Source organism: Balaenoptera musculus, chromosome 1 (assembly GCF_009873245.2).
Source record: "Balaenoptera musculus isolate JJ_BM4_2016_0621 chromosome 1, mBalMus1.pri.v3, whole genome shotgun sequence".
Classification (NCBI taxonomy): domain Eukaryota; kingdom Metazoa; phylum Chordata; class Mammalia; order Artiodactyla; family Balaenopteridae; genus Balaenoptera; species Balaenoptera musculus.
The window spans coordinates 157,651,412-158,138,998 of NC_045785.1; the positions used below are offsets into that span (position 1 = coordinate 157,651,412).

At 37.6% G+C, this 487,587-nt stretch overlaps 5 protein-coding genes, 1 non-coding gene and 2 pseudogenes across 9 annotated transcripts; 7 read left to right on the forward strand and 1 right to left on the reverse strand.

The window, feature by feature from the left end:
- Positions 1–43,288: 43,288 nt before the first annotated feature.
- Positions 43,289–84,247, forward strand: C1H1orf100 (chromosome 1 C1orf100 homolog). Its single transcript, XM_036824750.1, has 5 exons — positions 43,289–43,368; positions 50,191–50,259; positions 54,015–54,110; positions 66,295–66,467; positions 84,112–84,247. Exons 2-5 carry the CDS (start codon positions 50,204–50,206, stop codon positions 84,201–84,203), a joined length of 417 nt encoding a protein of 138 aa, XP_036680645.1. The 5' UTR covers positions 43,289–43,368; positions 50,191–50,203; the 3' UTR covers positions 84,204–84,247.
- A 2,965-nt stretch (positions 84,248–87,212) lies between these two features.
- On the reverse strand, positions 87,213–126,078 carry ADSS2 (adenylosuccinate synthase 2). Its single transcript, XM_036867353.1, has 13 exons — positions 125,771–126,078; positions 112,980–113,082; positions 112,115–112,183; positions 110,198–110,248; positions 101,962–102,028; positions 101,608–101,715; positions 100,496–100,577; positions 97,549–97,675; positions 96,100–96,254; positions 94,838–94,962; positions 93,455–93,552; positions 89,602–89,751; positions 87,213–88,358 (listed from the first exon to the last, which is right to left on the reverse strand). The coding sequence occupies exons 1-13, from the start codon at positions 125,951–125,953 to the stop codon at positions 88,306–88,308; spliced, it is 1,371 nt and encodes a 456-aa protein (XP_036723248.1). The 5' UTR covers positions 125,954–126,078; the 3' UTR covers positions 87,213–88,305.
- An 8,730-nt stretch (positions 126,079–134,808) lies between these two features.
- LOC118881767 lies at positions 134,809–138,123 on the forward strand (annotated as a pseudogene).
- A 56,795-nt stretch (positions 138,124–194,918) lies between these two features.
- CATSPERE (catsper channel auxiliary subunit epsilon) lies at positions 194,919–413,959 on the forward strand. The gene is made up of 15 exons (XM_036869246.1): positions 194,919–194,974; positions 267,123–267,615; positions 303,064–303,541; positions 319,098–319,540; positions 344,566–344,624; positions 346,714–346,789; positions 348,687–348,739; positions 350,808–350,858; positions 351,268–351,301; positions 351,370–351,449; positions 376,175–376,274; positions 381,659–381,745; positions 388,227–388,384; positions 399,193–399,246; positions 413,699–413,959. Coding segments are annotated over exons 1-15 (2,322 nt in total). The 5' UTR covers positions 194,919–194,972; the 3' UTR covers positions 413,853–413,959.
- A 9,073-nt stretch (positions 413,960–423,032) lies between these two features.
- On the forward strand, positions 423,033–425,256 carry LOC118889953 (hepatoma-derived growth factor-related protein 3-like). Its single transcript, XM_036842078.1, has one exon. It carries the CDS (start codon positions 423,287–423,289, stop codon positions 423,944–423,946), a length of 660 nt encoding a protein of 219 aa, XP_036697973.1. The 5' UTR covers positions 423,033–423,286; the 3' UTR covers positions 423,947–425,256.
- A 4,720-nt stretch (positions 425,257–429,976) lies between these two features.
- Positions 429,977–471,430, forward strand: DESI2 (desumoylating isopeptidase 2). Of its 4 annotated transcripts, none has more exons than XM_036855763.1 (6): positions 429,979–430,268; positions 437,246–437,300; positions 457,334–457,406; positions 460,007–460,100; positions 461,642–461,783; positions 468,028–471,430. In XM_036855763.1, exons 3-6 carry the CDS (start codon positions 457,340–457,342, stop codon positions 468,259–468,261), a joined length of 537 nt encoding a protein of 178 aa, XP_036711658.1. In that variant the 5' UTR covers positions 429,979–430,268; positions 437,246–437,300; positions 457,334–457,339; the 3' UTR covers positions 468,262–471,430. The 4 variants fall into 4 exon arrangements, with proteins under 4 accessions (XP_036711673.1, XP_036711658.1, XP_036711664.1 ...); XM_036855769.1 differs by lacking the exon at positions 437,246–437,300 and adding an exon at positions 453,650–453,785; XM_036855754.1 differs by lacking the exon at positions 437,246–437,300.
- Positions 471,431–477,224: 5,794 nt separating this feature from the next.
- On the forward strand, positions 477,225–477,297 carry TRNAG-UCC. Its single transcript has one exon. It is a non-coding gene; the product is annotated as a tRNA-Gly (tRNA).
- A 455-nt stretch (positions 477,298–477,752) lies between these two features.
- On the forward strand, positions 477,753–478,831 carry LOC118881827 (annotated as a pseudogene).
- Positions 478,832–487,587: the final 8,756 nt, after the last annotated feature.

A 487,587-nucleotide genomic window follows, 5' to 3' on the forward strand; every position in this document is an offset into this window, starting at 1 on the left:
TGGTGGAACCGGGTGAAATTCAGGCCTCTCTTCTTCTGACTGACTATACCATTATGCCTTTCACTTCCTCCTTTCATTAAGGGCAAAATATGTGCTATAAAATCAAAGTTCACATTCTGCAACTGGCTTCCAGGAGAGTTATCTCTTCCATGTTTTTCTTTTAAACTGCTTTCAAGCTTTCTCTTCCCTCCTTTCCTCTCTCAGAGACCTCACTGTCTAAGGGCTGAGCTGTACAGGGGTGGTGCTGGGAAGGGTCCCCATGGAGGCAGTGAAGAGCTTGGAATGGGTTACACTGAGCAAATAAGTAACTTGAGCAAGTGAGTAAGTATAGAGAGGACAATGGGAGCCAGGCTGGAGGGATGACAGGAAGTGAAAAGGGAAGGTTGAAAAGGAACTTGAGGTATTGGATTGTAACTGGAAGTATAATATAAATTCATTGTTTTTAAATATATATATAAACATAAAAATATAAATCTATATACATAGATATGGATGATATATAGAGATAGAGATGCACACAGATATAGTTATGTATGTTGGGGGGGGATGTATATATATACACAAACAAATTCTAGCTCTATCAACAGAGAGGCGCCAGAAATAATAACATCCCAGTAGCAATGAGCACATAGAACATCTAACACTGGTTTCTAAATACCGTTCTTTACTAAAAGAACCAGGAATGGCTGATTCCAAAGATAGAACAGAAACAAGGTGAGTCTGGAATATCTTCTTATGCCGGAAAGTAAGGAGATACTTAAAGAATGACTAGGACATATTTAAAGGACACAGGAGCCAGCTGAAGGAGATCCCACTGGCTAAATCTGAGACAACCTACACATCAAAATGATATGATAATATCTTATTTTCAATTATTAAATAAAATAGGAATCTATATTGAAAATAAATGAATAAATAAGTTAATGGGATATGTGTATGAAAGCTCTTTCTTATAGTAGACTGCCAAGTGATAAATGTAGAAAAAATGGTGGAAATAGGAAACCATCATATGACACCATCATGCTGATTATTTATTCCGGTAGGGGGTCAACAATGAATGCTAAAGCTGATGAGTGGAGGTTGAGAAGGACCAGGATGTTGGTATCATCTCAGAAAATCTCCCCACAAAATGCTTACCATTACAAAAGAGAAAAGTAGTAACTTGATGGGGGAGAAATCTGGACGATGCCAACATGACCAAGCATTCAACATCAATGTCACCATTGGTGGGACAGGGCGACATCGTGTGCTGTAATATGAAAAGCCCAGCATCCTGTCTGTGATGTTGCTACCAAGAATGCATGGCGAGGTCTGACCAAAAGGAAATGTCAAATAGAACCAGGTCTAAGGTCATCTTACAGAATAAGAGGCCTGTACTCTTTAAAACTGAAGGACATTAATGACAGAAAGACTCTGAGAAATTATTCCATGCTGAAGGAGACTGAAGTGATGTAGCAAGTAAAGGTACCGTGTGTCCCAGGATTGACTGGATCCTGGACCAGAAAGGGAAGAGAGCTGGCTGAGCTGGCAAAATTTGAAGGAGGTCTGTGGAGTGGGTGCTAGTGTTGTGCCATAGTTGGTTCCTCATTTGGAGGGTTTGCGTTAGCTTCCTAGGGCTGCCATCACAAATTACCACAAGTGAGTGGCTTAAAATGACAGAACTCTATTCTCTGGAGCCTAGAAGTTCAAAATCGAGATGTCAGTCAGTTAAGGTTGGTTCTTTCTGGAAACTGAGGGAGTAACTGTCCCATGCGTTTCTCCTAGCTTCTGATGGGTGCCGGCAATCCCTGGCATTTCCTGGTTTTTGGCAGCGTCACTTCAATCTCTGCTTCCATCTTCATATGACCTTCTCCTCTGTATGTCTCTGGGTCCCTCTTTGTCCTCTCCTCTTGTTATAAGGGCATCAGTCCACTGGATTTAGGGTCCACCCTAAACCCAGGCGATCTCATCTTGAGATCCTTACTTACATCCGCAAAGACCCTATTTCGAAATAAGACTACATTCTGAGGTTTCAGTTGGGCATACGTTTTGAGGGAGTGCTATTCAACCCACAAGAGGGTTGCATCCAGAAACACACACTGGAGTATTTAAGGGTGACAGGGCGTTGTGATTGCAATTTGTTCTTAAATGATTCTGATAATGATAAGAGGGGACTCAAGAATTCTTTGTGTACTATTCTCACAACTTTCTATACACTTGAAATTATTTCAAAGTAAATCATTTCAATTTCTTTAAACTTGCTTTTGACATTATTTGAAGGTTTTCATAGGGGAAATATTTAGGAGAGAATAAGACAAGATGTTTGAACTTCCACAGTTTCTGTCACCATTTGTCATCTTGTTTGGGGGTCACAAAGACTGGGGACTACCCTCCTTGACTGGGTAGGAAGGAGCATGAGAAGCCGCCCTCCTCTCAATGCCTTTGCGTTTTCACATGTTCAGCATTCTTTGAGGGTTTTAAATATTGTTTTTGGGTGGATGAGATCAATTTTCAGAGGGGACTGATTTGGAATTTGGCCATAACCTGAGACACTTTGTTCAAGCTAAATGTAGGAGTGAGAGGAGGGGCTCATCTGGTTGACAAGGCCCAGTGCTGTGCCCACAGGGCCGGGCACCCAGGCATCATTTTAAGGATCACCCGTTGCCATATATGCTGCATGCCTTCAATTTTTATTTTTAATTTAACTTTAGACTCACGTTTAGCCTTTTCACTCCTACTCTGTATTTCCTGATTTTCTTTTCTTTTTATTCCTATCAAAGAAAGAGAAATGCAGTTCATTTCTGCCCATTACACATGTTTCCACTCTCAGGCTAAAATCAATCTCTGCAGGTTTTCAATCTTTTAATCTAGCTGATAAAAGGGTTTCACCTTTTATTTTTCTGCTTTAAATCTCAGACATTTTATCCTTTATTGTTTTCATTACCTTTCAGATTTAGTGGGTTGTTTATTATATTTTATAAATTTTACTGTTTTTGTTTTATTTTTCTTATATTTACTTTTTTATCTTTAATCTTTTGAACTTCCATTGTCCCTTTATTAGCCTGCCCTAATTTTCCTTCTTTTCCTTTTCTTCCTCCTCTCATACAATGACTGGCTTTGACAATGATTGTTAAGAGGATGGTCCCTTGGGTGTGAGGTATTTAGAGCAATGACGCTGGAGGTTATCTTCTCCAGCCGTCTCTCCAGCCTCCAGTCAGGTTCCCATGTAGCCCTCCCAGAATCTTTGATCTGCCTTTGGAAACTTCATCCATTCCAGGGCTATAATTCTCTTGGAAATCTTGTTGTTAATATCTCACATAATCCAGTCCTCTGTGTTTGAAAATCAGTGATCTTCAATATCTAGTCAAAGTTTGTTGAGTGAAACGTGCTGGTGACCTGTGACAGGTCACAAACCAGAAGGATGAGGTCAAGGAGGTCACCGCAGCCTGACCTGGATGTGGTTGACCCATTTGGCCCTGAGCCTTGGATAGGAATTCTGCAGAGGCACAGTCATCAGGCCCCTAGCAAGAGTTGTTTCCCTATGTGTTTCCAACATGCTTATTTCCAAGTTGTGCCACTTCCCTTCCAGGCTGGCCATGAAAGGTTGCTGGGTGTGTGGTCCTTCAGACTCCCTTCCCTCCTTAGGACAGTCCTGGAAAAACTGGCCAATATGGAGATTATTCTGAATGAATTTTTTAAATAACCACATAGTTCTCTCCAAGGTGAACTTCTATTGTTAGGATCCATTCTATACATCCCAGATGCACTTGGAAGATCTACAACAAGAGACAAATGGGAGTCTCATTTTTCTCTCCAGATCATGAGGCATCTTTCATTCCCTACTCCTAAGTCTCTATCTCTGACTTTCGCTATTTCCTCAGGGATGGAATTTTCATTTTGCTTTACTATTTGGCTAATGCAGGGAAGAAGGGGAGAGTTTCAAAGACTTCCTCTCTTCCTTCTTAACTACAGTAGCTATTATCCCAGAAGCCAAGGAACCAATGTGGGGGTGAAGCCAACACCAAGTATCTTCATCACGATAGTTTATTCAGGTTCTGGAGAAAGGACCACCAGATGGTTCAGTGAGGCCAGTGGACTCACTGTAAGCCAGACTCAGGCCAGAATTCCATTTTTTACCTGGCCCCAATATGCCTCCACTCAAACAGGGGTGCCATGATCATACTTCTTGACTCTGAGGATGATCAATGTCATTATCCAAGAAAATAACTACAAAAATCATTGAAGAAAGACTGGGACAAACATTACTACATACAATTGTGATGTTGCGGGGTTTTTCCTTGAAAGAACCCAGCTCTTCTTCAATCAATGGGTCTGAAAACTAACTCAGGTCCAGAAAATGGACAAGGGATTGTGACTTTTAGTTATGGCAGCTGCCCCTGTCCATCCTTTATTTTTTTGGTTGTAAATAATGCCCGTGTTTGGTGCCCATCTATAGTGTCTTAGGAACACATGTTCTGTTTACCATCTCCATAACTCTAAGTAGGCTTGGTCCTTTAGCTGACCAACTCACCTGGCCACTCACTGTGCCACCTTCCTTTTGACAGTTAGGTGTAACCGCTTGGTCTCTATTATTTCAGGATCTTATCTTTCTCAATGAAACTGCAATCTCAGGGACTGTGGTTCTCTTATGGTATCACCTAACATCAGCCCTGGCCTTTTGAGTACGGCCACCACTGAACTTTTCAACAATGCTGGCGTCCCTCTCCTCAGCTCATTCCTTATCACTTCAGTAAGTGGAGTGTCCTCCAGACACCCACCTCCTACCTCCTATAGCTTGTAGTCACTGGGGTGGGTTTTCCAGCCTTACACTGTATAGATATACTATGGCCCACTTCTCTGACCTTTCTGATCTTTTCTTCCACTTCTTGCTTCAATAGTTCTGGCACATCTACTTGATTTAACATTGGCCATTGCTTTCTCCAGTCTTCTGGGAGCTATATTTGCTCCGTCTCCTGGGATCCTGGCCAGAATGTTAAATCTTATATCCCAGAAGAATGCTCCCAAATCTATAAAATTTCCCTTGTCCAACTTTATTTTCCACCCCTATATTAAAAATATACTGAGAATTTGTTTAAACAGGTATGGTAAGACAACAGACATGAAAATGGTTGTTATGAAGGAAGACGTTTATACTCACAGATATCCAGACACAGGAGACACATCTCCCATGCAGGGCCACTTGGGGAAGGAGGAGGGATGGTCATGAATCAAAAGAATGAGGGGGAGAGCATGGCCTACAGCCTTTTGGGGGTCTTCTCGGAAAGGAATAAGTGAGGCAGGTACTCTGAATAGGTTGAGGATTGGATAGTGTGAATAATTTCCCCAGGCTCTGGACTATAAGAGTGGTCCACAGTTGTCTTGTACCTGGCCCTGAGGTGACTTACAGCAGGGGAATTATTGGCTTGGTGTATGAGAGTCTGTTTAAGGAGACAGTTGAGGGATATGGGCTTGGGATTTGTTGGTGTGCGTATGAAAAGCCCACTTGCAGGGGAGTCATGTGCTCTCTCTAGGAATTAGCTAGCCATGGGTGTAGCACTCTCTTCAGGGTCAAGGGCCCAAATGCCAGAGGATCAAGAATACAGAAAATAAGAACATATAGTCAATACAGCCCTCACTCTCCCACCCTATCCCCCACTCTCTGACTCAGTACTCTCAGAACCCAGCCTCTCTGTACACTGTGGGCCCCCTCCAATGGATGTCGGCCGGGCCCTGCATCTCCTTCAGTGTATAGTTCCTTTTCTCCCCTAGTAGGTCCAGCACTTTCCCAGCTGGGGAATGGTGTCTCTTCATGCTAGTTATTGGCCTAATGTTCAAGAGGGCAGGTGAGGGCAGACCCTGACGAAGGTGCCTGCTGTCATGCAAGGGAATAACCTCTACAGTGTCTTCAAGCATGTGGGTAGATGTTAGTCCTTCATATGGAGGAGGGAGCCAATTCTGGGGGCTCAGAGCATTCAGGGAATCAGGATTTTCAAGTGCATCCCCCTGCTGTCTCAACTTCATATTTTCAGATCCCATTCTTTACTAATGAGAGTCCTGACCTGGACAGAGCAAACCTACCTAGGCTGAGTGTTCAACCCTCTGCTACTCTTACAATTAAATCCTGGGCTGATCCTCAGTTTTTTCTGCCCTTTGGCTACAGGAGCTAGAGATTCCTTTACATGCTGCCAAGAAGGCCTCTCACTTTTATACCTACCTTGTAATCTGTACAGTCACTGTCAGCCTTTCATTCTCCAAAGCATCAATTTCCCCCCTGCAAGTCATCCAAATCCATTGTTGTTCTAATTCCTTCCTCCCCACCCCCACCCCATGTTTCTTAAATGTCTAATACTTTTCACCTACTAGTGTATCTCCTTCCACTGGTATGCCATCCAACTTCTCTACCAGCCAAAGTTTTAACAATTGCACTGTTACCTTTTACCAGGGCTAAGCTGTGTCCCAACTACCAGCAGTTATGAAGTCAACTTTGCCAGCTGGACAGCAGGTGGTTCAGCTGCAGAATCCCATCTTAGCATCTGCTTCTTGCACTATTGCTGGTAGCAACAGTTACAGGTTGATTCCCGGGGAAACAAACTGTGAGATGGAGATCAGCATGCAGGAAACTTATTAGAGAATGTTCTTGGGATTAACATCCCTGGAGAAAGAGAGGGAAATGATTGAAAGGAGAAGTTGGACCGTGCTGTGGTCTCAACAAAACCTCAGCTGACCCCATGGGGAGCTTTAAGACTGGGATGTCCCTTCAGAGTTGTCATGATTTGGGGCAAGGCGTCTGAGCCTTTATGCCCCCACAAAGGACAGTCATTGGATACAGGGTGTCCCAGGAAGAGGACATGACCTTGGGCAAGATGGCCCTTCGCAGCCAAGGGTAATTTCTGGAGAAGGCTGACAGCTGAGGGCTCTCAGCCAGCAGCAATCCCAAAGTCCTTCAGATCTGCAGGGGTATGGGGAAGGAGACTGGAACATCCTGCATCTTGCAACGTGGACATGATTTACCTTAATGTGCTCATTCCCCCCATCAAGGTGCATGCTGTCTTCTGGGACATATGGTCTCTCTTTTACGATTATTTAACCTTTATTTACATTTCCTTCTCCATGGTAGAATTAGTTAACTTTAGGACCTTAAATACCTGGATTTGTGATGGGTCTAAAAGGCAAGGAATAGGAATGGGAGCATAATTTTTCCATGGGTAATGTTTCTAGAGACAGGTGTGCTAACCTATAGGGAATATTTCTTACACTTATTCAAAGAGTAGGATCTGGAAGCTCGGAATACAGAAGGCTGATAATTCTGCTCTGAAGTACTTGAGAGAGATTGTTGGACAACCCTACCCACCAGGATCCTGTTATCTGCTGTGAGAACAAAGTGACACTACATTAACATCTCACCTGTGTAGATATGCTAATCACTTAATAAGTTATTTGCCATTTGAGGTTCTGAAAGTAGGCAAAAAGTGAATGAAACCACCCTTCAACCATTCTGGTTCATTTTTTAAGAAGAGTTTTGTGGGGAGAAGTAGTTCCTTCTTGACACAGAGAACATTTATTAGAAAACATTTTTCAATGCAGGAGGATCATTGGCTAGGCTCTGAAGATATTTTTCACCAGAAGTCTTGCCACAAAGGAATTTGGCCTATGTTTCCATAGCCACTGATCAGTGTCAAGGTTGCTCAGTTTCTCTGGAACTAGGCCATCTCAGGTGTGAATAAAAAGGAACTGTTTCAAATTCAGACTAAACTCATGGACTGGGGAGCCAGCAGGCGGTCTCTGTGACTCCCAAGACTGAAATGATACATGTATGGTAACCATAGTACATTCATGGTCCAAGGAATTCCAGTGCATGCCGTTCGGGTGATGTACCAGAGCTGCTCTGAGGCAGTGGGCAGGAGAGCCCAAAGAGGAGGCCTGAGTTTGTGGGGTTCTTTTTTTTAATCATTTTGCTTTTATGTCAGAAGAAAAATAAATCAATTTTTCAATTAAGTTTTATTATTCATATCAACAGAGTAACAATAATAAAATATGTTTGGGTTTATCTTGTTGCACCCCAACCCCCAGGCATGCACACACACACATACACACACCAGTGTTCTTAACAGTAAAAGGACATTGGTTTTTGGAGATAAAGAAGTGACGGGAAGCCCAGGTTGTGAGTTGGATATGGGCCCCATTTGCACATTATTATGTCTTGGAAGCACAGAGATAGTTGTTTTTAGTGTGGCAAGATTAAGCAAATGAAAATGCAGATGCCCAGTTAAGTGTGAATTTCAGATAAATGACAAATAATTTTTAGTACAAGTATATCCCAAATATTGCATGGTACCCTATAAATTATGTCCGAAATAGTGCATGGCATCCTGTATTATATCTTGCAACCTTATTGTATTTTCAAGTGAAAACTGTTGGGTTATGCTAGGGGATTTGCAAGGTGAGTAGGACCAACAATGTGGTTGCCCATGACAATAAGAAGGGCAATGAGCCCAAAAAACCATGAAAGGAGAAGTGACAAATAGGAAACTAAAACCGAATTAGACAGCCAAACAAGATTGGACTGCCCAACTAAATAAAAATAAATTTTTAATGGAGCTTACATGCCAAAATAGACCAATAGATTTGGCTTGGCAGGCAACTGAGACAAAGTGCAAATAACTGCTACAATGAACACGTTCTGGCTTGCAGTCCAAGAGGAGTAGGTGTGTGGCGTGATGGCGGTTGCCATGTTTATTTCCAATGAGAAATGAATGTTAATGTTGACCTGTGGTTTTAGAATTTTAAAAGGTAGGTCAAGTCTCCATTGTGATTAACTTACTCTCCGTGGGGAGGTCTGGAAAAAACATCCATTAGTCATGGTCAAACCAGAGCAACAAAGCATCCCAGTGATTCTTTGGGGGTCCTTGTACACCGCAGATCAGTGCCAAGGGGCAAGTGCCCACAAGTCTCTCAGGGCAACAAATTCTGTCTCTGCTTGCCCATTCAGGTAATTAAGGGACCTTGTCCATAAAGCTATAAGAATTAAAACTGTGTACAACAGTTACAGGATTGAGAAATGAAAGAAATAGTATTGAAAGTCTTTCTCACTTCCTGTGATATAATCATATAATAAAAGTAAAGCATAAAGTGTTCAATCAATGATGGGACAATTGGCTCATCGTTTGAAAGAAAATAATTAAAATCGATTTCCTTGAGGAGGATTAACATAATCATCTTTTACTTGGTCATCTAAACTCAGAGCAGTTATCTTCTTTTTCAGAAAAAGTATGCTCCAAACTTGGCATTGGGTCCTGGAAGTGATTTCTAGAGGGTCCACTTTCCCCAACATTTCTTCCTAACTAGATACCGGGCCACTTCTAGGCTTGATGCTTCATGAGCAGGGCAGTGACTCTGTGAAGTGGGCAGATGAGGAGGAGAACATAAAAGAAGTGTGTAGAAATGACAGCCCTGAAGAAAACAATCATGAAATTCAACCTACAAACCTTCAAACACTTAAACTTGACTTCCTAAGCCAGTACGTATATAACCATTGCATATTCAAATATAACAAGAGTTTCCCTGATTTCTAAATCCCTCAAAGGCTCAATGGTGTCCCCAGCTCTGACAAATTTCTAATGAGAAAATGATATATGAAAGCGCTATTAAAAAATAAAAGATATCTTACACCTCAGCTTTTACTGTTTGCAAATCTCTACCCCACTATCACATTTAATCGCAGACATTCAATACATAAAAGAGTATGGAAACTGATTCAGCAGTTAAGCTCTGTGACCTTGACAGGTCACTGCTGTTTCCTTGGCTTCTGTCTCTCTTAACACACAAGTGATGCACCAGGGGCTCTCTGAGGTTGCTTCTAACATGTGATTCTGTGATTCTATGATCACTAAAAGTGCCTTGTCTGATGGCCTAGTTGACCTTTAGACAAGGCTGCTCAATCTCTTTATTTAAAACATTGTCATTATCATTAATATCCTTGGGTAATGTTCTTGGGTCTAGGAAAATCAAAAACAAAAACCTTAACAGGAATAACTTTGATCTTTCTTCACTGGATTTTCTCTGTCCCTGGTTGGACTTTTTGGTTTTTGGAAGGAATTCAAAAAAACAGAGGTAGTATTTGTACAAAACCACAGATTTATATCAATAATCAGAAAAAAAACAGTCTTTCACTTGATTCTCTTCCTTTTTCCTCTTGCACTGAGGCCTGTTGAACTGGTTTGCCCAGCTTTGGAATAATTAGTAAATTTTTTATTGTTTCTTAAGAAGATATTCAAAGAGTGGTGCCAGGACAGACTGGGAAAGATAGTACAAGACCAATTTGAGTGTAAAGAATATCCAGTGTACCAACTCTGCTACAAACAGAATAACCATTTACAAGTGAACCATACAAAGATCATGAATCAGAGATGACATATAACTACAGAAGTACATTTAGTTTATTCAAACATTTCCTTGGTGACTTAAAAAACAAGGTTTGTTTTCTGGTTGGAGAACATAGCACAGCTATGACTCAATCCTGACTCAAAGCTCCCTGACCAGTTGACTTTCAGGAGAGAGAAAACAATTCAGTCTGGTTAACGAGGAGTCACATTGAGCCAGCTTCCAGAAACCTGATAAAGCAGCTTCCCCGCCCCACAGAAAATGTCACTTTCCTTCATCATTTCTTTTTTCCTTTTTCTTTTTGTTAAATCCATTTTGGAGGAATTTGGGGAAAGTTTCAAAGTTGAGCAAAGTATGCTCTCTGTGCCTCAATTTCCAAATCTGTAAAAATAAATATTCTAATATATGTGAAGTACTGAGAATAGTGCCTGGAATAAAACAACTGTTCAACCAATGTTTGCCATTATTATTAATTATTATTATTATTTTATTGAAAGTCTTGCCTCAGTCTCTCTGGTCTCACTTCCCTCTGCCTTCCACTCTACATGTCCTACACATTGGCCACCCTAAATGACCTGCATCCTAGTTGTTATAGGTTAAATTGTCTGTCTCAATAGAGTATATTATATTTCTTGCCATATACATTATACGGGCTATAAGTGACAACCCTATTTTCAAAGACATATTTTTTTAAAACTAACCTTCTGAATTATTTACAAGGTAATCAGTACATGAAGGAAAAGTAAATATATCAGCAAACTTAGCCAAGCAAGCAACAAATATAATGTAATATACATACTATGTAATATTATATATTATACATTTACATAATATATGAGTCAATTCCTCCACAGGAAGCCACAGTGTATTTGAATGGAATGTGTTTGCTGTGATGCTTTGTGCAGCCATTCTTGTCCAGAAGGAGCAGGATCTTCTCTATTGTTTTCTTGTCTTCCAAGTAAGAAGCAGACTTGTGGGTTTCACTTGGTATTATAGTAAGATTCCCTTCCTTTTTTCTAGGGGTATTTTTCATCTGGTTTGTGTTTCAGTATTTCTTGGACTCACAAAGGGGCATACAGAGGAGATACAGTGAGATTATATAAACTCACTTTCATCATGAAGTCAGTCCTTTCAATTTATGTCTCAGAGGTGACCATTTCCTTTTCTCAGTATCCAAGAGTCACCACTGATCATTCTAGACTTACTGATACTCCTCTTACCTTGCTGATCAACAATCCAATGTAATAAGCATTCGTTGGGGGTACTTAGGAGATAGAGTGGGGAAACATGTTTGACTCATGAGCAAGTACAATAATCTCCTCCTGGGAAGAGTTGATGTGGAAACTGGAGGTCTGCTGTCTCCCAGATCTGGACAAATGGCACCACCCCTCAGACCAGAAACTTCAGTGAGTGTTACCCTTGATTCCTTTCTCGCTCTCGTGACTATCCAATCAGTCCCAGAGTTGTGTGGATTCTACCTCTGGGTATACCTCCAGCCTGTCTCCTTTCCTGTCTTTATTATCACTTCCCTAACTCACATCACCTTCAATTCTCACTTCGATAACAAAACCACTTACGCAAGGATCTCCTTGCTGCCAGTTGTCTACAAACCACTTTCCACACAAGAAAATACAAGTTTAATCACGTTGATCAAGTGCTTAGATGTGCCAGGGACTGTGGAAACCACATCATTCATTTAACCCTCAGTGAAGTAGATACTGTTATTATTTCCTTTTTACAGGTGAGAAAACTACTAAGAACTTAAGGAACTTTCCAAAGTTTCACAGCTGGTGACAAAACCAGGGTTCAAGTCCAGTCTGGCTCCCAGACTCAATTAAACACTGCATATACCACCACTTGAATAACTCTCCTTCCAAATAAAATCCTATCTCGTTAATATGGCAGACAGAGGCCCTCAAAGGCCTGCCCCCTGGCTGCTGTATCCTCATTTCCCGAGTGCCCTTCTGTCTCTACTCCCCCAGACTGAATAACTTGCTCTCCCACTCACCCGCCTGTATGCCTCACACAGCCTGAGATATGCTTTCTTCCTCTCCTGCTGGCCTCCCTTTATCATCAGGACTGATGCGTATTGAACATTAACTTGGTGGCAGGTATATTAATTATCCCATGTATTCATTGCAATAACTCTAAGATGCTCTTATCTCCATTTTATAGAATTGGAAACTGAGCTTTGAGAGGGTAAACAGATTTCCCATGGCCCACAGCTAATGAGTCAAACCAGAATTGCTGTGGCCAAGCTCTTGCTCAATCACTTTAAAAATGTCTTTTTTTTTAATTAAGGTATTACATACAAAAATATTCATCACCCTTAAGTGTGCAGTTTGATAAGATTTGGTAATGATATGAAAGCCTGTAACTACCACCACTGTTAAGATATACAGTAGTTCTCTCACTTTAAAAGCTTCCTTGTGTCATCTTTATAGTTGATGCCTTCTCCCCACCCTCAGGCAACCACTGATCTACTTTCTCTCACTGTACTAAAATCATACAATATGCAGTGTTTTGTCTTCTATGTTTGACTTCTTTCACTCAGTCTAATGTCCTTGAAATTCATCCAATACTGTTCCATGTACTAATTTTTTTTTTTTTTATTGCTGAGTGGTATTCTATAGTATGGATATACCACAATTGTTTATCCATTCACCAACTGATGGATATTTGAGTTGTTTCCAGTGTTTGGTCATTAAGAATAATGCAGCTATGAATATTCATATACACATCTTTGTATGGAATATGTTGTCATTTCTCTCGAATAAATATCTAGGAGTGGAGTTACAAGGTCATATGGTAAGTCTATGTTTAATTAACAAGAGATCACCATACTATTTTCCATTTATCATCCCCACCAGAATCTTACTTCTTTTCGAATATATATCTTTTTATTTCTTTTTCTTGTCTAATTGTGCTGCCAAGGACATTCAAAACAATGTTAAATAGAAGTGGTGAAAGCAGACGTCCTGGCTTTGTTCCTGATCTTAGGCAGAATCCATTGACATTTGCTGTAGGTTTTTTCATACATACTCTTAGTCAGATTGACGAAGTTTCCTTGTATTCCAGTTTCCTATTTGGTTTCTCCTGAAAGGGTGTTGAAATATGTCACATGCTTTTTCTGCCTTTATTGAAATGATCATATAGTTTTTCTCCTTTATTCTATTAGTAGTGTGAATTTCATTGATCCATTTTTAGTTGTTAAATCAATCTTGCATTCCCAGGATAAATACCACTTATCCATTTTATATATTGTTGGATTCAATTTGGTAATACTTTTGAGGATTTTCATGTCTATGTTCATGAGGAACTGGTCTGAAGTTTTCTTGTGATCTCTTTGTCTGGGTTTGGAATCTAGGTAATGCTGGCTTTGTACAATTACTTGGAAAGTGTTCCCTCCTCTATATTCTTAAAGAGTTTATATAGGATTGATAGTATCACTTCCTTAAGTGTTTAAAAGAATTCATCAATGAAGCAATGTAGACCTAGGGTTTTCTTTGTGAGAAGGTTTTTAATTATGAATTCAATTTCTTTAATTTTTATAAGGCTGTTCAAGTTTTCTGCTCTTTTTTGGTCAATTTTGGTAATTTGTATATACCAAGAATTTTGTCCGTTTCATCTAGGTTGTCAAATTTATTGGCATAAAATTGTTTATAATATTTTCTTATTACCTTTTTAATCTCTGGAAGATTTGTAGTGATGTCCTGTGTTTCATTCCTGACATTGAGAATTTATGTCTTTTCTCTTTTCTTACTTCATCAATCTGGTTAGAGGTTTATCAATTTTATAAATCTTTTTAAAGAATCAGGTTTGCTTTATTGGATTTTTTCTATTTTTCTGTTTTCTCTTTTATTGGTTTTTGTTTTAATATTTATTATTTGTTTCCTTGCTTTGAATTAAATTTGTTATTTTTCTAGTTTCTAAGCTTATAGCTCAGGTCATTGATTTGAAACCTTTCTCCTTTTCTATTATAAACATTTAAAGCTATACATTTCCCCCTAAGGACTGCTTTCATTAAATCCCACAAGTTTTAATGTGTTATATATTCATTTTCATTCAGTTTAGAACATTTTCTAATTTATCTTGTATTTTTTTTCTTTGATTTACTGATTATTTAGAAATGTATTGTTTAATTTTCAACTATTTGGGCTTTGTCCTAACTATTTATTTTTATTGCTTTGAAATTAATTCCATTGTAGTCATATAATACACTTGGTACAATTTCAATCTTTGGAATATTACTGAGATTTATTTTATTATCTATAACATGTAGTATCCTGGTAAATATACCATTTGGAGTTGAATTTATATTCTTCCTTTTTTTTTTTTTTTTAATTCTATTGTGTTTGAGCTGTTTTATTATTTTGGGTTTGTTTGTTTCTGCAGCTAGTGTTACCCTAACTAATACAGCAATTGAGAGGGGAATTCTCTGGAGAATTTGAATTTTTTTTTTTTTTTTTTTTTTTTTTATGGCTGTGTTGGGTCTTCGTCTCTGTGCGAGGGCTTTCCCCAGCTGCGGCAAGCGGGGGCCACTCCTCATCGCAGTGCGCGGGCCTCTCACTATCGCGGCCCCTGTCATTGCGGAGCACAGGCTCCAGACGCGAAGGCTCAGCAATTGTGGCCCACGGGCCCAGCCACTCCGCAGCACGCGGGATCCTCCCAGACCAGGGCCCGAACCCGTGTCCCCTGCACTGGCAGGCAGACTCCCAACCACTGCACCACCAGGGAAGCCCTCTACCATTTTTAAGTTTAGTGTTCCATAAGTAACAAATAAATTATTTCTGATTTTGTCTAGTTCTTCTGTGATTAATTGCTGATATAAAGAGGTATTCAAATCTCTAACAATGATTGTGGAATTGTTTACTTACCTCTTTCATTCTGTCAATTTTTGCTTCCTGCATTTGCAGCTCTATTATGCAGTACATACCCATTTATGTTTTTTGTCTTTTCCTGATTAGTTAACCCATTTATGATTATATAAAAGACATTATACATAGATCTTATACATATATTGTTAGATTTATACCTAAGTATTTCATTCTGGGGGATGCTAATGTAAATGTTATTGTGTTTTCAATTTCAAATTCCACTTCATTGCTGGTATATAGGAAAGCAATTGACTTTTGTATATTATCCTATATCTTGCAATCTTGCTATAACTGCTTATTAGTTCTAGGAGGGTTTTTTTTACTCAATTCTTTCAGATTTTCTACATAGACAATCATGTCATCTGCAAAGACAGTTTTATTTCTTCCTTCCCAATCAGTATACATTTTATTTCCTTTTCTCATCTTATTGCATTATCTAGGAATTCCAATACCACATTGAAAAAGATTGGTGAGAGGGGACATCTTTGCCTTGTATATGATCTTACTAAGAAGGCTTCTAGTTTCTCCATTAAGTATGATGTTAGCTGCAGTATTTTTGTGGATAGTCCTGGTCAAATTGAGAAAGTGCTCCTTTATTCTTAGTTTACTGAGAGTTTTATCATGAATAGGTGTTAGATTTGTCAAATGCTTTTTCTGCATCTATTTATTTCATCATGAGAATTTCTTCTTTAAGTCTGTTGATATGATGGGTTACTTTACTTAATTTTCAAATGTTGAACCAGACTTGCATACCTGGGATAAATCCCACTTGGTCATGGTATATTTATAAATTGTTGGATTAAATTTGCTAGTATTTTGTTGAGTAGTTTTGCATCTATGTTCATGAGAGATATTGGTCTATATTTTTCTTTCTTGTAATGTCTTTGTCTGGTTTTGATATCAGGGTAATGCTGACCTCATAGAATGAATTAGGAAGTATTCCCTGTGATATTTTATGGAAGATACTGTAGACAGTTGGTTTAATTTGTCCCTTCAATGTTTGGTAGAATTCACCAGTGAATCCATCTGGGCCTGGTGCTTTCTGTTTTAGAAGGTTATTAACTATTGATTCTATTTCTTTAATAGATATAAACCTATTCACATTATCTGTTATTTCTTATGTAAGTCTGGCAGATTGTACCTTTCAAGGAATTGGTCCATTTCATCCAGGTTTTTAAATTTGTGGGCATAGAGTTGTTCATAGTATTTCTTTATTATCCTTCTAATTCTCATGGGATCTCTAGTGATGTCCCTTCTTTCATTTCCAATATTAGTAATCTGTATTCTCTCTCTTTGTTTCTTCTTTAGCTTAGCTAAAGGCTTATCAATTTTATTGATCTTTTCAGAGAACCAGCTTTTGGATTTGCTGATTTTCTCTGTTGATTTTCTGTTTTCAATTTTATTGATTTCTTCTCTAAATTTTACTGTTTCTTTTCTTCTGCTTACTTTGGATTTAATTTGCTCTTTTTCTGTGTTCCTGAGGTGAAAACTTAGATTCTTGATTTTAAATATTTCTTCTTTTCTAATATATGCATACACTGCTATAAATTTCCCTCTAAGCTCTGCTTTCATTGTATCCCACAGATTTTGTTGTGTTTTCATTTTCAAAATATGTTTTAATTTCTCTTGAGGTTTCTTCTTTGGCCTATGTGTTATTTAGAAATGTACTGTACAATGTCCATGTATTGGGGGAATTTTCCAGTTATCTTTCTATTATTGGTTTCTAGCTTAATTCCATTGTGATCTGACAGGAGATATTATATGACTTCTTTTTTTTAAGTTTGTTAAGGTGTGATTTATGGCCCAGAATGTGATCTATTTTGGTGAATGTTTCTTGTGAGCTTCAGAAGAATTTATATTCTTCTGTTGTTGGATAGAGTAGTCTGTAGATGTACATTACATCCAGTTGAATGATGGTGTTGTTGAGGTCAACTATTTCCTTATTGATTTTCTGCCTGCTGTATCTGTCTATTTCTGATAGAGGGGTGTTGAGATCTCCAATTACAATATGGAGTCATCTATTTCTCCTTGCAGTTCTATCAGTTTTTTTGCCTCATGTAGTTTGACACTCTGTTGTTAGGCACATACACATTAAGAATTGTTATGTCTTCTTGGAGAATTGACCCCTTTATCATTATGCAATGCCCCTATTTAGCCCTGATAACTCTTATTGATTTGAACTCACTTTGATTGAAATTAATATAGCTATTCTCATTTTATTTTGATTAGTGTTAACATGATATATCTTTCTCCATCCATTTACTTCTAATTTATATGAGTCTTTATATTTAAAGTGAGTTTCTTGCAGACAACATATAGCTGGGTCTTATTTTTGATCTACTCTGACAAACTCTGTCTTTCATTTGGGGCATTCAGACCATGGACTTTCAAAGTGATTGTTGATATAGTTGGATCATTATCTAACATGTTTGTTACTGTTTTCTACTGGTTTCCCTGGTTCTTTGTTCCTGTTTTTGTCCTCCACTCCTTTTTTCTGCTTTTTGTGGTTTTAACTGAGCATTTTATATGATTCCATTGTCTCTCTTTCTTAGCATATCAGTTATCCTTCTTGTTAAAAAAAGTTTTAGTTGTTGCCCTATAGTTTGCAATATACATTTACAAATATCCCAACTCTACTTTCAAATAACACTATACAGCTTCATGAGGAGTGCAAGTACCTAATAATAATAAAATAACCCTGATTCCTCTCTCCCATTCCTTGTATCATTGTTGTAATTTATTTCACTTACATATAAACACATATAAGCATATATACCTAAGTGTATATATAAACATATACATGCAAATATAGGCATATATAATTGAGTACATTGTTACTATTATTATTTTGAACAAACTGCTATCTTTTATAACAATAAAGAATAAGAAAAGTAAATATTTGTATTTTACCTTCACTTTTTCCTTCTCCAGTGCTCTTCCTTTCTTTATGTGGGTCTAAGTTTCTGACCTATATCATTTTCCTTCTCTCTAAAGAACTTCCTTTAACATTTCTTGCAAGGCAGACCTACTGGCAAAACTTCCTCAATTTTTGTTTGTCTGAAAAAAAAAATCTTTATTTCTCCTTCACTTTTAAAGGATAATTCTACAGGGTACATATTTCTAGATTAGAATTTTCTCTCAGTACTTTAAATATATCACTCCACTTTTTTCTTGCTTGCATGGTTTTTGAGAAGTTGAGTGTAATTATCTTTGTTCCACTATAGGTAAGGTGTTTTTTTGTTCACCTGTGACTTCTTTCTTTATCTTTTGATTTTTTTTCTTTATCTTTGATGTTCTGTAATTTGAATATGATATGTCTAGGTGAAGTTTTTTGGCATTTATCTTGCATAGTGTTCTCTGAACCTTCTGGGTCTGCAGTTTGGTGTCTGACATTAATTTGGGGGTTTCTTGGTCATTATTGTTTGAATATTTCTTCTATTCCTCTCTTTCTTCTCCTTCTGGTGTTCTGATTACATATATGTCACCTTTTGTAGTTGTCCAACAGTTCTTGAATATTCTGTTCTGCTTTTTTCAGCCTTTTTTCTATTTGCTTTTTAGTCTTAGAGGTTTCTATTGCCATATCCTCAAGCTCAGAGATTCTTTCTTCAGCCATATCTAGTCTACTTATAAGTCCACCACAGACATTCTTCATTTCTGTTATAGGGTTTCTGATCTCCAGCATTTCTTTTTGGTTCTTCTTTAAAATTTCCGCCTCTCTACTTACATTGCCAATCTGTTATTTACTGCTCTCAACTTTATCCATTAGAGCCCTTAACATTGTAGCTATAGTTGTTTTAAATTCCTGGTCTGATCATTCTAACAACCTTGCCATGTCTGAGTCTGTTTCTGATACTAGTTCAGTTTCCTCAAACTGTGTTTTTTACTTTTTAATAAGTTTTGTCATTTTTTTCCTTGACATCTGGTATGATATACCAGGTAAAAGAAACTGCTGTATGTAGGCCTTTAGTAGTGTGGTGGTGAAGTGTCGGGGGGAAGGGAAGTGGTCTACAGTCCTATGATTGGGTCTCAGTAGTTTCAGTAAGCCTGCACCGCAGACTATGAACTTCACCAGTGCTTCTCAGTCCCTCCCTCTTGGGACAGGATGCTTAGAGTGGGCAGGAGTTGGGTATTTCCCTTCCTCCACGTCAGTTAGGCTCTAGTAATATCCCAGCAGGTTAGGCTCTGGTAAAATATTTTCTCAAGCCTTGCTAAGAAGAACAAAATGCTCTGGTGTTTTTCAGATGTTTCCTTTTCCCAGCAACCTGCCAGAAGCATGTGGGGATCTTTCTCTGATATTCACAAAACTGTGGGACCCCTTTATGACTGGGTCCCCTGGAGTCTGTATCTCTCCTACTTGTCCACACTGAGCCCTCAGTAATTTGTCAGCTACAGTTCAGGTTTTGCTACTCCGGAACTGGTTCCCGTGAAGTTTGTGCTCATGAGTTTCTGCTCCAGTGAGCTGTGATTCTCCGTATTCACCTTCTGCCTCTCCAGTTTTGGAGGCAGCAGGCTGCCCTGTAACTTCACATCTCTTATGCATCTAAGAAGAGTTGTCGCTTTCTCAGTTTATTCAGCTTTTCACTTGTCACAGCGGAGTGAGTGGCAGTTTCCAAGCACATTACATGTGGATCCAGAAACCCAAAGTCCTTAACTGATTATTCTTACTTTCGGTCACTCCCTGAACTCAGCTTAGGCATTCTCTGGGCAATGTTCTCTGACTTTAATGCCTGGGATGAATGTGCCCTCTGCTTGTTCTCCCAGCACCATGTGCTTCCTCTAGCCTAACAATTCATTCATTCTTCTTTCCAATAAACATATATCAAACAACCACTCTCCTAAGCACTGAAAGAGCCATTATGAATAAAAAAATCTCCTCTCTCAAAAAGCCTAGAGCCTAGTGGGGGGAAATTAGGCAATTACTATGATAATTATGGCACATGACCCAACCTTTACTGGTCATTAAAAGCTTTCCAGTGGACAGGAATATAGGAGCCCTGAGGAGTATGATGAGTTAGCCAGGTGGAGAGAGCTTATTTCTTTCTATGTCTGTGAGTTAGTTAGATTCTAACTTCTGCAGTACAAGGTCCACATTTCATTCATATTTGTAATCCCAGTACTCTGTTTAAGGAAGCAAATAAGTGAAATTTAATAACTGGAAAATGAAAGGAAGGGCATATCAGGTTAGAGCAATAAAAGCACTGAAACAAGCTTTACAGTGTGTTCAGGGAACTGCAAATAGTCTGGGGTGATTGGAGCATGGCGTCTGTGAAGAGCTGGCCTTAGATGAGACTGTGGCTGGCTGATGGAGGACCGGGAATGTCAGATGAAGGAGTCTGGTTTTTATTCAGCAGACCATGAAGGACTCAAAAACGATGTTGAAATGACAGCAGCGGGTCAGTTAACAGAAGCAGCCATCTCTAAGCACCCACTGCTTCTTGTGAGGAGTGACCATGAGCAAGTAATTTTCACAGTAGACTACCTAAATTCCATATCTGCAGCTAAAAAGCATTTAAAAAATAATACTCTTAGCTTCACAAATGAAGAATGGATGAACTCTGCAAATATTTAAAATCCTTGATGCCCTAGACAAGCCGCATTCTTCTGCTTGACTGATGAGGGCCACACCTGTTCCCCAGGATCACCTCTCCCGGGGCACCAGCAGCAAGGCACACCCCAGCCCTGGGAGCCCCGGTGGTCAGCTGGGAGTGCCACTCTCCAGAGGTGAAGAGAAAGCTCTGAAGCAGCGGAAGTTTCCTTGTCTATGAAACGGGTAGGGTTTCCTTGGACACTTTCTCGTTGCCAAGAGGCAATGTGGGAGCCCGAGGAGAAAAGAGTAGGACAGGACAATACTCCTCACATGAACATGTACCCCAGCTTTCCTTGGCATTTGAGGCCCCACATCTTCAGCTGTTGAAGGCCCCCCAGTGTACCCCCTGGAATGGATTCTGCTAATGGAGTTCTACCACTGAATTAAAATTTTCGATTACATCACTGTGAATAATTAACTTGGGGACCTTTCTTAAAGCAAAGAATAAAACACTGCAGGAAATACAGAATGGGATTAAAGAAGAGGAGAGGTAATCTGTTGTACTTTGATGCGTCTAAGTAGTTTTTTAAATCTGAGATTCATAGGGGCAAGAACAAGCATGGATGGCTGATAAGATAAATTAACTCCATGTTTTGTTCTGTTTGCTCAGGGTACTGGAAGTCGGTAAAGTTCCCGTTAGAAATCTGTTTTCTTGGGCTTCCCTGGTGGCACAGTGGTTGAGAATCCGCCTGCCAATGCAGGGGACACGGGTTCGAGCCCTGGTCTGGGAAGATCCCACATGCCGCGGAGCAACTAGCCCGTGAGCCACAACTACTGAGCCTGCGCGTCTGGAGCCTGTGCTCCGCAACAAGAGAGGCCGCGATAGTGAGAGGCCTGCGCACCGCGATGAAGAGTGGCCCCCCGCTTGCCGCAACTAGAGAAAGCCCTCGCACAGAAATGAAGACCCAACACAGCCAAAAATAAATACATAAATTTTAAAAATAAAAAAAAAAAAAGATGTCTCATGGCTGGCAAGCTTGCCTTCCACCAGCTTTAAAAAAAAAAAAGAAATCTGTTTTCTCTGGAATAACTGGAAGACTGGGTACACTGGGCCCACTTTCCCACAACAGCAGCAGCAGTGCAGAGCTGAGCAGCAGCCGGCCCTGCCGGGCGAGGCACCCTCCACGGGCTCCTGACCGCTCCCACTCGCTTCTGCCCATCTGCCTGGCTCCTCGCTTCCAGGGTCCTGAGTCTTCTGACCGCTGTTTTGGAGATTCTTTAACTCTTCTCAAACCTTCTACTTCCTCTCCTGGTCTCATTCCAAGTTCTTCACTCACAACAGGCAAAAGTGGTTTTCCTGTCTTGAGAATCTCATTAAATTACTTCTACAAAACACCTTAGAGAGAATGCTTAGGGGGCTCAGGGGGCTCACCGGCCTTCCCATGGGTTATGAAAAAGTAAAAGACAGGGTCAAGAGATGAGGATTTGCTCTAGATCTGCCTGCAGCCTGTTTTGTAACCACAGTATACTTGGTAACTAGCACCATGCCCAGCACACACTACGTGCTCCAGTAAGAAGTTCTGAATGAACGAACAAACCTTACTTTGGTCTTGAGCAGTTTCTTTGGAGACCAAATGGTCTCCAAGTTTCATCCAGCTCTACTATCTGTGACTCTGTAAGGGCAAGGGAGATTTTTGGGTGGCTTCATAGGGCTGAATGACAGCATGATGGGCAAGGACCCTAGAGTCTGCCTAATATTAATTTCAGTTGACTGGAGCCTGTAAACATTTGTTGCTTCTGTGTTGAATCTGGATATACAAGATTTACAAGGTGCAGAGTCTGCCTTCCCTGTGTGGCAAACTCCTGCAACTAGAGAATAAGAAAATCAGTTATTAAGACAGCGGGGCTCACTGGGATGATCCCCCTGGCCCTTAGTCTGTCTTGCACCCCCTGTGCCACCACCACCTTGTGCTCTTTCATCTTCCGCCCTCCCCTCTAGGAAACTACTAGCAAGTCTCTGAGACAGAGCATCACGGTCTCCTGGCTAAGCATGTCTGCTGGTGGTTAGATGAGTGATCCTCTGTAATTATGTGGGTTACAAATGGAGAGGGTAAAATGCTCATTCTTCTGGGAGAGGCAAGCCAAACCTCAGATTACGTTAGGATCCAGATGATAAACATCAGTTCCTTTCCTGGATGCTGACCTTGGTGGGAGAAGTGAGGAAGAAAGCCAGGTAAGGCCGTGGAAGATTAGGGCCCATTGTCGGCAAGGTCAGGGAGGCTCCTGTCTGTAACTCTCAACTCTCTTGTGAAGGTGCTGACGGCATCAACTCTACTGCTATATAATTTTATCTCTAAATTATTATATTGTATTGAAAATTCTGTCTTTCTGGAAGAGAGGTCAAAGTTCAATCAGACAAGAGAAGCAATTGTCCCAGCCGAGCCGGCTAAGGTGGGGTGGCCCGCAGCCACAGGGCCCGGCGCCTCACTCAGTTCTCTCCTCCACCGCCGTCATAATCTCTCTGATGCAAGGACTGAGACGAGAGGGCTTGCCAAGGGGAAGCCCAGACCCAGGACCTCGCAGCTGGCTTTCTGATGTGGGCACCTGCCCAGCCCCACACTCAGTGTCTCCCCCTTCCCTCAGCTAAGCCATTTAGTGTCACGTGAAGGTCCAAGGACTCACTCTGACCTGAAGCAGGAGGGCCTCGAACCCAACTTCCGGATTCAACTCAACATGAAGTCTGCGATACTTGCTGTCCACGTTGGTCTGGTCCTGGAGATTCTAACTGGGCATCATGGCTTTGTTCCTAGACTGAGTCTCCCTCTCCCAACACATGGTCTACTTCTTACCATAAGCTCCTGGATTTTTTTATTTTTCTGGCATCTGCCCAGAACATCCCCCCACAACCACCACCCATGCCTCCCGGATCTGAGCTGGGTCCCCTTCTGGGAAGAGGAGGATGAGCTAGCATTTGCCGGGTGGCTTCTGTGTGCCCGCGTTATCCCCTTGACATGCGTTATCCCTCTCTATCCTCACAGCAGTTGTGCAAAGCTGATCTAGTCCCCAAATGCAGATGAAGAGCATTGAAGCCACTGAAACTCAGAGACAGTGAAGACATTTCCCAAGGTCACCTGGCTCGGAAATGGAGGAGCAGAGGTTGAAGCACGGTCAGTTTGGCTTGCAAGCTTTATGCCCTTACCACTCCACCCTGGGGCCTCCCAGGGACTGAAGCACAGCTCTAAATGCAGCTGAGTCTGGCCCCATCTGCCAGGGCCCTCCCTGACACCCAGCAACTTCCAAGTGCTGCTCACCTTAGATTTGCCACAGCTCTGTCCTCTCCCCTGTTTGGGGTCCCTCCCTGTGGTAACTTGACCTCGTGCAGTCAACCAACTTTTGGGAAAAGAGCAAACTCTGGAGTCGCATCTGGGCTTGGCCACTTCATAGCTTGCTCTGTGATCCTTAGCAAGTTTCTTAGCTGCTCTGAGCCTCAGTTTCCTCGTATGTAATGTGTGATGATAAAACTCACCTCAGGGTGTGGTTGTACAGATGCGTATCTGACTGCCCTTTAAAATCCTAAATTTAATTTTATTTATTTATTTATTTTTGGCTGTGTTGGGTCTTCATTTCTGTGCGAGGGCCCCCTCCAGCTGCGGCAAGCGGGGGCCACCCTTCATCGCGGTGCGCGGGCCTCCCACCATCGCGGCCTCCCTCGCCGCGGAGCACAGGCTCCAGACGCGCAGGCCCAGCAGTTGTGGCCCACGGGCCCAGCCGCTCCGCGGCACGCGGGATCCTCCCAGACCAGGGCCCGAACCTGCGTCCCCTGCACCAGCAGGCAGATTCCCAACCACTGTGCCACCAGGGAAGCCCTAAAATCCTAAATTTAAAAGCTTGTTTCTCTATCCATGTGTCTGGACTCATTGTTTTAAAATATTTGTTTTAAAGCTGAGTTTAAAAGAAAAAAGAAAAAAAGATGACACTTGCAGAGGGTTTTGCAGATGATATTGCTATTAAAATCACTGAATTGTATTGTATACAAAATGGGATATAATAATGTCATTCGGGCATTTATTAAGAATGCAGCCATTAGGCAACAAAGGCAGAGGAAAATTGTGGTGTTCTGTAAGCATATTTTATAACAATGCCTCTTTTCAGGAGGGGCCTCTGCGACCACCGCTGACAATTTTCTTTAGGCTCCATCAGTGTTTTTCGTTGTTTAAAGACACACATTAATTTAAAGTCTCCTCCCATTCTCTGTGCAAATTGCAGCATTCAGATGAAGTGGCAGCTGCCATAATTAAGACACAGTTAATTGCCTACCTCCTTAATTGCAATGATAGGATTTTGACAGTTCGGTAAATAAGAATTGTTTGGTTTCCTCTGGCAACTTCAGCCCTGTCTCCCGCCACAAGTACTGAGTCACCCAATTCCAGGACAATGGCTGTGGTCCAAGGGAGCCGAGGTGGGAGAGGAATCGTGATTTACCTGCAGTTCCTTCTTTCTCTTCCTGCTGGAACCTCCCAACACCACCTATTCTGTTGCCCAATAAAATCCTCCCAGGAGTTTTCTCCACATTAGTCAGTCATCACATGAGGCTACAAGATGGGAAACCTCAGAAGCAGGAGGACTGGGCTGTGGGACAATGATGTCCTGTCACTGATGGGCACAGGAGGACACGATGCTGTTGGATGAGGAAACAGAAGCCCAGAGTATTTAAATACACCCAAAGTCAGAGCGCTACTGAGTGCCAACCCAGGTCTTCTGACCCAGTATACCCACTGTACTCAAAGGATGCTCAAAGGAGGCAGGGGAAAATGATCATTCAAAGCAAGGCTTTGGGGTCATGCAGACCTGGGTTCAGAGACTACCTTTACCTTTACTGCTTGTGTAACCATGGGTGAGTTACTAAATGTTTTCAGGCCTCATTTGCTTCCATTGTAAAATGAATTTTGCATTACCCACCTTGTATCACTGTGAGAATTAAGAAAAATAATCTTAAAAACTACTTTATAACATGTCAGGCTTGTGGTAAGTGCTCAACAAATGGAAGTTACAGAGTAAGTATGACTCTTATTCCAAAACTTACGTAAACAAATTTTTTTGCATTTCTTTCTTTTCCATAAATTTAATTTTGACGGTGGCCTACATTCCAGGTTCCCCTCTGTGGCATTTCTTTCTAGGGTCTTGTCACTTTCCAATGACATCGTAGCAAAGAGCCAAAGTCCAAGTGATTAGCATCAGAAACGCCGGACCTAGTGTTCAAAGCCTTGTAGGAGGCAAGGAAAAATATCAGCACTCGTCTGTCATGCTCAGTGGAGCTGCAAAGAAAGGAGGAGAAACAAAACAAGTTTCCACAATGAAACAGTACAAATACTCATATCGTACCATGGTTATTATTAGCTCTAAAAACATGACTGTAAACTCTGATTGTGTTGTGACAACCAAGTTATTAGTCAATCCTTGCTTCCTACAGGCCACATTAGACTTGGGAACTAAAAAAGGATGTTAGTCACAATAACATCTGGCTTTTTCCCAGTGCCACTGTTTTTGTACTCAAATTCCTGTCCTTTCCTAAGTATAAAGTGAAAGAAGTATTAGTATATAATACATAACACTTTTCAAAGAATGAATGAATGAAGAGGAGTGAGTGGGTGGGAAAATCCTATTGAAAAACAAGATTGCCTTTAAGGAAGATGGATCTTGTCCTGCTCAGCACATATTTGGGTTTGGCTGTGCAGAGATGGGCTTTAAAAAGACAGAAGCTCAGTGTGCTTTCACCTAAACACAGTCCAAAGTCAAGGGTTGTTTTGGTGGCTCCACAATCAGGAGGGAGTGAGCTTCTTCGAACTTACTGTTCCACCATCCTAGATGCCTGGCTTCCATCATGGGGTCCCAGGGCTTCTCAAATCCCTGCATCTTACCTCCATTTTTATCCAATAGCAAGGAGAAGGCCATGGCTCTTTCTTTAAAGATATTTTCCAGAGACAGCACAAAACACTTCCACTTGCACTTACTTGGCCAGAATTAGATGCATGGCCACACGAAGATGCACAAACGTTCACCTGGCCACCCAGCCTTCTGACACAGTGAGGTGCAGACCTCACTGGGCACTATAATTCTCACTCAGTCAGAGGCCGCTGGAGGCCGTGATCCCAAGGCAGGTACCCCTCATATACACCACAGCTCTCAGCCTGCTCAACATTTACCTAATGAACAAACCTAAATGTTGCCAGCCAATCAGCAGCCTCAGACACTGATTTTTCTAATATGAGACAGAAGCAGTACTTGCTCTTTGGGCTTTAAAAACTCTACTACATTTCCCCTCCCCCAAACCTCATCCCCAGAGACTAGAACTGTGCTGGATCGGGTTCCTTGCCGGAGAGAACAAGTTTTCCACTTTGCGCTCCAGCTGTAGTCTCTGAATCTTGATATATATTTTCTTGAACAAATGAAAGGGAGACCGAGAAATTATATGGTTTTTGGTTGAGTCAATCCTGACCTGTGCTAAAAATGGAGGATTTTATTACTGAGGAAGAAGGACAGAATGGATATTGGGGTACAAATAGCAGACTCTATAATACTCATAAATTGAAGAAGCTGGAATTGAAAGTGAAAATGACATAAGAACATAACCACCCCCTGCTACCTCTCTAGCCCCAAATTTGCTGAAATCTTGAGAGGGCTTTGGACTTCCTCATGTAATGGTATTGTGGGCTGGATGCAATCTCGTCTAGATTCTAAGTGGCCAGATGACCAAGTCACATCTGGGTCTGAGTGATGCCACCAGGCATATGCATGTGTCACTACACAGCCAGCAACAGCAGCACACTTGAGCCCAAGATATCAGCAAAGCATTTGTTTCTTTAACTCCCCCAAACGGCAGTCCATTAAAAAGAGCACTGAACTTGGAGTCAGGAGTTCAGAACTGAATTAGGAATCAGAGCTCATTCATCTAGTGAGTGATTTTGTGTAGGTACCAGAGCAGAAATATCAACAGTAATTAATGCCTGATGAGAGGTTACCGTGTACCAGGTACATGCTACACATTTTACATGTATTCTTTATTCTCCACAAAAATCCTATGATATGTATAATATTATTATTGCCACTTTTCAAACAAAAGGAAACTAGAAGGCCTAGAGATTAAGAAATGACCAATGGAACCGGTAAAGTAGCACAGTGAGAATTTGAACCCAAGGCTTTGAAAGGCCAGATTTCTTGCTCTTAACTAAATGCTGCTTCTCACAAAGAGAAGATACATGGGCTTCCCTGGTGGCGCAGTGGTTAAGAATCCACCTGCCAAAGCAGGTGACACAGGTTCGAGCCCTGGTCCGGGAAGATCCCACATGCCGTGGAGCAACTAAGCCTGTGCGCCACAACTACTGAGCTTGCGCTCTAGAGCCCACGCTCCACAACAAAAGAAGACACCGCGGTGAGAAGCCCATGCACCGCAACAAAGAGTAGCCGCCACTCGCTGTCAACTAGAGAAAGCCCACGTGCAGTGACAAAGACCCAACTCAACCAATAAATAAATAAATAAGACATTATTAAGCAGACTAATCCATTAAAAAAAAAATTGACTCCAATGAAAAACAAAAAAGAGAAGATACATGCCAACATCAGGTGTACGTGGGCTGAGACACAAGTAAACAGTACATAGTGACCAGGTATGTACAAGGTCAGGTGGGGAGACTCCCTAGATGAATAATGAATCACAATCAGCCAGACAGACAAAGCAGAAGAAGTGTTCTAGATCCAGGCGGCAGCACATGTGACAGCACGGCCTTCGTCGACCACAAAGTGGCTGCTGGGCTCCAGACGTGTGTTCTCCATCAGGAAGAAAGGAAGGGGTGGGTGGGAAAAGATGTCTCCTTGATCAGTGAGGAAAATATTGCTCAGCGACCCCAGCAGACTTTGTTGTGTCCCACTGGCCCGACCATGTCACAAGCCCACTCCAAGCTGTGAGGAAGGACAGAAAAGTCACCATTGGCTGTGGTCAGTCATGAATCATCCACTGGGGCTGGGCCCATTGCCACCCTAACAGAACTGGGGTTGTGTTAGCCAAGAAGGAAGGGGGATGGTAGGTGGGGGGCAGCCCATAGGCTCGAGTCACCATCCTTCGCACCGAAGTTGAGGGGGAAGTGAGGACAGCGTAATGAGAGGAAGAACTGAAACCATTTAGTGAGATACTAGAGGTGAGAGCTGAGAGATCAGAATTCTTAGGTGATTCCCAGATTTACGGCCTGGGTGATTGGGCCTTCAGTGACTAAATTAATCAGGGAGCAGAGGGTTATAGCTGGAAGGCAAACTAACAAGATGTATTGTCTTAGCTCAGACCGCCATGATAAAGTACCACAGACAGGGAAGCTTAAACAACAGAAATTTATTTCACACAGTTCTGGAAGCTGGCAAGTCCAAGATCAAGGTGCTAGCTGATTTGTTTCTTGTTGAGAGCTCTATTCTTGATTTGCCTTCTCACTGTGTCCTTACATGGCTTTTCCTCCATGCACATACAAAGATTCTCTCTCCCTCTCTCTCTCTCTCTCTCTTCATCTTCTTAGGAGGACATTATACTCATCATGGGGACCCCACCTTCAAGATCTAATCTAACCCTAATTACCTCCCAAAGGCCCCAACCCCAAATACCATCATATTGGGGAATAGGGCTTCAACATTTACATTTTTGAGGTGACACGTTCATTCAGTCTGCAAGATGCATAAAATGATTTTATGACTCAGGAGACATTCTATTGCTTTGGGATTTTTCACAGACTTTCCTTTCTCTTGGTCTGTTGGGACAATCAAACAAATAAAGCAAGTAAAAGTATTTTTATGGAATTCCCTGGCGGTCCTCTGGTTAGGATTCTGGGCTTTCACTGCTGGGGGCCCGGGTTCAATCTCTGGTCAGGGAACTAAGATCCCACAAGTCAAAAAAAAAAGCATTTTTACTTAAGCCTCATATAACAGTAAATTGTCATCATCAGGTAAATACAAAGCAGTTGGAGTGGTTGCCTGATCCTATTTCCCCAGTGGCTGGGAACATGCTACGTGATCCTAACCCCTGACAGATGGGCTCTGTCATTGTCATATCAATTTCAGTGCCCAGGGGACAAGGAACCCCTGCTTCTCGGGTCCCAAGACCTGTCCTGTTGCCTGCCTTCCTGAAGCTTGGTGATTCTCATCCTTCTTTCAATTTTATAATCTACTCTAAGAAATTAATTTTTTAATCAAGTTAATAGTAATCATTTTTGTAACCTAAAACCGAAAGAACTTTATCTACTTCTCGGCCAGGTCTTTTTTTTAAAATCACTTTATTGAGCTATGATTGACATACATCTTGGTCAGGTCTTTAAAAGTATATAATACACCACAATATGCCATATGTGGTACTCTTGCCAAAAATGTTTACTTAAAATCCAATTATGAGGAAAAGAGAAAAAATAGACCATGAGACATTTTATGAGACAACTAATGTGGACCCTTAAAACAAGTCATTATCATAAAAAGCCAACAAAATTCTGAGGGGATCTGTTATAGATTAGCAGAGACCAGAGACATAACAACCAAATGCAATGTGTTAACTTTGATTGGATTTTTGAATCATTAAAAAAAAAAAAATCAGCTTTCAAAAACACTTCTGAGTCAATTCGGACTGTATATGAGATGATACTGTAGAATTTTTAGCGTCACTTTTCTTAGGTGAGACAACATACTGGGGTTAATAGTGTTGACCTGAAATAAATAGACACCAGTTATTTCTCCAGCAAAGATGGTTTATTCAAGATCAATGGGAATTGCTTTTCTGGGTCTGCAACCATGGTGAGCCACATGAGTCCCCCCATAACAAGGGAAGGAGAACGCTTTTATAGAGGGGAAAAAGCATTTATACAGTAAACAAATTGTCCATGGCTTTCATTGGCTGAGTCCTTGCCAGGAAAGAAGAGGAGTTTTTGTTTTTCCTCTGCTGGGCTCTGCTATCCTAGCACAGCCTGAGGGCTTCCCCTTCTTAGTACCTAGACTCTGATTGAGATTTCTGTTCAGTTTTTACAATAGAAAATATCCTTATTCTTAGGAAACACATGCTGAAATGTTTAAAGTGTCATGACGTCTACTTGCAAATGACTCAGAAAAAAATTTATATAACTTCATAAATTATTAAAAACTGCTCTAACTCAGTGAAAGGTATATAGATGCTCATTGTATTATTCTTTCAACTTTTCAATGAGTTTGAAATTGTTCTAAATAAAATATCTGAAAAAGTGTCCAATATGCAATTGTCCTAAAGGACAGATTCATGAGTCAGAATGAAACATCTAAGTAGTTTTTGAGGTCTATACTGTCCTATATAGTTATAACTAACCTTTGCAAACTAACAAACTGCTGCCACAGGCATTATCTCCTATAATCCTGATGTGAATGACCCTTACGTGGTAGGTTTTGTTGCCCTACTTTGTAGCCAAGGTGCAGAGTTGACCGGCAGAGCTGCAGTTCTGGCCTGTGTTTGACTCCAACCCTCCTAGGTTTTCCTCACTCCCAGAAGCCAGTGCAGTAATGAGCACCTGGTAGGTTCTCCTTGGAACATTCATGTAGTATTTGTCTGATAAAGAGAAAATTTTAAACTGTTAATGAGGAGTATTGTGTTAGATAGCTCTTAAAATTTTAGATTTTTTAGTTAGATGTTATGGCACCAGTAAGTTGAGAATAATTTTTTTGATCAGGGAAGAAACTTTTTCTTTTTTTCTTTCTTTTCTTCTTTTAAGCCTTCTTTTAATGGAATACTTTTTAGTCACCACTTCCTCTTCCCCTCCCCAGTACTGGACTGGGAGCGAAGGAGAATGCAGAGATTGTGGTTTTTAAAGGGAGAGGCCTTTTAGCTTTGGGTTGGCCTCTCACATAGAGTTTCCTGGGAAACACACTCTGTGATAGAAATTTGTTTGGGGGAAGTTTTTGGAGTGTGCTTCTGTAGCCACACATATAAGGGAGTGAAGGAAACAGGGTCTGACAAAGGGATAAGCTGAACTGTGTGTCACTTGCATCAGAGGCCTCAGCCAATGCCATGAAGTGCTCCAAAGCTAGAATGGAACTTCAGAGACATCCCAAACTGGGGTTAGGAGCCCGGGCTTCTGTACACACATGCCAACCAGCCACTGGATGTGGGCTGCCCCGGGAAGAATGTGTAGTCTGGGCAAAGGCAACTCTTTTTAGTCGAGGGAAATTCTTGGGGTGGGACTGAATGCTTTCAGCTGGGGCTCCAGCAGGTGCAGTCTGGGTCGGCTGCAGAGCCCTTTTACAGTCTGGACCAGGATCCAGTCCAAGATCACATGGTACTTTTACTTGTCTTATCTCTTTAGGCTCTTAATCTAGAAGAGCTTCTTAACTTTTCTTTATCTTCCTTCATTTTATCATTTTTAAAGAGTTCAGGCCAGTTATTTTGTGGAATTATTTAAGCTTATCTAAACTTTCCTTATGATTAGAATTCAATTTATATTCTTTTGACTCACAATTTTGTTCCTCTCTAAGCAAGTCTAGCATTTTCCCGGCAGGTTACATTGTTACCTGGTCTAAGTATTTTCCTGTGGCCAGAAGAGGAAAAATGGGTAGATCCTGAAGAGGGAAGCTGGCCTCTGCATTGTCTTCAAGCAAGAGAGGAACGGAAACCCTTAAAAGAGAGGAGTGGGCCACTTCCACAGGCCCAGAAATTCAGATGAGTCTGAGTTTTCAAGGCTCCCAAATGCATTGACTCTTTTTCCTCATCCCAAATCTTAGGTTGCCACTCTTTTCCAACAACGGCCCTGACACTGGCATAGCAAACTTGTTGGAACTATTCTCTGGGGCTTCACTTCTATTACACCTAAGTCCTGAGACTGACTCTCATCAGTTTCTGCCCTCCTAGCACAGCAAATGAGGGTCTTTCTATATGCTGCAGAGGGGAGGCCTCTGATTTCACATTTTGCCTAAATTAATGCTTAATCACCCTCAGATGTTCACTCTCTTACTGCAAAACACAGTGGCAGGGCTTCCCTGGTGGCACAGTGGTTAAGAATCCGCTTGCCAATGCAGCGGACACGGGTTTGAGCCCCAGTCCAGGATGATCCCACATGCCGTGAAGCAACTAAGCCCGTACACCACAACTACTGAGCCTGCACTCTAGAGCCTGCAAGCCACAACTACTGAACCCATGTGCCACAACTACTGAAGCCCGCACACCTAGAGCCTGTGCTCTGCAACAAGAGAAGCCACCGCAATGAGAAGCCCGCGCACCGCAACGAAGACCCAATGCAGCCAAAAATAAATAAAAATAAATAAATATTTTTTATATCTTTAAAAAAAACCCAAAACACAGTGGTACTCATCCAGAGCCATCCAATTTCATTACTCTCATAATTACTTCTTCCTCCAACTTCTCCAATGCCTGAGAAACTGCACCTGCCAGTGGATTCCTTTCCTCTCATATCCTGTAAGTGAAAGTCTTAACAATTGCTCTGCTACAGAATGCCAGGGGCTCTCCCTGCTCCACATGCCACCAGTGGCAATGTCCTCACCAATAGTCTGCCAGTGGATGATGGAATTCCAAAATTCAATTCAGAGTCTGTTTCCTCAGACAACTTCCAGAACCAGCTCTTTTAAATCAGGTTCACTGGGAAAGAGACTCTGCAACAGAGAATTGTATGGAAGTGGTTTACTGGGAAAGAGTCTCAGGAACTAGCTCTGTAATGGAACAAAGTGAGCAGGATTGGGCAGAGGGAGAAACTGAACTCAGACACAACAATTCAACCTCCACTAGTTGGCTCCACAGGGACCATTAGAGCTGGGCAGGCCCTTCAGCGTTTTCCAAACTGAGCCCAGGTGTCCTCACATTGACAAGCCATTGGAGGTAGCCTGCCTACTGATGGGAGCTTAAAGTCTGGAAGACAGTCTTCTTTGGTCAAGGGCAATTGTTGGAGGGAGATTCAGCTGAAAGTTATCAAGAGGCAACATACAGTCTACGCAGATGTGAAAATGCGTCCCATCCTCCATCTCCTGAAGGGGAGAACCTGGGTAGGACACCACATTCTCCACTCCAGGGATCCTCACCCTCTTTGTGGCTAAAGGCTCATCCACTTGAAAGGCACCTTTAGAACAGAGTGGTATAGAAAGCCAGCAAGGGGACCAGAGGAATGGCAGGAGAACCCACCCTGTAGGGCTAGCTCCATAGTCAGGGTGGCAAGGAAAGGGGATGTAACAGCAAAGTAGGTGAGGAATACTCAGCACAGTTGCTCTGTCCTAGAATAAAGTGTGGGTCACTAGAAGTCAAGGCTTCTTTTGTGCCAACCCTCATGGGAATCTAAATATACCATGGCACCCTACCCCAATAATAACTAATATATTTAATGAGGTCAACAATTAATAGTAGTGTCCCTGGATTGAAGGCTTTCTGATTAATATTCCTAATTATGTTTTTCTATGTTATCTGAATTATGAGAACAAGTATTATTTAAAAGTAATATTTAGATGTTCTGTGCAGATGAGGAAGGAAGGTCTCAGAACTTTCTGATGTCACCAGGGAAGAAGTGTGAGATTAAGTGGAGAGAAGATGACTGAAGATAAGATTTGGGTATTATAAGAGAAGGTGATTGCTTCCCTGGATAGTGGTTAGGGTGACCTAGCAATATCTTGCCATTGAAGAGAGTCAAATGACAATATGACATGTTGTCATAGCTGATAGACTATGATAGGCTGATAGGAATGATAGTCTCATAGCTTTATGACCAGATTTTATAGGACAATCTCACTAACACTCTTCTAAAAGGAAGCATTAGCTTGTTATTTACAAGAAACCCAGTGGGGGTGGGTGCGAGAATTTGGAGGTCATTTTAAAACTGAAGAGAATGAAAAACTATGTATAGAGGTTAATAAGCTTGGCACCAGCTTGAAGAAATTTATATCAGTGAGCATCTTTATGCAAAAGTAGTCCCTATTGTTTAGAGGAATTTATGATGACTAATCCATGTGACCTCTTATACTGTGGAGATCAGTCATCACAATTTTTGATTTGACTCTTTAGTTAAATGTTTTTAAATTTACTTAGGTTATACTTTTATATTTTAGATATATGGCATGTGTATTATGATCCCAGTTTTCTAAAATTATTTCGGTTCATAAAGCTATCTAACTCTTGATGGCAATCTGTCTATATGTTTAAAATGATGTCAAAACTGATGTTCACCTGTTGTGGACAATGATAATTTCTGAATAGTGAGGTTTGTGTTCATTTTCTTACTTTCTATTTTGTACTGCTAGGTACAGTCCCATGAATATCATGGGGATTTTTCGTTTGGTTGGTTGTTTTTTTCTTTCATAAAGAACATGTTATTATTCTCAAAATTAAGAATTAACACATTTTAATTAAAATGTAATTCAACTTGGGCTTCAGTGTCAGAGCATAATTCAAATCCAGATTCATTACAGCCTGGTGGTATGACTTCAGACAAGTTCTTTAGCCTTTCTTAGCCTTCATTTCAAACAGAGGTGTTTACCTGCGAGGGTCAAGGTTGGGATCTGAGATGGTACATATCAAATAACTAACACGATGCCTGGCAATAGAACCATATGTCATTTCTATTAGTGTTGGCTCAGTGATTGCTTCTGTTCTTATATTTAAATTTTCTAACCCATCTACGTTCAACAAAATGCTGTGTCACCAAGACTCTGGTATTAAACTATTTTGTGTTTGTTCCATGTAGCCCCTGGTCTCTCCTAAGTGCCACCTGAAACTTTATGGAAATACTTTATTTCCTAGCTTGGGAGGGGTCCAAGATGACGGTGTAGGAAGACCCTGAACTCACCTCCACTCACAGACACCACGACCTACATAAAGAGCAATTCCTCCTGAGGAAGGACTGACGGCTGATTGAACAGCTTCTGCACGCAAATGACAGAGGGATCACAGAGAGATGGGTAGGAGAGGCAGAGACATGGTATTGACTAGGAACCCCACCCCCAACCCAGAGACCTACAATGAGGAGGGATATCACTAGGGGGCCCACGTGCAGACTTGCCCACCCTAACACAGCAAAAAAAAAACCAGTGGGTTAAAGAGCACCAAGACTATACATGAAGAAAATCCATTTGCTAATCCTAGAATATCTTCCAAATGGGTAGAGAACTGCTGAAACTCTCTCTCGGGTGGGAGGCACCATTTTTTGAGAGAGTGCCATTTTTTGCCTCTCCCCTCCACCTTGATAGCACAGGTAAGAACATGGTCCAGGCAGTCTAGCCAGTCTACCAAGACCATCCCAGCTGCCCCAGGCCCCTGGCCCACACCAGCTATGGCCATCCCCCAAGGTGGCCCTGATGCAATGTACTATGGGACACCCCCAACCTATGTCCACTCTAGCTCCAGCCATCCCACCAGGCAGCCTGGGAGCAGTACACCCCAGGACTACGCAACCTGTTCCCACTCCAACTTTAGCCATCCCACCAACGTTGCCCAGGCACAATGTTCTCTGGGAAATCCACTGGCCTGTGCTCATTCCAACTCCAGTCCTCCCACAAGGGAGGCCTGTTGCAGAGCTCTCTGAGACTCCTGGTCCATACCCACCCTAGATCCAGCCATCTCACCAGCATGACTGAGGCACAGAGCACCTGATGCCCCATGGCCCCTGCCTGCTCCAGCTCTAGCCCTCTCACTAGGGTGTCCCTGGTTCAGCACATCTTGGGGAAATTTGGCCCATGTTTGGAGCTCCAGCTCCAGCCATCCCTTCAAAAAGGCCTTTGCCTGATGCACTCTGGACTCCATCCTACACGCATTTCAGTTCCAGCCATTCCACCAAGGCAGCTCAGCACAGCATACCCCAGGACCCCTAGACAACACCCACTCCAGCTCCAACCAGTCTGCCATAGCCACCCAGCACACACAGTCTACCCAGAGGATGCTCCTATACAAGGCCACATTTTCAAGTCCAGCAGAGGTACTGTTTAGCCTAATTCATAAAAACAAACACAGAAAGTCAAACAAAATGAGGAACAGAGAAATATGTTCCAAACTAAAGAACAAGATAAAATCCTAGAGAAAGACCCTAATGAGACAGAGATAAGTAATTTGCCTGATAAAAAATTCAAAGCAATGGTCATAAAAATGCTCACTGAGTGGATGGACTCAGTGAGAATTTCAACAAAGAGATAAAAAATATAAAAATGAACCAATCAGAACTAGAGAACACAATAACTGAAATGCAAAAATACACTAGAAAAAATCAACAGCAGATTAGAAGATGCAGAATAACATTTCAGCAATCTGGAATATAGGGTAGTGGAAATCACCCAATCAGGACAGCAAAAAGAAAAAAAAATGTTTTTTAATGAGTATAGTTTAAGGGATCTCTGGGACAACATCAAGCATACTAACATTTGCATTATAGGGGTCCCAGAAGGAGAAGAGAGAGAGAAAGTGGCAGAAAACTGATTTGAAGAAATAATGGCTGAAAATTTTCCTAATCTGAAGAAGGAAACAGATATCCAGGTCCAGGAAGCACAGAGAGTGCCAAAGAAGATGAACCCAGAAATCCACACCAAGACATAGCATAATTAAAATGGTAAAACTTAAAGAAAAAGAGAGAATTTTAAAGGTGGAAAGAGAAAAACAGCTAGTCACCTATAAGGGCACCTCCATAAAACTATTGGCTGATTTTTCAGCAGAAATTTTGCAGGCCAGAAGGGAGTGGCATAATATATGTAAAGAGCTGAAAGGAAAAACTTACAACCAAGAATACTCTACCCAGCAAAATTATCATTCAGAATTGAAGGAGAGATAAAGAGTTTCCCAGACAATCAAAAACTTAAGGAGTTCATTGCCACTAAACTGGTCTTAAGCCAAAAAAAGGCCATAAATAGAAATAAGAAAATATATGAAAGAAAAAAGTCTCACTGATAAGGGTAATACATAGTAAATGTGGGGGATTAGCCACTTAAAAAGGTAGTATGAAAGTTAAAAGACAAAAGTAGTAAAACCAACTATAACTACAACAAGTAAAGGGATATGCAAAATTTTTTTAATGTAAACTATGACATCAAAAACATAAAATGTGATGGAGAGAATAAAAATGTAGTGCTTTTAGAATGCCCTTGAACTTAAGTGACTATCAGCTTAAAATAAACTGCTAAATATATGTATGTATATATATATATACACATACATACATATTAATGAATCTCGTGGTTCAAAACCAAAAACCTACAGTAAAAAACACAAAGAATAAAGAGAAAGGAACCCAAATATAACACTAAAGAAAATCATGAAACCATATTTGAAAGGATGGACTCCAATTTTGAAAAAAGTTCTACTATGGGTAAAGTGCATGCTACAGAGAAATCATTCGTGAAAGGAAGAGTCAATCAATGTGGCAAACTTCACTGTTGTCTTATTTTAAGAAATTGCCGTAGCCTTCCCAAACTTCAGCAGCCACCATCCTGAACAGTCAGCAGCCATCAACACCGATGCAGGATCTTCTGCTAGAAAAAAGATTATGACTTGCTGAAGGCTCAGATGATGGTTGGCATTTTTTAGCAATAAAACATTTTTTAATTAAGGTGTATACATTTGTTTAGACATAATGCTGTTGCATACTTAATATAGTGTAAATATAACTTTTATATGCACTGGGAAACCAAAAAAGAAAAGAAAAGAAAAGAAAATCATCAAACCACAAAGGTAGAGACAAAGAAAGAAACAGAGAACTACAAAAACAAGCAGAAAACAATCAACAAAATGGCAATAAGTAAATATCTATCAATAATCACTTTAAATGTAAATGGACTAAATACTCCAATTAAAGGACATAGGGTGGCTGAGAGGATAAAAAGATAAGACCCATCTATATGTTGCCTACAAGAGATTCACTTTAGGCCTCAAGACACACGCAGACTGAAAGTGAAGGGATGGAAAAAGGTATTCCACACAAATGGAAATAAAAAGAAAGCTGGGGAAGCAGTACTCATATCAGACAAAATATACTTTAAAACAAAGACTGTAACAAAAGACAAAAGGCATTACATAATAATAAAGGGGTCAATCCAAGAAAAAGATATAACATTCATAGATATTTATGCACCCAAATAGGAGCACCTAAATACATACAGCAAATATTAACAGGCATAAAGGGAGAAATTAACAGTAGTACAATAATTGTAGAGGACTTTAGCACCCCTCTTACACCCATGAACAGATCATCCAGACAGAAAATCAATAAGGAAATAGTGACCTTAAATGACACATTAGACCAGATAAACTTAATAGATCTATACAGAACATTCCATCAAAAAACTGCAGAATACACATTCTTTTCAAGTGCACATGGAACATTCTCCAGGATAGACTATGTATTAAGCAACAAGACAAGTCTCAATAAATTTAAGAAGACTGAAATCATATCAAGCATGTTTTCTGACCACAATTGTATGAAGCTAGAAATCAATTACAAGAAGAAAACTGGAAAAAATACAAGCATGTGGAAACTAAACAACATATTACTAAACAACCAATGGGTCAATGAAGAAATCAAAGAAGAAATTTAAAAATACCTTGAGACACATAAAAATGGAGACACAATTTTCCAAAATCTATGGGATGCGCAAAAGTGGTAGTAAGAGGAAAGTTCATAGTGATAAATGCCTACCTCAAGACACAAGAAAAATCCCTAATATAATCTAACTTTACACCAAGTGAAACTAGAAAGAAGAACAAACAAAGGCCAAAATTAGTAGAAGGAAGGAAATAATAAAGATCAGAGTGGAATTAAATAAAGACTTAAAGAAAAACAGAAAAGATCAATGAAACTAAGAGCTGCTTCTTTGAAAAAGGTAAACAAAATTAATAAAACTTTAGTCAGACTCACAGAGAAAAAAAAAGAGAGTGGGCCCAAATAAATAAAATCAAATGTAAGGGAAGATACAGCCAACACCACAGAAATACAAAGAATCATAAAAGACTACTACAAACAATTACATACAAACAAAATTAGACAACTTAGAAGAAACAGATAAATTCTTAGAAATATGCAATCTCTGTATCAGGAAGAAATAGAAAATCTGAACAGACAAATTACTAGTAATAAAATTAAATAATGATTTCAAAATTAAAAGTTTTTTTCATAATTAAAATTAAATCAGTAATCAAAAACTTTCAAAAAACAAAAGCCCGGGTTTGGATGACTTCACAGATAAATTCTACCAATCATTTAAAGAAGAGTTAATATCTATCCTTCTCAAATTATTCCAAAAAAAATTGAAGAAGAAGGAACACTTCCAAATTCATTTTACAAGGCCAGCATACCATGATACCAAAATCAGACAGAGACAATCCAAAAAAAAAAACAAAATACAGCCAATATCCCTGATGAACATAGATGCAAAAATCCCCAACAAAACATTTGCAAACCAAACTCAACAATATAGTAAAATGATCATATACCATGATCAAGTGGGATTTACTCCAGGGATGTAAGAATGGTTCAGTATTCACAAATCAATTAATGTGATACACCACATTAACAAAAAGGAAAAGAAAAGTCATGTGATCATCTTGATAGATGCACAAAAAGCATCTGACAAAAATTCAACACCATTTATAATAAAAACTCTCAACAAAGTGTGTACAAATCATAGGATCATCTCTATAGGTGATTTGACAAAATTCAACATCCATTTATAATAAAAGATCTCAACAAAATGGGTATAGAGGGAACACACCTCAACATAATAAAGGCTATATATGACAAACCTACAGCTAACATCATACTCAATTGTGAAAGCTGAAAGCTTTTCCTTTAAGATCAAGAATAAGACAAGAATGCCCACTCTCACCACTTTTATTCAACATAGTGTTAGTAGTCCTAGCTATAACAATCAGACAACAAAAAGAATGAAAGTCATCCAAATTGGGGAAAAGAAGTAAAACTGTCACTATTTGCAGGTGGCATGATACTATATATTGAAAGTCTCCACCAAAAACTCTATTAGAACTAATAAATGCATTCAGTAAAGTTGCAGGATACAAAATCAATATAAAGAAATCTGTTGCTTTTCTATACACTAATAATGAACTGTCAGAAAGAGAAAGCAAGATGGACTTCCTGGTGGTCCAGTGAGTAAGACTCCACACTCCTAATGCAGGGGGCCCACGTTTGATCCCTGGTCAGGGAACTAGATCCCGCATGCATGCCACAACTAAGAGTTCGAATGCCACAACTGAAGATCCTGCATGTCACAACTAAGATCCAGTGCAGCCTAAATAAATAAATAAATATTAAAAAAAAAAAAAGAAAGAGAAAGCAAGAAAACAATCCCATTTAAAATTGCATTAAAAAGAATAAAATATCTGAGAATAAACAACCAAGGGTGCAGGAGACCTATACTCTGAAAACTATAAAACATTGATGAAGGAATTTGAAAATAATATAAAGAAATAGAGGGCTTCCCTGGTGGCGCAGTGGTTGAGAGTCCGCCTGCCAATGCAGGGGACACGGATTCGAGCCCTGATCTGGGAGGATCCCACATGCCGCGGAGCAGCTGGGCCCGTGAGCCACAACTACTGAGCCTGTGCGTCTGGAGCCTGTGCTCTGCAACAGGAGAGGCCGCGATGGTGGGAGGCCTACGCACCGTGATGAGGGGTGGCCCCCACTCGCCGCGGCTGGGGAAGGCCCTCGCACAGGCCTTCACAAGCTCCACAAGCGAGGACCCAACACAGCCAAAAATAAAAATAATAAATAAATAATATAAATTTTAAAAAAAAATTAAAAAAAAAAAAGAAAAAAAAAGAAATAGAAAGATATTGTGTGTTCTTTTATTGGAAGAATGAATATTGTTAAAATGTCCATACTACACAAAGCAATCTATAGATTCAATCCAATCCTTATCAAAACACCAATGGCATTTTTCACAGACCTAAAACAAATTATCCTAAAATTTGTGGGTAACTGCAAAAGACCCTGAATAGCCAAAGCAATTTTGAGAAAGAAGAACAAAGCTGGAAGTATTACACTCCATGATTTCAAACTATACTACAAAGCTATGAAAATCAAAACCACATGGTACTGGACAAAAAACAGACACATAGATCAATGGAACAGAGTAGAGAGCTCAGAAATAAACCCATCAACATCACTAATCACCAGGGAAATGCAAATCAAAACCGTAATGAAATATCACCTCATAGCTCTCAGAACGACTACAGGCATACCTCAGAGATATTGCAGGTTTAGTCTTAATCTACAACAAAGAAGGCAAGAATACACAATGGGGAAGAGATAGTCCCTTCAATAAATGGTTTGGGGAAAATTGGATAGCTGCCTACAAAAGAATAAAACTAGACCACTTTCTTACACCATATTCAAAAATAAACTCTGGGCTTCCCTGGTGGTGCAGTGGGTAAGAATCAGCCTTCCAAGGCAGGGGACATGGGTTGGAGCCCTGGTCAGGGAAGATCCCACATGCCACAGAGCAACTAAGCCCGTGCACCACAACTACTGAGCCTGCACTCTAGAGCCCACGTGCCACAACTACTGAAGCCCACGTGCCTAGAGCCCTTGCTCCACAACAAGAGAAGACACCACAATGAGAAGTCCATGCACCACAACGAAGAGTAGCCCCTGCTCGACACAACTAAAGAAAGCCCGTGTGCAGCAACAAAGACCCAATCAGCCAAAAATAAATAAATAAATAAATAAAAACTCGAAGTGGATTAAATATTAAATGTAAGACCAGAAATCATAAAACTCCTAGAAGAAAACATAGTAGCATGCTCTTTGACATAAGTATTAGCAATATTTTTCTGGATCCTCAGGCCAGGGCAACAAAAGCAAAAATACACAAATGAGATTAAATTAAACTAAAAAGTTTTTGCACGGTGAAAGAAACCATCAACAAAATGTAAAGGCAACCTACTGAATGGGAGAAGTTATTTGCAAATGATATGTTTGATAAGGGGTTAATACCCAAATTATATAAAGAATTCATACAACTCAGTAGCAAAAAAACTAACAGTCTGATTAGAAAATGGGCAGACGACCTGAATAGACATTTTTCCAAAGAAGACAGACAGATGGCCAATTAAATGCCTCCTTTGATACCTTCAGTACTAACAGGATAGAGCCTAATCTAGTCTTGGACCAAGCAGAGCTAGACTCATTTGTCCCTCTTGCCAGCCCCTACTTTCTCAATTTTAGCTTGCAAAGGGTAGTGCTTGCAATACAGCACCTCTCAGATCTTTGACCTTACGTTGTCTTTGGAATAATCTTTATAGAAAAGAAAATTCTAGTGATTAACTAGTCCAGGTTACTTGCCCACATGGTTTTCCTTTCCGCACCAATTTTTATCCTTTCTTTCATGTGCAACTGGGCTGTCACAGAGACCAAAGATCTCTACTTTTTAATAAGTCTGAGACCTGAAAGGCATTACCAAGCAAAACTTTCTAACCCATAGTGCATCACAATACCTTTTGAGTGATGTAAAAGGATCAAGTCCCACAACTCTGCAGTGAGCCTTTACAACACCAGGAGACAGCTGAAATAACTGCTGTCTTCAGAGGACTGCTTTTAAGAACAAGGAGGTCTCTACCCACTGCAGCCTAAGCAGGTAACACCAGTTACTGACTGTACTGCCGCTTCTCTCACTTAGTTGTTGCATTGCTAAATAGCTGATTGCCTTTTGAATGTTCTAGGGACAGGAGCTCACAATTTAAAGAAACTTTGTGGTAGACCATTTTGTAAAGCCAAGAATTCTTTTGGAAACTGAATATTCATACCTTTCAATTTTGAATTATTTGAAGAGTTTTAGATCAACATTTTTTTCTTAGAAATAGGGTATACCTATATTAAGGTATCTGGTTCTTTATGATACAAGAAGAACAAAGCTTAAAAACTGTTAACTAGATTACTAGATTACTGAGTGGACTGATTGTTGGATGGACGGATGGATTCTTTCATTTATTCATTCATTCTGAAGTATGCATTGAGCACTTCCTTTGATGGGGAACACTTTGCAAGACAGTGTGGTAGGAGGACAAGGAGAGTAAAGATAGAGGCCATCAAAACAACGTGGTTCCAAGATCCAGGAGCTTACATAATTTTAACTGAGAGGAAAGACACTGTATGAAACTCATGTCTTGTTCTTTGAAGAATCTCTAGAATCTTATTCAAGGCCTGGCACAAAATTGCCACTCATTAAACATTTTCTTAAATGATGAATAAATGAGTTCAGAAACCCATGAACCACTGAGAACCAAAATGCGTAATAGAATTAATCAAGGGCTCTGTGAATTCAGGGGCAGGCAACGGACCATTTGGAACTCATAGTGCTAGTAAGAGATTGTAAAGGACCTGAATAAAGCCCTGAAGAATGGGTGGAATTTAGCCTAGAAAAAGAGGAAGGAAAGAGCATTCAGGCAGCAGAATTCATGGTAGGAATTTTGGGGGTTGGGTGCAGGGGTGTGGAAGGGGAAGAGAGCAAGTGGGTAATTAACCTTCCTGAACTGGGAACACTGGCTTCCTGAGGAAACAGAAGCAATAGGGGACTGTCAAAGTAACTCAGTTACTGAAAATCATTTTCTAAATGTCCTCTTATGACACACATGCTCAAAAGCAGCTGGGAGACATTGCCCTAGCCACAGAGCAATCCGGCAGTCAGCAAGGCTGCTGTCATACTCCTAGTCAGCGCGGGTCATATGAATTCTGAGATAGCCATCCACCCCCATGCCTTCTCTGCACTGTCAGATTACTAGGGCATGGCTTTCCCCAGGGGCCCAACTTCCCCCAGTGCAATGAGTGCTGATGCCACACCTCCAAGGAAAGGGGACACTCAGGACTCTGGTGTTATAAACTACATTTAGAAAATAAATTGTTGCCATTTGTACGCCAGTTTAAATGCCACTCCCTAACTATTCCTCAAATTTTCCAAAAATTACCAGATAAATAACATCAGAGTCTTGGGACCCTGACTCTAATATCCTGCCTCTGCCCCTTCTTTGGGCAGATTAATTAAATGATAACTTGCTAGTTATCATTTACTTAAGGTTCGCAAGCTAATTAACTTATCAGGTAATTGCTGCTGGTTCCACTTGACGTTGTAAGACTTTAATTTAACAAATATTATTTTTAACTCTTTCCTACCATAAAAAGTAGGTGTCAATATTTAAAATCTTTTTCTAAATCTCAGAAAGCCCATCTCCAAAAGGAGAGCTTCTCACAAGTTTCATATCAGGGAAAATGTCCAGAAGCAAATGTGACTTATCCATTCTTAGAGCCTTTTCCTTTAGAATTCCAAAAGAGACAAGGAGGGATGCAGCCCCTCAACTACCTGAAAGCTAACTTGTCAAAGGATTCTGTTTTAGCAGTTACTGAGCTTTAATTTCACATTGATCGTGCAACTCTATGATTAATATCTGACTTCAACTCCTCTACCACATAAGCAACATGAGAGCAGAATCACATACCTTTTGCTAAATGCTTTTTCCCTAGTGCCTGGTACAATGCCAAGCAAAGGTAGTTGATCAGTAAATGTTTGTTGAGTAAATCAATGAATCAGTGGCACTCGAGGAGAAGGAGGATGGGCTTTGGAGTCAGGCACATCTGGATTTTTTTGTTTACTGGCTATGTGACCTTAAACATGTAATTTAACATCTACAAATTCAGGATAATAACAAACAACTCTCAGGACTCTTGTGAGGACTGAATGAAAGAACATATGTAAAATGTCTGGTTGTCAGCTGAGGACTAGTTTTTTTTCCATCCCCTTTCTACCAGAATGTGATTTCTCTTTTTCAAAATTATTTTAGCTATTTTATTTCCCTTGCATTTCCAAATAAACTTTAGAACAGGCTTGTCTATATCTACAAAAAATCCTGCTAATTAGTTCAACCAGACAAATCAGATCAATTTGGGGAGAACTGTCATCTTTACTATGTTGAGTCTTCCAATCCATGACCACACTGTCTCTCAGGTCTTTGATTTCTTTCATCAGGATTTTGTGCTTTTCAGCATACGTAGCCTGTAAATGTCTCATTAGATTTATACATAATGTTCCTTTTTCCTTTTTTTGAGCTATTGTAAATAGTTGTATTTTAAATCTTGGTTTTAGTTTTTTACTTAAAGTATAGAAATATAATTTTTTTTATGTGTTGAGTTTGTATCCTATGATCTTGTTAAAAAGAGTTATTTGTTTAGGAACTTTATCTATAGATTCCTTGAGATTTTCTACACAATTATGTCATTTACAAATAGGGATAGTTTTCTTTCCTTCCCATCTGTATGCTTTTATTTCATTTTCTTGCCTTATTGCACTGAGTCAGACTTCCAGCAGCATGTTCAGTAGGAGTGGTGAGAGTAACATCCTTGCTTTGTTCCTAATTTCAAGAAGAAATCAGGCTTTCACCATTAAATGTCATGTTAGCTGTAGGTTTTTATGGATGTTCCTTATCAGGTTGAGAAATTTCCTTCATGGTTTGCTAAGAAATATTGCCATAAATAAGCAGAATTTATCAGGTTTTTGACTATGTTACTATATTTTATAAACTTTTGATTTGATCCATAATATATTCTATAATACCAAAAAGTTGCTGAGAAAGTTGGCAAAATAAATCTTATATATTTTTTCCCAAAGTCAGCATGTTGAATATTAACTTTGAGGAAGTTTGCTGGAATGTACATCTTTTATTCATTTACCTTAGTTCACCTTCTGAAATCAGCATAATACAAATTCTATTATTAAATTTTAATGTCTGTGCCCTAGGAGTCTAACCATAGTGATTTAGGGTCCAGCCTTAATAACTGAAAGTGGCTAAAATCCTCGTAAGTAAGAGCCATGAAGATGCCCAAACCTTGACTCACTTCTAGGAATGTATCCTAAGAAATAAATTCAATAGAATCAAACATATAGATGTTCAGCATGACCAAAATGTCCAACATTAAGGGACTGGGTTTCATAAATTATGGCACATTCAGTTATTCAGTAAATATTTATTAAATGTCTACTGTGTATCAGTTATTATCTTTGGCCCTAGAGGTACAGCAGTGAACACAACAGACAAAGCTCCCTGCCCTCATGGTGATTACTTTCTAATGAGGAAGGCAGACATAAACAAGATACCTAAGTAAACATACAGTATGGCAGATGGTGATGAGTGTTGTGGAGAAAACTCAAGCATAGAGCATGGATAAGGAGTCCAGGGGTGGAAGTGGAGAGGATACTGTTTAAATAGAGTGATGGGTGGGCCTCACCAAACAACACAAAAGAACACTAAATATTAGAATTAAGAATACTTTGTGGCAATGCGGAAAATTTTTCATGAAATATTGTTAAATGAAAACCCAAAAATATAAAATAGAATGTCTACTGAGTTTTCAAGTTTTTAAGTATAAACCTGAGTATATATACATAAAATATAAAAAACGAAAATAGTTGTTTATGGGTGGTTTTAATATTATTTTATAGCATTATTTACCCTGAGCATATTGTATTTCAGTTTAAAAAAAGAAAAACATTTAAGGTTTCCCAAGATTAATATGAAATTGAATGAAAGGTAGGATGAAGGTACAGATAGAACTCATGTTTGCGCTGGAAGAATTTTACTAAGGGCACATCAGAAGGAGAATCTTCTATTAAGGCAACTAAAAAATTATATATTTTAAAGGAGATAAAAGTTATGTTGTTCATGGTGCCTCTAACAACAGTTGTGCAGTGTTGGCTGTGAGTATAGAAATGATGACAAGTTTAACATGTGCTCATAAGTGAGTCACATTCAGATTTGGTACGTGACTCTACTTTTTAAGATTAAAATAAAATGCACTGACATATCTTACTGCAAACTACATTTTCTTATGTGTTCAAGAGATGATAGCTAACCACACAAAATGTGATCTGGTACCCTATACACATGGTAGAGGCATCCTTTAAAGGTGCAGAATGGCAATGTCACCCACCCAGACAAGGTCTCCTGATTATTCTGGAAGCTTAGGCTTAGACTCAAAGTGGGCTATGAATGCGTTCCTCTGAAAGGGTTTCTTTGGCATAGCCAACTTACAGCCACCCAGGACTGGTGTTCCCTGCGGTGCTGATTCAGAATTTCTAGTCACTGAGCAATCACTCTATCATCAGAGGCACACTAGGTGTTTTCTTTGTTAGGAGCACAAATGTCCTAAATATCTTGCATTCTTCTCTCCAGCATGTCACTTCTAGTAAAATGAAATCCCAGCAGTCACGTTTCTGAGCTTAAGGGAGAACTCAACTGTGTTTACTCAGATTTTCTCTGTCATTCTTTCTTCCATCTTTTTTTTTTTTAAATAAGCACACCAGTGCTAAAAGTAAACACACACTTTGTAATTAACAGGCTCTGTTGGATAGCCAAACTGTTCTGTTATAATCTTGTTTGAAAATTTTCAAGTTGCTTGAAAAACATGGAGGTGAAATAAAGCAGCCAGCTGGCCTGTGGACAGTAAGTTAACAAGTTATAAAAAGAAGAGAGAAAGGCATCACACTCTTTTTTCCAATCCTTTCTCCCTCCTGGTTACTGCTTCTTTTGGGTTGTCCCCAGTTTTGTTTTGGCTGATGGTCTGGGGGCTCCATGGTTGTTTTGATATAGCATAGTCGTTAAGATAAACGTTTCTGGAGCCAGAGGATTCTAACCATGGTTCCTCAGAAGTTATTCTACTTCTCAGAATCTCAGATTTCTTGTCAGTAACGTAGTGATAAACACTTCACAGAGTTTCTGGGAGTCTAATATGAGTTCATGCATGTTACCTGACACATTATACGTGCTCATAAGTAGAAACGCATATATTCTCCTTTCTCACAGATGCTTTTTAGGTTAGAAAACACACATGCATTACTGCCTCACTTAACTCTCCAGAAAGATATTGTAATCATCCATATACTTAGTGGGCGCCTGAGTCTGTTCAGGCGGCTATAACAAATTTCAGAGGCTGGGTGACTCGTAAACAGTAGAAGTTTCTTTCTCACACTTCTGGAGGCTAGAAGTCCGAGGTCAGGGTGCCAGCGTGGTCGGGCTCTGGTGAGACCCCTTCCACATTGCAGGCTGCCGACTTCTTGTATCGTCACATGGCAGAAAGAGGCCCAGGGAGCACTCTGGGGTCTCTTTCATAAGAACACTAGTTCCATTCATGAGGGCTCCACACCCATGATGTAATTACTTCCCAAAGGCTCCCCCTCCAAATACCATCACATTGGGATTAGGGTTTCAACCTATGAATTTCAGGGGGACACAAACTTTCAGTCCACTCCCGTGGGAAAATGATTTGCCACAGGTCACATGGGTCTCAGTCCAACGTTCTCCTGCTACACCATGTTTATGCAAATCAGAGGCCCAACTGTCTTTGTATATACATAATATATACACATAGTACAAAATTCATAAGGTACACAGAAGGTAAACTGTAAAAAAGTAAGGCTTTCTCCCACCTCTGTCCGCCAGGCATTCAGTTTCCTCCCATTGTAGACTCTTTCTCTACTGAATACTTAGATGCAGTGGTTTTTCTGTGGCAAGTCCTCTCCAGTAGATAATCAGATGCAATACGAAATTTTAGACTGGAAACATTACATATTACATGTTTAAATCCAGGGCCAGTATAGGAAACAGAAAGAGTTTGATGTAGATAACGAGGTGCTTACAAAATCATTGGAAAGGTTGGAGGGTTAGGCTCTGGGGAAGGCCTCTAGGAAGCTTCTAGAACACCTTCACAAAACTGACCCATCATGGAAGCAGCTACCTGTGCCCTGATCAGGAAACTGCTTCCAGACAATTGAGTTCAAGAACCTAGTCCCAAAGCCACCAGCACTGCCACCGCAGCCCCCTCTCCACACTCACGAAGCTGGTGTTTGAACACTAGAACACAGACAGCATTCAGTGCTGCCTTCAACACAATTGCCTTTTGACACCCTCAAAGCTGCAGATTGGACAGGGGCATTCTGCTGGAAAAAAAAAAAAAAAAAAAAACCACATCGTCATAACCGCCTTGCCGGTAGAACAAGTCAAAGCAGCAGGAAACAGCCTCTGTCTCGTTTTCATCTTCCAAATCTCACTCAATTACATCCGACTGGAGGATCCTAATTCATATCCAGAATTCTAGTTGTGAGGGAGTATGGAAGATGCAGTGCTTAGCCTGCAAGCTCATGCAGTAGGAAGACACCCTAAGAAGGGTGAGAAAGAAGGCTACGTGCCCAACTTGCACAGTACTTTCTATTTTTAAAGAAAAGCATGTCTATATGTATTGGCTTATGCATTCCATTTCTTTTTGTTTGAGTCTATTTCCTTCCCTAAATAGTCTAGCAGAAGCTATGATGGTCCTATGATGGTCCTTCAAGCCAGACTTTGTAGTACTAGATAGCTCATGCCTGGAAATGTATATAAACTTGCAATATGAAACTTAACTCTAATTTTTTTTTCAGAATCCTATCCATCATGACTGCCATCCGGCTACGAGAATTTATTGACCGTCACCCAGGGATCCCACCCAGGTAATGTTCTTCCAAATACAGACGCCTCCAGAGCTGCAGCAAGGTGGACAGACACCTAGGGAATTGGAATTGCTCACCTCACCCTGCTGCTTGCTCCCTGATTAAGAGATAACTGCTACCAGAGGTTCTAGTGAAGTTTCTTTGGGTTTAGAGAAAGTTGTAAAAAAAAAAAAAAAAAAAAATCCCACATTCATGGCAGAATCCAAGCAAACAGGCAATTCCAGATTCCCAAAAGATTGGAAGGATGTTGGTTTTTGCTTGGGAAGAGCTTTAGTAAGGAACCCAAGCCCAAATTTCAGAGGGGACCCATTTACTCTTCTTGGGATAAAACAAACCACTCTCATGCTTTTGCAACATGGGATGCAGCTGCACAGACAGAAACTAAGTAGTTTCACTCTTTCTCTGAGTTCATCAATGGCCCAAGAATAAAACGTAAATGAGACTAAAGCCTTCCGTTGCATAAAACCCTTGTTTTATTGAACTGAAAGCAGCCTCCAGTTACACTGCCGGGTCTATTTCTCTTCCTATTCCTTTGGTACAGGACATCTACTTCCTATCTGCCCACAGTGAACGAATCACAGACTTCACACAAAAATAACTCTGAACTCTTCTGAAAAGAAGTCATCGCACAAACACAAAGATAACTCTGGATGTGACATGAAGTTTAGAGAACTGGGTTTGATTCATGCCTCTGGCATTTATCAGCTGAGTGATATTTAGAAAGTCCACTTAACCCCTCTGAGCCTCAGTCTCCTTTTCTGTAATGGGGTGTTAATAATGTTTACCTGACAAGGTGACTGTGAGAATTAGATGAGATCATCTCTGTAAAGATGCTTTGTAATGTATGAAGCCCAACACTGACACAAGGGCTGCATCGTCACTGTGTCACAGGCTACCTCATTCTCTAGAGAGATCCTCCCCTGTGCATGTTGGATTTTGCCTGCAGGTAAGCCCAGATCCTGCTCTGGTTACATTCACCCTCCCAGGGGACAGGTTTGCTCTTGTCTGGACCAAACATGTCACCTCAAAGAGCCAAGCTGTCAGGGACTGGTAAATACTGTAGGGTGGAATCAGACGCACCTGGACTTCTACTCCCACCCAAGGAGAAGGAAAGACCTTTCTACAGCTGACTCAAGAATCTTGTAAGCCAAGTCAATAAAATGGGTCTGGGCAGAGTCCAGGGCGGGGCTCCTGGGCCAGGTCTGGAGGCCAGCCCAGCTTTCTTACCCATTAATCGATTTTGCCTAACACCCAACCCCGCCTCGGGAGAGGCCGGGTACTGTGCAGCCTCTGGGAATACTGACTGCCACGCCAGGCCAGGCATTGCCACTTAAGAGGTACAAATTCTCTTCCAAACAACCGACCTTTTAACCTGTTAATCGAGAGCTTTCTCCTGTTTGAGGTGAAGGCCACATGGGGGAACTTGGAAAGTCTACCCAAAGAGTTGGAGGAAAAATGTATCATGCTTTCATTTCTCAAAACTCTCCACGTCTCCACCCAGCCCTCCCTCCAACACCTACCTGCTTACACACTTTCCCATTCTCTCCGCTCCAAAACCTACCCAGGGAGACTCCCGAGGGACTTGGGGTGGGCGTGTTACCTGGTACTGGTGAGGGGCTTCTCCATTCTCAGACGGCTTGTACAGACCGCTTCGAGGAGCAGTGCCTGGGCTGCTTGCTTGGACTCACGCCAGGGAGGAACCCAGAGTCAAAACACAGCCTAGTGCAAACAGTACAGCAACTGTGAGAAACCAGTGTCATCCTGGAACTCCAACTGGATGCTTAACAAAGTATAACGTGGCCGTAGGGTAATCTTTCCAAGGTAGTGCTTGGAAACTGGATGGGCGCCTAAGAAAGCTGTATCGCCCACTCCCGTGCACTCAGAAATGTCATTTATTCCCTATTACAGTGCCAGTAATTCTTCTTATGACCTAATCCCCTGCTGTTATTTACTATTCAGGGATCAGTCATATTATCCCAGACGCTGGGCAGGTCTAGACAGCCTGTGGTTTTTCTGAAAATTAGAGCTCCCTGAGGTCCTGTTTGCATAGACAGACAGACCCGCCCTGCTTAGAGCACTTGCTTTTTGCACGAGCTAGACAACAAGGTCCCCACTGGCCCACACAACACTCCACGCTGATCCCAACTCTGTCTTGGCTTCTATAATTCCCCTCACCTGGAACCTCTTCCCCATCCTATTTACTTGCCCAAACCCTAGACACCCCTCCCTCTTTTGTGCCCCACTGACCCTTTATTCAGATCACAATTTCAGCACATAAAGAGCATTATGAGGACAAGGCCTGCTTCTTAGTCACCTTTGTATCTGCAGAACCTAGCAGTGTGCAGAGTACGTTATGTACATTCAATAAATGCTGGTTGGAATGGAGGCATAGTTCAAGTTTCCATTCATCATCCAACACATGTTTGGCAAGCTACTTCATGCAGACCTATGCACTACTTTCTACTGACTCTTCTTGAATTCTTATGGCACCTACCAAGTGCTCAGAACCTGTGGAGGTCCCAAAAGACCCCACATAACACAGACTCTATAGTCATCCTCTCAACAGGGGTCACTTTCCTGTGTTCTGTTTCCTGGAGAATGGCAGCCTTCTGCCCAGTGCCTGAAGCCTCAGCCTTGTCTTGGACCCCTCCTTCTTTTTCACTCTCAACACTCTCTCTTAACAGTGATCTCAGTCAGACCTCTCCTCTCATCCACATTTCCACCACAACGTGAGAGCTTCCCCACGTAGTATATTACTATGATTGTGTCCTGACCAGTCTCTCTACTTCTAGTCAGATTGTCCTCAAATTTGTTTTCCATACGGCCACCAGTGAAATCTTGCTAAAATAAAAATTGCATTTGTCATAAATCTTCTTAAAGATCCTACAAAGATTCCCTATTACCTACCTCAGTGGTTCTCAACCTTTCAGACAAACCCTCCCTTTGTTTATAACAAATATTTTGTAATGTCCCTGCTACTCTCCTGAAATAAAATCTGTAAATAACATAATCCAACTACACGTAATTTTAAAATATCAATATAATGCTATAACCATAATCTAAAAGGAAAGTAAGTAATTATAAAAGAAGATGTATTTCAGAATGTAAGATCTGGGCACCACTAGCCCTCGGTCCCTCCCCCTGACACCACTGTGTTTCAGCTGCACACACCCCACCCAGCTCACCTCACGCCTCAGAAGACCTCCCCTCACTCTCCACCTCGTTCACTCACGCTTGTGCTTCCAAACGTCCTCCCAACCCAGCCCTCCCAGGCAGGGCTACAGCCCCTCCTCTAGGTTTACAAGCACCTTGTGCTTTGACCTTCACAGTGCTTCTTCATTTTTAGCCCCTATATACTGAATTATCAGAGTTTTTTTAAACATTGTGGAAGTTTGTAAAAATATCTAAAGTAGAAAAAATAGTATAAGGAAGCCCCATGTATCCATTTCCATCTTTCAACAATTATCAACATTTGCCCCACTGGTTTTATATATTCTCTTATTTTTCTTTTTCTGATATTGTGAACCTAATACCTGACATGTCAAATATTTCTTTATGAATCCTGAAAACTAAATCCTGAAAAATGGATAACAAAAGACACTCCTATCAAGAGATTCCAAAGGTTTTATGAACTTTGTGCCAGGAACTGGGGATAAAGACTGAATGTATTTTTTATGATGCCACAGCTGTTTTTCTTCTGTAAAGAACTAATCATAATAATTGCTTTTCTCTCACCCCCTTACTGTTCCCACTAGTATATTCATTGCTCATCAAGGAAAGGACCTCCATGGCTATTACCCTGGGCAGCTTGCAAGAGTTCATTATGCTTATAGTGTGAAGAGATCTCCCAGGTGAGACACCTTCCTAAATCTTAATGTTCAAAAATTTCACTAAAGTTAGAATAATAAATGAAAAAAGGGGAATCACAATTTGTAATGATAATAATAATAATAATTATTATTGTTTAGTGGATGGAAAAATTTGGAAGGAAATGCAGCAAAATGTTAACAATGGTTTTTCATGAATGGTGAGATTATTGATATTTGTATTTCGTGTTTTATCTTTTTCTTTATTTTCCAGATTTTTTGTAATGAACATATATCACTTTTATAATTAGCAATAAATATAAAATTTTATTAAATCATCAAAGAAATTTAAGAAACACCATGAGTTTAGCATTTTCACTCAGTCAAATAACAAACTTCTTGAGAGTCAGTTTCCTTCTCAATAAAATTACAAATTTGGTCTAAATGGTTTCTGCCTTTCTGCAGGTATTTTAACAAAAAGGGGGAAAAAGTAGGTACTTCAGTGCTATTTTCTAGCTTTGGGAGGCTGGAAACCACAGCAGTTAATAACAGCAATTTGAGTAACTTATGAAATGTTTGATCTTAGGCAGTTTTCATTCCTTCTGAGTATCAGTGACTTATCTGTTAAATAAAATAATTGATATAAAATTCTAGAACATGGTAAGCACTCAAAATATGATTGCTATTATTTTGAGTTCATCATCTAGTATATTTTACAAACTTCTTTTCTTCTCTTAATTGCCTTTGATGTAGTCAACTCCTGATTATTCTCCAAGCAAAGAAAAGGGAGCCATGGCAACTATAAAGCAGCACACAGTCTGAACTTAATAGATGATCAATCTGGAAGTAGCTTTAGCTTTTTGAATTCTGATTCAGTTTAATAAATAAGATGTAGCCCAGAGAAGTGACATGTCTTGCCTGAGGTGTAGTTGGTTGGTGTAAAAGCTGGGACGTGAGTTGATCCAATTTTCTGATTGCTGTTCAAGGCTCTTTGTTCTAACTCGAATACATTCTTACATCAAACTCTTGTTAGGGCCATGTTCTCTGCCAGAGGATAAACAAGGAAGGAAACAACAGAACTCCACTGCCAGAAGCCAGCTCCACAGGGCACCCTCCACATGTGTTCTGTGGACTCTGACCGCTCCCCCAACTCCAGTGCCTCACCCTCCTCCTAACACAGGACACTCGGGCAAAGGGAACCTTGACTCTGACAAGACTTGTGCCTGCCCAAGATTAGTCTTAGGGGGAAAACTTAGTGCAAACGTCAATCAATGACTTTATTAAACTTCTGGTTAAGAATAAGAATAAGGAAAGACAAGCAAAAAACAAAACAGGAAATAATGCAGTTATTTGGACCAGTCCTAACTTCCGTTTTTATAGTCATAGTTTAAATTGATAGTTGCCTAATGGCTTACCTTCACCAGATATATTCTCCCACCAACTTGATATTTTCAGAATTAGAGCTCCTCCTTTGAGTGAAAGTCTTGTCTTCAGAATACTGATGTATTACTTGACAACGGAGAAGATTCTGGTTCCATAGAAACATTCAAAGCAAAAGCAGAGCAGGCTGACAGTCTAGCAGGGGTAGATCTAGGGCCAATCACCAGGATCTGGTTCAGAAGCCATAGCTGTCAGTGGCACAGAAGTGACCAGACAGCAGTAACAGTCAGGCAGAACACAAACTCACAAGAGACTGACACATTCATCAGACAGCTAATACTTTGATTGACAGCAGGAGACAAGCTTTTGTAGGGAAAGAAGTGCTCCTGCCCGCCATATAAGGTACCCACTTTCCAGGACCAAATACCTATTAAGCACAAAACAATAGCAAGTAGAGGTGGGAGGGAATTCTTGGTGCTTCTCCACGCCAGTCCACAACATAGCACCTCTGCATCCATCTAGCATTGCTCCCCTGTCCAGTACCATACACACACAGACAGAGTCTTGCTCTTCCCTTTTCTGAAATTCAGGTAAAGCCACTCCATTTCTGCTAACACACTCTCTCTTTAAAGGAGGCACACCACAATCAGGTTTTTACCCAAGTATCTAAACATAATGTGTTATGATTAAACACTGTCAGTCATCACATTTCAGTGTGATTAATCATGGTTATACAATCAAGTTAGATGACGTCCTACTCAGAATGATTGGATTTAGATATTCTTAAATCTCACCAAACATTTAATATTTTTCACATCTCTAGCAGCTCAGCTCATCTACTTTACAGTTTTAAATACATGTTTATTAAAACATTTAGAAATGCTGATAATCAAAAAAATTTTTTTAATTATCCATAATGTCATTACCCAGAGATAGATAATCATGTAGAATCTTCCAGATATACACAAAGTAGAATGAGATGGTATTTTGAAACACTTTTTTCCCCAGTTTTACTGAGATATAGTTTACATATAACATTTTATTAGTTTAAGGTATACAACATAATGATTTTTATATATGTACATATTGCAAAAAGATTACCACAAGTTTATTAATACACATCACCACATATAGTTACAATTTTTTTCTGGTGATAAGAATTTTTAAGATCTATTTCTCTCAGCAACTTTCAAATATACAATATAGCATTGTTGACAATAGTCACCATGCAATACATTACATTCCCAGAACTTATTTTATATCTGAAATTTTGTACCTTTTGACCATCTTCGCCCATTTCCGCCACCCCCCACACCTCACCTTTGGCAATCACTATTCTGTTTTCTGTTTTTATGAATTCAGTTTTTTTACATTCCACATATAAGTGAGATCATACAGTATTTGTATTTCTCTGCCTGACTTATTTCACCTAGCAAAATACCCTCAAGGTCCATCCATGTTGTCACAAATGGCATGCTTTTCTTCTCTTTTTGGTGGCTTTAAGTGGTTTTATTTCTTTTTTTTAACACCTTTACTGGAGTATAATTGCTTTATAATGGTGTGTCAGTTTCTGCTTTATAACAAATAAATGAATAAGTGAATCAGCTATACATATACATATATCCCCATATCTCCTCCCTCTTGCGTCTCCCTCCCACCCACCCTATCCCACCCTTCTAGGTGGTCACAAAGCACCAAGCTGATCTCCCTGTGCTATGCGGCTGCTTCCCACTAGCTATCTATTTTACATTTGGTAGTGTATATATGTCCATGCCACTCTCTCACTTCGTCCCAGCTTACCCTTCCCCCTCCCCGTGTCCTCAGGTTCATTCTCTACGTCTGCATCTTTATTCCTGTCCTGCCCCTAGGTTCTTCAGAAACTTTTTTTTTTCTTTTTTAGATTCCATATATATGTGTTAGCATACAGTACTTGTTTTTCTCTTTCTGACTTACTACACTCTGTATGACAGACTCTAGGTCCATCCACCTCACTACAAATAACTTCATTTCTTTTTATGGCTGAGTAATATTCCATTGTATATATGTGCCACATCTTCTTTATCCATTCATCTGTCAATGGACACTAGGGTTGCTTCCATGTCCTGGCTATTCTAAATAGTGCTGCAATGAACATTGTGGTACATGACTCTTTTTGAATTATGGTTTTCTCAGGGTATATGCCCAGTATGGTCATATGGTAGTTCTATTTTTGGTTTTTTAAGGAACCTCCATACTGTTCTTCATAGTGGCTGTATCAATTTACATTCCCGCTAACAGTGCAGGAGGGTTCCCTTTTCTCCACACCCTCTCCAGCATTTATTGTTTGTAGATTTTTTGATGATGGCCATTCTGACTGGTGAGAGGTGATATCTCATTGTAGTTTTGATTTGCATTTCTCTAATAATTAGTGATGTTGAGCATCCTTTCATGTGTTTGTTGGCCATCTGTATATCTTCTTTGGAGAAATGTCTACTTAGGTCTTCTGCCCATTTTTGGATTGGGTTGTTTGTTTTTTTGATATTGAGCTGAATAAGCTGCTTGTAAATTTTGGAGATTAATCCTTTGCCAGTTGCTTCATTTGCAAATATTTTCTCCCATTCTGAGGGTTGTCTTTTGGTCTTGTTTATGGTTTCCTTTGCTGTGCAAAAGTTTTTAAGTTAAATTAGGTCCCATTTGTTTATTTTTGTTTTTATTTCCATTTCTCTAGGATGTGGGTCAAAAAGGATCTTGCTGTGATTTTTGTCATAGAGTGTTCTGCCTATGTTTTCCTCTAAGAGTTTTATAGTGTCCAATCTTACATTTAGGTCTCAAATCCATTTTGAGTTTATTTCTGTGTATGGTGTTAGGGAGTGTTCTAATTTTATTCTTTTACATGTAGCTGTCCAGTTTTCCCAGCACCACTTATTAAAGAGGGTGTCTTTTCTCCATTGTATACTCTTGCCTCTTTTATCAAAGATAAGGTGACCAAAGGTGTGTGGGTTTATTGCTGGGCTTTCTATCCTGTTCCATTGATCTATATTTCTCTTTTTGTGCCAGTACCATACTGTCTTGATTACTGTAGCTTTGTAGTATAGTCCGAAGTCAGGGGGCCTGATTTCTCCAGCTCCATTTTTATTTCTCAAGATTGCTTTGGCTATTGGGGGTCTTTTGTGTTTCCATACAAATTGTGAAATTTTTTGTTCTAGTTCTGTGAAAAATGTCATTGGTAGTTTGATAAGAATTGCATTGAATCCGTAGATTGCTTTGGATAGTATAGTCATTTTCACAATGTTGATTCTTCCAATCCAAGAACATGGTATATCTCTCCATCTGTTTGTATCATCTTTAATTTCTTTCATCAATGTCATAGTTTTCTGCATACAGGTCTTTGTCTCCTTAGGTAGGTTTATTCCTAGCTATTTTATTTTTCTTGTTGCAATGGTAAATGTGAGTGTTTCCTTAGTTTCTCTTTCAGATTTTTCATCATTAGTGTATAGGAATGTGAGAGATTTCTGTGCATTAATTTTGTATCCTGCTACTTTACCAAATGCATTGATTAGCTCTAGTAGTTTTCTGGTAGCATCTTTAGGAGTCTCTATGTATAGTATCATGTCATCTGCAAACAGTGACAGCATCAGTTCTTTTCCGATTTGGATTCCTTTTATTTCTTTTACTTCTCTGATTGCTGTGGCTAAAACTGCCAAAACTGTTTAATAATAGTGCTGAGAATGGACAACCTTGTCTTGTTCCTGATCTTAGAGGAAATGGTTTCAGTTTTTCACCATTGAGAACGATGTTGGTTGTGGGTTTGTCATATATGGCCTTTATTATGTTGAGGTAAGTTCCCTCTATGCTTACTTTCTGGAGGGTTTCTACCATAGATGGGTGGTGAATTTTGTTGAAAGCTTTTTCTGCATCTCTTGAGATGATCATATGGTTTTGCTCCTTCAATTTGTTAATATGGTGTATCACATTGATTGATTTGTATATATTGAAGAACACTTGCATTCCTGGGATAAATCCCACTTGATCATGGTGTATGATCCTTTTAATGTGCTGTTGGATTCTGTTTGCTAGTATTTTGTTGAGGATTTTTGCATCTAGGTTCATCATTGATATTGGCCTGTAGTTTCCTTTCTTTGTGATATATTTGTCTGGTATCAGGGTGATGGTGACCTCATTGAATGAGTTTGGGAGTGTCCCTCCCTCTGCTATATTTTGGAAGAGTTTGAGCAGGATAGGTGTTATGTCTTCTGTAAATATTTGATAGAATTCTCCTGTGAAGCCATCTGGTCCTGGGCTTGTGTTTGTTGGAAGATTTTTAATCACAGTCTCAATTTCAGTGCTTGTGATTGGTCTGTTTATATATATATATATATATATTTTTATAGATTTTTGTTAGGTCATTTTTTTTTTTAAATCGCAAGTTCTGTGCAGCCCTCTTGGAGACGATATATATATAGTTTTAAATTTATTTATTTTTATTTATTTATTTTGGCTGTGTTGGGTCTTCGTTTCTGTGCGAGGGCTTTCTCTAGTTGCGGCAAGCGGGGGCCACTCTTCATTGCTGTGCACAGGCCTCTCACTATCGTGGCCTCTCTTGTTGCGGAGCACAGGCTCCGGATGTGCAGGCTCAGTAGTTGTGGCTCACGGGCCCTGTTGCCCCGCGGCATGTGGGATCTTCCCAGACCAGGGCTCGAACCTGTGTCCCCTGCATTGACAGGCAGATTCTCAACCACTGCACCACCAGGGAAGCCCTGTTTATATTTTCTATTTCTTCCTGGTTCAGTCTAGGAAGGTTGTGCTTTTCTAAGAATTTGTCCATTACTTCCAGGTGGTCCATTTTATTGGCATGTAATTGCTTGTAATAATCTCTCATGATCCTTTGTATTTCTGCAGTGTCAGTTGTTAGTTCTCCTTTTTCATTTCTACTTCTATTGATTTGAGTCTTCTCCCTTTTATTCTTGATGAGTCTGGCTAATGGTTTATCAATTTTGTTTATCTTCTCAAAGAACCATCTTTTAGTTTTATTGATCTTTGCTATTGTTTCCTTCATTTCTTTTTCATTTATTTCTGATCTGATCTTTATGATTTCTTTCCTTCTGCTAACTTTGGGGTTTTTTTGTTCTTCTTTCTCTAATTGCTATAGGTGTAAGGTTAAGTTGTTTCTTTGAGATGTTTCTTGTTTCTTGAGGTCGGATTGTATTGTTATAAACTTCCCTCTTAGAACTGCTTTTGCTGCATCACATAAGTTTTGGATCGTCGTGCTTTCATTGTCATTTGTTTCTAGGTATTTTTGTATTTCCTCTTTGATTTCTTCAGTGCTCTCTTGATTATTAAGTAGTGTATTGTTTACCCTCCATGTGTTTGTATTTTTTACAGATTTTTTCCTGTAACTGATATCTAGTCTCATAGCATTATGGTCAGAAAAGAAACTTGATCAATTTCAACTTTCTTAAGTTTACCGAGGTTTGATTTGGGACCCAAGATATGATCTATCCTGGAGAATATTCCATGAGCACTTGAGAAGAAAGTGTATTCTGCTGTTTTTGATGGAATGTCCTATAAATATCAATTAATTCCATCTTGTTTAATGTATCATTTAAAGCTTGTGTTTCCTTATTTATTTTCATTTTGGATGATCTGTCCATTCATGAAAGTGGGGTGTTAAAGTCCTCTACTATGATTATATTACTGTCGATTTCCTCTTTTATGGCTGTTAGCATTTGCCTTATGTATTGAGGTGCTCCTATTTTGGAGCACCTCAATGCTCCAGCAATTGTTATATCTTCTTCTTGGGTTGACACCTTGATCATTATCTAGTGTCCTTCTTTGTCTCTTGTAATAGTCTTTATTTTAAAGTCTATTTTGTCTAATATGAGAGTTACTACTCCAGCTTTCTTTTGATTTCCACTTGCATGGAATATTTTTTCCATCTCCTCACTTTCAGTCTGTATGTGTCCCTAGGTCTGAAGTGGGTCTCTTGTAGACAGCATACATACAGGTCTTGTTTTTGTATCCATTGAGCCAGTCGATGTCTTTTGTTGGGAGCATTTAATCCATTTACATTTAAGGTAGTTATCAATATGTATGTTCCTCTTACCATTTTCTTAATTGTTTTGGGTTTGTTATTGTAGGTCTTTTCCTTCTCTTGTTTATCCTGCCTAGAGAAGTTCTTTTAGCATTTGTTGTAAAGCTGGTTTGGTGGTGCTGAATTCTCTTAGCTTTTGCTTGTCTGTAAAGTTTTTAATTTCTCCATCAAATCTGAATGAGATCCTTGCTGGATAGAGTAATCTTGGTTGTAGGTTTTTCCCTTTCATCACTTTAAATATGTCCTGTCACTCCCTCTGGCTTGCAGTTTCTGCTGAAACATCAGCTGTTAACCTTATGAGGATTCCCTTGTATATTATTTGTTGTTTTTCCCCCTTGCTGCTTTTAATATTTTTTCTTTGTATTTAATTTTTGATAGTTTGATTAATATGTGTCTTGGCGTGTTTCTCCTTGGATTTCTCCTGTATGGGACTCTCTGTGCTTCCTGGACTTGATTGACTATTTCCTTTCCCATATTAGGGAAGTTTTCAACTATAATCTCTTCAAATATTTTCTCAGTCCCTTTCTTTTCCTCTTCTTCTTCTGAGACCCCTATAATTCGAATGTTGGTGTGTTTAATGTTGTCCCAGAGGCCTCTGAGACTGTCCTCAATTCTTTTCATTCTTTTTTCTTTATTCTGCTCTGAGGTAGTTATTTCCATTATTTTATCTCACAGGTCACTTTTCCGTTCTAATGCCTCAGTTATTCTGCTATTGATTCCTTCCAGAGAATTTTTAATTTCATTTTTTGTGTTGTTCATCATTGTTTATTTGCTCTTTAGTTCTTCTAGGTCCTTGTTAAATGTTTCATGTATTTTCTCCATTCTATTTCCAAGATTTTGGATCATCTTTACTATCATTACTCTGAATTCTTTTTCAGGTAGACTGCCTATTTTCTCTTCATTTTTTTGTTCTGGTGGGTTTTTACCCTGCTCCTTCATCTGCTGCATATTTCTCTGTCTTCTCATTTTGCTTAACTTACTGTGTTTGGGGTCTCCTTTTTGCAGGCTGCAGGTTCGTAGTTCCCATTGTTTTTGGTGTCTGCCCCCAGTGGCTAAGGTTAGTTCAGTGGGTTGTGTAGGCTTCCTGGTGGAGGGGACTGGTGCCTGTCTTCTGGTGGATGAGGCTGGATCTTGTCTTTCTGGTGGACAGGACCGCGTCCGGTGGTGTGTTTTAGGGTGTCTGTGACATTGTGATTTTTGGCAGCTTCTCTGCTAATGGATGGGGTTGTGTTCCTGTCTTGGTAGTTGTTTGGCATAGGGTGTCCAGCACTGTAGCTTGCTGGTCATTGAGTCGAGCTGGGTCTTAGCGTTGAGATGGAGATCTCTGGGAGAGTTTTCATTGTTTGATATTACGTGGAGCCTGAGGTCTCTGGTGGACCAGTGTCCTGAACTCGGCTCTCCCACATCAGAGGCACAGGCCTGACACCTGGCTGGAACATCAAGACCCTGTCAGCCACACTGCTCAGAAGAAAAGGGAGAAAAAAGAAAGAAAGAAAGAAAGAAAGAGAGAAAGAGAGAAAGAAAGAAAGAAAGAAAGAAAGAAAGAAAGAAAGAAAGAAAGAAAGAAAGAAGAAAGAAAGAAAGAAAGAAAGAAGAAAGAGAGAGAGAGAGAGAAAGAAAGAAAGAAAGAAAGAAAGAAAGAAAGAAAGAAAGAAGAAAGAGAGAGAGAGAGAGAAAGAAAGAAAGAAAGAAAGAAAGAAAGAAAGAAAGAAAGAAAGAAAGAAAGAAAGAAAGGGAGAGAGAGAAAGTAAGGAAGGAAGAAAGAAAGAGAGAGAAAAAAAAAAAAAAAAAAAAAAAAGAAGGAAGAAAAAAAGAAAGAAAGAAATGAAAGAAAGGAAGGAAGGAAGACAGAAAGAAAGAAAGCAGAAAGAAAGAAGGCAAGAAAGAAAGAAAAGAAAGTTATTAAAATAAAAAATAAAAAAATTATTAAAAAGTAATGAAGAAAAAAGAAAAGAAAGAAAGAAAGAAGAGAGCAACCAAACCAAAAAACAAATCCACCAATGATAACAAGCACTAAAAGCCATACTAAAACAAAAAACATAAAATGCACAGACAGAACTCTAGGACAAATGATAAAAGCAAATCTATACAGACAAAATCACACAAAGAAGCATACACGTACACACTCACAAAAAAGAGAAAAAGGAAAAAAATATACATATCTATATATTAAAATTAAAAGGAAGAGAGCAACCAAATCTATAAACAAATCTACCAGTGATAGTAATCTCTAAATACTAAACTAAGATAAACATAAAACCAGAAACAAATTAAATGCAGGAAGCAAACCCCAAGTCTACAATTGCTCCCAAAGTCCACCGCCTCAATTTTGGGATGACTCATTGTCTATTCAGGTATTCCACAGGTGCAGGGTACATCAAGTTGATTGTGGAGATTTAATCCACTGCTCCTGAGGCTGCTGGGAGAGATTTCCCTTTCTCTTCATTGTTTGCACAGCTGCTGGGGTTCAGCTTTGGATTTGATGTTTATTTATTTTTGCTTTTGTTGCCTGTTTTTGGTGTCAAATCCAAAAAATCATTGCCAAGACTGATGTCAAAACCTTACTCCCTATGTTTTCTTCTAAGAGTTTTATGATTTCAGGTCTTACATTAAAATCTTTAACCCATTTTGTGAATGGTATAAGATAGGGACCTGGTTTCATTCTTTTGAATGTGGCTGTCCAATTTTCCCAGCACACTTTACTGAAGAGACTATTCTTTTCCCATTGTATACTTTGGCTCATTTGTCATAAATTAATTGACTATATATGCTTTGGTTTATTTATGGGCTCACTATTCTATTCCATTAATCTATGTGTCCATTTATATGCCAATACCATACTGTTTTTGATTATTATAGCTTTGTAATACAGTTTAAAATCAGAAAATGTGATATCTCCAGCCTTGTTCTTCTTCCTCAGGACTGCTTTGGCTCTCTGGGGTTTTTGGTGATTCCATACAAATTTTAGAATTGTTTGTTTGATTTCTATGAAAACATGCCATTGGAATTTTGATAGGGATTGCATTGAATCTGTAGATTGCTTTGATAGTGTGGAAATTTTTACAATATTAATACTTCCAATGTGTGAGCATGGAATATCTTTCCATTTATTTGTGTTTTCTTCCATTTCTTTCATCAGTATCTTATATCTACAGTATACAGGTCTTTCACCTTCTTGGTTAAATTTATTTCTGAGTATTTTGTTGTTTTGATGAAACTGAAAATGGGATTGTTTTCTTAATTTCTTTGCCAGATAATTCATTATTAGTTATAGAAGAAACACAATAGATATTTTTATATTGATTTTGTATCCTGCAAATTTACTGAATTTGTTTATTAGTTCTAACAGCTATTTGATAACATTTTTAGGGTTTTTTTTATATATAAGATCATGTGATCTGCAAATAAATGCAGTTTTATTTCTTCCTTTCCTATTTCGATGCCTTTTATTTCTTTTTCTTGCCTAATTACTCTGGATAGGACTTTCAATACTATGTTGAATAAAAGTGGAGACAGTGGACATCCTTGTCTGGTTCCTGATTTTAGAGGAAAAGCATGTCATCATTGAGTATGATGTGAGCTGTGGGCTTGTCATACATGGCCTTTATTATGTTGGAGTATATTCCCTCTATACCCAGTTTGTTGAAAGTTTTAATCATAAATGGATGCTGAATTTTGTCAAATGCTTCTTGTGTATCTGTCAAAATCAAAACATGATTTTTCTCTTTTATTCTGTTAATGTGGTGTATCACATTGATTGATTTGTGGATATTGAACCATCCTTGTATCCCTGGAATAAACCCCACTTGATCATGGTGTATGAGCCTTTTAATGTTTTGTTGAATTCAGTTTGCTAATATTTTGTTGATTGAAACCATTAGCTTTATTGAGATAATTCATACCATACAATTCATCCATTTAAAGTGTACAATTCAATTGAAATCCTTCTTTATATATAATATATTGTGGACTTTTTTCCATCTCAAATATTATAATTCTACAGCATCACTTTAATGTTGGCATGGTATTTCTCTATATCTCTGTATCATTGTCTAAATAATTTCCTATCTTTTTCCACTCTTTTTCCACTCTTTTTATTATCATAAAAATACTTTGACAAGCCTTCTTAGAGCTAAGTCTTTGTTGATATCCCTAAATTCTGGGTTTCTAGGACAAAATATATACACAGTTTAAAGGTTTAATACATATCACCAAAGTCTTCTCAAACAAGTTGCAACAGTGAATGTATACTCCCACAAGTATATGAAGATATTCCACCACTACATTTTGATTCTTCTTTACCTTTACCTTCATAGGGTTCTCATCTGTGTAGAGGGTACAAGAAGGTTGTAACCAATTTCAGGTTCATCAAACACCAATATGCACCATAGTGGTTAGTCTGGTCAAAAGAAAGCATTAGTTCCTTGCGGGTACCAAATATCCACAGAAAAATTACATTGCAAAAGAGCATTGGGAATATCTGGAGTATAGGAAGTAGCCATGCGTAGGCAGCTCCAGAGGAAGTTTTGATGTAGGTCACCTTCTGTGACCTGTGATTGGGAAGGAGGAGGGATGTTAAAGGGAAGAACAGGGGTCTGGAATCCTTGAACCATCTACTGATAATTTTGCCAGGGCTAGCCTTGGAGTTATGGAGTCTTGCCGATACTATCTTGGTAGCCTCCTGGCCACTTTTAGGGAATAGATTTCAGCTGATGAGAAAGTGGAATGTTTTTCTTCTACTGAATGGGTATTCAGCAAGCTGTTTTTATTTTCATTTAGACCTCTCATAGACTTGGAAATTCCACCTAAGAGAAAAAGTCAGTATCAGCCTCAATTAGACCAACAAACTCTCATTCAATACATTTGTTTTCGAAGACATTCAAAGCCTGCCGAACCATGGTATAAAGAAACTACGTACCAAAGAGACTATTCTTTGCCATTTTACAAGATGGGTAAGTCAGATCAAGTGTTCTTACTCTCTGAAAGAAAAACCTTGCCTGGGCCACAGATGAGCATCTCCCATGGGCTTGCCGTCTCAGGGAGTATGTCTGGGACTAGTCACATTACGGGGGAAGGGGATGCGTGTGTGTCTGGGTGCAGGAAGAAGGATTTAGGGAGCTGCCCCTAGACTGCTTCCTCCTTTCCTCCTCCCCCTAGCTCCTTGTACAGAAGACTTTAAGACTGAAAATTCATAAATGTCCTTGGTAGGAAGCAAACTTGAGTCTGACCACTCCTCAGAGCACTTTATCACTTGACAAATTTGTTATTGTGCCTAAACATATTGTTAGAGGAATTTTCCCCCCTCATTCTCCTATTTGAAATGGATTCCTGGCAATTATTTTATAACTGGAGGTGTGTTTCAAAAATTCTAAATTCCCTATGTAGTATTTCTCCATGCTGCAGCCTGTGTGAGAGTACTGAGGGGCCGAGGCCCCCCACAGATATGACCCTGGGGGGTACACATGAACATGACCTGAAACATTACCTGTATTTCTGTAGTCACTGACACTTTGGATTTTAGTCACGGAATGGATTCCTTCGTTGACAGACTCTCTAAATGAGTAAACCCCAATATTTCTGAGGCTCTTACACTGTAGAAGTCACATATTTTGTCCTTCTAACGGCTCTCTGAGGTAAATGCTATTATTTCTTGGTCACTGTAAACAGTGACAAAGTTGCAGAGACAGGTAATTAACTAGCCCCAAATCACAGTACCTAGGAGAAGCAGAATTCAGCCCCAGGCCAAGCTCTGTGCTGGACCTTTAAGCTATATTGTCTCTGTCACAGCTGAGCATCACTTATACTACTATTTATTCAACAGTTTTCTTTAAAGCGAGCCACTTTTTATCATAAAATTAAAAATAAGAAAACTAGTAGAAGGATAGTGGGGAGGAATGGGATGGGGAATGGGAAGAATCTGCCCTCCTTCTTGTCGCCCCTGAGAAAAGAGCTGCAGCCTGGATGGGATGCCAGAGCAGGGCTGGGACTCAGGTCCTGAGGGGACAGCAAATGACAGCAATCGGAAAGAGTGGGAACCCAGCAGGACCAGGCAGATCTTGGGGAGTTGAGCCAGGCATGGGGGTGGTAATGGATGAAGCTGGGATTGGGGCCAGAGATTGACTGGAGGAGTCTGGGATAAGGGCAAACCTGGCTTCTGGGAGGTGAGAGAAGGTTGGAGCCTGAGAAGAGAGTGAGCTGAGGGAATGGGGAGGAGGGTGAGAGCTGAGATTAAGTCATTTGGAGGATGAGGTACAGGGTGGTAGGAGTTAGGGTCCCGCAGGCAGGGGACCTTAGGAGGGTTATGTTGTTGGGTTTTTTTTCACATATTTATTGGAGTATAATTGCTTTAAAATGTTCTGTTAGTTTCTGCTGTATAACAAAGTGAATCAGCTATACGTATACATATATTCCCATATCCCCTCGCTCTTGTAAGAAGGTTATGTTAAAGGGAGTCAGCCGTGGGGTGGGGGCACTGCTGGGGCTGAGGAGGTCTTGGAAAGAAGGGGTCGTCCGGAAGTGTTAGTGGGGCTCCTGTCCCTGCAGGACGGCCGAAGCAGTTTCTTGAGACTGAGCGTGAAATCTGTTTCCTTTGTATGAGGGACTCTAGGTGGCCTCTAGTTTCCAAAGTGATAGTAAACACTTCTTTACAATTCCTTTGCTATGCGGAAGTCTTGTTAGACAGACACAAAAGGTTTCTCCCTTGCTTATTTTAGAAGACAATTCCTAATTCTTTCCAAACCTATAGAACAAGGTTAACGTCTAGCAAAGAAAATACCTGGGCTAGGTGCCATGGGAGGAGGTAAAAGTCCAGACTATGAGCTCAGCATCAGGGAGCTCACAAGCTAATTGGGAAGATGAGGCAACAGTCAACCTATCAGAGAGTGATTAAGTACTAAGTAGAGGAGCAGGAGTTGAAAGATGAGGTCACTGGGGCCTAGAACAGCCAGGAAAGCAGCATGCACTCGTGGGGAACTAAGCTCGGTCTTGACAGATAAGATGTGCATGGGAAAGAAGAAACAGGGCGACATACCAGAGGCAGCGGATGAGAAGAAGGTTGGGAGGTTTGTGAGGTCCGGGAGAGCAGGGGGGGTATCCAGCTATGAGGACCTGGCTGACTGGGCAAGGCAGAACGAGGAAGTGGGAAGGAAAGTGTGGACAGTCAGAGGGGGCGAGAATGCCTGGAACTGAAGAGAAGCTGCAGGAGTCTGGAAAGTTGAATTTGGACAATCAGAGCCATTGTAGGATCAGAGTCCAGGAAGTGACCCAGTCAGCTTCAGAGGATGTTAGTCTGTCAGGCTGCTTAGCATGGGTGGGAGAAGACACAGCTGGCAGGTGAGAAGAGCAGCTGGGAGGCCATGGCAGAACCGCGGGATGGAGTAGTGAGAGGCAGTGAACAGAATCCAGGCCTTGGAGGGCTACAGGCCTGGCACATTCTAGCTGCGTGGTGTTGGGCAAGACACTTGACTTTTCTGAACCTTTTTGTGTCTGTAAAATAGAGACTCAAGTCTACGTTTTAGGTTACTTGCTAGAATTGAAAATATCTGTCATGTGCCCAAAACTGTGCTAAGTGATTTACTCATACATGTGTCACACTCAGGGCTGCAGTGAGTTGTATTGCCCCCATGAAGTAGGTATTGTCATTAACCTCATTTAGCAGAAGAGGAAACGGAGGCTTAGAGACTTAGAAACCTACTCAAGCAAGCAACTGGTAAGTCATCAGTCTAGGTCATGTCTGGAGATGTCACACTCCCAGACCTTGCTCTTAAAGTGAACTGAGGAAGTTTCACGGGAAATGGGAAGAAGACTCATATGGCAAAGCATCAGGAGAGAGAAACGACAGTACTGGTAGAGAATTCACAGGAAAGAAATTAAAGCTAATTGCATAGCCTCCCACTTCTACTGCAGGATTGTTGGTGCCTCCGATAGAAATAATGGTTTTAGGCAGAAGAAGTGTCAAGTTGGGATCTGTATACAATTGAAAATATGGTACTGGAAAGTGTAGGCTAGGCAACACAAGAAGACAGAATTGGCTAGTGCCCTACTTGGTGAGGTTTGAAGCCTGACTAATTCAAGAGAAAATTTATGTTGAAATATTCATTGCTCCATTCATTGACTCATTGATTGTGTGTATGTTAGTTATCTATTGTGCAGTAACAAATCATTCCAAAACTTAGTGACTTAAAACATCAATGATGATGCTTTTTATCTCTCATGGTTTTGGTGGGTTAGGATTTGAGAACTGCTCAGGTGGGCAGTTCTGACTCAGAGTCTTTCTCAAGGTAACATTCAGTGTCAGTGAGTGCTTCATCCTCTGAAGGCTCAGCTGGGGCCGAAGCACCCACCCTCAAGGTGGCTCACTCACATAGTTGTCAGGTATGACTACTCACAGGGCTGTAACATGCTGGTTGGGGACTGAGACCTCAATGCCTTTCCAGGTGGGCCTTTCCAGGCTGAGCATCCTGATGGCATGGCAGTTAGCTTCCCCTAGAATGAGTAATCTGAGATAAAGTTGGGAACTGCAATGCCTTTTATGGCTTAGGTTCAAAAGTCACACAACACTCAGCCCTGAAGCAGTGTGGGAGGAGAGGACCCAAGGCACGGATACCAGGGGTTGAGAATCATTGGGGTCCATTTTGGAAGCTGGCAATGATAAGATGATTCAGTCATTGACTGAGCACCCAGTACAAAGTAGACACTGTGCTGTCTGCTGGGGGTACAGTGACCAGGATAGACAAGACATCTGCTTTCATGGAGCTGACATTCTGGTGGGGGATATGGAGCATGACCAAGTACATATTTTTTTAAATTTTAGATTGTAGTAGTGCTATAAGGGAAGTAAACAGAGTGATGAGTATAGCCAGGGGAGGTTACTTTTAATAGTGCAGTCAGGGAAAACCTCTATGCAGTTTTTGCTGAGCCCTGGAAAATAAGAAAAAACCATGTAAAGAGCATTTCAGGAAAAAGGAATAGTAAATGCTGAAGCCTGAAAGCTGGAAAGGGCTTGGCATGTTTGAGGAACAGAAAGGAGGCCAGTGTAGTTTGGTGGGTAGTCAGTGAGGGTGAGAGTGGTAAGATGTTTGGATTCTATTCTAAGAACAATGGAAAGACTTGGAATAATTTTGAACAGAGGAGTGGCATATCATTTGTATTTTAAAAAGATCAGTCTGCCTGCCATTAGGACATTGTTTGGAGAGGAACAAGAGGGAGGGCTTGCAGACCAGTGAGGAAACTGTTTAGTAGTTGAGACCAGAGGTGATGGTGGTTCAGACCAGCAGGGAAGATGAAAAGGAATAAATGGGTTCCAGAGATATTTTGGAGCTGACATCAGTTGAACTCACTGATAGATTTGATGTCAAGCACATTTTCATTCATTCATACATATTCCTTCAGTAACTAATTTGAGAGCCTAACTATATGCCAATCAGTGTGCAAGGTTTCATCAACACCATGTGAAACAGAAATAGACACAAAGTTTCTACATTCAAGGAGCTTCGGTGGGGAACCAGCATAGAAATAAGCATAAAATTTCACCTGTCATAAATCCTATGAAGCAGAATTTATGTGGTGCTATAGGAGCATATAACAGGTCAGAGAAATGATAAGTTGAGAGCTGAAAGATGAGCTAAAAGTTAACTAGGCAAGGAAGAGGGGAAGAGCTTCACAGAGAGTGCAGCATATGCAAAGGCACTGTGGTAAGAGCATGACATGTTTGAAGAAGCAAAAAAAAAATGAGTGTGTTGGAGGCCAGAAGTCAAGAAGGATATGGATGAAGAGATAGAAAGGTCAGGACAAGGAGGGCTTTACAGGCCATTTTCAGGTTTGGGGCCTCTAGCCTGAGATTAATGGGAAACTTTTGAAAAGTTTTAAAGAGGGTGGAGGTGACACGATTAAAATTGCATTTTGAAAAGATTACTCCAACTGTGGGGAAGAAAAAGGGGGCGGGATGGGGAGTAGAGTGGGGCAAAGATTGAATACAAAGAGTCAGGAGGCAATTGCAGGGGTTAGGCTGACGGTTTTTAACCTCAGCTACATCACTTTTAAAAATCCAGATGCCCAGGATATACCCAATACCAATTAAGTCAGAATCTCCTGATGGGAGGGAGAAGGTCCCAGGCATCAATAATTTATAAAACTTCCAGATAATTCCATTGTGCAGCCAAGTTAGGAACCAGTGCTTTAGGCAACTGATGATGGGAGGTAGTGATACCGACCAGGGTTCTTGGCCTTCCCCAATCAGTAGAAATTGACTAGAGGCTAGACAAGAAACTCAGGCAAGGCTTTATTGGGGTTCCTGTGCTGGCCGACCACAGGAGGGACCAAAAGCAAGTAACACATTCCCTTGCTGGTTCCCCAGTGGGGTGCGCGAGCTGGTTCCTTATATGGGGTGAGGGTAGGGGTGTGTCCAGGGGGGCTGGAGGCGTGGCTTAGGTGTTTTTCCCACCCCTTTGGTGGTGGTGTGCGCAGGGGGCATGTGCAATACCCTGCTTTTGCACTCGGCTCTTCACAAGTGGCAGTTAGATTTTTTTTAATCTCTTTGTATCTTGTTGTCCATAATTTGCCCCAACTGTGCCTGCACACAATTTTTAGTCCCTTATAGTTCCTTTGTATTTTGTTGCTTGAGGAGAAGTTCGTCCGGGTGCAAGCACTGCAGCAAAGGGTCCCGGGTTCCAGCCTGTCTCACTTCCCCCTGAGAGACTCTACACACTTATTCTTTTTTTTTAAATAAATTTTATTTATTTTATTTATTTATTTTTGGCTGCACTGGGTCTTTGTCGCTGGGCGCGGGCTTTCTCTAGCTGCAGCGAGCAGGGGCTACTCTTCATGGCGGTGGGCGGGCTTCTCATTGTGGTGGCTTCTCTTGTTGCGGAGCACAGGCTCTAGGCGGGGGATTCAGTAGTTGTGGCTCACGGGATCTAGAGCACAGGCTCAGTAGTTGTGGCTCACAGGCTTCAGTAGTTGTGGCACACGGGCTTCAGTAGTTGTGGCACACGGGCTTAGTTGCTCCACAGCATGTGGGATCTTCCCTGACCAGGGCTCAAACCCATGTCCCCTGCACTGGCAGGCAGATGCTTAACCACTGCACCACCAGGGAAGCCCTACACCTTTATTCTTAAGGGGTAAGGGGCTGAAGTTCTCTTCTTCTGAAATTTCTTCCTGCTGGACAGGGGCCACAGACCCTAGCCTACCCTAGAGGTGTATGAGTCCCTTGCTGACTGTCCCAAGGACCTGTATGGACCTGGGCCACTCTCTGCTGGAATGGTTTGAATTCCTTGAGCCATCATGAGACTTACTTCAAACTGTTGGAGCCTAGAAGACACAAATTTAACCAAAAGGTTAAACAAACCAGGGCTAAAAAGGAGAAGAACAACAATAGCCATTACAGGGTTTAGAAAGGAAAGGAACCACGTTAACTTTGGGAGGGTTTCCTTAACTGTTGACCACACAGGGGAGACTACGTCATCCCTGCCAAGAAGCCATTCTGTTTGGGCGTATATTTTGTTAACCTCAGGGTTAAAGTTTAACATGTTGCTCTATTTTTAGAATGGAAGCTCTGAACCTGTTGGTCCCAGGTCTCCTTCTTGACCCAAAAATTCTTAGTCACAGGCTTACAACAGCAGGGAAGACAACGGAGTACTAGATAAAATATAGCATAAATCAGTATGACTGAAAAGAAAAGGGTTATGAGAAAATGAAAAACTCCTGCCAGAAAGTTTTTTATACCTTGTGGAATCCAAGAGAACAAACTAGATAAGCAGTTTTCAATTTCCCCGCCCATATTGAATAGAAAGAGTTGGTGATTAATTGTCTGCTGAACCCAGGTGGCTTATTGTCAAATTTTCTCAATGTTGGTTTCTACCTGGGAAGAGGTGTTGATATATGTGCAAAACAAGAAGTATTGGCAATTGCACACACCCCTCTTTGTTCTGCCAATAGATGATCGAGGGCTAATCAGTTGTCAAGTACCACCTTGGGCAGGGACTCTAGATCCCTCCCCAGATGGAGAGAATCAGGTAGTCCTTTAATAATTTTCCACTGCTCAGAAAGGGGTATGAGCAGTTTCTGATGTATGTGCCACCAGCCATCTGTTCCCTTAGTTCTCCCTTTGTCTCGTGCCCTGGTCTCCTTAGAAGTTGAGTAACTAGGTATGACGTTAGAAGGGGTAAGGGATGGGATTAAAGCCATTTCTTTTCTGGGCATCAGGCTGTTTCTATGCCTCCCAATCTGCCCTGTTGTTCCCTTGCGTAATTTGAGATTTTTCTTTTTGGTGCCCGCAGCAGTGAATGACTGCTACTAGTTTTGGTTTTGAGCTGCTTCTATGAGATCTAAAATCTCAGCTCCATATTTCACAGGGGAGTGTTTTGCATTTAAAAGTCCTCTTCTTTCCAGATAGCTGCCTAGACATGTAAAACAAGGAAGGCATATTTTGAGTCTGTATATATGTTTATAATTTTTCCTTCCCCTAAGGTTAAGGATCAAGTTAGCTCTATTACCTCAGCCCTCTGGGCTGAAGTGTTAGGTGGCAAAGGTTTTGCTTCTGTAACGCTACAAGCACTCACAATAGCATACCCTGTCCTACTGACTCCATCTTTAATGAAACTACTGCCATCAGTAAATCATGCTTTCTCAGGGTTTTCTATGGCCTGGATTGTTAGATCAGGCCTACAGGCATAAACCAGGTCAAGGGTCTTAAGGCAGGAATGTGTTAGTTCTGGGCTTTCCGCAGGCATCAGTGTAGCCGGGTTGAGGGTGTGGCAACTTTTGAGAGTTAGCTCTGGGGAGTCAAGGAGTAAAGCCTGGTACTTAGTAAGGTGGCCTCCAGTTAGCCAATGGTGGCCTTTAATCTCCAGAGTCCCTTGTACTTGATGAGGGGTCTGGACTTCCAGCGGCTGTCCAAAGGTAAGCTTGCTAGCTTCTTCCACGAATAAAGCAGTGGCAGCTACCACCCAGAGGCAGCCAGGCCAACCTCGGGCCACGGAATCTAGTTGCTTGGAAACATAGCCTATAGGCTGAGGAGCTTCTCCTAGCTTTTGTACAAGGAGCCCCCAGAGCTGTCCCCTGCTTTTCAGCTATGTACAAGGTAAATGGCTTTTTTTAAATTAGGGAGACTCAGAGCGGGATCTCTGGTGAGGGCCAGATATTATTGATATTAATAATATCAAATAATATTTGATATTATTAAAAGCCTTTTCTTGTTTCCCCCTTCCAAAGTAATGGTTCTGTATCTGGCCTTTAGTGGCTTCATATAGAGGCTTAGCCATTAGTCCAAATCCTGGAATCCAAATTCTGCAAAATCCTGCCATGCCTAAGAAAGTACGAAGATTTTTTTTGTCTTTGGGGCACTTAGGCCTAATATAACTTGTTTTCTATCTGGAGATAACTGTTTACTTCCAGGGTTTATAATATATCCCAGATATTTAACTTGTTGTGGTTTTGAAATTTGTGCCTTTTTCTGGGATATCCTGTAACCCCAGACCCCAAGGAAATTAAGGACTTCTATGGTATTCTGATCTGAGGCCTCCATGGTGTGGCTGCATATTAATATATCACCCACATACTGTAGAATAGCCTCTTCTTTTAGGTGTATTTCCCTTAGTTCTTTTCCTAGGGCCTGGGTGAACAATTGTGGTCTGTCCCAAAACCCCTGAGGCAATACTGTCCAGGTATATTGTTGCATTTGGCCCAAGTGAGGGTTAGTCCACTTGAAGGCAAACAGATCCTGTAATGAGGGATGAATTGGGATGCAAAAGAAGGCATCCTTGAGGTCAAGCACAGTAAACCATTTGGCATCTCCAGGTTTCTGGACTATATATTGTAAGGATTGTCTACAAGGGGATGTATAGGGACCACTGTATCATTTACTGCTCTAAGGTCTTACACCATTCAATATTCCCCATTTGGCTTAACAACTGGTAGAATAGGGGTTTTGCATGGAGGCTGACAGGGCACTAAGAGGCCATGTTTTAAGAATTTATTTATGAGGGGTTGCAAACCCTTTTTTGCTTCCAACTTTATGTGATACTTTCTCTTGTTAGGATGAGCGACTTCTGGCTTAAGGCTAATTTTTATAGGTTGGGCATTTATAGCCTTCCCAGGGATTCCTTTGTCCCAAACTGCAGGGTTTAGTGTAGAATATGGCTGGGAATAGACCCCTGTTCTTCCAGCTGATTTGTCTTAGAGTCAAGAAAAGGGGCTGCTTGGGGTCTCCTAATTATAATATGGCTCCAAGGGAGGCCAGAAGGTCTCTCCCCTGTAGTGGGGTAGGACACTCAGGCACAACTGAAAAGTTGTGTGAGATCAAACGCTGTTCACATTGGCAAGTGAGAGGCCCAGTAAAGTAATGGGTGTGAGGCTTTCTGTCAACACCAGTCACTGTACAGCTTTTAGAGGAGAGAAGCCCAGTGTGAGAGATCAGGACAGAGTAAGTGGCTCCCATATCAATTAAAAAATTGATTTTCTTACCTGCCATGTTAAGGACCACCAGGGCTCCTCAGAGGAGATAGACATCTTGTGAAGGGGAGCTGCGAGAATCCCCGGGCCACCTCAGTCATCCAGCATGGCCGTATTGAAGTGGGAGTCCCCCCTTCGCCTTTGGGATGGGGGAAAGTCTCACTTCCAATAACCTATTTGTTTGCAGACTGCGCATGGACCAGGGGGCTTTTTTTTTTGGCACTTTTGGGCCCAGTGGTCAGTTGACTTACATTTGAAGTGTTCCCCCTTGTGGGATGGATGGTTAAACTTCCTTGGCCCCCTTAGGTTGCCTTGAGGTTACATGGCATGACAGACAGCAACAGCTATCAGTTTAGCATGAGCCCTGGCCTGCCTGTTTTCACCTTGGGTTCTCTCTTCCTCCTCAGCTTGATCTCGATTATTAAGTACCCCAAAGGCCACCTCTAGGAGTTGGGGCATAGGAGTTTGTGGGCCTAATTGTAACTTCTGGAGCTTCTGCTTAATATCAGGAGTGTACTGGCTGATAAAATGTTGTCCCAGCAGGGGTTGACCCTTGGGAATGGACAGCTCAATATTAGTAAATTTTCTAAAAGCCTCCATAAGCCGTCCCTGAAAGAGGGCTGGATTTTCTTTTTCTTCTTGTGTCACTCTTTTAACCTTTTCATCGTTAACTGGCTTTTTTTTTTTTTTTTTTTAACTTTGGGTTTATTTATTTATTTATTTATTTTTGGCTGTGTTGGGTCTTCGTTTCTGTGCGAGGGCTTTCTCTAGTTGCGGCAAGTGGGGGCCGCTCTTCATCACAGTGCGCGGGCCTCTCATTATCGCGGCCTCTCTTGTTGCGGAGCACAGGCTCCAGACGCACAGGCTCAGTAATTGTGGCTCACGGGCCCAGTTGCTCCGCGGCATGTGGGATCTTCCCAGGCCAGGGCTCGAACCCGTGTCCCCTGCATTGGCAGGCAGATTCTCAACCACTGCGCCACCAGGGAAGCCCTAACTGGCTTTTTGATACACTGTCTCATCCCTTCTAATACCCATTGGATCATGTGATTTCTGGCTTCTGTTCCCTCCCAGGAATTATCATTCCAATGGGGCTCCTGATTTGGGGCTGCGTCTCCTCCCATAACAAAAAGTTCGTGTTGGTCCCCGGCAAGCTGGTCAGTGCGCCCCTGGGCTGCTGCCCAAATTCTCTGTTTCTCCTCAGGGGTACAGCAAGTAGATAGGACTATTTGGACATCCTTCCAAGTTAAATCAAAGGCCAGAGTTAGGGCCTGAAACCCTTCAGCAAACTTTGACTAGAGTCTTCAGAAAATCAGCCAGTCTCTGTTTGCATTGGGCTAAGTCACTTAAAGAGAAGGGCACATGTACTCTGATTGTCCCTTCACCTTTTGCCATTTCCCTAAGAGGGCATATGTTTCCTGATCTTGGGTGCTAGGAAGTTGCACTGTGAGTTAGCTCAGAGGGACAAGTCTCTCCTTTCTGGAGTAATGAAAGGTATAAAGGGACATAGGGAGGTGGAGTTTGGGATTTGTCAGAGGGATCTGGAGAAGTAGGTGCCTCTGGGGAAGTAGGTGGCTCTGGAGAGGTAGGTGGCTCCGGAGAAGCAGTGGAGACTTGGTTTCCCCCCTGAGAACTGGGGAGGATTAGAAGGGGATCATCTAAAATGTTGGGAGTGTTTTCCGATTCCCCAGGCTTTTGATTACAGGAGCCACATAGAGCGAGGTTTTGGTAAAGGATCATGAAGGCTTGAACATAGGGAACCTCAGTTCATTTTCCCATCCTGCAACAGTAAAGATCCAATTGCAAGATGATATTGTAATTTAGAGACCCATTTTCAGGCCATTTTTATCCATCCCCCCAACTTATATAAAGGCCAGGCAGTGTTACAGTGAAGTGTAAGTTTTCCCCTTTTCAGCCCATCTAGTTTTTAAAAATTTCCAATTTTTAAGAATACATTCCAGAGGTGTTTCTTCTGGCTTAGAAGAGGATCCTTCCATGTTGCGTAAACTGCAACCAAGAAAGAACACTCCTAGATATGAAGTCTGGTGTCCTGGAGACATTTTACCAGGAGGCCTTTGTCAGAAGGGGGTCGGAGTGTCTTCCAAATTCCCTTCTTACCTAATGGGATTTTGAGCGTCCTCTACTTTCCCATCAATTCCTAACCAGGCGTCTCTGGTCGACCCAGTCCCTCATGCAAGGGGTCAGTGCCAGCGCATTGCCAGGGCTCTCCTTGAGGGGGATCTGTTATCTCTAAAGCTTATGTCCTATAACAAGTTTCCCTAGGTTGGGATGTATTCCTTAAGAATGAGCATCTATAAAGCCTAGGATGTGGGCTGCTTGGAAGTGGCCAGCCCAATAGGTAGTCTGTAACAAGGTCTGGGCTGCCAAGGCCTGGAGTGAAGGGGGTCCTAGAGGTGCAAAAAGGAACTCCTGGAGGAATTGGAGTTGGGCATAATGAAAAATGCCACAGGAGTCAGGACCTGAGGGCCTAGAGGTGGGAGTATTCCCAAAGAGGATTTCTGGACATAGCGTAAGGTGAGAGACAAGACAGCAGAAGAACCCCAAACCCGTTCCCTTATCTGTTTGGTGGTTATGATAAAACTGGGGAGAGCCTGATGATTCCACTTGACACAAGCAACAGCGAGTTTGGACAATGTTTCCCACGTAATTTAACATACCAAATGAACCCAACTAGTTTAGGATCTCTCTTTGGGTTGCTCCAAGGGCCCTTTGAAGCACCCCAAAGTTAGCTGGAGGTCAAAAGAACTTGATATTTGGGAAGTCTGTCAAAAATTTCAAAAAGTTTTAAAACACCCAATCAGATAGAATCATAGGTCACCATGAAAAAATTATTCCTTGAGCTAAGGTGAAAGAAAAGATTGCAAAAGTAAATACAGATCACTTAAAGGCACAGAAACTCACACAATCTGTTATCAAAAGCAGCATTCCAGGAAAACTTTGCTCTCTTATGAGAGAAAGAAACCAAATCCAGTCTTGCATCCACCTACTCTTAATAAAATCCATTTACCTAATTGAATTTAATCCAACCTTAGAAAATCCTGACCACATACAAAATTCTCTTCTCAGTGTTCCTTTTCCACAAACCTTCTGCAAATTTCTGTAGACATATTTTGTCCCTTATTTTTTCCCATTCAGAAACAACCAGCTCTAGGACAAAATCACCCTTTTTTCCTTTCAACAAAATATATTTCCATTCCTCACACCTTCTTTTCTGAAAACACACATCTTACTTTCCTTAAGCCACCATGAACTGTCTTTTACATTAACATTCTATAGATTGGTAGAGAACATCTCAAGGTGGCATCAAACATCTTTAGTTTCTCTCTCACAAGAAGACAAAAGTAGGTAAATTTAGACATGTTTAACAATTAATGTTCCAAAATTTTATCTTATCTGAAATGGCCTGGATATTCAATGAATTCTTAACATTTAACTTAATTTTGTTTCAAGTTACCAAAATTTGGAGAGACTATTTTAGATGGACATTACCAAAATATAATTATTCCTATAGAGTTTAACAAAAAGCTCTTATCTCAGTTACATTTACTTAAAAGTTTAATGATATTGGGTTATTTTCCCTGTTGACAAATTTCATAACAGAAACAATATGCATTTATTGACTTTCAATAACCCTAGGTACAATGAAAGTATTGTACTTAATGTTGATGTCTCTAAAGACAGGTCTGTATTAATTAAAACCACAAGCTTAAGCTAGCTCTAATACCAAGTATTAATTCAATATTAAATATTTCCCAGATCACACGAACCTGAAATGTATTCTAGTGAGCTTCTTTTTTATTTCTGAGAATGTATATAAGCACTCAATTTCTTTTAAGCAAATTAAATACAGCTCATTTACAAGTTAATTTTTATATAAAGACAGACAGAACCAGAGATCTCACAGTTTTTCTGCTTGAATTTAAAATGCCTCTTTTTTTTTTTTTCCTCAGTCTGGAGAACTACAGATGGATCAGGTAGTTCCTGAGAGCCCAGGCAGAATAGTTACATTGCAAAGGCAGAAGAGAGATGCAAGCGCCTCTCCTTTTTTTTTTTTCTCTCTTTAAAATCCCACTAAGTAACCCAAGGCTGGAGCCTCAGGCCATGTGGCCAGTTTGTATTTGGAGGTTTAAGCGCTCCACCATGCCCACAATGTCGGCAGAGACTTGCAGGAGCAGTTGGACAGACAAAACTACATAAAACAAAGATACCAATGACAAAAACTTAAAGACACAAACAAGAAGTTTTCAGGAGAAAGGGGACGGGAGTGCAGGTATAAGAATCAAGGGAGAGGTAAAGGGAGGAGGGACAGAAAAGACTGAAAAAGAGAAAGAGGCAGCAGGAAAACAAAGGCAAGAATACTGGGACAACAGGACTTGCAGCCACTACATGATATGAGGTTTAAACCTCTATCACTCTCATAAATTCCCGTCAGGGAGAGCCTGCTGGACCAGGATCTGCATGGTGTGAGGCGAGCCTCTCCCACCTCTCTGCTTGTCACCTGACAAGGTGAGCCGTTGCCGGCCAGAGGGAGCAGGTCTCACAAGCTGGGAGGAGTGATGCTGTAGCTGCCCGATGTCCACTCTCTCGGAAGGATAGGACAGAGAATTAGGAGAGGACAGAGACAGGAGAAGTAGGGAGATATTAGGAGAGGGAAGAGGACAAGGGGGAGGGGAAAGCACTGTCTGAATGAGGGTCCTGAGACCCCCAGTGTCCAGGAAGGCAGACTTCCCAAACGTAGTGACGCCGAAACACGAGGTTCAGGCAGCCGCTTGTCACCCATGAGGAAGCTGAAGTCAGTGGTCCCGGAGGTGCCCAGGTCCTCTCCCCAACAGGGTACAACTGCCCCATGCTGGGTGCCACTAAGTCTGATACCGACCAGGGTTCTTGGCCTTCCCCAATCAATAGAAATTGACTAGAGGCCAGACAAGAAATTCAGGCAAGGCTTTATTGGGGCTCCTGCAGCGGTTGCAGGAGGGAGCAAAAAAAGTAACAGATTCCCTTGATGGTTCCCTGAGTGGGGATGAGCTGGCTCCTTATATGGGGTGAGGGTAGGTGTGTGTTCAGGGGTCAGGCCAGAGGAGTGCCTTAGCTGTTTTGCCCACCCCTTTGGTGGTGTCGTGTGCAGGGGGTATGAACAGAGCAAAAGCTCCCGACACCTGGTTTTTGCTTCTGGCTCCTTGGAAGTGGCAGTTGGGTTTTTTGGTCTTTTTGTATCTTTTTTTAATATATATATATATAAATTTATTTATTTTATTTTTGGCTGCATTGGGTTTTCATTGCTGTGCACGGGCTTTCTCTAGTTATGGTGAGCAGGGGATATTCTTCGTTGTGGTGCGCGGGCTTCTCATTGCGGTGGCTTCTCTTGTTGCGGAGCATGGGCTCTAGGTGCGTGGGCTTCAGTAGTTGTGGCACGCAGGCTCAGTAGTTGTGGCTCGTAGGCTGTAGAGCGCAGGCTCAGTAGTTGTGGCACACGGGCTTAGTTGCTCCATGGCATGTGGGATCTTCCAGGGCCAGGACTCGAACCCGTGTCCTGTGCATTGGCAGGTGGATTCTTAACCACTGCACCACCAGGGAAGTCCCGGTCTTTTTGTCCATAATTTACCCCAACTGAGCATGCACACAGTTATTTTTAGTCCCTTATAGTTTCTTTGTATTTTGTTGCTGTAGGAGGTTTGTCCAGGTCTAAGCACTGCAAACACTGTAGCAAAGGGTCCCAGGTCCCCAGCCTGTCTCAGTAGCAGTACAGAGAGTTACATGGATTTGAGCGATACTTAGGTGGCAATCAGGCAGGCAAAAGGCTGGTCTGCAAGAGACCTAACAGAGTTGTTACAAAGCTGAGCACTGATAGAGAAAGGAGCAGAGACTGAATAGAGTTTTTGTTTAATTCAAGAAACTGACTCCTCGAAGGAGTATTTGGGGGAAGGGCTTTTCACAGAATAAGATAAAGTAAATATTACATTGTTTATCAAGGTGTAAGGTTTTTTTATCTTATCCATTGACCAGTCTTTGTGATCAGATTTTAAGGGCAGAGCTTATGTCTAGACTAGCAATGATTTGCATTTCATGTGCAGTTCTTATCTCTTTTGGGAATAGTTGAAGAACAGATTATGTATAGATTATGATAGATCATGGTTATTGCCTAAGAAATTCTTCTTCAGTAAAATTCTTTCTCAGCACATAGGGGTTCATTTATTTATTTAGGAAATATTTATTAAGCATTGACTATGTGCAAGACACAGTAGAAGAGATGAAGACTTCGTCCTCAGAATTTATAGCCTGGAAGAGTGAGATGGCCCCTCAGATGAAAATTGCCCTTGTTTTATGCACCCTGGTGCCAAATAATTCAAAAACCTCATTCTTCCAAAATAAAATATATTCTTTCAGTAGCAGTGTGACCCTTAGACTCTCTGACCTTCAGTTTTCCCATGTGCAAAAAGGATAAAAATAGTATCTACCTAATAGAATTGAGATACCCGTATAAAGAATTTAGCATTGTGCCTGTACGTAACATTAAGAAACCTCCAAAAATGTTAGCTATTATTATTATTGATCAAGAATAAACATGTGCCATAATAAATATTTGTTTTAAAAAAAAAACCTAATACACTGGAATTACATCTTATACTGTGATTAATTTCTAAAACCAGGGCATAATCATATATAATCAAGGTTATCCTTCAAAATTTCTTAAATTGCTCAAAGTGATAATATTAAATAATAGTAAATCATTAAAGTATTTGGAATACATGGGATTCTTCAGCAAGTTGGTTAAATTTTCTCTGTGGTTCTCAATTCTTCATTTTATTTTTCAGCAATGAATTTCAAAGAAGTCATCACACACAAATCCACATGAACAATAATTTCACTTTGTCAAATGATAAAGAAATCTAAAAAATCATTTCACAGTTCTTTCCATAGTATTCCCCACCCACAAATCTGTATAGTATATTTCAGGCTTGATAGCATCCAGTCTGTGGGCATATATACTAAGTGGAATGGCAGGAGAAATCCCAAAAAAAGGTTGTTGTGTGTTCTTAAAACATTTACTGTTGCATTTACCTGGTTAAATGTAAATATAATTCAGCTCCATTATATTGATAATTCCTACAACAAGGATCACTAAGACTATTAAGTAGGATTCCTAACACTTCTAAACTTCATTAATATATTTCCCTGGAATACAATGCAATTCTCGAGAAAGTCAGAGCTACTATTTAATCCAACAGTAAGCTTTGAGAAGTCATATGGCTACTGAGTACAGACAGGATCACGCTTAATTAAATTTGATTTTTAAAATCTTCCAGAGATGGCATTTCTAGCCATATTCCCTGGGTAAATGAAATGTTATCCATTCTTAATATCAAGAAATGTTTATTTCTTTAAATTCTGTTGAAGTGCTGTGGAAGGTGGAAAGAACAATGAAAAAATTAGGGACTTTGGGGCCTGATAATCCTGGGTCAAATGTGGGCTCCTCCCCTCACGAGTCCTGTAAATTTGGGCAAGTTAATTAATCTCTTTGAGGTAGTGATAATATCAGCGGGCCTCTGAGGATTACTGTGAATATTAGGGTTAATGTAAATAAAATACCTAATACAAGGTCCATGATAAAGTTTTACTATATCGCTATCATTGAAACATTCTAGTCTTTGGCTCATTAGGTGTAGATGCAGTATTGCAGTATTCAACACAAGCTCCTTGAACCCTTACCTTTAGATAAGCAGAACTGTTGGTGATTGTAGACAAGGAGTTATAAGACATGAGGGAACTCCATTGGGTATGAATTTAGGGATGTAACAACAGCAGTTTGATACAAAGATGATACAAAGTGGCCTGTTTATAATGTAGGGCTTAAAGGGTTGGGGGGGTTGTCTAGAATTAGAATGTAAGAATGCAAATTTATATAATTTATTTCATTTTATTTACATTTTGAAATAATCCAATAATATGCTTCTTAATCAGAGATTGAACCACAGAAATAACCTTCTAAGTCCTTTTTTCCCACAACTTTTAAATATATTCCTTTGTCTTAAATCCTGTAAATTATTTTATTGCACACAACTGTTGTTGAAAGGACAGTGTGTTAAAATTAAGTAGTCTTAAAATAAATCATTAATTTGTTTTACATTCCAGATTGGGACCAGAGATTAGCCACAGTTTCATCGGATCCTAGACCACTTAATTCACTGCCAGAGAATTACTGTTGTGAAGAGAGGTGGCTTTGAAAGAAAGGATTTTAGACTAAAGTAACCATGGCATTTGAACAAAATAACATTTGGCATTCTTAAGTGACTCTTTTAGACTGAAATAATGGTAACAGAACTACTTGTAAGTGTATATCCAGATGGCTACAATCCTGAAATATTTACATGTTGCAAATTCTTTTCAGATTAAGTTGGTCAGCCTAGGGCAGGGAATCAAGATCAGCCTTAAGAAGACTTGTCACCTGTTCTTAATGCCCCACTACCAGTCTTGTTGCTGGTGTTGGCAAACCATCTCACATTTAGTCCAGTGGTTTTATGTGGGACCAGGTAAGAATGTAATTGCCTCCGCCCAATAACTGCATCACTGTTGGGAAAAAAAAAGCAGCAGCAGCATCTGAGGATGTAGCTAAGGAGGAAGATTACTGGCATCACAGACCTGGAAGGTGCTTTGGATGCAGAACCCCAGATATGACACAGGGCTGTAGTGAGATGTGGGGCTGGTAAAAAGAAAGATTAATTGAAAGTCTCGATACAGGAGTTAACATCCCTATCCTGACAAGAAGAAAGCCTGACAACTAGGCATCAACTCCCTAGGCAAAATGCTAGAGGTTCTTCTCTAAGAAATGAAATGATCCCAAAGGAAAGAATCCTACATTCTATTCCCTAGGAACCCCCCAGCACAGTAGTTGGTTCTTTACTCAACACCCCAAAGTGAAGTCTACCAGTTAATAAACTCCCCCCAAGAACACAGTTACATATATATACACATGTATATATACATACATCTCCACTGTCTTAGTCTTAGTTGTGAACAGCCAACCAAGGATCACCAGAGAGTTGAAAAAATATTGCAACATGAAAGACAAAGACCAAAATAAACAAAACAAACAGAAGAAATTATCCCAGAGGAAAGGGAATTCAGGGAACAGAAAAGAACCTAAAACTAGCTAAAAAAAATTGCTTTATCATTTGACAAGAGATGGGTCAAAATAATTAAATCCATAAACATGAAAAAGCAATCTTTCCAAAGCTCTTAGAAATTAAGAATGATTGCTAAAAATTAAAAATTTGAGAGGATTTAGAAAAAATTCTGAAATATTCTATAGAGAATGGAAAAGAAAATAAAATGACTTAAAAAAAAAAAGACATAGAATAACAAATCAGGTCCATCATCTAACTAGTAAGCATTCTAGAGACAGAACAACAACAACAACAAAAAATTAAGAGTAGAGGGAATTATCAAAGAAACATTTTCACAGAGCTTAAGACCAGAAGCCTCCCAAATGAAAGCTTTGCTTATCTATTAGTTGTCATGTTCTTATTTGAGGCAGCTCTTTGTGTTTTAAGGATATGTGATGAAATATTTTTTCCCCAAGTTTTACTTCTGTTTTTTCATTTTTTGGTTTTTTTTTTAAATTTTGTTCATAGTATTTTTAAAACTTTTAATTTGGTCAGATCTGTACATTTTTCTTTAGGGTTTCCAAGTTTCTTATTTTTCTTTAGAAGGCTCTAAGATTATATATTTTCCTATATTACTTTCATTACTTAAAACTTTTATAAGTTAGATTTTTATTCTATTATAAATTTCTATTTTATGTTGAGATTGTGTTGCTCTCACTCTTTTTAATGTATTCTTTTCCCAGTGAAATGAAATGCCTATATTAAGTTCCCATATATGTTGCATCTATTTCTGGAATGCCTAGTCCACTTCCCTTATGTATCTGTTCTTTCCCATGACAGTATCACATACTCTGATTATAGTAGCTTTATACTGTTTTAATATCCAGTGAGTAAAGACCTCCTTTCTCAACACATTCCTTTCTCAAAAATATCTTAGGAATTCTTGCACATTCGTTTTTTCACCTAAGCTTCAGTATAATTTTGTCCAGTTACAAAGACCACCACGGCAATTCCAACTGGAATGGCATTAAATTCATATACTCATTTGTGAAGGACTGACATCTTCATTCAACTATATTAATCAATTAACATATAAAACATATATACTAAATAGGTCCTCTCCCCACTGAAATATCTTGTTCTGTCATTCATTTCCCTTCTACGAAGTTTCACGATTCAGAATTTTGTTTTCAGTGGTTGTTCCGTGCTCTCATGATGCCTCCTGAAGCATATGTATACATTTTGGCCTATAGTCCTCTTCTTTCATACAAAACATGGTTTGGTTGTTTGGCATCACCTTCCTCCCAGTTTTTCTTGCCAACCTCATTAGCCTCAGCAGCCTCACCAGCCCCTCACTTATTTTGTTCAGTTGCTCAAACTTTCCAAATTATTTCCAGCCTCTGAGTCTTTGCATATGGACTACTTTGTACTTCGGCCACTTATCCTTTTGGTCTGTTTAAATGCTGTTTCTACTGAAGGCCTTCTCTGACCTTTTCCAAATTTAGGTTAGGTTCTCCTGCACAGCACTCTGGTTCTTTTCCATCCTGGCATATGTGTGTTCAGCATGCTGTCCTCACTACAATAACTTTAGAAAGACTGTGTACTTGTCACCCACATACTTAACACCTGGCATATACACTTGCTCAACAAAGATTATTTTAATACAGTTGTCTATGATTTTAAAGACTGAACTGTTTCTGAAGAACAGATCCTCTCAACCAGTTTAATCAGCAAACAGCTCACTTTTAAAGAGAAACAGGAGAATCACTCAAAATGATCAAAAATATGTAAATGTGTATCAACATCAATAGGAAGGTTATACTCTTTTGGTACAAAAATAAGACCACTCCTGACTTGAAGAGAGGGTTCTTTACATTTGCTTCTGGACCATTATTAAAAATGTGTGTCAATAATGCAATGCTTATAGCCAAGATAATGGACTTTAAAAACTAATTATTAATAAAAATATATCTAGTGAAGATAAAAGACATTTAGATCCTTTCAAAGATTCTGTTTTTGATCTCTCCTCACCTTACCTCCACAGACTATAAAGATAAAACTCTTTCTTACATATACTAGTCATATTACTATTACTTCTTTTATCAGAACAAAAATACAATACACAAAACATACTAGAAATAGTTGGTTCTTTTTAATCAGCTATTGATGGTATAATAAAATAAATTTAAGTGGCACCTAATTTAAACATTTAAAATAGTTCATTGAAGGATAATCTACAACACAATATGTTAAGCCAAATAGTCAAAATAACACCTCTTTTTTTTTTTTTTCAAGAAGAAATAAAGGCATGATCAACATTATGACCAAAAATTTGGGTTCATTTGGACACTTATAGATGACTTTGTAGGCATATTGGCAGGCACGATGTTGAAATACAATCCACTTGACTTATAAATAATGGTAAGATAAAAAAAGAACGCTATACATTTCAGAATTGTCTGAAATTAAAGAAAAATATCCACCAAATATCACAACAGATCCTTTAATGACTAATTTTTTTTTTTTAACATTACAATTGCTGTTTTAGGGAACACTTTTTCTCTTTGAACATTTAACTAAATGTTCAATGTGTTAAATAATTTACAGAGAGAAATAAGTTTTGTGTTCTGTACAAATTAAAGGACCCATGAATATAACCCCCTCCCACCACCAAAGCTCAAATTTGCAATGGTCTCAGCAGAAAATAAACAGTTCACAACTTAAACATAATTTATAGCATTACAAACGTTTACAGGACTCCTCTCTTATTTTTTTCGAACAACGAAGATTACAATGACAGAACTGAATGATCAGAATGTAAAAATATTTGTGCAAAACTGCATTAATTGTTCTTACCATTCAATAGAGGTAAAACCTATGAACACACAATAACAATAATGAAGAAAAACTACATTGAAGGTAATTCTGTTAGATTTCAAACAACATTGATCATATTATTACTAAACATTGAAAGAAAATGTGGCACCATGAGCAGCAGGAGCAACAGATGATTCGGCAATTATGCCAGCCAAGGACGCTGACACTGGAAAATGCCAAAGTGTATCTCCACACCAGCCATCCATCTGAAAAGACTGGAAACAACTGTAGGGCTTAAAACTCACTTCAATGTCTTTATTCTTGAAATTTGTAGATCATAAATGAAATATTTAAGAAAGTCCTTTCCCCCCCTCTCAAGGAGTGTTTCTTGCATCACTGGAAATCCTTAAAAGAGTTGAATCATAGACTCTCTGGATTTACCCACACCAATCCATTTAACTGGGAGAGGAAAAAAAAATGGTATAAGAATAGTATTAATTCATTTACAGTGTTCAACCTTTGAGATTAACAGATCCCACACTTTTCTCAATGTCACCATTTAACTTTTCCCCACTGTGTCTTTTGCTATCTTTTTTTCTCTATTAGCAGATTATGCCAATTTCTAAACAGAATGTGCAGTCAACATTCAGCACAGGGTAGTTTGCCTTACCATTTCCTGTTTTCATTGCACAATATTTACAACTATTCAATTCCTAATGATTAGTATAGTAAAATACTGGCCCAAACCAGCAGAGACCTAAAGAACCTAAAGGTTCTTTAATCAGAGACCTAACTTGATTAAAGAACCTTTAATCAAGTTCCTAATTAACTAGAAAAGATAAGCATCTTTGATAAATGGATGATACTAAGAGGACACTGAAGTACCACTCTAACTTTCATATCTCACAAAAAGTAGAAATATCTGGAAAAGAATACTGTTTTAACTTGCACAGCCTGAGAACTTGGCTACTGTACCAGTCTAGGGGAATCTCTAATTGTCTGCACCACATGGGTAAACCTTTATGGCATTTTACAGATGTCATTGTTAAATTCATTGTTTATATTTCAAAAGATGTTGACTAAGTGCAGTGAGCAAACATGCTTACAAGATTTGATCTCAAGCTGGGAAACACAGCTAGCAATATGGAAAAACAAGATTCATGTTTGGAGATGAACCACAAATATAACGAACAATACAAAATCAGATTAAGTGCATAACAGATTTTATACAGAGGATACTTCCCACTCACTTCACTTTTTGTCTCTGAAATCTTGGATTTCCTATTTTCTGTACCTATTATTTCCTAATATCTAGTCAAGAAACTCCCCCAACTCTCAAGGGTAGCTTAACCCCAAATGAAAAAAACCACAAACCATTTTTGGTGGTGGTAAAGACACAAAGGATTTGTTATTAAGAGGGAGAAAGGAATAAGAATCAATGTCAGAGGGTAAAAAACAGACAGAGAATTAAAAGCAGGGTCAAAAAGGGCGAGAGGTAATCTATTATCTTCAGGCATATGAAGGATTAGAGAAAGATGATTATACTTACTCTAGGGAATAAAATTATTTTATATTTTCCAGGGCATTTGTGCAAATCATGAGCACTCTACAAAGTAATAATCTGTTTTTTATCCTATTTCAAAAGTAGACGGTTAAGTTAAAAGTAGAAAAAGATAGTTCTTCATAAAATATTTATATTTACCTGGAATTTGAAGCTCATCTTCAATAAATCGAACATAATTTTGTGCATTAATAGGTAGTTCTTTAAAAGTCCTTGCATTTGATATGTCTGTGTTCCATCCTGGGAGAGTCTTATATTGAACTTCAACTTTATTTAAGACTTCTTGGTTTGCTGAAAGTTAAAGGAATAAGTATATTTGTCCATGGTGTACACCGCCTATTGTCAAACAACTTTTTGATATATCATAGGTTCACAATCTCTTATACTTAGAGCCAGATACGTTCTGGAATTTAGAATTTTTCAGAATTTAGAAAGGTAAAACAGTGCACCATCTAGTATTTTATAATCAAACATATTTCTGCAGCAACAGGATTATTCACTCTAAGTGGGTAGATTATTAGTTCTAATAACATCAGTTCAAGTCAGGTTTTGCCATCAAATAGTTCTGGTGCCAAATTCACAACTTTCAATTTTTAGAGCTTTTTAGATTTCCACACTATGGATTAGGGATTGTGGATCTGTATAATGGCAGAAATCTCACAGAAAGAAGGTTTGCATATTTGCTCTCACCTGGGAAATCTATTGTTTTTGTGAATGTATACAAAGGCTTTGCCGGAAATTTTCTTCATTATCTCACCTAACCAGTTTCTCTGTATTTCTCTGGTGAGAGGGTGCTAAAACAAGAACAGTTTCTTTGACTAGAGACAGTATGGTGGATGCTATGGTACACTGTCCAGATTTCCCTCTTCAGGATTCAGACACTCATTCTCCAGCTATGGGAGTACTGCCTGCTGAGAACTCACAGCTCAGAATCTCCCCAGCTGTCTCCCTGGAGCAGCCCATATCCAATGACCTGTCAATGTGGGGATACAAAGGACCTGACTACTTACCTTAATTTGGGACTACTCTGAAAAACTATTCTAGCCCCAGAGCTCCCCTATGGGATCAGCTAAGGGCTTTTCATGGAACTTCTCTGCAGTTCAACTTCTCCCTCTGCCTAATCCCGCTTCTTCTCTCACTCCCTTACAGATGTTGTTGCTCAGAGCACTTGCAAACAAACTACCTCCATGTACATCTCTATATCAGAGAGTCTGTTTCCCAGGGAACCAAAAGTAAGACAGTTGGTGCCAGGAGTGGTATAAGGAAGAAGGCTCTAAAATGGGATCTTGAAGCTGGATCATTGGCTAGCTGGCTGGCAATGAGGAGGATCACTAGTGGTAGACAGAGTATGGATAATCTCTGGCATGTTATAGTAGAGCAACTGTTAAAACTTTCATGGGAGGTGAACTGGGATGCCACGGTAGGAAGTAAAGCACTCGCAATACCTGAAGCATTGAGAAATGAGCACAATGGAACAACGGAATTGAACGGCTCTAGATGAATGCCATGCATGAACTGGAGAAAGACAATGAAAGATTAATGAAAACACCTAGAGAGAATCTCATCTCCTATAGCAGAGAGCAGGAAAAGCTGAGGATCAGGCTTAGGACTCAATCATACAGATGGCAGAGCTCCAGAGAAAGGTGAATTCTCAAATCCAGCAAATCTGCTATGACAAGGCCAGATCCTGTTTGAGAAAAAAGTGGGACCCTGAGACTCTGGATGAGACATCTGGGTTGAATCCCTAGATTCGCTGATGGCCTGCAGAATGGCCTACTACTTACTGTTAAAGACTAAGGCTTCCCTTTGCTTGAGGATGATGCAGAAGCCTCTGCCTTGCAAGGCAGCCTGTGGCCCTGTCAGGGCCTACCTCTATCTCCCCTCCTGACCAGCAAACAATATCTAGGGTCAAGGTACAACATAAGTTGGCCAAGGATGCGCGGGGCCTGCTAAAGGAGGAGAGGGGCTACATTCTGAAGGATCTGTAGGACTGAGCCAACATTTACCAGTAGGAGCCAAAGAAGTATGTACGGAACTGGATCCTAAAGGTACTGGATCAAGGGGTCCTGCGAGTGGTGGAATAAAAAGTTTAGTAAGAGAATACATTGATATGGGAGTTCTCTCCTATGATCCATGATACAAACGTGATGAAAACATACTACTAGGAATGTTCTTAGACGCTTAGAGAAAGTGATGAACCACACTAAGTCAGAACTGTTTGTGACAGATGATAGAAGAAGGAATCAAGAGACTCAGTGGGGCTTCTCCTTCCAGCCATGATGGAGTACATGGTTCTAGACTAACTTTTCCAGCATAAATAACTGTAAAACTGGACAAAATATACGACAACTCTTTCCAGGCAGTGGTCAATAAGCAGCACAAACTGTGGTTTCTGAGAGAAAGAAAACTCGTAAGCAATTCCCGAAACTACTTAACTCTCTGCCTAGGGACAATTTCCTGATCAATGAAAGTCAGGACCCTGGATTCAGTAGAGAACGGTGGTCCCACTGACATGAGAAGGCAGACATCAGATTTCAGGGAAGCTGAAGTAGCTAGAATCATCAAGGTTAAGCGTCAGACAGGTGGGAGCTATACAGACAGAGAGGGTACCTCCCCCAGAAGTCTGTGTGAAAGTCCCGTGGCTAAAGTTCAACCATACATGCAAAGAATGGGACTGTGGGAGGCTTACCAGATAGCAGTTGTCACATAGTTGAGTGGGACAAAGATTCTAGAGGTCAAGCAGTGCTGGTAAAAGGGAAGGAACAGGGTACACTGGATCTCCAGCACTGCCAGATTGGAGAGATCTCTTTATACCTTGTTAACTCTCCTGGCATCCAGCTGAGACAACAGAAAGGCTGTTCATTAAAAGTAAAAACCATACTTTAGATTGAAATCTACTACAGACTCCCCCCTCAACACCCCAACAAAGCCTAAAACCAAGCTCTGCCAAGATCCACAGAGGAGACAATTTGGAGACTGTATCACACTAGGTTAGAGAGATTTGGGAAACACCTTGGGCTCTCCACATAACTATACTAACAAAGCATAAAACCAAGCTATACAAGGTTCAAGATGATCAGCCAGTAATTCAGCTGTCCCCTAAAACAAGAACCAATACTCTTCAGAGTAAGACAACTGAATCCAAGTCTCTACAACATATTATCCACAATGTCCAATATTCAACCAAAAGGCATTAGACACAGAAACAGTGATCCACAATCAAGGAAAAGAACGGTCAACAGAAACCAAACTGGAGATGGCCCAGATGTTAGCTAACAAATAATGACTTTAAACATGTTTCTAAGAACTTGCAGCTCTCCTCAATTCCCAAGGACTGGTCACAAAACCTACCAGCCTACCAAGTTCCATTAAGCTAGTCAATATTCCTTCATTTGACATATTTCTAGTCTTATAGGATGACTAAACAATTTAACAGTTTCTATTTCTGGAAGCTGGAAACATTTTTGGAACTTCCTGAGTAATTGAAGAAATCATACAACTAAAGATACGCCTGAAAAAACACATTGCCTCAAGTAGGAAATCTCCCTACATCCATCCACTTTAGACACAGAATAGAAGTTAGAAAAAAATCATTCCTGTGGCTTGAAGGACATAGTGGGTTAATGTATTAAGAGGCTGCTTACCCTGACAAGCAGGGCTCTTTTCTCCTGTCTCACATTTCTCAAGGAAGGGAGGAATGCCTACAGAGAGGTTACTTTCAAAATAGGGACGATAAGATTCAGGAGCAGCATAACCGGGCTCAGTGGTACCATGTCTCTTCTTTCCTATTTTGAGCACATGCTTGCTGCGACCCAGCACCCAAATGCATAGCAGCTAGGAAACAAATGCTAGTAAGTGAATGTACTTGCACTATTCACAAAGGGCATATCAAGTCTGTGGCTATATATCATAAATTATACAGAAGAGCTTTATGAATTGCTCTAATACATACACCTAATAATACTCTTTATACACAGCCTGAAAAAAAGAGTACCTGGGAAATGAGGTATAATTTCACCATCTAACTTGTATGCAACTCCAACTTTGATTTCCGTAAACATGTCCAAAATATCCAATTTGGTAAGTGCCAACCTAATTTTGGAAGAAAAGGTGACGTTAAAATAGCAAATTCTTAAAGGCCCTAACAACTAACTTGATAAGGGAGTAAAGAAAAATTCATACAAAGCTAACAGTTCCAAAGCAATTCTGAAAACTGGTTAGGATTATATTTTAAAGCATGCCACACATAAAACACTACAGGGCAATATACTGATGTAATTTTTCCTCATAATAAAAACAATGACTTAACTGATCTACTAGTGGGTTACTTCTCTAATAATTATAGTAGATTTTCACTCTTTGATAGAGCCACATCCTCTTGCTTAGTTTCTCAGGATCAACCAACACATATCCATAGAGGGCTGCCTGGAGTAAAGGATGCATCCTATGGCTGTGGGACACAGCAAAACTGACTATTCCACATGGATGACAAGATACATGTACATTTACACATATGCTATCAATCCTCATTTCTTCACTCTCCTTACCATCAATTCCACCCTTCTGGTCAGAAATTGTCAAAGGAGAGTGAGGAAACCACATCAAGGACCTCTTCATGATACATCAAAATCTCCCAATAAACTGACTGAAAAACAGAGTTTTACAGGAAAATCTATAGAAATTAGATAAAACACTAGGTTTGAGATTCTTGTCCACAGATTACTTTTTTATCCTTTATTCTGTTATTTGCTAGAAATTAAGCATAATTAATACAAACATGAATACATTTTTACATTTACTTATGTGTATGTGTTAATAACAACTTTTACGGAGCATTTTTAGTGTGCCATGCAGCATGCTATATGCTCTCATCTAGTTTTCAAAATACCCTTTTGAAGTAGATAGTACTATTATCTAGATTTTAAAGATGATGAAAAAGGCACAGAAAGATCAACTTGCCCAAAGTCACACAACATAATGCATGGATCTGAGATTTGAATCCAGAAGTCAGACGTCTCTCAAGCTCATCCACTAAACCACTGTTATACTGCCTCCCCTCTGTATACATACTCTATGTTGCTCCATCTATCTATCTACCTACCTTTCTACCTGCCTGTCTTACTTCCTTCTATACTTATACGCATGTAAGAGTATCACGATTCTTTTCTCCCAACCTTGGATGTCTAGGAAAAAAACCTGGGGTCCCTCTCCTTATGTACCCTATCTTGGTCCACTTCTACCCTGAACTGCAATTTCATTTGGAGTCTAAAGAGTGAAATTTTTCTATTAGTGCACTACCTCTAGTTTGCACTCCACAAAACTTAACCTGTGGTCATGAATTGTCATTTATGAAATAAATGTTTCTAAGAATACTCACGCAGTAAATCCATTAATCATATGAGCATATTTGAGCAAAACAAGGTCCAACCAGCCACACCGTCTTTTCCTTCCAGTAGTTACACCAAACTCTCTACCCCTTGTTTGTAATAATTCTCCAATTTCCTAAGGAACAGAAAATAAAACCTTAGGACTAGAATACCAATGCTCTAAATCTAGTAGAATTATACTTAAGATCATATAACAAGTCAAAGTTTCTTAGAGATAAACATCTTTCAGAAAATAAGTAAGTTGAAGATAGAATTCCATAGAGATGATAGATTTTATGTGAGGGAGGCATTATTTGAGATAGATCCACTTTTGGCTTCACTTTTTACCACTATTTTAAAACCAAGAACATTTTTTATGTTATGTTACATTAAATGCTGCATATTAAAAACTAAGTTGTTAGTAAGTATTTATTAAAATAGATAAGTTAGGTCAATTTGTTCTAAGAACTTTAGTTTGATGATTTTCCTGAAAACCATAAGGCAAACTCTCATCTAGTAGTTGCTACCACAATGTCCTTTTGAAGAGAATTGAGGTTGAAAACAATGCTCAAAGTTCTAAGCTACAGCCACTCCCTACAACCTAATTTTCCCATCTATGATATATCTGTTCCTTAATTTACACCTTTCTGATTAAAGCCATCATTTCATTACCTCACGTATTCTGACATAATTACAATTAATATGTTGCTCTGTCAGGTTTGAATTCCAGCCTTGTCTATCTGTGTGGCCTTGGGCAAGTTACTTCAGCTCTCCATGCCTCAGTTTCCCCATGTGTAGAATGGGGATGGTAATAGCACCCAGCTCCCAGAGTTGTTGTGAGGATCCAAAGAGCTTCTAAGTTTACAGCAATTAAACAGTGCCTGGCCCGAAGTCACCACCAAGTAAGTGTCGGCTATGATTAGACAATGTCTGGAGATCATTTTCCTCAATCTTGACTCCTAATAAGCTCTTGGTGAAAGATAGTTGTTATTTTTAGCTTCTTTCTCCTCTACCATCTTAATCCCCTTCATAAACCCACCTGTCACTTAGCCTTGCAATTACAATTACCTTTAAGTACCCACTAATCCCTCCCCTTTTGTTGCCAATCTGCTGCCACTAACAATAAAGGTGTATGTGATTTTCTTTAATGTTGCTCTGATTACTCTTGCAAATTAAGTGAAATGCACAGAAGACAATAATTCATTAAGGAAAAAAAAAGCATGATTTTTTATTTTAAAACTTCTAAATTAGATTTACTGAGAGATAGGCTCACATTGTCTTGCTCTGTAGGAAAGGCACCAATACCAACTCTAGTTGTATAAGCTTTCACAACTCCATACACTTCTCCAACATTTTGAGGGGGCATACCCAAGCCAGTACAAACACCTCCAACTGTACAGTTCGAAGAGGTTACAAAAGGGTAAGTTCCTAAAAATAGAAACAAATAGTAAAATATACACAAATGACAGACATTATTTTAAAAATTCTGCATTTGAGTATATTCTAGGTATTTGACAGACTTATGAATATAACTGTAACCGCCCTTTCAAAGCCTTGATGTTTTATTCCTGATTCCTTTTGTCTGTAGAGAGATAAAAACATAGGTGGTTAAGCTACAGCTGTAGTGCTTATACTAGAGAGGCTCCTTGAGTACATGCAATTACTCAGCTCTGTCTGGTAGGCACTCACCTAAATGACTGCTAAATAATTTAATGCCAAAACTCTGGTGTTATTCTACTATGTAGACTTATATATATTTTAACACTCTCCTGTTAGTTTAAAGCAAATTTATTTTATTCCCCTGATACAAATATTTAAGGTGCACCAGCAACCTGGAGTGACAACAGTACAATAAGAATTTTGTGGTATTCAGCATTTTCTGACCTTTTGATCTGTCTTCAGGGATTGACCCCAGAAACGACAAGAGTAAGCAAAGAGTGGTGTACTTCCCCCCCTCCCCAAACCCTGGCCCCAAGATCCTCTTCATACTTAAACTATTCACTATGCTAATTAGACACTGCTTTCTTTCCAGATTGGATAGGCATATTACGGTATCAAAAATACATATCTACTATACAGAAATACTCTTTAATTGGCTTACTTGGAGTCAAAAGCCAATGTAATGTCAGTAAGAGCTGAGAAATCTGATAAATCAGATTTATCCTGAAAGATCATGTTTAGATGAAAAGGCCAACAAATTAGGCCAAGAAAGGCAGCAGTCTGAAGAAGATAGCATTAACTTTTTGAAGATGGAGGAAATGCTCTAAATCCACTCAGAATCTCATGTCCAGGGAGTTCATTAAACAGACTTCCATAGATCTTAGAATGTGCATGTTTAATAACAATGTATAATAGCTTTTGATATTTTTAAAAAGGCTGAATTAAAGGTCCTTTCAAAGGATTCATCTAATCATCTTACAGTTCCAAGGAAATGAGGTCTGGAATTGAACCATAAACCAAACAACAACAAAAAAATCACAGTTTATAAAACCCAAACCCACTGACCCAAATAGTGATTTCATTTTTCTAATGAACTGCAGAACTTAACACAAAATATTCCTTTTTTAAAAAAAGGGGTTAGTATAAGATGACAAACTTTCATCATTCCTGAATATACAAGCGAAAAGCCTTATTTTAAAATCCTTTAATGTTAACATTAATTATTTATATCTTAAGCAATTTAGGACTCAGTTAAACTCCCCATAAGTCATATCTCACTTACCAAAATCAATATCTAGTAGTGCTGCATTTGCACCTTCTACCAAGATTTTCTTTGGTGGTCCATGTAGAGCCTCATATAGGAAATAAACTCCATCTTTCACCATTGGTTTAATCCTTTCCATATAACTCTATATACAAAGACAATAACCAAGTTCAACGTATACTAATAAATTTACAATGAAACCAATACGAGTAAAAATTACCTGACTTTGACAGTGAAAACTGACAAATGCAAAGTAGAAAGGGATTGGTGACGGTGCCCACCCTACTGCAACATTAGGATTGGCTTTGGTCTCTCATACTGATTCTCCAGAACCAGAAAAGAGACACTATTTCAAGAAAAGTAGAGATACAATGAAATTCAAAGGTTCTATTTTAACCTCACTGCAAATAATGATGACAATCTTCCGAATAGCCAAGTACTCATACTTCATAAACCAGCTTTCAGGAAAATAAATAAGATCTGAATATATTACATTATGCTTTTATATTTTGTAGGTATTAAAAAAGCAGCACTTATAGTCCATATAACCATAAACTGCATCAAGGTTTTTCTCAAAGTGTGGTGAAGGCCACAAGTGACACTGCCAAGCATGCAAGTATCAATAATTGACTAATATTGACTAATATTCTTTTCCCATTGTATTCCATTACAGTAAAATACCTTAGCAGTATTACTAGTAGATAATATCAAATACTAACATACACACAAACATGATAAAACTTTCTCAAAACACGTTTAAAGTATTAATAATACTGTTTAATTTTAGAAATTCAATTAAAAATATAATATAAACAAGAGTTTCCCCAAGGCTTATAGTATAACTACAATAAAATCTAGTTTCAACCATGTTTAAATATTTAGCCAGACTAGTATGGAAATTCCAAGACCCACTCATGAACTCACCTGAGTATGTTATACCTATTGATGAAAATATAATTCCCCCCTTGGCTCTAGTCGCCAATCTCATGCTTCTTCCTGTTTTAGTCCTTTTTCTTAATGCTTGAAATGACCGTACCATTCATCACAACCTTTGTTCCTTAAAGTCTTGGTTCAATATATAGTAGTACCCCCCTTATCCTAGAGGGATATGTTCCAAGACCCCCAGGGGATGCCTGAAACCGCAGACAGTACCAAACTGTACACATACTGTGTTTTTTCCTATACATACATACCTATGATAATGTTTAATTTATAAATTAGGCACAGTAAGAGATTAACAACAATAACCAATAATAAAATAGAACAATTATGACAATACACTGTAATAAAAGTTATATAAATATGGCCTCTCTCTCCCTCAAAATATCTTACTGTACAAATGTAAGGTCTTTTTCATCCTAAGCACTTATCATGCACTGTTATACTTTTGCAGTTTGAGGTTCAACAGCAAAACTAGCACAAATTTCTTCTTCCTTCTTCATAACTTCATGGATAGAAGAAGATTCATTCTTACTGTAGACCTTACCAACTCAGCATATGATTTTTTCTCTTTCCTGATTAAGTTGAGAACTTTCACCTTTTCACTTAAAGGAAGCACTGCATGACTTCTCTTTGGTGTATCCAAGTTGCTAGCACCACAACTCTTGTGCTTTGGGGCCGTTAGTAAGTAAAATAAGGGTCACTTGACTATAAGCACTGCGATACTATGACAGTCAATCTGATAAGTGAAATGGCTGCTAAGTGACTAATGGGTGGGATGCATTGGACAAAGGGATGACTGACATCTTGGGCAGGATGGAGCAGAACAGCAAGAGATTTCATCACACTACTCAGAAAGTCTCAAATTTAAAACTTATGAGTTGTTTTGCAGTTGACCATGGGAAACTGAAACCATGAAAAGTGAAACCAAGGATAAGGGGGGAATACTGTTTATCACCTATTAAGAATCTTCTTACCTAATTCTGGTCATTATTATTCACCTACTTTACTTTCATTCGGAACATGTATAAAATAGAATTGAAAAGATATACCTGCACTTTAGTACGTAAATATTTCCAAGTTGCTAGTAATAAATTTAAAATATTTGTTGCATGACAGAATGAAAACAAAATGGCAGTCTATTCCAAGCAACAATCCATACACTGAAATCCAAATACCTAACATTTATAATGTTCCTTGGAGGTCATTTTTTTTTTAGAAATTCAGTTGAGTGGCTAGACCTAAGGCCTGCAACAATTCTAAAATGACATATCAGGTATGTAAATTCCTATTCAGTTCTGGAATTGATGTCATACTTATTTAAGAGTGACAATCAGACACACGAGAAGCAGCTTGAAACTCACCAAAGATTTTGGAAGAATGGAAGGGTGGAGAGGATAGGCAACTTGACTACTGACTAACTCAGGCACCAACTGTGGGCCTAATCTTTGGCCAATTACCTTACTTGTCTCTTAAGAGTACAGTGCTAAAGAAATTGACCCTATGGGGTAACAGTCTTAAATGGGCTGGTTAGTTTTAAAAGTTATCATCTCTTACTTGTCCCTTTGTTGATCTATCCCCCAAATTCCTATGAGTGATTTTTATATAATACAAAGCTGGTCTTTTTTTCTGCTCAAAAATTATTCAATAGCTAAACTCCCTATCACTGCATATAAGACCAGCATAAGACCTATGATTTGGCCCCTACTTGTCTAACTTTATTTTCAGGTACTTCATTCTTGCTCCCTGCTCCCCACTCAATATTTTGTTTAAGCTACATCATGTGAAGTTACTCAAACATGCCACGTCCTTTTAGGCTATATGCTTTTAGACTTAAAAATACAAATTCACTTCATCATTTCTTACCTATAATACTTTAAACATATCTGTGTGGCACTTATTAACCACATGTTCTTCAATCTTATATTTTCAGCTCCTAATACAAAGACTGAATGAATGAAAGATCTAGATGCCTGTTTGGCAAACGAGTTTTAAAAAGGACATTATAAATGTCAGAAAGCATTACCTTGAGTTTTTGTAATTCACCTTCAATGTCTATTTCCAAAGTGGGGTATATAGATTTGTACTGGTTAGCCAAAACTTTGAACCTGAAAAATACAGATAAATCAAGACCTCAGCTCTGTTTAAAAATATTCTGAATAATTTCATTTGATTCAAATGGTTTCCGGAGATAAGTGGTCTGAATAACAATCCCCAAACTGAAGTTACACTCTGAGAAATAGAATCTAATAAAGAAGATCAGTCGTATGAATAAATGATACACTCAAAATATTTTTTACTGATAGGGATATCAACAATATAATTAAGGTGATGTGTGTGAGGGGTGGGAGGAGCAGGAAATGACTGAAATCTGTAACCACAAGACTTAAATCTGAATTAACTATATTGTACTGCATGAAAGACAAAAGGGGACGGTCTAAAATGACGCTTTTAAGAGAGACAGAGGCAGGCGTTAGCAATTTGTCTCCAATATTCTCAGTGGAGGTGTCCCAACAGTGCAGACAGACAAACTGCTGACTGAAAATGGATACAGCGAGCGATCTTTGATGCCATCTGTTATTAGATGTGACCAACTAACACCTCGTTACTGAGTCACCATACAGTTTTCGGATGATTATCAGGTTTCCCATGGAGATTTTTCTACAGAGATTAAGTGTCAATGGGGCATTTCTATTTTTCAAGGTGAGCTTGATACGCAATAGCTCACCAGTACCTGAGAGCCTAATTATTTCCAGGTGGGAGGACACAACAGAGTCTTTGGGGCTGAAAATCCGAGGACCCTAGGCTGTGGTGACCCCACCACAGCACTGCCACATCCCCCTGGAAACATCTCTATTTCTCAGTAAAACATTCCAAACTCCAATCCTTAAATAGAATTTTGGCTTTGTCTTTTTGGGGTACTGATATGATATCAACATCATGTTGTTTTCGTGAAGTTAATTTCAAATTAAGGACCAATTCAAATGTAATAAAAGATAACTTTAATATTTCAAATGAAACAAAAAAGCCAACTCCCACTACTCAACTAGAATACTGATTTTTATCAATTTGCATATTGGGTTTAAAAAATCCTAAAAATCCATTTGCTCTTTCCATTTTGAAATACAGGGTAGTTACCTCTCAGAGAAGCCATCGAAGTCAGAAACAAGATCACACATCCTGAGTCCACTCCGAGCAGCTTTGGAAGAATAAACTGGGCCAATGCCCTTTTTTGTGGTACCCAAACTTAAAAATAAATCAAAACAAGCTCTGAGTTAGAAAAGAAAAATGCAGTTCTTATGGTCAGATCAACACAAAGAATGAAATTTTTACGCTATTTCCTTTATTTTTACAGTCTTATTGATTTTCTCTGAAATCTAAACAGGATATCCTAATAGTTATTTTTCTTAAACTTCTGGCCTAGAATTTAAACAAAAAAGACTAGATATGCTTAAACTGCACATACACACACACACACACACAAAAACATACTTTTTTCCTGCTTGTTCTTGTCTCTGTTGTTCCTGGATACCATCAGCTGCTTGATGAAAATCAAATACTGAGGGGGCAAAAACAAAATCAGTTGTTGTTGAGACAAAAGTAATACAGGAAAACAACATATATTGCATTTTAAGTTACTGAAGTTATAAATTCCTTAAGCCTAATTTCTTTATGACAAATTGAATGGATACATTTTAAAAAGCAACAATAATGGTGGGAGTGAAGATTATAATGCTAACTGGTATATTAATATGAAAATATGCCTGGTCATTCACTCCTATTTATTGCAATCTATTCTATTTTTAAAAATGAGTCCTTAAGAGAGTAATTCTGGAGTACCCTACCCTACAATTCTATAAAGCTCAGTTTACTAAGATATCCTCTTGAAGTTCTGGACTCCACAAATCTAGGGATTATGTTGATTATCTCCCTCTTCCTCACTGGTCCCAAGCTTCCATCATCTCTCACTAAAGCTGTAGCCTCCTAATGAGTGTACCTATTTCCACACTTGGACACCTCTAATTCCTATGTTTTAATGCAGCCACAGTCATCTTTCCAAGACACAGATATATCACCACTGTTGTCTTTAAAACTCAGTAACTTTCTATTGCTTAAAAGAAAAAGACAAAACTATTTTACATGTGCTCCTTGTATAGTCTGCCCTTTCATCTTACACTATGCTCTGCCCCCTTTTTGCCCTCCCATACCACCATACAGGCATTCTTTTAAGTCCCTGGCTCCAAGGCATATGCTTTTCCTGTCTGAATATGCCTCTATGCCTTCTCTCTCTTCTCTCTCCCTCTCCTCCTCTCCTTCCTTCTCCCTCTCTGTACTGTTTTCCCTGGGACTACATGAATTTACATTCCCACCAACAGTGCACAAGGGTTTCCTTTTCCCCACATCCTCACCAACACTTGTTATCTCTTGTCTTTTTGATGACATTCTGACAAGTGTGAGGTGATTATCTCATTGTGATTTTGATTTGTACTTTCTTAATGATTAGTGATGTTGAGCACTTTTTCATGTACCTGTTGGTGATCTTTAATGTCTTTTGCGGAAAAATGTATGTTCAGTTCCTCTGTCCTTTTTTAAACTGTTTTTTTTTTTCTATTGTGTTGTATGAGTTCTTTATATATTTTAGATATTAACCCCTTATCAGCTATATGATTTGCAACTATTTCTCCATTCTGTAGCTTGCCTTTTCATATTGTTGATGGTTTCCCTTGCTGTACAAAAGTTTTTTAGTTTGATGTAATCCCATTTGATTATTTTTGTTTTTGTTGCCTTTGCTTTCAGCGTTAAATTAAAAAAAAAATCATTAAGAAGAGCAGTGTTATGGAGCTTACCATCTATGTTTTCTTCTAGGAGTTTTATGGTTTCAGGTCTTAGGTTCAAGTCTTTAATCTCATTTTGAGTTAGTTTTCGTGTATAGCCTAAGATAGTGGTCCAGTTTCATTCTTTTGCATGTAGCACTCTAATTCTCCCAACACCATTTATTGAAAAGACTGTCCCTTCCCCATTGTATATTCTTGGCTCCTTTGTTGTAAATTAATTGAATACATATGTGTGGGTTTATTTTGGAGCCCCTTATTCCATTCCATTGATCTGTGTGTGTGTTTTTATGCCAAAGCCATACTGTTTTTTAGATTACTATAGCTTTGTAATATAATTTGAAATCAGGAAGCATAATGCCTGCAGCTTTATTCTTTCTCAAGATTGCTTTGGCTATTTTGGGTCTTTTGTGGTTCCACACAAACTTCACAATTGTTTGTTCTATTTCTGTGGAAAATGCCATTGGAATTGCACTGAATTCCAATGGAATTGAACACACTGAATTCCAAATGCACTGAATCTGTACAGTGCTTTGGGTGGTACGAACATTTTAACAATATAAATTCTTCCAATCCATAAGCATGCAATATCTTTCCATTTATTTGTTTCTTCTTCAATATCTTTCATCACTGTCTTATAGTTTTCAGTGTACAGGTCTTTCACCTTCTTGGTTAACAGAGTACCCTTTTCAGGTACTAGAAGGCTCTGTATAATAAGGTACATGCTGATTAAAGGAGTAAAATATGTGTATACCATTTGTGCCACACCTTCTATATTACGTGGTATGTTAAAATGTTTACTTTTTTCTATGACATGGATTCTAAACCTTGGCCGAGAGATCGCTATTATATACTATAATGATTAGTTCATTACAATGTTCCTATTTTGGTGCTCAGCCTAGCCTTTGTCATCAATGTTTGAGAGGCCAGAATAGTTCTTAAGAGTTGTTTCACTAAACTCAGACTTTGCAAATCAGTTAGGACAAGATTGAGACCTTGGAGTACGCCACTTCTTTTGAATAAAAAAGCATTTGCATTTCAGCATGTTTTATTTTTTATGTTCAAAGAAGTTACAGAGGCAACTGGCAAATCACAAATAGTTGTTGGAAAGCAGGTGAGCCAAGTACCTTGCCGTAGAGCTAATGTTTTCTTAAGTTTTTCTAGGTTCCAGGAAGCTATGAGTACAATCAGAATCATCACTTTCATAAAGTTTCATCATGGCATGGAGCCTTAATACCACAACTACCGTTTTTGAAAGAACAGTCTTTGTCTGAAGTTGCTCGAGTATCTCTTCCATTTTCTACAGCCTAGATACTGAAAACACAAAATGCCACCTTGCGGATTCAGTCTAAAAAATTTTTAATTAAAGATAATTGTTTACCTTCAGTAATTAAGTTTTATTAACACCATCTTATTATTTTTAATTATCATAGTTAAGTTTTATTAACACTATTTTTATACTGTATTAAAGTGTCCAGTGTGAGCCTCAGGACATGTAATATCCACTTTGCTTGCTTCTCACACCTTCTCAGGTCTTTTTTTTTTTTTTTTAAAGTTTTTTTTTTTTCTTTTACTGTGACTGCTTTAAGTCACAATACAGTATTGTAATCTATAACCTCAAGATCGTACAGCATATCTCTAGACCTTATTCATCTTGCATCTCCTTCAGGTTTTTACTCAAATGTCATCTTCTCAGTGAAGCCTCCCTGGGCCACTTTATCTAAAATTATAGTTCCCCACCCACCTCCTCCAAATGCCTGACACTACCGGTCTCCTTTCTCTGATTTACTTTTTCTTCTCAGAACGTATCACTATATACCATGGTACATTACATACCTGTGTTCCCTACTATAGCTCCATTAAGGGATTTTTATCTTTTCTACTGCTGAATCCCCAGTGCCCAACACCACACCTGACATAGAACAGGCTTCCGATAGCTGTTGAATCAAAGGACAGACACCCAGCAAACCTTGGATTTCAAATGCTTAAAAAAATTTTAAACTCTCAGTCATTTCTCAGGTCTCTTTTCCTCAATAAACATCTCTTATATTAAAATTTTGTTATGAAATTCAATGGGAAGGGGCACAATTATGATGTAATAGACAGTTCTTCGCATACTTGCTTAAGTATGCTAATGTAAAGAACTGGCCAACAACTTAGTCATTTTTAAATTTCTTTAAAGGAAAATTGATTGTTTAAAGCAAAAATATTAACAATGTATTGTGGAGTTTATAACAGTGTAGATGTGAAATGTATGACAATAATAACACAAAGGACTTTACAAGGAAATGCAAGCATTTTGTTGTAAGGACCTTAGGTTAAATGTTACATTATTTTAAGGTAGATCATGAGAAATTTAAAGATGCAGACTATAAACCCCAGAGCAACTTCCAAAATTCATAAAACAAGAGGTATAGCTCATAAGCTAATAGTGGAGATAATATTTAAAATATCAAATCCCAAAGAAATCAGGAAAGAAGAAAAAGGACAAAAAACAAATAGAAAACAATGGGCAGATATAAATTCAACCATACTTCTAATTAACTGTACTAGAAGTAAATGGTCAAAACATTCCAATTAAAAGGCACACTGTCACAATGAATAAAAAGCAAGGCCCAAATACATCTTGTCGACAATAAATGAGCCATAAATATAAAGATATAAATAGATTAAAGATTATTAGAGGATGGAAAAAGATACACTAATCTTAAGAAAGCTCTAGTGGCTATATTAATATCAAAGTAGACTTCAGAATAAGAAATATCACCATAAATAAAGAGAACATTTCATAATGATGAAAGAGCTAATTCATCAAAAACATAATTTTAAATATACATGCACCTAACAGCTTCAAAGCACACAAAGCAAAAACTTACAGAGTTGAAAAGAAATTAATAGACAAATCAACAATTATTGTTGGAGGTTTTTAACATGCCTCTCTCTCAGTAGCTGACAGAGCAAGTAAATAGAAAATCACTTAGGATACAGAAGATCTGAACAATGCTATCTTCCAATTTGATTTAATTGACACTTAAAGAACACTACTCAACAAGAACAGAGCACATATTCTAAATGCATGTAGAACATTAATCAAAACAGGCCACATAATAGGTCATAAAACAAATCTCAACAAATTTTAAAAGGCTAAGATTGTACAGAGTATATTCTGTCTACAACAAAATTAAATTAGAAATAAATAATAGAGAGAAATCAGGAAAATCTTCCAATATTTAGAAACATAAACATCATATTTAACTCATGGATTAAATGGAAATCACAAAAAAATTACAAAGTATTTTCAACTGAATGGAAATAAACGTACAAAATGTCAGTGTTTGCAAATGCAATTAAAATAGTGTTAGAGAGACATGTATAACTTTAAATGCTTATATTAAAAAAGTCTAAAGTAAATAATCTAATAAGCTTCTAAAGAGGCTAAAAAAAAAAGAGAGCAAATTAAACCCAAAGAAAGTAGAAAGAATGGACTAATAAAGAGCTGAAACCAATGAAATAGAAAATAAACATAATCAAATGCTTATTCTTTGGGGAAAAAACTCAAAATCAATAAAATGGAGAAAGCTCTAGTTAGACTGATCAAGAGAAAATGAGAGAAGATACAAATTACCAATACCAGGAATAAAAGAGAGGACATCACTGCAAACTCTATAGAAATTAAAAGGATAATATACAAACACTAAAAACCTTATGCCAATAATTTGACAAGTTGGATGAAATGAATACAGTCCTTGAAAAAACATAAATTACCAAAACTGACACAAAAAGAAACAGAAACACCTGAATCTCTCCATATCTGTTAAAGAAGTGGAATTTATAACTAAAAACATCCCCTCAAAGATTCTAGCCAACATGTAAAAGGAAATAATACCACCCCTACATGTACTCTTTCAGAAAAATGAAGGCACTAAAACTAAAGAAAACTACAGGCCAGTATGCCTCCAGATGAAAAAGTAGTACATCTTGGCCAAGTTGGGTAGGGCACCTAAGTTAGGTGCTGGGCATATTTATGAATAAAACAGCTAAAACTCTTTCTCACATGGGCACAGCCTTGTGTGAGACGTTGTTACCGATGTGGGGACTAATCCCTGGAAGACTTATAACTTGCTAGAGGACACAAAAACAACATTTGGATCCAGATCCCTAAAATTCTAAGCCCTGTACTTCTATTATACTATACTCCATATCACCCATCATACTTTGTACTGACAATCTCAGGATTTTATGAGAAATTTTTAAAATCCTTGGAAAGAATGAATATTTTTAAGCATCTGTGTACCAGACTAGGTTTTGTGCTTAGTACTGAAATGAGAGTTCTAATGCCATAATTACCATGGCACTTAGAGAACTGTCCTTTCAGTCCTATGGTAAGAGAGTCCCTGAAGCAAAAATGTGAAGTGGTTACATAGCAATGATTCTCAGCAATTTTCTAGTTAGTTTGATTTGATTTTTTGATAACATTATTTACTTCTTTTCATCATTTCAGAATTGACTGTACTAAAAATACATGTTTCTTATAGACATTTTAATAACACATGTTTTAAAGAATACATATATTATTATACATATTACTACTAATATCTAAATTTTAGTCAGAGCTATCCTCTCTGGGCTCAGTTCTCCTCTAACAGAAATACTTTCCTTTAAGAATATAAATTTATGGAAAAGGAAAAACCATTATTAAATAAATATAATAAATTTAAAAATTTAAAAATTAATTCACATTTGTTATAATTTAAACCACATTACTTTCCTATTACTCTGGTCCTTTGACCCCTTTGTATTAGTGTTTTCTTTGGTTTTTGTACTCTAAAGTAATTAAGTAACTTGCTTAACCACTGTGCTACGTTCAAGAATGCAAACTGTCCAGTGACAGACCCAAAGCATTTATAATGAAAAAAGGTGGAGAATCCAGACAGGAACACAGGTATCTCTCTTAACACCATGTTCTTTTCAACAGATTGATATCATCAGCATATATTTACATCTACACATAGCCGAACTACTTACCTGATTATGTGCATTAATGTTATAAGTTACTCAAAGAGTACATACTAGGTATTATCCTATTTTGCAATCCTAAATTGTGGTATTCTGATATTGAATTTCACATAGCAGATGACAGAGGACCATTACAAAGTTCTGAAGATAAGCAGCAGCTTTCATCATTTATTCACAAGACAGAGGCAATGAATACCAAAAGGCTATACATAAAAACTAGAAAGTTAAAGATGACTCATGTTAACAAAATAAAATACATATAAGGTTAATGATTAGTGAGTGTAAGCAGATAAGAAACACTACAAAAGTAATGCACAAAAATATAATTTTTATTATATACCTAAGAGACTGTCAGTAAGAAAAATAATACAATATTGCTTCCTATATTACAGCCCTATAGTGATGACATGTAAAAGTTTAAAAGTACTAAGGTAATAACCAAAAAATATTTTAAACTATATAGGTGACAGGCTGAGTATGATTCTCTTTTTTAATCAGAAGCTTAAAATGGCCAACAAACATGACAGATTTACAACCTCCTTCCTCATAAAAGCAAAATGAAACCTTTTTGTCCTCATCCAAATTACATGTTATTATTTGGGACTGCAAAGCTTCCTACTTTCTTTTTTTGTCTAGTTATGCATCTACACTATTACTCTGGAAATATAAATTGCAGTTTTGCTAAAAAATAAAAAACTATGAGCTCTTCAAAGAAAAGGTTCAGTTTAAACACAAGTATAATTGATAGTTAATATTTTCATAGTTTAAATAGTCAGGTGAAATACAAATGACTCACAGCCTACTTTGTTTTATGGAAAATACAGAAGTATGTATTCTTTACATTTTATCTAGTCACACTAACAACTAGCAAAGTCTTCAGTATGGGAATACCAATCTACTCATGGACAACATATACGATAATATGAACTAATATAAAAGTGTTTTGCAGTGGTAATCACAAATTGTTCTTTTCAGATTTTATAGATTCAGAAGACTATGGCAAACTATGAAATGAAAAGGGAGTTTTCACATAAAAGCTGTATGTCAATCCAGTACAGTTTATTTCAAATAAGTTATTTTATTGATTTCCTAAGACTATGCATAGTATTCAAATCTGTGATTGTTATTTGGAGGTACTGTCACTTGGCTGATAAATACTCTTAAGAAAATTTTGATGGGGTTGCCTCTTAAATGGAGGTCAATGCTAAAACTACAGCAGCTACTGCCTCAGGAGACATACATATTTAAATACAATTTAAGAGTTATCAATCAGAGAAGTTCTTACATGGTTTATAGTTCTTTCTCTTTCCTGGCTATTGCCTCTTAGTCATGTCACTGGTAATTAAAAATGTTATCACTTCAGAGATAGGATAATAACAGGGAAACAAACTTCAAATATACTGGTGGTGGTTGAAATTAATTTTAGAATTCAGTTTGTTCTAACCAATGGAGGAGAAGGCTAGTCTGAATAAAATCTGCATCATTTAAAAAGCAGTATTATTACATTTTAGGTACAATGAATCACTCTAAAGACTTGCCCGATGGTAGACCTACTTTTACGTGAGTATTAATATGTGCAAATAAAAGCTCTTTGTATTTTAATGTGGCTTATTTTTTAATAGAAATAGCGATGTCTCATGAAATACTGCTTAAATTATTCATCTGATTAGCTAATTCTTCAGAAATAGGTAAATTTTAACCTAGCCCTTATCAAAAACAGAAGAAAAAAATGAATAAGATTCCATGTATCTGAACCCAATTATTACAATTCATCCTACTTAGTGTTCAGTAAAATTAAAGACAAATTGGCTACTAAATGCTTTCATGTGATGTTTCTGATAAAAATATAGTTATAAATAAATGCATTACGTCCCCCTTACCAATATGAGCTCTGTCAGATATGATAAGCCTTTTTTCCCAGCCTTCCAGACCTAGAGGGAAGGGAAAAAAAGATACATTTAATTGAACATTTTGTATAATAATTTTTAAATCTTAATTTCCTTAGAAATACACTGTTTAAAAGTGTTTTTCACCAAAGTAGTCATTTTAGCATCTTTTCTTCTGCATAGGAAATATGGTCAACAAGAATTTTCTCACCTGTCATTCATTATACAAAGTCATTCACAAATTCTTTCTAAATGTTTTGCTCTAAAAAGCTCCAAACTCAAGCCAGCCATAGCCACATAAAATACTTTTAGGAATCCAAAACAGAAATGGTAGGAAATATCATTTTGTTGGGGCGGGGGGGTGGGGGTGAGGTTCAAAGCAAGGGGAGAATTTTGAGAAAAGGGAGTTAATTTTGGGTATGGCACCCTTTCCCAAAAGACAATTATAAAAAGTATGATTAAACAAAATAATAAAATGTTCTAATTCCTCCAAAGTACTATCAATTACTGCACTTATCACACTGAATTATAAGAAGATACATGTGTCTCCCCATTTAAGTGTGAATGCCTGAGAGTAGGGGCCATGAATTTTCATAGTATGGGGTCTGTCATCCAATAAATGTTCAAGAAAAATGACTGTTGAATGAATAAATAAATGAATCTAAATATTTTTCTTTAAAGAGAGTAACTTAGTAGGCTATATGCATTCTAAGGATAAGCCACCAAGCCCTATTTTCAAAATTAGTATTTGAATATTAAAAATTAGTTGTTAATTTTGATAGTATCCGAAGATTTGTTTTACAAACATTCCTTATAGATGAAAGAAGTTATTACGCCTCCCCCTCTATAGCTGTTTTTGACATGTAACACATGTGTACTCTAAAGTTTGCTTAGGGAATATTATAACAAAATATTACAAAGAAACTCAATAAGTAGATTCAGCTGGGTTACTAGGCCAGAAGGAAAAAGAGTAGGGCAAAATTGTAAAGGGGATGAAGGACAGCAGAGAGCAGCAAGGGAACCTCAAGGTGACCAATTAAAAAGGCAGACACAACACACAGGTAAAAATGCAGGGAAGACAACAGAGATAATAGCAAGACAGGATTCTGTGAAGTCAGATTTAGTTGTTAGGAACACTTGAGGATGGATTGCTACTTTTAAACGTGAAAAATAAACTTTAACGATGTAATAGAATTTAGTTCTTTAAATATGAGCTACACTAATGATTTTCCTCAATTGTGTATCATTTGTATTGCCACATTCCCCTCAAACCCTAGCAAGGCAGCCAAACTGAATGTAAACAGACTTCCAAAAATCCAGAAGAGATTAGAAAAGGCAGGAAATCAAGTCTTTTTTTTTTTTTTTTTTTTTTTTTTTAAAGATGGAAGTGGATACATTGCATAGAAGAAGCATTTCCCTCATTTGGAGGCAGGGACCTAAAAAACCTCTTTTGTCCCTGGGTTGTAGTAACCAAGGGAGTTCCAGATCCTCTAGGAAATGAGACTAAAAGTGTACAAAATGGGCTACAGTGGTTTTCTGACTGCCTTAAGCTAATTTTTGGCTTGTGTAGAAGTGGATGCTAACGAGCACAAATGACAAAATGAACTCGTGAATTTCCTAGAGTTTTGCCACCAGCATATAGTAATTCTAGCTACCTAAAGTTTGCAGATGACCAATGTGTAAAAAATCAGGACTTACACAACGACCTTGTTATGTTTGTCTTTTGTTTAGAACACTGATTACAATGAATAAAATTTAATAACTGACATTAAAAATTCTGTCCTACAATAATCTGCAATTTTAAAGTAGAAGACAAAAATGTTAAGTTTTTCTGGAATAAGAGCCCAATAATACTTTATTAAAAAAAATAAATAACTGGCTGCCAAACAAAGCAGACTTATTCTTTCATACCTTTTCCTTTTTGAACATTTTTTTCTGCTTCCTCAAACAATCCAGGTAGATGAATTACCACACCATTTCCTAAAAAAAAAAAAAAAAACACAAATAAGCAAATCCCAAATTTAAACATCTATATTTATAATATAGACATACATCTTCAATAACCCTTTATCTAGAATAGTAGAAGAGTGAGGCACTTTGATTAGTAGGACATTCTAATTTATCAGGGAGTTACCACAGAAATGATTCCAAGTTTTAAACGGTAGTATAATGTAAATACATAATAGAACATAATACACAGAATATAAAACACTAAAACTACACTCAATATAATTTGAAATTTCTTTGAAACAAAGTGAAACTATTATTTTGAAAGAAACTAGTTATGTAGTTTTAGGCAAATTGAACCAGATCACAGTCTTTCAAATTGGGGACTCAAACCTATTAGTGGCCATAAAATCAATTTATTGGGTTGTGATGAGCATTTTTAAAAAGAAAAGACTAGAAGAGAAAATATCAGATTGCATCTTATAAGCGTTCAGAATCAATCCATGAAACACAGACCTCTTGTATTTCTTAATATGCTTCATAGTGTTTGGAAAACTGATTTGATGATCTAACACTTTGTTATACAATTAAGATTGCCAATGATCAGAAATAAATGCAAAGTAATCATTCCAAAAAAGTATTAGTGCTAAATGATCTAAAAGAGTTGTAAAACAGCCAAAGTTAGGTATATTCCAGAAGGTACCACTGTCAAGATTAATAAGCAATCAATGAATCATTTGATTAGAGATTAAGTAAGTTTAGATTATGAAAAATAAACACTATTATCAATTGGGGGAAGAAAGTCCCTAAGTTCAGTTTATATACTTACCAATGAATGCAGTAACATTAGGATTAATTATTCCACTAGGTAAAAGATGAAAATCATACTCCACAGAATCTACAACAACTGTATGGCCAGCATTATTTCCTCCCTGAAATACAAGATTGGGAAAAATGAACCTGACAATAAATATGACAAGTAATATATCTCCTTCCAAAGTGAATTAATGATCTCCTGCTAAAATGTCAATAAGGCAACCCAAGTATTTGCCATGAATACTTATTCTTTACAGGCTTTACAATAGTTTGTCTATCCTCTCTCCTCTCCCTACTTGAATGGTTATTCCTAACAGGATCTGGAAATTGGAGAGTTCAGGTTTCTGGAAGATAGGAAGACATATCCCTTTTTATTTTATTTTATTTTTTATTTTTCTTTTGGCTGGGTTGGGTCTTCATTGCTGCATGCGGGCTTTCTCTAGTTGCGGCGAGCGGGGGCTGCTCTTCGTTGGGGTGCACAAGCTTCTCATTGCGGTGGCTTCTCTTGTTGCGGAGCATGGGCTCTAGGTGCATGGGCTTCAGTAGTTGTGGCACATGGGCTCAGTAATTGTGGCTCGTGGGCTCTGGAGCGCAGGCTCGGTAGTTGTGGCACACAGGCTTAGTTGCTCCGTGGAATGTGGGATCTTCCCAGACCAGGGCTCGAACCTGTGTCCCCTGAATTGGCAGGCAGATTCTTAACCACTGTGCCAACAGGGAAGTCCCATATCCCTTTTTAAAAGAGAGAAAAAAGCGAACAAAGTACAGGGAACAATTAGTTTGTTATTCTGTTTCCGGCACTATGTAGAACATGTAGCAATCTAATTAATTTTCCATGATATTTATCTTAAAAAAATCCTTAAAATAGAAAAATCTATCCAGTTACCCTAACTTGATATAAATATTCATATGATTCTCATTGTCCTAAGAGTGTGTCAAGCAACTTTATGACCTAAAATTATTATTCTTACATGGACTTATCAACTAGGATATCTCCCAGGTAAATCCCTCAAATACTGGTTATCCTGGAGAATAATTTTTAAATTTTAAAATCAGTCTCGTGAGTTTGGTTAGTGACCGATTTCTTGAATCTGCTCATCTCTGGCTAAAGTAATACACTGGGTCAAGGAACCTCTAAAGCTGAGAATCACAGCATAAACCCATGGTGAAACTTCCACTCTATGAAACAAAATGTGAAGTTGAATTATAAAAATTAGGTACAAAGGAGACTGAATATTAGGTGACCAGATAAAATTTCTAATTTCTAAGTTTAAAAAGCATGGGGAAAAGACACAATTTGATTATGTTTAAACGTCTACACAATACTAGCAAAAATTTTAAAATAAACAGCAAACTAGGAATATATCTGAACAAATAAAAGGTTTAACAACATCTTTGTGGGACATTAAAAAAAAAAAAACCAATCAAAACGATATCTCCTGAGTATGACTAGTTTAACTTGATAGCAAGGCTATTTGACAAATGTATTTTACTTACTTTTACCATCATCATCATGAATTCACAAAAATGCCAGAAAAATAGGTCCTGCAAAAAAATCTTCAAGAAAGCAAACACTTATTTACACTGTGTTTTGCACTGTACAGAGCAAAGAATTCCTTGCTTAAAGACTAGTGTATGTCGCGTAAATTAAAAAAAAAAAAAAGACTTGGTGGTGGTGGCCTATAGTCCACAAGATAACAGGTAGGTGACAAGACACAGGAAAGACAGAATTGGTAGTGTTAAGCAATACCTCCTTCACTTGATACCATCAAGGCAACAGGTGAATATTTTTTACTATTTATTTTTTGTAGGCAATATCTGCATATGATACAAAAGGCACAGAAGGATGCACAATAAAAAGTGAAGTCCTTCCCATACTCCACCCTCCCCTTCCCTGGTACAAGGCTGCTGTTACCACCAGCTTTTTGTGTCCTTCCCTAAGTAATTTTGCATGTACAAACACATATTTATACATTGTTTTATTCCACCTATACAAATGGTAGCAAAGATACACACCTGGGCAGCTTGCTTTTTTACTTAACATATCTTGGAGCTCATTCCATAACCTTGTAAACAGAACATCTCTTTCAACAGCTGCACTACATTCCTTTTTATATGGACACATAATTTATTAAACTGGTCCCAAAGAAAGGCATTCAGATTGTTTCCAACCTTTTGTCATTATTAACAATGTCGCAATACACTTCCTGGTACACACTTTACTATTATTTCACACTTGGCAAGTTTATCACCAATCCTGACAGAATCTTAAAACATATATTACATAACAAAAGAATATATTAAAAAAGAAAAGAATATATTGATCTTAACTTAAAGACTTTTTTAAATAACCCACAGGACAATTCTTACTTGGTTTTTACGGTTTTCCTTTCACTCTATCCATCATACCAATATTAGCCCTTTTATCACAACTTTCTATGATTTAGGAAACGTCCCACAACTTTTCAGGAAAAATCTTTTCAGAGTATGAAGCTCACTAAAATTTCCTCAAATCCTAGGAAAGTGTTAATTTGTTATTATAACTATTTACTCTAAATTGTTATAAAACACTAAATTTAATGAATTTGTATTAAACTGTTAATAGTACTGATGACTTTGAGACAACCAATAAAGCATTATTATTTAAGCAGAACCAGTTTTCTTTTTAATCCATCATTTGCTTAATATAAAAAACAATCTACTCTGTAATTTTGATGTAGACCTTTAAAGTAAGTCTCCTTTACACAAAGTTATTTTTACAGATACACTAATCATTTGGTGAAATAATTATTAACTCAGTTGTTCTTGTGTGTAACAAAGCCTACTACTCTCTTAGATAATATCTTACCAAGACAGGAAGTAATGATGGAAAGATAGTGGCTGATATGTTTGTTTGTTTGAGGCAGGTGGTTGTGATTGGTGATAAATGACTTGAGGGCGATAAATTGCTTTAATTCTTTGAGTTCTTCCAAGTTTACATACAGGTGGTGGTTCAGGCTGGAAAAGTTCAGCTGCAGAAGGCTTGAAATCACACTTCCGTGAACAGCTTGCTCACTCAAACATTAACCAAGATTTTTCAATAACCAATGCCTTATTAAGGATTACTATATGGTTTAAATCCTATTGAAATTGTTTGACTGAGTAGGAAAATATGGTTAAATAAACCCAAGAATAACCCTAAAATTTTCCTATTAAGGAGTTAGGGGAGAAAATGTAAGTGATTATTAGTATATTCAGTCACTAGTGCCCTAAGAGGGAGTTGGGATATAATAACTTCTAATCTTGAAACACTCACTGTGCAGAAAAGAGTCCTGAGGTGAACGGAGAAGGAGCTACTCACAAGGAATTTCTTGACAAATTAAATCTGCATATATAAAATAAGTTTGAGTATAGGGTCATTTCACCAAAAGCCCCAGATGAAGCTTCAAATTTGAAGTGCCTACTTGGATGCTAACCTAAAATACTTATAAATTGTGTGGAATATACAAAATTCTTCTTGGGAGCTCAGGAAATTGTCCTGAAACACAGGTCCATGGAAAGGTCACATGTTATTAGCAGTTAGCAAAACAAAGAAGTTTCAATAGGACCACCACTGCCAGCCTCACCCAACCACCAATACCCACTACGAAGTTACAAGGGCAGATACAGTCCTCCCTCCATATCCACAGGAGATTGGTTCCAGGACTCCCACAGATACCAAAATCCACAAATGTTTAAATCCCTTGTATAAAGTAGCGTAGTACTTGCATACAACCTACGTGCATCCTCAAGTATACTTTAAATCATCTCTAGATTACTTATAATACCTAATACAACGTAAATGCTATGTAAATAGTTGCCAGCGTGGCAAATTCAAATTTTGCTTTATGGAAGTTTCTGGAATTTTTTTTCAAATATTTTCGACTGATGGTTGATTGAATCCTTGGATGCAGACCCCAGGGATATGGAGGGTCAACTGTACTCTGAACTGCAGGCTCCCACATTTGTGATGGAATGCTTCTCACATGGGCAACTCTATGTAGTATGTACCAAGATAAGTAGCAAGGACGTATCTGTTTAATTATGCTTAACAATTCTCCTAAGTAGCACTGGGAAGGCCAGATAAATGATGGGAGATAAATATATCCCTATTTCTACTGATACTTTTAACAGACTCCCCGAAGCAAATTTGGTAAACTATCCTCCCAGATACTAATCACATATTAATATTAATTAATATTAATCACATATTAATAGTAATACATAACTATTGCTATACATAACCTCTTGCTGCTTTGGTAAATTCCCATAACACTTATGATCCCACTCATTCATGCAGCATTTAACAAATATCTCTAATTATCATAGCTGTATATTTTATACTATTTAACTAAAAAAACAAATATGTTCAATTAATTGTTATACAAACAAGGAGCTGTGGAATAGTAATTAATGCTGTTTTCCAGATCAATTATTATCAATAGAGAAAATATTTCTTAATGAATCTCAGATGTCTTAATTTTTGAACATTTTTAATTTTAAAATATCCCATCTAAAACCCCAAGAAACAAACCAACCAGTGGAGCCCAAAAGTGGCTGCATAGTGTGTGGGAAGTCTCTTTGAGGAAAAACCGAAGTTTATAATGCCTTATATGATATTTTTTCTTATATTAAATAACAAGAACAAATGTAAAATTCAGTGGGGATAGATGTGAGACGATCTTTAAGTACAAGGGCTCACTACTTCTTCGCTTCCCCCGCAGTGACCAATAAAGTTCTATGACATTGTTAGTACTCATTTGATATGGACTGATTAATTTTAGAAAACAAAACTCTACAAGTCTGAGAAAATAAAGCCATTCTACTGCCTCCCAAAAAAGAATAAATGCAAATTAATAGTACTCAAGTAAAGAATATATCAAAAAAAGAAATCCAGTCATCCAATCAGCACTCACCACAATCACAAAAACATCCCCTAATTTGGTGTTTATTTTACCTATTTTTTTTTGACCATTATTCTTACATTAAGATTGAATGTAAATATTAAATAAGCTTCCTAATGGCCAGGAAAAAACTGTATCTCATTGAAATAAATTAGAACATTATGATGGGGGTGGGGGGAGCAGAACTAAAATTCTGTGTTCTCAAAGATGAAGAGCAAAGTTTCTTGTATGTACTTTTAGTTTTTAAAAACCAATACAGCTAACTCTCATTATTTTAATTATAGTTAAAATAATAAAAACCTATTTAACACCAAACATTCTTCCCTCTAGAAAAGCACTAGCGGTCTACAGTGATATTAGAAAACAGTTTACAAATGAGAATCACCCTGAATTAATGTTTCCTCATTTCTTAATTTTCCCATATGAAATTAACTGTAGGTCAGCTATACCTTTTGTATGTTCAGTCCCTCTGCTTCCCTTCTCCCTCACCCCTTACTTTGTAAATCATAGTAATCATCCCCTCTGTCCACAGTAATTGATCCAGACAGGGAAACCTGATCCAAGCTTGAGCCAATCAAGCTCCTCTCTCTTGGGAATTTGATTTTCAAAGTCAGAGATGGCTATCACCTAAGGGAGCATCCTAAAGAGAAAGGCTGCCAGTTCTGGCTGTTGAGATCCCAGGAGCTGTCTGCCTTTGTCTCAGGCCACTCTAAGGTTTAGGCATCTTGGTCTTCCTTTAAACATATAGGCATTTTGCTTAACACAATCTCTTTCCATTGCTTGCAGACAAAGAATCCAAATGATTCACAAAACAAACGCATTGCAACATGGTATGTATACAGCTGGCTTTCTAAGTTCACATCTTGTGCTAGTAATAACTGAATATAATATGATTAACTTGTGTACACCTGAAACTAATTGTAAATCAACTATACTTCAATTAAAAAAATGATTAACTTCTAAATTTTAATATTTATGCTGTCAAGAACCTCTAAAACATGGTACTGCAGGATACAGGGATGATATAATATTATTTAGTATTTAGTTTTTTTGTAATTGTTCTCTTAAATATCATATAAGGCATTACAGACTTATGTTTTTCCTCAGAGACTTGCCACACAATATGAAGCCACTTTTGGGCTCCACTGGTTTGTTTGTTTCTTAGGGTTTTAGACGGTATATTTCAAAATAATAGTATTTAATTCTTTTATATTGTTTCCATGTGAACTTTTTTCCCCCCCAATTTAATTTTAAACTTAAGAAAGTCAGAAGACAAATGTTTTAAAGTTTCTTTCCACCACTCCTCAGAACCAGAGGCTGTCAAGCCCAACTCTAGAATAAAAGTTTGGATCAGGAAATGTTGATATGTGTAAGTTTCTAATTAAGAAGGTCCAGGAGAGATTTTAAAAAAAAAAATTTAGACAGGAACAAAATGACATTAGTCTGCAAAAGTGGCTCCTGAGTCTTAACTTCTTAGTTTGCTCCTAGGTCCTTCTCTTCCCAAAATCACTCTCGCAACTAAGTGAGTTTCTGCTGGGAGAGGAGATGAAGGCAGTCAGTGTTACAACCCGAAACAATGATGTCTCTTTTTAGCAATTGTGTTGTGGGCTAACAAGCTCATGCACATAGCCAAGAGGCATTTCTCAGGCCACTTAGGCCTCTAAAATAGTATGTGTCTTCTCTTTGTCCTTTTTGCTCTGAATACATGAGCACTGTACAGTAATCACAGAGCTCAAAATGAACATCAATCAAGAAGTCAGAGTAAACACTACGGATTACAGCAGAGCACAGCAATGTCGCAGACCCCATGCCTTTGAACTATTCCAGCAATCAAAAAAGTGTTCCCACTTCCTACCTAGTCTTCAAGCTTCTTAGAAACCTAACAATCTTTTGAGTCGGTGCTTACTACCTGTGCTGTTTTTCTTGGTAAACACTGAAAGGCCTGTGTCCCTTTCCTGATGAAACATTTCACTATTTGCCAAAACTAAAACACATCAATCCACAGCAATAAAGCAATTATAAACAAGGATGACTGTTCTTTTATAAAAACATTCATATAATTGCAATTAGCTTATGATTTCAAAGTAGAGCAGGTTTAAGTTACTAGCAGTAAGTTGATCAAATTAAACTATTCAACAGTAACCAGACACACTAGATAGGAAAACATATACAGGGTATCTGAATTTCTTTTTAGCAAAGACACCCAAGTATACTGCTCAGTTATCTCTTAAAGGCTTACGGTATCTGCTTTACCTTACAGTATTATGGTTACCTTCCAGTTTCATACACAGATAAATGTCACACAAATGACAAAAATCTCAAGTACCTTGTATTTTGCACCTTAAATTACCATTATAAAACAACTTCTCACAATGAAAATGGAACGAGGCATTGCCTTGGAGGATCTCAGTTTCCTAATTAAGAAGCTCTAGACTCTAGGTACCAAACTCTAATATACACACTTACTAAACAACGGTCAGAGATGACCAGGGTCATAGTCAGGAAGATCAGACATGCAAGCAAAAAAATGCATAAACCAATAATGTTGTGCAGCTCTCTGTAAATGCTTGATAAAAATTCACTTAATCATTACATTTATGGAGGTATTTTCTTAAAACACATTGAAATTGAACTGCAGATTTCAAGTCAAAAAAGTTTTCTCTCATGAATAAAATTCTTCCTTTAAAAGGGTTTTTAAAAGCTTGATACAAAAATCCCATTTTAAAAAATTTCATGGGACCTCTTTTTTTTAAAATGGAATTTTATTATATTGAACTAAATATAATTAAAAGTTGGTCCAATGTAAAGAACCATTCCATCTTGGAGCCAGAGTAGCCATGGGAACTGTCCTCTATTTACTGTTCTTTCTTTCTTTCCTTCTTTCTTGACTGAAGTATAGTTGATTTACAATGTTGTGTTAGTTTCAGGTGTACAGCAAAGTGATTCAGTTATACATACATATGTATATTTTTAAATAAATATTTATTTATTTATTTTTGGCTGCGTTGGGTCTTCATTGCTGCACACAGGCTCTGCCTAGTTGCGGCGAGCGGGGGCTACTCTTCGGTGCGGTACGCGGGCTTCTCATTGTGGTGGCTTCTCTTGTCGCGGATCACGGGCTCTAGGCATGCGGGCTCAGTAGTTGTGGCTCATGGGCTCTAGAGCGCAGGCTCAGTAGTTGTGGCACACAGACTTAGTTGCTCCGTGGCATGTAGGATCTTCCCAGACCAGGGATCGAACCTGGGTCCCCTGCATTGGCAGGCGGATTCTTAACCACTGTGCCACCGGGGAAGTCCCATACATATATATTTTTTTCAGATTCTTTTCCCCTTATAGGTTATTACAAAATATTGAGTATAGTTCCCTGTGCTATACATACTTATTGTTCTTTTCAATTGCTTTCCCCAGACAATACTGAATACCTCAATATCCCTTTGACGTTAGATAAAAGTATTCTAATATCACCAGTCTTCACTTATTGGTATGTAGCTCAACCACATTAATCTTTGGTGTCAAAATCTGACTTAGTCCCCAAAAGATACTATAAGTAGATTTGTATTCAGTTACAGTAAGTAAGCTATTAACTATATTATCAATTTACCAGTTCACTCTAGATTTGTTCTAGGCAAAAGTTTTTCCTAGAGATACTTAAAACTACCGAACTAACTCACCCGTTCTCACCAAAATTAAAGAAACAGAATAATATTGATCTGATACTGAGACAACCTCATATAATTTAAAAATATATACCTCAAAAATAGTGATAATGGTATATTATATACACTAATACAATAAGTTGAAATAGTGAACAACTTGGGACATCCTCATTGACCAAACTTTGAGATCTACTGTCCTCAACAAGGAAAAACTATTTACTAGAATCACAGGGCATTCAACTGAAATTTGCTGAGGAAATACACAAAAATGATACAATTATCAGTTATCTATTTTCTCATAGATACAAGAAATAAGTCTAAAGTAAACTAGTAAAGCCTTTGAACATAATGGTACAATGTAAAAAACACTAGCTAAAAATACTACTTAACAAATGTTAATCCAAGGAAAGTTGGGGATTCCACGTTAAACTCATGCCAATAGTCAATTAAATTGTCCAGGGGTATGTTAAAATAATTCAGGAAAGGGCTAAACTACTGAATTCACAGAAATTTCTAAGGGTGATCCAGGTCACTCAATAATTATTTGTTGAGTATTTACTTCCTCTCTGCCTCACACAGTACTGGGTGCTATGGAAGAAAACAAAAAAGGAACAAGTCCTCTTTTTGAGAAAACGTACATTCTAGTAGGGAAAACACAGTAATCCGAGAAAGCAGGAGTTAACCAAGTACACCACACACTGGTATACATTTATGTAGGCACTTGGGAAATACTACATCTAAAAAACAATCCTGATAGGAGACACAGAAATAGCAACTGTTATAAAACTGGAAGAATGGCTTACCTTAAATGCTAATTCTCCACCATCTTCAAAATTATGGAAAGTGGTTTAGAAGATAATTTTAGCTGTATAAGGTCAAGGCATTAAAAAACACTGAAATTATTCTCTTTTAAATTATCTTTCAACCTTTCTGATTATTTCAAGGAGAACGTCTCAGTTGCGGCTGGTATGTCTTTTACATTTCTTTATCACTTGCTAATAGCTGGTTTCAGAGCCTTCAGCAAATACCAGCATCTAGCTAGAAATTAACATTTTTTTTCATTGTGTTTACTTTTATGGCCAACTTTATATAGCAAGTGACAGGATATACTTTCCCTTTATAATTAATTTTAGTTAATATTTTCTCTTTATATTAACTTTAAAGCCCTGGGGGAAAAAACACAAAGAAATACTCTTCTAGCTAGTCCTGATGACAGGCAACTTCATGCCTGTAGTTGTAGCTAAGACTACCAAGCTTTACTTTCTCCAGAACAATAAATAAGCCCATGCTTAAGGTCTGGTATAAAGTACAATAGTTAAAATCTCTGTAGTTTCTACTCAACAAAATAAAGAAAATAAAGAATAATAGATTATTTTGAGAGTATTTGGGGAGAAAAAAACAGTAATATTCTCCTAATAAAACTATTTTTGTGTTGCCAGGAAGGAGCCTTCCTATTCCCATACTTTAACCCTTTGAAAAACCTGTACTAGTACCCTTCTCTATCCCCACCCTGGGAAATACTTGTTTAAGAAACAGTTGTCCACTAGACTATAAGCTCCCTGTGGGCACAAGCCCTGCCTTTTTCAGCTTTTAACTCTGGGGCTAAGTGGTCCCCTGTAGGTATTCATTATGTGATTGTTGGAGAATGAACTGTGCCAGGAATTGGTCCTATACTTAATTCTTCTTCTCTTTTTCTTAAAAGACCTATCGATTTAAAATTAAGTCATCCTTTCATGCAAGTCCTACACACTTATTTAAGGATCTAGTGTATCTAACAAGTTATAAGTAACTTCCTATAAATCTTGAATCTAAAATACAGGTCTTAAGTGCTATGATGATGAAAATGCCACTAGCTTTGCATATATTCTTTCCAAAAAGGCATTTTATATATTAAAATATATAGTTAAATGCAGTGTCAGCTTTTCTTTTAAAAAAAACTGTATTTTTATTGGAAAAAATTCCTTATTTTATGATTCCATTAGAGATACATTATGTGTATACCACTTCTGGAGAAAGACTGTATAAAATTTGAGATTATGGCATGAATATGACAAAAATATACTGCTTAAACTCTAACAGAGTGCATATTATTTTCAATAATACACAAAATTTGAATCATCAAACATGGCAATTCAAGCTCAAAATGTCTTTCCTAAAGTTGACTTTTCCCAGCTCTCTATACATACTTATTAAGAATTTCAACATTCCATAACCATCAATTTTATAAGTCAGGAGAACTTCAGTAAGTAGATGTCAGCTTGCTAGGACTGACCAGATGATATAAAGTTACCAAGGTGAATCACAAGGGATATTCTTAAGTCTATTCATTACTTATCTGCCTGCACTAACAAGACATAAGAATCCTTCTAATGATGAGCTCTTAAAAGGCACTAGAAGAATACAACACTTTTTAAATTATATAAGGAAGGTAGTAAGTCAAAACTTTCCAGGTGAGTAAAGTCTGCCTAACAAGTCTGCTCATATGTTTCTTCTCTATCTTCAGCTAACATTTTAAAGCCAAACTTGGCTCCTTCTCAGTCACTTCTCTCTAGACTTTCCAAGGGCATCAGATCAGATTGGTCCATGAGCTCCTTCAAGACTACTTTTTACAGTAACACAGTAGCACCTTCTCCAATCAACAAACAAAGGGATGTTAAAACTGAGGATCTTTCAGAATAAAGGTAGAATGGTCACATTCCCAAAACCTTCTTACAAGCCATAATGTAGCTGAACCCAAGTACCACTAATTTCTGTGTAAGGAAGATGTCAGAAATGACAGCGAAGTAAATAAACAGGTCTCAGCCTCTCCCCTCCTACCCAGAAAGAGTTAGGTATTTTCATACTTCTTTCCCCACAGCACAGCCAGATCTGATTTTAAGACAAAAGGAAGGTGAAGGCCAGCCTTCTGGAGCAGCTCCTAAGGCAGTGTGAGGCAACCCCTTTAGGGGTGTTATTAAGTAAGGTATGTGTGTTGCCAGAGGGGTGGAGGAATAGAAGGCTAGAAGGGAGGTGGTGGTGGTGGTGGTGGTGCTAGTGGTAATACTAAGAGGCAACTGGTGCAACAGCTGTCTTAACCAAGGAATGGGCAGGATGGATTTCTGCATGCAAAAAACAAGATTTTTATTTAACTTTTGATGTGCCTATGATTACCTTTTCTGCATGCTCAAATGGTACTCAATTTTAGGTAGAAAACTTCCAATCAAGTGGGCCTATGAACTTGTTAGAACGTACACAGCATCATTATATTGTGCCAGGTAAGTTCATGAAGGACAAACATTCTTGCAACCTAAACAGACAGTAGTTAACATCAGATATTACACTACCATTCGTTTTGAAAGTGGTTATTGCTCAACTATTTCGAATTTTGAAATTGGTAATAGTTATCTAAGAGCCTTTACACAGGCCTAGCCTCTAGTCTGCTTCAAAGCAAACGACAAATAGGAAGAAAGCTTACATTGAAAACCACGTGTCTCCCGGTAGGAAGTACCTTACCATTCCATTTCCCGAAAGTTCACTCTAGATGTGAGCGTAACACTGTAAATATTTCTAAATACTAGATTTGACACTCGTGTATTTCACTTGCCTCAATCGTAAAAGAGCTGGGTGGGATTCCCACCTCTGGGACCAACATGTAAAATTAATCTCCCCTTAGTATACCGGGTACCGAGTAAAAACACCGGGGCCACTAAACAGTCATCAAACAGCCCTAAGCCCCGGAGGTGGGTTCTCATGTCAACAAAGTGGCCCGGAGGAGGCAAAGCTCTGCAAGCTCGGGGCCTGCAGGTGGGGGAGTGGTGAGTCTGGATTTCAGGGCGTTTCGGCCCACTTGGTCTCCCTGAGCGGATGGGTGATGATGGGGAAGGTTTTGCGGCCCCGTAGGATCTCCGCCCAGAGTCGCCAGCAGGCCTCGGGCGGTAGCTCCTCAAATTCGAACAGTAGCCCACCTCCACCCCGGCCTCAGTCCTAGGTTTGAGCACTGGTCCCCAGACCGAAAACTGCAACTCCCCAGGCATCGCGCATCTCAAAGGCTCCCCGTCAAGCCGCATCTTCCTCCTGAGCCACCCCGCGCCCTCAGCCCAAGGCCCCAGGGCAGGGGTCTCCGACCTCCCGCCATTTCTCCACGTCGCCGCAGCTCATAATAAGAGGAAAGAACCTCAAGGTGACACCTTATTTTGGACGGTGGATGCGAGTTCTGGGCCCGGCTTCCCATCAGAGCCCGGCCGCCTCACCTGGCAGCGGCACACGATGTCTGCGTCCTGCGCCAGGAGATCCACCACCTTCCCCTTGCCTTCGTCGCCCCACTGCGCGCCGAGCACCACCGTCACCCGGTTCCCTCCGGGCCGCGCCCTGGGGCGGCCGCAGTCGCCGTTGGGCAAGGAGGATGCCGCCGGGTTGGTCTCTGCGAACGCCATGGCTCCAGAGACGCGAGGAGAGCCCGAAGGGGACGCCGGCGGCCGGGAGTGCTCGAACTGAACTGTCCTGCGGCCGCCAGCCACATGCGGAGGAAGAAGGAGCCAGAGCCAGCCCGCCCCCGCCCCGCCTGCCGGGTCGCCACCCTCCCGCCAGGCCCGCCCCACGCTCCCGCCGCCCTCTTGTCGGGTGGAACCAGGACCTCCCGGAGGACGCCGGCCTCGGCAGCACCGCCCCCCAGGAAAAGGCCACGCCCCTTCCACGGCCGGGCGCGCCCCTCCAGGGCGAACCGGGCGAGCGGAAAGGGGCGGGGGCGGGGCTTCGAGCGCGCTTCAGCCTCAACGCCCCGCCCACCCGCCCTTCCTCCCGCTTTTCAAACTGGAGAGGCGGGGAGGTGTGTGCCTGTGCGTCAGACTACAACTCCCGGCAGCGCTCTGGCGGAAGCGACGTATACCAGTGATTTGGTGTCTGCCATCTGCACGTTTCAGTCTCTGAAAATGTTCATATTTAAATAATTTTTAATTTGTTTTTATTAAGGGATGAGATAGCGTGTACAAAATACAAAGGATGCAATTTCAAAATACAAATGGGATGAAATTGAAACGTACTATAGATTTAGAATTTGGAAAGTAAAGTTCTGGAAGTAAGAACAGGGATGGGAACAGGCATCAAAAAGGCAAACTCGAAAGTAAAGCAGTAATGTAGAGGACATTAGGCCTGTAAATCTAGAGAACACGTAGAGTCCTATACCTTCTCATATTACACATTAGTAACAGAAGTTCAGAGAGAAGGAATGAATTGCCCATGTCATACAATATATGCCGAATACTATAATGCACTTTTAATTCCCACAACCTTATGAGGTAGGTAAAACTATCTTATCCTTATTTTACAGGGTTTAAAAGTTAGTAAACTTCCTCTAGTGAGGGCTGAATTGGTACCTAGATGGTCTGAGTCCAGAGCCCAGGTCCTTTCTGTAGTGTTTAGTGTTTCAGTTGTCGCTAGATTCCCAAGTATACTGTGAAAATAAATTAAGCTCGTTTTAAGTGGAGTCAGGAAGCCCCAACGGGGTAGCTGTCATGCAGGTACCACTCCTAGCAGATTGCATAACCAGAAGGAAGAAGGAAGATAAGAATATTACTCTTCTTCTGGGATAAGGGAAGACATTTTTCACATAGGAATTTTATCTCCTGCTTTTAAAAAAAAGAAGGCAGATTCCTCCCTGCCCCAGCAACAATGCTCTAACCTTTGAAATCTTTTTGTCACTTTAGTTAAATGAAAAGGTATTATTTAATAATGATCTGTGATCCAATTTAGTCATGTCCAAAATTTTTGATATTTTTGAAAAACTTCCCCCAAATCAAACTATAAATGAAGTCTTTTTGACCTTAAGCTAACTTTGGGACTTTTTTGGAGGGCCTCTGGAGCATCTTGAAGGATCTGTTCTCTCTCTTTATTAAAAAGGAGATATTAAACTAATTAGGCTTATTTGGGAAATTACATGGGAAGCATTGTCAAATAATAATACTAAGCCTTCTTTATATTGCATCTGTATATGTTATAAATGTTTCAGAAATTATATGACATTCCTAGAAATCTTGATATGTTCTGGTGTATTATCATTCATAATTCTAGCTATTATCTTAAAATGTGTGTCATAGAACTTACCAAATTCCCATGTCAATTCCATTATAATGGACTCTTATTGGATCTTTAATAACAGACATTTAAGTCTTTTGTCATTCACAGAGAGTTATTGTTTTACTCTGATGCTTTGCAAAAATATTCCCATAAAAATGCTTCATCTTCAAGGAGATTCCTGGAAAAGACCCTAACAAATACTCTAGAGCAGGGGTCCCCAACCCCCCAGGCCGCACAGTGGGAGGTGAGCGGCAGGGGAGCCAGCGAAACTTCATCTGCCGCTCCGCATTGCTCGCGTTACCTCCTGAACCATCCTCCCCACCCAACCCCCGTCCGTGGGGAAAAAATTGTCTTCCACGAAACCAGTGCCGAACCTGGTGCCAAACAGGTTGGGGACCACTGCTCTAGAAGGCAGGTTTCTGATAACTTTAAGATCATAACACTGAACTGGGTAAAAGTTTCTAAAACTTTAATGGAAAATTGATTGATTCATAAAGCTGCTAACCCAAGATCAAGATCAACAAGATTTACAGGAGGCTGAATGAACAAATGAGGATGATTACAATATTTATGATTTTTTATGCTGGTTCCCTAATGTTTTACTTTTCTGAATGAAGTCTTTTTGAGGAGGATTATAATTTTTATGACTTCTTGTGTTAGTCCCCTAATGTTTACTTTTCCAGATTTAAGGAAACTTTTTCTCTTAAGCATCTGTGACTTACAGCAATTGTAAACAAAGATGAAATATTTATCTTTTCCTACCTGATCCTTCCAGAATTTGGAAACTCTTAAGTATTTTTTCCTGACAGTACAGTTATTTACTTGAATTCAGTGAGAACCTGTTCTTCTTATAACAGGATACAATTGGAAATACTGACTAGGCTTTGATTGGAATGTCATATTTGAGAGAGAGCTACGTAGACTCAGATATGACCAATTTTAAGGAACTTCTTGGAAAAATAAGCCTGGTACCTTGCTTGTAAGTTTCCAGGAAAGTAATCTTAAAAAGAGCTTATATGGTCAATCACTATTCTTACTGCATTTATGTAAATAATCAAGCCAAATTTAATACAAATTAGTTTTACTATAATTATTTTTGATAAAAGGGGGATAGTTATGGAGAGCGAAATTATGTTTGCACCTTTGTAGATATTAGATTCTTGTTCTGTTAATTTTCTTTAAGGTTTTGTTATATATCTATAAGCTGGACTGGATCCTAAAATCTTCTTGTTTCCTCAATATCTGACTACAAATCTCCAAACTAATGTTTCCAATTTTCTCCAACCCTTCTGATTTGGAATCAATAAGAACAAAGGTTGCCTTTGAATTTCCTTGTAAAGGACTACACCAAGGTCTCCCTCACTACCCAGATGCAGCAAAACATCAAAGAGACTCAAACCCTGGGTAAACATCTCACAGCTAAAGAAGACTCCACCTGGCATCCCATCCTATAACAAGCACTGGAGACTGCTGAATCAAACTGATCAGGAATTGAAGGAAACAGCTGAAGGACACATCTTTCTTCCCAAAATGACTGGACCAGGCCTATGTACCTTTTTCCTCTATTACTTCTTGCCTTATCCTCTCCCTCTTCTTGGAAAGACAATGCTCTTATCTGCATTTTCAATCTGTTACAAAAGGGGGACACTTACCTAATTGTTGTGTTTGCCACCAGAAACTTCAATCCATTCATGACAATGGTGACCCTTTAGTCCATCCTGTAACAAATTTTTTCGCTTGTCCCAAGTGCTACTGCTAATTTCACTCAGCAACCCCTTGGCATCAGCTACAGAGTAAGATGTTTGAAGCCTTCCATTGGCCCACTCCATTAAACCTCCTTAAAAGAGAACTTTCAGGAGGCCTACCTGACTCTGAGTTTGCCTCCAAAGGGAGAGCCTTTCTCCTCTGGGTCGGAATAAGTTCCAGTGAATGCATGATTAAAAATCTTTCCAAACATTAGGAGAGCTAGTCAATTTCACAGCCAAAGCAATAGCAACCCAACAAGGATCACTTGACTCATTAGCTAAAGCATCAATAGTTTTGGAAAATTGCTTAGCCCTTGATTACCTACTTGGTGAACAAGAAGGCATTTTTTTCAATAGCAAATACCACCATTTACACATGGTTAAATGCCTCTGGAGAGACAAAAACTCAATTATACAAGATCAGGGAACTAGCCCACTGGTTACAACAAATTTCACCTGATCACCCCCCCTCCCTTTTTTAACCTATTTAGCGTTACCTTCAGATTTGGGCTCCTGGTTCAGAACCATCATGCAAACTGAACTTGTCATATTACTTTTACCTGTGCTTTGCATAATCATTTTAAGCTTTGTGCCCATGAAATCTTTGTAAAAATTACATATACCCAATGTACCCATATACCCAATGTACCCATATACCCAATGTAACTGAACAGGATCCTTTTGGGGACAGACCCCCTCACCCCCCACCCCCACTCTCCCTGGCATGTCCTCCACCTGCCTCTCGTCTATAGGAAAACTTTAGCCTCTTAGGTCTTCCCTGAGTTCCAAAGAATAAATTTAATCAAAGAAGTGAGAAAATGCATAAAGAAAGGAAAACAGTCAAGCAAGACAAAATAACAATAGTAGTCATTAAACAAAGTCAAGGGCCTTTAGTTCCTCCTCAAGGGCTATAGCTAATATTCTGAGCCATATCCTTTGAGCTATTTTGCAGATACTGAAATCCCCACCAGGTGGGTGAAGTTAACTTCTGCTGCCCACAAGCACATAGACCCCAGAGCATTTGGGAACCAGAAGGTTGATGATGTTGACTCCCAATTACCTCACCACCAACCAATCAGAAGAATGTCCATGAGCTGAGCATGCACCCCACAACTCCCCTCCCTCACCCTGTCTTTAAAGACCTTTTCCTGAAAGCCATCAGGAAGTTTGGGTCTATTAAGCACTAGCTACCTGGACTCCTTGCTTGGTGCTCTGCAATAAGCACTGCACTTTCCTTCATCACAACCTGGTGTCAGTAGATTGGCTTTACTGTGCATGGGTGAGTGGATCCAAGTTTGTTTCAGTAACACAAAAAGGGTGATACTAGCTCAGCACTTTAAGATGATCTCCAATGTTTATGGCCTTGATAAGATAAAGACTTTAGATGGGAAATGCCTGAGAGTTATCCCTCCTACTTTTCTTTTTCCCTCAAATGTGGTCTCAGTGGTTTCCAGTCTGCACTTTCCCTCCAACGTGGGGCAGGACAACCAGGAAAGCTCCTTCCTGGCAACGAGGGAGAAAACCTCTAAATGCGGAAAACCTGACTCTTGATCAGCGATGCTTTCAAGGAAAGATGGTGATCAAAGAGGGAAATGTGAAAATGAAAGAAACCTTATCTTAAATGGAGTCGGGAAGCCCTAAAGAGGGAGCTCTCACCCACCTGCCACTTGTTGCAGCCTGCATAACCAGCAGCAAGAAGGAAGAATGTTACTTTTCTTCTGGTATAAAGGAGGACGTTTTTCACAGAGCAGTTTTATCTCCTGCTTTCAAGAAAAAGGAAGATCCCTCCCTGACCCAGCAACAATGCACACTACCACTTGCAGCCAATGAGAAACTGTCACAACCTCAGACTCTGGCTCTTCTACAATGAACTTTTGTTCAAAACAACCCTAGCAATTTCTTCCTAAAACCTAATAAAAGCAAGCCCCTTTCCTTTGTTCTCTGGACTTGCCCATGATTCACCATAGCTTGCCTGTCCTGAATTGCAATTCTCTGCTACTCCCAAAGAAACCCATTTTGCTGGTAAAATAACTGGCTGTTTTATTTTTCAGGTTGACAGGTGATATAGAGAAAAGGAGAAGGAAAAGTTAAAAATAAAAATCTAGGGAATTCCTTGGCAGTCCAGTGATTAGGACTCAGCACTTCCACTGCTGGGGACCCGGGTTCAATCCCTGGTTGAGAACTTCAGGGCCAAAAACAAAAAACAAACAACAAACAAACAAAAAAGTCTAAACTTGGAAGCAGTTTAGATAATAGAAATAAATCCAAATACCTTGTAAAAGGACTAATTTTAATTGGTGTGATGTAAAGAAGCATATTTACATCAAGAGAGGAGGGTTTGTGTAATTTCCATAAAATAACACTAGGATGTCACTGTTTCAAATGTATTTATAATCCCTTGTTTAGAGTGCACTCTCTTCAGTGGAGTGGTGGAAGGATGTTTTTAACTGGTCGACGCCACTAGCGGGTGGAATGGATACCTAATGAGGAGAGGCAAGGAAGAGATGATGGTCTTGAGTTTGACTTTTTGAGTTTATGGCCAAGTAGCTTCATTTTAATCATTGATATGCCCACCTTCAGTAGGACACAACATTTGAGTTTTGTTTGGAGCAGTGACAGGCAATGAATAACCGTGTCTTAGCTTTGTATGTACGAGGGTTTTCAAAGTATTGATACTTACTTGAATATTCACGCACACACTCGCCTCTTATCCCTTGACCAGAGGCATCCACTTTAGAGCTGGCAGCCTCATAAAACCCAAGGGTTGAGACCAAAGAATACTTTTCAGAGTTCGAAAGTTAACCTCGCACCCTGGACTTAAACCACTTTTGCCACCTCAGCATTAAGTTTAAAAATATTTCAGGATACTTTCAAATGACATGGCTAGAGTCTTGTGGAAAAACAGCTGCAGGAATCCAGGGGGCACTGGCGAGTGACACAGTAACTTTAAGTCTTCGTGTGCTCTATCACCAGAAAGTCATTTACAGCTGCAGGTTTTCTAAGGCAAGAATTCAAGTCTCCAGGCCTGACCTGCATAAGCTGGGTGCAGTCACCTTTCCACTAGGAAGTGAGACTAGGAGATGACAGATGCTTGGGTTCCTCTGGAATGTGCTGCACCAATAGTAAGGGTAATCATTGTGGTGTGCCCAATCATTTTATAAAGCCAAGCACTAATTAACCCTCCCAAATTAGGAAATGGAATAATTTGTTAAGTATTTAGAAGTAAAACCTCATTTTAGACAGCTGACAAACAGCTTGGGGAGAGGGAAAATGTGTGTATGCCCTTTTAGCATGGAAAAATAGGAAACCACCCCCAGGATGGGGGACATACAAGCAACATCTACGTACTGCCTAAAATGCTGCTCTGATCACATCGCTCCTCTGATCAAAGACCGTCAATGGCTCCCCAGAGTCAGTGGAATTATGTGCAAATGCTTCAGACTAGCATTCAAGACCCTAGCCTGCTTTTTCATCTCCACCCCACAAGGCCTCTTGGATCTGCTTCAGCCAGCCTGGACCCCTTGCTCTTTTGGAAATCTGATCCACCTGAACAGGAACAGTTGCCCACCCCCACCCCCCAGTCAAGGGTAATACTTCAATTACCTGCCCCTGTGACGCTCTCGCCCACACCTGTCTGCCCACCCCTCCCCCACCCTAGCCGCATTTTGTCCCTCCTTCGAAACTCCCAGCACCTGGTTCTCATCACAGCATCTCTCTTTCTGTGGTGGTTGTGGACCTCAAGTCTGCATCGCCCTCCAAGGGTTATGCGCTTTTCCCAGCAGGTCCGCGGTGTTGCCCGGGTAAAGACCGAAGACAAAAGCAGAATGAGGCATCCCCTGAAAGCTTCAACTTCTCAGACCCAGCATACACCATCAGAGAAGAGGGTCAAGCTGGCCGGAGGACTCGAACCCCTGAGGCTTTCTCTCCCTTGGGCTTTGCAAACCTCCCAGGGGCCGGCCAAGGCAGAGATATTTCGCAGGCGGCCACCCAGTGGCGGAGAGACGGGCGGGCGCGGGTGGGGGCCTGGCAGCGAGAGAGGCGCGCGGGGGTGGCCCCCTCCCAACTGGAGCCCGGCAAAGGGGCAAGGCCGGCGGCTCGCGGGGACTCTAAGCCGCAGGCTGGGGTGCGGCTGGGGACTCGTGGCGCGCCCGCACTCCAGGGGCCCTCCGCAGCTTCCACCTCTCCGAGAGACCACGGTGAGGGTCCGCCGGCGTCCCGGGCGCGGGGGGCGTTGGGAGACTTGGCGGCGACAGTGGGCTGTGCGGAAAGGCCGGGCGGACGGGGCGTCGGACCCCTGCTGCTCTCCGCGCCTTCCCGTCGGGAGGCGGACTCTGCGTGGCGGGAGACCCGGGTCCGCGCGTTTCCCCAGCCGCGGGCGGGGGGCGGAGCTGCCTGCCTTGGACACCACGCCCGTTCGGGGGCGGCGACCGGGACGGCGGGGAACCTCCAGCAGGTTCGCTCGGGTTCTGAGGCTGGGTGGCCGGACTCGCCGGAGGTCTACGGCGCATGACGTTTGGTCCGTACCTGACCAGGGGTGTCAGTGAGCTTTGTCCCACCTCTGCCCTGTTGCGGTGCCCAAGGACGCGAAGTCCCTCAGTTACAAGGGAGAAGTCAGGGTGTGTACACAGGCCCCGGCGCCTCCCGGGAATCTCGGGATCCCCACCTCTGGGCTGAACCCCTGAGGAGGCTCTGAGGCTGTCTTGGAGGACAGTTCCTAAGTAAACTGAACTGTGAAACTGCTGCCGATGTTCTAGAAGACCCCCTCTGCATCTGGGAAGGTCTAGACTGGGTTGGGTTGAAGGACCAGAAGCCGGGAGAGTCTGTCCATCACAGGAGTTACCTCAATGAGGAGAGTGGACGGGTGAGGTGAGTTTTCTGCTTTCATTGTGACCCTCGAGCAGTTATCTGGATTAACCCCTCTGTACTCAGGGGGCCAGGACAAGTGTCCAGAGTAGGTGCATATCCCCCCAAAAGGGGAGGGTGCAGATGAGCTTTCAAAGCGCTCTAACTCCAGAGTCTGTGCCTTCGTTAACCCACAGACCTGAACTGCATCTTCTGCCCACCTCAGGGTGTGGAGGACACCAAGTCCCGGCCTTGGAGACCCGTTCTCCTAGGGGTCTAGGGCTAGAAGCTCCAGGGTGCCCTATCTTGGCATGCGGGGGCTCTGCACCTTCTAGAATCATCCCAGCCAGCAAGACAGGCCACTAGGCAGTGGGGTTTGGCTGCTTGGTATTGACTTTCTCTAGAAGATCTAGGCTTTAGCCATCTTTGTTCTCAAGCCCTGGGTAAATGAAGAGAAAATGAGGGCCTTAAAGTGTGGGAAGGCCTGGAAAGGGAACCCAATAAAGGGAACCAGGTAATGCACTGCTAGGCTTCAGGCTCCAGGGAGGACAGATAAAGGGGTGCTCCCAGGGAAGTCTTTTAAAGCCCCCGGCCCTCCACAGACCGTGCCACAGCTCTGCTTCCCTCTAGAGCATGAGTGTATCTCTATTCCTGTGGGTCAGGCTGGGGTGCAGATGGGTAGTGCCTACTGGGAGCTCTACTGCCTGAAGCACGACATCCAGCCCAGTGGCTCTATGCCCAGCAACAAGGCACTGGGGAGCTGCGCTGACTCCTTTCAACACCATCAGTAAGACAGGGCTAGCAAGCACGTGTCTGGGACTGTCTTTGTGGACCTGGAGCCTTCTGTCATAGGTGAGTGGGCACTTGGTGGGTTCCCCACCCCCAGCCCATATTCTTGCCATCCCCCAAATCAGCTGGGAGCTCTGCTTAGGGGAAAAACTCTTGGAATGCAGGCAATCACCAGCCAAGGACAACAATAAGGTCTGTTGCTTTTGTCTAGACTCTATCTTCAGGAGGGGTCCTGCGGGCTTCCTGTGCTGAGAGGGAGAGTAGTCAAAGAGCTCTGCCTGGGAAACCACTAGATGTTTGAGTCAGGGGTCAGACCTAGAAAGAAGACTACAGAAAAGAGTGGATATTAAAGCAGAATCTTTAAACTTCCCTTTCCCTACCCTCAGGCTCTCAGGGATAACATTGCCTAAGGAACTGGGTGCTGAGTTTAACTGAAATGGGTCCCTTAATAGGATGTGGACCTGTGTGAACTTGGCTGTTCTTGGCTCTCAAGGGGTTCTCTGCTTCCTCCTTTCTGCGTCTGAATTTCCTCAGTTTCTTGTTCCTGAAAACGTCACCCCTCTTCCATCTTCCTAAAGACGTTGTTATAGATGTTGAATTGTGGAGTGGGTTTTCTGCATTAGTCTGTGTTCTTATTCCAATCAAAAGTCAAATGAGATTCCCCTGAACACACCACTGATTCCTTACTAAGCAAAATGAAGTGGCTATGATGAGAGGGAAGGGACTGCAAAAGGGACCCCCGAACTTTCCCCCTCACAGCCCAGGTAGGACTGGCCTTTACAAGTGGGCCTCGGGAATGCTGTGTGCCCTTCAGGCCCTGCTCTTCGGTTCTACGTGGGGGAGCTCAGCAGCAAAGGTCCTAGTGCCTGTGTGGAGGAGACCTTTCCTCCGCACAGGATGGGGTAAGAACTGGCAGGTATAGGCAGCTCTTCTACCCTGAGCAGCTGATATCTGGCGAGGAAGATGCTGCCAGCACCTCTGCCCGAGGCCACTACACTGTGGGGAAGGAGATCCTCGATCTGGTGCTGGAGTGGATCCAAAAACTGGTGAGCAGACCAAGTGCCCTTGGCACCTGGGAGGCTGGACTTGTGTGGCAGCAAGGGGAACCACAGGCCTATGGCTGGTGCTGGTTCGTCTGGCCTGTCTGTCCACTTACTTCCTCTAGGGGGAGCTGCGTGTCCTGGGTGTGGATCTAGGGTTAGAAGTCTGAGTAACTTGCTCTGCCCTGAGCCTGTGGACTCTGGCTTCTGCCCTGCTGGTTCCTTGCTTTGTCAAGCCTGATTGTCTGATCCAAACCTTGTTTGATTTTTGATCCATCTCCAGCCCCAGCAGGTGGCAGGAAGCTGCCTCAGAAGCTCGGCTTGTTGTTCTTGGACTCCTAAGCAGGGCTTTCCAGCTGGGAGAGGCTCCTCTTAGCTTTTAGCCACTTTTCCAGTTTACCCTATCCCTTGCCTGAGGCCGGGAGAGCCAGGACCAAGGCCAGCTAGGAGCCAGTACTTTGGCACTGGCCCTTTAGAGGGATTGTCCAGACATACTCTCTGCTGCTCAGAGACTGAGGACTTGCAGGTGACCTGAGGAATGGGATTCTGTGTGAAAATATGACAAGGCACCCCCTAAGCTTAGACCTTTCTTAAAAAGGAGAATTTCTTTTAGTTGTCAATTTACATAAAGCCTACTTATTTTATTTTTTGCTTTAAAAAAATTTATTGTATATTTATTGTATATAATATATATTTATTGTATATAATATATATAATTGTATACAACATATTAGTTTCAGGTATAGGACATAATGATTTGATATATGTAATATTGCAAATGAAGGACTTTTATATTGTTACTACTCATGTGTCTGGTATAGTCTGATGCTTTTCTAGTCCAAGGAACAGCTACATCAGAATCACCAAGGGTACTTGTTAAACCTGCAGGTTCCTGGGTTCCAGTCTGAGGTTGGGCCTGGATACCACCACCACCAGTCCCAGTCCCACTCTTCTGCAACTAGGTGGCAGAGCTACAAAGCTGAGAGGGCTCAGCTCTCTGACTACAGATCCGATGTCCACCTGACCCTCATCTCCCCTCCCCTCACCCCTGACACTTCACACACACAGCACTGCCCTTCTAGGTCATCCGTCTCCCCGGAACTCCAAGCCTCTTGTAGGTATTCTCTTCTCACATCTATAGAGGTGAAGCAACAGAGCATGAGAGAACTTTCTGGAGTGATGGAAATTTCTATATTTTGATTGGTTTGATGGTTCTATAGGTATATACATTTGTCAAAGCATTCACTGTATGTATTATAATATGTATACAGTTAAGTATAAATTATGCTTCAAAGTTTTGTGTTTTTTAAGTATAGAAGTGAATACAGTTGTAGTTAGGTCACAATAGTTTTGTAGACAGGAAAGAGTCCTGTCAGGAGAAGAGGGCTGGGGACAGATGATAATGCCATCTGCATCCTTAACAGTGTTATCTCCTACCCTAGACAGACCAGTATACCGGGCTTCAGGGTTTCTTGATCTTCCATAGCTTTAAGGAGGACACTGGCCCAGACTTCACCTCTCTGCTGATGGAGCAGCTTTCCGTTGACTGTGGCAAGAAATCCAAGTTGGAGTTTGCTATCTACCCAGCCTCTCAAGTGTCCAAAGCAGTTGGTAACTGCATCCTTACCACCCATACAACCCTGGAGCACTTGGACTATGCCTTCATGGTAGACAATGAGGCCATCTATGATATCTGTCACTGTAACCTGGACATCAAGTGCCCTACCTACACCAACCTCAACCAGCTCATGGACCAGATTGTCCTCCATCATTGCCTCTCTGCATTTTGATAGTGCCCTCAATGTGGACCTCACAGAGTTCCAGACCAATCTGGTGCCCTACCTCTGCATCCACTTTCTGTTGGTGACCTGCTCACACATTGTCTCAAATGAGAAGGGCTATCATGAGCAGCTCTTGGTGTCAGGGATCACCAATGCCTGCTTCAAACCCTCCAATCAGATGGGTCAAGTGTGACCCTCACCATGGCGAATACATGTTCTGCTCTGCCATGGAGATGTGGTACCCAAGGATGTGAATGCCACCACTGCCACTCTCAAGACCAGGTGCATCATCTGGTTTGTGGGCTGGTGTCCCATGTGTTTCAAGGCAAGTTAGGGATAAAAGGAGGGATTAGCACGTGTCCTGTGTAACCACTGAGAGGGGAGATTCCTTTAGAGCTGCAGGCATTAAAACATGCACTAGGGATTGGGAGAATCAGGCAAATAACAGCGTTAGAGGCTGTCTTTAACTTTTTTTTAAAATTAATTAATTATTTTTGGCTGCATTGGGTCTTCATTGCTGCGTGCAGGCTTTCTCTAGTTGTGGTGAGCGGGGGCTACTCTTCGTTGCGGTACGTGAGCTTCTCATTGCGGTGGCTTCTCCTGTTGTGGAGCGTGGGCTCTAATGCGCTCAGGCTTCAGTAGTTGTGGCTCGTGGGCTCTAGAGCGCAGGCTCAGTAGTTTTGGCGCACGGGCTTAGTTGCTCCGCGGCATGTGGGATCTTCCCAGACCAGGGCTCAAACCTGTGTCCTCTGCATTGGCAGGCGGCTTCTCAAGCACTGCGCCACCAGTGAAACCTGGTTGTCTTTAACTCAATAGATCTCAACTTGTCTAGAGCCCAGGCCTTTGGTCTGTACACCAGGTTCAATTCTATTTGAAAACTAGCCTTTACGAAAGGAAAGTATGTTTCATGTTTCTTAGCCTGGTATATAGGCATTCCCTACACTTGCCAGTCAGATTGGGGGCAGTGATTTCATTGTTCATGTGTGCCAGGGACATACCCATTTAATATGGCTCCTGCTCAGAAGGGAGTGCTTTTGGAAGCACAGAAAGTCCTGCCATTCAAATAATGGGCAAAACAGGGGTCAGAAGGTGTATGAATACTGTCTCTTCCTTTTGAGTAATTTGTTTATGCCCCATCCTTTCATCAGTTCACATTCCCAGAGGGTACTGGGCATATGGCCTAGTTTAAGTTTTATAGGTTTTGTTTCAGGGTGAGACTAGAAAGATTAAAGGTGGCAATTGTGGCATTTAGAAAATATACAGCTTTCCTGCCCCATTACACTGCTGCAGACATGACCGCAATGGGAGGGGAGGCAGGGACTCCTGGTCATAAAGATAATAGCAGCTTGCTAGTGTTGAAGAGTTGTCCTGTAGCTCAGAACAAAGGGGTAGGGAATCTGGGAGGCTGACTTCGTTTCTCAGCTCCATGTTAGGAAAGCTTCAGCTATTCAAAGGAAGAATAGGTTGCCTTCAGGAATTGCTAGTAAGCTTGCTTTCCTTGGAAGCATTAAGGGGAAGTTGACCTTGTTTTTTGTTTTTTTTTTTAAACACTGAATGTCAAATACATTTGCACTGAATATCATGAAGGAACTGGCCTTGCCAAGATCTGAGGGCAGAGCAGACTTAATCTTGTTTGAAGAAGCCAAGAAGGCCAGTGTGGCTGGGGCAGAATGAGCCAGGGGGAGATTAGGAACAGCTAGGGCCTTATGGACCATAGTCAGGATAGCAGTGAAGCCAAGTTACCACGGCAACCAGTCAAAGTTCCTCTTTCATGTCTCTTAAGAATCAGGGCATGGACCAGAGGCAGCACAGGAGCCTCCCAGCATCCTAGTCTGTAATTTAATGACAGGGTTCCTTGTTTGTTCTCATTCCAAGAAACTGCTAGGGAGCAGTTATAAAGTATAAGTAGAATGAGGGTGATGATATAACTGGGCCAGTTCAGTTTTTGTATTCTTTATGCTCTCTTCCACTGCAGCTTTTCCTGCCCTTCCATGAGAAAGAAGCCAACTCTAGCCGATGGCAGCAATCTTGATGGCGACCTTCCCTAGGAGCCCTGGCCGGTGATGACATGTTCATCTTTCAGAACATGGGCTTCACTAAGGATGTGGGCAACAGGTTTCTGGTCTGTTCAGACTGTGAAATCGGACCAATTGGCTGGCATTGCCTCGATGACAAGAACAGTTTCTATGTGGCCATGGAAGGGGTTTCCCATGAGTAACTGAGGGGAAGGGAATCAGCTCCACACCCAGCTGTAACAGCTGCACCTCACAAGAACTGGCATTTAACCTGGTATAACTGTAAATGCCTTCTCTGTACTAATATAAATTATGAATATCAACACGTCCAGTTGAACATGCAGAGAGCTAATCGTGCTTCCTCAAAGCCTTGAGTGCATGCCTCTTGCTTAGTTTGCTTTGCATCACAACATTTCTTAATTTCCCTTTCCCCCCAGTTTTAGGACCCTGGGGTACTTTCACAAACTGATTCTCCTGCCTGGTATTCTGCCTGGGCTCTCTTTTATCCGGGAGCTCCCTTGTTTCTTGCTCTAGAATGGCAGTATTCAACCTTTTAGCCACAGTGACATATGAGAAGTGATGCTCATGTGCTGATAGTTGAAACTCCACCTTTTTCCTCTCTCATTCAAGAACACATACGAGTGTCTGAGAATGACTTTTTCTTATGGCTAACTTTATCTACAGTAATTTATCCTTTTTAAAAGTAAAGCATTTACAAACCAGTATTTAACTGCTAATCAGAAACACATTACCTTGGACACATTTCTTGGAATCAGAATGGAGGGTATGGGATATAGAAGGGATAGGCCTTTGCCATATTATACATGAATTTATAGGTTTGTCTTATCTGGACAAATGACAATTCATTTGCTCTTAGGAGAGACTCCTTTAATGGATAGTGTCATCATTTACTGAACGTACTGGGCATGGTCCTCTCTGAGTTTGGGTTCATTTGGAATCTCTATACCAACCGAGAATACAAACTTTCCATCAAATGCCTCTATTTATAGCTGTAGGGTTGCTCTAACAGTTTGATGTTAGCAGCAGTTTGATGTTCAATATTATTTTCAGTTGTTCTGTCATTTCTCTTCTGAAATGATTCACCATCTTAGAGGGAATCTATATAACCAGGTTTTAGGTATCCACCCATCATCCCTACCTCTAAGATTCAGTAGACCTAGAATTGAAGTGACGACTAAATAGAGACAATCTGCAGTCCATTCCTTTGCATCTGTTTTCTGGTTGCTTCCTCCTTCCTCTCCACAGAACTTACTCTAAGTGTTCCCCAATTAAAGTATGGGCCTTTTGCAACCAGCTTACTCCCCTAGAAAGGCAGCTTCCTTCCCCAGTCATAGCCTCAATGAGCTCTAGTAGAAAATGAGAGAACTGTTGTCCACGATTATGGCATTTGCAGGAAAACAAGAACAAAAACGAGAATTATCCACTCAGGTCATAAGGAGCAAAACCAAGCAGATGCCTCTTGGTGCATATGGTCCCTCGTATCACAAGCCAAAACCTAGGCAAAGCATTTTTTAAATTAGGCTTTGACTTTTCTTTCCAATTTTTAAACACAGAGATAATACACATTCATTTCAGATAAATACAAAAATGGGTATAGAAATGTTTTTAATCACTCATATTTCCACCATCCAAAGATTGCCAATGGTTATATGGTGTACATCCTTCTCAGTGTTTTTCTATATGTACTGTATATAAACATGCATGGTCTTTTAAAACAAATATGAGATCACACTCTTTTATAACTTGCTTTTTCCATTTAACAAAATACTGACTTCCCATGTCAGTAGATATCCATCTATATACGCCATTGTTTTTAGTATTCCATTGGATTTCTGTACTATAATTTATTAAACGATCTACTATTAGATTGTCTCCAGTTTCTTATAAACAACGTGATATAACGTGCAACCTTATAGCTAAATCTGTTTACACATTCTTAATTATTTCCTTGGCTACATCATTAAAAGTGGAATTGCAGGGCGTGCACATTTTCAAGGTTTTGCTCTATTGACACGTACTCCTCAAAAACAGCTGTGCTAATTTATTCTCCAGCAGAAGAGAGCATTTCTCTGAACCCTTCCTAACATTGTGTATTATCATTAAAAGAATATTTTGCCATCTTGATAGAAAAAATCTCATTGTGTAATTTGTTAATTTTATTTCTAATGAAAAGTTATATACTTACTGGTCATTTATATTTTTTGGAGAATTGCCAAACATTATTGCCCCAATAGTCAAAAATATCGAGCTGTTCTGCTTTTTCAGTTTTATCTGAAAGAAATAAAGGCATTTAAGCAGTCGAAATTAGACTCTTGCATGTCCTTGGGAAGAATATATAATTTGAAAAAGCAGAAGAGAGCTGAAACCTGAACTTTAGGGTTTGTCTGAGATATGTCAACTAGTTAATTAGTCACTTAGTTCTGCTCTAAGGTGAGAATGTCATCTCTTCATTCCCCTCACATACAATAGGCTCTCAATAAAGATGTGTGAATCAGTTAACTGCTATTTGCTATAGGTAGACAGAGGTAACCCATGCTTGCTGCTATGAGTATAGAAACCTTCCTGTTAGGGAGAGCAATTGATTTTTCCAAGGCCTAATGGTTTCTACAAAATTCTTTTTTAACACAGAATCAAAGATGGACAATGGCGTACTGACATTTTACATATTGTTACCATGCTGTGTATGAATGAGGCTACTCCAGTAACTCTAACAAATAACTAATGAGGATTTCTGCTCTTGTAATGGTGGATAGGTAATTTGGACTGACCATCCCACTGAGGGCAACTAGGAAGGCTGGATAAAATATTTTAAAAATCCAAAGGAATCAGAGAGCTAACATGAGTTTGAAGAATTATTGGACCAGGACCATTGAGAAGATGGAGGCCCTGGGAGGTGGGCTTAATGTTACAGGCCACTGTTCTAGCACTTGTCAAACTTGGAGGAGGCAGTTCAGAGGCTGATGTGTGATTTTGACAGCCTTCCAGAAGTAGGGGCCAGAGTCTGTCAAAGGGGAGTAGACCTGGTGAATGCCCCTCACTTTGGTTTGTGGCCCTCAGGCCTTTGCCCCCTAGGAATAGGGGTGAACCAGAAGTAGGGAAGGAAAAGGCTCTCGAAGGGGATTGCAGCTCAGCTTCCAATTATCCCAGTCCTTAAAATTGGATTAAGGTGATCCTAAAGTGGGAGTTTCCCCAAACCCTTGGCATAAGCAAACAAAAACCCTCTCTAGAGGAAAACATCATCATTCTAAACTTCGAATTGTTTCCACAAACAATTTTGCTACTAAAATATCCTGAATACAATAAAACACAACCAAGCATATCAAACAACAAAAAACCAGTGAAAAGACAATGGAAGCAGGCCCAAAGAGGATGGACACACTGGAGCTTTCAGACATAGACTATCAAATAACTCCTTATTCTGTTCAAGGAGATATACAAGTTTTGAGAATTTCAGCAGATACCTGAACATGTGAAAAAACAAGTTAATTCTGGAATTTAAAAAAATCCAATAACCAAAATTAAGAATTCAGTGGAAGGAATAACAGATTTGCAAGACTGCACCCAAAACCTTATATAACATTACTGAGAAAAATTAAAAGAAAACAAATTTATGGGGCCATAAAACCAGAGTCCACAGTCTAAATCCATTCAAAACAGCATCTGATTTACTGAGATTCAGGAGTCAGTGAGCTAAGAATGGTTTTCACCTTTTTAAATGGTTATATAAGTACATAATACCCTCAATTTTGCCTCTAAGAGGCAAAACCTAAACTATTTATTATCTGGTCCTTTAGGAAAGAAGTTTGACTCCTCCTGACTAATATTGTAAATATGTCAACTTTCCCCAAACTGATGTATAAATTTAATAAAATCCCAATAAAACCCCAACAGTTTTTTGTGTGTGTGTGAAATTCAACAAACTGATTCTAAAAGTTACATGAAAATGCAAAGGACTAAGAATAGCCAAAGAAGCCAGGGAGAAAAACAAGATGGGAGAATTCTTCTGTTAGATAGAAATCACAGTTTGTCACATGGATAGAAGACTAATGGAACCAAATAGCTCAGAAACAGACCCATGTATATGGATGCTTGGTTCATGACAAAAGTAGGAGTAATGAGTTTGGGGAGGGGGGCATAAGGACGTCTTAAGCAATGCTGATAATGTTCTACTTTTTAAACATTTGCATAGTGGTTATGTAATAAATTGTTAAGAATTGTACACATCTTTTGTGCACTTTTCTGAATATATGTTTTTATAATAAAAAGGCTTTTAGAAGAATGTAACCAATGAATGGTCCTATATAAAGCTCACATTCCTAAACATTAGTTCTTAGACCCTTCATAATTAGATTACATTTCTTTTCTATTATCTCCTAAACCTATATACATTTAAAAATTAAACCCTTGATTCTGCTTGCTCATCTCTAAGGAAGGTAAGTTCCGTTAAGTGTAGGGACCAAGAATATCCTGTTTACTATTACATGTTTGGTGCCTGGCCCAATGTCTGCCACATTTTAATAGCTTGATAAACACTTGTTAAGGGAATTTAAACTCCATTGGATGCTATATTATTTTAATGGGACTAATTTAAAGTATTGATGCAAATTTTTATTTTTTTTAATAAATTTATTTTATTTTTGGCTGTGTTGGGTCTTCGTTGCTGTACGCAGGCTTTCTCTAGTTTCAGAGAGCGGGGGCTACTCTTTGTTGTGGTGCATGGGCTTCTCATTGTGGTGGCTTCTCTTGTTGCAGAGCATGGGTTCTAGGTGCGTGGGCTTCAGTAGTTGTGGCAGGCGGGCTCAGTAGTTATGGCTCATGGGCTCTAGAGCACAGGCTCAGTAGTTGTGGCGCATGGGCTTAGTTGCTCCATGGCCTATGGGATCTTCCCGGACCAGGGCTCAAACCCATGTCCCCTGCATTGGCAGGCAGATTCTTAACCACTGTGCCACCAAGAAAGCCCTCATGCAAATTTTTTAAATGGAGTTAGGGATTAGAGTGAATTATATTTCTGATGCAGGAATAGTGGGTTAGAAATTAGGTACTGCACTTTTTTCTAATGCCTTTTGAGAAAGAATGAAAACAGATGTAATACAGGATCATGCAGCGTGTACATCAGTGTGACTATGACTATGGCTAAGTCTTCAGAAAATAAAGGTGTTAACTTCAGCGGTGCCAATCTTTCAATTGTGATCAAGGATTCCTGGACTATGTGTCTAAATGTCAGAATTTAGGGTGAAGTGGCAGAAGTGTCCACCAAATTCATTTCATGTCTATCGAAACTTGAAATGCATTTTGCTCATGTATTATAGAAACAATGTTATCCATGAGTAGTTCTGTAGCCTATGACATAAACTATATGTACCCAAAACACGATATTGTAACAAATGATTCTAATTTGACATGCTAGGAACATGTCCTCTGTTACAAGTAGTACAGGGTCCCTGGTGACCCCAGACAGTCTATTTCAGATTAGGAGCCAGGATGGAACTATGACCTGGGGGAACTAGTGAGGAGCTGGAATGTAGGCTGGGGACACTCATGGTCCTAAGGAGGTGAGGAGAGAGTGATCAGTTCCCACAGGTTTACACATTATCTTTTCCTCCCACTTTGTCCTGAACAAGCTCTGGTACGAGATGTGAAATAGGGGTTGGGTGGCTGTTGGAGTTCCATTTTAGGGAGGAGTTGTCCCTATCAAAGGGGAGGTAAATTTCAAGATAAGACAAAAGGGCTTTCAATAGAAAGTGAGCTCACCCAACTTGGGCACCTACAATAAGGTAACCACCAATTGTAAGTAATTCAGTCATTTGAAAGCAGGTTCTGCCTGTACAGCCTAGGCACTGGCTCAAGAATGAATCGCTGAGGCATGGTCCTGACGTCCCCCTGTTTACCTTGATTCTTTACCACTCCAAGAGCAGGATATTCTTGTTCCCACAAAGCCACTCCATCTTATCCCCCCCTCACCCCCCTTGCCCAGACTGCACTTTTTGGTTGTCATTTCAATTCCATGTCATTTAACTGCTATGTGATGGGGGAAATACTATGTATAGGGAAAGGATGCAGGCTTATCAGATTCCTTAGATTGCTTCAAAATTAGAGTTAACCACGAGCCTTTCCCGCTGAGCTTTGGAATATTTTAAATTCCTGGAGAGCTATGTGAAAATGATGTGTCTGCAATGGCGCCGGGGTTGAGATGAGGGGTGTGAGTGAAAATAAAGGCAACTTCATCTTAAATGGAGTCAGGAAGCCCTAAAGAGGGAGCTCTCACCCACCTGCCACTTGTTGCAGCCTGCATAACCAGCAGCAAGAAGGAAGATAGAATGCTACTTTCCTTCTGGTATAAGGGAGGACATTTTTCACACAGCAATTTTATCTCCTGTTTTAAGAAAAAGGAAGGAAGATCCCTCCTTGACCCAGCAGCAGTGCACTAACACTTGTACCCAAAGAGAAACTGCCATAACCTCTGACCCTGGCTCTTCTCCAATGCACGTTTGTTCAAAACAACTCAAGCATTTCCTCCTAAAACCTAATAAAAGCAAGCCCCTTCTCCTTTGTTCTTCAGACTTGCCTGTGATTCACCATAGCTTGCCTGTCCTGAATTGCAATTCTCTGCTACTCCCAAATAAACCCATTTTGCTGGTAAAATAACTAGCTGCTTTATTTTTGTGGTTGACAATGCCTACTGCTGATCTAATGCTCTTCCAACTGCAACACAAATAAACTATGACATCTAGTTCTGATATAAAGTTGCTTTGGAATAAACTGGGAATAGAATCGCATTAAATGTAGTGTCTCCCAAATCATATATATACATTCTCTTATAGTAATTAGAGCAAATTTTACTACTTTTATTCAGTGATTCATTAAGTCAGAAAACACTGAGAACTTACTACAAAATAAGATTATGCTGGGCACTGATAACACGAAGATGAATAAAGATACAATTATAGTCCTCAAGGATTCAGATTATTTGGTACAAGTAAACAGATAAATTACAATACTACATGATAACTTTGGTGTTTGTTTACCTTGGCTGTACTACAAGATTACAAATCCCTTTGCAAACCAGAATGCTGTCTCTCTCTCCTTCCTTCCTTTCTTCTTTCCTTTCTCCCACCCTGCTGGGTCTTAGTTGCAGCAAGTGGGATCTTTAGTTGCAGCATGTGAACTCTTACTTGCGGCCTGTGGGATCTAGTTCCCCGACCAGGGATGGAACCCCGTTGGGAGTGCAGTCTTACCCATTGGACCACCAGGAAGGTCCTGTCCTGTTCCTGTTCTTTTGTACTCAAGTGCACGAGATAGTGTTGGGCATAAAGCAGGTGTTCAATAGGCACACTTTACTATTCATTTCTGTTCAACTTTTTTTTTTTTAATTTTTAAATTTTACCTATTTTATTTTTGGCTCTTCGTTGCTGCACGCGGGCTTTCTCTAGTTGCAGCTAGCGGGGCCTTCTCTTGTCGCGGAGCACGGGACTCTGGGCACGAGGGCTTCAGTAGTTGTGGCTTACGGGCTCTAGAGCGCAGGCTCAGTAGTTGTGGTGCACAGGCTTAGTTGCGCTGCAGCATGTGGGACCTTCCCGGACCAGGGCTCAAACCCGTTTCCCCTGCATTGGCAGGCGGATTCTTAACCATTGAGCCACCAGGGAAGCCCCCTCTGTTCACCTTTAAAATCACTTATGGAGTGCCTGCTCCCTGGAAAGTACTGCCAGATATGTAACAGCTATTGCAATGATTATATACTGTCACAAGAAAGATTTGGGCTAAAAGATACACTAACTTAAAAGTTTCACCTTCACCCTGTCAGTTCGGATTTTCAGTGGTCAGTTTAAGTGGTTTTGCTATTTCATTCCAAAAAAGCATAGCTTCGCTTTGCCGAAAATCTGATTTACGCTTTAGCGTCCAGCAGCTAACTTTCTGACGCCTGGGGAGCCCCGGCCTCAGCGCGCACTTGCGCGCATGCGCGCGCACCCTCGCCTCTCCAGGGGCGGCTGGCGCGCGGGCGCACACGCCCTCGCCTCGCGTTGAGCGTCCGACCCCAGCCCCCGGCGCGGGCACCGACAACCTCCAGCCACCGGCGTCCGCGGGAGCGCGCGGACTGGCGGGCGCGCCGGGCTGTTGGGTGGCTGCGAACCGGCGCCAGCCATGTCAGCCTCAGGAGTGGCGGTGCTGCTGTTTTGGCTGAGCTGTTGCGGCTCGGCTCTGTGGAGGTAAAGAGACGCCAGTCGCGGGCAAGGGGGGCGCCCCTGGGGCCGGACAGGCGGGGACCCACCCGGGCGCCTCAGCGTCCCGGGGCCAGGCGCTCTTGTAGACCACAGCCTGGTCTCCCAGTTCCCCCAACACCAGCCCCGGCTCCCCCCGCCCCTTCCGAGAGTTTTCAGTGAATGAGGGCGGGAAATGAGGGCACGCTGTTAGGACTTGGCTGTCTCCTCAAGTTCCCGCCGTAGGGTCGCGGTACCTTCACGTCGCCATCCCCTGGACCCCACTGCACCCTTTTGCCAGAGGAAAGAGAAGCACAGGAGAACCAAAAAGTCTCCACCAGAAATGGCGGGGGCGGGGCGGGGGGTGCGGGCGCTTCACTAGGGTAACGGGGTAGTTGATGGTTTACGTTAGGTAGTTGTGGTTGAATGATTTGTGAGAGAGTGCTTTATAATATACACTCTACAAACGTAAGGGTATGTAATTCCCGCATAAAGTGGGTTGATTTGGGGAAGGAAAACTTTAAAGTTCTGAGAGATCCTCCATGCAAGTTTGCTTTTTGGTCAACATTAGGTGACTACTGGATTGGAAAGTGTATCAAAATATTTTAGATTTTCAACACAGGTTAAAATACAGATGATTAACTAGAAAAATCAGATTTTGCGACTATTCTGTTTAATGGAGGCTTTGCTATAACAGTTATTATTACCTTCTAACATTAAGATGTAAGGATACCCACAATAAATCAAACTATTATAGAGGTTTCAGAAGGAAGGGATCCATGGCATCTCAATGGACAGATGGAGAGTTCAAATAGAGTGAGAGTAGCCGTTGGAAAGGATTATTGAAGTACTGAGAAAAAGTAAAAACGTAGCATTCTGACAAAACTTTGTAAACCTTCATTTTCTTCTTTATAAAATGATGATGATTAAACCTGTCTCATGTGGTTGTTGTGAGGCTTGAATACAATGATATATTTCAAGCTCTCAACACATGCCTGTATCAATAAATTATGGTAGCTGATATTATTCAGGTTCACCTGTGAACCTAGGGAGTTTATAACGTTTGTTATGTTGTACACCAGAAGTCATCAACTTTAGCATAAAGGACCAGATATTAAATATTTTAGGCTTTTCAGTCAATGCAGTCTGTATTTTAGCCACTCAACTCTGCTATTGTAGGGGACAGCATACACCAACAATAGTAAACAAAGGGCTTGGCTGTGTGCAAATACAAATCCGTTTACAAAAACAGATGGGATTTGGCCCAAAGAACGTAGTTTGCCAACTCCTGGTGTACATTCATAATTAAGGAAATGCTAAATTTCAATTAGAGGTTAGAGAAGACAAAAATGGTATTTTTTTGTCATGGTAGTCACAGATTCCCTGAATTTTAGTTCTTAATAAGGTGTGCTTTTAAAGGACAAGATTTCTTAAACTTAATATAATGAATTGTATTTTATTGTTAGCCTTTGGGGGGTGGGGGAGTTGAGAATTCCAGGGTAGATGTTTTATTTAAGAAATATTTCCCTGCTCCGAGGTCTTAGAGGTATTTACTTAAAATTTCTACCAATGTTACTGAACTTGGGTCTGCTTGCTGGTGCGCAGTAAATCCAACCTACTGACACTGGGTTGTGGTGAAGGAAAGTTCAGCATTTATTGCAGGTACAAGGAGGCAATAAATGCTCAAGACCTGAACTCACCAATGGACTTCAGGGAAGGGTTTTTAAAGACGGTTTGAGGGTGAGGGACTCAGGGTATATGATTAGCTTGTGCACAATTCTCTTATTGGTTGTTGGTGAAGTAACAGGGTAGTATTTTGGGAATCTCAGTCATCAGCCTTCTGGTTCCAACCAATCTGGAGTCTATGTACTGGTGGTGAGCATGCAGTTAACCTCTTCCTTCTGGTGGGGGTTTTAGTGTCTGCAAAACAACTCAGGAATGTGCATCAGGCACTGTTATCTATATCCTTCAGGGAGGCACTAAAGATTTTGTGACTGCTATATGGCTGATCTATTATTTAAATTGTTACCAGCTCTTGTAGCCCAACTGCTGTTGTTTGTTACTTCGTGTTCACATTCTTTCATTAATGCTTGAGCCAGCCTTTTGAGACTCAGGGGAGGCATGGGAGACTAAAGCTTTTCTATAAGCAAGAGGCAAGTAGAGGATGTAGGGGGGAGAAGTCTGTCCCAGGAAGGCCCCATAGGGTCCTGCTTGGTTACACTAAGAGTATTAACATTTGGTTTTTGATATTTCTTATCCCAATGGAGTTGGTTTTCTTAAATGATCTAAGGTAGGAATGCAGTTCCTTCTTTTTCCTTGTGGATCCAGATCTATTTTTCACCTCCATTTTCCTCAATTGATCTGACATATCACCTCTGTCCTATACAAAACTTCCATATGGACATATGCCTACTCTGAGTTTACTATTCTGCTCTGTTCCATTGGTCAGTTTGTCTATTGATGCATCAATAACACAATGTTTTAAGTCATCATATCTAGTAGGGCAAGTCTTCCCTATTCTTTTTGAGAAGAGTTCTGATCATTCTTGGACTTTTACACTTTAACATAAGTTTTAGAATCAGATTGTCAAGTACTATGAAAAACTCAGGATTTTGCTTGGAGTTGCAGTGAATCTGTTTCTATAGATGGGAAGAAATGACATCTATATGAATATTAAATCTTCCTATTCAATGAGCATTGTGTATCTCTATTTAGATCTTCTGTAGAAATGGGTTCTGTTTCCTCCTTTTCAATCTTAATTTATTTTTCTTATCGTATTGGCTAAGGCCTCCAACACAGTGTTGAATAGACATGGTAATAGTGGCATCCTTCTCTCATTCCAAATTTTTAAGGGGATGGTACTAATTGCCATCTAGGATATTGTTTGCTCTAGGTGTTCTGTAGATGGTTTTTATCGTGGTTAAGAAACTTTCTTCGCATTTCTTCTTTAGTAAATTTTTTAAATTATGAATTTATATGAAATTTTATTATTTTTTTTACCTATTGAAACAATTGTGTTTTATTCCCTCTTTAAAATGTGTGGTGAGTTTCATTTGTAGAGTTTTCTAATAAAATCATCTTTGCATACATAAGATAAGTGCAACTTGGTCATGGTTTATTATCTCTTTATACTTTGTTGTATTCAATTTGTAAATATTTTCTTTAGGATTTTTATGTCTATATTTTTCTTTTTCATAATGTCTTAGGTTGGTTTTGATATCAGTGTTACACTAGCTTTACAAAATGAGTTGGAGAGTATTATCTCTTTTTCAGTTCTTTGGAAAAATTTGTATAGGATTAGGATAACTTTTCCTTGAATGTTGTGATTGGACTCATATGTTAAACCCCTGAGCGTAAGTGTTTTAGTGTAGATTTTAAAGTACCACTTCAAATCATTTAATGTCTTGTCAGAAGCTTGTCTGTTTTACCTATCTTTGTGTTTTTGTTTTCTATTTTATTAATTTCTGTTTTCATTTTTCTCCCTTTTATTTTCATTAGGCTTATTCTGATATTTTTTCTCAAATATCTTAAGCCAGACATTTAGCTCACAGTTTTTGGTCTTTATTCTTTTCTAATATGGCATTTAAAGGTATTAATACCCCATATAGTACTCCTTTGCTGTATCCCATAAGAAATGATATGTAATCATTTCATTATCATTCACTTCTAGACATTTTTAACTATAATCACTATTTCTTCTATAACCCTCGAATTATTTAGAAGTTTGTTTTTTATTCCAAATATGTAAATATTTGATTATATTTTTGTTAATAACTTCTCCATTAATTGTACTATAATCATAGAGCAGGGTCCACATGATACCTATTCTTTGAAATTTGTTGAGACTTGCTTTATGTCCTAATAGATGATCAGTTATTCTAAATGTTCCATATGCACTTGAAAAGAATATGTTTTCTCATGCTCTACTATTCTGTTGGGTCACACTTATAATGGATTGATCTTCTTTGTCCCTGAAAACACTTTTAGTCTCAAAGTCTTTTTTTCTGCTAGATTAATATATCCAGTGGGGGTTGGACTTTCTTTGGGAATCCTGTGCTTCCTGCAATATATGGTTGTCCCACATGAATGATTTAGCATATGCTTCTGTCAGATGCCCAAGAGTATGACCTATTGAAGACCAATTCCAGGACAGATATAGTAGGATGAATAAGGGGTTTGAGAGAAAATGGTTTACCCAAAGAATATATTTTTTAGGCTGGATAGAGAGAGAAAAAGTGAAGTCAGGAAGGGACTTATCTCCTAGGAGATGAAGGAAGGGGTAAAAGTCAAGAATTCTCTTTGATTTTGAAGAACTGGTAGAGTGGGAATACACTAGAGAGAATAAGAAAGGTACATTTTTGGAGTCCCAGAGTGAGATGACACTGTCCTTTTCATTAAAAAATTGTCCTAGCACATGGGCCATCTGCACACCCACACCTTTGATCATTCCAGATCCATTTCCAACAATAACACAGTAAATATTTGACATAATTAAGGAAGCAGGAATGAGAAGGTGTTATTATAGTTGTCTGTGATGAAGTTAATAAATTAAATACGACTCCTTTAGCTGCTGTTCCCTCCATAACCTGTACCCAGCCTTAGTAGGAGTTGGAAGCTGATAAAGGAGAAGGTGGGGAAAAGGGCTTGTCAGAGAAGGTAGTTTTATTATTTAGCTACCAGGTTTCATTCACAAATTGCCCAGGTTAACTTTGTAAATTAAAATACAAAATTTTTCACTTGTATTTTTCTCTTTCCTAAGGTTTCTGTCTTTCTTACTATAGTGAAAGAGGTCTTAGATTCATAAGTGGGAGGTGGTTCATACTTACTTGAAAAGAGACCTTTGATGAAAGTATATTCCATTTTAATTTATAGGGATATATAAAAATACATTAAAATGTTTTTATATTTGATCTGCAATCTGCATATAGATAAAATATGTTTCATTATAAATAATAAAATATATTGCATTATGTGACTGACATCTATTAAAAGAGTTACATAGTGATATCCCAGCAATTCCACATACAAATACACACAGAAATTGCCTCTGATTTAAGATTTTAAGGATGGAGCAATTCCAGTGGCAATTAAGTGTGTAATGTAGACATGGAATAGATTACTGAAGCAAAGGGAAGGTAAAGGGAATTTCAAGATGATGCTTTATGATAGCCACTGGCCTTATCTGGCTTTTGAGCACTCGAAATGTGGCTAGTCAAAATTGAGATGTTTTGTTAGTGTAGTATATACACCAGATTTCAAAGACTTAGTACCAAAAAAAAGAATACTTTTGAATAAAATATATTATTAGAAGCAATATCACTTGTTTTTTCTCACTTTTTTAATGTGGCTACTAGAAAACCTTCAATTCCATAGGTGACTCACATTATATTTTTATTGGAGAGTGGATAAATCATATAGACAGAAATTAAAGTACTCTGAATTATAGCGAGAAATGATAATGAACAAGGACTCATAGAAATTTGCTCTTTACTTCATTGCTTCAAATAAGAAATACTGGTTTTTTGATTTTCAATCTTTATTCATTTTATTTTAACTCAGTTTACAGGTGAAGGAGTTAGAGCCAATATTCTTCAACAGTTTTTATTCTAAAACAAAAACAAGATGTAAAAGTATTTACTTTTTGCTATAGTGTCTTCAGATACTGAGCAAGCTTGAGCGCACCTTGAGTTATGGGTAGATGTTGCTGATATTCCCAGTTTTAGCCCCGACTATACTTTCTAAGAAGGTGCTTGGGCAGAAATGTAAAGCTCATGGCAGCTCAGGCATGCTCTGACCAAGTATAGAATCCCTTTTATTTGGGGGAGAAATTAGTTTTAGTATTCATATTTGACATTTTCCTCTGCAGGTATTCCAGTAACAGCCCAAACTACCACATTTTTAGTACCAGAAGTACCGTAAGTGTTTACTTTTTAAAACTATAATTATTAATTTTTTTGACTTCACAGCAGAGAGCAAAGTTAATCATACTCAGTCATACAGCACAGTGTCATTCTTTTATTTTTATTTTATTTCCTCATCCTATATATCTTCCTAATATAAATTCCCCCTCCAATAAATGTCTTTAAATATGTATTTAGCAAAAATAGGTAGTGTTGTTTTGAGTGTTTTTGTGATTCAACATTCACAAAACGGTGTTATGATACAGATAGGATGACCATGCAGTATATTGTTAAACTACTGAGAATTAAAGATAGTGCTATTAACAGTTACGCTGGGACAATAGGTATAAATCAGAACTGTCTAGACAAACCAGGATGCGTGGTCACCCAAGCTATAGACTTCCCTCTCTACATTACTTTTTAAATTCAACATTGTCTAGTTCATTTCTTCTTAATGCCGCCTGATTACTAGTGTGTGTGTATATTATTTATCTATTCCACCCCCTAATGATGGATGAATGGCTTCCTACCACCACAAAAAACATTGTGATGAATGCCCTTCTACATGTCCTTTTATGAATCTGTGCAATAATTTTTCAGCTATGGTTGGTAGGACATAGGGAAACAGACACCTAACTTAACTAAATTCTGCAAGATTTTTTCCAAAATGGCAATCACAATTTATATTCTTACCCAGTGAACATCTTCACCAGAATTTGGTATTATTGAATTTCCCATTTTTTTAACCAATCTCATTACTACATAGTAATAGTTTACTGCTGTTGTTATTTTCAATTCTCTGATGACTAGTGATTTTGAGCATCATTTCTCATATTTATGCAGGATTCTCCTGTGAATTGCCTTTTCATTTTTCATTTTTGCCCATTTTCCACTTAATTTTCTGCCCTTTTCTCGTTACAGAGCATTGTCTACGTTCCATTCTATGTATTAGTCAAATGTTGATTTTAAATATTTTAGTTATCATTTCCTAGCCTCTCATCTACTCATCTAACCATTGACTTTGTCCATGGATACTTTATTTTTTAAAAAGATGACTTTTGTTGAGCCATCCCCTCCCTTATTTGATGTTACAGTTTATACTTTTTTGGAATTTTATTTAAGAAAAAATTTTGCCTACCCTGCGTTGCAAAGATTTTTATCCTACATTTTCTTTTATATGATTTATATTTTTACTTTTCAAATAAAGGTCATAAGTAATATCTGGAGTCCACCTTGTATATAATATAAGGTAGACATTTACATTACTTTCTCCATAGAATGAACCAGCATGTATTTAAAAATTTATTGTTTCCTTATTATTTTTTCTGGTATCATCTTTGTTTTATATATGGATGTGTTGAGTTCTGAACTTCTTTTCTATTGGTAGATTTGACTGATCCTCTCTGCAACATGTTTCATGTAGTTGGAGTTTCAATTCTGTATATTATTCCCTTGAATTAACATACAACAATATATATATATCATTCTACTCTAGATAAACAATCAGTTTTTTCCATTTTTAGTCTACTGTGATTAGGGCTGCTATGAACATTCTTATGCCTATTTTCTGCTTAACATATGGATGTATTTCTGCTGGGTGTATACCTAGGTGTGGAATTGATAAGTCATAAGGCATGTGCATATGTTCAGCTTTAGTAGATGGTGCCAAAAGATTTTACAAAGTAATTGTATCAGTTTACATTCATATTCTATTTACAGATATTGTTATATTTACATTATTCAAAACCAGGCAAAAGGAATCTATGTAAACTATATTTCCTTTTTTTAATTTTTATTTTATATTGGAGTGGAGCTGATTAACAATGTTGTGTTAGTTTCAGGTGTACAGCAAAGTGATTCAGTTATACATATACATGTATCTATTCTTTTTCAAATTCTTTTCCCATTTAGGTTATTAAAACTATATTTCCTTTTAAAATGTGCATTTGTCTTAAAATTTATTGCTATCCATTTCTTTATAATCTTTGCATATCACTTAAATTTCTATTTGTAGTTATTTTATTTCTCTAATATTATTTGTTTATGTACTTCATCTTTTTTTCTTGAAGAACTTTGTTATATGATTGACCATTTTATTAATCTTTTTTTAAATCACCCTTTTTCTTTTCTACTGTTCCTTTATTACTTTTATATAGGTGACAGAAATGTTTCATCTTTAATTGATAATTGGTCCCCAAAACAATAAAGTTATGTCATTGCAGAAATGCAGATTAGGAGCCAGAGTTTGATTATCAGAGCAGAAGTTAGATAAAAGTCAAGAGAGTAGATGATAAAACCAGCGGTATTGTGCTTGCTTGAAAGTCATATTCAGAGAAAGAAAGAAAATATTAAGTATGCATAATACTTCAGGGATTAAGTAGTCCATGAATCTTCTTGATGGAAAGCAGTTTAAAAAGTCCCTCCCCACCTTTTTGCTTTTCCTGAAATTTCAGCATGAGGATTGGCACACATGAAGGCGCTCTTAGGGAACATACACTGTTGGATACTGTCTTTGCACTCTCCCTCTGCCTCATTACAGTTCATTGGTATTTCTGATATAGGAGCTTGTACACTCATCTGGAGCCCTGATTTTTGTGGCTGCTGCCCTGGAATCACCACAGATTGCCTGCGTCTGGTGGCCAGTGGGGCTTATATGCTTGCAATCCCACAGGACAGTATATATTTGCACACTTTAAAAGCTGCTGCCTGAGGATCTGGATGCTAATCAGCATGAATCTAGGTGCTGACAGATTCTCCCCTTTGGGACACTGACAGGTCTTGGCACATCCTCAACTACTAGGAGCTATTAAAAATAAAATAGGCTGCTTGGACAATCACAAAGAGAGATAACCAAGAGCTAAGGCAGGGTTGAACAGTAGGCTCATCTCCTACACAAGGCCATGCCTTCAAGACTGGGAGAGATGGTAGTTCCATCTACTGTAGAAATCAACAAAGAGTCAAGGAAAATGAAATAACAGAGGAATATGTTCCAAACAAAAGAATAAGATAAAACCTTAGGGGAAAAAAAAAAACCTTAAAGAAATGGAGATAAGTAATTTACCTGATAATGGTTGGGGAGAGGAATAAAGATGGCAGAGTAGAAGGATGTGGAACTCACCTCCTCCCACAAATGCATCAAAAATACATCTACATTGGAACAGTTCTCACACAATACCTACTGAACACTAGCAGAAGACCTCAAAAACCTGAAAGGACAAGAAAGATCTCCACATAACCAGGTAGGATGAAAGGAAAAACAAAAGAGGAAGTGGGACAGGACTGGCACCCCTGGGAGGGAGCTGTGAAAAAGGAAAGGTTCCTGCACCCTGGGAAGCCCCCTCCCTGGTGGGGAGATCAGCCAGGACAGAAAGGGTGCTTCACGTGCTCAGAGGAGAGTGCATCAACTGGTTTGTGGCAGGCAGAACAGAGACCTACACAGATGGTCGTGCCACCACCCTGCATGCCCCAGCCTGAGACACGCATCCACTGGTATGGGTGGGGACTGGGTGCTGAAACTCAGGTTTTAGAGGACTGGTGTTGGCTGTGCTGAGAAGACAGCCTGAAGGGGCTGGAGTGTATGACAGCCACAACCAGGGCTGTTTGCGGAAGAAGCCCGGGCCTACCTAGAAACAAAGCTCCATTGTTAAGTGGTGCACAAAGGGAGGAGTGGGGTTGCCATAGCAGCCTCTTTCTCCTGGCACCAGCCCCCACCTCCATGCACCAGCCTCCACCTCCTTGGGCTCCAGGAGTGCATGCTCCATCCACCACCTCAGGAGGCTCCTGCCTAGCAGACTCCTACTCCCTTGCTGCTGCCAGGGCAGGCTCGCAAGCCCCAGCCACCACCTTGGTGGGCTCACGCCTAAGCAGGCTCTGGCACCAGCCGCCACCTTGGCAGGCTCCGGGAGCAGGCCAGTGGGTTGCCCACATGCAGAGGCTGGGCTGAAATCATAGTTGAGCCCCAGGGCTGTGTGACTTAGGAAGTAGGGCTGGAATCTCTCCCCGTGGCTATGTGAGCCCCTGATTTACACCTCCACCATCGGCTTTGTAAATTCAGCACCTGTAGGACATCCGAGCAGACAATGGGTGCTCCCATGGCTGGGATGGGTCTGGTCTTAGCAACTGTGGGCTTTGTGGGTGCATGCACATGGGGGCTGACCCAGGTCAGGATCTGGGCTGCCTCCATAGCTTGCACAGCAGGTCCAGGTGCATGACTACTCCAGTCCTGGCACCTGACTTCAGTGGATCAGTGCTGGTGGCCTTGTGAAAACAATGCCTGAGAGACATGAGGGCTGATTGCCGGCATGCCCATGGTTGAGGCGGGGCTGAGCGCAGTGCCAACAACTGTGTACTTTGTGAGCCTGCACAACGGGCGAAAGGTGACACAACAGAGCACACTCACCAGTGAACAGCTCTGGCAGAAGAATATTCAGTGGCTCCTCTCCCAGTGAGAGCACTCCAATCCCACATACCATGCACTGCAGTTCAGAAACGCAGCTCAGAAATGGATCTGGGGCTTCTATTCCTAAAACTAAGGAGCAGACCTTGCCCCTGACAGGGCAGTGACAACCACAGAGCAAAGAGGAGGACCTGCTCAACATCCAGTGCAGGCTCTGGCCACCACAACACCAGTCATACCTCCTATCAAGGGGATAACAGCCAGCACACACCAAGGAAAGAGGCGGCAGGCATCCGTACTCAAAACAGCACTTGCACCAAAAATGTTAAACCCATACAGTCTACACAAGGGACGCTCCCACATAAAAATAGCCCTCCAAGACCACAGTGGATATTGTTTCTCCTAAATTCATAGAGCAAGAGAAATATAAGTAAAATGAAGAAGCAGAGGAACCACTCCAAATTAAAAGATCAAGGGAATTCCCCTGAAAGAACAAACTATGAAACAGCCCTTTTCAGTCTAATAGACACTGAGTTCAAAAAGGAGATAATGAAAATGCTGAAGGAATTAAGAAGGGCTGTTGATAGATATGCAGGTTACTGTAAAAAGAAAGTTGAAACTATAAAAAGGAACTAGGAAAAATTAGAGAACTCATTTGCCAAGATAAAAGCTGAGCTAAAGGCAATGAATAGCAGAGTGAATAAGGCAACAGAACTAATAAGTGATCTGGAAGATTAAATAATGGAAATCACACAATCAGAACAGCAGACAGAAAACCAAGTGAAAAAAAAAAAGAAAGCAATATAAAAGACCTATGGGATAATATAGAGCATGCCAATCTATGCGTAATGGGGATCCCAGAAGGAGAAGAAAGAGAAAGGGGAATTGAAAATGTATTTGAAGAAATTATGGCTGAAAACTCCCCACACCTAAAGAAGGAAACAGATATCCAGGTACAGGAAGCACAGAGGGTCCTGAACAAGATGAACCCAAACAGACCTACACCAAGACATATTATAATTAAAATGGCAAAAGTTAAAGAGAGGATTCTAAAGCCAGCAAGATAAAACCACAGAGTTAATTACAAGGGAACCCCCATAGGCTATCAGCTGATTTCTTTACAGAAAAGTTGTGGGCCAGAAGGGAGTGGCAAGGCATATTCAAAGTCCTAAAAGGGAAAAATCTGTAACCTAGGGTACTCTGCCCAGCAAGATTATCATTTAGAACAGAAGGAGAAATAAAGAGTTTCTCAGAGGGGAGCTTCCAGGTGGCAGAAGAGTAAGACGTGGAGATCATCTTCCTCTCCACAAATACATCAGAGATACACCTACATGTGGAACGGCTCCTATAGAACACCTACTGAACGCTGGCAGAAGACCTCAGACCTCCCAAAAGGCAAGAAACTCCCCACGTACCTGGGTAGGGCAAAAGAAAAAATAAAAAACAGAGACAAAAGAATAGGGATGGGACCTACACCACCGGGAGGGAGCTGTGAAGGAGGAAAGGTTTCCACACACTAGGAAGCCCCTTCATGGGCAGACACTGTGGGTGACGGAGGGGGGGAGCTTTGGAGCCACAGAGGAGAGCGCAGCAACAGGGGTGCGGAGGGCAAAGCGGAGAGATTCCCCCACAGAGGATCGGTGCCGACCAGCACTCAACAGCCCAAGAGGCTTGTCTGCTCACCCACCGGGGTGGGCGGGGGCTGGGAGCTGAGGCTCGGGCTTCGGTTGGATCCCAGGGAGAGGACTGGGGTTGGCTGCATGAACACAGCCTGAAGGGGGCTAGTATGCCATGGCTAGCCGGGAGGGAGTCTGGGAAAAAGTCTGGACCTGCCGAAGAGGCAACAGACTTTTTCTTCCCTCTTTGTTTCCTGGTGCACGAGGAGAGGGGATTAAGAGCGCTGCTTAAAGGAGCTCCGGAGACGGGCGCGAGCCGCGGCTATCAGCGTGGATCACAGAGATGGGCATGGGACTCTAAGGCTGCTGCTGCTGCCACCAAGAAGCCTGTGTGCAAGCACAGGTCACTCTCCACACCTCCACTCCCGGGAGACTGTGCAGCCCGACACTGCCAGGGTCCCGTGATCCAGGGACAACTTCCCTGGGAGAACACACGGCACACCTCCAGCTGTTGCAACGTCATGCCGGCCTCCGCAGGCTTGCCCGGCATCCGTACCTCCCTCCCCCTGGCCTGAGTGAGCCAGAGCCCCCGAATCAGCTGCTCCTTTAACCACATCCTGTCTGAGTGAAGAACAGATGCCCTCAGGTGACCTACACGCAGAGGCGGGTGCAAATCCAAAGCTGAACCGCGGGAGCTGTGCGAACAAAGAAGAGAAAGGGAAATTTCTCCCAGCAGCCTCAGGAGCAGCGGATTGAATCTCCACAATCAACTTGATGTACCCTGCATCTGTGGAATACCTGAATAGACAACGAATCATCCCAAGTTGAGGAGATGGACTTTGGGAGCAAAAGGTAAATTTTTTTTCCCTTTTTTTCTTTTTGTGAGTGTGTATGTGTATGCATCTGTGTGTGATTTTGTCTGTATAGCTTTGCTTTTACCATTTGTCCTAGGGTTCTGTCCGTCCGTTTTTTTGTTTTTTTTTTTTACTTTAAAGAATTTTTTTCTTAATAATTATTTTTTATTTTAATAACTTTATTTTATATTATTTTATTTCATTTTATCCCTTCCCTTCCTTCCTTTCTTTCTTTCTTTCTTTCTTTCTTTCTTTCTTTCTTTCTTTCTTTCTTTCTTTCTTTCTTTCTTTCTTTCTTTCTTTCTTTCTTTTTTTTTTTTTTTTTTTCTTTCTTTTTTTCTTTTTTTTTTTTTTTCTTTCTTTCTTTCTTTCTTTCTTTCTTCTTTCTTTCTTTCTTTCTTTCTTTCTTTCTTTCTTTCTTTCTTTCTTTCTTTCTTTCTTTCTTTCTTTCTTTCTTTCTTTCTTTCGTTCATTCGTTTTTTCTCCCTTTTATTCGGAGCCATGTGGATGAAAGGCTCTTGGTGCTCCAGCCAGGCATCAGCTCTGTGCCTCTGAGGTAGGAGAGCCAACGTCAGGACACTGGTCCACAAGAGACCTCCCAGCTCCACGTAATATCAAACGGCAAAAATCTCCCAGAGATCTCCATCTGAACGCCAAGACCCGGCTTCACTCAACGACCAGCAAGCTACAGTTCTGGACACCCTATGGCAAACAACTACCAAGACAGGAACACAACCCCAGCCATTAGCAGAGAGGCTGCCTAAAATCATAATAGGGCCATAGACACCCCAAAACACACCACCAGACATGGACCTGCCCATCAGAAAGACAAGATCCAGCCTCATCCACCAGAACACAGGCACTAGTCCCCTCCACCAGGAAGCCTACACAACCCACTGAACCAACCTTAGCCACTGGGGACAGACACCAAAAAAAAGGGAACTACGAACCTGCAGCCTGCGAAAAGGAGACCCCAAACGCAATAAGTTAAGCAAAATGAGAAGACAGAAAAACACAGCAGAAGAAGGAGCAAGGTAAAAACCCACCAGACCAAACAAATGAAGGGGAAATAGGCAGTCTACCTGAAAAAGAATTCAGAATAATGATAGTAAAGGTGATTCAAAATCTTGGAAATAGAATAGAGAAAATACAAGAAATGTTAAACAAGGACCTAGAAGAACTAAAGAGCAAACAAACAATGATGAACACAATACAGGAAATTAAAAATTATCTAGAAGGGATCAATAGCAGAATAACTGAGGCAGAAGAACGGATAAGTGACCTGGAAGATAAAATAGTGGAAATAACTACTGCAGAGCAGAATAAAGAAAAAAGAATGAAAAGAACTGAGGACAGTCTCAGAGACCTCTGGGAAAACATTAAACGCACCAACATTCGAATTATAGGGGTCCCAGAAGAAGAAGAGAAAAAGAAAGGGACTGAGAAAATATTTGAAGGGATTATAGTTGAAAACTTCCCTAATATGGGAAAATAAATAGTTAATCAAGTCCAGGAAGCACAAAAAGTCCCATACAGGAGAAATCCAAGGAGAAGCACGCCAAGACACTTATTAATCAAACTATCAAAAATTAAATACAAAGAAAAAATATTAAAAGCAGCAAGGGAAAAACAACAAATAACACACAAGGGAATCCCCGTAAGGTTAACAGCTGATCTTTCAACAGAAACTCTGCAAGCCAGAAAGGAGTGGCAGGACATTTTTAAAGTGATGAAGGAGAAAACCTTACAACCAAAATTACTCTACCCAGCAAGGATCTCATTCATATTTGATGGAGAAATTAAAACCTTTACAGACAAGCAAAAGATAAGAGAGTTCAGCACCACCAAACCAGCTTTACAACAAATGCTAAAAGAACTTCTCTAGGCAGGAAACACAAGAGAAGGAAAAGACCTACAATAACAAACCAAAGACAATTAAGAAAATGGGAATAGGAACATACATATCGATAATTACCTTAAATGTAAATGGATTAAATGCTCCAACCAAAAGACATAGACTGGCTGAATGGATACTAAAACAAGATCCATATATATGCTGTCTACAAGAGACCCACTTCAGACCTAGGGACACATACAGACTGAAAGTGAGGGGATGGAAAAAGATATTCCAGGCAAATGGAAATCAAAAGAAAGCTGGAGTAGCAATTCTCATATCAGGCGAAATAGACTTTAAAATAAAGACTATTACAAGACACAAGGAAGGACACTACATAATGATCAAGGGATCGATCCAAGAAGAAGATATAACAATTGTAAATATTTATGCACCCAACATAGGAGCACCTCAATGCATAAGGCAAATACTAACAGCTATAAAAGGGGAAATCGACAGTAACACAATCATAGTAGGGGACTTTAACACACCACCTTCACCAATGGACAGATCATCCAAAATGAAAATAAATAAGGAAACACAACCTTTAAATGATACATTAAACAAGATGGACTTAATTGATATTTATAGGACATTCCATCCAAAAGCAACAGAATACCCTTTCTTCTCAAGTGTCCATGGAACATTCTCCAGGAAAGATCATATCTTGGGTCACAAATCAAGCCTTGGTAAATTTAAGAAAATTGAAATCGTATCAAGTACCTTTTCCGACCACAATGCTGTGAGACTAGATATCAATTACAGGAAAAAATCTGTAAAAAATACAAGCACATGGAGGCTAAACAATACACTACTTAATAACCAAGAGATCACTGAAGAAATCAAAGAGGAAATCAAAAAATACCTAGAAACAAATGACAATGAAAACACGATGACCGAATACCTATGGGATGCAGCAAAAGCAGTGCGAAGAGGGAAGTTTATAGCAATACAATTCTACCTTAAGAAACAAGAAACATCTCAAATAACCTAACCTTACACCTAAAGCAATTAAAGAAAGAAGAACAAAAAAACCCCAAAGTTAGCAGAAGGAAAGAAATTATAAAGATCAGATCAGAAATAAATGAAAAAGAAATGAAGGAAACGACAGTAAAGATCAATAAAACTAAAAGCTGGTTCTTTGAGAAGATAAACAAAATTGATAAGCCATTAGCCAGACTCATCAAGAAAAAAAGGGAGAAGACTCAAATCAATAAAATTAGAAATGAAAATGGAGAAGTAACAACTGACACTGCAGAAGTACCAAGGATCATGAGAGATTACTACAAGCAACTCTATGCCAAAGAAATGGAAAACCTGGAAGAAATGGACAAATTCTTAGAAATGCACAACCTTCCGAGACTGAACCCGGAAGAAATAGAAAATATGAACAGACCAATCACAAGCACTGAAATTGAGACTGTGATTAAAAGTCTTCCAACAAACAAAAACCCAGGACCAGATGGCTGTATAGGCGAATTCTATCAAACATTTAGAGAAGAGCTAACACCTATCCTTCTCAAACTCTTCCAAAATATAGCAGAGGGAGGAACTCTCCCAAACTCTTTCTATGAGGCCACCATCACCCTGATACCAAAACCAGACAAAGAGGTCACGAAGAAAGGAAACTACAGGCCAATATCACTGATGAACATAGATGCAAAAATCCTCAACAAAATATTAGGAAACAGAATCCAACAACACATTAAAAGGATCATACACCATGATCAAGTGGAGTTTATCCCAGGAGTGCAAGGATTCTTCAATATACGCAAATTAATCGATGTGATACACCATAGTAACAACTTGAGGGTGAAAACCCATATGATCATCTCAATCGATGCAGAGAAAGTTTTCGACAAAATTCAACACCCATTTATGATAAAAATCCTGCAGAAAGTAGGCATAGAGGGAACTTTCCTCAACATAATAAAGGCCATATATGACAAACCCACAGTCAACCTCATCCTCAATGGTGAAAAACTGAAACCATTTCCACTAAGATCAGGAACAAGACAAGGTTGCCCACTCTCAGCACTATTATTTAACAGTTTTGGAAGTTTTAGCCACAGCAATCAGAGAAGAAAAAGAAAAGGAATCCAAATCGGAAAAGAAGAAGTAAAGCTGTCACTGTTTGCAGATGACATTATACTATACATAGAGAATCCTAAAGATGCTACCAGAAAACTACTAGAGCTAATCAATGAATTTGGTAAAGTAGTAGAATACAAAATTAATGCACAGAAATCTCTTGCATTCCTATACACTAATGATGAAAAATCTGAAAGTGAAATTAAGAAAACACTCACATTTACCATTGCAACAAAAAGTATAAAATATCTGGGAATAAACCTACCTAAGGAGACAAAAGGCCTGTATGCAGAAAATTATAAGACACTGATGAAAGAAATTAAAGATGATACAAATAGTTGGAGAGATATACCATGTTCTTGGATTGGAAGAATCAACATTGTGAAAATGACTCTATTACCCAAAGCAATCTACAGATTCAATGCAATCCCTATCAAACTATCACTGGCATTTTTCACAGAACTAGAACAAAAAATTACACAATTTGTATGGAAATGCAAAAGACCCCGAATAGCCAAAGCAATCTTGAGAAAAAGAAATGGAGCTGGAGGAATCAGACTTCCTGACTTCAGCCTATACTACAAAGCTACAGTAATTAAGACAGTATGGCGCTGACACAAAAACAGAAATATCGATCAATGGAACAGGATAGAAAGCCCAGAGATAAACCCACACACCTATGGTCACCTTATGTTTGATAAAGGAGGCAATAATATACAGTGGAGAAAAGACAGCCTCCTCAATAAGTGGTGCTGGGAAAACTGGACAGGTACATGTAAAAGTATGAAATTAGAACACTCCCTAACACCATATACAAAAATAAACTCAAAATGGATTAAAGACCTAAGTGTAAGGCCAGACACTATCAAACTCTTAGAGGAAAACATAGGCAGAACACTCCATGACATAAATCACAGTAAGATCCTTTTTGACCCACCTCCTAGAGAAATGGAAATCAAAACAAAATAAACAAATGGGACCTACTGAAACTTAAAAGCTTTTGCACTGCAAAGGAAACCATAAACAAGACCAAAAGACAACCCCCAGAATGGGAGAAAATATTTGCAAATGAAGCAACTGATGAAGGATTAATCTCCAAAATTTACAAGCAGCTCGTGCAGCTCAATATCAAAAAAACAACACAATCCAAAAATGGGCAGAAGCCCTATATAGACATTTCTCCAGAGAAGATATACAGATTGCCAACAAACACATGAAAGAATGCTCAACATCATTAATCATTAGAGAAATGCAAATCAAAACTACAATGAGATATCATCTCACAGCAGTTAGAATGGCCATCATCAAAAAATCTACAAACAATAAATGCTGGAGAGGGTGTGGAGAAAAGGAAACTCTCTTGCACTGTTGATGGGAATGTAAATTGATACAGCCACTATGGAGAACAGTATGGAGGTTCCTTAGAAAACTAAAAATAGAACTACCATACAACCCGGCAATCCCACTATTGGGCATATAGCCTGAGAAAACCGTAATTCATTAAGTGTCATGTACCAAAATGTTCATTGCAGCTCTGTTTACAATAGCCAGGACATGGAAGCATGCTAAGTGTCCATCAACAGATGAATGGGTAAAGAAGATGTGGCACATATATACAATGGAATATTACTCGGCCATAAAAAGAAATGAAATTGAGTTATTTGAAGTGAGGTGGATGGACCTAGAGTCTGTCATACAGAGTGAAGTAAGTCAGAAAGAGAAAAACAAATACCGTATGCTAACACATATATATGGAATCTAAGGGAAAAAAAAAAGATCATGAAGAACCGAGGGGCAGGACAGGAATAAAGACACAGACCTTCTAGAGAATGGACTTGAGGATATGGGGAGGGGGAAGTGTAAGCTGTGACAAAGTGAGAGAGTGGCATGGACATATATACACTACCGAACGTAAAATAGATAGCTAGTGGGCTAGCCTCATAGCACAGGGAGATCAGCTCGGTGCTTTGTGACCACCTCGAGGGGTGGGATAGGGAGGGTAGGAGGGAGGGAGACTGAAGAGGGAAGAGATGTGGGAACATATGTATATGTATAACTGATTCACTTTGTTATAAAGCAGAAACTAACACACCATTGTAAAGCAATTATACTCCAATAAAGATGTTTAAAAAAAAAAGAATTTCTGAGATAACCAAAACTAAAAGAATACAGCAATACTAAACGTATCCTAAAGGAAATATTGAAAGTTCTTCTCTAAATAGAAAAGAAGTAAGAATCAATAGGAAAGAGAAAATCACAATTGGAAAGTAAGTCACTTAAGCCAGTATGCAGATTTTAAAAAAATTTTAAAAGCTTCTGTGAAAGTGATGATAACCACAATGAACAGCAAACAGATGAACATGAAGATGTAAAAGAGGACATTAAAAATCATAAAATGATTAGAGGAGAGTAAGAAATTTAATTTTTCTTTCTAGAACGTGTTTGAGGCTATATGACTACCAGTCTAAAGCAAGTGGATATAGGAAGGGGTTATCATACTTGAAAAACAGGTTAAACACAAATCAGAAACAATAGATTCACAAAAACCAAAAAGAAGAGAACACAAGCATAATACAAATGAAAATCAACAGATGACAAAAGGAAAAACAAAAAGAAAAAGGGGCAAAGAATAAATATAGAATCAGTGGGAAAATAAGGATTAAGATGGCAATAAATACATATCTATCAGTAATTACCTTAAGTGTCAATGGACTAAATGTTTCAGTCAGAAGACACAGAGTGGCAGATTGGGTAAAAAAAAAAAAAAGCCTACAATATGCTGCCTACAAGAGACCCACTTTAGGGCAAAGGACACATATAGATTGAAAGTGAGGGGATGGAAAAAGATATTTCATGGAAAAAGAAATGACAAGAAAGTGGGGGTTGCAATACTCATATCAGACAAAATAAACGTTAAAACAAAGGCTATAAAGAAAGATAAAGAGGAACACTATATAATATTAAAAGGACCAATACAAGGAGAGGATATTATACTTGTCAACATATATGCACCCAGTATAGGAGTACCCAAATACATAAAACAAATACTAACAGACAAAGGGAGAAATTGACAGGAATACAATAAAGTAGGAGATGTTAACACCCCACTCACATCAGTGGACATATCTTTGAGACAGAAAATCAATAAGGCAACAGAGATCCTAAATGATATAATAGAACAGTTCGACTTAATTGATATTTTCAGGATATTACATCCAAAGAAAGCAGAATACACATTTTTTTCAAGTGCACATGGAACATTCTCTAGAATTGACCACATACTAGGGCACAAAACAAACTTCAACAAATTTAAAAGTATAGAAATTGTTTCAAGCATCTTTTCTGACCACAATGGCATAAAACTAGAAATCAACCACAGAAAAATAAATGAGAAAAATACAATTACATGGAGACTAAACAACCTGCTAGTAAAAGACCAGTGGGTCAACAGTGAAATCAAAGAAGAAATTTTAAAATACATTGAGGCAAATGACAGTGAAAACACCACCATACAAAATCTATGGATTGCAGAAAAAGCAGTTTCAAGGGAAGTTCATAGTGATGCAGGCCTTCTTTAAGAAACAAGAAAAATCTCAAATAACCTAACACACCACCTAAGAGAATTAGAAAAATAATAACAAACAAAACCTAAAGTCAGCAGAAGGAAGGAGAAAATAAAGATCAGAAAGGAAATAAATAGAGATTTAAAAAATAGAAAAAAATCAATAAAACCAAGAGCTTGTTCTTTCAAAGGGTAAACAAAATAGACAAAACTCTGGCCAGGCCCACCATGAAGAGAGAAGACCCAAGTAAACAAAATAAGAAATGAAAGAGGAGAAATCACAATGGATACCACAGAAAGACAAAAAAAAAAAAAAAAGAATACTATGAACAATTGTATGCCAACAAGTTTGACAACCTAGAAGAAATGGACAAATTTCTAGAAACATACAACCCACCAAAACTGAATCAAGAAGAAATGGATAACTTGAACAGATCACTAGAAGTGAAATAGAAAAAACTCCCTACAAACAGAAGTCCAGGACCAGATGGCTTCACAGGCAAATTCTACCAAACATACAAAGAAGAACTTATACCAGTCCTCAAAGTCTTCCTAAAGATCAAAGAGGAAGGAAGACTCCCAAAGACATTCTATGAAACCACCATCACCCTGATACGAAAACCAAAGACTACCAAAAAAGAAAATTACAGGCCAATATCTTTGACGAATATAGATGCAAAAATTTTCAACAAAATATTAGCAAACTGAATCTAACAACACATAAAAAAGATCATACACCATGACCAACTTGGATTCATCCCAGGGTCACAAGTATGGTTCAACATACACAAGTCAAGCAATGTGACATAACACATCAACAAAAGAAAAGACAAAAACCGAATGATCATCTCAATAGATGCAGAACAAGCATTTCATAAAATTCAACATCCATTCATGATAAAAACCCGTACAAAAGTGAGTATAGAGGGAACATATCTCAACATAATAAAAGCTATTTATAACAAACCCACAGCCAATATAATACTCAATGGTGAAAAGCTGAAAGCCTTCCCACTAAAATCTGTAACAAGACAAAGATGCCCACTCTCACCATTTCTATTCAATATAGTATTGGAAGTCCTAGTCACAGCAATCAGACAAGGAAAAGAAATAAAAGCTATTCAAATTGGTAGGGAAGAGGTAAAATTGTCATCATGCAGATATGATACTATATATAGAAACCCCTAAAGACTCCACACAAAAACTACTAGAACTGATAAACAAATTCAGCAAGGTAGCAGGATACAAGATTAACATGCAGAAATCAGTTGCATTTCTTTATACTAACAATGAAATATCAGAAAGGGAATGTGAACAAGCAATCCCCTTTAATAGCACATCAGAAAAGTAAAATACTTAGGAATAAACCTCACCAGGAAGATGAGAGACTTATATGCTGAGAACTACAAAACATTTGTAAAGCTAATTGATGATGATTCAAAGAAATGGAAAGATAATCCCATGCTCTTGGATGGGAAGAATTTATATTGTTGAAATGGTCATACTACCCAAAGCAATCTACAGATTTGATTCAATCCCTATCAAATTACCAGTGACATCTTTCCCAGAGCTAGAACAAATAATCCTAAAATTTATATGGAACCATAATAGTCCCAGAATTGCCAAAGCAATCATGAGGAAAAAGAACAAAGCACAAGGCATAACCCTCCCAGACATCAGACAGTACTATAAAGCTACGGTAATCAAAACAGTATGATATTGACACAAAAACAGACTTGTGGATCAATGGAACAAAATAGAGAGCCCAGAAATAAACCCACACACCTATGGTCAATTAATCTTTGACAAAAAGGCAAGAATATACAAAGGGGAAAAGGCAGTCTCTTCAGTAAGTGGTATTGGGAAAGTTGGACAGCCACATGCAAATCAGTGAAGTTAGAACACACCCTCACACCATACACAAAAATAAACTCAAAATGGCTTAAAGACTTAAATATAAGACATGACAGCATAAAACTCTTAGAAAAGAACTTGGGCAAAACATTAATGTATAAATTGACATAAATTGTACCAATGTTTTCTTAAGTCAGTCTCCTAACAAAATAGAAATAAAAGCAAAAATAAACAAATGGAACCTAATGGAACTTATAAGCTTTGTACAGCAAAGGAAACCATAAACAAAATGAAAAGACAATCTCCAGACTGGGAGAAAATATTTGCAAAGGATGTGACTGACAAGGGCTTAATTTCTAAAATATACAAACAGCTCATAGAATTCAATTGCAACAAACAACCCAATCGAAAAATGGGCAGAAGAACTAAATAGACATTTCTCCAAAGAGGACATACAGATGGCCAATAAGCACATGAAAAGATGCTCATCATCACTAATTATTAGAGAGATACAAATCAAAACTACAATGATGTACTACCTCACACCAGTCCGAATGGCCATCAATAAAAAGCGTACAAATAATAAATGTTGTAGAGGGTGTGGAGAAAAGGGAACCCTCCTACATTGTTGATAGGAATGTAAATTGGTGCAGCCACTATGGAAAACAGTATGGAGATTTCTCAAAAAACTAAAAATAGAGTTTCCATATGATTCAGCAATCCTACTCCTGGGCATATTTGCAGACAAAACTATAATTCGAAAAGATAACACTCACCACTGTGTTCATAGCAGCACTATTTACAAAGTCAAGACATGGAAACAACCTAAATGTCCATCAACAGATGAATGGATAAAGAAGATGTGAGATATATATATATATATATACACATACACATACATACATACATATATATGTATATATATATATGTATATGTGTATATATATGTCTCCAATGGAATATTACTCAGCTATAAAGAAGAATGAAATAATGCCATTTGCAGAAACATGGATGGACCTAGAGATTATCATACTAAGCGAAATAAATCAGAAAGAGAAAGACAAATACCATATGATATCACTTATATGTGGAAACTAAAATGCTACACAAGTGAACATATCTATGAAACAGAAACAGACTTACAGACATAGAGAACAGACTTGTGGTTGCCAAGGGGGAGGGCAGGTGGGGGGAGGGATGGATTGGAAATTTGGGATTAGCAGATGCAAACTATTATATATAGGCTGGATAAACAACAAGGTCCTATTGTATAGCACAGGGAAACTATATTCAATATCTTGTGATAAACCATATTGGGAAAGAATATGTAAAGAATATATATATATATATGTATAACAATCACTTTGGCGTACAGCAGAAATTAACACAACAATGTAAATCAACTATATGTCAATAAAAAATTTTTTTTAATCCTTCAAAAAAATTAAGTAATGGTCATAAAAATGAGCACTGAACTCAAGAGAAGAATAAATGAACACAATGACCACAACAACAAAGAAGTAGAAAATATAAGAAAGTACCAAATAGAAGTCACAGAGCTGAAGAAGTAACTGAACTGAAACAGACAATAGAGGAGTTCAGTAGCAGATCAGATGAAGTGGAAGAAGTGATGAGAGAACTTGAAGACAGGTCAGTGGAACTCATCCAATCAGAGCAGCAAAAAGAAAAAAGAATGTAAAAAAAAAAAAGCTTAAGGGACTTTTAGGACAACATCAAGTGGGCTAACATTCACATTTGTTGGGTCCAGTGGGAGAAGAGAGAGAGAAAGGGGCAGAAAACTTTTTGAAGAAATAATGACTGAAAACTACCTTAACTTGGGGAAGGAAACAGACATCCAGATCTAGGAATCCCAGCGAATTCCAACTGAGATAAACCCAAGGAGACCCACACAAAAACACATTATAATTAAAATGTCAAAAGTTAAAGACAAAGAGAAAAATCTTAAAATCATCAAGAGAAAAGCAACTTGTTATGTAAAAGGAAACACACATAAGACCATCAGCAGATTTTTCAGCAGAAACTGCAAACCAGAAAGGACTGGCACCATATATTTACAGTGCTGAAAGAAAAAATCTTCCAAGCAAGAATGTTCTACCTGGCAAAGTTGTTATTCAGAATTGAAGGAAGGATAGTTTTCCAGACAAGCAGATGCTAAAGGAGTTAATCATTACTAAACCTGCCTTACAAGAAATATTAAAGGGACTTCTTTAAGCTGAAAACAAAGGGTGCTAATTAGTAACAAGAAAATATTTGAAAGAAAAAAATCTCACTGGAAAGGTAAATATATAGTACAGGTAGTGGATTAATCACTTATAAAGGTAGTATGAATGTTAAAAGACAAAAGTAGTAAAAACTAGAACTACACTAAGGGACACACAGGATAAAAATATGTAAAATGTGACATCAAAATCATAAAATGTGGGGGTGGGGGAATAAAAATGTAGAGCTTTAGACTGTCATAAAACTTAAATTGTTATCAACTTAAAATAGACTGTTGTAAGTTTTTATATGTAAGCCTTATGGTAACCACAAAACAAAAACTTACAGTAGATACACACAAGATAAAGGAAAGGATCAAGCAAACCACTAAAAAAGTCACTGAACTACAAAAAGAGAGCAGAGAAGAAGAAAGGAATGTAGAAGAACAAAACAGCCAGAAAATGATTAACAGAATGGTAATAAATACATACCTATCAATAATTATTTTAGATGTAAATGGGCTAAATGCTCCAATCAAAAGACATGGAGTGGCTGAATGGATAAAAAGATAAGACCAACCTATATGCTGTCTAAGAGTGACTCTTTATAAGTAAGGAAACACACAGACTAAAACTTAAGGGATGGAAAAAGGTATTCCATGCAAATGGAAACCAAAAGTAAGCAGAATTAGCTATATTTGTATCAGATAAAATATATTTTAAGATAAAGACTGTAATAAGAGGCAAAGACAATGATAAAGGGGTCAATCCAACAAGACTATTTAAACATTTGTAAATATTTATATACATAACATAGGCACATCTGAATATATAAAGCAAAAATTAACAGACCCCAAAGGGTGAAATAGTAATATAATAATAGGAGACTTTAATACCCCACCTTTATCAATGAATAGATCATTCAAACAGAGAATCAGTAAGGAAACATCAAGATTACATGGCACATTATACCAGATGTACTTAACAGATATATGCAGAACTTCTCAACCAAAGGAAACAGAATAAACATTTTTCTCAAGTGCACATGGAACATTCTCCAGGATAGGTCATATGTTAGACCACAGAATAAGTCTTAAAATTTAAGAAGATTGGTATCATATCAAGCATCATTTTTTGACTACAATGGTATGGAACTAGAAATCAATGCCAAGAAGAAAACTGGAAAATTCACAAATATATGGGGATTAAACAATATGCTGCTGAACAACCAATGGGTCAAAGAAGAAAAGAGAACTCTAAACATACCTTGACACAAATGAAAATGGAAATACTACATATCAATACTTACAGGATGCAACAAAAGCAGTTCTAAGAGGTAGGTTCAAAACTTAAATGCATATATATATATATAGAGAGAGAGAGAGAGAGAGAGAGAGAGAGAAAAAACAACAAGAAAATTCTCAAACAAACAACATAACATTACACCTCATGGAACTAGAAAAGAAGACTAAATGAAGCCCAGAGTTAGTAGAAGGAAGGAAACAGCAAAGATCATAGCAGAAATAAATGAAATAAAGACTAAAATAACAATAGAAAAATCAATGAAACTAAGAGCTAGTTCCTTAAAAAGATAAACAAAATTGACAAACCTTTAGCTAGACTCAGCAGACTAAAAGGGAGGAGTCAAAGAAATACAATTGGAAACAAAAGAGACATTACAACTGATAGCCACAGAAATACAAAGAATCATAAGAGACTACTATGAACAATTACATGTTAACATATTTAACAACCTAAAAGTATAAATGCCTAGACACATACAAACCTCCAGGGCTGAATCATAAAGAAATATAAAATCTGAACAAACTAATTGTGAGGAGATTAAATCAATAATCAAAACATCCCAACAAACCAAAGTCCAGGACCAGATGGCTCACTGGTGAATTTTACAAAACATTCAAGGAGGAATTAATACTAATCCTTCTCAAACTGTTCCAATACATAGAAGAGGAAGAAATACTTCCACACTCTTTTTACAAGGCTAGCATTACCCCAATACCAAAACCATACAAGGATGCCATGAGAAAAGAAAATGACAGGCCAATATCCCTAATGAACAAAGATGCAAAAATTATCAACAAAATATTAGCAGATCAACAGTACATTATATTAGCAAGCAGTATAAAATATTAGCAAATTCAACGGTACATTAAAAGGATCGTACATCATGATCAAGTAGGATTTATTCTAGGGATTTTACCAAACCTAACTTGGGCCCACTTGCCTGACGCACAGCAAAGCCAATCTACTGACACTGGGTTGTGGTGAAGGAATGTACAGAGTTTACTGTAGGGCACCAAGCAAAGAGAATGGGCAGCTCATGCTCAAAAGACCCAAACTCCCCAATGGCTTTCAGGGAAGGGTTTTTTAAGACAGTGTGAGGAAGAGGGTCACAGGGTGCGTGATCAGCTTGTGCGCAGTTCTCTGATTGGTTGATGGTGAGGTAACAGGGTAATGTTTCAGGAATTTCAATCATCAACCTGGTTTTAACCAGTTTGGGGGTCTATGTGCTTGTGGTCAGCAGTTTTCATCTGGTGGGGGTCTGGTTTCTGTAAAAACAACTTAGGAATGTGTGTCAGACATTACTTTCTGTGTCCTTCAGGGAGGAGCTAAAAGTCCTGTGACTCTGCTATATGGCTGATCTATTGTTTAAGTTGTTACCAGTTCTCTTGCCTGAATGCTGTTCTTTGTCTCTGCCTGATCTCACTCCTTTGATCATTAATCCTTGAGCCAGACTTTGCAACTCAGGGAAATTTCAGGAGACTGAAATTTTTCTTTAAGTGAGGGATGGGGAGCATGTAGGGGGTCTGTTACCGAGAAAGGCCCATCTGGGCATTGCTTAGTTTCAATCCCCCTTTTCTTTGTTACTCTTCAATCAAGGCGTGGGGTAAGACAGGGAATGACGTTTTATTTTTATTTTTATTTTTTTTTATAAATTTATTTTATTTATTTATTTTTGGCTGACTTGGGTCTTTGTTGCTGCACGCGGGCTTTCTCTAGTTGTGGTGAGCAGGGGCTACTCTTCGTTGTGGTGCGCGGGCTTCTCATTGCGGTGGCTTCTCTTGTTGAGCATGGGCTCTAGGTGCACGGGCTTCAGTAGTTGTGGCATGCGGGCTCTAGAGCGCAGGCTCAGTAGTTGTGGCACACGGGCTTAGTTGCTCCACAGCATATGGGATCTTCCTGGACCAGGGCTCAAACCCATGTCCCCTGAATTGGCAGGCGGATTCTTAACCACTGCGCCACCAGGGAAGCCCGGGAATGACGTTTTAGATAGAGAGGTTAATCATAAACTTGGCAGGGGGACTCAGTTTCAGGGATGGAAGGATGGTTAAACAGCAAATCAGTCAGTGTGATATACCACATTAACAAAATGATGGATAGATATCATATGATCATCTCAAATGCAGAAAAGCTTTTGAAAAAATTCAACATCCATTTATGATTTAAAAAAACCCCAACAAAGTGTGCAGAGAGGGAATGGACCTCAACCTAATAAAGGCCATAAATGACAAACCCACAGCTAAACCCCTTTCATTCATACTTAGTGAAATGCTGAAAGCTTTTCCTCTAAGATCAGGAACAAGAGGCCCACTCTTTCCACTTTTATTCAACAGAGTATTGGAAGTCCTAGCCTCAGCAATCAGACATGAAAAAAAAAAAAAAGAAATCCAAATTGGAAAGGATGAAAATTGTCACTATTTGCAGATGACATGATATTATATATAGAAGATCCTAACAACTCCACCAGAAATCTGTTAGAACTTATAAACGAGTTCAGTAACATTACAGGATAAAAAAATCAATATTCAAAATGTGTTGTGTTTCTGTTCACTAATAATGAAATATCAGGAAAAGAAATGAAGAAAACAATCTTGTTTAGAATTGCATCAAAAAGAATAAAATACCTAGGACTAAATTTAACCAAAGAGGTGAAAAATCTGTACACTGAAAACTATAAGATATGATAATGTCTTAAAGAAATTGGAGAAGACACAAATAAATGGAAAGATGCTCTGTGCTCATGGACTGGAATAATTAATATTGTTCAAATGTCCAAACTGCCAAAAGCAATCTACATTTAAATGACATTCCTATCAAAATTCCATTTGCATTTTTCACATAAATAGAACAAACAATTGTAAAATTTGTGTGGAACCATAAAAGACTCCAAACAGCCAAAGCAATCTTAAGAGAGAAGAATAAAGCTAGAGGCATCACATTCCCTGATTTCAAACTATATTACAAAGCCATAGTAATAAAAACAGTATGGTATAGGCAAAAAAACACATATAGGTCAATGGAACAGTATAAAGAGTCCAGAAATAAACCCATGCATATATGGCCAATTAATTTACAACAAAGTATCCAAGTTTATAAAAGGGAGAAAGAACAATCTCTTTAATAAATGGTGTTGGGAAAACTGGACAGCCACATGCAAAGAATGAAACTGGAATACTGTCTTACACCATACACAAAAATTTGCTTAAAATGGATTAAAGACTTGAAGGTAAGGCCTGAAACAATAAAATTATTAGAAGAAAACATAGGCAGTAAGCTCCTTGACATCAGTCTTGGTGATGATTTTTTTGATTTGACACCAAAAGCAAATGCAACAAAAATAAACAAATGGGACTATATCAAACCAAAAACCTTCTGCACAGAAAAGGAAACCATCAACAAAATGAAAAGGGAACAGCTCAAAGGCAAATCATATATCTGATAAGGGGTTAATATAGAAAATATATAAAGAACTCATACAACTCAACAGGGGAAAAATAACAAACAATTTGATTTTAAAAGTGGGCAGAGGATCTGAATATACGTTTTTCCAAAGATGTACAGAAGGCCAATAGGTACATGAAAAGGTGCTCAACATCACTAACCATCAGAGAAATACAAATCAAAACCACAGTGAGATATCACCTTGCACCTGTTAGAATGGCTATTATCAGAAAGCCAAGAAATAACAAGTGTTGTCAAGGATGTGGAGAAAAGGGAGCTCTTGTGCGATGTTATTGGGAATGCAAATTGGTGCAGCTAGTATGGAAAAACATTATAGAGGGTTCTCAAAAAATTAAAAACAGAACTACCATATGATCCAGTAATTCCATTTCTGGGTATTTATCCAAAGGAAATGAAAGTACTAACTTGGAAAGATATTCAATTTATGCCTCTATGTCCATTGTAGTATTATTTCCAATAGCCAAGATATGGAAGCAACCTAAGTATCTCATCAATTCAATGTCTTATCGATGAATTGATAAAGAAAATGTAGTGTATATACACAATGAAATACTATTCTGCCATAAAATAATGAAATGTTGACATTTATGATCTTGAGGGCATTATGATAAGTGAAATAAGTCAGAGAAAGACAAATGCCATATGATTTCACTTACGTGTGGAATCAATTAAAAAAAAAACCTCATATATATAGAGAACAAAGTGGTGGTTGCCTGAGTTGGGGCATGGGGGAGTGTGAAATTAGCGGAGGGGGTCAAAAGGTACAAACTTTGTTATAAGATAAGTAAGTCATGGGAATGTAATGTACAGCATGGTGACTATAGTTAGCAATACTGTATTGCATATTTGTAAGTTGCTTAGAGAGTAGATCTTAAAAGTTCTCATCAAAAGAAAAAAAATTAAACTATATTTGGTGATGGATATTAACTAGACTTATTCTTGTGGTCATTTCACAATGTATAGAAATATCAAATCATTATACTGAATGCCTGAAACTAATATAATGTTACATGTCAATTATATCTCAAAAAAACTCTCTCCACTCTATGTGAATTTAAGTGGGATTTCATTTTTTTTGTTGTTTAATAACCCCAAATAACCTAAAATATTGGAAGTTGGTAAGCATTTTTGAAACATTCTGAAGCCACTTGACTATACCAATTTTTATACATCATTAGAGAGGTTTGTATATAAGTTTGGTAATTGCCACAGAACTTGTTCTCTGTTTTAAACTCACATTTTAAAAACTTTTTATTATGGAAAAACTTAAACATACACAAAAGTATAGAGCTTAGCATAATTTTAACATACATAAAATATAGAAATTATTTTATTATACTTAATAAGTCCTTATATACCCATCAGCCAGCTTCAGTAGTACCAACTCATGACCAATCTTGTTTCATTGACTCTACTACCTACTTTATCCCCTCCTTTATTATTTTGAAACTAGCATAGACATATTTTATTTATAAACATTTCAATGTGTATGTAAAAATGATGACTCTTAAATTTTAAAAATATAAACACCATGTCCACATTAAGGCATTAAGGCAAGAAAATGAAATAAAAGACATACACACCAGAAAGGAAGAAACAAACTACCTCTATTTGTATATGACATGACCTTCTAAGTAGAAAGCTCTAAGGAATCCATTAAAAAGAAAACTATTAAAACTACCAACTGATTGTAATTTTGTATGAAATTTCACCTGGAAATTCAAGAGAACCAGAATAGGCAAAACGTTTTGAAAAAGAACTAGAAGACTTGTTGTTGGAAGACTCACAGTTCCTGACTTCTAAAGTTACTACAAAGCTGCAGTAATTGAGACAGTGTCAGATAGGCATAAGGATAGGAAAATAGATTAGTGGAATAGAAGAGTCCAGAAATTAAAACTTCATTGATTTTTCACAATTACTTCAAGAAAATTCCATGGAAAAAGAATAGTATTTTCAACAAGTAGTGCTGGGACAATGAGGTATCCACATGAAAAAGAATGAAGGTGGCCTCCTACCTCAGACCATATCCAAAAGTTAGCTCAACATGGATAGAAGAACTAAGTATAAGAGCTAAAACTATAAAACTCATAGAAAAAAATCATATGGAAAAATCTTCATGACCTTGGATTAGGCAATAGTTTAGATATGACACCAAAAGCACAAGGAACAAAAGAAAAAAGATAAATTGGACATCATCAGAATTAAAAACTATAGTGCTTCTAAGGACACCATCAAGAAAGTGAAAAGACAATCCACAGAATGGGAGAAAATTTTTGCAAATTAAGTATCTGATAAGGGACCTGTGTCTAGAATATATGAAGAACTATTATAATTCAGTAATAAAAAGACAAACCAAATATAAATATTAGTTATTTTCCCATTATTTTGCTCTTCAACTTCACAGACTCCAATTATACAGATGCTGGATTTGGTTTTTTTTTCTGTCTGCTTTCCACTTCAATCATTTTCTCTCTGGTTCTTTACTTACTTCATTTATATTTTCTTGGTTGTTTTTCTGTCTTTCTTCAATGCCTTTTATTCAATTTTTATTTAAATGTAATCTCCCATCATTATCTTTTAATTTAGTCTTCATTTCCTTTATAATCATCTGTTTCATTCCTAGTTGTCAACTCTTATTTCTACTTGTGGTTCATTTCTGTTCCTTGTTTGTAAATTTATAATTCACGATTTTTCTTCTCATCATCAAATACTTGTTTGAGGATATTTAATTCAGTTTAGGATGTTAGTTTGCAGTTTTCTTCTGCTTTGTGTTTGGTTTTTTGAAGGCAGTTTTATTAACTGAAATGCTTTTATTTTCGTTTTCTATTCTCTTATAGTAGTTTTGTATAGATAAAGACTGCTTATATTTATGAATTTCATGGATAGGTTGGCAGTCTGGATTAGTTTAAAAGATCTCTAGTTAAAGTTTACTTTTTTATCTCATTGTAGCAATGTGCAGTTTCTTTAATTGATGGATTCTTATTGGGGATGTTGTATTTACTTTGAGGTTTTTTTATTAGCTTGTAATATCCTAAATTTCTCCCCCTTGCTTCTCTTTCCCTTCACCACTCACTTTCCAAAGGGTGTTCCTCCTTTCCTTTATCTTCTTCGCTCCAAAAGTGATGCCTTTCTGAGGCTCCCACCTCAGCTCTCACACACTTTTAAGTCTCTTCCTCATAATCAGTGCTCTGATCTTCCAGGAGTCTTTTTGCAGTATTTTTTGCACTTAGAGTGTACTTTCTCTTTCTATGGGTGATTTAAATTCAATCTTAAACTTCTGTTCATGTCTTTTCTGTTTTCTGCAGTTTTTCAGAAGCTCTTTTACTCTCCACAAAGGATTATGACAGGGGCTTGAGTGAGAGCTGTGCTAAAAATTGTTGTTTTTTCTTTTACTTACAGGTTTCTTGAAGTTTGTATTGTACTTTGTCTTCTAGGTATGCTGTAATGTAGAATTTTCTTGGTTTTATTTGTTGATCTGTGTACTTTTTTTGGGAAATGTGTGGAGAGAGTTGAACTTATTGGGCCACTGTTAACCTGGACTAACCATAATTCACCTAGCACTCATGTTTTGACACATTGTCAAAGTATAGTCATTAGCAACTATATTCATTTTTAATAGCCACCATGTAGACATATTTCTACAGAATAATTCCTATTTAATACTTAACATCAGTCCTTATGTTGATGTCTCTGCAGTCATTTTGGTGGTCTGAACTTCTCTTTTTCTAGTAGTTTCCTCAGGAAGGGCTCATAAGAGCAATATTTCTTGAGTCATAAGACCTTATCTGTGAACTTTTATCTAAAAGTTGGTGTATCTGGATATAAAAGTTATTGGCTAATATTTTTATATCTTTTTACAGATGTTACTTTGTTGTCTCTGACATAAAGTGTTACACCTGAAAAGTCTACTGGAAATCTGATATTCTTTCCCTTGTAAATAACTTGTTCTTTTTGTCAGGATCCCCAAAGGGTTTCTTATCTGGTTCAATGCTTTTATTAATATAGGTCCTGGGTTGGTCTTTTAAAAAATCATTCTTAATTGTTTTTCCTAGGTATGAGTTGCACCCTTTCAATACATTGTTTCAAGTTATTTTTTTCACATATTATTCTTGAGTTATTGTTAATGTTATTGTTCTGTCTCAATCACTTACGTTTTCTTCTTCACAACTGTGTATATATTGGATTTTCTTTGCCTATCTTTAATATTTGTCACTTATTCTTGAGTCACTTTTCATCTCTTTTTTTTTAGAAAACCTATTTATCTCAAAACCTTATTTATTAGGCTTATTCACAATTTTGCTTCTAATTTAGTTCATTTCTAAATTGACTTTTTCTTTATTTCTACTTTTTCCTGAGCTCTAGCTTATGAGTTTTAAATTTATGAGTTTTAAATTCTGATTTATATTTTTCTTTCATAATTTCTATCACTTTCTTATTTATTTTGCCTCATTTTGAAATAATTGGTATATCAGTCATAACTCTCCAGAGAAACAGAACCAATAGAATTTATACATGTTTATATTAAGAGATTTATTTTAAGAAATTGGTTCATGTGATTGTGGGACTGGCAAGTTTGATAGGTCAGGCCGGAGCCTGGAAACTCGAGGAAGAATTAATGCTGTAGTCTTGAAGCAGAATTTCTTCTCCAGGAAACCTTAGTTTTTGCTCTGAAGGCTTCCAACTGCTCGAAAGGGACTCCACCCACATTATCAAAGGTGTTCTGTTTTATTTAAAGTCAACTGATTGTAGATATAAACCACATCTATAAAATACCTTCATAAAAAAACCTATATTAGCATTTGATTAAATAACTGGGTACTATAATCTAGCCAAATTGACGCATAAAACTAACCCTCATATTACATTACAGCTTTAATTTATTTATTGAGGGGAATTCCCTGGTGGTCCAGTGGTTAGGACTCTGTATTTCCACTGCAGGGGGCATGGGTTCAATCCCTGGTCAGGGAACTAAGATCCCGCAAGCCGTGCGGCATGACCAAAATATATATGTATGAGTGTGTATGTGTGTGTGTGTGTATGTGTATATATATATGGAGTATGGTCTTACAGAGATGTTATTCTGTTTCTTACTCTCTACTTTTTCTTATTATAACTGTGTGTGATTTTACCGTGATCCTCTTTGTATGGCTCATTTTTTTTTAAAGCATGAAATTAATTTTCTTGCTCTTTAAGGAGGGAGTGATGGGTCAAAATAACTTTTCTAACCTTTAGAGTTACCTCTTATGTTGTTTTGTAGAGTGTCCAAAAATAAGGCTAATACTTTCTGAGATTTCCAGATTCTGTTTCCCTCCCTCATTTATCTGTAGTTTCTCTTTCCTTTGTTCTTATTGTCCCTTTCCAGCTCAGTTGGTATTCTTTTTCCTGTATCTTTCTTCATTATGGATCTTTGTCCTGGAAGGTGTCTTTGGCTCATTGATTTCATTTTTTGTTTGTTTTTTTTAAACTTTTTATTTTATATTAGAGTATAGCTGGTTACCAATGTTGTGATAGTTTCACGTGCACAGCAAAGTGACTCAGCCATACATATACATGTATCCATTCTGTTAGCTGAGCCGATACAGGTTGTGAAAGAATTCACAGAAGTATTAACAAGGGAAGAAAAGAACGTTTTTATTCACTTTCCAAGGGAGGAAAGGGGCTAGACGCATAGAGTGGCATCAGCACTGAAGGTGGGGGTTCGAGTCATTTATTGGGCTTCAAAGGGCAAGGTGCAGGAAAGAGGGGGTGGGTTCATATCTACTTTGGTCCACAGTTGTATCTGAGCTGGCTGTGCTTCTATAGGTTGTGGTTTTTCTGAGAATCTGTAACTTTTTGTCTTCAGTAATTTTCTAGTCCTTGGATGTCTGAAGGAGACTTGCTAGTGGCCCTTGACACTACTACTCTATTTTGAACAATGTTAGATGGGTTTACACATTCTCCCCCAAACTCCCCTCCCATCCAGGCTTCCACATAACATTGAGCAGAGTTCCCTGTCCTTGTTGGTTATCCATTTTAAACATAGCAGTGTGTACATGTCAATCACAAACTCCCTAACTAGCCCTTCCCCCCATCCCTCCCCCCCTGGTAACCATAAGTTCATTCTCTAAGTCTGTGAGTCTGTTTCTGTTTTGTAAATAAGTTCATTTGTATCATTTCTTTTTAGATTCTGCATATAAGCGATATCATATGATGTTTTTCTTTCTCTGTCTGAGTTACTTCACTCAGTATGACGATCTCTAGGTCCATCCATGTTGCTGCAAATGACAGTATTTCATTCTTTTTAATGACTGAATAATATTCCATTGTATATATGTACCACATCTTCTTTATCCATTCCTCTGCCAATGGACATTTAGGTTGCTTCCATGTCTTGGCTATTGTAAATAGTGCTGCTATGAACATTGGGGTGCATGTATCCTTTTGCACCATGTTTTTCTCCAGATATATGCCCAGGATAGGTCCCAGTTCCTCCTGCCCTTTCAGACGTTATCAGAGACCTCTTGCACTTACTTAGAAATTGAAAAGTGTAAAAATCCCTCTGGTTAGAGTTGCTATTCTCAAATTGTCCTGCCATGGTTGCCACTGAATACCTATCATTGACTGAGGTGTTTTCTTCTAAGGCCTATCATACTTGCTTTCTTTTGCTTTCTTGCTGATATCACATGAGTCTGGTAGTTTTAACTGGTCTGTCTCAACCCAATTTTATTTTGGGATTTTGAGGGATACCTTGTCACTGGGTTTTATTGTTGATGTTGTCCAGTGTTTTTTTGGTGCTGTACTAATTGTTCTCTCCGTGTTTATAAGGAAATTTGAGTAGATTAAAATATTACATCACCACTAATCTGTCCCAATTTGTTTCCTTTTGTAAATTCCAATTTTTCTTCTTTCTTGTATCCTTCTTTTTACTTTTTTGGGTTTTCTCTGTGGTTATTTTATTAGCGTCTTATACTGAAAACTGAGTTTATTCACTTTCAAACTACCTTATTTCTTTTATATATATTTAAGGCTATAAATTTCCTTTAAGGCCTGTTTACATGCTACAGATTTTGATAACATCAACTGATTTATTGTTTATTCATAAATATTGTGTAATTTTCATTGTGATTTCTGCTTTACTCCATGAATCATTCAGAAGTAGTTGTTTTTAAAGATTACAAATATCCTAAAATATTTTCTGATTAACTTTATGAGAAATTCTAATTATTTTATTTCATTAATATCAAAGGCACAGTATGTGTGATAATAATACTTTGAGATTGGCTAACACTTCCTTTGTAAATGTGGTCAATTTTGGTAAATGTTCTATGTGAGATTGAAAAGAATATATTTTGTATTGGTTAATTTTAGAAATACACACACACACAGAGTTGACCCTTGAACAACATAGGTTTGAGCTGAACTGTTCCACTTATACAAAGATTTTTTTCAATAGTAAATACTAAAGTACTACACAATCCAAGGTTGACTGAACCTGTGGATGTGAAACCACAGATACTGAAGAACTGCATCTATAAAAGGCTAACTATAAACTATAGGCAGATTTTCCACTGCGTGGAGTGTCAGTGCGCCTAACCCCTGAGTTGTTCAAGGGTCAACTGTAACTACCTTTTTTTCAGGTTTAATCTATGGCTTGAAAAAAGTGTGTTAAAGTCTACCACTATATTTGTGACTTTTAAAATATCTTCTAGTAATTCTATCAAATTTTGCTTTATATACTACAGGGTTGTATCATAGCTTCTGGTGAACTTTTCTCTTTTATCTTCTTATACACTGTCATTAATCCTATAACATCAAATATATGAGATAGCTGGTATTATAATCCCCATTCAAGTAAAACCAATGAAACAATATTTATATATATACGTAAAACTGTATACATATATATATGTACATAATTTTATGTAACAATATTAGGAGGTGAAATTGGGCTCCAACTCTGGCTGAAGAGGATGACCAGTGTTGAGACTAAGACTGATAATGTTAGAAAGTGTATGAGCATACTTCCAGGAAGAAAGAACTTATAAATGAAAGAATGTGGAAGCAGGAAAAAAAGTAGAAATAAGGAAAATGTGACTGAAGAAAGTTATGATGATTGTATCACCTTAAGTGTCACCTTCTAGACACTTAATAGATTACTTTTGAAGTAAAATAAAATAAAAATCTTATAGTTGGAGGGAGACTATTGAAGTGTCCTATAAAAGTTGTTATTTTTCCTTTACTTGTACAATTTCAAAGGGATTGAATTTTAATTATTCTCTCTTTAAATAATGACTCAGAAAATTGAGCCCTACATCTGAACACTGAGATAAAAAATTTTAGAGCAGATTTTTGTTTGAGCTATTTTACCTTCTTTTCCAGATTAAGTTAGAGTATGAAGGAACATTATTTTCTGAGTGGAGTGTGCCAGGAACTTGTTCCATAAAAAATAAAAGGTAAGATATTTGCTGTGAAACTCAGTGTATGTGTAAAAACCATTCATATAGTGTGGACGTTCAGATTCAAGGCTGTGGTTTAATGTAAATTTCTTTTCATTAATAGATGTGAAAAGAAAGACAAAATCACTTTGAAAATAGGAGAGAAGTAAACTATTGCTATATTTCTTTATTTTTCTTATTAGCAAAGAATGGAAGTTTTTAGGCTTAAAAAGTAGTAGGGGAATCTCATATGCATCTATACTTATTTCTCCTTTCCCATTGTTTTTAAATGCTAGATCACCCAAGACAGAACTACGTTGTTCTTCTCCTGGTATTCAGATTATAAAACCAATTGTTACGGGCCCAGTAAGTTGATTTTAATGATAAATTAGTAAATCTTAAATAATCATCCCTGTTACATTTTATTTTGCCTTATTTTTGATGTTTTAACTTAATTTAACCTGTTTTAAATAGTTGACTTGTAACTATAAATAAGAGGTATTTTTAAATTATTGTCAATATATCATTAATTTTTAGATGTATCTCATAGCAAATTATGTTATGAACTGATACAGTAGTTCCCCATTTATCCATGGTTACACATTCTGTGCTTTCAGTTACCCACAGTCAACTGTGGTCCAAAAAATTTAAATGGGAAATTCCAGAAATAAACAATTCACAAGCTTTAAATTGCAGTTGTTCTGAGTAGCATGATGAATTATCATGCCGTCCCGCTCCATCCTGCCTGGGACATGAATCATTCCTTTGTCTAGCATATCCTACCCATTAGTTACTTAGTAGCTGTCCCAGTTATCAGATCTATTTTTGTGATAACCTTGTGTGAAGATAACCCTTATTTTACTCAATAATGGCCCCAAAAGTGCAAGAACAGTGATTCTGGCAATTCAGATATGCCAAAGAGAAGCAATTAAGTGCTTCCTTTAAGTGAAAAGGTGAAAGTGTTTGACTAAATAAGGAAAGAAAAAATATCATATTGATATAATTATTTTACTTTATTATTATTGTTGTTAATCTCTTACTGTGCTTAATTTACAAATTAAATTTTATCATAGGTATGTATGTACAGGAAAAAACAGTATATATAGGGCTGGTTTGGTACTATCTGCAGTTTCAACCATCCACTGGAGGTCTTGGAATATATCCCCCGTGGATAAGAGGAGATCACCATATATGATTTTTACATTAGCTTTTTTATTAATAAATATATTAAAGCCCCAGTTACCACCTTAGTGATAACAGTACTCCCAGATAAGTGGGTCTCAGATCATATACTCCTATGACAATATCAACAATTAAAGAGCCATTTCTAGCAGATTTATTTGTATTCCACTACATTTTCTTCAATTCAGGAAAGCTATATGAATGCAAATAAATAAGAGTGATGTTGAATCCTCTCTAGTCAACAAAAATAATAATAATAATAATAAGGAATTTTTTATTGGAATATAATTGCTTTACAATGTTGTGTTAGATTCTGCTGTATGACGAAGGGAATCAGCTATATGGATACATATATCCCCTCCCTCTTGGACCTCCCTCCCACCCATCCTACCCAACTAGGTCATCACAGAGCACCGAGCTGAGCTCCCTGTGCTATACAGAAGGTTCCCACTAGCTATCTATTTTACATATGGTAGTGTATATTTGTCAATCTAAATCTCCTAGTTCATCCCACCCCTTCTTCTCCCTTGTGTCCACATGTGCGTTCTCTACGTCTCCATCTCTATTCCTGCCCTACAAATAGGTTCATCTGTACCATTTTTCTAGATTCCACATATATGCATTAATATATATTTGTTTTTCTCTTTCTGCCTTACTTCACTCTGTATGACAGGCTCCAGGTCCACCACATCTCTACAAATGACCCAATTTCGTTCCTTTTTATGGCTGAGTAATAGTCCATTGTATATATGTACCACATCTTCTTTATCCATTCATCTGTCGATGGACACTTAGGTTGCTTCCACGTCCTGGCTATTGTAAATAGTGCTGCAATGAACATTGTGGTACGGACTCTTTTTGAATTATGGTTTTGTCAGGGTATATGCCCAGTAGTGGGATTGCTGGGTCATATGGTAGTTCTATTTTTAGTTTTTTAAGGGACCTCCATACTGTTCTCCATAGTGGCTGTATCAATTTACATTCCCACCAACAGTGCAAGAGGGTTCCCTTTTCTCCACACCCTCTCCAGCATTTACTGTTTGTAGATTTTTCGATGATGCACATTCTGACCAGTACCTCATTGTACTTTTGATTTGCATTTCTCTAGTAAATAGTGATGTTGAGCATCTTTTCACATGCCTCTTGGCCATCTGTATGTCTTCTTTGGAGAAATGTCTATTTATATCTTCCACCCGTTTTTTGATTGGGTTGTTTGTTTTTTTGATACTGAGCTGCATGAGCTGTTTGTATATTTTTGAGATTAATCCTTTATCCGTTGCTTCCTTTGCAAATATTTTCTCCCATTCAGAGGGTTGTCATTTCATCTTGTTTATGGTTTCCTTTGCTGTGCAGAAGCTTTTAAGTTTCATTAGCTCCCATTTGTTTATTTTTGGTTTTATTTTCATTACTCTAGGAGGTGGGTCAAAAAAGATCTTGCCATGATTTATGTCAAAGAGGGTTTTGCCTATGTTTTCTTCTAAGAGTTTTATAGTGTCCAGTCTTACGTTTAGGTCTTTAATCCATTTTAAGTTCATTTTTGTGTATGGTGTTAGGGAGTGTTCTAATTTCATTCTTTCACATGTAGCTGTCCTGTTTTCCCAACACCACTTATTGAAGAGACTGTCTTTTTTCCATTGTGTATTCTTGCCTCCTTCGTTGTAGCTTAGGTGACCACAGGTGCATGGGTTTATCTCTGGGCTTTCTGTTTGTTCCATTGATCTATATTTCTGTTTTTGTGCCGGTACCATACTCTTTTGATGACTGTAGCTTTGTAGTAGAGTATGAAGTCAGGGAGTCTGATTCCTCCAGCTCTGTTTTTCTTTCTCAAAATTGTTTTAGCTAATTCAGGGTCTTTTGTGTTTCCATATAAATTGTAAAATTTTTTGTTCTAATTCTCTGAAAAATGACATTGCTAATTTGATAGGGATTGCATTGAATCTGTAGATTGCTTTGGGTGGTACAGTCATTTTCATAATGTTGATTCTTCCAATCCAAGAACATGGTATGTCTCTCCATACGTTTGTGTCATCTTTGATTTCTTTCATCAGTGTTTCATAGTTTTCTGAGTACAGGTCTTTTGCCTCCTTAGATAGGTTTATTCCTAGGTATTTTATTCTTTTTGTTGTAATGGTAACTGGGATTGTTTCCTTAATTTCTCTTTCAGATTTTTCATTGTTAGTGTATAAGAATGCAAGAGATTTCTGTACATTAATTTTGTATCCTGCTACTTTACCAGATTCATTGATTGGCTCTAGTAGTTTTCTGGTAGCATTTTTAGGATTTTCTATGTATACTATCATGTCATCTGCAAACAGTGACAGTTTTACTTCTTCTTTTACGATTTGGATTCCTTTTACTTCTTTTTCTTCTCTGACTGCCGTGGCTAGAACTTCCAAAACGATGTTGAATAATAGTGGTGAGAGTGGGCACCCTTGTCTTTTTCCTGATCTTAGAGGAAATGGTTTTAGTTTTTCACCATTGAGAATGATGTTTGTTGTGGGTTTGTCATATATGGCCTTTTATGTTGAGGTAGGTTCCCTCTATGCCTACTTTCTGCAGAGTTTTTATCATAAATGGGTATTGAATTTTGTCAAAAGTTTTTCCTGCATCTATTGAGACAATAATTTAATTATTAAATTTAATTTTTTAATTAAATTTCATTTTATTATTAGTAATTTAATTGTTTAATTTGTTAATATGGTGTATCACATTGATTGATTTGCATATAATGAAGAATCCTTGCATCCCTGGGATAATTCCCACTTGGTCATGGTGTATGATCTTTTTAATATGTTGTTGGATTCTGTTTGCTAGTATTTTGTTGGGGATTTTTGAGTCCATGTTCATCAGTGATATTGGTCTGTAATTTTCTTTCTTTGTGACATCTTTATCTGGTTTTGGTATCAGGGTGGCCTCATAGAATGAGTTTGGGTGTGTTACTCCCTCTGCAATCTTTTGGAAGAGTTTCAGAAAGATAGGTGTTAGCTCTTCTCTAAATGTTTGATAGAATTGTCCTGTGAAGCCATCTGGTCCTGGATTTTTGTTTGTTGGAAGATTTTTAATTACAGTTTCAATTTCACTATTTGTGATTGGTCTGTTTATGTTTTCTATTTCTTCCTGGTTCAGTCTTGAAAGTTTATACCTGTCTAAGAATTTGTCCACTTCTTCCAAGTTGTCCATTTTCTTTGCATGTAGTTGCTTGTAGTAGTCTCTTATGCTCCTTTGTATTTCTGTGCTGTCAGTTGTAATTTCTCTTTTTTCATTTCTAATTTTATTGATTTGAATCCTCTCCCTTTTTTTTCTTGGTGAGTCTGGCTAGGTTTATCAATTTTGTTTATCTTCTCGAAGAACCAACTTTTAGTTTTGTTGATCTTTGCTATTGTTTTTTTCATTTCTATTTCATTTATTTCTGCTCTGATCTTTATGATTTCTTTCCTTCTACTAACTTTGGGAGTTTTTTTGTTGTTCTTCTTCTTCTTTCTCTAGTTGCTTTAGGTGTAAGTTTAGATTGTTTATTTGAGATTTTTCTTGTTTCCTGAGGTGAGATTGAATTGCTATAAACTTCCCTCTTAGAACTGCGTTTGCTGCATTCCATAAGTTTTAGGTCATTGTGTTTTCACTGTCATTGTTTCTATGTATTTTTTAATTTCCTCTTTGATTTCTTCAGTGATTTCTTGGTTATTTAGTAGCATACTGTTTAACCTCCATGTGTTTATGTTTTTTACAGTTTTTTTACTGTAATTGATTTCTAATCTCATAGAGCTGTGGTCGGAAAGGATGCTTGATATAATTCCAATTGTCATAAATTTACTGAGGCTTGATTTGTGAGCTAAGATGTGATCTATCCTGGAGAATGTTCCGTATACACTTGAGGCGAAAGTGTATTCTGCTGCTTTTGGGTGGAATGTCCTATAAGTATCAATGAAATCTATCTGGTCTATTGTATCATTTAAAGCTTGTGTTTCATTATTTATTTTCTGTTTGGATGATCTGTCCATTGGTGTAAGTGGGGTGTTAAAGTCCCCACTATTATTGTGTTGCTGTTGATTTCCCCTTTTATGGCTGTTAGCATTTGCGTTATGTATTGAGGTGCTCCTATGATGGGTGTATAAATATTTATAATTGTTATATCTTCTTCTTGGATTGATCCCTTGATCATTATGTAGTGTCCTTCCCTGTTTCTTGTAACAGTCTTTATTTTAAAGTCTATTTTATCTGATATGAGTATTGCCACTCCAGCTTTCATTCGATTTTCATTTGCATGGAATATCTTTTTCCATCCCCTCACTTTCAGTCTGTATGTGTCCCTAGGTCTGAAGTGGGTCTCTTGTAGACAGCACATACATGTGTCTTGTTTTTGTATCCATTCAGCCAGTCTGTGTCTTTTGGTTGGAGCATTTAATCCATTTACATTCAAGGTAATTATCGATATGTATGTTCCTATTACCATATTCTTAATTGTTTTGCATTTATTTTTGTGGGTCTTTTTCTTCTCTTGTGTTTCCTACTTAGGGAAGTTTCTAATTTAGCATTTGTTGTAAAGCTTGTTTGGTGGTGCTGAATTCTCTTAGCTTTGATTATCTGTAAAGCTTTTGATTTCTCTGTTGAATCTGAATGAGATCCTTGCTGGGTGGGGTAATCTTGGTTGTAGGTTTTTCCGTTTCATCACTTTAAATATATCCTGCCACTCCCTTCTGGTCTGCAGACTTTCTGCTGTAAAATCAGCTGATAACCTTATGGGGATTCCCTTGTATGCTATTTGTTGCTTCTCCCTTGCTGCTTTTAATACTTTTTCTTTGAATTTAATTTTTCTTAGTTTGATTAATATGCGTCTTCGTGTGTTTCTCCTTGGGTTTATCCTGTATGGACTCTGCAATTGCTGGACTTGGGTGGCTATTTCTTTTCCCATCTTAGGGAAGTTTTTGACTCTAATCTCTTCAGATATTTTCTCAGACCCTTTCTCTTTCTCTTCTTCTTCTAGGACCACTGTAATTCGAATATTGGTGCATTTAATGTTTTCCTAAAGGTCCCTGAGACAGTCCTCATTTCATTCTTTTTTCTTTATGCTGCTCTTCAGCAGTTATTTCCACCATTCTATCTTCCAGCTCACTTATTCATTCTTCTGCCTCAGTTATTCTGCTATTGATTCCTTCTAGAGTATTTTTCATTTCAGTTATTGTGTTGTTCATCACTGTTTGTTTGTGCTTTAGTTCTTCTAGGTCCTTGTTACACATTTCTTGTATTTTCTCAATCCATGCCTCCATTCTATTTCCAAGATTTTGGATCATCTTTACTGTCATTACTCTGGATTATTTTTCAGGTAGGTTGCCTATTTCCTCTTCATTTATTTGCTCTTATAGGTTTTTACCTTGCTCCTTCATCTGTAACATATTTTTTTGTCATCTCGTTTTTTTTGTTTTGTGGGGCTGTGTTCCTGTTGTGCTGGTTGTTCGGCCTGAGGCATCCAGCACTGGAGTGTGCAGGCAATTGGTTGGAGCTGGGTCTTGGTGCTGAGATGAGGACCTCTGGGAGAGCTTACACCAATTAACATTCCTTGGGGTCTGAGCTTCTCTTTACTCCAGTGTTTTGGACTCCACACACCCACCACAGGAGCTCAGGCAAGACCCTGCAAGCCACACAGTGTGGCAAAAAAAAAAAAAAAAGGCAACAAACAAAAAAGAGCAGAACAATAACAACAAATAAAAAATAAAATTAAAAAATTAGAAGTACATTAGTAAAAATAAAAATGAAATCACCACAACAAAACAAAACAGAACCACAACAGCAAAACTATATATATATAAAATTTTAAAAATGAAAAAATAAAATAAAAAATAAGATTAAAAGATAAGAATTTTTTAAAAAAAAGGCTGGAGGAGGCCTGGGGGCTGTGAGGCTCAGGCCCAGGACCTGCGCAGCCAGAAAAGGCCTTAGCAGGTGGTGGGGCTTAGACCTGGGACCTATGCAGCCAGAAAAGCCCTTAGTTGAGGAGTGGGGGTTAGGTCCAGGACCCGTGCGGCTGGAAGAGGCCTCAGCGGGGGTGCTTAGGCCCAGGATCTGACCGGCCAGATGGGGGGATTCAGGCCCAGGAGGCTTGCCAGGGCGCAAGTGGCAGGGGAGATGCTGGCCGTGTTCCTCTCTGATCCCCCAATCCCCAGAAGGTGCCTCTCCATCCCCATCAATCCCCACGCCATGAGTGGGCCCCTCCGAGTGTGGGAACCTCTCCCCTCCCTCAGCCTCCCTCAGGGGTGCCAGTCCCATCCTACCTCCAACTTTTCTTGCTCCCCTCCTTCCTTCCCATGTCCTACCTGGTGGCATGGGGATTCCTTCTGTCCCCTTGAGGGTGTCTGAGGTCCTCCACCAGCACCTAGTCGATGCCCTACTTGTGAGGAGACACAAACTGTGTCCTCCTACTCCACCATCTTCACTCCACCCCTAACAATAAGGAATTTTAAAGCAATGGCACTGTACTAGTTCGTAACAAAGTACTGGCCACACACCTTATAGTTGATGTTCCCACATAAGTGTATCTAAAGCCATTGCTGTGTAGAGACTTCATGTGACAAGTCCTGCCTGTACTTTGGGGCTTGTGCCTTCTTTTTATTTTTTTTAATTTTTTTCCCATGAGTAAAGTGTTTCTCTAAGTTCTGTTGCTTTCCTTTTACTTAGTAACCTGTATTTTCAGGGAACAGGTAGACAGGGTGAAGTGGGAGAGGCCAGATGAATACAGTAATTCACATTTCAATCCCTGTAGATTGAAAAATATTTGAATTTGGCTTTTTGAGTTTGTGTGTTTACCAGTTTCATGAACACAATTCCTGAGGAAGTAAAGGATTTCTCTCCCTTTTGTTATGTGTTGGAAGTCCACATAAATGTGTAATGTTATGTAAAAAATATGTACACACTAATACATGTATATATAGGAATATCTTTGTCATTTATATATAGTGTTATCAGAACTTACAGCCTTTAAGGAGGTATGTGTGACTTTTGAAATGCACTCAAAAGACCTCAGTTATAACAACAAAAGAATGTCTCCAAGCATTGCCAAACGTTTCTTTGCAAGCAAATTCATCTCTTGTTGAGAACAATTAAACAAGAAAATTAATTGAGTTGTGTTTCATTGAGGAAGACTTTCTAGGAAAATTCACTGTTTTCCTTTGTACAGTTGCAGAGAACACTTCTGTGTCCAGATATTGGTTGGTGGGTGGTGGTTCAACATTGACCAATTCTCCTGTATCAGCTGGGTGTACTACCATTCAAAGTTCCAGCAATATCTACCAAGAGTTAATGTCACATCCCACAAGTTAAGGGCTCAGTCCCACAAGACTGCCCCCACTTCAGTTGCCAATTGCAAATCCCTGGTTGTCACCTATACTTCTGACTGACTGGTGATAAATCCAGGATCCCATAACTTTCTCCTCAATTTCAGTAATTTGTTAAACAACTCAATTTGTTAATAAACACAGCAGAACTCAGGGAGACACGTTTACTGGTTAAAATAAAGGATATGGTAAAAGGATCCAGATGAACAACAAGGTCAAGAAGTACATAGGGCAAGGTCCAGAAGGGTTCTGAGTACAGGAACTTCTGTCATTGTGCACTTGGGTACATCACCTGCTGGCCTGTGGATGTGTCCACCAACCTGGAAGCTCTCTTACTCTCATACTTTAAGGACTTTTATGGAGACTTCATCAAGTAGGCATGATCGATTATTGACTATTTTCCAGCCCTTCTCCACTCTCCAGAGAATGGGGGAGGTTGAGCTGAGAATGAGAGGCTGAGCTGAGAATGGGAGGCTGAGCTGAAAGTTCCAAGCTTTTAACCATGGGTTGGTTTTTCTAGTGATCAGTTCCCAGCCAGGAGCCCACCAAGAGTTGCCTCATTAGAACAAAAGGAATTTAGGGGCTCTGTGCCAGACGTTCCTATTACTCAGGAAATTAAAAAGTGTTAGGAGCTAGGAGTCAGGAACCAGGGTCAAAGACTAAATATTAGGAACTGGGGGTAAAATATACATATGATATATATATATATCTCATATGTGAAAAAATGTATATATATAATTTGACAAAGACAAATATAATAGAAACAATCAGTCATCTAAATTTATCATAGTTTCTTTTGCATTTTCTTTTAGGATTTAGAAGAAGAACGCTATTTATCTGTGGACAGTTCTCATACTTGCTTTCTGTGGTATTATAAGGTTATGTAAGTAATGCAGAAGAAAGGTAATTAATGTGTTTTAAGAGTATTTAGCTTTAGTTAACCACAAATTGATTATCTGCATTATAGTTTCCATATAAGCTTTTATTCACCAATCAAGATATCCTCAAATGTACCCAACTAATGCCCAACTAATAGTGAAGAACAAACAGTAAAAATAACAATAACAACCACTATTTGAACATATACTGCTTCTACATGGTCATACTTTATGTAAATTAGCTATGTCAGTTTTCATAATAACCAGTTAAATGTAAGTATTACTATCTTTATTATAAATGAGGAAATGTAAGCTTGGATAGGTTAAATAATTTGGAAAAAATATGCAGCTACTAAAAGATAGCATTGGAAATTGACTCTGGTTTTTCAGATTACAGGCTTCTTTTGTTTCCATTGTATACATTATATTCCAAAAGCACTCTCCTTTTCTTAGATAGCTCTTCAAACTCTTTTTAACATGATGGTGAATGAATATAACTAAGAAGGAAAAACTGGTACAAGAAAAAATAGTTAATCGCATTATAAAATCAATAAGTAAAATGCATCAAGGAATCAGAGTTTTTTTTTTTTTTTGGTATCATAGTCCAAGCATATCCTAAGCACTGTGTAGGATAAAAAGAACTGTCTTATGTGGTCCCTGCTCTCCAGATGACTGTAATGTACCCAATTCTTTTTATCTACTTAACATCCCTTCCTTTGAGGGAATCATCCCTCCCCTATTCTGTGGTGAAATTATTAATTTCATGTGATTTATGTGGTACTACCTCCACAACCCCACATTTCATTGGCCACAGCAATTAGTTGAGGATGGCCATATGACCCAAACAGAACCTATCAGAATACTTGTGTCTTCAGTAAATCATAATTGTTGCCGATAATTTCACTGTCCTGGTTCACGTGGTCCCTTAAAGTCAGATGGCTCTGCAGTTTATGTGTAACCTTTGAATTGAAAGTCCTGATAACTAGATTTCAGCAAGCCCCACCAGGAGTACACATTTACCCATTCTTCACTGAATTACTGCCACTCTCCCAGAGTCTTACCAAGAAGCAAGGTTATGTAAGTAATGCAAAAGAAAAGTAATTAATGTGTTTTAAGGGTATTTAGCTTTAGTTAACCACAAATGGATTAGCTGATATATTTGTCTGTACTTGAGCAGATGCTGCATTATCTGTATTACTATAACTTTATTTTTTAAATCTTGAGAAGTGATAGTACAAATACCCACCCCACCCTGACCCCAACTCTTGTCCTCCTTCAGGAATTTCTTAGCTATATCATGGGCCTATTTTTCCTTCCTATAAATTTTTGGAATTGGTTTGTCAAATTCTACAAAAACCTTAGTTGGGATTTTTATAATTTGTCTAAATATTTTAATCAATTTGGGGTGTCTTTCTACTCCTGAATAATATATAACCCTCCATTTGCTTAGGTCTTTTTACATGTCTGCCAATAAGATTTTGTAATTTTTAATAAAGGTTCCAGGACATTTTTATTAGACTTATTCCTAGGTACTCTTTTTTTTCTTACTATTATAAATAGTCAAATTTTTTAAATTACAATTTCTAACTAGTTATTCCTGTTGTATAGGATACAATTTACTTTTGAATGTTGATTTTTGCATTCAGCAACATTGCTAAACTCTTATATTGTGATAATTTATTTATATATTCTCTTGGAATTAAAAAAAATCAGATTACTTGCAAATAATGATGATTTTGTTTTTCCTTCTGATAAGTATGGCTTCCATTCCTTTTATTCTTACTGCATGTCTAGAACATCAAATACAATGTTTCTTAGAAGGGTGATAGCAGGTCTCCTTATTTTATTCCTGATCTTAAAAGGAAGGCTCTCATCATTTCACTATTTTGTATAATATTTGTTACAGCTTATGAGTTAAACTTTACCTGGTTAAGGAAGTTCCCTTTTATTCCAAGGTGGCTGTGAATTTTTTTATGAATTGGTGTTGAAATTTATTCAAAGCTTTTTTCTCTTCCACATAAAAGTTCATACAGTTTTTCTCTTTTGCTATGTTAATCTGATGGATAATAGTTATTAGTATTTCCATATTAAACTAACCTTGTGTTTCTGGAATAAGCCAACTTGGTCTTGATGAATTAACTTTCATATACATTGATAGATTCCATTTGCTAATATTGTTTAGTTTTTTTGTATGCGAATATACATGAGTGAGATTGGCCTGTGGTTTTACTCCCCTTGTACTATCCTTTTCTTCTTTTGATATCAAGGCTATGCTAGACTCATCATGTAAGTTAGGATGAGTTGTTCTTTTCTATTCTCTGAGAGATTTTGTATAAGATTAGAAATATATGTTCCTTGAATATTTGATGGAAACTTGCATAGAAATCTACCTGGACCTGGAATTTTTGAGTGTATGGGGGAAAATTTTATAACTATTAACTCAATTTCTTTAATGGTTAAAATCCTATTTTGGAGTTCTAATTCTTATAAAATCCATTTTTGTAGTATTTTTTTTCCAGGAATTCATCCATGTCTTCAGTTAGCAATTTTAGTATCAATTTTAATGTCATAAAGTTGTCCATAATATCCTCTTACATTTGTTTAATCTCTGAAGTAATTGTAGGTATGCCTCTCTTTTATCATTTCTAGTATTTTTATTTATGCCTTCCTTCTATTTCCTTGTTCTTCTTCCTAGAGATATTTCTATTTTATTAGTCTTTTCAAAGAACCATCTTTTGGCTTTATTGAGCTTTTGTATTGTTGTCTATTTTATCTCAATTTGTTTTTTACATTATTTCTTTTTTTGAGTTTGTTTTTCTAAAATTTTTGAATTAGTTATTTAGCTTACTAGGCTTAAGACTTCCCTTTTTTTCAAATGTATGTGTTTAAGGAAATAAAATTTCTTCTAAGTACCTCTGTAGCTGCATCAACAAATATTGGAATATCTCATAATTGCAATTTTTCATTATTGCTCAGAAATAATTCTAGTAACTGCTACAATTTGTTTGACCAATGAGTTGTTTAGAAATGCATTTTTAAATTTACAGACATGAGTCTTTTAAATTATTGTTTTGTTATTGAATTCTAACCTAATTGTATTGTGATCACAAAAGTGTTAGAATCAAATCTTTGGCTTAGCATGTAGTCAAATTTTATAAATGTCTCATGTGTAACTAAAGAAAATATATTTTCCTATTGTTGGATGAAGTATGCTATTTATGTCCAGTAGATCAGGTGTGTTAAGTGTACTGTTCAAATCTTGTGTACTTATTTGACTCATTGTTGACTTGATATTGGCTAAAATTTCCCACTATGATGGTAGATATGTCACTTTTCCTTGTAGGTATCTAAATTTTTGCTTTTTATTTTGAGTTTATCTTTTAGGTGCATATAACTTTAGAATTATTAAGATTTTTTGAAGAATTGAGACTTTGTTTGTAGTGACCTTGTTTCTCACTTGTAATGCTTTTCACCTTATGTTCTGTCTTATATTAATATGTTCATGTATCTTTAACCTTTGATTTTCAAGGCCTTAGAATTATTTTTCATTGACTTCTGGCTCCTGCTATTTCAGTTGAGAAGTCTGCTCTCTGTCTAATGGTTTTTCCTTTTTAGGTAATCATTATTTTCTCTGTAGCTGTTTTAAGAAGTTCAACCTTACCTTTGGAGTTTTGCGATTGTAGGTTTCTTTACATTTATCCTACTTTTGATTTATTATAGTTCCTGAATCTGAAGATTAAAGCCTTTCATCAATTCTGAAAATTCAGTTACTGTCTTTTCAAATACTAGTTTTCTCTCATTCTCTTTCTTCTTTCTTTTTAAATTTCCATAATAGAAACATTCCACCATTTCATTCTGTCCTTCCTGATGCTTCAGATCTTTTCATATTTCCTATCTTTTTATTTCCCATGACTCATTCTAGACTATTTTTTCAAATGTTTCTTTCAGTTTTCTAGTTCTCTCATCATCTGTTAAAAATTTTTAATTACTAAAATCCTACTATCTAGAGGAAAGTACCATTGTATACTATATTCTACCATTTCTGCATTATTGCATCCATAACTGCCTATGTAATCTGTTGGGTGCAGTGCAAAATGAATATGGCGGGCCTCTGGTTCAAAAGCCAAGGGAAAAATACCATTAAAAGTATTAAATATAAAGCTTTTCCTTTCTTCTGTGGTCACTCTCTACCCATCATGGCACTTTTTATTTGGAATTTAATGTCATGCTCTCTTGGACATGAGAATACTCTTGGGTCAATTGCAAACTCATATAGTCACCAGGTTTAGCATGTGTGCAGCCCATTAGCTGCTCAGTTTTCCCTCTCAACAGTCATTGGACTGACATATAATACTTCAGCCAGAGGTGGGGTCTGAAGAAATCAAACCAGACATCTTCCCTTACAGTGGGCCTACCACCTCAACCCATAGCTGATAGGCATCCCCCAAGGATATTGCAACCTCTGCACTGTGACACCCTTGGTACCTGGATTGGGGTTGGGTAAGAAGCTCATCCCTGCCTAGATGAGACCTCCATCAGCCACACCATAATTTTGCTAGCTGGGGTAGGGGGAGGACAATTGCTGGCATGCCTTACTTCAAGATGTCACAGGACTTAAACACCCTATGCTGACCCTCCTCATACCTGAGCCCAGAACTAGTTTTCAGGACAAGGAGTGAGAAGGGGAAGGCCAGGCAGGACCCAAGGTGCCAGGGCATAAATGAGTGGGTGGCCAAGAGTCTGTCCCATAGGGAAGATAGGTAATAGGAGACAGTATTACATGAGCCAAACCTCCAAGTGCATGCTTCATTTTCCTATCATACTTCACATTACAAACCACAAGTTCAAAGATACATTTATTAAGAATTTCAAGACAGAGACTGCAAAGCATTAAACCTCAAGTACAAGGCCCTGCTGAGCACTGCCTCTCTTCCCTGGGCTTTTCTAACCTATTGACTCTGCCCACAAACCAGAATTCTGACCCGAGGGAAGAGAATTCATGGATCAGGTACCGTATTAGCAACTAAACTCTCTTGCTTTATTCTCTCTCTCCCCTAGGGTTAGAATACAGAAGAGGAAGGGAGAAGAATCCAAGGGGTCATGCTCAAATTATCATCTTTTTCAAATTCACTGTAACACTGTTCTGCTTCATCAGTCTATCCCAGTACTCTCTGCCTACTATCTGTCTATCTACTTAAACTGCTTTGGCAACGTCACTGAAAGTTTAATGGGATTTTTTTAGTCCTTTTACTATTTGATTTCTGTACCACATTTAATGCTGGGTATCACTTATTTCTTCTTAAAACTCTTTCATTCCTTCACTAACCCAATACCAGTATCTTCTCTGTCTTTCTTTTTATTATACATTACTGTTAACTATAGTCACCGTGCTGTACATCAGATCCCCAGAACTTATTCATCTTCTTCCTTTGCTGTGCAGAAACATTTTAGTTTAATGTATTCTCACTTTCTGATTTTTACTTTTGTTGCTTGTGCTTTTGATGTCATATACAAAAACTCATTGCTAAGCCTGATATCAAAGAGATTCTTCCCTATGTTTTCTTCTAGGAGTTTCACAGTTTCGGGTATAATATTTAAGTTCTCAGTCCATTTTGAGTTGATTTTTTAAAAATTTTTATTTATTTTTGGCTGCGTTGGGTTTTCGTTGCTGTGCGCGGGCTTTCTCTAGTTGCAGTGAGTGGGGGCTACTCTGTTGTGATGCGTGGGCTTCTCATTGCGGTGGCTTCTCTTGTTGTGGAGCACAGGCTCTAGGTGCGTGGGCTTCAGTAGTTGTGGCTTGCGGGCTCTAGAGCACAGGCTCAGTAGTTGTGGCACGCAGGCTCAGTAGTTGTGGTGCATGGGCTTAGTTGCTCCGCGGCATGTGGGATCTTCCCAGACCAGGGCTCGAAGCCTTGTCCCCTGCATTGGCAGGCAGATTCTTAACCACTACACTACCAGGGAAGTCCTTGAGTTGATCTTTTGAGTGGTATAAGGTAAGGGTCCAGTTTCATTGTTTTGCATATGGATATCCAATTTTTCCAACACTATCTCTTCAAGATTATTCTTTGCCCATATCCTGTTCTTGGCGCCCTTGTCAAATATTAGTTGACCATATTTGTGAGGGTTTAATTCTGGGCCCTTATTCTGCTCCATTGCTCCATGTATCTATTTTAATGCCAGTACCATACCGTTTTGATTACTATAGATTTGTATTATACTTTGAAATCAGGAAATGCGATGCCTCTGGCTTTGTTCTTTCTCAAGATTGCTTTGACTCTTTGGGGTCTTTGGGGTTCCATATGTATTTCAGAATTGTTTCTTCTACTCCTGTGAAAATTCCGTTGGAAATTTGATACGAATTTCATTGACTGTATAGAAGGTTTTGGGTAGTATGAACATTTTAACAATATTAACTCTTCCAATCCATGAACCTGGGTTATTTTTCCATTTATTTAAGTGTTCTTCAATTTCTTTCATCAATGTCTTATAATTTTTGGTATACAGATCTTTCACTTCCATGGTTAAATTTATTCCTACGTATTTTATTATTTGTATTGCTATTGTTGCTTTCTTTATTTCTTTTTCAGATAGTTTATCATTAGTATATAGAAATACAACTGATTTCGGCATGTTGATTTTGTATGCTGCAGCTTTCCTGAATTTATTGATTAGTTCTAACAATTTTGGGGTGGACTCTTTAGGATTTTCTATATACAAGATTATATCATCAACAAACAGAGACAATTTTACTTCTTTCTTTCCAATTCAGATGCCTTATGTTTCTTTTTCTTGCCTGATTGCTTTCACTAGGACTTCAGTTATTATGTTGAATAGAAATGGTGAGAGTGAGTGCCCTTGTCTTGTTCCTGACCTTAAAGGAAAAGCTTTCAACCTTTCATGATTGAGTAGATGTTAGCTGTGGTGTGTCATATCTTGCCTTTATTATGATGAAGTATGTTCCTTCTATATCCAATTTGTTGAGGGTTTTTATCAATCAAGGATAATGTATTTTGTCAAATGCTTTTTCTGCATGTACTGAGATGATCAAATGATTTTTGTCTTTTAGTCTATTAATGTGGTTATCACATTGATTTATTTTCATATATTGCATTCCAGGGACAAATCTCACTTGATCGTTGTGTATGATCCTTTTAATATGCTGTTGAATTTGGTTTGCTAGTATGTCACTGAGAATTTTTGGATCTGTATTCATCAGGGATGTTGTCCTGTAGTTTTCTTTTCTTGTAGTGCCCTTATCTGGTTTTGATATTGGGGTAATGCTGCATCGCAAAAAGGGTTGTGAAATATCCATTCCTCTTCAGTTTTTTGGAAGAGTTTGGGAAGAATTGATATCAATTCTTCTTTAAATGCTTGGTAGAATTCACCAGTGAAGCCATCAAATACTGGACTTTTTCTTTGTTGGGAGATTTTTGCTTACTGATTCAAGCGCCTGACTCATTATTGGTTTGTCTGGTTCTTCATGATTTATTCTTGGTAGGTCATATATTTTTAGGAATTCATCCATTTCTACTAGATTGTCCAATATTTTGGCCTATAATTGTTCATAGTAATCTTTTATGATTTTTTAAAAAATTTCTGTAGAATTGGTAGTGATTTTCTCATTTTCATTTCTGATTTCAGTAATTTGAGTCTTCTTTCTTTTTTCCTAGGTAGTCTAGCTAAAGTTTTGCCAATTTTGTTTATCTTTTTAAAAAAATTCTTAGTTTTATTCTTTTTTTTTTTGGTCTCATTTATTTCTATTCTATTTCATTGTTATTTCCTCTCCTTTGCTAACTTTGAATTGTTTCTTTTTTTTTTTCTATTTTCTTCAGGTATAAAGTTATATTGTTTATTTGAGGTCTTTCTTTTTTCTGAGTGTGGGCATTTATCACTATAAATTTCCCTTCTTGACTTGAACTTTTATTGCTCCATCCCATAAGTTTTGTTATGTTGTGTTTTTATTTTCATTGTTTTAAGATATTTTTTGCTTTTCCTTTTTTATTTCATCTTTGACCAATTGGTTATTCAGAAATGTGTTGTTTAATTTACACATATTTGTGAATTTTCTAGTATTCCTTCTGTTATGGATCTAGTTTCATACCATGGTATGAAAAGATAAAGAAAAATCAGAAAAGATACTTGGTATGATTTCAATCTTTTAAAATTCGCTAAGACTTGTTTTTACCTCACATTTGATCTATCCTGAAGAATGTTCCATGTGTGCTTGAGAAGACTGTGCATGCTGCTGTTGGATGGAATGTTCTTTAGGCCCATTTGGTGTAAAGTATAGTTTAAGTACAACATTCCTTTATTGATTTTCTGTCTAGATGATCTGTCCATTGTTGAAAATGGAATCCTCTACTATTATTATATTGTTGTCTATTTCTCCTTTTAGATCTGTTAGTTTTTCCTTAATATATTAGGTGCTCTGATGTTGGGTGCATATATATTTACAATTGTTATTTCCTCTTGAATAATTGGTTGTTATCATTATATATTGAATTCTTTGTCTCTTGTTACACTTTTTTACTTAAAGTCTATTTTTCCTGATATAAGTATAGCTATCCCTGCTCTTTTTTTGGTTTTCATTTACCTGGAATATATTCTACCATCCCTTCACTTTGAGCCTATATATGTCCTTGAAGCTGAGGTGAGTCTTTTGTAGGCAGCATATAGTTGGGTCTTGTTTTTTTTTATCCACACAGCCACTGTATGCCTTTTGATTGGAGAATTTTATCCATTTACATTTAAAGTATTTTTTTAAAGATAAGGACTTGTTAATGCTGTTTTATTAATTATGTTCTGGCTCTTTTGTATCCCTTTGTTCCTTTCTTCCTCTCTTGCTGTTCTTTTGTGAATTGATGATTTTCCATAATGGTATTCTTTTACTCCCTTCTATTCATCTTGTATGTATCTACTATAACTGGTGTGTGTGTGGTTGAAACACCTTATAGATATAACAGATTGTCTTTTCTTTTTTTATTGAAATATAGTTGATACACAATACTGTGTTAGTTTCAGGTGTACAACAAAATGATTTAGTTTTATATACATATATTTCTTTCAGATTATTTTCCATTATAGGTTATTAGTAGATTTTGAATATAGTTCCCTGTGCTATACAGTAAATCCTTGTTGCTTATCTATTTTATGTATAGTAGTTTGTATATGTTAATCCCATACTCCTAATTTATACCCGCTTCCCATTCCCCCTTGGTAACCATAAGTTTATTTTGTATGTCTGTGAGTGAGTTTCTGTTTTGTATATAGATTCACTTTATTATTTTTTAGATCCCACATATAAGTGGAATATAATATTTGTCTTTCTCTGACTTACTTCACTAAGTGTAATATTCTCTAGGTCCATCCATTATTGCTGCAAATGGCCATAATTCATTCTTTTTATGGCTGAGTAATATTCCATTGTATATATGTACCACATCTTCTTTATCCATTCCTCTGTTGATGGACATTTAGGTTGCTTCCATGTCTTGGCTATTGTAAATAGTGCTGCTATGAACATTGGGGTGCATGTATCAAATTAGAGTTTTTGTCTTTTCTGGATATATACCCAGGAGTGGGATAGCTGGATCATATGGTAGCTCTGTTTTTGGTTTTTCAAGGAACTTCCATATTGTTTTCCATAGTGGCTGCACCAATTTGTATTCCCACCAACAATTTAGGAGGGTTACCTTTCCTCCACACCCTCTCCAGCATTTATTAACTGTAGGCTTTTGATGATAGCCATTCTGACCAGTGTAAGGTGATACTTCATTGTAGTTTTGATTTGCATTTCTCTTAATAATTAGCAGCATTCAGCCTCTTTTATGTGCCTGTTGGCCATCTCTATGTATTCTTTGGAGAAATGCCTATTTAGAGGTCTTTTGCCCAATTTTTGATTGGGTTGTTTGTTTTTATGATATTGAGTTGTATGAACCATTTGTATATTTTGGATATTAACCCTTTGTCAGTTGCATCACTTGCAAATATTTCTCCCTTTCCATAGGTTTTATTTTCATTTTGTTGATGGTTTCCTTTGCTGTGCAATAGCTTTTAAGTTTAATTGGGTCCCATTTGTTTATTTTTGCTTTTATTTCTTTTGCCTTGGGAGACTGATCTAAGAAAACATTGGTACAATTTATGTCAGAGAATGTTTTGCCTATGTTCTCTTCTAGGAGTTTTATGATGTACTATTTTATATTTAGGTCTTTAAACCATTTTCAGGTATTTTTTAATATGGTGTATGGGAGTGTTCTAATTTCATTGATTTACATGTAGCTGTCCAGCTTTCCCAATACCACTTGTTGAAGAAACTGTCTTTTCACTGTTATATATTCTTGCCTCCTTTGTCACAGATTATTTGACCATAAGTTTGTGGGTTTGTTTCTGAGCTCTCTGTTCCGATCCATTGATCTACATATCTGTTTTTGTGCCAATACCACGTTTTGATTATGTAGCTTTGTAGGATAGTCTGAAGTCTGAGGTTTATGCCTCCAGCTTTGTTCTTTTTCCTCAGGATTACTTTGGCAATTCTGGGTCTTTTGTGGTTCCATATAAGTTTTAGGATTATTTGTCCTAGTTCTGTGAAAAAAAGTCATGGGTATTTTGATAGGGATTGCACTAAATCTGTAGATTGCTTTGGGTAGTATGGCCATTTTAACAATATTACCTCTTCCCATCCAAGAGCATGGGCTATCTTTCCATTTCTTTAAATTATCTTCAATTTACTTTATCAGTGTTTTATAGTTTTCAATGTATAGATTTTTCACCTCCTTGGTTAAGTTTGTTCCTATTTTTTTGAATGAGATTTCAACAGGACTGTTTTTTTACTTTCTCTTTCTGATATTTCATTGTTAGTATAAAAATGCAACAGATTTCTATATATTAATCTTTTATCCTGCTACCTTGCTGAATTCATTTATTAGTTCTAATAGTTTTTGTGTGGAGACTTTAGGTTTCTCTATACAGAGTATCATGTCATCTGCAATAGTGACAGTTTTACTTCTTCCCTTCCAATTTGGATATCTTTTATATATGTCTCTTGTCTGATTGCTGTGGGTAGGACATCCAATACTATGTTGAAGAGAAATGGTGAGTGTGGGGATCCTTGTCTTGTTGCAGATTTTAGTGGGAAGGGTTTCAGCTTTTCAGCGTTGAGCATTATGTTGGCTGTGTGTTTGTCATAAATGGCTTTTATTATATTGAGATATGTTCCACATATACCCACTTTGGTGAGAGTTTTTATCTTGAATGGATGTTGAATTTTGTCAAATGCTTTCTCTGTGTCTGTTGAGATGATCATGTGGTTTTTGTCTTTACTTTTCTAAATGAGGTGGCTGTGCTGCTGCCTGGGACCAGGGCTGCCAGATTTGGTGCTAAGCTGCGGTGTGGAGTGGATGGAGCCAGGGCACTCTGACTGGCTTCTTGCCTTATACTCCTGTCCAGGGCCTGTCCACCCGAGATTTAGTGCCTAGCCCCACGTTCTTGTGGTGCAGCCCTGTGTGCACACTGACAGTGTCTGCTACATCTAGACTCACCACCACTGTGTACACATGCTGATAATGGGCTCTGAGGCTCCCCCTAGTCATACCCCAGGTTCTTCAGTTGTCTCTGCTTAGCTAGAGTCCTCTGCCAGGGCCTGTCTGCCCAAGATTCAGTGCTTGTTCACTCTGTATTCTTGTGACATCACCCAGTGTGCCCACTGACAACATCTGCCAGGTTTGATCTTCCGCCCCCATGTGTGCGCTGACAATGATCTTTGCAGTTCTGCCCAGATCATACCCAAGGTGTCCCATCTGTCTCTGCATAGCTAGAATGAATCTTTGCTAGAGTTTGCACCAGGCAGTGGGGTACAGAGAACAGGGCAAGGGTGTTTGCCCCTTCGGACTGGGAAGTGCAGCAAGGCAGCAGCCACCAGTGCAAGTATCTCTCTCCTCCTTGATTGTTAGCAAGCCAGCATGTGTGCACTCCTTGCAAGCAGAGTCTAGGTTTCTCCAGTCCTTCTGTCTCAGTGGATTTTCCAGCAGGTAAGTGGGCTCCCTAGGGCAGCCAGTGAGGACCTTCTCTTCCTTACAGATCCCTTCCATGGGTGCTGGTCCTGACCTGATGTGCTTTTTTTTTTTCTGTCCTACCCAGTTTTGTGGAGATCTTTCTTGCAGTTTTGGTTGTTAGGAGATCTTCTGCCAGTTTTCAGTTAGTCTTCTGTGAGACTTGTTCCACATGTAGATGTAATTTTGATGTATTTGTGAGGGAAGGTGAGCTCCACATCCTCCTACTCTGTTATCTTGATCCCTCTCCAAAATCTGTAACAGATTATTTTAAGCTAATAACTACTTATCTTCTATTGCATACAAAACCTCTACTCTTTTACTATCCCTCCATATTTTATGTTTTTGATGTCACAATTTGCATCTCTTTATATTCTGTTTCTACTAACAAATTATTGTTGCCATAACTGTTTTTAATACATTTTGCCCTTTAACATTTATGCTAGAGGTAAGTGGTTAACACATCACCTTATTACAATATTAACATATTCTGAATCTGACTATATACTTGCCTTTACCAGTGTGTTGGATATTTTCATATGTTTTCATTTTACTAATTAAAGGCCTTTCATTTCGGCTTTAAGAACTTTTCAGTATTTCTTGTGAGACAGATCTTGTGATGATGAACTTCCTCAGCCTTTGTTTGTTTGGGAAAAGCTTTATCTTGCATTCATTTTGAAGGACAAATTACCCAGGTAAAGTGTTCTTGGCTGACAGGTTTTTTTTTTTTCTTGCAGCACTTTGAATGTATCTCCCTTGGCCTACTCTCCCCTGGCCTGCAAAGTTTTTCCTAGAAATCCACTGTTAGCCTTATGGGGTTTCCCTTTTTGAGAGAATTTTTTTCTCTTGCTGCTTTTTAAATTGTCTTTTTTGTCTTTAATTTTATACAGTTCCATCTTAATGGTCTTGGAAAAGATCATTTGAGATTGAAATCTTGGGATGACCTGTTAGCTTCATGAACTTTGATGTCAAATCTCTCCCCAGGTTTGGGAAACTCTCAGGTATTACACATTTTTAATAAGCCTCTGCCTCTTTCTCCCCATCTTTTCCTAATGGGACTCCAATGATGCATAGATTGTTTCTCTTAATGGTGTCCTATAGATCTCATAGGCTTTTGTCATTCCTTTTCATTCTTTTTGCTCTTCTGACTAGATAATTTCAAAAGATCTGTCTTTGAGTTCACTGATTATTTTTTCTGCTTGTTCCAGTCTGCTGTTGAAGCTCTCTTATAAATTCTTCACTGCAGTCATTGTATTCCTCAGCGCCACAATTTGTTTCTTCCTTATGTTTTCTATCTCTTTGTTGAACTTCTCATTTTGTTCTAGTATTGTTTTTCTAATTTCATTAAATTGCTTGTCTTTGTTCTCTCATAGCTCTCTGAGCATCTTTAGAACCCTATTTTGAATTCTTTGTCAGGCTATTCGTGTATATATATCCATTTCCTTGGGGGTCATTGCTGGAGTTTACTGTGTTCCTTAAGTGGTGTCATGTTTCCCCGATTCTTCATGGTCCCTGTAGCCTGTGTAGGTGTCTGCACATTTGAAGAAGCAGTCACCACTTCCAGATGTCACAGACTGACTTCATTAAGAAAAGACCTTCACCTGTGGTTGTGCATGCTGGAGCATGCTGTGACTGCAGGTCTAGTGGTGTGGGGTGCCATGTGCAGGGGCAAGTGGTGGCTCTGGATCCAGTGGGGCATGTTTCATCAGCTCAGGCCACTGGGGTCCAAAACATCAAGAATTGCATTGTGTTTACCAAATGCTGCAGGGTGACCAGGGTGACTGCAAGGGCTATGATAGTCCTCAGCAGTGCCTCCAGGTCCAGTAGCTAGGGACCTAAGCAGGCAGCACTGGTGGCCCAAGCCAGTACTGTGCACATGCTCAGCTGCAGGGGGTTTTAGGTGCTTGTGTACTGACAGGGGATGTTTTTGATAAACTTCATACTTTCTGAACTTTGGGCACATTTGCCTGTCAGGATTTATAGTACTTACTTTCAGTGGCTTTCTCATATAACAGATTGAACATATAAAATATTATTTTCGTTATACGGTCTCAGAAACTCACTGCATGCACATTTACTGATTCCCCAAACATCTTCATTTTATTTTGTACCTAATAATGTACTAAGCACTATGCACAAATGAAAACACAGTCCTGAGTCATTGACTTTTAGAGATTATATGATTTTAAAAATACAGATATCACTATTTATCTCTTGTAAAAATAAAATACAGTGTGTGTGTGTGAAAAAATAAATAAATAAATAAATAAATAATAAATAAATAAAAATACAGATATCTTTAAAGTGACAATAATTCCTTTCTAAAAAACATATAACTAAACATACAAGTGAATGTTGCTCCTTTCAGAAAATTTACACTGAAAGGCTGATAAATGAAGCATTTGAAGTGCTAATTGATAAATTTGGTTTTGACATAAATTAAAACATATAAACTCTACAGAATTCTTTTTTGGGGGGACCATGCTGTGTGGCATGCAGGATTTTAGTTCCCTGACCAGGGATTGAACCTGCACCCCCTGCATTGGAAGCACAGAGTCTTAACCACTGGACCACCAGGGAAGTCCCTAAACTCTATAGACTTTTTAATGTGCATTGATCATGTCAAATTTTTAAAGAACATTAATCATGCAACTTTGGCTATGTGAGCTTACAGTATTATTAAGAAAGTATATAGATTCATGCCCCTCAGCCTTTTGTTGACAACACATGAGTATCAATAATTATATTTAATTATTGACATGAGCTTCTTTTTAACATTTAGCATTTAATCATTTATGTATCTGTGATGGAATATAAAGAGAATATTCAAAGATTTATAAACATGTATGTTGAAAGTAGACTATTCAAACTAATATTTAGCATGCTGTTTACTAAAATATGATTTCTCTTTTTCCCAACAGAAATTTCACTAACAATTTAACCCAGGTAAAACTTTTTAAAGTTTTTGTATATCCTTCATAGATTACTACTATATTATTTCCATCTTATCTTCCATATTTACTAGAAGAGGAATTTTCTAAACTAATTTTCAATAAAATTCGCTTAGAGCAGTGGTTACTCAAGTTATAGACTAAGATCCCCTAGGTCTTCACAGACCTTTTTAGAAGGTCCACGAGGTCTGTGCTTTTCCAGCTACATATCTGTGTGAGGATAGATTTCCCCCCATATACTTCCACCAAAATAACATATACCAACAGCTTGAATGTAAGAGCACCGATGATAAGCCAGCTCTCTTCTATTAAGGCAGATATTAAAGAGATTTTACAATGTAAAATGTAAAACAACCAATCTTCTTACTATTTTTTATCTTGGAAAATAATTTTTTTCATAAAAATATGTTAGTTAATGTTAATATGTAATAGGTTTATCATAAATTTTAAAATAAATTAATAAATATCTTTAAGTATTCTCAATTTTAATTTGTTATATGGTAATAAATATTGATAGAGCTAACCCACATAAAACAAAAGCTCTGTGGGATTCTCAATAATTTTTAAGCCTATGAAGGGGTTTTGAGATCCAAAAGTTTTGACATCTGGATTGGAGGCTGATTAGAAGTATGACAGAGAGATATATTCAAAAATTTGAAAATTGAAATAAGGTGGTAATATTTGGAAACTTAAGCTCTATAAATATTTTCATTTTCTCAACATAGTGATTTAATGGAAAGAAGAGGCAGAAAAATAAGAAGAAGAAATAAACTTCCTGTATTGGATCAAGATGGTTGAATGAGCTCATGTGTTCATATGTATCCCTATCCCAGTCCCAGCTGACATTATAGGATTATTTATTAAGTCTATAACTACAACAATGCAAAAAAAGGAAGAAAGTATTATCTGTGGATAAGGAATTTTAAGACAGAAAATAGAGAGAAACTTCTAAAAGTAGAATACCTATTACAGACCCAAATAATGCAGAATAGCCTCCATCTCACTCAAAACATATAGAAATGCCTTTACAAAATACCTGTGTATAATACTAGTGTAGACTTTTACATTAATATTGGTACGCTTGTGTATAGAATTTAAAAGCAAGTAAAGGAATTTCCTAGTTGTCAGAAGTAACTGAAGAACTAAAACCCAGAGTTAGAGAAGAATGAATTCTGAAGTAAGGTAATTAGAAAGAATATAAGCCCTAGTAGACAAAGGGTGATGTTTCAACATGTGTATGGGAATAGAAAATGAAGCCTCCAACCTATGGGAGAGGGAGAGGCTGAAACTAACCTCCCTACGTGAAGCTAGGATTTATGAAAGGTCTGTAAAATGAGAACTAGTAAGGGTTCACTCACTGTCTTAGAGTAATTGGAAATAAATGATACATCCTTTTGAGGGCTGTAAATGGACAAGGAGTTACCTTCACAGAGTTTCAGGTCGATGCCCAAGTTAAACACCTCTCAAGAGGTTGGGGAACCTAGAGCCGAGTGGTAAACACAAAAATGCAAGCAGTGAAACACATAGGGCCCAAGCAGAGGTGATTATAAAATCCATTTCATAACCAAGGGTATAGGACTCTCATAGAAAACAAACCCTCTGAAAATAATCTCAAAATAAAAGGTATAAACCACAAAAAAGACAAAACTGCCTGAAATAGACACACACATAAAAATGGAGAAAGTTCATACTTTTCAAAACTAAAGATGAGAACCATCTGAAAGATTATTAAATCCATATTTTGAATGGTCACAAAGAAAAGAAGGGATAAAAACAAAGAAAACAAGAATAAGGATTATGCATAATTGTACAACATTAAAAAGTATCCTATATAAATGTCTTAAGATGAAAAAATAGGCATCTAAAAACAAAAATTCAGGTTAAATAGAAGACTAGATACATTTGAGAAAATTGCAGAATTAGTGATTTGGAATGGGAATCATGCAGAATGTAGAACATAAAAATGAAAAGATGGAAAAGCCTCTATGAACTATGGACCTGCAGCCTGCGAAAAGGAGCCCCCAAACACAGTAAGTTAAACAAAATGAGAAGACAGAGAAATATGCAGCAGATGAAAGAGCAAGGTAAAAACCCACCAGACCAAAAGAATGAAGAGGAAATAGGCAGTCTACCTGAAAAAGAATTCAGAGTAATGATAGTAAAGATGATCCCAAAAAAGAATTCAGAGTAATGATAGTAAAGATGATCCTAAATCTCAGAAATAGAATGGAGAAAATACAAGAAACATTTAACAAGGACCTAGAAGAACTACAGAGCAAACAATGATGAACAACACAATAATGAAATTAAAAATACTATTCAAGGAATCAATACCAGAATAACTGAGGGAGAAGAATGGATAAGTGAGCTGGAAGACAAAATGGTGGAAATGAATACTGAGGAGCAGAATAAAGAAAAAACAATGAAAAGAATTGAAGAGAATCTCAGAGAGCTCTGGGACAACACTAAACGCACCAACATTCAAATTATAGGGGTCCCAGAAGAAGAAGAGAAAAAGAAAGGGACTGAGAAAATATTTGACGAGATTATAGTTGAAAACTTCCCTAACATGGGAAAGGAAATAGTCAAGTCCTGGAAGCGCAGAGATCCCATACAGGATAAATCCAAGGAGAAACAAACCAAGACACATATTAACAAACAATCAAAAATTAAATACAAAGAAAAATATTAAAAAGCAGCAATGGAAAAGCAACAAATAACATAAAAGGGAAACCCCATAAGGTTAACAGCTGATCTTTCAGCAGAAACTCTGCAAGCCAGAAGGGAGTGTCAGGACATATTTAAAGTGATGAAAGGGAAAAACCTGAAACCAAGATTACTCTAGCCAGCAAGGATCTCATTCAGATTCAATGGAGAAATCAAAAGCTTTACAGACAATCATAAGTTAAGACAATTCACCACCAAACCAGCTTTACAACAAATGCTAAAGAAACTTCTCTAGGCAGGAAACACAAGAAGAAAAAGACCTACAAAACCAAACCCAAAACAATTAAAAAAATAGTAATAGGAACATACATATCGATAACTACCTTAAATGTAAATGGATTAAATGCTCCCACCAAAAGAAATAAACTGGCTGAATGGATACAAAAACAAGACCCATATATATGCTGTCTACAAGAGACCCACTTCAGACCTAGGGACACATACAGACTGAAAGTGAGGGAATGGAAAAAGATATTGCATGCAAATGGAAATTAAAATAAAGCTGGAGTAGCAAAACTCATATCAGACAAAATACACTTTAAAATAAAGACTATTACAAGAGACAATGAAGGAAACTACATAATGATCAAAGGATCAATCCAAGAGGAAGATATAACAATTGTAAATATTTATGCACCCAACATAGGAGCACCTCAATACATAAGGCAAATGCTAACAGCCATAAAAGTGGAAATTGACAGTAACACAATAATAGTAGGGGACTTTAACATGCCACTTACACCAATGGACAGATCATCCAAACAGAAAATAAATAAGGAAACACAAGCTTTAAATGACACATTAGACCAGATGGGCTTAATTGATATTTATAGGACATTCCATCCAAAAACAACAGAATACAGTTCTCAAGTGCACATGGAACATTCTCCAGGATCATATCTTGAGTCACAAATCAAGCCTTGGTAAATTAAAGAAAATTGAAATCGTATCAAGTATCTTTTCTGACCACAGTGCTATGAGACTAGATATCAATTACAGAAAAAATAAAACTGTAAAAAATACAAACACACAGAGGCTAAACAATATGCTACTAAATAGCCAAAAGATCACTGAGGAAATCAAAAAATACCTAGAAACAAATGACACTGAAAACACGTTGGCCCACAATCTATGGGATGCAGCAAAAGCAGTTCTAAGAGGGAAGTTTATAGCAATGCAATCCTATCTCAAGAAACAAGAGAAATCTCAAACAACCTAATCTTACACATAAAGCAATTAGAGAAAGAAGAAGAACAACAACAACAACAACAATGTTAGCAGAAGGAAAGAAATCATAAAGATCAGATCAGAAATAAATGAAAAAGAAATGAAGGAAACAATAGCAAAGATCAATAAAACTAAAAGTTGGTTCTTTGAGAAGATAACCAAGATTGATAAGCCATTAGCCAGACTAATCAAGAAAAATAGGGAGATGACTCAAATCAACAGAATTAAAAATGAAAAAGAACTAACAACTGACACTGCAGAAATACAAAGGATCATGAGAGACTACTACAAGCAACTCTATGCTAATAAAATGGACAACCTGGAAGAAATGGACAAATTCTTAGAAAACTACAACTTTCCAAGACTGAACCAGGAAGAAATAGAAAATACGAACAGACCAATCACTAGCACTGAAATTGAAACTGTGATTAAAAATCTTCCAACAAAGAAAAGCCCAGGACCAGATGGCTTCAGAGGTGAATTCTAGCAAACATTTAGAGAAGAGCTAACACCTATCCTTCTCAAACTCTTCCAAAATATAGTGGAGGGAGGAATACTCCCAAACTTGTTCTATGAGGCCACCATCACCCTGGTACCAACAATAGACAAAGATGTCACAAAGAAAGAAAACTACAGACTAATATCACTGATGAACATAGATGAAAAAATCCTCAACAAAATACCAGAAAACAGAATCCAGCAGCACATTAAAAGGATCATACACCATGATCAAGTGGGGTTTATCCCAGGAATGCAAGGATTCTTCAATATACGCAAATCAATCAATGTGATACACCATCTTAACAAATTGAAGGATAAAAACCAAATGATAATCTCAATAGATGCAGAAAAAGCTTTCAACAGAATTCAACACCCATTTATGATAAAAACTCTCCAGAAAGTGGGCATAGAGGGAACCTACCTCAACATAATAAAGGCCATATATGACAAACCCACAGCAAGCATCATACTCAATGGTGAAAAACTGAAATCATTTCCTCTAAGATCAGGAAAAAGACAAGGGTGCCCACTCTCACCACTATTATTCAACATCGTTTTGGAAATTTTAGCCACAGCAGTCAGAGAAGAAAAAGAAATAAAAGGAATCCAAATCATAAAAGAAGAAGTAAAACTGTCACTGTTTGCAGATGACATGATAGTATACATAGAAAATCCTAAAAATGCTACCAGAAAACTACTAGAGCTAATCAATGAATCTGGTAAAGTAGTAGGATACAAAATTAATGTACAGAAATCTCTTGCATTCCTATACACTAACAACGAAAAATCTGAAAGAGAAATTAAGGAAACAATCCCAGTTAACATTGCAACAAAAAGAATAAAATACATAGGAATAAACCTACCTAAGGAGACAAAAGACCTGTATGCAGAAAACTGTAAGACACTGATGAAAGAAATCAAAGATGATACAGACAGATCGAGAGATATTCCATGTTCTTGGATTGGAAGAATAAACATTGTGAAAATGACTGTACTACCCAAAGCAATCTACAGATTCAATGCAATCCCTATCAAACTACCAATGTCATTTTTCACAGAACAAGAACAAAAAATTTCACAATTTGTATGGAAACACAAAAGACCCCAAACAGACAAAGCAATTCTGAGAAAGAAAACGGAGTGGGAAGAATCAGACTCCCTGACTTCAGACTATACTACAAAGCTACAGTAATCAAGACAGTATGGTACTGGCACAAAAACAGAAATATAGATCAATGGAACAGGATAGAAACCCAGAGATAAACCTATGCACATATGGTCACTTTATCTTTGTTGAAGGAGGCAAGAATATACAATGGAGAAAGCACAACCTCTTCAATAAGTGGAGCTGCGAAAACTGGTCAGCTACATGTAAAAGAATGAAATTAGAGCACTTCCTAACACGATACACAAAAATAAACTCAAAATGGATTAAAGACCTAAAGGTAAGGCCAGACACTATAAAACTCGTAGAAGAAAACATAGGCAGAACACTATGATATAAATCACAGCAAGATCCTTTTGACCCACCTCCTTGAGTAATGGAAATAAAAGCAAAAATAAACAGATATGACCTAATGAAACTTAAAAGCTTTTGCATCGCAAAGGAAACCATAAACAAGACAAAAAGACAACCCTCAGAATGGGAGGAAATATTTGCAAACAAAGCAAGTGACAAAAGGATTAATCTCCAAATATATAAGCAGCTCATGCAGCTCAATATCAAAAAAACAAACAACCCAATCCAAAAATGGGCAGAAGACCTAAATAGACATTTCTCCAAAGAAGATATACAGATTGCCAACAAACACATGAAAGGATGCTCAACATCACTAATCATTAGAGAAATGCAAATCAAAACCACAATGAGGTATCATGTCACACGGGTCAGAACAGCCATCATTAAAAAATCTACAAACAGTGCTGGAGAGGGTGTGGAGAAAAGGGAACCCTCTTGCACTGTTGATGGGAATGTAAATTGATATAGCCACCATGGAGAGCTGTATGAAGTTTCCTTAAAGTAAAAATAGAACTACCATATTACCCAGCAAACCCACTACTGGGCATATACCCTGAGAAAACCATAATTCAAAAAGAGACGTGTACCATAATGTTCACTGCTGCACTATTTACAATAGCCAGGACATGGAAGCAACCTGAGTGTCCATCGACAGATGAATGGATAAAGAAGATGTGGCACATATATACAATGGAATGTTACTCAGCCATAAAAAGAAATGAAATTGAGTTATTTGTAGTGAGGTGGATGGACCTAGAGCCTGTCATCCAGAGTGAAGTAAAAGAGAAAAACAAATACCATATGCTAACACATATATATGGAATCTAAGAAAAAAAAAAAAAACGGTTCTGATGACCCTAGGGGCAGGACAGGAATAAAGATGCAGACGTAGAGAATGGACTTGAGGACAGGGGGAGGTAGGGTTGGGGAAGCTGGGACGAAGTGAGTAGCATTGACATATATACACTACCCAATGTAAAATAGATAGCTAATGGGAAGCAGCTGCATAGCACAGGGAAATCAGCTCCATGCTTTGTGACCACCTAGAGGGGTGGGATAGGGAGGGTGGGAGGGAGGCTCAAGAGGGAGGGGAGGGCTTCCTTGGTGGCGCAGTGGCTGAGAATCTGCCAATGCAGGGGACACGGGTTCGAGCCCTGGTCTGGGAAGATCCCACATGCTGTGGAGCAACTGGGCCCGTGAGCCATAATTACTGAGCCTGCGTGTCTGGAGCCTGTGCTCCGCAGCAAGAGAGACCGCGATAGAGGCCCGCGCACCACGATGAAGAGTGGCCCCCGCTTGCCACAACTGGAGAAAGCCCTCGCACAGAAACGAAGTTTCAACACAGCCATAAATAAATAAATAAATAAATAAATAAATAAATAAATAAATAAATAAATAAATAAATAAATAAATAAATAAATAAATAAAATTTAAAAAAAAAAAGAGGAAGGGGATATGGGGATATATGTACACATATAGCTGTTGCACTTTGTTATACAGCACAAACTAACACAACATTGTAAAGCAATTATAGTCCAATAAAGATGTTAAAAAAAATTAAATATTCAACAACCATTTCTAATAAAAGCACTAAGCAAAACAAGTTTAGAAGGAAGCTACTTAATTTGAATAAAATAATTTACTTCCCAAATAACTAACAATAATTGTTATAAATTATGAGATATTTATAATTCAATTAAAATCAGGAACTGGACAGATATGCTCATAATCACCATTATTATTTAATATTGTCTTGAACATAATAGTGTAAGTAATAAAATGAGAAAAAGAAGTGTACAATATTATAAATTCATAATAGCAGTACAGACTATAAAATACTTAAGAATAAATATAAGAAGACACAGAACCCGTATCAAGAACCACACTCAAATTTTGTTGAATGGCTTAAAAAAGATCTGTTTTTTAAAGTTTCTAACTGGACACCAGAGTCCAATTTTTGATTGAAAAAATATGTTAAAATTTATATGGAATGATATAGTAAAATAAGCTGTCTTCTTGGAAGAAAACAAAGGTAGAATCCTTGCTTACACCACATACAAAAGAGAAAAATTCCCTTGGCATATAAGACAAATGTAAAGCAGAAAACCCTGGACGGATTGCAGGAGAATCTTGAAGCTATACTATATGGAATCAAGGGAAATCTTATTCAAGATTGGAAACCAGAATCTATGAATAAAAGGTAGTCATAATTGAAAATGTGAAAATTAAAAACTTTATCACAGTAGTGCCATAAACAAAGTCAACTTAGACAAGAAGTAGTTATGAAAAAATTTTACAACATAGATGACACTACACAGCTAATATCCCTAGTGTTGAAAAGAGATGGAGGGATGTAAATTTTGAGAAATGATTCTACGTTATCTTACACATACTCGACAACTTATACTCAAGAGTATAAGTATATACTCTAAGTATATACTTAGCAATTCTACTCCAGTAGAATAAGTATAAGTGTATACTGAAGAGAAACTCTTGCACTCATGCCTCAAGAGACATTTTCAAAAATGCTGGGGGGTGGGATGAATTGGGAGTTTGGGATTGACATATATACACTACTATGTATAAAATAGATAACTAATGAGAACCCACTGTATAGCACAGGGAACTCTACTTGGTGCTCTGTGGTGACCTAAATGGGAAGGAAGTCCAAAAAAGAGGGGCTATATATATATATATGTATGGCTGATTCACTTTGCTGTACAGCAGAAACTGACACAGCAGTGTAAAGCAACTATACTCCAATAAAACAAAAACAAAAACAGAAACAAAAATGCTCATAGTAGAATTGCTCATAAAATTCATCCGTCCCAAACAGAAAGAATCCAAATGCCCATTAACAGAAAAACGGAAAAATTGTGGTATTTTCACATAATGGAATTTTAAATAGTAATGAAAACGAATGAGCTCAGTTATGAGCAATAATATGAATAAATCCTAGTTACATAATCTTGAAAGAAAAAAAAAGCAGGCCCTAGAGGGTTATGTGTGGGCTGATCAAGTTCAAAAAACTATCATTATATTAATGAGAAATAAACACAGAATTCAGGAAAGTGAGTACCTCTGGGCAGAAACAGGGAACCCAAAAAGGGAGGAATATATAAGTAAATGAAAGATTTGTAAGGTTCTAGGTCTCGAGTTGGATGGTGGGTTCCTGGTTTTCATTTTACTAATTTAAAATTTAAATAATTGCATAAAAGAGGGTCATGCCAATAACGATAGTGTGTCATGGACTGAGGATTGTGATTATTCTAATTCTGTGTCTGTATACCTAAAGTCCAAACAAAACAAAGAGCTCTTACAAATGATAAGAATATGGTAAGTGCCAATAGAAGAATGTAAAGAAGCTATGTACACAAAAGCAAATCTAAGAAACATGAAAAGATGCTGAGCTTCACTTCATCTCAAGAAAATTCAAATTAAATTAACAATGAAATGTCACACTCATCACACTAGTAAAACTTGAACAAGGGAAAATAGCTATTGCTAGAGGGGATCTGGGCAAAAGGGTACACTCAAACTTTGCTGGTGGAAAGTGTGAGGAGTTAGAGCCTTATTCACATTTTTGGAGAGCAATATGGAAACATCTATTAAAATTAAAAATATATATACCATTTGGATCAATAATCACACTCCTGGGAATCTACTCCACAGAATTAAAACCTCTAGTATATACGGCTCTATGGAAAAGGATCTATATTTTGCAGCATTATAATAGTGGTAAAGCAAAACAAAACAAAACAAAACTGGAGCCACAGTAAATCTCCATTATTAGAGACATTGATCTGTAAATTACAGTATAAGCACATCATAGAATATTGTTCAGGCATTATAAGAGTTGACACTGGGGAATTTCAATGATGTATACTTGTGTGAAAAAAAGGGAGAATGTGGAAAGTGTATAATGTGATCCAATTTTCTTTTTTAAAAAAGAACGTCTTAAGATGCCTCTTTTAAAAAATACATGTACGCATGTATTTGTGTATGTCTCTGCAAATGCATAGCATGGAGAAAAATAGCAAAAAGTAAATACTAGCTGTTAACTCAAACTACATAGGTTAAGAGAAGATTACTATAGGTAAAGGGAATATAAAAGGGAGGAAGGGAGGGAGGGAGGGAGGAAAGAAGGAAGGGAGGGAGGGAGGGAGGGAGGAAGGGCAGCCATATATAAGGACAATATACAATCTAAGGCAAACAGATTTAATAGGATAAAGAGGGATGCCACATAATTATAAAAGTAATAAAGTTTTCGTATGTACATATATATGTCTATGTAACCACCACACAGATCAAGATATAGAACATATAGAACATTCTTTACGTTAAAAACTTCTACAAATTAATAAATAAAAGACTAACAGCCCAATAGAAAATGAGCAAAGGAAATGAACAAATAGTTCACCAGATGGGAAATAGAAATAGGACTTGAATATATGGAAAGATGCTCAAACTTTCTCATGATAAAAGAAATGCAGATTAAAACTGCATCAACATACCATTTTTCATCCATCGACTGACAATATCCAAATGTATGACAACACATCATGTTGGGAAGGCTGTGAAGAAAGAAGAGATCTCACATTGCTGGTGAGAAGGTATATTGTTGCAACTGCTATGGAGAACAATTCAGCAGTATCTACAAAAATTACAAATGCGTATACTCTATGACTCAACAATTCCACTTTTAGGAATACTCAAAAGTACAAAATAATATATGTTCAGAGTTGCTCATTATAACTTTGTAATGACAAAGGATATAAACAAATATTTATTAGTAGGTTACTTGTTAAATTATGGTTCCTCCATAATTTGTAATAATATGTAAAATAATATGAAAGATTAATGAGAATATTTAAAGATCTCTAAGATATAACTTTAAGTGAAGAATATAATGTTCAAAAATGCATTTAGCACACTAGCATTTATATAAAAAGGAGAAAAATAACACTGGTTATGCACAAAAATTATATAGAAATACAAAAAAACTTACCAATAGTAGTTACTTGCAGGGTATAGTAGACTTGTGGGAACTGAGTGATGAAGTACAGGGTGGGAGAGACAATTTTCACTGTATTTTAAATATAATTTATTTTTATAATAGAATAAATTGTCTATTCAAGAAGAAAACAATAAAAAGATCTACATCTATTGAAATGGCTATGGTGTATTAAGTGACAAAAGCACGTTATAAATAACATGAATAGTGTAATCTCATTTTTGTAAAAAGTGTATGAGTGTGTGGGGAGGCTGCTGTGTCTGTGGGTGTAGAAAAAGACATATAAGCATTCATACAAAGTTTTAACATTAGTTACCTCAGGAGTGTAGAGGATGTTATTAATTCTTTGGACTGTTTCTCTTGTTAAAAACAACACATATTACTTTTGATATTTTTAACTGAGATATTCAAAATTTTAAAAACAAAAACATTTTTATGGTTATGTTTTGCCACAACTAAAAATAAAATTTGTCCAAAGTGTCAAGAAATGCAACCACATTTTATTTCGTAGGTTATCGTTATATGGATATACGATCCAGAAAATGCAGACCCTAGTGAATTGCTATGGAATGCAAATGAACCTTCCCTAGTAAGTGGAAACATTATTATTATCATAGATAAAATAATATGCTACATTTCTTTTTTAAGAGCTGTGAATAATTTATATTAAGCAGCCTAGAACTAGATACATTTTAATTATCCATTAAATTTAGTTTAGTCATTATAGTGATTTTGAACTTGTGCTCGATTTCTACAATTATAAATCTTTCTTTAGAATTCTTACTGAGCATTCTCCGTATTTTCTATGACTTCGTTATTCATAAAGAGGCTGACTGTTAAAATGCTTTAAAAGTGTTTCTTGAACATCTATGTTAAAGTCATCCTTCAAAAATCTGTCTAGTCCTTTATTGAATCCTTTACCACTTGAGACTAATGATTTTCCTAATAGTGCAGCCCAGTGAATAAATAAGTCCTTTCTTTTATCTGTTACAAATTTATCTCTTTCAAGATTCAAGTTCTGTCTTCTGTTACAATCAAAATGTATAGAAGAGAAACGTAAAATGAGAAGTTTTAGTTTCTTATGGGATTCTTTATGTCTTAATGAGTCAAGATATGATTTTTTAATAGCATGCTGTCATGCCTCATGGTAATCAAATTCACAAGAGATGGACTGATAAATTAAAATGACAACCAGTCGATTAATTGTTTTATTTGGCAATCAACTTTAGAGGGAATAAAATAAATTAATGGTAATTAAATACTTTAAGTATTACTGTTACTTAATTTCTAATCTTTTAAGTGAAAATATGCACAATTTAACATTATTTAGTTCATGCATACCTAATACTTTGCTTTTTTTCTTTTAAATTTCCATGTTTATTCATGATCATGTCATTTCCTTAAAACATTTCTCCATTACAAACAACATAGACTCTTTTTTTTTTTCCTCAATTCATGCATTTATTCATCCTTTTAATCTATACATTTTTATTGTGGGAAAATATACATAATATAAAATCTACCATTTTAAACATTCTTACGAGTACAATTCAGAGACATTAAGTACATTTCCTTTTTTAAAATTTTTATTGAAATATAGTTGATTTACAATGTTATGTTAGTTTCAGGTGTAAAGTGATTTAAAAAATATATATATATTTACTTTCTTCTCCATTTGTTAACCATAAGTTTGTTTTATATATCTGTGAGTCTATTTCTGTTTTGTGTATAAGTTCACTGTATCACTTTTTTTATATTTCCCATATAAGCAATAGCATATTATATTTCTCTTTCTCTGTCTGACTTACTTCACTTAGTATGATAATTTCTAGGTCCATCCATGTTGCTGCACATGGCATTATTTCATTCTTTTTTATGGCTGACTAATATTCCATTGTGTATAAATACCACATCTTCTTATCCATTCATCTGTCAATGGACACATGTTGTTTCCATGTCATGGCTATTGTAAATAGTGCTGCTATGAATATTTGAATGTATATATATATATATATATATTTTTTTTTTTTTTATGGTGAGGTAGGTTCCCTCTATGCCCACTTTCTGGAGAGTTTTTGTCATAAATGGGTGTTGAATTTTGTCAAAAGCTTTTTCTGCATCTATTAAGATGATCATATGGTTTTTCTTCTTTAATTTGTTAATGTGGTGTATCACATTGATTGATTTGTGTATATTGAAGAATCCTTGCATCACTGGGATAAATCCCACTTGATCATGGTGTATGATCCTTTTAATGTGTTGTTGGATTCTGTTTGCTAGTCTTTTGTTGAGGATTTTTACATCTATATTCATCAGTGATATTGGTCTGTAATTTTCTTTTTTTTGTAGTGTCTTTGTCTGGTTTTAGTATCAGGGTGATGGTGGCCTCATAGAATGAGTTTGGGAGTTTTCCGTCCTCTGCAATTTTTTGGAAGAGTTTGAGAAGGATGGGTGTTAGCTCTTCTCTAAATGTTTGATGGAATTCACCTGTGAAGCCATCTGATCCTGGACTTTTGTTTGTTGGAAGATTTTTTTTTTTAATTTTTATTTATTTATTTATTTATTTTTGGCTGTGTTGGGTCTTTGTTTCTGTGCGAGGGCTTTCTCCAGTTGCGGCGAGCGGGGGCCACTCCTCATCGCGGTGCGCGGGCCTCTCACTATCACGGCCTCTCTTGTTGTGGAGCACAGGCTCCAGATGCTCAGGCTCAGTAATTGTGGCTCACGGGCCCAGTTGCTCCACGGCATGTGGGATCTTCCCAGACCAGGGCTCGAACCCGTGTCCCCTGCATTGGCAGGCAGACTCTCAACCACTGCGCCACCAGGGAAGCCCATGTTGGAAGATTTTTAATCACAGTTTCAATTTCATTACTTGTGATCGGTCTGTTCATATTTTCTATTTCTTCCTGGTTCAGTCTTGGAAGGTTATCCCTTTCTAAGAATTTGTCCATTTCTTCCAGGTTGTCCATTTTATTGGCATAGAGTTGCTTGTAGTAGTCTCTTAGGATGCTTTGTATTTCTGCGGTGTCTGTTGTAACTTCTTTTTCATGTCTAATTTTATTGATTTGAGTCCTCTCCCTCTTTTTCTTAATGAGTCTGGCTAATGGTTTATCAATTTTGTTTATCTTCTCAAAGAACCAGCTTTTAGTTTTATTGATCTTTGCTATTGTTTTCTTTGTTTCTATTTCATTTATTTCTGCTCTGATCTTTATGATTTCTCTCCTTCTGCTAACTTTGGGTTTTGTTTGTTCTTCTTTGTCTACTTCCTTTAGGTGTAAGGTTAGATTGTTTATTTGAGATTTTTCTTGTTTCTTCAGGTAGGCTTGTATAGCTATAAACTTCCCTCTTAAAACTGCTTTTGCTGCATCCCATAGATTTTGGATCGTTGTGTTTTCATTGTCATTTGTCTCTAGGTATTTTTTGATTTCATCTTTGATTTCTTCAATGATCTCTTGGTAATTTCTTAACATATTGTTTAGCCTCCATGTCTTTGTGGTTTTTATGGTTTTTTCCCTGTAATTGATTTCTAATCTCATAGCGTGTGGTCAGAAAAGATGCTTGATATGATTTCACTTTTCTTAAATTTACTGAGGCTTGATTTGTGACCCAAGATGTGATCTATCCTGGAGAATGTTCCGTGCGCACTTGAGAAGAAAGTGTAATCTGCTGTTTTTGGATGGAATGTCCTATAAATATCAATTAAATCTATCTGGTCTGTTGTGTCCCTTAAAGCTTGTGTTTCCTTATTAATTTTCTCTTTGGATGATCTGTCCATTGGTGTAAGTGAGGTGTTAAAGTCCCCCACTATTATTGTGTTACTGTCGATTTCCTCTTTTATAGCTGTTAGCAGTTGCCTTATGTATTGAAATGCTCCTATTTTTGGTGCATATATATTTATAATTGTTATATATTCTTGGATTGATCCCTTGATCATCATGTAGTGTCCTTCCTTGTCTCTTGTAACGTTCTTTATTTTAAAGTCTATTGTATCTGATATGAGTATTGCTACTCCAGCTTCATTTTGATTTCCATTTCCATGGAATATCTTTTTCCATCCCCTCACTTTCAGTATGTATGTGTCCCTAGGTCTGAAGTGGGTCTCTTGTAGACAGCATATATATGGGTCTTGTTTTTGTATCCATTCAGTGAGCCTGTGTCTTTTGGTTGGAGCATTTAATCCATTCACGTATAAGGTAGTTATTGATATGTGTGTTCCTATTACCATTTTCTTAATTGTTTTGGGTTTGTTTTTGTAGGTCCTTTTCTTCTCTTGTGTTTCCCACTTAGAGAAGTTCCTTTAGCATTTCTTGTAGAGCTGGTTTTGTGGTGCTGAAATCTCTTAGCTTTTGCTTGTCTGTAAAGCTTTTGATTTCTCTGTCGAATCTGAATGAGATCCTTGCCAGGTAGAGTAATCTTGGTTGTAGGTTCTTCCCTTTCATCACTCTAAATATGTCATGCCACTCCCTTCTGGCTTGTAGAGTTTCTGCTGAGAAATCAGCTGTTAACCTTATGGGAGTTCCCTTGTATGTTATTTGCTGTTTTTCCCTTGCTGCTTTCCATAATTTTTCTTTGTCTTTAATTTTTGCCAATTTGATTACTGTGTGCCTCGGCGTGTTTCTCCTTGGGTTTATCCTGTATTGGACTCTCTGAGCTTCCTGGAATTGGGTGGCTATTTCCTTTCCCATGTTAGGGAAGTTTTCTACTATAATCTCTTCAAATATTTTCTCGGGTCCTTTCTCTCTCTCTTCTCCTTCTGGGACCCCTGTAATGTGAATGTTGTTGCGTTTAATGTTGTCCCAGAGGTCTCTTAGGCTGTTTTCATTTCTTTTCATTCTTTTCTCTTTATTTTGTTCCACAGCAGTGAATTCCACCATTCTGTCTTCCAGGTCACTTATCCATTCTTCTGCCTCAGTTATTCTGCTATTGATTCCTTCTAGTGTATTTTTCATTTCAGTTATTGTATTGTTCATCTCTGTGTCTTCTTTAATTCTTCTATCTCTTTGTTAAATATCTCTTACATCGTCTCAATCATTGCCTCCATTCTTTTTCCAAGGTCCTGGATCAGCTTCACTATCATTATTCTGAAATCTTTTTCTGGAAGGTTGCCTAACTCCACTTCATTTAGTTGTTTTTCTGGGGTTTTATCTTGTTCCTTCATCTGGTACATAGCCTTGTGCCTTTTCATCTTGTCAATCTTTCTGTGGATGTGGTTTTTTTCTCATGTATCTTTTTGAATTATAGTTTTCTCCAGATATACACCCAGGAGTGGGATTGCTGGATCATTTTGTAACTCTATTTTTAGTTTTTTAAGGAACCCCTGTACTGTTCTCTATAGTGGCTGCACTGATTTACATTCCCACCAACAGTGTAGGAGGGTTCCTTTTTCTTCACACCCTCTCCAGCATTTATTATTTGTAGACTTTTTAATGATGGCCATTCTGACTGGTATGAGGTAATACTTCATTGTAGTTTTGATTTGCATTTCTCTAATAATTAGCGATGTTGAGCATCTTTTTGTGTGCCTGTTGGCCATCTGTATATCTTCTTTGGAGAAATGTCTATTTGGATCTTCTGCCCATTTTTTGATTAGGTTTTTTTTTTGATATTGAGCTGTTTGAGCTGACAAACAACATAGACTCGAGTCTTAGACTATTAACATGGCACACAAAGCCCTGAGTATCCCATCTCTGCCACTCTTCTCTGGCCTTAGCTCTCCACATGTCCTGTCTCCAGCAGCTGCACTCTGCTGTCTCCCTTTACACATCTTCTCTTCCATGAGTCTGTGTCTCTGCTTATGCCATTCTCTCCACAGCAGCTGCCCATTCCCTTTCCTCATCTAGTCATCTTTAAGTCTCAAGTCAGGTATCACTGCCTCTAAGATGCCTGCCATGACCAAATCAGGATTTTTGTTACATGAGTAGTTTGAAGGGATTATTGTAATATTGCAGTTTTGATAAATCATCAACAAAATAGCTCTGGCAAAATATAAATTGTCTGTTTGGGCATTTATCAGCCAATAGATAATGTGCCTAACAGACACCCACATCCTAATTCTACCTCTGACTCTTCATTCTTCATTCTCTTCCTTAACTCTTAACCATCCCTGATTTTGAACTCAAAATAATCCCTTATGTTTAACTCATTTCTGTACTTTATTTCACCTTTGAACCTCAACCCACTTCTGTCTCACATCCCTGTCTGAGCCTTACCCTTTCCCCAACACCCACACCAGGGAAAAGAGAACCAGCAGTAGCATGTGACTCAGGGATGGAGTACAGGATAACTTATTTGTACATGTGGTTAAATAACTATTAAAAGGCTCAGGATTTTAGTTTATTTGAGTTTTTTTTCCTTCACCATTTTAACTATGAATTACATCATAAAGAAAAAAAATAAAAGCTAAGTATCCAGTTTAGTGAATAATAATAAATAACCATATAACCACTATCAAGTGATGAAACATTAACAATAGTACAGAAGGTCCCCATATTTTCCACCTCCATGAACATAATTTCTCCCTCAACAATAGAGGTGCTTGTATGGACATAATCCTTCCCTTCCCCTAGAGGTAACCATTATTCTGAATATTTTGTGATAATAATTGCTCTGCTTTTCTCTTTAGTTTACCACATGATTCCTAAACAATGCAGTTTATTGGGTTTTATTTTTGTTTTTCTACTTTAAATAAATTGAATCATGCTTTATATGCACTGCATATTGCTTTTTATTTTTGATCATAATTATATAAGATTTAGCCATGTTATATGTACCTATAGTTTGCTCATTTTCATTGCTGTATGTTATTCATTGTTTCAACATAACACACATTTTTTATCCATTCTAGAGTCAATGAATTTGGGGTTGGGTTTTGTTTTGTTTTGTTTTTAGTGAGTGTTGGTTTCTTTTTTCAGCTTTATTGAAATATAATTGATCTTTACTTTGTGTAAGTTTAAAGTATACATATGTTGATTTAATATACTTATATATTGTGAAATGATTACCTTAGTAGAGTTTTTAAGACCTCCATCACCTCACACAGTTATATTTTTTTTGTGGTAAGAACATTTAAGACCTACTCTTTAAGCAACTTTCAAGTACTTTGATAGAGTATTGTTAACTATTTTCACTATGCTATAAATTAGATCCCCAGAATCTATTCATCTTATAATTGGAAATTTGTACCCTTTGACCAACATCTCCCCATTTCACCCCACTGCTCAGCCACTTGTAACCACCATTCTACTCTTTCTATGAATTCAGCATTTTTAGATTCCACATGAAAGTGAGATCATACTGTATTTGTCTTTCTCTGTCTGACTTATTTCACTTAACATTTTTACATATCATATCTTCTTTATCCAATCACCCACTGACGGACAGTTAGGTTTTTCCGTATCTTGGCTATTGTAAACAATGCTGCAATAAGCATGAGAGTGAAGGTATCTCTTCGATAGATGTCCTGTTTTCTTTTCCTTTGGATATACACCCAGAAGTGGGATCGCTGGATCATATGATAGTTCTATTTTAAATTTTTGAGGACCTTCCATACTGTTTTCCATAATTTCTGTACCAACTTACATTCCCACCAAGAGTGCACAAGAGTTCCCTTTTCTCCTTATCCTTGTCAACATTTGTTCTTTCTTGTCTTTTTGATAATAGCCATCCTAAGTGGTGTGAGATGCTATCTTACTGTGGTTTTGACTTGCATTCCCCTTATAATTAGTGATGTTGAACACATTTTCATGTACCTTTTGGCCATTTGTATGTCTTCTTTGGGAAAATGCCTATTAATTCTTCCTCCCATTTTTCAATCAGATTTTTTTCTTTTTTTGCTGTTGAGTTGTATATGTTCCTTACATACTTTGCATATAAACCCTTTATCAGATGTATGACTTGCAAATATTTTCTCCCTTTCCATAGGTTACCTTTTTACTCTGTTGATTATTTCTTTGTTGTGCAGAAGCTTTTTAATTTGATGTAGTTCCACTTACTTATTTTTGCCTTTGTTGCTCGTGCTTTTGGTGTCATATTCATATCCAAAAAATCGTTGCCAAGACCAATGTCAAAAAAGCTTTTCCCCTGTTTTATTCTAGGGGTTTTACAGTTTCAGGTATTATGTTTAAATGTCTAATCCATTTAAAGTTAATTTTTCTGATTGGTATAAGGTAGGTTCCAATTTCATTCTTCTGTACATGATTATAAATTTTTCCAGCAACATTTATTGAAGAGACTATCTTTCCCTGTTGAGTATTCTTGGCTGTCTTGTCAAATATTTGTTGACCATATATGCAAGGGTTTATTTCTTTGCTCTTGATTCTGTTCCTTGCTATGTGTGTCTATTTTAATGCCAGTACTATACTGTTTTGTTTACTATAGTTTTGTGTTATAGTTTGAAATCAGAAAGTGTGATTGCTTCTGGCTCTGTCCTTCTTTCTCAGGATTTTCTTGGCTATTTGCAGTCTTTTGTGTTTCCATACAAATTTTAGGATTATTTTTTCTACTCTTGTGAAAAAATGCCATTGAGATTTTTATAGGGGTTATATTGAATCTGTAGATGGCTCTGAGTAGCAGGGACATTTTAGCAATGTTAATTTTTCTGATCCATGAACATGGGATATTTTTCCATTTATTTGTGTCTTCTTAAATTTATTTCATCAAAGTCTTATAATTTTCTGTTTACAGATATTTCACCTCCTTGGTTAAATTTATCCCCAAGTACTTCATGTTTTTGATGCTATTGTGAATGTTATTGTTTCCTTTATTTCTTTTTCAAATAGCTCACTGTCAGTATATAGAAATGCAGCTGATTGCTGCATGTTGATTTTGTATCCTGCAACTTTACTGAATTTGTTGACTAGTTCTAACAGTTTTTGGTGGCTTCCTTAGGATTTTCTAAATATAAGATCATGTTATCTACGAAGACATTTTTATTTCCTTTTCAATTTGAATGCTTTTTATTTCTTTTTCTTGCCTGGTTGTTCTGGCTAGGACATCCAGTACTGTGTTGAATAGGAGTGGTGAGATTGAGCACCCTTGTCTTCATCCTGACCTTAAAGCAAAAGTTTTTAACCTTTCCCCATTGAGTATGATGATAACTATGGGCTTGTCATATATGGCTTTTATTATGTTGAGGTAGATTTCTTCTATATCCAATCCACTGAGAGTTTGTATCAAGAAAGGATGTTGTGTTCTGTCAAATGCTTTCTCTGTGTGTATTGAGATGATCAAATGATTTTTCTCTTTCATTCTATTAATGTGATGTGTCACATTTATTGACTTGTATATGTTGAACCATCCTTGCAATCTAGGGATAAATCCCACTTGATCATTGTGTATGATCCTCTTGGTGTGCTGTTGAATTTGGTTTGCTAGTGTGTTGCTGAGAATTTTTACGTCTATATTAATCAGGGATATTGGCCTCAAGTTTTCTTTCCTGTAATGTTCCTATCTGGTTTTGGTATCAAGGTAATGCTGGCCTCATAAAATGAGTTGGGAAGTGTTCCCTCCGCCTCAATTTTTGGGAAGAGTTTCAGAAGTATTGGTATTAATTCTTCTTTAAATGTTTGATAGAATTCACCAGTTAAACTATCTAGTCCTGGTTTTGTTGTTGTTTTTATTGGGAGATTTTTGCTTACTGATTAGGTCTTCTTATGCATTATTAGTCTGTTCACATTTTCAATTTTTTCAGGATTCATTCTTAGTAGGTTGTATGTTTGTAGGAATCTGTACATTTCTTCTAGGTTGTACAATTTTTTGGTATGTAATTGCTCACAATTTTCTCTTATGAGCCTTTGCATTTGTGTGGTATCAGTTGTAATGTCTCCTCTTTCATTTTTTATTTTATTTATCTGAGACTTTCGTCTTTTTTCTTAGCCTAGCTAAGAATGTGTCAATTTTGTTTATTTTTTCAAAAAGCCATTTCTTAGTTTTGTTGATTTTTTTTCTATTCTTTTTCTGTTCTCTACTTGATTTGTTTCTGCTCTGATCTTTATTATTTCTTTCCTTCTGCTCACTTTAGGCTTAGTTTGCTTCTCTTTTTCTAGTTCCTTGAGGTATAAAGTTAGGTTGTTTATTTGAGATCTTTTTTTTTAACGTAGGCATTTATTGCTTCCCTTTTAGTCTTGCTTTTGATACATCCCATAAGTTCTGTTATGTTGTGTTTATGTTTTCCTTTGTCTTGAGGTATTTTAAAAATTCCCTTTGATTTCCTCTTTGACCAAATTATTGTTCAAGATTGTGCAGTTTAATTTGCATGTATTTGTGATTCTTCATATTTTCTATTACTGATTTCTAGTTTCATTCCATTGTGGTTGGAAAAGATACTTGCAATGATTTTAATCTTCTTAAATTTTTAAGACTTAAAAATCATTTTATGACTTAACATGTGATCTGTCACTGGTAAAGGTAATTTTATGGGCAAATACAGAACAATATAACACTGTAATGGTGGTGCATGAATCACTTTTAACCCTAATATAAAATTTAAAAGACAAAAATTTGTTAATAGATGCATAACACACAAAAAAGTAAGCTCTGACTACACGAACACAAAGGGGGTGGTAGTAAAAGTGTAGTTTATTTATGTGATTGAAGTTGCTATCAACTTAAAATAGTTTTAACTATAAGACATTTTATGAAAGCCTCAAGTTACAAAGAACTAATATATAGTTTCTATCAGACATATTATTACATAAGATAAAGAGAAAAAATCAAAGAAAAGCACTACAAAAATCATCAAATAACAAGGAAAACAGCAATAGAGAAAGAGAAGAATAACACAACTGCAAATCAGACCAAAAAACCTTATCTATCAATAAGTACTTAAATTCAAATGGATTAAACCCCCAATCAAAAGGCATAGAACGACTGAATGGATTTTTAAAAAAACACCCAGCAATATACTGTCAATAAGCAACTCACTTTACATTTAAAGACACACATAGGAGAAAAGTGAAGGGATGAAAAAAGATTCCATGCAAATTGTGAGAGAGCTTTACTCTCCGCTGGGTTGTGAGATTATTTTCTTCTTTATTTATTCAACAAATATTTATAAATGCTGGTTTGGGAGGCAGAACCTCGAGGCAGTAGTTCAGTTTTGGACATACTGGTTTGAAATGCTTGTAAGCCAAGTAAGAGAGAAACACTCCCTGAAAAGGGGAAATTAGTCTAATGTTTCAAATGCTGCTGAAAAATCAATTAAGAAGCAAAAAGATATTTATTAAATTTAGCAGCATGTATAAACATATATTAATGTTACAACTAGAATACTTTTCTAAAAAGTATAAGAAGTTGGGCACCAGATAGTGAAATCTGCTGATGATAATTAATAGTAATAAAATAAATAGGCATATTCCTTTTAGAAATCATTTTCCTCAATTCATATCAAGAATTTTTAAAGTGTTCATAACTTTTGATCCAGTAATCACATTTTCAAGAATCTAATCAAAAGAAATAGTGCTAATGTAGAAAAGACTGTATCTGATAATGTCCATGGCAATAATATTTACAAAAGTGAAAAAATAAAGCTACCTAAATGTCCAATAAGGGAGTGTTAAGTAAGTAATGATAACTCACTCAATGGAATATTATGCTGTCATTTAAAATGATGTTTATATAGACTTCAGGTTATATAACATGAATACATAACAGTAACCTACATTTGGTAAATCCTAAGAAAATATCCTAAATATGTTTTTTATACTTTTGATGATTTCTTTCTGGTAATTTTTTCTATATTTATAAAACCATCTTTAATGACCATGAATTAACCTGTTAATGGAGAAACATATATTCTTAAGCTTGTTGACATAATTGTCTTAACTTTATCTTAATATATCCTTTTTTCTATCATCTTGCTGTATAGGTTCCTTGTTGTATTTTATTTCCATCTTATTCTTTGCTACATTAAGAATGCTCCATTTACTCTTTTCCTTTGCAGGTATATGAAGGATAGTTATATTTAAAATTCTGAATAGTGAATAAGATTTTTAGAAACAAAATTTAAAAGATCTATTATTTATCAAGTATTTACCAGGCAAATCTATTTTTCTCTGTCAAAATCATTAAACTTCTATTCTTCAAGGAAGCCATCCCTGACCACCATTACTACTCTCAAAACATAGGTTAAATCCTATTATTAGGCAATCGCAGTCCCAATAAATACACACTTACTGATACTCATTATAGCAATCTCAAATGTTCCTTTGTGGGTGGTTGACATATTTCTAGGAAATTTAACAGGAGCATTATTGGAGGACTCTAGACTGGCCCTCATTATCTGATTTTTTTATTCTAGGTATTCCCCATAATGAAACTGCTGCCTCTATTCTAAAAAGACTTTATTAGGAATAATTCCAGTCAATTCAACATCCCCTTAAATCTCAAGAGAAAAAGAGGGAACATGTCAGATCTATCTTTATACTAATAGAATTTTTCGAGAGCCTCTAGATATATTTAAAATATGCCTTGAAGGGTATGTTGTTTTGAAGTCAAGCTCATATAGAAATAATTCCAACAGATTAGTTTTAGAAACTCCATTTTGTATTTCATTGACATTAAAACTAAGGGTATTGAGGACCTTCAAGATGACAGAGGAGTAAGACATGGAGCTCACCTTCCTCCCCACAAATACATCAGAAATACATCTACATATGGAACAACTCCTACAGAACACCGACTGAACACTGGCAGAACACCTCAGACTTCCTAAAAGCCGTGTGGCTGACAGGGTCTTGGTGCTCTGGCTGGGTGTCAGGGCTGAGCCTCTGAGGTGGAAGAGCTGAGTTCAGGACATTGGACCACCAGACACCTCCCGGCACCATGTAATATCAATCAGTGAGAGCTCTCTTAGAGATCTGCGTCTCAACGCAAAGACCCGGCTCCACTCAATGACCAGCAAGCTCCAGTGCTGGACACCCCATGATGAACAACTAGCAAGACAGGAACACACCCCACCCATTAGCAGAGAGCTGCCTAAAATCATACTAAGTTTACAGATACCCCAAAACACACCACTAGACATGTTCCTGCCCACCAGAAAGACAAGATCCAGCCTCCTCCACCAGAACACAGGCACCAGTCCCCTCCACCAGGAAGCCTACACAACCCACGGAACCAACCTTACCCACTGGGGGGTAAACACCAAAAACAAAGGGTACTATGAACCTACAGCCTGCATAAAGGAGACCCCAAACACAGTAAGTTAAGCAAAATGAGAAGACACAGAAATGTGCAGCAGATGAAGGAGCAAGGTAAATACCCACCAGACCAAACAAATGAAGAAGAAATAGGCAGTCTACCTGAAAAAAAATTCAGAGTAGAGATAGTAAAGATGATTGAAAATAAAGAAAAAGAATGAAAAGAATTGAGGACAGTCTCAGAGACCTCTGGGACAACATTAAACACAACAACAAACTATAGGGGTCTCAGAAGAAGAAGAGAAAAAGAAATGGTTTGAGAAAATATTTGAAGAGATTATAGTAGAAAACTACCCTAACATGGGAAAGGAAATAGTCAATCAAGTCCAGGAAGCGCAGAGACTCCCATACAAGATAAATCCAAGGAAAAACATGCCAAGACACATATTAATCAAACTATCAAATATTAAATACAAAGAAAAAATATTAAAAGCAGCAAGGGAGAAGCAACAGGTAACATACAAGGGAATCCCCATAAGGTTAACAGCTGATCCTTCAGCAGAAACTGTGCAAGCCAGAAGGGAGTGGCACGACATATTTAAAGTGATGAAAGGGGAAAACCTACAGCCAAGTACTCTACCCAGCAAGGATCTCATTCAGATTTGATGGAAAAATTAAAACCTTTACAGACAAGCAAAAACTAAGAGAGGGCTTCCCTGGTGGCGCAGCGGTTGAGGGTCTGCCTGCCAATGCAGGGGACACGGGTTCGAGCCCTGGTCTGGGAGGATCCCACATGCCTCGGAGCGACTGGGCCTGTGAGCCACAATTACTGAGCCTGCGCGTCTGGAGCTTGTGCTCCACAACAAGAGAGACCACGACAGTGAGAGGCCCGCGCACCGCGATGAGGAGTGGCCCCCGCTTGCCGCAGCTGGGGAAGGCCCTCGCGCAGAAACGGAGACCCAACGCAGCCAAAGATGAATATAAATAAATAAAAATTAAAAAAAAAAGTTTTTAAAAAAAACAAACAAAACAAAACAAAAAAAACTAAGAGAATTCAGCACCACAAAACCAGCTTTACAACAAATGCTAAAGTAACTTCCCTAGGCAGGAAGCACAAGAGAAGGAAAAGATCTACAATAACAAACCCAAAACAATTAAGAAAATGGTAATAGGAACACACATATTGATACTTACCTTAAATGTAAATGGATTAAATGCTCCAACCAAAAGACATAGACTGGCTGAATGGATACAAAAACAAGACCCATATATATGCTGTCTACAAGAGACCCACTTCAGACCTAGGGACACATACAGACTGAAAGTGAGGGGATGGAAAAAGATATTCCATGCAAGTGGAAATCAAAAGAAAGCTGGAGTAGCAATTCTCATATGAGACAAAATAGACTTTAAAATAAAGACTATTACAAGAGACAAAGAAGGACACTACATAATGATCAAGGGGTCAATCCAAGAAGGAGATATAACAGTTCCTGGAGCACTGAGGTGCTCCAACATAGGAGCACCTCAATACAAAAGGCAAATGCTAACAGCCATAAAAGGGGAAATCGGCAATAAGACAATCATAGTAGGGGACTTTAACACCCCACTTTCACCAATGGACAGATCAACCAAAATGAAAATAAATAAGGAAACACAAGCATTAAATGATACATTAAAGAAGATGGACTTAATTGATGTTTATAGGACATTCCATCCAAAAACAACAGAATACACTTTCTTAAGTGCTCATGGAACATTCTCCACGATAGATCATATCTTGGGTCACAAATCAAGCCTCGGTAACTTTAAGAAAATTGAAATTGTATCAAGTATCTTTTCCGACCACAACGCTATGAGACTACATATCGCTTATAGGAAAAAAACTGTAAAAAATACTAACACATGGAGGCTAAATAATATGCTATTAAATGACCAAGAGATCTCTGAAGAAATCAAAGAGGAAATCAAAAAATACCTAGAAACAAATGACAATGAAACACGATGACCCAAAACCTATGGAATGCAGCAAAAGCAGTTCTAAGAGGGAAGTTTATAGCAATACATTCCTATCTGAAGAAACAAGAGAAATCTCAAATAAGCAACCTAACCTTACACCTAAAGCAATTAGAGAAAGAAGAACAAAAAAAAAAAACCCCAAAGTTAGCAGAAGGAAAGAAATCATAAAGATCAGGTCAGAAATAAATGAAAAGGAAATGAAGGAAATGATAGCAAAGATCAATAAAGTTAATGCTGGTTCTTTGAGAAGATAAACAAAATTGATAAACCATTAGCCAGACTCATCAAGAAAAAAAGTGAGAAGATTCAAATCAACAGAATTAGAAATGAAAAAGAAGAAGAAACAACTGACACTGCAGAAATACAAAGGATCATGAGAGATTACTACAAGCAACTATATGCCAATAAAATTGACAGCCTGGAAGAAATGGACACATTCTTAGAAAAACATAACTTTCCAAGACTGAACCAGGAATAAATAGAAAATATGAACAGACCAATCACAAGTACTGAAATTGAAACTGTGATTAAAAATCTTCCAACAAACAAAAGCCCAGGACCAGATGGATTCACAGGCGAATTCTATCAAACATTTAGAGAAGAGCTAACACCTATCCTTCTCAAACTCTTCCAAAATATAGCAGAGGGAGGAACACTGCCAAACTCATTGTACAAGGCCGCCATCACCCTAATACCAAAAACGGACAAAGATGTCACAAAAAAAGAAAACTACAGGCCAATATCTCTGATGAACATAGATGCAAAAATCCTCAACAAAATACTAGCAAACGGAATCCAGCAGCACAATAAAAGGATCATACACCATGATCAAGTGGGGTTTATCCCAGGAATGCAAGGATTCTTCAGTATACACAAATTAATCAATGTGATAAACCATATGAACAAACTGAAGGAGAAAAACCATATGATCATCTCAATAGATGCAGAAAAAGCTTTTGATGAAATTCAACACCCGTTTATGATGAAATCTCTCCAGAAAGTAGCCATAGAGGAAACTTACCTCAACATAATAAAGGCCATATATGACAAACCCACAGCCAACATCGTTCTCAATGGTGAAAAACTGAAGCCATTTCCACTAAGATCAGGAAGAAAACATGGTTCCCCACTCTCACCACTATTACTCAACATAGTTTGGGAAGTTTTAGCCACAGCAATCAGAGAAGAAAAAGAAATAAAAGGAATCCAAATCAGAAAAGAAGAAGTAAAACTGTCAGTGTTTGCAGGTAACATGATACTATACATAAAGAATCCTAAAGATGCTACCAGACAACTCTAGAGCTAATCAATGCATTTGGTACAGTAGCAGGATACAAAATTAATGCACAGAAATCTCAAGCATTCCTATACACTAAGGATGAAACTCTGAAAGAGAAATTAAGGAAACACTCCCATTTACCATTGCAACAAAAACAATAATATACCTAGGAGTAAACCAACCTAAGGAGACAAAAGACCTGTATGAAGAAAACTATAAGACACTGATGAAAGAAATTAAATATGACACATAAGGCACTGATGAAGGAAATTAAATATGATACAAATAAATGGAGAGGTATACCATGTTCTTCGATTGGAAGAATCAACATTGTGTAAATGACTATACTACCCAAAACAATCTACAGATTCATTGCAACCCCTATCAAATTACCAATGGCATTTTTCACAGAACTAGAACAAAAGATTTTATAATTTGTATGGAAACACAAAAGACCCCAAACAGCCAAAGCAATTCTGAGAAAGAAAATGGAGTGAGAAGAATCAGGCTCCCTGACTTCGGACTATACTACAAAGCTACAGTAATCAAGACAGTATGCTACTGGCACAAAAACAGAAATATAGATCAATGGAACAGAATAGAAAGTCCAGAGATAAACCCACGCACATATGGTCAACTTATCTTTGATAAAGGAGGCAAGAATATAGAATGGAGCAAAGACAGACTCTTCAATAAGTGATGCTGGGAAAACTGGACAGCTACATGTAAAGAATGAAATTAGAACACTCCCTAACACCATACACAAAAATAAACTCAAAATGGATTAAAGACCTAAATATAAGGCCAGACAAAAACTCTTAGTGGAAAACGTAGGCAGAACACTCTATGACATAAATCACAGCAAGATCCTTTGTGACCCACCTCCTAGAGAAATGGAAATAAAAACAAAAATAAACAAATGGGACCTAATGAAACTTAAAAACTTTTGCACAGCAAAGGAAACCATATACAAGATGAAAAGACAACCCTCAGAATGGGAGAAAATATTTGCAAATGAAGAAACTGACAAAGGATTAATCTCCAAAGTATACAAGCAGCTCATGCTACTCAATATCAAAAAAACAAACAACCCAATCCAAAAATGGGCAGAAGACCCAAATAGACATTTCTCCAAAGAAGATGTACAGATTGCCAACAAACACATGAAAGGATGCTCAACATCACTAATCATTAGAGAAATGCAAATCAAAACTACAATGAGGTATCACCTCATACCAGTTAGAATGGCCATCATCAAAAAATCTACAAACAGTAAATGCTTGAGAGGGTGTGGAGAAAAGGGAACCCTCTTGCACTGTTGGTGGGAATGTAAATTTATACAGCCACTATGGAGAACAGTATGGAGGTTCCTTAAGAAACTAAAAATAGAACGACCATATGAGCCAGCAATCCCACTTCTGGGCATATATCCTGAGAAGACCGTAATTCAAAAAGAGTCATGTACCACAATGTTTATTGCAGCACTATTTACAATAACCAGGACATGGAAGCAACCTAAGTGTCCGTCGACAGATGAACGCACAAAGAAGACATGGCACATATATACAATGGAATATTACTCAGCCATAAAAAGAAACAAAAGTGAGTTATTTGTAGTGAGGTGGATGGACCTAGAGTCTGTCATACAGAGTAAAGTAAGTCAGAAAGAGAAAAACAAATGCCATGTGCCAACACATATATATGGAATGTAAAAGAAAAAAAGAAGGTTCTGATGAACGTAGGGGCTGGACAGGAATAAAGACTCAGACGTAGAGAATGGACTTGAGGACACGGGGAGGGGGACGTGTAAGCTGGGCGAAGTGACAGAGTAGCGTTGACATATATACACTACCAAATGTAAAATAGATAGCTAGTGGGAAGCAGCTGCATAGCACAGGGAGATCAGCTCGGTGCTTTGTGACCACCTAGAGGGGTAGGAAAGGGAGTGTGGGAGGGAGACGCAAGAGGGATGGTATATGGGGATGTGTGCATACATATAGCTGATTCACTTTGTTATACAGCAGCAACTAACACAACAATGTAAAGCAATTATACTCCAATAAAGATGTTGAAAAGAAAGAAAGAAAGAAAGGAAATTTTAAAACTAAGGGTATTTATTTAAGAGCCTCCATAATCTCAGTTTATTCAGGATTCTGATTGTGCATAGTGTTTTCAACATGTTGGAAATTTTGACATTTATAATTCATAAGGTTCTAATAGGGAGGAAGCTATATAGTAGGAAAAATACCAAAGCTGAATCTTGAAAACGTGGTAAATTTATAAATATAAACAATGTCTTTACTAAAATAATAAATTCAGTATATCATGATGTAATTTCCAATTAATTTTGGCTCTGAAAAGATTAAAAAGCGGAATTTTTTTTTTTTCTTACAGAATTCCCTAGTACTTAGCAAACAGTTGGCCACTTTGGGACAGAAGCCTGCCATATATACCATTCTGAGGAGAAAAGTTTATTTTCCACATAGAAAAATGAAGAATGGGTATTTAATTTTTAAATTTCAGATATAAAATTTATGTTTAAAATTAAGTAAAATAATTATCAGAAACTTCAAGAAATTTAAAAACCCTAGTGGAATTTCATGGAATATATGTAATTTCCAAGGAGCTTCTTTGAACACATTAAAATTGTGATAATCAGAACTAGTTACCAACTCAGAAAATGCCAGTCACACTCCAATAGTTTCACAATTTGTATTAATAGCTAAAGGTCAATGCAAGAGTCTCATTCAGGATGGTGGCAAATCCTAGCAATATCTCAAAATGTTTCCTGCTGGTTCTTTAAAGTGAGCCACAGTGATATGACTGATATCACGATCATTACCATCATCAGTGCACAGGCGTACGTGTGCTCACACACACACACACGCACACACCCCTGAGAAGTAAAATCTGTTACTGTTAAAGTTAGTAGGTGATCATGGGGTTTAGACAAACATTTTTTAAAAATTTATTTTATTGAAGTATAGTTGATTTACAATGTTGTGCTAATTTCTACATATAGCAAAGTGATTTAGTTATACATATACATATATACATTCTTTTACATATCCTTTTCCATTATGGTTTATCACAGGATATTGAATATAGTTTCCCTGTGCTACACAGCAGGACCTTGTTTTTTATCCATCATATATATAATAGTTTGTATATGCTAATCCCAATCTCCCAATCCATCCCTCCCCCACTCCCCCTCTCCCTTGGCAACCGCAAGTCTGTTCTCTATGTCTGTGAGTCTGTTTCTGTTTTGTAGATAAGTTCATTTGTGTCATATTTCAGATTCCACATATAAGTGATATCATATGGTATTTGTCTTTCTCTTTCTGATTTCCTTCACTTAGTATGATAATCTCTAGGTCCATCCATGTAGCTGCAAATGGCATTCTTTCATTCTTTTTTATGGCTGCGTAATATTTCATTGTTTATAAATACCATCTCTTCTTATCCATTCACCTGTCAGTAGACACTTAGGTTGTTTCCGTGTCTTGGCTATTATAAATAGTGCTGCAATGAACATTGGGGTGCATGAATATTTTCAAATTATAGTTTTGTCCAGATATATGCCCAGGAGTGGGATTGCAGTGTCATATGGCAACTCTATTTTTAGTTTTTTGAGGAACCTCCATACTGTTTTCCATAGTGGCTGCACCAATTTACATTCCCACCAACAGTGCAGGAAGGTTCCCTCTTCTCCACACCCTCTCCAGCAATTATTATTTGTAGACTTTTTAACGATGGCCATTCTGACTGGTGTGAGGTTGTACCTCATTATAGTTTTGATTTGCATTTCTCTAATAATTAGTGATGATGAGCATCTTTTCATGGGCCTGTTGGCCATCTGTATGTCTTCCTTGGAGAAATGTTTATTTAGATCTTCTGACCATTTTTCAATTGGGTTTTTTTTGATATTGAGTTATATGAGCTGTTTGTATATTTTGCACATTGATCCCTTGTAAGTCACATCATTTGCAAATATTTTCTCCCAGTCCCTAAGTTGTCTTTTCATTTTGTTTATGGTTTCCTTTACTATAAAAAAGCTTGTAAGTTTGATGAGGTCCCATTTGTTTATTTTTGCTTTTATTTCTATTACCTTGGGAAACTAACCTAAGAAAACATTGGTGCAATTTATGTCAGAGAATGATTTGCCTATGTTCTCATCTAAGAGTTTTATGGTGTCATGTCTTATATTTAAGTCTTCAAGCCATTTTGAGTTTATTTTTATATATGGTGTGAGGATTTGTTTTAACTTCATTGATTTACATGCGGCTAGACAGGCTTTCTTAATCTATTGAGCACCTAGGCAGAGGGCAACGTGCTTATAACTAAAAGATACAATACTTGCAGTCATGGACCTTATAGTTTAGTGGGGGAGACAAGTAAACAAATAGATGCTATGATAGAAGTGAGCCCAGGGTGAAGTGAAATATATAGATGGTACAGCAACTAAGGCTTCGAGGGTACACTAACTAAGCCTCAGGGAGGACATTCCTAAAGAGGTGACATCTGCATTATTGAAAAGAAATAAAAGTGAGCCAATTGGAGGAGGCTTTCAAAGAGCAGGGCAACACATAAGAGGGCCTTCAAACAGAGACCTAAGAAAGCAGATGCATTCTAGGAGATGCAAAGAAGTTTAATTCATGGTTAAAGTAGAGGGTGCCATTTAGAGAGAGAAAATATTAATCTGGAGCTGAAATTCCTGCTGATTTTATAAAACTTTGGGTGTTAGGTAGGGAGGAGAAGCAGTTGCTATAAAACCAAGCCAAAGGCCTTGTCTCATTAGCAGGCAGGTAGGAAGGTTATTGGTACCATTTGTTTCTTCTCTATTTTTAACAGCTTTATTGAGATATAATTCATATACTACACAATTCACCCTTTTAAAGTGTACAATTCAATGATTTTTTAGGATATTCACAGAGTTGTGCAACCACTATCTAATTCTAGAACATCTTTATCAACCCAAAAACAAACCCCATTCCCTCCTCACCCAACCCTTAACACTGCTAATCTATTTTCTGTCTCTGTGGTTTGCTTATTCTGGATTGTTTCATATCAAGAGGATCATACAATATATGTTCTTTTGTGACTGGCTTCTTTCTGTTAGTATAATGTTTTTAAGGTTCATCCATGTTGTATCATATATCAGTACAGTTGACCCTTGAACAACAAGGGTTTAAACTGCACAGGTCCACTTATACACAGATCTTTTTTTTCAATACATATGTACTACAGTACTACACAATCTACAGTTGGTTGAATGCACGGATGTGGAACTAAGTGTATGGAGAGCCAACTGTAAAGTTATACACAGACTTTTGACTGTTGGTGGAGGTGGGTGGTAGGGGAGGCAGCATCCTGACCCCTGCATTGCACAAAGGCCAAATGTATTTCATTTCTGTTTATTGCCAAGTAATATTCCATTATATGGGTATACCAACATTTCATTTATTCATTCTTTAGTTTCTGAACATTTCGGTTGCTTCTGCTTTGGGGCTATTATGAATAGTGCTTCTATGAACATTTATATACAAGTTTTGTGTGGACATTTTTCATTTCTCTTGCATATATACCTAAGAGTGAAATTCCTGGGTCATATGGTATCTAATTTCACTTCTTTGTGGTCAGAGAAAGTACCTTATATGATTTCAATCCTTTTAAATATACTGAGGTTTATTTTATGGCCTTACATATGGTCTGTCCTGGAGAACTTTCCATGTACACTTATGAAGAATTTGTAGTTTGCTGCTGTTGGGTGGAGTATTCTATAGATGTCTGTTAGGTCTAGCCAGCTTACAGTGTTGTTCAGGTCTTCTATTTCCTTGTTGATCTTCTGCTTGTTGTTTTACCCATTATTGAAAGTGGTATATCAAAGTCTACAACTATTATTGTTGAATCATTTCTTTCTCCCTTTTTTCTGTCAGGTTTTGTGTCACGTATTTTATGTCTCTGTTGTCAGATGAATACATTTATAATCATTATATTTCCCTGATGGACAGACCATTCAACATTATAAAATATCCCTCTTTATTTTTGGAACTTTTAATTTTCTTTTAAAATCTATTTTGTCTGATATTAGTATAGCCACTCCTTTGCATGATATATTTTTCCCATACTTTTTTTCCCAACCAATTTGTATTTTAGAATCTAAAATGCATCTCCTATAGGCAGCATATAGTTGGATCTTCTTTTGTTACCTAGTCTCTGCCATTTCACTGGTCTGCTTAGTCCCCTCACATTTAAGGTTATTACTGACATAGTTGGATTTATGTCTGTCATTTTCTTTTCATTTAATATATTTCTTATGTCTTTTTTTTCATCTATTTCTCCTTTACTGTTTTCTTTAGTATTGAGTATTTTCAGTGTGTAACAATTTAATTACATTAATTTTTTTCACTATATTGTTTGAAATATTTTCTTAGTTTTTTATCTAGGGCAGGCCATATATATATATATATATATATATATATATATATATATATATATATATATTATCAGAATCTAATTAGATTTATGGTAACTTAATTCCAGTGAGCAATAGGAAAGCATTCCTATTTCCTACCCCAACTGGCTTTGTTTGCTACTCTTGTTATGCATATTATTATATCCATATATGCTATAAACCCAATGACACATTGTTGTAACTATTAGCTTGAGTAATATTATATCTTTTAAAGAAGCTGAGGGAAGAAAGGAGAGCCTTTCTTAATAAGTGCTTAATAAGTGCTTAATAAGTGCTATACATATTATGTATAGCACTTGTATTAACTTCCTTATTTACCGTATCTGGTTCTCTTCATTTGTTCCTATGGATTTGAGTTATCATCTGTTGTCATTTCCTTTCTCCAATATAGCTGTGTTCCCATCCCTCTCTATAATGTTGTTATTAGCAAATATATTACATTTTTATGTTATAGGCCCAACAATACAATTAAACACATGTTGCTTTATAAAATTGCTTTTAAAATCAGTTAAGAGAAAAACGGAAAAACATACATTTATACTCTTTTTTTTTTTTTGGCTGTGTTGGGTCTTCATTGCTGCGCATGGGCTTTCTCTAGTTGCGGCGAGCGGGGGCTACTCTGTTGCAATGCGCAGGCTTCTCATCACGGTGGCTTCTTGTTGCAGAGCACAGGCTCTAGGTGCATGGGCTTCAGTAGTTGTGGTGCGCGGGCTCAATAGTTGTGGCTCGTGGTCTCTAGAGCGCAGGCTCAGTAGTTATGGTGCACAGGCTTACTTGCTCCAGGGCATGTGGGATCTTCCCAGACCAGGGCTCAAACCCGTGTCTCCTGCATTGGCAGGCAGATTCTTAACCACTGCGCCACCAGGGAAGCCCCGTTTATACTCTTTTATAATTGTATAATTACCTTTACCATTGTTTTCTGTGTTTTTTTTTTTAAATGTGGATTTGAATTACTGTGTGCTGTGTCTTGCTTTCAACCTGAAGACCTTCCTTTAGTATTTCTTATAATGCAGACTTTCTATGACAAGTTCTTTTCTTTTTGTGTATCTGGAAAAGTCTTACTTTCTACTTCATTTTTGAAAAATGAAGTAGACTTATTTTTTTCTGTTGACTTTTTTTCTCTCCACACTTTATTTTTTTTTTTTTTTTTTTTTATAAATTTTTTTTTTTTTTTTTTTGAAATTCACGGTCTTTTTTTTATTTATTTATGACTGTGTTGTGTCTTCGTCTCTGTGCGAGGACTTTCTCTAGTTGTGGCAAGTGGGGACCACTCTTCATCGCGGTGCGCGGGCCTCTCACCATCGCGGCCTCTCTTGTTGCGGAGCACAGGCTCCAGACGCGCAGGCTCAGTAACTGTGGCTCACGGGCCTAGTTGCCCGGCAGCATGTGGGATCTTCCCAGACCAGGGCTCGAACCCGTGTCCCCTGCATTGGCAGGCAGATTCTCAACCACTGCGCCACCAGGGAAGCCCTCTCCACACTTTAAATATGTGATCCCACTGCCTCTGCCTTCCATTATTTCTTATAAGAAGTCAGCTTTTAATTTGGTGTGTGTGTGTTGGGTGAGGGGGTGTGCCTTCTTTGTAATGTGTTGATTTTCTCCTGCTGCTTTTGAGATTTTCCTTTACTTTGGCTTTCAACATTTTTGCTATGATACGTTAAGTGTGTGGATCTCTTTGTATTGATCCTACCTGGAGTTTGTTGAGCTTCTTAGACGTATAGATTAATGATTTTCATCAAATTTGGGAAGTTTTCAGCTATTGTTCAAATTTTTCCCTCCTTTTTTCCTCTCCTTTTCTTCTGACACTCCAGCTACATATATGTTGATGCAGTTAATGATGTCACACATTCCTCTGAGGTTCTATACATTTTTCTTTACTTTTTTTTCCTCTGTCTCTTCTTTGGATCACATAATCTCAATCATCCTACAAGTTCAGTAGTTCTTTCTTCTGACATTTCAAATCTACTGTTTAGTCCCTCTAGTGAATTATTATTTTTTGTTTCCTTGCTTATTTGTTTAGTGATTGACTGGACTATTTTAGTGCAGTTTATTTCCCCCACAACATGAAGCCTCTGAGGTCATTCCTCAAAAGGCACAGTCTTGGGCATGCACATGACCAACCTGGTTGTTTTATATTTAAAAATATTACCCAGTAAACTCATTCCTTCAAAAACTAAATTACAAAGAAAAAAAAAAGAGAGAGAGAGAGAGGGTGGAGGAACCTATAAATTAGAAGATATTTAACTTAAATACTGTCTGGATATTTAGATATTCAGGAACTACTGTTAAAATATTATGTGATGACTGTGATGTCACTTGGTTTTTAGAAAGTTTTTATCTTTTAAAGATATATAAAATTGAAATGGTAATAAAATTAATCTCCTTCTTCAAGCCATCAAGCCCAGATGGTTTTGTGAGCAAATTCTCCTAAGGCTATTGGCATAAAATAACAATCTCTATATTATTCAAACTAAATAACATATGTTTAAGAATATGGAAATCTTTTCAATTCATTATGTAAGGCTAGCATGTTTCAAATATAAAAAATTGGGCAGACAGAGCTCAAGAATATGTTAATTTTTTTTAATATAGATGCATTGTTACTATATTAAAATCAAAACCACTTTATTTTTAAACATGACTTTAAAAATTCTAGAATGTGGTTACATATGCAAAGATGTTTCAACATTAGGAAATTAATGTAATTTACTATAGTAATAGATTAAAGGGAAAAAATGACATAATTGTTTACAATAGGTATGAAAAGAGTTTTTGATAAAATCTAACATGCATTTTTGACTTTATAAATGGTTAATAAGTTGGAATTAGGAGAAAATTTGCTTAACTTAAAACAAATATACATATCAGAGACTAAGTTAATTGATGAAACATGAATTATTCTCATTACATCATGAAAAATAAAAGCATGCTTATTTTTACTTGTTCTCCCACATTGTATTTATAATCCCAACAAATGTGATATGACCAAAGGAAGAAGGGTAATAAGAAGAAAAATGTAACAGAGTGAGCAGGAGGAGGAAGGGAAGGAAGAAGATTTCTGGAGAAGAGAGGAGGAAGTGAAGAAGAAGATAGAGAAGGAGATTAGGTTTGGGGAGAACATAGGGAAATATTGGGAGTGTAAATTGGTAAAACAGGTAAGTTGAAAAATATAGACTTGTTTAAAATATTTTGGAGGGAGATTGCTGCAGAATGTATATTTTAAATATATGTAACCTATGACTTAACATTCCCACTTCTAAGAATTTTTTCTATAGAAATACTAGCATGAGTATGTAAAGTATTTGTATATGTATGTTTATTTAAGAACACTTTGTGGTGAATTCTACCAAATATTTAAAGAAGACTTACTACCAATCCTTTTCAAACTCTTCCAAAAAATAGAAGAGGAGGGAAATCTTCCAAACTCATTTTTCAAGGCTAAAATTACCCTGATACCAAAACCAGAAAAGAACACTAAAAGAAAAGAAAACGTCAGGCCAACACTTGATGAGTATAAATGTAAAAATTCTCAACAAAACATGAGAAAACCAAATTTAACAATACCTTTAAAGGCTCAAACACCATGATCAAGTTGGATTCATTTCAGGGATGCAAGGATGGTTCAACACGCACAAATCAATCAGTGTAATACACCAGATTAACAAAATGCAGGATAAAAATCATATGTTTATCTCAATAGATACAGAAAGATCATTTGGCAAATTTTATCATCAATTCATGACAAAAACTCTCAAGAAAGTGAGTATAGAGGGAACATACATAATAAAGGTGAATATAATAAAGGCCATATATGACAAGTCCACAGTAAACCTTATAATCAATGGCAAAAAGCTGGAAACTTTTTCTCTACGATCAGGAACAAGACAAGGAGGCCCTCTCTCACCACTTAATGCAACATAGTACTGGGAGTCCTAGCCAGAGCAATTAGGCAAAAAATAGAATAAAAGGTACCTAAATTGGAAAGGAAGAGGTAAAACTGTCTCTGTTTATAGATGACATGATCTTATGTATACAAAACCCTAAAGACTCCTCCAAAAACTATGAGAACTAATTTAAAAATTCAGTAGATTGCAGGATACAGAATCTATATACAAAAATCAGTTGTATTTCTATACACTAACAATGAACTATCAGAAAGAGAATCTAAGAAAACAACCCCATTTACAATTTCATCAAAAGAATAAAATACATAGGATTAAATTTAACCAAAGTGGTAAAAAATCTGTACACTGAAAACTATGAGACATTGATGAAAAAAAAAATCAAAGAAGACAAAAATAAATGGAAATATATTACATGTTCATATAGAGAACTAATATTGTTTAAATGTCCATACCATCCAAAGTAATCTACAGATTCAATGCAATCCCTATCAAGATTCCATTGGCAATTTTTACAGAAATAGAACAAACAATTCTAAAATTTGTATGGAACCACAAAAGACCTCAAATAACCAAAGAATCTTGAGAAATAAGAACAAAGCTGGAAGCATCACACTACCTGACATTACACTGTATTACAAAGATGTATTAATCAAAACAATATGGTATGTGCATAAAAACACATAGGTGAATGGTACAGAATCAAGAGCCCAGAAATAAACCCATGTATACATGGTCAGTTAATTGATATTAACTGGTTAATATCTATATATATATATATCAATATATATATCAATTGATATCAATATATCAATATAAATTGATATCAATATATCAATATATCAATATCAATATCAATTGATATTAACTGGTTAATATCAATATATATATCAATATCAATTGATATTAACTGGTTTGGTTAATTGATATTAACCAAAATATACAATGGAGAAAGGATAGTCTCTTCAATAAATGGTGTTGGGAAACTGCAACATGCAAAAGAATAAACCTGGAAACTTATTCTACATCATACACAAAAATGAACTTGAAATGAGATTAAAGACTTAAATGTGTGACCTGAAACCATAAAACTCGTAGAAGAAAACATAGATGGTAAGCTCCTTGACATCAGTCTTGGCACTGATATTTTGGATCTGACACCAAAAGCCAATTCAACAAATAAAAAGGCAACCTATCGAATGGGAGAAATTAGTTGCAAATCATGTAACTGATTGGGGTTAATATCCAAAATATATTAAGAACTCATGCAACTCAATAGCAACAACAACACCAAAATCCGATATAAAATAGAGGAACTAAATGGTCATTTTCCCAAAGAAGACATATAAGTAGCCAACAAGTATCTGAAAAGGTGCCTGACATCACTAATCACAAGGGAAATACAAATCAAAACCACAGTGAAATATCACTTCATATCTGTTAGAATGATCATCATCAAAAAGACAGGAGTTAACAAGTGTTGGCAAGGATGTGGAGAATAGAGAACTCTTGTGCTCTGTTGGTGGGAATGTAAATTGGTACAGCCTTATGGAAAACAGTATGGAGCTTCCTCAAAAAATTAAAAATAGAAGTACCATATGATCAAGCAATCCCACTTCTGGGTATATCTCTAAAGGAAAGGAAAACAGGATAATGAAGAGATATCTGCATTCCTATGTCTACATCAGCATTGTTCACAGTAGACTATATCTATATTATGGGATATTATTCAGCCATGAGAAAGAAGAAAATCCTGCCATTTGGCAACATGAATGGACTTTGAGGGCGTTATGCTGAGTGAAATAAGCCAGACAAAGACAAGAGATACTTCATGGTATTAGTTATATGTGGAATCTGAAAAAAAAAAAAGTCAAACTCAGAGAAACAGTGGTCGCTAGGGCTGGGGGGTGAGGGAAATAGGGAGAGGTTGGTAAGAAATGTATGAACTTTCAGTTATAAGATGAATAAAGTCTGAGGCTCTAATGTAAAACGTGGTGACTGTAGTTGATACACTGTATTGTATACCTGAAAGTTGCTAAGAGAGTAGAACTTAAATATTCTCACCAAAAAACAAAGAAAGGAAGAAAGATAAATGTGTGAGATGATGGATGTTAATTAACCAGGTTGGGTGGGAGGGAATCCTTTCACATTATGTATGTATATCAAGTGATGTACACTTTAAATATCTTACAGTTTTATTTGTCAATTATAGCTGAGCAAAGCTGAAATTTTAAAGAGAATATTTTGCAAACAAAAAACAAAAGTTAAAATAATTTAAAAACTTATCAGGTGGGAAATCTATTCTGCTGTAAGAAGTTAAGTTTTTGCCTAGCTTTATACTGCTGTAAGTCACTTTATCCTACTTACAAATATGTTTTTCATGGAGAAATATATTTTCAAACATTTCCTTCTTAAGCTATGTTCCTTATATTAAGAATATTTGCATAGATATTTTTATCCAGTTGGGTTAATTAGAGCTAAATTAATAATAACATAGTGAGTTAATTATCATCAACATCAGTGGGTAAAAATCAGTCTCCTAAGATAAACATAATGAGCTAACACAAACTTCCACTATATTCTAATAAATGTATAGTCTCAAGTTTATATCCCAATATCCGTAGAACTATAATATAAAATTTTGAACATCACGCAAAAGCTCTTTGCCATTTTTAGGAAGCAAACCTATTCAGAAATTCAACTTTATGATCAAATATTGTCAGGACAAGATGGTGGAGTAGTAAGACGCTGCCTGGGTATGCCTCCTCCCATGGATATGCCAAAATTACAACTACATATAGAGAGACTATCTCTGAGAACAACCTGAAGACTAGCAGAAAAGATATTCCACAACTAAAGATAAAAAGGAAAAACCACATTGAGATGGGTAGGAGTGGCCAAGACAGTCTAACTGGGACTCACACTGCTGGCATTACAACCCAATGGCAGGAGGGATATCATAGCCTTGGAAGTCCTCCCCCGAGGAGTGAGCACTCAGCCCCACATCAGGCTCCTCAGCCTGGGTGACCTGCACTGGGAAGATAATTTCCCATAATATCTGGCTTTGAAAACCAGTGGTCTTTATGTCTAGGAGAGCCAGACAGCTGTAAGAAACCAAAAATCTGCTGTTAAAGGCCGCATGCAAATATTCACTCCCTCCAAGTCCCAGCACAGGAGCAGCAGTCTGAAAAGCACCTGGGTCATATGTGAAGGAGATTTATTGACTAATTTTAGGGCATGTGCCTCAGGGGCAGAGATCTGTTGGAACTTTCTCTGGGTACTGAGGAGCTGGTGAGCATCAGATTTGTTGTTGTTGTTTGTTTATGGCTCGCCCTCTACCTAGCTGTCCCAGTGCTGGCAGGCACCATATCTGACTCTCCCTATTTAAACTATTAATACTGATTGCCCAGTTCTGGGTTCACCTGTGGACCTGATACAGTCAGTGCTACTCCAAAGTGATGCCCCCACCCCACCAGACCCAGCAGTCACCGTCAGCTGTCACTAGACTCCTCCAAATGGCCCCCTTTACCACCAGACCCAGCCAGCAGCACAGCCCTTCCAAAGCAGCCTCCCAATACACCAGTTCCAGTGGGTAGCATCCACTAGCACCAGAGCCCCTCCAAAGTGGCCCCCTGCCCCACCATACCTGGCAGCCACCCTCAGTTGGTAGTGGAACCTCTCCTAAATGGCCTTCCCACCCCACCAGTTCCAGTGGATGCCTCCAACAAGCACCAAAGCCCCTCAAAAACACTGCCCTACCAGTCCTATTGGGCACCCTCAGCTGCCACTGGCATCCCCTCATAGTGATTCCTGCCTCAGAGGCAAGCCTTGCATAGTAGGGCACTTGAAACAGTTGCAACCAGAACTCATAGCCCACTGCACAGAGGCCAGCCCTGAACACTAGCATGCCTGAGGCAGGCATGTTCTTGCCATGAGAGGAGGACATACAGCTTACACAAGGAACTCTCCTGGAGCACCTGGCTGTGGCTACCAGGGGGTACCACACTACTGGACCACACAGGACGCCTACTACATAAAGCCACTCTTTTAATACTGGGGAAAGTAACTAATCTACCTAATACACAGAAACAAACAAACACAAAGAGTTAGGCAAAATGAGACAAAAGAATATGCTCCAAATGAAAGAATTAGACAAAACCTCAAAAAAAAAAAAAAAAGAAGTAAATGAAACAGATTAGCAACCATCCAGATAAAGAGTTCAAAGTAATGGTCATAAAAATACTCACCAAACTCAGGAGAGGAATGGAGGAACACAGTGAGAACTACAACAAAGAGATAGAATATATTTTAAAAGGAATCAAAGCTAAAGACTACAATAACCAAAATAAAAAATACACTAGAGGGAACCAATAGCAGATTAGATAATACAGAAAAAATGGATCTGGAAGACAAGCTAGTGGAAATTACACAATCAAAACAGCAAAAAGAGCAGAAAACTACCAGAGCTCATTTCAGTAAAGTTGCAGGATACAAAATTAATACACAGAAATCTGTTGCATTTCTATACACTAACAACAAAAGATCAGAAAGAGAAATTAAGGAAACAATCCCATTTACCATCGCATCAAAAACAATAAAATACCTAGGAATAAACCTACCTAAAGAGGCAAAAGACCTGTACTCCGAAAACTATAAGATGTTGATGAAAGAAATTAAAGATGACACAAACAAATGGAAAGATATACCATGTTCTTGGATTGGAAGAATCAATACTGTTAAAATGACTATACTACCCAAGGCAATCTACAGATTCAGTGCAATCTCTATCAAATTACTAATGGCATTTTTTACGGAACTAGAACAAAGAATTTTAAAATTTGTATGGAAACACAAAAGACCTCAAAAAGCCAAAGCAATCTTGAAAAAGAAAAATGGAGCTGGTGGAATCAGGCTCCCTGACCTCAGACTATACTACAAAGCTACACTCATCAAAACAGTATTGTACTGGCACAAAAACAGACATATAGATCAATGGAAAAGTATAGAAAGCCCAGAAATAAACCCATGCACCTATGGTCAATTAATCTACAACAAAGGAGGTAAGAATATACAATGGAGAAGAGACCGTCTCTTCAACAAGTGGAGCTGTGAAAACTGGACAGCTACATATAAAAGGATGAAATTAGAACATTCTGTAACACCATATACAAAAATAAACTCAAAATGGATTAAAGGCCTAAACGTAAGACTGGATAGTATAAAACTCCTAGAGGAAAACATAGGCAGAACACTCTTTGACATAAATCACAGCAATATTTTGGGGGATCCGTCTCCCAGAGTAATGGAAATAAAAGCAAAAATAAACAAATGGGACCTAATGAAACTTGAAAGCTTTTGCACAGCAAAGGAAACCATAAACAAAATGAAAGGACAACCTGCGGAATGGGAGAAAATGATGCAACTGACAAGAGATTTATTTCCAAAGTATACAAGCAGTGCATACAACTCAATAACAAAACAAAACAAGCAAACAAAAACAACCCAATCAAAAAATGGGCAGAAGATCTAAATAGACATTTCTCCAAAGAAGACATAAGGATGGGCAACAAGCACGTGAAGATGCTCAACATTGCTAATTATTAGAGAAATGCAAATCAAAACTACAATGAGTTATCACTTCACTCCAGTCAGAATGACCATCATCAAAAAGTCTACAAATAATAAATGCTGGAGAGGGTGTGGAGAAAAAGGAACCCTCCTACACTGTTGGTAAGAATATAAATTGGAATAGCCACTATGGAGAACAGTACAGAAGTTCCTTAAAAATCTAAAAATGGAGTTACAATATGATCCTGCAATCCCACTGCTGGGTATACATCTGGAGAAAACTATAATTTGAAAGGATACATGTACCTCAGTGTTCATAGCAGCACTATTTACAATAGCCAAGACATGGATGCAACCTATATGTTCATCTACAGATGAATGGATAAAGAAGATGTGACATATATATACAATGGAATTTTACTTGGCCTTAAAAAAGAATGAAATAATGCCATTTGCAGCAACATGGATGGACCTAGAGATTATCATATTAACTGAAGTAAGATCGAGAAAGAAAAATATATGATATTGCTTACATATGGGATTTTTTTAAAAGATACAAATGAACTTATTTACAAAATAGACTCACAGACTTAGAAAACAAACTTATGGTTACCAAAGGGGAAGTGGGGGGAAAGATAAATTAGGAAGTTGGGATTAACATACGCACTACTATTATATAAAATACATAACCAACAAGAACCTATTGTATAACATCAGGAACTGTATTCAATATTTTGTAATAACATATATATATATTCTTTTTCAGATTCTTTTGTGCTGCACAGATTCACTGTGCTGTACACCTAAAGCTAACACACACAATATTGTGAATTAACTATACTTCAATTAAAAATTTTAAAAATAAATAAATTATAATTAAAATTTGAAAAAAAAAACAGAAAAAGACAAAAGAAACACCAAAAATGAGGATAATTTAAGGGACTAGAGGGGCAACAAGTTGTAGTTATCTTTGCATTTTAGGGGTCCCAGAAGAAAAAGAGAGAATGGAAAAAAATGCAGAAAACCTATTTGAAGAAATAATGGCTGAAAATTATCCTAACCTGGTGAAGGAAGCAAGCATCCAAGCCCAGGAATGACAGAGTCCCAAACAAGATAAACTCAAAGTGGCCCACACAAGACACATTATAATTAAAATGCCAAGAGTGAAATATGAAGAGAGAATCTTTAATGCAGCAAGAGAAAAACAAATACTTACATGCAAGGAAATCCCCATAAGAATATTAGCTAACGTTTCAGCAGAAACTTTACAGACCAGAAGGGAGTGGCACAACATATTCAAAGTGCTGAAAGGAAAAAACTTACAACCAAGAATACCCTATCTGACAAGATTATCATTCAGAATTGAATGAGAGCTAAAGAGTTTTCCAGACTAGCAAAAGCTAAAGGAGTTAATCACAACTAAACTAACCTTTCAAGAAATGTTAAAAGGACTTCTTTAAACAGAAAAATAATAATAATAATAATTAGAAATATGAAAATTATGAAAGAAAAAATATCACTGGTAAAGGCAAGACTATGGTAAAGGTAACAGATCAACCAACTATAAAGCCAGTATGAAAGTTAAAAGACAAAACTAATAAAATCATGTATAGCTACAATAATTAGTTAAGGAATACACAAAACAAAAAGATGGTGTAAAAAACAAAACCTTGAGAGGGGGAGTAAAAATATAGTGCCTTTAGAACATGCTCAAACACTTTAGAGCATGCATCACCTTAAAATAGACTGCTATGTACATAGGTTGTTATATAAGAACCTCATGGTTTGGACTTCCCTGGTGGCGCCGTGGTTAAGAATCCGCCTGCCGATGCAGGGGATATGGGTTCGAGCCCTGGTCCAGAAAGATCCCACATGCCATGGAGCAACTAAGCCCATGTGCCACAACTACTGAGCCTGTGCTCTAGAGCCCAAGCCACAATTACTGAAGCTCGTACACCTAGAGCCCCTGCTCCACAACAAGAGAAGCCACCATAATGAGAAGCCCATGCACCACAATGAAGAGTAGCCCCTGCTCGCTGGAACTAGAGAAAGCCCATGCGCAGAAATGAAGACCCAATGCAGCCAAAAATGAAATATTAAATAAATTAATTAATTTAAAAAAAACCTCATGGTAACCACAAACCAAAAACCAATAATAGAGCCACAAAAAATAAAGAGAAAGGAATACAGCTATTGTACAAAAGAAAGTCATCAAAATACAAGGAAAGAGAGTAAGAGAAGAAGAAAGGAACAGAGAACAACAAAAATAACCAGAAAACAATTAACAAAATGGCATAAGTACATATCTATCAATAATTACTTTAAATGGAAATGGACTAAATGCTCCAATCAAAAGACATGGAGTGACTGAATGGATTTAAAAGCAAGATCCATATATATGCTGCCTACAAGAGACTCACTTCAGATCTAAAGAAACACACACAGACTGAAAGTGAAGGGATGGAAAAACATACAGGCATACTTTGTTTTATTGTGCTTTACTTTATTGCACTTTGCAGATATTGTGGTTTTTACAAATTGAAGGCTTTTGGCAACTCTGCATCTGTCAAGACCATCAGTACCATTTTTTTCCAACAGCATTTGCTCACTTTGTGTCTCTGTGTCACATTTTGGTAATTCTTGCAATATTTCAATCTTTTAATCATTATTATTTATATTATTATTTAGCTTATTATATTTAATATAATAATATTATATAAGTTATGGTGGTCTTTGATCAGTGATCTGTGATGTTACTATTGCAAAATGATTACAACTAGCTGAAGACTCAGATGTTGGTTAGTATTTTTTACCATTAACGTATTTTTAATTAAGATATGTACATTGTTCTTTTAGAGAATGGTATTGCACACTCAATAAACTATATTGCAGTGTACACATAACATTTCTATGCATTGGGAAACCAAAAAATTCATATGATTTGCTTTATTGCAATGTATGCTTTATCACGATGGTCTGGAACTGAACTGTAATATCTCCAAGGAATACCTGTATTCCACGCAAATGGAAGCAAAAAGGTAGCTGGGGGTAGCAATATTTATATCAGACAAAATAAACTTTAACACAGACTGTAATAAGAGACAAAGAAGAACATAAATAATGATAAAGGGATCAATCCAAGAAGAATATATAACACTTGTAAATATATATGCACCCAACATAGGAACACCTAAATACATAAAGCAAATATTAACAGACAGAACAGAAGAAATTCACAGTAATACAAGAACAGTAGGGTTCTTTAAACCCCCTTATATTAATGGATGGATTATCTAGACAGAAAACCAATAAGGAAACATTGACATAAAAAGGGAACCCTCCTGCACTGTTGGTGGGAATGTAAATTGATACAGCCACTATGGAGAACAGTATGGATTTTCCTTAAAAAGCTAAAGATAGAGCTACCATATGACCCGGCAATCCCACTACTGGGCATATACCCTGAGAAAACCGTAATTCAAAAAAGAGACAGGTACCACAATGTTCATTGCAGCACTATTTACAATAACTAGGACATAGAAGCAACCTAAATGTCCCTCAACAGATGAATGGATAAAGAAGATGTGGCACATACATACATTGGAATATTACTCAGCCATAAAATGGAATGAAACTGAGTTATTTGTAGTGAGGTGGATGGACCTAGAATCTGTCATACAGAGTGAAGTAAGTCAGAAAGAGAAAAACAAATACTGTATGCTAATGCATATATATGGAATTTTAAAAAGCAGTACTGATGAACCTAGTGGCAGGGCAGGAATAAAGACGCAGATGTACAGAACAGACTTGAGGGCACGAGGGGGAAGGGGAAGCTGGGATGAAGTGAGAGAGTAGAATTCACATATATACACTACCAAATGTAAAATGGATGGCTAGTGGGAAGCTGCTGGATAGCACAAGGAGATCAACTCCAGGCTTTGTGACCTAGAGGGATGGGATAGGAAGGGTGGGAGGGAGGCTCAAGAGGGAGGCGATATGGGGATATATGTATACATATAGCTGATTCACTTTGTTATACAGCAGAAACTAACACAACATTGTAAAGCATTTATACTCCAATAAAGATGTGAAAAAAAAATGACACATTAAATCAGGTTACCTTACGAGATGCATCCAAAGCATTCCACCCAAAAACATCAGAATACACATTCTTTCAAGTACACATGGAATATTCTCCAGGATAGATTACATTTAATGACACAAAAGAAGTCTCAATACATTTAAAAAGATTGAAATCATATCAAGCATCTTTTCCAGTCACAATGGTATGAGACTAGAAATCACCTACAATAAGAAACTAGAAAAAATACAAGCACATGGAGTCTAAACAACCATTGGGTCATTGAAGAAATCAAAGAGAAAATAAACCAATACCTTGAGACAAATAAAAGTGGAAATACAACATTCTAAAGTCTATGGGGTGGGGCTTCCCTGGTGGCACAGTGGTTAAGAATCCACCTACCAGTGCAGGGGACACAGGTTCGAGCCCTGGTCTGGGAAGATCCCACATGCCACAGAGCAACTAAGTCCGTGTGCCACAACTCCTGAGCCCATGTGCCACAACTACTGAAGCCTGTGTGCCTAAAGCCCATGCTCCACAACAAGAGAAGCCACCACAATGAGAAGCCTGCACTCTGCAACGAAGAGTAACCCCCACTTGCCGCAACTAGAGAAAGCCCGTGCTCAGCAATGAAGACCCAACGCAGCCAAAAATAAAAAATAAATAAATAAATTTATTAAAAATAAAAAGTCTCTGGGACGCAGCAAAGGCAGTTCTAAAAGGTAAGTTTATAGCCATACAGGTCTACATCAGGAAAGAAGAAAAATTACCAACAAACAACCTAAACTTACACCTAAAGGAACTAGAAAAAGAAGAACAAACAAAGCCCAAAGTTAGTAGAAGGAAAGAAATAGTAAAGACCAGAGTGTGGAAATGAATAAAACAGAGACAAAAAAGGAAGGAAGGAGGGAAGGAAGGGTCAATGAAATGAAGAGTTGGTTCTTTGAAAAGATAAACAAAGTTGATAAAACGTTAGCCAGACACATCAAGAAAAAAGACAGTTGGCCTAGATAAATAAACTCAGAAATGAAAGAGAAGTTACAACTGACACCACAGAGATACAAAATATTGTAAGGAATTACTATGAAAAATTATACACCAGCAAATAGGACAACCTGGAAGAAATGGATAAATTCCTAAAAACATACAATCTTCTAAGACTGAATCAGGAAGAAATAGAAAATCTGCATAGGCCAATCACTAGTAATGAAATTGAATCAGTAATCAAAAAATTCTAACAAACAAAAGTCCAGGACTAGATGGCTTTACAGGTGAATTCTACCAAACATTTAATGAAGACTTAATAACTATTCTTCCCAAACTATTCAAAAAAAAATTGAGCAGGAACTAATTCAATGAGGCCAGCATCACCTTGATACTAAAACCAGACATAGACATTACAAACAAGAAAATTACAAGTCAATATCACTAGTGAACACAGATGCAAAATTACTCAACAAAATATTAGAAAACCAAATTCAACAATTTGTTAAAAGGATCATACACCATAATCAAGTGAGATTTATCCCGGGAAAACAAGGGTGATTCAATATCCACAAATTAATCAATGTGATATACCACATTAATGAAATGAAGGATAAAAATCATGTGATCATCTCAGTAGATGCAGAAGAGAACTTTTCACAAATTCCATTTATGATAAAGATTCTGAACAAAGTGGGTATAAAAGAAACATACCTGAACATAATAAAGGCCACATATGACAAACCCACAGCTAATATCATACTCGGTGAAATGCTGAAAGCATTTCTCTAAGATCAGAAACAACACAAGGATGCCCAGTCTCTCCACTTTCATCAACATAGTATTAAAAGTCCTATCCACAGCAATCAGACATTAAAAATAAATAAAATGAATCCATATTGGAAAGGAAAAAGTAAAACTGTTTGCAGATGGCATGGTATTATATATATTAAAAATCCTATAGATCCCACCAAAATACTATTAGAACTAAAAAATAAATTCAATAAAGATGCAGGAAACAAAAGTAGCATATAGAAAGCTGTTGCATTTCTATACACTAGTAACAAAATTATTAGAAAGAGAAATAAGTAAAGGGAATTAAGAAGTACAAACCTGTAGTTATAAAATAAGTCACAGGGATGTAATATACAGTATAAGGAATATAGTCAATCATACTGTAATAATTTTGTGTGGTAACAGATAGTTACTAGATTTATCATGGTGATCATTTTGTTATTTATTTGATTGTCAGATCACTATGTTGTACACCTGAAATGAACATAATATTGTATGTCAACTGTACTTTAATAAAATAAAATGTTATATGTCTAGCTAATAAAAAAAAGAAATTCAACTTTATGGTAACTAGATACAGAATAAGTATAGATTTAACTTAGTTTTTTGGCACATGTATGTCAATTGATTTCCACAATTGTTTCAACACATGTTTGTTGTACATCTACTAATCAAGGTACTGTTAGAAACTAGGGGTATAGTCAAGGTTCCTACCTTCTGTATTCAATTTTTAATTGGGAATTCAAGAATTCAAATTATTATAATTCAAATTCTAAGATGGGAAATGGATAATTAACAATATGTAAACAATATAATATGTTGTATCAAGAACTATGAAAGAAATACACTAGGTGATAATACAGAGAGATCCATTTAGATACCATCTTAGAGGTGGCATTGAGTTGAGAAAAAAGGGTTTACATGAACAAGTAATGTGAAAAAATGTGGAAAGACTAATCTAGGTTTTTAAAAACAAACATACTTTAGAGATGTAGCAGATACATAAACAGTTATAGACCAATACATTTGAAAACTTAAAGAGAAAACATTCTAGAAAAATACAGTTTTTTAAAGGTGACTCAAAAGGAAATATAGAAGTTGAGCAAAGAAACTTAATCAGTATTTAACAATCTTTGGGGGCAGGGAGAGAGCACTAGCACAGATCATTCCAATCCTAAATTGCAAAATGAAGTTAGCAAATTATCATATACCAGTTCAGGCAAGGTCTATATGAGAAAGAAAAATTATAGGCTTATCTCATTCATGAACCTAGATACAAAATTCTGAATAAAATATTAGTAAAATAAACCCACCAATATATGAAGAGAGATATGACATATAATCAAGTTGGTTTATACCAGAAGTGCAAGGTTAGTATAATATTTTAAATGTTTTAATGTAATTTACTACATTGATAGATTAAAGGAGAAAACTACCTGATCATCTTAATAGGGACAGAATGAAGCTTTACTTTATTATTACCTCATATCATAATTACTTACCTCATATCATACATTAAAATAATCTGAGATTAATAATAATGCCAATAATAATAAAATAACCTCAGAAGACATACATGTGGAAGGCTAAACTGAAAAACTTTTAAAAAGAGATAGGAAAATATCTTTATTGCCTCAGGAAAAATTTTCTATAATCAATAAAAGTACCTCAAATTATAAAAGCAAAGATTTGATAAACAACTCATTAATAGGTACATGAAATGATGTTTTACTTTATTAACAATTAGAGAAAAATATTAATAGCCCAGAGAGGTCTATTTTACACACACCAGATTGATAAATATGTTAACATTTTAGACTGTTGGTGAAAATATGTTTCAGCATTCAGGCTGCTATAACAAAATACCATTAACTGGGTGACTTATAAACAACAGATTATTTTTCACAGTTCTGGAGGCTGGAAGTCTGAGATCAGGGTGCCAGTGTGGTTGGTTGAAGGCCCTCTTCTGGGTGTCAGAATTCTCATTGTATCCTCACCTGGTGGAACAGACTGGGGAGCTCTCTTGGGCCTCTTTTACAAGGGCATTAATCCCACTTATGAGAGTTCTACCCTCATGACTTAATCACCTCTCTAAGGCTCCACTTGCTATTACCATCGCATTGGGCATTAGGATTTCAATATACGAATTCTGGGCACACACAAACATTCACACCGTAGAAATGTGCATCAATGGGAACACTTACATACATTGCTAGTAGAAGTATAAATTGGCACAAACAGTTTGAAAGATATTTTTACACTGTCAGCCAAAGTTGAAGATGCATATATCAAATGGTTCCACAATTCAACACCAGTATATACCTTAGAGAAATCCATGCACAGGTGCATCAAGAGATGTGTGAAAGTATATTTGTAGCAGCATTGTTTCTAATAGGAAAAAATTTGAAACACTAATTTCCATTCATAGAGAAATGGATAAACATTCTCTAGTATAATTATGCTATAGAATATATACATTATACAGCTGTGAAAAATAAATCAAACACAGCAACACAAATCAACATGAATGTATTTCACAAACATAATATTGAATGAAAAAAGCAAGTCATGGAAGAAAAGTACAGTATTATTCCATTTATATAAAATGCAAAAAGTTGAAAAATTAAATAATATGTAGTTTATTAATACATATATGTGGTAAACTAGTTTTTTAAAGCATGGAAATTGACCTTGTATCCTGAAACCTTGCTATAATTGCTTATTAGTTCCAGGAATTTTTTTGTCTGTTCTTTGGGATTCTCTACATAGATAATCATGTCATCTGTAAACAAAGAACATTTTGTTACTTCCTTCCCAATCTTGTAAAACTTTTATTTCATTTTCTTGTCTTATTGTGTTAGCTAGAACTTCCAGTATGGTGTTGAATAGAAATCTTTGTCTTGTACCTGTTCTTAGGAGGAAAGCATCTAATTTCTCACCATTAAGTTTTTTGTATGTTCTTTTAGATGCTCCTTTGTCAAGTCAAGGAAGCTTCCCCTCTGTTGCTAGTTTGCTGAGAGATTTTATCATGAGTGGGTGTTGGATGTTGTCAAATGGTTTTACTGCATCTGTTGATATGATTATATGCTTTTTCTTCATTAGCCTGTTTATGTGATGGACTATATTAAATGATTTTTAATGTTGGACCAGACTTGCATAACTGGAATAAATCCCATTTGGTCGTGGTAAATAATTCTTTTTACACATTATTGGATTTAAAATGTCTGTAGCTTTATCTGTAATGTCTTTATCTGGTTTTGGTGTTAGAGTAATGCTGATCTCATAGAATAAGTTGGGAAGTATTGCCTCTGCTTCTATTTTTTGGAAGAGATTATAGAGTACTGACATCCTATATTCCTTAAATGTTAGAATTCACCAGTGAACCCGTCTGGGCCTGGTGCTTTTTGTTTTGGAAGATAATTGGTTATTTATTTATTTTATTTAATGCATATATCCCTATTCACATTATTTCTCTTTGTGTGATTTTTGGTACATTGTATCTTTCAGTTGGGCCATCTCATCTGAGTTATCGAATTTGTGGGCATAGAATTGTCCATTAATTGTTCATTTAATAAAGAGTATTCCTTTATTACTCTTTAATGTCCATGAGATCAGTAGTGATGGCCCATTTTAATTTCTGATATTAGTAATTTGTGTCCTTTGTCTTTTTTTCTTAGCTCAGCTAGAAGTTTATTGACTTTATTTATCTTTTCAAAGAACGCAGCTTTTGGTTTCATTGATTCTCTCTACTGCTTTTCTGATTTCAATTTGCTGATTTCTGCTCTAATTTTTATTATTATTTTTCTTCTGATTGCTGTACATTTATATTGCTTTTCTATCTCCAGTTTCTTAAGGTGGAAGCTTAGATTATTGATTTTTAGTTCTTCTTTTCTAGTGTATGCATTCCATGTTGTAAATTTCCCTGTACACACTGCTTTCAGGTCATCTCCCAAATTTGATAAGTTGTATTTTCATTTATTTCCAAATATTTTAAAATTTCACTTGAGATTTCTTCCTTGATCCATATATTACTTAGAATTGTGTTGTTTAATCTCCAAATATTTAGGGAAATTTCAGGTATCTTTCTGTTATTGGCTTCTAGCTTAATTACATTGTGATATGAGAGCATACTTTGATGATTTCTAATTTTTTAAGGTGTGTTTTGTGGCCCAGAATATGGTGCATCTTGGTGAATACTCCGTATGATCTTGAGAAGAATGTGTATTCTGCTGTTTTAGGATGAAGTATTCTTTAAATGTCAGTTAGATCCAGTTGATTGATGGTGCTCTTCAGTTTAACTGTGTCCTTACTGATTTTCTGCCTGCTGGATCTATTAACTACTGATAGAGAAGTTTTAAAGTATCCAGCTATACTAGTGGATTTTTATATTTATATTCTCTATTTAATAATATTATATTGTATATTTGAAAGTTAGTAAGAGAGTAGATCTTAGGAGTTCTTATCACAAAAACAAGTTTTATAGCTATGTATGGTGATGGACGTTAACTAGACTTACTGTGGTGATCATTTTGCAATATATAAAAATGTCAGATCATTATACTGTACACCTAAAGCTAATAAAATGTTATATGTCAATTATAGCTCAGTATTTTAAAAAATCAGGCCAGTGACTATATGTGAGTGGGTGGAAGAGGGGAAAGAAGAGACATACAGGAAATGTCCAAGTTACTGGCAATGTTCTGATTCTTGATATGGGTGATTATTACACAGGTGTTCATCTTGGTATTATTCTTTAAGGTGTGTGTTTTGTATCATATATTCTTGTATAACATGATTTATTATTTTGTTTTAAAAATTAGTAAATAAATGATATTTTAAAAGAAATAGAAATAAAATATGCATATGTACAGAATGTCAGATATCCATTTAAAGAATGTTGCCTTGGATGCCATAAAAAAAATCTACATAATTGGATTGATTAATTTGGGTTTAGAAAAGATTGTCCTTATAAAAGATATATTTTGTGGTAAAACAAGAAAGCAAAATAGAAGAAATAATTCTTGAGTAGGACTTGAAGGACCAGTAGAATATAGAGATGGAGAAGAGAGACTGGGTGCTCTAAGAGAAGGGAGGGGGTACAAACAGTTTGGAAGGCAAAAAGAAAGAACACATCTGGCACTTCCCTGGTGGCACAGTGGTTAAAAGTCTGCCTGCCAATGCAGGGGACATGGGTTCAAGCCCTGGTCCAGGAAGATCCCACATGCTGCAGAGCAACTAAGCCCATGCACCACAACTACTGAGCCTGCACTCTAGAGCCCGTGAGCCATAACTACTGAGCCCATGCACCACAACTACTGAAGTCCACACACCTAGAGCCTGTGCTCCGCAACAAGAGAAGCTACGGCAATGAGAAGCCCGTGCACCACAAGGAAGAGTAGCCCCCACTCGCCGCAGCCTGAGAAAGCCCACACACAGCAATGAAGACCCAACGCAGCCAAAAATAAATTAATTAATTTAAAAAATTAATATTAGATTAGTTTGTAAAAAAAAAAAAAAGAACACACCTGAAATATAATATGGCAAGTGAAATTGAACAGGAAAAAAATGAACCTTCCATGAAAAGTATTGGAATAGTTTGAATTTTTGCTGGATATAATTTAGGGGCCACTGAAGTCTCTAACCAGAACATGACTTAATGAAATTCAGTTTAGAGCAGATAAGTTAAAACATGGCAGATTAAAAATATTTATTTATCTCTATTCTCTTCCATAATCTTGCTAAAATAACAAGGAGAAACGTTTTTAAAGTTGCAAGCCTATGAAAACAAACAATGGGAAAGGAAGCAAGCACAGAAGATAGAAAGCACAGAGAGAACTGGTAACTGACTTAGTAGAGCACAGAAATTCTGTTAATTAAGAGCTTGCAGAAGGGAATTCTGAAGTAATTGGAAATCCCCAGGGTGCCTGCAGTCATGCTCCCTGAATATGGAAACCTAGCATATATCCTCCTGGCAGGCTAGAGGATTCTTCTTTGGATTAACTGGTCAGAAATACTTAAATTTAGAATCAGGAGGAGAGAAGCAGAGTGGGGCACAGTGGGAGTAAGGGGTATTCCTCAAAGCTGTCTCACCGCTTGTTACTGATACTCTTGTAAATATTAATGGACAGCCAAGGGCAACCAGTTACAGAAAGCCTCCAACATGAATGTAAGAGACCTAAATCAATAAACAGAACAACGGAATTCAGGGGACATAGCACACAGCAGGGAGCCAAAGAAAAGTTCACAAAAAATATAGTGTCTTCACAGAAATAAGAGAAGATATTATACACATAAAAGAAGATTAAGATGCTATAAAATGAGAAGTAAGAAAAAAATTGAAAAGTGTATAAACATAGTCATAATTTTTTTTAAAAATCAAAGGTTTGAAAACAAAATGATAGACATGGGAAACTGAAAAGCTCAGTATGCCATGGCCAGGCCTTGAGCGCTGGGTCCTTCCTAGGTCTTGTAGATAACCAATTATCCATTCAAACAAAATAGTCACCAATACATAACTGTACCGTGGCTGTGTATATGAGATTATTATGTAGCCAGTGGACAATAACAAAATGATACTGGTGATTTTTTTAAAATGTGCTTGAAACCAATGTTAGAGTCAGTGGTGTGGTTTGTCCAAAGCAGTAACTGCACCAAGTTTAATGGTGCCATGATTTAGGGCATAGAGGTTTGATGACATTCCTACAACTGGCCCAGCATGGGGCTCCCTTCACCTGGCAGGACCTCACTCTGAGTGGTCGGAATGCCATCACCACAACCAAGTGTGTATTCATTGAGGAAATAGGAAACTCAAGAAGCATTTACTGAACATCCTCTAGCCTGATGTCTCCTGGATTGCCCTGCTGAGAAACTCTCCTTAGAACTTTTCATAAGTTTTAAGATACATGTCAGAGTGCTTGTTTTCACAGATTCCTCTGTGTCCACTTCAAAAGATAGACCCAGCTCTGTCAAATTTTAGAATACAAAGGAAAAAAAGGGACAATCTTAAAAACTTATAGAAAGGCAACTCATTTGAATCACAAGAGTCAGTGTGTCATCTGACTTCCCCATTAGTAAAGCTAAATACGTGAGCCTGGAGAAAACGCCCTCAAAGTTCTGAAGTCTCTACCTAGCCAAACTATCTAGCAGGTATGTAAAATAAAGATATTTTGGGGACTCAGGGTCTCAGAAACTTTATGTTCACATACCCTTTAACAGAGAGGAACTGAAAAATGTGTTTTAACAAAACAAGAAAGATCAAACCATTGGATCCAGTAAATGGTGGCTTCAACCCAGAGAGTAATAAAGGGAAACTCCAGGAAACAAGTACTAGATTACCTCTGCAGTTACCACATGGAAAATATTATGGAGCACCATTTTAATTACCTATTGGAAAACTTAGAAAACTAAACAAATGTTTAAATGAAATAATTATTAACTTTAGGAGAAATATTGTAAATAAACATAAATATAAGAAAACATAATTAAACATTTCTCAGTAGTAAACAATATATATTAATAACAATGTAAATACTATACATTTAGCTAAACACTGTGATATTAACTTGAGAGAAGAGGAGATGTGTGGGTAGGTATTATGAGACAGATACATTTTCATTTGTCATATAAGAAGACAATAATGTATAAAATTATATACTAAGAGAACAGTATAAGAATATTTGTTTGAGAATATGGAGACACATTCCAGGACAAAGAGATGTAAGAGTCAAAACTTTTTCTTTGGGAACTAAAGTGAGGAATGAGGAGAAATGGGGCAGTGGTAATGTTTTAGTACTGTTTGTTTTGTTTTACCCAGACTTATGTTGATAAAAATAAAAATTTTTATAAAAGATGATAAATGTCAGCACCATGCAAGATGGATGAGAAGGAGGGCGTGCATTTTATTCTTATATTTTCTATTTTTCTCTTCTTAGGACCTGGCATATCTCAATACCGATGACAGCAGATGATGTGCTAAAGGAGATTAGAGGAAATCAAGTGGCTTTTCAGGATTGCTTTACTGCAGATATTTTTTTCCTGCTGACTTTTTCTTTGTTAACAATACCTGAGATTCCTGGGTTTTTACCAGTCTCTTCACCACAGGGTAGTCAGTTAATGGCAGACTGGGCTGCTTGTGTTCCTTCATTTGTTGTTGTGGTATCTGATATGGAGACCTTTCAGACAAATGATTCATTCCGTACTTGGACCAGAATCAGAGTGCCTCCAAACATTCTGACTGATGATGAAAGACACAGTGTGTCTGATGTGACCCTATCACAGGATGGAATATTTTTTTTAATAAATGGTATTCTTTACTTTAAAAATTATAATGCATTTAAAGGACTGGGAAGCAATGTAAATCTTCCTGATGGTGGAATTATTGGCATTACATCAAGAAAATGGTGTTGGATCAACTATTTATTGAAGGTTAGTAAAAAGATTACATATATGTATATTATACCTGTACATTTAGATATATTTACCATACTGTTTAATGCAGTGATATATCAGAGACTATACTATGCAGCTCTTTGTAGAATTATTTTTTTAAGATTTATTTTTTATTTATTTTTGGCTGCATTGGGTCTTAGTTGCAGCACATGGGATCTTCGTTGAGGCACGCAGGATCTTTTGCTGTGGCACACGGGTGTCTCTCTAGTTGTGGCGTGCAGGTTTTCTCTTCTCTAGTTGTGGAGGGTAGGCTCCAGGGCATGTGGGCTCTGTAGTTGTGGTGCATGGGTTCTAGAGCGTGTGGGCTCTGTAGTTCATGGCACACAGGCTCTCTAGTTGAGGCACATGAGCTCAGTAGTTGTGGCACACGGGCTTAGTTGCCCCATGGCATGTGGGACCTTAGTTCCCTGACCAGGGATCAAACCCACTCCCCTGCTAAGTCAGATTCTTTACCACTGGACCACCAGGGAAGTCCCTGTAGAGTTATTTATGCTTGTAAATAACTCTATCTTTCTGACCTAGCTTCTCAGAGACCTCTTTACAGAGGTGTACCACCGACGACAGAGAATAAAATGAATCTAAAATATCTTTAATAGATTTAAATAAATGGAAAAGAAATTGGAAACCATGAGAAAAAAGGAATCTATCAAATGACAAGGCAATGAGTAAAACTAAAAGCAAGGAAGTCATTACCATAAAATTTAGGATAATGGTTATCCTGGAAAGAAAAGATGTAGTGATTGGGAGAGAGCATGTGTGATATTTGGGAGTTCTGATTATATTCTATTTCTTAATCTAGGTAGCTATTACACAGATTTCTGCTTTGTGATCAATCTTCCAGCTATTTATTTATTTATTATATTTGGTCGATTTTCTGTATGTAGATTCTATTTCAAAAATTTTAAATATGTAAAAATAAATGTTAAAATATAACCTAGATAAAACTAACAAAAATTGAAATGTAAAATTCAACAATCATTTTAAATAGAAGATTGGATACAACAAAAATAACTAGTGCATTGGGAAGTAGATAAGAAGAAATCAAACAAAATGAAAAACTGGGAGAAAGGGAGAAAGCAAGAAAAAGAGGGTAAGAGAGATGAAAGAAAGAATGGGAAAGAGAAGATTCAACATATATCTAACCAGAATTCCAAAATGAAATTTTAGCAAGAAAGAGAAAGAGCTGAGACTTTTTCAGACTTAAAGAAAGATATCAATCCTCAATCCATAAATATTAATAAATCCAAGTTGATATAGGAGAAAAGAAAACCCACTTAGATACAAAATAGTGAAATTGCAGGGTATCAAAGACTAATAAGAGATATTAAAAGCATCCAAAAAGAAAGGACAAATTACAAACAAAGTAAAGACAGTAAAACAATTAGACAGAATCAGTGGAAGTCAGAAGACAGTGAAATACTCAACTGAGGTAAAGTTATTGGCAACCTAAAATTATATATATTCAATAAAACTATCCTCAAGAATAAGAATGTTTGAAACTATATTAATCAAAATCAGAGATTTTATAATTAGAATAATTGAAATAAAATCCATTAGATGTGCTCAATAGCAGAATGGATATGACATGACAGAGGAAACAGTCAATAAGACTAAAGTTATATCAATAGAAAATTTCCAATGTAAACAATAGAAAATATTGTCAAAGTTGAACCAAGCCCCAGAGACCTGTGGGACAATACCAAAACGTCTAACATACATGACATTGGAGTCCAAGGAGGAGAGGAGAGAGGATCATGTAGAAAAAAAAATCTGAATAAATAATGGCTAGAAACTTCTCAAATTTGGTAGTAAGTATAAACTTATGGAGCCATGAAGCCCAACAGACTCCAAACAATGTAGTTGTAAAAGAAACTCATAATCAAACTACTAAAAACCAAAGGAAAAAAAATGTGGAAGCAGCCAGAGAGAAGTGATACATCATATATAGGAGAACAATGATTCAAGTGATAGCTGATTTTTCATCACAGACCATAGGTAACAGAAGGCAATGAAGCAGTATTAGTAGAGTACTGAAAGAAAGGATCATCAGCATAGAATTCTATTCCAGACAAACATGTTTTTCAGGAATTAAGGAGAAATAAAGACATTCTCAGATGAAGGAAAACTAAGAAAATCTGTTACCAGAATACCTACTCTAAAAGAAATATATGTCTAATGAAGCTTATCAGGTGGAAGGGAAATGGAGAATTTAAAACTTCAGTAATGAGTAAAAAACAACTGAAATGGTAGATATACAGGTAAAAATTATTTTAGACTAAAATCATTTTAATAAAATTATTTAATTAGATTTGTTAATCTAATTTATTTAATTAGCTAAAATAAAATTATTCTAATCTAATAGTTATTAGATTAAATAATATTTAATCTAATAATAATAGATTATATTATTATATAATCCATTTTATAGATTATTTTTATACTCTAGTTCCTTAAAACTTAAGAGTATAAAATTTTTATATTTTTATACTCTTAATTTTTATATTTTTATACTCTTAAGTCCTTAAAATACGTATGATATGTAAAAGCAAAATTTTAAATATACAACATTTTCTGGTGGGCTTTTTAATGTATGTTGATATAATACATGATGATTACAGCATAAATGCAGAAGGATAAAAGAACCTATGGGGTAGTGAGCTTTCTTCATTACACTTGAAATGTTAAATGCATTATTATAACCCCTAGAGCAACCACTAAAAAATTATACAAGATAGAGTTTTAAAAACCTCAACAGATAAATTAAAATGGAATACTAAAAAAAAATATTTTTTCAATAACCTAAAAGAAGACAGGAAAGGGAAACACAGGGACAAAAACCAGAGGATACAAACAGAAAACAACACAATGGTAGTTAAATATAAACATGCCAATAATTTCAATAAATGTAAATGGCCAAAAATTACTAATTAAAAGGCAGAGATTGTCAAATTGGATTTTTGTTTTTTAAAGACCAAACTGTATGCTTCCCATAAGAAACCCCCTTTAAATATAAGGAGACAGAGTTGAATTAAAAGTAATATATTGGAAAAGGATATATCATGCAAACACTAATTAAAGAAAATGGGAGTGGATTTATTAATATCAGACAAAGTAGGAAAACAATTGGATAAAAAGGGACATTATATGATAAAAGGGTCAATTTGTCAAGAAGACATAGCAATCCTAAATGTGTATGTATCTAACAAACAAGCTTCATAGCATATGAACCAAAATTAATTGAATGGAAAAAAGAAATAGATAAATCCACAAAATTGTTGGAAGATTTCCACAGTCCTTTTTCAGTAATAGATAAAACAAGTAGACAGAAAACAAGCAAGGATGTACAAGGATAAATGGCACCAGTGGTCAGAAAACTACTGCCCATCTCACCCAAATCAAGTCTGCTGTCTTGTGTGTAAAAAGTTTTATTGGAATATAGCCGTGCTCATTTGCTTATGTATCATCTCTGGCTGCTTTTGCCGTACAACAGCACTGATAAAAATTTGCAAGAGTATGTGGACCAAAACTTAAATATTTACTATATAGCCCTTTCCATAAAAAGTTTGCTGACCCCTGAATTAACCAGCTTGACCTAGTAGACATTTGTAAAATATACTCCACCCAACAACAGCAGAAAATATATTCTTTTCAAGTAAACATGGAATATTAGCAAAGATAGAGTATATTTTAGAACATAAGACAAACGTTAACAAATTTAAAAGAAGAGAAATCAAAGCATGTTCTCTGGTCATAACAGAATTAAACTAGAAATCAACTTTTTAAAAACAGATATGTGGAAAGTCATCAAGGATTTGAAATTTTACAAATACACATTACAGTAACCATTTGGGCAAACACCATTTCAAGGGGAATTAAAAATAATTAAAAAAAATTTTTTGGTTTTGGCTCCATTGTGTCTTCGTTGCTGCACACAGGCTTTCTGTAGTTGTGGCAAGTGGGGTCTACTCTCCGTTGCGGTGCATGGGCCTCATTGCAGTGTCTTCTCTTGTTGCGGAGCATGGGCTCTAGGTGCATGGGCTTCAGTAGTTGCAGCACACGGGCTCAGTAGTTGTGGCACATGGGCCCTAGAGCACACGGGCTTCATTAGTTGTGGCACGTGGGCTTAGTAGTTGTGGTGCACAGGTTCTAGGGAGTGTGGGCTTCAGTAGTTGTGGTACATGGGCTCAGTAGTTGTGGCTCGTGGGCTGTAGACCGCAGACTCAGTGGTTGTGGTGCACGGGCTTAGTTGCTCTGGGGCATGTGGGATCTTCCCACAGCAGGGCTCGAACCTGTATCCCCTCCATTGGCAGGTGGATTCTTAACCACTGCACCATCAGGGAAGTCCCCTAAAAATCATTTTAACTAAATAAAAATAAAACATTAAAGCTATATCAAAACTGATGGAAGTGAAAGAAGAAATTGACAAATCCATAATTGTAGTTGAAGATAAAATAGACAATTGTATAGAAGAACTGAAAAACCAACTGAATCTAATTTATATTTATAGAATAGTCTACCCAACAACAGCAGAATACATATTCTTAGCAAGCGTTCATGGAACATTTACCAAGATAGACCATATACTGAGTCATAAGTCAAACCTCAACACATTTAAAGGAATTTAAATCATATAAAGTATGTTCTCTAACTACAGTGGAATTAAACTAAGAGTCAATAACAGAACTTTATCTGGAAATATCCCAATTCTTGGAAATTAAACAATGCACTTCTAAGTAATTCATGTGTTAAATAGGACATCTCAGGGAAATTAGAAAATCATTTTTAAAATTATTTTAATTGAAGTATAGTGGATTTACAATGTTCTGTTAGTTTCAGGTGTACAACACAGTGATTCAGATATATATATATATACATGTATATGTATATATATATATATTCTGTTGTACATATTCAGTTATATACATATTTATTTATATGTATATATTCTTTTTCAGATTCATTTCCATTATAGGTTATTCAAAGATATTGAATATAATTCCCTGTAGGTCCTTGTCGTTTGTCTATTTTATATATAGTAGTGTGTATCTGTTAATCTCAAACTCTTAATTTATCCCTCCCTGCCCACTTTCCCCTTTGGTAACCATAAGTTTGATTTCTATGCCTGTGAGTCTATTACTGTTTTGTAAATAGGTTCATTTCTCTTATTTTTAGAGTCCACATATAAGCAATATCATATGATATTTCTCTTTCTCTGTCTTACCTCACTTAATCTGATAATCTCTATGTCCATCCATGTTGCTGCAAATGGAATTATTTCATTCTTTTTTAAAATGAGTAATATTCCATTGTATACATGTACAACATCTTCTTTATCCATTCATCTGTTGATGGACACTTAGGTTGCTTCCATGTCTTGGCTGTAAATAGTGCTGTTATGAACACTGGGGTGCATGTATCTTTTCAAATTATAATTTTCTCTGGATATATGCCAAGGAGTGGGATTGCTGTATCATACGGTAACTCTATTTTTAGTTTTTTAAGGAACCTCCTTACTGTCCTCCACAGTGGTTGTACCAATTTACATCCCCACCAACAGTGCAGGAGGCTTCCTTTCTCTCCACATGTTCTCCAGCATTTATTATTTGTAGACATTTTAATGATGGCCATTCTGACTGGAGTGTTTGATTTACATTTATTTTCATTTGCCTGTTGGCCATCTCTATATCTTCTTTGCAGAAATGTCTATTTACGTCTTCTGCCAATTTTTTGATTGGGTTTTTTTTTATTGAGTTATATGAGCTATTTTTGTATTTTGCAGACAAATCCCTTGTCAGTCAGATGGTTTACAAATATTTTCTCCCATTTAGTAGGTTGTCTTTTTGTTTTATTTATGGTTTCCTTTCCTGTGCAAAAGCTTTTAAGTTTAATTAGGTCTCACTTGTTTATTTTTGCTTTTATTTCCATTACTCTAGGAGATAGACCTCAAATAATATTCCTGTGATTTATCTTAAAGTGTGTTCTCCCTATGTTTTCCTCTAGGAGTTTTATAGTATCTGCTCTTACATTTAGGTCTTTAATCTATTTTGAGTTTATTTTTGTGTATGGTGTTAGGGAGTGTTCTAATTTCATTCTTTTACATATAGCTGTCCAGTTTTCCCAGCACCACTTATTGAAGAGACTGTCTTTTCTGCATTGTATATTCTTGCCTCTTTTGTAGTGGATTAATTGACCATAATGGTGCGGGTTTATTTCTGGGCTTTCTATGCTGTTCCATTGATCTATGTGTCTGTTTTCTGCCAGTACCATACTGTTCTGATCACTGTAGCTTTGTATTATAGTCTGAAGTCAGGGAGCCTGATTCCTCTAGCTCTGTTCTTTCTCAAGATTCTTTTGGTTATTTGGGGTCTTTTTTGTTTCCATAGAAGTTTTAAAATTCTTTGTTCTAGTTCTGTGAAAAATGCCATTGGTAATTTGATAGGCATTGCATAGAATCTGTGGATTGCCTTGCATAGTATGGTCATTTTAACAATATTAATTCTTCCACTCCAAACACATGTTATATGTTTCCATTTGTTTGTGTCATCTTTAATGTCTTTCATCAGTGTCCTTTTTTTTTAACATCTTTATTGTAGTATAATTGCTTTACAATGGTGTGTTAGTTTCTGCTTTATAACAAAGTGAATCAGCTATACATATACATATATCCCCATATCTCCTCCCTCTTGCATCTCCCTCCCACCCTCCCTATCCCACCCTTCTAGCTGGTCACAAAGCACCGAGCTGATCTCCCTGTGCTATGCGGCTGCTTCCCACTAGCTATCAGTTTTACATTTGGTAGTATATATAAGTCCATGTGACTCTCTCACTTCATCCCAGCTTACCCTTCCCCCTCTCCATGTCCTCAAGTCCATTCTCTACGTCTGTGCCTTTATTCCTGTCCTGCCCTGAGGTTCTTCAGTGCCTTTTTTTTTTTTTTTTTTTCATATATATGTGTTAGCATACGGTATTTATTTTTCTTTTTCTGAATTACATCACTCTGTGTGACAGTCTCTAGGTCCATCCACCTTACTACAAATAACTCAATTTCCTTTCTTTTTATAGATGAGTAATACTCCATTGTATATATGTGCCACATCTTCTTTATCCATTCATCTGTCAATGGACACTTAGGTTGCTTCCAAGTCCTGGCTATTGTAAGTAGAGCTGCAATGAACACTGTGGTACATGACTCTTTTTCAATTATGGTGTTCTCAGGATATATGCCCAGTAGTGGAATTGCTGGGTCGTATGGTAATTTTATTTTTAGTATTTTAAGGAAGCTGCATACTGTTCTCCATAGTGGCTGTATCAATTTACATTCCCACCAACAGTACAAGAGGGTTCCCTTTTCTCCACACCCTCTCCAGCATTTATTGTTTGTAGATTTTTTGATGATGGCCATTCTGACTGGTGTGAGGTGATACCTCATTGTAGTCTTGATTTGCATTTCTCTAATGATTAGTGGTGTTGAGCATCCTTTCATGTGTTTGTTGGCAATCTGTATATCTTCTTTGGAGAAATGTCTATTTAGGTCTTCTGCCCATTTTTGGATTGGGTGGTTTGTTTTTTTGATATTGAGCTGCATGAGCTGCTTGTAAATTTTGGAAATTAATCCTTTGTCAGTGGCTTCATTTGCAAATATTTTCTCCCTTTTTGAGGGTTGTCTTTTCATCTTGTTTATGGTTTCCTTTTCCTTTGCTGTGCAAAAGCTTTTAACTTTCATTAGGTCCCATTTGTTTATTTTTGTTTTTATTTCCATTTCTCTAGGAGGTGGGTCAAACAGGATCTTGCTGTCATTTATGTCATAGAGTGTTCTGCCTATGTTTTCGTCTAACAGTTTGATAGTGTCTGGCCTTACATTTCGGTCTTTAACACATTCTGAGTTTATTTTTGTGTATGGTGTTAGGGAATGTTCTAATTTCATTCTTTAACATGTAGCTGTCCAGTTTTCCCAGCACCACTTATTGAAGAGGTTTTCTTTTCTCCACTGTATATTCTTGCCTCCTTTATCAATAATAAGTTGACCATAAGAGCATGGGTTTATCTCTGGGCTTTCTATTCTGTTCCATTGATCTATATTTCTGCTTTTCTGCCAGTACCATACTGTCTTGATTACTGTAGATTTGTAGTATAGTCTAAAGTCCCAGAGCCTGATTCCTCCAACTCTGTGTTTCTTTCTCAAGATTGATTTGGCTCTTCAGGGTCTTTCATGTTTCCATACAAATTGTGAAATTTTTTGTTCTAGTTCTGTGAAAACTGCCATTGGCAGTTTGATAGGGATTACATTGAATCTGTAGAATGCTTTGGGTAGTATAGTCACTTTAACAATGTTGATTGTTCCATCCAAGAACATGGTATATCTCTCCATCTGTTTGTATCATCTTTAATTTCTTTCATCAGTGTCTTATAGTTTTCTGCATACAGGTCTTTTGTCTCCTTACGTAGGTTTATTCCTAGGTATTTTATTCTTTTTGTTGCAGTGGTAAATGGGAGTGTTTCCTTAACTTCTCTTTCAGATTTTTGTCATTAGTGTATAGGAATGCAAGAGATTTCTCTGCATTAATTATGTATCCTGCTATTTTACCAAATTCATTATTTAGCTCTAGTACTTTTCTGATAGCCTCCTTAGGATTTTCTATGTATAGTATCATGTCATCTGCAAACAGTGACAGCTTTACTTCTTCTTTTTTGATTTGGATTCCTTTTATTTCTTTTTCTTCTCTAATTGCTGTGGCTAAAACTTCCAAAACTATGTTGAATAATAGTAGTGAGAGTGGACAACCTTGTCTTGTTCCTGATTTAAGAGGGAATACTTTCATGTTTCACCATTGAGAATGATGTTGATTTTGTGTTTGTCATATATGCCCTTTATTATGTTGAGGTAAGTTCCCTCTATGCCTACTTTCTGGAGGGTTTTTATCATAAATGGGTGTTGAATTTTGTCGAAAGATTTTTCTGCATCTATTGAGATGATCATGTGGTTTTTCTCCTTCAATTTGTTATTATGGTGTATCCCATTGATTGATTTGCGTATATTGAAGAATCCTTGCATTCCTGGGATAAACCCCACTTGATCATGGTGTATGATCCTTTTAATGTGTTGCTGGATTCTGTTTTCTGGTATTTTGTTGAGGATTTTTTCATCTATGTTCATCAGTGAAATTAGCCTGTAGTTTTCTTTTTTTGTGACATCTTTGTCTGTTTTTGTATCAGGGTGATGGTGGCCTCGTAGAATGAGTTTGAGAGAGTTCCTCCCTCTGCTATATTTTGGAAGAGTTTGAGAAGGAAAGGTGTTAGCTCTTCTCTAAATGTTTGATCGAATTCGCCTGTGAATCCATCTGGTCCTCGGCTTGTGTTTGTTGGAAGATTTTTAATCACAGTCTCAATTTCAGTGCTTGTGATTGGTCTGTTTATATTTTCTATTTCTTCCTGGTTCAGTCTCGGAAGGTTGTGCTTTTCTAAGAAGTTGTCCATTTCTTCCAGGTTGACCATTTTATTGGCATATAGTTGCTTGTAGTAATCTCTCATGATCCTTTGTATTTCTGCCGTGTCAGTTGTTAGTTCTCCTTTTTCATTTCTAATTCTGTTGATTTGAGTCTTCTCCCTTTTTTACTTGATGAGTCTAGCTAATGGTTTATCAATTTTGTTTATCCTCTCAAAGAACCAGCTTTTAGTTTTATTGATCTTTGCTATTGTTTCCTTCATTTCTTTTTCATTTATTTCTGATCTGATATTTATGACTTCTTTCCTTCTGCTAACTTTGGGGTTTTTTTTGTTCTTCTTTCTGTAGTTGCTTTAGGTGTATGGTTACATTGTTTATTTGAGATGTTTCTTGTTTCTTGAGGTAAGATTGTATTGTTATAAACTTCCATCTTAGAACTGCTTTTGCTTCATCCCATAAGTTTTGTGTCATCCTGTTTTCACTGTCATTTGTATCTAGGTATTGTTTCATTTCCTCTTTGCTTTCTTCAGTGATCTCTTGGTTATTGAGTAGTGTGTTGTTTAGCCTCCATGTGTTTGTATTTTTTACAGATTTTTTTCCTGTAATTGATATCTAGTTTCATAGCGTTGTGGTCAGAAAAGATACTTGATACGATATCAATTTTCTTAAATTTACCGAGGCTTGATTTGTGACCCAAGATATGATCTATCCTGGAGAATGTTCCATGAGCACTTGAGAAGAAACTGTATTCTGTTGTTTTTGGATGGAATGTCCTTTAAATATCAATTAATTCCATCTTGTTTAATGTATCATTTAAAGCTTGTGTTTCCTTATTTATTTTCATTTTGGATGATCTGTCCATTGGTGAAAGTGGGGTGTTAAAGTCCCCTACTATGATTGTGTTACTGTTGATTTCCTCTTTAAAGGCGGTTAGCATTAGCCTGATGTATTGAGGTGCTCCTATGTTGGGTGCATAAATATTTACAATTGTTATATCTTCTTCTTGGATTGATCCCTTGATCATTATGTAGTGTCCTTCTTTGTCTCTTGTAATAGTCTTTATTTTAAAGTCTATTTCGTCTGATATGAGAATTGGTACTCCAGCTTTCTTTTGATTTCCATTTGCATGGAATATCTTTTCCCATCCCCTCACTTTCAGTCTGTATGTGTTCCTAGGTCTGAAGTGGGTCTCTTGTAGACGGCATATATACGGGTCTTGTTTTTGTATCCATTCAGCCCGTCTATGTCTTTTGGTGGGAGCGTTTAATCCATTTACATTTAAGGTAGTTATGGATATGTATGTTCCTATTACCATTTTCTTAATGTTTTGGGTTTGTTATTGTAGGTCTTTTCTTTGTTTTGTGTTTCCTGCCTAGAGAAGTTCCTTTAGCATTTGTTGTAAAGCTGGTTTGGTGGTGCTGAAATCTCATAGCTTTTGCTTGTCTGTAAATGTTTTAATTTCTTCGTCAAATCTGAATGAGATCCTTGCTGGGTAGAGTAAACTTGGTTGAAGAGTTTCCCTTTCATCACTTTAAATATGTCCTGCCACTCCCTTCTGGCCTTCAGAGTTTCTGCTGAAAGATCAGCTGTTAACCTTATGAGGATTCCCTTGTATGTTATTTGTTGTTTATCCCTTGCTGCTTTTAATATTTTTTCTTTGTATTTAATTTTTGATAGTTTGATTAGTATGTGTCTTGGCGTGTTTCTCCTTGGATTTATCCTGTATGTGACTCTGTGCACTTCCTGGACTTGATAGACTACTTCCTTTCCCATATGAGTGAAGTTTTCAACTATAATCTCTTCAAATATTTTCTCAGTCCATTTCTTTTGCTCTTCTTCCTCTGGGACCCTTATAATTCGAATGTTGCTGCGTTTAATGTTGTCCCAGAGGTCTCTAAGACTGTCCTCAATTCTTCTCATTCTTTTTTCTTTATTCTGTTCTACAGTAGTTATTTCCACTATTTTATCTTCCAGGTCACTTATCCGTTCTTCTGCCTTAGTTATTCTGCCATTGATTCCTTCTAAAGAATTTTTTATTTCATTTATTGTGTTGTTCATCATTGTTTGTTTGCTTTTTAGTTCTAGATCCTTATTAAACGTTTCTTGTATTTTCTCCAATCTATTTCCAAGATTGTGGATCATATTTACTATCATTACTCTGAAGTCTTTTTCAGGTAGACTGCCTATTTCCTCTTCATTTTTTGGTCTGGTGGGTTTTTATCTTGCTCCTTCATCTGCTGTGTGTTTCTCTGTCTTCTCATTTTGCATAACTTACTGTGTTTGGGGTCTCCTTTTCACAGGCTGCAGGTTCGTAGTTCCCGTTGTTTTTGGTGTCTGCCCCCAGTAGCTAAGGTTGGTTCAGTCGGTTGTGTAGGTTTCCTGGTGGAGGGGACTAATGCCTGTGTTGTGGTGGATGAGGCTGGATCTTGTTTTTCTGCTGGGCAGGACTGCGTCTGGTGGGGTGATTTGGGGTGTCTGTGACCTTATTATGATTTTAGGCAACCTCTCTGCTAATGGCTGGGTTTGTGTTCCTGTCTTGCTAGTTGTTTGACATAAGGTGTCTGGCACTGTAGCTTGCTTGTCGTTGAGTGGAGCTGGCTCTTAGCATTGAGATGCAGATCTCTGGGAGAGATTTCGCCATTTGATATTATGTGGAGCCTGGAGGTCTCTGGTGGACCAATGTCCTAAACTCGGCTCTCCCACCTCAGAGGCATAGGCCTGACACTGGCCAGAGCATCAAGACCCTGTCAGCCACATGGCTTTTGGGAAGTCTGAGGTCTTCTGCCAGCATTCAGTAGGTGTTCTGTAGGAGTTGTTCCACATGTAGATGTATTTCTGATGTATTTGTGGGTGGAAGGTGATCTCCACATCTTACTCCTCCACCATCTCGAAGTTCTCTTCATCAGTGTCTTTAGAAAATCTTTTAACTGAATGAAAGTGAGGCTATAAGATGTCAAATTTTATGGAGTTCTGCTAAAGCAGCGCCTAAAATGGAATTTATAGCATTAGATGCTTATGATAAAGAGAAAAATCTTAAAAGCAGTCAGAAGAATAAAATATTTTATATACAAAGGAACAAAGATAATTTTGACATCAGATTTCTCCTTGGAAACAATGCAAGTGAAAAGACAGTAGAGCAACATCTTTCCAATATAGAATTCTAAAGCCATGAAAATATCTTTCAAAAATGAAGTGAAAATACTTTTTCAGACATACTAAAGTTGGGCTAATTCATCACTAGCACACCCACAAAGAAGAAATGTGCTAAAGGAAGCCCTTTGAGTGGAAGGAAAATGATACCAGCTGGAACTATGGACCTACACAAAGAAGTGAAAATCACCGGAAATGGTATCTACAAGATTACATTTATAATATTTCTTCTTATTATTTAAATCCCTTTAAAAGATAAGTGTTTAAACAAAACTAGTAACAATGTAGTTTAGAGTTTATAACACATGTAAAAATAAAATGTATGACAAAGACAAGAGAGGAGAAGTGGAAATACACTTTTGCAATATTTTTATACTGTATTTGAAGTGGTATAATATCACTTAACGATCTGTGGGAAGTTAAAGATGTACATATTTTTTTAATATTTATTTACTTATTTGTTTATTTGTTTATTTGGCTGCACTGGGTCTTAGTTGCTACATGCAGGATCTTCATTGCCACATTCGGGATCTTTAGTTGTGGCATGTGGGACCTTTAGCTGTGGCATGTGGGATCTTTTAGTTGTGGCATGTGGGATCTTTAATTGTGGCATGCGGGATCTTTAGTTGTGGCATGTGGGATCTTTTAGTTGTGACATGTGTAATCTTTAGCTGTGGCATGTGGGATCTTCAGTTGCAACATGCAAACTCTTAGTTGCAGTATGTGGGATCTAGTACCCTGACCAGGGATCAAACATGGGTCCCCTGCATTGGGAGCATGGAGTCTTAGCCACTTGACCACCAGGGAAGTCCCTAAAGATGTATATTATCAGCCCTACAGTGACCACTAAAATGACAAAATTAAAAATTATGCTATGTGATCATAAAAAACATTCAGTTAATCTCAAACAAGAGGGAAAAGAATAAAAAGAAAAGCTGGGACAGGTAGAAAACAAATAAGATAACAGAGTTAAACCTAACCATAAAATAATCAATTAAATGTAAATGATCCAGTGACTTCCCTGATGGTCCAGTGGCTAAGACGCCATGCTCCCAATGCAGGGAGCCAAGGTTTGAACCCTGGTCACGGAACTAGATCCCACATGCCGCAAATAAGAGTTTGCATGCTGCAACTAAAGATCCTGCATGCCACAATGAGGATCCTGCACGCAGCAACGATGATCCCACATGCTGCAACTAAGACCCAACACAGACAAATAAATAAATATTTTTAAAATAAATAAATAAGTGTAAATGATCCAAACATTATAATTAAAAGTCAGAGATTATCAGATCAAAAAGAGCAAGACCCAACTGTATGGTGCCTACAAGAAACATACCTTATATATGAAGCCAAAAATAGCATAAAATAAAAGGATAGGAGGAGCTTCAAGATGGCGGAAGAGTAAGACGTGGAGATCACCTTCCTCCCCACAAATACATCAGAAATACATCTACATGTCGAACAACTCCTACAGAACACCTACTGAATGCTGGCAAAAGACCTCAGACCTCCCAAAAAGCAAGAACCTCCCCATGTACATGGGTAGGGCAAAAGAAAAAAGGAAAAACAAAGACAAAAGAGAAGGGACAGGACCTGCACCAGTGGGAGGGAGCTGTGAAGGAGGAGAGGTGTCCACACACTAGGAAGCCCCTTCACTGGCAGAGACGGGGGGGGGGGAGCTTCGGAGCCATGGAGGAGAGCGCAGCAACAAGGGTGCAGAGGGCAAAGCGGAGAGATTCCTGCATGGAGGATCGGTGCTGACCAGCACACACCAGCCCAAGAGGCTTCTCTGCTCAATGGCTAGGGCAGGTGGGGGCTGAGAGCTGAGGCTCCAGCTTCGGGGGTTGGATCCCAGGGAGAGGACTGGGGTTGGCTGCGTGAACACAGCCTGAAAGAGGCTACTGCACCACAGCTAGCCGGGAGGGAGTCCTGGAAAAAGTCTGGAACTGCCGAAGAGGCAAGAGACATTTTTTGGCTCTTTGTTTTGTATTGTGTGAGGAGAGAGGATTAAGAGTGCCGTCTAAACGAGCTCCAGAGATGGGCGCAAGCCACGGCTATCAGCGCGGAACCCCACAGGATGGCATGAGACGCTAAGGCTGCTGCTGCAGCCACCAAGAAGCCTGTGTGCAAGCACAGGTCACTGTCCACACCTCCCCTCCCAGGAGCCTGTGCAGCCTGCCACTGCCAGGGTCCCGTGATCCAGGGACAACTTCCCCGGGAGAACACACGGCGCACCTCAGGATGTTACAACGTCACGCCAGCCTCTGCCACCACAGGCTTGTCCTGTGTTCCGTACGCCTCCCTCCCCCCGGCCTGACTGAGCCAGAGCCCCCTAATCAGCTGCTCTTTAACCCCGTCCTGTCTGAGCGGGAAAAGACAGCCTCAGGCAACCTACACACAGAGGCAGGGCCAAATCCAAAGCTGAACCCCAGGAGCCATGCGAACAAAGAAGAGAAAGGGAAATTTCTCCCGGCAGCCTCAGGAGCAGCGGATTAAATCTCCACAATCAACTTGATGTACCCTGCATCTGTGAAATAACTGAATAGAAAACGAATCATCCCAAATTGAGGCGATGGACTTTGGGAGCAACAATATATATATTTTTTTCCTTTGTCTGTTTTTGCGAGTGTGTATGTGTATGCTTCTCTGTATGATTTTGTCTGTATAACTTTGCTTTTACCATCTGTCGTAGGGTTCTGTCTGTCCGCTTTTTTGCTGTTGTTGTTTTTTCTTAGTATACTTTTTAGTGCTTGTTATCATTGGTGGATTTGTTTTTTGCTTTGGTAGCTCTCTTCTTTCTTTTTTTCAAATTTTTTAATTTTTAATTATTTTTTATTTTAATAACTTTATTTTATTTTTCTTTCTTTCTTTCTTTCTTTCTTTTTTTCTCCCTTTTATTCTGAGCCGTGTGGATGACAGGGTCTGGGTGCTCTGGCTGGGCATCAGGCCTGTGCCTCTGAAGTGGGAGAGCTGAGTTCAGTACATTGGACCACCAGAGACCTCCCAGCTCCATGTAATATCAAACAGTGAAAATCTACCAGAGATCTCCATCTCAACACCAAGACCCAGCTCCACTCAATGACCAGCAAGCTACAGTGCTGGACACCCTATGCCAAACTACTAGGAAGACAGGAACACAACCTCACGCATTAGCAGAGAGGCTGCCTAAAATCATAATAAGGTCACAGACACCCCAAAACACACCACTGGATGCGGACCTGCCCACCAGAAAAACAAGATCCAGCCTCATCCACCAGAACACAGGCACTAGTCCCCTCCACCAGGAAGCCTACACAACCCACTGAACCAACCATAGCCACTGGGGGCAGACACCAAAAACAACAGGAACTATGAACCTGCAGCCTGTGAAAAGGAGACCCCAAACACAGTAAGTTAAGCAAAATGAGAAGAGAAACACAGCAGATGAAGGAGCAAGGTAAAAATCAACCAGAGCAAACAAATGAAGAGGAAATAGGCAGTCTACCTGAAAAAGAATTCAGAATAATGATAGTAAAGATGATCCACAATCTTGGAAATAGAATGGAGAAAATACAAGAAACGTTTAACAAGGACCTAGAACAGCCAAAGAGCAAACAAACAATGATGAACAACACAATAAATGAAGTTTAAAATTCTATAAAAGGAAGCAATAACAGAAAAACTGAGGAAGAAGGACGGATAAGTGACCTGGAAGATAAAATAGTGGAAATAACTACTGCAGAGCAGAATAAAGAAAAAAGAATGAAAAGAATTGAGGGACGGTCTCAGAGGCCTCTGGGACAACATTAAATGCACCAAGATTCGAATTATTGGGGTCCCAGAACAAGAAGAGAAAAAGAAAGGGACTGAGAAAATATTTGAAGAGATTATAGTTGAAAACTTCCCTCATACGGGAAAGGAAGTAGTCAATCAAGTCCAGGAAGTGCACAGAGTCCCATACAGGATAAATCCCAGGAGAAACACGCCAAGACACATATTAATCAAACTATCAAAAATTAAATACAAAGAAAAAATATTAAAAGCAGCAAGGGAAAAACAACAAATAACATACAAGGGAATCCTCATAAGGTTAACAGCTGATCTTTCAGCAGAAACTCTGCAGGCCAGAAAGGAGTGGCAGGACATATTTAAAGTGATGAAAGGCAAAAACCTAAAACCAAGATTACTCTACCCAGCAAGGATCTCATTCAGATTCGATGGAGAAATTAAAAACTTTACAGACAAGCAAAAGCTAAGAGAATTCAGCACCACCAAAACAGCTTTACAACAAATGCTAAAGGAACTTCTCTAGGCAGGAAACACAAAACAAAGAAAAGACCTACAATAACAAACCCAAAACAATTAAGAAAATGGTAATAGGAACATACATATCGATAATTACCTTAAATGTAAATGCTTAAATGCTCCAACCAAAAGACATAGACTGGCTGAATGCATACAAAAACAAGACCCATATATATGCTGTCTACAAGAGGCCCACTTCAGACCTAGGGACACATACAGACTGAAAGTGAGGGAATGGAAAAAGACATTCCATGCAAATGGAAATCAAAAGAAAGCTGGACTAGCAATTCTCATATCAGACAAAATAGACTTTAAAATAAAGATTATTACAAGAGACAAGGAAGGACACTATATAATGATCAAGGGATCAATCCAAGAAGAAGATATAACAATTGTAAATATTTATGCACCCAACATAGGAGCACATCAATGCATAAGGCAAATGCTAAGAGCCATAAAAGGGGAAATCGACAGTAACACGATCATAGTAGGAGACTTTAACACCCCACTTTCACCAATGGACAGATCATCCAAAATGAAAATAAATAAGGAAACACAAGCTTTAAATGATACATTAAACAAGATGGACTTAATTGATATTCATAGGATATTCCATCCAAAAACAACAGAATACCCTTTCTTCTCAAGTGTCCATGGAACATTCTCCAGGATAGATCACATCTTGGGTCACAAATCAAGCCTCAGTAAATTTAAGAAAATTGAAATCATATCAAGTATCCTTTCCGACCACAACGCTGTGAAACTAGATATCAATTACAGGAAAAAATCTTTAAAAAATACAAACACAATGGAGGCTAAACAATACACTACTTAATAACCAAGAGATCACTGAAGAAATCAAATAGGAAATCAAAAATTACCTAGAAATAAATGACAATGAAAACACGACGACCCAAAACCTATGGGATGCAGCCAAAGCAGTTCTAAGAGGGGAGTTTTAGCAATACAATCCTACCTTAAGAAACAAGTAACATCTCAAATAAACAACCTAACCTTACACCTAAAGCAATTAGAAAAAAAGAACAAAAACACCCCAAAGTTAGCAGAAGGAAAGGAATCATAAAGATCAGATCAGAGAAAAATGAAAAAGAAATGAAGGAACCAATAACAAAGATCAATAAAACTAAAAGCTGGTTCTTTGAGAAGATAAACAAAATTGATAAACCATTAGCCAGACTCATCAAGAAAAAAAGGGAGAAGACTCAGATCAACAGAATTTGAAATGAAAAAGGAGAAGTAACAACTGACACTGCAGAAGTACAAAGGATCATGAGAGATTACTACAAGCAACTCTATGCCAATAAAATGGACAACCTGGAAAAAATGGGCAAATTCTTAGAAAAGCACAACCTTCCAAGACTGAACCAGGAAGAAATAAAAAATATAAACAGACCAATCACAAGCACTGAAATTGAAACTGTGATTAAAAATCTTCTAACAAACAAAAACCCAGGAACAGATGGCTTTACAGGCGAATTCTATCAAACATTTAAAGACGAGCTAACACCTGTCCTTCTCAAACTTTCCAAATTATAGCAGAGGGAGGAACACTCCCAAACTCACTCTACAAGGCCACCATCACCCTGATACCAGAACCAGACAAAGATGTCAGAAAGAAAGGAAACTACAGGCCAATATCACTGATGAACATAGATGCAAAAATCCTCAACAAAATATTAGCAAGCAGAATCCAACAGCACGTTAAAAGGATCATACACCATGATCAAGTGGGGTTTATCCCAGAAATGCAAGGATTCCTCAATATACGCAAATCAATCAATGGGATACACCATATTAACAAATTGAAGAATAAAAACCATATGATCATCTCAATAGATGCAGAAATAGCTTTTGACAAAATTCAGCACCTATTATAATAAAAACCCTCCAGAAAGTAGGCATAGAGGGAACTTTCCTCAACATAATAAAGGCTATATATGACAAACCCACAGCCAACATTGTTCTCAATGGTGAAAAACTGAAACCATTTCCACTAAGATCAGGAATAAGACAAGGTTGCCCATTCTCACCACTGTTATTCCACATTGTTTTGGAAGTTTTAGCCACAACACTCAGAGAAGAGAAAGAAATAAAAGGAATCCAAATTGGAAAAGAAGAAGTAAAGCTGTCACTGTTTGCAGATGACATGATATTCTACATAGAGAATCCTAAAGATGCTATCAGAAAACTACTAGAGCTAATCAATGAATTTGGTAAAGTAGCACCATTGCAACAAAAAGAATAAAATACCTAGCAATAAACCTACCTAAGGAGACAAAAGACCTGTATGCAGAAAACTATAAGACACTGATGAAAGAAACTAAAGATGATACAAACAGATGGAGAGATATACCATGTTCTTGGATTGGAACAATCAACATTGTGAATGACTCTACTACCCAAAGGAATCTACAGATTCAATGCAATCCCTATCAAGCTACCACTGCCATTTTTCACAGAACTAGAACAAAAAATTTCACGTTTTGTATGGAAACACCAAAGACCCCAAATAGCCAAAGCAATCCTGGCAAAGAAAAACGGAGCTGGAGGAATCAGGCTCCCTGACTTCAGATTATATTACAAAGCTACAGTAATCAAGACAGTATAGTACTGGCACAAAAACAGAAATATAGATCAATGGAACAGAATAGAAAGCCCAGAGATAAACTCATGCACATATGATAACCTTATTTTTGCTAAAGGAGGCTCAAATATACAACGCAGAAAAGACAGCCTCTTCAATAAGTGGTGCTGGGAAAACTGGACAGCTACATGTAAAAGAGTGGAATTAGAACATTCCCTAACACCATACACAAAAATAAACTCAAAATGGATTAAAGACCTAAATGTAAGGCCAGACACTATAAAACTCTTAGAGGAAAACATTGGCAGAACACTTCTGACATAAATCACAGCAAGATCCTTTTTGACCCACCTCCTAGAGTAATGGAAATAAAAGCAAAAATAAACAAATGGGACATAATGAAACTTAAAAGCTTTTGCACAGCAAAGGAAACCGTAAAGAAGATGAAAAGAGAACCCTCAGAATTGGAGAAAATATTTGCAAATGAAGCCACTGACAAAGGATTAATCTCCAAAATATACAAGCAGCTCATGCAGCTCAATATCAAAAAAACAAACAACCCAATCCAAAAATGGGCAGAAGACCTAAATAGATATTTCTCCAAAGAAGATATACAGATTGCCAACAAACACATGAAAGAATGCTCAACATCATTAATCATTAGAGAATTGTAAATCAAAACTACAATGAGATATCACCTCACACCAGTCAGAATGGCCATCATGAAAAAAATCTACAAACAATAAATGCTGGAGAGGGTGTGGAGAAAAGGGAACTCTTTTGCACTGTTGGTGGGATTGTAAATTGATACAGCCACTATGAAGAAGATTATGGAGGTTCCTTAAAAAACTAAAAATAGAACTACCCTATCACCCAGCAGTTCCCACTACTCTGCATATACCCTGAGAAAACCATAATTCAAAAAGAGTCATGTACCACAGTGTTCTTGCAGCTGTATTTACAATAGCCAGGACATGGAAGCAACCTAAGTGTCCATCGACAGATGAATGGTTAAAGAAGATGCGGCACATATATACAATGGAATATTACTCAGCCATAAAAAGAAACAAAATTCAGTTATTTGTAGTGAGGTGGATGGACCTAGAGTCTGTCACACAGAGTGAAGTTAAGTCAAAAAGAGAAAAACAAATACTGTACACTAACACATATACATGGAATTTAAGAAAAAAAAGGTCATGAAGAATGTAGAGGCAGGATGGGAATAAAGATGCAGACCTACTAGAGAATGGAATTGAGGACCTGGTGAGGGGGAAGGGTAAGCTGGGACAAAGTGAGAGAGTGTCATGTATATATATACACTACCAAATGTAAAACTGATAGCTAGTGGGAAGCAGCCACATAGCACAGGGAGATCAGCTCAGTGCTTTTTGACCACCTAGAAGGGTGGGATAGGGAGGGTGGGAGGGAGGAAGTTGCAAGAGGGAAGAGATATGGGGATATATGTATATGTATAGCTGATTCACTTTGTTATAAAGCAGAAACTAACACACCATTGTAAATCAATTATACTCCAATAAAGATGTTTAAAAAATTAAAAATTTTTAAAATTTTAAAAATAATACATAAATTAATAAAAGGATAGACAAAAGTATACATGATAACATCTTTAAAAAGAAAGCCAGGGTATCTGTATTAATATAAAAGTATATTTCAGAGCAAAGAATATTACCACTGTTAAAGAGGGTTATCTCACAATAGTAATGGAGTCAGTTCATCACAAGCACATAAAAATCATAAATGATTATGAACATAATTATAGAGCTTCAAATATATGTAGCAAAAAGTAGAACTTCAAGGATAAACAGATAAAACCACAATTATAGTCAAATCCTTTAATACTTCTTCTCAGTAATGAATTAGAACAAATAGAGAATCAGTAAGTGAGTAGAGCACTTGGACAACACTGTAAACCATCTGGGTCAAATTGAAATTAATAGAACATGTCAGAATACTCAGAAAAGCAGCAAAATATGCATCCTTCTCAATTACATATGGAACATTTACCAAGATAGATCATTGATCTAGGCCATAAAACAAGTCAAGATATGTTTAAAAGTATTCAGATCATACAAAGTTTGTGTTCTCTGACAACAATGGAATTAAATTAGCAACCATGACAAAAGGATATCTGCAATATCAAAAAAAATTAGGAAATTGACACACTTCTAAATAATCAATGAGTCAAAAGACAATTCTTAAAAATAATTAGAAAGTGTTTTGAACTGAAAGAAAATGAGAACAGTACATGTCAAACTTGGCAGTACGCTACTAAAGCGCTATTTAGATGGAAGTTTGTAGTATTCGCCCCCTGTATTAGAAAAGGAGATATGTCTCAAATCAATGATCTCTACTTCCACATTAAGAAAATAGCAAAAAGATGCACAAATTAAACCAAAAGTAACAGAGGAAAGGAAATAGAAAAAATCATTGTGTAAATTAATGCCATAGAAAACAGAAACTGCAGAGAAAATCAGTGAAACCAAATGCTGATTATTTGAGATCAACAAAATTGATAACTCTTTACCCAGACTGACTAAAGATTTTTTTTTTATTTGCTGAGGAATTTCTTTCTTTCTTTCTTTCTTTCTTTCTTTCTTTCTTTCTTTCTTTCTTTCTTTCTTTCTTTCTTTTCTTTCTTTCTTTCCTTCCTTTCTTTCTTTCTTTCTTTTCTTTCCTTCCTTCCTTTCTTTCTTTCTTTTCTTTCCCCTGAGTCTTAGTTGCAGCTCACAGCCTCCTTTTTTTTTCAATTTTATTTTATTTTATTTTTTTCTACAGTAGGTTCTTATTAGTTATCTATTTTATACATATTAGTGTATGTATCTCAATCCCAATCTCCCAATTCATCCCACCACCACCACCCCACCCCCCACTTTCCCCCTTGGTGTCCATACATTTGTTCTCTACATCTGTATCTCTATTTCTGCCTTGCAAAGCAGTTCATCTCTCCCATTTTTCTAGATTCCACATATATGCATTAATATACGATATTTGTTTTTCTGTTTCTGACTTACTTCACTCTGTATGACAGTCTCTAGGTCCATCCACGTCTCTACAAATGATCCAATTTCATTCCTTTTTATGGCTGAGTAATATTCCATTGAATATATGCACCACATCTTCTTTATCCTTTCATCTAGACTGACTAAAGATTTTTTTAAAAGCCACAAATTACCAATATTAGGATTGAAAGAAGTGGACTCACTACCAAGTCTACTGCTATTATAAGGTAAGAAAAGAATGTTTTTCAGACTATACTACAAAGCTACAGTAATCAAGACAGTATGGTACTGACACAAAGACAGATATATAAATCAATGGAACAGAATAGAAAGCCCAGAGATAAACCCACACACATATGGTCACCTAATCAATGACAAAGGAGGCAAGAATATACAACGGAAAAAAGACAGTCTCTTCAATAAGTGGTGCTGGGAAAATTGGACAGCTACATGTAAAAGAATGAAATTAGAACACTCCCTAACACCATACACAAAAATAAACTCAAAATGGATTAATGACCTAAATGTAAGGCCAGACACTATAAAACTCCTAGAAAACGTAGGCAGAATACTCTTTGACATAAATCACAGCAAGATCTTTTTTGACCCATCTCCTAGAATAATGACAATAAAAACAAAAATAAACAAATGGGACCTAATGAAACTTAAAAGCTTTTGCACAGCAAAGGAAACCATAAACAAGATGAAAAGAAAACCCTCAGAATGGGAGAAAATACTTGCAAGTGAAGAAACTGACAAGGGATTAATCTCCAAAATATACAAACAGCTCAATATCAAAGAAACAACCCAATTAGAAAATTGGCAGAAGACCTAAATAGACATTTCTCCAAAGAAGACATACAGATGACCAAGACGCACATGAAAAGATGCTCAACATCACTAATTATTAGAGAAATGCAAACAAAATCTACAATGAGGTACAAGTCAGAATGGGCATCATCAGAAAATCTACAAACAACAAATGCTGGAGAGGGTTTGGAGAAAAGGGAATTCTCTTGCACTCTTGGTGGGAAAGTAAATTGATACAGCCACTATGGAGAACAGTATGGAGGTTCCTGAAGAAAACTAAAAATAGAACTACCATATGACCCAGCAATCCCACTACTGGGCTGAGAAAACCATAATTCGAAAAGGTACATGCACCCCAGTGTTCATTGCAACACTATTTACAATAGCCAGGACATGGAAGCAACCTAAATGTCCGTCAACAGAGGAATGGATAAAGAAGATGTTGTATATATATACAATGGAATATTACTCAGCCATAAGAAGGAACAAAATTATGCCATTTGCCGAGACATGGATAGACCTAGAGACTGTCATACAGAGTGAAGTAAGTCAAAAGGAGAAAAACAAATATCCTATATTAATGCATATGTGTGGAATCTAATCTAGAAAATTTGTACAGATTAACCAATTTGCAAACAGAAATAGAGACACAGACATAGAGAACAAACATATGGACACAAAGAGGGGAAGGGAGGGGGATGAATTGGGAGATTGGGATTGACATATATACACTACTGTGTATAAAATAGATAACTAATGATAATCTACTGTATAGCACAGGGAACTCTACTCATTGCTCTGTGGTGACCTAAATGGGAAGGAAATCCAAAAAGGAAGGGATATATTTATATGAATAGCTGATTCACTTTGCTGTACATCAGAAACTAACACAACATTGTAATGCAACTATACTCCAATAAAAATTAATTTTAATAAAGAATGTTTTAAACAATTTTTTTAAGTTGAAATATAGTCGATGTACAACATTATGTTACTTTCAGGTGTACAACTTAGTGATTTGACATTTGCATACATTATGAAATTTTCACCACAATAAGTCTAGTAACTAACCATCTGTCCCCATACAAGTTATTACAATATTATTGATCATATCCTTTATGCTATCTATTACAGCCCTGTGACTTATTTATTTTATAACCAGAGGTTTCTACCTCCTAACCCCCTTAATCTGTTTCATAGTCCCCCCTCCATGACCCACACCCCAGAACTACCAGTTTGTTCTCTGTATTTCTGGGTCTATTTCTATCTTGTTGTGTTTGTTTGTTTTGTTTTTTAGATTTCACACATAAGTAAGATCATACAGTATTTATCTTAATCTGACTTATTTCACTTAGTGTACCCTCTAGATGCATCCATGTTTTACAAATAGCAAGATTTCATTCTGTTTATGGCAGAGCAGTTTTCCATTATATTATTTTATGATTATGTCACATATTTTTTTATCTATTCATCTATCCATGGACACTTAAACTGCTTTCAAATCTTGGCTATTACAAATAATGCTGCAATGAACATTGGTGTGTATATATCTTTTCAAATTAGTGGTTTTGTTTTCTTTGTGTAAATACCCAGAAATGAAATTGCTGGATCATATTGCAGTACTATTTTTAACTTTTTGAGAACCTCTATACTGTTTTCCATAGTAACTGCACCAATTTACAATGCTGCCAACACTACACAAGGTTCCCTTTTCTCCACATCCTCACCAACACTTATTGTTGTCTTTTAAACTATAGCCATTCCGACAGTTACGAGGTATTATCTCATTTTGGTGTTAATTTGCATTTCCCTTATGATTAGTGATGCTGAGCAGCTTTCATGTGTCTGTTGGCCATCTCTGTGTCTCCCTTGGAAAAATGTCTAATCAGGTTCTCCATCCATTTTTTAATTATTTGTTTTATGATGTTGAGTTGTATGATTTCTTAACATATTTTGGATATTAATCCCTTATTGGATATATAATAGGCAAACATCTTCTGCTATTCAGTAGGCTGCATTTTACTTTTGTTTATAGTTTTCTTTACTGTGCAAAAGCTTTTTAGTTTGATGTAGTACCATTTGTTTGCTTTTGTTTTTGTTGCCCTTGCCTGAGGAGACAGATCTCCCAAAATAATGCTAAAATCCATGTCATAGAGCATACTGACTGTGTTTTCTTCTAGGAGTTTTACAGTTTCTGGTCTTATATTTAAATCTTCATCCATTTTGGGTTTATTTTTATATGTGGTATGAGATTGTATGTGAGTTTGATTTTTTTGTATGTTGCTGTACAGTTTTGCCAACACCATTTACTGAAGAGGCTGTCTTTTCCCCATTGTATATTCTTGTCTCCTGTGTCTTAGATTAATTGATCATATAAATGTGGGTTATTTTGGGGTCCTCTATTCTGTTCTGTTTATCTCTGTGTCTGTTTCTGTGCCAGTACCATACTGTTCTGATGACTGTAGCTATGTAGTAGTGTTTGAAATCAGGGAGCATAATTCCTCCAGCTTTGTTCTTATGATTGTTTTGGCTATTTGGGGTACTTTGTATTTTCATACAAATTTTAGAATTACTTGTTCTGTAAAAAAATGCCATTGGCAATTTTTTTAATGTTTCTTAAATTTTATTGGAGTGTAGTTGACTTACAATGTTGTGTTAGCCATTGGTATTTTGATATGGATTGCATTGAATCTATATATTGCCTTGCATAATGTGGTCATTTTAACAACATTAATTCTTCCAATCCATAAGCATGGTATATCTTTCCAATTTTTGTGTTGTCTTCAAGTTTTTTCATCAGTGTCTAATATTTTTCAATTCTTGACCTTTTTGGTTAGATTTATTCCTAGATATTTAATCTTTTTATGCAATTGTAAATGGGATTGTTTTCTTAGTTTCTCTTTCTGATAGTTCATTATGAGTGTATAGAAAAGCAACAGGTTTCTTTATATTAATTTTGCTTCCTGCAACTTTACTGAATTTATTTATTAGTTGTAATGGTTTTTGTTTTCTGGTGTTTTGGGGGGAGGTTTTGTTTGTTTGTTTGTCTGTTTGGTGGAGTCAGTAGTCTATAGGATTTTCTATGTATAGTTTCATGTCACCTGTAAGCAGTGACAGTTTTACTTCTTCCTTTCCAATTCGGATTCCTGCTATTTCTTTTTCATATTTGATTGCCATGGCTTCCATTACTACGTTGAATAAAAATTGTGACAGTGGGCATCCTTGTCTCATTCTTGATCTTAGAAGAAATGCTTTTAGCTTTTCACAGTTGAATTTGGTGTTGGCTGTGGGTTTGTCATACATGCTGTTTATTATGTTGAGGTATGTTCCCTCTATACCTACTTCGTTAAGAGTTTTTATCATGAAAGTATGCTGAATCTTGTCAAAAGCTTTTTCTGCATCTATTGAGATGATCATAATATAATTTTTATTCTTCACTTTGTTAATGTAGTGTATCACATCGATTGATTTCTGAATATTGAACCATTTTTACATCCCTGGATTAATCCCACTTGATCATGGTGTATGATCCTTTTAATGTATTGCATTTGGTTTGCTAATATTTTGTTGAGGAATTTTGCATCTATGTTTATCAGTGACATTAGTCTGTAATTTTCTTTTTGTGTGGTGTCTTTGGTTTCTGGTATCCATGTAATGCAACCTTTGGAATGACTTCAGAACCATTCCTTCTTCTTCAATTTTTGGGAATAATTTTAGAAAGATAGATGTTAACTTTTCTTTAAATGTTGATAAAATTCACATGTAATTTTTTTTGTTTATTAGGAGATTTTTAAATTACTGATTCAAATTAATTACTGGTAATTGGTCTGTTTATACATTCTTCCTGATTCATTCTTGGGTAGTTGTAAGTTCTAGGAGTGTATCCAATTTTTCTATATTGTCCATTCCATTGGTGTGTAATTGTTAATAGTAATCTCTTATGCTCCTTTTTATTTCTGTGGTATCAGTTGTCACTTCTCTTTTGTTTCTAATTTTATTGATTTGGGCTATCTTGCGTTTTTTTCTGATGAGTCTGGCTAAAGCTTTATCAATTTTGTTTATCTTTTCAGAGAGCTAACTCTTAGTTTCATTGATCTTTCCTATTGCCTTTTTAGTCTCTGATTTTATTTATTTATGCCCTGATCTTCATTATTTCTTTCCTTCTACAAACTTCAGGCTTTGTTTATTCTTCTTTTTCTAGTTCTTTTTGGTGTAAAGTTAGATCATTTGAGATTTTCCTTGTTTCCCAAGGTAAGCTTGTATCTCTTTAAAGTTCCCTCTTAGAACTGCTTTTGCTGTATCCCATAGGTTTTGGATCATTGTGTTTTTGTTTTCATTTGTATCCAGATTTTTTATTTCCTCTTGTATTTCTTTAACCCGTTGGTTGTTTAATAGCATGTTGTTTAGACTCCATGTGTTTATGTTTTTTACAGTTTTGTTTTAATTATAGTTGATTTCTAGTCTCATACCATTGTGGTTGAGAAAGATGCTTGATATGATTTCAGTCTTCTTCAGTGTATTGAGACTTGTTTTCTGCTCTAGCTTGTGATCTATCCTGGGGAATTTTCTATGTGTACTTGAAAAGAATGGGTGTTCTGCTATTTGGGGATGAAATGTTTTGTGTATATCTATTAATTCCGTATGGTCTAATGTATCATTTAAGGCCAGGGTTTCCGTATTGTTTTTCTGTCTAGATGATCTATCTGTTGATATAACTGAGGTCTTAAAGTCCCCACTTTTATTACATTACTGTTAGTTTCTCTCTTATGTGTGTTAATATTTGCTTTATGTATTTAGGTGCTCCTACTTTGGGTGTATATATATTGACATTAGTTATATCTTCTTCTTGGACTGATCCCTTTATCATTATGTAATGTCTTTCTTTGTCTCTTGTTATGGTCTTTGTTTTAAAGTCTATTTTACCTGCTATAAATATTGTACCTCAGCTTTCTTTTTATTTCCATTTGAAAGAAATACCTTTTTCCATCCCCTCACTTTCAATTTGCATGTGTCTTTAGATATGAAGTGAGTCTCTTGTAAATAGCTTATATATGGGTCTTATTTTTGTATTCATTTAGCTACTCTATGTCTTTTGATTGGAGCATTTAGTCCATTTACGTAATATTGATAAGTATGTACTTATTGCCATTTTGTTGTTTTCCACTTGTTTTTGTAGTTCTTTTTTGTTCCTTTCTTCTTTTGTTCACTTTCCTTGTGATTTGATGACTATCTTTAGTGTTATGTTTGTATTCCTTTTGTGTATCTATTATAGGTTTTTGGTTTGCAGTTACCATGAGGTTCATATATAACAACCTATATATAGGTGTGTGATTATTTTAAGTTGATGGTCTAAAATTGAGCACATTCTAACCAACCTACCTTTTTACCCACCCCCTTTTTTAAATGTTTTTGACGTCTTTTTTACATCTTTTTGTTTATGTATCCCTTAACTACTTATTGTGGATATAGATTATTTTTCTACTTTTATCTTTAAATCTTCCTAATAGCTTTATAAGTGGCTGATCTACTATCTTGACTGTATGTTTGCCTCTACCAGTGAGATTTATCCTTTTACGATTTTTATATTTCTAGTTGTAGCCTTTTCTTTTCCATTTAGAGAAGTTTCTTTAACATTTCTTATAAAGCCAGTTTAGTGGTGCTGAACTCTTTTATCTTTTGTTTGTCTGTAAAAGTCTATTCCTCCTTCAAATCTAAATTATAGCCTTGCCAGGTATTTTTGGTTGTACATTTTTTTCTTTCATCTCTTTCAATATATTGTGCCGCTCCCTTCTGGCCTGTAGCATTTATCCTGAAAAGTCAGGTAATTCTCTTATGGTAGTTCCCTTGTATATAACTAGTTGCTTTTCTCTTGATGCTTTTAAGATGCTCTCCTTATCTTTAATTTTTTATCATTTTAATTATACTTTGTCTTGCTCTCCATCTTGTTTGGGACTCTCTGTGCTTCCTGGACCTGAATGTCTGTTTCTTTTCTCAGGTTAGTGAAGTTTTCTGCTCTTATTTCTTCAAAAATTCTCTGCCCCTTTCTTTCTCTCTTCTCCTCCCTTCTCTCTTCTCCCCAATAATGCAAGTGTTAGTATGCTTGATGTTGTCCAAGAGGTCTCTTAAAGTATCCTCATTTTTTAATTCTTTTCTTTCTTCTGTTCAGTTCATGCGGTTTTCACTACTCTGTCTTCCTGATCACTGATTTGTTCCTCTGTATCATCTAATCTACTGTTGATTCCTTCTAGGCTATTTTTTTAATTTCAGCTATTGTATTCTTCTGCTGTGTTTGGTTCTTTTTTATATTTTGTAACTCTGTTGAAATTCTTACTGTGTTCATTCATTCTTCTCCCAAATTCATTGAACATTTTATATTCATTATCTTGAACACTTTATCAGATATATTGCTTTTCTCCACTTCTCTTCATTTTATTTCTGGGATTTTGCTGTGTTTCTTCATTTGGAACATATTCCTCTGTCTCATTTTCCCAATTCTTTGTTGTTTACTTCTATGTGTTAGGTAGGTCAGTTATGTTTCCTGATCTTATAGAAGTGGCTTTACGTAGGAGACATTCTATGGGGCCCAGCAGCACAGCCCTCTGGTCACCAGAACTATATGCTTTAGTGGTAGCCCTGATGTAGGCTGAATACACACTTCTGTTGTGGTGGGGCTGACTACTATGAGTGTGCTGGTCAGTGGGCCTGGCACCTCGCCAAGTTGGCTGTGAGGCTGCTCTTTGGGTGGTGGCTGTGGGCCCACTGGAGAGCAGGGTAGGCTTCCTGCTCAGTTAGCTGTGTGGCCCAATGGGTATGGGGCTTCTGCAGCCCATTGGAGGACAGGGCTGGGTTTCTGTGTAGCCATCTGCATGGATCAGGTGAGCTCTTTGCTGGTGCCAACCTGTTTCACAGTGGGGCCATGTTAAACAACTTTAAATACAAAGTTAAAACAAATTTACACAAACTACCAAAGCTTCCCTAAGACAAATAGGTAACATGAATACCCCTGTATCAATTAAAGAAATTGAATTTGTTATTTAAAAACCTTCCCACAAAGAAAACTTTAGGCCAAGAGTATTTCACCAGTGAGTTCTATGATATATTTTTAAAATAAATGACACCATTTCTTAACTCTTTCAGAAAATTGAAGGGGGGGGGACACTTCCCAATTTATTCTATGAGGCCAGCATTATGTGATACCACAACCAAGAATAACACATTACAAGAATATAAAACTGCAGACCAATATCTCTTATAAACAAAGATTTAAAACTTATAAACAAAGTTTTAGTAAATCAGGTCCAAAAATATATAAAAAGGAAAATACATCATGACCAAGTGGGATTTATCTTAGGAATGAAAGAATGATTTACAAGAGAAAGTCAATCAACGTAATTCACCTTATTAGAAAATAACAAAAGAAAAACTATATGATCACCTCAATAGGTGCATAAAAGCATTTGACAAAATCCAACATACACAATTGATTTTAAAAATCAGCAAATTAAGAATAAAAGAAAAAAAAAGAATAAAAGAGAACTTTCTCAACTTAACAAGGAACCTTTATGAAAAACTTTAAGATAGCATTGTATAATGGTAAAAGGCTATTTAGTCTGCTCAGATTTAATGTAATTATTGCTGTTGTTGGTTAAACTTACCATTTGGTATTTGTTTTCTATTAACACCATTTGTTCCTTTGTTTCTTTCTTCCCTTTCTTGCTTAAAATAAAGAACAAGGTGAGAATGTTTGCCCACACCACTTCTATTCAACATTGTACTGACAGTTCTAACAGGTGCAATGAATTAAGAAACAAGTAAAAGGAATCTATATTGAAAAGGAAAGTGTCTTTATTCAAACATTATTAGATGTAGAAAAGCTTATGAAATCTATTTTTCAAAAAGCTATCAGGGCTAATAAGTGTGTTTACCAGATTGCAGTGTACACGATCAATGTATAAAAATCAATTTCATTTTTATATGAAATATAACAAGTTAATTTTGTATATGAAATATGTAAACATATAAATGAACAATCATAAATTGAAATTTTAAAAAATACTGTTTAAAATAGATTCAAAAATATTAAATACTTAGGGGTAAATCTGACAAAAGAGGTGCAAATATACACACTTAAAAACTGCATACATTATTGAGCAAAGTAAAAGACTTACATGGGCAGATGTATCATGTTCATAGGTGGAAAAAACTCAATATTGTTAAAATGTCAATTCTTGAGAAATGCAGCACAACTTCAATTTAAATCCTAGCAGACTTCTATAGAAATTGAGAATTTGATTCTAAAAGTCATATGGCAATTCAGGGTAGAACAAAAAACTTATCTAGAAATAAATGCCACTAAAAATGTATGAGATCTTGGTTGGAATGCAGAATATTTTAAAATTTTTAAATCCTTCCTAAACTTATCTATAGATTTGATGCAGTGTTACTTTGTGGAAATCAGAAAATGATTCTAAAAGGTATATGATGAAGTAAAGGGCTGAGGGTTAGGAGAGGGTTGGGGCAAAGGATTTCTTCTACCATGTATCAAAATTTATTATAAAGCTATAGTAATTAAGACATTATAAATTATTTATAGCTGCCTTTTTTCATTTACTTCCACATCTCACCCTCTCCAACCTTTAGTGTGTCCAGTCATTATTATTTAAACTCTTTTAGCAGGTGTGAAGTGATATTTCATTTGGTTTTATTTATATATAATAATATAGATGCACTAGCTTTCTTATGTTTCATGCTTATATGATGTAAGTTTTTCTATTATTTTACTATCAACCTGTCTGTGACTTTATATTTCTTGTAAACTGCATATAGGGTCTTGCTTTTTCTCCAGTGTGACAATATCTGCCTTCAAATTTTAATAGTTAGTTCACTTAAATTTAATATAACTATTGCTAAGGTTGGGGTTAAGTCTACCATCTTGGCATTTGTTTTCTATTAATGCCTCTTGTTCTTTGTTCCTTTGTTTCTTGTCTTCCTCTGGATGAATCATGTATTTTTCAGTATTTCTATGTTGTCTCCTATATTGATTTTTTTAATTCAAAATTATTTTTTAGTAGTTGCACTTGACTTTATAATAATCATCTTTAATTTATCAGAATCTAAATTTAAATAAAACTTACTTCACAACAGTGTAAAAACCTTATAACTATACAACTCCATTTATACCCCACCCATCCTTTGTACTCTGGTCTCATATTTATTTCTAAATATGCTATAAATCCCAAAATACCTTGTTAATATTTTTGCTTTAAAAAGTCAATTGTGATAAAGATATATAGATATAAACTGATAGCAAAATAAGTTTTTTATATATACCTTCCTGTGTGCACTTTATTTCTGTCTGCACATCCAGTGTTCCTCCTGGTTTCATTTCCCTTCAACCTGAAGAACGTCTTTAAAATTTCTTGTATTGCAGGTTCTCTCAGCATTTGTCTGTATCAAAGTGTCTTTATTTTTTTGCCTTCATTTTTGAAGGACATTTTCCACTCAATACAGAATTATAGGATGACAGGTGGTTTTTGTTGTTTTTCAATTGTTTTTAAAGGAATTTATAAAGATATCATTCCATTATCTTATGGCTTTCATCATTTTTGGTAAGAAGTGAGTCATTATTCATGTTACTGTTCTCAAATATATAATGTGTCTTTTTACTTGTTGCTTCTTTAGAGTTTTCCTTTTATCTTTGGTTTTCAGCACTTTTATTATGTGCCCAAGTGTAATTTCCTTTTTATTTATCCTGTTTGAGGTTCAATTGAACTTCTTGGATTTCTGGGATTATGTCTTTCATTAATTTTTGGTGTTCTTGGACATTATTTCTTCAAATACTTTTTCAGCACCATTCTCTTTTTCCTCTTCTTGGATTCCAAAAACATATATATGAGACCATTTAATATAGTCCCACAGATCTCAGATGACCTGTTAATTTTTTTTCAACTCTGCTTTTCTTCTTTGTATTTCAGTTTGGTTACATGCTATTAACCTCTCTTCAAATTCATTGCTCTTTTCCTCTTCTTTTCTCAGTTTACTCTTAAATCCATCTAATAATTTCTTTATTCCTGGTATCATATTTTTAATTTCTAGCATTTCCATTCTGGTTTTTTTTTATCATTTACGTATCTTGGCTGTAATTCCCCATCTCTGCATTCTTGTTGCCCATATTTCCACTAGATCTTCTGTGTTTTATCATAGCTATTTTCTTTTTGGCCATGCCTGGTGTCTTAGCACTGACAGGATTCCAGAGATCTCTTCATATTTCACAATTGAATCACCAGCTTTCCAAACCCTAGAAGAGCCATCTCTGCTCTAGAGTCTAGCTGCCAGCTTTTTTTTTTTTTCTTAATCACTGAAGATTTCTCTTTCCTCTCTCATCAGCCCCTAGGTTTTCTTGCCTTGGGAGATCTCTATCTCTCTCTCCTGATTCCCTGACCCCAATATAGCATGGAGACTGCTTTATACTTTCAGTAAAGGCCACACATATCTCAGAGGGAGAGTTTTTCTCAGTTTATCCTACTCCCTGTGTATGGTAGCTGAGCATCCAGAATGCTAATGGATTTCTCTCAACTTTGCTGCCTTGCTGCCTGCCCCCTCCCCATCTTCAGGAGGTTACTGCTTTATATTTGGGAGAGACCCTGAATGCATCAGAGGGATTACTCAGCTTTCCTGCTTTGCCCCAAGACCTTGGCTTACTGTACCCAAGCACTAAGTGAAGATCTATAGGAAAGAGTTTTGGGTGGGTGAAATCTCATTCCATGTCTGGGGCTAATTGGAATTCCCATCTATCGTGTTTATGACAAATTCCCCTTCCCATCCCTCTGCCAAGAATAGTGAGAATAGCTGTGCCTTTTCTATAAAGGGCTCATCATTTTGTTTCTAATCTATTTCCCTTTTGAGAATTGTTTCACACTCATTTTTAGCAACAGAAGTTCTAGGCTTTAAATTGAATCCTTGTTTGGTAAAATGTCTTTTTACCCCAAATGGTCTCTTTTTTAAAATTATCAGTTTGATTTCTGTCTACATCCTGTTTGAGTATAGACTAAATATTTGTACATTAAGTAGATATACAAATTTATTTAGGGAGACAAGATGTGCACAAAAGACTCCTGTTGATTGTCATGGACATAAAAGTTACATTTTCAGTAAGACTCTTTAAGAATTAGAAACAGCTGGGGAGGGGAAACAGGGGGAAAGGGAGACCTTGGCTCCCTGAATGAAATTATGCCCACTGAATTTCAAACATAGCAGTCTGTGCATGGCCTTCCTCTCTAAGAGTGTCCATAAAATGGTAGTATTGTTTTGTCTCAGGTTTTAAGTTCTCTCTTCTCTTTAGCCAAGGAAGTTTGAATTCCAAAAATAATGTTTGAAGTATCCTTATTTTTTTTCCCTTGGTTATTTATTTTAAATATAGCAGTGTGTACACGTCAATCCCAAACTCCCTAACTATCCCTCCCCTCTATGCTTCCCCCCTGGTAACCATAAGTTTGTTCTCTAAATCTGTGAGTCTGTTTCTGTTTTGTAAATAAGTTCATTTGTATCATTTTTTTTAGATTCCGCATATAAACAATATCATATGATATTTTCTCTTTCTCTGACTTACTTCACTCAGTATGACAATCTCTAGGTCCATTCGTGTTGCTGCAAATGGCATTATTTCATTCTTTTTAATGGCTGAGTAATATTCCATTGTATATATGTACTACATCTTCTTTATCCATTCCTCTGTCTATGTAAGTGTCCTTATATCTTGACCTTAGTAAACATCAGCGTCAAAGGGGCACTCCTGGCCAGAGTGGATAAATACATAAGAAAAGAGAAGGTTGATGCTCTTTGAGGATTTAAAAGGGAATTAAGAATAATTATTTCTACTGATAGGAAAAGTATATAAAATAATAAAATTACTGAATATTTATTTTTATGCTTGCGTGTAATATATTTTCATGTAATATATTTCTATGTCTGAAGTATTAGTCATAAATATAATAAAAATTAAATCTTAGTAGTTACTGTTTTATTTTTAAATGTAGCAAATTAGAAGATGGGAACTGCTAACACTGTCCCTAAAATCAAAGATTGTCTAATTATTTTCAATTTTGTCACAGGATAAAGGAAGAAGAAGCAGCATGGCAATCTGGACAGAAAATGAGGTTTATCTTGGATATGCTTTGCTTAAATTTGTTAAAATAATAACTACTGAAAAACTGAAAGAACTTCTAAATATGTCATCAGCTGCTACTCTGACTATACACAATGTTGAGTATACAGGACACCCTTTGGAACTTGCCTTGTTATTAAATTACTGCATTACATGTAACATCATCAAAACGATTTACCTAGTGATATACAATGAAGATACAGAACAGTGGGTATTCCAAGACTTTGCATTAGATGTCACTACTGACACTTTTTTAATTCCAAATTTTATATATTCAGCAATGCCAGAATTAATACTATGGGACAAACATAGGATCTACTATTATTATCATAATTTCACAGATACTGGAGTTTTACAAACACCTACAGAATTTGGAAATCTATCAAGATTATCACATAACAGCACTATTCATGATGTTTTTATGGGTAAGGTATTCTCATTCTGCAAAAATTATTCTAGATTTCGTAATAGATATCTTGCTTATGAAGATGTAATAATTTTAATGGATTAATATATGGTGCTTTTGATAAAGGTGCTGTTTTACCACTTTTAAAATTCTATTAATCTTTAAAATTCTATTAATGTTAAGTAGGATCTCACAAAGCAAAATGGCAAACTCAGATTCTTTTTTCAGAGGTTCATTTTGGTCAATCAGCAGATACATATGCAACTTACATATGCATTTTCAATGTATGTGTTGTTGTATTCATTTCCTAGGGCTCCGATAACAAAGTACCATAAAATGGTACAAACTTAAAACAGCAGAAATTTATTGTCTCAGTTCTAAAGGCTAGAAGTCCACATTCAAAGTGTTGGCAGGGCCATACTCCCTCTGAAAGCTAGGGAATCTTTCCTAGCTTCTAGTGACTTGCTGGCAAACCTTGTCATTCCTTGGCTTGCAGCTGCATCATTCCAATTGCTGCCTGTGTCATCACATAGAATTCTTGTGTCTTCACATGATCATCTTGTTATAAGGACACCAGGGCCAACCCTATTCCAGTATGACCTCATCTTAAATAATTATATCTATAATGACCCTATTTCCAAATATTGTTACATTCTGAAGTAGTATTTGGAGTTAGAAGTTCGACACATCTTTTTTGAGGGGACACAATTCAATTAATCTATAACAGGTGCTGTAGAGTTAAATAGATCTGTTTTCAAGTCCATGAACATGTAATTTAACATTTCCAAGCCTCAGTTTTCTAATCTAGAATATAGGACTGTCGTGTTGATTAGATAAGGGATTGTATATAAAATGCTTAGAATAATACCTGGCAAGTGGTAAACCTTCAATTAATAGTAGTTATTCTTCATGTTATTATTCCTGAGGTAGTGTACTAAACATTATAGGAAATGCAAAGAAATAGAAAGTTTAATCCTCAAGGAATCTAGTTAGGAGATAAATTTACCATGAAATTTAAAGTAGATATCACTGTAATTTGTAATTAGTCTTTCTTGACCCCATATCATCCTTCAACTCTCAACCATCCAGTTTTGCTGCTCCCCTTTACAACAAAACTCCAAGGAAGTATTGCCTAGTTTTACTTTTTCCTCTTTCCTCTAATTCTCTCTTGAATCCGCTCTAATCAAATTTTCTCAGAAACTGCCCTTATCAAGAGTTTCAATGACTTCCACTTTTCTAATCCAGTGGCAAATTTTCAGTCATCTTTCATGATCTGGCAGCAGCATTTGAAACAATTCAACATGGCCTTTTTCTTGAAACACTTTTTTTTTTCACTGAATTTTAGGGTATCACTTTTTTGGTCTTCCTCCTACTTCACTAGCTATTCCTCCTCAGCCTCTTTTCCATTCTCATCTTCTTAATTCCTAAATGAAGAATTACCTCAGGGTTTGGTTCTCAGACATCTTCTAAACTCTATTTACATTCATTCTTTGCCCTCCATCCATGACCCCTAGCCTGAACTCCAAACTACTATTTCCTACTACCTTCTTGATACCTTCACTTGGATGACTAGTGGGCATCTCAGACTAACATACCCAAAACTGAATCCTTGTTTCCCTCACCCACACTTCAACCTGCTTCTTCCCTAGTTCTCCCCTATCGAGTAAACAGCACTTCTTTTCTTCCAGCCACAAACCATCACCTCATCCTTGAATCCTCCCCTTTTACATCCCACAACCAAGCCATTATCAAATCCTGTTGGCTATATCTAAAAAGTGTATCTAATATCTAACCTTTTTTCACCATTCCCACTCCAGTTCAAGCCCCTATCCTCTCTAGCCCGTACATACAAAAGATTTTTAAGTGGCCTCTCATCTTTTATCCTTGAGTCCACATCCCTAACCAGAGTCCACCTAGCAGCCAGAGTGAGCCTTTGAAAATATATGTAAAATCATATTATTCCTCTGCTTAAAACCCTCATTTGGCTTCTTATATCACTCAGAATAAAATCTAAAACCTTTAGCATCACCTGAAAAACAATATGTGATCTGGCCCAGGACTCTGATGTCATCTTCTATCCCTCGACCCTTTGTTCAGTGTTACTTAGCCAGACTGGCCTCTTTGCTATTCCTTGGATATCTACTGTTTCCCTGGATATCTACTGCCAAGAATATTCCTCACTTTGATATCTACATAACTCTTATACTTAATTCAGGTCTAAGTCCAAATGTCACCCTATCAGAGAGCTCTTCCCTGACCCTGACCTAACTCCCCTGCTCTGCCACTTACACTTCTTTATTTTGTTCACAGCACTTATCATCACCTAACAAATGATATGTGTACTTATTTGTAGCTGAATCTTCCACCAAAAAAAAAGTTCTGCATGACTTCATTATATTTGCTGCTTTACCCACAATATCTAGAACAGTATATAATAAGTACTTTTTGGAATAAATAATTGAAAAATATTCATTGAGCACCACTATTTGTGAGGCATTCTGCTAGGGGTTGGAGATATAGTGGTAATTTGAACACAATTCCCACCCTCCCAGAGTTTACAAAATTGCATAGAATAAAGACAAGTTAACATGCAAATAGAGCAACATGTTTAATTCTATGATAGAGACAATATAGGATGCTATGGAAACACACAGATTGAGTACCTTACCCAAATTGGGAGACATGGAAGTAGGGAAGGCTACCTTGAGGTAGGGAAGTGGTATCTAAACTGAGATCTGCTGAATAAACCAGGGTTAGACAGTGAAGACAATTGATGGGATTGGTGTGCCCAGTGACCCAGAGACAGAGATGACAGGATACTTTCCAGAACTTGAAAGATGATAAACTGCTGAAACAGAGTTCTGCAGAGAGAAAAGGGATGAGTCTCTTCTGGAGAAATAGAGTCCAGATTATTAAAGACTTCAAAAGTCGTATGAAGAAATTGGACCTTCTTCTAAGGCCCTAGGGGGTTCTAAAGAGTTATAAGCAAGAGAGAAGCAGGATATTTGTGTTTTTAAAAGACCATAGTGAAAAGAAGATAAGGTCAGAATGATAAATTGGGGATAGACTTTAGAGGACCTTAAAGTTTGAATATTGTACTGAAAGCCATTCAGAAATGCTGAAATAAAAAGTTTAAACAGTTTATAAGTATATGAGATATGAAGTTAAAGGTCCTCAGCCTTCACTATTTCCATTTCTCAGATAACCCACTATTAACAAGTTCCTGTGAATTTATCTAGACTTTTTAAAAAGCAAATTCAAAATATAACAGGTGAACTCAGACAAGATGACAGAGTAGAAGGACCTGAGCTCACTACTCTCACAAGCACACCAAAATTACAACTATTTACAGAACAACTATTGATGAAAAAGACCAGAACCTGCCAGAAAAGATCTACAACTAAAGATATAAAGGAGGAACCACAATGAGACTGGTAGGAGGGACAGAGTCACAGTATACTCAAGTCCCATGTCTCTGGGCAGCCCACAAACAGGAGACTAATTATAATTGCAGAGGTTCTCCCCAAGGAGTGAGCAGTCTGAACCCCACATTGTGCTCCCCAGCACCAGATGATGACTCCCCAGAACATTTGGGTTTGAAGGCCAGTGGGGCTTACTTTCAGGAGTTCTGGAGAGCTGTGGGAAATAGAGACCCAGAAAATGTCACATGCTCCAGGACCCAGAGCAGAAGTTGTAATTTGAAAGGATCCTGGGTCAGACCTACCTGCTGATCTTGGAGAGTCTCCTGGAGAGGCAGGAGTAGAATGGAGCTCATGCTGGGGACACAGACACTGGCCACAGCCATTTTTGAGAGCTCTTTCTACCACATGGACCCTGGTGCTGGCAAGCATCATTTTGGAATTCTCCCTCTAGTTTATTAGCTTCAGGACCCAACCCTGCCCATGCCCAACAGCCTGTAGCCACCACTACTGGGATGCCTTGGACCAAGCAACTAACTAGGTGGGGACACAGCCCTGCCCACCAGCAGACAGGCTTCCTTAAGACCCCCAGAGCCCACAGCCACTTCTGGACACAGCCCTGCCCATCAGAGGGTCCAGGACCTGGACCCACACACCAGAGCTCAAGCACTAAACCTGGAGCCCCCAAGGCCTTGTAGCCAGAGACACCAGGATGCAGCTCTACCACCAATGAGCAGGCACCAGCCACCAGAAAGCCTGCTCTAGCCTTGGGACCAGCCTCACCCACCAGTGGGCAGACACTAGCCACAGGACAACCAGAGGACAACCACAGCCCACAACCTGTGGACCCAGTGGACCAGCACCAACCTTGTGACCAGCTGGAACCTGAACCTACACATCACAGGCCAACACAAGCTTTGGAACACTCTGGACTCCACATCCAGCTGTGTCAGGAACTGGACCCACCCATCAGCAATCTGAAATCAACTCTGGGGCCCCTGGGCCCTGCAGCCAGACCTGAGGACCCAGTTCTGCCCAATAGTAAGCTGGCACTAGCTCCAAGACCTGGATTCACCCACCAGTGGACAGGCATCAATCCCAGGATTTCCTGGACCCTAACCCCACCCACCAGTGAACAAGCACTAACACCGGGGACCCCGGGGGTTCTGCAGCCCACCACCTCATGATCCGGTTCCACCAACCAGTGGCTGGCAGACTCCTTAAAAGGCAGAGCCTGGCAACCAACTGGATTTGGAGCCAACAAAGCCTACCAAGCCACCCACAGTAGTCAACCCACCACAACAGAAGGTCATATGCAACCCACATAGGGAATGACCCTAGAGTATATAGCTCAGGTTATGAGAGGGAAGTGTGCTACTAGGATGCATAGGACATCTCCTACAAAAGGCCACTTTTCCAAGGTCAGGAAACATAACCTACCAGATACAAAGAAACAAAAACAACGTTAGGCAAAATGAAACAACAGAGGAACATATTCCAAACAAAGGAACAAGATAAAACCCCTGAAAACTAAGTGAAGTGGAAATAGGAAATCTACCCAAGAAAGAGTTCAGGGTAATGATCATAAATATGATCAAAGAACTGGGGAGAAGAATGGATGCACAGAGAGATAGATAAGTTAGAGATTTTTTAACAGAGTTGGAAAATGTAAATAACAACCAGAGGTGAGGAATACAGTAATGAAATGAAAAATACACTAGAAGGAACCAACATTAGACTAAATGGTACAGAGGAATGGATCAGCAATCTGGAAGACAGAGTAGTGGAAATCACTGATGCTGAGCAGAAAAAAGAATGAAAAGTAATGAGGACAGTTTAAGAAACTTCTGGGATAACATCAAGCATACTAACATTTGCATTATAGGGGTCCCAGAATGAGAAGAGAGAGAGAAAGGGGCCAAGAACACATTTGAAGACATAATAGCTGAAAAGTTCCCTAACCTGGGAAAGAAAACAGACATCCAAGTCCAGGAAGCACAGAGAGTCCCAAATATGGTCAACTCAAAGAGAACCACAAGACACATTGTAATTAAGATGCCAAAACATAAAAATAGAGAATATTAAAAGCAATAAGGGAAAAGCAACAAGTTACATACACAGGAACTCCCATAAGGCTATCAGCTGCCTTTTCAGTAGAACCTCTGTAGGACAGAAGGGAGTGGCATGATATATTTAAAGTGATAAAAAGGAAAAACCTACAAACAAAAATATTCTACCTGGCAAGGATTTCATTCAGATTTGATGGAGAAGTCAAATTTATACAGACAAGCAAAAGGTAAAAGAGTCCTGTACCACCAAACAAGCTTAAAAAGGAATGTTGAAGGGATATCTCTAAGCAAAAAAGAAAAGGCCACAACCAGAAGCATGAAAATTATGAAAGGAAAAAGCTCATCAGTAAAGGCAAATATACAAAAAAAGGTAGAAAATCAACCACATACACAGATAGTAGAAAGCTTAAATGACGAAAGTAGTAAAATAATCTATATTCACAATAAGCTGTTATGGGATGCACAAAAAAATTAGACGTAAAATACGATGTCAAAAACAGGAATCACGCAGGGAGGAGAGTACAAATGCAGGTTTGTTAAAATGTGTTTGAAATTCAGAGATCAGCAACTTAAAACAATCACATGTATATATACATTGTTATAAGTAGACCTCATGGTAAACATAAACCAAAAATCTATAACAGATACACACACAGAAAAGAGAAAGGAATCCAAACATAACACTAAAGATAGTCATCAAATCACAAGAGAACAAAAGACGAAGAAAGGATCAAAAAGTACTACAAAATAACTGCAAAACAATTAACAAAATGGCAATAAGAACATACATGTCAATAATTATTTTAAATGTGAATGGACTAAACTCTCCAATCAAAAGACATGGCTGAATGGATACAAAAACAAAACACATATATATCCTGCCTACAAGAGAGTCAATTCATATCTAAAGACACACACAGACTGAAAGTGAAGAGATGGAAAAAGGTATTCCATGCAAATGAAACAAGAAGAAAGCTGGGGTAACAATACTTATATTGGAAAAAATAGACCTTAAGGCAAACACTGTTGCAAGAGACAAAAAAGGACATTACATGATGATAAAGAATCAATCCAAGGAGAATATATAACTATTGTAAGTATATATGCACCTAACATAGTAGTACCTAAGCATATAAAGCAACTATTAATACATATAAAAGGAGAGACTGACAGTACCACAATGATAGTGGGGACTTTTAAACCCACTTACATTAAAGGACAGATTATCCAGATGGAAAATTAATAAGGAAACATTGGCCTTAAATAACACATTAGATAGAATTAATATATATAGAGAGAGAGAACTTTCCATCCAAAAGCAGCAGAATACACATACTTTTCAAGTGTACATGGAACATTCTTCAAGAGAGATCACATACTAGGCCACAAAAGAAACCTCTTAATTTAAGAAAACTGAAATCATACCAAGCATCTTTTCTGACCATAACACTATGAGACTAAAAATCAACTACAGGAAAAAACTACAAAAAACACAAACACATGGAGTCTAAAGAATATGCTACTAAAGAACCAATGATCACTGAAGAAATCAAAGAGAAAATCAAAAAATACCTGCAGACAAGTGAAAACAAAAACACAACAATCCAAAATCTATGGGAGACAGCAAAAGCAGTTCTAAGAGGGTAATTTATAGTGATACAAGCCTATGTCAGGAAAAAGAAGTATCTAAAATAAAAAACGTAACTTTCCACCTAAAAGATTTAGAGAAAGAAAGATAAAAAAATCCCAAAGTTAGTAGAAGGAAACAAATCATAAAAAGCAGAACAGAAATAAATGAAATAGAGATGAAGAAAACAATAGAAAAGATAAATAAAATTAAAAGCTGGTTCTTTGAAAGTTAAACAAAATTGATAAACCTTTAGTCAGACTCATCAAGAAAAAAAGATAAAGAGCTCAAATCAATAAAGTTAGAAATGAAAAAAGAGAAGCTACAAGTGACACCACGGAAATACAAAGGAGAGAAGCAAGAAGAACTACAATCCTGCAGCCTGTGGAACAAAAACCACATTCACAGAGAGATAGACAAGATGAAAAGTCAGAAGGCTATGTACCAGATGAAGGAACAAGATAAAACCCCAGAAAAACAACTAAATGAAGTGGAGATAGACAACCTTCCAGAAAAAGAATTCAGAGTAATGATAGTGAAGATGATTCAGGACCTCGGAATAAGAATGGAGGCAAAGATCGAGAAGATGCAAGAAATGTTCAACACAGATCTAGAAGAATTAAAGAACAAACAAACAGAGATGAACAATACAATAACTGAAATGAAAAATATACTACAAGGAATCAATAGCAGAATAACTGAGGCACAAGAATGGATTAGTGACCTGGAAGACAGAATGGTGGAATTCACTGCTGTGGAACAAAATAAAGAGAAAAGAATGAAAAGAAATGAAGACAGCCTAAGAGACCTCTGGGACAACATTAAACGCAACAGCATTCGCATTATAGGGGTCCCAGAAGGAGAAGAGAGAGAGAAAGGACTCGAGAAAATCTTTGAAGAGATTATAGTCAAAAACTTCCCTAACATGAGAAAGGAAATAGCCACCCAATTCCAGGAAGCACAGAGAGTCCCATACAGGATAAACCCAAGGAGAAACACGCCGAGACACATAGTAATCAAATTGGCAAAAATTAAAGAAAAAGAAAAATTATTGAAAGAAGCAAGGGAAAAACGACAAGTAACATACAAGGGAACTCCCATAAGGTTAACAGCTGATTTCTCAGCAGAAGCTCTACAAGCCAGAAGGGAGTGGCATGACATATTTATAGTGATGAAAGGGAAGAACCTACAACCAAGATTACTCTACCCAGCAAGGATTGCATTCAGATTTGATAGAGAAATCAAAAGCTTTACAGACAAGCAAAAGCTAAGAGAATTCAGCTCCACCAAACCAGCTCTACAACAAATGCTAAAGGAACTTCTCTAAGTGGGAAACACAAGAGAAGAAAAGGGCCTACAAAGACAAACCCAAAACAATTAAGAAAATGATAATAGGAACATACATATCAATAATTACCTTAAACGTGAATGGATTAAATGCTCCAACCAAAAGACACAGGCTTCCAGAATAGATACAAAAACAAGACCCATATATTTGCTGTCCACAAGAGGCCCACTTCAGACCTAGGGACACATACAGACTGAAAGTGAGGGAATGGAAAAAGATATTCCATGCAAATGGAAATCAAAACAAAGCTGGAGTAGCAATACTCATATTAGATAAAATAGACTTTAAATTAAAGAATGTTACAAGAGACAAGGGAGACACTACATAATGATCAAAGGATCAATCCAAGAAGAAGATATAACAATTATAAATATATATGCACCCAACATAGGAGCACCTCAATACATAAGGGAACTGCTAAGAACTACAAAAGAGGAAATCAACAGTAACACAATAAAGTGGGGGACTTTAACATCTCATTTACACCAATGGACAGATCATCCAAACAGAAAATTAATAAGGAAACACAAGCTTTAAGGACACAATAGACCAGATAGATTTAATTGATATTTATAGGACATTCCATCCAAAAACAGAAGATTACACTTTCTTCTCAAGTGCGCAAGGAACATTCTCCAGGATAGATCACATCTTGGGTCACAAATCAAGCCTCAGTAAATTTAAGAAAATTGAAATCATATCAAGCATCTTTTCTGACCTCAGTGCTATGAGATTAGAAATCAATTACAGGGATAAAAACGTAAAAAACACAAACACATGGAGGCTAAACAATACGTTATTAAGTAACCAAGAGATCACTGAAGAAATCAAAGAGGAAATAAAAAATACCTAGAGACAAATGACAATGAAAACACGATGATCCAAAACCTATGGGATGCGGCAAAAGCAGTTCAAACAAGGAAGTTTATAGCTATACAAGCCTACCTCAAGAAACAAAATAATTCTCAAATAAACTATCTATCCTTACACCTAAAGGAACTAGAGAAAGAAGAACAAACAAAACCCAAAGTTAACAGAAGGAAAGAAATCATAAACGTCAAGAGCAGAAATGAATGAAATAGAAAGGAAGAAAACAATAGCAAAGATAAAGAAAACTAAAAGCTGGTTCTTTGAGAAGATAAAATTGATAAACCATTAGCCAGACTCATCAAGAAAACGAGGGATAGGACTCAAATCAATAAAGTTAGAAATGAAAAAGGAGAAGTTACAGCAGACACCGCAGAAATACAAAGCATCCCAAGAGACTACTACAAGCAACTCTATGCCAATAAAATGGACAACCTGGAAGAAATGGACAAATTCTTAGAAAGGTACAATCTTCCAAGACTGAACCAGGAAGAAATAGAAAATATGAACAGACCAATCCCAAGTAATGAAATTGAAACTTTGATTAAACATCTTCCAACAAACAGAAGTCCAGGAACTGATGGCTTCACAGGCGAATTCTATCAAACACTTAGAGAAGAGCTAACACCTATCCTTTTGAAACTCTTTCCAAAAATTGCAGAGAAAGGAACACTCCCAAGCTCATTTTATGAGGCCATCATCACCCTGATACCAAAACCAGAAAAAGATACCACAAAAAAAGAAAATTATAAGCCAATATCATTGATGAACATAGACGAAAATATACTCAACAAAATACTAGCAAACTGTGTCCAAAAATACATTAAAAGGATCATACACCATGATCAAGTGGGATTTATCCCGGGGATGCAAGGATTTTTCAATATCCAGAAATCAATTGGTGTGATACACCACATTAACAAACTGAAGAATAAAAACCATATGATCATCTCAATAGATGCAGGAAAAAAATTGACAAAATTCAATATTCAATTATAAAAACTCTCCAGAAAGTGGGCATATAGGTAACCTACCTCAACATAATAGAGGCCATATATGACAAACTCACAGCTAACATCATTCTCAGTGGTGAAAAACTGAAAGCACTCCCTCTAAGATCAGTAACAAGACAAGGATGTCCACTGTCACCACTTTTATTCAACATAGTTTTGGAAGTCCTGGCCACAGCAATCAGAGAAGAAAAAGAAGTAAAAGGAATCCAGATTGGAAAAGAAGAAGTAAAACTGTCTGTCTTTGCAGATGACCTGATACTACACATAGAAAATCCTAAAGATACCACCAGAAAACTGTTAGAGCTCATCAATGAATTCAGTAAAGTTGCAGGATACAAAATTAATACACAGAAATCAGTTGCATTTCTATACACTAAAACAAAAGATCAGAAAGAATTTAAGAAAATAATCCCATTTACCATTGCATCAAAAAAGAATAAAATACCTAGGAGTAAACCTACCTAAGGAGGCAAAAGACCTGTACTCTGAAAAGTATAAGATGCTGATGAAAGAAATCGAAGATGACACAAACAGTTTGAAAAATATACCATGTTCTTGGATTGGAGGGATCAATATTGTCAAAATGACTATACTACCCAAGGCAATCTACAGATTCAATGCAATTCCTATCAAATTATCAACAGCATTTTTCACAAAAGTAGAACAAAAATTTTTATTTAATTTGTATGGAAACACAAAAGACCCTGAATAGCCAAAACAATCCTGAAAAAGAAAAACGGTGCTGGAGAAGTCAGGCTCCCTGACTTCAGACTGTACTACAAAGCTACAGTCATCAAAACAGTATGGTACTGGCTCAGAGATAAACCCACTCACCTATGGTCAACTAATCTATGACAAAGGAGGCAAGAATATACAATGGAAAAAAGACAGTCTCTTCAGTAAGTGGTGCTGGGAAAAGTGGACAGCTACATGTAAAAGAATGAAATTAGAACACTCTCTAACACCATACACAAAAATACATTCCAAATGGATTAAAGACCTAAATGTAAGACTGGACACTATAAAACTCTTAGAGGAAAACCTAGGAAAAACACTCTTTGACATAAATCACAGCAAGATCTTTTTTGACGCACCTCCTAGAGAAATGGAAATAGAAACAAAAATAAACAAGTAGGACCTAAAGAAACTTAAAAGCTTCTGCACAGCAAAGGAAACCATAAACAAAATGAAAAGACAACCCCACAGAAAGGGAGAAAATATTTGCAAGCAAAGTGACCGACAAGGAATTAATCTCCAAAATATACAAAGAGTGCATGCAGCTCAATATCAAAAAAAAAAAACCATCATAAAATGGGCAGAAGATCTAAATAGATATTTCTCCAAAGAAGACATATATATGGTGAAAAAGCACATGAAAAATGCTCAACATTGCTAATTACTAGAGAAATGCAAATCAAAACTACAATGAGGTATCACCACACACAGTCAGAATGGCCATCATCAAAACGTCTACAAACAATAAATAGTGGAGAGGGTGTGGAGAAAAGGGAACCCTCCTACACTGTTGATGGGAATGTAAATTGGTACAGCCACTATGGAGAACAGTATGGAGGTTCCTTAAAAAACTAAAAATAGAATTACCATATGATCCAGCAATCCCACTCTTGGGCATATATCCAGAGAAAACCATAATTTGAGAAAGATACATGCACCCCAATGTTCATTGCAGCACTATTTACAATAGCCAAGACATGGAAGCAACATAAGTGTCCATCAACAGAGGAATGGACAAAGAAGATGCGGTACATACATATAATGGAATATTACTCAGCCATAAAAAAATGAAATAATTCCATTTGTAGCAACATGGATGAACCTAGAGATTATCACACTAACTCAAGTAAGTCAGAGAAAGAAAAATATCATATGATATCACTCTTATATGGGATCTTAAAAAATGATACAAATGAACTTATTTACAAAACAGAAACAGACTCACAGACTTCGAAAACAAATTTATGGTTACCAAAGGGAAAAGGTGGTGGGAGGGATAAATTAGGAGTTTGGGATTAACATATACACACTACTATATATAAAATAAATAGTCAATAAGGACCTTCTGTATAGCACACGGAACTCTACTCAATATTCTATAATAACCTATATGGGAAAGGAATCTGAAAAAGAATGGATGTATGTATATGTATAACTAAATCACTTTGCTGCACACCTGAAATTAACACAATATTGTAAATCAACTATACTCCAATATAAAATAAAAATTAAATTAAAGAAACCACTGTGGAGAATATGCATATATATACATATGTATATATATACTTGTATGCTTGTACAAGTATTCCTGTAACATAGATTATTAGATACAGAATTCTTGAATCAGAGTTCTGAATATTTAAAAAGTTGATAAAGCCTTAAAATTGTCAGTCTAAACTCACCCAAAAGTATTTGAAAAATGTATATTTTTATAAAATCTGTTTACTATTTACCCATAGTGTGGAAGAAAAATGTGTAATTCTCATTTAATTGCACATTTTATAATTAGATGTTTTATCTAGTTTTGTATGTTCATTGGTCATATTTTCTGTGGATTGTCAATTCATACTGTTTAGATATTTTGCACTGGATTGCTTATTTTCTTATTGATATGTTTTTTACTTATAATGTATATTATCCATTTGTCTTTGACACATATTGCAAATATTTTCTGTTGTGTGTAATTTCTGGTGCGTTTTTGCAGGGACTTTGACATTTACAATTTCAGTTTTTATGTAGTCAAATTTGTATTTTTATTTGTGAATTCTTCTGTAACATCATAATATGAAAGATCTTTCCAATTATAAAGATATTATCACATATTTTCTTTTTATAATTTATCATTATAATTTTTATGTTTCAATCTTTAATTCATCTAGAAATATATTTGGTATAAGGAATCTAATTTTATTTTTTATTTCTATTTTTCCTGTGAAACCTGGTGTTGCCTTCAAATCAGTCTTCTGTTAAACACCGCTTACCCTACAGATTTGAAATGCCAATTTTATTATGCATTTATTCCTCATGTTAACTGGGTTCAGTTTCTAGGCTATCCCCTTCCCTCATCTATCTCCACAAGATCTATATTGTTTTGATTACTGTAGCTTTAATCACCTAACACACTGTATAATTTACTTATCTTATGTTTATTGGCTGTCTTCCCTAAAGGAATAGAAGCTACAAAAGAAAATGATCTTTCAGTTTTTTTACTAATATGTCCCTCCCAAATATCTAAAACAGTGTGTAGCTATAGTGGGCATTCAGTAAATATTGATATTTATTGAATAGATGATTGCATATTTGCAATATCAGGTCTTCCCAACCAGGAATGTTATATCTCTTCATTAATTTTATTTTCTCTAATTGGTCTATTAAAGTCTTTCATCTCTTCTTCAGCCAATTTTAGAAGTTTGTTTATTCCTAGGAAAGCATTCATTTTTTCTAGATTTTCTAATTTATTGGCAAAGGCTTCCCATTTTAATGTTTAAATTTCTTATGTATCTGTAATCATATTCTCTTGCTTATTTATAATGTTGTTTATGTCCCACTCCTTGCTAGTTTGGCTTGCAAGATATCATTTAGTTCTTTTAGAATTTTTTGTTTTTGTTTTCCTTTCCTTTGAAAAGAACTCTTTGATTTATCAAATCTACTTTCTTTTTTATGTAATTCCTTAATTTCTGCTTTTGTCATTAATGATTCTTCACTTCTGCTTTTTGTTTGTAATGTTGGTATTCTGTTGCCTGCTTCTTGAGTTAAATAATTAGTTCATTTATTTTCAGTTTTTGTTGTTTTCTAAGCATTTAAAACTATGAAAAGCATAATGCTATGAATTTTTCTCTGCATGGCTTTAGCTACGTCCCACAGACTTTTATATATAGTGTTCTTATCCTCATTATTTAAAAATATAATTCCTAATTTTCATCTTAACTTCGTATTTAATCCAAAATTCATTTAATAATGTTTTTAATGAGCAGTGTGATAGGAAAATGGTAGTATGCTGACACTGTTATCTTATTAAAGTATTCTGATCCTAAAAAAAAATTGGTATTTCTGATTTAAGAGCTTGATTAGAATATAATTTATGGCAAGTTGTGAAAATGTCACTTAATTATTCATATTCCAAATGTAAGATGCAAATGCACAAAGAGCTCTGAACCTCCCTAACTCTTTGAATTCACCTTCCTCCTTTCAGCCAGTCCTTTCTCAGTGTTGTTTTTGAAAATTAAAGAAAATATACTCCTAGGGAATGTACGCAAAGAGTGTCGTATCTGGAAAGGAAGTTATGAAACCAACTAGTCCAACTGTTCGTTTTATACATATGGCTATAGAACCAAAGAGGTTAAGGGACTTATTGTCTATGAACCTCTACGACTTAGGCATAATACTGTATTAAGGGGAGAAAGTTAATTATTTTGTATAAAGTGAACCTGAAGAGGTGCTGTCTCCCTCCCACCACCATTTCTTCATCCCAATTGCATTAGCCTACTATGGCTGCCATAGGAAAATACCACAGACTAGGTGGCTTAAACAATAGAAATTTATTTTCTCACAATTCTGGAGGCTAGAAGTCCAAGATCAAGGTGTCATCAAGGTTGGTTTCTGATGAAGACTCTCTTGCTGGCTTGAAGACAGTGGCCGCTTTCTCATTTTGTCCTCACATAGCCTTTCCTCTTTGTACATGCAGAGAGAGAAAGAGCTCTCTGGTGTATCTTCCTCCTCTGATAAAGACATCAGTCATATTGGATTAGGGCCCCATCCTTCTGACCTTGTTTAACCTTAATTACCTCCTTAAAGACTCTACCTCCAAATACAGTCACAATGAGAGTTAGGGCTTCAACATATGCATTTTGAGGGAACATAATTCAGTCCATAATACAATGCTTCCTAATAATACCATTCCTGTCATGCTCATCCTCATTTATTATTTAATGCACTAATTCCAGCTCTTTCTTCTATGTTAATAATGTGATTATAAAAGTGATAGAGTGAATGTGAGGAGAAAGGTATGCAGAAAAAAAAAACTCTCTGTTATGAAGTGGGAGAGAAGCTCTCAAACATCTTGTAAAGTTATGGGTTTGTGCCTGAACACTCTAATTTTCTTGAAGTATATAAATAATCACTATGAAAGAAATTATTTTGGTTAATAGTGCACTTAAATAAAACAGCATGGATTTATGTCAACATAGAATAACACAAACTTTTCTCTCTTTTTTCCAGATTATTATGGAAATATTGTGGTAAAAATGGAAAATAATGTCATGTTTTATTTCAAGATTAATATTAAAGATGCAGTAAAGCTGCATTTATGGACAAATAGCACAATAAAATCATTAATTTCCTTGAATACATCTGGTAAAATGTATCTCATACATGTTTTTGAAAATGGCACAATATATCCACAGGAATATCCCTTAAAACTGGAAGCACAAAGTTTAGCTTTCAAAACAAAAGAAAAATGCCCCTACATGGCATTTCATAATGATATTTTTCGTGTTTTTTATCTTTTGGACAAGGGACAAAACCTGTCAGTTTGGGCTCAAATAGTCTATCCAGAAAATATTGGCCTGTATATTATTGTGGAATCATATGGCCCAAAAATATTAGAAGAGAAAAATCAGGTTCACTATGAAATTGCCTCAGGATACTGCACTAAAACCATGGTAAGTTAATATTTTAAAATTCTTTCATTTGATTTTAATAAATGTAAAATTATAATATTAACATTTAAAAGAATGGATTTCCCTCCAAATTTAGCTTTGAAAATGTTGAGAAATATGTAAGTTTTTAATGAAAAATGATATGGTAAGTCATTAATTCCTGAGCAACAATATTTACTTTCAATATCCAGGGCCTCTTTGCCACTTAAAAACACATTCCTGTAGAACTCTTTGTCAACTGTATTGTTCACTTCCTTTTTTTTTATGTAGTGCATGACTGCTCTGTAGAGTTCTATCTGCTATCTATTGCACTATAACACCATCCCTAAACCTAATGGCTTCAAACAACAAGTTCTGTGGATCAACAATTTGGGTTACGAGTAGATGGGCAGTTCTGCTGGTTTCATCTGGGTTTATTCATGAGGCTGTGGTCATCTGGTGGCTTGCCTGGGACAGGATAATGTAAGATGGCTTCATTCACATGTCAAATGTTTGGTGCAAGCACTGGCTTGTTAGTATAAGGGGCCTCAGCTGGAGCACTTGTCTCTGCTCCATGTGTCCTCTATCCTCCAGGCTAGACCTGGCTTCTTCACATGGCAATCTCAGGGCAGTGTTCCAAGATGGTGAAGGCAGAATCCACAAGGCCTTTCAAGGCCTAGGTTTGGCTACATTCTATTCGTCAAAGCAATTCACAAGGCCAACCCAGATTAACATGATAGGGAAATAGACTCCACCTCTTAATAGAACAGCAAATTTACACTGTAAAGGGACCTATGTACAGGAATGGGAGGAATTACTGCAGCCATCTTCATAAACAATCTACCACAATAGACATAAATGTACTGTGTATATTATTTTGTGTACTACTTTCCTAGGTAATATTATTGCATAAGCATTTTTACATGTTACTGTAATTTCTTCCCAAATATTGTATATTCTATTCCCCACTCTCCCTTTCTAGGCTCAGGTTTCTTAAGCATATACAATAGTGGGCCTCTTAATTGATACAGTGGAATGGAAGTGTTCACTTAATTCCAAAGTAAGTTAAAGTGAAGAATCATTTAAAAAAGGAAAGTGCTATATGTGAAACATTTTACTTTAACTTAAATAGATGTATGTACATTCATTAGTCAATCTTTTAATATAGGACCACAGACTTTGCTTTGAAATTAGTCCACTGATTGGAATTCCTCATCTCCTTTCTTGCGTAGTCTTATTCATAAGACATCATCTCTTAGTTCGCATTTCAGTTTCTTTAAAATAGCCGGGGGTGGGGGGGGACTTAAAGACATTAGCAAAACAACCAAAGTTCTAGATTTTTATAATTTTTTCCCCAGCCTTTTAGTGTTATCTTGCTCATACCTAGCTCAGCAATTTCTTCTGTGACTTGCTTTATCAAAACTTTCCAAAGCAGTTCCAAACTTAGTTTTCAGGGAAAGAGTAACTCTATTTTTACACTGGTATTTAACCAGTCCATAATATTTAGTTTAATTCCACAATTACAATAATAATCCAATCTGGCATAAACAGGTTTTGAAACAAATAAAGCTGTTTTGATTTATATACAATTACATGGATAGACCTTAAAACATAGTCTTGAATGAAAAATAGTGTTGAATAAGAAACTGAGACCTATCAAATATTACTATGTAACATTTATTAAAATTACAAACAACTACACACAAATCACAAGCAAAAAAGAGTATTGTTCATTTTATAAGAATACAAAGACAGCCAAGGACATATATCAAACAAGTAAAGCATCATACTTGCTTGATATATGTTATGGGTGCCTATTATGAGGGAAGGGAATGGGGGAAGAAGATACAGGGGAAAAGTAAAATACAATAAACAAGACTGGATTGAGCATGTTTCAAGAAACAAGGAGTATATTTAACTCACTTTTCTGAAGCTGAGGCACTCCCTCCTTCCAGAACAAAAACAAAGATTTACACTTTTCTTCAGCACAGCACAACTTTCTTTGATTATCTAGCTCCAATATCTGCATACACTCTCATAGGATTTCTTTCCAAGAATTGCATGTATAATGTATATTTGTCCACTTGCAATTCAACCCTTCAAAATACTAGTTACCAATTAAAATATACAAAGGATTATGAAACATTAAAATTTTCATGTTTTAGTGTATTTTTTATTTCTGTTAATATATTCTTCATCTCTGTTTTGTTCTTGTTTATATTTTCTAACTCTTTATTAAACTTCTCACTTTGTTCATCCATTCTTCTCCTGAGTTCATTGAGCATCTTTGTGATCATTACCTTGAACTGGTTATTGGGTAGATTGCTTACCTCCATTTCACTTAGTTTTTCTTCTTGGGTTTTATCCTGTTCCTTCATTTGAAACATATTCCTTAGTTGCCTCATTTTGCCTAATTCTCTGTGTTTATATGTATGTATTAAGTACATTGGTTACATTTCCCAATCTTGGAGAAGTGGCCTTATGTAGGAGTTGTCCTATGGGGACCAGCAGTGCACTCCCCCATGGTCACTGGAGCTGTATGATCTAGGGGTGCCACTGTGTGGGCTGAGTGGGCCCTTTTTTTGTGGCAGGGCTCCCTGTGAGTATACTGGTAGGTGGGGGCTGGCCCCCACCTGGTTGGCTGCCAGGTCCTTCTTCCCGCTGAGGCTGCTGTGGAGAGGGCCCGGTCCTGACATAGTTGGCTGTACTGTCCAGGGAGTCCCAAGGCTGATGCCATCCTGCTGGTTGTGGGGCTGGGTCCCATGACGGCTGACTGGGAGGGTTGGGGGGTGGGCTGTGGATGGTGCCATCCACTTGTAGCTGGTAAGCCCCCAGAATAGGCTAGAGGGAGGACTCCAGAAGAGCACTTGCCAGCACCAATGTCCTTGTGGTAGAACCAGCTCCCCAAAATGGCTGCCACCAGAGTCTATGTTCCCAGAGGGAGTCCCAGTTGCTTCCTGCCCCTCCAGGAGTCTCTTCAAGTTCAGCAAACGGTTCTGATCCTAGTTCCTTTTAAACTACTGCCTCTGTGCTAGGACTAAGAATGTGTGAGATTTTGTGCATGCCCTTTAAGAGCAGAGTCACAATCCCTGCTGGCCTTCAAAGCCAGCCATTCTGGGAACTCTTCTTCCTGGTGCAGAACCCTCGGCTGGGGAGTCCAATGTAGGGACACACCCCCTTCCTTGGGGAGAACCTCTGCAATTATGATTATCTTCCATTTTTTGGTTGCTGACCCAGGGATGTGGGTCTTGACTATATGAATCTCCATTCTTCTTACCCCTCTCATTGTGGTTCCTTCTTTGGTTGTGGAAAATCTTTTCTGCCAGTCTTCAGGTCATTATCATCAATAGTTGCTCTGTAAATAGTTGTAATTTTGGTGTGCCTATGAAAGGAGGTGAGCTTAGGGTCTTTCTACTCCACCATCTTGTCCACTCTCCCAAATTTGCATTTTTAATAAACTATTGGCTCTATCATTTACTAGCTGATGACAATAAGCAAGTTTTTAAATCTTTGAAGTTGATGACGATGATGATGATGATGATGATGATGATAGTATTTACTTTACTTATGAGGATTAAATGAGTTAATATATGTAAAGGGCTTAGAAGAGCACCTGGCACATAATAAGCACTATATGTATGTGTTACTACTACAACTATCACCACTTCTGCTGTTTCTACTACTACCACAACCACCACAATATTTCATCATTTCTAAGGCACAGTTTTCTAGGTTTTTTTTAACATTTAACATCTTTGAAATTGGGATGAGTCTTACATATGATAGCATCTTAGATTTGATGAACTATAGTAGTATTAGAATGTTATAGTTATTGGCCACTATGGTGTTAAGCTTCATAAGTAATCATTAATTTCTGATGAAAAAACTGAGTATAACACCCATACACAAAAGTGGACAACTAATTTTTTAAAGTTTTTAATGTTGTTAGCTGGTTTCATACTGATATTTATACCAAAAGTTAGTTTTGAAATTTTGAAAATTATTTCTGTATATCTTAATTGACCTAAATTCTTTTCTTAATATTGAGGTATAATTGATATGTAACATTTTATTGGTTTCAGTTGTACAAGATAATGATTCAATATTTGTATATTTTATAAAATGATCACCACATTAAGTCTAGTTAAGATCCATCACCACACAGAATTACAAATTTTTTTGTGTGATGAGAATTTTAAGATCTACTATTTTAGCAACTTTCAAATTGCAATATTATTCACTATAGTTACCATGCTGTACACTATATTCTCATGACATTTATTTTTTAACTGCAAATTTGTACCTGTAACCACCTTTATCCATTTCACCCATCCCCCATTCCTGGCAATGATCAATCTGTTCTCTGTATCTATGAGGTCATGGGGGTATCAGTTTTGGTTTTGATTCCACATATAAATGAGATCATATGATATTTGTCTTTCACTGTCTGACTTATTTCACTTAGCATAATGCCCTTTAGGTCCATCAGTGTTGTCACAAATGGCAGGATTTCCTTCTCTTTTATAGCTGAAAAATATTCCATTGTATACATACTTACCGCATCTTCTTTATCTATTTATCCATCGATGGATACTTAGGTTGCTTCCATGTCTCTGCTATTATAAACAATGCTGCAGTGAACATGGAGGTGCATATACTTTTTCAAATTAGTATTTTTGCTTCCTTTGGATAAATACCCAGAAGTGGAATTGCTGGATCATATGGTAGTTCTATTTTTAATGTTTTGAGGAACCTGCATATTGTTTTCCATAGTAGCTGCCCCAGTTTACATTTCCACCAACAATTCATGGTTCCCTTTTCTCCAAATCCTCATTACAAGATAACACTTCTTATCTCTTGTCCTTTTGATAATAGTCATTTAACAGGTGTGAGGTGAGATCTAATTGTGGTTTTGATTTGCATTCCTGTGATGTTGTACGTGTTTTCATGTATCTGTTGGCCATATGTATGTCTCCTTTGGAAAAATGTTTATTCAGATCCTCTGAACATTTTTAAATTAGATTTTTTGTTTTCTTGCTCTTGAGTTGTTGGAGTTTCTTATATATTTTGGATAGTAACCTCTTATTAGATGTATGGTTTGTAACTATTTTCTCCCAATCACTAGGTTTTCTTTTCATTTTGTTGATAGCTTTCTTTGTTGTGCAGAAACTTTTTAGTTTGATGCAGTTCCTCTTGTTTATTTTTACTTTTGTTACCTTTGCTTTTGGTATCAAATCCAAAAACTTTTGCCAAGACCAATTCCAAGGAGCTTACCACCTATGTTTTCTTCTAGGAGTTTCAGGGTATCAGACCTTACATTCAAGTCTATAATCTCATTTTGAGTTGATTTTTGTATATGGTGTGAGATAGAGGTTCAGTTTCATTCTTTTGCAGGTGGCTATTCATTTTTCCCAACACGATTTACTGAAGAAACTATCCTTTCCTCATTGTATATTCTTGGCTTCTTTGTAATAAATTCATCGACTACCTATGCATGGGTTTTATTTCTAGATTTTCTATTCTGTGCCACTAATCAATGAGTCTGTTTTTATGCCTATGCTCTACTGTTTTGATTATCACAGCTTTGTAATGTAGTTTGACTCCAGCTTTGTTCCTCTTTCTCAAGACCATTTTGACTATTCAGGGTCTTTTGTGGTTCCATACAAACTTTAGGATTGTTTATTCTATTACTATGAAAAATGCCATTGGAATTTTGATAGGGATTGCATTAAATCTGTATATAGCTTGGGTAGTATGGACATTTTAACAATATTAATTCTTCCAATCCATGAACATGTAGAATCTTTCCATTTATTTGTGTCTTTAATTTCTTTCTTCAATATTGAATAGTTTAAAGTGTATAGGTCTTTCATCTCCTGAGTTAAATTTATTCCTATGTATTTTATTCTTTTTGGTGCAACTGTAAATGGAATTGTTTTCTTAATTTCTCTTTCTGACAGTTCCTTATTAGTGCATAGAAATGCAACAGATTTTTATATATTGATCTTGTATCCTGCACCTTTACTGATTTGTTTATTTGGTGGAGTCTTTAGGGTTTTTTTACATATAATATCATGTCTTCTGTAAGTAGTGACAGTTTTACTTCTTCCTTTTTCATTTGGATGCATTTTTTTTTTCTTGCCTAATTGCTCTGGCTAGAACTTGAATAAAAGTGGTGACTGTGGACATTATTGTCTTGGTCCTTATCTTAGAGGAAAACTTCCAACTTTTCACCACTGAGTATGTTGTTAGGTATAGGGTTGTCATATATGGGCTATATTATGTTGAGGTATTTTCCTCTCTACACACTTTGTTGAGAGTTTTTTTATCGTAAATGGATGTTGAATCTTGTCAAATGCTTTTCTGCATCTATTGAGATGATCATATTATTTTTATCCTTCATTTTGTTAATGTGCTATATCACATTGATTGATTTGTGCATGTTGAACTATCTGTGCATCCCTGGAATAAACTCTACTTGATCATGATGTATAATCCTTTTAATGTATTGTTGAATTTATTTTCCCAAATTTTGTTGAGAATTTTTGCATCTATGTTCATCAGGAATATTGGCCTGTAATATCCTTTTTTGGTGGCATCTTTGTCTGGCTTTGGTATCAGGGTAATGCTGGCATTGTAAAATGAGTTTGGAAATGTTCCCTCTTCTATATTTTTGGAAGAATTTGGGAAGGATTGGCATTAATTCTTCTTTAAATATTGGTATAATTCACTAGTGAAGTCATTCTGGTCATGGACTTAAGTTTTTCTGGAGGTTTTTGATTACTGATTTGGTCTCCTCACTAGTAATTTGTCTGTTCAGATTTTCTAATTCTCAATGATTCAGTCTTGTAGGTGGCATGTTTCTAGGAATTTATCCATTTCTTCTAAGTTGTCCAATTTGTTGGCATATAATTGTTCATCGTAGTCTCTTATGATCATTTTTATGTCTGTAGTATGAATTGTAATGTCTTCTCTTTCATGTCTGTTTTTATTTATTTGAGTCCTCTCTCTCTCTTTTTTTTTTTTGTCAGTGAGTCTAGATAAGGGTTTGAAAATATTATTTATATTTTTAAAAAAAGCTCTTAGTTTCATTGATCTTTTCTATTGTTTTTTCAGTCTCTAATTATTTATTTCTGCTCTGATCTTTGTTATTTCCGTCCTTCTACTGACTTTGGGCTTTGTTTATTCTTCTTTTTCTAGTTCTTCGAGGTGTAAAATTAGATTTTTTTGTTAATATTTCTTATTTCTTGATGTAGGCCATTTATCACTATGAGCTTCCCTCTTAGAACTGCTTTTGCTGCATCCCATAAATTTTGGTATGTTGAGTTTCCATTTTCATTTGTCTCAAAGTATTTTTTTATTTCTTCTTTGACCCGTTGTTTGTTCAGCAGAAGGTTTAATATCTAAATATTCGTGAATTTTCCAGTTTTCTTCTTATAATTGCTTTCTAGCTTCATACCACATGGTCAGAAAAGATGTTTAATATGATTTCAATCTTCTTAAATTTATTAGGACTTATTTTGTAGCCTAACATATAATCTATCCTAGAGAATATTTCATGTGCACTTGAGAGGAATATATATTCTGTTGCTTTTGGATGGAATGTTCTGGATATCTCTATTAAGTCATTTGGTATAATGTGTTGTTTAAGGCCAATGTTTCCTCATTGATTTTCTGTCTGGATGATCTATTGATGAAAGTAGGGAATTAAAGTCCCCTACTGTTACTGTATTGCTGTCTATTTCTCGTTTTAGCTCTGTTAATATTTGCTTTATATATGCAGGTACTCCTATGTTGGGTGCATATGTGTTATATCATGTTGGATTGACCCCTTTATCATTATATAATGACCTTCTTTGTCTATATTAGTCTTTGTTTTAAAGTCTATTTTGTCTGATAGCTATAGCTACCCCAGTTTTCTTTTGATTTCCATTTTCATAAAATATTTTTTCCATCCCTTCAGTTTCAATCTGTGTGTAATTTCACATCTGAAGTGAGTCTCTTGTAGACAGCATACAGAAGGCTTGTTTTCTTTTATCCATTTAGCCACTCTATGTCTTTTCATTAGAGAATTTAATCCATTTACATTTAAATTAGTTATTGATAGGTATGTACTTATTGCCATTTTGTTAATTGTTTCTGGCTCTTTTGTAGTTCTTCTGTGCTCCTTTTGTCTTCTCTGATCTCTTCCTTTCTGGTTTAATGACTTTTTTAGTGGTTTGCTTTGATTCATTTCTTTTATCTTATCTGTATCTCCTATAAGTTTTTCCTTTATGGTTACCATGTGGTTTACATATAAAACATATTACTTATATTTATAATAGTCTATTTTAAGTTGATAACAACTTAAATTTGATCATAGTCTAAAGCTCTACATTTTTATTCCCCCTCCCATGTTTTACATTTTGATGTCACAATTTACATCTTTTTATCTTGTGTATCTATGAACAAATTATTGTAGTTATTTTTACTATTTTGTCTTTAACTTTCATACTTTCATAGCTTTATAAGTGATTAACTCACCATGTCCACATATTAGATTATTCTGAATTTTACTATATATTTACCTTTACCACTTGGGTTTATACTTTCATATTTCCTGTTACTAACAGCACCCTTTCTTTCTATTTAAGAATTGCCTTTAATATTTCTTGTAAGATGGGTTTAGTGATGTTGAACTCCTTTAGCTTGTGCTTGTCTGGAAAACGCTTTATCTCTCTTTCAATTCTGAAGGACAGTTTTTTACTTTGAGCACCTTGAATATATCATACCACTCCCTTCTGTCCTGCAAAGTTATTACTGAAAAATCTGCTGATAGTCTCATGTGGTTCCCTTGTGTACAGCAAGATGCTTTTAAGACTTTCTCCTTGTCTTTAACTTTTGATATTTAATTACAATGTGTCTTGGTGTGGGTCTTTTGGAGTTTATCTTATTGGAACTCTCTGAGCTTCCTGGATCTGGGTGTCTGTTTCCTCCCCCAGGTTAAAAAAGTTTTTTTAGTCATTATTTCTTCAAACAATTTTTCTGCCCCTTTCTCACTCCCTTTTCCTTCTGGGACTCCTATAATGCAAATGTTGGTCCACATGATGTTCCATAAGTTCCTTAAGCTATCTTCACTTTGCTTTTTCCTGCTCTGTTTTTGGTGAGTTCCACTGCCCTGTCTTTGAGTTATTCATTCTTTCTTCCACTTCATCTATTCTGCTGTTGAACTCCTCTATTGTATGTATCAGTTGAGTTAATGTATTCTTCAGCTCTGTGACTTCTATTTAATACTTTCTTATATTTTCTACCTCTTTGTTGAAATTCTCACTTTGTTCATCCATTCTTCTTCTGAGTTCAGTGAGCATCACTGCAACCATTATTTTGAACTCTTTATCAGGTAAATTACTTATCACTATTTTATTAAGACCTTTTTTATGTGATGTTATTTCATTCTTTCATTTAGAATATATTTCTGTTTCTTCATTTTCCTTGATTCTCTGCATTGGTTTCTATGCAGTAAATAAAACAGCTACTTCTCCTAGTCTTGAAGGAGTCATTTTGTGTAGGAGATGAACCTTATCATTCAACACTGCCTGAGCTCTTAGTTGTCTCTCAAGACTTCGTGATTGTCCAAGCCACCTACATTATTCTTAGTGGCTCCCAGCATTTTAGGGTGTGCTAAGACCTGTCAGTCTCTCAAAGTGGGGAGAGTATCTCAGCACTCAGATGCAAGTTGATTGGAAGCCAGACACTAAGGGAATAGCTTTTAAACTATGCAAATGTACCTCTTTCAGGGAGTTGGCATTTCTGTCTGCTGCCTCAGTGCTGAGCCTTAGGCTGATAGCCATTTGAGAAATGTTTCTTTGTTTGCTACCATACCTTTGAACCTGTAAGAACAAACCACATTGGTCACCAGAGCCAGACTATTGACAGATGTGTTCTCTGGGTGGCCAACACAAAAACTGGGGCACCAGATGTGTATAACAGCTACCTTCTCTGAGATACTGACAACTTGGAGTGGGGCAAAGGGAGAGTGCAATGATGGTGCACCTGCCAGCCTCCCCAGTCTCTGGAGAAAATTATAGTCAGCACCTATATGTGTGTTTAGTTAGAAGCCTGCCCCTCAGGCCACATATATAAAAGTAAGCTAACAGGCCTCTTTCACAGAAAGACTTGGGGTTTATTTCAGTCTACCATCTCTGTGCTGTTCTCTGGAAGGGACAGCCAGTTAAGAACTATTTATCACTTTTTAACAATCTTATGAGACCTGCAAACATGAGCCCTGCTGGCTACCAGAGCCAGGTGATCCAGGGGCATTCCCCAGTCAGCAACCACAAAAAAGCACCAGACGTGTGTACAAGCTGCTTTTTGGGAGCTGGAGCAACCTGGAGCAAGGCAGAGGGAGACTACGAAGATAACACTTCCCCTATGCCCCTATGAGGTCTCTGAAGAGAATTACAGTCAGCCCTTAGATATAGTTTTAATTAGAAGCCTGCCTCTCAGGCCATAGCTATGAAGATAAGCTAATAGTCCTCTTTTACAGAAAGACTGTGCCTGCTATGCCCTGGAGGTGCAGCCAGCTAAGACCTCCTCTTCCATCTATTACAGTCCTACAGGTCTAGTGAGTGCAAGCCCCACTGGACACCAGAGCCAGTCAATCAAGAGGCAACCCATGGATGGCAGCCACAAAAACCAGGGTGCAAGATGAGTGTAGAAGCTGTTTTCTGGGTGATACCAGCAACTGGAGTGAGGCAGAGGGAGAGCACAAACATGGAGCCCATCATCCTCTGTCTTTGGAGTATTTCAGTAGGCCACACCCTAGATGTCTGTTAAATTAGATACCTGCCCCTCAGGCCAATGCTTTTATTTTTCTTTCTTTTTAAATAATCAAAGTTTATTTTATTTTATTTTTAAATAATCAAAGTTTACTTTTTAATTTTTTGGCTGTGTCACGTGGCTTGTGGTATGTCAGTTCCCCGGACCAGGCCACAGCAGTGAAAGCACCAAATCCTAACCACTAGACCACCAGGGAACTCCCAGGCCGATGCTTTAAGATAAGCAATTAAGCCTCTCTCACAGAAAGTCTGGGCACTTTTCAGTTGGCTTCTTTACACTGGGTCTTGGGGTCCATGAGTTCTCACATGAGAGCCTTTAAGAACTGTTTCTCAGTTTGCTATAGCCTTGTGGGTCAAATGGACACAAGCCCCACTGGCTTTTGAAGCCATATGTTTTGGGGGCTCAGTTCTATAGTGCAGGTCTTAAAAGTTGGGGTGACAGATGTGGGGTTCAAGCTGTTTACTCCTCAAGGAGAAGTGTGGGGTTTTGAATTCTCTCCCTCCTGTTCGTGGGTTACCATCCTGGGGCTGGGGTTTGTGGCAAGACTGTGGCTCAGTCTCTCCTACCTGTTTCAATGTGGGTTTTTCTCTTGTTCACCTGATGTATAGGAGTTGCTCAGCTAGTTTTAGGGCTTCTTTCAGAGGAAATTATTTTGTACGTAGCTGTAAATTCAGTGTTGTCCATGGGAGGAGGTGATTTCAGGATCCTCCTGTGTTATCATCGTGAACCAGAACCTGCCTATTCATTTTCTTAATGGTGACTGTTAATGAGTAGAAAATTTTAATTTTGATAAAGTTTCTTCATTTATGGTTATTGTTTTTTGTGTTCTAAGATACCTTTGCTTATCCCTAAGTCACAAAAAATATTCTTCTATGATGTCTTCTCAAAGCTTTATTGTTTTAGCATTTATGTTGAAGTCCATGATCGATCTCAAATTAATTTTCGTGTATGGTGACTTTTGATCAAGGAAACAACAAAGTTATTTTCCATTTTAATACCTAGTTACTTAAGTGTTCTTGAAAAGCTTTTTTTCCCCCTATTGTATTACTTAGCATCTTTATTGAAAATCAAATATTCATACAAGTGTAGGCCTATTTCTGGGTGCTCTATTCTGTTCCATTGATCTATTTGTCAATCCTGTGGTAGTACCACACTATCTTAATTTCTGGCAAACTTAAATTTTGTATCTAATTTTCAGTGAGGTCAACTCTGTGGTTACAATAAGTAAGAGATTCTTTTAGGAATACCATAAAACCTTGTTTTTATAATAATAAATTGAGCTTGTAGTGTAAGGATCTAACCTTTCTTTGTGGAAATGTTCTAGGACACTCAGAAGCAGCCATCATTTTAGCCATCTTCACTATCATTAATGGTTAAATTCAATGGCTACTTTGTCACCTAAGGCATTTGCCTCAGTAAATACTATATCACAATCAACAACAGGTGATAATTTGATTATTTGTAATGTTTCTGCATACCGTGAAATGATAGAATTCCTTTCCCATTGGCAAAGAGATGAATACTGTGTTCAAGGCCAAGGACACAATGAAGTCAATCCCAGGAGTCCATCTTTGTGGGTTGGTTTCTTGATACTACTTCCATACCAAGAACCGTATCAGTAAGTCACTGGCCAGAAAAACAGAAATCAAACCAATTGTCTTAGCAGAGGTAAATCAATATAGGTAATTAGTAGAACTGGATATATGAGAGAAATGAAAAGAAAATAAAGGAACACTGAGATTACACAGAGCTAGTAACTACAAGAAGTGACTGTTCCATCTCTAGGGCTGGAATAGAGGGAACAGAGGGAAGAAATTTGGGTTATTACAAACTAGAAAGTTAGGGGAAGTGTTCCACCGACCTAGAACCCACACCTTGAAGGAGCGAGTACTGCTCACCTGGTATGTCGTCTCAGAAGCTCCAAGGAAGGGACTCCACAGCTCTGAGATCCAGATCTCTGAGAAGGGGGCAATATGACTGGTGCTGGTGCTGCTGAAACTCTAGTCTCTGAAACAGGCGCCAGCTAGCTAGTGCTTGTACCTCAAAAGGGGGTCATGAGCAAAGCTTGTTCTGGGAGTGTGTTTCTCACTTATCAGTTCCTTTACCAACTGCTACTGCCAGAATGAAGAGCTGCCAGGTTGACACGGATGGGAATAATGAGAAAAACAAGAAGTAACATAATTTCTCCTATCTTTATCTTCTAGATGCTCTCCAGTACCCCGTATTTGCAATATCTAAAAGAGAGTCAACTAACAAAGGAAAAAATGTGATTTGCAGAATCTCAAACCCTGCACCAAAAAGCTGCATATAGAATAGTGGGTTTGGAGCCAAAAGACAATAGTTTAATAACCAGCACATAGAGTATGTGTATGGTGAACTTTAACAGTTAAAACAATTTACACAATTTACACCAAATACCAACACTGTTTGAAAGATCCTGCTGCTCCACATCATTGCAGTTATGGGCTGAATGTTTGTGTCCCCCCAAATTCATATGTTGAAGCCCTAACTTCCAAAGTGGTGGTATTTGGAGATGGGGACTTTGAAAGATAATTAGGGTTAGATGAGTTTGTGAAGGTGGGGCCCTACTCTAATGGGATTAGTGTCATTATAAGAAGAGGCACCAGAGAGCTTGTCTCTCTCTCTCTCTTCCTGCATGCACAAAGGAGGTCATGTCAGCATACAGCAAGATGGCAGTCACCTATAAACCAAGAGAAGAGGCCTCAGAATGAAATTTATCTGCTGGCACCTTGGTCTTAGACTTTCCAGTTTCCAAAACTATGAGAAAACAAACTCCTGTTGTCTAAGCCACCCAGTCTGTGGTATTTTGATATGACAAGCCTAGCAGACTAATATACTTGCCAATAACTGGTATAGTCAAACTTTAATTTTTGCCTGATGAATGTGTGTGTATTATATTTTGTTTGCTGTTCTCTTCTTATTAATGAGGTTGAATAACTTTTCATATATTTATTGGCTTTTGGATTCCCATTTCTGTGAAATTCCAATTTTTGTCACTTTTTCTATTAGGTTGTGTGCCTCTTTCTCACTGAATTTTTTTTCATTCTCTCGAATTGTCTTTTTAAAGAGCTTTATTGATGTGATTGGTATACAATAAATTGCATACATTGAAAGTGTACAATTTGACATATGTATATACCCATGAAATAATAGCCAAAATCAAACTAATGTACATGTCCATCACCCCCCAAAATTTCCTCATGCTCCTTAGTAATCCATTCCTCCTTCTATTCCCCATCGCTAGGCAACCACTGATCTGATTGCTATCAGTATAGGTTAGTTTACTTTTTCTAGAATTTTACATAAATGGAACCATACAATATGTTTTCTTCCTTCTTTCAGTATAATCATTTTGTGGTTTATCTATTACATTGTGGTCATTAATAGTTTGCTCCCTTTTGTTGCTGAGTAGTGTTCCATGGTATGGATACACCACAATTTGTCTAACCACATTTGTTTATGAACATTTGGATTGATTCCAGTTTAGGGATATTACAAGTAAAATGGCTATGAACACTTGTGTACAACTCTTTGTGTTGACCTATGCTTTCATTTCTCCTGGGTAAATACATAGGAACAGACTGGCTGGATCATAAGTAGGTGTATGTTTAATTTTTTACAAACTGCTAATTTGTATTCCAAATTTTTTGTACCATTTTACATTGCCACCAGTAGTTTTACTTGCTTCACACATTTTTGCTAACAGTTGGTGTGATCTGTGTTTTGGTTTTGTTGTTGTTATTGTTTTGTTTTGGATTTTTTAGTTTTAGCTATTTTAGTTAATATATAGTGATATCTCATTGTGGTTTTAATTAACATTTCCCTGATGCTTTTCTAATAACTAATGATACTGAGCACTGTTTCAAGTGCTTATTTGCTATTTGTAGATCTTCTCTGGTGAAGTGTCTGTTCAACTTGTAAGCCCAACTTTAAGGGATTATCTTCTTATAATTAAGTAGTAAGAGTTTTTTTATAAACTCTAGATGTAAATTCATTGTTGGATACGTGCTTTGCAAATATTTTCTCCCAGTCTGTGGCTTGTGTTTTCATTTTCATAACAATGTCTTTTGAAAATGTGTTTTATTTATTTTGAAGAAGTCCAATTTACTGCTTTTCTCTTTTGTAGTTTTACTTTGGGTTGTAATTAAGAAATCTTTCCAAACTCAAGGTCACTAAGCTTTCCTCATTTTTCCTTCTAGAAGTTTTATAGTTGTAGCTTTAAGATCTATGATCTACTTCAAATTAATGTTTGCATGCACTGTGAGGTAAAGGTCAAGATACTTTTCTTTTTTTAATACGAAGCCAGCTCTTCCAACAGCGTTTGTTGAAAAGACTATCCTTCCCCCATTGAATTGCCTTGGCACCTTTGTAAAAAATCAACTGGCCATATATGTGGGTATCTATTTCTGAATTCTGTTCTGTTCCATTAACTTATATGTCTATCTTGATGTCAATAACACAATGTCTCGATTACTGTACCTTTATAATTCTTGAAATCAGGTTGTGTAAGTACTCCAAATATATTCTTCTTTTTAGTGTACAAGTTTGTCCATTTTGGGTCAGATTATCCCTAAGTATTTCATATTTTTAAAGTATTTCATATTTTGGTGCTATTATAAATGGTATCATTCTGATTGTTCATTGCTAGTATATAGTAATATAATTTATTTTATATATCAATGATGTATCCCACAGCTTTGCTAAACTCGGTTATTATTTCAAGTAGCTTTTTTTTGTAAATTCCCTAGTTTCTACATAGGTGATCATGTCATCTGTGTACACATACAGTTTTCCTTTCCAATATATGTGACTTTCTTTTTCTTTCCTTTTTGCACCATCTTGAGCCTCCAGTGCAGTGATGATTAGAAGAAATGAGAGTGGAGATCTTTGTCTTGTTCTCAATCAGAAAGAAATTATTCAGTCTTTCACAATTAAGTATGATGTTACCTCGAGGGTTTTAATATATGCCCTTTACCAGGATGATGAAGGTCCACTCTATTCCTAGTTTGCTGAGTTTCTGTCATTTATAGATATTGGATTCTATAAAATGCTTTTTCAGCATCTATTAAAGCGATCATGTTTTTTAATCTGTTAATATGGTGAATTCCAATAATTTATTTTCACTGCTAGAATAATCCCACTTGGTCATAATGTTTTATCCTCATATAACGTTGGATTCAATTTGCTAAAATATTGTTAAGAAGTTTTGCTTCATGAGGGTTATTAGTTCATGAGAGTTATTAGTCTATAGTTTTCCTGTAATGTCTTTTTCTGGTTATGGTATCAACAACGTTGACCTCTTAAGATGTTTTGGGGAGAGGTCCTCCTCTATTTTATAGAAAAATTGATGTATAAATTGTATTATTTCTTCTTTAATGTTTGGTAGAACTCACCAGTGAAGACCTCTTGGCCTGGTGTTTTTTGTATGTTTTTAATTACAACTTCAATCTTTTAAATTGATATAGGGATATTTGGGTTATCTGCTTATTCTTGAGCAAATTTTAGTAGTTTTTATCTTTCAAGGAATTGTCCATTTCATCTATCTTGTCAAATTTATAGGCACAAGGTATTCATAATATCTCCTTATTATCCTTTTAGTGTCTGTAGAATTTGTAGTGATATCCACTTTCTCATTCTTGATATTGGTAATTTGTTTCTTCTCTCCTTTTTACCCAGTCAGCCTGGCTGGAACTTAACAACTGTATTGATTTTCTCAAAGAATCAGCTTTGGTTTTATTGATTTTCTGTAATGATTTTCTATTTTTGATTTTATTCATAAAATTATTTTTTTTTAATCTTGCAGCACCACTCCTTGAGTTTCTTTTTTTAAAATATTGATTGGTTTATTTATTTGGTTGTGATGGGTCTTAGTTGTGGCAGGCAGGCTCCTTAGTTGTGGCATGTGAACTCTTAGTTGCAGCATGCACATGGGAGCTAGTTCCCTGACCAGGGATTGAAGGCGGGCTGCCTGCATTGGGAGCACAGAGTCTTACCCACTGCACCACAAGGGAAGTCCTAAAATTATTTATTTTTTATTATTTCCTTTCCTTATTTCCTTTCTGCCACTTACTTTGGGTTTAACTTGTTTCTCCTCTTACAGTTTCTGAATATGGAAGCTTAAGTCATTCACTTAAGGCCTTTCTTCTTTTCTAATGTGGACTTAAATGCTATAAATTTTTCTCTAATAACTACTTTAGTTAGAGGAGTGACATCAGCATCATAGTGGCATGAGACACTCTCTTTGTCTCTCCCCTTCAATTTACAACCAGTAAAAATCCATAACTCAACAAAGGCGCCTCTGTCCAACACACCAGGACACACATGTGTACATCTAAATGTGGGTGGGCTGGAACACATAGAGCAGGGGGACTGGAGGAAGAACAGAGGCTATACCAGTAATCCCAGCCCCCAGCTGCAGTGGCTGAGTCTGTGGTTGCAGAGGGGAGGTGGCACACATGACTCCGACCTTCTTGCCACAGCAGTGCCCACTGCCACAGGGAAATGGCCAGCAGCAGCAGCATGGCTTTTGACCCTGTCTTTCCAGCTACAGAGGTACCTGCGACTCAAGCCCTCCACCACCCACAGAGGCAGTGCCCCAAAACCCAACAACTCCAGATGTGGCAGAGGTGCCCATGACTGTGGCTGCCTCCCTGTCTTCCCCCTCCCCTCACAGCAGCAGGTCCTGTAACTCAGGCAACTCCAGACTTAGTGGAGGCCACACCAACGCAGTGCCCCAGGTGGCAACACCAGCAACAGCAGCAAGACCAGCAGCAACAGCAAAGCACCAGTGACCCTGGAGGCACAAGCAGTGACAACTAGGGCATAGGGTGCTGACACCTCCAGGAGAGGCAGAGGTGGGTGGAAAATGCCGATTCTTAAACATAGCCAGAGGCAGCTCACGTTAGAAAAACCAAAAACTTGTGCAATAGCACCACTTACCAAAAAACAAAAGAAAGGCCGTAATTACCAATCTATCAATCTATCGAATTGTCAAAATCAAGTTAAAAAAAAAAAAAGCTCTACCTAAAGAAAAGAGGTGTTTGGTGTTCACTACTTCAAATTCTCAGGCAGAGAAAAAACTCATCAAGCACCACGAAAAACCGTGGGAAAAAAACATGTATAAACAATAAAATACTGCTCAGCCATGAAAAAAGGAGAAATGTTGCCATTTAGGACAATATGAATGGAGCTTGAGGATATTACGCAAAATGAATCAGATAGAGAAAGACAAATACCATATGATTTCACTTACATGTGGAATATATATATTTGAAAACCTAAAATAAACAACCAAACCAAACTAAACATAGATACAGAGAACAGATTAGAGTTACCAGAGAGGAAGGTGTGTAGTGGGAGGGCAAAATGGGTAAAGGTGGTCAACTGTATGCTGGCAGATAGAAACTAAACTTTTGGTGGTGAACATACTGTAGTGTATACAGAAGTCTATTTTTCATAATGTATACATGAAACATATAATGTTATAAACCAATGTTACCACAATTTAAATAAAAAAGAACTGCTTTAGCTGTATATCCAAATTTTGATATTTTGTGGTTTCATTGTCATTCAGTTCAAAATACTTTCTCATTTTCTTTGTGATTTCTTCTTTGACCTATGGGTTATATAGAAGGACAGTGATTTTCCAGATAGCTCTCTGTTACTGATTTCTAAATAAATACCATTATAGTAACAAAAGATATTTTTTATTTGAATCCCTTTAAATTTATAGAGAATTGTTTTATAGCTCTAAATATGGTCTATTTTGATAAGTGTTTCATGTGCACTTTAAAACATGATGCCTTTTACTCTGGAGATAATTTTTGCTCTGAAATCTATTTTGTGTGATATTAATATAGCCATTCCAGCCTTCTTTAGATTAATGTTAGCACAACATATTATTTTTTTCCAACCTTTTAGTATGGAAAATCATTTGTGTCTTTCAATGTTTTTTAAGTTGGATCTTACTTGCTTATCTATTCAGAACATTTTTTCCTTTTTATTGGGTACATTCAACGTGATTTTTTTTTTTTTGGTATTGTTGGGTTTAAATCTACCATTTAACTATTTGATTTCTATTTGTCCCTTCTGTTTTTAAAATTTTTTTCCACTTTCTCTGCCTTCTTTTTGATTATTTTTATATGATTCCATTTTGCATCTTTGTTGGCTTTTTTAGCTATTCCTTATTCATTTTGGTTTTTTATTGGATGCTTTAGGGTTTATTGTACACATCTGTAACTTATCTCAGTTTGCCCTCAATATTGTATCATTTCATTTATAGTATAATAACCTTATAGCAGTGTACTTCTATATTCCCTCACATAGCTTTTGTACTATTGTTGCCATACCTTTTACTTCTACATATTTTATAAACCTTACAATGAATTGCTATTATTGTTGCTTTAAAAAATCAATTATCTTTTAAAAGAGATTTAAATAATAAAAAGGCATTTTATATTTATACACATATTTATCATTTCCAGTGCTCTTCATTTTTTGTGAAGATCCAGATTTTCATCTGGTATCATTTTCAATCTGATTGTCAATTTTTACTTTATATATTTGAAAGCATATTATTAGATGCATTCAAGTTTTTAAATTCGCTTCCTGATGAATTGAAACTTTAAACATTATGAAATGACCATCTTTCTCTGTAGTAATACTTTTTGCTTTCAAGTCTACTTTGTTTCACATTTAATATAGCCATATCAGGTTTTCTTTTACTTAATATTTCCATACAATTTCTACCCTTTTAATTTCAATCTTTCTATTGCCTTATGTTTTAGCTATGTTTCCTATAAGCACCATATATTTGAGTTTTTAAATTTTTGTTATTTTTGTCTAGTCTGAAAATCTTTGTCCTTTAATTGGAGCATTTAGTTAATTTACATTTATTGGAATTAATAATATGTTTGAGGTTTTGCCTTCCATCTTGCTTTGTACTTTTATTTTCCCATTCTTTCTATGTTTTTTCCTCTAGTTTCTTGCCTTTTTAGGTTTAGTTGCATACTTTTTATCATTCCATTTTCCCCCTTCCACTGGTTCAGCAGTTATACATTCTGTTTGTATTTCTAGTCAGTTTTCCTCTGAAATTATAACCTGAATGTTTAATTTATACAAGACTAAATTTAATTAAATACTTTATTCTTTCCCCAACTCACATGTGATTGAATTCATAGATTCACTATTAGGCAGTGTTATTACTATCTTATACAGCAATGTGTATTTACCCTATCTTTATCTTTTTTCCTTTTTATCATAAGTGCTTCCATCTTGTGTTCCTTTCCTTCTGATTTAGGTACATTCCTTAACATTTCTTTTAGTGAGAGGCTACTGGTGATTATATACTCAATTTTTGTTCATCTGAAAACATCTATATTTCATTTTTGTTCTTGAAAAATATTTTCTCCAGATATAGAAATCTAGTTTGGTGATGATTCTCTTAAATGGCATTAAAAATATTATTCTATTGGTTTTTGGCTTCCATTGTTCCCATTGAGAAGTCACTTGCAATTTTAACACCTATCCCTCTGGCTGCTTTTAAGATTTTATTCTTTGCTTTCTTCACTTTCACTATGAGGTGTCTAAATGCAGGTTTCTTTACTTCTTTCTTTGCTTGGGATTTCTTGGGCCTCAGACATCTCTGAATCATTGTCTTCATCAGGCATCTTGCAAATATTGTCTATACCTCTTCTCTATCTTCTCTTCTTCTGTAACGCTGGTTAAACATATGTTAAACTTTCTCAATCTATTCCGCATGAGTTTTTTTTTTAACATCTTTATTGGAGTATAATTGCTTTGCAATGGTAAATTAGTTTCTGCTGTATAACAAAGTGAATCAGCTATACATATACATATATCCCCATATCTCCTCCCTCTTGTGTCTCTATCCCACCCTCCCTATCCCACCCCTCTAGGTGGACACAAAGCACCAAGCTGATCTCCCTGTGCTATGTGGCTGCTTCCCACTAGAAATCTATTTTACATTTGGTAGTGTACATATGTCCATGCCACCTCTCACTTCGTCCCAGTTTACCCTTCCCCCCCGTGTCCTCAAGTCCATTCTCTACGTCTGCGTCTTTATTCCTGTCCTGCCTCTAGGTTCTTCAGAACCATTTTTTTAGGTTCCATATACATGTATTAGCGTACGGTACTTGTTTTTCTCTTTCTGACTTACTTCATTCTGTATGACAGACTCTAGGTCCATCCACCTCACTACAAATAACTCAATTTCGTTTCTTTTTATGGCTGAGTAATATTCCATTGTACATATGTGCCACATCTTCTTTATCCGTTCATCTGTCAATGGACACTTAGGTTGCTTCCATGTCCTGGCTATTGTAAATAGAGCTGCAATGAACATTGTGGTACATGACTCTTTTTGTTTTGTTTTGTTTTTGTTTTTTTAAACATTTTTATTGGAGTATAATTGCTTAACAATGGTGTGTTAGTTTCTGCTTTATAACAAAGTGAATCAGTTATACATATATATATATCCCCATATATCTTCCCCCTTGCATCTCCCTCCCTCTCACCCTCCCTATCCCACCCTTCTAGCTGGTCACAAAGCACTGAGCTGATCTCCCTGTGCTATGCGACTGCTTCCCACTAGCTATTATTTTACATTTGGTAGTGTATATATATCCATATATACACTACCACTCTCTCATTTTGTCCCAGCTTACCCTTCCCCCTCCCCATACCATCAAGTCCATTCTCTAGTAGGTCTGCGTCTTTATTCCTGCATGACTCTTTTTGAATTATGGTTTTCTCAGGGTATATGCCCAGTAATGGGATTGCTGGGTCGCATGTTAGTTCTATTTTTAATTTTTTAAGAAACCTCCATACTGTTCTCCATAGTGGCTGTATCAATTTACATTCCCATCAACAGTGCAAGAGGGTTCCCTTTTCTCTGCACCCTCTCCAGCATTTATTGTTTGTAGATGTTTTGATGATGGCCATTCTGACTGGTGTGAGGTGATACCTCATTGTAGTTTTGATTTTCATTTCTTTAATGATTAGTGATGTTGAGTATCCTTTCATGTGTTTGTTGGCAATTTGTATATCTTCTTTGGAGAAATGTCTATATAGGCCTTCTGTCCAATTTTGGATTGGGTTGTTTGTTTTTTTGATATTGAGCTGCATGAGCTGCTTGTATATTTTGGAGATGAATCCTTTGTCAGTTGCTTCATTTGCAAATATTTTCTCCCATTCTGAGGGTTGTCTTTTCATCTTGTTTATGGTTTCCTTTGCTGTGCAAAAGCTTGTACGTTTCATTAGGTCCCATTTGTTTATTTTTGTTTTTATTTCCATTTCTCTAGGAGGTGGGTCAAACAGGATCTTGCTGTCATTTATGTCATAGAGTGTTCTGCCTATGTTTTCCTCTAAGAGTTTGGTAGTATCTGGCCTTACATTTAGGTCTTTAACCCATTTTGAGTTTATTTTTGTGTATGGTGTTAGGGAGTGTTCTAATTTCATTCTTTTACATGTAGCTGTCCAGTTTTCCCAGCACCACTTATTGAAGAGGCTGTCTTTTCTCCATTGTATATTCTTGCCTCCTTTATCAAAGATAAGGTGACCACATGTGCATGGGTTTATCTCTGGGCTTTCTATCCTGTTCCACTGTTCTATAGTTATGTTTTTGTGCCAGTACCATACTGTCTTGATTACTGTACCTTTGTCGTATAGTCTGAAGTCCAGGAACCTGATTCCTCCAGCTCCGTTTTTCTTTCTCAAGATGGCTTTGGCTATTCGGGGTCTTTTGTGTTTCCATACAAATTGTGATATTTTTTGTTCTAGTTCTGTGAAAAATGCCATTGCTAATTTGATAGGGATTGCACTGAATCTATAGATTGATTTGGGTAGTACACTCATTTTCGCAATGTTGATTGTTCCAATCCAAGAACATGGTATATCTCTCCATCTGTTTGTATCATCTTTAATTTCTTTCATCAGTGTCTTACAGTTTTCTGCATACAGGTCTTTTGTCTCCTTAGGTAGATTTATTCATAGGTATTTTATTCTTTTTGTTGCAATGGTAAATGGGAGTGTTTCCTTAATTCCTCTTTCAGGTTTTTCATCATTAGTGTATAGGAATGCAAGAGATTTCCGTGCATTAATTTTGTATCCTGCTACTTTACGAAGTTCATTGATTAGCTCTAGTAGTTTTCTGGTAGCATCTTTAGGATTCTCTATGTATAGTATCATGTCATCTGCAAACAGTGACAGTTTTACTTCTTCTTTTCTGATGTGTATTCCTTTTATTTCTTTTTCTTCTCTGATTGCTGTGGCTAAAAATTCCAAAACTATGTTGAATAAAAGTGGTGAGAGGGGGCAACATTGTCTTGTTCCTGATATTAGTGGAAATGGTTTCAGTTTTTCACCATTGAGAATGATGTTGGCTGTGGTTTGTCATATATAGCCTTTATTATGTTGAGGTAAGTTCCCTCTATGCCTACTTTCTGGAGGGTTTTTATCATAAATGGGTGTGGAATTTTGTCAAAAGCTTTTTCTGTATCTATTGAGATGATCATATGGTTTTTCTCATTCACTTTTTAAATATGGTTTATAACACTGATTGATTTGTGTATATTGAAGAATCCTTGCATTCCTGGGATAAACCCCACTTGATCATGGTACATGGTCCTTTTAATGTGCTGTTGGATTCTGTTTGCTAGTATTTTGTTGAGGATTTTTGCATCTATGTTCATCAGTGATATTGGCCTGTAGTTTTCTTTGTTTGTGACATCTTTGTCTGGTTTTGGCATCAGTGTGATGGTGGCCTCGTAGAATGAGTTTGGGAGTGTTCCTCCCTGTGCTATACTTTGGAAGAGTTAGAGAAGGATAGGTGTTAGCTCTTCTCTTAATGTTTGATAGAATTTGCCTGTGAAGCCATCTGGTCCTGAGCTTTTGTTTGTTGGAAGATTTTTAATCACAGCTTCAATTTCAGTGCTTGTGATTGGTCTGATTCCCCATGAGTTTTTAACTGTCATCTTTATTGTTCATTCATTTCTGTCTCTGGCAAATTTCTTTCTTGTAAAGTTATTTTTAAGATTACATATGAAGGAAAATATGGCATACAAAAGCATACAGGTGTAAATTTGATAGTTCCTTTCCTTGAACATGAAACTAGATTTATTTTTAATGTGATGACATTCACAGCCTTCAACTTTATCGTAAAAGATTGCATATTTATGTCACACCACTTAGCATCCAGCATACTAGTAAATAAACTTTGCTTTGGAAATAAAACTTTTTACTAAGGAGTTTTAGAGACACAGAGTCTCTGTTCTCATCACAACAGATTAGCCAATCCTCACAATTGATCTCTCTCTGGAGATCAATATAAATATATATATATATATTATATATATACACACATATATATATACATATATATTATATTTATATTATATATAAAGATCTAGAGATATATAGCATATTTATATATAGAATATTTATATATAGAATAGTTATACATATGTTTATATATATATTTATATATATAACAAAGAACTACCAAAAAAGTAATTTAGGGGTATAGAAATTGTAGCTACCATACTTTAAAAATGTGGAGTTTATAATTTTTTGCCTCTATAATCATATATGTTCTATAAATGGCTTTACTCTGTGATGATAGCAACCATATGGAATACTGAAAATTGAGATGAAACATGGCCTGGAGGGAAGAAAATAGCAAGAAATATGCAAAAGGCAAATGGACATTTTTAAAAATTACTCAGAAACAACAGAAGAAAGATTCTGGCAAATAATTCCCCATTGTCTCAAAAATTACAGACAATATGATTTTGTAATGATTTGGAAACATCAAAGAAGAAATTAAAAGGTCCAGAGACAGGTTATTAGAAAACAGAAGAAAGTGAAAAGTTTGCTATGCTGCTATAAATGAAAAATAAAAATAAGAATATTGCAACAACAAAAGTCAAATGAGGAGGGAGAGAGAAGCAGTATAAATAAAAGAAATATGATAATATAAAATTAAAAGTAAAATAAGGACATGTAACAAAGTAAATCTAATATCTACATAATTGGAGTTTCTGAGATAGATAGGAAAGAAAATAAATTAGAAAAAAGTGCTAAATATATTATTTTTCTTGCCTAAAGAAAGATTTATATCTGTCTTGAAATTATCCATTGTCCCCATTCCCAATTTTCCTACTTTACATAAACTTTTTTATTTTCTTTTTCAGACAGTAACATTTTCTCAGAATATAAATTATGAGGCAGTAGATGATTATTTCAAGTTGCAGTAAGTAAGACTTTTAAAAGAACCTACTCAATATTAAATATGCTATTCAGGTTACTGATTTATATGTATTCTTTTATTTAAATGACCTCATATCCTTTTAAATATCCAGATTTCAAATTCCTTTAAATGTCTGGAAAGATGTGAAAATAGTATTCTGTATAAAAATGTAGAATACTCCTTTAATTAAATGAAAACATGACCTATCTGATGGTGCTACTCATCCAACTGAAGGTGCAAAAATCACCAGGCTATTTCTTAATTCAATAATTTTTGAGCACCTTATATCATTCATTCCCATCCCGAAGTCTTTACATACTATCCTTAAGCAAAAACTAGAACTCTAATCCCAAAAAGTCTTTAATTATGAGTAGAGTCAGGTAAAACACCATCTCTGAATCTTGGAATAAGGTAGCGCCTAAACACTTAATTTCTGGAGGAAGGTAACCAACATGGAATTGTATCTTAAGGCATGAGGTTATCATTATGTCCTGACTCAATATATTTTATGGAAAGGTAGCATTGTTCTTCTAAGGAAAAGTTCATTTTTCTTTAGGCTGCTACTCCACATGAGTTTGAATACCCACTCCATGCCAAACACTCTAGGTGTTCAAAACACATGGTGAACAAGAAAGACAGAGTACTGCTGTCATGAGACATATCTCTAGTGGGAGAAGACAAGAAGAAAGTAATGAAGTAAATAAACAAGATGGTCCCAAATAATTATAAGTGCTATTAAGAAAAATAAAGCAGAAAGAAGCAGTAGAGAGTGATCAGGAAGTGTAAGGAAAAATGCTACTTTAGACATAGTAGTCAAGAGAGGATCAATACCTCCCTTCCCCCCTAACTCACCAACTTTTCTCTTGATTCTTCTAATGTTGTGGGTTCCTTTGGGTATTTTTGATTTTGTGGATATTTACTCAGAATTCTGTTGCTGTACAATATATGTCAAATTGTCCAGGATACTTTAGGTCAGTCCGAGACTTGAGAAAAAATACCAAAAGCTTTGAAATCAGCCATGGCAGAAAAAAAAAAAAAAATCTATCTATAAGTAAAATTATGTAGAAAATTGAAGACGCAATATCTACTTTGGTGTCCTTTTCTTACAGATCTATACTATATTACTGAATATATCAACTCAAAGTTTCCATCAATTTGGGGAAAAAAGCCATAACTGGCACAATTATAAGATGCTTCTTGTTTTCAAAGGTGTTAAAGGAAATAAAAAATGTATCTTAGAGTTGATGAAATATGGTACAGTGATTTAAAAATATAAAAATGTGCTATTTGTATCCTCACTTATTTAGTACATTTTATATCTAATATATGATAGATATTAAAATATAATGAATATTGGAAGGAAAAGAACATTTGTTTGTGGTTAGTTTGTTTGTGTTTTGGTTTTTCCCAGTTTTTTCAAAAAGTAAAAACCTTACTAGGGGCAGAGAAGGAATAATACTTTCAAATTTTTTTCTTCTGTAATTTTTGAGCCCTCCTATTTTGCCTGAGCACAAAATTATTCACTTACATTTCATAATCTACAAAGGCATTATGTCTGATCTCCCTTTTGCTTCCAGTCAGATCATATTATGCAGCATAATGTGGTTCAGAAAACTAACTTCATAACTTAATATCTATTGTTCCAAAAGCATTATCAATAGGAGGAAAAAATCTGTAGAGGCTAGAGAAGGAACCTATGCAATGGCTACGGCCTTGTAATACTGTCAGGAAGCAGGGCAAGATGTCAGCAGCAAAGCCCCATCCTCAGGAGACTGAGGGTGTGAATGAAACAGAGGGCTTGAAATGCTGATAGAAACTCATTTTTATTTCCCTTTGTGCCTATCCTATGCTGGCCAAAATATGGGATACCATGAGATGGGAATGACTTTAGGATATGACCACAATGCACCTTGGCAGAAACTGCGAACCGTCACCACCACCACCACCAGGCCTCTAGAATTCCTCATGGGTGGGGGGGGGGCAGTTCAATCACAACATGTTAATGGGACTTTTCATCTGTTCTGCACAAAGGCACACTCATGGCTACCTCCCTTGTGATTCTATAATCACCTGTACGTGTTGTTTCTCCTAGATACCAGAACACAGGTCTTCTGCTTGTTCACGTTAGACCTAGTGAACATGCAAAAACGTGTCCAGTCTCCCAAAAGGTAAGTGACATGGGTAGAAGACTGAATATTTTACTTCAATAATACATGGGTGGTAAAACTAAATAATACATATTAACTCCATTCAATACCACCCCCCCTAATACGTAGCAACATTTTGTAATGTTTCACTGTAGAGAGACCATTATTTTACTTCGGAAAAAGATTAGATTACTGCCCTCCATGAGTTTACCATCAGAATATAAACACTTACAAAGATGTAAAATTATTAGTTTTTGAACATAAATAAAATTGTGTAGAGCAAAACTGAAATTAATGAGAACAGCTAAAGTTGGATATGGTTTGTCAGAGAAGACTGCCAGTCATATCCATATTTATGCTATGTTTATTTATTTTAAAAATTGGATCATTTCTTCATTCAAAAAATTTTATTGTGTGCCTACCACATTTCTATGTTTCGGTCTGTGTGCTAGGTAATGGGAGTTACAAAGATGAAAAGAGTCCCTTCCAAAGGGGAAAACATAAGCTAGTGTAAAAGAATGTGAGATATACAGTTACCAAATAGCCCAGAGGAAAAAGTAAGCAATTTTGATTAGGAGGGAAAAGGTGAAAAGAAGGTGATGAATAAAATGACTGTTGAAGAGTAAGTAGAAGTTGAGCAGGAAGAGGCGTATACAAAAGCACAGCAATGTGATATAGCAGTGGGGTGTTCAGGCAATCACCCACCACCACCTCCTTTGAGTCTTTGTTCCACACTGAGGGATGCCTCCTCTCTTTATTCCTTCTCATTCCAACTAATAATCAATAAACATATATTGAGCACCCACTATATATCAGGCATAGCACAATGGGGAATACCTACATGAAGAATTCAAAGTTAAATGAGACATAGTCCCTGCTCTTCAGCCATGGTTGTTAATTCTGAGACTAGGAATTATTTTTGTGAACTAAGACCCATGAAAGAAGAGATGTTACAGATAAGATCATCAAGTGATGGTGCGTCCTAACTATGAAAAACTTGAGGACCTCAGCCAACCATGTACCTTATATGGATAATTTAGTAAAGATAAAGGGCAGACACATGTTTCTAAACACATGTGATGGGAAAATATTTAATAATGATGGACAGCAAGGACTGTGGGTAGAGTTGTTGAGAGAACAAATCAGGTCCTATGGGTGAGATCAGATAGTTCAAGAAATAAAATCCATGAACTCCTGCTATGGAGCATGCCTTTCAAATGAAGACTGAAAGCTCTTGGCTTAGCAGGTGCAATTCTTTAAATCTATCAAGCTTGGCTGGACATCATTCTCTAACCCCACCCTCCTGATCCCCAAGGGTGTTTTTAGATTTGCCTTGTGGAAATATGCAACATACAGGACATGTTTAAAACAGAAAGCAAGTATCTAAATCCCAATTAGAAAGCCTGGGGTGGGGGTTGGAGAGGTGGCCAGGGTAGACAGTAGTGAGTAAGGTGTCCTGAAGCCAGGTAGAAATATAAGTAGCTTATCCCAGTTGAGGAAGAACCAGGACCCTGACTCTAAAAAGAAGTTAAATTCGTGTTTCCATAACATCTTACGGAAAAACCTGGATGAACTTTTTGGCCAACTCACTATTACAGAAACCTGCCAGGTGAGTCAGATGCAAGCTGGAACTACAGAGTTGATAGTCATGGTTGTAGAGGTAGTAGTGAAAGATCACATCGAAGTAAGAAAGCAGAGACCCAACCTTTGGGCCTTGTGAGCAGTAAGGGTGAAAGGAAGCAAAGAAAGAAAAAAGTGATGGAAGAAGAAGGAGGAAAACAGCACAGAGCAGTATAACAAAACTCTACATTTAAAAGGTTATTTCAAATCTAAAATGTAATTGCTTTTAGCTGTAGTAATATTTTAGATCATGTGAATTAGAACCACTAAACTCATCACCTAAATTACTTTACTTTAGGTGTTCCAAATATCTGTTGGCTGTGATGATAATAAATTCATTGCTGTTAAAGGGCAAGTATATTTGCATTTGACTTGTCTTACTCTTTATGTTTAAAAACGAATGGTGAACTAAATGCTAATTACTAGCGATAATATTAGCCCAATGACTGACATGTCCATATGAAATCCATTATAAGTTGATAATTTGTCCAAACCAGACTTGTTTGAACTTTTTTGCCAAGTCAAATATTACATTTGAATCATTCAAATATTATATTTGGATCAGACAGGTTTAACCTCTGTCTCCATTACCAGCATTTTTCTCCACCTTCACTTTTCATAAGCCAGTTTCCATCCTTTGCATTACCTCTCTCAGCTCTTCAGTGTACAACTCATTTCCAGAGAAATGAGAGGGAGAAAAACATACCTCTCTGTTGTCCATCCTACTCAAACCAGTTATAATTTCATTTCTGTCAGAGAACTCCTTGTAACCACAAGAGAGAAACTTCAGTTTCCTGCACCTTTTTCCATGAGAAAGTTTTTTAGAGCAAACCTAACAGAACCACCAGTGTTTCCTTCAGAGAATCCCAAGGTGTGACTTTTATTGATTTTTACTATGGTTCACAATGAAGCACACTGGAACTTGTGTTATCCACAGCTCTTTCTTCTGCATGGGAGAGAATAAAGGTCAGCATACACAAATCTATTTAACTGAGGTGGAATGTATAATGGAGACAAAAATGTATTGCAATTCCTTTCCTGTGGTTAGGGTGAGGGTGGGGGTAACATTGACTCTTACCTGAATCTATTTATGAAGTGGCTTGCTCTCATCCAAAACAAAGGTCTATTCATCTGTCATTCTAACAATCTTTTGAGTAGTGAATTGTTAAAATCAGTTGCCAGACAGATAATTAAATATCCCCATCTCATTCAGCAAGGAATTTGCATTTCCCATAAGTCTTTTTCCAGAAAACACAAAGGTTAACTGATTTAAACAGCCTATAGCATCTTATTTCTGGGATGGTCTACATCCTTGCTCCTTAGAGTATAATCTATGGACCAGCAGCAGCATCACCTGGGAACTTACTAGAAATGCAGAATCTCAGGCCCCACCTTGTACCTGCTGAGTCAGAATCTCTGTTTTAACAAAATTTCCAAGATTAGTAGGGGCATTAAAATTTGAGAATAACTGCTCTAAGCAACATGTTACCAAAATCAATTCCCAGTACCCCTGCATGCAGTATCACTGCATGAAGATTTCCTTCTTCAGTGAGATGCAAAACAGCTTGAATCAATCTATTTATGGGAAGGTTTAGAGAGCAATTGTCAAACTAGGTTGCTTGTCAGAATCACCTGGAGAGCATGTCTGAAAACACAGATTTCAGGACCTCTTTCCAGATCTCTTAGTCAATGACCCACTGCTCTGGAACTCTAAAAATGACCCTAGTTTCTTGGATTCATGTTGTGGTTGGCCTAAGTTTTCACAATCAGCAAAGGTTACCTATGGGGCCCATGATACTTCTGACAGGAGAGTTGTCAATGAAGGAGGGCATCTCTTGGGGTCTAATTTGAATTCAGGGTGGGAGGTGGTCCTAGGCTTCCAATATCTATATAAACACAGCAGTGACTGGGGTTCCTTCTGAGTTACACTGGAAGCAGCCAGCAAAAATGGTCAAATGAATAATTTAACTTACTAAATCTCTATCATTTTATAGACCATGATAGCCTTATGTCTGCATAAACCCTAACTAGAAATTATGTGAATTCTTAAAATAGATCCTTACCTGTGCAACTGAGTCTCTAGTAGCAATTAGAACTCTGTTTTAAAAAATTATGAAGAATGAAACAGTCCAAAGAAATTTGTCTTTACTTTGATGGATTTTCTACAAATTTTCACATGTATCAAATATGAGGTAAATCAGTATATTTCAAATTCTGGTACCTTCAGAAACATTTGTGAAGCTGAGTTTTAAAAATAGAAATGCTAAGGCTACACACCAACCCCAAAGATTCTAATTCAATAAGTGATGATTCTGTGATACTTTCGAGTTTGAGAATCACTGAGTTAAATGATTAAACGTTTGTGCTAGTAAATAAGGAATGACGATATTACAACTTCATTATGTTTTATTTTTTGTAGATTTGATAAAAAAGAATGTCTTCAGCATGATTTTTTTTACATCATTGAAAAGTAAGAAGTATTTTTTAACATAAACATTGAGTTTTATATTAATGTAGTATCAATAATTTAGAATCAGTTAGCATTTATTCTTATTATCATCAGTCTTTTCTGATATATACATTTATTGCAATAAATTTACCTCTAGGCACTGATTTTGCTGCACCTCACAAATTTTGATAAGTTGTGTTTTCATTTTCATTTAGTTGAACATATTTTCTAACTTCTCTTAAGATTTTGTCTTTGATCCGTGTGTTATTTAGAAGTATGTTGTTTAATCTCCACATATTTTAGGAGTATTTTGTAATTATGGTTATCTGTTTGACTTTTGTGATACCTCTTTACCCAAACAAAGTAATGGTTTTAATTTTTAAGTTTGAGAAGAGGAAAGATTCTAAGTAATGAAAATGTTTTTTTACAGGTCATATCTGAGGGATCGACCATCTAAACATTTGGTAAGAAAACTATAATTTTGTCAATCAGCCAAATATAGAAAATAACTAAAGCATTTTTCCTTTTCTAGAGAGTAAAATATAATTGGGAAAAATATGGCTGCCCACTGAGAGTTGATTTCAGAGAAAAGTTTCACCCTGTGGTTCAACTGTAAGTATATTCTCACTAAAAATTTTAACTTACTTTGGAAGTTTCAAAATAAAAGTATGAAAAGAAGCCTAATTAATCATGCATTTAATAACAAATATTTTTGAGCACCCAAATATATGCAACACTAGGTTTTCAGTACTAGTTATGGGAAGTTGGATAATCCATGGTCCCTGCATGTTGAGGGAGATTACAATTTAGAAGCTGAGACATAAGTGGGTAAGAGAGCTGAGACTCTTCTCATGGTTGCAGACAGTCTCCTAACCCTTGCTTTATCCTCTCTAAATCTCTCCCCAACCTCCAGCACCCCTCCCTGTTATAGGTACTACCTCCCCCTGGTGACATATGACTTTTCTTTCCATGTGCCAATAATAACTGAATGCTCGCAAAGAGAGAAACTAGATTACTAATAAGGGATAGTATATGGGGAGATTTTAAAAATATTATCTCTAACTTAATTTTTATAAAAATGTTTCATGGTAAAAATATGAATAAAATGCTACAAGGAATGCTTTTCCAAGTGATTTTGTGCTAGTTTGCTTGCTTCTCTGACTTTATTCTAGATTTATGACTATAAAAAAGTTATAAAGCTTGTTACAAAATTTAAAATATAGAAAAATATGAGAAAAGTGACCTAGGTTTCTAATTTATTTTTTTTTTTGCTATTATAAACAAAATTGTGGTGAATATCCATTTATGTACATGTATGGACATTAGTTCAGATATGCCATGAGGATAAATTACTGGAAGTGAAATTCCTATGAGCAAAACATCAAAATTTTAGTCAATGCTTTCAGCTTTTGGGGTCCTTGGGCTGAAGACAGCTTCTGAGATCTCTTAGGGTGGGTAGGTGTGAAGTAATGAATCAGGCACTCCAATTTAGTTTTGCCATCAGAGCTTTCCCTGTTGGAATGCCAGCACGTACTACCCCCCACTTCTCATCCATGGCAGTTCTAAGATTCTGTGCTGTGCCCTCATCCTCTTATGTTACCCTCCTACAACCCCTCTGTCATGGGTTCTCTGAGCTATCAGGCTAATCTGCTATCTTCTTTAGTTTCAATCTTCTAGACATCTAATCATGCCACTTCTTTTCTTGGGCACCCGAGGCACTCCTTCCCCCACTGAGACCTAGTTTTTTTCTTTGTTTGTTTTGTTTTTCTGTTTTATCTAGTGCCTAATCCTCCAGTGGTAAAAAATCTTAATGTTCTCTCCCAGAGAAGTGCACTCTTCAGTTCATATCATCATTATTAAACACCTACTTTGCCCCAATTACTGTGCCAAGTACTGGGAATTCAAAGATGAATAACACAGGATTTCTGCTCTCAAGAGCTCAAGAGTCTGATAAATTAGATATGAACTGATACGCTAAATGGAACAATAGAAAGGAATGACATGGGTGGTTGGTATTGAAACTGAAAAGAAAAGAATCCAACTCAGCTATGGAAGGGAGAGGGGCTCTGGAAGGTGTTCCCAGAGCATTTGAGCTGAGTCACTGAGTCTTAAAGGATAATGAATATCTAGCTGAAGGCAGAGGAGAGAAGGAGAAGTGGGGAAGGTAACAGGGAATTCCACTGAGTAAGCCTTTCAAGCCAAAGTGATAGTTAGAGGAAGAAATTTCATAGTTCAAATGGTATAATGTTATCAGAGCACATAGTGAGGTATGATGTATCAGGAGAAAAGGCTGGGAAACCAGCTAGGTAGAGTCCAGCTCATGGAAGACTTTCTATCCATTCTTATGGTAGAGTGGCATAATTAAATATTTGCTTTAGCTAGTTCTCTCTGGAAGAAGTGTAGAAGATGAATTTCAGGGAAACATGTCTAAGTAAGGAGACCAGGTAGTAAACTGTACTGGTAGTCCAGGGAAGACAAAAAACAAATGACTGAGATAGCAACAAAGACAAAAAAGAGGAATCACTTATGAGAAAATTACTCATAATAACAGGCAGGGCTTGATAATTGATAGATGTGAGTGATGAGGGAAAGAGAGAATGAGGAAGATGAATGAGTCAAAGGTAATATCGATCAGAAGAGATTTTCTGCAAACTTCTACTACTGTTATCTATCCATCTTCAAGCATCTGTGCCCATTAACTCTGTCTGTCTTCCTGTAACCGCAGATAAAGTATATGGGTATCTAAGGCCTGTTCCTCCATTTGTGAACTGGATACCCACCCCCTTTCCTAATTAAAACCACTGCTCCTGAAATTGCCCCCTCTTTCTCCTGCATCATCTTCTTTACTCTGTCTACTGGATCATCATACAAATATGCAATTCTTTCCCTCACCAAAACCAAAAACTAAACCCAAACAAAAACCCTCTCTTGACCCCACTACCCCTCTCGTTACTATACTCACTGTCACCAGCTCTTCTCCTATCCTCTCCCAAATCTTTCTCAGTCAGGATTTTACCCCCACCACTCCATTGGCACTGCTAGCCAATGTGACCAACGGCCTTGGCCTCCATATTGCTAAACTCAGTGGTCAATTCTCAGGTCTCATCTTACTTGATCTCATTAACAAGAATTGACAGTTGATTATTTCCTCCTACTTGAAATATTTTCCTTATTGGGTTTCCAGGATATCACATTTTCCTACTTTTCTTGCTACCTCATTGATAGCTCTTCCTTAATTTCTTAGTTTCTCCTTTTCTCCATGACTTCTTAATGTTGGAATGCCCCAAGGCTCAAAGCTTTCTTTTCTTTTCTCCACTTCAACTTGCTCTTTCAGTGATGTCATCCAGTCTCATGGCTCGAATGTCTCAATATATTGATAAACCCCAAAAGTGTATCTTCAGCCTGAATATCCTCCATTGTATTAGTCAAATACAGCTAGGCTATGCTGCAGTAACAAACCCTAACATCTCTGTGCTTAACCTTTTTCATGTCATAGTCTGACATATTTCGTACCTACATCATCTTGACACGGCCTCCTAGACTACCACTATGAAAGGGGAAAACTGAAAGAAAAAAAAAAGACTAGAGGATTTCCTGAGATGTCTTAAAGGGTCAGGCCTAGAAGTGGTTTACATCATTTCCACCCACATCCAATTATCTGGAACCTAATGCCGTAGCCCTAATCTAACTTCAAGGTGGGCTAGAAAATGTAAACAGGCACAGGGTTATTTAGTGAACACTAACAGTGTCTGCAAAACTCTTGAACTCCAGACCCATAAATCCACTTAGATGTTGAATACGTAAATCACTTTTCTACTTAGATATTGCCTAGATATATCAAACTTAACTTGTTCAAAACTGAACTCCTGATCTTACCCTCAAAATCTGCTCCATCAATAGCATTCCTCATTTCAACTGATATCAACCCTATCCTTCTGGATGATTGGTTCAAACTTTGGAATCACCCCTATCCACTCTTTCTTTTATATCTTTCATTCAATACATCAGTAAATCCTATTGGCTCTATCTTCAAGATACATACAGAATCTGACTATTTGTCACCACTTGAACTGCTACCACACTGATCCAAGCCATCACTACTCACCTGGATTATTAAAATAGCCTTTCTGTTGGTCTCCCTGCTTCCACCCTTGCATCTATATAGCAGCAACAGTGAATCATTTTAAATGGTTAGAGCACATCACTCCTGCTCAAAATGTATAATCACTGAGTAAAATCCAAGTCCTTACTCTGATTTACAAAGCTCTATGTGATCTTCTGTCCCTGTTACCTTTCTCCTGGTGAGCTTCACCTCACTTACTCCACTCTACTCACTTGGCCTCCTTATTGTCCCTCAGGTAAGCCAAGCAGATTCCCACCTCAGGGCCATTGTACCTGTTGCTTGCTGTGCCTGCAATCCTCTTTCCCCAGATGTTCACTTAGTTTGTTCGCTCACTTCCTTCAAGTCTTTGCCCAAATGTCACTTTCTTAATGAGACCTATGCTGATTGTCATGTTTAAAATTATAAGCTGCCTCTGCACCACCTTCACTCCTCACCTGTCTTTTTTGTTCATGGTATTTATTACCACCTAACAAATTATACATCTTACTTATTTAACTTGTGTATTGTCTTTTCTCCTCTACTATAATGGAAGTTCCATAGAAAAGAGCTTTTTATTTATTTAGTTCACTGCTATATCCTCCAGCACCTAGATCACTGACTAGCATATAGTAAGCAATCTATAAATATTTGCTGAATGAACTCATGAATTTTATGTTTATGGCTTCCCTAAACTGGACAAATTTTAATACCATCAATTGTAATATAAATAGAGAATAAAGGGTACGCTTACAGGGGAAGATGACTAGTTGATTTTTAGACATTTTGAATTTGAGTCTGTGTGACATCCAGAAGGAGATGTGCAATAAAGTGTTAAATTGAAGCACCTGAAGTTCATGTAAACTGTCTGAGCTAGAGATATATTTGGAAGTCAATAAAAATTTTGTGATATTAAGAATTGTTGTGGGTGATCATAAAGAATTGCTGGGGTACATAGGAGGTCCAATTGTACCCCTCTTCCCTGACCAAATCCTGAGTGAATTGAATAATATGAGTCAGAAGATGAATATTATTACTCATCACTTATTACTGACAAAAAATATATATTGACAGATGTAGCTTACATTTGCAGAAAGTGAACTTCCTGATACTACACCACTAATACTATACCTAACAGGGTTAAGAAGAATTATCTCCCCAGTCACAGGTATTGTTGATCCACTGTTGGTCTCTCATCTTGGAGTCCCTTTAAATGTATAACATAAATGAGAAAAGAACATGTTATCCTACAAGAAATTCACTCATAAGAAGAAAAATGTGAAGCTAAGCCAAGCATGCCCAGCTTATTCTTTTCTAAGTTATCAATCATTTAAGTCAACCCACTTCCCAAGGGGTGAAGTGAATAGAAGAGCAAAGATAGACCAAGAATGTTATACTCATTGAGCTCCTTCCACAAAAAAGGAAGTATCAAAAGTTGTAAGTGTTTCATTTTAACTATAATATGGAAAATAAGAAGAGTTATGAGCCAAAGATTTACCCTACTAAAAAACAAAAAACAATATTCAAAGATGGTGAGAGGAAAAAAGAGTCTAGAAATAAGAGCCAAAAAAAACCATTCAGAGAAACACAAGGACAACATAGATAATGTGGAATTTGGAAGCAAAGACAATAGGAATTTTTTTTTTGCCTTTGTCTTTTATTTATTTATTTATTTTGGTTTGGTTTTATGGGTGTTTTTTTTTTAACATCTTTATTGGAGTATAATTGCTTTGCAATGGTGTGTTAGTTTCTGCTTTATAACAAAGTGAATCAGTTATACATATACATATATCCCCATATCTCTTCCCTCTTGCGTCTCCCTCCCTCCCACCCTCCCTATCTCACCCCTCTAGGTGGTCACAAAGCACAGAGCTGATCTCCCTGTGCTATGCAGCTGCTTCCCACCAGCTATCTATTTTACATTTGGTAGTGTATGTATGTCCATGCTACTCTCTCACTTTGTCCCAGCTTACCCTTCCTCCTCCCCACAATAGGAATTTTTAAGAAAAAATGAGTAAAAGAGTCAAATTCAGAGAGACCTACTAAACCATCACCGAAAATGCCCATTAGATTTGACATTAGAATAACATTAGTGAACCTTAAAGGGTAGTTTCTATGAAATGGTGAGAACAGACAGAAGTCAGATTGCAGGGGGGTTGCAAAATCAATGAAAGGTTTTTATGTAGGGGCAAAATGTAGCCTACACTTTTTCAACTTTTGGTTGAAATTTACCTATAGAGTAAAACACAAAATCATGAGGTTTCTTTTTTTAGGATAAAAGATATGAGCATGTTTACAATTCAAGTTTACAGTTTACATGTTACAGTTGAGCTTTCTTTAGTAAAGGAAGAAAAGTTTAAAATCAGTCATTCTGAATATGGTAATGCAACAGATTGAGCTCACTTGAATCACTCCCCACCCACCATAGACACACATAATCCTTGATAAAACATAACAAAATATTTTATGCATTGCCAAACTTGAAAAAAAGAAAGAGCAATCTCTAGGTGACAGAAATAAAGAGAGAACTCTAAGAGTAGTCAGCTCCGGGTGACCTACTGTAGTCCAGGAATATTGATCCAGGATACTGGAAGTAGGAATTAGGAGATAGGGTTTTAAACCCTCTGTGGGGCCAGAAAGGTCTTTCATAAATCCAGGATATATGAAGACTAGAAAATTCTACTCAATGATCAGAGAAACAAGGAAGAAAGTTTTACCTGCATGAATGTGGGAAAAAATATCTCCTGTAAGAATGTTAATGTCAACCTCAGGCTGTATGTGGACAGGGATCTAAATTTAATGTACATACATAGGAAAAGACTATAGTAATAAAAATCAATAGATGAAAAAAGAAGCTAAATACATGTCACATAGCCATAAAATCCCTAAGGCTCCAACAGAAGCAATTGAAAAAGCAAATCCAAGGCATAAGACTCTCACTGGAAAAATCACCACCACCAAAGAATTGTCAATAAAGGTTTACCAACCATATGAGGAAATGGGAGAGTTAGAAGATAAAATAAATTGAAAGATAGGCACAACAAAACTAAAAATAAAGCAATCTGAATACATAAAATATTGTTAAAGAAAAATAAAGAAAAAAAGAAGACAAATAAAACAAACTATAACAAAAAATATGACTATGAAAAGAAAGTAGGGGGACTTCCCTGGCAGCCCAGTAGTTAAGACTCCACACTCCCAATGCAAGGGACATGGGTTTGACCCCAGGTTGGAGAACTAAGATCCCGCATGCCACACAGTGTGGCCTAAAAAAAAAAAAAAAAAAAAAAAAAAAAAAAAAAAAAAAATTAATAAAAAGAAAAGAAAGTAGGTATGTTTTAAAAAGATAGAAATTCTAGATATAAAATCTTAGCTATTAAATTCAAAATTTTAGAGATGATTACAAACCACTAAAGATATGGGTAAAGAGAGGGTTACAAAAGAAAAAAAAAAAGAAATAAAGAAAGAGAGAGAGAGACATGGAAATCAACCAGAATGCAACACAAATAGTTAAGGAGATATAGAAATAAGAAAGAAATTAAGGAACAATTGAGGAAAGAATGACAAATTCTTCTAACATGTGCCTAATAGTTTTCTCCAGAAGAAGAAATTAGAGAAAATGGGTTGGAAAAGGAAGTGAAACTCAATCAAATAAAATGTGAAAACTTTCCATAATTTATTAAAGGGCTAAGTCATCAGGGTGAAGATTGACACAAAGTCGTAAGTAACTCAAAATGGAATCATAGAACACAAAAGAAAAAGAGAAAATGTTTATATGCTGCCATACAGATAAGATAGATTACCCACAATAGACTGCCACTTATATTGAGAGATTTCTTATCAGCGAAAATAGGACAAAAATAATAGAATGATATTTTCATTGAGCTGAGGGAAAATAATTTAATCTTAGATTGTAAATCTAGATAAACTTTTAGTCAAGAGTTAGGGTGAAATAAATACCTATGCAAATAAAGAGTTTACATTAAAAATCCTTAATAAAAACAAAACAAAAAACTACTGAAGGATTTTATTCAATAAGAAGAAAAATAAGCCCAAAAAAGAAAATAGTAAAGTAGAGGAATCAATCATAAGGAAAGAAATTATTGGTTAAAGTAAAGAAAGATACACTGTAGAAATAAATTTTAAGAATAATATCTTTGATGGATGTGAAAACAAGATGGAAATGGAATAATACTACTCAACATGTGGAATTGAAGCAAGATGATTAGAGTTAAATTATTCTGAAATCTTAGTATTGTTTAGGTGTGGGGTCAAGGCTTTTAAAGTGAAGAGTCACTAAAACAAGAATAAAAAGAACAAAGTGTTTTTTTTTGAAAAAAGCTTGATAAGGAGAAAACTTAATGAACATACAAAATCCCATTTTCTTTTCCTCCAGGGCACACACCTAGACTCTGTTTCTAAGCATGCTTTGCAGTTAGGTGGGGCCATATGCCTGAATACTGCACAGTGGAATGCGGACCAAAGTGTCACATGACCAGTCAGGCTTGGACTCTGCCCCCCACAAAAAAAAATTAAGTTTTGCATGATCCTCCCAGCTATCTCTTTTTATCTTCTATCATCTGCCAGTTTTGGAGAATCCAAAAAGGACTCAGAAGCATTATGGTCTACTAAATGGAAAAAGTCTGGGTCTCTAAAGGATTATGTGGAGCAGAGCATCTCCCCTCCTCTAATTCCACCCACAGTGGAACATAAAATGAGTAAGGAATAAACTTTATTGTGTTAACTTACTGAGATTTTGAGGATTGTTGTAGCAATGAAGTTAGACCAACTTACACTATTGAGCAATGCTATAGATGAAAAGAGAAAAAAATACAGAGTTAGTAAAAAGAAAAAGTTACATAGTAGAAATACATATAAATATATTAATAATGACCAAAATTTTAAAGCACTTACTTCTATATTAAAAGACAATAATTCTAAGATTGAATTTTTAAATGAAGTCAGGTATACGTAATTTATGAGAGAAATATCCAATAACTGTTAGACCTTAGAAGAATGTTCAGCAAGTTGAATTCAAGATCAAAATACAATAAATTAAAATGTCTCTATACATCAGTAAATGCTAACTAGAATATATAGTTGACCCTGGAACAAACCTCCATGTACATATAATAAATAATAATAGTAATAATAATAAAAATAATAAAATTCACATATAACTTATAGTTGGCTCTCCACACATGTGGTTCTTCCATACTGCTGTTCCACATCTGTGGATTTAAACCTACCACAGATTGTGTAGTACTGTAGTATTTACTATTGAAAAAAATCTGCATATAAGCACACCCACACTGTTTAAACCCATGGTTTTTGAGGGTAAACTGTATAATAGAAAAATTATTCCATTCACAATAGCAAAAATAAAATAAAGTAGAATAGATTTAATAAAAGTTATACAAGACCTGTATAGCAAAATTTATAAAACATTATTAAATACATAGAAGAGGACTATAATACTTGAAAAACTATACCACATGTTTTGATAGAGAGACTCGGTATTATAAAGGTATCAGTTCTTCCCTAATCTATCCATAACTTAAATGAAATTCCAATAAAATTTCATCAGGGTTTTCAGCAGAATTTAACAAGTAGGTCCTAAAATTTATATAGAAAAACAATGGGCTAAAAATATCCAGACAAATATCTTCCAGAATTGAAGTTCTAGAAATGGCAAAGTAGTTTTATTTGACATACACTCTGCCCAATACCAATTATATATGCTCTAGACAAACTGTAATAAAAAATTCTTTAGAAGCATTAGAGAGCAAAAATTGCAAAAGACATGATCCTTGAAACAAGGAAAGATTTCTAAGTAAGACTGTCCTCTGAGGTCACTTCGTAGTTTTTGGCAGGGTATGAGGGAATCGGGCTTTAACAGAAAATGACAGATCTACTGGACTTAAGAGACAGACAGTGAAGTATGTGACTGTGAAACAGCTGTAAATTTAGGTGAAAAATCTTGGAAAGGACAGCATCATGCAGGAGGAGCAACAAAAGTATAGAAAACTTTTTCCTCAAATTCTTGGCTAACTCTTGAACTGTTCATGTGTAAGGAAAGGAAGTAGAGATTTCAATAGTTACCTGATGCTGGGAGACAAATCTGGACAAAGTCACACCAAATTAGAGGGTATTGGAAAACACCTTAGGCTTTCTTCTGAAACCAAAACTGTTAGCTAAGGACAAAATGCTATGTCCCGAGGTTAAAGGCAAAACTAAACAACTGTAAAGCCTTCCAAGTCCTAAAACTACTCTTCATCAGGGTCAGGGAGATCCACCAGTTGTTTATCTTCAGAAGAAGAAGAAGAAAGAGAAGGAGAAGGAGAAGAAGGAGAAGGAGAGAAGGAAGAGGAAAAAGAGGAAGAGGAGGAAGAAGAAGAAAAAGAAGAACAACAATAACAACAACAACAAAACTCTTTAGAGGAAAATAACAAAACCCAGAGTGTCAACAATGTATAATTTTAAATGTTCAGTACAGTATTAAAAATTACTAAACATCCAAAGAAGCAGGAAAATGACCCCAAATCAATAAAATGGAGTTAGTAGTAGCAGACTACAGATGACCCAGACTCTGACTGGCATTAGCAGACAAGGACTTTAATTCAGCAAGTATAAATTTGTTAAAATATTCTCAGGAAAATTGTAGACAATGGGTGAACAGAGAGGGAATCTCAGTAAAGAAATGCTAACTATTTTTTTAAAAGAGCCAATTTGGGGACTTCCCTGGTGGCACAGTGGTTAAGAACCAGCCTGCCAATGCAGGGGACATGGGTTCAAGCCCTGGTCCGGGAAGATCCCACATGCCGCAGAGCAACTAAGCTTGTGCGCCACAACAACTGAGCCTGCACTCTAGAGCCCGTGAGCCACAACTACTGAAGCCCACATGCTTAGAGCCTGTGCTCCACAAGAAGAGAAGCCACCACAATGAGAAGACCATGCACCGCAATGAAGAGTAGCCCCCGCTCGCCACAACTAGAGAAAACCTGCGTGCAACAATGAAAACCCAATGCAGCCAAAAATAAATAAATTTTCAAAAGAGTCAGTTTGGAATGCTAGAATAAAAGCAAATACAGCATCTGAAATTTAAAAATAAAAATTAATAGCATGGACTTAATAGGAAGTTAGACAAAGCAGATAAAAAGATTAGTGAAAATAAAGATAGTTCAATGGAAATTATCCAAATTACACCACAGGAAAGAAATTTTTTAAATTATGTGCTTCAATGACCTATGGAACAATATCAAGCAATCTAACAAATAGAATTGGAGAATTTTTTTGAAGAAATATTGACTGAAATATATCCAAAGTTGGTGATAAATATTAGCGCATGGATCCCAGAAGCTCAATAAACACCACATCTAGGCACAACATAGACAAATGCTGAAAACTAAAGAGAAAGAGAAATGCTTAAGAACAGCTAGACAGGGGAAAAAAATGATACATTACATGCAGGGGAACAAAGATAAGAATTACAGCAAACTTTTCACCAGAAATAGTAGAGGTCAGTAATTAAACTCAAAAGCTTCTACATGGCAAAGGAAACCATAAACAAAGTGAAAAGACAACCTACAGAATGGGAGAAAATATTTGTAAATGATGTGACCGACAAGGGATTAGTCTCCAAAATTTACAAAGAGCTCATGTGGCTCAATATCAAAAAAAAAAAATGACCCAATTAAAAAATAGGCAGAAGACCTAAATAGATACTTCTCCAAAGAAGACATACAGGTGGGCAAGAGATACATGAAAAGATGCTCAACATCACTAATCATTAGAGAAATGCAAACCAAAACTACAATGAGATATCACCTCACACCAGTCAGAATGGCCATCATCAAAAAATCTACAAACAATAAACAGTGGAGAGGGTGTGGAGAAAAGGGAACCCTCCTACACTGTTGATGGGAATGTAAATTGGTACAGCCACTGTGGAGAACAGTATGGACGTTCCTTAAAAAACTAAAAATCCAGCTACCATATGATCCAGCAGTCCCACTCCTGGGCATATATCTGGAGAAAACCATAATTAGAAAAGATACATGTACCCCAATGTTCATTGCAGCAGTATTTACAATACCAGGAAATGGAAGCAACCTAAATGTCCATCAATGGAGGAATGGATAAAGAAGATGTGGTACATATATACAATGGAATATTACTCAGCCATAAAAAAGAATGAAATGTCATTTGCAGCAACATGGATGAACCTGGAGATTATCATACTAAGTGAAGTAAGTCAGACAGAGAAAGAAAAATATCATATGACATCACTTATATGTGGAATCTAAAAAAAAAATTATACAAATGAACTTATTTACAAAACAGAAACAGACTTACAGACTTAGAGAATGAACTTATGGTTACTGGGGGGAGGGGTGGAGGAGGGGGAGGAATAGATTGGGAGTTTGGGATTGACGTGTACACACTGCTATACTTAAAATAGATAACCAACAAGGGCCTACTGTATACCACAGGGAACACTGCTCAATATTCTGTTATAACATAAATGGGAAAAGAATATGAAAAAGAATAGATACATGTATATGTATAACTGAATCACTTTGCTGTACACCTGAAACTAACATTATTAATCAACTATACTCCAATATAAAATAAAAATTTATTATTAATCAGCTATACTCCATTAATCAACTATACTCCATTATTAATTATTAGTAATCAACTATACTCCAATATAAAATAAAAATTTATTAAAAATCTTTAAAGAAAAAAGAAACAGTAGAGGTCAGGTAACAATAGAATGGCATTTTTAAGTGCTGAAGGATAAAAGAACTAGCAAATTAACTATTAAGTTAACCATAGTATTATCCTATGATCTAGCAATTTCACTTCTGGCTATATATCCAAAAGAAGTGAAAGGAGGGACTAGAACAGATATTTGTACATCATATTCTTAAGCAGCATTATTCATAATAGTCAAAAGGTGGAAGCAACCCAAGTGTCCATTGACAGATAAACAGATAAACAAAATGTGATACATATCTACAATGGAGTATTATTCAGCCTTAAAGAGGAAGGCAATTCTTACACATGCCTCAACATGCATGAACCTTAAAGACATTGTACTAAAAGAAACATGCCAGTCACCAAAGGACAAATACTGTATGATTCCACTTTCATGAGGTACCAAGAGTAGTTAATTCATAGAAAGTAGAATGGTGCTTTCCAGGGGCTGTAGGATAAGGGGAATGGCAAGTTATCATTTAATGGGTAAGAAGTTTCCCTTGCAGAACATTTGATCCTGTCTAAAATGTCCATAAGACATTTGATCCAAAATATATTTGGTCCATGCCAAAAAGTTCTTGAAATGTGGTTCTGTCTGAAACATTCATGAAAATATTTGGTCTATGCCAAATAGTTTTGACAGGACCAAATATCAAGGACTTTTTGCTGTGGACAAAATGTCTCCATAGATGTTTTGGACAGGACCAAATGTGACCAAATATAAAGAACATTTTGGCATAGATCAAATGTGTTATGGACATTTTGGACAGGACCAAATGGTCCTGCAAATATCAAAGAAGGACATTTTGGGATGGACCAAATATACTATGGACATTTTGGACAGGATTAAATGTCTGCTAACTGGAATTTCAGTTTTGCAAGATGAAAAGAGTTATGGAGACAGATGGTCGTGATCATATAACGAAGTTTTATGCTTAATGCCACTGAACTGTATATTTTTAAATGGTTAAAATGCTAATTCTTACATTGTGCATATTTTTCATGATAAAAAAATCTGGGGAGAGGAGATCAAGATGGTGGAGTAAAAGGACATGGACTCTCCCTCTGCCCCCACCCCATGAACACATTGAAAATACAGCTACATGTGGAAAATTCTCACTGAAAACTAACTGGAGACTGGCAGAAAGACTCCTTTACAACCAAGGCTGTCAGAAAGATCCACACAGAATTGGGTAGGAAGGGAAGAAAAGTGATCAGGTCAGGACCTGTGAACCTGGGAGGGGATTCAGAGGAGAAAGGAGGTTACATGGATGAAGATCCTCCCGAAGGAGTGAGCAGTTCAAACCACCTATTGGGTGCCTGAGCCCTGGGGTCCAACACTGTGAAGACGAGCCCCCTTGGCTGGTTGGAAGGCCAGTGGGACTAACAGAAGGACTGTAGGAAGCCGGAACTCCACTCATGAGGAGCACACACTTGCTTGCTCCTGAAGCAGGGTGGAGAGGGTGGATTGAGACTGCACAGGTGGCTGGCTGGTTTCCCACGACACCACAGTGCACATCCTAGCCTGAGCCAAATGACCACTTGAGTCCTGCTTGTTTCATGACACAGTTCCACACCTTGGCCAGGATGGCAGAGGCCAAAGGGAGGCTCATCTGTGAGGGACAAAGGAGGTTCAGACCCAAAGCAGTGTCTGAGTGGAGTGGGGGAAGCCATTACTGGCACTTTCACAGGCAGCACATTGGAAGCAGTCCAGGTGTCTGACCCCAGCCAGACCACCACAGCCTGTACCCTGACACATGCCGAGCATCCATGCCAGCCCCTCTTATTCCAGCACTGCTTCCCTCTGGGATGAGGGTTCCAGTGCTGGGAGGCGGGAGAGCGCACACTTAAAGGGAACAGAGCCAGCTCAGACCCAAACTTCAGGGCTTCTGCTTCAGCAACTTGGGACTCGCCCCCTCCCTTTATAGGGTGGTGATGGTCACAGAGCAGAGGAGAAGCCCTGGCTGACACCTGGCTCTGGCCCTACCATCTCCAGTCCCACATCCTACCAAGGTGATGGTTGCCAGTACACCCTGTGAAAAGATGGGACTTGTGTTCACTTCAGATCCAGCTCTCCCACCAAAGCCACTGGGTACATGCACACTGTATAAGGATGCTCTCATAAAGGGACACCCCTTCAAGACCACAATAGGTAACTGTTTCATCTAATTTCATACACACAGAGAGTTGAGCAAAATGAGAATACAGAGGAATTTGTTTCAATTGAAAGAGCAACAGAAAACCCCTGAAAAAACAACCAGTGAAAAAGAATTAAACAATTTACCAGTTAAAAAGTCAAAGCATTAGTAATAAGAATGCTAACTGAATTAGGAAAAAGAATAGATGAACACAGTGAGAGTTTTAACAAGGAACTAGAACATGAAAAAGAACCAGTCAGAACTGAAGAATATGATAACTGAAATGAAAAACACACTAGAAGGAATGAACAGCAGACTAGGTGATATAGAAGAATGCATAAGTGATCTGGAGGATAGAATAATAGAAATCACCCAATCAGAAGAGCAAAAAAAAAAAAAATTAGAACAGTTTTAAGGGATCTTTGAGACAGCATCAAGCATATCAACATGCACATGATAAGGGTGCCAGAAGGAGAAGAGAGAGAGAAGAGGGTTGAAAAAGTATTTGATGAAATATGGCTGAAAAATTCCCAAACCTGAAGAAGGAAACAGATATCCAGAGGGTCCCAAACAAAATAAACTCAAACAGACCCAGACCGAGACATATCATAATTAAAATAGCAAAGTTTAAAGATAAAGAGAATTCTAAAGGTAGCAAGAGAAAAACAAAGAGTCATATACAAGGGAACACCCATAAGGCTATCAGCTGATATTTCTGCAGAAACTTTGCAGGCAAGAAGGGAGTGGCATGATCTATACAAAGTGCTAAAAGGGAAAAATCTTCAATCTAGGATACTTTGCCCATCATGATTATCATTTAGAATTGAAGGAGAGATAAAGAACTTCTCAGACCAGCAAAAACTTAAAAAGTTCATTAATACTAAATCTACCCTAAAAGAAATGTTAAAGAGTCTGCTTTAAGTGGAAAAGAATAGGCTATAACAAGAAGAAAGAATCTATAGGAAAGGAAATAAAGGAAGAATATATAGTAAAGGCAAATATATAGTAAAGGCTGAGGATCAACCACTGAAATAAGCTTGTATGAAGATTAAAAAACAAAAAATGTAAAATCAACTATAACTACAATAATCAGTAAAGGGATAAACATGAAGACACAAAATATGACATCAAAACCAAAAATGTGGTGGAGGGGAGTAAAAACTGTAGATCTTTTAGATTGTGCTTGAACTTAAAGGACTACCTGTTTAAAACAGATGTAGTTATAGGTCAATATGTTGGAACCTCGTGGCAACCACACATCAGAAACATATACTAGATACACAGAAACTAGAGAAAAAGGAAGAAAACATACCACTAAAGACAATCATCAAATCACAAGGGAAGAAACTAAAAGAACAAAGAAGAACTACAAAAACAACCAGAAAACAAGTAACAAAACCAAATTAATACATACCTATCAGTAACTACTTTAAATGTCAATGGACTAAATGCACTAATCAAAAGACATAGGTCAGTGATTGGATTAAAAAACAAGACCCATCTATATGCTGCTTACAAGACATGCACTTCAGAACTAAAGACAAACAAACTGAAAGTGAGGGGATGGTAAAAGATACTTCATGCAAATGGAAACAACAAGAAAGCAGGGATAGCAATACTCATATCAGACAAAATAGACTTTAAAACAAGGTCTATAATAAAAGATAAAGAAAGGCATTATATAATGATAAAGGAGTCAATACAAGAAGAGAATGTTACACTCATTAACATACATACACCTAATATAGGAGCACCTAGATATATCAGGCAAATATTAACAGACATAAAGGGAGAAATTGACAATAATACAATAAGAGTAGGGGACTTTAACACCCCACTTACATCAATGGACAAATCACCAGACAGAAAATCAATAAGGCAACATTGGTCTTAAATGACACAATAGACCAGTTGGACTTAATAGATATCTCCAGGACATTCCATTCAAAACCAGGAGAAAACACATTCTATTCAAGTGCACATGGAATGTTCTCAAGGATAGATCACATGCTAGGCCAAAAAACAAGTCTCAACAAATTTAGAAGGACAGAAATTATATCAAGCATTTTTTCTGACCACAACAGTATGAAACTAGAAATCAATCCCAGGAAGAAAAACGGGAAAAGCACAAACACGTGGAGACTAAACAACACACAACTAAAAAATCCAATGAGTCAATGAAAAAAATCAGAGAGGAAATCAAAAAATACTCGAGACAAATGAAAATGGAAACACAACTTTCCCAAATCTATGGGATGCAGCAAAAGCAGTTCTAAGAGGGAATTTTATAGCAATACAAGCCTACCTCAAGAAATAAGAAAAATCTCAAATAAACAACCTAACCTATCACCTAAAGGAATTAGAAAAAGAGGAACAAACAAAGCCCAAAATAAGCAGAAGCAAAAAAATAATAAAGATCAGAGAGAAAATAAATAAAATAGAGACCAAGAAAAAATCGAAAAGATCAATAAAACCAAGAGCTGGCTTTTGGAAAACATAAACAAAATTAATGAACCTTTAGCCAGGCTCATCTAGAAGAAAAGAGAGTACCCAAATAAAATAAGAAATTAAGGAGAAGAAATAGCAACCAATATCACAGAGATACAAAAAATCGTAAGAGAATACTATGAACAGTTATATGCCAACAAATTGTACATCCTAGAAGAAATGGACAAATTTGTAGAAACATACAACCTTCCATGACTGGATCAGGAAGAAATAGACAATCATTCTGAACCGACTTATCACTAGTAGTGAAATTGAATTTTTAATTAAAAAAACTCCCAGGAAACAAAAGTCTAGGACTGAAGAGAGCTTCACAGGGGAATTCTACCAAACACACAAAGAAGAGCTAATATCTATCCTTTTCAAACTATTCCAAAAAATTGGAACACTCCCAAATTCATTCTTCATGGCCACAATTACCCTGATACCACCCCAGACAAAGACACTACAAAAAAGAGAATTACAGGCCAATATTTCTGATGAATTTAGATGCAAAAATCCTCAAAAAATATTAGCAAAACGAATTCAACAATATATAAAATGATCAAGTGTGATTTATTCCAGGGATGCAAGAATGGTTCAGTATTAACAAATCAATCAATGTGAAACACCACATTAACAAAAGGGAGGATAAAGGTCACATAATAATCTCAATAGGCTCAGAAAAAGCATTTGACAAAATTCAGCACCCATTCATAATAAAAACTCTCATCAAAGTGGGTATAGGGGGAACATATTTCAAAATAATAAAGGCCATTTATGACAAACCCAGAGCTAACATCACACCCAATGAAAGCCTTTCCTCTAAAATCAGGAACAAAGCAAAGATGCCTACTCTCAACACTTCTATTTATCATAGTATTGGAAGTCCTAGGCATAACAATCAGACAAGGAAAAGAAACAAAAAGCATCAAATTGGAAGAAATAAAACTATTACTATTTGTAGATGACATGATACTATATGTAGAAAATCCTAATGTCTCCACCAAAAAAAGCTATTAGAATTAATTAATGAATTCAGTAAAGTTGCAGGGTGCAAGATTAATTTATAGAAATCTGTTGTTTTTCTATATACTAATAATGAACTATCAGAAAGAAAAAGCAAGAAAACAATCAAGTTTAAAATTATATCAAAAAGAATAAAATACCTAGGAATAAACTTAACCAAGGAGGTGAAAGACCTATACTCTGAAACCTATAAAACATTGATGAAGGAAATTGAGGATGATACAAAGACATGGAAAGATATCCTGTGTTCTTGGACTGGAAGAAGTAATATTAAAATGTTCATACTATTCATACTACCCAAAGCAATCTACATATTTAATGCAATCCCTGTCAAAATACCTATGACATTTTTCACAGAACTAGAACCAATCACCCTAAAATTTATATGGAACCACAAAAGACCCTGAATAATAGCCAAAGCAATGTTGAGAAAAATGAAAAAATCTAGAAGGATCACACTCCCTCACTTCAGACTATACTACAGAGCTATAGTAATCAAAACAGCATGGTACTGGCACAACAACAGATATATAGGTCAATGAAACAGAATAGAGAGCCCAGAAATAAACCCACACACTTATGGTCAATTAATCTATGACAAAGGAGGCAAGCAAATGGAGAAAAGACAGTCTCTTCAAGAAGTGGTGCTGAGAAAACTGGACAGCTACATGTAAAAGAATGAAATTCGAACATTTCCTCACACCATATACATAAATAAAATCAAAATGGATTAAAGAGAATAGTAGCAATATTTTTTTGGATATGTCTCCTAAGGAAAAAGAAACAAAAGCAAAAATAAACATATGGGGTCTAATTCAAACTTAAAAGCTTTTGCACAGCAAAGGAAACCACTGACAAAGCAAAAATACAACCTACAGAATGGGAGAAAATATTTGCAAATGATACGACCAATAAGGGGTTAGTATCCAAAATATATAAACAATTCATACAACTCAATATCCAAAAAACAAACCACATTAAAAAATGGGCAGAAGACCTGAATAGACATTTTTCCAAAGAACACATACAGATGGTAAACAGGCACATGAAAATATGCTCAACATTGCTAATTATTAGAGAAATGCAAACCAAAGCCACAATGAAATATCACCTCACACCTGTCAGAATGGCTATCATCAGAAAGTCTACAAATAATAAATGTTGGTGAGGATATGGAGAGAAGGGAACATTTGTACACTGCTGGTGGAATGTAAATTGGTGCATCCACTATGGAAAACAGTAAAGAGTTTCCTCAAAAAACTAAAAATAGACTACCATATGATCCAGCAATTCCACTGGTGGATATATATCCAAAGAAAATGAAAACACTGATTTGAAAAGATACATGCATCCCAATGTTTATAGCAGCATTATTTATAATAGCCAAGATATGGAATCAACCTAAGTGTCCATTAACAAATGATAATGAAGAAGTGGTATACACACACACACACACACACACACACACACACACACACACTGGAATATTACTTAGCCATAAAAAAGAATGAAATTCTGCCATTTGCACCAACATGGATGGACCCAGAAAATATTATTCCTAGTGAAATAAGTCAGAGAGAGAAAGGCAAATACTCTGTTATCACTTATATGTAGAATCTAAAAAATAAAAGAAACAAATGTATATAACAAAACAGAGACACTCACAGATATAGAAAACAAAAACTTGTGTTTTTCAGAGGAGAGGGGAAAAGGGGAGAGGCAAGATAGGGGTATGGGATTAAGAGACACAAACTACTATGTATAAAATAAATAAGCAACAAGGATATATTGTACAGCACAGGGAGTATAGCCATTACTTTGTAATAACTTTAAATGGAGTTATTTAAATAATCTATAAAATTATAGATTAATCTATAAGATTATTTAGATTAATAGTTAAATAATCTCTAAAAATATTGAAATATTACCTCACACCTGTCAGAATGGCTATCATCAAAAAGTCTACAAATGATAAATGTTGGTGGGGATGTGGAGAGAAGGGAAGTTTTGTACACTGTTGGTGGAATGTAAATTGGTGCATCCACTATGGAAAACACTATGGAGGTTCCTCAAAAAACTAAAAGTAGAACTACCATATGATCCAGCAATTATGTTGTACACCTGAAACTAATATAATACAGTAAGTCCCCTGCATACGGACCTCCAATTTGCAAAATTTCAAAGATGCGAATGTGCGTTCGCATGTCCAATCATGTAAGTTAGTTCACATGTCTGGTGTACTTTGTCATGTGTGTGCATCCTCTACAGGTGGTTGTGCTTTTGTGTACTTTACTGTACAGTACTGTGTAGAACACCGTAGTACAGTATCTTTATTTCAAACCCAGGATTCCGGAAGCAAGTGTAAAACCAGTGGTGATGTAGCTGGTACTACTGTACTTTTCAAGGTACTGTACTGTAAGATTAAAAATGTTTTCTTATTTTTTGTGTTTCTTTGCTTTTATGTATTATTTGTGTGAAAAGTATTATAAACCTATTACAGTACAGTACTATATAGCCAATTGTGTTAGTTGGGTACCTAGGCTAACTTTGTTGGACTTACAAACAAATTGGACTTATGAACTCACTCTCAGAATGGAACAGGTTCATATGTAGGGGACTTACTGTATTGTAAATTGACTGTATTTCAATTTTTAAAAATCTGCAGTGGAAGACACCATAAACAAAGTAAAAAAGACAGATGGTTGAAATGTTTATTTATGGTATCTTTTAAGTACAGATTTTTAACAATTGTGGTGAAATATATGTAAGGTAAAATACAGTGAACATTTGGATGAATACCCTGTGTAGTTAGACAATGGAATGCCAAATAGCAGTTAAAATGAATGAACTAGGATGCTTGTAAGGGGGAATCAAATGATCAACCATGAAGTTCAGGTTGGATAGGGAAGGAAGAGAGATGAGGAAGGACCTGCTGATGAGGAAAACAGAGATCAAGAGACTGGAAATTTCTATGGCTTTATCTCAAAACCTAATATCGAGTGAAAAAAAAAATCACCAAAAGATAGTCACAGTATAATATCATGTATGTATATTTTCAAACCCATAAATCAATACTATATATGATTTGCGGATACATTTATATATAAGTAAAGTATAAAACCAGGATGGAAATGATAAGTAATAATTTTCACATTATTCTCTGTGTTCTTCTGCATATATGAAATATTTCCTAATTAAAAAAAATAAGTGCCTAAGCTACAGGCGCAAGGTCCATGAAGAAAACTGGGGAAGTAGGATCAAATGCCCACGTGGCAAAGTTGAAAGGACAATTCATCCTCTGAGACTTGGAGGGAAGGAGTAAAAATAAATGCAGAAAGTGACTGGTTTGGAAATAGGAATGTAGGAGTTGAGAAAGGTCATGTCTGATAGCCTCGATTTACTTACATGAAGTAAGAAGGAGGGCCACCTGTAAACTGAGAGAAAGGAGGGGTTGAGGAGGGTCTTTGAGGAGACTATCAAAGGTCACTTAGGGTAATATGAGAAGGGGCTGGCTAAGGGCCAGTAAAAAGATTACTGGACAGCACCAAAGGCACAACTGAGGTAAGATACCATGAGTGGGTCCAATCCTCACCCACATTGAATGCCTGAAGTAGCACATGCACAGATGAAGAAGTCATAGGTACCATCCAATGTCTAGGTTAGATATTACATGCAAGGGGAGGAACAGTTGAGTGCATCCAGGATGCTAGTGAGAGAGCGGGTCAGATGATCAACCATGAGATTAGGCTGATTGGGGAAGGCAGAGCAGCTAGAAAGGATCTTCTGTGTAGCAGGAAAGCAGACAGGAAACAGAGGACTGGAAGTACCTATGAGGTCAAAGGGCAGGTGAGAGGATGTGAAAGATGGAAGATGCTGGGGTCAGAAGGTAGACTTTTGGAGCAGCACTCCTTTGGACTATTGTGGCAGTACTTTTCCCTAGGGGTAACTTTTTGTATCTCTGCAACAAGGAATCACTTGATAAAGCTTGTTGCCTCCAATTCTTCTAGGATAATCAATTGAATAGTTGAGGTTAACTACAGAGGGACAGTCAGATCAATAAGGCTCAGAGTTCAATTCAACTGAACTATAGCAATACATAGTTGATAACCCGGTGTTCAATTAGGTATTTATCAGAGGCAAATTTGGGTGCTAATTAATTAAGCCTTGAGAAAACAGGCAGACATGTGTAGTCACTAGGAAATTAGTGTGTGGACCAGGTTTCTAAATTATGATAAATGCCTTACCTTTGTAGAGGATGGCTCAGGAACAAGGTTGGGCAGAATTTTACAGATAAAACAATAACAGATTCACTATCAAACATTAATAGGAATAAAGCAAGTCCTGGGAGTATGATCCACCGGGGAATATGTCATCCCAGCTGCCTCTTTGCTTTCTTAATTCCCATGACAACCCATCCTAAACCAGAATTTGGTGCTACAGAAGCAACCCAGAGGAAACAGTGGGACATAATTGCTCTACTGTGATGCAGGAAGTTCAGTAACAGGTCTTAGGGGTGCTTTAGGGCTACTCAAGATTTGTTTTAATCATATATGGTAAGACACACAGACGTGGAAATAACTGTCATGAAGGAAGGTATATATTGTAAATACCAATCCCAAGAAACAGGAGGCACAGCACACCATGTAGGGCCTCAGAAGGAAGCACCAGGGTCTGTCAGGAGACAGAGGAAGTGAGGGGAAAACAGAGGTAAGAGTCTTTATTGTGTTTTCTGTGGGAAGGAATGGATGAGACAGGGTAAGCAGGTTTAGGATTGGCTATTTTGAGTAATTTCAGTGGGCTCTGGGCATAAGTACTGTCTTGTTGTCTAGTACCTGATCTTGGGGTGATTAGGGCAGGTAGATAGTGGCCCAGTGTGACAACCCATAAAGGAGGTGGCTGGGGGTATGGGCTCTGGATTGGTTGGTTTGCATACGAAAGGCATTCCTAGGAGAGCTGTTTACTACCTCTAGGAGTTAACCCTGGGAGGAGCATCCCTCCAAGGTAAGCAAGGCCCTAGATATTAAAGCATCACATTACAGAAAGTAAAAGACAAGGTTAATACAATGGGCTATCTAGAGTGACCACACAGGATTGAAAACATATGTGTCTAATGGATCAACAGAGAGGTCTCTCCTTCCCAATTTCCAAAGTGGAACTGCCATAGCGGAGAAGTTACAAATTGTAAGGAGAAGTTACAAAATGTAGTAACATTCATGAATCTCTCAGGTTTAATTAGTAGTATATCTCACATTAATGAAGTTTAATGAAAATAAGCCATGCTTACACAGGCAAGTATTTTGGTCCCATATTCTCAATGAAATACATAGAACATCAAAGATCATTATAAACCCAGAAAGTATGAGTCATGTAATTTATCCTTATTGCCACTAGATGACACTGTAGCTTATTGCTTTTGTGATTGTCTAACGATGCCTGCTCAGAATTGAGTTAAGATCTTAATAAAACATAGGTCTTTGCAACTAGTTTTTATTAATTCAAGAATCTGATGGCTTTCAGAAGATGCGGTCAAACATGCTGCACCTTCCAAAGCTCCTAGAATTAGAGCTTTGCCCAAATCTCTGAAACTGTATAGAAAATTGTGTGCGTGCCCACACACGTGTGCATTTTCCTGTGGGGAGGGTCCAGAGCTCTCATTAGAATTTAGAGCCCTCTATAACCCCCATCACATGCCAAGAAAGAAGTGAAGCACCACTGCACCAATCCCCACTTAACCACAACTGAGTTCATCTCTATGATTTCTAAAAACTAATGAAAGATAGAAACAAAATAGCTTCTCAGATAACACTTTCTGACACTTAAGAATGTTTTCTTCTCAATTAGTGAGAAAGGAACAAAAACTGTTTTTTATGACCATGGGTGGATGGTAGTGAGTTATAGCCGACCTGCAAAGCTAGACAGAATGACTGCAAAATCAGGCAGAGACCTGGGCAGTGAGTAAGGGGACACTGCGAAGCATCTGCTGTTTTTTATGAATAGACACAGAGATGTGAAGCAAGAAAATACATCAGACACTGAGGCAACCTGCCTGAGACCAAGGTCCTAAGTGAAATTTCCATCCAAGGGGTGCGGTGGACAATTTCATTCAGAAAAATGGGCAATAACTGATGGAGAAGGAAGGCATGTAACCATTTTTAAAACAATCAAGCTCTGGTATTCAAAGGTATGACTTTATCAGTAACTGCCTTTAGCTTTATCCTCAAGGCCCTATTTTCATATGGTAGCAGAAAAAATCATAACAATTTGAAGTAATACATCTCTTTTTATTTTTTTAATTGACTTCAACAATTTTTTTTTTATGAATTTTTTTTTTTTTTTAATTTATGGCTGTGTTGGGTCTTCGTTTCTGTGCGAGGGCTTTCTCTAGTTGCGGCAAGCGGGGGCCACTCTTCATCGCGGTGCGTGGGCCTCGCACTGTCGCGGCCTCTCCTGTTGCGGAGCACCGGCTCCAGACGCGCAGGCTCAGTAGTTGTGGCTTACGGGCCCAGTTGCTCCGCGGCATGTGGGATCTTCCCAGACCAGGGCTCGAACCCGTGTCCCCTGCATTGGCAGGCGGATTCTCAACCACTGCGCCACCAGGGAAGCCCTGAGATTTATTTTGAGAGCTGAAGGAAACCTATACTGTAAGTACTGTTATTATTTTGCAGATAAGAAAGTTGAGGCTTCAAGAGTTTACGTAACTTCCCTAGGGTCACAAAGCTAAGTGATAAAGACAGGATTTAAACCTAAGCACATCTGTCTTGCGAGCTGGAGCTTTTAGCCCTTCTGCACTAAACTATTATTTTTGTGTTCGCTGTCTCTTTCAGATACAATGACAGTGGCTATGTTGAAGATGTTGAAGTAAATTTCATAGTGTGGGAAATACATGGCAGGGATGATTATAGCTTTAACAACACTATGAAGAAGGTATGACATTTTGGATTTAAATAGAATTTAGCATGCAATTAGACAAGTCTTTCCATTTTAAATCTATATATAAATTATCTAAGGAAAACAGAACCTGTCAACTGTAGGTAGGAAAAAAAAATATGACCTCTCTATTGAATTCTATGACTATGAAAATTCATTTATGAAAAAAGAAATCACTGTCCTATAGAACGGACTTAACGGGGTCAGAAAAGATAATGTTTATAGTAGGATGATGCAATTATTGATTCATATTTTATTTTCTCTCCACATTGTATTTAATGTTTGATTATTTATGGGCCTGCATTTCACTCTCAGACATTCATCACATTTGTGCTAAATCAAACGGACACACTCTAGGCTTCATCTCACTTTGACTTCTTTGCAGCATTTGACCCACTGACCGTGGCTTCACTTTCCCCACACTCTCCTGGTTTTCCTTCATCCTCCATGACTGGTCATTCTCAGCCTCCACAGTGAATCCCCTTTATTCTTCCTGCTCACTTTGCAGGCCACAGCAGAAAGGCCTTCCTACTCCAAATCACCACACTTCACTCCCATCCTTTCTATGTGGGGCTTTTTGCCCTTGAGGGCCTCCCATCATGATGGAGCCTCTCTAGAAGTTACCAGCATTGATTCCTGAGATTTGTCAGAGATCTCATACAAAACCAGGGATGACTCCTTCCAAAATAACTTTCTCATCTACCAGAGACCTTAATTCTCCAAGAAGTAGAACCTACGCAGGTGACAACAAAGAGACCTGAATTCCACCTGCTACTCCCCTCCACATTACTGCAATTATGTGACCAAACAAATCCACCCCATCACACATTCCTGCCTCATTCACAACTAAGTCGGACCATGTGACTGATTCTTATCACTGGAGTATGAGCAGAAGTTGCATGTGTCCAGGATGAAGTACTTAAGAACTTCACATGCACCTCCATGCTTCCCATCTTCCTTCACATGTCAATATATTACAGCAATGATTAAAGATGGAGTAGATGTGAACTGGATGAAGGGGATAAGGGACTTCAAGAAGCCACTAGATTTTAAAAGTCTGAGTTTTTAATCTACTTTTTTGAGGAGACTCATCCATAGGAGCCATTTAACCAGGGACACCTGCATTGGATTATGTGTGATCAAGAATTAAAATTCAATGTGTAAAACCCCTGAGGGTTGGAGTTATTATTGCAGCGAAGCCAACCAATATAGCTCCTCCTATTAAAATTACATTTAAATGCAAACATTTCAGTCTCTGAACTCTTTAGCTCTCTCTTTCCCATTACTCCTCTGCCTATTTTTCTCACACAATCTAGATATGTCTAGATATCTAGAGAAACCCTCTGCTTCTCCCATTTTCCTTCTCTTCATTTCCTATCTAACTTGAGCTCCACAGTTCAGTCCTTCAGCTATTGTCTTCCCAATGCCTATATGTCACTTTCCCCGGTATTGTTCTTGTTTAGTGTTATGCAACTTTAAACCTTAATCTTTCTGCCTTATCCATGCCTATATCTGAGCTACTAATCACTTCTAGAAAAAAAAGTAAAATTGCAATAACTGGAAGTATGAACTCAACTATTGGGAGTGATGACTGAAAAGAGAATTAGCCAGCTAGAAGAGAGATCAGAGGGAAATATCCAGAATTACACATAGAGAGATAAACTGATTTAAAATATAGAAAAAGAACATAAAGGAGATCCAAAGATCTGGAGATCTAAAGAACTCCAGAGTCCTAAAAAAAGAGAAGAGAGAGTATTGGTCAGAAGCAACATTTTCCAAAACTGGTGAAAGACATCAAGGCACAGAAAAAGTAATCTGCATCCAAAAACGTCCCAGTAAAATTTCCAAAATCAAAAACAAAGAGAAAAATCTTTAAAGTATTCAGAGCAAAAAAGATAAGTTACCTTCAAAAAAGTAACTATAAGGTTTAAAGCTTATTTCTCAATAGAAATAATAAAAGCCAGAAGTCTTTGAAGAAAAATATTTTTAAGTTACTGAAAGAAAATAATTTCCAAACCTAAAATTCTGAATACAATAGAAATAGCATTTAAAAAATTGAAAGTGAACGACAGATAATGTCTTACAAGATACATGAAATTAAAAGAGGGAAAAATTTTAAGTAAAAAAGAAATGAAGGATGAAATAAAAATGATTGGCGAGAAAGTGACAAATATTGAGGATAGGCAAAGAATAAATGGAATTCCTGAAAAAAGAGAACCAAGGCAAAGGAACAAAATAAATACTAATAACTCAACAAAACACAACCACCCCCCAAAAAAAAATTTCAAACTTCTTATTGAAAGAACATACCATATACTTCAGGATATCAAATCAGAATAGCCAACCCATGTGGGCATATAGGCAAAAAAGCAAGAAATTTATAAGGAAAATTAAATTATCATCAGACATTTTATAGCAGTGTTGTACACCAGGAGAAAGTGGAGTCAAATATTTAAGATACTAAAGGAAAATAAATACAAGGATTTTATATCCAGCAAAACTGATTACACTGTAAATGGCACAAACTGCTATCAGTATGTAGAAAGCTCTGATAATATTGTTTCCAAGAGCCCTTCCTGAATAATTTACTAAGTAAGAAGCTTCAGAAAACCAAAAATATTAAAGAGATATCAACATAAGGACTAGGAGGAAGCATTATAATATAGTATATAGTTACTTACAGGACTAAAACAAAATGAGGGTTAAATGGGTTAGAATGTAATATATAATGGGTGTATTCTCAGACAATGTAGATCTAGTACAATTATAAAATATGATAGGAGAATGTGAAGAGCATATACAAGGGGAAAATATAAGTGCTTTCAGTAATCATGACACTGGTGATAATATTTGTATTGTTTTTCTAAAGTTTTGAGGTGTATAATGTGAGATAAAACAAATATGTAATAATGACATTTTCTAATACTACCATTCCTCACCAAGTGTTCTGTTGTAAAAGCAAGAAGATACATATGTTAAGATAGAAGAAGTTAGACAAAAATCTTGAATTCTAGTAAGACTCAATATGAACTCATGAGGTATTGGATATTGCTCTGGATATAAATTTATTAATCAAATAGAGAGATAGATAAAATTTTCCTATTCTGACCATTAAAATCCTTAGAAACATAACTAATCAGTAACTGAAAGTATCCTTAGTAGCCAGATTGCTGTTTTGAAATACCGTTTCCCACTAAACGTACTGGGCATTCTTAGATAAATTGCTGATTCCATGCCTGAAGGAAGAAATGTACAAGATGAGCCTAGAATAGTTTGGCATACCCAATAGCAAGGAAGTATCAAGGACTGCTAGAGTCATTTAAAAGTAATCAGAAATCGGGCTTCCCTGGTGGCGCAGTGGTTAAGAATCTGCCTGCCAATGCAAGGGACACAGGTTCGAGCCCTGGTCCGGGAAGATCCCACATGCCACGGAGAAACTAAGCCTGTGTGCCACAACTACTGAGCCTGCATTCTAGAGCCTGTGAGCCACAGCTACTGAGCCTGCATGCCTAGAGCCCATGCTCCACAACAAGAGAAGCCAGCACACCGCAACGAAGAGTAGCCCCCACTCGTCACAACTAGAGAAAGCCTGCACGTAGCAACGAAGTCCCAACACAGCCAAAAATAAACTAAATTAATTAAAAATAAATAAAAGTAATCAGAAATCAACATCAAGAGGTTTCTACTGGCCAAAGATGGGACAGTTTGAGCTTCGTGGAGAATAATTATTGCAATGGGGTAAAACTCATTAAATATATTAAATCAATGAATTCATGATGATTTTTTTTAAAATCACCTTTATAGAATGAGAGGAAACCAATTCCTTATTTTGAAAACTGGTAAATAAAGAGAAACAAATATTGATCCTATTTTCTTCAAATGAACTCTACCAATGGACAACCAAACAGTAGATGAGGGGAAGCATCTCTTTATAAAATTATTCCAGTTGACAAATGAAAAAATAGAATTGAAATATCACCATTTTATAATCCAAATAATAGAGGTTATTATAAACAAATTTATATCAACAAATTTGGCAATGGACAAGTGGATAAAATGGACAAATGCCTTGAAATATACACCAAAATTTCTTGTATTCCCCCCCTCCAAAAAACAGAAAACTCTAATCTCAGATGGCTTTCCTGATGAAGTCTACCAAATATTTAAGAAAAATTTTACTTCAGCTTTATAAAAACTCTTCCAGAGTATAAGGGTGGGAGGAAACACTTTCAATTCATTTTGTGAATCCAGGAGGACCTGATGAGGACCTTAAGAGAAGAGAATGATGAGCCAATCTGACTCATAACCATAGATACAAAACACCTGAACAAAATTCTAGCAAATCAAATACAGCAACTTATTAAAAAATAATCCAGGTCTTCCCTGGTGGCCCAGTGGTTAAGAATCCGCCTGCCAATGCAGGGTCACGGGTTCGAGCCCTGGCCCGGGAAGATCCCACATGTCGCAGAGCAGCTAAGCCTATGCGCCACGACTACTGAGCCTGCGCTCTAGAGCCCACAAGCCACAACTACTGAAGCCTGCGTGCCTAGAGCCCGTGCTCTGAAACAAGAGAAGCCACGATAATAAGTCTGTGCACTGCAAGGAAGAGTAACCCCAACTCGCCACAACTAGAGAAAGCCCGCGCACAGCAACGAAGACCCAACACAGCCAAAAATAAAAACAAATAAGTGTAATAATAATAATAATCCATCCAGGCCAAGTTTTCTTTATTTCATAAATTAAGGGTTGGGGATATCATTTGAAAATCAAAGTAATCCACTATATTAACAGTATAAAGAAGAAAAGGCATAAGATTATTACAACAGTTGATGAAAAGTCATCTGATTAAAAATTTATCACCCATACATAACATTATTTTTAAAATAAATCTTAGAAAATTATAAATAAATGGTAACTTCCTTAACCTAATAAAATGTCGTTACAAAAAACCTGTATAAAACATCATACTTAATGGTGAAATTGTGAAAGCCTTCCCTCTGAAATCAGGAATGAAACAAGGAGGCATGTTCTAACCATTTCTATACAACATTGTTCCTGATGTCTGTAATAAGGTAAACAATAAACAATACAAATAAATTAAAAGTATAAGGATTGGAAAGGAAGAAATAAAACTCATATTCACAGATAACATGACTGTTCATCTGAAACAAAGTTAATAAGTGAGTTTAAGAAGTTCTCTCTGTACAAGGTCAATATACAAAAGTCCATTGTTTTTCTGCATGTCAGCAAACGTTTAAATAATTTAAAAATTAGATATATAATTTTCAACAGCACTAAACTATATTAAATACTTACAAATAAATTGATATACAAAACATATATATATAAAATCTTTCTATATATATAAAACCTTTTGACAGAGTGGTTGTTTGCACGAAGCTCAGACATGGAAGTCAATGACTGAGCTTAACAAGCGCCTCCCATTAGAAGAAGCCTGGGGACCTGAGGTAAGAAAAATATTACCTTGCAAATTGTTTATTTATAATAACTAACTTGGCATTTTAGTATTAAGTAGTTAATGGAAACACTTTGGGTTTAAATTTGATTTTGTAAATCAAATCCAATTTTTCTATTGGATTATATTATGATTTCTAAAATGCTTCATCTTAATTCTATTTGATCTTCTGTTGCCCCTGCATTACTAACAATTTTGTTTTAATTTTCTCTTCTGAAAATCTGTTTGCAGATTATTAAATATCTGACAAACATGTTAAAGCATTGAGGCTGAGTCTTTCTAAAGAATGCCTGAAGTTTCAATCTTGTGTAACTAAAAGATCATTTCTGAATGCCAGTTATCAAGCCTATACTGTTTTCAAGTAAATTTTCTTAAATTGAAATTAATTTATGTTATTTGGCAAATCAAATCATATCTCATGAATAAAATGTGACATATAAGGTACTTCAGCCTGTAAAATGTAAACCCTACAATAAGAATGTTATTTCGCTTCTAAGTCAGAACCTATACATGTCAAGATAGAGATATATACAAACGATATGTATCTCCCTCTGTATTCCCAACTCCAAACCATCCATTTTCCAACCACCACTCCCTATCTTCCTAGTAACATAATTCTAGGAGCTTTACTCCAACAATCCTTTGAACAATTCTTCCAGCTCAACATAACCTTCAATTCATTGATCCTACCACCCTCACCCCACCCCTCGGTTCTCTTTTCCCTCTTTATCCAGCTTAAATTCCACTGTCAATAGTCATATCACTCTATTAATATGACCCTCAATTCTTTTGCCTCCCCCCCCACTTCTTTATGTTGTATAGCTAAATCACAACCTTAGTTAAGTTCAACTGTCCACCTTAGCACCTGACTGTGGCCAGAGAAAAACATACCCATGCTGACTTGTTTCACTTTCATCTCATGATTAAAATGGTCCCATAATACTGCCCAACAAATATTTCTTTACCTCATTCTCTCCTCCCCTCTCATAAATAGTTATTGCATGCTTTCTCCTCTTCCCCATCCTCGTTCTTATCTAATGAACTTGCTTTCTACTTTATCAAGAAAATTAAGGTAGTTATTAAATATGGGCAAGACCCTTCTATCTAATTTTATTTAAAGAAGCACACATTTTAAAATGTGCAACATGTTGCCATATTGTTTTTAATATTTTGACAACTAAAATTCCTTATAACTAGTTTCCCTTGTAATGCAACCTATTTTATGTTATTATTTTTAAAAACATTATTCTGAGAGGGGCCTATAGTAGTCCATAGGCTTCACCAGATTGCCAAAGGGGCCCATATAAAAATAAAATACAACTTTATATATATTTTTAAATCTATTTGTATATATTTATACACACTCACTATGAGGTTATGAACCCCTGATATAGGTATAAAAAGAAAAGGACTAAATCTTGGGTCATTTCAGTATTTAGAGATGGGGGAAATGAGGAGAGGCAAAGGAGGTGAAAAAGGAATAATCCAAGAAGCAAGAGAAGATCCAGGCAAGTATGATGTTTTGGACCTCATGTAAAGCAAGTCTCACCAGAAGGAGGGAGGGATCAAGTGTGTTAAATTCACTACTTAAATAGGTCAACTATGATGAGGATTGAAACTTGATCATTTACTTCAGCAGCATGGAGGTAACAGGTAACCTTGACAGGATCAGTTTTCATAGGATAGTGAGAGACAAAACCTTACTGAAGTGGGTTTAATTAGTATGGAAAAAAAGAACTCAAAGCAGCAAGAATAGACATCTCTGCAGAGGAGTTTTGCAGTAAGGAGAGAAATAGTGTAGTGTTGGGAGAGCAATGGGTTGAAGAAAGGGTCTTTTTTTTTTTTTTAATAATTGAGAAAAAATAACCACATGTTTACTGATGGGAATATTCCAACAAACAAGAAAACTGATGATGCTTCAAACTTAACATGTCTGAAACTGAGTTTCTGATATCCATCCTCCAAACATACTCCCCCAACATTCTTCCCCACCTCAGTTAATAAAAATTCCATCCTCCCAGTTTGCTCAGGATAAAAGCTAAATGTCATCTTATGCTCCACATTTGGTCTTTCAGCAAATCTTGTTGGCTCTTTCTTCAAAGTATATTCTGAATTTGGTCACCCTGTGCCACCGTAACTGCCACCACAGTGTTTCAAGCCACCATCACCAACCATCTGGGTTATAACCATAGCATCCTAAATGGTTTCCCTGCTTCAGGCTTGCCCGCCATGAACCTATCCACAACACAGCACCAAGACTGATCCTCCTAAGACATAAATCAGAACGTGCCACTCTTCTGCTCAAAACCATGCGATGGTTCCCATGTCACTTAGAGTTACGACAAAGCCAGCAGGACTCACTGCACCCCATCCCCACCGCACCCCCATCATGACGAGCTAATGCCTTTCTTCAGGTCTTTACTTAAAAATCAATTGGTCAATGAAGACTTCCCCGGCCACTCTACCGAAAAAGTTAAACATCACCCCGTGACAGTTGCTATCTCCCTTCCCTATTTTCTTTAATGTCATTAGCATTTATAACTCTCTAACACATTATATAGTCTATTTATTTATCCTATTTATTATCTGGCTCCCCAACTAAAATGTAGGCTCCATAAGGGGAGGGAGTTTTGTTTGTTTTGTTCACTGGTGTATCCCTAGCATCTAACCCATTACGGGTGCTCAATAAATATTTGTGGAACTAATTCATTAATTATAGGTCACCCACCTATTACAAAGAGTATTATTCTGCTATTTAAAAAATCATAAGGAAGTAAACTAGTAATGGAATCCGTTAAAAACAAAACTTACCCTCTAACTTCTTGTTGAAGGACATCCAAGAATCTGGGGTTGAGGGTAAATGTAAGTGACCTTCTTACTCAGAATCTCACAAAGGGCACCCAAATGTTATAAGATATGACAGAATAACATAGTCCTAGGAAGGAATGAGCTACCTGATAATTAACAGTCTTGGAGATTGCCTCAGTCGGTATGATACAGTGCACTAGTTCTCAAATTTTAGAATCACCTCGAGGTGTCATCAGAATCACCTAGAGGACTTGCTAAAACAAATCTCTGGGTCCTACCTCCAAAGTTTCTGATTCATCGGATCTGGGGCTAAGCCCCCGAATTTGCATTTCTAACAAGTTCCCAGGTGATGCTGATACTGCTGATCTGGGGACCACGTTTAAGAAACATTGAAATAGTGGCTTACATTCTATAAAGATTCTGGAGTGGCCACACCAGGCCCTAAGTGTTCAGTTCTACCATATGAGAGACAAAAAGCTCACCACTAAAAGGGTGGATTCAGTCTAGAGTCTGAATATAGTAGAAGGCAGGTACCTGCAAAGACTATTTATGTCCTAGTGAGTAAGGCTATGCTTACTGAAGAGTGTCACTGTATATTTATTCAACATGGCAATCAGAGGTGCTCTCTTCCTGAAACATATAACTGAAATGAAATAGCCTTCCAATTCTTGGAGCTGCACTGATTGCTACATAGTCCTGATTCTACAAGGATGACTGACACTTGCATAAAAATCTGTGAAGTAGCTCTAGAGACTGTAAATTCTCAAGAGAAAATCTGAAGGACTCATAAACAAAAGTGGCATTTTCACAGGTTCTTCCAAGTTAATGTTGGAGTTTGAGAAGGAAAGGGAGAATGTGGGTTATGAATGGCTAGCTACATACTTATAACTCAGGATGTGAGTTGAGTTTCTGGACATGACTGACATAGTAATCCGAGAAGTCCTTGGCTAAAGATGAATTGTATTTCTCTTTCTGACTTACTTCACTCTGTATGACAGACTCTAGGTCCATCCACCTCACTACAAATAACTCAATTTTGTTTCTTTTTATGGCTGAGTAGTATTCCATTGTATATATGTGCCACATCTTCTTTATCCATTCATCTGTCGATGGACATTTAGGTTGCTTCCTGTTCTGGCTATTGTAAATAGAAAAACAAACACCGTATGCTAACACATATATATGGAATCTAAAAAAAAAAAAGGTTCTGAAAACCTAGGGGCAGGACAGGAATAAAGATGCAGACATAAAGAATGGACTTGAGGACATGGGGAGGGGGAAGGGTAAGATGGGACTAAGTGAGAGAGTGGCATGGATATATATATACTACCAAATGTAAAATAGATAGCTAGTTGGAAGCAGCCACATAGCACAGGGAGATCAGCTCAGTGCTTTGTGACCATCTAGAGGGATAGGATAGGGAGGGTGGGAGAGAGAAACAAGAGGGAGGAGATATGGGGATATATGTATATGTATAGCTGATTCACTTTGTTATAAAGCAGAAACTAACACACCATTGTAAAGCAATTATACTCCAATAAAGATGTTAAAAAAAAAAAAAAAGAATTGTAATTCATGAGGCCAGGGCTGATGTGTTTTCTTAGAGGCTATATAGCTTGATCAAGTGGGCTTTCAACTTAAAAAGAAAAGGGAAAAACACAATAATTGGGGAAAAAAAGTCTGTTACTACAATAGGAAATATCAGGCATGACAAAAATAGGAGCAACAATCAGTGGGAATCATCTTTCACATCAGGAAATAACTAGGTAGAAAGTTGGAAACAATATAAATATTCCCAGGTGTCTATACACAAAAAATACATGTAATGATAGAAGATGAATATGTCCTTATCAGCAATACATTGCTGTGAGGATATATGTCCAGTTCCTGCACATATTTAGTATGTGCCACATATTCTTTCAATTAAGTTCATGGTTTCATGTATTAACTCACTTGGTAGAACAAGAAGTTCCCAGGCCCGTGTTGGCCTACAAGAAACTCCACCAACAAAAAAAAAATAATAATAAGACATATCATGTTTTCAAGTTAGGGTACATCAAAAAATGATTGGTTGCCACAGGTAGGGGATGAAATGGGTGAAGGTGGTCAAAAGGTACAAACTTACAGTTATAAAATAAATGTCATCAGTGTGCAATGTACAACATGGTGACTGTAGTTAATAATACTGTATTGTATATTTGAAAGTTGCTAAAAGAGCAGATCTTAGAAGTTCCCATCATAAGAAAAAAATTTTAACTATGTATGGTGATAGATGTTAACTAGACATATTGTGGTTATCATTTCGCAATATATACAAATATTGAATTATTATGTTGTACACCTGAAATTAATATAATGTTATAGGTCAATTATATCTCAAAAATAAATAAACAAGTACATACATACAAATAAAGGCAGAAATGAATTTTTTGATGTTCAAAAGAAAAAAATAATAATGATGAGTCTCTTACTTGTTTTTCATTAATCTACACCTAACATATTGCTTTATAAATGTGCCAGAGAGTAAAGTAGTAGAAAGGCAGACAAAGGGAAGAAATAATAGTAAATGTGATAAAGGAGAGAGATAGAAGAATTATTTTGCAGTTTATCAAGACATACAGTAACACTCCATGAAATTGTAAAACATCATTAAGAGTTTTAGGGATGGGACTTATAATTAAAATATAATTATGGAATGATTCACCTATGTAAAAGAAAATGACCTGTTAAGAAGGAAAGTAGAGGAATTTTCAGTGTGAAAGCAATACTCACCTTCAAAAAAAATTCTCAAACGGGAGGGTAAATACTGGAGTATATATAAATAAAGATAAAATGAGAGAGCTATAGAAGGGACGTCTATGTATACATAGCCAAATAAGGGACCTATATGAACTGTTCCTGGTTATCTCCAAAACCAAGTAGAGTTAAGAAAGAATACAATATCTGCATATTGAAAAATGTCAAAATGTAGGGAGAATATGAAGGAAAGAACAAGAAATAAATATCACTTGAATAAATGGGAGTTACTCACTCAAAGGCTATAGAAAGAATTCAGCCTCACTGAGAATACATGACAGAGAGACAAGCAAGACTTTAAGTAGGGTGTGAAAGCATACAGGACCTACAAGAATCCAGAAGAAATGCCATGTATTATTTTAGGATTTTATTTTATTACCTTAGCTTTAATAAAGTGACTTTAAAAATATATAGTGTTTATGCTTTTAAAAAAGGGAACAGGAGATAAATAAATGAGACCCACAGAGAGACAGCAGTGGTAATGGGGATAAATAAAAGTCTTAGGGGAAGATTTGACTACTGTATCCATACCTTATGATCAAAATAGTGTCTGTCCCAAATTAAGCATCCTTGAAGGATTTTGTGGTTTTTGATTTAGGGAAATTAAATGCTTACAGATTCTCAACACCCTAATGTATTATTGTTTGCAAATAAATAAACACAGCATTTTCTTTCACTAAGCTTCACTTTTTATCAAACTTTAACCCAAGATAGCCTCTAAAAATACTATACTACACTAAAATGATAGAAGAGATAGGAATAACTATTATATCTCTAAATAATTTTCCAAAATAAATATATGAGTATATAATTTTGTTTATTAAAGTCAGCTAAAGACCTTAAGGTTTTTGTCTTTGTTTTCTATTCAGAACTATAAGCACTGTTTTTCTTATGCTATTGGAAAACCAGGAGACTTAAATCAACCATATGAGATTATCAACAAGTCTAACCATAACCATTTAGTTTGGCCCTTGGACCATTCCGGAATGTATGTGTTTCGTGTGAAGATCCTGGATCCAAACTATAGGTGAATATAAATGTTCCATTATAATAGTTTTAGCGTTAGTTCCTAAAAATTAAATTTTTATTTTCTTGATTTAATTTGATACCACCCAGCTATCCAATTAAAGGCATACCTCATTTTATTACACCTCACTTTATTGTGCTTCAATTTACAAATTGAAGGTTTGTAGCAACCCTTGATCAAGCAGGTTTATCAGTGCCGTTTTTCTAACAGCATTTGCTCACTTCATGTCTCTGTGTCACATTTTAGTAATTCTTGCAATATTTCAAACCCTCCACCAGCAAAAAGATTATGATTTGTTGAAGGCTCTGATGATGGTTAGCATTTTTTGAGAAATAAAGTATTTTTTAATTAAGTTATGCACAGTCTCTTTTTAGACATAATGCTATTGCACACTTAATAGACTACAGTATAGTGTAAAAATAACTTTTATACCCACTGGGAAAGCAAAAGGTTTGTGTGACTCACTTTATTGCAGTATTCATTTTATTGCGGTGGTTTGAAACTGAACCCACATCTCCAAGGTATGCCTGTCATATTTGTTTTTTCATTTTGGAGCAATCCTGTTAAACGTTCTATAGGAGTGGGAGATAAGATTTCATGTTAAACATTAATTAAATTAATCGATTCACAGTTACATTCTGAGTACTTTACTATGTTTCATTGCTATGATAGATGCAAATAGAGCATAAGGATAATCTCAGCCTTTAAGATGCTTGTAATTAAACTGGTTGGGGAAGGAGGAGTGGAGGGTACACATAAAACCAAGGGAGGTTAAATCAGAGCAAACACATGATATATTTTTCAAATATAATTATTTGTATTATTGATAGGCATAATAATAATTCAGAGATGGGAAAAATCAATGCTATCTTGAGCATCAGGAGAAAACTTCCTGGAGGATAGGGAACATTAAGAATTTATATTGCCAGAGAACTAAGATAGACCCTTCAGATGAAAGAAATCACACTAATAATGGAATGGAGCTGAATATTAACATATGGCTCGTGGAGAAAGAAAGAAGGTGGAAAATACCTTGAGTGAGGAAGGTAAAAAACAAAGGGTGCAGACTGATTCGAGGCAATTCATAATGTTGAATTCAATTTCAAACCATGTCTTAGAGAGTCTCTTTAGTATCTTTACTAGGGAAGTGTCGTGATGATAGTATAGTTCTAGGAAAATTAGCCTGAGAATAAAGAATCTTATAAAAGGAAAATAAATTGCAGATAAATGAGAGGAGTAGAATTAACAAGACAAGGGTCAAAGGAAGCCCTGTTGGCAGGAGGAGTGGAAAGAAAGGAAAAAGTCTAATAAATATTTATCAGGAAAAGAGATATTATATTGATCTAGTGTGGCAAATGAAGGAAAAGAAGGAACTGATATGGTCTCAAGTTTTCTAGACTAGGTGATTAAAAATTATGGTATTTTCTTTGACCACTGTAGATACTGAGGTGGTTTTTCTTTGAGGTCTTTCTTTTTCTAAGAGTTCTGACTTTGCATTTGAGAAGACAATGACATATCTGAGTGAAGATGTCCTATAAACAGTTAAAAATTTTAATTTGGGCCTTCAGTTGGAGGGAATAGCTGATGATAAAGAGTTTTCAAAACACAAACGTGGGCATCTCCTATAGTGACTCCATGAGCACACATAAGTTAACTGACTTATGAGAAGAAAAGAGCTTTTAGGAGATACCCACAGTGAACGAATTGAGGGTGATGAGAAAAGGGGCTGAGCAGAAAACTCCTCAAATAAAAGAAAAAATGAAGAGAAAAATAAAGTTCCATATTACCCAAGCAATCTACAGATTCAAAGCAATCCCTATCAAAATTCCGATGACATTTTTCACAGAAATAGAACAAACCATCCTAAAATGTGTATGGAACTGCAAAAGACCCCAAAAAGCCAAAGCAGTCTTAAGAAAGAAGACCAAAGTTGGAAGCATCACACTCCCTGATTCCAAACTATATTGCAAAGCTGCAGTAATCAAAACAGTATGGTATTGACATAAAAACAGACACATAGATCAATGGAACAAAATAGAAATCCCTAGAAATAAACTCACACATATACAATCACTTAATTTATGACAAAAGAGCCAAGAATATACAGTGGGGAAAGGACATTCTCTTCAATAAATGGTTTTGGGAAAATTGGACAGCCACCTGTGAAAGATTGATACTAGACCACTATCTTACACCATACAAAAAATTAACTCCAAATGGATTAAAAACTTGAACATAAGCCCTGAAACCATAAAATTCCTAGAAGAAAACATAGGTGGTAAGCTCCCTGATGTCAGTCTTTGCAGCACTTTGTTTTTATTTGACACCAAAAGCAAAGGCAATAAAAGCAAAATTAAACATGTGGGACTACATCAAACTAAAAAGCTTCTGCACAGCAAAGGAAACCATCAACAAAATGAAAAGGAAACCTACAGAACGGGAGAAAATATTTACAAATCATATATCTGATAAGGGGTTAATATCTAAATATATAAAGAACTCATACCACTCAATAGCAAAAAAAAAAAAACACAAAACACAAAACAATTTAAAAATGGGCCAAGGACCTGATTAGACATTTTTCCAAAGAAGACATACATGAAGACATACATAAAAGGGTGCGCAACATCAGTAATCATCAGAGAAATACAACTCAAAACCACCTGTTGGAATGGCTATTATCAAAAAGACAAGAGATAAGTGTTGATGAGGATGTGAAGAAAAGGGACCACTTGTGCACTGTTGGTAGGAATGTAAATTTATGCAGCTACTATGGAAAACAGTATGGAGGTTCCCCAAAATATTAAAAATAGAACTACCATATGATCCAACTATTCCACCCCTACATATTTATCTAAAGAAAACAAAAACACTAACTTAAAAAGATATATGCACCCCCATGTTCATTGCAGCATTATTTACAATTGCCAGTATATGGAAATAACATAAGTGTCCAACGATGGATGAATGGACAAAGAAAATGTGGTATGGAATATTATCTGGCCATAAAAAGAAGGAAATCTTACCACTTGAGACAACATTGATGGACCTTGAGAACACTATGCTAGAGAGTCTACTTTGGTTTGAGTCCTAATTTTGCCACTAGTAACATCTAGTCTTAAGCAAATTGTTTAGTCTCTTTGAGCTTATTTATCTGTGAAAGGAGTCAGTAATAGCTATCTTATAGTATCCAGAGGATTAAATGAAGAACTTGGATAAAAATCCCTAACTTTGCTGGGCACATAGCAAGGACTCAATAAAACTAAGTCCTTTTCCTGTCTCTTCTCCCACATGAAGATAGGTGAAATCATATTATTAATGTTTATTTAGTTAAATCCTGTCTCATTCCAAGCAATATGCTAAATTATGAGAGATAAAATACCTAGGGATAAACCAACCTAAGGAGGCAAAAGACCTGTACTCTGAAAACTATAAGATACTAATGAAAGAAATCAAAGATGATACAAACAGATAGAAAGATATAGTGGGTTCTTGGATTGGAAGAGTAAATATTGTCAAAATGACTATACTACCCAAGACAATCTACAGATTCAATGCAATCCGTATCAAATTATCAATGGTATTTTTCACAGAATGAGAACAAAAAATTTTACAATTTGTATGGAAACACAAAAGATCCCAATTATCCAAAGCAATCTTGAGAAGGAAAAATGGAGCTGGCAGAATCAGGCTCCCTGACTTCAGACTATACTACAAAGCTACAGTAATCAAGACAATATGGTACTGGCACAAAAAGAGATATATAGATCAGTGGAACGGGATAGAAAGGCCAGAGGTAAACCCACACACCTATGGTCAACTAATCTATGACAAAGGAGGCAAGAATATACAATGGAAAAAAGGCAGTCTTTTCAATAAGTGGTGCTGGGAAAACTGGATAGTTACATGTAAAATAATGAAATTAGAACATTCTCTAACACCATATACAAAAATAAACCCAAAGTGGATTAAAGACCTAAATGTAAGACTGGATACTGTAAAACTCCTAGAAGAAAACATAGGAAGGGAGATTGGTTCAAGATGGAGGAGTAGAAGGACGTGCTCTCACTCCTTCTTGCGAGAGCACCGGAACCACAACTAACTGCTGAACAATCATTGACAGGAAGACACTGGAACTCACCAGAAAAGATATCCCACATCCAAAGACAAAAGAGAAGCCACAATGAGACAGTAGGAGGGGCGTAATCACAATAAAATCAAATCCCATAACTGCTGGGTGGGTGACTCACAAACAGGAGAACATTTATACCACAGAAGTCCACCCACTGGAGTGAAGGTTCTGAGCACCACGTCAGGGTTCCCAACCTGGGGGGTCCGGCAACAGGAGGAGGAATTCCTAGAGAACCAGACTTTGAAGGCTAGAGGGATTTGATTGCAGGACTTCGACAGGACTGGGGGGGAAAGAGACTCCACTCTTGGAAGGCACACACAGAGTAGTGTGCACATCAGGACCCAGGGGAAGGAGCAGTGACCACAGAGGAGACTGAACCAGACCTATCTGCTAGTGTTGGAGGGTCTCCTGCAGAGGCGGGGGCTGGCTGTGTCTCACCATGAGGACAAGGACACTGGCAGCAGAAGTTCTTGGAAGTACTCCTTGGAGTGAGCCCTCCCAGAGTCCACCATTAGCCCCACCAAAGAGCCTGGGTAGGCTCTAGTGTTGGGTCGCCTAAGGCCAAACAACCAACAGGGAGGGAACCCAGCCCCAGCCATTAGCAGACAAGCAGATTAAAGTTTTACTGAGCTCTGCCCACCAGAGCAACATGCAGCTCTACCTACCACCAGTCCCTTCCATCAGGAAACTTGCACAAACCTCTTAGATAGCCTCATCCACCAGAGGGCAGACAGCAGAAGCAAGAAGAACTAGAATCCGGCAGCCCGTGGGACAAAAACCACATTCACAGAAAGATAGACAAGATGAAAAGACAGAGGGCTATGTACCAGATGAAGGAGCACGATAAAACCCCAGAAAAACAACTAAATGAAGCGGAGATAGGCAACCTTCCAGAAAAAGAACTCAGAAAAATGATAGTGAAGATGATCCAGGACCTCGGAAAAAAATTGGAGGCAAAGATCGAGAAGATGCAAGAAATGTTTAACAAAGACCTAGAAGAATTAAAGAACAAACAAACAGAGATGAGCAATACAATAACTGAAGTGAAAAATACACTAGAAGGAATCAATAGCAGAATAACTGAGGCAGAAGAACGGATAAGTGACCTGGAAGACAGAATGGTGGAATTCACTGCTGCAGAACAAAATAAAGAAAAAAGAATGAAAAGAAATGAAGACAGCCTAAGAGACCTCTGGGACAACATTAAACACAACAACATTTGCATTATAGGGGTCCCAGAAGGAGAAGAGAGAGAGAAAGGACTCGAGAAAATGTTTGAAGAGATTATAGTCAAAAACTTCCCTAACATGGGAAAGGAAATAGCCACCCAATTCCAGGAAGCACAGAGAGTCCAATACAGGATAAACCCAGGAGAAACACGCCGAGGCACACAGTAATCAAACTGGCAAAAATTAAAGACAAAGAAAAATTATTGAAAGCAGCAAGGGAAAAATGACAAATAACATACAAGAGAACTCCCATAAGGTTAACAGCTGATTTCTCAGCAGAAACTCTACAAGCCAGAAGGGGGTGGCATGACATATTTAAAGTGATGAAAGGGAAGAACCTACAACCAAGATTACTCTAGCCGGCAAGGATCTCATTCAGATTCGATGGAGAAATCAAAAGCTTTACAGACAAGCAAAAGCTAAGAGAATTCAGCACCACCAAACCAGCTCTACAACAAATGCTAAAGGAACTTCTCTAAGTGGGAAACACAAGAGAAGAAAAGGACCTACAAAAACAAACCCAAAACAATTAAGAAAATGGTCATAGGAACATACATATCGATAATTACCTTAAACGTGAATGAATTAAATGCTCTAACCAAAGACACAGGCTTGCTGAATGGACACAAAAACAAGACCCATATATATGCTGTCTATAAGAGACCTACTTCAGACCTAGGGACACATACAGACTGAAAGTGAGGGGATGGAAAAAGATATTCCATGCAAATGGAAATCAAAAGAAAGCTGGAGTAGCAATTCTCATATCAGACAAAATAGACTTTAAAATAAAGACTATTACAGGAGACAAAGAAGGACACTACATAATGATCAAGGGATCAATCCAAGAAGAAGATATAACAATTGTAATTATTTATGCACCCAACATAGGAGCACCTCAGTACATAAGGCAAATGCTAACAGCCATAAAAGTGGAAATTGACAGTAACACAATCATAGTAGGGGACTTTAGCACCCCACTTTCACCAATGGACAGATCATCCAAAATGAAAATAAATAATGAAACATAAGCTTTAAATGATACATTAAACAAGATGGACTTAATTGATATTTATAGGACATTCTATCCCAAAACAACAGAATACACTTTCTTCTCAAGTGCGCATGGAACATTCTCCAGTATAGATCACATCTTGGGTCACAAATCAAGCCTCAGTAAATTTAAGAAAATTGAAATCATATCAAGCATCTTTTCTGACCACAGCACTATGAGATTAGAAATCAATTACAGGGAAAAAAACGTAAAAAACACAAAAACATGGAGGCTAAACAATACATTACTAAATAACCAAGAGATCACTGAAGAAATCAAAGAGGAAATCAAAAAATACCTATAGACAAATGACAATGAAAACACGATGATCCAAAACCTATGGGATGCAGGTTCCTTTACACCTAAAGGAACTAGAGAAAGAAGAACAAATGAAACCCAAAGTTAACAGAAGGAAAGAAACCATAAATATCAGAGCAAAAATAAATGAAATAGAAACAAAGAAAACAATAGCAAAGATCAATAAAACTAAAAGCTGGTTCTTTGAGAAGATAAACCAAATTGATAAACCATTAGCCAGACTCATCAAGAAAAAGAGGGAGAAGACTCAAATCAATAAAATTAGACATGGAAAAGGAGAAGTTACAACAGACACCGCAGAAATACAAATCATCCTAAGAGAGTACTGCAGGCAACTCTATGCCAATAAAATGGACATCCTGGAAGAAATGGACAAATTCTTAGAAAGGTATAACCTTCCAAGGCTGAACCAGGAAGAAATAGAAAATATGAACAGACCGATCACAAGTAATGAAATTGAAACTGTGATTAAAAATCTTCCAACAAACAAAAGTCCAGGACCACATGGCTTCACAGGTGAATTCTGTGAAAAATTTAGAGAAGAGCTAACACCCATCCTTCTCAAACTCTTCCAAAAAACTGCAGAGGAAGGAACATTCCCAAACTCATTCTATGAGGCCACCATCACCCTGATACCAAAACCAAAGACACTACAAAAAAAGAAAATTACAGACCAATATCACTGATGAATATAGATGCAAAAATCCTCAACAAAATACTAGCAAACAGAATCCAACAACACATTAAAAGTATCATACACCATGATCAAGTGGGATTTATCCCAGTGATGCAAGGATTCTTCAATATACACAAATCAATCAATGTGATACACCATATTAACAAATTGAAGGATAAAAACCATATGATCATCTCAATAGATGCAGAAAAAGCTTTTGACAAAATTCAACACCCATTTATGATAAAAAACTCTCCAGAAAGTGGGCATAGGGGGAACCTACCTCAACATAATAAAGGCCATATATGACAAACCCACAGCAAACATCGTTCTCAATGGTGAAAAACTGAAAGCATTTCCTCTAAGATCTGGAAAAAGACAAGGATGTCCACTCTCACCACTATTATTCAACATCGTTTTGGATTTCCTAGCCACGGCAATCAGAGAAGAAAAAGAAATAAAAGGAATACAAATTGGAAAAGAAGAAGTAAAACTGTCACTGTTTGCAGATGACATGATACTATACATAGAGAATCCTAAAGATGCCACCAGAAAACTACTAGAGCTAATCAATGAATCTGGTAAAGTTGCAGGATACAAAATTAATGCACAGAAATCTCTTGCATTCTTATCCACTAATGATGAAAAATGTGAAAGAGAAATTAAGGAAACACTCCCATTTACCATTGCAACAAAAAAAATAAAATACCCAGGAATAAACCGACCTAGGGAGACAAAAGACCTGTAGGCAGAAAACTATAAGACACTGATGAAAGAAATTAAAGATGATACAAACAGATGGAGAGATATACCATGTTCTTGGATTGGAAGAATCAATATTGTGAAAATGACTATACTACCCAAAGCAATCTACAGATTCAATGCAATCCCTATCAAATTACCAGTGGCATTTTTTACAGAACTAGAACAAAAAATCTTAAGGTTTGTATGGAGACACAAACGACCCCGAATAGCCAAAGCAGTCTTGAGGGAAGAAAAGCGAGCTGGAGGACTCAGAGTCCCTGATTTCAGACTATACTACAAAGGTACAGTAATCAAGACAATATGGTACTGGCACAAAAAGAGAAATATAGATCAATGGAACAGGATAGAAAGCCCAGAGATAAACCCACACACCTATGGTCAACTAATCTATGATAAAGGAGGCAAGGATATACAATGGAGAAAAGACAGTCTCTTCACTAAGTGGTGCTGGGAAAACTGGACAGCTACATGTAAAAGAATGAAATTAGAACACTCCCTAACACCTTACATAAAAATAAACTCAAAATAGATTAGAGACCTAAATGTAAGACCAGACACTATAAAACTCTTAGAGGAAAACATAGGAAGAACACACTTTGACATAAATCACAGCAAGATCTTTTTTGATCCACCTCCTAGAGTAATGGAAATAAAAACAAAAATAAACAAATGGGACCTAGTGAAACTTAAAAGCTTTTGCAAAGCAAAGGTAACTACAAACAAGACGAAAAGACAACCCTCAGAATGGGAGAAAATATTTGCAAACGAATCAATGGACAAAGGATTAATCTCCAAAATATATAAACAGCTCATGCAGCTCAATATTAAAAATACAAACAACCCAATCAAAAAATGAGCAGAAGGACTTCCCTGGTGGCGCAGTGGTTGAGAATCTGCCTGCCAATTCAGGGGACACGGGTTCGAGCCCTGGTCTGGGAAGATCCCACATGCCGCTTAGCAACTGGGCCCGTGAGCCACAACTACTGAGCCTGCGCATCTGGAGCCTGTGCCCCACAACAAGAGAGGCCGCGACAGTGAAAGGCCCTCGCACCACGACGAAGAGTGGCCCCTGCTTGCCACAACTAGAGGAAGCCCTTGCATAGAAACGAAGACCCAACACAGCCAAAAAAATAAAATAAATAAATAAATAAATAAGTCAGGAGTTCTTTAAAAAAAAAAAAAAAGGAAAAAGCCACAAAAAAAAAAAAAAAATGAGCAGAAGATCTAAATAGACATTTCTCCAAAGAAGACATACAGATGGCGAATAGGCACGTGAAAAAAACGTTCAACATCACTAATTATCAGAGAAATGCAAATCAAAACTACACTGATGTATCGCCTCACACTGGTCAGAATGGCCATCATCAAAAAGTCTACAAATAACAATGTTGGAGAGGGTGTGGAGAAAAGGTAACCCTCTTGCGCTGTTGGTGGGAATGTAAATTGGTACAGCCACTATGGAGAACAGTATGGAGGTTTCTATAAAAACTAAAAATAGAGTTACCATATGGTCAAGGGATCCCACTCAGGGGCATATCTGGAGAAAACCATAATTTGAAAAGACACATGTGCCCTAATGTTCACTGCAGCACTATTTACAATAGCCAAGACATGGAAGCAACTTAAATGTCCATTGACAGATGAATGGATAAAGATGTTATATCCATTTGCAGCAACATGGATGGACATAGAGATTATCATACTAAGTGAAGTAAGCCAGACAGAGAAAGACAAATATCATATTGCTACCATTTATATGTGGAATCCAAAAAAAGAAAAAAGAAAAAAAAGAAAAGATAAAAATGAACATATTTACAACATAGAAATAGACTCACAGACATAGAAAACAAATTTATGGTTACCAAAGGGAAAAGAGCCAGGAGGGATAAATTAGGAGGTTGGGATTAACATATACACACTACTATATACAAAATAGATAACCAACAACCAACTTATTGTTTAGCACAAGGAAACTATACTAGATATTTTATAATAACCTATAAGGGAAAAGAATCTGAAATGAATAGATATATGTATAACTGAATCACTTTGCTTTACACTGAAATTAACACAACCTTGTAAATTAGCTATACTGTACTTCAATTTTAAAAAAATACTCAAAAAAAAAAAGCTAATGAAATTAGTGAAGTTGTCCACTTAAGGGAACAAAATTCTTAGCAAGTCTTCCTTGATGTCAGTCTACCAACCGTGATTTTGCAGTGAAATTATCAGCAGAACAAAGAAGGGAGTATATATTTAAATATAGTAATTTTCTTAATTATAAAGGCCTTTGATTTATAAATATATCAAATTCTTCATAGACTAAATAACCAACTTGATAGTTTGTCATATAGATGTGATTTAAATGAAATTACACAATTCATCATTAATAATTCTCATTCCTTACTCTGTAGTGGAGATTTTTCTCTGTAAAATGGAAGGTAATGCTCAGTTTGATATAAATTTCTTTTAGTAATAATAAAATTATTAACTATCTTGAAAGAAAAAAGAAAAAAGAAAATGACACCTTAACTAAGATTATACATGATTTGGTTGTTACCATAGAGATGTGCAGGGAGTCTTGTAATACACTGTATTTAATTTAATCTTTAATATTTTTTTTCTAATTTGCAGTTTCTGTAACCTCACCACTATATTTGCAATAGAGACCTTTGGGGTGATTCCCAGGTAATGACTGGTGCCTAATCAGGCTTTAATGAGGGAAGTTGTAAAGGATATGGTGGCAGCTAAAAAGGAAACACATGTCTCCCCTATCTTCCTGGGACACTAATACTTCTGTCCTATATGTGACATCCTAAAAATTGTATGTATCTACTAAACCAGGGATACAGCAAGTAGGAATTCCTGAAAATTGTTGCTGCAGTTGGGTCCCCTTTTGTTCATCCCCTTCAACAGCCATTGTCTTCCCAATCAAAAGCGTCTTTCAACTCCACCTAAGGGCAGATGGTAGACTGCAGCAGTGGGGACAGGGAGGAGACAGTGGCTGTGCCCCAATGACCCTGAGTCAGCCCTTGACCACTGGCCATCATTCCAATACATACAGGAAACGGGTAGTAAAAGCATTTCCCTGCACTCAGCTTTAGTTTCCTTGGAGAGCAGAGTAAAAAGTCGTAATACAAATGTTGGGACGGCAGATGACTCTGCTTCTCTGTGCTGTGTTTTTATTTTGTTTTCTGTTTTGGAAAATGTTAAACAAGAATGGACCACAAACACTTAAGTTACTTATGGCCCTACTTTGAATATTACTGACTCCTCAATTTTTTGTGCTAATCGGAGGTTAATGGTGTGAATAATCTGCAAATGAGATAAGCCATGCCTGGTTTCTAGGAAACTTTAGGAAACATGCATAGCCTTTTTGCAGGAACTTCTCTTTCTCACTAGATTTGTATGTTTGATTTAGATGAATATTAAGAACATACATCCACCCAAGTATCCACCAACAGAAGAGGGGAGTTGGTGAGTTAGGGAGGAGAGGAGGGAGTAAAGGGGCATCTCACCTATTTGCTCCAGCTCACCTCCCAGTAGCTGGATTTTTCTTTTTAAACATGCAACTTATTTAATTTATTTACTTACTTATTTATTTATTTTATTTATTTATTTATTTATTTTTGGCTGCATTGGGTCTTCGTTGCTGCGCGCAGGTTTTTCTCTAGTTGCGGCACGCGGGGGGCTACTCTTCATTGTGGTGTGCAGGCGTCTCATTGCGGTGGCTTCTCTTGTTGTGGAGCACAGGCTCTAGGTGCACGGGCTTCAGTAGTTGTGGCACGCAGGCTCAGTAGTTGTGGCTCGCGGGTTCTAGAGCGTGGGCTCACTAGTTGTGGCACACGGGCTTAGTTGCTCCGGGGCATGTGGGATCTTCCTGGATCAGGGCTTGAACCCGTGTTCCCTGCATTGGCAGGCGGATTCTTAACCACTGTGCCACCAGGGAAGCCCCCCTATAGCTGGATTTTAGCAGCCAGAGAATATGGTGCAGCATAGGGGATAGTCCATTAGGTTAGTGACTGCAGTTCAGTCTCTGTTACGCCGGAGCCCTGAAGGGTCCAGAGGCAGAGCAGGGGTTAGCTGGTGCTGAACATCTTCCTAGTAAGAGAGACCTTTTTATGAGCAAACAGTGGCTGAAGATCAGTTTGTAGGAGGCAAAGATCTTACTATTTCTTTGCTTTCTGGCCCAGTGCTCAACCGCTTCCTCAATTTTCCACTGTGTCCTTTGGAGTTGCCACCATTTAACCAGCAAACTCACCTAAATCCTGTCCTCTGACCTCTCTATCTGTGCCTCAGAGCACCATTACCACTCCCAGATTATTATTTATTCTGGTTCTTCTAAAAAAACAAAAACAAACCCCCTCAATTTTTTTAAACACTTACCCTTTGAGGTTCATATAATCTGCTATACCCCTGTCCTTTCTCTGTCCTCATTGCTTCATCCTCTCCAAACTCCCCTTCATTCAATGCCATCCTGTTTTCATCTCCACATCAAGCCCCACCATCGTGGCCTTTCCTAATCCTTGGTGTCCCCCTCCTGCACTGTACTCTGGCCATCCACTCCCACAGTCATGCCTTGGACACTGTCAATACTCTCATAACTTCTCAATACTATCATAACTTCTCTGCTTCCTAAGCATCAGTTCAGACATCTCATTCTTGGACCTTCCCAGCTTGCTAATTCACTACACCTGCTACAATTCTTCTTCATCCTCATTGGGACCTCCACCTCTACTTTCAATCTCCCCTTTTTTACTTCTTATTTCCTTACATTTCAAACAAAGGCTATTATTTCAATAACATTTTCTAGTACTCCCTTACCTTTCTGGAATTTGGCACCCCCTCTGGCAAGCCCCCATCTACCTTCTTTCTTTGTGATTACCTCTGAGCAGCCCCGTAAAGAAAGTTACACAACAGGGCAAATTGATCACCAACTTCAAATACGTCGCCAACACTACCCGGAAATCCTACTTTCTTTCTCTGGTCAACCAGTGTTTCCACTCTCCATAACAACTGCTTCAGACCTTATCTAATTAGCTTGCTCCTTGGACCTCCTTTCCTTAACAATCATCAAATGAAGTTTTTTTTCACCTTTACAGAGAAATTAGAAGCCATCAGACAGGAAATTAGAAGCCATCAGACCTTTATTTCTGATTCCAAACATATAAACCAACTAACATCTATACCCATTCTCTCCTCTTTCTATCGTTCTACATCCTCTTTAAATATAATTCTTCTACCTACGCCTTGAACCCTATTCCTTCCCACTTTCTAAGGAAAATTCCAAATCAATTATTCCTTCTCTCTTCTATATATTCAACTTTCCCTCACAACTAGATCCTTCCAATAGGCTTTTAGTCACCCTCAAGTTTTTTAAGCAAATAAAACAACAACAACAACTATATCCCCTTCCAGCTACCACCCTTTTTGCAAAAGAAACTCCTTAAAAGGCTTGTTTACCCTTGTAGTCCTCATTTCCCTATATTCCATCCCTATTTTGCTAGTCCACCCAGCCTGCTTTCTCTGTTATCCCTTCACCAATTACTTCTCATTAGAATAGCTTTGGCCTGCACTAAATCTGTTTGGTACTTTCTTTTTTTATTTACTTATTTATTTATTTTTTTTTTTACCTATTCTTTGTTTTGTTTTTTTTTTTAAACATCTTTATTGAAGTATAATTGCCTTACAATGGTGTGTTAGCTTCTGCTTTATAACAAAGTGAATCAGTTATACACATACAATATGTTCCCATATCTCTTCCCTCTTGCATCTCCCTCCCTCCCACCCTCCCCATCCCACCCCTCTAGGTGGTCACAAAGCACCGAGCTGATCTCCCCGTGCTATGCGGCTGCTTCCCACTAGCTATCTATTTTACATTTGGTAGTGTATATATGTCCATGCCACTCTCTTACCCTGTCACATCTCACCCCACCCCCTCCCCATATCCTCAAGTCCATTCTCTAGTAGGTCTGGGTCTTTATTCCCGTCTTGCCACTAGGTTCTTCATGGCTTTTTTTTTTTTCCTTAGATTCCGTATATATGTGTTAGCATACTGTATTTGTTTTTCTCTTTCTGACTTACTTCACTCTGTATGACAGACTCTAACTCCATCCACCTCATTACAAATACCTCCATTTCATTTCTTTTTATGGCTGAGTAATATTCCATTGTATATATGTGCCACATCTTCTTTATCCATTCATCTGTCGATGGACATTTAGGTTGCTTCCATGTCCTGGCTATTGTAAATAGAGCTGCAATGAACATTTTGGTATATGACTCTTTTTGACCTATGGTTTTCTCAGGGTATATGCCCAGTAGTGGGATTGCTGGGTCGTATGGTAGTTCTATTTGTAGTTTTTTAAGGAACCTCCATACTGTTCTCCATAGTGGCTGTATCAATTTACATTCCCACCAACAGTGCAAGAGTGTTCCCTTTCCTCCACACCCTCTCCAGCATTTATTGTTTCTAGATTTTTTGATGATGGCCATTCTGATCAGTGTGAGATGATATCTCATTGTAGTTTTGACTTGCATTTCTCTAATGATTAATGATGTTGAGCATTCTTTCATGTGTCTGTTGGCAATCTGTATATCTTCTTTGGAGAAATGTCTATTTAGGTCTTCTGCCCATTTTTGGATTGGGTTGTTCGTTTTTTTGTTATTGAGCTGCATGAGCTGCTTGTAAATCTTGGAGATTAATCCTTTGTCAGCTGCTTCATTTGCAAATATTTTCTCCCATTCTGAGGGTTGTCTTTTGGTCTTGTTTATGGTTTCCTTTGCTGTGCAAAAGCTTTTAAGTTTCATTAGGTCCCATTTGTTTATTTGTATTCTTATTTCCATTTCTCTGGGAGCTGGGTCAAAAAGAATCTTGCTATGATGTATGTCATAGAGTGTTCTGCCTATGTTTTCCTCTAAGAGTTTGATAGTGTCTGGCCTTACATTTAGGTCTTTAATCAATTTTGAGTTTATTTTTGTGCATGGTGTCAGGGAGTGTTCTAATTTCATACTTTTACATGTATCTGTCCAATTTTCCCAGCACCACTTATTGAAGAGGCTTTCTTTTCTCCACTGTATATTCTTGCCTCCTTTATCAAAGATAAGGTGACCATATGTGTGTGGGTTTATCTCTGGGCTTTCTATCCTGTTCCATTGATCTATATTTCTGTTTTTGTGCCAGTACCAAACTGTCTTGATTACTGTAGCTTTGTAATATAGTCTGAAGTCAGGGAGCCTGATTCCCCCAGCTCCATTTTTCGTTCTCAAGATTGCTTTGGCTATTCGGGGTCTTTTGTGTTTCCATACAAATTGTGAAATTCTTTGTTCTAGTTCTGTGAAAAATGCCAGTGGTAGTTTGATAGGGATTGCATTGAATCTGTAGATTGCTTTGGGTAGTAGAGTCATTTTCACAATGTTGATTCTTCCAATCCAGGAACATGGTATATCTCTCCATCTATTTGTATCATCTTTAATTTCTTTCATCAGTGTCTTATAATTTTCTGCATACAGGTCTTTTGTCTCCTTCGGTAGGTTTATTCCTAGATATTTTATTCTTTTTGTTGCAATGGTAAACGGGAGTGTTTTCTTAATTTCACTTTCAGATTTTTCGTCATTAGTGTATAGAAATGCAAGAGATTTCTGTGCATTAATTTTGTATCCTGCTACTTTACCAAATTCATTGATTAGCTCTAGGAGTTTTCTGGTAGCATCTTTAGGATTCTCTATGTATAGTATCATGTCATCTGCAAATAGTGACAGCTTTACTTCTTCTTTTCCGATTTGGATTCCTTTTATTTCTTTGTCTTCTCTGATTGCTGTGGCTAACACTTCCAAAACTATGTTGAATAATAGTGGTGAGAGTGGGCAACCTTGTCTTGTTCCTGATCTTAGTGGAAATGGTTTCAGTTTTTCACCATTGAGGACAATGTTGGCTGTGGGTTTGTCATATATGGCCTTTATTATGTTGAGGAAAGTTCCCTCTATGCCTACTTCCTGCAGGACTTTTATCATAAATGGGTGTTGAATTTTGTCGAAAGCTTTCTCTGCATCTATTGAGATGATCGTATGGTTTTTCTCCTTCAATTTGTTAATATGGTGTATCACATTGATTGATTTGCGTATATTGAAGAATCCTTGCATTCCTGGGATAAACCCCACTTGATCATGGTGTATGATCCTTTTAATGTGCTGTTGGATTCTGTTTGCTAGTATTTTGTTGAGGATTTTTGCATCTATGTTCATCAGTGATATTGGCCTGTAGTTTTCTTTCTTTGTGACATCTTTGTCTGGTTTTGGTATCAGGGTGATGGTGGCCTCGTAGAATGAGTTGGGGAGTGTTCCTCCCTCTGCAATATTTTGGAAGAGTTTGAGAAGGATAGGTGTTAGCTCTTCTCTAAATGTTTGATAGAATTCACCTGTGAAGCCATCTGGTCCTGGGCTTTTGTTTGTTGGAAGGTTTTTAATCACAGTTTCAATTTCAGTGCTTGTGATTGGTCTGTTCATATTTTCTATTTCTTCCTGGTTCAGTCTTGGCAGTTTGTGCATTTCTAAGAATCTGTCCATTTCTTCCAGGTTGTCCATTTTATTGGCATAGAGTTGCTTGTAGTAATCTCTCATGATCTTTTGTATTTCTGCATTGTCAGTGGTTACTTCTCCTTTTTCATTTCTAATTCTATTGATTTGAGTCTTCTCCCTTTTTCTCTTGATGAGTCTGGCTAATGGTTTATCAATTTTGTTTATCTTCTCAAAGAACCAGCTTTTAGTTTCATTGATTTTTGCTATTGTTTCCTTCATTTCTTTTTCATTTATTTCTGACCTGATCTTTATAATTTCTTTCCTTCTGCTGGCTTTGGGGTTTTTTTGTTCTTCTTTCTCTAATTGCTTTAGGTGCAAGGTTAGGTTGTTTATTCGAGATGTTTCCTGTTTCTTGAGGTAGGCTTGTATTGCTATAAACTTCCCTCTTAGCACTGCTTTTGCTGCGTCCCATAGGTTTTGGGTCGTCGTATCTCCATTGTCATTTGTTTCTAGGTATTTTTTTATTTCCCCTTTGATTTCTTCAGTGATCACTTCGTTATTAAGCAGTGTATTGTGTAGCCTCCATGTGTTTGTATTTTTTACAGATCTTTTCCTGTAATTGATATCTAGTCTCATAGCGTTGTGGTCGGAAAAGATACTTGATACGATTTCAATTTTCTTAAATTTACCAAGGCTTGATTTGTGACCCAAGATATGATCTATCCTGGAGAATGTTCCATGAGCACTTGAGAAAAATGTGTATTCTGTTTTTTTTTTTGGGTGGAATGTCCTATAAATATCAATTAAGTCCATCTTGTTTAATGTATCATTTAAAGCTTGTGTTTCCTTATTTATTTTCATTTTGGATGATCTGTCCATTGGTGAAAGTGGGGTGTTAAAGTCCCCTACTATGATTGTGTTGCTGTCGATTTCCCCTTTTATGGCTGTTAGTATTTGCCTTATGTATTGAGGTGCTCCTATGTTGGGTGCATAGATATTTACAATTGTTATACCTTCCTCTTGGATCGATCCCTTGATCATTATATAGTGTCCTTCTTTGTCTCTTGTAATAGTCTTTATTTTAAAGTCTATTTTGTCTGATATGAGAATTGCTACTCCAGCTTTCGATTTCCATTTGCATGGAATATCTTTTTCCATCCCCTCACTTTCAGTCTATATGTGTCTCTAGGTCTGAAGTGGGTCTCTTGTAGACAGCATATATATGGGTCTTGTTTTTGTATCCATTCAGCCAGCCTGTGTCTTTTGGTGGGAGCATTTAATCCATTTACATTCAAGGTAATTATCGATATGTATGTTCCTATTCCCATTTTCTTAAATGTTTTGGGTTTGTTATTGTAGGTGTTTTCCTTCTCTTGTGTTTCTTGCCTAGAGAAGTTCCCTTAGCATTTGTTGTAAAGCTGGTTTGGTGGTGCTGAACTCTCTCAGCTTTTGCTTGTCTCTAAAGGTTTTAATTTCTCCATCACATCTGAATGAGATCCTTGCTGGGTAGAGTAATCTTTGTTGTAGGTTTTTCTCCTTCATCACTTTAAGTATATCCTGCCACTCCCTTCTGGCTTGCAGAGTTTCTGCTGAAAGATCAGATGTTAACCTTATGGGGATTCCCTTGTGTGTTATTTGTTTTTTTTTCCCTTGCTGCCTTTAATATGTTTTCCTTATATTTAATTTTTGACAGTTTGATTAATATGTGTCTTGGCGTGTTTCTCCTTGGGTTTATCCTGTATGGGACTCTCTGTGCTTCGAGGACTTCATTAACTATTTCCTTTCCCATATTAGGGAAGTTTTCAACTATAATCTCCTCAAATATTTTCTCAGTCCCTTTCTTTTTCTCTTCTTCTTCTGGGACCCCTATAATTCGAATGTTGGTGCGTTTAATGTTGTCCCAGAGGTCTCTGAGACTGTCCTCAGTTCTTTTCATTCTTTTTTCTTTATCCTGCTCTGCAGTAGTTATTTCCACCATTTTATCTTCCAGGTCACTTATCCTTTCTTCTGCCTCAGTTATTCTGCTATTGATCCCATCTAGAGTATTTTTAATTTCATTTATTGTGTTTTTCATCATTGCTTGGTTCCTCTTTAGTTCTTCTACGTCCTTGTTAAATGTTTCTTGCATTTTGTCTATTCTATTTCCAAGATTTGGATCATCCTTACTATCATTATTCTGAATTCTTTTTCAGGTAGACTACCTATTTCCTCTTCATTTGTTAAATCTGGCGTGTTTTGACCCTGCTCCTTCATCTGCTGTGTGTTTTTCTGTCGTCTCATTTTGCTTATCTTACTGTGTTTGGGGTCTCCTTTTCACAGGCTGCAGGTTCGTAGTTCCCGTTGTTTTTGGTATCTGTCCCCAGTGGCTAAGGTTGGTTCAGTGGGTTGTGTAGGCTTCCTGGTGGAGGGAACTAGTGCCTGAGTTCTGGTGGATGAGGCTGGATCTTGTCTTTCTGGTGGGCACATCCACGTCTGGTGGTGTATTTTGGGGTGTCTGTGGCCTTATTATGATTTTAGGCAGCCTCTCTGCTAATGGATGGGGCTGTGTTCCTGTCTTGCTAGTTGTTTGGCATAGGGTGTTCAGCACTGTAGCTTGCTGGTCGTTGAGTGAAGCTGGGTCTTGATGTTGAGATGGAGATCTCTGAGAGATTTTCGCCGTTTGGTATTACGTGGAGCTGGGAGGTCTCTTGTGGACCAGTGTCCTGAAGTTGGCTCTCCCACCTCAGAGGCACAGCCCTGATGCCTGGCTGGAGCACCAAGAGCCTTTCGTCCACACGGCTCAGAGTAAAAGGGAGAAAAAATAGAAAGAAAGAAAGAAAGAAAGAGGCTATAATATAGTGAAGTAAAATAAAGCTATTATAAAGCAGAGCTATACAGACAAAATCTCACCCAGAAACATATACATATACACTCACAAAAAAAAGGAAAAGGGGAAAAATTAATCTATCCTGCTCCGAAAGTCCACCTCCTGAATTTGGGATGATTCGTTGTCTATTCAGGTATTCAACAGATGCAGGCACATCAAGTTGTTTGTGGAGTTTTAATCCGCTGCTTCTGAGGCTGCTGGGAGAGATTTCCCCTTCTCTTCTCTGTTCGCACAGCTCCTGGGGATCAGCTTTGGATTTGGACCCAGCTCTGCGTGTAGGTCACCTGAGGGCGTCTGTTCCCGCCCAGACAGGACGGGGTTAAAGGAGCAGCTGCTTCGGGGGCTCTGGCTCACCCAGGCCGGGGGCAGCGAGCGGTACGGATGCGCGGCGAGCCTGCGGCGGCAGAGGCCGGCGTGACGTTGCAGCAGCCTGAGGCGCGCAGTGTGTTCTCCCGGGGAAGTTGTCCCCGGATCATGGGACCCTGGCGGTGGCGGGCTGCACAGGCTACCGGGAGGGGCGGTGTGGAGAGTGACCTGTGCTCGCACACAGGCTTTTTGGAGGCGGCAGCAGCAGCTCCAGCGTCTCACGCCCGTCTCTGGGGCCCGCGCTGATCGCTGCAGCTCGCGCCCGTCTGTGTAGCTTGTTTAGGCGGCGCTCTGAATCCCCTCTCCCTGCCCGCTGCGAAACAAAGAGGCAAGAAAAAGTCTCTTGCCTCTTCGGCAGCTGCAGACTTTTTCCCGGTCTCCCTCCCAGCCAGCTGTGGTGCGCCAACCCCTTCAGGCTGTGTTCACGCCGGCAGCCCCAGTCCTCTCCCTGCGATCCGACCGAAGCCAAGCCTCGGCTCCCAGCCCCGCCCACCCCGGCGGGTGAGCAGACAAGCCTCTCGGGCTGGTGAGCGCTGCTCGGCGCCGAGCCTCTGTGCGGGAGTCTCTCCGTTTTTCCCTCTGCGCCCCTGTTGCTATGGGATCCGCGCTGTTAGCCGCGGCTCGCGCCCGTCTCTGAAGTTCGTTTAGGCGGCACTCTGAATCCCCTCTCCTCGCGCACCAGGAAACAAAGAGGGAAGAAAAAGTCTCTTGCCTCTTCGGCAGCTGCAGACTTTTTCCCGGACTCCCTCCCGGCCAGCTGTGGTGCACCAACCCCTTCAGGCTGTGTTCACGCCGCCAACCCCAGTCCTCTCCCTGCGATCCGACCAAAGCCCGAGCCTCAGCTCCCAGCCCCGCCCAGCCCGGCGGGGGAGCAGACAAGCTTCTCGGGCTGGTGAGTGCTGCTCGTTGCCGAGCCTCTGTGCGGGAATCTCTCCGCTTTGCCCTCCGCACCCCTGTGGCTGCGCCCTCTTCCGTGGCTCCGAAGCTTCCCCCCTCTGCCACCCGCAGTCTCTGCCCGTGAAGGGGCTTCCTAGTGCATGGAAATCTTTCCTCCTTCACAGCTCCCTCCCACTGGTGCAGGTGCCGTCCCTATTCTTTTGTCTCTGTTATTTCTTTTTTCTTTTGCCCTACCCAAGTACGGGGGGAGTTTCTTGCCTGTTTAGAGGTCGGACGTTTTCTGTCAGCGCTCAGTGGGTGTTCTGTAGGAGCAGTTCCACGTGTAGATGTATTTCTACTGTATCTGTGGGAAGGAAGGTGATCTCCGCGTCTTACTCTTCCGCCATCTTCTCTCCTCCTCATCGGTACTTTCTTATATATTCTGTCTCTCTGTTGAAATTCTCACTTGTTCATGCATTGTTCTCCTAACTTCACTGAGCATCTTTATGACCATTATTTTGAACTCTATCAGGTCAATTACTTATCTCCATTTCATTAAGGTCTGTTTCTGAAGTTTTATCTTGTTCTTTTGTTTGGAATGTATTTCTCTGTTTCTTCATTTTCCTAGACTTTCTGTGTTGGTTTCTATGCAATAGATAAAACAGCCACTTTTCCCAGATGGAACTTATTGTTCAGCCCAGCCCTAGCTGTCGTTTGTCTTTTAAACTTTTGTGATTGTCCAAGCTGCCTTCTTAGTTCTTAGTGTCTCCCAGTAGTTGAGGGTGTACCAAGACCTGTCAGTGTCCCAAAGAGGAGGATCTCAGTCAGAACCTAGATGCAGCCTGGCTGGAAGCTGAACCCTCAAGCAGCAGGTTTTAAAGTATGCGTGTAGGCTTCTTTCAGAGAAAGACCAGAAGATTGCCTTTCTTTCTCTTCCCTCCATGCTGAGCCCTAAGGGAATAGCCAGTTAAGAACAGTTGTTACAGTCCTGTGGGACTGGTGAACATAAGCTCTGCTAGCCACCAGAGCCAGGCGATCAAGTGGTGTGTCCCCCTGAACAGCAGCTGTAGAAACTGGAGCATCGGAAGTGTGCACAACATCATTTCAGGGAGATACCAGTGACCTGGGGATAGGCAGAAGGAGAGCGCAAAGATGGCATCTGCCAGCTTCCCAGTCTCTGCAGAAGATTACAGTTGGCCCCTAGATTTGTGTTATATTAGGAGACTAACCCTCAGATTTCAGCTTTTAAGATAGGCAACTAGGTCTCTTTCATGGAAAGACTGGGAGATGGGCATTTCAGTCTGCTGGCTCTGTGCTGAGCGGGGAGTGAGAGAGGGGGTTAGCCACCAAGAGTCCTCAGGAGCCCATTTGTTCGCTACAGCCTTGTGGGTCTCATGGATGAAAGCCTAGCTGGCTTTCAGAGCTAGGTGTTTGGGGGTCCCATCCCTCAGGTGGAAGTTTTAAAAGTTGGGGTACTGTATATTAGATCCAAACTCCTTAGGGAGAAGCTAGGATTTGTGAGTTCCCTCCTCATTGTATGTTGCTGTGCTGGAGCTGGGGGTTTGAGTGAGATTGTGCCTCAGTCTCTCCTACTCGTTTTTATGTGAGTGGGTTTTTCTCGTTCACCCAATGTGTAGGAGTTGCACAGCTAGTTTCTGGATTTCTTTCAGAGGGAGTTGTTCTATATGTAGCTGTAGGATAGGTGTGTCCATGGAAGGAGGTTAGTTCAGGAGCCTCCTTTGTCACCATCTTGAGCTGGAACTGGCCTACACTAAATCTGACAGATATTTTTCAGTCCACATTTTATTTGAGCTTCCATTAGTGTTGACTTTCCCTTTGACTGCCATATTGCTCTACAGGTTTTCCTAGCCTTCTGTAGCCATTCTCTCTCTCTCTCTCTCTCTAGTAAAGAGAGCCTCAACGTATATCACCAGCCATTAAATGTTGACCTTCCTTAGGGCTCAGTCCTGGTTTTCTGAGCTGCTCATTCTGGCAAGCTCATCCATACCCATGATTTCAGTTAGTATCTGTAAACACACAACTCCCAAATCATATCTCCAGCCCAGTCCAGGGCCATATATCCCACTCTCTACTTAACCTCTTCTCTTAGATATCTCAAAGACTGGTCAAACTGGACATGTCCAAAAATGAACTCATGATCTTACCACCCATTCCCTTACCCCATTATTTGTACCACTGTAAAACTAACTTATCAAGGTAATTACATTCAGCCCTATGAATTGTCATTGCACAGCTCAAGGAGAATTCATTCACATAGGCTATAATGTGAATGGTGCCCTCTGGAGTTGAAAAATATGGCGACCCTATTTTCCAGTGTTCCCTCACTCAGGAAATAGCACATCAAACTGTACAAGCCAAACATCTAGCAGTCAAAAATGAAAAACAAAAACCTAGGGATCACATTCATTTCTCTCTCTCTCTCTCTCTCCTCCAGCTCATCCAGTCACTGCCTCCCATTCATTTAACCTCTTAAACTGCCCTTAAATGAATCCACTTCTTACCAAACCCATCACCACCACACCACTCGAATCCAAGTTACCATTATCTCTGATCCAAATTACTGCAATAGACTCATAATGCTAATTTTAGTAGCTTAAAACCCTTAAGTTTCTTTCCTTAGAATGGTAACTTCTTAACATGGCCTACAAGACCTTTTCTGCTCTAGCCCCTACCTATGTCTCCAGTCTCATCTTGCATCATGTTCCCCTCATTTTCTCAGCTCCAGACCTATCAACCTCCTTTCAATCCCCAGTCTTCTCCATACTCTGTTCCATAGCAGGAGCTTTGCACATGCTATTTTCTCTATCTGGAATCTCTTCCTTTCCCTCTTTACCTATTTAACTTTACCAACTCCACTTCTATTTAATTCTTCAAGTTTTAGAATAATTTTCTTTTCCCCATGGGGTCATTTCTTGGCCAATTCACCAGGCTAAATCTTGCTATAGGAAGCTTTCATTGCATTGTATACCTCTCCTACTTAGTTTTTATCACAAGTTCAATTTTATATTTATTTTCTCATTATCTGATTAATGATTATGTCCCCACTAAAATGTAAGTTCTCTAAGGATGAAGACCATATCTATTTTTACTCATTATTGTTTTCCCAGCACCTAGCGCAGTACTTGGCATATATCAGAGTGTTTATTAAGTTAGTTAATTAATTTCTAAGAAGGAAATGATTCACTAGAGCTAGATTAAGCTTGTATCCACAGAGGAGGAAGGTCAGACTAATGAGACTGGGGAACTGGGGAAAGTGTAATACTGCAAACAAATAAATATGGTTTAAAAGGGAACTAAAAACTAAAGTCAGGTACCAAGACACGAAATAAAAAACAGCACAGTGTTTGGCTTAAGAAATAAATCTACTCTGATGGGAGGAACATGAGGTGAAGAGGCAGATGTCTGGATCCCAGCTGCAAGTAGTATCTCATAAGTGTACACACACACACACACATACCTGGTTGACCCTCATGTACCTCAAATTTGATATGCCCAAAAGTAAACCAACCGTATTCACACATACCCTCTAAAGTGTTCTTCCCTGTGAATTTCCTATGTCAGTGAATGGTGCTACCATCCTCAGAGTTACCTCATCCCCAAATTTAGGAGGCATCCTTTATTCTAACATATTTCTCAAACCCCACATCTTAACAATCACCAAGATCAATCCAATCTAACTTCTAAATATATCTTAGATCTATCCATTTCTCCCCATTTCTACAGCCAGTAATTAATTAAAACTCTCACCATATTTCGTTATTACCAAAACCTCATAACTGATTTTCTCCCTCCACACTCATGCCTCCTATTCATCCGTTCTTCACACTACAGTCAGAATCATCCTTCTAAAAGGAGAATGCTATATCACATGTCTGAAACTCCCTCTTGCCCTTAGACTAAAATTCATACCCTGTAGCTTGATAAAAGCTGTCTTTCTCACCTTGAACAACCTATGATTCCTCATCTCTAACCACTGATCCCACCACCTAAATTCTAATCACATTAAACTAGTTTTAGTTCCAGAATGTCTGGGGCTAATCTTAAAGTTTTCTCGTACTTCCATGTCTTTGCAAATGCATCTCCCTTTGCCTAAAACGTTATGCCCACTTTAGTCTACTTCTACACTCCCAGACATTTCTATCTAACTAACTCATACTAATACTCCTAATCCTACTCATATCTAGCTAACTCTTACTTTATACTCAGTTCAAAAGTCAACTCCACTGGAAGTTCTTCCTTATGCCTGGCTCCCATAGAACTTTATACTTCCTTCTCTCATTATATTGCTCAATCACACTGTCTATCTTCTTCCCTGGTCAGCCTCAAACACTAAGACGTAAACATCTTGAGGGTAGACAAGATGTCTTATGAATCTTATTAGTTATTAACAGAGAACAATGGCATAGCATCTAGCTGTTCAAAAACTATTTGACTTAAAAAATTAACAACCAAAGTGAACAATGACTTCTAATGGCTTTTCTTTTCTTATTTCAGCCCAAGTGCTTACATGGTTGCAGCTTTCCTCTTTCTCCTGATGCTACTGTTCTTCAGTATTCTTGTTCTGAGCTACTTTCACTATTTGAGGATTTACAGAGAATATATTTATGAACCACTGCACAAATCTGAAAGAAAACAAAAGAATAATTAGAAAAATGAAAGTTTATTTACTATGAATATATGTATGTAGAAAGAGTGTGTATATATACTCATATTGAGAGTGTGTGTGTTTGACCAAGAAATACTAAGTATAAGCTCATAGTATCACCAAATTCAAAATCTCAAAAATGTTCTTAAATTACCCAAAACAGAACTATTTTAATATATAATGTATGTTATTAAATTAATCCTTAATGTGTTCACTTTTATCTTAAGGTAGTCTGTATACTCTTACATGGCTTTTAAAAAAATTTTTTTTAAGTTTAAAAACCACCTAAGTTTGGCTATTACAATCCTTCCTAAGAATGAAAGAAAATTTTTGAAAATATATTTAAATGTGTCAAATATTATTATTTTGCACAAAACTTTTCATATGAACCTTATATGGCTATAGTTAATGTATAAAAGACTTAATAAATATGTGAATTTAAATAGTCTGTCAAAGATATTTCAGAAGTTTTTCTAATGGTAGATTCACATATGAAATATAACATATTGAAAATAGGAGGCTAATACTCTGTCTTAATTTTAAGTTTTCAAATTTGATTTTGATGCTCAAAATAAGCTTCTTAACTTGTCCAAATGTGACCACAGCTTTCTAAACCATTAGTATTTGAACAATCAGGATCCACCTAGAGGAGAACCAGCAGGAGATTTTGTGTGTGTGTTTGTGTATCTGTGTGTGTATAAAGAGATTTATTTAAAAGAATTGGCTTATGGGGAGGAAAAGTCGGAGATACATGGTGTGCTGAGCTTTAGCTGTGCTGGGCCCAGCCAGAGCGGTGGTATCCTAGCTCATGTTCTTCACTCCCTCATTGAACTTTATTTAATTTCATAAATTGGCTCCTTTCCCCTCACCAAAAAAGAAAACAAAGAAGAAGAACAAAAAAAAGAAGAAGAATTGGCTTATGTGATTGTGGAGGCTGGGTAAACAAGTCTGAAATCCACAGCACAGACATAAAGAATGGAAGATCAGGAGCAAGATGGGACTCCATGGGCACAGATCAAAGCTATTGTCCACAAGTAGAATTTCTCATTTTACTAAGATCAGGAACAAAACAGGGATACCTGCTATTCATCACTGTTTTGAAGGTTCTGACATTACAAGAGGAAACTAAAATAACCATTATAAATGCTAGGGGAAAGGAGATAAAATACTCTCTTTCAATAATAAGATTATATGCCTAGGAAACCCAAAATGAGGAACAAGAATTATTAGAATAAGAGCATTTGATGGCTCAATATAAGGCAAATATTTAAAATTTAATACTTTTTCTCTATAATATTTATATGACAGTTTAACAGCAATAGAAATAATAAAAAATAATCTATTTATTGTAGTGACAAATTACACAGAATTAAATTTAATATGAAAGGTGTATGCCATACATGAAAAACATCTTTAAAATCTTTATTGAAAGAGGTGAAACAAGATCTGATAGAAATATTTGATGGAAAAAAGAAAGAAAATGACCCAATATACAATGAGCAAAAAATACAGTCATTTCACAGAAGAACATACCCAAATAGCCAATAAACATATTAAAAACAACTTTTTTTAGGGTTTACTATATGCCAGAAATTGTTCTAATAATTTATCTAATCCTCTTCAACAGCACTATGCAATTGGAACTATTATTATCCCATTATAGAGATGAGGAAACTGGCACAGAGAGGGTAAATAATTTTTCTAAGGTCACACAGCTGGTAGGTGAAGTATCAGGCAAACTGGCTCCAAAGTCAGGTGCTTATCTACTGAGGATGCTCAACCACACCAGCAGTCAGAAAGATACAAACCAAAGTTACAATGAAGCTACCTTTCTCACCTGTTGGCAAAAACTCAGAAGGGTAATACTCTTGGGAAGGAATAAGAATCAGGGATGAGAAACAATTATCTTGCATTTCTGAAGGAAACGTGAATTTTTAAAGAGTTTTTGGAAAGCAATCTGGCAAGATCGATTAAAATTTGAAATATTCATTCTCTTGGACCCAGAAATCCCACTCTTGGGAATTAGGAGTCTATCCATGAGATGTGAGGACCAATGTATACATAATATTCAAATAGTTTTATATATATATAATAGTTATATATAAGTATTATATATACATATATGTGTGTGTGTATAGATAGGTAGATAGATAGATAGACAGATAGATAGATAGATAGATAGATAGATAGTGTGACAGAACTCTAGAAGGAGAATTAATGTCTATCAGTAGGTGAATGGTTGAATAAATGATTGGTCACTGACCATACGGATCAGTCTGTATTAGTTGATTTAAAAGATTTTCCACAAGGTTTTGTTAAATGAGAAAAACAAGTTGCAAGGAAGTATTTATAGTATGATCCCATTATATAAACAAAACAAAAGCTCTGTGTATGACAACGTAGAGTAAAGTATGGAATGTATCGTGTAGCATTTTGTGTACATCATGTGCATGTGTGCATGTGTATGTCTGTACACTGCAGGAGCGGGAGAAGGTATGTAGCAAGAGATGTAGAGAGGGAAGGATATAAACAAAACGCTCAAAACTGGGGAATAAGGAAACAATAGAAAAATAGCAGGGAATTCCAGTGGTTAGGACTCTGTGCTTTCACTGCCAAGGATCTGGGTTGGATCCCTGGTCAGGGAACTAGGATCCCACAAGCCATTTGGCATGGCCAAAAAGAAAAAAGAAAAAAAGATGATTTTAGAAAAAAGAACATAGCATATTAATTCTTCTCTTTATGTAAAACGATGTGTCTGTGCATAATGACAAATGAAAGGGTGATCATCACCAAACTTAAAATGATGTAGTTCCAGGTGATATTTGCTTTCTTACTGTTGTTTCTCACCACACTGAACTTATACTACTTAATTAATCATACTGAGGAAATCTCTTCTCACTTTGAACAAAAGACTGAGAATTTAAGCAGTGGAGACAGCAAGTGTAAACAACTCTTTCGAGGAGTTCCTTTTTTTCTATAAGAAGCAAAGAAATGGAGGGCAACTGGAGGCAGAGGTGAGGTCAGGAAGGTGCTATTGAGTGTTAACAGAAATAATCCAATGACTAGGGAAAATTGATGATCCAGGAGAGAAAGGGGTGACTGCTGGATCAAAATCTTTGAGTAGGCAAGATAAAATGTGATTCAGCGCTGAAATTGAACATTTCACCCACTGTTATAGGAGGGAAGCCAGAGTTCATGTGTGTTGATGTAGGTGGGCTGGTGAAGATGAGTGGTTTGTGGCAGCCATGAGGGTGCTCCTTGCAAGCCTCCTACTGCAGGAGTGTAATTGACCCAGGGCATCAGCTACTGCCCCCTGAAATCCACCACCACATTTGCACCAAGGCCACACCTCCAACCCGCCCTCAAGTCGCTCCCTCTCCAGTGACTGAGTGTGGTGGGGATACTTAAGCAGCCTGGATCCTAGGTAAACACAAGACTCCTGCCAGCCTGCCTCAAGGACTCCTGAAGGCTTTACCAAACCTCCTTCATATTGCATGGCAGTTGAGGGCACCTCCACCCGATCGCTCTCTCTCTCTGACTCCGCCTACCTTCCACAATGTCCTATTTCCTTTCAGACAAGCATTTACCTAATAAAACTATTGCGCACTTAATCCAATGTTGGTGACAGTTTCCAGAGGACCTGGACTAACACCAGGGGTAATGTGAGTGGTCTGAGAAAACAGGAAGTGGGAGAGGATTTGAGACTGGCTCAGCCAGTACCCAGCAGGCAAAGAGGGCACCATCCTGAAGGGTATGCAAGGCACGAACCGTTCCTGGCTCAAGGTGGTAGTTTAATTGCTAAAGTTTTTATTGGTAGTGACCTGGGGAAATGTCCTGATGGAGGGGAGTGTTATGCAGGTACAATGGAGCAAACATTTGAAAACCATGGGGCTAACAAATACAGTGAAGGTTGCTGGTTACTGCTAAGTGTATATATATATACACACATATATATGAAACATATGTAATATATATAATTGACATAGAACATTGTGTAAGTTTAAGGTACACATGAGTTGATTTGATACATTTATCTGTTGCAATATGATTACCACCATGGTTTTAGGTAACACTTCTATCATGTCGCATAATTGTCATTTCTTTTTTGTGCTGGGAACAATTAAGATCTATTCTCTTAGCAACTTTGAAGTTTACAATACAGAATTGTTGACTACAATCACTATGCTGTGCATTAGCTCTTCCAGATTTATTCACCTACTAGTTGCAAGTTTGTAGCCTTCAACATCTCCCTAATTCTCCCACACCCACCCCACCCCCCAGCATCTAGTAGCCACCATTCTACTCTGTTTTTAGAAGTAAGGCTTTTTTTTTTTAAGTCTTTTTTAGATTCCATATATAAGTGATATCATACAGTATTTGTCTTTGTCTGGTTTATTTCATGTAGCATAATACCCTCAAGTTTCATCCATGTCGTCTCTAATGTCTGAATTTCCTTGTTTCTGGATGGGTGAGTAATATTCATATCTCTCTCTATATATAAATATAGATATAGCTATCTCACATCTTTTTTATCCATTCATCTGTTGACAGATACTTAGGTTGTTTCCACATCTTGGCTATTGTGAATAATAATAATAGTAATCTGCAATAAACATGAGAGTGCATGTATCTCTTTGAAATCCTGTTTTCATTTCCTTTGAATATATACTCAGAATTGCTGGATCATATTGCAGTTCTATTTTTAATTTTTTGAGGAAACTCCATACTGTTTTCCATAGCAGCTGAACCAATTTAAATTCCTGCCAACAGAGTACAAGGGTTCCCTTACTTCCACATCCTCACCAACACTTGTTATCCCTTGACAATCTGCAGAAGGTTAGTGAAAAAAAGAACCACAGCAGTTAAAGGTTAAGTGTGGGAACCAGAGTGCCTCAGTGGTAGCGTATATAGAGACCAGCATCACCAGTAAAGAAAGGGTAGACACAATTTAACAGTAGGCTGAAGACCCGGGAATCACAGGGCTCTACAGCTGTTTGAACACTCAATCAAGGCAGGTCTGTTATGCAAAGGTCGAGGCGCTGGTAGGGAAAACCTGGCATTGTAAACACTGGGACAGAGTCATCTGGATGGATGCCTCTGAATACGTTGTCTCTCCACAGCCACTCCACCCCACACCCACCCTCTGGGCATGCAGACATGGCCTGTCTACCTCTAGAAAGAGCTACCACTTCTGCTGGGCTGGAAGGTTCTGCAGAAGCTTCTCCCCCACAAGACAATAGGTCCCCCGCCACCTCCTCTGATGGGTTAAATCCCAGCGTAATCCAGCTGGTGCTGGGCCTGATAAGGGAAGGAAGAAGTACAAAAATGAACCTGCATGTACTGGCAGGAACCAGGGGAGTATGCCTGGGATTGGATTCTGAGGCCTCTTTAAAACTGGATAAGCAAGAATTTGTTGAGTTTGAGCCATTTTCTCAGGATGTGGGATTTAACTAATGCCCTAGCAAAGACCCAGTGAGTCTTAGAAGCCTAGAAAAAATGCTGGCCAACGCTCTGCAAAGTAAAAAAGAAACAAAACCTGGTGTCCTGGCAGTTGGTAGAGGAAGGAATGAAAAGGCTCAGGGAGGTGGAGGGGCTGGAATGGAGGCATTATACAAGCCCAGAAGACCCAGCAGAGGATTATGTCCCATGAAAGGGTCCAGATGGCACACTAATCACCAAGGGCATTTTGATGAGAAGACCACCAGCATCACTAAAACGTCCAGTGGTGTCTCTCCTCTGCAGCTAGGGATGACAATAGGTGAGGTGGCCACAGGGCTCGTCGGGTGGATGAGGCCCTGAAGTAAGAGAGGTTTGGTAGTGGCACTTTACTTCCTGAAGCCAGGAGGCCACAGTTACCATAATGACAGGAAAGGTGCAGCTATGGGGGCTTGACCTACAGGGAGTTGTGAAGATAGAACATAGTGGTGTTAGTGGCAAAATTATCAAGCAGCCAACAAGGCTGCTGGATGATAACATCTAAGAAAAGAAAAGAATGGAGGAGGAGGTTGAGGGCAGTTGTCCCTATAAAAAGTCACAATCCTTTGCTCCAGTCCCCAGACCTGAGTAGATTTTCAGATCCAGAATCTGTTACCTGAAGAAGTGGCCAGGTCCCTAGGAAGAAGGACCCTGCAACCGTATGGCAAGTCTATACCGTGACAATTCCTCCTCAGACCTATGGTCATTTACTCAGGTGACTATACTGAGGAACGGGGAATAATCAGAGGTTTTGAGGACTATTTGATGCAGGTCTGAGTTAACATTGATACCTAGAGACTCAAAGTGTCATCAAGCCCCCCCTTTAGAGTGGGGACCTATGAGGGCCAAAGTGGCTTTGGCCATGCCGGGGGTCTTTACCTCAGTCCCCGAGTGCATAATTGAAATTGATATACTTGGCAGTTGGAATGAAGCCCACACTGAGCCCCCAGTTTGTGGAGTAGGATCAATAATAGTGGGAAAGGACAAATGAAACCTCTGAAACCGTCCCCACACACACCCCTGAGAAAGCTAGAAAATCATTATCATTTTCCAGGGCATAGCACAGATTAGTGCCACAATTAAGGAACTAAAAGATGCAGGGTTGGTGGTCTCTGTCAGATCTTCATTTAATAACCAGTCTGGCCCACGCAGAAAATGGATGAATCCTAGAGAATGACAGTAGAATACTGCAGATTTAATCAAGTAGTAGTGCCAATTGCATCCAGTATGCCAGGTGTGGAATCAGGGCTAGGGCAGGTTAATCAGGCCTCAGGTATATGGTATGCAACTACTGACTTGGAAAATGCATTCTTTTCCATCCCACAAGAAAAGAATATCTGAAACAGTTCACATTCACATGGACAACAATATTAAATTTTCTGCCCATCCTATGAGATTCCCAAGGGTATATCCTCATACAGATAACCGAAATAACAAACCAACCTCATTTCTGGTCCAATCACAGTGCCTGGGAATCAATGCTGTTGTGGGCCCCAGGTCACATTGTACCAGTTAAGAATGAAACAGCTGTTCCAGATCAAGATGGCAGAGTAGGAAGATCCTGAGCTCACCTCCCTACACACCACAACTGCCACTAGATATAGAACACTTATCTCTGAGAATGACCTGAAGACTAAACAGACTTTCTACCGATAAGAATATAAAGAGAAGGCCACATCAAGACAAGCAGGAGGGGTAGAGACATCTAGTCAAAACCCACAACCCCACACCCACAAGAGGGAGGGATATCACAACTGCAGAGGTCCCCCTGAGGAACAAGAGGTCTGAGCCCCATGTCAGGATCCCCAGCCCAGGGGACCTGCACCAGGAAGATGAGCCCCCATAACGTCTGGCTTTGAAAAGCAGCGAGGTTTACATCTGGGAGACCTGGAGGGCTGTGGGAAACTGAGGCTCTACTCCTGAAGGGTTTGCCCTCAAACTTGTTGGCTCCAAGTCCCAGCCCAGAGGCAGCAGCTTGAAAAGCACCTGGGTCATACAAGAAGAAGATTCATTGACTAATTTTAGGATGTGTGCCAGAGGGGCAGGGATCTGGTAGAATTTTCTTTTTTTTTTTTTTTTTTTAGTTCTTCCATTTAGCTGACAGGCACCATTTCTGTCACTCTCAATCAACCTAGCTAACATCATGTGCCCCACCCCACCATTTTCCTGAGGACCCGCCCCAGCCAGCCCCTCCAAAGCAGCTCCTGCCCCACTTCTCCCAGCATGCAGTTTCAGCCTACACCAGCACCCCTCCAAAGTGGCTCCCAGTCGCGGGAGCCAGCCCTGCCCACCACTGTGCCCGAAGCAATCACAGCCCAACCACAACATGTGGGTGTCTGCAGCCCATACAGGGGATGTCTCTGGAGCACTTGGCTCTGGTGACCACAGGTGTGGCACTGGCCATAGGCCTTCTACATAAGGCCACTCTTTCAAGACTGCTCCCAGGCTTGAAACTGGGACATAACTGATATACCTAATACATAGAAACAAACACAGAATGAGACAAAGAAATATCTTCCAGATGAAAGAACAAGACAAAAACCTCCAAAAAGAACTAAACAAAAAAGAGATAAGCAATTTACCAGATAAGGAGTTTAAAGTAATTGTTATAAAGATGCTCACGGAACTTGGGAGAAGAATGGTTGAATTCAGTGAGAACTTCAACAGAGATAGAAAATATAAAAAAGAACAAATCAGAACCGAAGAAACAATAACTGAAATGAAAAATACACTAGAAGGAATCAGTAGCAGATTAGAGGATACAGAAGAACAGATCAGCAATCTGGAAGACAGGCTAGTGGAAATTACCCAACTGAAACAGCAAAAAGAAAAAGAAACCAAAAAACTGAGAATAGTTTAAGAGACTTCTGGCACAACACCAAATGTGCTAACACTCATATTATAGAGAACACAAGAGAAGAGAGAGTAAGGGACAGAACACCTATTTGAAGAAATAATAGCTGAAAATTTCCCTAAACGGGTGAAGGAATCAGACATCCAAGTCCAGGAAGCACAGAGAGTCCCAAACAAAATGAACCAAAGAGGCCACCCCCAGACACATTATAATTAAGATGTCAAAAGTTAAAGAGAGACTCTTAAAAGCAGCAAGAGAAAAACAACTAGCTACATACAAGGGAAACACCAGAAGACTATCAGTTGATTTTTCAGCAGTAACTTTGCAGTTTAGAAGGAAGTGGCACAATGTAATAAAAATGCTGAAAGAAAAAAACTTATAACCTATAAGGATACTCTATCCTACAAGGTTAGCATTCAGAATTGAAGGAGAGATAAAAGAGTTTTCCAGAAAAGTAAAAGCTAAAGGCGTTCATCACCACTAAACTGGTCTTACAAGAAATGTTAAAGGGACTTCTTTAAATGGCGAAGAAAAGGCCATAACTAGAAGTAGGAAAACAAACTTATGGTTCCCAAAGGGGAGAGGGTGGGAGGGACAAATTAGGAGTATGGGATTAACAGATACTACTGTATACTAAAATACCAATAGATAAGCAACAAGGATTTACTCTATAGCACAGGGAATTATATTCAATATCATGTAATAACCTGTAACGGAATATAATCTAGCAAAAACTATAACTGAGTCACTTTGCTGTACACCTGAACTAACACAATATTGTAAATCAACTATAGTTTAGTTCTGGGGGAAAGAGGCCGGCGGCGGCGGCGGCGGCGGCGGCGGCGGCGGCGGCGGCGGCGGCGGCGGCGCCGAGCGGCCGGGGACTCCCCTCCCCCGCTGCCGGGCGGTGAGGCGCGGGGCCTGCTGCGCCCCCCGCCCACCCCTCGCCCCAGCCGCCGCCTCGCCCCTTCCCCTGATCCGAGCGGCCCCTAGTCCGCCCGCCCGCCCGGCCCGCGGGGAGCGCAGCGCAGTCCGTTGGCCCGCGGGGGGGGCGGCCTCCCGGAATCTTCGCGGCGCCCAAGGACAACCAGGAAGCGGAGCGGCCAGGATGGCGCGTCCGCGGCCCCGCGAGTACAAGGCGGGCGACCTGGTCTTCGCCAAGATGAAGGGCTACCCGCGGTGGCCGGCCCGGATTGAGGAACTCCCGGAGGGAGCTGTGAAGCCTCCAGCAAATAAGTATCCTATCTTCTTTTTTGGCACCCATGAAACTGCATTTCTAGGTCCCAAAGACCTTTTCCCTTATAAGGAATACAAAGACAAGTTTGGGAAGGCAAACAAACGGAAAGGATTTAATGAAGGATTGTGGGAGATAGAAAATAACCCAGGAGTAGGGTTTACTGGGTACCAGGCCATTCAGCAACAGAAGATAGAAAATAACCCAGGAGTAAAGTTTACTGGGCACCAGGCCATTCAGCAACAGAGCTCTTCAGAAACCGAGGGAGAAGGCGGGAATACTGCAGAGGCAAGCAGTGAGGAAGAAGGTGATAGAGTGGAAGAAGATGGAAAAGGCAAAAGAAAGAATGAAAAAGCAGGCTCGAAACGGAAGAAGTCATACACTTCAAAGAAATCCTCTAAACAGTCCCGGAAATCTCCAGGAGATGAAGATGACAAGGACTGCAAAGAAGAAGAAAATAAAAGCAGCTCTGAGGGTGGAGATGCCGGCAATGACACAAGAAACACAACTTCAGACTTGCAAAAAAACCAGTGAAGGGACCTAACTACCGTAATGAATGCTGCATATTAAGAAAACCACAAGAAGGTTGGTTGTCTAATATTCTTGGATTTGATATGAACCAACACATAGTCCTTGTTGTCATTGACAGAACCCCAGTTTGTATGTACATTATTCACATTCCTCTCTGCTGTGTTTGGGGGAAAAAAGACATTTTAGCCTTTTTTAAGGTTATTGATTTAATTTCATGTTATTTGGTTGCATGAAGTTGCCCTTAACCACTAAGGCTTGTCCAGATTTTTGCACAAGCTTATACAAGTCTAGGATCCTTTATCAAGGCAGTTATGTTCATCAGTCTCCTGCCTTTACTCCACCGTCACCAAACACTCAGTGAAATATAAGTTAGCATTTTTGAAAATGACCACTCAACATAATGCTTAAGGGATTTCCTCTCTGTGACAGAACCCAGGAACCAATTCCTAGATACATAATGCTGGCATATTGAAGATGAACTTAAAATTGTTCTTCAGTTTTGAGACCATGTGTAAAGTTTAATCATATTGTAAAATATCTATTCCGTACTAGAAATAGCTAGTTGACAGCTTATACTTCTCAAAACTCATGTTGTTAACGTACATAAACTCAGTTTCTGTATGTGAAGTTAGTGAGTCTTTTGTGTTACTCCAAAACAAAGGCAATGATTTATTTTTTCCCAATCTCAATACAATTTGAGCTAATCGCTCAAGCTGGATACTTTACATTTTAAAGCTGGAATCAGCAGTAGCCCTATGGGAAGTAAGACAAAGCATTGCCTTTTAAATATAGACTTTTAAAATGATCTGTTGTTTTCTTTTGGAACTAGAATTAGAATAGTTAATATTCATCCACAAACCATTATTATCTGTACGTTATTGTTGCAATTGTGATAATAGAAAATTTTATTTATTTTTATGCCAGCTCATATTGTGAGAACACATTTAGTCAGTTTGGGTTTTATCAGTGCTGTTATGCTTGTCCTTGGAAACATCTTTCACGTATTCAAGGTTTGTAGTTGAAAACTTTACTGTAAAAAAAATCAAAAACAAAAAAACTATTGTTTTTACATAATAAATTTATTGGAATGTGTACCGGGAGTAAGATTTGAGGTTGTAAACAACTAAGTTAGTGTAATTTGGCTTCATATATGTAATGTGAGGTAATGTAATTCATATCTTAAAGCAAAAATTGTTAACAGCAAGTTGGCAATAGAAAAAATATATATACTTTAGTTTTTTAAAAGTCAGAGAAACAAACATCAAACAGGAAGAAAACCCAACTTTTTTTAACAGAGAGAGAAAAATTTTAAAATAAAAATAAAATAAATAGCATACCATTATTGTTTCTATTTATTTAGATTTTAAACTTTATTTCATCTTTTGTATTTTAAAATGTATGTACACCTCTTAAGAAGGATTCAAAGTGGCTTTGTTTTTTCTAATGAAATAGAGAATGAAAACTAAAATATATATACAAATCTTGGCATTTGTGAAACATGGATGGACCTGGAAGGTATTATGCTTAGTGAAATAAGTCAGACAGAGAAAGACAAATACTGTTTGTTTTCACTTACATGTGAAAACAAACAAATGAACAAATAAAACAAAACAAAAAACAGATTCGTAGGGATAGGGAATAAATGGGTGGTTGCCAAAGGGGAGGGGGTTGGGGGAAGGACAAAATAGATGAAGGGGATTAAGAGGTACAAACTTCCAGCTATAAAATAAATGAGTTACAGGGGTGTAATGTACAGCATAGGGAATATAGTCAATAATATTGGAATCATTTTTTATGGTGAGAGATGGTAACTAGACTTCTTGTGATCATTTTGTAATTTATAAAAATATTGAATCACTGTGTTGTACACCTGAAACTAATATAATATTGTCAGTTATACTTCAAGTAATTGAAAAAACACACTTGGACTCAGTTCATTGCTACAACACAGTTCAGGCAGCAATAAGCTTTAAAATGTATTTTCCTTTATAATGCTTCAAATCCTTCAGGTGGCCTAAGAAATTGTTCGTGGTAGGTTGTAATGAGGCTACTATCTCTCAGTTTCAAATCTGCCTTTCTAGTTTCAAATCTGCCTTTCCTTGCTGAGGCCAGGACTCTGCAAACCACATTTCTGCCCCAGACCTAGCTCCCTGGGAGCTTTCTATAGTACCAGGTACTGGAGGGACACCAGCAACAGGAGGAAGAAAAGTACTTCCTGTTTCCCACCTTTCCTGTCAGCGTGAGCTTAGTCATGCTTCTTCATCCCAGCAGTGGTAGCAGATTTCAGGAGCAGTGGTTGATTTCCAGCTTGGAGTTTTTAAAACTTTCCAGGACCCGTGTCACCGTGCCGCTCAGAGGCACCAGCAGCACCAGCCTGCCAAACTTCCCCCTTCAGAGCTCTGGATTCCACCTCCACAGCACTCTCCTCCAAGCTTTAAAACTGTTTAAATCCCAGCCTCTTTGTGCCTCCAGGCCTAGGGTGATAGCTGCTTCTGGTGCTTACTACCTCTCCGATACCTTAGTGTTCCTTTCTTTGTCTTTTTCAGCCTCCAGTACCCCATTTACAACTATTTAATTACATTTTCTTTGTTAATATTACTGTCTCCTGACAACCACCACAAATAAGTCTCCTATTATGCTCTACTACTCCTTGTGCCCTTCAGTTTAAATTAAAAATTAATGAATACATAACTTTTTTTCTGTCTTCCACTCATTAGTAAGCTTCAAGAGGGCTTTAATACTTGCTCAGTGAATGAATGAATGAATGAGTGATGGATAATTTCAGTTACTGGCAGATCAGTACCTAAATTACATGAGCAATACAACTCAATTCATCATCAGACAGTGAATTCAATTTTGTAACTGGTTAATTTGAAGTGACCTTGGGACATCCTGTATGGTGGGCAGGATAATAGCTCCCCAAAGATGTCCACATTCCAGTTCCCCAGAACGTGCAAATATATTACTCTACATAGGAAAAAAAGATTTTGTCGATGTGATTAGGTTAAGGATCTTGAGATGACATTATCCTTGATTATCCAGGTGGGCCTAAAGTAACCACAAGGGTCCTCGTAAGTGAAAGGAGGAGGCAGGAGAGTCAGAGAAGATATGACGGAAACGGGTCAGGGTGATGTGACCATGAGTCAAGGAATGAGAGCAGCCTCTAGGAGATGAGTAAGAAAGGCAAGGAAGCAGATTCTCCCCTGGAGCCTCCAGAAAGAACATAGCCCTTGATTTTAGTCCAAGGAGACCCATTTTGGACTTCTGGTCTCTAGAACTGTAAGGTAATAAACGTGTAGTGTTGTTTCAAACCGCTAAGTTTGTGGTCATTTGTTACAGCAGCAATAGGAAACTAATACACCTGGTGGAGACGTCTAATAGGCTGCAAGTTATACTGGCCTAGTGCTCAAGAGAGATACAGGGATTGGAGATGGGGGGCCTCAGACTTTTCAGCTTACAGGTGATCCTTACTCAGCTGACAGAGTAGCTGAGATCACAAAGAGCAAAGGGAGTGTTTAGAGTAAGAGGTGAAATGAACCAGTAGCTTGAGCCCTCAGTAGGAGGGGTTATGACGTGTTAATGGAGAGTGCCTGCCTTTCCCCACACCTGTAGTTTGTTCAGTTGGGTTAGGAGGAAATAAAGGCCACAGTGGGGAAGGGAAGCAAAGCAGCTGGGTACACCAAAAATGAATTTTAGAACTTTGTCCACAACCTGAGGATAAGTCAAAGAACAATCATGCACACAGCATTTACTGTCACTCAACACTGCCTGGCAATTCAACCCTATTTCCCTGGTATATTTGTATTCCCTATTTTACACCTTCTCCTCTGTCTTCAAATTCCCTACACCCCACCCCTCCCCAACTTTCCAGTGATCTTGCCTCTTATTGAGAAAATCAAAACAAATCAGAAAAGAACTGCCCTCATTTGTCTTCTACACTTTCCATACCATCACCATGCACTTGCATCTACCTTATATGCTGTCACTACAGATAAAGCATCCCTCCTACTAAAGGCCAAACCCTCACTTATGCACTGGATATCTTCCCCTTCTTACCTTGCCCATGGAAATCCCCTCTCTCTCCTACATCATCAATTTCTCTCTTTTTACATACAAGTATACTTTAGTATCTCTCATCTTTAAAATGTCCTCCATTGACCACACAGCCTTATCCCACTATTGCCCCAAGTTGCCTACAGTCTCCATTTCTTCACTATACACTCACCCCTCAAACCATTCCACATGTTCTCTGGATCCCACTCCTCCCCTGACACTGCTCATGTCAATGCTACCAGTGACCTCCATACTGCTGAATCTAATACTTACGGCTTCTGTGCTACCATGTACTCCTCCTGCCTCTGTGATTCCTCTTCCTCCTCTACATGATGGGTCCTAGATCTTTGTCTTTGACCCCTTTACCTTTTCTAAGCTACACATTTTCCTAAGTCATCCAGTCAGTCCTAAGGCTTTAGAGTCCATTTATCATGGCCATGACTCCAGTTTTTCCAAATGCCTACTTGACATCATGGAGGTCTAAATGATATCTCCAACTTAACAAGACCAAACCAAAACTCTTGATTTCCCTCTTCCCAACCTGTTCTTCACAATTTTCACATCTTATGAATGGCACCACCATCCACACAATTTCTGAAGTCAAAAATCTAGAAATTATCCTTGAGTGTTCTCTCCCTAACAAACTCAACATCCAATCCATTAGCAAGTCCTGTAGAGCAGCGGTCCCCAACCTTTCTGGCACCAGGGACCAGTTTCGTGGAAGATAATTTTTCAAGGGGGTCGTGGGGCGGGGGGAATGGTTGATGCAGTAATGCCAGCGAGGGGAGCGGCAGATGAAGCTTCCCTCTCTTGCTGCTCAGCTCCTGCTGTGTGTGTGTGTGTGTGTGTGTGTGTGTGTGTGTGTTGGGGGGGTCGGGGGAAACCCCTGCTGTAGAGTCTACTTCCAAAATATTCCAAATTAACTTCTTCAGTGTTACCCACTACCCCCAATATCCAAGCCGCCTTTTGGCGTGCACTTGTGGAATAGCTTCTTAATTGGTTGAATCAATTAGCTTTGCAGGGCTGGCTTTTTGTCATTCGGATCTGAGCTTAAACATCACCTCGTCACCTAGACCTTCACACTGCAGCCAATCTAAGCTTACTCTCAATCACTTCATCCTATTTTAACTCTCTACAAAGCACATATCACCGATATTTTGTTTGTCCTCCCTCCTGTTCATTTCTATATTCCCCAGGGCCTACATCACGGCCTGGCAAAGGGCAGGCACATAAATATTTTTTGAACGAATGCAAAATCACATACTGCGTCCCAGGATTGTGCTAATCTATGAGTACTGTACTCTCTTCCCATCTCAGCAGGATACTTTCGTAAAATGTAAAATTCCACACTGAGGATTAACTGGATGCATGTTACACCCGTTCCCCCACCAATAACCCGCCTTCCTGTATTTCCCCACCCCTCCCCTTGCAAAAGAATAATTAATTAATTAATAATAATAATAATAATGAGGAGAGATTTGGAAAACAGCGTCATCAATATGGTCTTCTGCCACATTCCGACGGCTTCACCGAGTTAAACGCAACAGAAACTAACCGCAGCAACAGCGGAGAGGTAATGCAGGTAGAAGACCGCACCAGCCGCAAGAGCACACGGCAAGTGCTGGGGCGCAGACCGCAAGCACTGCATGCTGGGAGCTGTAGTCTCCCGGGGAGGCCAGGCCCGAAGCCCCGGGCCCCCGCAGCATGCTGGGAACTGTAGTCGACGGCTGGCAACACGCCGCGAGGAACGACCGCAGTTAAAACTCCGCCTCTGCGCTTCCTCACTGCATGCTGGGAACTGTAGTCTTTCTGGGAACCCGCTCCTCCCGGGCCGAGAGGCACCGAGGCTGCGCCATCTTAGGTCCGAGCGCGGCAGTGGAGGCTAGAGCGCAGGCGGGCCCAGCCCAGGCGCCGGCCGGCCGGCCCCGCCCCCGGGGGCCTGGCGCCCGCCCCTCACTTGGGCCCCGCCTTCCCCCCACGTGTCTGCCGCCGGGGGAGGCGCCTGAGCCGGAGCGGGCCGCCTGCGGTCCGGCCCGGTCGGCGCAGAGCGTCTAGTTGGCGGCGCCCGGGAACGAGTCGCTTCCCGATGTTCCCGCCCCGGCTGCCGCGGGCCGCGCTGTGCGCTTAGTGCCCGGCTCCGGCCCCCTGAGGCGTCCGCGGGGGTGAGAGCGGCCTCGGCCCCGCGGAGACGAAGCAGCTGGAGGGCGAGGCGGCGGCCGCCGGGAGGAGGATGGGGGCTAACCAGTTAGTGGTGCTCAACGTGTACGACATGGTGAGTACGGCCCCAGCGGCCGGAGCCCGGCCCAGGCCCGCATCCTCTCGCCGGTCGGCTCGGACCCGGCCCCACGCGCTTCCTACCTCGCGTCGCTGCCTCCCGCTTGGTTCTCTGGGGTGGGGGGAGGGGAGTATTATTTTTTAATCCCTGTAAACGTCGACGCGCTTGTTAGCGTTGCCCAGTCTGCCCCGGGGCTTTGGCCAAGACTCGGTTCGCCTTGAATCTTTCGCGTGCCCCGACTTGGCCCGGACCCTGGGCTGGGCCCGACCCTCTTGTCCCTTCCGCGAAGCTTGGGTCGCGGGTCGGACTTCCCACTCCACCACCCGGACTCCGGGGCAGCCCCGCTTCTCCCACGCCGACTGCCTGCTCTGCCAAACCAGCCCAAGACTTCAAAAACTCCCAAGCTCTTCTTTCTAAGTCCACAAAGTCACCGCTTGTGATGTCTGTGTTATAGAGTCTCTTTAAAGGTGAACAGGAGCCAAGACACCCTTGCCTCCAAGGCAACCTCATTAAAATGAATGAGGCTAAAATTTATCCAGAAAATAGCCCAGCTGAATTATTTAGGGATCATGGTGGTGCTCCTTTCCTAGATTCTGGAGACCACTTTCCAGGTGATGCAACAGGTATCTGACGTGACCACAGGAGAGTGACGGGAAGAACTTGTTTGTTGTCATCTAACTTTGGAGTACTGTGAGCACACAGAATTGAGTCCGAGGATTGGTTTGCCTTATAATTGCCATTGAAATACCCTGTACACAGTTACTGTTGCAGTTAGATGCGTGCTTGTGTTTGTTTGCTTTCGGTTGATTAGTTTTTGTTTCATAAGGGGTCCCTTCTACCTGCGATGTTTAAAATTTCTTGTTAAGTGGATTGACAAATGAAAAAGTCCCCAACATTATTTTTGTTGTCTTAAAGATACAGAAGAGCAAAAATACTGGAGGTCAGGAGTCTCGGTTCTCATTCAGAGATTTAAAATTTTTACTCCCTTGTATTGTTTTTAAGTTTTTAAATTTACAGTGTAACATCTTGGGTAGAAAGGGATTCCCATGCCACAATCTGGGAATTAAGTGAGAAGGCCATAAAGACTGCTTGAGATTTGAGATCAGATCTCTGTTGAGTTCACATATAAACTTGGGAGGTGAAAGGAGATGGGTTAACGTACTGAGAAAAGTGGCACATGATAGAAAAAGTTACAGAGAAGACTGTAATCCTCTATAGTAATAATTCTCTAGAGTAAATAATTCTCTAGAGTAAAACTTTTTGTGGATAGCTGTGGATGCCTTTATTTTCCAAGAATTTTTATTGCTCTTTTATTGTTTCTGTTTACCTGCCTCCCCACCCCGCCCCCAGAGATCTGAATTTGGTTTCTTGTTTATTCATGAAGATTGTTACAAACCGTTTGTCCCTCAGGATATATTCTGCTCTTGAGAGCACAATATCCCTTTTCTTCTACATTATTAAACCTCTTTAGAAATTAGGATTATGCAATGGCCAGAGGACCACGGTTTCATAGCCTAAAAGGAGTCTGTGAAAGTAGAGGAAGAGAGTGTTTTGCTTTTTTAATAAAACTGAAAATACATTCTTTGGCTTATAATGGCCTTTTTTACACTTTAGGTATTCTGTGAATCACAAAAATCATTGCCATGTGGTAAACGTAGGAAAAGCTAGAGATGATATTAAAACCAGTATATTTTAAAGGGAGGAGTGTCCTGAAAGATTTAAAAAATATTAACTGGGTAACAAAGATCTTATTCTTCACATCACTTTTGTAAAGTAGGTAGTTACAAAGGAAACAGAGAACAGGGTAGGTTAAACCTTCCCAGGTAACTATGAATAGGATCTAGAATTTCTAGACCACAGTCTGTTTCATTATTTTCTCTACTGAATAATTCCTGTGTCAGCAGGAGGAGAAGGAGCATGTGAATGTTTAGCAGAATGGTAACTAGCTGAATTATTAGACTTCTAATAAACTTGCTTTTATATGTTCTTTTAAGGGCTTTCGGTCTGTCAGTGTTTTGTGTCACTAACTCAGCAACCTACAATTATTTAGTTAGGACCCTGTAGAAGTCACAAAAATTAATTAATTATCCTTTTTTCTTTAAGGAATTTAGAAAGTCATAGGGGAGTTGCAACAGTAGTAACAATCCAAAACAGAATACCATGCTTTTGATAAGAGCAGAACAAGATGTAAAGAAGACTGAGTGTGCTTGTAGGATCAGGGAATGCTGAAAGATAAAGGGGGCAAAACCTGAAGGATTGGTAGGATTTCCGCAGGCAGGGAACATTCAGCATGAACAGAGTGGCAGGAGTAGGAAAGCATAGGTTGGATTTGGGAAATCCGGTATGGCTAGAGTGTAGGACGCATGAAAGGAGACAAAACTTTCAGTTTGATTAGAGTTTTTATTGGTTTGGGGCTGAGGGGGTGGTCTGTGAGCCAGGGGGAACCATTTAAAGTTTTTGTGGTGAGGAGCCATGTGATCAGAGTTACGTTTTAGAATTAAGACCAGTGGGTTGAGGTACAAATTTGTATCTATTATACTCATTTTTCTCAAGTCAGTTTTGGTTTTTGAAACATTTTTGCTTGATGTCAAGGGCAAATTCCTTTTATCTTTGGTAGTACTTCCTATTCATCATAAATGACTTTGATGAGGATTGCTGTGGTCTGTCTGTACAGGCCTAGTACATCAACTATCTGTCTAGTCCAGACTTCGTAAACATGAAAATCAGCCTTTGATTTGCACTTATAACCACTGTTTCTAGGGACCTCTTGTGGTGTATCCTTGTACCTCTTTGTGAGACTGTTGCCTGCTCTAGGTGACTGTATTTTTCCTGTTCAGTAGATCGGGAGCTGCTCACCATTTCTTTTCTCCCATAACTCTGCCACATACATGAAAATAATTGTATCAGGGTCATCTGAATTAACTTTCTTCTCATGAAGAAATAGTATAATCCTCAAAAGGTTACTTAATCTTACAGAGTGCTGCTTAATTATTGCTTGCTGCCTTCTCAGTGATTATGTTCCTCTCTGTACTTTGAGGTAATCTACCACCAATAAAACATGTCCTGGAGTTATTTTCCAAGTCTTGGGAATGAGGTTATTCACATATTGCTAACTTACTGGCATACATAGTAAAGCAGGTGATTCAGATTAGTTTCACTTGCTGGGCCAGTCTCTGGTATAGTCACTTTAGCACAAAGTCTTCATGTGTCATAGATACGGATTTTGTGCTACTAAGGAATTTTTATAAAGTAAAAATATGCAGTAATATGATGATGTTTGTAGATTCATTCCATAAACAATTTTTTTCCTATTGTTAAATAGTACCTGTACATCTTCAGAGTCTTAATAGAAAAGAAACAATTTCTAGGACTCTTCAAATGAGGCAGTTTTTGTCTGGACTCCATTCTTTTGATCCTCCTGTCTGCATTACACTCCTAGAGAGTGTGAGGCCGTGCAGGTGTGACACGGTCTGACTTCCCGTACATCTGTAGGTCTAATTCAGACTTCCTGAAAGAGTTTCAGATTCATTTAAAAATACTTTTCACCTAAGTGATTCCATAATATCATTAAATCAACATGTCCAGGAACAAACTTTTTTCCCTTTTCTCCTTTCCTGACTTCAGACCCTTCCCCGTTACTCTACCGAACCCCCCCAGCCCCACCCCATTTCTTGTTAAAGGCCCATTTCCTACCAATCCCCCACTGTCTCCCCTCCCCCCAACATACACTCTTTATGCTCACACGATGAAATTTTTACGTTATCCGAATAAGCTGTACTGTACCCAGGTTCTCTTACACATGCTGATCATTCTGTCTGGAATGTCCTCTTCCAACGTTGATCAGCTGTAACCCCCTGCTCCTTGTAGCTGTAGCTTAGCCTTTATTCATCAGACTTGGCTTGACATCTGTGCCCTAGTTGTACTTTCTATGTGTCTCAGTCACTGCATGTATTATAATTCTGTGCATCCCACTAAACTGTAAGTTCCTTGACAGCATCGTACTACCACCAGTGTTTAGAACAGGGCCTGCCACTAGAATGTGTTCTGCAAGTAAATACTTACCAAATGAATGGGATTTTAACTAGGCAGTTTTATCGGGAATGGTGCTAGTACTTAAATGGCATGAAAAGGTCATCTGGTCCCTCTTCTCCCTGTGTCACATACCTATTTCTGGGTTTTTTTCCTTGTACTTTTACTTAGTTTATTGCAGGATTTTAGCTTTATTGGACCAAGAAGGGAAATAGGATAGCAAAATAACATCAATTATTCTTCTTTGACATTGTTTTTTTGTTTTGTTTTTGATTTTTGTTTTTTTAACACTGTGTAACTAGACTGAAGAAATGTTCTTAATCTGTTTATTCTTTGAACTTGGATTTTAGTCACTCCTTGGAAGATAATCCCTTCAAAAACATTGTCAGTTCCTGAATTTTAATAAGATTTAACTAGTTAGTAGGAACTAGTCTTAACTTTCTTGTACCAAGTATGCTTCTTGGGCCAGTGACTTTCCTACCACTTGACATAGAAACAGTGACCCGTGAGTCTAGCTAAAAAAAAAAGGGGGGACAGTCATAAATCTGCCCTCCTATGTTATCTCTGACAGTATCTCCTCTTCTTTTTTCTTTTCTTTCTTTCTTTTTTTTTTTTTTTTTTTGGTTTAGTGTATAAAAGAATCCAGTCCCTCTATATATTTGTTTTATATTCCCGCAATAACAAATTGCCCAAAACTTAGTGGTTTAAAATAATGCAAATTTATTCTCTCACACTTCTGTAGGTCAGACATTCAGGTGGACTAGGCTGGTTCCTTTGCTCCAGATCTCACAAGGCTTGAAAGCAAGGTGTCAGCTGGCCTAGGCTGTGGGGACACATCTGCTGCCAAGCCCGTTAGATTGTTCCCAGGATTCAGTTGCTTGCAGTTGTAGGCCTGAGGTCCCATTCCTTGTTGTTTTGTCAGCCGAGCCTCTCTCAGATGCTTAAAGCCTCTTGCATCCTTCATCCTCAAACCGGCAATAATGCATTGAGTCCTTCTCACACTTCACATATCTCTGGCCTCCCTTCTCCCACATGTCTCCTACCTCCATCCAGCAAAAGTTCTCTGCTTTTAAGGGCTCTTATAATTAGATGAGACCCACGAGGATATTCCAGGGTAGTAGCTATCTTAAAGTCTGTAACCTTACATCTGCAAAGTCCCGTTGTCATGTAATATAGCATATTCACAGGTTCTGGAGAGCAGGATCTGGACATCTTAAGGAGTCATTCTGCCTACCACACCATCTGTGAAAGGTATTTTGTAAACCCAAAAATGTTCAGTGTTCCCTTTTAGCAGTCCCTTGACTTGGCATGAAATAAATGTTAACCTAGTAATTTAAAATGGAAAATTTGATGTACAGTCATCCCTCAGTATCCATGGGGGAATTGGTTCCAGGATCCACCCTAGATGCCAAAATCTGCAGATGCTCAAATCCTGTGGTTGACCCTCCATGTGCGCAGATGCGGAACCTGTGGATACGGCGGGCTGACTGTATATTTATTTTAAAAAATCTACGTATTAAGTGGTCCCATGTTGTTCAAGGGTCAACTGTATTCAGAAAGTAAAGTATGGGAGTCTTTTATGATTGGCAAATACTCCGATGTTAAGGGTCCAAGCATGTTGATGACTACAGACCCTTCAAACTGCAGTGGTATAGTGTATATCGATCCTGAGGTCACGTGATGATGAATAAAGTTAACAGTATAGAATTTAGTGAAACTTATAAATTAAATACTTTAAATACTAAGGAGAGCCTACTATTTTAGGTGAAATCTTTTGTTAAATGGATTTTTCTTAAGACAGGTTATACTTACACTTTCCATTTGTTGACTGTCAGATTTTCTATAAGAATATTTAAATTCCAAAGCACGATTATTGTTCAAGTATCACCCAGTTGGTTACTAGAATATAAAGAGAAGACTGCCAAAATAATCTTAAACTATGAGAAAGGCAGAACAATAATAAAGGGAAACGAGATACTTGTAAATAATTTTGTTTCGATTTATTTGGAATGTATTTTGGTATATGACTGTGATAGTCCCCTACCCCCAAAACAATAACTCAAATTAACTAATTAACCCCACATTATTTGAAATAAAAGTCTCTCCTCACTAAATTGTGATGTCATCCTTATCATAATACTAAATTCTTGCCCATACAGGATTGATCCTAGTCTGATTACTACACTATTTTAATTATTATAATTTCACAATATACTTAGTATATGGCTGGGCCAGTTTGCCTTTATTATCATTCCAAAGTTTTCATGGCTATTACTCATTTTCTTTTTTAGAAGTACTTTGTAAGGCTGTGAAAAAAATTCCATACTTTTTTGTCTTTTTTTTTTTTTGATTTTGTTAAAATACACATAAAATTTACTGTCTTAACCATTTTTAGCTGTGTAGTTCAGTGTATAACACATTGTTGTGCAGCCAATCTCCAGAACTTTTTCATCTTGCAAAAGTGAAACTATACCCATGAAACAACAATTTCCCACTTCCCCTTCCCCTCAGTCCCTGGTTATTCCCATTCTACTTTCTTTCTCTATGAATTTGACTAGATGCCTCATATAAGTGGAATCATACATTACTTGTCTTTTTGTAACTGACCTATTTTTCTTTGCATAGTGTCCTCATGTTTCATCCCTGTTGTAGCATGTGTCAGAATTTCCTTCCTTCTTAAAGGTGAATAATATTCCACATTTTGTTTATCCGTTTATCTGTTGATGGACACTTGTTTGCTTCCACCTTTCGGCTATTGTAAATAATGCTGCTGTGAACATGGGTCTACAAATAAATCTGTTCAAGTCTCTGCTTTCAGTTCTTTTAGCTGTATACCCAGTAGCCCACAAGATTTTTTTGTTTTATGACATTTCAGTCTCATGTCATCCCTAGAAAGGCTTCCCCTAGCCTAAAATTATAGAAATAATCTACATGTTTGTTCCCAGGTGGAAAACCAGTACTAATTAATGAATGATCCATGGTTCCCCATGTTAATTGGAGGTACGTGCCACGTTTATCCTGTCTTAAATTATCATGGATATATAAGTCTATTTCTTGACTTTCTATACTATTCATTTATTTAGTTACCACTTCCTGCACCATTACAGTTGTTTAATTGCAGTATTCTACTGTGTTTTGATAACTGGTGATAAGTTTCTCATATTCGCTTTCAGAATTCTCTTTGTTTTTCCCACACATTTATTTTTCAAATAAAATTTAAAATCAATTTGTAAAAAATGTCATTGAAAATTTAAGTGTAATGACATTAAATTTATGAATAATTTTGGGGGAGAATTGATAGATTTACAATATTGAGTCTTTTCTCATAATAATAAGAGCTAACGGGACTTCCCTGGTGGTCAAGTGGTAAAGACCCCGCCTTACAATGCAGGGCACAGGGGTTTGATCCCTGGTCGGGGAACTAAGATCCCACATGCCGCGGGACAACTAAGCCTGAGCTCACGCACCTCAACTAGAGCCTGCGCGCCTCAACTAGAGCCTGCGTGCCGCAAACTACACAGCCCACGCGCTCTGGAACCCGGGCGCCACAACTACAGAGCCCATGTGCCCTGGAGCCTGCGCGCCACAACTCGAGAGAGAAACATGTACGCCACAACTAGAGAGAAGCCCGCGCACCACAACAAAGAGCCCTGCGTGCCACAGCAAAAGATCCCACATGCCTCAACGAAGATTCCGCATGCTGCAACTAAGACCCAACACAGCCAAAAATAAATAAATTAAAAATAAATAAATAAACCTTTAAAAAAAAATTAGAGCTAACATTTTTGAATGTTTTCTGTATGCCAGCCATTGCAATAAGCCATTCCCTCATATCCTTTTTAAAAAATGATGAAACTGGGGCTTAGTTGAAGAATGTGCTCAGAATCATGCCATAAGTGGTAGAGCAGTCTTGAACAAAGAGCTCTGACACTAAAATCTGTGCCCTTAACCACCATATAGCAGCCCTCATCCTTGGAAAGTGCTGTGTTTCTCTTTTTATTTGTCCTAATCTTACACCCATTCCTAAACTAACTTTAACTGTGCTCTTTGGAACTCATGAATGGGTAGTGATTTTTAAAATCCCCTACATCCTAAACCTTTTCTGTAAATGGTCGTCTGATGGCTAATTTTATGGGTCAGCACGGCTAGGGCAGAGTACCCAGTTTTCAGTCAAACGGCAGTCTAGATGTTGCTATAAAGATAGTTTTTAGATGTGATTAATATTTAAATCAGGAGACTGAGTAAAGCAGATTATCCTCCATAATGTGGGTGGGCCTCATCCAATCAGTTGAAGATCTTAAAAGAAAAGACTGTGGTCCCGTAAGGAAGAAGGAATTCTGCCGCCAGCCGAGCTGTAACATCACCTCTTCCCTGCCTTTCCTGACTGCTCTCCTGCCCTGCAAGTTTCACGCTTGCCACCCCCGACTATCACGTGAGTCAGTTCCTTAAAATAATCACTCCCTTGCTCTCCCCCTGCCATCTAAGTTAGATTTTGTAGTCTACCATTTTAATCATTCCCTCTGTCATATTTGTCTGGCAAATGTAGTTAAATTGAACTCTCCATGTACTCTACATCTCAGCAGACAAATGCAGCTAGAGAAAAATATACAACCATACAGACTAATCTCACTTTAAAATCATGACCACAAACCCCAAGAGGACCCTAAGTGCCATCTGGCAATGCTTCCTTATTTCTATGGTCAACTGACTTTCCCACTCTCCAAGACAACTACAGTATTTCATACTCTCTCCCCACATTCCTTGCTGTCAGCTGATGGCTTCACTGCTTATTTCACTTAAATTAAAAAAAAAAAAAAAACGATAGAAGAGAATTTTCTCATCCTTCCACCACCACTGTTCACCTCCCTCCTATTACATGGAAAGGGAATGAATTGCCAGTGTCCCTGCCTGAGGTCAAACCTTCCACTGTGTGCTGAAGCCCATGCTCTCCTATGCAAGGACTTTGCTGTTCTTCTGTTCTCTCTCAGTTTTTCCCCCTCTACTGTCATTCCAGTCAGCATATGAATATGCTGTAATATTTTCCAGTCCTTATTATCTCTGTTTATAAGTTCTTCACTCTGCAGTGAGCTTGAGGGCAGAGACGGTGTGTTACTCTTCTTTTTATTCCCAGAGCTTGGAACATAGTAATCACTTTAAAAAGGTTTGTTGGACTTACCTGAAGTTCCCTGGGACTTGTCGTCCTGAAACAGTTTCTTCCTCCACTGTGTCCTCTTGTTCATTGCTGCTACTAGCAGGATGGAGAAGCATGCTGCTGGACACCTGCAGTGGCTTTGGGTTTCAACCCTGTGCCTGGCTGCTCACCTCCGGGGACCTGCTTTGCTCTGGTGTCTTGACGGGTCTCGCTAGCCAGTCAGGTGGCAAGTGAGAGTCCTAAAGCATCCACACTGGTTCAGAACAAGAGTATCGATGTGAGAAAGAGTCGGGGCTGAGACAGGCCTGCCTTCTCCTTGGTCACGCCTCTCTACCTTCTCCTTGGTCATGCTTACTGTGTGGAATCTGTTATTGGAGGTAATGAAATGCAGTTTTTTGTGGTTTAGCCTGGCATCAGGCTGCATGGATTTGTATTCTACCTCCTGCTTTTTAGCTGTGTGACTTTAGGAAAATTACTTAACTTCTCTGTGCTTCTATTTCTTTCTAAAATGTGAATAGGACTTCCCTGGCAGTCCAGTGGTTAAGACTCCAAGCTTCCAATGCAGGGGGTGCTGGTTCGATCCCTGGTCGGGGAGCTAAGATCCCACATGCCAGGCAGCACGGCCAAAAAATTTAAAAATAAAATAAAATGGGTATAGTACTGTACCTAGTTCATAGGGTTTTTTTAAGGATCATATGAGTCAATTTATGTAAAATGCATAGAATGATACCTGGCACATGATAAGCACTAGAAAGTGTTAGCTATTGTTATTGCTAGTGTTGTTATTTGCGGGATTGTAGAAGCTAAATGAGCTTCTGTTTGTATACTTTCAGCCGTTGCTACACTTAATAACTCGAGTTTTGGAATTTCTTCACTTTATCTAAAGGAGTGTTAGTACACAGAACAAAGTGCTCCCCAGATTGAAACATTAAAAGCAGGCTGTTGTAGAATAGATAGCAAACTAGTGGTTACCAGTTTGCAGGGGTGCGGAAAAGAGGAGTGCGGGGGTGGGTACACACTACTGGGTGTAAGATAGGCTCAAGGACGTATTGTACAACACGGGGAATATAGCCAGTATTTTATAACAACTGTAAATGGAAAGCAACCTTTTAAAAATTGTATAAAAAAATTAATAGTAAATTTAGATTAAAAAAAATGTGGGCTTTTGTACATTTGACACCATCTCCAAGATCTCCATCATATGTATAAAGTTGTATAAAGTTGGGGTTAATTGTATAGCCTTTTTTTTCCCTTTGTGTGTTAGAGTTGACAGCTGGTCTTCAGCCTTTCTGCCAGATGAACTTAATGGATCTAATTTATATGTCTTTAAATATTTGTGGAAACTAAAAATAAACAACTTAGCTTGAGATTGGTTTGTATACCATAGTGTAATTATAATTTCTAGCTCACTGCCCAACACTAAGTTAAATGAACCACCAGATAAAGTTAACATGTTAATTGTCTCCAGCAGTTCTCAGTATAATCTGTTGTGTGTATTCTAGTCTACTGAATAGTATAAAAAGAGTTGTCTGGTTGAAGTACAGTCGAAATTCTAGTTTCCAGAAGGAACGTATCTTCTAGACTTTCCCACTCCTTCAGATTTGAGGGTTAGTTCCCAGAATAGGAGGTCTCTACATTACTAAACTAGTAATAAGGTAGGCATGTCATATGGCATTTAGGCAAAGAGTAAGTGATGGCTATTTCTTTTTACTTGTGACGGTACATGATAGGTCACCATAATTTCACATTTAAGGAAAAATAATGAACTAATAGTATTGATCTCCATCTTATTCTGAAGTTTCAGGATACTTCAAGATCATGTAAAGAAAATCAAAGCCACATGAGACTATTAGGAAGTAGTCATGTGATTTAAAAAAAGCACCAGGTGAAGGCTAAGAAACCTGGGCTCTGTTTACAGTTTAGCCACTTATTATGTGGCCTTGGGCACAAATTACTTGCTTGAATATCCCAAAAGTGATTTACATATTTTATGTGGACTGTTATTATGAAAGAATAAGTGAAAGCATGTGTTAGAGTAACCCAAAAATGAGTTATTAATTTATCACACACATATTTGTCAAATTTTGACTGACTGTTTACATTCTTACTGAGTTTCTTATGGACAAGCACTGTGAGTTAATCACCCTTGTCCCCCCGGTGCCTGGCAGAGTCCCTGGCACATACATTGTATTGAATCAAAGTTGTCTAACTTGCTTTATTTATAGCTTCGTAGGTAAGTAAAAATTTTAAATGAGATTTAAATTGAGATGCAATTTAGGGGAACCTGCTAGAACTGTTTCTCAATTTTATCCTGGACCAACTAAAATATACATTTTACATAATATTTATTATACACTCATGTAACTGAAACCAGATGTTCAGGAAACACCTTGCTGTGTGTGATGTCCTCTGATAAGTTCTATTGCATTATGTTTCATTCATTTAAAATAATGCTGGTGCAACCCACTGAAATGATTTTAGGATTCTTTAATGGGTTTTAAACCTGCAGTTTAAGAGATACCTCTCAAGAAGGCAAGCTCCATGAGAACAGGAACTTGATCATGTTCACTTCTGTATTGCTAGTTCTTAGCACATAATAGGTGTTCAATACATATTTCTTGAATGAGAGAAAGAATGGAGTTGCTTTCCCATGGGTCACATTTAAGAACAGGACAAAGGGAAAAGCATTACATATTCCTTGCTACATTTCAGCTCATCAAGTATTTGAGTGACCTGAGTACAATATAATACAATACACTAAGCAACATGGAGGGTACAGAATTAAGTAAGACTTTGTCTCAGATCTCATGCAGTTTTAGAACCCAATCCAGGAGCATAGTCAGGTACAAATAGGCCTTCTTAAAAGGAGTTTCAGGGTTTTACTAACATTTTTATTTCACACAACTAAATTAAGTGCCTGATACGAGAGATTTTCCAGAACATGGTTTTCTGGTGTAGATGTGGTTCAGGACCAAGAATTGGCAGTACCCTGCCCCATCTACTTATCATCACTAGTAGAGTCAAACGGTGGATTATATAAAATAGGGTTAGTCTTAAAAATATTCAAGGGGCATTCGGTTCACTGTTGATTTGACTTTTAAAAATCTATTCTCCTTTAAATAACTTAATTCACAGTCATCCTGTGTCTAGCTTATTGTGGGTCTTAGAAATTAGATCCTTTGGTAAACATAATAATTTGTTTTTGAAAATTAGTTTGTGTAGTTAATAAAGAGGAGGAAACTTTAGCTCTGTACAAAATACATGTCACCACATTTTCCTTGGTTTTTAGATTATCATGTCAGTATGTAATTAGGCATATTCACACTCATGAGATCAGGACAGTGCTTAGGAGCTTTTTAAGACTCAGAGTACAGTTCTTAAGAAGGCCAGTCTTAGGCTAACTTTAAATTTTATCATCAAAACTGAGACCACAGAGTAAAAGAGGGTGCAGGCTTAATAGTTAATATTGAAGCAAACGTAAACTGGGACTGTCCCAGCAAACAGGGAAGTTTGACTAGGCTAGCTTTTGTGCATATGTTTATGTTTGGCTACACTGTCTCAAAAAGAAAAAAAATTTTTTTTTACAGAACATTTATAAAACTTGAAACACTATTAACTAAAAAATGACTGACAAATCTTTCATAATCAGGAGAGATTATGTACTCTAAAAAATTGAGGCTTAATACCTACTGTTATCAACAATTTATAAATACCTTTGTAATGAAAATGTTTTTGTTACATAAAGATTTTTTTTTCTAAGACATAGAACGTCGGCCATGTGCTTATTAGATAATATTTTCAGGTAGTGAAAAGATCGGACATTTTCTTAGAAATAATTATAATGGAATAGAATCTATATATTTCTTATAGTATAAGGCAAATTAACAGACATAGCACTGGATATTCATGATTTCATCTAAAAAAGATACTAGAAAATCTCAGTTCATTCAGTGAGTTATTGTCTCTCTGCTTTATGACTAGCATTAAATATGATTTACTGTCAATATTAAATAGCATTTGCTGTAAGGTTATCTTGGGCAAAATCCAGTGGTATCAGAAAGACTTCATAAGGTAGTTTAACAGTGTGAACATCAAAAACAGTTTTATATGAGATGACGCTATAATAATTATCCCACAATCTCTACTAGTCACAGTTTATTTTGGAATTTTAACTCAGTAATTGAAATGCCTTGTCCTAAACACCTTTTTTTGGGAATTAAGTAAAATGCTTACTTTTAATCCAGTGAACACTGGTTCTAGTTTATAGGGGAAACAGTCATACTTTATACTTAGATCATTTAATACTGCCTTCTAAGGAAGTCAGACCCAGGCTCTAAGTGTTTATATTAAGTGTTTTAAGTTCCAGACTAGGGAGACAGCATTTATCATTGTTGTTGCTTTCAAACAGGAAGCATAACATTTTATTAAATGAATAAAGCAAATCACTGACTAAAATGAAGTTTAATGAAAGTTCTCTATCAGAAGAAGAACTTAACATTTTAATATATGACTATAAAATAGTACAGTCAGTTCACTTCTGTAAGCAATGCTTTAAAATAATAAATAGAAATATTTAGGCCAATTTTTGCATTGAAACAAGATTGAGCTCAAAAGTTAACTATAGTTATTTATGTATTTATTGCCTTCCCACATATTTCAATATGATAACTTTTCTGTGAATGGTTTCCTCTTACCTTTTTATATTAATACTTTGGAATGCTTTGATAAGCCTTCTACACTTCAGTGACACTGGCTGGTATCAGAGGAGGTAAAGCGTGTATTAGTGGTCCTTCCTTGGCCCTCTTCTCTTTACTTACTTGCCACCTCCATGGACTTAGGAAGTATAAGACTGTAAGGTCCTAGCACCAAAGTGAGATGGGTTCTCCAGCCCTTTGCTCATGTCCTTCATGAATCTATAAGAATCCTATAAAACCACTGCCTTATTTACAGAGACCTTTTACTCAGATCTGTACTTTTCAAGAATATAAATAATTGCTTATAGGAGTCTTAGAGTCAAATTAACTCTGCTATTGTTTGCTACTCAGTTTAGTGAGTCACTGCTCTTGGTAATTTGACATCAACTCCCAAAGATTCTTGAAAATTCTGAGAATTAACAGATAGCCAGAACCAATCTGCTTATTTACACGTGCATACGACCCTTTACCAATGTGTAGAACAGAGTATTAGGGAAGGATCATATTATCAATATATGTGTTTGCTACTACTAATGCTTAATGTTTACTATAGGTCAAGCACTGTTCTAAGTACTTTATACATACTAATTTATTAATCCTCATAATAGTCCTCTGTGGAAGATACTATTTATTATCTCCATTTTATAAATAAGGACAGAGAGGATAAATATCTTTACCCAGGTCACACAACTAGTAAATAATGAAGTCAGAATTTGAACCAAGGTGTTCTGGCTCCAGGATCTGAATTGGAATCAAACACTTTTTGAGACATATTGGGTATCTTTAAAAGTTATCAAATATCAGTGTGGGACGGGGATAGATTGGGAGTTTGGGATTGACATGTACACACTACTATATTTAAAATAGATAACCAACAAGGACCTGCTGTATAGCGCAGGGAACTCAGCTCAGTATTCTATAATAACCTAAATGGGAAAAGAATTTGAAAAAGAATGGATACTTGTATGGGTATAACTGAATCACTTTGCTGTACACCTGTAACTAACACATCATTGTTAATCAACTATACTCCAATATAAAATTTAAAAAAATTTTTAAATAAAATTTAAAAAAACTTTTTTAAAGTTACCAAATATCTATGAAGAAAACAAAGCAAGGAACCCCCATCTCCTGACGCTCAGCCCAGTGTCTTTCCACTGTAGTTCAGATGCTTCAGCGTTGTTCGTTGTAATGCTTGGATCAACCTTTTTCTATCCAAGCAATAAACTCTGAAGTAAATTCAAAGATAATAGAAGCAATACTCTTGTGATCCAGACTGGAACACAGGAACGTTGTGGGCTTTCCTGTTTGATCCTAAGGGAAAGATAGCCTTAGATTAAGCTAACCAAATGGTTTAGTAGGTGGTTGACATGGACATGTTGTGGTAACTCTGCTGTTGTTTCGTGGTTCGAGAGATACTATTTTGTGGTAGCAGCTGGCTGGTTTACTGTTTTCCTTTCGTATGTTGGGAAAAGTTTGAGAAGAATCAAACTGTAAACTTTCAAATGAAAACATCTGATTTTTCATATAATCCTTGAGAGATTGTATAGTTGTCAGCATTGGGTAAACTTGAATGTATAGTTTCCTTTAGTGGATCTGCCCCTAGTGTTCCATTTCACTCCTGCCTCACACAGCGTGGCCCTGTGTGGTAAGCTTTCTCTGCAGGGCTGGCCCCAGTGTCATTATATATACCTCTTCATCCCAGCTTCTGCAGTTGTGTCAGAGCAATAGTTCAACTAGTCTCCTGAATACTGGTTGTACTCTTAGACTTGGACAAACTCTAGCAATAAAAGTGGTCTTTTCCCAATTCAAATAAAAGGCTAAGCCTTTAAATAAAATTGTCCTGTATTATCCATGTTTCCCAAGTATATAATTTCAGACTTTTGGCATCTGCTGCTATTTAGACAACAAAATCAATGAAGACATACCCAACAAAAATTAACAGAAATCTTGCTAACATCCAGTCATATCTAATTCAGCAACTTGGTTTGTTTGTTTTTCATGGATACATGTTCTTGGCTGTGATTTCATGTTGCATATTTATATCTTCTGTTAGAAAATATCAATGTTTTATGGTTCTACAAAAGCATGAATTTCCACATAGCAAGTTTAAGAAGCTCTTTTGAGCTTTGTAGGGAGATTTTAATTCCAGAGATGCCATGTGAAACGTTTTGACAGTGGTAAATAATTTTTTAAAGTAATGACAAAGGATGGAAAACAAGTTAGAGGAGCATTGAGAAACACTATTAATTTCAAAAATCTTAAACTATGAGAGGATAGTAATTGCATGAATAACTATCAACAGCAAATCATTGTAGGAGAGTTTCACAACTGAAATCATTCAGTAAAAGACTTAGTCCTCATACACAGCCGGCTCTCCGTATCCGCAGATGCAGGGGTCTGACTGTACCACACCATTTCAGATAAGGGACTTGAGAATCTGGGGGGGGGTTCTGGAACCAATCCCCCGTGGGTGCCATGGGACTGCTGTACTTCTTCTGCTTGTTTACAGTTATATCATTAAATCTCCACTTAAAGTAGGCATCATCCATATTGTCTGCATAGCCTTGGCAGGACTTTGAGGCAGAAGGACTAGATAAGGCTTGCTGACCTTGAATTAAACACCTGTCTTCCACAGGCAGCCTGCCCAGTTTTTAAAGAGTGAGCCTTCCAGGCGTGTTCTCTGGTAATAGAGCTAGGAAGCCCTAACAGAAACAAGAACACTTAGAGACTTCTCTGGTGGTGCAGTGGTTAAGAATCTGCCTGCCAATGCAGGGGACATGGGTTCGAGCCCTGGTCTGGGAAGATCCCACATGCCGCGGAGCAACTAAGCCCGTGTGCCACAACTACTGAGCCCGCGCACCACAACTACTGAAGCCCGCACACCTAGAGCCCGTGTGCCGCAACAAGAGAAGCTACTGCAATGAGAAACCTGCACACCACAATGAAGAGTAGCCCCAGCTCACCGCAACTAGAGAAAGCCTGCATGCAGCAACGAAGACCCAATGCAGCCAAAAATAAATAAATAAATTTATTTTTTTTAAAAAAAGAACATTTAGAGAGCATCTCTGTGGAAGGCTTACCCTCTTTGGAGTCCATTCAGAAAAAAAATCACACCAAAGAAAAACATCTCATTTACTTCATAAAATTTATTCAGTAATGTGCTGCTGTTTATATATGAGCGGTGGTTGACCAGAACATGTATATTTAGAGGATATTTTTTTCCTGGGTTTTTTTTTTTTTCAGTCTCGCTGCGTGGCTTGCGGGATCTCAGTTCCCTGACCAGCGATTGAACCCAGGCCCTTGGCAGTGAAAGTGCAGAGTCCTAACGACTGGACCGCCAGGGAATTCCCTTTTTTTTTTCTGTTCTTGATATGTTATTTGTTTATAGTCTGTTTTCGGCATGTTTTTGAAGGCAGCTATCTGGAATTAGGAATGCGGTCTGTAATTTGAGAAATAATTAAAGTTTTTGATTGGCGATAAGTATCTGCAGGAAATTTTGTCCTTGGAGGATTCATGATATTTATAGAATAGTTTTTGTTTAGGTTTGCCAACTGTGAAATTATATACTCTTCTACCCTTTGGTACAAGTTAGTAGATCCTTTACTTCTATTCCTAGCATTTTTTAAAGTTTTATTGAGGTATAGTTCACATACCATATAGTTCACCCTTTGTATACAATTCAGTGGATTTTGGTGTATTCAGAGTTTTACAACCATCATTGCATTCAATATTAGACATTTTTCATCACCCCAGAAAGAAACCCCATACCCATTGGCAGTCACTCCCTATTTCCCTGCAAACCTCCCAGTCATAAGTAGCCACTAATCTATTTTCTATCTGTATAAATTCACCTATTCTAGGCATTTCATATAAATGGAATTATACACTTTGTGGTCTTTTATGATTGACTTATTTCACCTAGCATAATGTTATCAAGGTTCATTCATTTGCTACATGCATCAGTACTTCTTTCCTTTTTTTTGAGAAATAATACTACATTTTATAGATATACCACACTGTATTTATCCATTCATCATTTGAGGGACATTTGGGTTGTTTCCACTTTTTGGCTATAGTGAGTAATACTACTGTGAACATTGAGACAAGTTTTCGTATGACTATATATTTTCATTTCTCTTGAGTATAAACCCAGGAGTGAAATTGTGGGTCATGTAGTAACTCTAGGCTTAATATTTTTTTGAGAAACTGCCAAATTTTTCCAAAACTGCTGTACCATTTTACATATATACTATGGAATATTACTTAGCCATTAAAAAGAATGAAATAATGCCATTTGCAGCAACACGGTGGACCTGGAGATTATCATACTAAGTGAAGTAAGTCAGACAGAGAAAGACAAATATCATATGATATAGCTTATATGGAATCTAAAAAAAAATTGATACAAATGAAATTATTTACAAAATAGACTTACAGACTTAGAGAACAAACTTATGGTTACCAGGGGGAAGGGTGGGGGGAGAAGATAGATTGGGAGTTTGGGATTGACATGTACACGCTGCTATGTTTAAAATAGATAACCAACAAGGACCTACTGTATAGCACAGGGAACACTGCTCAATATTCTGTAATAACCTAAATGGGAAAAGAATTTGAAAAAGAATAGATGCATGTATATGTATAACTGAATCACTTTGCTGTACACTTGAAACTAACACAATATTGTTAAGCAACTATACTCCAATATAAAATAAAAAAATTTTTTAACTAAAAATAATAAAATAAACAAAACTGCTGTACCATTTTAAAATCCCATCATCGGTGTATGAGGATTCCATTTCCTCTGCATCCTTGTCAACACTTGTTATAGCTGTCTTTTTGAATTTAGTCATCTGAGTGGGTGTGAAATGCATGTAATGGTAGTTTTTATTTGTCTGTCTTCTTTAGAGAAACACCTATTTAGATCCTTTGCCCATTTTTTAATTGGGTTATTTGTGGTGTTCTTGATTTCTAAGAGTTCTTTATATATTCTGGATATACATCCCTTATCAAATTTCTCCTAGTCTGTGGGTTGCTTTTTCACTTTACTTATGGTGTCTTTTGAATCACGAAATGTTTTAATTTTTATGAAGTCCAATTTATTTTTTTCTTTTGTTGCTTGTATATTTGGTGTCACAACTAAGAAACCATTGCCTAATTTAAGATCATGAAGATATACATTTGTTTTCTTCTAAGAGTTTTATAGTTTTAGCTTTTACATTTAGGTCTTTGATTCATTTCGAGTTAATCTTTGTATATGGTGTGAGGTAGGAGTCCCACTTCATTTAGTTGCATGTGAATGTCCAGTTGTCACAGTCCCATTTCTTGAAAATACTGTTTATTTCCCCCTTTGAATTGTCTTGGCACCCTTGTTGAAAATCAGTTGACCATAAATATAAGGGTTTCTTTCTGAACTGAATTCTATTCCATTGGTCTGTATGTCTGTCTTTATGCCAGTTACACAGTGTGTTGATTACTGTAGCCCTGTACTAAGTTTTGAAATCAGGAAGTGTGAGTATTCCAACTTTTTCAAGATTGTCTTGGCTATTATGGGTCTCTTGAATTTCCAGCATTAGCTTGTCAATTTCTGCAGAAAAGGCAGCTGAGATTTGGATAAGGATAGCAATGAATCAGGTCAATTCAGAGAGTACTGCAATCCTAACAATATTAAGTTTTCTAATCTGTGAGCATGGAATGTCTTTCCATTTATTTAGGTCTTTAAATTCTTTCGGTGATGTTCATAGTTTTCACTTACAAAGTTATGTAGTTCTTTGTTAAATTTATCCCTAAATATTTTTTAATGCAACTGTAAAGAGAATTGTTTTCCTAATTTCATTTTTGTATTGTTTACTGCTAGTATATAGAATTACAGTTGATGTTTGTATATTAATCTTGTACCCAGCAACCTTACTGAACTTGTTTATTGTTATTGGTTTTAGTATTTTTTTAGTGGATTACTTATGATTTCCTATATACAAGATCATGTCATTTGCAAATAGAGATAATTTTACTTCTCTCCATCTGAATGTCTTTTATTTCTTTTTCTTCTCTATTTACCTTGGCTGGAATCTCCAGTACAGTGTTTCATAGAAGTGGCAAGAGCAGATATCCTTGTTTTGTTCCTGATCTTAAAGGGAAAGCATTAAGTCTTTCACCATTAAGTATGATGTGAGCTGTGAGTTTTTCATAGATGCCCTTTATCAAGTTGGGGAAGTTTCCTTATATTCCTAGTTTGTTGAGTGTTTTGATCATGAAAAAGTGTTTATTTTGTGGATTTTGTCCTTTACTCTAGTGCTATGGTATATTACATTAATTGATTTTGGGAGATGTTAAATCCATTTTGCATTCCTGGAATAAATACCATTTGGTCGTGGTGTTATAATCCTTTTTATATGTTGCTGAATTCAATTTGCTGGTATTTTGTTGAGGATTTTTGAGTCGGTATTCATAAGAGATTGATCTGTAGTTTCCTTATGATGTCTTTGTCTGGTTTTGGTGTCAAATTAATGCTGCCCTCATAGAATGATTTGGGAAGAGTCCCTTTTTCTTCTTTTGAGCAGTTTTTGAAGAATTAGTATTCTTGTTTTAAGTATTGGTAGAATTCACCAAAATCATCTGGTTGTAGGCTTTTCTTTGAGGGTAGTTTTAAAATTGCTAATTCATTCTCTTTCTTTCATTCCATTCTGTAGATGTATTCAGATTTTCTATCTCTTCTTGATTCAGTTTTGGTACTTTGTGTCTTTCCAGGAATTTATCCATTTCATCTCAGTTATCTAATCTGTTAGTATACAGTTGCTTATAGTATTCTTTATAATCATTTTGTTTCTGTTAGGTCAGTAGCGATATCTAGTAATAGATATCTAACTAGTAAATAGTTGCTTTAATCTAGAAAATAAATTAACTCTTAACATTTGGGGCCCTTTCTAAGGATAGAAGATACGAAGAACATGAAAAGCAAAGAACTATTGAGTCCCTCATTGTTATTGCTAACAGTGAATAAGCAACATCAGCGTTAATTCCTGCCTGGCACAGAATATTGAGACAGAGCCTTTAGGAAACAAATAATGTTAAGAGCGGGTAACTTCTGCTTTTTAATACTGTTCAAAGGAATATCTCTGGGTTAAGAAATCCTTTTCCTAGCAGCTTGCCGGCTGCCTAAACCTTGAGCAGAAACACTTTACCTGATTGCCCAACTTTCCATCTGAGAGTAGAGGTAACATTACCACTTGCAAAGCCTGTCAGGTATTCATTTTTCATTGCAGTGTCTCAGCAATTCTTTAGAAACCTTATATAGGTCAGATCTCATTATAGTAAACTCCAAAGGACTGACCAGATTTTTAGATGGTACATTTCTCTCTCATATTTAAGTTTCTCTCATTTTATAGATTTTCCAGTTTATGAAATGTGTCAAAACATAACCTTTTATATGTAGAATGTAAAGTCTTGAATGCAGGGAAATTTCAGACTAAAGTATGTATATACGTACACACACACATACACACACACACACACACACACATGCACACACAAACACCCACATACACACTCACACACACACACACACACACACCCACCCACACCCCCACCCAGGCAACATACAGAAATTGGAAGAGATTTTTTTCAGCTGTGCAGCAGCAGAGAATAAAAGATTTCTGAGTCCAGGATCCCCACTCTGACAAGTACATTCCCATCCTAACCCTTTCTTAACTCTTTGGCTAAAAATAAGTGTGCAGATTTTTTTTTTAATCCATGAAAGACTTTAGATTCCCGTTATGGAAATTTATTATAAAAGCACTTTCAGAAGGCTGTTTACTGGTCAACAAAAGATAAATTGTTAAAATTAAGTGATACTAGGCATTAAATGGAAATAAATGTTCAATTTATTAAGAGTTTAAAACCTTTTGATTATTGCAGACAACAATTTTGTATCTGTCTCTTTTTTAAAATACTCTATATTTTGAAAGAGAAGTGCTCACACTGTAAAAAGAGAACAGGTAACTTTAAGTAGGAGCAGTCTGCATCCAGAACAAAAGCCTGTTGGTGTCATTGTTAAGGAAATCAGTTAGTAGATCAAGTTATTGGTTGTAAACAGTATAAGCAATGAGATTTCTCAATTGGAAGAGACAATTTAAGTCCTAGAAGTTGGCTGCCAAGGAAACCACTGACTGCAGTAGCCAAGATATAGAAGCAACCTAAATGTCCATCAATGGATGAATGGATAAAGAAGATGTGGTGTGTATGTATATATGTATATATGTGTGTGTGTGTGTATATATATACAATATATATATTGTATATATATACACACACACACATTGGAATATTACTCAGCCATTAAAAAAAAGAATGAAAATCTTGCCATTTGCAGCAACGTAAATAGTTCTGGAGGGTATTATGCTAAGTTGAAATAAGTCAGAGAAAAACAAATTCATATGATTTCACTTATATTGTAGAAATCTGAAATAAAAAAACAAAAAACAAATGAACAATACAAGACAGAACAGAAACAAACTCATAGATAGTAGTTGCCATAGGAGGGTGGGGTGGGAAGATAATGAAATAGGGTGAAGGGGGATTAAGAGATACAGACTTACAGCTATAAATAATGAAGTCTTGGGGCTGTGATGTCCACATAGGGAATATAATCAATAAGATTGTAATGACTTGGTATGGTGATGGATGGTAGCTGGTCTTATTGTGGTGATCATTTCATAACATATAAAAATATTGAATCACTGTGTTGTATACCTGAAGCTAATATAACATTCTATGTTAATTATAACTCAGTTTTTTAAAAAAGACTAGCAGAATTTTTATGCAGACTAGCATGATCAGCTTGTGGTATTTTCTACTCTCTTTCTGTAAAAGGCAAGGGAGAAAGGAGGAGGACAGCAGGAAACTTGGAAAGGCATCTTTTCTGTCAGAAGGAGACAAGGAGTAGATTGTTCTCTTTGGTTCCCCCTAACTTTTTATTTTGAAAATGTTTAAATCTTCAAAAAAAGTGAAAGAAGAGTACGTTTTATATACTCTTCACCTAGATTCACCAGTTTTTAACCATATTTGTTTTCTTTTACCCTCTTCTACACACACACACACACAGAGAAAATGTCACAACCATTATAACATTTCATTTCTAAATACTTCAACATGTATTTCCTAAGAAGACATTGTCTACTTAGCCACGGTACTATTTACCACACCCAAGAAGTTTTCAGTTGGTACAATAATTTATCTAATGAACAGTCCATATTAATATTTACCCCAATTTCCCCAATAATGTCTTCGGCTTTTTGTTCTTTTTTAAATCTAGGATCCAGTCAGGGCTCCTTCGTTGTTTATATTGATAGTTATCGTGTCCTTTTAATCTTCCTTAAAGAATAGCCGCCCTTCTTTTGACTTTAATGTCATTATTTTTTAAAAGACGAGGCTACTTTTCTTATAGGATATCCCACAATCCAGACTTATCTGATTTTTCCTTATGATTATATTCTGTTTAATAGATTTGACAAGAAAACTAACAAAGGAAATGCTTTCTATTTCATCACATCAGGAGGCACATAACATCAGTTTGTCCAACTGTTGATGACACTCAGTTTAATCACGGATAAGATGATACCATAATTTTCCATTGCTAAGGTATCTTTTCTCCTTATAATCTAGGACAATGTGGGGTTGATACTTTAAGACCATGGGAACATTGTTCTCCAGCAACCTTCTCCCAATGGTTTTAGCATCCATGATCCTTGCCTTCATCAGCTGGAGGTGCAAAACTATTTAATTCTGCCTTTACTTCATATTTATTAGGTGACTTTCCTCTGTAAAAAGAGCTTTCTCTCCTTTCACTTTTTGTTTTTCTGTTCTGTTTTGTTTGGGGGTTTTGGGGGGTTTTTTTGGTATTACTATGGACTCAGATTATTTGTTATTCAATATGCTGTAGTCCATTATTGTCGTTATTCTTTTTGATATTCAGATTTTCCCAGAGTTGACCAATGAAAGCACCATCAAACCAGCCTCTGTATCATTTTGCCATGTCTCCATTTTTCTTTTCCTTTTGTTCTCCTAACATATCCTAGAAATTACTCCCTATCAGTTTCTCGAGAGTATCCCCCTTCTTTTTATGGCTTTGTAATATTCCAAATATTGTTTATCATAGTTTATTCAACCACTACCTTATAGGTGCACATTTAAGTTGTTACCAGTATTTTGCTAATACAGATAATGCTGCTGCTTGTGTTTTATATATATGCAGCCTATTCTTTTAAGATAGTATAAATGTTCAAATAAATTGAAACCTGTTAAGCTAAGAGAATATAGTATTTTACTTTAACATTTTTCTAATTATAAAAGTTGGTAATACACATAATTCATAAAATTCAGAAAACAATCCTGAAATGTATGGAGTTAAAAGTGAAAGTATTCCTTTACACACCTGTATTCCCACCCCTGGGCTATATCTACTCCCCTCCCCCAAACTGTTAACAGTTTGATCTGTAATGCTTCAAACTTTCTTTTGTTGTAATTGGTCGTGGTTTTATTTTTCCATATTTAGCATGTAAACGTACACTCAGGGCCAATTTATTTAACTTACAAAAATGTGATCTTGCTACAGATAATGTATTATGACCTGGTGTTTTTACTTTATGTGTCTTAGATATCTTTTTATGCCCTTACGTATTGAGTTAACTCATTTATTTCAGTAGCTGTATGATAGTTCATAATATGGATTTACCATTGTTTATGTGGCCATTTTCCTATCGATATTTAGATTGTTTCCAGTTTTTCAGTGCTATAGACAGCTGCAGTTAATACCCTGGAACACGTCTCTGCCTATGTTCAAGCATTTCTGTAGGCTAGATTCCAGGATGTGGAATGGTTAATTAATTGTCATTGATTCACATTTCTGCAGTATCTTCCTGACATCCTCACCAACACTAAGTATTAGCAATATTTTGCATATTTGCCAATCCAATGAATAAAAAAAAAAAAAAACAGTAGGGAATTCCCTGGTGGTCCAGTGGTTAAGACTCCGCACTCTCACTGCCTATGGCCTGGGTTCAATCCCTGGTCAGGGGACTAAGATCCCGCAAGCTGAGTGGCCAAAAAAAATGAATGGTAACTTACTGTTTTAATTAGCATTTTTCTGTTTACTAGGGAGATCTGTTTACTAGTCCATGTTTGTTAGCCACTGATTTCTTCTATGATTGCTCACTTTTGTCTGTGGGAGTTATTTTTTTTTTAGTGGAGTTTTTGTATATAGTATCCCTTGCTGTCTGAACTTTTGCTGCCCAAATTCTGGAATTAAATAGATTTGGATAAATGTTTTGAGAAGTCCCTTACTATATGTACCCTCACTACCGTCCATCCAAAATCAAATTGATTCAGATAAAAAGGTGTCACTCACCTTCCTAACTTACCATCTAAATTCAGACTGTCCAAAATCAGGAATCAATAGGATGAGGATAGAGAGGAAGACTGTATTCTCATACTAATCTTAGTGTTAACAACTTTTTTCTCCCTGTGTATTGTTATCTTTTGTTCTTGTTTGTGTAGTTTTACACAATAAAAAGTTGTAAATGTTTATGTTAAATATCTGTTGTTTTCCTCTATACTAGGTTTTGCTTTACTTAGGTTGGCTTTTCCCATCTAAGACTTTTTTTTTCTTTATTTTTAAAACTTATTACAGAATACTGAGCAGAGTTCCCTGTGCTATACAGTAGGTCCTTGTTGGTTATCTCTTTTAAATATAGCAGTGTATACATGTCAGTCCCAAACTCCCAGTCTGTCCTTTCCCCCTGGGAACCATAAGTTCATTCTCTTAAGTCTGTGAGTCTGTTTCTGTTTTGTAGATAAGTTCATTTTAAGATTTTTTTAATCTATTTTATTTTCTTCTATACGATTATTTTTAGAGACACTGAAATTTTTAGGTGTGTGAAATATATTTTTATGCATAGTCAATTTTATCAACACATTTATAATAACTTATTCTTTATCGTTAATTTTAAATACTACCTTTTTCATATGCCAGATTCTTATGTATACAAGGATGTTCCTGCAACAGTACCATACTGTATTAATGATTATTTTGATATCTAGATGAGACAGTCCCTTGTTCTTTTTTAAATGTTTCTTGTTTATTATTGTTTAATTTTTCTTCCAGTAACATTTTAGGGGGAAAAAATCTCCCATATCATTTATGCTTCCTCCAGCAGTGTATGAGAATGTGCATTTTCCCAGGTCTGGAGAAAACTGGCTGAGGGTTCTGAAGCCAAGGTTAAGACTTGAATAAACCTAGAAAAATTAAAATCAAATCATCTACCCTCTAACCTGGGAGAAATCAAATAGGTTTGTAACACTGTTAAGTGTTACCTAAGTGTTTGTTTAGCGTTAACTCCTTTACCTTCTAGGTGTAACCCTCTCCCTTCCACACTAACCCCTTTCACAGTCATCTCACAGAATTTCACATCACATTACTTGTGTACATCCACTTCCCTCTACCTGGCATTTCTTCTCATTCCCCACCACCTCCCCCCAGCAACCTCACTTTACCCTCCATATTTTCTGTGTGGGGAAATCTCATTTGTTCCTAAAAACTCAGTTCAGATATTGCCTTTTCTGGGAAGTTTTTCTTCATGCCAACAGTAAGAAGATTGTTCTAATCTTTGTACCTCATATTATTTATTCCTAATATTATCATTATCAAACTTTGAGCTGAATCAGGGCATATATGCCAAATGCTTTTGAAAAAGAATAAAATATCCCTCTCTTCAGGGAGCATACCAGAGAATGAAAGGGAACACTTAAGATAGAAGAAAAATAGGTATGAACACAGATATTATATGTGATTCTTTAAAAAGTCACTAACAGGAGAGCTTTTATATCACTTTTTTCCCCAACCTAACCAGGTTTAGATATTATGGCTTATGTGCTAAGCCTTAGATAAGGTGCTTATACACAAACTGAGACATTCATTTGAATTCCATATGGGATGTGGCATAAGCAGAGGCACAGAGTTAGGACTGAATGCGTCGTTATCATGGGAGTTTCAGACCTTTAAGGAAAATACCAAGAAATGGGATTAGAAAGGCCTAAATATTCAGTAAAAGGTTTGGAAAGTAGTAGCCTCCTATAACGTGGATTTGAATTATAAATGAACAAATATTCTGAATCTTTTTTTTTTTCTTTAGTATTGGATGAACGAATACACCTCATCCATCGGAATTGGAGTTTTTCATTCAGGAATTGAAGTGTATGGCAGAGGTACGTGTACACACAGTCTAAATATACTTTCTGAAGATTTTTCTCATTTAAAGGAGTTGCAAAATCATGACTGTAGCTCTTCCTTTTTTTTTTTTTTTTTAAGTACTTCCATACTGTATTGTAAAAAGTAGAAGAAAATCTCCCCATATTTGTTTATACTGTATTTTGGAAAAATGCCCAAAGTGGAATGTATCTGGGGAGAAAGTACTCAAAGTACACAAGTGTACATTGATTTGGTTATCTTTTATTCTAGATACTATGTCTTAAAAAATATTTTCCTTTCGAGATTGTTATACTATGACAGTTTTGCTTTAATATGTATTGGCATTCCTAAGAAACTTTGCACTTTGAAAAATAGTGTGATAAAAATAATCATTTTGGTTGGAAAAGGGTGGTGTTAGAATGTCAAACTTGAAATACCAATTTCCTGAGGGAATTTCAGTAATAAATTTGTTTTTGTAGACCTACAAACATATAGTTATAAAGTTTAAAAAATATCGCTGAGCAAATCCTGCCTTTGATTACATCTAGCTTTTTGCTTAAGAATGATGGCCTTTGTCATTAACTTAGCCCTTTTTATTCTTTATTACCCTTCAATTATGATAACATAACTGGAACCGCTCAAATCAAGCAGCTCTGTTTCAACAGCTTTTTCCTTTGTTCTAATTCTCTCTGATACAAGATAATCTGATCAAGTTGTAAGTAGAATGTTCATGAATAAGACAGATCACATTGCTGATTTCATCAAGATTGTAATAATATACTAGTTGAATCATAAACTCACCGCTATAGCAGAATGCTTTTATTTGCTTCAGCTAGGAAGTCTTTGCTATAATATTACTGCAGTTTACTCCCAGTTACCCCTGAAGACTACATACCAACTTTAGCTAATACAAAGAAAAGGCTCATTTACTTAAATGTGTCAGTGTGATGTTTTACTGTCCCTTTTTTATATGCTAAATTAACTGCTTCTAGGTGCAGTGTACCATATTAAATGTTGGCTATAAAGATCTGCCATATAAGCTCCATTTTACCTGAAAGACTGCATCTACCAGATAATCCCAAAAAGCAGTGAGGTTTGTGCTGAAAGTTCCAGTGGTTGGAGTATTGATACGGGTGAAATCGTAGTCTGTGGGTTTGCTCCCTGTTTGATTTGGCTTTTGCCAAAGTTGCGTGTGTATTCCCTTTTAACTGAATTTGTATGGTGTGTTACAGTTGTTTTTTTTTAAGTGCCATCGAATTTTGGACCACATGACCACGTTGCTCTGAGGTAGATTAGAGCATGAGACATTTTCTCCATTTTTCAAATGAAGAAACTAAAGCTCAAACCTGCTGAAAGTCATACTGCTAATTAACAGAACTAGGACTTGAACCCAAGTATTCTTATATACTAGTCCATTATCCTTTTATCTGCCTAATCATTGCTCCCATTCATATAATGACTTAGGAATAATTAGAAACATGGCTCAAAACAACAAAGCCAGGGCCAAATACATTCCTAAAAGTGAATTATTGCTTCTTGAATAGAAGAATAAGTAGGTCTACAACTTTCCTTACTATAATTGAGAAAGTTGAAAATCGAAATACGATCTTTCCATGTCTAACCTTATCTACAGTGTTTTATAAAATTCTATCATTAAATTTTTAATGTATGTTTTAGAATTAAATGCTAAATACTTTCTTATTCTACATTATTGCTTTTTTTTCTGAAAGGTCTGAATCGAAAGTAAATGTATTGTAGAATTGCCTTTTTCTTTCCCATGCTTTGTTCTGACCTTATAAGATTATATTTAATAAATTTTAAGTGACAAGATTAATTTAAGCATTTGTTTGGAATTCTTTAAGTAAGTCTACTAAGATTTGCCACTTAAATATCGAAGTATCTCGTACCAGAATTGTAGCCAGAAATTTTATTTCCTTCCTGATTTGAAACCATTCTCCATTTTTGTTCTGAATGAGAGTTTGTATCTGATGAGGCTGGATGTACATTCACTGTAGTACAAGTAGCTCTCTCCTAGCTTAAAGATGTGCTGTGGAAAGTGTGTGTGTCTTTATGTGTGCGTGGGTATGTTAATTTTGCAGCGTATCTTTTCTTGAATGAGGGGAATTGAATTCAGTTTTTCTGGTTTGCTAATGTTTTTTCACTCTTACTCAAAGATAAACCAAGAGTCTTCATCCCAGGAACCATGAAAACTCATTGTTATTAGACAGTTTTTCCAGTAAAGTCCAGGTTTGAAATTTGATCACTTTAATTCAGAAAGTGGCAAAACACAGAACTGACCACCTACATACTTTGGCGTGATAGGTAAACACAGGGACTTTTTTCACCTTTGAGTGTTAGTCAGTCTCCTCTAGCCAATATAAAGTAAATATAGAAGTCAGGATTACCTTTGAGCGTCTTTTGTTATTAGAGTTTCAAGTCCTTTACGTCAACTGTTCTATACAAGTAATAGGTAAATAAGATGTTTGTGAAAGCATTACTAAATTGAAAAATATTTAGATGGTATCATTATTATCCTCATCATTTATTAAATCTAATTCAGCATACTGGTGAAGTTTTATGTGATAAATACTAAAAATCATGAGTTTTCTCTTTTCAGAATTTGCTTATGGTGGCCATCCTTACCCCTTTTCTGGAATATTTGAAATTTCCCCAGGAAATGCTTCTGAACTAGGAGAAACATTTAAATTTAAGTAAGTAGGGAGGATAATTTTTATTACACTGTCTTAGATGCCAAAGCTTGTTTTCAGGCATACAGAATTCATTCTGTAGATTAAAATCTAGGCACTTAAAATGTTTCTTTAATGTTGTTTTAGTTGTGGACACTTTAAAATCAAATCTAAATTGTTGTGTAAAGATAGTAATCAGCCAAATAAAGTGCCTGAAATAAGCAAGTCTGTTGCTCTTATTCAGGACCCACAAAAGTTACTATGTCTACTTTAAAAATGTTTTTACCTGGTATAAGATTCTGCTTTAGAAAACATTTCCTATATAATGACTACTTCCCCTCAGTCTCCTATTTGGGGGGAGATGGAGGAAAGTTTTATTGTGACCTACTTAACACTCTTAAAAATCTCTTCATTTTCCCAATGAAAGGGACACTGTTTACAAACTTGAAATAACTAAACTAAAATAATTTGAATAGATTAGCCAAGAAACTGTTGTTAAGGTACATGTATTATATGTATTGATAAACCTAAAATGTATGGATCTGAGTGTACTGTGGAGCCTTACGTGTAGTAAACAGCACTGAAAACCTGAATGCTAATAATCAAATTTCCATTCCTTAATTGAGTTTTGTATTTAAAGTGATATTTAGAATCTTAGTTTCAAGGAACTTTAAAGAAACTTCTGGACCTATAACAGTTAACTTGCCAAGTGACAAATAGTGAAATGAGGTTATAACATTGAAATTCAGTATAGGGCTATATCTTTTTATCACTACTGAGTTAATGATTCTCTTAACCTATAACTAATTTGAAATATTTACACACAGAAGTGCTATAACGCCAGCCTGAATCCATTCCTTAGGTCTCCCTTTGGTCAAAACTGCTAGATAAAAGGATTTTCTAAGTACTGTCAGCTTTCTTGGATGCCTAACTTGTATCTGACTAAAATTCTGCTCTCTATTGAATAATGTCTATTGCATTTCCAAGGTAGTAGTTTGGGAGTGGTGGCGGGGTTGGTTGCTTTTTTGGTGTGGTGTACTGTTTTGGGGGGTTTTGGTTTTATAATGCTTTTTTAAAAATTAGTCATTTGACAGTTCATCTCACTGCAGCCCAGTGGCAGATAACTTAAAAGATTATTTCTAAGTGAGAATATGACCAGCCATTTGATGGTGAGTGTAATTAAGCAAGAATATTTGCAGCATGGATCTGGTTCTCTAATAATGTAACTGCTAATGTAATAGTAATAAAAATAACTGTGATATTATATTTTTAATATGACACTGTTTAATAAAGAAAATGACTTATTTTGCATTTGTATTATTTAGAAGTGGTATACTTAAGAGTATTGCTTTTAAAAAGTAGAAAATAAAATAATCGAAATTATTAAAATACCTCATTTACCTTTTAGTCTTCTTACAGTAACCCTGCTTTGTTACATCAGTCATAATATTCCTGGCAATAAGCATTTCTGGAAATGAGTCTTTAAGCATGCCTATAATACCTATAACTCACGCAGCTATATTCTTTTTCTTCTTTTTTTTTCTTTTTTTTTTTTGTTCTTTAAGAGAAGCTGTTGTTTTAGGGAGCACCGACTTCCTAGAAGATGATATAGAAAAAATTGTAGAAGAATTGGGAAAAGAATACAAAGGCAACGCTTACCATTTGATGCATAAAAACTGCAATCACTTTTCTTCGGCTTTATCAGAGGTAGGTTAAATTTTATTCTAAAAGTTCTTCAAATAAATAACACTAGTATATTTACTGTCCCACTATATTTAATCAATTATTTTTTTTCTGATTATTTATGTTGTGTAATACATGGTATTTTATTTCTTTTATGTGAATATTTCTTTTATATGAGTGACCTTTCCAAAGTTGGTAACTTTAGAGTCAGCACAGTTTTAAACTGTAATTCTGTTCATGACTTTGCAGTGAGTAGAGTGAATACAATAACGGGTCTCTTATTCTAATTTGTTTCATCACAATCTTATATTTGCACTTAAAAATTAATGCCTAGGGGGTTGGGGAAGAAAAAAATAAAAATAATAAAAAATTTTAAAAATTAATGCTTAAGTGACTTCTGCTTCTTAGCCACTATGATTTCTCTTTTCCTAAATTTTAGTTGCCAACTTGAAATTTTTCTGGCTCTTACTTATTAATAAGTAATTCATTTCTCCTGTCTTGAAATTTTACTCTGCCAGTTTATCACACACGCACTTATTTGCCTTCCCAGTTCTTGAATGCCAAGCAGAAAACCAAAAGTAGATCCAAATGAAAGGACTTTAAAAAAGAAAATGACGGGAAGAAAGCAAAAGATTATAAAATAAGGTCTGGAGAATTAAATAGCACTTGAAACAGCTTCCCAGCTTTCTGACCCTTAGCAGATGGTTGCAGAAGCCACATCAGGTACCACAGAAATTGTGAAATGTGTAAAAGAGAAAATGAGCTGCTGCTTCAGTGACCTCCTCTGCAGAGCTGCTTAGCTACCTGGCCCTTTTCACTGCCCTCATGGCTTCCACAGCATAGGTTTCAGACAGGACTACAGCAGACTTCTGCTGTGCTTCTCAAGTTATTTCTTGAGGACCGGCGGCATTAGCATCACATAGGAATTTGTAAGATATACATCATCTCTGCCCCACCATAGATGTACTGAATCAGAATCTTCATTTTCACATGATCCCAGATGATTCATAACCGTTGCAGAAGCACCCACTAGTCTAGTGGTTGCATTGATACCGCAGAGGTGACCAAGTTGATTTTCAAGGAAGAGAGAAGGTAGTTCTAAGCTTTCTTGACCCTAGACATTACATTTATAGGAAATACATTCAAAGATCCATAAAATGTTAAAATTAGCAAAGATTTTAGACAGCATCTAATCTAGTCTCCTCATTTTATAGACTAAGTAACAGGCCCTGATTGGGGAAATGACTTACCAAGATTGTGGAGGACTCAGATTAGACCCAGACTGCTTAGTTCAGTGCTTGTTATATTTTATCGTTACTTCCTCTGGTTCCAATTTATCCTCTCTCCCAAATAAATTATTAGCTTTATTGAGCATCTGTAACACCACCTCAGCCCTGGTATAACCCTAAAACCATATTGGAGTTGAGTGCCTGAAGAACAATTCTAGATGTCCCTGGAGCCGTCTTTTTAGGTCACAGTTTTCATGCTTTCACCCGTGTGAGTGCTGAATTGTTAAAGAAACTGAGACTCAGAAGTTAGGGGACTTAGCCTAGGCTAGCCAGCTTGTTAGTGACAACTGAGACTAGAATTCTGGATAGTGAAGGAGGTAAGGGACTATTTTTAGTAAACCCCAAATAATCAAGGCAAAAAAATTTAATGTTAGGCACTCTTAAAAAGTTATTAAATCTAATGTGCGTCTACATCTCTGACAACATAGTTTCTACATGTGTCGTATAACCAGTTGCAGATAGAAAACCATAGCTAATTATAAATGATTGTTGATATATGTACTCTGTTATTCAGAATTGTTCCAGAAATTCTAAGAAGCATCATAGTTATCATTTCAGATGCTTCTCTACAACAAGGATTAGCAAACCACTACAACCTGCACAACAATACCAGCCTACCACCTGTTTTTGTACAGCCTGCAAGCTAAAGATGGTTTTTACTTTTTTTTAATTAATTAAATTATTTATTTATTTGTTTATTTATTTTTGGCTGCATTGGGTCTTCGTTGCTGCGTGCGGGCTTTCTCTAGTTGTGGTGAGCGGGGGCTACTTTTCATTGCAGTGCGCAGTCTTCTCATTGCGGTGGCTTCTCTTGTTGTGGAGCACAGGCTCTAGGCGCGTGGGCTTCAGTAGTTGTGGCTCGCGGGCTCTAGAGCGCAGGCTCAGTAGTTGTGGCGCACGGGCTTAGTTGCTCCATGGCATGTGGGATCTTCCCGGACCAGGGCTCGAACCCGTGTCCCCTGCATTGGCAGGCGGATTCTCAACCACTACGCCACCAGGGAAGTCCCAATTTTTACATCTTTAAACCATTGGGAAAAGGTCAAAAGAAGAATATATAGTTACATGTATAAATTATATGAAATTCACATTTCAGTATCCATTAAAATCTGACTGGAACACATCCGTACTCATTTTTTTAACCTATCATCTTTACTGCTTACAGGCTGCAGCAGCAGAGTTGAGTAATTGTATCAGAAACCAAATGGTCTGTGGAGCCTAAAATATTTACTGTTTGGCTCTTTATAGATAAGGTTTCCCAGCCCCTACACTACAGGTCAGATGCATTCGAATCTGATTCAGATTGACTTAAACAATGAGGAAATATTTTATCTCACAAAACAAGAAGTCCAGGATAAGGTGGGCTCCATGTCAGTATGGTCAGTGTCTCAACTGTGTGTGTCATCAGTGGCCTAAGGTCTTTTTATCTCTCTGAGCTGCCATCCTTAGGGTGTTAGGTTGGCTCTGCCCTCAGGCTAGCTCCTTTTATGGTTTTCAGGTAGTTGCAACAATTTTAGGCACCATATCCTGATAGACCAACATCAAGAGAAAAAAGAAAGCTCTGTCTCTCCCATTACTTCTCTCAGAGAAACTGAGACTTTTTCCAGAACCTCCCACCCTTTCCAAAGCAGGTCATATTTCATGGCCAGATTTGGGTCGAATGCCATTTCTAAACCAGTCACTAGCAAGAAGAATGGCATTGCCGTTACTAAATGCCACTGGCCTGAATACCTTCTGTAAATTAATATTTTCAGTGGGAAATTCCAAACCTGAATAAAAGTAGAGTGAATAGTATAATGAGCCTGATATACATATCACTTAGCTTCAAAAGTTATCAACTCATGGCTAATTTTGTTTCATCTATAAATGCCCACTCCGAAATAACACTCTGATCCCTAGATTACTTTGAAACAAATCCCAGGTGTTATTTCATTTCAGTTGTACATAGTTTACTTTGTAGCTCCGAAGATAAAGACTTTTTTAACATAACTACAAATATTATCAACCTAAAAAAAATTAACATGCATTCCTTAATATAATGCAAATATACAATGTTGAAATTTTTCCAATTGTCATAATTTTTTAACAGTTTGTTTGAATCAGGATAAATAAAGGCCATACCCCCTAGTTACCGTGAGGTTCAGTCCACATAGGAAAGGTAGGATAGATGTCTTGATTCTTTTCCGTTACTTAACAGTCTTCAAAGAAAGAATTGGTTCCTGTGCTGTACAGAGAAAAATTAACATAGCAGAGGGCTTTACTGTTAGGAAAGCATATTGTGGAGAGAAGGCCAAGGGTGTGACTGGATAACCTTTTGCTGCTGCTGAAGAGATTAAACATGTGACTCGTGGATCCTCTCAACCATCTCAGTGGAAATCAGGAATAGAAATGGGATTTTCCAAGAAAGATCTGTAGAGGAACCTCTTATCTAATAGAGTGAATCCCACAGGAGACTCAACATTTTTGAGGATGTTATATTAGCAGAAACACTGCCGGCTTGGACTGAAAGAGGACAAAATGAAAGATGACTGTTGGATTCCCAAATTTCACAGGCAGTAAACAGCCTGGCGAAAAAGGGTAGTTTCAAGGGCCCAGACGACAGAACTGAGGGCCACAGAGGATTAGTCCCAGGCCTTGAAACCTAATGGAGGTTGCCCAGTCAGATTTTGAAATTGCTTGGGGGGCTTCCCTGGTGGTGCAGTGGTTAAGAATCTGCTTGCCAATGCAGGGGACACGGGTTCCATCCCTGGTCCGGGAAGATCCCACATGCCTCGGAGCACCTAAGCCCGTGTGCCACAACTACTGAGCCTGCGCTCTAGAGCCCGTGCTCCGCAACAAGAGAAGCCACCGCAGTGAGAAGCCCGCACAACGCAAGGAAGAGTAGCCCCCGCTCGCCGCAACTAGAGAAAGCCCGCGCGCAGCAACGAAGACCCAGTGCAGCCAAAAATAAATAATACAATAAATTTATAAAAGGAAATTGCTTGGGGCTAATGATTCCTTTCTTCCTTCCATGTTCTCCCTTTTAGAATGGGAATGTCTATAACTTACTCTGTTCCTGTCCACCGTTATATTTGGGAGGCATCCTACACACACTTTACTTTGTTTTTTTAACTTCACATTATATCATGGAGTTTATTCTGTAACAGTATATAGAGATAGTCCTCATTTCTTTTCACAGCTAAATGGTCCTCCTTGTTTGTGCCAAAATGTATTCAGTCAGTTTCCTATTAATGACATTTGGGCTATTTTTAGCCTACAAAAAAGTGCTGTAATGAATAACTCTGTGCATACCTTTTTTCATATTTTTGCCAGTGTGTCTCTGGAATAAATTCCTAGAAAGAGGGATTACCAAAGTGAAGCTTAAATGCAAAAGTAACTTTGTTATATGAATCAAATATTTTTTGACCACTACCTACAGTAAGAAATATATTTTACATCATGATCCAGATATGTACACATAACTAAAACAAGTGTCACAATTACCCTAGTATCTACAGTCTATTTCATTTTAAGAATTCAAGTTACAATGCCAAAGCTACTAAAGGATCTTGACTCAAAGTTTAAAAGACATTGGCTTGATCACGGATCTGCACACTTTTTCTGAAAGAGCCATGTAGTAACTATTTTAGGCTTGTGGACTATTCCTGGACTCCACTCTGCCATGGTAGCCCAAGAACTGTAGGCCATAAAAAAAAATGAAGGGGCATGGCTGTGTTGCAATAAAATTTTACCTATAAAAACAGGTGGCTTTAGTTTACAGACCTCTGTTTTAGGTTAATCAAGCCACCTGCAGGTATTGGGATGAAGTCAGCTTCCTATGAAGCACATTGATATATGGAGGAAGGTAGATTACTGAATAAAATCAGGATTTAGGAAGGAGAATGAAGAAAACAGCTGCTGGATAGTCAACAATGGCTTATTACATTAACCTAACTATTCCTAGTCACCACTCTGTGGTAACCTTCAAATATACATATATCCCCAATTATGTCTTGGGTGTAAAATATAATGTAATACTTGTTTGCCTGTGTTTTTTAGAATAGACAGATAGGAATGGTATAATGTCATTGCTCAGCTTTCCCCCAAATCTAATTCATTCACATTCTTCAGGTATTTTTAAGTACTGTCTACCTCTCTGTGCTTCCAGGCCGGGTAATCAAAAATGATCAAAACATGCCACCTTCCCTCCATTGAGACCACTGCCTAGCCCTGTAGTTAAGACAGAGACATAGTATTTAAATGTAGCCCTTAAGGCATAGGGCTAAACCTTTAGGGAGAAAAGTTACATTGCTTGATTACAGGTGCCAGCTTATTTACATTTTAGCTAATTTTTGGATGTAAGATACTTTGAAACCAACTAAGCTAAAATAGATGGTACTTCCAGATCATAATTATAGTGATTATAATCTTTGACATGATTGGAGGCAAAAACACCACAGGGACAGTAAAGCATGGATTAGTTAAGCCTGGTTTTGACTGCAGAAGGGAAGGAGGATAAATAAAGAGTAAGGTTAGTGTATTATAAAAGACCTAGTTCTTATTATTTGCAGTTGGGAAGAGAGGGGGCTTACAAGTCCTGAGAACAGGATAAGGGGGAGAACTGCCTGGAGCTTCTGTTACTTGAATAATATCTTGTATTAACAAGTCTTCTGTGTGTTCAAAATACTTTTACATGCTTCTCAAAGCAGTTACAAAGACCAAAGAAAGAAAGGAGCCAGACGGAATTAGCTTGATTTTATAGATGTAAAAAGTAAGCAGCTTAACAAAGTTCTTCAGAAGGGAAGGGATGGAGCTGACAGTAGGGGGACCCCAGGCTTCCGAGTTAGGGAGCTGCTTGTCATCAAAGGCCGGAAGTAACAGCACCAAAGGCTAACGTGCAGTGGCCTTTTTGTATATCCGCATCCCTCCCCGACCCTCCACTCCTTGGCAGCTGACCAGATAACCCTAACCTCTCACCTAATGCTGCACTCTTTCTCCTGTAGATTCTTTGTGGGAAAGAGATTCCTCGCTGGATCAATCGGCTTGCCTACTTCAGCTCCTGTATACCCTTTCTCCAGAGTTGCCTCCCGAAGGAGTGGCTCACTCCCGCAGCCCTGCAGTCTAGCGTCAGCCAGGAGCTCCAGGACGAACTGGAGGAAGCGGAGGATGCTGCAGCCTCCGCCTCCATGGGCAGCACTGCCGCAGGCTCCAGGCCCGGGCGCCACACTAAACTGTAAATGTCTCCAGAGTCACACCTTCAGAACTGTCTCTGGCAGTTGAATATCACTAGAGAAGAGTAAAAGAGTAAAAACGTCCTTTGGATATTTTGTATGCAAAGATGGCTCTCCCCCAAATCCCAGTTTTTCAGCTCAGGATTATATTTGTAATCAAAAAAAAAAATCACTTGGCGCAGGAGGGAGAACTTTGTATGAAGCTTCCCTCTGTCTTTTTTACCCACTTGTAAATTTGGATTTACTTCTGTTTTATATAAGCTCTGTTAAGTTATGTTTACAGTATTTTGTATCGCTGTTTACAAATCTTGCATGGACTCCTGCCACCATGAAAGAAGAAAATCTTCATGTCTTCAAAAATTAGGCAGGTAATCTTTGTACACTTCTGACAATTGCCCGAGCTTCGGCATAAATAATAGGCACACGAGAAGGTACTTACACAATTATAGTCACCATCACCTGCTTAAGAATTATCTTTTAGGTTTGTGTTTGTTTTTGTTACCGTGTTGGTACCAGGATGCACCGAGGTGAAGGGGCACACACAGCCCTGAGGGCTTGGGACCTTGATCTGTGTGAGAGGTGCCCGACCCTGGGCACTCAGCACTCCCTCCACTCCGAGTGGTACAGCTCCTGAGGTTTCCACCGAACAGTGGCTTTCATCCCAAATATCCGTCCACCTCCACGGGGTGGTATACTCTCGTGTCAGTCTGGCTTTGATGCCTCTGATTCTGTAAGTAAGATGTTTCTCGTTAAAGGTATTCTTACTAGTAACAAGTGTTTTTGCACATGTGTTGGGGGCTTCATTTTTATTTTAATATATATTGATATCCTCCCTGCACAGGATTTTGTTTGTGGGGCAGGAATATCCTAAGTGGTAGCCTTCAGAGTAGCAGTGTGAGTTGACATTCAACTGCTTTTAACTATTCAGGCTACCTTTTATACTACACCTTGAAAACTAGAGTCTAAAGTAACACTCTCCAAAAAGTTAATACTTTGATATTTTAAACATTTTATGTACCATACCAGAAAGAGTATGTTGGAGTTTGTTAGTTTGTTATGGGAGTAGTTTCACCTCATAATAGAGAGCTTAGTCTCATTACCTCTTGTTGAAAACTCATATTTATGTGTCTTATTCATCTTTTTCTGTTCTCTCAAATGTATGTCTCTTACATAACCTACTCGAAGAATGAAATTGTCACCACAGATAAGTCCTCATTAGCAAGGAATCTGTCTGCTCGAGTCTACTCCCAGTTTGACCCTTGGATGTAAGAGCCAAGTCATTACATGTCAAATTCAATTTTTCTGCCTTAAGAATGAATGTTCTACATAAAATATTGGATGCAGTGTATAAATTATCCAAGGCAGTGACTTCAGCTTTATATATATATCGTTAGTTTTTAAATCATCTACTTTTATTTAAACTTCTAGATTGGATTGTTTGCTATTGCTCTTTGTAAGGATACATATCTTTCAGTACACTACATTTTTAACTTTTCCATAAGCTGATTTTGAGTCATTTTATCAAATTAAGCACACCCTGTTCATAGGGAAAATAAACCTTGGGTTTGACCTGAGGAAAATGAAGCCACTTAACCTAATTTATGCTTTTGACTGTTCTGTTGCTGGAGAGGAAAGCTTTTACAAATTATTCTCAGTTCTTTAGGGGGTGGGCAGAGCACTTGTTTTAAGAGATGTGACAGGAATCTATGATCTTTATGAAAAGTTGACCTGATTCAGGTCTAAAAATGAGATTTAGAATAAAATGCGCAGACTCTGACAGTGAATCAGTTCACTCAAAGAAGAGTCCTGTCACTAAAACCCAGGTTAGTGAAAAATGTTTGATGCCGCTTGCTTGGGATTTTTGTTTTTAATAATGTGGTGGATTCCAGTTTTTTCTAATCCATTCAAATAGACATGAGTTTAAATCTGTGCTACAGACACACATGAAGGAGTGGCCATTATTTAGGCACTTCTTGGCGAGTAGCCAGGAGCCTTCCACCTTTGCTTATCCAGAATCCAGCACTTCAGCACACAAATGATTTTATTGTTATTTTGTTGTATTGACTTTCATCTGCAGCATTTGGAGTTTAAAAATAGTGTTAAGGTCCTAGTAAAAATAAATAATGGCCTGAGGCCAATTATCATAGAACCACCGGATAAAATTCTGGACGTGAGATTGCTTGCAGTCTAATGGTACTTGAGGTTGAGAAATAAAGAAATGTCTTTACTTTAGAAAATCTCATTTAAGTCAGTTTGTCCACTACAGTTCAAAATTGAGGATGAATTCAGTTAACTAGCATTTCACCAGCTTTCCCTTGCCCTTGGAGGAAAAGAATCTTGTTCTCAACCTGACCTCTGTTAAGAAAAATCCTGTATGAAAAATCCGGTCATTAAGATACATGTGATATGATGGCATCAGATATTCTCTTCGCAGTTGTAACCAAGCGAAACACATTTCTCATTGTGGGTTGGACAGTAATATAGTGTTAAGAGGGTCAGAAGCTGCTGGTTTCTACTGTTTGTTTTCAGTGCCCTTGGGTTTTGTTTTTTCTTTCTTTCAACCCTAAGAAAGGGGCATCAGCTTTGGAAAGTGTGGCCTGTTGCATGGTAGAAGGCAGTGAGTGATAACAGCAGTAAAGAGAGCCTCCACTTGATGCCTGAAATCCAGCCCACTATTGTTCTGACCCACAGCAATAGTGCAAGTTACCTTCACCAGCATTTGTACATAGCAGGGAATTCCGGTTTTCACCAGTTGATAGCATTGTGTGTATGAGGAGATTCAACCCTACAGACAGCTGTGGGACTCTATATCCATGGCTCCTTTCCATCACAGAGCGGGTAGAAACTCATTCACTGCTTCAGGGTTCTAATCTGTGTGTCTTCTAATGGGTCCATTTCTATAAGATATTCTGTAATTTTGATACATGTTGTATTTTCTTTCAGTGACTAAGTTTAAAAGGCTTGGGTTTTGTCCAGCAAGCTGGCCATACTGCCATTGTACCCCTTTCCTTCAGTATGGTTTAGAGTGCAGCTCAGTCATTAGACTTTCATTGTCTCCTCAGTCAATACACATCTTCACTGTTTGAAAGGTGTTACAGCTGTTCAAGAATCTTCATGAACCTGAGGATAATTTCTTGTGAAGTTGAATGCAAATGTACTGTCATTCATAGTGTTTATATAAAAAAAAAAAAATACCAGGAATCTTCACTTTTGCTACCTTGATATAGCATTGGGCTATCATGTTAACAACATTGAAATACATCAATTTATTAAAAAAATACTTTTATAAGAAATGTTTTCTAGTGCTTTTTGACCTCCAGGAGACTGCAAATGTTATATATTTGTGTTGGGGAAGGGTACGTTTGTTTGATAGTTTTTATTTTTATACAGTTTTAAAGGTTACACTCCATTTACAGTTATTACAGAATATTGGCTTTATTCCCTGTGTCGTATAGTACGTCCTTGTAGTCTGTCTTACGCCCAATAGGGAGATTATTTTTGAAACCCAAGAATCCCATCTGCTCTGCAGAAACATAGTCCGCCCTTCTCCAGCATACATTTCTCTTGTATTTGCACGTACGTTTATTCTCATGTATTCCCCTCGAGCTCAGGTCCACGGGCCAAGTCCTTAACTGTCAGCATAACCACACCTGCTCCCAGGCAGCGGTGCCAGCCCCAGCTTCTGGGGGATGGAGACAAGGCTGGGAAGGGAGAACATGCCCTCTTCTCTCCGCCAGGATCGCAGGGGAGAGACCTGCAGGGGAATTGCCCCCACTGCTCGTGCACACACTCTCCCCATCTAGAAGCGTCGAGCGAGCAGGAGCCTGGGTGACTGTGCACCTCGTTTTCTACAAACCTATGCTGCTTTGCACCTCCAACCTGACCCTTCCCCCGTCTCCATTGGCCTTTTGGTACCTAGCCAAGTAATACTTCCCTCCACAAACTCAAAAGACCTCTCTTGGATTAAGTATTATTAAAAAATAATGGAGGTCATTTGTGGTCTGTCAGTGCCTGTCCACTCTCTGCTAAGTAGGAATGGTCTACAACTCATTTGTTCTCAAGGACAGGAGCCAAAGGGGAATTTTCCCCCCAGTCTAAATAGGTTTTTGATACACTATAGCAAGTTGATCACCAACTCAAATCTGGTAAAGCAACTGGTTTTACCTGTAGAAAGGATACCAAATATACTGAGGGACAATGGTTTTTTCTTTCCCATTATAATCTGCTCCTGAAGTTCTCCTTATCACCCAGATACGGACCTTGTTCTAAGTGTGCAGAAGTCCACATGCTAATAAAGATGAGTGGCTCCGTGCTTTGCATTCCAAGAGGTAGATTAGAGGCAGGCAGCTACTTATTTCCTTATGGATTCTAAACCCAGAGAACTGCTGAGCCCCCTCTCAAGCTTGTCCCTTTGATCCTTTCCCCAAAAGGAAAATCCTCCCAAAGAGGATCATACCTTGTTCCTACACTGGGAAGCGTGAAGAGTCCATCTTGTCAAGGCCAAAGGAAAAGCTAAGGTTAAGCAAGGCCTCCTCTCAATCCCAGCTCGGTGAGGGAGGCATTCATTTCCAAAGGCTAGATGGGCGCCCCTGTGCCCTGCAGCCCTGCCCTCACTGGGAGGGCTTCGTGGACCCAATCAAGAATGTACCGCCCCCGGGCTGTTGAGGAGTGGCGTAGAGCCATCTACATTGATCTTCCTGACCCCGGGACCCCTTCACTCAGAAATAATTGCCTGGTTCTACGAAACACTCGTGGCCTTAGTGGGCCTCAGGGGAGCCATTGACCGCCAGGCTGTTTCCTTCACACCCCTAACTCCCGGTGATTAGTGGGATTTAGTGCCTGGGCAACCTTCAGGTGCTTCTGAAGCTGCAGCCACGCAGAGGAAGCCACAGGCCTCACCAGGCTGTCCTTACAGCCTTGCAGGCAGGTGGACTCAGGGGTAAAGTTAGCAAAGTCACTAAGCCAGACTCCACAGAGGGACGGTGGGAGGCCTGCTCTAGGCACTCCACACTGGAAAAGGAATATGTACTGGGCAGGGCAGTGAAAAAATTAGACAAGGAAAAGCCATTCGGTCCGTCTAGGACCCTTAGTCTTGGTGGCCAGTGATTATCCACCCAAATAGGGACTGGGATTTTCCGATTACAAAACTGAAAAAAGAAAGGCTAAGGTGAGCCAGGGCAGCCAGCTTGGCCCTAATCAAAGATAGAAGAAGACTCGTGTGCCTTCCTCTCCCACTGGCGTCAATGAGTGGGCACCACAGAGCTGCCCTCGCAGGCAGCTGACACACCACAGAAGGCCAGTATGCCCACGAATACGAAAAGGTGTCACGTTGAGTCTGGAAAGGCAGTGGGTTTTGTGGACAAGACAAAGGGGAAAGAGAAGTCCTCCCGCAGTGCCCCTGCTGTGTGCTCCTTGGGCTATTCATTTAATTATCACAACAGCCTATGACGTCATTCCTGCTTTACACCAAAGGAGTTGAGTGGTTAGTAGCCCAAGAACGCACAGACAGCATAAGGAAAATCCATATTTGAACCTAGCCAGTTGCAAGGCTTCTACTCTTTCCACTCAAGTACACTGCTTTTCTTCAGTGGAGAACCCGGGTCCAGTCCAGACCCACCGAGTCAGAATCAGCATATTAACAAGACCTCCAGGCAATTCACATGTACATTAAGGGTTGAGAAGCACTGCTCTAGCCCACAGGACTCAATTCTGTGTGGCTCCAGCCTACTCTGCCAGCAGAAATCAGAATTTCCTGGATGAGGTGACTTGACTCTGTCAGGCAGCCTGGACTCATGAACGTCTGAAGGACCTGGTAGCTGAATCTTCTCCAAACTTCAATAGAGGTGTGGTGGGATTTTCCAAATTTTTCCTGGGTTTGACTGAATCCATATAAATTATTCAAGGAGTACTCTCATAAATGTGAAAGATAAACTTGAACCCTCTGGAGTTACTTCAAAGAATGGTTACCTAGAAGCCCCTGATCCGTGCACTAAGGATTCTGGACCATAATTTGAACTGATTATCCATCTTCCTGCGAGAGACCACCAAGGCTACAGCCATCACGCGGCCAGCCCTGATGTTTTACTTTAGATCACCAGATGTATCCGTGCCCGGGTCCTCTTCCCCAGCTACTCTGGGCACGCTCTCATTTGGCCAGCCCTCCTCCTCATCCTTACTGGCCCACCTTCCAATGTACCCTCTGGAACTCCCCGTCTGTGACAGGAAAATGCCCAATAGCCTCTACTTTTTCAAATGCTTCTTGACCTCTCTTGAAACCCAGCTCTCCCCTGTGGTGCTCTCTCCCTCGGGGTATGTGCCCTCGGTCTCCCATTCCTCTTTGCTTCCAAATCTCCGGCTCCACTGAAACCGCGCTACCGAGTTCTACCAGCTGCTCCCTCGTGGCTCTCTTCTGCTCTCCCTCTCCTCCTCTGTCTTCCTCTCCACCTTCTTCCTCTCATCAGTGACTCTGCATTCATGCAGGTGACCCATCCAATACCCTAGCCCAGTGTTTCGCAGCTGGGGCTCTATTGCCATCAGGGTAGGACAATCCTTTGTGCTAGACAGTCCTGCCCATTACAAGACACGTGGCATCTCTACACTCTGTCCACTAATTACCAGCGTTTTACCCGCTCCACAGTCGTGGCCACATTAAACGTCCCCACGCATATTGCCCCCAGGAGGTAGGCAGCCCTATCCTGGGTTGAGTACTACCATCTCTGTCTCAGGCTCCTGATCTCCTCACTTCCGCCAAGCACGCAAACCTTAGACTTGTCGTCACCAGTAACTGCGCCTCTGCTAAAATCTCCGTTTCAAGTAATCTCTGACCACTAACTTCCCAGCTCACCTGAGTACCCCACACACTGAGACAAGTCTTTGACCGCATTAAGACCCCAAATCCACTAAATTCAGCCCTCGTTTTACTAATATTACTCCCTGCCCCATCTTTCATTTTTCTTCTCAGCCTAAATTCCACGGTCAGTAATTAAACTGTTTCCTTCTCAGGATCCTCCACTTCTGTGCCCTTTTCTCCCTTCATCTCATGGCCTGGCAAACCCAGCCCTGTTCAGACCCAGACCTCTCTGTGCCCGTGCCTGATCCGCTGAATGTTGCTAGGGTGAAGTCACACGGCTGGGCTGACCAGTTTTATCTTAACGTTCCCGTCTGTCAGCACCACACGTGGTTTCCTGCAGGTCCCTTGTAAGCCTGCTCGCTGCTCTCCTGGATGACACTTCAGACTTTATCTCTTCAAACCTCCCACGTGTTCCCCACACGCATTTCAGTTGAGAACCTCACTTTGTGCTTCATTGAAAATAGAGACAATTTAGGCAGTTGACCTCTGTAATGGGGGAAAATACCCAGTTCTCCCTCCCTTGTGTTTCTCCTTTACTGTCACACAGAACACTTCACTTGTGACACTTCTTCACCAGATGTGTGGGGATTTTCCCTACACCAAGCAGTTCTCCACGACACCAGCTGGTTGACCTACAACTTAATTCTGACGCTATCTACCTGGAGATGACATCAGATCCCGCAGGTTAAGCGCTCAGTCCCACAAGACTGCCCCCCACTTCAGATGCCAAACACTAGTAGTACGGCCCCAGGTTACCCACAATTTCGGTCCAGCTTGGGTACAAATCGGAGGTTCCCAAGTTTGAGTCTGATTTGCTAGAGAGGCTCACAGAACTCAGGGCAACGCTTCCATTTACCAGTGTATTAAAGGATATGATAAAAAAAATACAAATGAACAACCAGGTAAAGAAAAATACAAGGCGAGGTCTGAGAGCGTCCCGGGCACAGGAGCTTCTGTCTCCGTGGAGTTGGGGTGCATCGCCCTCCTGGTACGCGGATGTGTTCAGCCACTGGAAACTCTCCACACCTCATACTGTTGGGGTTTTTTGGAGGCTTCTTCACACAGGGATGATCAATTATTAACTCCATTTTCAGCCCCTCTCACCCTTCTAGAGAAGTGGCGGGGGGTGGGGGGGGGGAATCGGTGGGTGGTAGAAATTCCAAGCCTCTAATCGTAGCTTAGTCTTTCTGGAGACCAGGAGCCATCAGGCACCCACCCAGAGTGGCCTCAATAGAACAAAAGCTGCTCCTGGGGCTCCTATCACTTAGGAATTTACAAGGAAAGGTTCTAGGAGCTCTGTGCTTGGAATTGGGGCCAAAGACCAAGACATATATTTACTATTATCTCACAGCTTCCAATTTTTCAACCTACATACTCATTGGAGCTTGTACCCAGAGTCACTGTCTGTGTTACAGTGGGAAAACGTCCTTACTATTTTCAAAAGCCAAGCCTTCCTTTGTCACTAGATCTCACCCTCTCTCATCTCTCAAGGACTTGCTCCAACATTATTCCTTCTCTCCTTCAAAACACCAATTTCCCTTTCTCCACTGGATCATAAGACATGTTCCAGCATAAGACATGTCAGCATAAGACATGTTCCATGGTTTCTCAGCCAAAACCGAAAACCCAAGACAAACTGTCCCTTCACTCCCTCATCCCAAGCAGGGCAACATTTCCCGATTTCACTCCACAACAAAAGTTCATGCACTTTCATGTCTCATTCACTCTTATAAACAACATTTTGGTTTACATATATATGTTTCATACATATATACACACACACATATATATGAAAGAATATATAGGATGTATATGTACAGTCTGAAAAATAATGAAACGAACACTTCCTGTACCCAACACCCAGCCTAAAAAATAGGACATGAAGCAGGACCTCAGAAGCACCATCTCTCTCCCCAGTCACTTCCTCTTCCCCCCCACTGCTATCCCGAACTCTGTGTTAATCATTCCTTTGCTTTTTCTTTTTAATGGTTTTTAATACCCACAGATGTATCCCTAGGTAGTATATTATTTGCTTATACCTATTTCAAAACTTTTTATGAATGGAATCATTTTGTATATATTCCCTTGTGATTTACAAAATTTCTACATATTTTGGAATTCCCTGGTAGTCCAGTGGTTAGGACTCTGCACTTCCACTGCAGGGGGCCCGGGTTTGATCCCTGGTTGGGGAACTAAGATCCCGCAAGTTGCATGGCATGGCCAAAAAAAAAAAAATTAAAAATTCTACATATTTCTTTAATTCATGCATGTTTATATGTACAATTATAGTTCATTTTCACTGCTGTATTCTGTTGTACAAATATACCACAGTTTTATTTATATATTCGACTTTTAATGGACATTTGGCCTGTTTCAATTTATGGCTATGAATATCGTAAGGCATACCTTCTGCTGCAGATGGAAGGGTTACTCTGCGGGTGGAGCTGTGAGGCTGGAGGGAAGATGGAAGGGTTTCCGCTTCTCTGGGAGGGGAGCTGCAAAGTTGGAGGGAATGTGCACATCCAACTTTATTAATTTTTAGAAAAAAACAATGTATTCTTCTTACTGCACTTTCATTAAATAAAATCCTATTCAGCCTTCTCTCCATCTGCTAGTCAAACGGAGCTCCACAGGCTATTTTCTTATAATGTCATATAATGAAATTTCAGAGCCTGGGCTTGAAAAGTATTTTTTTCATTACTCAGACGTGAGAGCTGTTCCCTGCTCCCTCACAGCCGCTAGGAGGACGATACTCAACATCACAAAAGTGGTTCAAAGAATCTGCTTGGCAGGTGAGAATGTAGGGGATCAGCTGCCTCTGCCTCGTGTCGGAGGGGAAGGGGGTGAGCCCGGGAGGAGCCAGGGCTTGCTAAGGTGTGAGTGGGTCCAGCAGAAGGAGACAGCGTTTGAGTCCATCGGCAAGTTCAGCCTGGCCTTAGCCGTTGCAGGAGGCGTGGCAAATTCTGCCTTGTATAATACCGATGCTGGGCACAGAGCTAGCCATCACCTTTGACCCGTTCTGTGGAGTGCAGGACATTGTTGTAAGAAAAGGGACTCACTTTCTCATCCCTTGGGTGCAGAAACCAATTACCTTTGTTTACCGCCCTCCACCACGTAACGTGCCAGTAATCACCGGAAGCAAAGATGTACAGAATATCAACATCCCCTTCCAGCCGGTTACTAGCCACTTCCCCGAATCTTCACCAGCATCAGAGAAGACTATGATGAGCGCATGCTGCCGTGCATCACTACAGAGATCCTCAAATCCGTGGTGGCTCGTTTGGATGCTGGAGAACTGATCGCCAGAGAGAGCTGGCAGGTGAGCGATGACCTCATGGAGCGAGCAGCCACCTTTAGGCTCATCCTGGATGACATAACCCTTGACACCTCTGACCTTCGGAAAGGAGTTCACAGAAGTGGTGGGAGCCAAACAGATGGCTCAGCAGGAAGCAGAGAGGACCAGACTTGTGATGGGAAAGGCTGAGCAGCGGAAACAGCCGCCATCGTCTCTGCGGAGGGCGATTTCACGGCAGCGGAGCTGATAGCCAGCTCACTTGCCACTGCAGGCGACCGCCTGATTGAGCTGCACCAGTTGGAGGCCTCGGAGGACATCACGTACCAGCTGTCCCTCCGAACATCACCTACCTTCCCGCTGGGCAGTCGGTGCTCTTCCAGCTGCCCCAGCGAGGTCCACACCTCCTGGGGCCATCTGGACCACAGCCCTGATGATTCTCAACATCACCTTCCCTCTTCCACCCCAGAAATCACTGTGAAATTTCATGATTGGCGTAAAGTGAAGGAATTAAAAGTAAAATCACTTCAGATCTCTAACTACTCTATCAAAGAAAAAAAAAAAAAAGAATCTGCTTGTTTGGTTCAAAACTTTTAACGGAATGTGTCCTGTTCTCCCATGTAAAGTAGACACATGTGACTCTTCATCACTATTTGCAACTCAGAGCAGCAGGGTCTTGTTGGACTCCTATGACTTTAGAAATTGTTGCCGCATCCTGTGAAAATAACCACCATGTGAAAATAACCTCCAAAGAAACCAGTATTTGGTTGCTTGTCTTAATTCACTGACTTAATTATAATGTTATAATGTTGTAAATTGTCTCAGTATTCCTAAAAGTTATAGATGCTTGAAAAAAACTTCTCTTACAGATCAGAAGAGGATCATGACACTTTTCTCTTACATGCATCACGGAAAACTCAAAGCCCCTGCTAGATATATTATAATATTTAACAAATCATCTGAAAGTCCTTGTATCATCTTGTCAACATTGGGTAATCAAAATTGTTTTCCAAAGTAGCTGTAATACTCTCCAATCCCACCAGCAGAAGATTTTCATTCCCATTACTCCACACCCTTGTCTAGACTTGATGTTGACTAACTCTTTAATGTTTGCCAGTCTGGTAGGCATAAATTGGCATCTAGCTGCGCATCTAATTTGCATTTTCCTGACTATTAATAAGATTAAGAATCTTTCTATGTTTCTGGGCCTTTTTTTTTTTTTTCTGTGAAATGTCTGTCCTATCTTTAGCCTATTTTTCTGTTAGGTTATTTATCTTTTCCTTACAGATTTGTAGAAAATATTTACATATTCTGACTACTCTTCTTTGACAATTCTATGTGTTACAAAGATTTTCTCCCAGTTTGGTATTTGTCTTTTCACTGTCTTTAAAGTGTGTTTTTTGTTTGTTTGTTTGGTTGGTTGGTTGTTTTTGGCCGTGCCGTGGCAGTGGAAGCATGGAGTATCAACCACTAGACCACCAGGGAAGTCCTAAAGTATGTTTTGATAAACAAGTTCATTTTAAAGTAGTCAGCAATATCAGTATTTTTCTCTTTGGTAAATATTTTTTTAATCCTAAGAAATTCCTCTCTCCGCCTAAATTGGAAAGATATTCTCCTACGTTTTCTTCTAAATATTTTAATCTTTGCTTTTTGTATTTAAGAATTTAATCCAACCAGAATTGATTTTGTGTGTGTGTGTGTGTGAGTTATCTATTTCTTTTTTTCCATGTAGGTAACTATTTGCCTTAACACAATACATTGAATAGTCTACCATTTACCCACTGACCTACAAGTTCCATTTCCATTAATCAAGTTTCCACATATATGTGAGTCTGTTTCTGGGCTCTCTAGTTCCATTGGTCTACTTACTATCTCCAGACTAATGATACCCTGTCTTAATTACTAAGGCTTTATAGTAAGTCTCAGTATGTGGTAAAGTAAGTTTCCCCATCTTCTTCTGGAAGTTATTTGGTTATTCTTGGCCCTTTACTCTTCCATGTATATTTTGGAATCAACTTCTCAAGTTACATACCCACACACAAATCCTATTGGAATTTCATTGAATTAATTTATCAATTTGTAAAGAACCAATATCTTTATGATATTGTCTTTATCCAAAAACATGATCTATCACTCCATGTATACTGACCTTCAGTGTCCTTCAATAAAGTTTTATAATTTTCTCCATAAAGGGCTTTCATGTATTTTGTTAGCTATATCCCTATGTTCCTTATATTTTTTTCTTGCTAGTGTAAATGATATCTTTTATTTCTTAATTATATTTTTCGGACTCATTGTTCCTCATATGTAAAAATGCAATGGACTTTTTTCATTTTTTAAAACAATGATAGATGTTATTTTTTTAAACAGATTTGAATTAATAGAAAAATTGATCAGAACAAAGAGTTCCCATATACTGCCTCTCACACACACACTTTCCCCTGCCATTAACATCTTACTTTAGTGTGGCACATTTGTGAATTGATGAACCAGTTAATACATTATTATTAACTAAAGTCCATTTATATTAGGGCTCACTCTTGTGCTATTATACAGTTCTATGGGTTTTACCAAATGCATAATGTCACATATCCACCATTGAAGCATCACACAGAATAATTTTACTGCCTCAAAAGACCCATGTGCTCCACTTATTCTTTTTCCCACATCCCTAATCCCTAAACCACTGGTGTTTTTACTGTCTCTCTATTTTTGTCTTTCCCAGAATGCCATGCAGTTGGAATCATACAATATGTAGTCTTTTCAGACTTGGCTTCTTTCACTTAGCAATATGTATTTAAGGTTCCTCCATGTCTTATCATGGCTTGATACCTCATTTTTTTTTTTCTGAATAATATCCACTGTATGGATGTACCATAGTTTGTGTTTCCATTCACCTACTGAAAAACATCTTGGTGGCTTCCAAGTTTTGGCAATTATAAATAAAGCTACTATAACCATTCATGTGCAGGTTTTCGTGTGGACTTAAGTTTTCAAATCCTTTGGGTTCATACCAAGATACGTGATTGCTGGATTATATGTTTAGCTTTGTAAGAAATTGCCAAACTCTCCAAAGTGGCTGTACCATTTTGCATTCCCACCAACAATAAATGAGAGTTCCTGTTGCTCCACATCCTCGTAAGTGCTTGGCATTGTCAGTATTTTGGATTTTGACCATTCAAATGGATGTATAGTGGTATCTCACTGTTTTAATTTGCAATTCCCTAATGACATAGGATACTGAACATCTCTTTAATGCTTATTTGCCATCTGGATATCTTGTTTGATGAGATAACTGTTCAGATCTTTTGCCCACTTTTTAATTGGGCTATTTGTTTTCTTATTGTTGAGTTTTAAGAGTTCTTTGTATATTTTAAATAGCAGTCCTTCAGCAGATATTTGTTTTGCAAATATTTTCTCCTACCTGTGACTGCAATTGTTTTTTTATAGGTAAAGTTTTTTTCCAGCAATTTTGCAAAACTCTCTTGCTAGTTCTAATTATATATCTGAGATTCTTTGGAGTTTTTTACATAGTCAACTATATCATCTGCAAATAATGACAGTTCTGTTTCTTCCTTTCAAACCCATATAATTTTAATGTTGTCTGTTATTTATTTATCTCTATGCCTTTGGCTAAGACCTCTCAAACAATGTTTCCTTGATCTTAAATGAAAGTTTTTGGCATTTCAAGTTTTTGTCAAGTTTTGCTTCAAGTACTTTGAAGCTCTATTATTGGGTGCCTAGACATTTAGAATTATGTTCTTAATGAACTGACCCCTTTATTATTATGAAAATCTCTTTCTTTATCCCTGGTTATATTCCTTGCTCTGAAGTCTACTTTGGTATTAATATAACCACACTTTCTTATGATGTTTTTTATCTTTTTCCATCCTTTTATATTTTCAATCTGTGTGTCATTATATTTAAAGTGGGTGTTTTTTTTAAAGCTACAGCATATAATTGAATCTTGCATTTTTATCCCAGTGTGACAATCTCTTAGATTGGAGCTCTTGGACTTTCGCGTGGAATGCAGTTATCAATATGGTTCCGTCTAAATCTACCACTTAGCTTTTTTTTTTTACCATTTGTCCTGTGTTTTCTTTGTTCCTTTATTCCTTTTTCCTGACTCCTTTTGGATTTATTTAGCATAGTTTAGTATTCCATTTTATCTATTTTATTAGCAATCTGTCTTTGGGGTTTTTTAAAAATTATTTTTCTAGGGCGGTTTTAGGTTCATATGTCTGTGGGTGTTGTTTTGTTCTGTGTCTAGTGGTTGCTCATGGTTCACAACTTGCATCATTACCTCATCACTGTCTACACTCAAATAATATTATACCACTTCACATATATTGTTAGAACCTTAAAACAGTATACTTCAATTTTTTCTCTCCCGTTCTCTGTGCTAGTTTTCATACATTTTAGTTCTATGTATGTTATAAACCACACAATACTTTGTCATTGTTTTTGCTTTAAAATGGTTATCTTTTAAAGAAACTTTTAAATGACAAAAAATATTTTAAATCTACCCACATATTTACCATTTCCAGTGTTCTTTGTATAGATCCAAGTTTTCATCTGACATCATTTTCCTTTCACATGAAGAATTCCTTTAACATTTCCTGTGAGACAGTAGTTTTCTTGTAGTTTTCAAAATTTTGAAAAATTTTAGTCATTATGTCTTCAACTACTTTTTCTGCAGTGCTTCCCCTCACTCCACTCTTTCTCTTCTCCTTCTGAAATTCCAATTACACATACGTTAGAATGCTTTGATATTGTCACATGGCCAAATGCTCTGATCTTTTTCCTAGTCTTTTTTTCTCTGTGTGCTTTAGTGCAAATAGCTTCTATTCTATTATTATGTGTTGATGTTGACTGATATTTTCTTCTGCAGTGCTTAATCTGATATAAATCCCAGTAAGTGAAATTTTTATTTAGTATATTATATTTTTTAGTCTCCAGAAATCTTCCATCTCTCCTCATTCTGTTCACGTTTTCCTTTAAGTCCTTGAGCATATTTATAATAATTATATTAAAGTCCTTATTTGCTAATTCTATCATAGCTTTCATTTCTGGTTTGTTTGTTTTTAAATTCTGTCTGTTTTTATTGACTGATTTTTCTTCTGGTTGTGGGTCACGTTCTTCTGCTTATTGGCATACATAATATTTTTTGATTGAATGTTATATGTTTCAAATGTTACATTGCTGAGTGTCTGTGTTTTAAAGGATGTTGAGGGTTTTTTTTTCTGGCTGGTAATTAAATTACTTGCAGATCAGTTTGATCTTTCCGAGGCTTGTTTGTAAGCTTTTATGGCCAGTTCGTAGTAGCCCATGCTCTAGGGGTGGTTTAGCCCTCCTATTAAGGTGTGGCTCTTCCGGTCTCACTATGGAGTACCCCAGATGATTAACAAGGCCTTTCGAGTCTGACTGATCAGACTCTGTCCTGTGGAGCTCTGGGAATTGTTAAGCTTAAAGCTTCCAGGTCATTCTTTGCCCAGATTCATGGAGTTTCACCCACTTCTTTGTTGCTTAGTATCAAGCAAAGTCTCAAGGTGACCCCTATGGAGAATGCTGGATCTCTTTTCTCTATGTAACTATATCCTCTCTAGAACTCTGTCCCACAACTTGCAGCATCTTCTGCCTTCCTGAACTCTGAACCCTATCTTCTCAACTCAGTGACTCGTGCTCTGCTTGGGAACCCCCTCCTTACACTGTGGTCCAGAAGGTGCCTACAGGCAGAAAGGCAAGGCAGTTGTGAGGTTCATCTCACTTATTTCCTTTACCCTCTTCAGGGATCACAGTCTTGCACTGCCTGTGTCCAATGTCTGAAAACAGTTGTTCCACATCTCACATTCGATTTTTTAGTTGCTTACAGCAGGAGAGCAAGTTGGAACCTTATTAGTCCATAATGGCCAGAATCAGAAGTCTCTTTTAATTTCTTAATGAGGTGAATTACATTAATTGATTTTCTAAGTAATTGATTTTAAACTTTGCATTCCTTACACATCTGGCCTAAACCCAACTTCCAACTTGGTCATTATATCTTCTTAACGTGTTGCTGGATTTAGGATAGACAGACAGGAGCACAGACAGGTAGGTAAGTATATATATAGATAAGTAGATAGATAGGTATTCTAAATTCTGAGTGAAATTGTCATATAATTTTCCTTTCTTGAAATGTCCTTGTCTGGTTTTGAATTCAAGCTTGTGCTGGCCTTATAAAATGAATTAGGAAGAGTTTCTTCTGTTCTCTAGAAAAGTCTGTGTATGAGCAGAATGATAAATTCCTTACATGTTTTGTAGAACTAGGCTGTCAAGCTGACTGGACCTGATGATTTCTTCATGGGAATATTTTAAAATATATTGATTCAATTTCATTAATAATTACAAGATTATTCAGATATTCAATTGTTTCTCAATTCTATTTTTTGTAAGTTATACTTTTGGAAGAATTTATCCATTTTATCTATTTTTTCAAATATAGTACATAAAATTGTTCATAATATTCTTTTGTTACCATTTGAATTTCTTCTAGATATATAGTTATGTCCTCTTTTTTATTATTAATATTTTTTCTTTTTTCTCTCTCTCCCCTCCCCCACCCTTCTCTTTCAGTACTGCCAGTTTGGTTTTTCCGTTATACAAGTTTTTTTTTTCTTTTTCAAAAGATTAACTTTAGGGTTTATTTGTACTCTCTTATATGACTATATTGTCTGTCATTAATTTCTACTTTTTTTTTTTTAATTTATTTATTTATGGCTGCGTTGGGTCTTCGTTTCTGTGCGAGGGCTTTCTCTAGTTGTGGCAAGCGGGGGCCACTCTTCATCACGGTGCGCGGGCCTCTTGCTATCGCGGCCTCTCTTGTTGCGGAGCACAGGCTCCAGACGCGCAGGCTCAGTAGTTGTGGCTCACGGGCCCAGTTGCTCCGCAGCATGTGGGATCTTCCCAGACCAGGGCTCGAACCTGTGTCCCCTGCATTGGCAGGCAGATTCTCAACCACTGCGCCACCAGGGAAGCCCTACTTTTTTTTTTTTTTTTTTTTTTTTTTTTTTTTTTTTTTAATGTTCCTTCTTTCGCTTTTTTTTTTTTGGTTTATTATGCTATTCTTTGTTTTTCATGAATTCTCAGCTACTTTCAGAATTCACAATCTTGTTGTCTAATTTAAATCATATATTTTCCTCAAAATATTGTGTTCCTCAGGTTCGGTTACATAATATTGGTGATATCATCTAGTTCAGAATAGTTTCTAGTCTTCAATATTATTTATTCTTTTTTTTTAAACATCTTTATTGGAGTATAATCACTTTACAACGGTGTATTAGTTTCTGCTGTATAACAAAGTGAATCAGCTATATGTATACATATATCCCCATATCTCCTCCCTCTTGTGTCTCCCTCCCACCCTCCCTATCCCACCCCTCTAAGTGGACACAAAGCACCGAGCTGATCTCCCTGTGCTATGTGGCTGCTTCCCACTAGCTATCTATTTTACGTTTGGTAATGTGCAATATTATTTATTCTTTAACCCACAAGTTTTTTTAGAATTACGTACATTAATTTTCAAACTCATGAGAGTTTTTGAGAATTTTCTAATTACCTTTTATTGATTTTCCATTTAATTGCATTGTAGTCCAAAAATGTTGACTGTATACTAATTCTTTGAAAGTTGTTAAGGTTTAATAGCCTACTGCATGATCAATTCTTTTCTTCCAGTTTTATAGAGGTATAATTGACATACAGCGCTGTATAAGTTTAAGACGTTCAGCATAATGATTTAACTTACATACAACATGAAAAGTTTATCACAATAAGTTTAGTGAACATCCATCATCTCAAATAGATATAAAATTAAAGAAATAGGAAAAATTTTGTGTGTGATGAGAACTCAGAATTTATACTCAACATTCATATAAAACATACAGCAGTGTTTATATTCACCATGTTGTACATTATGTCCCTAGTACTCATTTATCTTATAACTGGAAGTTGGTACCTTTTGACTGTCTTCATCCAATTCCCTGTTCCCCCACCCCCTGCCTCTGGTAACCACCAATATGATCTCTTTTTCTATGAGTTTAATTTTTTCTTTTTAATGACATACTATTTGCATATAACACATCCTCCCATATACTTTTTATTTATTTATTTTTCAACATTTTTATTTATTTATTTTTGTTTATAAATTTATTTATTTTTTGGCTGCATTTGGTCTTCATTTCTATGCAAGGTCTTTCTCTAGTTGCGGCGAGCAGGGCCTACTCTTCATTGCGGTGTGCAGGCTTCTCATTGTGGTGGTTTCTCTTGTTGCGGAGCACAGGCTCTAGAGAGCAGGCTCAGTAGTTGTGGCTCATGGGCTTAGTTGCTCCGCGGCATGTGGGATCTTCCCGGACAAGGGCTCGAACCCATGTCCCTTGCATTGACAGCTGGATTCTTAACCACTGTGTCACCAGGGAAGTCCCATATGAGTTTATTTGTTTTTGAAGCATAATTGATTTACAACACTGTAGGAACTCCTGGTACATGACCTAGTGATTCAATATTTCTATACATTTCAAAATGATCACCACAATAAGTCTAGTTACGATACCACCATACAAATATATTACAGGGTTATCAACTATATTCCCTGCACTGTACATTTCATACCTGTGACTCATTTATTTTGCAACTTGAAATTTGTACCTCCTAATCTCCCTCACCTATTTCTTTCATCCCCCATCCCCTTCCCCTCTAGCAACCACCTGTTTTTTCTCTGTATCTATAACTTTGTTTCTGCTTTGTTATGTTTGTTCATTTGTTTTATTTTTTAGATTCCACATATTAGTGAAATCATACAGTATTTGTCTTTCTCTGTCTGACTTATTTCACTTAGCATAGTACCCTCGAGGTCTAGCCATGTTGTCGCAAATGGCAATATTTTATTCTTTTCTATGGCAGAGTAATATTTCATTGTGTGTGTGTGTGTGTGTGTGTGTGTGTGTGTGTGTATCACATTTTCTTTTTCAATTTTTCTATTGATGGAAGCTTGGGTTGCTTCCATTTCTTGACTATTGTAAATAATGCTGCAATGAACATAGAGGTGCGTATATATTTTCTAGTTAGTGTTTTTGTTTTCTTCAGATAAATACCCAGGAGTGGAATTGCTGTATCATTTGGTAGTTGTATTTTCAATTTTTAGAGGAATCTCCATGTT

What these genes read in the sequence shown, in the direction of transcription:
- C1H1orf100 (XM_036824750.1), top strand. Translation starts at nt 50,204, where the DNA reads ATGACTGCCATCCGGCTACGAGAATTTATTGACCGTCACCCAGGGATC. An exon ending in CACCCAGGGATCCCACCCAG is followed by an intron (nt 50,260 to 54,014) that starts GTAATGTTCTTC and finishes TGTTCCCACTAG; the next exon opens with TATATTCATTGCTCATCAAG. An exon ending in AGTGTGAAGAGATCTCCCAG is followed by an intron (nt 54,111 to 66,294) that starts GTGAGACACCTT and finishes ATTTTCATTTAG; the next exon opens with ACCTCTCATAGACTTGGAAA.
- ADSS2 (XM_036867353.1), bottom strand. Translation starts at nt 125,953, where the DNA reads ATGGCGTTCGCAGAGACCAACCCGGCGGCATCCTCCTTGCCCAACGGC. An exon ending in ACATCGTGTGCCGCTGCCAG is followed by an intron (nt 113,083 to 125,770) that starts GTGAGGCGGCCG and finishes CTTGTATTTCAG; the next exon opens with GGAGGAAATAATGCTGGCCA. An exon ending in ATGATTAATGGATTTACTGC is followed by an intron (nt 93,553 to 94,837) that starts GTGAGTATTCTT and finishes TTCCAAAATTAG; the next exon opens with GTTGGCACTTACCAAATTGG.
- CATSPERE (XM_036869246.1), top strand. An exon ending in CGTGTCCAGTCTCCCAAAAG is followed by an intron (nt 346,790 to 348,686) that starts GTAAGTGACATG and finishes ACTTTACTTTAG; the next exon opens with GTGTTCCAAATATCTGTTGG. An exon ending in TTTCACCCTGTGGTTCAACT is followed by an intron (nt 351,450 to 376,174) that starts GTAAGTATATTC and finishes TGTCTCTTTCAG; the next exon opens with ATACAATGACAGTGGCTATG.
- LOC118889953 (XM_036842078.1), top strand. Translation starts at nt 423,287, where the DNA reads ATGGCGCGTCCGCGGCCCCGCGAGTACAAGGCGGGCGACCTGGTCTTC.
- DESI2 (XM_036855754.1), top strand. Translation starts at nt 430,227, where the DNA reads ATGGGGGCTAACCAGTTAGTGGTGCTCAACGTGTACGACATG. An exon ending in AATTGAAGTGTATGGCAGAG is followed by an intron (nt 457,407 to 460,006) that starts GTACGTGTACAC and finishes TTCTCTTTTCAG; the next exon opens with AATTTGCTTATGGTGGCCAT. An exon ending in TTTCTTCGGCTTTATCAGAG is followed by an intron (nt 461,784 to 468,027) that starts GTAGGTTAAATT and finishes TTTCTCCTGTAG; the next exon opens with ATTCTTTGTGGGAAAGAGAT.